Below are 486,479 nucleotides of genomic sequence, written 5' to 3' on the forward strand. Positions count from 1 at the left end.
ACTCTGAAATATTGTACAATTAGCCTGTGAAGGAAATCTAAAATGCAGGCAGGCGAAAATATAGGGATTGGGAATTCAATGTAATGGTTCTTAGTCATCTCCCAGAGTTCTTTCGCTGGGTGTAGCTGGTTCAGTTCATTACTGCTCCACTGGAACTGATTTGGTTCATCTCATTGTTGAAGAGGGCCGCGCCCATCAGAATTGATCATCATATAGTACTGTATCTCCTGGCCCTGCTCGTTTCACTCAGCATCAGTTCATATAAGTCTCTCCAGGCCTTTCTGAAATCATCCTGCTGGTCATTTCTTACAGAACAATAATATTCCATAACATTCATATACCACAATTTACTCAACCATTCTCCAATTGATGGGCATCCATTCAATTTCCAGTTTATTGTCACCACAAACAAGGCTGCCACAAACATTTTTGCACATGTAGGTCCCTTTCCTTCCTTTAAAATCTCTTTAGGAAATAAGCCCAACAGATACACTGCTGAATCAGAGTATTCACAGTTTGATAACTTTTTGAGCATAGTTCCAAATCACTCTCCAGAATGGCTGGATGTGTTCACAACTCCACTAACAATGTATCAGTGTTCTAGTTTTCCACATCTCCTCCAACATTCTGCATTATCTTTCCCTGTCATTCTAGCCAATCTGACAGGTAGTAGTATTTCATTAATAATGACTTGGAGCATCTTTTCATATGGCTAGAAATAGTTTCAATTTCTTCGTCTGAGAATTGTCTGTTCATATCCTTTGACCATTTATCAATTGGAGAATGGCTTGATTTCTTATAAATTAGAATCAATCCTCTATATATTTTGGCTTTTATCAGAACCTTTGACCTTGTTTTCCCAGTTTATTGCATCCCTTCTAATCTTGTCTGCATTAGTTTTGTTTGTACAAAGGCTTTTCAATTTGATATAATCAAAATTTTCTATTTTGTGATCAGTAACGATCTCTAGTTCTTCTTTGGTCATAAATTCCTTCCTCCTCCACAAGTCTGAGAGGTAAACTATCCTGTGTTCTTCTAATTTATTTGTGATATCATTATTTATGACTAATTCGTGAACCCATTTTGACCTTATCTTGGTATAGCTAGTTTCTGCCATACTAATTTCCAATTTTCCCAGCAGTTTTTGTCAAACAGTGAGTTCTTATCCCCAAAGCTGGGGTCTTTGGGTTGTGCATGTATTCATTAAGGTACATTATATAAATGTATGTTTACATGAACATGTATTATACAAACACAATTATCGATATAGACTCCCTCTGAAACATAACATGTGCTCTAGTTATACCAGTATGTTATACATAGACACACAAACACACACACGTGTGTTTTTCATAATTGTGAATCTTATCTGCCCAAACTCTAAAGAGCAAATCAAAGGATGTTGGGATGTCATGTTCAATGACCAACCTGTCATTTGGGGTCAGAATTTGGGGTCAGAAAAACATACATTTGAATCTTGCCTAAGTAGCTGTGGAACTGGGTCAGGCATTTAACCACCCTCAGCCTCAGTTTCCTCATCTGTAAAATGGGGGAAAATAACAATACCTTGATTTGGTGACAATTAAATGAAGTAATATAGAGAAAGTACTTTGCAAACCTAAAATAGGTATATAACTGTCAATCATTACTATTATCATCACACTATAATTCAATAGTACATAAAGAAAAATGAAGTGTGAGGAAAAATGGAAAAGTAGGAAAGGACCAGATTATGAGGAGCTTTGAATGCCAAATGGAAAGTTGGATTTCTCTTGGAGGCGATGGAGAGCCAGTGGAGTTTACTGAGCAAGGAGGGGAGAGGTAAGTGATACGGACAGACATTAGTAGCCATGTGCAAGGTGAATGAGGAGGCAGGAGACCAGGTGGAAGGCTCATTCCTAGTAGAAACCCCAGCTCATTAGCCTGCCATTAAAGGCCCCAAGAAACCTCCCTCTCCAGTGCTGAAAGTTTGTTCAAGTCAGGCTCCCTCTCCTCCCCCCAGACTAGGTTCTTTCCTCCTCCAAGTCCTTGCTCATCTTGTCTCCCCCTCCCCACCTCCATGGCTCCTCTTCTCCCTCCTCGAAGATTCCCTGAAGCTTTGATCCTTCCTTCTCTAAATTCCTCTGTCCCTTCCTGGCAATCCAGCTGTCTGGCTCCCACTCTAGGAGGCTGCGTGTAGTGTGACTATTCTTGTCACGAAAGGAAAACGGGAGATGGAAGGCCTTTCCTTAACTTTCTACCGTTGAGAAGCGAACTTGGAACTTGCAGCTCACAGATAGAACTTTGGTACGATTTTATGAAACTGGAATAGAGTAGGGGTCCACACGAATTCGTGTAATCCAGGAGTAAGGGGGCTGCGCCCTGGCCAGACAGCACAGGGAACAAGGGCCTAACTTTCTGAGCACCAGATCTTAGGAAAGCTAGTGATGAGTCAGGGGAAGAGCCCCAGAAACCTTGTTTTTGGGGCTAGAATGTACAAGCTTCCAGAGGAGGTGGGTGACTACGGGTGTGAGATGTTGCATAAACCTTCAGATTTGGTGGGTGAATTGGTTGGTTTTTCTGAATTGCTTTTTCTCTTCCTAGTTCTTTACTTCAGGAAGTGGCTCTCTGGGTAGGAAATGGGGAGGGAGTATTCTTAGGATTTAAGAAAATGGAAAAACACAAGATGGGCAGCTAGAAGCGCTGGGTCTGGAGTCAGGAAGACACTATAGTAACAGTAGCTAGCATTAATATAGCACCTACTATGTGCTTATCCCATTTGATTCTCACAATAGCCCTGGGAGGTGGGTGCTATTATTGTCCCATTTTTGCGGATGAGGAAACTGAGATGAGCAGAGAACAAGGGGCTTGCCCAGCAGAATTTGAATTCTGGGCTCAGCCCTCTACCCGCTGTCCCCTTAATAGTGTTAGCTCTAATGGTGGGCCTGTCGGGGTACCCTGACCAGCAGGTGGTAGAAATTCCATTATCAGCCCATTAGGAGTAATGAACGGAGCGGTCCTTGGAGAAAGGAGGGACAGCTCTCAAATAGGGAATGAGCCGTTAAAAAGGGTAGACTTGCTAGGCAGTGGGTGAAAGAAAAACTAATTCTTACCCTCAAGGAACTGAGAATGTCCTACTTGGCAAGGGGGAGCATGACGTTTTGTTGTCCTTCCGCATTCTGTAGGTCCTGTTGTTCCTCCAGCATTATTCCCAGCAGCCCCGGACTCTTCCAGCCCAACATTCTGGCTTTGCACCAGGCAGACTGATATTGGGCCCTCCCAGCCCCCTGGTATTTGAAAGTGTTGATATTTATAGAGTTTTGCAAACTCGCCTTATCAGGCACATCTCACACTTAGGGGAATATGTGTTCCCAGAGTTGTTATTGCTTTCCCCCCTAATATTTATGGAGCAACCCAGATAAGGGGAAATCCCCAGAAGGCCCCCTCCTTCCTCTCCCTTCAGACTGGGGAGGGGTTACATGGGCACACCTGGTCTGCTCCCCAAGCATCCTGACTCAGTAGTGGGGAAGGCCCTGCCTCCTTCCCGCCCCAGGAACCCACCCACCCACTTCAGCTTCCAAAGTTCTCTGCCAATCAACCTGAGGCAAAAAAAAAAAAAAAAAAAAATCTTCCAATTATTTTCTGCAATATCTCCGTTGGCTCTTCCCCAGCAACCAAGCACAAACAGAATAACAGGCTCACAGAATGTCGGGAGGTGGAAGGGACGCTGGGGACCGTCAAAAGATCAGAGACAAAGCGACTAGTTTGTGACCACCCAGCTCGTAAGCTCTGGAGCCGGAACCCACGCAATGCCTTATGATCGCAAGTCCAGGACACTTTCTACAGGACACAGTCCAGTCGCCATGGGAGAAATAAATCCTTCTTGTGGGATAAGGGAGCCTGGGAGCAGGAGTCAGGAATCATATGATGTTGCAATGGAAAAAAGACATCTGGACCATCTGCTCTGCACTCACTCCACGGCATATTAGGCTGGGTTCTCATCACTTCTCACCTAAAATATTTTATACATAATTTTAATCTGTCTGGCTGGCCCTGGTCTCTTCCTTCTCCAAGTGGCTAGCAAAGAGATATTCCTAAAATATATAGGACCCTGTCACTCTCCTACTCAAAATCCTCTCCCGATAGCCCCAAGGATAAACTCTTATTGGTATTAAAAGCCATCGTTTCCAGTTTTATATCTTTGGGCTCACCTTTACTCACTCTTTGCTTCAGTTCAGACCTACTAGAAGTTCCTTGTAGCTGGAAATCATCTCCTCCCAGCTCTAGAATTCGCCATTGTTGCCCCTTACAAGCTCGAACTTCCTTCAAATCACAGATGAACTACGACCTCTGAAAGAAAGCCTTTCCTGATACCCCCTGGTTACTGGACCTTTCCTCTCTTAAAATTACGTCGTATATTCTGTTCATTTTCTTGTGAGTGTATGTCAGGTATTAGGGATACCCCCTACTCCCTATCCAGGGGTCCTCAAACTACGGCTCATGGGCCAGATGCGGCAGCTGAGGACGTTTATCCCCCTCACCTAGGGCTATGAAGTTTCTTTATTTAAAGGCCCACAAAACAGTTTTTGTTTTGTTTTTTTTTTTTTACTATAGTCAGGCCCTCCCACAGTCTGAGGGACAGTGAATTGGCCCCCTATTTAAAAAGTTTGAGGACCCCTGCATCCCTCCCCACCCCCCAACAAATGAGCAAAAAGTCCCTGCCCTCAGGAAGCTTACAATCTTAAGGGGAAATGGTATGCAAACAATTAGGTACAAAATAGCTATAATATAGGATAGAAATAGAAGATCATGTACAAAGGGAAGGCCCTCGAAGTAAGAAGGTTCTGAAAGGCTTTCTGTCCAAGGTGGGATTTTATTGGGGACTTCCAGGAAGCCCTGGAAAGCAGAGCTGAAAAGGGAGAGAATTCCCCGGACGGAGGCAGGCAAAGAAAATGCCAAAGGAGGAAGACTCTTTTGAGCAACGGCCAGAAGGGCAGAAGAGTACCCTAAAGGGAAGTAAGGTAGGAGAAAACTGGACAGATTGGGGAAGAACCTTTGAATTCCAATGGGAAATTTGGTAGTTAATCCTGGAGGTGACAGGAAGCCATGGGAGTTTATTGAAGCAGGAAGGTGACATGGTGAGGGATTTATTTCTGCCCCAAGTTAGCTGGAAGGGTGGCAAGAACCCAGGAAAGAAAGCTCACTACTTTTCTCCCATTACACATCAGTCTTACCAGGATCCAGCCTCTCTAAAGGCTTAGAGATGCCCCAGGCATAAAAGACCCCTTCAGCATGCACACCTGCATCTCTACAACAAAGTGAACCTGGGGAGAAGGGATACTATTCGGGCACTGTCTTCATGTTGAGACTGAAGGACAATTATTTAGTCCCCAAAGTGGTTTTTAAAATGGTAACTCCCAGGGCTATCTCCAGGGACTCAGAGTCAGCTCCTCCTTCCTAAATCCATCCCCACCGGACCTGGGGCTGTATCAGACAAATGGGTTTTTGGCCTTGATCTTTAAAACCTCTAAAGAAGGAAGAATAATCCCTTTTATATTTTTAGTTAAAACACTATGAGGAAGCCAGGGAAAGGGTTGTTTATACCTATTTGATAGAGGAAGAAACTGAGACCCAGAAGTGAAGTGACTTAGCCAGTTTCAATATTACATCATTTATTTACAAAAATAGAAACAAAGAACATACTACCAAACTCCTTATGTGAAACGAATGTGCCCATGGTATATGAACTAGAGAGAGATAATACAGAGAAAGAAAACTATAGAGTAATATTCTTAATGAATATTGATACAAAATTTTAGCAAATAAACGTCAGCAACATACTTTTAAAAGTATACATTCTGACCAAATTGGATTCATACCAGGAAAGCAGAGCTGGTCCAATATTGGAAAAACTATAAACGTAATAAAGTATGTGAATAATAAAACTAATAAAAATCACATGATTATATTATACAGGAAAAATTTAACAAAATGTATCATTTAAAAATTTTAAGACATTAAAAAGCATATCAATAAATGGTTTTTTCCTTAATATGATAAACAGTATGTTCTTAGTATAAACTAAGAACCAGAACAGTCTGTAAAGAAGAAATGATAAAAGCATTTTCATTAAGCTCAGGAATAAAGAAAGTTGTCAATTATCACCACTATCATCTGATGTAGTTCTACAAGTTGAAGCAATTCACAATTCTACCAATAGTGTGTTAATGTCTCATTTTTTCCATATCCCCTTCACCATTTGTCATTTTCCTTTTCTGTCCTATTAGCCAATCTAATAGGTATGAGGTAGTATCTCAGAATTGTTCTAATTTGCATTTCTTTCATCAATAGTAAATTAAAAACACAATCACTGCAGTTGGAAATAGAAGAAAAATAGTTAACCAGAAAAACATTTTTTCCAGGAAATATTTGTAAAAAAAAGTTTACATCCAAGATACATATTTCAGTATTTGATATAAATCTATAAAACAAGAGCTCTTCCCCAATGAATAGTCAAAAACTATGAAGAAGATATTTTCTTTTGTAGGGTGGGGCTTTAAAATTTTTATCTGGTATTTTATTTTTCCCTAGTTACAAGCAAAAAACAATTTTTAATATGCGTTTTTAAAACTGAGTTCCAAATTCTCTCCCTTCCTCCCTCCTTACCATCTTCCTCATTGAGAAGGGAAGCAATTCGATATAGATTATATATGTGTAGTCATGCAAAATATTTCCACAATAGTACTGTTGTAAAAGGAAACACAGACAACAAAAAAAGGAAAGCTCAAGAAAAATAAAGTAAAAAGAGTATGCTTCAGTCTGTATTCAGAAACCATCAGTTCTTTCTTAGGGGATAGATATATTTTTCATCTTAAGTCCCTCAAAGTTGTCTTGGATAACTGTTTTTCTGAGAATGGCTAAATCACTCACAATTGATAGTCTTACAAGATTGCTGTTACTTAGTATATAGTGCATTTCACTTTGCATCAGCTCATGGAAGTCTTTCCAGGTTTTTCTGAGAGCATCCTGGTCATCATTTCTTATGCACAACAGTATTCATCATACTCACAGACCACAATTTGTTCAGCTACTCTCCAATTGATGGGCTTCATCCTCTCAATTTCCAATTTTTTGCCACTAGAAAAGACCTGCTATTAATATTTTTGTACATATAGATTCTTTTCCCTTTTAAAAATAATCTTTTAGGGTAGAGATCTAATACCTGGGTCAAAATACATTATTCACGGTTTTATAGCCTTTTGGACATAGTTCTAAGTTGCTCTGGAGTGGCTGAATCAGTTTACCATTCTACCAACAGTTTATTAGTGTCTCATTTTTCCCACATCCCCTCCATCATTTATCATTTTCCTTTTCTGTCCTATTAGCCAATCTAATAGGCATAAGGTAGTATCTTAGAATTGTTTTAATTTGCATTTCTTCCATCAATAGTGAGTTAAGACCACTTTTTTTTTTTCATATGGCTATCTCTAGGTTTGTTGATTTATCTGAAAACTGTTCATATCTTTTCATCATTTACTGATTGGGGAATGGCTCTTATCTTCATAAATTTGACTCAGTTCTGTAAAATGAGGCCTTTCCCAGAGCAATTTTGCTTCAAAAATTTTTTTCACAGTTACTTTTAAACTTTTCCTTCCATTCTATTTATTTAGTTGCTCAGCTGTTGGTGTACATCTGCCAGATGGCCAGTCCTATACTAGGTGGCCAGTACTATAGGGGAGGGAAGGCAAGATCTAATCTCTGCCCCCAGTATGTTTACAATCTAGTTAGATGGTTCATAATAAAAATAATAATAGCTAACATTTATAAAACAGAGCAAGGCTAATTGAGTGGCACAAACCCGAAATACAACAAGGCCTTCAGAGAATAGGAAAGATCACAGGGACTTGGAAAGTTTCCTAAACCCAGACTGTTGGGTTGGTAGGCTGACTCAGTTCCCTTATTCTAATTATTTATTTTTAATTAAAGCTTTTTATTTTCCAAAAATATGCATTGATAATTTTCCAACATTTTCCCTTGTAAAACCTTGTGTTCCAAATTTTCCCCTTTCCCCCCATTTCCTCCCCTAGATGGAAAATAGCCAATATATGTTAAACATATTAAAAATATATTTTAAATTCAATATATATATACATATTTATACAACTATCTTGCTGCACAAGAAAAATTAGATCAAAAGGGGGGAAAATGAGAAAGAAAACAAAATGCAAACAAATAACAAAAAGAGTGAAAATTCTGTTGTGATCCACTCTCAGTTTCACAGGCCTCTCTCTGAGTTCAGATGGCTCTCTTCATCACAAGACAGCTGGAACTGACCTGAATCACCTCCTTGTTGGAAAGAGCCACGTCCATCAGAATTGATTATTGTGTAATCCTGTTGTTGCTGGGTATAATGATCTCCGGATTCTGTTCATTTCACTTCCCATCAGTTCATGTGAGTCTCTCCAGGAGTCTCCGTATTCTTCCTGTTGGTCATTTCTTACAGAACAATAATATTCCATAACATCCATAACCTATTCAGCCATTCTCCAACTGACTCAGTTCAGCCCCTTTTTAACAGGAATAATAGTAATAGTTGGTATTTGCATATCACCCACAAGCACTGAGCTAAGGACCTTGTACCTAAGCCATCACCTCATTTGATCCTCATAACCCTAAGGGGTGGCTGCTGTTATTATAATAACATTTTACAATTGAGGAAAAAGGCAAACGGGTTAAGTGACTCAACCAAGACCTGAAGCCAAATTTGAACCCAATTCTTGCACTCTGCCCGATGCTGCCATATCACCTAAGGGATGGAACGAACGCCCTGGGAATAATTTGAGTTCTCTGACCATAGTTTTAGAGGAGCTCAGATAAAGAAGGAAATAACCAGCCCGAGTCCTGCGATTCTGGAATCTGGACAAAGAAAGAGATTTTAATGTAAATGTTTCTTGGGGGAGGGAGAGGATTGAAACTTGAAGGATTAGGATGGGGAGTGGGAGCAAGGGGAAAGGCGATCCAGATGTGGGGACTAATGGAAGCCACAGCCAGCCAGGAAACGGGCCTGGCTATTGTCCAGACAGGGCCACACTATCCGTTCCTGCCCCATTGTAAACGGCGCTGGGTCGTCTCTGAGGGTCCCAGCCCCTGCTCAGGACAGCCCCAGAGCCGGAGTTCTCCCTTCCGGGCCCCACACCGGACACCCCCTGACCGCCAGCAGTCCAAAACCAAGCCAATTAAACCACTTCTTCCCTTCTGGGTCTTCAAGCCACCCAAGAATTTTAACACAGAGCCCACAGGCCCAATGCAAGAATTGATGAGTCACGGGAGGATATTCATACCCTTAAAGTAGCTCTTTCCCAAAAGGGGGGAAATAACAAAAGATGACTCCAGCAGATCGGGTGGAAGGATGGGAGATCATTAAGGGAGGCCCCGCCTCCCTTTATCCCCAGACACCCGGGTCCTTCCGGTATCAGAGGAACCCATTGACATGGAGGTGTTAGAGACTAAATGTGTTACTCTTCCCCGGGGGATTTGCATTTTAAAAGAGGTGCTGGGTGACGGCTATGCTAAATCCTACAGTTGGTGGGACAGGAGAACCGGTGGGGGAGGAGGGAGGAGAGCACGTGAGTCTGGGGGAAGCTGAGGGGAAGCATTTGCAGAGAGTGGCTATTTATGCAGAATATCCCCCAGAAAGGACCTGAGATTGTAGATATCTATCTGCCCAATGTCACCCAAGCCTGGATCTCCAGAATGTGTCCCATCTCCTCTTGGACCACAGCTTTCTCAGCTCTGGACAGACTGAATCTTCCTTCCTCTTTCTGCACTTGTCCAGTTTCCTGCTTCTCTCGTTTCCTTCAGCTTTCCCTTAATAAACCTTTGAGCATCATCCCCAGCCCAGATGAGACCTCCCCTTCCTGACCACACATTTTGGCTACTCTGGTTCCCCATCCCTCCATAGTATAAAAGAAAATGAGTTAAGTTGGGTTACGCTCTGGGTCCAGAACCCCGTCTCTGGGAAGCAGCCGAGTGGAATTACAGGTTGCCCAGTCCTATCTGACTGACTTCAGTTGGGGTCTTCTGGGCAGAGATGTCAGACTGGTTGGCCATTTCCTTCTCTGGTTCATTTTACAGACGAGAAACTGAGGCAAACGGGGTTAAATGGCTTGCCTAGGGTTCACACAGTTAGTGTCTAAGGTAATTTTGAGCAAATAATTTCCTTATTCCAGGCCTTAGACCAGTGGTTCTCAAAGTATGGTCTAGAGAATCCAGGGGATCTCTGAAACCCTTTTAGAGGGTCTACAAATTCAAAAAGTTTTTATTTCCAATATGGTAAATATCTACAAATATAATCCAGATAAACAAAAACGCTTTGGAGAGATCCTCAATAATTTTTAATAGGATAAAGATACTGAAAACAAAAGTTTGAGAACCACAGCCTTAGACTGTTAAGGTCTTCTTAAATCTACAATCTCATATTTTCCAGATCAAGGATTGCTCCCTTCTATTTTCAGTCCTTAATTCTCCCTTCCATCCTTCCCAACACCTCCTGGTTCAAACATTAATCCCAAAATACATTCTAGCTCTAAAATGGGCCTGGCTGGAAATTGGGTTGATCCTGTCCCTTCCAACCAAAAAGCATTTATTAAGAAACAACTATATGCAAAGTCTCCTTCTGAAAAACACTTCTAGCCCTAAGACGTGTCACTGAGGAAGCACAACATACCTTTTTGAGGTAAGGAGAGAAGGAAAGACAAACGCCCTACTGGATTTCTTTTTTACCTTCCTCAGGCCCCAACAACTCCAGGAAGCCTTCTAGGGCCTACCACAGGCCTCCCGGACTTCCCACTCCCAGAAGACTGAAGTATTCCTCGCAAAGCCCTTAATTACATACTGTCTTTATTATTCATTCATTCATTGTTGCTCCCCACAAGTTTCCTCACCTGTAAAATAACAGGGTTGGACTAAATGATCCCTAAGGAAGGGGTTGCCTTCTTCCAGCATTCTCAGACTCAGTGTAAATCTTGTTTCTCCAACTAAACTGCCTCTTCCTGTCAAGCAGTGCTCAGTAATTGTTGGTGTTGATTGACATTTTTCTTTTGTACCCACTCCCAGTTTTCTAGTTCTTTGCCCCTTATTCTTTGCAAACTCCTCAATCTCCTGCTCCCCATGCCCAGGACCCTCCTCCTGTATTCCCTCCCTTCACCCCCAAAAAAGAAATGCTCAGATAAATTCATTTACACCGAGGTGCCAGTGCCTGAGAGGGTGTATTCTCTGGGGATTTGCATTTTAACAGTGATCAAAATTGGTTGGGATTAGAAAGTTGGAGCTCTGAAAAGGTCCGGCCTACTGCTCGCTCCTGTCCCGAGAAACTCGTTAATGATTATATTGTTCGGGATCATGAATGGGCAATGTGGCTCGGCCTGGAGCTGGCAGAATCCTGGCTCACCAGTGAGCTTCTTGGGAGACGTGGGGCAATGCTGATCCCCCACACGCTGCTTTAAAGTTCACAAAGGGCCTCCTTTACTCTCCCTGGGCCTCTCAACAGCTCTGGGAAGGGGGTGTTTTTAGTTTTGTTCCCTTTTCCGGGATGCAAATCGAACTGAGGGTGAAGAACACAATGAGTATCAGAAGTAGGATCTGAATCCAGGTCTTTTATATGTGTGTATATATGTATATGTGCATTTATTTTATTTATTTACTTATACACTTATTTATTCATCCATTCATTCGTTTATTTATTTATTTATCGGTGAGACAAAACTTTGGGGATACCCTGTGTGAGTCCCCATTTTACAGATGAGGAAACTGAGTTAGATCTGCCCAAAATTACACAAGATCAAATTTGAATTCATCCAGTGTTCTATCCACTGTGTCATGCAGCTAGCTGCCTCAGAATACTTTATACATGTTATTTCAGTTCATTGATTCTGTTAGGATTGCGTACCTGCCAAATGCACTAAGACTTTGGGGATATCCTGAGTGAGTTCCCATTTTACAGATGAGGAAGTTGAGGTTTGCAGAGATCAAGTCACCTAGCTAAAAATAAAAGTGTCAGCTCCTAAAACTTAATCTCTAGGTCTGTCCATTTTCTCTTGTTACTTCTCAACCAGCTTTCTCTTTTTTTTTTTTTTTTTTGGGGGGGGGGCGGGCATTCAATGGCTTCGGGTTTGGTAACAAATGAGTTTATGGATTTGGAAAACACTTTACATCAATAAATTCAAAGACTCCAGTGGCAGGAATAAGGGCTCACTGGTCAACAAAAACTGTTGGCAGATCTGGTAATTAGTCTGGCAGAAGGTGAGCAGTCTGCAGACCACTATGTCCCCCAGCAAGAGAAACCCAAATGGACACATGTCTTAGACCATGGAAAGTGACATTCTAAACAAACCAGAGGGACAAGGGAGAAGTTACTATTCAAGGCCTATGGAGAAACTCCTCAGCTAATTAATGCTTTTCCCACCAAACTAGTGCTCCTGATCACCTCCAAGATCTCTTCCAACTCTAAAATCTGATAACTTATACAAACAAAAAGTAGAAAATTAAGGATAAACTAGTACACCTGAAAGAGCGCTGAATATGGAGACAGAATACCTGAATTTAAACACTTTTTTAACACTAAGCCAGTCTTAACTTTTCTCTGGATCCCAGATTTTTTTTTTTTTAATAGTATTTTATTTTTTCAAATAAATGAAAGATAGTTTTCAACTTTTGCCTTTGCAAAACTTTATGTTCTAAATGTCTCTCCCTCTCCCCCTTCCCCTAGACAGCAAACAATCTGATATAGTTAAACATGTGCAATTCTTCTAAACATATTTCCACATTTGTCATCTTGCATAACAAAAATCAGATTAAAAAGGGGAAAAAACATGAGAAAGAAAAAAATAAACAAACAACCACCACCACCACAAAAAGATGAAAATACTATCCACACTCAGTTCCCATAGCCCTCTCTGGATGCAGATGGTTCTCTCCCCTGGAACAGGCCTGAATGACCTCATTGTTGATGAGAGCCCCAGCCATCAGAATTGATCATTGTATAATCTTTTTGTTCGGTGTCAAATGATTTCCTGGTCCTGCTCATTTCACTCAGCACTAGTTCTCTTCAGTCTCTCCAGGCTTCTCTGAAATCATCCTGTTGGTCATTTCTTACAGAACCATAATATTCCATAATATTCATATACCACAATTTATTCAGCCATTCTCCAACTGATGGGCATCCACTCAGTTTCCAGTTTCTGGCCACTACAAAGAGGGTTGTTAGAAACATTCTTGTATATGTGGGTGCAAAGTTTTTATCTGTAAAATACAGAGGTTCAAGAACTTCAAAGGTTTCTTCCTCCTTGAATGAATGATCCTAAGGATTTTTGGAAGAGTTTTATGGAAAGGTCATCATTTCTCCTCTGACCTAGCCCCAGACAGCTGCCCTTTCACTACCATCCTTCCAGCACAGGGCTGGGTTGGTCCCACCTGCAGAGACTGCCTGTCCCTCTCCGAGCCCCAGCGACACCGAGCTCCGTCCCCAGGTCCCTTTCTGCAGCATCCCCCACAATGCGGAGCACGGGGCTGGGTGTGTACTGTAGCCCTTCCACAAATATTTGCTGATCAGCGTGGTGATTGAAAAGGGTGGTTCAGAGGTTAGCTCTTTGCACTGGTTTCTCTGCTTTTAGAGACACAGACTAAATGGATAATTATTGTTTAGTTGTTTTCAGCCCTGCCTGACTCTTCATGACCCCTTTTGTAGATTTTTTGGGGCAAAGATACAGGAATAGTTTACCATTACAGATGAGGAAACGGAGGCAGCGAACAGAGTTAAGTGACATGCCCAGGGTCACACAGCTAGTGAGTGTGTGGGGCCAGATTTGAAGTCAGAGCATCCTGATCCGCTGCATCCCCTAGGTGCCCCATAAGTGAATATGGTGTAGGATAGCAAAATGTTTAGGTATAGGATAAGCAAAAATGTTTGTGGCAGCCCTTTTTGTAGTGGCCAGAAACTGGAAATTGAATGGATGCCCATCAGTTGGAGAATGGCTGAATAAATTGTGGTATATGAATGTTATGGAATATTATTGTTCTGTAAGAAATGACCAGCAGGATGAATACAGAGAAGTCTGGAGAGACTTACATGAACTGATGCTAAGTGAAATGAGCAGAATCAGGAAATCATTGTACATGGCAATAGCAAGATTGTATGATGATTAATTCTGATGGACATGGCTCTTTTCCCATAAACCTTTAAGCCTGGGACAGTTGTGAACAATTCTTCAGTTGGCCATTCAACTTGGAATTTGTGATATGGACAGAGACAGATGGAGAGGAGAGAGAGAAAGAGAGACACAGAGACAGAGAGAGGGAGAAAGAAGGAGGGAGAGACAGAGAGACAGAATAGATAAATGATGGATGGACAGGCAGAAATAGATGCATGGGCAGAGATAGGTAGACAGACGGATGCAAGAATATGCTAGAGCCAACCCATACTAGAAAGCAGACAATTAAAATTTCAACATGAGCATTTATTCTTTAGAATTCATCAATTTATGATCAGAGAAATGCAAATTAAGACAACTCTGAGATACCACTACACACCTGTCAGATTGGCTAAAATGACAGGGAAAGATAATGATGAATGTTGGAGGGGATTCAGGAAAACTGGGACACTGATATGTTGTTGGTGGAATTGTGAACACATCCAGCCATTCTGGAGAGCAATTTGGAACTATGCTCAAAAAGTTATCAAACTGTGTATACCTTTTGATCCAGCAGTGTTTCTACTGGGCTTTTACCCCAAAGAGATACGAAAGAAGGGAAAGGGACCTGTTTGTGGCAGCCCTGTTTGTGGTGGCTAGAAACTGGAAAATGAATGGATGCACATCAATTGGAGAATGGCTGGGTAAATTGTGGTATATGAATGTTATGGAATATTATTGTTCTGTAAGGAATGACCTGTAGGATGAATACAGAGAGGACTGGCGAGACTTACATGAACTGATGCTAAGTGAAATGAGCAGAACCAGGAGATCATTATATACCTCAACAATGATACTGTTTGAGGATGTATTCTGATGGAAGTGGATTTCTGCAACAAAGAGACCTAACTCAGTTTCAATTGATCAAGGATGGACAAAAGCAGCTACATCCAAAGAAAGGACACTGGGAAATAAATATAAACTGTTTGCATTTTTGTTTTTCTTCCCGGGTAATTTATACCTTCTGAACCCAATTCTCCCTGTGCAACAAGAAAACTGTTCCGTTCTGCATACATATATTGTATCTAGGATATACTGTAACCTATTCAACATGTAAAGGACTGCTTGCCATCTGGGGGAGGGGGTGGAGGGAGGGAGGGGAAAAATCGGAACAGAAGTGAGTGCAAGGGATAATGTTGTAAAAAAATTACCCTGGCATGGGTTCTGTCAATATAAAGTTATTATAAAATAAATATATAAAAAAAGAATTCATCAATTTACCAATTGGGGCTTGATTTATTGCTTTGTTGATTGCCTAGGTTTCAGAAAGCAATGGAGAAAATATTAAGACTGCCAATTAAACTTAGAAATATATAATGTACTCTACTGGGTTAATTGCCATCTAGGGAAGGAGATAGGGAAAAAAATTGGAACACAAAGTTTTGCAAGGGTCAATGCTGAAAAACTATCTATGCATATTTTTGGAAAATAAAAGCTTTAAGATAAATAAAAAGAAATATGTTATGTACATTACTCCCCCCCACCAGAGAATTGGTTGCTAAACATTTACCAGCATACTGCTAGAGATGCCAGAGCATTTATTAGGTATTTATACAGTGCCGGTCACTATGTTAGCATATCAGTACTTGGATGAACAACAATAATAGTAATAATAATAATACCCAGCACTCATGTAGGGCTCTAAGACTTGAAAGCACTTTGCATCTATCATCTCCCCGGATTCCCCCATTAACCCCAAAGGGCTACAGTATGGTTCCCATTCTATAAATTAGGAACTGAGATTTCAGAAAAGTGAAAGTGTTTGCCTCCAGTTCACACAGTATCAGATCTTCTCTCTGGCTCTTGGAACTCAATCTGGAATTCCACCATGCACCAAGTTCCAGCTCAATCTGGTGGTAAAAACATCACCTTCCCTAGTGCAGACAGCCACCCATCCCTGCATTTTCTCATCCTGGAGGAGTCCTGGCCACGTCTGTGCCTAATTATGGGATGCTGCTCGTGCTTACCTCTTAGAATCAGAAGGGCCCCTTAAAATGAAGTTCGTCGGTCACCTATGTCCAGTCCTTTTCTGCTTCCCATTTCTTGGTCCCTTCTTCAAATCCTTTCTGTATTTACTTATGTCTGCATGCTAATTCCCCCAGCAGAAGGCAATTTCTTGGTGCACATCTTACTTTGGTTTATCTGGGTGGCCAGGGCCTACTAAGTTCCTCGGCATGTTGGAGTACGAAATAAATACTTGTTGATTGGGAACTGAAGAAATATATATGGGGCGGGGGGGGGGGGGAGGAAAGGATGGAAGAAGAGAGAGGAGAGGAAGGAAAGGAGAGAGGAAGGGAGGGAGAAATGGAAAGAGGGAGAGGAGAGAAAGAAAAGGAGGAATACACACACATTATATAGAGAGCCATGTGTATGTATGTGTGTGTGTACATGTATGTATGGGAAGATAAAGAAATGTAGAGAGCAAGAGAGTGCAAAAGAGAGCAGGCGAGAGAATGAGAGACAGAGACAGACAGATAGATATATGTATACGTATTGTATATAAAGAAAGACAGAGAGACACAGAGAGAGATGGGGGAGAGACAGACAGACAGACATACACAGAGACAGAGTTTTGTAGGGAGCTGGAGGATTAGGGTCCCAGATGGTTGGGAGAGAGATACACGGAAAAAATAACGAGGAGAGAATGAATTCATTTCTGAAGTGATCTGAAGTCCAGAACTGGTTCAGGGATTAGGCAATATCAGGTCCTGGAGGAAAAGAAGGACTGATTTATGGGGGAGAGGAAATCCGAGGCCTAAGAAGGAAGACAGAACTGGGGTCTGGAGCGAGGATACTGCCCGGAGCAGGACCTCCTAAGGGTCAGTAAGTCAAAGGAGAGAATTAATTTCTGAATAGCCTGGGGATCAGGGCCGGCAGAGCTGGACAATAAAGATGCGTAGCTGGTGGGTAAGAGGCAATTCAACAGGCTAGGCCCAAATCCAGGCCCCCCCAAATGAGAGGACCAGAAAAAGAGAACTGGCCTCCAGAGGGCTGGAAATTCCCAGACTTGAGCAGAGAGCAGGCTGAGATGTGGGTCCCAGAAGGCAGGGGAAAGTAGGTTGGGAGAAATGGGAGATCAGTGTCCAGAGAGAGAAAGGAAGGCTGGCAAAAGAAATCACATCTGAGAAATAAGAAATCCCACAAAGGGGGAACTAGGAGAGGTCCTACAAGGAAAGGAGAACCAGGAAAAGGGAGATGTGATTTCTGGGGGATTGGGGGATGCTGAGAGGGAAGGGGAGTTAAGCTTAGGAGGGAGAGAAAGAAACTTATTTAGAGGAAAGAAAGAAGGGGAAACAAGATACAACTTGGACATAGGGCAAGGTCTGGGGACACTAAAAAACTTTCTAGGCTGGAATCCATGTCCCAAAAGGGTGAAGGAATTGGGAAAGAGGTTATTAAAGGCAGCATGGTTTGACAGAAAAAAAAAAAAAAAATCAACTCCAAAGTGGATTTTAAGTGATGACCTGAGTTTGAATCCTTCTCTTGCTATCCAGTAACTGTGTGACCTGTGCAAAGGTCCTTTTTTAGCCTCAGTTTCCTATTCCTATACCAAGCTAGACAATTCTTTTCTAGTTCTAAGTCATTGAAGAGGATAAAAAAAGTATTCTATGAAAAAGCCAAAGGGGACTGTGGGGAAAGAGGGAAATGTTGGGGATGGAAGGCAGAGTACCTGGCTATTATTACTTAAAAAAACAACTTGAGAATGATAGAACTTTAGAATTTGAAGAGACTTAAGAGATTATGAATTAACTTTTCACGTGTATCTTCCTCCTGGGTTTGCCTAGGTTATAAGTGACATGAAGGCAGGGCCCATATGTCATTATTCTTCTCCCGTGATTCTGCCTGCTTACCTAGCAAAAGACTGAACAGTACAAACAGAATCAGGAAATGACCTTGGATCAGAAGATCACTCAGTCCAGGGGCTCCTAACTCGGTGTCCCCAATCTTGTTTTTTTAAATAATATTTTGATAACTGTATTCAATATGATTGATTTCCTTTGTAATCCTATGTATTTAATTTTGTTTAAAAACATTCTTTTGAGAGGGTCTTCTCTCAAGACCTGCCTTGAGACTGGACTGCCTGAGGGGTCTCTGACACAAGAATCCAAAGTCAATCACTCTACAGATTATACAACTGAAAGGCACATGAGTAAGGATCCCATCATTGGATAGATGTCAATAATAAACAAATTTGTTGACTCCTTGAATTAGTTCACTTATCTAATTTTACAGATGAGGAAACTGAGATCCAGAAAAGTTAATGAATCCTCTCAAAATCTTAGTTACTAGTCAGTAGAAGACTGGAATCCATGTTCTGATTTTTTTTTTTTTTAAATTTAATCACACTACATTCTAGCCTTAGTTTTCTAAAGGAAACTTTTAGGGCCTGACCTGCCCTTTGAAACTTCTGGGGCCAATTCGAGAAGATGCTCTGTTTGCAGGAATTCCTTTTTTGGACTAAACATGCTCAAATACGAAAGAATGAACCGACTTCTTTCCCCCTTGCCTTTGGACAAGCTTTAGAATTTTGAATTCTTTAATCTACGAATTTTTCCATCTTCTCTTAAGTTCACAGTGTAGCAGAAAAAAAGCCCGTTGGGTAGCTGAGGGTCAGGACACCTGTGAATTTGGACACAGTTGCCTTAACTCTAAAAGGAAAGAATTGGATCAGTCAACCACTATGCTCTGAAAGTCTATCCCCCCACCCTCCATAGAGTAGATTTAAGGGGAAAAAACAACAACAATAAAAACAAAAAAACAAACCATGGACCATTAGAGCTATTTGGAAATGGGCTGAATCCAAAGTTAATTCCCTTCCTCCCACCTTGGAAGGTCTTCAGACAAAGCCTGGGATGAGAACCATTTGTTGGAGCTGTAATAGAGGGGATTCTTAATCAAGTCTCCCCATTGCGAGTTAGGACTGCGTATCACAGTGCCTGTCACACAGTAGGCACTTACAACTGTTTCCTGACTGTCTGAAAAAGCACCTATTAAGTGCTTGTTGCGTTGGAGGCACTCTTCAGGCACAGTCCTTGCTGTCCATTCGAAAGCTGAGATTCAGTGAGTTCAGGGCTAAATACAGAGTAGATACTTTATGGAACTAATTAGAATTGGAGCAAGTAGCAGCCAGTAACCATCTGGTAACACAGGACCTCTGTATTTACATTTCAGTACATCTATTCTAAAGGTACCCCCATCTCTCTCTAGGTTATTAGCCATGGAAGGGGGGTGGGTGGGAGGTGGGGAAGGATCAAGGTTTCAAATTACTCTGCAGTTCCTTCTCAAGTGATCCTGGGCTTAGAAATTATTCAGAAAGCAACTTCCCCTCCCCCAGGAACAGAGCTGAGATTTATTAAGGTAAGTCACTCTGCCTGCATTTCAAAGACACATGGCTGGATTCCCTCTTGGCCTTCCCATAAAACCCCCACTGTGCCCCAGCTTGGGAGAAGCCCCGCTTTTCTCCCCAGCCACCAACGGGCTGTCTCTGCTCCAGACCATTTGCAAGAGGATGGGGAAAATTCTCCTTTTTCAGCCCAGGTTTCTCATGAATTCTGCATTTCATCGAAGAATCACCAGGCTAGATATTTTGCTTGAAAATCATTTTAATGAACCGGAAATGGGAAGCTTTAATAAATGGAAAACAGAAAAGGAGAAGGGAAAAAAAAAAAACTTTCCAAGGCCACAGCTGGGAAACACTCACTTTTTAAAAATTCCACACAGTTCCTCGGGCCAGCTAAGCCCCCGCACAAGAGCCGAATTGTCAGAGGAATCCACAACTAAAGCAAAGCTTATTTTTAGAGAAATATTTCAGTCCCTTTCGGCGAGCGAATGTGCTTTCATGTCTCTCAAGTCTTTACTATCTTTTCTTCCATTTCAGAACTGCTTCCCACTGATCCCCCCTCCCCGCCCCCCAGAACACAAGGCCTTCCATTTGATGAGAGATATTTCTACTCTGCCAAGATGAAAATAAATCCCCCCTCCCTTTCCCCTTCCCACTTTTTTTAGAAAAAAAAAAAAAAAAGAATGAATTGTTCCCGCTAATGTCAGCAGAGAAAGCCTCTGCTCTGTGTCTGGGGTAGGTCTCCCCTAAGCCTGCGAGCTGGATTTCTGAGGTGATGCCGACCCGGGGCTGAGGAGGCAGGGCAGGGCTGGGCTCTCCACCGGGGCCAGAGGGTTTGGTTAAGCAGGCTGCTTCCTCCCCTCTGCCCCACCCCACAGGAAACTCGTTTCTTCTTCTTCTCTCTCTCGGGCTGACATTTCCTGGTTTTGAAAGAAGTTTTTACAATGAAGAAATGACTATAAAATGAAACGTTCTCTCCGCATGTGCACGCACTCGCTCTCTCACACTCTCTCAGTTTAATTACTCCCGACTTCAAGGTTGCTTGGGAACTGCTGGCAAATTGGTACTAGGGAGGGAGGTGGGGAGAACTGGTCAAACCAGGTTTTCCAAATAAGCAGAAAGCACCGGGGGCGGCCCTGGAGTCCTAGGGCTTCCTCCTCCCGGCCGTCAGGCCCCCGGGTCCGAGGCTCTGGCTCCTGACAGCCCCTCGGGCCTCCCGAGACTCCCTGGGCAAGCTGGGCCCACAGGAGGTGCCCCGGGGCCCTGCTTCTCAAGCCACAACAGTCAGCACCAGCTGTAGGGCGGCGGGGCACGAGTCAGACAGTCAATCGACAAACGTGTGTGCTTAAAGTGGCCTGGGCACTGCACTAACCACTGGGCTACCAAAAAAACCGGGGGAAAATACAACGTCCCAGCTCTTGTGATCTCAGTCTAGGGGGGGAGACAGAACGCAAATAACCGTGTACACAAAACAGAGATGGAGACACACGCAACACCACACACAGGCACATACTTCAGACACACGTGTACATATATGTACACACATGACACACTCATGTGTACATGTGTGCGCGCGCTGCGGGAGGCCTTGTTGCCCACATGTGTGTGCGCGCGTGCACACACATACACCTCCACGCGATTTTCCCCCGGCCCCCTTCCCTCCGCCTCCCCTTTGCAGCCATACTGCGGGACAGAAAGCTCTGCGCGGCCGAACCCGGAGCACATCAACATCTCCGAACCAGGGAGAGTCAGAGGCGCGTCTCCGAGCCCGGAGAGGAGGTTCCGCCCGCGGTAGGTAAGCCTGACCCCAGCCCCCATCAATCATTGGGCCAAACCTCAGAGGGCCACAGCCCTCACCCTAACTCGCAGCGGCCCCGCCCCCCTAGAGACCAAACTTCCAGCGCAAAGAAAATCCAGGAAGTCGGAGTTCCCGTCCCTACTTAGCACTTGCCACCTAAAATCTGGCCCTGGAAGTAAACAAATGTTTCCCAAGCCCAGACGCGAACACGTAGGCAGGTTTCCTGCCCGCTCCCTCGGCCGGCGCTCGTCGGCTTCTCACTCCGGGGGCGCTGCGAGCCGAGGCCCGGGGCCGGGCCCAGGACGGCCGCCTGCGAGCCGGCTCCCCGAGGCCCTGGGCGAGCCGCGGCGGCGCTGGCCGGGAGGAGCCCCGGCCGGGAGCGAGGCTCCGGGTTCGGCGGGACTCTGCCGACAGGCGAGGCAGTCAGCTTTGGCCTGCTCAGTAGTTTTTTTTTTGTCTCCCCTCTCCTCACAACCGCACAGAGTCAGAGGGGAGGGACGGAAAATAAGTCCACGGGGCAAACACTCTTTATCTGAAAGACTCTACATTTTAAAAGCTGCCTGAGAAATATACTGATTAAAAAAAAAGAAAGGTCCCTCCCTAATGCCCCTATTAGCAGGGTCCAAACAACATCCCATTCTGTGCTCATTTTCACAAATGACCGCAGGAATTTTATCTTGGGTGTAATGCCTCTGCCTGGGTGGGAGCCAGGTTGGCTTCAGTTACTCCAGAGACTAACGTGAGAATTGTGACTTATCCCAGTAAGTTCAACTTTTACTTTGGGTATTCTCATCATTATTATTTTAAATTCCAAGAATCCTTCTGCTTTCAAATTCCCAGAGGCCCCTGGTTCACACACAAAAAAAGTGTTTTTTAGCAAAAGGAGAGACTGAAGTTCCACGGTCATTCAAGTTCCTGGAGGAAGACAATGTATTGTTATGGAGATTACATTGATCTTGTTGGAAATGGCCATTCATTTCTGAATAGTCTGCCCTGCTTTCTAAGTTCCAAGAGGTTCTACAGTAAAAGGCTCCTTGAAGCCTCGACAATTACACTTTCAACTAATTTCTTAAAATTACTGTGACCGAAGGCACACACACAAAAAAATTCAGCATTTTAATTTGATCAAATTTACTTGGGGAGGAGGGAGGGAAGAGGTGGTGGTGGGGAGGGGGAAGCTTTGACCTAAGGAGGAAAACAAGTCTTTCCAAAAGCCCATAGGCATAAATAACAACCTGTATTAAACTGCTTATCCCTTACAATAAGGGGCCAACAGCAGGAAGCTGTTTCAGGTCTGTGCTCCAATCTTCCCTTCCCCCTCTTCAAACCGATGCACACAGCAAGAGACTAGTCATCTGGGAGAACTCTGAAATTGTTATCCAGCCTATTCTGGCAGGATGTTCAGCACAAGCGCTCTTGCACACACGAAACCCACTTGAATTAACACACCAGTGCAATCATCTTTAATGTGAAACAGCTGTTTGACAACTTTCAGGATTCTTAAGGCTTCATATCTGTACCCCAAGCCCCAAACTCAGCGGTGAGTCACAGTATGAATCGAGTTAATAAAGGTCTACAGAGGAGATAAAAAGTCCAGCTGCTTCAGAAAATAAGAAAACAACCAATTTTAAATCTGCCTTACCAATTTTTTTGGGGAAAAAAAGTATCAGAATAGGAAGAATTGTAAAAGCAAAACAAAAATAAAATTGATATCTAATGTTCAAAAGTTTTTTTCTTTTAAACGGTAGTTTCTCTCCCCCCCCCCCCCACCATTACTGCTTCACTTAATTGATAATTGATGGACTGATCTATATCATCAATTGCATTCTGATGGATTTGGAGAAGTGGAGATTGCTTTCATGGCTACCAATTCTTTTCCTACAACTCGAGTGCTTACTCTCAGAGGAAGCTACGTGGGCAAACAAACCCCACCCAGAGATAAGTTTAACTTGTTTAACCTTCCCTTAGGTCCCCCCTCCCCCAATCCCCACAATTCCTTACATCACTTTTGTTTCCAAAAGGTCCTGGCCCCAACATTCTACCTCCTATTGAAGGGTGAAGGTGGTTGAGCAGCCCCCAACTTGAAGTCTGTCATCAGGCTGACAAAGGGATTCCCAGAAATTCCCATAATGCCAAATCCCTGAGGTCCTGTTGAGAGGCTGATTTACTAAATTGTGAACAGCTCTGAAACCTCCAGCATGTCACGTGGTGGCCTGAATCATAGGAAACCCCACCCCCTTCCTTTCCTCCCCTCCTCCCGACTGCACCTTATCCACAGCAATGCAGACACTTAATTCCAAGTCACCTAATTCCTCTAGACTAACATTACCCAGATCTGCAAGGTCTGCCTTTTCTGGGGCACTCGATTCTTTATATAAACAACGCAGATGGATTAGAGAAAAGAATAATTTATTTCTTCTTCCTATGTGTATTACAGATCTATATGTGTATGTAACTTTCCTTATGGGAAATCTAGGAAAGCAATCTTCATAAACTTTTTACCAAGCCCTCATCTTAATTAAATATGAGCACTTAATAAGCAGCTTTGTGGCAACCAAAACAAAGAGCCTGAGAATCTCTCTTCCCAGCCTGAAGAGGAAGCTAGCTGTTTGTATATGTTTAAGATAAAGAGATGGGGAGGGAAGGGGGCAAGCATAGGCATTTAAGAACCTTCTGGAGCCTACTTGGTTTTTGCAACTTCTCAATCACTTCTGAAGAATGAAATTAAGTGTGCCAGCCTAAGTTAGTTGATCACCATCAAGACACTAAGCAACAAGGTAAAGAAACCACCACTTTATAAACACTGACATTCACATAATTTTTTTTTCTCCAAAAATTTTATTGGGGGAAAACTACAAAACATTTACAGTACAAAGTTTACAGTCACACAATTTGTAGTGAACTGGCTCCCCAAAATATATTACAACTCAAGTTGACTTACTCTTTAGTTATACATTCAAAAACATACTTCTGTTAAAGTAGTCCAAGGAGTGCATAGGCTCAAGCTCGGTGCCTATGTACAAACAAGACTCAAGCTACTTATTCATTCATCCACCGTCCAGGAAAGTTTGGGGCGGGGGAGGGAGGAAGAGAGAGGGATAACTCCTGACGTTCTACGAAGAAAAAAATTACAAGTTTTGGAATTGAAATAACAAAAAAGGCATGTTCATGTACTACAATAAGGTCTCAGATCCAAGAGGTGGCCTCTGCGTATATTTAATAAAAAGTGGTAAAACTTTTCTATTTTTGTAGTTGAACCCATCCCTACATTCAAATTCTCTCAAGCATTAAGAAAGAAAATACTTATTTGGTTGAGGAAGATTTAAGGCATGTCCGGGCCTTTCCAAAGGCACTGGGAGACTAATACTGGAGGCCCCTCAATTATTGCTACATTTTTTTTTTTTTTTTATACTCAAGGGTATATATCACAGTGGGATTGATGGAATTAGGCAACAAAAATACTTTTGGTTGATTTGTAAAGCTGGAGTTAGGTAAAAGTCTGATACTTTGAAGTCTGTCTGATTGCAAAGTATGTGGTTCTTTTTTCTTTAAAGTTGGACGGGCTACAATCTTTTTTTTTCTTTTTTTAATACATTCTAAGAAATCTCAGAAAGATCTTCCTCAAACTACTTCCACAGCATCGAGATAAGATTTCTATAAAGAAATCATGCAATCTTTAAATTTACGTAAACAAGAAAAGAAATTAATGAAATAAATATTACATACAATCTCTTAAATTAAGATTTAACTCATTTACAATAAAATAACCAAGTGAAGTTACAAAAGGCATATATTACTGTGAAAAGAACATACACTCCACATTTTGCCGATTAATAATGGCAATCATAATTTAAACATAATAAAAGAATATATATCTATTGCTTTTCATCATACCCGATAAATACAGTATGAACAAAATTCTCAATGTATACTTTTCACAAGATAATAAATAAGTTAAATAGTTTTTTTTTTTCATATTGAGTTGTGGTGCAGTGGTGCTAGTCAACTCAAAACAGCTAAACAAAACAAAAATCAGCAGTTATTTGTCAACACTTATAAACTAAACTCGGTTTGAATGCTTCCCAAGAAAGCAAAGGCAACATTTTTCTAAAAGAAATATCCACTATGTGGTGGTGATGGAACTGACTTTGGAATGGAAGGGTGGTATTTTAAGCACATTATATATATAGCTATATATAAAACTACAGCACTGTTATCAAGGCATATTCTTGGCATGTCGTGGGATTTTATAAGCTTATAGTTTAGTAATGTGGCTTTTTTTGTTTGTTTACACTGTATTCAAAGACAAATGACCATTAGGAATTTCTCCAAAGAGCAGGCAGTTCACACCTAAGTGCAGGGTGACTAATGCTTCAAAGTTAAGAGATGGAATGGCGGTAGCTGCTGGTGCTGGGTTGATTTTTTTCCCCCCTTAAAAGTTCAAAACTCATCCAAGGTCTAGCAAAATAAAGGTCTGGTTATTGTTTGTTCTATTCCCGTTACATCTGCCCGTTTTTGTGTTTTTTAACAGATTCGTTTTGTTCACAAGTCAATACAAAAAGTTCGTTGGACTATAATTATTTTTTTTTGCCAAACGAGAATGCAACTTTGCAATAAAAAATAAAAAACCCGAAAGAAGAGGAAACCGAAAATGGCGGGGGAGAGGGAAGGGGCAGCTCCTAGAGCTGGGATCCCCAAGTCCTCCTGGGGGTGGGGGGGATGCAGTCTGTTTGGGGCTGCTAAATCCCCAAGCCCTCCCATTCTCCTCACTCAGACCCATCTTCCTCTCGGGGCTGGCAAAAGAGCAGAGGGGCACCCTCCTGCCTCCCCAACCCACCCTCCAACTCCCCCCCCAGAAAACTTCCTCGTGGCTGCTTCTCTGCGCGCTTAGTCGTCGGAGATGGAGAGGCGGCTGAAGATAGGCAGACGGCGGCCGGAGTCGAGGCTCGGGGACTCGGAGCCGCTGAGGCTTCCTGAGCTAAGGGAGCCGCTCAAGTAGCTCTCCCGGTCGGACAGAGAGTCCGGGGGGCTGGGGGGCGCGTCGAACACCGGCGACTCGGACAGGCGGCGCAGGGGCTGGAAGCTGAAGGGAGGGGAGGCCGGGGCGGCGGCGGCCACGGCGGCGGCAGCGGCAGCAGCGGCGGCGGCGGCGGCGGCCGCAGCCGTCGGGTGGGGCGCGGCGGGAGCCTGCTGCTGCTGCTGCTGCTGCTGGCTGCGGTAATAGGCGGCCGCCACGGCGAAGTTGTGGGTGTGAATGGCGAGGGGCGTGATGAGGTTGCTGAGCTCCTGGCCCGAGAAGGGGGCAAAGGCGTTGTTGGCACAGGCGGCGCACGGAGCAGGGGAGAGCAAGTCCTCGCCGCCGCCGCCCGCCCCGTACAACAGCGCCGCCGCCGCCGCCGCGGCCGCCGCCGTCGGGGAACAGCAGGAGGGGGCGGCGGCCGAGGAGGAGGACGAGGAGGACGCGGAGGAGGAGCAGGACGAGGAGGACGCGGAGGAGCAGGAGGACGAGGACGAGGCGGCGGACGAGGAGCAGGACGAAGCCGGTGGCGGGGTCCTCGACGTGGGACTCTCGAGGAGGGGCGACTCCAGGCCGCCCGGGTGCTGGTGATGGGCCGACGAAAAGCCCGAGAAGCTGAGGCTGTGGTGCAGCTTGGGCCTGGGCTCCCGCGGGTGTGTCGGGAAGCCCAAATGCAGGGCTTCTCGGGGGCTGAAGGCTCGGAGGTCGCCCCCGCTGCCTCCCGCGCCCCCCGCAGGCGAGGGGCGGCGCTCCTCGGCGTTGTGAATGAAGTGGCAGCGGGGCCCGTAGGGGCAGAAGCCTATGGTGTGGAAGGTGCGGCACAGCTCGGTCTTGTACTTGGGGTGCCGGGTCAGGCTCCGCAGTTCGTGATAGCCGTGGGCGAACTGACACTTCTCTCCATACTTGCAGGTGCCGCTCTCCTCGAAGGGGCGGCACAGCTCCGTCTTGTAGCGCGTGGAGTTGATCTGGGAGCCACCGCCCGACTTCTGCTGCTGCTGCTGCAGCTGCATGAGATGCTGGCTGCGGTCGCCATTCTCGCTGAAGGAGCGGTCCCGGAATTTGTTTTCCTTATTGAGCAGGGCCGTGGTGCTGGCACTGCCACCTCCCCCCGACGGCTCCTTGAGGTTACTGTACGAGCCCGAGCCGCCCGTGCTGCTGCAGCTGTTGCCGCCGGTGAACTTGGGGGAGCAGTTGCCGGGACCGGTGGCCGGGCTCGGGGAAGGGTGGGCAAGGGCCTGCAGGTTGCTGGTGGAGTGCCTTCGGAGAAATCCCGGCGTGAAGCTTGAGCTGGGGGAAGTGGTCACGGGCGTCCCCACGGCCTTCTTATCCAGCATGCTGTTCAGGTTGAGGTTGGTTAGGGATTTCTCCGTCTGCTAAAGGGAGGGGAGGAGTAGGGGGAGATGAAAAAACCGGGAGGCATGGAAGACATTTCAAGGGGTGGGGGGGAACGGTAAGAGAAGGAGAAGGGGGGGGGGTAGTTGCAAAATAACTTTCCGACACTTCAGGTCTGTGGATTATTTTTTGTTTCCTCCCAACTTCCAATTTATCGTCCCCATCCGTACCGAGACAAAATGAAAAAAGTTTGCATTGATTCTCCCTCCCCCACCCTGCTCGCTCCAAGCATGCTGGCCCGTCATTGCAGCTTCATTTCCTGGGTCTTTCTCGCCCTTCTGCAACCCTCCGGACCTCCCTCCCCCTCCTCTTCCCCATCTTGGGAGCAGAAACGGAGGGGAAGCCGGGGCTGTGCAAACACTGTCCGGGTAAACACAAGACTCGCAAACCCGGTCCCAGACTGGGCTGAATGCACAAGCCCCGAGAACCGTTCTGCCTCGCCTTCCTTCTCCGTCCCCACCGCCCCCCTCCCCCTTCCCGGCAACTAAAACACTTTGCAAACTCCAAGAACTGACCCAACAGGGAAAACCAAAGTGGGGTAAAATCACCACCCGCTAATCCTTCCCCAAAAATAGTACGAGAAAAAGTTTTAAAACTGAAAGGGCTTTCTGGCTCCCTCCCTGCCCTCTCGCTTACCTTGCAAAAGAAGTCGATGTCATAGAAGGCAGACAAAAGTGTGGTCGACATGTTTCTAGGTCCTGTGATGGTCGCAGATGCAGGAGGAACCCAAGGACCCCGCTGTCCAGCAGGGCTTGGGATGAGCCACGACGGCTGGCGGGAGAGGGGTAAGGGTGGGAGGGGGGAAAAAAAGTTTGAAGAGGGTGGAGAGACCGGGTAACGGAGGCTAAGCTTTGGAATTCTTTGGAGTCCGAGGTTTAAAAAAAAGTCTTGCTTTTAAAAAGCCTCTCCTCTTTTTTTCCCTCTTCCCTCCCCCCGCCCCCCCAAAACAACCCACTTCTCCGGAGCTGAGGGCACAGCAAGCGGACTGCTGGAACTCTGTGCCCGGCGAGCCCTCGCCCTATATAGACGGCTGAGCAGGCCGGGGGAGGGGACAGAACGCTGACCCTGCCGGGGTCTCTAGGCAACACACCCAGCCGGCTCCCACCGACGTCATGGGACTTCGAGTCCTCCCATAGGCTGCCGCCAATTTTCTTTCTATTTTTTTTTTTTTTGAGCCAGGCGGGCGGGGGAGTCGGAGGGGTGGCCCGGGCCCCGCTGGGCGGGCCGGGGAAAGGGAGGGAGGACGACGGGGAGGGCGGGCCGAGCGCCCAGCCGCGGGGGAGAAGCTGAGCCTTCTGAGCCATGTGGGGCATAGTACGTTTCGGCTCTCCTCCTCTCGGGCCTCATGCGCTGCTGAGCCCGGGGACTTTTAAACGTGGCTTAGGGTGAGCAGCCTTGGAGGCTGCCCACGCCCCCGGGGACTGGATCATTCACTCCCTGCCTCACGCTCTAATACTAGAGCTATCAACGGTCCGGAGGAGGGATTGCAAAATGCTAGAATATTGCAACCTTCCACGTTGCCCTTGCATAGTTTGCAAAGTATAGGGAACCGGACGGAAAGGAATTAGGGGGAGGGGAACGGGAATTGCAGCAAGCCTCAACCCCCAAACGAAGGCTTGGAAACTTGGGATCCCGGCTCCGCAACCCCTCGGGGAGGAAGTGCGGCGACCTAACACGTGGAAAAGGCAGTAGGGGCTTCCTCCAGGCCCCGAGGGAAGTGCGCCTGCTCCGAGGGGTGGTAGGGGCGTGAGGCTGGGTAGGGCTGGAAAAGCCCGGGTCCTCCAGGCTCCGCCCCGCCACCCCCAGCCAGGGCCCGCAGTAAACAGGGCCCGAGCGAGCCGGGGCGGGGCTGTGTGTCAGAGGACAAGGAGCTGGCTTCGCTAATCACATCACAAGACCTTGAGCCGGGGCCAAAGGCGCTGTGAGTGGCGCGGGCCGTCCCGGGCGGGGGAGCCCGAGCCCAGGCCAGGGTGAGGGGGGAAATGGCTGTTTTCGCAGCTCCTCTCCTCCTCTTCGGGCCAGAGGAGGACTGGACGATGGCCGCCCTTCCCCTAAGCGCTTTCAGCTTCCCAGGTTCCTGTGCTTGCAACCCTCTCAAGTCTTAGGACTCAGGAGAAAGAGACTACAAAGAAAGTCTCACGCCTAGCCCGGCAGCCAGGTGCCACGCCCGCCTTCCGCCAGCCTGAGCTGGGGTGGCTACCACAGGGGGAGCCCAAACCTTGGCGGTCTGGGTCCTGTTTCCCGGGGAGACAGCCCCCTCTAGCGCTCCTTTGGGCTACGGCCGCCGGGGAGCTTCTTACTCCCCCACCTTCCCGCCTCCCTTCCGGGGTTCCGTTCTGTCAGGTGCTCCCAATCAGACGGCCGGGGTGCGGGCGCCCCGCCCACGAGCCTTCGGCTTTGTCCAGCCACGCGGCGACCCGCGGCGGCCAGGACACAAGGCCGCTAACCCGAGGCGGTGCGGGGGACCGGAGACCCGGGGCTGTGGGCTTTGCTTTCTTACCTCCTGTGCTGTGGTCAAGGTCTTGTGGCTCCTCTCGTGAGCAAGGAACGGCGCGGGGGGACACTTGGGAGCCATATCAGCTTGTGGTGGCCGTCCTCCACAGACGGCCTTCTTCCCTCCTTTCTTTCTTCCCGGTCACTTTGGCCTAGTCATGAGTGTTTATTAAGAGCTTGCTAGGTGCCCGGCAGGAAGTCGGGTTTAGCATAACGTGACTGCCCTGGCCTTAAAATCAGGTAGCAGGGACAGCTAGGGGGTCCGTACAGCCCGGGCCCGCAGTCCAAATCCGGCCTCAGACCCTCGACTCTTACTACCTGTGTGACTGGCCAAGTCACTTACCCCCTTGTCGCTAATTACTCGTCATAATCAGAGGTAGTCCAAGGCTGTAAGTGGGGACGAGTAAGGCAGGCCAGAAAGGAGATTGAAGTGACCAAAGTCTATGAAATTAGCATGATCTTGGGCAAGTCACAGATAGCACTTAATCCTGGCCTTAATTTGTTCATTGAAATTGTACCATATGACCTCTAGCTCTAATCCTATGAAACTCAAAGCTCTGATTAGGGGGCTGGAGAGGGGTGGGAGTAGAGGAGATAGCAATTTTTCAAACTGAAACTAAAAATCTTTAAAATCAAGACCCAAGTTTTTTTTTTTTTTTTTAATAGATTAATAACCAGGATCTAAAATGGCCTCAGTGGAAGTATTCGGATCAAATCCAGTTTTCTTTCGATAAAATTGAAGGAGTCACTCAAATTGGAGATACTAGAACAAAGTGCTGGAAGCAAATAGTTTTGTGAATAATAAATAACATCTTGCCATCCAAGTCCTGACTTCTCAAAGGCTATGCTAGTGGAATTGAGTGACAGCTTTCCTAGGTCAGGCTGAAAAATCTCAGTGTCCAGGGTGAAGTGCTTATTTTTTGTCTAATAATCATCCTACCTAATTTGAAGAGGTTCATCAGATTATCTTCAGGTGAATGTTTTTCCTTCAGCCATCAACACTCCCCAGACCATTTACTAAATCACAGTGAGGTAGCAATGGGAGAGGGAATGTCTGTCTTAAGGAAATCCCAGAGCTTCTGTCAAATCTCAGAAGGTTTCCATTCCTTTTTTCCTGGAGAATTCATTACTCTAGTGTGAAATTGAGCTTTCCATAGATCCTGTAATTGGGGTCAGTAGCAGAAACATTAAAAAAAAAATTAAAATGAAAACCTATCCATTCTCCAGGCTGATTTTCTGACTAAAAAATATCAGGGATACCAGACTTAGCAACACATCACCTTCTCCCCATTCTCACTTCCCTCCTGATTTTTTCACCAGGGAAACTTTTCATAGGCAAAAGGGCAATGGAAAGTTATACACTTTTTTTTTAAGTGAGTTTGGATTTCCCTGTGTTCAAGAGAGACAATTCGGGCAGCATCATAAATTTTGTAATATGCTACTCAGTTGTCACCCCTGTGATTTCTAAGGAGCTAAGATCAAAATAATTTTCCCATCTCAAAAACACATTGAATTTGAATTCAGCATTTACTTTTTGGTGTTGAGAACTAATAAACACATGGAATCAGATGATGGCAAAGACTAGCAATTATTGGCCCAAACTCCATTTTACAAATAGAAGGACGTTTACAAACGTCCAGAGGTGACGTGGCTCAGCCAAGATCAACTGACAAGTTAGTAGTCTGAAGAAACATTTAGACATCTACCTAAGATATTTAAGATACATAGGAATTCTTGGTTTGCACCCCTTGGATATCAAAGATGTTCCCCTCACACTATCCCTTGATATATTAAAAATTCAACATTCTCCAGCAATGAAATTAAGCATCTCAAAACTTATTCCCATAAATGTCCCCTCAGACTTAGACAAACCATTAAAATAACTTTAATTGATCTCTTAAGAAGACATTATTAAACACTTGCCATATGTTAATGAAATACTTATGAATTTTCATTCACACAAATTAAAAAGGGGCTTTCTCAGATGGCTTGAACTGAAAAGTGAGCCCTTGGTTGCTGTTAAAATACATCCTGATTGCTTAATAATCTGTGACTCTTCTGAAGTTGTAAATTAAAGGAAAAATAAAGTTATTAGAAACTGCTTTTTCAGAGTGCTCTAGCAAAACTCATGCGAGGGTGCCACCTCCTGGGTGTTTTGGGAGGTATCAGGAAATTTCTTAGAGGTTTCCAGCTTTTAAATGGATGATGTGGAGTGTCTGTGCTTTCCTGACTGAGAAACTTCTTGTCACTTTCATCAAGCAAAATGTGAGGAAAGGTAATCATTATTCTCCCAGCCAGGATCTTCTTTCCCCATGACCTTTTCTAAGAACTTCTGGGACTGCTGCTAATTTCTTTATAGACTAAAGTCATTCATTTCATTGATTGGGAGGGTTGGAGGGGAGGAAAGGGACAAATACCAAAATTTTAAGGCTTTTTAAAAAAATAATTTGGGGCAAAATATGATTTTTTTTGAATTATAGGTTATTGCAGGTCTCCCACATGATCAGATTATCTGTATGAAGTTGCTCTTTAATTCACTCAGATTTTAAAAATAGAACAATTTGAATGTATTTCCTTCTTTACTAAAATAGAATATAAAATTTAAAATCTGATCAAAGAATCCAAATAATTTTTTTCTCCTTTTAAATCAAGTTAAAAAAGAGCTGAAGGGAAATGCAGACAGTTAAGCTAGACTCTAGGGAAGAAAATAGCTAATTCAAGCCTGCAGGTGGCCTGCACCTGGAAGCAAGGTAAATCTCAAGTTTAATGACTCCACCTCCAACAGTAGCTGCAATAAATTTGGCTGACTTGCAAGAACTGAGTAAATGTATTCAGAAGAAAGATACTTTTGTAAGAAAGGAAACTTGGTCCACCACTTCACTGGGGTGGAAGGGGTACAGTGAACAAAAGGATTTTTATTAGGTAACATTTCCAGTGTATTCAGTACAGGAAAATAATTCCCCAACTCTACAACACACTGCTTTTCTGTATCACTTGGTAGATTTAGGCTTTGTTCTCTGTAGAATTAAATGACAATAGATAGGGTAATTTCAACAGCTCGGAATCAAGGTTCTCCTCCTTCCCTTCAAGAAAATCTAGTATCTTAAGGCAAGCTGACGTTCTTTCCTTCTGGATGTTCAGTCTTGTATGGTCAGCAGTCTTGGAAAATTCAGGAGTTGGAGGCAGCTCTTTGTATAGCTGTGATAGGTGCTCATACTGCTGGGATGCTGTTTTCCTCAGATGATTGAGCTCCTTCGGATCCTGGGAAGGAACACTTTTCTTACAGAGGGGAGACAAATGCTTGACTAAATGGCTGACATAAGTTAGTGCCTCTCCCCAAATGTTCTCTTCACCTTTGTCAAACACCGGGTCTTCTTCCACCTGGGCCAAAAGAACAAATGAGCAAAGTGAGAAAAAGTAATAAGAAGTAGACCCATTTCTACCCAGAAAGGCAGAGAACAAACATCTTTCCTCCCCAGTTCCTGAGGGACAATATATGCTGGGTAAAAAACATGGAATTTGGAGTCTCAAGGAGAGACAATGCCAGAATTCTAGAGGAACCCACTAACTCTTGAGAGAGCTGACTCAACTTCTGGAAAATTCTAAATGTTCAGATTTTCCCTTAGGATGAGCTGAAATCTGCCCTCTCTGCAGCTTCCTCCTGTTGTTCCTAGTTCTCTGCTCTGGACCTTAGAAGAATTATTCACCTCCTGATCTACACGACCTAAGAAAAGCCATCATTTGCTTGCTTCCAAATTTTCTCTTCTTCGTGCTAAACATTGCTAATTCCTTTGACCAATCCTTGTACATCGTGGTTTTGAGGTTACTATCCTTGTCATGATTCCTTAAAATGTGGTGCTCAGAACTCAAGATAAAACTCCAGATGTGACATGAAAAGAGCAGCAATGAGCCTGTTGTGTTCTGGATGCTACCTTTCAGCCTAATTCATATCCTGCAATTTTGAGGCTGATATAATGTACCACTGATTGAAATTGACTTTGCAGTCTACTAGACTCTCAGTGTCTTTACTGGAGTTATTGTGTAGTTAACATTTTTCCCAACTGCATTTGCAAAAAGTCATATTTGTGGGGAGTTTTTTCTCTCTCAAATTTCATCTTCCCAGGAAATTAAAACTACTTTAAATTTCCACCTCATACTTATCAGATTGGCAAAAAGGGGAGTGGGTGGAAAATAACTGTTGGCAGGGTTGTGGGACAACAGGTACACTGATGGTAGAGAGATGAACTAATCCAGTTATTATGGAAGTCACTGGGAGGTATACCCTACAAAAGTCACTAAACTATGCCCACTGATCAGAGGATTCCTCCAACAAGCTTATATCCCTCCCCAGAAAGATCCAAGAAACAGGAAAACGATCCACACATACAAAACATTTATAGTGGATCTTTGGGTAGTGGCAAGCAAGTGGAAAACTAAAGGAGTATCATTAGTTGGAGAATGACAATAAATTATATATGGATGTAATTGAACATTACTGTGCCATAAACGATGAAAGGCCTAGGAACACGTAGAGAGAAGTGAACAAAACCAGGAGAACAATTTATATGATAGCAATATTGTTGTAAAGAAAAACAACTTTGAGAGACATTTGTATTTTGATCAATGAAGTTACCAGAGTTCCAAATGATTGTGATGAAAAATACCTGGCAATCCATTACTATCATCAAGTATTTGTTTTTTTAAATAAAATTTTATTGATATTTTCTGTTTCTTAGATTGCCACACTATCCCATATGTACTTCCTCTTCCCCCTCATAGAGAACCATCCCATATTACAAATAGTACCTTTTTTGGAGAGAGGAAAAAAAAAAAAAGGTGGCACAACTGATAGATAAAAAGTCCCAAAACGTGCAGTGTGTAACACTTGTGGATCTAATTTTATTGATTTACTTTTGATTTGAGGGTATAGTTCTTCTTTTGTTACTATGTATATTATCTTCTTGGTTCTACTTATTTCACTCTAACAGTTCATAGAGATTTTTTTCATCACATACATCATTTCTTCTTACAGTACAGTAATATTCTATTTCTTTAATATACCCTGATTTTTTAGCTATTCCCCAATTAATGAGCATATACTTTGTTTCTAATTCTTAATACAAATTCTTGGCTGCTATAAATAGCAATAATATATGGAATATATGGAGACTTTTATTTTTATCTATAGGTTCTTTGGGGTATAAGCCAAGTAATGGAGTCTTTGGTACAAAAGGTATGGAAATTTTAGTTACTTTATTTGTATAATTCCAAATTACTTTTTGATTGTTTTGAATTGCTTATTATTGTTTTCAATTTCTCTTACTTAGTAGTGATTTGGAACATTTTTTGGTGTGGCTATGAATTACTTGCTTTTTTTTTTTTATGAATTCTGTTCATATCCTTCAACCATTTATCTATTGGAGAATGTCTATTACTTGTATACATAAATATATACATACATATATGAACATACAAATATTACTTCATTTCTTATCCTAAATGCATTAATTAATGTTGTCTATGCAGAAGCCTTTCAGTTTCAAGTAATCAAAATCACCTATTTTATCTTTTGTAATTGCTTCTATCTCTTGTTGGGTTAAGAGTACATCTCCCATCCAAAGCTATGAGACCTACACACACACACACACACACACACACACACACACACACACATACACACACACGAAATATTTAAGGTCATATGTCTAAAATGTATTGTAAAAATGTATGGTGCAATTTCTGCCAGTTTGCCTACTAGTTTTTTTTTTTTAATCAAACAGGTAGTTTTTCCTAGTTAATATGTTTTCCACTTTATCAGATATTGGGTTATTTGAATTCTACTCTTCCCTGAATCTCCTTTCTTTGTCTGGTCTGTTCCATTGATCTATTTTTCTTTTTTTCTTTGTCTTTAATCAATATCAAATGGTTTTGATGATTTCTACTTTATAATGCAGTTTAAAGTCTGGATGTGCTATTTCCCCCTTTATTCTTACTTCTTTTCATCATCCCTTTAATTTTTTTTTCATCATTTCCCTGAATATTCTAGATCTTTTGTTTTTTCAAATGAAATCTGTTATTTTATCAAGTTCTATAAAGTATTTGCTTGGTAATTTGATTAAAATGACATTAAAAGCATACACTGATGTTGGTAGTATTCTTTTATTATATTCTCATAGTTTAACCATGATCACTAAATATTCCTTTAGATATTTAGGTAGTTCTTTATTCTTTAAGGAACACTCTGTAATTTAATCTACACAAGTCTTTTGTGTGTTTTGAGAGGTGGATCCCAAGATATTTTATGCATTTGGTAATTATTTGGAATGGAATTTCCCTTGCTATTATCACATCTTGTAATTTGTTTATTATATAGAGAAATTCTGTTGATTTTTGAGGATTTATATTACAGCCTACAACTTTGCTAAAATTATTGTTTCAATTAATATCATTGTTGATATCATAAGATTTTCTGAATAAAGTGCTATATGTCATCAGCAAACAGGAATACTCTTCTTTACCTGTTTTCTTTTTTTCCTTGTCTTACTGCTTTTGCTAGCATTTCCAGAACTGTGTTAAAATAACAGTAGAGAAAATAGGTATCCTTCCTTATCCCTGCATTAAGTGGAAAGGGTTTTAGTATATCTCCATTGTACATGATACTTTAACTTTAGAGATGTTTTTTTTTTTTTTTTTTTTTTTTTTTTTACTGTTTTCAAAAAGTCCCTCTTTGCCTATACTACTTTGTAGGGTTTTTAGCAGAAAATAGTGTGTATTTTGTCAAAGGCTTTTTTTCCATCTATTGAAATAATTATGTGGTTTGGAATGTTTTGATTTTTAATCTGGTTAATCATGTTGATTGTTTTCCTAGTGCTGAATCATTATTTTATTCCTTGTATCAATTTCAGTTCATCATAACAAATGATTTCTTGGATAAATTGATGTCATCTGATAGATTTTGTTTAAAATTGATATTGGCCTGTATTTTTCGTTCTGTGTTTTATCTTTCCCCTGGGTTTAGGTATTAGGATTATATTAAGTCTCACATTTTTTTCCTTCCATTTTTTGAAAATAATTTGTGAAAGTAAGGTATTGTTCTTTAAAAGTATGCTATTTGGGAGGCAGCTAGATGGTACAGTAGATAAGAGCACTGGTTCTGGAGCCAGGAAGACCTGGATTCAAATCCGACCACCTCACTTAATACTTCCTATCTATATAGGGCAAATCATATAATTCCAATTGCCTTGCCAGAAAAAGAAAAGTATGGTTTTTTCCCTCCTTTATTTGCCTGTTTTATGTTTAAAGTTTTTGAATCTTTTTGAAATCTCTACTAATTATTGGGCAATTCACAGTTCACCCGCCTAGGTATCTGCCCTAAATGACTTTTAGGTACTTGCCTCCAGCCAGGAGCTGTATTCTTTTTCTCAGGCTTGGTGGAGTGCTGCATAACCCCCTGATTTTACAGGGTCCTGTCCTGGGGACCTGTCCCCCTCCTTCTGTGCTTCTGTTCTCTGGCCCAGTGCTGGCAGTACAGAGCCTGTTGCTGCAAAGATTTTTAGCCCATGCTTTGATTCCTATAGGGCTTATTGTTGTTTGTCCTTTGTTCTCCAAGAGGGCCATGACATTAGGGAGTTGCAAGTAAATTGGATTTAAGTGAGGGAAGGCTGTACAAAGTCAGCAGCCTCACCCTTCCCCTCCAGAGCCATTAGGGTCCAGTAGCCAGATATAGATCAGGAAGACTGGAAATGGCTCTGGATGCAATGGGAGACAGTGGGCTTTTTAAGCTAAGGTCTTCAGCAGGTCTTAGTTTGACTAAGGCTGCATCCATTCAGTAATGTCATGATCTCTTTTGAGAATGAAGGACAAACAGCAATCTATGTGAGTAAGGCTGGCCCACAAACTGGAACTGAATATTTGGAAGTTTCCTTCCTCTCTCTCCTTCCTTCCCTTTCCTCCCTCTGTCCACATAGGATATCATAGCTTTATCTATAGATGCTCTTAAAAGTATTTTTTTCCTTTTCTTTTGTACCTCTGGACCCCCCCCCCAAGATATCTTGGGGTTTACTGCTAAGATTTCTTTCTTAAGGATCAGGCCTTAAACCAAAACAAATATGATTCTGTTTGGCTACCAATAGGTCCTAGGCCAAGCTCCACTTGGTCATTGTTTAGGTCCTGATCGACTCAGACTTAAGGTAAATAGCTGTTATTTCTGCTCTGACCAGAGATTCTTAGGGTCTTTTCCTGCCAGATTCATTTTTTTTTTTTTTTTGTTCCTAGGTAAAAAAGGAGATTCTTTGCCTAATAAAGGGCTTTGGTCAAGCTGACTGGTGAATCCTGAGCAAACTTCTATAACCTAGAGCTGGATTCTCTATGGGACTAGGATCAGAGGATAGGGAGTAAGTTTTGATGTAAGCTTGTGTCATGTCATGTCCTTGGGAGATGAGAGGTGGTGCTGAGTAAACTCAGGGTTAGTGAGGGTCAGTTCCTGGCTTTGAGGTTTTTATTTTTGTTTTTTGCATTTTTGTGGATTCTAGTCATCCTAGATTTTAGAGACAGCTGAAATTGCTTTATGTTTGAAGCATAATTTCTGTTTTAGAGAGATTTGATTGGTTGTAGGGATCATAGAAAATGTCCTGTCTACCTTCTCATTGCTCATGTGATCCAAGAGAAACAGCAAGTATTCATATGGCAGTTATTTAGTGCCAGGTACTATGCTAAGCACTGTATTTACAAAAGGAAAGGCAAAAACTTGATCCTTTCCCTCAAGAAACTTATATTCTAGTGAGGGAGAAAACAATTATGTACATACAAAATATATAAAGTAAAAGTGAGAGTTAATCTTAGAGGAAAGATACTCTTGCTTTGAATAAGAACCAGGAAAAGCATACTGGAGAAGGGAAGATTTGGGCCAATGTTGCTGGATTGTAAAGGACTTTAGCAGCTGAGTATAGAGGTCACTGGGGCAGTAAAATGGCACAGTGGACAGAGTGCTGAAGGATCTGAATTCTAATTAAAAAATAAACACTAGTTATGTGACCATAATAAAATCAATTATAATTGCCTCAGTTTCCTCATCTGTAAAATGAGCTAGAGAAGGCAATGACAAACTATTCCAGTATCTCTTCCAAGAAAATCCCAAATGAACTAACTAACCGACCCTCAAAAAATGTATATATCTATATATGCTATTGCAATAGTCCAGGTATAAGGTGATCAGAGCTTACACCAGGGTGTTGGTTGTATGGGGTGGAGAAAAAGAGATGTATACTAAAATTCTGGGAAGGTCGATATGACAAGGTATAGAATGAAACATACTTTTTTTCAGACATGGTCAAAGTGAAGATTTGTTTTGTATAACTGTACATATGAGACAAAGATTTCATTTTTCTTTCATTTGAAGTGGGAAGATGTGATTACCAAAGTAAAAAAAAAAAAAAAAAGGAACAAACAAGAGTCACTGAAGCATTTTAAAAAATGCTTAGAAGAGAAGAGAATGAAAATCAGTAGGAAGCCCTAGAGAATTTGGGCAGCTCTTATAGAAAACATATTGAATTTATTATATCTATAAAGAGAAAAGAAGTTTGTCATAATATAAATTTGTGATTTCATATATGCCTCCCCACCCCTTTTTTTTTTGGTTCTACTTTTTATGTGGAAATGCTTATCTTGTTTGGTGTTAAGTTCAGAATAAAAAAAATTAAAAGGAAAAAAAAATCATCTTCCCCATGAATATATACTCCCTCTTTGTCCTCATAGCATGGAATTGATCCTGGGTTCTTGAAGTAATATAGATCAGAAGTGTGATAAGAGATATACATTTTCAGAAAAGGTTAATGTGTGGATATGTTGTGCTTCACTGTACATATTTGTTACAAGGAAGAGATCTGGGGAGGGGGGCTGAGGGAGAGAATTGGGGGAGGAGTGGAGTCAATGAAATTTTTTTTTAAATGGAGGGATACAGGAGGAAGTTCAGATGGGGACACAGACGAGCAGGGCAGTTTGGTGCTATCATGTTAAATTTGATATACTGTTTAAAAATGTACTAGATATTTGTGGTTTCATAGGCAATCTTTTTTTCTTTTTGTCCTTTCCGCACTGAAATGTTCATAGTTTGGTTAAATTCATAATAAAAAAGAAATAAAATGCCCAGTACTTTTAATGACCTCAAGTTTCTCCCTGAAACAAAGCCCAAGGTTTTTAAAAGCAATATTCTTCCAGGGAGGCTGTGAGTCATGGAATACCGCAGTCTTGAGGATTAAAAATTGTGGGTCACTTAAAGTACAATAACAGGTTGTGTGGAGGGCCTCCACACCATGCCTCCCGTTCTTAGCTCTTCATCCTCATCTAACAACAGCAGAAGTAACAGCAGCAGCCAGTATTTATACAGCACTTTAGGGATTTACAAAGTGCTTTACTAATGGTACCTTATTTGATTCTCACCTCTGAGAAGTAGGCACTAATATCTCCATTTTACAGACTAAGAGACTAAGTCTGAGAAGTTAAGGAACTTGCTCAGAATCACGCAGCCAGTAAGTGCCTGAGGTAGGATTCTAATGTAGATCTTCCAGTACATCATTCTATTCATTACATCGTGTAACTGGCTTATTTTTTCCTTCCTCTAGGAACTCGGACTTTGTCCCTGGGTCCCTTGTTCTCTGATAAGTGAGCTTTCATTTTGTCTTGCTGGGGTTCAAGTCTTCATGACAATTCCCTGCCTTACCATGCTGCCTTCCCAATACTATTTTAAATATTGTCTTTCAGGCTAGAAACTGATTTAACAGCATCCCTGGGTCTTAGCAAAGTGCCTGCTTGACACACTGTAAATTTAATGTCCTGTCTATTTACTTGTCTGTTTGTCCAGTCTATCTATCTGTTTATCCTATTTATCTATCAGTCTGTCTGTCCAGTCCTCTCTCTCCCTCCTTCTTCTCTTTCTATCTTCTCTGTCTCTGTCTGTCTATCTCTCACACATATACACACACTCTCATCTGTTTATCTATGTTAGTTTATCTACCTACCTGTCCAGTTTATCTGTCCAGTCTCTTAGCTATTTCTCAATCACTCTGTTTATATTGTTATATATCTATTTGCCAGTTGGTCTCTCTGTCTGTCTGTCTGTCTATCTATCTATCTGAAAAGGCATATGATAAATGAAGGCTTGCATGAAAGAAACAACCTTGGAGCCCAGAGATTTATCACTTCAAAAAGGAGAAGGGCATTTAGCAGGTTGGAGGGATCCCCAGTGGACAGTTCACGACTATGTTAGTGTCCTTGGAGTGCTGAGATACCAAAGAGAATTGCACCATTCTCTCCCAGTGATGGATTTACAGGAGCCCATGGACAACAGTCACACAGGATGAGAAAGCACAAAAAAGGGGTGATCTGTATGTTCAGAAGGATTAGCCACATCACTGAGCTAAGATCACTGAGGTGAATTTCATCTGATTAGATTTGACTCATCATTCTAACCTTTCGACTCCTTTTTAGATGCTGGCTGTGTCATCCAATGTGTTAGCTAATCCTCCCAGCTTTGTGTCCCTGGCAAAGTTGATGATTTTGCCATAAAAGCCTTCAGCTAAGTCACTGACTAGAGTGCTTAACAGTGTAAGAGGAAATATGGTACAGTGGATAGAGAGTGGGTTTCATAGTCAGGGGTTTGGACACAGCCTGATTGTGTGTTCCCAGATACCTCAATTAACCTCTCCATGTTTCAAGCAATTCTCTGAGAGATATTGATCTGAAATGGCAGAGGGAATTTATTTAATGAATGTTTTCCATACTAAATAAATAACACATTGAGTAAAAAATAATATTGAAGAGTACAAGAGTATTTAAATAAGTCTAAGGGATTTCACCAGAGACCTACCTCCAAGTTGACCACAGTTCTACTTCTTTTATTTATTAGCTATGTGACCCTAAGCAAATCATTTAACCTATCTGAGCCTCAGTTTCCTTGTCTGTAAATTCAGGGAGTTTGAATAGATGGTCTCTGAGGTCCCCTTCTGTTCTTCTGTGACTGTAAGCCATTAATGATTAACCACTCTTGGGGTAGGTCATTCAGTCAGTTCTGAATCTAACTGAATATACCCTCACCTGACCACAAAGACAGCATGACAAACTTTTGTAAAATGTTTGGCCATAATCAATGTAAGCAGTATCCCCCTGATATGGGAGGCCTGTCAGTCTGGCATGATGAATGTTAAAAATTGTCTTTACATGTAATTGAAAAAAAAATACTATTAAAAAATAATGATTTTCTTAGGAATATAAATTAAGTTCACTTAATTTACAGAGTTTGCACCTTCTTCCCTTTTTTGAAAATTGAGACTTTTGTTCTTCTCTTCAATCTTGGGGCGTATTTTTCTTATTCTTTAGGGTCTTTTGAATGTCATTGACATTGCTTAGCCACAATATCTACCAGCTATATCTCTAAACATATTAGAATTATTACTACCTGAGGAAAATGCCTTTTAAATCTTTTAGTACTTTAGAAATGAACCTTTATTATTATTGCTGAGATTCTCCTTAAATCATTCTCCCCAACTCCTTCCTCTGACATCCATTTGACCCCTCCCCTAAACAGAAGGCCTATTCCTGGCTTGCTTTTGAATAGGTATACCCTGAAGGTCACTTAAAAACCATAACTTTTTTTCTATTAAAGGGAAAGTTTTTGTTTTTTTTAAATCAAAATGACCTTCAGTTTAAAAAAGTCTGCTAATGAGGCCTATTGCTCTATGGCTCTATTAGAGCAGCTAGGGTAGGTGGATGGAGTCAGGAAGACCTGAGTTTGAACGTAACCATAGATACTGTCTGATCCTGAGCCAGTCACTTAATCTTTGTTTACCTCTGGTTCTTAAGGTGGTTGTAAGGATCAAGTGAGATAATATTTGTAAAGAGCCATGAAAAACTTTAAAGTACTCTACAAATGCTGATCTACTTTTAAGACTTTAGCATGTGAATGGACCTCAGCCAGGAAGGTTTTTACAATGGGGAGAGGAGGAGAAAAGAGGGGACAGTCTTAGAAATGAATCAAACAGCAAAAACAGTATCAAAGATGAGCCAGTGTATCTAAGAAGTGTCTCTGAACCTCACTGAACCTCAAGTTTTTCTATCTCTGAAATGAAGGGACAGAAGACCCTGTCCACTTCTCAATCAATGAATATATACTCAAGGTAATTTGGAAGAAACTTGCAAACTCAGATCATTCTGAAATGTTTCTCTTAAAAAAATTTTTTTTTGAATTTTTAAATTTACTTTTTAAAAACATTTATGGATTAAAACAATCATTTCCATAACATGCTATAATTTTTAAAAAGGTTTCAAATGAAATTGCAAATCTATTATGTATAACTTGTTATTCTTTTTAAATATGATATGAAATTATCATGTTGTAAATCCCCCTCTCCCTGCCTTTTTTCTTCCCTTCCCCCTTCTCCTGCCTTAGAGATGTGGCTACCATTAGGTGGATGGAGTCCCTCACAACATAGAATCATTGATTGAGAGCTGGAAGGGACTTTAGCGGTTATCAAGTCCAACCTTCTTATAAAGATGAAGATGAAGCTGAGCCTGGTGGGGGAGCTCAGGATAAGTATAAACTATGGCAATTAAGCAGGTAGGTAGTACAGTAGATAGAGTACCAGATCTAGAGTCAGGATGACCTGAGTTGAAATCCAGCCTCAGATATTTTGCTAGTTGTATGACCTAGGTAAGTCATATAACCCTGCCTCAGATTCCTCATTTGTAAAATGAGCTGGAGAAGGAAATGGCAAACTATTCTAGTATCTTTGCCAAGAAAACCTCAAATAAGATTATGAAGAATGAGATATAACTGGACAACAATTCCAATCTAACAGTAATAAAAAGCTTTCTCTAATTCAACTAGCTCTAGAGGGCTTCTTTGTAAGGGCTTGAAGCCCCAAAGAGAAGAAGGCTGACAAGACTCAAAATAAAAACAAACAGAATAAAGCTAGTTTTCTCATTGATCCTTAGTCTATCATTAAATATCCCAACAATACAATTAATGCAGTTGACTTTGCCACCGGCCCCTCTCTCTCCAGTAAAAGGAGGCTTTCTTGGGCTAAGCTCCCAGTGCTAGTGTTTCCATTACCAAGATTTCAGATGGCCCCATGTTGCCAAGGTACCTATATTACCTGAGGTGTGTTCACTGCAGAGTCCCCCAAAACATCTTCTCCCAGGAGCCATTCTATTAGAATCATGAGTCCTTCACCCAGCTGGTCCCATTGCTGCAGGAGCTTACACAACAAGGCCATTGCCAAGTCCAAGGCCTTCCCGGCATCCACCAAGGAGAAGTCAGAATCTAAAGAGATACAAGAAACATGCGGCCTGGTGAATACTCTTCCATATGGATTTCTCCAGGAACTATGAATAGCCATTTGTGGTATTAGGTGAGAAGGGAAATGTGAACTGAGCTGGGTTGATTAAGAGGATATCAATGCTTGTGGCTGTGTAACCATGAACAAGCCATCTCAAAGCCTCTGTTCTCCACTTCCCCCACTCCCTGCCTTCTAGGAAATGTTGATAATAATACTTGCACTACCTACCTTGTAGGGTTGTTACAAGGAAAGAACTATGTAAAATTTAAAATGTGATCTAATTATGAGCACGGATGATGATGAGTCAACTTGTAATATGCAGTTAGGAGTTCTCATTAAAAGGACAGAGACATACCAATTCACCATAACTTAATCACACAAGTTGGACTTAAGCGGGTATTCAGACTGGACAGCTGCCTATTCAGTTTGATTTGCCAGGTACTGGAAAACTCTCTAATCACCCAAAGAATCTCCCCCACTATCATACTTGAATTCTACCATTAAGGATTTTTTTTTTTTTGAGGGGGGAGAAGTCTCCTTCACTCGGTCCAGGCTGAAAGTTCAATGGCTACTCATGGCCCAATCCCTAAGCTGATCATCACGGAAGCTTTAACTTGCTGTTTTTCTGACTTGAGCCTGTTTGTCTGGTAGCTCCTGGGGGGCTCACCATTTTGAACTTAGTTCAGACACCTGATCAGCTTTAGCCCTAATGCAGTTTAAAATTTCTCAACACAACTGCTCCACCAGCCTGAATCTCCCCCAGAAACAGGGATTATAAATGTGTGCCACTAAAGATTAATTCTTTGGCTTGCCTCTTCCCATACTCTCTCAGAGTAAATCCTTCCCCTTTCCTCAGAGATAATAATTATATTCAAAATATCTTAGAATGAATGACTTTGTGACATACAATACCTCCCTAATAAAGAGGGATCCTCCTAGACAGCATAAGGACACTGTGGATCTAGGGAAGGAAGGAGGAGGAGACACAGAGAAAGAAAGAGAAGAGACAGAGACAGACAGAGATAGGAGAGAGAGAAAGAAGGGAGTTAAGAAAGAGGAAGGGAGAGAAGGAAGGAAGAAGAGGGGAAGAGGGAGAGGGAGAAGGCAGTGTCAGAGGAAAAGTTATCTTAATTACCTAGCAAGCTGTTTTAATGTGGCCAAAATCACACAGGTGGTAAGAGTTGTTTTTTTCCTCAATAATATTTTATTTTTCCAAATACATGTAAAGATAATTTTCAATATTCACTTTTATATGATTCCAAATTTTTGCTTGTTACCTCCCTTACCCCCCCCACCTCCACTCAAGACAACAAGCAAACTGATAGAGGTTACACTATTACACTCTTTTAAAACATATTTCCATATTTGTTATCTGTGCAAGAAAAATCAGAACAAAAGGAAAAAAATCACAAGAAAGAAAAAACAAGCAAACAACAAAGAAAGGTGAAAAATACTGTGCTTTGATCTACATTCATAGTTCTCTTGCTGGATGCAGATGGCTCTCTCCATCCAAGTTTATTGGAATTGTCTTGGATCACTGAATTGCTGAGAAGAGCCAAGTCTACCATAGTTGATCATTACATAATCTTGCTGTTACTGTGTACAGTGCTCTAGCAGTTGATCTTTTGAACCAAAACCTCCAAATCTAAACTTTTCCCAATACACAGTGCTTTCTCTTAAATGGAAAGAAGTTACCCTTTGAGGATCCACATGGACAACAGATTCAGATCCAAACCAGCCTGTACATAAAGATAATCTCTCAGCTTTCTATTTCTGCTGGGACATAAAAGGACCCAGATCCCATTCATTCACCATGTCACCCCTTGCCAGCAAACACATCTGCTCACCACCAATTTCCAAACTAGAAATGAGTAGGGCACATGTGGAGAAGCTTTTGAGTTGAGTGAGATTTTCATCTAAAGTCCAAAGTGTAATATTGGCCTCAGGCACCTTGTCACCAACAGCATACAGGAAGTGAGCAGAGATGTTCAGGAGGAAAATCAGGAGCTAGTGCACAAGGCTGGGCCCTTGCTAATATGCTGGGGAGACTGGTAACTGGCAGTGGTGCAGAAATCAGAAGCTAATGCACAAGACTGGGCTCTTGCTAATATGCTGGGGAGACTGGTAACTGGCAGTGGTGCAGGCGTACCTGAGTGAAGTAGGTGGGGAGTAAGCAATTATGTGATCAGGGCCAGGGTGATACTCCTAGCAAAACAATACCCGACACTGAGATAGAGCTTTATATACATATCTTCTCTGAGCCTGACAGAAGCTCTGTGGGTAAAGGCCCTTCAGATATTATTATTCCCTATTTTATTAATGAGGGAAGCTGAGGCTCAGAAACAAAGTGAACTAATTGACCTGAGGTTACATAGCTAGCATTTGAATGCAGGTTTCTTCTGCCTTGATAGGCCTAGTATGCTATCTACTAGACTATATTTCCTTTCACATACAGAGACAAAACAAAGCTATGAACAATCAATAAACAAGGTTAGCCTCATGTAAAAGCAGCTGCCCTCAAATAACTCCTTCACATAATCTGCTGCTGCCTGAAATTCTACCATAAAAATTCATTTCTTTGGCTTAAAACTTTGTTCCTTTATAAAATGGAATGTCCTTGTTGTAGGTGTCTCACATTCGGTTTTATTCAGTTGCATTCACATCACTTTATCCACTACAATCCATTACTTTTAAAGAATGAAGGTCAGGGGTGAGAAGACAAACATCGCCAACCTGATTCTCTTGGAGGGAAGTGTACTGTAATGGAAACCTCACTGAACCTAGACAGAGGAGGCTGGGATTGCATCCTAGCTCTCAATTACTTGCCATATGTCCTGTAGGAATTAATTTCACTTTTCTGGATCTCTAGTCACTTGGTAATCTCTAAAGTTCCTTCCAGGTCTGGGAATCTGAAATGTTTGTGCCATCTCTATGATGCGCCCAGCTGTAATGCTAGCAGTGGGGCTGGGAGATGGGAGTAGGAAATTAAAAAGAAAGAGATTAGTTAAAAAAAAAAGTATAAAAATATTTAAAAAAATAAAGGAGTGCCTCTCTGGCTCTCTGGAAGCTAGGAATAAAGAAGATGACCAGTTCTTTTATTTTTTAATCTTATTCATGTTGAGTTTTCAGTTCCAGCATGATACCCAAAGGAAAATTCCCATCCACTAAGCTACTATTCCACTGAAATTTTTCTTTCAAAGGCAATCAATGACCTTTTAAGTCATCAAATCTAACAACTACTTCTTGATTTCTACAGCCTCAGATACTTTACTCTTCAGTCCTTAAAATTCTCTTGGTTTTTATAATTTATTTTTCAATTCAACCTCACAATTCAACAAGAATTTGAGAATACAGAAACAGGAGGAAACAATCCTTGTCCCCCAAGAGTTTCTCTTGTACATTCCTGGTTCCTTTGTCTTTGACTGTCCCTTCTCTGTCTCCTTCACTGGCTTCTCTGCCTCTTTCTGCCCCTTAAATGCTTCATCTGGGATCAGAGTAACTGAAACTTCAAAACCTAACATCTCACTTCTGTGAATTGTCCCCAAATCTCTATCTTTAGCTTGCAGTTAAGACCTACACTTCCAACTTGATTGCTGAATAAACTGGTAAAAGAGTGCTGACACATGGGAAAGGGACCACTTCTCTTGGGAGCATCATTGCCACCAGCTCAGCATTTGGACCTCCCTTGCATCTCTGAATGTCATGATATAAATAGGCTGGATCTGACTGATCAGGGGCCACAATGGAGTTCAGTATGGATCACTCACTGCAGTCATAGCTCCTTAAAGTCAGGAACTTTAATTTTTTGCCTTTGTGGCCCTAGTCTCTAGCACAGTGCTGGGCAAAAAATTGAGTTGAAGTGAACTGAAAAACTGTTCTTTGAATTAGATTCTTGACTTTACTTTCTACAATAGCATAAAATGTGCCAAACTGTTCTCAGGGTAGGGTGATACCATACGACTATCTCAAGTCTGGAAGACAGAAACAATCTCTTAAATGGCTTCTCTGACTCCAGTCTTTCCCTACTTTAATCTATTCAGCAGCAATTGGTTAAAATCAACAAACATTCAGAAAGTGTCTACCATATTCAAGGCACTGGGCTAGGGGAATGAGGACAGGGACCAACCTATGTCTTCAATGGTTTAGGGAACTACTAGATGAAGAAAATCTCTTTCCCAGTGCTGGGACATAATTCCTGTCTTTAAGAAATTTATATTTTCATAGAAGGAAATATTACCTGTAGCCTTCCTAAAACATCAATTTAAGGAAATAATTCTTTTTCTTCTCTCACTCCTTTTCCTTCTGTGTGTTAGTGATGAGAGTGTGATTAAGATGGTTTTCTGGGGTTCATGGGTGGAAAGCTAGGGAAGCTGTAGCATAATTAGCAATAAAAAGTCAAAAGATTGAAAATTAGAATCCATAAGATATCTTCTTCCAAAAAAATAACAAAAACTGAAGTGGAAAAGAAGATAAGGATAAAGAATTTAAGAAGCACTGGGTTCTGTGTGAGAACCATGATAAAACTTACAAGTTGGATATCATAATTCAAGAAATTATAAAAGAAAAGTGCCCAAGACCATTAGAATAAGAGAACATTATGAAAATAACTCCACAGATCCCCTTCAAAAAGAGAATTAACATTGTTGGAAAATGTAGTCACTACATTCCAGAGCTTCCAGATCAAATAAATATTACCTCATGCAGGAAAAGATAAATCACTCACCAAGGACGGACATTCAGGATCATGAAAGATTATGCAACCAATATGATAAAGGAAAGGAAAGAATGGAATATGATATTTCAAAAGATTAAAGAAAAATTCCTACCACCAAGAATATCATCCTACAAAGGTAATACCTATAGAGAATTTTAAAGAGAGAGACCTTTTGTAGAATTGATGACTTTTAAGCATTTCTGCTTAAAAAACAAAACAAAACAAAATTGAGTTGGGAAGATTCTTTGACATCCTGTCAAAGAAAACAAATAACATTTAAAAAGAAAAGTACATTTGGACAGCTTGAAAGGGCTAAATCAAATGTTTATTCTCCAAAGAAGGAGATGTTCCTTTCCCTTCAGAATCCCATCTAATCTTCAAGGGTTAAAGAGAGAACCAAAAAAAAAGAGGCAAATTCAAAGTCTGGGTGGTTTTTTGTTTCGGTTTTTGTTTTTTTAAAGAGTTGAGAAAAAGAAGAAAAAAGAAATACACTAATCTAATATCATCTAGTAATAAGCACTTACTATTTGCCAATGCACTGGTAAGCAAAAAGGATACAGAGAAAAGCTATCATAGTCCTCATTCTTTAAAGAAGGAAAAAGGAAGATGAAAGGAAAACTTATTTCTTATAATTGGATTCCTTATCTAGACTATTGAAACAACTTCTAAATAGTGTCCCTTTTCCAAATCACTCACAACATGACTTCCAAAGTGATTTTTCCTAAAGTACATATATGGCCATGCCATTCCCTTCTATTAATAAATACTAATGGTTCTCTATCACCTCTAGGATTATTATAAGTGTCTATGTTTATTTTTCAAAGTCTTCATGATCTAGCTCCAATTTAGCCTGCTAATCTCCTTATATACAACTTTCCCTCCTATATTCCATACTCAAAATGACTTCCACCTTCCTTTTATCCGGGTCATATCTTTACTTGCTCATTTTGAAGCTGCCTTCAAAGGACATATCATCAACTGTCACTAAGTGGGACCTCAAAAGAGATCCTTTAACAATCTAATTACCTGATTTCCCCAATAGAACTTTCTTCTGTCTCAGATACTCTGCCTGGACTCACTTTTATATGGTTAGCATACTCCCACCTTCACAGTGATCCTGAGCCACCAGATATCAGTGAACAAACTCCATTTCCTATCCTCAACCATACTCTTATCTTACTTCTCATCATCCTCAACTCTACCACCTCCCAGAGGGGTGGTTGTGAGGATTAAATAATATTATAAAGTGGCACAGAGTAGGTACTTAATAAATTCTTCTTTTATAAGAACCTCACTGGATGTAAGGAATTCTTTTACCCCTCCCTAATTGATTCACTACCCCACTCAGCACAGCTGCTTTCCTAAACTTTTTATCCCTCCGCCCTCAGGTTGCTCACAAAAACTCCTCCATTCACCTTCTCAGCTAAAAACCTTGCTCAATGCCATTTTCTGAGAGTTTATTCTTCTCTCCTTATTTTATGTCACTCAGACATCTTCTCTCATGATTTCTTCCCCCACTCCCATTTTTTTACGAAAAGGGGATATTTTCTATGCTAAAGCAAGCCCCTCTACATGTATTAGTGAGTTGATCCTTTCACATCTTCTCTGGTAGATTGCCCTTTCTATCATTTCTACCTTCTTTCTAATATTCAATGTCTTCCTATCTACTTGGCTGCTTCCCTATTACCCATAAATTCCCCTATATTGGTATCCTTAAAAAAAATTACTTAATCTAACAATCCTCAAAAGTTATTGTCCCAAATATCTGGTCCTTTTGTAGCTAACTTCTAGAGACAATAGTCTATAATAGATGCTTCTGTTTTTCTTTTCATTCTCTTCTAAACCGTCTTTAGTTTGGCTTCTAATCATATCATTTCCTTCAAAGTTACCCAATGATCTATCAATTACCACATCTAAATGGTCTTTTCCCAATCATCATCTTGGATTCCTTTAACAACCTGGTGAAGCCTATGAACCATTTCTTGGAATAATGTTGTTTAAGTACAACAACATTATATTGTTATTATATAACGTAATATATGTTATATAATATAATGCAATATAATATAAATACAGAATTACAAAGTTCAGTAAAAATAAAGAGATAATTTTTTTTCCCATCTGTGTTCACAGACCCCTTGAAGTCTATTTACCAATCTCTTAAGAGTCTATGGACCCAAGATTAAGAAGCTTTGCTCTATTCCACAAAGTTTTCAGTCACCCATATGCATCCTATTAATTTCCTTTTATTTTATTTTCTGTTTGCCCTATTTGCAATTCCTCTTCTCTTCTAGGGCTATTTGCATTCTACCTATTCTCCAAAGCCTGGTTGAAAACCTACTTCTTCCACTGATGCACTTAACTATTCCTGCCTTCCCTTCTCTAAATATATCTTTTGGGCCTCTTATTTGTCTTTCAATATATTCTATCTCTAATTCATTGTTGGTAGAGTTGTGAACTGATTCAGCCATTCTGGAGAGTAGTTTGGAATTATGTGCAAAGATGTGCATCACACTGTGCACATCCTTTGATCCATCAGTGTCACTACTGGGCCTGCATCCCAAAGAGATCATAAAAGGGGAAAAGGACCCAGAAGTGCAGAAATGTTTGTAGTAGCCCTATTTGTAGTGGCAAGGAACTGGTAACTGAGTGGATGCCCATCAGTTGGGGAATGGCTAAATGTTATGGTATATAAATGTTATGGAATATTATTGTTTTTTAAGAAATGATGAGCAGGCTGATTCAAAAAAGTCTGGAAAAGCTTACATGAACTGATGGTAAGTGAAGAGAGCAGAAACAGGAAAACATTGTACCTTTACAAGTGAGATTATGTGATGATCAACTATGAGATCTAGTTCTTCTCAGTGACATAATGATCCAAGATAATTGCAATAGACTTGGGATGGGAAATGCCCTCCTCATTCAGAGAAAGAACTATGGAGACTGAGTGCCTATCAAAGCATACTATTTTCATTTTTGTTTGCTTTTTCTTAACTTGTGATTTTTCCCTTTTGTTCTGATTTTTCTTTTACAACATTACTAATATGGAAAAATGTTTAAAATGGTTGTATATATATAACCTATATTGTATTGCTTGCTAATTTGGGAAGAGGGGAGGTAGAGGAGGAAGAAAAAATTTGGAACTCAAAATCTTACAAAAATGAATATTGAAAACTATCTTACATGGAAAAAATAAAATAGTATTGAAAAGAAAAAAATATATTCTCTCTTGTCGTGTTTTTCAAACATTTCCTGCATTATTCTTGTTTTCTCATTATTTGCTAAGATCTTTAAGGATTGGTACAAATCATAGAATACGATCTCACATTTATGTAAATAAATTTACATTTAATGGAGGATTCCATAGCCTTTCAATAAAGTCCTATTACAAGGTTATCTTGTGACATCTGGATTCTCTGGACTATTTCTGGATGGGCTATGTCAGTGGAGGTCAAGAATGGTTCAGTGATAATCTCTATGTCTATGATCTCTGGAGCAGCCCAGCTAAGTTTGGAGAAACATTGGGGTAGGCTGAAGAATGAGGGCTCTTTTTCTGGTCACAGCAGCTCTGAAAAGATCATTGTTAAGGAATGGGATAGGGGATTGCAATCTGCTTTGGTGAAGAATGTGTCCAGATTGAAGATCACAATTGTGGACTCCTTAAATGTCTTTTACAGAAGTGGTTCTCAAAGGGGGTGTCATGGTTTCCCTAATATGTAGCAAATTCACTAGGTTAGCTGTAGCATTATTTTGGGCGTCATATTATCAAATGAAAAGTTATGTATATTTTTCATTAGTATAAATATTACTTCCCAAGTATGTATAAGATAGTAAGTATGGTATTTGAAGAATAAACAAAACTTGTCTTTTATATATACACAGTAATCTTAAAGCACAACTGATTTTGAATTATAAAGAACTCACCAAAAAAAAGGCTACTCAGGAAAATGTACATGTGGGAATATCCCTATAATCTTGTAATGTCCCTACTTTCTCTTCCTGGCTAAGGAAAATACTATTCTGAAAGCAAAAAAGAAAATTATAGAATCCAGTTAGGTGACTGACACATTGTAGGTGCTCTAAAAATATTGTTGATATGCTCAAAAAGTTATCAAACTGTGCATACCCTTTGATCCAGCAGTATTTCTACTGGATTTATACCCCAAAGAGATACTAAAGAAGGGAAAGGGACCTGTATGTGCCAAAATGTTTGTGGCAGCCCTGTGTGTAGTGGCTAGAAGCTGGAAAATGAATGGATGCCTATCAATTGGAGAATGATTGAGTAAATTGTGGTATATGAATATTATGGAATATTATTGTTCTGTAAGAAATGACCGGCAGAATGAATACAGAGAGGACTGGCGAGACTTACATGAACTGATGCTAAGTGAAATGAGCAGAACCAGGAGATCATTATATACCTCAACAACGATACTGTATGAGGATGTATTCTGATGGAAGTGGATTTCTTTGACAAAGAGACCTAATTCAGTTTCAATTGATCAAGGATGGACAGAAGCAGCTACACCCAAAGAAAGAACACTGGGAAATTAATGTAAACTATTTGCATTTTTGTTTTTTCTTCCCGGGTTATTTTTACCTTCTGAATCCAATTCTCCCTGTGCAACAAGAGAACTGTTCAGTTCTGCACACATATATTGTATCTAGGATATACTGTAACCTATTTAACATATATAGGACAACTGCTTGCCATCTGGGGGAGGGGGTGGAGGAAGGGAGGGGAAAAATCAGAACAGAAGTGAGTGCAAGGGATAATGTAAAAAGTTACCCTGGCATGGGTTCTGTCAATAAAAAGTTATTTTAAAAAATACTGTCTTATTAGTTTAGCTCCAAATCTGAATAGGAGAGCAACTGAAGAGGATCTTGGTCCAGGGACAGGAGGAGCTCCTTCAGGAAGGTACTCCTGACCCTCTCCCTCTCTGTCACCCACAGAAGCTGTGACAGGTGACCTAACTGTCACTATTTAATATAAACATTTTGTTCAGCATGACCTTTTCCTGATGAGACAGGCAAGTGTTCTTATGTGTGTGGAGAAAAGAGAAAAAAAAAAACAAACAAACCCATAATCATTTGACATTCAAGAGTGAATGCTTTAAAGAACTATCAAATTTGGGGTGTTTAAGATTTCTCTTTCTGTTTCATAGCTATTTCCTCCCAGAAGAAGCAAAAAAGGCCAGTTCTCTACTCTTTTCCTTGAAAAATCAGACCTCCCACAGATGCATTCATATGCAAAAAAATCCCATCTGATCATACCAGATGTAAACATTTTTCCTTTGTGACCTATTATGTAACTAGAAAACTTCATGCAAATATTTCTGTTTTTTTTTTAAAAAGACAATAAAAAACCCTCTATTTTTGGTAAATTGCAATACAATGGAATTTAAAAAAATACAGATCCCACCCAGAATCACTGCGTGAAACATTCTTTTTTTTTTTTCTAAGTGAAAAATTTTAAATGGGACATAGCAAATGAGAACAAAGTTTAATAGATATTTTACAGGAGATAAAAACTTGTTTTCTATACACCTACTCAGTTACATTTTAAAAATGGACATATTGACCTCTAGTTTATTACTTATTCATTTAGTTTTGCTATTGACCAATCATTTTTCAGTCATGTCTGACTCTTTGTGACCCCATATGGAGTTTTCTTGGTAGAGACACTGGAAGGGTTTTTCCATTTCCCATTCCAGCTCATTTTACACACAAGGAAATTGAGGCAAACAAGGTTAGGTGATTTGCTCAGGGTCACATGGGTAGGAAGTATCTGAGGCTACATTTGAACTCAGATTGGGGACTCTCTCCACTGTGCCACTTGGCTGCCCATTTATTCAATACACATTAATAAAAAATTAAAAACTTATAAAAAAGTCTTATTTACTTCTAATTCCTCCACCCCAACTTAAACATCAGACACAGCAAAAAAGGAATGAACAAAAGCAGACACCAACTTTGAATAAAATCTGGGGAAAGAAGTAGGGGGGTAAATTGGAAGGGGGCAGCAACTCAGACTGGAATAGGAATGATACTTGAGCTTGGTCTCAAATCAATTTAATTCAATAGATATTTCAGTGCTACTGTGTGTAAAACCCAGTTTTAAGCTCCAATGAAACAAAGGAGGATGCATCCTGCCCTCAGGAAGCTTAGATCCTAGAAATCAAAATTGAGTGCATTAAATCTAGCTGTATTGCCTAAACTTGGACCCAGAAAGCAATTGAGAAAACATTGATCCTTGCCCTGAAGAAACAGAGACTGAAATACTGAATATTCAGTGTAAGTCAACAAGCCTGCTTATCTACACCAGGAACCATGCAAATTTTAGTGGAGAACGAGAATTGCAAAAGCAATCCCTGACCACAAGAAGCTTACATTCTAATGAAATGAAAACAACTCCATATATGGAGAACACACAGCACAATACACAAACAAATATGGAGATAGACAGGTAGATAGAGGGAATATAAAAATATGTAAATATCAGAATAAGTAAAAGGGAGCAAAAAAGGTTATGGAAGACTTAAAAAGACAAGATTCTTATATTTGATCCTAGAGGAAATGGGGGCAGCTAAGTGGCACAGTGAATAGCTGAACTTAAGGTCAGAAAGACTCTTTGCTGAGATCAATTCAGCCTCAGACACTTCCTAGCTATGTGACCTGGACAAGTCACTTAATCCCGTTTGCCTCAGTTTTCTCATGGCAAACCACTCTAGTATCTTTACCAAGAAAACCTCAAATAGAGTCATGAAGAGTTGGACATGACTGAAACGACCAAATAACAACAATCATTGGGCACAAAGGAGGCTATGGTACCTGGGATGATCCTTGAGGGAAGAAAAGTGTCTGAAAGGCCAAAATTAAAAGGGTATATTTCAGGTATTGGGCACAACCTGCACTAAATGTGCAGGAGCATGATATAGCATCTTAAGTTTGGGAAATAGTACAATTTGACCAGAACCCATTTGTGACACACAGAAGATAGAATGCTAAGGTTGGAGTTAGGAAGTAAATCTGCCACTTACTAGCTCTGTGACCCTGGCCAAGTCACTTAATTTCTATTTGCCTCAGTTTACTCATCTGTAAAATGGGGATAAATACAAATATACCTCCCCCTCCCAGATTTTTGTGAGGATCAAGTGAAAAAAAGCTCTTAGCACAATGAGTGACACATTCATTAAGACCTATACAAATAGACATAATTAGACCTATATAAATGTTATTTATCTTCCTCCTCCATCCTCATCATTATAGAAGTAACATGAAATGAGTTTGGAAAGACAGGCTATACTTTTATACAAATAAAATCAATGCAGCTAAAATTAGAAGGGAAAGCATTAAATGGGGGGGAAAGCTTTACAAGTTTCTCTTTTAAAGTTCTTATTTTTAAAATACATATGAAACAGATTCAAATTTATAAGAAGAATCATACCCCAACTGATAAATGGTTAAACAATATGGTCAGTCAGTCAATTATCATTTATTAATTGTCTTCTATGTTCTGGGTATTGTGCAAAGTGCTAGGTACACAAAGGCAGTCCCTATCTTTAAGGAGTTCACAGTCTAATGAAGGAGAACAGCATTGAAACAATTATGTACAAAACAAGATAGATGATACAGTATTTAAAGGGAGAAATCCAAGCTATCAATAATCATATGAAAAATAAAAAAGCTTTAATCACTAATAATTAAAGAATTGCAAACTAAAGTAAATTTGAAGTTCCACCTCACACCCACTGGGATTGGCAATGAACAGAAACAGATTAATGCACTGTTGGTGAGGTTATGCATCGGTCCAACCATTCTGAAAAGGAATTTGGAACCAGTCCCAAAAGTCATTAACTCTGTGTATGTGTGTGTGTGTGTGTGTGTGTGTGTGTGTGTGTGCGCGCGCGCCAAAGCGGTCAGAGAGAGAAGAAATAGACCGTGGTGAAGAACTAGAAACTTAAGGGGCACCAATGGTCATACAGCTCTTGAAGAATGATTGGATAAATTATGGTACATAAATGTAATGGAACATTATGTAAGAAAAGATGAAAAGGTAAGAGAAACTTGGGAAGATATGCATGCATGAAATGAGCAGAAAGACAATAATTTATATAATAACAAGAGCTTTGTAAAGACTAGCAAATTTGAAAGTCCTTAGGTCTCTGACCAATGCAGTGATCAATTATGGTGCCCAAGGACTGACAATGATCCATGCTACCTGTCTTCTAACAAGAAAGGTAGGTGATAGACTCAGTGTAAAATGAGACGTGTTTTTCTACATTACCAATGTAGGGACATGTTTTGTTTAAAGATGTATATTTTCAAAAATTAATAAACTTTTTTTTTATCTCTCCTTTCTCAGTCTATCCTAACTGATAAAGAGAAAAAAAATCTTTAACAAATATGACTATGTCTCCCAAAGTGCTCACCCACCAAAAAATCTCTAACAAATATGACTATATCTAAGTGCTCACCCACCATAGGAGCGGTGGATTTCATATACTTATTATATTTTTGGTGGAGAATAATATATATTGTAAATACCAGGAGGGCAGAGACTCTGTCAGTTAACCTTGTATCTCTCTTGGTTCTCAGTACAGTGGTTTATACATAGTATACTTTATAAATAAAATAGGTAAATTACTTAGTAGTAAATTACATAGTAGATACATTAATAAATGGGTTATTGAATGAATGAATGAATACATCAACCAACCAGGGAAACAAATACGAGGGGACACAAGGGGACAGGAGATCAGATATAAGAAGGAAAAGTGCTTTTGGAAAGCTTACATGGTTCTTGGTGAGAATATGAAAACTAATGATAACTGATATTTATAAAACACCTTAAGGTTTGCAAAGTGCTTTACGTATAGTATCTTATTTAATCTTTACAACAGCTCTCTAAAGTTGATATCATTATCACTACCATTTTGCAAATAAGGAAACTGAACACACAATTGGGAGTCAGCCCACTAAGCCAGGATGGTCTGTGAATTGACAAATCATCCACTGTGAGCTACAGAACCTCCACCTTGCTACTCCTGAAATAAAATACTCAAATGACTTTTACAAATTCACTACCTTAGGATAAGAAAAAGCAACCCTTAGGCCTATTATTACACCATTTATTATTGCACCCTAAGTCAAATAAAGATGCACATCCAAGTTGGCAGAATTTCACAGAATTAAAGCTTCTGATTTAGAAGGGAATTTAATCTAGTTTCAAATCCCCAACCCCCTCCCCCCCCAAGAAAAAGAAAAAAAGAGTTTCCTCTTCAGTATACCTGGGCAAATGATCACTGTGACTTTGACTGAAGCCCTCTAATAGGGCTGGGATGGAAAGTGGCCAGGATGAGGGAGAGACAGCAACTATCTCCCAAGGCATCCCATTCAGCTTTGATATTGCTCTAATTATTAAGAAATGTTTCCATACTAAAAACCTAAATTTTCCTTTGTCACTTCCATTTATTGCTATTAATTCTGACCTCTGTGACCAAATATAAAAACTTGAAATCCTTTTCTAAATCTCTCTCCTTTCTCCTGTGATCTGCTCAGCTCAGGTACTACTTACTAGTCAAAGCCTCCCTGTTCCCCCTTCTCTTCTACCTCAAATTACCTTGGATTTATTGGTTTGGGTACACAGTATCCTTCCTTCTAGATCAGGGGTCCTTAACCTGGGATCCATGAATTTGTCTTTTAAAATATTTGGGTAAGTATATTTCAACATAATTGATTCTCTTTGTAATCTTATGCTTATTATTTTATGATTTAAAAGTCCATAGGTTTCACTGAGCACCAAAGGGACCATGATGCAAGAAAGGTTAAGAACTCCTTTTCTGGTAAAATGTAAGCTCTTGGAGGGCAGGGGGTGCTTTGTTATTGTCTTTATAGTCCTGGTACCTACCACGGTGCTTTGCACATATAGTTGACATTTTTTAAAAAATGGATGTAAATGAATGGAATTAAATTGAGGGAAAACAGCACCCTGAGCTCATAATTTGTTCAAGAGTCTCTAGACTCGAGAAGAAAGGTCCCCAAAGAGAGAAGACCAAGAAAGCTCTGGAAACAGAGGGTGGTCTAGTCCCTCCCCCACTTCTGCACCTCATCACACTCGGTAATAAAGCGTGACGCTTCCACTGCTAAAATCATCTACCAGGTAAGCCCTCCTGTGTAAGTGGATCCCTTTAAATACTGCTTTGCATCTGATGGCAGAGATCAGATCATAGTGTTCCAACCAGCAAGCTTTTTCCTGGAACTACACACCACTAATCATCTGGTTTTCATTTGACTGCCTGGGTCTGTTTTATAACTGTGCCATTTCATGATAGCTTTAAAGAGAGGCCATCCCCTGACATAATGCAAGAACAATGAGTACCGCTGCATCTGTGAGCAGCACCCTTGAAATATGCTGGTGGAGCTCCCTGTCTTTTTGTTTTTCCTCCTTCCTTAAGATTCAGCTGAGTTCCCAAATCCAGCAGGCCTTTCCCCCCTCTTTAACATGGAAATCAATGAATTTACATGTATTTACCAAGGTAAATATTGGTTCTGAACAAGGTACCAGAAAGGATTTAAGAAGAGGAGAAGAACTGTCACAGAGCTTGCGCCTCTGAAGGTAGTTGGGAAAGGGGGGGGGGGGGGGGGGGGGGGGAGAGTTAACTGACAAATTCACTCTTATCATCATCATCATCACTGTTGTCAGTATCAATATCATCATCATTGTCATCATCAAAATTATTGTCATCATTGTCGTCATCATCATCATCATCATCATGTCGCCATCATTGTAATCATAATCACTGTCATATCATCACTGCCGCTCATTATCATCATCATCATTGCCGCCATCATTGTAATCATAATTACTGTCATCATCATCACTGCCGCTCATTATCATCATCATCATAATCATCATTGTCATTGTCATCATCACTGCCGCTCATTATCATCATCATCATTGTCGCCATCATTGTAATCATAATCACTGTCGTCATCATCACCGCCACTCATTATCATCATCATCATAATCATCGTCATTGTCATCATCACTGCTGCTCATTATCATCATCATCACTGTCGCCATCATTGTAATCATAATCACTGTCGTCTTCATCACTGCTGCTCATTATCATCATTATCATTGTTGCCATCATTGTAATCATAATCACTGTCATATCATCACTGCCACTCATCACCATCATCATCGTCACCGTTACTGTTGTCGTCATCATTGCCCGTGAGTCCTTAGCTGGCCACATCACCTTTCCATCTGTGGGCCGACGACGCCCAAGGGAAGCAGCTTTGGCGGCCTCTTCGCCTCTCCTCGAGCCCTCTGCCTGGCTCCCACAGCGGCGTTCGGCTGTGCACGTTTGGATTGGAGGGCCCAGAACCTCCAGGAAGGCCTCGCTGCTGAACAAAGTGCCTCGGCTCGACCCCACCTTTCCCATCAGAAAGAGCCAGCACACGCTGCTGCCGGGACAGGCTGGAGCATCGTGCGTGTCCCCTTCATCCGTGTGACTCTGAGGAGACTTATGGGCCCTGCAACACGGAAGCAGCTCCCCGCGGCAGTCTCCAGTTACTTGGGACTAGGGGGCCCAAGCCTTGTTCATCTTGGGGAGGGGGAGGAGAGGTCACAGCACATCCACCCCTCCACTGAAGGTCAGCCGCAATGTCGGCAACACCGAGGTAGGTTGTGGGGAGCGCCTGCCGGCCCCTTTTCATCACCTCCAACAGCGCTGTGATTCCCGCACTAACACCATCAAGGACACAGCCCTTTTGGGGGGTCCCTGATTTCATACTACCGCAGAGAAATGCTGAATTTTAGCCGTTAGCTGTTATCTAACACCCAAGCCAGGAATCCTGTGTGTGTGTGTGTGTGTGTGTATGTGTGTGTATGTGTGTGTGTAATATATATATCAATATAACACACATATATGTACATATGTGTGGTAAGTGTGTCTACACACATAATACAGACATGTTCTTCTCTTTGTTTAAGATGCCCGCCAACTCTGATCAGTGGCTAGTGCCAACATGAAAAAAACAATTCTTTGCTTAACTACGCGACACAAGGGTGGTTTTACTTCCTGGCAAATTCCCAAGCCATAATTAATGAGGAACTCCAGTTGAGGAATGCTTGGGTTGCAAGACTTTGATCTTCTCCATTTTTTACCCCTAACATTTTATATTGTATATAGTTTGCTGGGGTTTGGGGGATTAGGATTGATTCGGTGTCTTGTTTTTGTTTTCCTTTAAAATGACCTTGTGAACTGTTTTCTACAGGTTTGGCGGTGGTGCTCCTGCTGCTAAGGTGTGGGGCTGCAGAGTGTCAGGCTGGCAGGAAGCTCAGTCCGACTTAGCCCAGCTAAGGGAGAAGGCGCTGGCTGAGCTGCCATGTGCCTCTGAACCCAGAACCGCTGTGACTAACGGATGGCAGACACTCACCCCATGCGAGTATCAAAGCTGGAATGTTGCGGCCTCTAACGCTCTATTTCCCACGGGCTCTCTGAATTCCAGCTTTCTGAGGCCCCCACTCATTATCATGTTTTCAGCATGAGGGATGCATTTGTATTTAACAGGTCACAGGACTCTTCTTAGTGAAAGGGAAACAAGCTGAGGGTGAGCGAGGCTTCCTTAGTTCATTCTTACAAAAGGTGAGGGATCTGACAGGATGCGTTTCTTTGTGCAGCCACAGTCACTTGGAAATGAGTTATCCTCATCACTCAGGAGCTTTGGGCTGGTTCCTGGAGGAGCAAAGCCCTCATGACTACCTCACAGCAGCCTGGCCAAAAAGGAGTCAGGCCAAACTCTGTACAATGAGATGCCTCAGGAGACACATCAGTGCCCTGAGCTTCTCTTAAACCATGAGTCACGTCTACCTTCTCTCCCTCAAAGCAGCAGTCATGCAGGAGAAAGCTAGCCTGATTCTATGACAGGAGGAGCTGAGCAGACTCCTTCAAAAGAGAAAAAGGGCAGGAGAATTTTCCTTTAAGTCTCAAACAGAAATTTGTTTGGTAACTCTGTTGTACTTATTATGGAATGATGGAATCTCAATAATTAAGTCTTTTAACTCTGGGAGATGACTAAGAACCATTACATTGACTTCCCAATCCCTATATTTTTGCTTGCCTGCATTGTGGATTTCCTTCATAGGCTAATTGTATAATATTTCAGAGTCCGATATTCTTTTTGTACAGCAAAATAACGGTTTGGACATGTATACTTATTGTGTATCTAATTTATACTTTAATATATTTAACATCTACTGGTCATCCTGCCATCTGGGGGAGGGAGTGGGGGAAGGAGGGGAATAATTGGAACCAAAGGTTTGGCAATTGTCAATGCTATAAAATTACCCATGCATATAACTTGTAAATAAAATGCTATTAAAAAAAAAACACAATTGAGTCTTTTAAAGTCCGTCTAATTTAATATCCCACCTAATACAAGAATTCTATTTAGAACATTTAAGAGAAGTTGAAATCTAGCTTCTACTTGAATCTCAAGACTCATGTTTTGACTCATGTTTTTCAAGGCCATTTAGTTTTAAGGGTTTAATAACCCAGCTAATCTAAGAATTCTATCTAGAACACTCAAGAGAAGTTGAAATCTAGCAAACAAGTGAGTCTTTTAAAACCATCTACTTTAATATCCCAGTTAATCCAAAATTCTATGTAGAACACTCAAGAGAAATTGAAATCTAGCTTCTGCTCAAATCTCAACAAGTGAGTAAGGCTGGTTACTTTAATATCCCAGCTAATCCAAAAATTCTATCTAGAACACTCAAGGGAAGTTGAAATCTAGTCTCTGCTCAGCCATGGTCTCCTACAGAATCCAGGGCTATCTCCAACTGGCCCACTGGAGTCAATCCAATCTCCAGTTGTCCTGATCTTTATCTTGCCAATGAACCCAGATTGCTCTGGAGGAAAAAAAACAAGGCAGCTGGCTTTGCACAGTCCTTTCTCACTTAAATTTCACTTGCATGGCACGACGCCATGGTCCTTTTTGAGAAGGGCAAACAATAAATCCCTCCAATGAGAAAGGAAGATTGACAGTTGGTTAAGGGGCTAAGGGCTCACCTTCAGTTTTGATGGTGAGGTCAAAGAGCTTCTTGGCCCCTCAACTAAGAGATCACCATACTTCTCTCCATATTCCCAGACCGAAATCCCAGGCTATCTGCCAGACCAGCATCTCTGAAGGGGTGCTGCAGAGGCCAGAAACCAGGCTCCAGGCCAAAGAGGTACAGGGCAAGAAAGCCAGGGCCATGGGGCCCATAACTGGCCCTTGATGGGGCTGCAAGGGGGAGCCCCTCCACTGGTAACTATTAAGCCATCACCAAAAAAAGAAATCCACTGGGAAGAGAAATGACTTCAAAAAGAGAAGGAAATACAAGGACTGAGGTGGTCACTCCAGCTGGCCAGATCGGAGTTAGTAGGATGGGGATGCAGGAGTGTACCAGGGCTCAGGCCACAGCTAGGTCCCCTTTCTAGAAGGAGCAGCTTCTCTACCCCTCTTCATTAATTCCTATTTGGAATCTACTCTTAAGAGATATATTTTAGAACACATTTATGCTAATGATGAAGATTTAGTTCCTATTTAGGGACAGTGAAACCTGAGAAAAACATTAAAGCCCCCTTTACTACTCCCATAGTTAACTCCTAATACAGCTCTTCTTTAGCTCCTATCTGGACTTCTGAAAATTTTCCCTCCAATTCATTCTTCTTCATATTGCCAGAAGATCTTGCCACACTACTCCTCTAGTCAAAAACCTTCAATGGCTTCCTACTGCCAATCAAGGAAACTCATTTGAGGCTCTCCACACCTGTGTATCTCCACATTTCACCATTCTCTCCTCTGACCTCTATCTTGTGGCCATACTCCCAAACTCACATACATTGTCCTCTGGACTTGGACTCATTCTGTTCTCCAGGCCTTGGATGCCCTCTCCTCTCTTCCTTGTCTACTGAATTCCTAGTTATTTTCTAAAAACCCAAAGAACCCAATTTCCACAAAACCTGGAATTCACATACCCTTTTGCTTTACTTATTATTAAGTAATATTACAAATCATAATTTTTGTAGTGGCATCTTATCCTCCTCCTAGATTATGAGTTTAGGGGGAAGGGGATAAAGACCATATCAATAATAGGAAATTAATGCGTATTTCTTGAGGGTAAATGTTCTTAAAATTTTTTTAAAAAGAAAAACACAAAATCACTTGATTTTAAAATTAACAATAGGGACAAAAACTTTTGTTAACTAAATATAAAAGAATCTGCCATTCAGTTTCATATTGTGGTCCATTAAAGGTGGGGAAGAAAAAAAAGGCAGGGGAGAGAATGACAGAGGAAGAAGAAAAACACAGATAAAGGGATATTGAGGGAGATTGTAGGCAGGTGAAGTGGAGAACTATGAGTGGACTGTAGGCTATCACTGTCTTATCACTGTGTCCAGCTTTTAAAGTGATTTTTACTCCTCCTCACTTCTGAATAGCATAGCCAGAGGACCCCACTAAATACAACTAAATCATTTTCTCAGTTGGTTCTTAAGTGACTAAGGAACAAAGATAAATAGTCTGAGAGCAGTACTGGTCTACCTTTTAGGTTTTTTTTTTGTCTAGAATATTGGAGGTGGGAAGAGAGGAGCGCATGGTGGAGTTCTTACTAGATAAACCAAAGATCAGCAGGTGGGGCTTTTTTGTTCTTTTGAAAATAAAAGTGGTGAGAGTTTTATTTTGAATGTAGCAACTTTCAGAAAGAAATGACTGAGCAGAAACTTCCCAGAATACATGATAATTGAGCTGCCCCTGGCTAAAAGAGACCTCTTCTGAACCAGAGCTAGTTTTGGATCCTTGGAGCTCAGCCAAGGGGATTCTTTTGGGAGCAGATAAAGAGGAAGCAGCATCATTAACTTGTCATCTCCAGCCTACCCTAGATGAAGCCAAAAGGGCATCTAGGAACTGAAAAGAAAAAAATCCCTTTGGAAAGTTGTCACTTGTAAGCTTGGTTGCTTGAGCTCTCAGCTACCTTTACCACTCAAACATATTTCTGGTCCTTGCTCATCAATCCCCTTCAATCAAGAAAATCAAGCTGCTACTAACATTAAAAGTTCCAGACAAGCAAAACATCTGTCACTAGCTTGGTGTTTTCAAGGAAAAACAGGACAACTTGAGCTGACAGGAGAAATTGAGATCCTTCACCTTTGACCCTACTCTCCCTTCCCTCATATTTAATTGGCCACAACATGGAACTGAAACATATTTTAAAAATATCAGCTGTATTTGTGTTCCCTGTTCTTAATTGTTTTAAAAGGTGAGTAAAACTTTTTATATTTTTGTACAAAAATATTAATATACTTGGAAATTAAATTCAATTGTCTTTTACTTGTATCTAATGCTTGATAGAAATAAAATTCTCTTTTAATCTAGATAGATAAATGCCAAAACAGAGGATCCCCCATACCCTAAAATAACTGACCTGGTCCTAAAGGGGGTTACATAGTGCTGATTTTTCATTTCTATAATTTCTAAGGAGTGAATGTGGCAAAATGAGTTGGCAAGAAATTGAAGAATGAAAGTAAATGAAATTTGGTGAAGTTTTTGCCCATCTCTTATATATGAATAAAATCCTGCCAATAAAGAGTGAGTGACTTTTTCTTCTTGCCTCCCTCCAAATTTCTTTTTCTTTCTTTTCTCTTTCTTTCCTTCTCTCTTTTAAAAAAATTATTTATTTTCTTTTTTATTATAGATTTTTATTTACAAAACATATGCATAGGTAATTTTTCAACATTGACCCTTGCAAAACCTTGTGTTTTAATTTTTCCCCTCCTTTCCCCAACCCTTTCTCTCCTTCTTCCTTCCTTCCTTCTTTCCTTCTTTCCTTCCTTCCTTTCTTCCTTCCTTCCTTCATTCCTTTCTTTTGTGAATGGTATTTTTTCCCAACATTCATTTTTTATAAGATTTTATGTTTCAAAATTTTCTCCCTCCCTCCTTTTCATTCCCCTTTCCCAAGACAGTAAAGCAATCTGATATAGATACATGGGCAATCATATAAACATATTTCCACATTAATCATGTTGTGAAAGAAGGAACAGAACAAAAGGGAAAAGCTACAAAAAAAAAAAAAAAAAAAGCAAAAATAGTACGCTTTGATCTGCATTCAGATTCCATAATTCTTTCTTAGGATTTGGATAGCATTTTCCATCATGAGTCTTTTAGAACTGCCTTGGGATCATTGTATTTCTTAGAATAGCTAAGTCCATCATAATTGATCAGGAGTGGCTTTTTCAATAACAAAAAACAATTTGGGATTTATGGACAAATGGAAGAAGCAAAGTTAATGAGGCTGTTATTGATGTGTCTTATGAGAATGAGTACATCTTGCAACCAATATTAATATTACTTCTAGGTCACAAATGATGGGATACCATTAGAAAGAAATAGAAGAGAGGACTAAAGTTAGCAAATCGGGGAAGATCAAAGACAGAGTTTAACATTTTGGATAATTTTCCTAATCCTGTTTCTATTTTTTGAAAATTTGCGTCACCCATGGCGTCAAACCAAGTAAACAGCAAAACAGCAATAAACCAAAGAAATCATTTTTAAAGTAATTGATACGAACCCAACCTCTGTTCACCTTAAAATTTTGTTGCCTCCAGCATGGATTCCTTTATGTGTATTTTTGATTATTTCAAACTATTCTTTTAAATTTTTTCAATTAATAAAAATCTATTTTTTCCCCACTTACTCCCACTCCTACTGAAATAAATACTTATAATAAATATGCAGTCAAGTCAAAGAAATTCCTGAGTTGGTCATGCCCCCCAATATGTCTCATTCTGTATCTTGAGCCCATTACTGTACCAGTAGGAGGTGAGTAGCATTGTCAAGCTACTACTTTTCTGTAGGACTTCCTCATGAAATCTATTGTTATACAATAGTGATCAACTTAACATTGCACACAGGAAAGCCTAAGTGGATGAAGAATGTACACTGCTCAGATAATGATGTGATGACATACTAACCTAAGAAAGTTTAGAGACATTTATCATGAGGCTGGATGCAGGGTAAAGGATTTTTCAGCTGTAATACCTCCTTAGTGCATACCTGTTTAGGAGGGTCTGCCACTTGAGTCAAAAGAATGTCCTTATGAGTAAAAGCACAAGTTCTTGAATAATTAGATGGCCAGCCAATTCAGCAGGTCCATCATTATGTGTGACTTGGATCAGTAGTGAAATAAGACCAAAATTAAGGAGATTTCATTTGGGAAATTAACATTTTTAATGAACCTATGATATTCCATATTTTTAATACTAGTGTCCTCATGTGATGTCAGGATTATAGACCTATAGCTGAAAGAGACATTTGACATATTTGAGTCTAACCCCTTCATTTTTTACCAATAAGGAAAACTGAGGTTCAAAGGTTAAATAGCTTACTCCAGATCATATGAATGAGTCAGCAGAGCTGGGATCCAAGCTCAGGACCTCTGAGGTCAAAACCAGTAGTTTTTCCACTGGATCATGACTCTTGTTACCTCTTAATGGTCATAAATCATAGGACACACCATTCTATGAAGGAATAGGGCTGGAGATGGCCTAAAGGGCAATGGGAAAATGCATGGTGAACATAAGAAGGTTGCAGCATATTAACAATGATGACTTTTTCACATATAAGTGGCAAAGAAGATGGAAAGAGAGCAAATGTGAGTCTAGCATGTGATGAGTCATAGACAGTCAGAATGAACCTTTCCCTAGGATCCACAAGATACAGTACCAGTGGGCAGATTCTTTGCAAAGGGCTATTTTTTAAAGTGGAGAAGTCTTAAGGAATGGGGAGGGGGTGGGGGAGAATCAGATAATGATATAGTAAAAAAATTCTGCTCTTTTACTAATTATCCTCCAGTGTATAAGGATACATTAAGACTTTTTTTTTCTTTTCCCTACTGGTCGTTACTGTGGATCTTGGAAAATCAGTCCATGATGGTTGTGAAGCAATGAAAAGCAGATTTTGAGTATGTGGAGAACAGAATGAATCAGAGCCATAACTAGTAAATTTTATACCAGCGGCACCATAAAATATATCTGGAGAAAGTGGCACCCAAGGCAACTTCAAGTTGATGAAGAAGATCTATCATGAAAATGATAGGATACTATGAAGCAACTGACCAGGAGTCTACAAGTTTCTCTTCCTCTTCTCCCACAAAAGGAATTGAGTCGTTTGATAGTTTCCTATTTAAATGAATCATTCTTGATAACTAGGTGCTAAGGTGGGGTATTTCTTCATGTTTGGCATCCAAAAGGCCTAATGACTGGAGCTTAGGAGTGGAGTGGAACCATTTCAGCAAGCTTTGGGAAAAGGCGTTGAAAGAAGATTCAGTTCAACCTGCTCTCCAAAACCTCAAGGTAGACCTGGAATGGACCTGGGGGATCATCTAGTTCCATTTCTTCATTTTTTAGAATAAAACTGAGGCCCCAGAAAAAGAGACTTTCCCAAATTCAAAAAGAAAGAAGACTCATTTAGCTCTTACTTTAACTGAGGTTTAGCTGAGGCCATGTATCTAATTAGAAAAGATGCCCTATGGTCTTTGCAGGTGTATCGTTTGAGGGGGAAAGAATTCCAGAGATAGGAGAAGCAGAAGCATTCCAAGTAAGGTTTAGATTCTCCTAATTATAGGTTGGTGAGCTTTGACTTTGAATCCCGACAAATTCTGAACAAATTAGACAAATGCTTGTAAATACTTTGTAAACCTCAAAGTGTTATTTATATAGATGTCAGTTGTCATTGCTTACTTTTTATTACTATTTATTTTGTTAATTCATTAATATGATAATCCTACTTGCAGCAGTTCAGGGCTTTGCCCTTCCTAAGGTAAACTATGCTAGGAAATAGTGAAGAATTCCTAGCCCTGGGAGAACATTTCTTCTTCCTTAGAACAGAGAGTCACTCATTCGGGAACTCAGAATCCCTCAAATGTCCTCCCTGTCCTCTCACACGGTAGCCCAAGAGAATCTCAACCTGATTGTCCTTCCAAATTCTTGCATTCTGAGACCTGGGAAGGGTTGAGAAGCAGAGGAAATCAATCGACCAACCAGCATTTGTAAATCTCATGCCCTGTGCTGTTATATGAATCAGTCCCTGACCTCCAAGAAGCTGAGAAAAGGCAGCATGTCTAGTTATAATTCAATATAGAAAGGATGAACATAATTTGGGAGGGAGCCAGGGGAATTGGGAAAGGCAACATGTAGAAGGTAGCCTTTGAGATGCACCTTGAAGGAAGCTAAGCTTTAAAAGTTAATGAGGGAGAGAAAAAGACAAGGAGCCCTGATGGCCAGAGTGAAGGTATCCTGGGGAATTAGCAGTATGGATAGAAAGGAAGTGACTGCAAGGAGTTGATTCTAAATTCAAGGAACAGGCCGAGTTAATAGATGCCTTAAGTCCCCATGGAAGGATATCAGTATTTTTGGAGCTCTGAAGATAAAACCTTGGCACATGGGAAGCGATTGCACTGAAAGTTTCAAGTTCACAGTCATCTCTGCATGGGAAAATAGAGTGCATTTGGATAAGCAGTAGGTGAGATGGGTATATATTTCACATATCCTTTTGAAATTCAAGCTTGTTGTTTCTTAAGGATAAGTAATGATGACAATAAATGCAGACGTCTCCTCAATGATTCCAAACTTCTCAATGAACTGAGGGAAGCCACTAGAGAGAATCATCAGCATTGTTTTCTCAGGTCCAAAACCAAGGCGCTTTTCAGGGACCCAGCTTATCGTATCAGCCATCCTGGCACTTTGGGGAGATGTCCCACTTGACCTTCCCCTTCCCCTAATGCTCAGTGAGCAGCCGTGTTGAAAGGGGCTACTGGAATCAGTTCTGATCCAGGGCACTGGGACAAACTCCTAGAAGTTTCTACTAAACCAGTGTGTGAAGTTTAATCTGATTTATTTTGGCACGAGTTTCCAACAAGAGCCTCGGATTACGAAAATAGAGCATGAAAAATAAAAGGAAACAAGACCTACAACAATAGTGTCATTACCTTTGCCAAAAGAGAAGCATGAGAAATAATAGCATTAACATATTAAATGAAAAAACTAGTGAAAGGGGTTCATTTGCCTTGGCAACTAGTCTTAAAAGCCCAGGCCCTACAGGGCCTTCCCCAAGTGAGCAAGCCTATTTAGCCCTATGGTTTACAAGTCCTATTATCACTTTCATCTCTCCCCCAAGGAATTATTTATGAAAAAAGCTTTCTGAGGCAGCATGACAAGGTGATCTTGAACAGACACCAGACTAGGCAGGGAGAGGTAAATGAAAGGCTTGGAAAGGTGACATGGCATTGGTACCACCGGCTATGGCCATCAATAACTCTGTGCTTCCAAACATTCCCAACACAGAATTCAAAACTCAATAACCTCCTCAAGTCTTTTCCACAAACACAAACTGATTTTTTCATGCTGAGTTCCTTCTATTTTCCTGCCAAAGACTTCGGATTGGATTCCTCCCCATCCCCCACTCAGTTTCCTCCCCCACTTCCCCACCCCCATTACCCACATCAGAAACCAATTTGCCTCACAGAGTGGGTTCTTGGAGTGTTTTTTTTTTTTTTTTTTCTTTCTTTCTCCAGAAAGATCTCATTTGGAACAGATTAAAAGGAAAATATCTCTTGTTTAAAAAAAAAAAGTGTGGGGGGGAAGAGTTTAACATATCTGAGGCTTTGAAGCAGGAACCACTGTGTTCTATCGCTGTTCTTTAAGAGGAGAAAAAAATAATCTTCAGGGTTTGATGGGCTGGAGTACTCTGTGAATTTAAAAAAGGAAGCTTCGAGAAGCTCCCATCTAGCTATCTGGTTCCAATCTGGCCTAAGTCAAGAGTGAGTGAAAGCCCCATCCATCTAATTTCTGGAGATCAAGTTTCTGGCTTGTAACCTAGTTTCAATAACTCCATTCAGATTGGCACTAATTTGAAAAGGGGGGAAGGGAAGGGAAGGTTATTTAGATTCTCCTAATTATAGGTTGGTGAGCTTTGACTTTGAATCCTGACAAATTCTGAACAAATTAGACAAATGCATATAAATACTTTGTAAACCTCAAAGCATTATATAGATCACAGTTATCGTTGCTTACTTTTTATTACTATTTATTTTGTTATTTATTAACATTAATATGTTTATTATTTGTTAATGACTATTTTAAACTACAATTATTTTATTTTATATATAATTTAATTATGCAATCTATATATTGTTATGTGATTGAGATAGAATTTATTATTGCTATAATTATTAATTACTATTATTATTGAGAAAATGGTTGTGAATTCTTAGAAAGGAAAGCAGTGATCTCCGTGATTCATCATGTATTCACCAAAAACAAATTGTGCCATCTTGTTTCCTTTTTGGAAGGTGTTCCTAGAGCAGTAGAGCAGAGGAACACCATGGATATGATATAGTTGGGTTGCAACAATTTGACAAAGTCTCTCACAGTATCCCTATGGAACAGGAGAGATATGGATTGGAGGATTATTCATTTCAGAGCTACTTGAAAGTTTGGAGTCCAAGTATTGACTCATGGATTTAAGCTCATCTTGAGGAAGGTCTCCACTGAAGTGCTTTAAAGCTGTCCTTTGCTATCCCAGGAATTTTTCTTTCTTTTTTTTTTTTTTAATATCATGTGCCCTTTAGGCAGTGTGATGAAGTCCATGAAGCCCTTTTCAGAACTGTTTTTTAAATGTATGAAATAAAAGAAACAGATTAAATTTTTTCCATCCAACTTCATGGACTCCTTTAAAATCTTTTTATGATCCAGGGACCTCAGGTTAAGAACCCCTTTATAATCTAATTAATATATGATGATACAAAGCCATAATTTAAAAGTCCCTGCTTTCTTTCTAGGGTAGCCAGGTGGAGCCCTAGTGCACACAGTGCCAGACCTGGAGTCAGGGAGACGGAGCTTACTAGCTGTGTGACCCTGGGCGAGTCACTTAATCCTGTTTACCTCCGTTTTCTCTTCTGTTAAAATAAGCTAAAGGAGGAAATGGCAAAGCACTCTAGTATTTTTACCAGGATAACCCCAAATGGAGTTACAAAGAGCTGGAAAGGACTGAACAACCATAAAACTTACATGTGACTTTTCTTACACATATGTAGTTTATATTCTATTTTTATCAATGACTTGGATGAATAAATAGATATTTTAATCCAGGTTTTGGAAGATAAGAAATCTGGAGAGTTGGCTAGTATACTGGATGACAGATTTAGGATCTTGCTTGGGAGAGAATGATAGACTGAATCAAATAAGAGAAAATTCAAAATACAAATAAATGCAAGGAGATCCTTTATTTCTCCTCAGTTCCCAAGTCAACTGCATGCTGACTGGGGGGGTAGGGGAAACAGGGTCAGCTGGGGTGAAAAAAGGTCCGGAGGACATGAATCCATGGTGTGTAGCCAAGTGTGTATGTGTGTGTGTGTGCGCATGAGAGACAGACAGAGAGTGGTTCTTATGTATTCTGCCTCAATTTGGTTATCTCTAGAGCTGTTTTCCAAATACCACATTTTAGGAAGGATGTTCAAGCTAGAGTATATCCAGGAGAGGATGACTACAATGATGATGTGGGCTTGAGACCACTGATTATGTGAAAAAATTGAAAATCCTAAAATAAGACTTCCTTACCTTTTGGACTATTCTTAGACCTTTTCCCTCTGCACTGGTTTTTTGTTTTTTTTTTTTAACTTTTTTTTCATACCAAGTATTTATTTTTTCCTTTTTTCTCTTTCCCTCATCATTCAGGGGGAAAGAAAAAGAAAAAAAATGTTATACAAATATGCAGTTAAGCAAAACAAATGTCCCTATTGGGCATGTCCAAAAATATGTGTCGCATCCTGAATATTTAATCCATCACCTCTCTCTTTGTCAGGAAGTGGGCAACATTTTTTATCTTTAGTTCTCTGGAATAGTGATTGGTTGCTGAATTATTCTTAGGTGTTTGGAAGTTAAGTTTCTTTCACTGTTAAAATGTCCTGAAAAATTTTTTAATAGCTGATGCCTCTCTGCTTCTTCATTATTCTCCTCAAAACCATACAACGGGTTTCTAACTTCAGTAATCCAATGAAACTGCCCTCTTAGAGCTCACCTAGGACTTTCCAATCAAGAAAGTGAATGGCCTATTTTTGGTGTTCCTTTCCCTAGACCTCTCTATTTTTAAAAATTAGGTGAATTTTAAAAATTTACAAAAATATACTTTCTCTTCCTCCCATAGTCTCCCTCCCCTCACCACCCACTCCAAAATGGGAGAGAATAAAGAAAGCCTTCTTTAACAAGTATACATAGTAAAACAAAAACAATACACACATTAGCAATATCCCCAAAATATACATCTCAATTTGCACACTAGGTCCATCATATATAGTCAGGAGATGCTTCAGCATAGGAGTTTCTGTTTCTGAAATTGGGGTTGGCCCTCTCTGTTCTTTCTGAGATAGCTGATCATTCCCTTCTCCTGTGTGGATTCTCCTCGCTGGGCTCAGAGAACCCACATTTTAGGAAGGAGGTTGTCAAGCTAGAGTACATCCAGGAAAGAATGAGTACAATGATGATGTGGGCTTGAGACCATTGATTATGTGAAAATTCTAAAATAAGACTTCCTTACCTTTTGGACTATTCTTAGACCCTCTCTTTCCTCTGCACTGTTTCTTAGTTTTTCTCTTACCTCAATAACTACTCCTCCATTTACTCTTTGTCCTTTTTGTTGCCTTTGAACGTGGGTTCTCCACAAGGGTTTGTCCATGGCCCTTTTTTCTCCATACACTCCCTTGGCCATTTCATTCATTCTTACAGCTTTAAGTAGCCCCTTTATACAGAGGATTCCCAAATGGTTTTGTGGGTGATGGACCTGTGCCTTAAGTAGCTTTCAGAACATCTGTACCAAGACATCTGACCATCACCCTCAAACCCAACTTGTCTCAACTTCAACTTATTATGTATGTGACAATCCTTTCCAGTCTGCCTTCCATATTTGTAACTCTGTGGTTGACACCTTCCATCTCTCTCACTTTACACATCCAATTGTCAAGAGAACTGTCAATCATATTCTGGAACATCTGTCCTGAGGGCCACCACCCTAGCATAGGTCTTTCCCTCTTCCACACTCTCCCAGCTCCAATACATTCTTCAAAATATTGTCAGGACAATGCTCCATCAGCAAAGATCTGGTTATGTCAAAATTGTGCTAAAAAACAATCCTTTAGTTCTTTGTCTGTTGATTAAAGTCCATATTCTTCTCCCTCCATAAAAAGGTACTGTCTCATTTCTCCAACCTTATCCCTTCCCAAAACCAGAAAAACTGGTTTTCTCTCAGTTTTCTGACATCTTGTTTTTTCTGTCTTTGCTCATGTTATTCCCTAAGTATGGGATCCCCCTGTCCGCTCCCCCACCATCCTTTAAATCCACAATCAAACACTACTTCTTTAATGAAGTCTTCCCTGATGCTGCTATCTCATCCCTCATGAAGAAATTTGTTTTGTTACTCTCTAAGATACTTAACCTTAATTATCTGTGTTTCCATCACTGTTTTGAATATTCCACAACAGGAATAAGACAAATAGCTAAAATGTGTAGCTCCTTTAGACCCCCAGAACAGGGCTCTGCACAAAGCAGGCACTTGATAAATGTTTTTTTGGAAGACATGATGTTTAGCTGGGATAAGAGAAGACTTAGGGAGTGGGGGTGGGGAACTGGACAACGATGGCCATCTTTGAATGTTTGAAAGCCTATCCTATGGAAGATGTACTAATCTTTTTTTTACTTAGCTGCAAAGACCAAAACTAGGAGGAATGGGTAAAAAGGTAAGAAATATTAGTTTGATCAATCATCAATCAATATTGATTAAGCCCCCTACAGGCACCATGGTAAAAGGGAAAAGTTCCTACCAAATTCAAACTCTTGAGAAGTTGACTGCATTAGCATGGAAGGTAATCATTTCCTCACCATCAGAGGCCTCTCAGATCAGAGCTTCCTTTGTGAGGAATATTACAAAGGGCATTTCTGATCTATTTTAGGTTAGTTTAGGTTTCTGTTCTAACTCTGAGATTATACATTGTTGACAGGTAAGTCCATCAACACTTTCCTCTGTCTTTTGGGAATTATTTATGAAAAGAAAAACAAATAAAAACATTTCCCCAGACAGTATGTCAGGGTGATTTTTAATGGAAAATGAGCCTCAATGAAGGGTTTTTTGTCTTAGGCAGCTGAGTGGCTTAATGGATAGAGAGCTGGGCCTGGAGTCAGCAAGGGCTGAGTTCAAATGTGCCTTCAGACACTTTACAAGCTCTGTGATGCCTGGGTAAATCAATTAACGTCTGCCTGCCTCAGTTTCTTCAACCTTTAACTGTAAAATGGGGATGATAAGAGCACCTATCTCATAAGTTTTATTGTGAACATCAAATAAGCTAGTATTTGTGTGCGTGTGTGTGGGGGGGGTTTGGATATTTTATTTATCTTTTTTAATAATAGTTTCTTTTATTTTCAAAATATATTTTTGTCATATAGAGCCTTTTCACTCTTGCAAAATCTTGTGTTCCAAATTTTTCTCTCTCCTACCCTAAACAGCAAGTAATCCAATATATGTAAAACATGTGCAATTCTTCTATATATATTTTCACATTTATCATGCTGCATAAGAAAAATCAGATCAAAAAGAAAAAAAATGATAAAAAAATAAGCAAATAACCAAAAAAGGAGAAAATACTATGTTGTGATCTACAATTAGTCCCACAGTCCTCTCTCTGGCTATAAGCTAATATTTGTAAAGTGTTTATAGCATAGTGTCTGGAACAGTGTAGATATTAATAAATGCTTATTCCTTTCTTCCTTCCTTTATTCTGGGGGTATTTAACTCTTATATTTGAATGTGAGTTCTTAGGGCCATCAGAATTTCCTGATGTGAACCTTTCTCCTCCTCCCCACCTATCCCCACCTAAGCATAAGTAATATAATACTTAATATTAGCTACAGTGGGCTTCCTGATAGGGCTTGTTCCTGAGACTTGTTGGTCATCTGCCCTTTCTAATCCAGGACATTCTGTCACTGACCTGATCTGACAGAAAGGGACCTTCACTTCCTTCTAACTGTCATCCTGGGTCTCTCCCTCCCCTACACACACACCCCTAGGCAAAATAAATGTTTCCAGTTTCTTAATTGGAGGAGAACTGATAGGGACAACTGAACCCCACAGAACAATTCAACCACATCTGGATCAAGGCCTCTGACCCGCTCCCTGGATGAAGTTTTCCACATTTTTTCCTGGCGCAGACTAGCTGGATTGGTAGGTGGAAGGACTGGGAGACGAGTCAGTTCCCCACCAGGAAAACGGTGTGGAAAACACAGTACAGAATATCAAAGTGGCCACAGAATCGGAGCACTGTCCAGGTGAAGCCTGAGCCTTTTTCACCGGGGTTCGGCCAGCCCGTGGAGGGAAGCCCAAGGAGGCTCTGCCGAGGGGAACCAGACTCGGAACAACAACAAATCTGCCAAATTATGGTCAAGGAACCACAGTGGCTACCACAGGGCCAGAAGGGAGTCTCTGAAGTGGTATCAGCACAGAAGATGCTTGTTTGCCCAAAGGCCTCTGGGAAATGTCAGCCTTCCCCCCAGGGTTAACGGGCCTTCGTGGGCACTGACCGTGGCAAGGTACCAGCTTGTGGGGGTGGGCAAGGAGCAGCTTCCAAACGTGATGATTCGAGATGGAAGAAACAGAACTTAAGGGGGGAAAATCCCACAGTCACGGTCAATCATTTCTTTTTCATGTAAAATTGGGTATGGGAGTTGTTGACATCAAAATTAATTCTGACTTAAGTGAAATCCGCTGATTCCAGATGGAGTGAAATTTAAGAACCTCTGTGAGAAGGTAGTAGACTACGAGCTAGGGACTTTCTTTAGAGCTACAAAAAGGCTCCAGATGACACAAATCTACATAATCAGTGCAGTAGCAGTACCTTTATAATAACCAGAGATGAGAGAAGATAAAATTGGACAGGGAAAAGAAGGAGATATTTGATGGGAACGACTTGGCTTTTAGATTTTCAAGCCAACATTTCAGAAAAGCTTTGTGGACATTTATGAATGTCACAAAATTTCCCAGGCTAGGATCCCCAGTCCAGCTGCAGTACTTGTGGCTATGTGGGCAGTAGCCATGTCAATGAAAAAAGGGAAGGAAAGGGAACAGCCAGGGGAGACTTCTAGCAAAATCTCCTTCTCACCACTTCTCCAATATCCCACGCAGATCTGAGCCCTGGGGGAAGTTTAACTGCCTACAAGCTGAGTGGAGATCTTCTCAGTGAGCTGTTCAATTCATTTCTAGACATGATCCACTTGGGAACTGGATGCATACCTTCTCCTTCCATTCAGCTATTTGCCTGCCAAATCCCATATTCCCAACAATGCATTTCTCTCAGTGAAGTGGCAGGTCTACTCAGATCCCCCAACTCCACACAGAGATGCTTGGTCTATACCCCACTCTCCAGTCTCTGCCCATGAATGCAGACTTAAACCTAGATGCAATTTAAACACTCCCCTTTCTGTTCTTCCATATGATCATCACCACCTACATGTAATTTCCTGGCTAGAAAAGGAGCAAAGCAAGGAAAATCCACGTTATGCAATAATAAAGTCTCAGGGCAAAGGCACTGGAGGAAAATGGTAAAGAGTTGGGCTGATATATGTGAAGGGATTAAAAGGAGAAGGTACGAGAAAGCCGCCAAGGCCTCTGCTTATTTTTCATTTCTTTTTAGTGAGCTTTTGCTTTTGCTTTTATTACAAGCATATGATATTACTTGGCAAAACACTGAATGCAAGCTTCACTATCACAAAATCAAAACATTAAGCAATATTCCAAAAAGATTTTGAGACAAAAAGCTATCCACCAAGAGTACAAAAATTACACAGCCACACAAAGCATAAAAAATGTAAACTTTCAAATTAAACAGTCAAAAAGATCTGTTGCCTCATTTCTCTATACTGTGATTGTTTGAGGTCTTTCTTTTGCCATATAATGATGTTAAAAGCTTAGTGGTTGCAATGTCTATTGTCTTCTAACTCTAAATCTGTCCCATCTGAGAAACTGCTTTCTTTTTTTGCCCAAATAAATTATTGGGACACTCATTTACGTCAATGCTCTACATACATTCTAAATTCAAGCTACATACAAGCTAATTTCAAACTTTAGCTCATTCTTCAAACATAAGCTTATATATGAAGGAATTAAATGTAATGATAGCACAAACAAAATGTTATTCCCCACAACTTTTTTTTTAACCTTAATCTTTTCAGAGACAAGAATTTACCAAACTAAAACCCCAATCTAATGGAATTTTTATTTTTTTATTTTTGAAAGCTTTTTATTTTCAAAACACATGCACAGATAATTTTTCAACACTGACCCTTGCATAGCCTTGTGTTTCAGACTTTCCCATTCTTCCCCCCATCCTCTCCCTTAGATGGCAAGCAATCCAATATATGTGATTATGTTAAAATCTATATTAAAGCCAATATGTGTAAACATATTTATACAATTATTTTCCTGCATAAGAAAAATCAGATCAAAAAGGAAAGAAAATGACTAGGAAAACAAAATGCAAGCGACCAACATCTGATGGAGTTTTAACATATACTTATGTGCTCCTACAATTCTTCATGAAGTCAGTCATTTAAATATTAAGATTTCCATTTTACAGCTGAAGAAATTGAGGCTCAATAACTTTCCCAGAGTCCCAGCCTACAGTCCAATTAGCTCAGTTCTGCTTATATTTCACAAATGACTCTCAGCAAACCTGCCGAACCTTTGGGTGTGAGAGTGAAAAGGCTGCTCTCTCCACCCCCCACTGACAGATGTATAATTTCAGTCTGTTCTATGACCTCCAGGAACAAATATGAAGTCCTTTCCCTCCATCCCCACAGTCATTTAAAGGGCCAGACACGGTGCTAAGTGCTTTACAAATATGATCTCAGTGGATCTTCACAGCACTTTGAAGTAGGTGCTGTTAGGAATTATCCCTAGTTTAGGAAACTAGAATAGAAAGGCTAACTGACTTGATCAAGTTATAGCAGTAAATGTCTGAGGCTGCATTTGAACTCAGGCCTTTCTGCCTCCGGCCCAGAACTCTATCCACTGTCCCACTTCACTCCCTTGGCACTTTAAAGCACTATATGAATGGAAGGTTTAATGCTCATTAATTCTGGAACAGAAAAAGGAGGCCTGGCTGGAATGAGTGATAAGGGGACAATCTGGATTTTGGAAAGAATAAAATGAAAGAAAATGAAATGAAAAATGAAAGAAGGAAGGAAGAAGTGAAAGGACTTTTACTTCCCAGGTACACGCATGAAAGGCAGGGCAGCTTTCTGAACAAGCCCAACAACTCAAGATCAAACGAGGGGTGGGTGGACCCTAACCTCTGTCAATGGACAAGTCAATGAGGGATGACAACTGAACAAACAAAGGAGTATTTCAGTATTTTGGTGTGTGCTAAGGGAGGGAGGAGAAGAGACCGATGGAGATGAAGGAGAAAAAGGGAAGATGGAAATATAAAATTTAAAACTTGAAAAAAATCAGACCAGGGAGGGAGAAAGACCAGTAGAGGGCTCGTCAGGAAGCCCCTGGATCTTCAGTCTTGCCTTTGGGAAGCTGGCTTGGCCTTGCCAGTCACTAAGCAGATAGGAAAAATGAGGTCAGACCTGCCCCAGACGAGCCAGGCCCCCTTGCACAGCCCATGTCTGCCGTGGAAAGGCTCCTGACACCCAGCGGGCCGGGGCCCCTAGCAGGGGAGGGCTTTCTGGAAGGGGGAGAAATGATGCAAAGGGGACTTTCATTTCCTAGAGAGAAGTCTGCTGCTGTTCCCTGTCAGAGGTTTCGTCACCGAAGGCTCGCTATGGAAACCGGCCTATCGCCCCAGCAACCGGGCCAGGTCAGGAAGCTGGCAGGGCCCATGAGCCGTCCACGCACTCACTTTGCATCTGCTTCCCCGCAGTGTCAGGCCCGGCGCTGGTGACGCAGCCACCAGAACATGAGGCAAATGCCGCGGTTTCACAAGCCCAGTGTCTGAAAATGGAGCAAATCACCGCTCCCGTCGGGGCCTCTGCTCCCCAGCTTCACCTTGAATGGCCAGATAAATGAACGAGCAAACGGATCGCCCCCCGACGAGCTGCGTCCTGGGGGCGGCCGGGCTCCCATACTAACGGGGTAGACACAGCCGAGGCGCTCCGTCACTGGCCAAGAGCTGCCCCTGGGCCCAGAGAAACGCCGAGAGTTTGACAGGGAGCGGTGGGTGAAGCCGAGGGGCTGACGTTCACAGCAGATTTCAGGGCCTCTCACTCTAGGGGTTCAGGAACTTCTCTCCTCGGGGTCCCCTCTCATCTGAATGTTCCTGCGTGACACTGTTTTTATCTTAGGGGCTTTTTATCTGTTTTTCCACCCTGATTCCCTCATATTAAACTCACTTTCCCTTCCATTGGAGACAGCATATATTATGGAGGAAAGAACGTTGAATCTGGGAAAAAGAAGACCTAGATTTGGGACTCAGCCTTGCCACTTACTGGACTGGGACTCTGGGAAAGTTACCGAGCCTTAGTTACTTCAGCTGTAAAATGGGCTTATTAATATGTAAATGACTGAGTTCATGGAGAATTGTATGAGTGCACAAGTATGTGGTAAATTTTAAAGGACTATGTGAATGCAAGTTATTAATATTTCATAGGTTTGAGGCTCAATATATTGGAATAAAGTAGAAAAAAAAACTGTGGATGTCAAGATAACTGAGTTCCAGTTCTTACTACTTCATTTTTCCAGACCTCAGGATCCTCATCTATAATCTGAGGGAGCTGGAGCAAACGAACCCTTAAATCTTTCCAGCTGACATTCTGTGATTCTTCTCTTGGCCCCAGAGTGGCCTTTATCCTCTCTCATACTGGGGTACTGACATCACGAATAACCTTTCCGTCCATCTTCTGGGAATGACGTCTCTATTTAATCTGAATCCCAGGTCCCCCCCTCCACTCGGAGGATTCCAACTCTCTGCTCAGTCTCTGATGCTGGTGGCTTTCTTGCAATCATGACAGTGAGAGTTGGGGCTTTCTGGGGGAGGGCAGAGGAGGATTTTCACTTCTCTCTCCTCCTTAAAATGGCAAGTATTTCAGGCCCCGGGCACAGGATTCCCCTCAGGGCCCCTAGTTCCTTATTGTCTAGTCAGGATGGGAGAGGAAGCTATCCTCCAGATGAAGGAGCAGGCAGTCTCACTGCTACCTCCTCGAGCCACACAGGACAGCAAGTGGGCTCACTGGCTGGTGGGCTCCTCCCTGGACAGAGCTCTCGCCGCTCTAGAGGCACAAAAATTCATGGTCCCGCTAGCCCTTAAGGCTGCAGACATCCATGATACTTGTAGAGATACAGACCAGACCAGCCTTGTGGGGAATGGCACTACAGAGACGGGACAGTCCCTGGGAAGGAGAGGGCCTGCCCTCACCACCCTGTCTCACTCCTTTGCCAAAGGTTCTGCCTTCCATGTCTTCCTTGCGTTCAGCCATTCTGGATGCAGAGAGAGAAGGTGCGGGTGATCCAGGTGGATCCCGACCGCTGCTGCCCTGCCCCTCCTGCAGCCCTGGGGCAGAGGAGGTGCCCTTGTGCTGCTCTGGTCCCTGACTCCTGGGTGCAGGAGAGGTGGACGTGGGCTGATTTCTGTCGTCCTGTGCCAGGGGCTGGCGTTACTCCTCTGGCCTTGTGAAGCTCGGCGGCTCTCCTCCCAGGACTCCCTCCGCTCCATGCTTTTTGCCTTGGCACACAACCACCTTGATCCCAATCCCCAGTGAGCCTGCTTCCGGTGTCCAGCTCTGCCACGGAGGGCAGAAGGCCTGGGCCCTGGTCTAGAGCGAGGAAGACGAGGTTTACCCTCAAGGGAGTAATGGAATCAGTGTCAGACTGCGGAGTGCAAGGCTCGAGGGTGCAGTGGAGCGGTCCAAAGAGAGGGCAAACTTAGGGAGAAGGGAAGTGAGGATGTGATGCTGACACTGCTTTATAAAGGAATTCTAAAAGAAAGATCCTGGAGAGCAGGGACTGGCTTGATTGGAGCATGGTGATCAATTGATCAATCAAGAGTGAGCCTCTAAACCGATGGTTTCTCTGCTTGTATTAAATATAAAAAATTTGGAATCAAGCAAGAAAAAAGGAAATATGGGTAGGGGGTTCCAGTAGGGGCCAGTTTTCCACTTTCAGGTACCCGACGGCAAGGATCCCTTCCCATGCGAACTGGACAGCCGGGCGGAGGTCTTTTCCCAAGGCTCAAAGGGTTATTCTGGAGGAATTTAAGTGTGTGTGGGGGGGCTGTGGAGGCAAGATCCAGCTGGGATGCTGCTGGCACCGGCACCAGACGGGGAGGGGCCTGAGTTCCTGGAAAGCAGGCCTGAGAAGGAACAAAGTTAACTCTTGAGCAGCTTTCTATTTGGCTCCCAAACTGCCCCTTGAGACTCCAACAGGGAACAGTTCTCTCATTCATTTTAACCTTTGAGCAGCTCAGTCATTCTCGTGGAGGATCACATGAAAGCAGAAAGCATGGAGTAATGGAAGGAACACTGGATTTATAGACAGAGGATGTGGATTTGAGAGCCGGCCCTATGGCTTATTTGTTACACTAGTGACCTTTCTCTTCTGCTTCCTGGGACTCAGTTTCCTTATTTGTGAAATGTAGGAAGTCGGATTGCATGATCTCTCTAAAGCTCTGAATAGATAAAGAGGGTGGGGCCTGGAATCTAGAAGACCTGAATTCAAATCTGATCACAGATCCTTACTAGCTTGTCTTTCTGGGCAAGGCACTTTGCCTTAGTTAACTCATCTGTAAAGTGGAGCTGGGAAGAGCGCCTTCTGTCAGGAGTGTCAAGAAGATCAAATAAGATCATATTTGTAAAACTCCCTCAGCACAGTGTCTGGCAGATAGTAAGCACTCAGTAAATGTTGGAGGCAATGAGATGGGGGAGGAAAAGTCCACAGTTCTAGTAACTATTACTGTAGACTTTCCCCTCCCTATCTCATTGCCTCTCCAGTCCCACACTAGAATTTTCCTTTCTGCATCCCCTGGTTTCCCTGATTATTAGGGCCTGCCACCCAAGATTCAGAGAAAGGTTACACTATTAGCTCCCAGGGCAACATCAATGGCCAACTTGCCTGTTCTACAGTAATCCCTCCAACAGGGGGTACCAGAGACTGCACAGATGCAAGAGGTGTTATGTCTCAGACCAATAGGGAGCTAGCCACACTACAGGGACTTAGGACCAGCCTGGTCTTGCCTGGAGGCCCCAGTCTCACCCTAGTTCTTTTGCTGGGGCGCTGGAAGAATTTTAGGAATCAATCCTTCTTTCAAGGGTTCTCCATAGACTGAACCAAGGTGGCTTTTGTTGGTGTCCCATGTGGGCAACCCCATGGCTCCTTTCTAAATACTATGGGGGAGTTTTTAAGGCACTCTTCCTAGAACTGCGTTGCCTAAAGAGTAGAGCAAAGGGACTACAGCAAATGATGCTATTCCTTCTAGATCCCAAGACAAGACTTGGGATGGAATGAATGAATGAGTGGAAAAGGATTACTGAACTCTTCTTATGTAGAAAGCATTACAGATCACAAACAGGAAAACAAGATAGTCCTTCATCTCAAGGAGCTCACACTGTAAAAAGGAGGGGACGTCTCATAGAAAGGCCCTCCGGTCCTTAGGGTTCAGGGCAGACAGGTGGCAATACCAAAGCTCCGAGTCTGATGTGTCAGGCCTCTGAAGTCTAACCAAACTAAAATTATGTGATTCTGTGGGGTGCACTAGCTTAGGTGAACCAGATAAGGAGGGAAAGATTGATGGAAAGTTTATTGTGCCTATTCATCTTGAGCATCCAAACTTCCAAATTCTACCCATGTTAGGAATTATTACACAAGGTGTATTACACATAGACCAATTTAGCTGTGTTTTGCAGCACATCTCTTTTTGGTCCTCAAGACTTAACTGTCAAGACTTGGGTATTTTTTTTAATTAAAGCTTTTTATTTTTAAAACACGCATGGATAATTTTTCAACATTGACCCTTGAAAAACCTTGTGTTTCAGTATTTTTTAAAAATATTTTTGAATATGCTAGACTCTGCCAATAGTATGGAGTCAGTGTTGGCTAATGGAGCACAAGTGAAACAAAGACGCTATCCTGCCTTAGTGGTAGTCCAAGAGAATCAACAAATATTCTACCTGGTCCAGACACCATAACACAGAATTGTTTAAGTCAATACATTGAACAGCTAAGTAACAATGGTAACACAAACTCTGATTTGTAAAATTGGGACAAAATGCCCATAGAAAAAATAAATGGAAATTACTACATTTAGCATATGGGAAGCAAACCATGATAACAGAAAAGGAGCAACAATTATCCGAGTACAAATATAAATAGGAATGATCTAGTGATTCCAGTGTGCCAAGCATATTTTATTATTTCAGACCTCTTTGGTTTGGTTGAAGGGGTTGAAGTGAAGGGGATTCTAATAATTCTGAACAACTGAAAAGCAAATACACAGAATCTGAGCTCTTCTTTCCACCCTACTTAATAATGATTAAGTCCTAATAAGACAGTAATATGGACCACTTGGAGGAAGAAGGGGATAATGAGTATGAAGAGGATAGAAAATAGGGACAGTGACAGAACATGAAGGAAAGATGTGTGCAGTAACAAAAGCAGCTGAGGGCAAGTGGATACAGACTACCCTAGAGGGGCCACATGAATGAACTCTGGAAGGAATCTTCTTGGAAGGTTCCTCCATATTGTAACCAAAAGCAGCTATATTCATGTGGGTTAGGTAAAGCCCTGCCAGGAGGCAGCAGGCACAGGAAGTACCTGAGCTCGGGGGAGTTGCGGCCTCTGAGAAAATGACCAAAAAGCCTGCTATCAATGGGATGGCTGCTGCCGGGTTTCTACCTTGCTATGGGTAGGGGAGACCATGATGATCCAGACCTCTGCGACTTCCCCAGAACCTCCTACCCCATCTCCACCCCTCCCCCCAATCTGGGTACCTTGATGACTTGGACATCTCACTATGGGGATATTGTGTAATGTCACAGTGACCCAGGACTGATTATCTCCCTCTCTGTCCATTCCCTCCCTTGTTTTCAAGGATATGAGATCACGAGGCTCACTTGTGTGGTCCCCTCCAGCTGGACCCTACCTGTGCTTTACGGGGGAATTGAGAGGGGGCTGCTTGCCCCCTTTTTCCTTGCCCTGCTCTCAGCAGCCCTTATCTCTTTCCCTTCTTCCTCCTCCTCGGTTCCGCTTTGCAGTTTGTCTGCTGCTCTCTTTTCTAATCTCAGTGTCATATTTCTATATCCTTCCGTACTAAGCCCTCGCCACCCTCGGAACATCTGATGACCATTCTGCTGAGCCAAGTGCCCCAGCCAAAGAGGACTGCCTGGCCTGCTGGGGACGGACCCCTTGGGAACCGGCAGTTGGAGTTTTATTTGTAAACACTTGTGCAAAGGGAGAGCGGGGCCCAAATCCTCCCTGCACAAGACAAGACAGGCCTTGATCCACCAGGGAGGGCAGTGCCTGAAAAAACAAAATCTCCCCTTTGGGAGGGTGCTGTTGGGGTTAACCAAGACACGAGCATTTTTTGTTTGTTTCCAAGGACAGAGCTACATCTTTTGCATTTTCCTACAAAAAAAAAACAAAAACAAAACCTGAAAACTCATCTGGAGATCACCGACTTGTGATGCCCCAAGATGTGTGGACATGGCCAATGAAGCATCCGGCCCTATGTTGTGTCCTGTAGGCAAGCTCAAAGGATTCCCAGGGCTTACTCTCGAGGAGGGTGTAGGTTAATTAGAGAGACAGGACTAAATCATGTGCAACATGGACACAACAAGGCACAATGAAGACCAATCCTATGGTGGTAAAGCTGTTAGGGATGCAAAAGTACAGAAAAGGGGGAAGATACCAAGAGGCACAACAGCTAATTAGTTAAACCTCTGAGAAGAGGTGAGGGGACTTAGTGCTCTAGTGCTAAAAAGTGTTTGGGAAAATCCACAAACAATTGGGCAATGACGGAACAAACTGTGGTGTATGAATGTTATAGAATATTATTGTGCAATAAGAAATGATGAACAGGCAGATTTCAGAAAAGCCTGGAAAGACTTGTGTGAATTGATGCAAAGTGAAGTGAGCAGAATGAGCAAAACATTGTATACAGGATCAGCAACATTGTGTGATGATTAACTATAAATGACACAGTTCTTCTCTGTAACACAATGATCCAAGACAAGTACAAAGGACTCACGAAGGAAAATCCATAATCAGATAAAGAACTGATGGACTCAGAATGCTGATAAAAGCATGTTTTTCACTTTATTCTTTTTTGTGTTTTTTCTTCCTTTAGATTTACTTCTTTTTTTTCACAACTGTGACTAATATGGAAATGTTTCATACATATAAACTATATCAAACTTCCTACCACCTTCAGAAAAGAGGAAGGGAGGGAGAAAAATGTGGAACTTGAAATCTTGTAAAACTGAATGCTAAAAATTTTCTTGACATGTAAATGGGGGAAAATGCTATTTTAAAAAATCCATAAAGAACTGAACGTGTCTCTGAACAAGATCCTGGACTCAAAACCAGCTCTCTTAGGAAAAGCAATAGATAGAGATTCATATTAAGGAATTTAATTTCCTTATCCAGACTGAAACAGAAGATGGAAGAATAATTTGGGAAGCATTACAGGCACTTGGTAATAAGGGACTTCAGTTAACCAGGTGGCTTCTGACGTTCTTTCTCACAAAAGCATCTAGCATTCATGTGATTCTTCAAAAGGCAGAGGAACCAATAAGAGAAATTATCATTAAACACAGAGGAATTTGCTGCTGGAGTAGAAATGATGGGACTTTGGGGATAAGTGACCATGCAATCCTCATGCAGAGTGATCATCGAGGCCTATTTTGACATGATTTGGTAGAAGCAGATTTTAAATGGTTCAGATGAAAATTGATGAGGTAGTAAAGAGTGAAATGATTCAGAGGAAGTCAGCCTAGACGGACGGGAGGTCCTGGAGAATGAAATTCTGAAGACACAAAGGGGGGCCATTTCAGGGAGGACAGAAACTAGGATTTTTCCAAAGAGGTCAATATGAATGCAAGAGGGAATTCACCAACCAATTCTAATGCAGGTGATGACAGATGAAAGGAACGGTCTACTTCTATAGAAAATTCAAGAGAACAGAATTTCAGGTTAGCAAAAGAATAAGGACAAAAAGAGTCTTTTTTGTTTAAGGATTGGAAAAGGAAGATCAGAGATATGCTTGGGGCAGGATGGAATGATAACTGGCAATAGAGGGGAAGGCAGCTCAATTATCATTTCATCTCTAGTTTTTAAAAGGTAAAAAGAAAACTTTCTACTGGAAATGATATAATAAAAATGACTAACAGGGATTTAGTTGGAGAACACCCAATTGCCCTTTATGAATTCAAGTAACTTGGCCCAGATAAATTACATTCTCTGGCAAGAGGACAATGATACTTTTAAAAAATCATAAAAAATGAGAGTTACCACCAGATTAGAAAAGGGCAACTATATCTCCATCTTCAAAAAAGGGAAGAGAACAGAGCTTGCAGGCTATAGGTCAGACAGCATGTGTGTTCCTGGAAAAATCTAGGATGGATTATTTGAAGAGATGATTGGGAACATGGAGACAGGAAAAAACATGTTTACAAAGAGCTAGCATCAAGAACAGTTTACCAAAGTCTAACCTCATTTCTTTTTATTTTTAAATTTTTGTCAGTAAACATTTAAGTCCCTCCTACGTGTCAAGTACTGTCTTAAGTATTGGGAAACTGCTAATGCTATGGATCTGGGGGTCTTGGTATCTTGTAAGCCCAAGATAAGGCATCAGGGTGCTATGGCAACCAAGAAAGCCACAAAATCTTCCTCTAAATTAAGTGGGGGCAAAGCTTCCAGGATTAAGGAGGAGAGAGTCACATTCTACTCTTTCCTCAGAAATTGTGAGGCAATATGGGTAAGGGTGGACATTGATAAGCTGGAGGAGGCAGTTAGAATGATGAAAGGCTGTGAGTCAGTGTCATAGGTAGATTGAAAGAACTGGGCGTGATTTACTCAGAGCAGAGAAGACTCAGAAGTGACATGATTGCTGTCTAAGTATCTGAAGGGTTAACTAGACTTGCTCCATTTGACTCAAAGGGCAAAACTAGAAGCAATGGGTAATGTTATAAAGAAGCAAAGGAAAAGCTTTCTAATAAAGCAAGCTGAATAGCCTCAAGAAATGCGTTTCCCTTCCCTGGAGGTCTTCTAGCAGAAGCTCACCCACTCTTATAGGTTATGCTATTAAAATGGGAATTCCTTATCAACTGTAAGTTGGACAAGATCGACTGTTCTTAAATTGTACAATTCTGTTCTATCACGGCAGCAAGGACTTTCCTTTTACTCCTCTCTGTCTGTCCCATTGTCCGCAGAGGTTATACTTCTCAAGCTTCCTTCAGTTTCCCCTCCCTTCACACTCTCAGTTGAGGACTTTGTCTCAGAAAAAAGTCATTTTCCATGAGCTCCCTCTTCCGTCCTCATTTACATCGCAAAAGCCTTTGACATCATCTATCATACTTTGCTCATTTACTCAGTTAAAGACTTGGATCTTCTCTCCAAGGTCAGCTTCTCTCTAAGTACTCTGGACTTCCTTCTCTCTTATCTTCTCCAGCAGATAGTCTCCATTATTCTTTATCTTCACCTACGGATTCCTTCCTGCTGCCTATAAGCACTACCAAATCTCCCTCATCCTAAAAAAACAAAGAACAATCCTCCAGCTATTGTCTCTCTCTCTCTCTCCTTCCAGTCTCAGGCAAAAAAATCCATTTGCACTTATTGCTTCCACTTCCAGAGGTCTTCTCATTCACTGCTTAAATACTTTTGTTCAGGCTTTCAATCACAACACCTAACTGGAGTTGCTCTTTCAGATGGGATCAGTGACCTTTTAATGGCCAAAGTGGATGAGTTTTTTTCAATGCTCATCTTTCCTGACATCTCTGCAGCATCTCACTATTGTCCCCTCTACTCCTATACCCCTTCCCTTGGGTTTTTATGCACTGTTCTCTCTTGGGTCTCCTCCTATATCTCTGTCTCAGTCTCTTTTGCAAGTTCTTCCTCTGTAACACTCCCACTAAGCATGGGTTACCGCAAAGAAATGGGGTATATGTCCCTTCTCTCCATATACAGTCTTTTCTGGTGACCTAATCATCTCTCTATATAAGATCTCAGTCTCCATCCCTTAGTTTGTTTCCATAATTCCAGTCCCATGTCATTAGTTGCCTACTGGGCATTTAAAACTGGGTGTCCCAGGGATATTTTAAACTCAACATGTCCTAGTCAGAGGTCCTCAAACTACGGCCTGCGGGCCAGATGCAGCAGCTGAGGATGATTATCCCCCTCACCCAGAGCTATGAAGTTTCTTTATTTAAAGGCCCATAAAACAAAGGTTTTGTTTTTACTATAGTCCGGCCCTCCAACAGTCTGAGGGACAGTGAACTGGCCCCCTATTTTAAAAGTTTGAGGACCCCTGTGAGAGAACTCATTATCTTCTCCCTAGCAACTTCTCTTCCTTATTTCCATCTTTCCAGTCTCCTAGACTTCAAAATCTTGGTGTTATAACCTGATGTGTTATTTTTTTCTCACCCTGCTTTTCCAGTAAACTGCCATTCTTGCCATTTTTACTTCTAGGATACATCTCCAGTGTGACTACCACCCTGGTTGAGATCCCCTTCTCCTCATTTCCTTCCCAAACCACCCTTCTCCTAGCAACACCAAAGTGATTTTCCTAAAGTACAGACCCGACTATGTCATTTCCCTACTCATTAATTCTGGTGATCTTTATAGCCTTTAGGATCAAATAGAAATTCCTCTATTTGTCAATGAAAGCCCTTCACAATCAAACTCAAACTCACTTTTCCAGTTTTTGGAGCTTTACTACCCCCTTCCTGCATTCTACAGCTCAGCCAAACTGGTTTCCTTAGAGTGTTGCACACATACCACTCAATCCTGTGCACTGCACCTGCAATGTGCTTCCCTTCCCATCTCTGTCTCTTAAATCCATTTCTTTCAAGACTTAGCTCAAGAACTGCCTCCTACATGAAGCCTTCCTGATTGTCCCCAGCACCTACTTCCCAAAAGACTTCCTATTCATCTTGAATAGTGCATCCCCAAAACCTTAGTGCAGCTCTAAGCTTTCTAAAGATTAAAACAGTTTACAATCCTGTACCCATTCATTGGAGCACTCAGTGGAATATGGGGCTTCTTCACGGCAAGGCTGATTTCAATCTTCCCCGAATCCCCAGCACTTCAGTTAGTGCCTGGCCCACAGTAGGTGCTTGGTAAATACTTATTGCTACTACTACTACTAGAACTCCATAATATGGGAGCTATAAGTTTAGTTATCATCTGGTCTTGATCTGGGATGTGTGAAGTCCTTTTTTTTAAGTTGATAACTATTTCAATTGATTTCCTTTGCAATTCTATGAGTTTAAAATACATTATTCTGAGAGGCTCTCTGAAAGCATCACCAGACTGCCCCAAGGAGTCCCTCACATGAAAAAGGGCCAAATATTCCTAATTGGTACAACCTACTCATCTTGCGGGCAAAGAAACTGAGAGCAAGAGAGATGAAGAAAACCCCCAAAGTCACACAATTAGGGGTACCTTACACAACCCAGAAATGTTATTTTGTGAATCCCTCATTTCCTCCTTTCACTTTGGTTAGCATGAGTCCTCTTATTAGAGGGTCACCTTCCACTGACGACCATTAACTCCCAAGGTACAGTCAGCCTCAAATAGTCACAAGTTAAGATTTTTTCCGATGGGATCCCAGCTTTTAAATCCAAAGGAATAGGGAATTTTCCATTTGGAAGAGATCAGCAGAAAGATATATAAAAATTCCAAGCTAACAAAAGCTCTCTAAGCACGAAAGTATGATGAGCCAAGGCTGGGCCAATCATCTGGATATGAACCCTGATCCCAATGAGATCCCCCTTTCATAGGCTAGAAACATCCCTGACTCTTCCAGAATCATCTGTTCCTTCCTTTTTTTTAGTAATAAGCATCAAACACTGTGGGTCTAAGATGATAGGAAAAGATGGCAAATGTTGGAGGGATATGAATGGATCCAACCATTCTGGAGAGCAGTTTGGAACTATGCTCAAAAAGTTATCAAACTGTGCTACTCTTTGATCCAGTAGTGTCTCTGCTAGATCTAAAAAAGATCATATAAAAGGGAAAAGGACCCACCTATGCAAAAATGTTTGCAGCAGCCCTTTTTGTAGTGGTAAGGAAATGGAAATTGAGTCAGTTGGAGAATGGCTGATTAAGTTATGGTATATGAATATTATGGGATATTATTGTTCTATAAGAAATGATGAGCAGGATGATTTCAGAGAGACCCAGAGAGACTTACATGAACTGATGCTTAGTGATGTGAGTAGGACCAAAGGATAAATGTACACAGCGATAACAAGATTATGTGATGATCAACTGTGACAAACTTTTAATGAAGTGATTCAAGGCAATTCCAATGGACTTGTGATGGAAAGAGCCATCTATATTCAGAGAGAGTACCATGAAGACTGAAGGTGGATCAAAGTACAGTATTTTCACCATTTTTTGGTAGTGTTTGTTTTTGCTTGTTTTTTTTCTTATTGTTTTTTCCCCTTTTGATCTGATTTTTTTTTGCACAGTATGACACATATGGAACTATGTTTTGAAAAATTGTACATGTTTAACTTATATTGGATTAGTAGCTGCTATCTAGGGGATGGGGAAAGAGGTAGAAAATTTGGAATACAAGGTTTTGCAAAAGAGAATGTTAAAAACTATACTTTCATATATTTGGAAAAATAAAGTATTATTAATATTTTTAAAAAGATCCTGAGAACAAAAGTTTGAGGGCCACTTACTTTTAAGCTCCCTTCCTACTCTGAATCTACACATGAGTAATCATGTTAATACTCGGGTCTGAAGTTTTCAAAGCCTTGAGTCACCAAGAAGACATAATCTGTGGCCTGCTATTGGGTTTCTTTTATGAGTGAAAGTAGCAAATGATGTTTTGTTTTCCCTTACCCACCTTAGTTTCTCCAAGCTTGGGGAAGAAAGGCTTTGATACTCAGCCTTCATTCCAAAGACTCTGAGAACCTCTAAGTCCTTTTCTTGGGACTGGAGCATTGTTTCCCCTCCTAGAAATGCCCACACCATGTGCAAGCCAGTATCAGAGAAGATGGATCCCTATCTCTTTTATGCCTTATAGGAAGAAGGGACATTATTTGAACTGAGACCCCCATCTGGCCTTATCGTACAATTAAGTTAAGGCAAGAAGTGAAAACCATTCTGGCCCCGCAATGGCCATCACATTAATGCTCCTTATGGTCTGCTCTCTCATGCTCCTAGAATGGGCATAATATTCTCCACTTTATGCCTGGACAGATGAAAAAACAATTACTGACCACTACAGCAACCGCCTGACTGAAAGGTGAGATCTCAGAGACTTGGCACAGGCCCCTTGGGGGAAACGGAAGGGGAATGGAATTTGCTACGTTGCAGACAATTTGGTTTCAGGGAGTGGCGTGGGTCTGAAAGGTTTCTCCACCTCACTCAGGGGTGAAGTTACAGAGATGGGCAGGGATAACACTTGGGAAAGGAGGAGGAAACTGTTCTTTGAGTCCAAGGGCGACGGAAGTCTCATAGCGGTGTTTTTTAGCCATGGCAAGATACAGGGGAGAAAATGTTGGTTTTAGGCTTCTAAGCCTAACAACATCCTTTCGTGGCTAAATTCCTTATTTATAAATGAGGGAGTTGATTTCTATGGTCTTTTATAATTCCAAATTTTGTGATCATGTAAATATTCTGGTACCTGAAATTTAAGTTGGCTACCATGCAAGTCTGTCTGATGCAGACCAGGCCCTAGGATCAGTTCTTTTGGGTCTTCCAAATCCCATTACCAGGAATTGGTACCCAAGAGCACCGAGTAGCTAACAACTGGAGATGTGGAGAACTCTCTATATGCTGACTCCCAGGCAACTGAACAAGGGGGAGGGGGCCATTTTAAGACCTAGCTTCTGGGCTGATCTCCAGTCCCACTCTATTCAGGGGAGTTTCAGCTGTTGGATTTTGTCACTGCTGTGTGTGTGCATCTGACCTAAAGCCTGTTCCAAATAAATCAAACACATAAAAATAGCACTATCAAGGCTTAGGGGCCCATCAGGGTCACTACTCATCATCTTGCCCAGTTACTCAATTGAGATAGACTCTCCCTTAGTCCTCAGTCTATTTTCTTATAGAAAGCAAGAGCACAAATTCACTCTAAACCTCATAATGTAGTGTCAGGAAAAACATGGGGATGGGCTCCGGCCTGCTGCTAGTGGGATGGATGGGCAAGGCTATATTACATTCCCTTTTCTCTGAATTCTTCCAATCCAAGTCACCCAATTTCTATCCCTTACAGCCACAGCAAGAGGATAATAAGACTCCTGAGAGGCCAGGCTGCCATGAACTCCTGGAAGCCTAGAGAAGTTTCCATTCTGGGAATAAACACAGTAGGGAAGAAGTGAACAAGCATGCTAAATCCAGGAAGAGAGAGCCCTACCTGTATTTCTCAGAAATGACTCATCCACTCATTGAAGCAAGGGTATCAGAAGAAGCACAGGGATTATAATATATTCCATTCATAATATAATTAGGCATTGGGCAGTCAATCAAAATTGGGCATTTTCAGAAATACTTGCATTTTGCTAATATTTTATTTAAAATTTTTGTATCAATGTTCACTAGGGAAATTGGTCTATACTTTCTTCCTCTGTTTTGATCATACCTGGTTTAGGTTTCAGCACCATATCTGTGTCATAAAAGGAACTTGGTAGGACTCCTTTGTCTCCTTTTCCAAATAGTTTATAATAATATTGGAATTAATTATTCTTTAAATGTTTGGTAGAATTCACATGTAAATCCACCTGGGTCCTGGAGATTTTTTCTCGGAGTTGATTAATAGCTTGTTCAATTTATTTTTCTAAAATGGGACTATTTAAGTAATTTATTTCCTCCTCTGTTAATATAGGCAATCTATATTTTTGTAAGGGAATACTTGCATTTTAAAAGAGAATAATGATTAAGCCAAAGGAAAGAATCTCTACTGATTTCTAAACAGCATGACAATCTAATGTGGAAAATATTTCAGGCAGGATACCTTCTTCTCTAAATCATACACGGTTTTAACTGCCTTACTGTCTATAGGTACTTTCCCTGAGGTGGGTAGCATTCTTAAGGGAATGACAGGACTGCAGAGGAAATGTGAAATCAGGACTTAAGTGGCCTCAGTTCCAGTCCTGGTTAATTGTGTGAGCTCAGGTACATTATGTAACCTTTGTAAGCTCCAATTTCCTCCTATGTAAAACTGGGGATAATAACATCTGTCCTTCCTACCTCACAGAGCTTCTGGAAGGATTAAATGATAGAACATGAAAATGCTTTGTAAGCAGTCAAGCACTAAACAAAGGCTGTGCTGTCATCATCATGATCATGATCATCACCACCATCCTAATCCTCCTCCTCCTTGCGGGAAAAGTAGAAAGAGAATCTCAGTAGAGCCCCAAAAAGTCAGGGCTCACCACGGCTTCTCATGGGACGATGGCACTCACTTCAGGGGGACCGAGCCTTGGCCGGACCTCTCTATGCCTGGATCTCATTTCTTTTTTAACTATAGCATTTTGTTTTCAAAATATATACATGGATAATTTTTGATATTCACCCCTACAAAGCCCTGTATTCTAACTTTTTCCCTCCCTTCTCCCATTCCTTCCCCCAGTAGGCAAGTGACCCAGTGTATATTATCAGATCTTGCTTCTTGTTAAGACATTTCAGTCAGTAAGCAGTTAATAAAGGGCCAAGTGGCCATTACACCCATTCTCCCTCCCAAATGAGGGTGTATGTCAGAGAACTTCTTAGTCCAGCCTGGGGGGCAGAGGTCCCCTGCCAGCCCTTCCCCATAAAGGTTACTGTTACCTGAAGTTCTGGTAATAAGCTTGGGACTTTTAGGCCCAGGGAACAGCCAAACAGAACCAGTTAACCTTACCTGATGACCACATTCATTGGTTCCTAGTTCAGCTTCTGAATCTGGGGGCAGGTTGGTCTCCTCCAGCCACCAAGGGAGGAGGTGCACCTGTGCTCTAGTGCCATAGTGGCAGCTTAATAGAGAGATTTCCTCTCTGAGAGACACAGGCAAGAGTCAAGGACACGGCAGAGTTGCAGCGTCTCCGTGACAGACACGTAAAAATAATCTCTCTTCCCTTTTCTTTCTATAGTCAGGTAGTAACAACAACAATGATGATGCTATGTAGTATTTATGTAATACTTTAAGGTTTGCAAAGTGCTTTAAACTATTATTCTCATTTTATACTCACAACAACCCGACGAGGTAAGTACTGTTACTATATCTATTTTATAAGTGGGGAAACTGCGTAGCACCAACTCTCAATTATCCAGAAGCCAGCCTACATGTATGCACTATCTAGGGCTCACTCCTTTCTTCCCTATTCTTTTTTACTCTGTTGTGGTTGTTTTTTCTAATTCTCATTTTGTTCCTTAGGGTTCCAAGCCATGAGAAGGGGGCCAGGGCTCAAAACAAGAGGCTTCTGCTGACCTGCCACAAAAAGGGCATAGGAGAAGTGAAATAAAGGAGATAAATTGGCATTCTGAAATTATCTCTGAAGTTCAGATATTCAGAAACCGAGGGCTAGCACTAGGTATGAATGGCAAGACAACCAATCAATATCTTCTTGACTAGGTTTTGACCAGAAAAAGCACTTAAGTGAAACCCAAAGGATGGGAGGGCCCTACCTCCGGTCTGGCTGGTGTTTTCTTGGGACAGAGCAGCATGGACTACTTCAGACGCTCTGTCTCTGACTGTTTGCTCCTCACTCTGCAGGAGTATGAAGACGCATTTCCAGAGAGTCATTGTATCTGGAAGATCTAAGAACACAAGAAGAAAAGGAGGTTAGGCGTTATTATAAGAAAATCACAATCAGGTGCTTCTTTTTCGCTGTAAATCAGACAAAGAGAGATGGCCAAAAAAAGGAAGCGGGACCTCAAGGGGGAGATTTAGGAATGCCAGTTTGAGGAGGGCAGACTTCCTCAGGACAGAGACTGGCATCTTGACTGACTGGCAGCCTCCTGGAGTCCAGTCATAATGACCATCCAGTCTGAAAAGGCTGGATCCAGGGCCACAGGTATCGTGGATAATTCATAATCTACAAAAAGGGGGCACTCACAAATGAGGGCATTTTGGAGAAGCAATTCCAAAGATTGTTTTATGCTATAAAATCCTAGAAATAGTTATTTCTACAAATGTGAGAATAAAATAAACTAAAAATATTCATATGACGATGACTGAATCTACACAGTCACTCTCACATTTTAGGTCCTGCTTGGCTATCTTTGCCAGGCTCTGTGTAGGCAAAATGGAATAATAAAATCTTAGGAGGAGAAATGACATTATCAGAGTTGTTTAGTCTAATTTCCTGAAAATATCATCTATGAACTCGCTCTACAACATTCTTCGCAGATGGTCATTCTACCTCTCAGCCTGAACACAGACTGTACACTCTTAGAATTAACTGAATTAACTTAAGAGATTACCTGATCCAACTTCCTAATATGTTCAGGGAGAGACTGGGATTCAGAGAGATTAGGGGGATTTTCTCAAAGGTACCAGATCTATTTAGTAAAGAAGCAGGATGGGTACTCAGGTCCCTGGACCCAATCAATAGTTTTTTCATTATACTATAACACATAAAAAGCAGCCTAATTGCTTTTGGGTATAATTCTAATTGTTAGAAAAACTTCTTGTTAGAAAATTCTTGCAAATGATTGGATTGATCAACTCTATCATTATAACTATATATATTTTTTAAATCCCTTTTTTGTTTGTTTTTTGTTTTATATGCTTAGCAGAAAAGCATCACTCAAAATAAAGCATCATTCAATATTCTCTATTTGACCAAGTAGTATGTAATACTATTTCTCAACCCAATGATCAAAGATAGTGTATGGAAATATAGAACTTAAAAGACTAAACCCAATAAACCATAAGGGCCTTTATTTCTCATATACTTGAAGTGTCTCTTTTTCCTTTCAGTACTTTATATTTGTATTTTGGACACTTTTAAATCATGATCATGTGCTGTTAGACGATTTGGTACTCAACCCTGTCAAGGTACTTACCAAGAACTGGATGTTGGCTGGTCAGGAAAAATGGTGTGATGCTGATGAGGACTTCAGCAGCTGCCAGTTTGGTCTCTGTCTGGAGCTCGCCTCCACAGCAACAGGCCACTAATTGGACCCACTGCTTCAGCTCCATTTCTATTGCGGGCAAATTCTGAAAGAAAAGAATATATTGTCAGCAAGGTATGGGATATAGCTCAGAGCTGGGACTGCTAGAGCTGCTCTTTCAGCCATTCTCATAAGGGGGAGAGTGGCCTTGGGTCCAGATGCCAGACCAAAATAAACGCCCCCAAAACCCATGCTGGAACAGGTATAAGAGGAATGCCCAAGAGCTGTCAATCCCTCAGTACAGAACCAAATGATGGATGAGTCCATCATCCTCAGACAGCATCTGCTTTGGTCTTCTAGACAGACACATTGCTTATTATAGCAACACTGTATTTTCCATGCCGTGAAGTTAAGAAAGTGTAAACAAAGATTCATTTTTGTTTTAATCTAAAGAGGGGATTTTGCTGAATTAATTACCAATTTATTTACTTTTTTACTCCTCAAATTAGAAAAAAATCTACTTTGAGCCTTTTAAAATCTTTAAATAATATTTAATTTTTCATAATTACTTGTAAAACCAATTTCTAACACTTTTTTTTTAAACTTTGAGTCTTTTTAAAAAGCTAAAATACAAATATTAAATAAGCCATTTGCCAGTTCCCTGGGTAATCCTTCAGATACAGAATGATGTAGGTTCAAAAGAAAAAGGACTTAATTGTACAAAAATAGTTATAGCAGCTCTTTTTGTGATGGCAAAGGATTGGACATGGAAGGGGTGCCCATCAATTGGGCTATGGATGAACAAGTTATGTTATATTATTGTGATGGAATGCTACTGTTCTATAAGAAATAATGATCAGGAAGGATGTTTTTGAAAAACCTGGCAAGATTCACATAACTATTACAAAGTGAAGTGAGCAGAACCAAGAGATAATTGTATATAGGAATGGTAATATTATAAGAATGATCTACTGTGAAAGTCTTAGCTTTTCTGATCAAGATAAAGATCCAAAACAATTCTAAAGGATCCATGATGAAAAATGCTATCCACTTAAAGAGAGAGACCTGATGAACCCTGAGTACAGAGCAACGCATATTTTTTCTTCCTTTTTATGTTTTCTTTTATAGCATGGGTAATATGAAAATACATTTTGCATGAGTTCACATATATAATTGATATCATATTGTTTGCCTTTTCAAGGGCTGAGGAAAGGGCAGGAAGGAGGGAAAGAATTTGGAATTCAAAATTTTAAAAATGAATGTTAAAATTCTTTTACATGTAATTGGGAAATATCTAGTAAACAAATATAAATATTTTTTTTAAAAGATGCAGGTTCAGTACCTGAATATGATACTTATTAGCTCTGTGACCTTGGGCAAATCAATAGATCTTTAAGAATTAAAGTAGAAGAGCTGCCTATTTGCATTAGCAAAGATGTTTTCTATACCCATGAAATCAAAGCAACAGAGGTTCCTATGCCTTAAAAATATATGAAATACAGTATCTGATTTTAAGAAAAATCAAGTGAAAAAAGCACCTATTTTTTGTAAGTGGTTTAACTCAGGACCAAAAAGAATTGAATTCTTAAGGTGAATAACAAACATCCTGTTACCGACAGGGCAGATGAGGCTAATCACTCAGTTCACTGGTAATGACTACAGCATCATCTCATTGGTTGTCATTCACCTGTAATAATTTTTCTATGCTGCTCTTCCCCACCCAGCCCCAATCTCTCTTCTGTTTAAAGGTATCAGCACAGGAAATTGTTCAGCATGAGTAAATCATATTGGCACCTCTGTGGATGGTTAATCTCTAAAATATGCAAGATTCAGGCTGGTTCGTGCCTCAGACCCACAGGAAGAAGAAGGCGTGGGGTTTGAGATAGAGGCAGGGGTGAGTGAAATACTTAAGACTAGAGCATCAGATTTCTTCGCTTTGTTCAGTGGTTTAGACTCACTAAGCTGAGTGCCAGGTCTGGCTTCCCAGGAGAGAAAGGGAGATGAATTTTAGTGGAAAATGCTGTCAAGTTGGTAGGCATGAACTAAAAACAATTACCCCCAGAATGGAAACAGACACAGACATAAATGACTTTGGTTATGCTGAAAAAATTTATGGAGAAACTATCTCTATTCTTTGGTATGTCTTCCTTTTGGGGAAGTTCTTTTTTATAACGGGGCATCTAAATAATCTTCCTTGAACAGAAGTGGACCAGTCTTACCTCTTTATTTTTCTGTACGTGGTGGGTGACCATTTTGGAGGAAAGCTTCAGAGCTTCACTCTGAATTTTGATTCTGAAGAGAAAAGTGAGAGAACATAATGATAAAATGAAACTGATGCTTCATGAGTTATCTACTTTTTTTTGTCTTGACCAGTGATTTTAGTAGTGTAGGAAACTCCTAGTGAATGAACTTCTCCAAATGCAGACTGGCAACTGTTTTGCTGGCACATAGAAGGTACTTAATCCATGTGAACTGACCTACTGACTGAAACTTGTAACCTTGGAGAGAGGACTGAAAAGTTAGTGATTTACGCAGCCACACAGCCAGTATGTGGCAAAAGGCAGAACTTAACATTTTAAGCTTACAATCACTCTGGGGGATAGATGCTATTTTTATCCTCATTTTACAGATGAGGAAATGGAGGCAGACAACAATTAAGTGACTTGGCCAGTTGTTAGTGTCTGAGATAGCACTCAGTTTTTGTGACTCTAGGCTCAAAGTTCTCTCCACTGCACCACTTGGCTATCTCAAGTTAGTAAAAGAAAGAGAAACAAAAAGTATCAATAAAATGAGAGAGAGTGGGACAGAGAGAGGAAGAGAAAGAGAAAGAAGAAGAGAGGGAGAGGGAAAAGAAAGAATACTGAGGTAGAGAAGGGGAGAGAAAAAGGAAGAAGGAGTGAGAGAGAGAAGAAAAAGGGGAGAAAGAGAGAGAGAGAGAAAGAGAGAGAGAGAAAGAGAGAGTTAAAGGCAGCAACAATTAAGTGACCAAACCTGTCATTTGAATTATTTGCAATATCCATTGTCCAGGTCAAGAATTCCTTTGCGGTCTGGTGGATACAACTTTCAATCAGAGGAAGCCACTTGCTGATATCCATGGAATGGAGAATGTTCAAAACCTATAAATATAAATTAGAAGCAAAATGAATGAAAGAAAAAACAATTACTTAGAGCAGAGTGGATGTTTTGTGTTCCCATAAAATATATTATACTGATACAGTCCGTATGTCCCATTTTAAGATCACCAGCTTCCTGAAAGGTGGAGAATATTATCCTAAAATCATAGCTTAGAAAATGAGCTACGGTGAAACTTCAAATTACATTGAACTAGGATTAGAAAGAACCCAGATCTTCAGGTTGTTAGAGCAATGACCCTCATACTAGACTAGACAGGCCAGTCTTTCACGTTTACTAGATCTGAGCATACAGAGTGTGGTTTAATTAGCTGTTGTATTTCATTACTGTCCCCCCCTCATCACTATCATCAGACAGCTTTAGTAAATGCTTCTGTGATCTCAGAGCCATCTTGGCAACATACAAAGAAGTAAGTCAATATCATCCTTGTCCTTGAATACTAAATCCAGTGCACTGCAAGTCAATGTCATCCTTGCCCTGTGAAGACTAAATCCAGTGCACTGCAAGTCAATATCATCCTTGTCTTGTGAATACTAAATCCAGTACACTGTAAGTCAATGTCATCCTTTTCTTGTGAATACTAAATCCAGTACACTGTAAGTCAATGTCATCCTTTTCTTGTGAATACTAAATCCATTGCACTGCAAGTCAATGTCATCCTTGCCCTGTGAAGACTAAATCCAGTGGACTGCAAGTCAATATCATCCTTGCCTTATAAATAATAAATCCAGTACACTGTAAGTCAATGTCATCCTTTTCTTGTGAATACTAAATCCAGTACACTGTAAGTCAATGTCATCCTTTTCTTGTGAATACTAAATCCAGTGCACTGCAAGTCAATATCATCCTTGCCTTATAAATACTAAATCCAGTGCACCGCAAGTCAATATCATCCTTGCCTTATAAATACTAAATCCAGTACACTGTAAGTCAATGTCATCCTTTTCTTGTGAATACTAAATCCAGTACACTGTAAGTCAATGTCATCCTTTTCTTGTGAATACTAAATCCATTGCACTGCAAGTCAATGTCATCCTTGCCCTGTGAAGACTAAATCCAGTGCACTGCAAGTCAATATCATCCTTGCCTTATAAATACTAAATCCAGTACACTGTAAGTCAATGTCATCCTTTTCTTGTGAATACTAAATCCAGTACACTGTAAGTCAATGTCATCCTTTTCTTGTGAATACTAAATCCAGTGCACTGCAAGTCAATATCATCCTTGCCTTATAAATACTAAATCCAGTGCTCCACAAGTCAATATCATCCTTGTCTTGTGAATACTAAATCCAGTACACTTTAAGTCAATGTCATTCTTTTCTTGTGAATACTAAATCCAGTGCACTGCAAGTCAATATCATCCTTGCCTTATAAATACTAAATCCAGTGCACTGCAAGTCAATGTCATCCTTTTCTTGTGAATACAGTGCACTGCAAGTCAATATCATCCTTGCTTTATAAATACTAAATCCAGTGCACCACAAGTCAATATCATCCTTATCTTGTGAATACTAAATCCAGTACACTTTAAGTCAATGTCATTCTTTTCTTGTGAATACTAAATCCAGTGCACTGCAAGTCAATATCATCCTTGCCTTATAAATACTAAATCCAGTGCACTGCAAGTCAATGTCATCCTTGCCCTGTGAAGACTAAATCCAGTACACTGTAAGTCAATGTCATCCTTTTCTTGGGAATACTAAATCCAGTGCACTGCAAGTCAATATCATCCTTGCCTTATAAATACTAAACCCAATGTACTGCAAGTCAATGCCATCCTTGCCCTTTGAATACTAAATCCAATGTACTGCACTCCTTAGCCTACAGAGAGCCTCTGAGTTATACCCTACTTTTACAGAAGCAATGCCCCAGTAAGCTCCAAAGGAACAGGAAGGACTAGAGGGAGAGGGGGGAGAGAAGTAACCAAACAAAAGACAGAACCTTGGCCAAGCAATCTTGGTGTTTTTCTTCCATGGCCATCTTCAAGAGCTTCTCCCCTACATCAGGGAGGGAAGGCAGGAAGTCTTTCTTTTCTCCTGTGTTCTGCTCAGGGGCGGCTGGTGTCACCAAAGGCAGCAAGTTTTCCAATGTCAGCAGGCGTACTTCAGGGAAGTCAGACTGTAACAGCTGAATCAAAGAGATGGGACTGTCCTTCGTCTTCTCATTGTAGTCAGTGGCTGTGGCAAACATGGCGGCTATCGCAAGTCTGGTGAGGCTCTGCAAATACTGGATCAGACCAGGAATGGCAGAAGAATAGGGGATTCCAGTTTTTAGTTCAGATTCAGAGATGATCGTGCCAACCTCTTCCCAGAAGCCAAAGATTTTGAGACCTAAAAAGCAAAGATCGCAAGGAAACTTTCTGAGAAAAAAACCAGTAGAACTCCTTACATTTAGAACTAGAACTATGAGAAGTCTCAGAAGCCAAACAAGGCCAGGCTCCCAGTGTGAACCCCAAACTAGTTTTCATTTCTCATTCTCAGCCACACTGATTTCTTCAATGCTTTCAGGTTTCATTAGTATGGGTCCTCCCTTCCTAACTGGAGATTATAATTCTACATACTTTTGACAATGTTCATGGGTTGCTGTTGGCAAAAAAGCAAAACAAAACATTCTCTTTCCCCCCAAAAATAATCACCTCATGGCCAACCTCCTGGTAGGTGGAAAATTCAGTTCCATTCCATGCACAAAATCTTTCTAGATTTAGCAGAACCTTCTAGAACTTGTGTAGAACATTACACAGTGGAGTGGCAGAACTTATAAATGCACAGTTGGCATTTAAAATGTCTTTCCTGAATTGATTCCACAAAGACTGCTTAGAAATGATGACACATCTATTTAAGGATAACATTTGTGCTTATCCCAGGGCCTGGGTTTTGTTGTTGTATAGTTTTTTAGTCAAACCTGATTCCTTGTGACTCCATTTGGGGTATTCTAGGCAAAGATATTGGAGTGGTTTTCCAGTTCTTTCACCAGTTCATTTTTACACCTGGGGAAACTGAGGCAAACAGAATTAAGGGACTTGCATTTATACAGCTAGTAAATGTCTGAGGCCAGATTTGAATTTGGGAAGATTAGTCTTCTTGATTCCAGACTCAAGATGTAGCAGATGCCCAAAGGGTGGTAGTGAACTCACTGTAGATGTCTTTGACCTTCTTGGTAAAGTAGAAAGCAAAATTCTGACTAGGAAGAGAAAAGGGAGAAGAAATGATGTAAATAGCTTGAGGAGAGAAAAGGTTTTAAGACAGCCTTTCTATGGAGCACCATAGAGTTAATCAGGAAAGAATAAAATCCCTTGCTGCAGTGAGGGCCCAGGTGATCTTAGCTAACAAATTTAATGGAAACTTTCTCTAGAGGTATTCATCACAGTACATGTGGAGAAGGTGGATGGTAAGGACTACCTAGGGCTGGAGTTTGGTATGGCTTGAGTAGTTCTAGACAAAAGGACACGAAGGACAAAGGTGGAAGATGTTATAGAACTGAACTGGTGACAATATAGGGTCAAGACTGTAAATAAGGCAAAATGGCAGCCAGACTGTGGTAAAAAGAAGCTCAGAACTAGTTACAAAAAAGGATAAAAAAGGCAATGCTAGAAGGTTATGATTAGAGAAATTTCAGAGTTCAAAATCATGTAAATAGCAGAGTTATGGGTGAGGAAACTTCACCAGCAGCATTGTTCTGAGCATCTCTGTGTGTGAATTTAAGTGTTTGCCCTAAAGTCCAGGTTGGGACGATGTGTACTGTTTGTGTTCTCCTGGGAAAACACAGAACTCTAGTGGGACACTACCCTGGTCTGGCTGTGGCCAGGAGGTAGGAACCAGAGATCCACTAGGGAATGCAGACTGGTCAAGGAAAGAGCCAAGAATGAGCTGTGGCCCGACATTAAACTAACCAAATTTATGTCTGAGGTTGTACCCGAGGCTCTCCATGGCTTTGCCTCCAAAGAACTCTAGTAAAGATATGTTCTCAAAATGGGCCCCAAATGCCAGGAAAATACACCTTGCTAACATCTCTACCCTTTGAATAATAAATGTCAGCTGAATTGTCCACAAAGGTACCAGATAATGGTTCCCTAAACTGGACTCAGGAAAAGATGCTGATGGCTTTTGACAAACTTTTCTTATTTTTTTCCATTTGAAGTCATCTGCAACACACTCTGAATATATGTCATAGTGGTCAACAACAACCATTGACAATGCTTAACATATAAAGTATCTGTTATGAGGCAGCTAGGGGGCACAAAGGCTAGGGTGCTGAGTCTGAAGTAAGGGATATTCATCTTCCTGAATTCAAATCTAGCTTCAGACATTTACTAGTTGTGTGAAACTGGGCAAATCATTTTACCTTGTTTGCCTCACTGTAAAATGAACTGGAAAAAGAAATGGCTAATCACTTCAGTATCTTTGCCTAAAAAAAAAACCCAAATGGGGTCACAGAAATGACTAAATACCAACAACAACAACATCCCATTCACAACAGGAACTATTCTAGACTTTCATCTCAAGCCTCCCACAGTACTCCCTGTCCCCACTCTCTCAAGCTGAGAACAAGCTCCCTTATCTCTAAGAGGAAAAATGTTTTTCTTGTTTTATAATTCCTTAAATTTATCTCCCCCATTTCCTCCTTTATTCCAGGCTCTAACAGAGAAGTGGCCTTCCTCATCAAGGCCAAGTTTTCTGTATGTACATTTAATTCCTTTTCTCTTCCTATTTTTCTTCCCCCTATTATCACCTGGCCCCTTTATGTTTCTTTCTAAATATCTAGGCAATGTTTTTTTTACTGATGCCCAAAAATATGCTCACATTTCTGGCATCTTAAAAAAAAACTCCCACTAGATCCCATCATCGCACTAGCTAACATTTTATATCTTACTTGTTTTTCTCTGCCAAACATCTTGAGAAAAGGTCTATATTTGCTCCATTCCCCTTCCTCTCTCTTCTTCAATCTGCTCATTACTTCATTACTCAGCTGAAATTATTCTCTTCACCAGTGATCTCATAATGGCCAAATCCAATGGGCTCTTCTCAATTCTCATCCCTCTTGACTACTCTGAGATAGTCTCTCCTCTCAATAAACAAGCACTTCATAAATGTCCATTGATTAACAGACATAGATTTACTAAATATTCAATGACTGAGAACAATTGCCAGATGTAAACAGAAGTTTACTCTGATTTGTATCATTTGGTACTAGATGAGATTTAAAGCCTAGCTTTGGGGGACTATATTTCCCTAGAACTTTAAATCAATCTTTTCCATGAATTCAGAAAACTTGCCAGCCCACCTTTGCTGCTCGTACCCAGACAGTGAATAAATAAAACTCTAAATGAAAGACTGCCTACCATAAACTGTTACTTGTCCTGGGGTAAGGGACATGACTGTGGTCAAGAATTCAAAGATGTGACTAGACAGGCCACATTCACTGTAGTTCTCATCTGCCCAAAGGCAAGTTTATTTTTTGCCCTCATCTAATTTAGTTCACATCCTTGTACTGCTTGTCCAAAAGTTCTTCCCTATTCTGGAAATGGTTTTCTTTTAATTGGGAAAAATATGATTATAGTTTTCTAATTGAGTAAAAAAACCATAGAGAGAACTTAAGTGTGTGTGTGTGTGTGTGTGTGTGTGTGTGTGTGTGTGTGTGTGTGTGTGAGAGAGAGAGAGAGAGAGAGAGAGAGAGAGAGATCTTGTCAGTAGTAAGTTTCTCACATCTACCTGGGAATTACACATACATCTCAACACTATTCTCTGATAAAGTGATAAAATCCAACAATGGGCTCAAAGACAACAACTATGTATCTTTTTCTGAATAAATGAGTTGTTAAAACTGGGCAGCAAAAGGTTTTGCCAGGAAAATCTGGGTTTTCAGAAATAGTGACAGTAGGGCTTGTTTCACAGTCCTGTCCTGGAGATCCAGCATTATATCAACCCAGGTCCGGGCCTGACCACACTGGTGTCTACTGTGTTGCTTAGGAGCACTGGGAGTCTGGAAGTAGAACCACAATGATCCTTCTAAGAACTTAGAGAAATCGACAGAGTGAGAAATCGAAGAATGACAGAATTCTAGGATTGGAAAAGATTCCAATAGCCACCTTGCTTAGTCCAACACAGAAAAATACAACATGTCCAACACCTGGTCACGAGTCTTGATGATGACAAGGCAGTCCATTTTTTATAAAGATCTGTTAGAAAGTTTTTTCTTATTATCAAGTCTATATTTGGTCCTTAGCAACTTCCAGCACTAGTCCTAATTCTACCCTCTGGGACAAAATAGAAAAAGTCTAATTCCCCCCCCCCCAAAAAAAAAGTCTAATTCCCCTCCACTTTAAGGCCTTTCAGGTATGTGAAGATCAGTTTCTCAAAGAGAAAGTGATTTTATTTATTTGTACAAATGGGAGGAATGGGCAAGGGGAAGTATTTGATTGAGCACATGGTATTTCATTTAGCAATGGTATTCAAAGCCCTTTATGGGTAGAACTAAGATGAAGATCCTAAGTTCAAAAGATGATTAAATCACTTTATTCAAATATTGATAAGTCTCTTTTAAAAATAATCCTACACACTTTTAGGAAAGAAATGAAGCATTTTTTTAGAAAGAGTCCCATCATATTTCAATGTTCTGAAGCTATCAGGTTAAGTCAGAGTTGAGCACATTAATTTTTAAAAAAAGTTTACATTCTTCCTACTAAAAAAAAAAAGAAAGAAAGAGGGGGCACAAGAACTCAAGGCCAGATTTGCTAGTAGCAAACAGAGGGTAGGAAGAAGGTTTGGGGAATCCCCATCTGCCTCCCACATATGTTTTTTTCCTATGTTAACTGACTTGAAGTTCTTATCAGGCAGGATTCTAAACAGATACATTTCAAGTTCTTCTTTTCTAATGATCAGAATAACTAGGCTAATTCTAAAATTCATTTGAAATGCTTTACCTCCTTGCCTTTGCCTCCTAGTGTCTCTGGTTACTTTTGAGACTCAATTCCAACCCTCCCTCGTGTAGGACACCTTTCCCAGTCCCCTCAGATATTAGTGCCTTGCTGTCTGAGATCACCTTCCATTTACTCTGTGTTTATTCTTTATATATATATAAATTATTTTTATTTTGTCTTCTCCATTAAAATGTGAGCTCCTTGATGTCAGAATCCAGGTCTTGGATTCTCTTTGCATTCCCAGCACACAGCACAATGACTGGCACACAGGAAGTGCTTAATAAAAATATTTATGTTAACCGAGTGAAGGATTACTTTGCAAACTTTGTAGATTTTCACATCTGGCTCATGTAATTTTTAATGAACTATATAATATTTTAAGAGTAGCCACAGAACAAAATAGGGAACAAAATCGAGTTATGGCTGGATGCTGGCTGATTTAATAAAAACCTTGGCTTTAAGGTTTCTAGGAAAAACTGCTTCCTTGTATTACCCTAAAGGGGTACCTGGCACGGCTCACTCTGGGGAAGGCGTGGGCTGAGGGGCTTTTGGATTTATTTCTCTCGGCCTCGTTTTCTGGGTTTCTCATAGCCTTCACTCTCCCAGAGGTCAAACTCCTTAATCTCATTTTCAGGTTTTTCCTTAAAGGAACCTCGAATATAACTAACATTTATATGGCAGATCACTTTCTTCCCAACAACCCTCTGAGGGAGATCAGTGAAAGTTATCTCTATTTTATAAATAAGTTAAGAAGTCTGAGAATGACTGGCTGATGATCACAGTATGTGCTGCAGGGTTGTACCCCCATTTGCCAGGGGCAAATGTGGTTTATTTCAGTGGGCAGGGGCAGACTGGGGGGGTAGGCCCTTACAGGGGCAGGCCAGAGTGAGGGCCCAAAGAAAGGGATGCTGTGGCAACAGGGCATCAGAGCAGGCCGGCAGGGGATTGTGACACGTGTACAGTCCTGGGCTGCCGTGATGAGAGCCTCCCTTCGATGTTGGTGGCCGGGCTGGCAGCCCTCTAACTGTGGCCCTGGTGCTATACACTGTGGCTCCCTGCCTTTCTAATGTCAGGGAGTGGATCGCCCCTTTTTGTCTGTTGATGGGGAAAAAAAGCAAATTGGTAAGATCAGTTTTTGAAAAGTTCCTTGTGGGATCACAAAGTACAAACACAGTTGATTCCTCCGGTCTGACAGACCACTGAAGAATCAGAGCTGGAATAGGAATTAAATTCAAGTGTCCTCTGGGTACCCAGGGTTCTACATACAGGGGGGCGACCCGGGATGGCACTGACAAAATATTTGTGGATAATAATCTTAAAGTCTTCAAAGGCCCACAGGTTGTGAACTGGAAGGGACCATGGAGACTGTTTAGAGCAATTTCCTCATTTCACAGATGAAGTAACTAAGGGCCAAGGGGTTTAAGTGAAGTTCTTAACTGTTAATATATCATGGACCATTTTGGGGGAGAGAGGGGACTCTGATGAAGTGTATGGAGAGAATAATGTTTTTATATATAGTTATGCAATAAAATATATATGGTTACAAAGGAAATCCATTAAAATGAAATCATTATAAAAAATGAGAAAAAAAAATCATGGCAGGTTAAGAAGCTCTTGGCTAGAAAAGTAGAAGAGGCAAGATTTGAACCAAATCCCAACTCCAGAGTTGAAATTTTCTAGTTATTCATCATCATACATGATCTTGGAAGATCATGGTATAAATTCTGTTCTTGAAGTAGGAGACAAAAAATGAAGCAAATGGCTGTGGAATTAGCTTTTTACTAACAGCCTTTCCATGAACTTAAGAATCTAGTTACTTATATACTTATTGGACAGATCAGCTTCTAATTAACCATATCTCTTTTGTCCTTTCCAGTCCAAAGGTCATTCCTTTTAGCAGAGAAAACAGAAGAAATATAAGAATTGAGGAGCTCTGTATTCTCTGGACTGTCCATCGTTCGTGGTCAGCAGTCCTAGTTCTTCCTTAGCTTCCCTTACATAACTTTTTGCTGAAATTCTTAGCTCAAGGTATATATAGCTTGCAGCAGAAAAAAGAAAAAAATGTTAATTTTTCTAAGGACATGGAATATAAACCCAATAATAAGACAGGCAGAAGCATGGAGTAAATTCTGTTTGACTGTTGGAGGGGGGAAAAGAGGTGGCCCTGGACAGCAGCAACCCCAGTATTAAGGTTTGGTCAAGTTCTGCTTCTTTGAACATGTTTCCTAACCTCATCTGCTAAGTGGGATAATAATTTTTGCATTACTAACTTCATATCTACCAAAATCCTATTATGAACTAAAGGACTTCTGAGTATGAGTTTAGTGACAGGCTATATTATGGCCTCCAAAGACCAATCCAATTAAATTTGGGCAAGTTCATCATCTAAAGGCTGGTGAAGAAATGATGAAGGGTTTGGGAGATGGGTCCACAGTTAACTCACAAAACAAGGGCAGCTAGATGTTGCAGTAGATAGAGTGCCAGGCCTGGAGTCAGGAAGAATCACCTTCTTGAATTAAAGTCTGACTCTAAGTAAGTTACTTAACCCTGTCTGCCTCAGTTTCCTTATTTGTAAAATGGGCTAGAGAAAGAAATAGCAGCTACTCCAGTATCTCTGCCAAAAAACCCCAAAAGGGGTCCCAAAAGTCAGCTATGACTGAAATGACAAAATCATATATGAAAGTGTGGACAGGTGATTAACTTTGGCGAGGGAGCTATTCACTCTGATGAAATCATAAATCTCCCAAAGTCACAGAATTGTTAAGGAATGTACAAAAGGCTTTGAAATTCTTAAAGTGTTACATACATTTAAGAAATTATTAGCAGCATTGCAAACAATTGCATTACTAACTTTTACCACTAGTCATCTCTTCTCTCCAGCCTTTCTTCCTGGCTCTCCATCTACTTTGCCAACACAATAGTCATTTTTTCAGTGTTGCATCTCTATATCTTTCCAAATCTCCATCTTTCAAGGCCTCAAATTTCTTATCAGATACTCTAGTTTTGCTAATATTTTCCTATAGCTTACTTACTGTAGTTGGATTCTGGTACTTAATTACATTCACTGTTTTGTTGTTCTTGAATTATTTCATCTGCAAAAATCTCTCTTACTAGGGAGCTAGTAAGCTCTTACATGGCCTGTCTTCTCCTTTCTCTGGCATCCCAGACAGAACTTCTCAAGTTCTGAAAATAGTAATAGGAGAGGGTAAGTTATACTTTCTCTGTTATTTATTTTCCTTCTAGCATTAGAACTAGCCCTGTGAATCACAGTTTTAGATCTGGAAGAGGGCCAGTGATTTACCTGATCTTCCTTCTGGCTGGATGGTCTGTTGTACACTCTCTAGAAAACATCTTTCTCCCTCTCAAATTACCTTCACCAAAATGCTCTCTGAACATGCTTCCTGGATTTTTCATATGAGTTTATTTTAAGATACATCTCCACACAACAGCTGCTTTCAGCTGGTCTGTTATTTTTGAATGAGATATACCCATTTAATAGTCACTGTTCAGTTATGAGAACTATCTAATAATAATAATAACAGCCAACATTTATATAGTTAATATAGCCTTCCTATGTACTAGGCTAAGTGCTTTACAACTATGATCTCATTTGATCGTTACAACAAGTTCTACTTTTATTTCCATTTTTTAGATGAGGAAATAAAGGCAAGCAGATTAAATGACTTACCTAAAGTCATGTAGCTAGTCAGTGTTTGAGGCTGGATGTGAATTCAGGCCTTCCTGATTCCAGGCCTGGTGCTCTATCCATGCTGTTTCAACTTCCTCCAAATCTCAGATTTTTACAAAGCCAAAGTAATTCCCCTGCATTATAGTTCTCTAGTTCAGCTTGTTTATTACCTATTCTTTGGGCATTTATGAATAGATAACTGAAACCAAGGGTTTCATTGCTGGTTCTCTTTTTGGATATTTACTTCTGAATTACAATTTCAAAGGGAAACAAAATCTAATCTCAGTAAGAAAAAAATTATTAAATTACTTTCAAAACTTTTCCCAGGGTGATAAAAACATGTCAATATACAACTCTGACATCTACTACTACTTCAGACTTTGAACTTTTTGAGAATAGAAAATGTTTTTATTTTTTTCCTCTCATTTGGAAAATGAAAGAGATGGGAGAAATGATCTCCAACTATTACTCATTATTAAATTTCAACATTTTATATTGAACTCCTATTATTTAACATATTTCCAAGAATTTGCTCAATTTAAACCCACATTAACTTAGTAGCCAGACAATTATATCTATTCCTATTTTTCACCCATGGAAAGATCCCTTCCCCAAAGTGAAATATTCATTATTCATTCCCTTCTCCCACTCTCTCTGAATTTGCTTTGCATTGACTTTATACTACTGAAGTAGCTATCTATGGAAGTACTATTTCTTCTCAGTAGACTGTAAGCTCCATGAGGGCAGGATTTGTTTTCTTTTTGTCTTTGTGTTCCCAGAACTTAGCATGGAGACTGGCCTGTTACAGGTACTTGATAAAAGCTTTTTTGAGTGAATGAATGAACCATAGAAGACACAAATCTGGTGCTTATTTGGGGGCTCGCTGTTGCCTGGGAAAGATGCCTTTGGAAAAAAAAAAAAAGAAATACAAAGATGCCTTTGAAATAGTGGCAGATTTTTAGGGAAAAGCAGCAAAGTTTATGAGACTAAAGCCTGGATTTCCTTGGAATTTCATAACTTTAGGCGCAGGCTCAGAGGCTTCTAAAAATATGCTTCCTATTTGCCTTTCTCTCCTGAGCGGAGCTGAAAGAGTGGTACCAACTGTACCGCATTAAATACATGTGCACCCTGGGCTGATAAAATTTATGACCCAATGAAAAGATAAGAATTGTTTTTAATTTATTCAGATGGAGTTGGTTAAATTTAACCTCATTAGACCAAATAATCAAAGCAGGTGTTTGTAAGTTGCCAATGTTTTTAGTCTCTGTTAATTGTTTGGCTATGCTTCCTAGGAACTTAGGTAAAGGAAGTTAAAATATCATTAAAATCAGTGACCTTATATTTATTCCTGTCACACATATATTATTCAAGCTTTAGGCGCTCTAAATACAGGCATTTTTTAATGTCATTCACAGGCCTTTGCCATTTAACCCTTACCGACATCTAAGCTGCCCTATGGGAAGGCTTCCATTACTATTCTAACCTTCATTACCTAAATACAAGCGGTATAAAATGAGAGCCTTTCCTCCTAATCTGAAACTGATCTACAAATTCCGCCAGCCCGGCACTGAGAAGTAGTTAGAGATTCTGACTTTGTTCTCAAATGCGGGTCACTTTAAGATGTTTAGAGGCAAAATAATGATAATAAAAACAGTCGCTCACATTCCAGCTAAAACAAAACGTTTATTGCACTTGGCAGGACTACTGCATCTGAACTATAAATCTCAACTAACAAAGCAACCGCAATGCACACCAACCAAACCGCAGGGTGTTGGGATGTGTTTTGCAAAGTGGCTGCAGGTAAAATTTTAAAAGGAGAGAAGTGTCTGGTTCTGTTAAGTGGCCCCACCTTCTCTCTATTAACTGCCTGACAGAGTCCCCCGGTGCGCCCTTAAGTCATTCTGCGTGCTGTTAGCTCTTGTTAGGGAACGGGAACACCGGCAATTAAAACAGGCCAGTAGTTGGAGGCTACTGAAATGGGGACTTCTCCCTCCCTGGGGCCAGCCAGCCTCGCCTCGATTAAAGTCCTGAAATTTGGTCCTAGCCCCAACCTGTTATTTCATCCTCACAGAAACTTCCTCACTGATAGAGATCTCTCAGTCTGTAATTTATGGCCTTGGAGTTACCTGAAGTGCTGAGAGAGAAGCTAAGTGGGCTGCCCAGGGCCCAGACGGCAAGCCTGGCCTACTGGGCCCAGGGACCGCTGAACCCTTAATGATCATGGCATTTACAGGCGCTGATTTAAGGGTTGCAAATGGCTTCACAGGGCTAATTATCTTATGTCATGTGTTCAGCTATCTATGAGGTTAAGGTCTGCAGGCATTATCATCTCTGGACCAGAATTGTCCCTTTCCGCTCTAGCCACCTAATCCAGATGCTTTTATCCCAGCCCCTTTACAATCCCTTTATGCATCATCTTTCCCCATTCGAACATAAGCTACTTGAGGGTAGAGATTCTTTTGATAACTTGTATTTGTATCTTCAGAGCTTAGCCAAATGTCTGGTAGATAGTAAGTTATTTAATAAATACTTTTTTTTCTTCCTTTCTTTTTCTCCCCTCTTTTGTTTCTCCTTCCTTCCTTCTTTCTTTCTCTTTCCTTCCTTCCTTCCCTCTCTCTTTCTTTCTACTTCCCTCTTTTTCTTTCTTCCTCCTTTCCCTCCTTCTTTCTTTCTTCCATCTTCCCTCCCTCCTTTCTTTCTTCTTTCCTTCCCGTGTTCATTCTTTCTTTGTTTCTTTGTTTCTTCCTCTTTCCTTCCTTGTTTTCTTTCTTCCTTCCTGCTTTCTTTCCTTCCCTTGTTCTCTCTTTCTTTCCTTCCTTCCTTTCTTCCTTCCTTCCTCCTTCAGAATTCTCTATCTATCTAGCATCTTACTCTACCCATTTTCTTACTCTACCCATTTATGATTCTAGCCTTCTATTATATCACACTGCCCTTTAGAGAAAGTCCCTCATCATGGAAAAGGACCAATGACATGAGGAGGAAGATGTCTCCACTTGCAAGTGAATTGGGTTTAAATGAGGTGACTCTACTCTCTCTTCCAGGGTCATCTGAGTCCAGTGGCAAGACATAGGTCAAGGCCACTGGAGATGTTCCAGGATACAGTGGGAGCCTTTGGCCTTTTTCAGCTAAGCTCTTCCTCAGGTTTCAGTTTGTCTGAGGCAAAGCCCATTCAGTGATTAAGTAAGGTAAGAATTGAGGCAAAAGATGGCCTAGTTTGCCTTCACAAAAGAATCAGCGCAGGAGGGGAAATTTCAGAGTTTCTGGCCAGAACAGAAACGATTCCTGTTAACCTCCTTCAGAGCCATCAAAACTCAAACTAGGACCAAGTGAGGGTTGGCTGGGTACTATTATTGGCCAATTACTGAGAGCCAGAGTGGTTTGGGTTTAAAGGTAGAGTCCAGTGGCTCCATTTAGATCAAAGTCTGGTTTTTCAGAGAGAAAGAAAGAAAGAAAACTAGGGAAAGAAAGAAGAGAGAAAGAGAGGGAAAGAATGAAGGAAGGAAAGAAAAAGAAAGAAACAGAAAGAACAAGGGAAAAAAGAAGGAAGGAGGAAGAAACAAAGAAAAGAAAAAACCTCAAAAGTGTTCAGAAGTACTAAGATAAAAGTTCAAATTACACCCAACACAGGAGGAGGAAGAAGAGAAGCAAGTGCAGCAGCAGAGAAAGGCAAGTCTTGAGAAAAGTATAGCTGGAAGCTCATCCAGGAAAGCTCTTCAGTTCCCTTCACTTCGGTAAGGTGCTCTCAGGCATCTGGTCCACCCTCCTGAGTGCTTAAGTAATGTTCATTGGCTGGCCAAGTTAGTTCCAAGAGAGAAAGGCAGTAACGGAAGGAAGGTGCAATGGAAAGATGGGGGTTTAGGACTGAGGACTTCTTTGTGACCCTGTCCCAGGGATGGGCCTTGGCTTCCTAATCTGTACCATGTGGATACCATGACATTCCAACCCCCCTGTGATTCTCATCACTGAATTCCCTCTTGGTCATAAGTAGGCACTGCAAGCCATGCTTCTTTAGGAGGAAGGTTAAGCAGGTGAACTCCTTTTGTTTACCTCTGTGCATGTGCAGATGTATGAATGGACAGGTAAAGCGTATCTGAAGCTCTGGATTAGATCTTAGTCACTAAGATCTGAGTTCAAATCTGTACTAAGAAATCGAACTGGCTGTGTGATCCTTAGAAAGGTTTTTAAAATTGTTTTATTTATATATTTTTGTTTTTATTTTTGATATATATTAATTTTTATTATACATTTCTTTATGAATCATATTGGATCCTGAGAAAGTTTTTAAACTTTGTGTAGCTTAATTTCTTCATCTGTGAAATGAGTGATAATAGCACTTACTTCCCTGGGTTACTGTGAGAATAAAATGAGGCACTATTTGTAAAGTGCTTTGCAAACCTCAAAATTTCACAGGCATTTAAAATTATTAGCTATTAGGAACACATAGGGAAGATAAAAGAATTTAATATTTTTGGATAAAAGATCATGTTCCATTTTGGAAGCGGCGTGGTGGTCATGATGCATAGGGTGCTGGGCTTGGAGTGAGGAAAACTTATATTCCTGAGTTCATATCTGGCCTCAGACACTGGGCCCAGTGATTCTGGGCAAGTCACTTACCCTGTCTGCCTCAGTTTCCTCATCCATAAAATGAGCTAGAGAAAAATGGCAAATAAACCCCTCCAGTATCTTTGCCAAGAAAACCCCAAATAGAGTCACACGACTGAAAAGACTAAAAACAACACTGTCTGCTTTGCAGATGTATCCTAAGGATCATGGGACTTTCCCACCTGATTTGCTGCTAAAATCTTTCAAATGTGTCACCTCTCCCATTAGCACATGAGCTCCCTGAGAGAGCATTTGTATACTCGGTGAGTATATTAAAATATATTAAAAGTATAGTGCTTTGCACATAGCAAGTGTTTAATAAATGCTTCATTTTCCCTTTATTTGAATGGGAATAAGCCTTCAGCCCATACGCAGTTTGTTTGTTTCTACTAAGAAACAAGGAAGTGATAGAATTTCAAGTGGCGACTAATTAGGATTTCAGAAAGTTTCTAAAATTCTCCATTTGTGTCTGCCCTCCCAGACCAGCATGGGAGCAGCCTGCCTCCTCGCTGGTTCAACTGCAAGCCTCTCGTCCAAACATCCCCTCCCCAAATCCCATTCAGGGGCTGTAATTTTCTTGGAGAAACTGATATACCGATAATGACAGCTGGATCCAGCAGAGGGAAGGAATCAGGGACTAAAAGTTCTTGTGGTTTTAAACAGCTTTTAAAACCCAAACAAAGTCATGATTTGAAATTGGGGAGGGGGGGCAAGTTAATGGTGATGGAGAAACCTCAAAATTGTTGGGAAGTACCAAGATGAAAGTTCAAGTTACGTCAAACACATCATTATCTTAAGCTTTTCTAATCACCTCCTCTCTCTATCCCCCTTCCCCTTATTACACATTTCCCCAGCCTGGAAAAGTGGGGTGGAGGAGGGGTCATATGCATCATCCCCACCCCCAAATCTCTTCTGTCCCCGTTGGGAGACCAGAAAGAACACTAGACTTGGAGCAGGTTAAGAGACCAGCTATGTGCACCGAAAGGGATGATTACAACGGGAACAGGGACCAGCAGCCAAACAGGGAACAGAACCAGGAGTATTAGTACAATAACAACAGTGCAAAGAGAAACAAGTTTGAAAGCTCTAAGAATTCTGATCAATGAAATTATTAGCAACCACAATGCAGAGGGACATGAAACGTGCTACTCACCTAAACTTGAGATGTGACGTTATCCCTTCCACATTGCAGGGGTTAGAGGCAGCTAGCCCCAGCAATGTGGAAAATCTGAGTAAAATTTTTGGCCCTTCCTACCAGAGAAGTCAGAATTTTTTCTTTTTCTTTTATGGGGTGTTTATTGCACCTTATTATAAAATTTGGGTTAAATATCTGGTCATTTTATAACATTATAAAAGAAATTGTGAATATTTATGGTATTAAAAGATAAAATATGTTGGTATTACACAAAACTATTTTATGCATTTCTGAGTTTCTAAATTTCCCATTTAATTTCTTATACTGAGCCATAATATATTGAAACCATGATGGGGAAAGTCGCGATGTGGAAGGGATAACTATATATTCTTCAGATACAGCCACAGTGAGAACTGGCTTTGTTGGAACATGAATAATTGTTACAAGTTTTTTTTTTTTTTTTTCTTTTTCCAAATAGGGGAGGGAGTTGGGAGAGGCTGGTTATCAACAGGGTTGCCCAAAAGAAGATTAAGAATACATAGAAAATGGAATATTATTATTCCATAAGAAACAATCAGCAGGATAATTTCAGATAGGTCTGAAGAGATTTACATGAACTGATGCTAAGTAAAGTGAGTAGAACCAAGAGAACATTGTACACGGCAACAGTGAGATTAAGTAATGATTAACTCTGATAGATTTTACTCTTTTCAACAATAAGGTGATTCAGGCCAATTCAATAGACTTGTCATGGAGAGCCATCTGCATCCAGAGAGAGAGCTCTGGGAACTGAATGTGGATCACAACATAGTATTTTCACCGTTTTTTTGGTTGTTTTTATTCTTATTTTTTTCCCCTTTTTGATCTGATTTCTCTTTTGTAGCAAGATAAATGTGGAAATAAGTTTAGAAGAATTGCACATATTTAACCCATATTGGATTGTTTGCTGTTTAAGGGAGAGGGGAGGAAGAGAAGGAGAAAAATTTGGAACATAGAGTTCTGCAGGGGTGAATCTTGAAAACTATCTTTGCATGTATTTTGAAAATAAAAAGCTATTATTTAAAAAAAAAAAAAAAAGAATACACAGAAGAAAACTAAAGGGAAGCCAGAAGGAAACACAGAACAGCTTTGAAGCTGTTATACTTTGAAAGTATATGTTTAACATATATAGGACTGCTTGCCATCTAGAGAAGGGGATGGAGGGAGGGAAGGGAAAAATCAGAACATAAGTGAGTACAAGAGATAATGATGTAAAAAAATTACCCTGGCATGGGTTCTGTCAATAAAAAATAAAAAAAATTATTAAATAAATAAATAAATGTAATGATAACAACAAAAAGGAAAATATATGTTAAATGACTAATATGGAAATACATTTTACATGATTACACATACATAACCTATATCAAATTCCTTACCATCTTAAGGAGCGAGGCAGTAAGGGAGAAAGTTTGGAACTTAAAATTTTTAAATGATGTTAAAATTTGCCATTTTGTGTAATTAGGAAAAAAACTATTAAAATAATAAAAAAGATATGTGTTAAATTTATTATATACTTAAAATAAAAAAAGCTCTCCATAACAGATGTACAGTTTCATTTTTTTCTACTCTGTGTGTATTTGATCCTTAACAAATACAACTTTTTTTAAAAAATTGAAATTGGCTATGAAACAATCTTTTAACCTCCTAGAACCTAAATATTCTCGTCTAAAGAGTTTATTTGTTTAAATTTCTTTTTTGTCCTTTGCTATGATTTAGACAGTGTAATGTATCAATCTTGATATGATTCGAGTTTTTCCAAGAATGTCTCTTAAAAAAAAAGAAATATGGAAAAGATATGGAAGATACGTAGATACTCTTGGAGGGTAAGAATGGAGCATCAGGGATCTATTGGACAAATATCTCATTTAAAGAATCAACAAAATGGAAAACACCTATAAATACTGCTTTTACTAACTTCTCTCTTCAATGACCACACAGTTACTGCAATACTCCTTTCATTTCTTCCCAATTAATGCCCTATCTTATTCCCCACAGAAGCTACTCTAAATCTATGCTTCCCTCCTCAAACATCCTGCTTCTCCTCCTCCCCTAGATGAGGATCCTTTTCTTATTTTAAAGAAAAAATTGAGACCAAGAGTTTCCTAAACACCAATTCTCCTCACCTCCTGATCTTTGTTCCCTCTTCCTTTCTTCTAGAACAAAGAGGCAGCCCTTCTTAGTAAGACCATTGCTTGGATGTATTTGAAACCCCTCTCCTCCCATTTTTCTTCAACAGATTTTATACACAATCATTCCTTCTCTTCAAACTTCAGTATTTCTCAATTAATTATTTTTTCCTACTGACTTCAAACATGCACGGATCTCTCCATGCTTAACAAATCTCCTCTCATCATTTCTTATAACACAGTAATACTCCTCCACAATCACATAAAAGATGTTATCTGTATCCAGAGAAAGAACTAATAGAACTATGCATAGAATGATTTTTTCATATATAGATATAGATTACAAATATAAATAGATATAGATATACATAAATAGTTGGATAGATATAGATAGGCCAATAGAAAGAACTAATGGAACTATGCAGAGAATGATTTTTACACATATATATAGCTAGACATACACACATATATGAAAACTTTATTATACATTTAAAAGGAAGAACAAGTTGTACCTAATAGATTTGCAATTTCATGTGCAGTCATTATATCTTTAAATTTTCATATTATGGAAATGTTTGTTTTATTTCATAAATTAGAAATAAATAAAATTTAAAAAAAGAAAGCCTTCGGGGGGGAAAGGGGAAAGAAGGGAGAAAAGCATAAACCGGGGTTAACAAGATGGCAAGTAATACAGAATTGGTCATTCTAACCATAAATGTGAACGGGGTAAACTCCCCCATAAAGAGGAAGTGGTTAGCAGAATGGATTAAAAGCCAGAATCCTACAATATGTTGTTTACAGGAAACACACCTGAAGCGGGGAGATACATGCAGGTTAAAGGTAAAAGGTTGGAGCAAAATCTACTATGCTTCAGGTGAAGTCAAAAAAGCAGGGGTAGCCATCCTGATCTCAGATCAAGCTAAAGCAAAAATCGATCTAATTAAAAGAGATAAGGAAGGGCACTATATCTTGCTAAAGGGTAGCATGGATAATGAAGCACTATCTATATTAAACATATATGCACCAAGTGGGGTAGCATCTAAATTCTTAAAAGAGAAACTAAGAGAGCTGCAAGAAGAAATAGACAGTAAAACTATAATAGTGGGAGATCTTAACCTTGCACTCTCAGAATTAGATAAATCAAACCACAAAATAAATAAGAAAGAAGTCAAAGAGGTAAATAGAATACTAGAAAAGTTATATATGATAGATCTCTGGAGAAAATGTAATGGAGACAGAAAGGAATACACTTTCTTTTCAGCAGTTCATGGAACCTATACAAAAATTGACCATATATTAGGACATAAAAACCTCAAATTCAAATGCAGTAAGGCAGAAATAGTAAATGCATCCTTTTCAGACCACGACGCAATGAAAATTACATTCAATAAAAAACCGGGGGAAGCAGACCAAAAAATAATTGGAAACTAAATAATCTCATGCTAAAGAATGATTGGGTGAAACAGCAAATCATAGACATAATTAATAACTTCACCCAAGAAAACGATAATAATGAGACATCATACCAAAATGTATGGGATGCAGCCAAAGCGGTAATAAGGGGAAATTTCATATCTCTAGAGGCCTATTTGTATAAAATAGAGAAAGAGAAAGTCAATGAATTGGGTTTGCAACTAAAAATGTTAGAAAAGGAACAAATTAAAAACCCCCAATCAAACACTAAACTTGAAATTCTAAAAATAAAAGGAGAGATCAATAAAATTGAAAGTAAAAAAAAAAAAACTATTGAATTGATTAAAAAAAGAAAGCCTTCACTCTCCTCTACCATCCCCTTAAGCTACTATTCTTTCTCTCTCTTCCCATTTCTCTGCCAAACTTCTAAAAAAAGCTCTTTCTACATTCATGCTCCTACTTTGTCTCTTCTCACTTATCCTTCAACTTTTTGCCTTTAGTCTGCCTCATGGCCGTCTCACCGACATCATTTTCTTAAAGGCCAAATTTGATCGAATCTCATCAATTCTCATCCTCCTCTATCTATATTATAACATGTTCTCTTCCTGGATACTGTTTCCTCCCTGAGTATTCTGTGTACAGAGAGCAAGATTTGGATTTCAAAAAATCCAAATTCAAAACCAGCCTCAGGCACTTAAATAAATCAGGCAAATGATTAAATCTCTCTTCATTTCCTCATTTGTAAGATGTGGATAATAAGAGCACTTATCTCCCAGGATTGTAGTGAGGCTTAAAAGAGATAATATGGAAAATACTTGCAAACCTTACTTATATAAATACCAGCTGCTAATATTATTTAATTATTAATTACCAATTAATAAATACCAGCTAAAGCTCTTCTTCATATATATATATATATATATATATGTATGAATGAAATATCCTAAGACACCCCCTACCCAATCCCCCATGGAAAGTTAGGTGGTTCAGTGCAGAGAAGGTTGGGCCTGGAGTCAGCAAGACACATTTTCCTGAATTTAAATCTGGCTTCAGTCAGTTACTGTGTGACCCTGAGCAAGTCACTTAATCCTCTTGTACAGTTCCCTCATCTCTGAAATGAGCTGGAGGAAGAAACGGCAAACCACTCCACTATCTCTGCCAAGAAAATCCCCAATGGGGTCACAGAGAGTCATACATGATTAAAACAACTCAACAGCAACAACCACCCCAAAAAGACTCACCCATGAGCTTCAGTCCTACATTACCAACCGCCTATTGGACATTTCTCACTGGGACATGTCTCAGGGACAACTCATCATATCCCAAACTTAGAAAATCCTCAAAATGGAAGGTGAAACTCAAGACAAAAAAAAAAAAAGAACTTCTTGGAAGAGCTCAAAAAGAATTTCAAAAATCAAATGAGAAAGATAGAAGAAAAATTGGGAAAAGGAATGAAAGTTATATAAGAGAAAGTCAATAGCTGGGAAAATTGACTGAAGAAAACAACTCCTTAAAAAATATAATTGGCCAAGTGGAAAAAACAAAGCAAAACAAAATTCCATTGAAGAAAAAACTCCTCAAAAACTAGAATTGGCTACATGGAAGAAGAGATTAAAAATTAGAATTAGACAAATAGAAAGTAATGACTCTATGAGATATTATGAATCAAAATCAAAAGAATTAAAAAAAAAAATAGAAGAGGGGCAGCTAGGTGGTGCAGTGGATAGAACATCAGCCCTGAAGTCAGGAGGACCTGAGTTCAAATGTGACCTTGGACACTTAACAAATCCTATCTGTGTGACCCTGGGCAAATCACTTAATCCCAATTGCCTCAGGAAAAAAAAATAAAGAAAAAAAGAAAAAGAAAATGTGAATTACCTCATGTAAAAAACAACTGACCAGGAAAATAGATCCAGGAAAAATAATTTAAGAATTAGTAGACTGTCTGAAAGCCATGATTAAAAAAAAAAAAAAAAAAAAAAAAGGGAAAGACTGTAAGATAAGAAATTATCAAGAAAAATTGCTCAGAAATCCTAGAATCCTAGGGTAAAAATAATCATTGAAAGAATGCACTGATCATTTCTAAAAGAGATCCCAAAATGAAAGCTCCAACAAATAATGTAGTCTAGAATTATCAGGTCAAGAAGAAAATACTGCAAGCAGCCATAGATAAACAATTCAAATATCAAGGAGCCACAGTTAGAATTATACAGGATGTATCAGTTTCTACAATAAAAGATCAGTACACTTGAAATACAAAATTCCAAAAGTCAATGGAATTTGGATTACAACCATGAATCAACTACTAGCAAAACAACATTCTCTGGCTATTCATTGAAATAGGAAATATCAACATTTTTTGGTAAAAGGACCATAGCTGAATAGAAAATCTGATTTTCAAATATATGACTCAAGAGAAGCACAAAAAAGTAAACAGCAATTTATCATAAAGATAATACACTATGATTAGGTGGGATTTATAGCAGGAGTGCAGGGCTAGTTCAATATTAGAAAAAACTATCAGCAAAACTGAACATATCAATAACAAAACTAACAGAAATTATATGATTATCTCAATAGATGAAGAAAAAGCTTTTCATAAAATACATTACTCATTAAAAAACACTAGACAGCATAGGAATAAATGGAGTTTTCCTTAAAATGATAAGTAAATCAGCAAGCATAAGTAATCGGGATAAGCTAGAAGCATTCCCAATAAGATCAGGGGATGCCCATTATCAACACTATAATATTATGCTAGAAAGGTTAACTTCAGGATCAAGAGAAGAAAAAGAAATTGAAGGAATTAGTAAAGGCAATGAGGACATTGAACTATCACTTTCTGCAGATAATGTGATTCTGCACTTAGAGAATCAATGAAAAAACTAATTGAAATAACTTTAGCAAAGTTGCAGGATCTAAAGTAAACCGATAAATCTTCAGCAGTTCTATAATTATGGACAATATTTGAGAGTCTACCTGTTGAGATAAATCCAGGAACTATATGAACAGAATTATAAAATACTTTTCACACAAAGTCAGACTTAAAGTCATCTAAAAAAATAGCACTTTTTGTGGGTAGGCTGAGTTAATATAATAAAAATGAAAATTTTACTTAGATTAACTTGCTTATTCAGTGCCATATCAAACTATAAAAATTATTTAATAGAGCTTGAAAAACATCAAAATTCATCTGAAAGAACAAAAGGTCAACAACATCAAGGGAATTAAAGGGAAAAAAATGCAAAGGAAGATGGGCTAGTTATTCAAGATCTAATTTAAAACTGGTTAAGGAATAAGAGTGGTAGATCAGTGGAATAGATAAGATACACAAGACACAATAGTCAATGACTACAGTAATCTACTGTTTGATAAATTCAAAGATTCCAGCTTCTGGGATAAGAACTCATTATCTTACAAAAATTGCTAAGAAAACTGAAAATCAGTATCACAGAAACTAGGCATAGACCAACATCTCATACCCTATGGTGAGAAAAGGTTGAAATGGGTTCATGGTTTTGATATAAAGGGTGATACTATAAGCAAATTAGGAGAGCAAGGAATAGTTACCTGTCAGATCTATGGAGAAAGGAAAAATTTATGACCACACGAGACTGAGAACATTATAAAATGGAAAATGGATAATTTTGATTACATTAAATATTTTTGCAAAAATAAAATCAGTGCAAAGAAAAGCAGAAAGTTGATAAACAATTTTAATAAGTGTTTCTTATAAAATTTCTCCAATATATAGAGAACTGAATCAAATTTATAAGAGTACAAGTCATTTCCCAATTAACAAATAGTCAAAAGATATTAACAGGCATTGTTCAGATAAATTTAATTCAGAGAATGTTCTAAATTACTATTGATTAGAGAAATGCAAATCAAAGCAACTCTGAAATACCACCTCACATCTATCAGATTGGCTCCTATGACATATAAGGAAAATGATAAATGTTGGAGAAAATGATATGGGAAAATCGGAACAATAATGCATTGTTAGTGGAGTTGTGAACTTATCCAAAAAGCAATTTTGAACTATGCCCAAAGGGCTATAAAACTATGTACACTCTTTGATCCAGCAGTGCCTGCACTAGATTTATATCCCAAAGAGATAACAAAAATGGAAAAGGACTCACATGTACAAAAATATAACAGCTCTTTTTGTGGTGACAAAGAACTGGAAATTGAGGGGATGGACATTAATTGGGAAATGGCTGAACAAGTTGTGATATCTAAATTTAATGGGATACTATTGTGTTATAAGTAATGAGGAGCAGGATGATTTCAGAAAAGCCTGGGAAGACTTTGTTCTTCTCAGAAAAAAATGATCAAAGATAATTCCAGAAGACTCATGATGGAATATGCCATGGAAAATGCCACTCGCTTCCAGAGAAAGAACCAGGGATCTTGAAGGCAGATAGAAGCTATTTTCTTTTTTTTTTTTTTAATTAAAACTATTTATAAAACATATATATGGGTAAGAAGCATACTATTTTCACTTTTTTCTTTCTCATGGATTTTTCCTTTTGTTCTGATTCTTCTTTTGTAACATGATTAATGTGGAAGTATGTTTAACATGATTGTACATGTACAAGTTATTTCAGATTTCTTGCTATTTTAAGGAAGCAAGGGAGAAAAATTTGGAATTCAAAATATTGTAAAACTTAATGTTGAAAACTATCATTACATGTAATTAGAAAAAAAATTAAAATACTATTGAGTGGGGGGAAATTTTTGAGAAAGAAAAATAAACTGTCAATAAAAAGTTATTATAAAATAAAATTAAAAAAAGAAAAATAAAGCAAAATGAAATGGAAACGAGAGAGAGAGAGAGAGAGAGAGAGAGGAGAGAGAGAGAGAGATCTTTGGTGACTTCAGTTGAGTGATGAGATGGGAAGCTAGCTAACAAAAGATCAAGAAATAAAAGTGAGGTTAGAAAGTGGAAGCAATGAAAGTAGGTAACATTTCCTTGATGTTTGGCTGAAAAGGGAGGAAAGATAAAGGATTTTTAAGGCAGAGCTTCTTAAACTTTTTCTACTCAAGATCCCTTTTTACCTGAGAAATTTTTATATGACCCCAGATATATAGGTATATAAAACAAGCATACAAATCAAACATTTACTGATAATAAGTCATAATTTTGTGACCTCCCACATTCAATTATGAGACCCTAAAAGGAATTGTGAAATCATAGTTTAAGAAGTTGGTTTTAGGGACAGCTTAGAAGAATCAAGTTTTTGTTTTGTTTTTTTTTAAGTTAATATGGGTAAATTTGCAAGCATAAAAAAGCAGGAGACTCACATAAATACACAGAGGGAAAGAGAGAGAGAGAGAGAGGAGAGGAGAGGAGAGGAGGGGAGGGGAGGGGAGGGGAGGGGAGAGGAGAGGAGAGGAGAGGAGAGGAGAGAGAGGAGAGAGAGAGAGAGAGAGAGAGAGAGAGAGAGAGAGAGAGAGAGAGAGAGAGAATAGAAAGAGAGAGAGAATAGAAAGAGAGAGATGGAGAGAGAGAGAGGGAAAGAGACTGATTAAGAACGAGAATAAAGATAATGATAGCACAATCTGCTACCAGAAGGTAAAAAGGGATGGGATCAAGGGTACACATAACAAGCTTGGCCTTCTAAGAAAAGTCACCTTTTTGTTGGAGACTGATGAAAAGGAGTAAGATGGGGAATAATAACAGGTTTCAAAATGAAAAGGAGAGGAGAGTCATGAGATAACAATGATAAAATTATACAAATTCTATCATATTTGCTGAAAATCAGTTATAGTTCTCAGAAATCTAGAGTGATAGCATTAATAGATATGAAACACTATTAAATAATATAAGACAAGAGTTTTCAATTGCATGCTAAATTATGTACAACTCTGGATAAATGTGAAGAGATGAAGGAAGGAAGATGAAGTGGTAGGAAAACTGCAGAGAATACTGGTCTTTGAAAGGTAGCCTTTGATTAACCAATGGACAAAGGGATACATCTATGAAATTAAAGGTTTCTATTTCTTATTGATAATAATGGTAAACCAAGAAGTCTCCCTTAAGCAGACACATGTGCAGATAACAGATGTGTAATATGCTTGAGGCATCTGATCATAGTTGTGAACTATGAACAATACCCATGGTACAAACACATATGCTACTAGTGGGTAAAACCTAATGGGGTTAGGCCTTCTTCCTCATTCACTGGGGAGACAGACAAGTGAGAAGGAATCTGGGAGAGATCAGATACCAGGCTACTCACAGAGAGGCTTCAGCATCCTCCAGGGCCCACGAGGAACCATGAGAAGATGAGAGACTTAGTGCTAGGAGAGCATTATGGGGAGGAGCAAGCTCAATGGCCTTGGGACGCTTGGGGTCACTGAGGAAGCCACATGTACCAAGGAGACCTGAGGATGGACCCTGCCTAAGTATATGTGCACTAAAGGGCAAACAGGCTGTATTCTCTCGCTGGTATTGAGAGCTGTGGAGACCTAAGTCTTGAGAGAAGCTGAGACCACAGACAACAACTAGCATTTTCCAATTTCTGCAAACTAAGCTTGAATCCTCAGTTACTTTTACCTCCTCCTTGTTTTGGGCCCTTGAGTTATTAAGAACTGACATCTCCCCCTCTGCAACACACTTCTCTTTCTCTTTCAGGACCTTTTCACTTCTTGTCTACACTATCACAGTCACTTACCAAGGAGTCTCCCTCGCATTTCTCTTCTTCCTGCAGAGGACTCCATGCAATGCTCCTGGACTAATTTTTTTTTAAATCTGGCTCCTCTGATCCTCAAACTTTTTGCCTAAAATCTCTTCAGTGGCTCCCCATTACCTGCTAAATAAAGTCCAAACTCCTACATTTAGCTTTCAAGGCCCTACATGATTTAGGCCCTCAATACCCCGATGCTGGCCTCATCTCGTATTACTCCCTCTCCTCTCTGTACATAAAATACTGCAGCCAAATCAGATGACCAGTTATCCTCCAAACTCCTTTTCCCTGCTTCTATACTTTCTATGCTCAGCTTCCTGTATCTGAAATGTCCTTTCTTCTCAGCTTCATCTAACCCTTCCTTTAAGACTCATTTCCTCCATGGAGCTTTTTCTGTTTCCTCCCATCAAGAAGAAATCTCCTTCTCCCAACAGAGGAAACGTACATACAAAGCATTTAATAAAATTGAATGAATGAGCCACTAAATCACTTTATGCCTTTCTTATTACGTTTTCACATTATATTTTAAAGTATTACTATTAATTATTAGATTATTATTAAGACTAGATTAGATTCATCTTCCTAAGTTAAAATCTGCTCTCAGACACCTACTGGTTGGGAGGTTGTGCAGAATGGCCTTGGGCAGGGTAATCCTGCTTACCCTGGTTTCCTCCCCTGGAAAACGAGCCAGAGAAGGAAATGGCAAACCGCTCCAATGTCTTTGCCACGGAAACCCCAAATGGCTAACAAGAGTTGGACATGACTGAAAAAGGGCTGACAGACAAAGGTATTCTGCGCGTGTTTTATCCCTTCCACAAGACTAAGGGCAGAGATCGCGTCTAATAATGCTTACATCCTCCATCTCTCCTCCCCAGTGCCCAGGATAGGACCCACATACAATGAGCATTCGGGAAGTCTCTAGTAAATGAATGGGTTTGTATCCAGCACACAGAGAAACGGAGAGATGCCTCGATGTAGGATTTTCTATTGAATTTTGGAAGATCCCGTTTTAAAAATAAGAATCTTTGGCAACATCTGATTTTTAATCTCCGTACCATCCCAACATGCACACAAGAAAACGGGGAGGCCGAGGAGGATGCCCCGGACGGAGTCGTCAGCACTGTGTCTCCCGAGCGTGTGGGGCCCGGGCTCTGGCGGAGGCGGCTTCGGGTCTCCACTCCGGACTCACGGGCACCCAGTCCCACATGTCCAGGGCCGGCCTTAGCAGCCTGAACGTATTTCCTGAAGACAACAAATCACAGACAGGGAAACGCAGGAACAGACTGGAGTGCTTGGGACCTGTCTTTGTAACCGTAACCCTCCGACAGGCCTAATCAATTAGAAGGGCTGATTTTAACCAGTCGCAGGCTCATTATGCCGCATTCCACTTTGTGTTGATGAAAATCAGTTTCAGTCTGTGGCCTGGAACTCATGTACGGCAACTTCCTGAGGCCTCTTATATAAACACATCAAGAAACATTTTTATTTGGAGTTGCTCTCCCCCTTTTATTTTAAGGGAGCGGCTTTGGGAATCAAGATTCAATTAAAATGATTTGAAACCTGGACTCAGAACATACATATGTGTAAATTATAGAGACACACAATATATGCATGTGTATATACACGCATATACATACATACAAACATACATATACACATATTATATATGTATATACAGACAAACACATGCATGCAAACACACATGTACACACAAACATGCATATATATGCACAGTATATGTGTATACGCAGACACACAAACATATACACGCAAGCATACATGTATACACATAGTATATGTGTATACACAGACACACATATACACAAACATACATGTATACACAACCATGTATATATACACATATATGTGTATACACAGACACACATATACACACAAACATGCATGTATACACAAACATGCATATATACACATATGATATGTGTATACGCAGACACACAAACATATACACACAAACATACATATATACACATATTATATGTGTATACACAGACACAAACATATACACACATACATACACACAAATTATATGTGAATACACAGACACACAAACATATACACACATATACATACACACAGACATACATATACACATATTATATGTGTATACACAGACACGCAAACATATACACACATATACATACACACAAATATATACACATATTATATGTGAATACACAGACACACAAACATATACATACAAACACATATACACACATACATACATATACACATATTATATGTGTATACACAGACACAAACATATACACATATACATACACACAAACATACATATACACATATTATATGTGAATACACAGACACACAAACATATACACAATACATATACACATATTATATGTGCATACACAGACACATAAACATATACACAATACACACACATATGTGTATACACAGACACACAAACATATACACACATATACATACACACAAACATACATATACACACATTATATGTGAATACACAGACACACAAACATATACACACAAACCTATATACACACAAACATACATATACACATATTATATGTGAATACACAGACACACAAACATACACACAAACACCCATATACACACAAACATACATATACACATATTATATGTGAATACAGACACACAAACATATACACACAAACATACATCTACACATATTATATGTGTATACACAGACACACAAACATATACACACATACATACATATATACACACATATAAACACACACGTATATATATTTATGTAGGGCAAAGATAGTTGAAACGAAGACCTTCAGAAAGCGATTATTATTGGCATTATTTCAGAGGCGACTTTGAGACAGATCCCTAAATATTTAGCTCATGGCACAGCTTCACTATCTCCACATAGCCAAGCTGAACGTCCTTTCAAAGGGAATATCCTACAAGGAGCAGCTTCTCCCAGAGACTTTAAGACTTAAGGTTTAGGTCCTTCCCCAAAGGGCTGCACAGGAAGGAAATGAGCATTGTTCAGCACCTATTGGTTTTCTGAGCAGTATCTCAAGGAAGGAATCCTTCATGGGATAGGTGGTGAGATTTGAAACCCCCAGGGGGGCGGAGGAACGACACGACCCCCCCACGCATGGCGTGGAGTCCAAAACGGGATGCAAATCCTGTAAAGATTCCAAATCGAGCTGCAAAATACACGGATGAGTCATACCTGGCCGGCTTCCCTCTGGGCCTTTGTCAAGGCAGCGAGTCAGAAGGATGAGAATATCGATACAGGCAGCTCTGGTCACCAGGCAAGGGTTCTGCCTGCAAAGTAAAAGGACAGAAGGTAAATAAAGCCATCTTAAGTCTCCATGGGCCGCAGCGGTGCTTGTTAAGCATCCCAGGCCTACAGCTCCAGCACTCAAGAAGGAAATCAAAGGAAGACATGGGGTTAGGGCTAATGTAATGTAAGTTCTGGCCAAGTAATGAAAAGCCAAGAACAAAAGGTCCATACCATATCCATATTATCTTTTGTCATAAAACAAAGAGAGGAAAAACACACTCTGTAAAAGTGGGTAATTTCTGGAAAAACCTCAAACTGACCATGAAAAATCTCTGTTTGACATTTTAAAGAAAAAGAACTCATTGACATGTGGCAAACCATAACTATGGGTTTAAAATAACGAGCTAAACAACAAACAAATGCAAGAAATTAAAAACATGGGAGCCAAACGTTGTTTTTTTTAAATAAGTGGATTTTTAAAAATAAATAGAGCAACGAATTTTACCCCTTAAACAACACAATAGGGATTAACCAGCTCCAAACTTTGTGTCCTAGATGGAAAAGGAAGAAGCAAAATTTCCTTGTAAAAAGCCCAAAATTGACGATGAAGGCCCTTCATTCTAAGATTCAAGCCATATTTTTGTTAAATAGGAGGTCAACTGCCCGTGCCTGGTCTCACATCCGCCATCCAGCCGCCTAGCTTTCTGGCTTTGAAAACTGGAATCTTCTCTATCTTACCCCCCAAATTCTATAGTAAAATTGGAGAAATGTAAATCAGACCAGCAATATCACACTTAAAAGAGAAATAGGGGCCACTAAACTATACATAAGGATTCCTGAAGACCACATATTAACTGAGAAAATCACACATGTCTACATTTTAAAAATTAATTAATTTATTTTACATATTTCCCAATTACATTTTAATCTGATTGGCCTACATTCAGGAGTGCTGTAGGGTGATGGTTGATACTTCGAAACTAAACAATAATACAACTAGATGAATTTAGAACTGGTGGTCAGGTCTAAATTCTTAATCAAACAATCAATTAATTACTTTTCGATTAATAGTCTGATGACATCATGGTGGGAGCTCGAGCTAACGTGATCCGGTCTTGGCTTTCTGCAGTATATCATTTTTGCCAAACAAAATGAATAAAGCCAAAATCATTCAATCAGTCAACAAACATTTAATAATCATTTACTGCATACTGAGCCTTTGAGAAAAAAAGAAAGTAGAAAACAAGAAAGAATTCTCTCAAAATAGTATCAGTTTTTTTCTATGAATTATAAGGCAAAGTCTTTAGCTGAAAGGGTAGGAAAGGGGATGCCATGAGAAACTCAAAGGTTTAAATAGCTGCTGGGGGAGTGCGGTAGTCCACGAGATTAGAGAGGTACAAAAGGACTGTCTGTTGCAGTGAGAGTCCCGTTGAAATTATATAACAAATCGGCAATGGACCTAGTTGGTAATTTCATGAATTTTTCTAGATAAATGGAACGCTAATCAAAATGGTAGGGAATATTAAACTGAGAGATAAGATGAGAAAGTCAGGATCCAGAAAGACCATTACAGACTGGAGTTTGGGGCCAAATCTAATAAAATGAAATTCTGAAAAGATAAATATAAAACTTTATACTTGGATTTTAACAATACACTTTACAAGAAAAGGATGGAGAAGGCACGAATGGACAGCAGTTTTCTGGAAAAAAAAACCTGGTAGGTAGTTATTACAAACTCAATCATTGTCAGCAGAATGATGTGGCAATCAAAAAATTAATGCAATCTTAGACTTCATTAAAAGAGGAATGGCTTCCAGGAATAAAATGGCACATTTTCTGGTTGGACCTCATCTGACATCTACTTCGGTTCTGAGTAACCCAGTTTAAGAGGGATACATAAGCTGAAAAGTGTCTGGAAGAGACCAATAGAGGGAGGAACAAAATCTATGAGTCTATGATGTACAGGATCAGCTGAAGGAAAGAGATATTTAAATCTGAGGAAAACAGACCCAGGAAGTATATGGTAAGAGTTTTTAACTAACTTAAAGGATGATGTATAGACTTGACCTGTCTGGCTTCAGAATACAGAGCAAGGAGCAAGGCAAATAGGAAAATTTGTCATTTATCGAATTATCAATTTCAAAATTATCTTTTTATCAGAGACATGATGGAGTAAATACAGAACTAGCCTTAAAACCAGGAATATCTGGATTAAAGTCTTACCTTTGATACACGTAGGCTTTGGGACTCTGAGCAAGTCACCTAATTTAGGTAACTTTCTGAGACTGCAACTTTATAGGAAAAGGGGCTGGCCTGTAATGTTAGGGGAGGTTTTCATTGTCTGGGAGTTCCCTAATCATCTTTTACCTCTATTTCTGCAAAATGTTACTTTTACATATGAATAAAAGTAGAACGGGCTATCTGGGAAAGTGGTGGGTTCCTCCACTTTGAAGTCTTTAAGCATATTGAGGATATTATGGTGGGAATTCCTTTTGAATATGTGGACTCCAAAACCCTGTCCACCTCTGCATTGACATTTTCTATGGTTCATCCACTCACACTGGACCTCAATCTGTTCCCAGTCTTAGCTTAGTTTTTCTACTTCTGGCTTCCTATCCTAGCTGTCTCCATCATTCATAATGCCCCAAATTTGTGGAATATAGTTTTATTGGCAGACACCACACAGCGACTGTGTCATTCAGGAAAACCAGGAGGCCATTTCTGGGATGAATCTACCAAAACTTTACTTAGACCTATTTTATGTCTACCTGCTTGAGGAGAACATATAAAACAGGAGTATATAAGTGACGGTAAATGTGGTTCCTGCCCCTAGTGAGATCATGTTAAAAATATACAAACAAACCAGAGGTAAATGTTAAATAGCACAATAAGATACATAAATGATATCTACTTCAGTCTGTAGGAAGCTATAAAATAGTGTAGAGAGTGATGGTGAAGAGAGATATGATAAAGAGCCTGGGACTTAAGCTGAGGCTTGAAGGATGAATAAATCCGCATCAGCAGAGTAGGAGAATATGCTAAGAAAGGTAAAAAGGACAAAAAAAGAGGCCAGAATGAGTAAGACCATAGAGACAACATGGACACCATGCAGAAACTTGTGCTTGCATATTGTCCAAGAGGAGAGATAGGATGGAAGAAATAAGGTGGGACAGGCTTTTAGGCAAACAGTTTTATGCAATGGGGTCTTGTTAAGTGCAATAATTTGTTTCCTGCTTCCCAGTTGTTCTTAAGGAGCTCCCATCCATGGAGTCATATATTCTTGCTGCTGGATGGGGTCCATTAGGTTTATCAGCCCACAGAGTCATTTATTGGCAGAGATATTAAAATGCACACGTTTCACCCCTTCAATTATCATGGCCTTTGTATGGAACAAGGATGGAAAGTCACTGGGAAGCTAATATGACTTTAGGCTCTGAACACAAGGACTAACTCTATAGCATTTTGCCAGGTGGGTTTCCCCTACGTTTTCCCCCGAATGGACATGTCCTGGTTGCTCTTCCAACTTTGTGGGATGTAACTATATCTATCATGGCTGCTTATATAGCAATATCCACAGGGTCAGGCAGCTCCAGGCAGCCAACTGGACGATGAAAAGCACATTCAGATACAGCTGTGTCAGATTCCAGGAAAAAGGAAGGGACCCGGGGACCATGGATGATCCCAAAGAGGAAAGGCTGACTCCAGCTTCCAATTTGGCTCTGGGAGAAATTCTGATCCGAGGCCAGCTGCTTCGGGTCCCACCCTTCAGGATAGCTGGGAGCTAGGGCAGAGTCACAGTTGGACAAGGCTTGCAAAGTGGGTCAGGTTAAGTCAATGGCCACTTATGAAGCACCTACTATGTGCCGGGCAGAGTGCTAAATCCTGGAAATAGGAATAAAAGTTAAAAAAAAAAATAGCTCCTGTCTTCAAGCAGCTTACCTTCTAAAGGGGGAAGGTAACACATGGAAGGGGGGAAAGAGGAAGAAGGGGGGAACCAGACTTAAGGGCACAAAAGAGAAAGTCCAGAGTTAGAAGTTCAGCCTGGAGAGAAATGAAAATAAGGCTGGCCCAATCCTCCCCCTCAGTATGGAGATTCTGGGAGGAACAGGCCAGTCCCTCCAATATGACAACTTCAGGGGTTAAGTAAACTTCCAGTATGAAAGACTCAGAGTCTTCCCTCTTCTTCCCTTCCCCTCTTCCTTTCTCTCTGTCTCTTTTCCTCCTTTCCCCATCTCGCTTTCTTTTTTCTTGATCTTATTTTATCTCTTTCTTTTTCTATTTCCTCTTCTCTCCTTCACTCTTTCCCTTCCTCCCTCCCTCCTTCCCCATCTCTTTTTCTCACTCTAGTTCTATCTCCTTTCTCTTAACTCTTTCTTTCTCCCCTCATCTCTTTTTTTCCCCTTTTTTTCTTTCCCCTCCAACCTTCTACTTCTCTCCTTCATTCTTTCCTCTTCCCACCTCTCTCTCCCTTCTCTCACCCCTCAGTTTTTGTTCTAAACTGGAATTTTTTCTATAAGTTCTTTTCTATAAGCATAAAACTGTTTGCCTAAAAGCCTGTCCCACCCCTTTTCCTCCATCCTATCTCTCCTCTTGGACAATATGCAAGCACAAGTTTCTGCATGGTGTCCATGCTGTCTGTACGGTCTTACTCATTCTGGCTTCTTTTTTTGTCCTTTTTACCTTTCTCAGCATATTCTCCTACTCTGCTGAATAGAACTTATAAGAAACTTATAGAACTTAAGAACTTTAACAGCTAACGGTGAGCCAGAGGTATGTTTTGGGCCTGTCAATATACTTTGATAACAGAAATGACATTTCTGGGAAGAGGAAGCCAGTTAGATAGGAGACTGAAACCTAAGGGTTGGGGAGGTAAGTGGAGGTGGGAGCAGGATTGAGATTTCTCCACCTCTCTTCCCCAAATGAACAATCCCAGCATTGCTCACACTTCAATGAACACTTAGAATGTTTGAAATCAATCAGACAGTATTTGTGTTTTACAGATGGGTTGTATATTAGATAACAACAATACATAAAAGTGATTTCAGGAAAGAGTTTCAAGTACCATCCCCTTATAGGGTGACACTCATTCATCTGGCTAAAATGAAGGTTCCATTTAGAACCACATTTTCAAACATTTCAATGATTTTTTTTTTCATTTTTAAATCAGACATACAGCTGCACTTGAACCTGGCTAAGGCACTGCTTTGGGAAAACTCTTAATTTTATTAAAACAGCTTTTCTCCTCTATTTCCAGGAGAATGGTAGGGGCTCTTAAATAAGCTAAACAATGGCTCCATTGTCTAAACAGAGGCAAGAGGACTCCAGAAGTCTTTGAAGACTTGAGGGAATTTCCCATTACGTCTGGAATCCTGATGATACCATGAGGGGCCAATGATTGTAGTCATGGGTTGCAGAATATTGGAGTGCCCTACATGAGCTTAAACAATATGTTCTTTGCTACAGAATCACCGCAGAGCCAAGGATGTGGCCAAAAAGTTCCTATCTGGAAAGACCCAGTATCCGCAGTGGAGAGCTTTGAATCCCACCCGGGCAGTCCAGAGCTTGGTGGCTCCCGGAGGAGGAAGGACGCTATCTGGGGGAGTTAGAGGCCCTATCAGAAGGAATGGGAATTCCCTGCTCATCGCCCTCATCCACCACTCCCCCAGATTTTCAGCTGTGGCTAAAAGTAGCCAGGGCTCTATCAAAGCATGAACCAATGAGTAAATTAATAATTCACTAGGACTTGCCAAGCTACAGTATTATCATCTGGTCAAAATTTAAACCTTAACTTTGTCCCCAGGGTTTTCTCTATTATCCTTCTAAAAGTAGCTTATTACGCATGCTGGGAGTCCCTGACTCACTGTAATCAGTAAACAGGTCTTGTCTTAGACAAACTGAGACCTGGAAAAGACTTAGTTTAAAAAGGCCAAGGTCCCCACTGCATCAGGGGCCATCTTCAGTTGTCATCCAAATCTATATCTTGACACTGGACCCAGATGGCTCGAGAGGATAGAGGCTGGTGATTTTCCATAAGGCTCCCTCATGGAAATCCAATTCATTAAAAAGTCATGAGGTCTTCCTGATGTCATGGTTTTCTTCGAAAGGGATCTGTGAGTAGGGCATCCAAATGGCCAGTTCCAGTTGAGCAATAAAGCTCCTTCCCTCTCTCTTTTCCCTTCTTCTTTTCTTTCCTTCTTCCCTTCTTTTCTCCCTCTCTTCCTTCCTCCCTTCCTCCTTTCCTTCCTTCCATCCCTTCGTCCTCGCCCTCCTCTCTCAGTCCACAAAGAAAATCATACAAGTCAGTGCTTGCCCAAAGGAATATAAACCTAGCAAGATACATTGGAGTTTATGGCCAGATTTATTTTTTTATGGATCATGCTTTAAACCTACATCATGCTGGCTCTAATTGACTGGCCAGCAATTGGTGCCAACCCAAGCCCTTCTTGGTCATTGTTTGGATTCTGATGGCTCAGAGGGTATAAAGTACAAAGTTTTCTATTTAGGTCAGAAACCCTGAGGGTCCTCTCCTACAGATTTACTTATTTATTTTATTTCTATCTATCCTCTCTCTGTCTCTCTCTGTCTCTCTGTCTCTGTGTGTGTGTCTCTCTCTCTGTCTCTGTCTCTTTGTCTCTGTCTCTGTCTCTGTGTGTGTCTCTCTCTGTGTCTCTGTCTCTGTCTGTCTATCTGTCTGTCTGTCTCTCTCTCTGTCTCTGTCTCTCTGGTAAAAGGGGCCCTTTTTTGCCTCATTTTCACCTGGCCTTATCATTGAAGGAAGGTTGCCTCAGTCAAACTGAGACCTGTTAAAGACCTTAGCTTACAAAGGCCAAGGTCTCCCATTGTATCAGGGCCATCTAGTCATCTGGCCAGGGACCAGACGTCTGCTCCAGAGGAGACAGTGAGGCTGATGACTGCACAGCCCTCCCTCTCACTTCAATCCAATTCACTTGCAAGTAGGATTTCTCCTTCCAGAATGAAGGACAAACAATAACAAAGCAAAAGACTTAGGATCCTTATCAGAGCGCTCTGAGATTCTCAACTTTGTACCCTGAGGAGACAAGCTCAATTTCTGAATTAGTTACTGTCAAGTAACCCATTTGCTGCCACTTCCAGCATTTGGTTGTAACATGAAGAACTGCTATGGTCAGGGGCACCGAGGGGATCTCTTGGGAGACGTCCACATGAAGGGATATAAACTTTCAAGTGTAAATCAATCTAAATATTCTGATTCTGATTTAGGGTCAAACCATGGTCTCAAGTCCGGCAGTTATCATGGAATCCTACTGAGAAACAATAGATCTGTGTAAAAATGTCAAGTGTCTTAGGAATGTGTATATGTATACAGATACGTGCTGTCGGCATTAACATTTTAGTATTCTAAGGTGGTGCTGGTGGGGAGTTTTGTGTTTTGTGTGTGTACATATATACATACATAAATACACATATAATCACACATAATCTTTATATGTTAAATATATATGCATATATGTATATATATATATATATATTTGTATATATATATACATATATATGGAACTCCTACATACATAAGCACACACAAAACTCATGGAGTCCCCCCTTATAACCTCAATGCTGATGTTTCAGTTTGGGGGCAGAGCACACCAGTGGGATGGTTGCCCGGAACTGATCCTACATCTTGCCTCTGGCAAGAATGCGGACCTCAGGACAAAATCAGACTCGTGCATCAAGGTTTGGAATTTTGAATGTGCACAATTCAATGCAGGAAGCTCCTACAGCCCTGTACCCCGCTGGGTACTGGACATACAAAGGCAGAAAACTTCTCATGGCGCTTGACAGTTTACTAGGAGGGAGAACTCCATGCACACAGAAAAGGAAATTCAAAATAAAGGTCCCGTAAGCCCCGTGGGTATGAGCATCCCTCCCCTTCCCCAGTCCAGCTTGTTGCTCCTGGGTTTGGGCTTTGGCCCGTCATTAAGGGGCTGACGTGGAGGGGACGGAACGTCCTATCCCGTTTCCCTCGGCAAACTGTCTGGCGAGCGCTGACCACAGTCTGGAAGGGCAGGAAGGGGTGCTGGGGGCCTACGTCGGGAGGACCGGTCTCTCCCTTCCACCATGTTCCTCGCTGCCCCGGTGCTCCACGGAGGAAGGCGAGAGTCCCAAGCTCATCTGCCTTCCATCGAAAGTGGTTTTACAAGCTTGCCCCCACCCCCTCCAGAGGCCTCCACATTTTCTCGTCTTCCTATTAGGCATCTTTTTCTCATTAATGTGTTAATGCTCAAGCTATGTGCAGGGAATGATGAGAAGGAAACTTTGTGGGGGGCTCAGGATTTGTTCAAAGCCCGGGGAAAGCATTCTGGTGGGGGTATGTTTTTTATTCCTTTTATGAAAGATGCATGGTGACCCCCTCCCCCAATGGCTTGTTTGAATATATAATCTAATACAATGCCAGAGAAACTTCTAGTTAATAGCTTAATAGGTTATGTGCTGGGTATTATGGGAGAAAAGCGGTATCCGTGAAAACTTTTATTGTGCAGTTCGGAACACGGTACATATGTATTTGGAGTTATAACGTGCAATGCCAACAGAGACCCCTCTTTTAAACCTACCCCAGAATGTAAAGAAGGATAAAGCAAGGGAGTGAAAATGTCTAAAAACTGAAGCTTAGTAGTTAGTTGTTAAAATAGATTTAGGATATAAGATTTTAGCTTCTAAAAACATAGCAAACAAGCTGTACTAATAACTAGCCCAGGAAATGATGGTAATGATGTTGTAAATATAGTAAATAAATCCAATTAGAATTGGAAGGGACATGAACAATCATTCAATGCAACTTTTGTATTTTACAGAAGAGAAAACTGAGGTTCAATAACAGTGATTACTAGCATGTATATGGTTTTAATTTCCAAAGAAGTTTTTCTAACTCACATGAATTAGAAACATCCCTAAGATGGAATGTAGAATGGTAATATCCTGATAGTTACAGCTCGGGAAACTGAGGCAGAGGGCTACTGTTATCTGCCCCAAATCAGAGTGCATCAGAGGCAAGGCAGACACTACAATCCAGGTACTCTGGGGAGAAAGGCTACAGCAACATGACCTACATACAAGTGGGAAAACAAATATTTCACACAAAGGATGTGCTTCTGTAGGGCACTAAGAACCAGGTAATATTGAACAAATTGGGTAATTTTGTGTAATACAGATCATGTTGAGGATTTTATAGCTTGATTGATGAAGAGCATATGGAGATAGTCTACACTGGCACATTAAAGACTTAGTGATTATTTTAATATACCCAAATAAATTTTTTCTTTTTTTTTGGTGATTCAAAAGCTCTTTACAATGAGGAAGACCATAACCTATTCAGATTTGTCCATCTTGTGAGACTCTTGTTCATGTTCAAAGATTCACCACAAGGAATCTGCCCAGCATACTGGAGGCTTCCTTCAATTTCTCCGGAAATCACAGGGGATGGGTGCACATCCTCCATGGAACATGCTGGGCACTCTCTTGTCACAGAACCAGCCACTTTATTTCATCTGACTCTTGTTCTTCATCAGAGTCCTTCATGGGTTACAGGCTGAGCCTGTCTGTGAGGATGACTCTCCACTTCATGCTCTATATGTAACTCATCTTCAGAGTTGGCTTGATTGATTGATGATGAAGCATGCTACCCAACTCCTGACAGAGAGGTGTTAATGTAGAATGAGACCCATATTTTTTAGACATGGACAATGGAGGAATTTGCTTTGCTTTGTTAAATATGAATTTTATATATTTGTTATAACAGGATTTTGGGGGGGGTTGTTTTGTTTTTTAGGGAGTGGGAGGAATAGATTCTTTTGATCATTGAAAAAAAATTTGATTTAATAGTAAAAAAAAAAAAAGAAATACGGACCCTTACTTTCATAGAAACTTGGAATTTCTAAAATTCCAATTAATAAGAACTCTTATTACTAATGCCTTATGTTTGAATGGCACAATTGTGTTTTTTTCAATCCTATCTATTATCTCATTACAGTTTCACAGAAACCTTGAAAGACAGATAGGAGGGATTGTTCTCTCATTCACCAAGTAAGGCCCAGGGAAGTAAGATAACTTCCCTAAGATCACAAGGTGAATAGAAGAACTCAGCCAAAGGTCTTTTGACTCCCAGGATAGTGATCTTTCTACAATGAAATATTTCTCAAATTCCAGAGCTTCTGACTTTTAGTCCAGGCCTTCCTACAACAGGGCTTGTCTCCCTTTAATTTTTAAAATGAAGCCTCATATTCTAGAAACTTTTTATGAAATGAGTGCTAACTTTCCTTCCCTGTGAGTTGACCACTGGACCTTCAGATGTTCCAGGAGTCCACGTTAGGTTAGGGACACTCTGGGAAAAAAAATCAGAGGCCAAAATCCTGAAACTTCAACAGGATGTGTCTGTGGCAAGAGAATTTCCAGGCCTGGGCTGAGTTATTGCTAGATGGGAGGATCCTGTGGGCAACAGGACTATCAGCTTAAATCTCTATTAAGCGGCAATAGCTTTTCGTATATTCTTTAAAATAATTATGCTTTACTCATTTAACATTCATTTAAGAATTTTTTTGATCTCCAAATTCTCTCCCTCTTTATAGCCCCATTGAGAAGGCCAGCCATGTAATCAACTACACATCTTCCTCTATTCTTTTGACTTTTACTTTCTCATCATTATCAGACTGGATCTTGATCACATCTCTCAGATAGAGGGACAGCGCTGTGGGATACGGAAAGTGAGAGTTAAGAAACTTTAGTTCTGGTCTTAGACACTGAGGTCACTGGGCCATAGGCAGGGCTCCGTTTTCTCAGCAAGCCATCAGTGCTTGACTGGGGTGTATCCCAGGGTCCTGGTTTTCTGGTGTCTCAGACCATGTCCACTTTGGGTACAAGTGGTGAACAGGCTGCCCCACGAGCAGGTACATACAGAACACAGCTACTTTCCCTGGGAAGATGGACCAAAAATCTCATAGCAGCCAAAATTCCTCTCATCAGTCCTTCCTTTCACTGCTTCCAGAAGGCGGGTGTTGAGAGACAGCTATGTTAGGGCTTACAGTAAAACAGCACGGCACAAATAGAACAAACACCAAACAGTCAGGAGTTCTGGGTTTGAGTTTGACTCCATCACTTGCCGTGTGAACCCTGAATCTCTATGATTTTCACAGTGATTTCTAGGAATGCTTGTATCACTCACTTTGCAGGCCTGGTGAAAAAAGCACTTCCTCATCTCTAAGATGCCTAGGGAATGGGTATAGTATGGGTCAATAAGTGAGACAGCTGGTACTGCAAGTTCCTCAAGGACTGGGATGGAGGTTAATAATAATAATGACGACAATAATCATGGATGACAGTTACAGAGGATTTTGGGTAGATCTGGGCAGGGACTACAGTGAGGAATTCTTAGCCCTGGTGAGACCATCAGGTGTGTAACCTGGGGATACTAATGGTGTTGCTATTTGACAGTCATGTTGAGTTCTAGCTAGCCCTGGAGGGTGCTGGGCCCAGACTTGATCATGAAATGACCTTCACTAACATGTTCACATACAGGATGAGGGAAACCACTTATCTGCAAACAATTCAGTGAATTACAAGGTCCACTACACAGGCAGTCATTGTGTTCCTCATGAGAATTTACAAATGGACAGGGATAGAAACTGCAAAATTCTCCCAGGGAGCCTCAATCATGAACAAACCTGTCAGTTTGCCTCTTAGGTAACCAGATAATAATCTGCTCATCCAAGAAAGTCTGGTCTAGTGGCTCTCCCCTTTATATCAGGTCATTTTATCTTTGGACAGAGAGAGATTGCTTGAGCCTGTAGTCTTGATGATCCCAATTACCATTGTGTCAAGTCCAAATTCCTCTCTCCCTATCATTCAAAGCCAATTATGTATCTCCATCACTCCCCGACAGCAAAGAGAGTCTCCTCACTGTCCTATGGACCTACCAGACTGAATTTCTCCTTTATGGGGGTCCTGGGATAGGGGGCAGCTGGGTAGCACAATGCATAGACATTGGGCTTAGAGTCAGGAAAACTCATTTTCCTGAATTCAAATCCAGTCTAAGACACTTATTAGCTGTATGACTCTGGGAAGGTCACTTAACCAGAGTCCACTGCCTCTTTATCATACACTTAGCCTGGGCTAATGGAGCGTTACCAGTCCAACTTCTGGATTATCCTTAACCTTTGTCCAGATTACCCTCCCGTATATGATTCTCCAGACCAGGAATGCTTCCTTTCTGCCCATCTGAATCCTATTCATATTAAAGCAGCAGCTAATAGTGAGGTCCACTATGATGGTCTTAGTCCATTTACTGCTCTTCTCTTCTCTGAACTACTGCATTTATTGTCTGTTTTCGTTACAATGAACAACTCTACACTGTCTTCCTTATTCATGCAATGTTTCTAAGCTCTGAGGCTCAAACTGCGCTGGAAGTTTCTCATTGGGAGGGACCATATCTCATGCTTTTGCTGAGTGTCTAGTTATTAAGGGGCAGAGCTGGTGCCCATTAAACCCTTGATTAGAGACTGATTTCCTCTACACAGGTGAGAAGTAGAACTTGTTCTATCTCTCTGCACTTTAACTTAATTCATTCTCCAGTTATTAAGAAATGAATATTCTTATTTTTTGTTTTTTGTCTCTTTCACCCTAAGCCCATGCTTATGATACTACCTAGGCAGTTTATCAATAAATGTTATATTATTTGGATAACCATTATATCTGCTTATCAACAGATATCCTATTTTTCCTAGATAAAAGTAAGGTCCTTGAGGGAAGGGATTATTGGATTTTGTTTTTGTACCCCTTACATCCAGAAGAGTGTCTGCATATATTTACCAAACTAACTAGAACTAAATTGTGGGTATAATTGTGGGTTGCCTTATGGTTTTAATTCACACAGAAAGTTGCTGAAGCTGCTGTATTCCAATAGCAATACTTTAGTAGGCCAACAGCTACAAGTGAAACAAGGCAGATGTTTCTGAGACCTCCACAGAACTAATCACCATTCCCAGTTTTCTAAATTTAAAATGCAAAAAAGCCTCCACAGTTGCCATTTGAATTCTTGTCACATACTTGAGCTAAAAGCTATTTTTATTTTTTTTCCCCTCCCCTATGAAGAAGCTTTGATCTTGGACAACTATTTAAAGACTCAGTTTAATATATTGATTATTTCTGAATGCTTTTACCCTCCCTACTTTTCACAAGCTCAGCCTGTCAACAAGAAATACTTCATATATTTTCTGACTTCATTTTTTCTCAAGCAACTTATTTCTTCAACACTTGAAACTGTGTTTTGAAAAGGAATGGTTTATGTTAGAAAATATTTTACATCTTATTTCATCCATTTGAAGGAAAAAAGTGGTAGCTTGGCTTGTGCCTGAGTGTTTAAACAATGTATTACACATATAATAAATATCACATATGTATTTATCTATATATAATACACACACAAGTTTGACTCTGAAGATACCATGACCTCAAACATTCTCAAGATGCCAAAAAAGAACAGATGTCGGCTAGTTTGGGTCTAAAATACACCAGCAACTTTCACCTTGTCATTAAAGACTATGTGAGCTTCGGGGAAAATCCCCCCCAAAAGTTTCCTGATCAAACCTCTCCCAAGTGAAGTCCAGATGTTGTTTTAAAAAAAAATGTTTTTTTCTCCTTTTTTTTCTTTGTTTTGTTTTTAAGAGGAAAACTGGGAAAGCTATTTAAATAAACAACAAATAAAAAAAAATCCAAACCACCCAAACCCAGCCATGCCTGGAAACTTAGTATGTAACTAACCATCCTTGTTCCATACTTCCCTTATAGCTCTGTAAGGGACCACAAATGATAGCCTTAGAATGTAACATGAGCAGCTGACTATCCTGACATCCCCCTGGACTGGATCCATTTTGGTGGCAAGGAAACAACAAAGACACCTGTATCACGAGTAAAATTTGGGTTCCTTTTTGTAAGCAGGCTCGGTGAGGGTTCTCCCTTCTGTGGGGAGGGCACTCGGAGAAAGGGCCGAAGAACTGAGAGGGGGCTTTGGGGAGGGGAGGATGAGGGAAACTTCTCCAAAGCCCAGTATTACTGCTCCAGAATTGTAACTTCTTGTGCTGATAAATCTTGCGGCTGGAAAATAACTGCTGCGCTCAGCTGAAAAGTCAGACAAAACCCCAACGCTTAAAAGCTGGAACTGGCCACAGACGCCCACGGGAGAGGGCCAGGACATCCTCCCACAAGGAGGCCAGAAACGGCTTAAGAGCATCAAGCATTTACCTCGGCCCCTGCAGGACCGGCCCGATTTTTCCTACTCATTTGGACTGAAGGGCCCTGTAGGGCACATTCATTACGCACCAAACCAATAGTCCAGGCAAGGAAGGGAGAGAGGAAGTGTTGGATGGAAGGCTGAATTTCTCGGGCGGAGGGACGCCCAGGACTTTGGATAAGGGGCCGATAATGGATAAATATTAGGATTAAATGGGGTAAATCGTGCGACCACAGTCAGGGAGGCCAGGAAGCTGAGCTGTCCAAGTGGGAAGCTGTGGCAGCCATTGCCAATGGCTTTAAGGAGAGTGTGAATCTCCGACTCAAGGTTAGGATTCCTATAGGCAATGCAACAGAAGGAAGAGCTTGTGTCTCTTAGGGATAGATAGATGACACAGTGGAGAGAGTGCTTGGTCTGGAGTCGGGAAGACCCAGTTTCAAATCTGGCCTCAGATACTTGCTAGCTGTGTGATTCACTTACCACTGTCTACCTCAGTCTCCCTATCTGTAAAATGTGGATAACAAGACCACTTCCCTCCCAGGATTATTGTGAGGATTAAATAAGATAAAAATTAGCACTTCTGCCCGGCACAGAGTGCCATTATACATGTTAAATATTGTTATTATTATTAAAATGACCTTTATATTACAATCAGAGTAATGGAAAGAGAAAGAGGAAATAAGATTTGTTTTGGCAAAGCAGAAAGCGGGTCTAGTAAGGTTAGTTACCTAACAGGTGGATTTCCCTTTCTGTGTTCCCTGGTGCTGTGCTTATCTCATCCCCAAGGAAAAAAAAGTTGAAATGTTAAGCCTCTCAAAAGTCCAAAGAACAGATAAAGACCTTGAGCGCTGTACCCCGAGGACATCTTTTGAGCCTTTCCCTCTTTTCTCTGACACACCCATATCATAGGACTCTGGCAGAAAAAACCCATATAAATGGATGAGTAACTGAGGGAAAGATGGGGGCCTGACTGTGAACCCTGTCAGTGCAGGGATTAATTGAAGGCAACCAACCAAGAGGAAGGGGTTTTTAAAAATGTGATTTCCCAAGGCTGCTTTCTTAGCAACCTTGGATTTTGTTTTTGTGTTTCTATGAGCAGCCTGTTTTTCTCTTCTGAACATCAGATTGTCTTATTCATGATGATGAACACTTGCCAGATGCCAGTGAGGCGTCCAGCTGCAAACACGGTGGCAATCAGTCGTGGCCAAACCATATGAGTAGCATCTCAAAAGAGAGTGCCCTGAGCCACGTGGGGCTCCAGCAATCCCCAAGTAGGTAATGGGGAAATAAGTAAATTTATGGTATGGAAACCACCACCGTCGTCACCTCTCCCCCCTACCCCAGCTTAGCTCCATTAAGCACCTGAGCTATCAGGCTTAGATGCAGAGGAAAAATCCAGGCACTTTCTAACCAGGTTTCATGGGAATTCAATGGAACAAATGGAATTCCTTTTCCAGCCCACTGTCTACAGATATAATTTTAAATAGCTTGCAAGAGCACCAACTGCTCGGTCCCCACTGGTATGAGTACTTCCCAGCTGGGAGTGTATTTCAACATTTGGTCTGTGAGGATTGGAAGCCAACCCTAAATGAATGTACAACCTGAGAAAAGCAGCAGCAGAGAACGGAGGGAAGCTGGCTGGTAGCTGGAGACTCACTATTCTACAGATGCTCCAGGAAGATGATTCACACTGGGCCTTCCCCTAGAATCCCAGCAGTCTTGTTCAGCCTTTGAGGTCTGGGGGGAGCCCAACTCTCTCAGTGGTTAACTGACCCAGAAGAAGAATGGGCAAGTCTGAGAAGTGCTCTAATTTGCATTTCTTTAATTAGATGTTTTCATATGGTCATAGAAAGCCTGGTTTCTTCTCTTGAATATCTCCTCTTCATATTCTTAGACCATTTATCAATTGTGTAATGCCCCATTCCTATAAATGTGAATCTGTTCCTTATATGTCTTGGAAGTGAGACCTTTATCAGAGAAATTTATTATAGAGACATTTCCCAATTAATTGTTCCTTTCAAGCTTAACTTTCTTGAATTTGTATAAAAACTTTGACAATTTTATGTCACTGAAACTATCCATCTTATTTCCTATAATCTTCTCTATCCCTTGTTGGGCCATGCATTTTTCTCCAATCACAGATCTTATAAACACTTTGTTTATGAAATGACCTTTTATATGTAGATCATGTATCCATTTGGAGCTTATTTTGTAAAAGATCTGAAGTATTGATCTAAGACTAATTTCTTCCAGAATCTTAAGTTTCCCATCTGTTTTTATCAGAGATATTATCACAGCTACTTATTTCAGGAGACTTTGTTTTTATAAAATACAAAGGCCTAGATGCATTTTTGAATGTTATATACCTAATTTGTTCAGCTAAGCTATCTATTTTGTAACCAGTACCAAATTGTTTTGAGAATCCTGACTTTGTAGTAGATCTGGGATTACTAGGTCTCCTTGATTCTTCTTTTTTTGATCTCCTTTGAGATTTGTGACTTTTTTTTTTATTTCCATATGAGTTTTATGATTATTTTTCCTAGTTTTATAAATTAATCCTTTTGAATAAGTATAACACATCTCCACAATGAGATAACAGTTATTATGCATTTAGCATGGTACATGGCACTTAATATGAGCTTGATAAATACTTGTTTCCTTCATTCCTACTTAGCTCTTGTAGATATTTTGGTAGGTACTCAAATATTTTAGACTAAACTATTTTATGATAAATTAAAATAATAAAATAAGTTATTCTGAAATAATGTCATTCCAAAGAAAAAGTAAATCAAAGAATAAATCACAGGGACAGTAAGTATTTGATATCAAAGAAAGAAATAATGACAAAATGACAAATTTTAATAGGATGAAGCAAAGTAGTCCATGGGAAGAAATATTATCTCCAAATACATCAATGAGAGAAGAAACTAATGAACTGAGCATGCAATTAAAATAACCCTAGAAAATCAAGTATTTAGATGAGCAAGCTGATTTCAGAAAAGCCTGGAAAGACTTATATGATACAGACTAAGAAAGCAGAACCAGGAGAAATTTGTACATAATAACAGCAATATTATGTGATGATAAACTGTGATGGACTAGGGTCTTCCTAGTGATTCAATGCAGGGATTCAAGACAATTCCAATAGACTTGGAATGGAAAATGCCATCCGCATTAGATAGAGAACTATGGAAACTGAATAAGGATCAAAGCATAGTATTTTCACCTTTTTTAGGTTTGTTTGCTTTTTCTTCCTCATGGTTTTTCCCCCTTTTGGTCTGATTTTTTTTGTACGACATGACAAATATGGAAATATGTTTTAAATGATTTTATATGTATAACCTATATCAGTTGGCTTGTCTTGGGGAGGGGAGAGGTAAGGGAGGGTGAAAGAAAAATTGGGAACACAAAATTTTACAAAAATGAATGCTAAAAACTATCTTTATGTGTATTTGGAAAAACATATTGAAAGGAAAAAAAATAAAATCAGTACATTTAAAAATCCCAAACAAACACACAAAAAACAAAATTCTAAAAATCAAAGAGATAAACTACATAGGTTCTAGGTACTTCCAACTCATATGTGATTCCCCAGACAAGCTAGCCCAAATTCTAGGTACTCTGTGGATATGCATCTATTCAAAATGATAGTTTACAATTCCCAACTAAAATATTTGGATTTATTTATGAGAGGATATAGTTGGTTCAAAGCAATGGCATTTAATGCAATATCAGGATTAAAAACATTGTTTTTGTTTTTGTTTTGTTTTGTTGCTACAAAACATTTCTCCCATAAATCTGTGGTATATTTGCCAAAAAATATAGTAACTATCATTGAAAATAAAAGACATACACACACATAGAATATGCATAAAGAAGAATATACAGAGATGATACATGTGGTCAGGGTATATATGAGAGAGAGAAACTGAGTGGCCAGGGTACATGTATGGAAGAATAGGGAATATCTGGTGGGCATTGGGTATAAGAACATGGAATGTCTCTTCCTTTGTACCTCCTATTTTCAACTGGGATGTTGTCTCTTCCTGAGAGATGACTAGGTGACTGGAAAATTAGACATTTTCTCACATCATGATGACTTCTCAAACCTTTCCAAATTGGGAATTATGCTTAAGAGATAAAACAATTTCAGCTATTTCCACCATCCAACCCCAGAAATGCTATAAAGGTTTATAATAACATTTATCTCTACAATAAGATAATAGTTGTTATGCATTTTAGCATGGTAGATGGCACTTAGTATGAGCTTAATCAATGCTTGAAATAAAGAACTAAAGACAGAATAGTCTAATCCCTAAACTCCAGTGCTTTTACACGGCAACCAACCAACAGTCCAAGTTATTCCATGGACTCCACGCTGTCCTGTCTGCCAACACTATGGAAAGTGCTGTAATTTAACAGTGCTCAGTCAGATCTGACAGAGGGAACAAGAACGGGAGTCTGAGATTTCCGCAGGTTTGGAGGTCAGGGGATTAACATCCAGTTAAGGCCCATTTTGACTTCCTAGAAGTCACTTAGGGTAGAGACTAAAATCTGTGAAAATGTAAGAGGAGGCAATTTCTAAGTGAAACAGCTTTGAGGTCCAGCCTCTGGAAAAACTGTAGTCAAAGGGGAAGGAGTCAGAAAGTGAGAGAGAGGGGAATATACGGGGAAAATATGAAATTATCCAAGATCTCAAGTGATAGAAAGTTCACTTAAATACCCTGACTATAAACCAATAAACCACCAGGGAAGATGAAAATAGAAGGGATTTTGGCCTTCAGTGTTTCTAAATAAGTCCAGACATCTATAAATAAATACCGTAAGACAAAGGAAAATTAATCAATACCTGACAACACAGAGAATACTATGCATTTAAGAGAGCATGGAATCACAATAGGGTGAATTTTTTTTATTTTCTCTGGAGAGAATTAAGATTCAAGAATTTATGGTCTTCACAGTAGAAATAAGAGCAAAACAAAACAAAACAAAACTTGATCTACCTTGGCAAATCTCACCATATAAAAGAAAGAACTGACTGGGAAAACAAATATAAAGAGTGATATGGAAAAAGAAAAACAAAAATAATAATATTGAAAGAAAAAGAATACCTAGAGAAAACTTCAGGATTATAGTCTCCTAAAAGAACAAGACATGTCAAAAAGTTTGAAGACTATGATGTAAGAAATCTTGCAAGAAAACAGCCAACCTAAAAAATACTGATTGACTTAAAAAGATGACAAAGCTTTGCCATTATTATTTAATTTTAAAGGTTTTTTGGTTTGAGGGGATTTTTTAAAAGGCAGAAATCTAACACATCCAGGAATTAGACTAGGGTGTTCTAAGGGAAAACCTCTTTTTTTTGGCTTTTTTCCCCACACTGTGCATAGTCTAACATTTCTTTAAATAGCTGTGGCTAGAAGGGACTCAGTTTCTCAGAGGGTAGCCTTCATCCTGGGAGACAAGCGCTCCAGAACATAGGATGGGGCCAATTCCAGATAGCTATTGCCTTCAGGCTTAATTTTATGTATTTTTTATCTGTATTTTCTGGTCACTGAGAGGAGAGTATCAGATATCTTACTGTAGCTTACAGCTAGAAAGTTTATGTGGCGCCCTGTATCTCCCAAATGGAGATCCTTTGGCCTCAGCTCATTTTAGGGAACCCTGCCACAAAAATCCCAAAGGGTTATGTGAGTCTGACTCCTAGCCCTATCTCTGGGATAAACATGCTTTGTAACTGCCATGTAAATGACTCTCAGTACAAAACTCAAGCCAGAGCACTTTTCTATATAGTATTTAATGATATTCTTGGTCTTTCATATGTAAATTAGCCAGCAAAGCTTTTTTAAGCTTTGAAATAATCCTGAATAAAATTAAAATTAAAAAGTTATGAGTTAAATAACACTAAAGGTTTAAAAAAAAACCCAATAAGATAGATGAACATTGGCTAATTTTGGTGTATTCCTGTTTCTCAGAAAGAGAGAACTAAAATACCAAAATCTAAAATAAAAATGGTTGCAGTAAAGGAAGAGTTCATAGCAAATGAAGGAGATGAGGAAAACTGTCAGAGTGTTAAATACCAATTATATATCAAAAAACCTAAAACTTGTAAGAATGATTATATAAGCTATAAAACTGAAAAATACCCACATTAATCAAACATGAAATTCTAAAAAACTTGACCTCAAAAAAAGAGAAACTAAACAAGTCATAGGACAGCTGGGTGGTAAAGTGGATAGACTACCTGGGTCTGGAGGGGAAAACCTAAATTCAAATCAAGTCTCATTTACTAGCTGAATGATCCTGGGCAAAGTGATTGCCCTGTTTGCCTCAATTTTCTCAGCTGCAAAAAGAGCTGGAGAAGGAAATGGCAAATCACTCCAGTATTTTTGTGAAGAAAATCACAAATGTGGTCACAAGGAATTAGACACAACTGAAATGACTGAACAATAAAAACAACAAAATCAAAAACTTCCAAGTAAAAAATCCTTGGGTTCATATGATTTACCAGTGAATTTTATTTAGCATATAAAGAATACATAATCCTTATATGAGGTAAATTGCTTTAAACAACAGAACTTGAAGGCACCTTATCAAACTCCTTCTGTAAGGCAGTGACTTCAATAAGATACTGATACCCAAATCAGGGAGAAAGTTAAAAAAAATAAAAAAGAATGTTGATGCAAAAATACTGAATATAGCAGTGAAGATGGTGCAGCAATATATACAAAAATGTTTGCTAGAATCAAGATGAATTTAAATGAGGAATGGAGAAAAATTATAAACAGAAGGTAATGATTATATCAATTCTATAATATTTAAATGGACCTGTGATCTTATTGATTTCCAATGATGCAAAAAACATCCATGCTTGCACATCTTGCTTATGTACTCTCATAAATTTTCCATTAAAGGATTAAACCCAATACACTCGATGTTTTTGCCTTGCTTTGGATATCACTTGAATATTAAGGATATGTTCTAGCTGTATACTTATTATCTCTAACCACTGCTACATGACTAGCTGATGTTGTTACCTTTCTATCATATAATTGTTTGATGGCATCTTTTATTTCTGTTTCTCTTTGGAGTTCATTAATGATTATATATTATAGCCAGACCACATACCAATGCATATCTCCATTGTACTCTATGAAATAATAAGTTTTAATTCTTCAGACACTTCTGTATTATATATCTTTCATTCAATTTCATTATATTACTATATATTTCAAAGAAATAAATTTCTGTAAAAATGTGTAATTTTTACAATTATAAACACATCTACAAGTTTTAAACAATATATATATATATACACACTGGTATAATGCTAATATTAAAAACATGATATTTTGTTTTCATAGGAACCTTAAGGTCATTAAAAGTCTTTGCAATTTCCTGAAGGCAAACCAGCCTGCTTGAATCTTGTTTAACTCTGGGTTCCACTCATTATCTATATGCATCATAAGTCCTAGCTACATATTCATATATCAGGATAAGGCATAGAGATTGTCAATTCAAATTAATGTTATAAATTAAGCAATAAACATTCTTTATCCACTTGGTTTTTACTATGTGCACAGGTAGTTTAATGATCACAGCTATCTTCTGGGATTTGATAGAACTAGTACAATATTATCCATAATCAGGAGCATCTAGAAGACCTCATCATATGTAAAAAATTCTTCTTCAGCTTTGACTCTATGCTGAATCTCCTTCATTTCAGTGATGAACACATTTAGTAACACATCTTACGGCTTTACTGACATTTAGGCTAAGAAGACAGCTATTTTTGTCTTATCTTTCAAGGAATCCTGAATAATTTTATTGTATAGAATAGAGACAAATTGGAAAGACTCAATAGTGTGGTATTTTGTTTTACTAAATCATTTTTTCATAACTAATAAACAATATAAAGAGTAGAAGCTTATATTCTCTAAATCTTTCAGCAAAGTGTGAAATTCATTGATACATGTTATCTATAATATACTACATATTCCCTAATAATACCTAAATTTTAGAATGTCTTCAAATTATACAAAATTTATGTAAAATTGGAGTAGATAAAAAGTCAGGAAAAGTTCCATCAAAATATAGCACTCATTTATGTTAAAAACATAAGAAAGCACTGTAATAAAGAGATCTTGATTTATAATAAATAGTATTGAAACTCAAGAGCCAGTTTTATTTATAATGGAGAAAGACTGAAATTCTTTCCAATAAGTAAACAAAGATGTTCCCTTTTACTACCATTATTTAAAAGACTTCTAAACATGCTAGTGATAGCATTAAGATCAATAAAAAAAAAGAGAAAATAAACATAACTATTTATAAATGATACAGCAGTTGACTTAGAAAAGCCTGGAGAGTCAACAAAAAAAATCTATTAAAATAGTAACTTCACTATGGTAGAAAGTTCTAAAATTAACCCTTAAAAAGCATTATATTTTATATTATTTACAAAAACAAATAGGAAGAGATGGAAAAAGAAATTTATTCATAATAACTGCAAAATGCATAAAATACTTATGTAAAGAACTAATTTTCCCAAGATATACTCAAGGCTTAATTGACTATAAGTTTAAAACATTTAGAAATAGAAGATTGCATAACTGGAGAGAAAGTCATTGTTCCTGATTGGACTGTGCCAGAACGTAAAAAATGACAGTCCTACTTAAGTTAATACACAGATTTAGTGCCAAAGCAATCAAATCACCCAAGGTTAATTTACAGAACTAAGCAAAACAATGACAAAATTTATCTAGATTTTAGAAGAGCAAAAGGTCAACGATCTTTTGGGAAATGACTAAAAAAAGAAGTAGGAATGCAGTGGGTGTATTTACTGGTAAGACCTCAAATTATATTATAAATCAGGAATCATCAAAACTCATTGATAATTGTTAGAAAATAGAAATATTAATCAATGAAACAGACTAGATAAATAATATATAGGAATAACTGAACCTAGCATCATAGTAGATAAATATAATGGTACAAATGACTAGAACAAGGACTTCTGAGTTATCTAGAAGGTTGGGAAAACCAGAAAGTCATTTGGCAAAAATTCTATTTAGACCAGCATCTTACACCTGTACCATAATAAACTTTAAATGTATATTTACCTAAAGAATAAAAGTCACATCCCCTAAATAAACTCCAGTAGCTTTCTATAACCTATAGGAACAAAAAGAAATTCTTTAATTTTTAACTTGGTCCTAATCCACCTTTCCAGTCTTTTTACGCTTTGTTCTCCTTTCCACATTCTACTGACTGCCTCCTTACTGCTGCTCACATGTGATATTCCATATTCTTTATATAATCCATTTCTTCTCCCCCTGCCCTCCCCACCCCCAACTCCTCCCTATGTACAGAGCCACTGGCCTCCTTTGCTCGTTCTCATATACAACAGTCCATACCTCCAGGAGACTGGAATAGCCCCTGGCTGTCCCACGTGTCTGAAATATTCTCCCGCTTTCTTTGCAGCTCCTGGCTATGCTGCTGTCTCAGCTAACAGCCCACTTTCTGCAGGAAGCCTTTCTCTGCCCCCCTCTGAGATTTTCCCCAATTGGTTGGGTGTATGTATGCATATCACGTTTGGTATTATCGGTATATATCCCACATATACACAGTTGTTTACGTGTTACCCTTTGAGGGCAGAGGATGCTTTTTGCTTGTCTATTTCACCATGACTGTCACAAAGTAGTAAGTGCTTAATAAATGCTAGCTGACTATCTGTTAGCTGTCTTCCAAATATCTGAACCATTATTAATGTGGAAGAGGTGTCCTCTTTGGTCCCTGAAGGTAGAAACACACAATTACAGCAATGGAAGGTACTGGAAATGGGTGTAAATTTATGCTTGATATGCTTCCAATAAGTTCAAAATTATAATGAACTGTCTCAGGAAGTAGGCAGAGCCCTATCACTGAAAATCTTCATGAAGTGCTAGGTGATCAACCCCTGAGGACAGTAGGGACTCCTGTTCAGGTACAGAGATATCTTTAAGATGCTGTTATTCTGAATTCCCACTCCCTCCCAAAAGGTTGGCTTAAATATTTCCTAAGTCTGTTTTATTTTTTTCTTTCTTTCATAAATTACTAAAATATCAACATATAGTCTAGGTAGATACCTAGGAATCCATTTATTTTGTTAAATTGGTTTTTTAAAAAAAATTTTTTTAAGAAACTGAAAAAGAAGAGGACTTTTTTTTTTTTTATTGGAACCCAAGAGGCAACAAACAAACTTTAGGAGAACCGGGATAGTCAAAATAATTTCTGAAACAGCAAAGCCCACTATAAAAGCAATTCCATGAGTCAAACATAAGAAATGGACCTTGGAGCCTTTTGGCCCTGCTTGACAGCTCTAAAAGCATACTGCCCCCTGGTCAGAGACTCTGCCAAGACTAGGACAAGTAGTGCACCTGAGGCTGGAGCCCACAGCAGGGTCCTTATTGTTGGCTGAAGTTCAGACTCCCATTCTCATTTGGCTCGGGATGGTTAGGTCACCTTATTTTGCTCCTTTCTCTCCCATTTCCCCTTATTAGTAAAATGTCTGCCACTTCTTCCTCTACATACTGGGAAAAGGGTGAACTGGGGAGAGAGAGGGAAGAAGGGGCCTGAAGGATTAATGAGCTGATTTTCATAAAGCACTAGGACATCTTGGAATGGAAAGCAGCCTGGAAGCTCAACAGCACAACCATTTACTCAGTACATTTTGCCAGCTGGTCATTCATCATCAAAAATTCCCCTATAACTCTATGACTATTGCTTAATCACCATGTATAAATACCTATTAATCTTGCAAAGTCAAAACACAAACAAAAGACAAAAGTCTTAATTTTTCGTGTCCTTATATTTAGGTTCAACATTTCAGAAATGGACTTGTATGCCAATGACTTTTGGATTTTTTTTTTTTAAACCAGAAATGAAAGAAACTTCTCCTTCCCTTTCCTCCCACCTCTTTCTTTTAGTCTTCCTTTAAATAAACTGACTGGACTAAATGAATTAACTCAGACTAGGTGCTAATGATCAAATAAATTATGGAAGAAAAACGTGCTATGTTAAAATTTAAACTAACATTTTTGCATTAATGATGTTCCAAAATCTATATTCAAAATATACAGAAAAACTTCGAGCAGTTCAAAATGAGCATATTTATCCCACTCACATTTTCTTTCAAGTATAAATTATAAGGCCCCTATTCATTAAAAAAAAAAAATCTCTTCTGCAGTTGAATTTCATTTATATCAAACTTTAGAGTCTGTGACAGGAAATGCATACTGGTGAGGGACCATCAGCACAGATTGTGGCTTTGGTGAGGGAAAAGATTTTTATGTGGAAAAGGAGACCACAAAGCAGGCTTCCCAGCATCACTTTGGGGAGGGGGATGGTGGATAAGGGAGTCATACCATTAGCAACCACATCTTTGATTATGAGGAGGAACAGTCAGCAGGCTTTGGTTTTATCACTTAAACCCAAACCTGGAATTTCTTATATAGACACTATAAGGTTATTTATTTTAATAGAAGAGATCATGAGTACAGAAAAGCAGGTATTTGGCTCTGGAATATATTGAAGTATGTGAACCTAATTATATCTTACCTAGGTTGATATTAAAATGGAATTTACATTCCATGAACACACCTAATTAATGGCATTAGAAATAGGAAAAACCTGATCTTAAGAAATCTAAAGACAACTTATAAACTGAGAAATATGTTTTGGGATATCAGTGACACTAGGAATCTGTTGTCAATTTTTGTTTCTTGTGAAATGGGAGATGGGGACCAAATGAATTTAGATTACCTCCTTTCTTTAATTCAAAAAACACATATTAAATACCTACTGTGTGGCAGATATCGTGAGGAAACAATGAATATTTGCTGAATTTGAAAGAAGGAGGGAAAGGGTGAGAAGAAGAAAGAAGAAGAAAGAAGAAGAAAGAAGAAGAAGAAGAAAAAGAAGAGAAGAAGAGATATATATGTATGTGTGTATATATATTATTTTATTTATACATATGTGTATAAATTATATAAATATAGAGATAGAGAGGAAGGGAGAGAAGGGGGAGGGGAGAGAGAGAGAGAGGTAGGGACAAATATAACACACACACACACACACACACACACACACACACACAAAGAAAGAGAGAAACAGAGAGAAAAAGAGAGAAAGATCTCAAATCCGAATGAGGGGTATAAGAAGCATTAAAGGAACTGGAATTAATTCACTAGCCAGAGAGAGATAACAGATTCGGGGCAAGGATATTTGGTGTGATTCCCAAGGATTTTCACGGGTTGGAAGCTGAGGACCAAGTTGCTCTGAGGCTCCCCCAGAACATAGCCCAGAATCAGAGGAATGAGTGATGAAGAATCTGTGGTCAATTCCAGCTTAGAATCTATATGAATTGTACCCAGGTGAGCCCAGGTGAGGACCTGCATAAGGACTCTGTCGTAATGCTGTTCTACCAGGAACAAAGCTGACATTTGGGTCTACACAAAAGTGTCACCAACACCTTCCCTGGAAATTCTGGTGTGAGATGTCACTTTAAAGAAGGAGAAAGGGAGATTTCAAAAACTATATATGACAATAGTCAGATGGGGATCTCGCCTGGTGACAAACGGAGATGCGAAGGTCCACTATACAATCATGTTGTACTTGCCGATAATAACTCATGAATAGACACATGGATATTTGAAGAATAAAAGTATAGGCATGTGGTTTTCTGAACTAAGAAATTCCTATTTGTTTTCTTGAAATCTGCATTTAATGAAGACTTGCTGTGTGACCTTGGGCAAACAGCTTGACTTCACTTAATCAGATTTAGGTGATCCAGCAAGTGTGTCAAACAATCACATGGGGATGGGGATAGGGGTGGGGTGAGATCATTTAACAGCAGTCCAGCACATGGAATTTTACTAAATTGTGCTAGTGAGCTTGCCCATAAGACTTCTTGTTTCTGTGATAACATCCAGTAATTCAAACTTAGGCTTTGTTGGAGAAGCAGTGGGATTCAGGGAAGGTTAAGGGAATCAGGAGAAAGGATCTAGAAACTCCTCAAGAGAAAGTCTGATGCCTTGGGGCCATTTTTCCCTCCACAAACTTTCTACCAGTGTTTTGCTCTGAACCCTTCATGACCCTCTCTCTTCCTTTTTCAGGATCCATCTCACAGTTCAATTCAATTGTATAATCTGCATCATAAAATTCTTTGACCATTCTCCAAATGGCGCTGCTATGATCAGCAGGCAAAAAAAAAAAAAATATATATATATATATATATACACACACACACATATATGTGTGTGTGTGTGTAAATATATTATATATGTATATAGATCCTGGTTGCAATCTGGGACAAGCCATTTCCTCTCTCTGTTTCTTGGTTTCTCCATGTCATAAAACAAAAGATTAAGAACTAGATTATCTTCCAAAGCTGATATTTGGAATCTATGTTTTGCAACATGATCCTTGTAGTGAGATCCCACTGCATTGAAATAATTTTATTTTTGCTTATTATTTTGCTTTTGTTTATTTTTGCTTCTCTTTTTCATATGGAAAAATGTTCTGGGTTCTAGAGTCAATCAACAAAGCGAGGAGAGGAAAGGAGAAGAAAGAAAACAAAAAAAAAAAAAAAAAGGGGAGAGGAGAAGAATAGAAGATCTAAGGTAAGGAGAGGGTGAGTGCAGGACTGATTTATTCCTCTTTCTATGGGATGCACACCTTTTTCTCCACTTAGCCAAAACTATACAGGATTTCAAAATCATCCCAAGATAACATTTTCTTCTCCAAGACTCCCCAGACAGTTTTGGCCTTTGGTGACTTCTCCCCTTTCCTCTTTCAGTCTTACCTTTCATAAAGATGAGCATTTATAGATTTGCATTGTTCTATGGGTGTTCTGAGAGGAGTGTGTGTGTGTATACACTTTTATTTATTTCTGCTTTTCTTTTCACATGGAAAATGTTCTAGGTTTCACTTCTGCCTCTATATACACCTTTTCTAGGGCAGTGCTAGGAAGAACTTAATAAATCTTTGGCGATTGATTGACAAATACTACCTGACTCAGTATTGGGCACATAGGGGCCACTGTAATAAATGTTTGCTGACCAATGATAGATAGAAATATGTATTACCCTCCTATCTCACTACCCAACAGATCAAGGGAATGGTTTTTATTATCTCAACTCCAAATTTTAGAAACAGAAGTGGTAAAGAAACAAGCATTTACTAAGCACCTACTATGTGTCAGACACCACGCTAAGTGCTTTAGAAAGATTATCTCATTTAACATTCAACTTGTATTTGCCAAACTTCCACCAGGGGTTTTAAAATTCCTCCTGACTTTAACACAGGACTCCTCCAATGTAAATCTAACTCTGATAACTCCTGGGGCAGGCTGAGCTTTTCACGTACCTTTTGGCCAGCCAGAGTTTGGCCCTGATACAAGCAGTGATGTCAGTCAGCTCCTGCTGAAAGTCTGAATTCGCTCTGTGTTTGGAGTCTGAGTAGGACTGTAACAAATGAAAAACCTAAACCAAAGAAAGAGAGAGAGAAAAAACATGATAGCCTGCTGTGAAAATATGTTTTTCTAAATGCTCAGTTCCTCACTTTCACCTTTCCTCAAAATAACTCCTCTCAAAGAAAACAGCCACCTGCAGAATGCTCCTTTAGTCTCCTCACAGAGAAGCAGCTTGTTGGTTTTGGAAAATGCAGTAGCCTTAAGAAACTTTCATCCTTAATTGGTTTCTGTCCCCTGGGTGCCTTTCCTGATTCCAAAAAAGGCAATTACTTCATCACTACGATGATCATTTGATATCACATTCTATTAAATGGAAGCAACCTATAAATTGATTTCCATAAAAAACTTAAAACATCTTTCTTGATGTCTCAACAGTCTCTTATGAAAGTAAAACGTGCCTTTTAAAAGCCAAAGTCTCAATACTTTAGGAAAATAAATCATTCTGTTAGTCTAAACAGGCTGGCGGGTCTAGGTTTGTCAGACCAGACTTGGTTAGAGGAACAGCTTTGCTCAGCTTCAAGCCAATGAGTAAAAAAGCCTATTTTTCCGATCTTAGGCCATGACCTTCACAAATAATCCAAGTTTTCTCTTCCTACCTTTCATCCACAAGACAGAAATAAGGACAATGAACAAGAGGCCACATTTGCTACAGAATTGTAGGAAAAGACATGGGGACAGGTCATCTAGGAGAAATTCGAAGTAGACAATCTGTTCTTCCTTCCTTTCTTCCCTCCTCCCCTCCCTCCCTTCCTTCCATCCTTCCTATTTTCCTTCTTTCCTTTCCTTCTTTCCTTCTTTCCTTTCTTTCTTTCTTTCTTTCTTTCTTTCTTTCTTTCTTTCTTTCTTTCTTTCTTTCTTTCTTTCTTTCTTTCTTTCTTTCTTTCTTTCTTTCTTTTCTTTCTTTCTTTCTTTCTTTTCCTTCCTTCCTTCCTTCCTTCTTCCTTTTCTTTTCCTTCTTTTTTATTTTTTTATCCTTCCTTTCTTTTTTCTTCCTTCCTTTCTTTTCTCTCTTTTCCCTTCCTTCTTTCTTTTTTTAAAATAATAACAGCCTTTTATTGTTCAAAATGCATGCAAAGAAGGTTTTCGATATTTAACCTTGCAAAACCTTGTGTTCCAAATTTTTCTTCCTTTCTCCATTACTTCCTCCCTCCCCTAAACAGCAAGCAATCCAATACAGATTAAACGTGCAATTCTTCTAAACATATTTTCATATTTATCATGTTGTGCAAGAAAAATTGGATCAAACAGGGAAAAAATCAGGAAGAAAAAACTAAGCAAACAACCAACCAACCAACAACAACAACAAAGGTGAAAATACATGCTGTGATTCACATTCAATCCCCATAGTTCTCTCTCTGGATGTGGATGATTCTCTCTCATAAATCTATTAAAATTGCCTTGAGTCACCTCATTGTTGAAAAGAGCCAAGTCCCCCATAGTTAATCACCACATAATCTTCTTGTTGCTTTGAAATGTTTTCTTGGTTCTGCTCACTTTCTTCCCCAATTCTAATTTCCCTCAATTTATTTGACTATGTGTCTGCTAGAGATTTGCATCTAAATTTTTCCTAGGAAACAAACTGAAGATGTCCCAAATTTCCCTACTTCTTTTTGGGACAAGATTCTCCTAATTACCCAGGTTTAAAAACTTGTAGTCAGTACTGACCCTCTCTTCTCTTTCATTCTCCAACTTTCATCAGTAGCTAAGTTTTGCTAATTCTTCTTCATTAATATAGAATATCACTTGCATTTGTTCCCTGTTTTCTTCCATTCATATGAATAGAAACCTGCTTCAAGCTTTTATCTCTTTTCATCTAATAGTCTTCTAATTCTAGTTTCTCTTTTCTACAAATCATCTTTCAAACAGAGAGGTACAAGTGTAGTCATGTCATTTCCTTGTTCAAAAAATTTTAGTGGTTTCCTTTACTGGCTTTTTTTTTAATTAAAGCTTTTCATTTACAAAGCATATGCATGGGTAATTTTTCCAACATTGACCCCTGAGTAGCCTTTTGTTGCAAATTTTTCCCTTCTTCCCCACACCCCCTTCCCTATCTGGCAGGTAGTCCAATCCATGTTAAATATGCTGAAATACATGTTAGATACAATATGTGTATGCATATTTATACAATTATCTTGTTGCACAAGAAAAATCAGATCAAGAAGGAAGAAAAAGAAAAACAGAAAAAAATGCAAGCAAATAACAGAGAGAGTGGAAATGCTAAGTTGTATTCCACCCTCTGTTCCCATGGTTATCTCTCTCGGTGCTGATGGCTCTCTTCATCACTGTACAAGTGGAACTGGTCTGAATCATCTCAATGTTGAAGAGAGTCACGTTCATCAGAATTGATGATTGGATAATCTTGTTGTTGCTGTGTACAGTGATCTCCTGGTTTTGCTCACTTTACTCAGCATCAGTAAGTTTCTCCAGGCCTTTCTGAAATCATCCTGCTGGTCATTTCTTACAGAACAATAATATTCCATAGCATTCATATACCACAATTTATTCAGCCATTCTCCCAACTGATGGGCATCCACTCAGTTTTGTTTCTTGCCACTACAAAAAAGGGCTGCCACAAACATTTTTGCACATGTGGGTCCCTTTCCCTCCTTTAAGATCTCTCTGGGAAATAAGCCCAGCAGTAACACTGCTGAATCAAAGCGTGTGTACAATGTGATAACTTTTTGAGCAGAGTTCCGAATTGCTCTCCAGAATGGCTATATCTGTTCATAGTTCCACCAACAATGTATCAGTGTTCCAGTTTTCCCGCATCCCCTTTACTGACTTTTAATGATAAAAACAAATTTTTCAATCGGTGCTCAAGATGTTTTGCAATTTGGTTCTAATCTTCCATGTTCCAACAAACCTGGCACAAAAGTGATTCTCCAAACTCAGTATTATATTTCTCAATTTCCATGACTTCTAATCAGTCACATTCTAAGCACATGGGCCAGCATCACATGGTGGACAGAGAACCAGTTAGAAAGAACCTGGTCCAAGTCTCACCTTGGATACCTCTGGGCTGTGGAATCCTGGGCAAGTCATTTACATTTTAAATTTTGTGGGTATCTCTCTAAGACTGTTAAATTATAGAGAAAGTGCTGACCTGAATTGGCAGAGGGCATTTCCTCACCTGGGAGTTCCCCATACTAAAGAAATCATAGGTTCCCCTACCATTCACCAGAAAAGGAATTTATCCCCTCTGCACAGCAGTCATTCAAAAAGCATTTAAGATTTCTTATCTTCCTCTGAGGCTCAGTTCAGATGCTTCCCTGAGCTATACAGTTATTAATACTTTCTCCTGTGGCCAAGAGTCCTTTATTTACTTACTTGTGCATATATTCTATCTGGTATATATATCCTGACCCTTTCTTGTTAGGGACCTACTTACCTCATGATGTAAACTTTCTGAGAGAGGCTATCAAAGGGCCTTGCACAGTGCAGGCTTTTAATAAATGTTTATTGACTGACTGAATGGGCCCGATGCATTTTTTCCTCTACCCTTAGCACCGAGCATATTACCTAGCACATAGAAAATAATACATATTATGCCAATTAATAATAGAAAGAACATTGGGTAGGAACTGGGGAAAGCTGAATGGTAGTTTTAGCTGTGACAATAATATTGGGGGGAGGGGTTAAGTTCCTTAACCACTCTAGGTCTCAGTTTCTTTATCTGTATTGTGCGAGGGTCGGACAAGGTGATTTTAAAAGTCCCTTAACATTTTTCTTAAGGTTTTATTCATGCCTTTAATCACTTCTGGAAATACCATCTCTTGCCTTCCTCATAAAATTGCACCCTCCTTTTAAACAGAAAAAGAACTAAGCAAAATAGGCCCTATATAGTGACTGAATCTGACAATGTACATTCTAGTCCAGGAGCTCCTACCTCTCTCCCAAGAGGAGGAAGGAGTCTCCAGGACCTATTCTCCAGGACCCTCACTGGCTTTTCATTTGCTCACAATTTGGCTTTATTTTAGTGACCTAACGTTTTAGTTTACCTGTATCCATTTACATAGAACTCTCTATAATCCACAGAATGTCTCAGTCATAATTTTTTGCTATGTGAGCATGTGTTTGTAGAGAAGAACCATTTATTTAGCTATTCCTCAATTGATAGGTACCCTTCTGGTTCTTTTTCTTTTCTTTTTTGACCTCCAAATGTGCTGCCATGGAATTCTGGTGTATACATTGAGCCTTTGTTTCTGTTTTGGGCTTTTTTAAGGCACGTGCACAGAAATGGGCTGCTGAGTCAATCATTATAGTGGGTATGGTCAAGTTTTCCCCCCAGAATTCCAAACAAAAATCCAGAACAGATCAATCATCAGTATACTTATATTCCCATCTTCCCTCAACCATTGACCGTCAATCATCAGTACACTTATATTCCCATATTCCCTCAAACATTGATTGCTCAAGGATTTTGTCACTCTCAAATTTGCAGGGTATGAGGTAGAATTCTAAGATGTCTTTTCTAAAGCTTAGCAAAGTACCTGGCACATAGCATATTAAATAAATATTTATAGAATTGAATTGAACTGAATTCATCAATTATCTGTCAGGGAGTTCTTAGTCTTAACACATGCATATCAATTCCTGATATACCTCAGAGACCTTACTGTTGTAATTTTCAGAATTCTCATATCATTCCTTTATTTGTGAAAAAATTAAATGTGTGGGGCTGGACCAGGGAATGTGTGGAGATCACAGAAAAGCAACACATCTCCCAGAGGGGAAATTCATTATCTCAAGCCTCATTGTTCCAAATAACTAGGATGGCTTACTATACTACTTGCTAAAACTTTAGCTTCCCTTCTCCAGAGAAAGGAACATGTTTATGAACATAGCAGTGGGGGGTATGGAGTTGTATCCATATGTATCCATAAATGAATGCAATATGAAGAAAAGCATCAGGAAAACTTATTTTAAAAACAGAAAGGGAATTGTATTAATAAAAAAGAGTCACTAAGATGAAAATTTACAATAACCTTAATAAAATAGTAATGGCCAAAAAATGAGAACAGGAAGGGGAAAGACAAGAAGCTAGGAGTTGTCATGAACTGTGCCATTGGTAGCTATAAGCCCTAAAGGAATGGGGAGTTGGTTACAATGGAGGTAACTTTCAAGGGGGCAGAGTCTATTTGGGATCACTGATAAATATTTGAGTAGCTGGCTTAGTGTTTACAAAAGTAAGATAAACCATGATTCATTTATGTGTTACAGCTAATTTTTGTTTCCCAAACAGAAGTGATTGTTTAGGAGAATTAACCCCAGGCTCCAGAATGGAGATTGAACATGATTTTTCTAATAATGGACCTGTTATTTCTGAGACAACATCAAATGTCATCACTTTGTCAAAGTCCACAAAGCACTCATCTTCCAGTCCAGAGAAATGGCTGAGATGTCTGTTACTATGTTTGGTGGTTGCTAGAACGAGAAGCCTTTCTTTGCCCAAATTCTCACTATTCTAAGGGAGCTGGCAAAATAATCAGGCTTCAGTGGACCTCGAAGAAGCTACAGAAAACCAACCATCAAGAGCTCTTCATGGTGTTACACCAGCAAGTTACACGACTTTGGAATCTCCTAGTGAAAAAAGCTATAAAATCTCCAAATACCACATGTTTAGAAGAAACATCACCAAACTGATGGATGTTTAAACTTAGTCCTATATTTGCTCACCTAGGTTGGCAAAAACAAGCTTGTTTTTGTAATGCTTGGTTGAGCTCTAGTGGCTTATGAAAATCATTCTACCGGTCCATCAATTCTGTCACCTTGGACACAAACTCCTACAGTAATTGTAATCCTGGGTCACTTGTTAGGTTAGTGGAATGATCCATTTGCATTTGACCAAAGGAAAACATGAGCACATTTAGGAGAAACTCAGGGAAACTGAAAAATCAGGAGGTGGAAAGAGAGAGGCAGGGAGGTAAAGGAAAAAAATGATCAAATAATCAACAGTTGGCATTTAAGTGTTTACTAAATTTGGGGATATAAGGACAAAAGTCAAATTGTAAGTGATGAAAAAGGTAAAAAAAAGAAGGAAGAGGAAGAAGGTGAGGTGGAAGAATAGAGGGAGAGAAGTGAAGAAAGGAGAGAAAAGTGGGCAATCTCTGATGTTTAAGTGTAACAACACTTTAAAAAACATTAAGGACTTGTAAATTGTGAGTACTTCTGTATTCAAACCGAAAACAATAACATATAAGAACATTCCCCCAAATTATTTGTGATGTAAGTTTTAAGAAAAATTAGCTCGCTGTTTATGGAGTGTGAGGAAACTATCATTGAGGTTGTTTATTGGCTTTAATACTTATTTGTCAGATAGTAATTTTTTTAATGATTATTTATATTTCATAAATGGACTCAAGGTCCATGTTTACTATGTAACTCTCTCCATGCAATGTGTGACATAGAAATACGTGCTTACTAAAGCACTTATCAATCCATCAATCAATAAACATCTACTAGGAGGCACCTAATAAGTGTAAGGTACTGTGTCAGGTGAGGCAGTTAGGTGGCACAATAGAATGAATACTGCTCTTGTGATCACGAAGATTCATCTTCATGACTTCAAATCCAGTCTCTGACACTTACTGGCTACGTGATGGTGAGCAAGTCACTTAACCCTATTTTCCTCAGTTTTCTCATCTATAAAATGAGCTAGAGAAGAAAATGGCAAACCACTTCGGATCTTTGTCAAGAAAACCTTAAGGAGGATCACAATGAATTGAACACAACTTCAAGGAATCCACAACAAACTATGTTCTCCCCTCAAAGAGCTTATGGAAGGGATCCAATCCAGCTACCTTATTTTACAGACAAAGAAACAGAGCTCAGCCTAATGAAGTGTTTAACTCAAGCTAAAAGCTGGAAGACTGTCCTAGATCCCCCCCAACTTCAAAATCAATACATTTTCTGTTCTAACACATTGACAGAAGAAAAACTACCCATAAACAGCAGTCAACAGTATGAAAGCAACTGTTATGATAGAGCAAACTATCAAAGGAGTGATATAGAATTAAGTATTAAAGATATTCAAAGAAAGGGAAGTTCAGGACAGGTTTCTTTTTTTTATTGAAGCTTTTTATTTTCAAAACATATGCAAGGATAGTTTTTTTTCTTAAACCACTAACCCTTGCAAAACCTTGTGTTCCAATTTCCCTCCTTTCCCCCATCCCCTCTCCTAGATGTAATTCAATATATGTTAAACATGGTAAAAATATATGTAAATCCATTATAGGCATACATATTCATACAATTATTTGCTGCACAAGAACAATCAGATCAAAAAGGAAAAAAATGAGAAAAAAAAAGCAAGAAAACAACAACAAAAAGAGTGAAAATGCTATGTTGTGATCCACCCTCAGTTCCCATAGTCCTTTCTCTGGGTGTAGATGGCTCTCTTCATCACAAGATCATTGGAACTGGCCTGAGTTGTCAGAAGGTTTCATAGAAGAAGGGAAACTTAAGGGTAGAGATTCTGAGGAGGGGGAAAGATAGGCAGGGGAATGTTCAAGGGCAGGGAACTAAAGGGGACTTCATTGATCATCTGATAGTCTGGGGGTTCTTCTACTTTTTTTGGTGTCATGGACCCCTTAGGGGCCAGTTTGATGAAGCCAATAGACCCTTCTGAGAATGATCTTTTTAAACCCCAGAATACCAAAACTGATCTCCTTCCATCACATCTCCAACATTTGTCACCATCTCCCTTCCTCTCACGGGGCCATCACTGCCATTCAAGACCTCATCACTGCGGTAACTATCCAGTTCCACATTCCCCACCTGTCTGCTCACCTCTTTACTTGGATAGCCTCTAGGTATCTTAAACTCAACATGTCTAACATGGACCTTATCATCTTTTCCCCTAAAAGTCCTGCTCCTCCCAATTTTTCCATTTCTACTGAGCTCACCACCATTCTTTCCATCCCTCAGGAGTACAACTTGGGAATCATTCTCAACTCTTTGTTCACTCCAAGATGTTGGCACTGTCCCATGCCCCTATATCAGAGCTCATTCCTCCTCCTTAACATTCCTGCCCCCTTTTCTATACCACAACCATCCCAAGCCAGTCTTTCTTGTCTGAATATTACAATAACTCCTTAAATGATGATCAGTATCTCTCCCCTCTGCGTCATTCTCTCTGTCTCTGCACTGGCTCCTCTGATTTCAAAATCAATACGTTTTCTGTTCTATCCCATTGACAGAGGAAAAACTATTGTTTTGGTAGTGCAAACTCTATTAAAGAAGTGGTATAGAATTAAGTATTAGAGACATTCAAAGAAAGGGAAGTTCCCCCATGCCTCTTAGCATCCTTCAAGCCAGCTCAAATCTCACCTTCTGAAGAAGCTCTTTCCTAATCCTTCCAGTGGCCATGCTCTTCCACTTTGAGATTTCCTTCCATTGCTTCTGCACTTCATCTCTTGTATATTCTTAATTATTTCTGTATTGTCCCCCCAGTTGGAATGTATACACTTCTAAGACAAGGATTGTTTCTGCTTTTCATTCTTTATATCTCCAGTGCTTAGTATAGGACCTGTCACCTAGTAAGTGCTGAATATAAGCTTGCTGACCTACTGAAATAGGGAAAATAATAAGAGCTAGTATTTAGAACTTCAAGGTTTATAAAGTACTATAAAAATATCTCATTTTATCTTCATGATCATTCTGGCAGGTAGATGCTATTATATCTCTATTTTACAGATTAAGAAACTGAGGCAGATTGAAGTTAAATGACTTGCTCAGATTCACACAGTAATGTGTTCAAGGCAACATTTGAATTCAGGTCTTCCTGGCTCTAAGTCCAGCACCCATTTGTCCACTGGGCCAGCCACCTATAAGTTGATCCAACTTATAATATCACAGCTCTGCCAGAGGGACTGGGGACTCCCTTTGTTTTAAACTACAGAATGGAGCTGATATGGTCTGAGGAGAGAGTAGGGGTGAGAGGCAGGCACACAGACATGGAAGAAATCTGTGGGAAACCAGAACCTTATCCCAGCATAAATTCCTACAATAGTTCAGGAAAGGCTGGTTCCCTGTCATTTACTTTTTCCTTTTTCCCCTAGAGTCCCAGGGACTGTCTCACTCACCAACCTGTGCAAAGCCACCTGCCACCTATAATGAGGATGTTTCCTCTGAGCTCAATTATTGGGGATAAGAAGTCAGCCTACCAGGTTCTCTTCTAGCTCATTAAAATAAAAGCTCACTAAAACCAGGGATGAAATTTATCATGGTATCCTTAGTACCCAGTACAATGCCAGGCTCTTAATTAATCGCATCATGATTGATATTCTAGTCAAGGAGCACTTATTATGTGAAAGGCTTTGTGTTGAGTGCTTTAAATTTGGATATAAGAAAAAAAGACAGTTCCTGCCCATAAGATACTTATACTTTAAATGGGAGAAGACAATATATAAAAGTGGGGAGTAGGAGGTGGGGAAGAATCAGAAGTCCAGACCAGAGAAGGATGGAGGAGTGAACCAAATGTTCATTTGTTAATGGTTTTGAGTGTTCATTGGTTAATCCTCTTGTTCCTCAAATAAGTACAATTCTTTCAAAGTTTTCTGAAAGCTTTTACAGGTAGGAATGGTAAAAACAGAAGGAAAGAGAAAGAGACGGGGAGAGAAAAGAGCATTTCTAAGCAGCAGCAACTGAAAGACAAGGGGAAAAGTTTCTGTGTCACTCTGTCTATTGTAAATGTTCCCAGGTGGCCATAATAGAAAAGATATCCATAATAAGCCAATCAACAAGCATTTATTAAGCACCTATTATCAAAAACCATGTTAGGTCCTGGGAACCCAGAGTAATGAGGTATATATACTATGTGTATTAGAAAATTCAATTAACCTATTTCCTCATGGCTAATATAATGGGATTAGATCAGACAATCTCTAAATTGCCTTTCATCTCTAAAACTTGGAAGCAAAGAATACTGAGCTAGGATTTGAAGCAACTGGGGAATAAAAATAATGAAAAGGAAGAGTAGAAAGGGTATCTGGGATAGGGAAGAATGACCTGTAACCTCTTCCTCAAATCTAAAACATGAGAATATGAGCTTTGGAAAACAAAATACAAACTTGAGGAGCTTCAGAAAAACCAGGAGAAACTAGAAGCATTTATCCCCAATTCCAGTTTGAACAGCAGCTCAAGGCTGGCCCCGTATATCCTTAGAGACCCCGGGGTGGGAGTGGGGGGTGTCTCTGGCCATGATTGAATCTGAGCAATAACCTTATAAAGCATAGTTAATGCCTCCAGAATAAATGCATCAGAGCTAAGAAGAGATCACGAGGTGGCAATCCCTGAAAAAAGCTCACACTGCCCAAGTAAAATATGCCTAGTTTATACTGCTGGGACTAAAATAGAGGCTTGTATTGGACAAGATCAAGATGATCTATGGCTGTTTGGGAACGCAAGGCTGAAATGGGTTTTCCTCTTCACCAACTGTAGCTTCCAGGCAATTTTATCCCCTATAAAATCAACAGCAGCATCAGCGTTCCAGAGGCGCAGCAGCATCCAGCAATAATAAGGCATGAGCTAAGCTGGCCAAGCAAGAGAGCAACTTCAATGAGAAAACAGGTTTTCATTTTGAAGATTAGAAATAAATGGGGAAGAGCAGGAGAGAAAGCCTCTTCTGGGGGATAATGCTTCTTACATTCATTAATAATGCTAAGCTTTATAGATTGGCAAAGCATCTGTGCCCTGTTCTTGCACGAACCTCCACCCGGACCTGCCTGCTTCGGAGACTGGGTTTTCTTAGAAACAAATTCGATTAATTCTTTAAAAGCATTAGATTGTGGTTGAACCATTCAACCCTATCATATTCTGCTAAGTATAAAATTTCTGCATCTGCCATTTTGCAAAAAGCCATTTTATCCCCTTCTCCTGTCACTTCAAACCCTTTCCCCTCTACTGGCCACCCCCTCTCCCTCAGGGCTTAGTCAGTGCCACCTTTTTCCAAGCTCAGTGTTTATATAGGATTTTATTTCGGCTGGTAAAACATCTGTATTTTTTCAGGGAGTTAAATAAATGATCTATGCCGGTAATGTACAGTATAGAGTGATGTCAGGTCCCTTTTTTTTCAAGTCACTGGGCTGAACAGGCCAAACATTGTTTCAGCCTGCAGTTGGGAATGTGAATATTTATACTGTCGACTCAATTCATACAAACAGAGCTAAAGGCAGGCAGGCAGAAGCTATTTTATGGCTCTGGGTCAGACTGGGTGGGGAGGAGGGGAATCTAGACTTGCTAATTCACAGAAATATGCCTAATCATATAACTTCTGGGAAACGGATGTCGCAAAGATTATTTCAAAGGCTAATTGTGTTTGTGTGTATGTGTGGGAGTGAGAAAGAAGGAGAAGAGGTCTCTGAACTCCTGTTGCACTTACAATCAGTACCACACAGTTTAGTTTTTAATTATATTCCAGTTCATGGTTACTCCTTTCTCCCCAATGAAACCGTAAGCTCCCTGAAGACAAGAATTATGTTTTTTTCCTTCTCTTGTGTCAGTGATGAAAATACTATTAATTCATAGATGTGGAGCTAGAAGGTTGTCTAGATTTAACATTTAACAATTAAATGTCCCATTTAATAGTTGAAGAAACTGATCTCTAGAGAAAATAAGTAAGTTGTGCAAAATCACAAAAGGTAATGGGTGTCAGGGCTAGGAGTCAAAAGCAAGATGGTTAATGCACAGCTCTGAATGGAGCAAAAATAGGGGCTATTTCTTCACTAATTAACCTCAGTGTCACTATCTCAGGCCACAGTGGGCAGAAGACATTTACTTCACATACCTCTAACTAGGGAAAAGTTTCTAGATGATTTTTCCCTAGCAGAGAAACTAGATATAAATCACCTGTACAGAGCAGTTCAACCCTAAGCCAGAGTGCATACCAGGAAGCACTTCAAGAGGTTTCTCTCCAAACTTTCACCCACTTAAAGGGGGAGAACAAGCCCCCTACACTTGTTCTAGGCAAGATCCAATCAAATCCTACCTGGCCTGTTTTGCCGCTGGCAGGAAGTTAGTAATAAAATAACATATACGTGGCCTTGTTATCAGGAAGTTCAAATCCCATTTCAGGTACTCAATAGCTGAATGGACATGAGTAAATCCATCTCTGGGCCCAGTTTGGTCACTGGTAAAAGAAGGATCACTTAACCACTCTTTGCCTTGGAGGCAGCTGGTGGCTCAGTGAATAGAGCACTTGGGTAGACCTAAGTTCAAATGTGCCTTCAGATGCTCACCAGCTGTATGACATTGGGAAAATCAACTGATTTTTCTTTGCCTTAATCCACTGGAGAAAGAAATGGCAAATTACACTGGTACCTCTGCCAAGAAAACCCCATGGGCACAAGGTTTTCCTCGGGGTCCCCGAGAGCCAGACAATACTGAATAACTGAACAATAACAAAAAAGGGTAATAATATCAAAGAATACTCAAGAGTGTTCTGATGAGCAAGAGATAATATACATCAAGCCCTTTATGAAGTTCAGTCTATGACAAGTATTATTATGATAATCATTATTCTCCTAGGATCATGGTATTAGAAAAGGAAGGTTTATTATATCCTGACTGGTTCCAAGCATAACAGCAAACATGCACTGAAGAAGGGAGAAAATGACTACATATAGTGTGGAAGGAAGAGATAGAAGCAAGATCTTAGAATTCTATTCTTTTGGGCTCCTTGAGTTCTTGGCTCTGGAAAGCTCAGCTTGCTTTGTGTCTCAATCAGAAGTAGATGTTAGAACCTTCTCAAACCCTACCAGTTGAAGAAGGCTAGAAGGGTAGCAAATAGTGTGTTTTAGAAAACATGAAGCCCAGCAATTTAGAACTGGAAGGAATTTCAAAGATTATTAGGTCTAACCCTGATGTTTTACAGGCAAGGAAACTGATGCTCTCTCAAAAAGTTATCAAACTGTGCATTCCCTTTGATCCAGCAGTGTTTCTACTGGGCTTATACCCCAAAGAGATACTAAAGAAGGGAAAGGGACCTGTATGTGCCAAAATGTTTGTGGCAGCCCTGTTTGTAGTGGCTAGAAGCTGGAAAATGAATGGATGCCCATCAATTGGAGAATGGTTGAGTAAATTGTGGTATATGAACGTTATGGAATATTATTGTTCTGTAAGAAATGACCAGCAGGAGGAATACAGAGAGGACTGGTGAGACTTACATGGACTGATGCTGAGTGAAATGAGCAGAACCAGGAGATCATTACATACCTCAACAACGATACTGTATGAGGATGTATTCTGATAGAAGTGGATCTCTTCAATAAAGAGAGCTAATTCAGTTTCAATTGATCAAGGATGGATAGAAGCAGCTACACCTAAAGAAAGAACACTGGGAGATGAATATAAACTGCTTGCATTTTTGTTTTTCTTTTGGGTTATTTATACCTTCTGAATCCAATTCTCCCTGTGCAACAAGAGAACTGTTCGGTTCTGCACACATATATTGTATCTAGGATATACTGTAACCTATTTAACATGTAAAGGACTGCTTGCCATCTGGGGGAGGGGGTGGAGGGAGGGAGGGGAAAAATCAGAACAGAAGTGAGTGCAAGGGATAATGCTGTAAAAAATTACCCTGGCATGGGTTCTGTCAATAAAAAGTTATTTTCAAATAAATAAATAAGGAAACTGATGCTCTGAGAAGATAGCAGAAATCATCATCATCATCATCATTATCATCTCTAGTATTTATATAGTACTTTAAGGTTTGCAAAGCACTTACATATTCCCTCATTGGACTTTTACAACATCCCTAAGAGGGAGATGTTATTGTTATTAGCTCCATTATACAGATGAGAAAACTGAGGTAAACAGAAGTTAAATGGCTTGTCTTGATTTACACAGCTAAGTATCTAAGGCAGAATTTGAAAACAGGTTTTCCTGAATCCAAGTTTGGCTTCATATAGATATGAAAAAACACCCAATTGCAAATAGCAGAGAAGCTTCTGACCCAGACCCTTCTAACTGGGATTCAAAGGTTCTTTTCACACTGACTCCTTTAGTTGTCTAGCTACTATTAAGAAAAATACAGTATGGTGAAAAAAAAATCAGAAAAATTAGGGAATGGGTTTATTACCATTACAAAAGCTAGTTTTTTCTAGTGTGGGTGAAATACAATATCTTTTTTATGGACATTTCAATTTTTTAGGAGCATATATACTATGGAAAGTAGGGAATCCCCACTTTTTTGGGTAATGTTTTAATTAAAAAAAATTCAATTGCTCTCCATAAGACAGAAAGGATTGGGGAGTAAACCCAGTACTGAACCATTTGTGGTGTTTCCTGGGCAAAGCCTGGCTGATCACCTATAGATCAGTTCAATCCTATATCACTATGTGTGTGTGTGTGTGTGTGTGTGTGTGTGTGTGTGTGTGTGTGTGTGTGTGTGTGTAAATCCTATATATCACTATATCATTATATCTGGTCCTCCCAGTCACCTAGCACAGTCCTGGCTATCTTCTTTTCATATTATGCCTTGTATTCAATTAGTGATCTCCTGCCTCTTTCTATCAAAAGATCAGCTCTTGCTTATCTTTCAAGAGATGGTTCTAGCTCTTGAATTACAAGACATCAAATGAGGATTGACTAAAGGAAATACTAATGGAGAAAAGAGAAAGGAGGAGAAGAGAGAAAAGAAAGGTAGTCTTGAGTATTTGAAGGGATGTGGGGTAGCGAAGGAAGAGATTAGACTGATTCTGTTTGGCCCTGGAGGGAAGAGTCAGGAGCAAGAGGGGAAAAGGGGGGAAAAAAGGACTAATTTAGTCTTGATATGAGGAAAAACTTTCCTACAATTAGTATTTCCCATCCCATTCCCATAGAATTAGGGGCTATTGAGAGAGGTGACTGATTTTCTCTCATTGGAAGTTTCCAAGCAGAGTGACCACTTGCAGAATTTGTTGAAATGGAGAATTTTTTTGGATTGGGATTAAAGGCATGAGGGTGATTTACTAATCTAAACTCCTGTCAGTCATTCTTAATTTATAACATGCCTCTTATGATTATATTGTGCAACGCACACACATATACAATATATAAATAAAAGTTATTCATTAAATCCTTCTATCTATTATCTATCATTTGTCCATCTACTGTCTATCTCATCTATCCATGCATCCATCCATCTATGTATCTGTCTACTTATTTACCTATTATTTACCCATCTACTATCTATATAAAATTTATCTATCATCTATCTATTTTTCCATCCATCCATCAATTTTCTATTATCTGTCTATCTAAAGAAAAAAATAAACTATCTATCTATCTATCTTTTCTTTCTCCTCCCCCTCAGCCAGTCAAGAAGATTCAGATATAACTTCGGACACTAATTGTGTGACCCTAGGCAAATCACTTAATCCAGTCTGCCTCTGTTTCCTCATCTCTAAAATGAGCTGGAGAAAGAAATGGCAAACCTTTCTAGTATGTTTAAGAAGAAAACTCCAAATGGGGTCACCAAGAGTCAGAAATTATTTAACAACTATACTCTTATTATTTTAATAATTATAAAATTACACTAAGACTTTTGGGAAATTTGAAGGAGGTTATTTATATCTATATATCTATGAATTCTTCAAAAATCTTAGGATATTCCATCTACTAGCACAGATTATAGGGGCATATGTTCTGCGTTCAGAAGAACCTAACCTAACCTCCTAATTTTTCAGAAGAGGAAATTTAATATTGGTAGGGACTAGTCCAGGCATTATTTGAACTTGGATCCTTTGATTCAAAATCTAGTTCTCTCCCCACTGCATCACATTGTTTTTCAACATTTATATGTGCAAATAAAAAGTGAAAGAAGGAAATCGTTTGCTCAAATGTGATGCTTAAATTTGTTACATGTTTTCAAAAGTACCAGTGTTCCTCCCTTTATTCTGCAGCTGAAGTCCTACAAAATTATATAAAACTGAATTTTTATGTATCAAATGCTATTTTAAATGTATTAGTAGTCTTAATTATTTAAAACTAGTCTGTTGCCAATCTCCTTATAAAGTTATATCATTTATCTTTCATGCACATCTGGATTCTCATGCATTTGATTTTTAAGCAGTCGATTGATGATTCTAAAGCTTTTAGCAAGAAATTCAAAGAAAACTTTGGAGAATCAAGTGCTCATTTTAGATCTTTAATCAAGAAGCTGCCCATGAAGCCAAGTTTCAGCAATCTGGCAAAGGAATGGCTGAGCCAATCTCTCTCTCTCTCTCTCTCTCTCTCTCTCTCTCTCTCTCTCTCTCTCTCTCTCTCTCTCTCTGTTTTATAATACTTTTCTATTTTTCACAATTCATACAAAGATAGTTTTCAACATTCATCCTTGTAAAATCTTGTGTTCCAAATTTTTCTCCCTCCCTTCTTCCACCCTCTCTCTTAGACAGCAAGTAATCCAATATGTGTGCAATTCTTCTATACATATTTTTCTATTTACCAAGCTGCACAAGAAAAATCAGATCAAAAGGGAGAAAAATGAGAAAGAAAAAACAAAAACAAACAAGCATGCAAACAACAACAAAAAAGGTGAAAATACTATGTTGTGATCCACACTCAGTCCCCATAGTCCTTTCTCTGGATACAGATGTCTATTTTTATCACAAGTCTATTGGAAATGGTCTGAATCACCTCATTGTTCAAAAGGGCCATGTCCATCAGAATTGATCATCATATAATATTGATGTTGTTGTGTACAGTGATCTCCTGATTTTGCTCATTCCACTCAGCATCATTTCATGTAAGTCTCTCCAGGCTTTTCTGAAATCATCTGGCTGGTCATTTCTTATAGAACAATAATATTCCATAATATTCATATACCACAATTTATTCAGCCATTCTCCAACTGATGGGCATCCACTCAGTTTCCAGTTTCTTGCCACTACAAAAAAGGCTGCCACAAACATTTTTCCCATGTGGATTTTCCCCCCTTTTTTTATGATACCTTTGGGATACAGGCCCAGTGGAAACACTGCTGGATCAATGGGTATGCACAGTTTTGATAATGAGCCAATCTCTCCAACTCTGTCTAGCTGCTTTCAGAACTGGCCAACCCACTGAGGGAAAAGTCTAAAAGATTTCATCAGAGGACATAACAGCATCTGATTTTCAGTACAATTAAGAGAGGGATGATGACTACTTAGGAGGATTATCCAAGCTTCCTTTTCTCTTCTCTCTCTTTCTGTTTGTTCTCACTGTTTTGTGGTTCCTTCAAGGTATTTAGGTGGTATCCTAGATAAAGCACCAAACTCAAAGTCAGAAATAGATTAGAGTTCAAATCAGGCCTCAGATATTTCATAGCAGTCTGACCCTATCTTAATCTCAATTTTCTCATCTATAAAATGAGGATAAAATGACCCCTACCTCCCAGAGTTTTTGTGAGCATCAAGTGAGTTGACATGTGAAGTGCTGTAAAAATGTTATTAGCTATTATTATTAAAGTGGCTAGAAAAAAAGAAAGGGTAATAGCTTCTTTAGGGTGAGGCTTATTAGTTGAGGGATAATTTGTGGATTATTAATAAATCATCCCTCATTGCATAATAGAGGGATCATTTGCGGATTTCTCTATTCAAACAATCTTTGAACTGGTAAAGATAAACTAAAATTGGCTTTATATCCCATCAAGATACCTTGGGAACATTCCTTACTCTTAGAACAGAAGGTTTTTGGTGGCAGGAATTGTTGTTTTTGTGTCCCTTTTACCCAGACTATGCCTACCATCCAGTAGGTTGCTCTCTCAAGACACTTGGAAAATAATTATATGGATCTTATGTGATAATATTTTTAGTTTTTTTTCTCTAAAAAAAAACAAAACACATCATCTATTGATCAAAAGGATTTTTGTCACTTATGCTGTATCTCAGCACAGGCCAAGAAAATCCACGTATTAACTTCTAGAACAGAATATGGCTATATGGGGGATGGTTTTCCAATAAACAATCACAGCACAAATATTTTAAATGTTTCATTTTAGGGAAGTCTTGGTTTTGAACCTCTTACTCTACCAGAAGTCAGTTTCAGTAGTCAACTGAAGTGTTAGTGTCATTGTCAGAAAGGACACCTCCTAGAAGAGGAAGAGAAGGAGAAGGAAGAGGAAGAAGAGAAAGAGGAAGAGGAGGAAAGAGCTATTTGCTGCGTTAGGTTTCCTGGGGACTGTTGCAATTGCCACAAAAATGTCAGCTCTTTTGAAAACAAAGCCAAAAGAAATTTAAGGTTATTACAGTTAATTTGCATTTTCCAGGTTTTATGGTAGTTGTAAAAGTTTGCCTTTTGAACACAGTTTGACTCACCCCAAACTCTGTTTGAATTGAAACGTCTGGAATTAGGGTTGGTCTGTCTGTCACACTAAGTGATGCAGGTGACAGGGTATATCTAAAGTCTCTGAAAAACTGGGACTTTGCTGGATCGAGATCTGGGGACTTTTAGTATAACAGGCACACTTCTCTTTTTGAAAAACAAGAATGGAATTTTTAAGGGGATTTTTTTTTATTAAAGCTTTTTAATTTTCAAAAGATATGCATGAATAATTTTTCATCATTAACCCTTGCAAATCTTTATGTTCAAATTCCCCCCCTTCCCTACCCACTCCCCTAGATAGCAAGTAATCCAATATATGTTAAACATGATAAAATTATATGTTAAATCTAATATATAATACATATTTATATAATTATCTTGTTGCACAAGAAAAATCAAATCAAAAAGGAAAAAAATGAGAAAAAATAAAATGCAAGCAAGTAATAACAAAAAGAGTCATGTTGTGATCCACACTCAGTTCCCACAGTCTGCTCTCTAGGTATAGATGGCTCTCTTCATTACAAGATCATAGGAAATGGTCTGAATCATCTCATTGTTGACGAGAGTCATGTCAATCAGAACTGATCACTGTATAATCTTGTTGCCAGGTATGATGATCTCCTGGTTCTGCTCATTTCACTCAGCATCAGTTCATGTAAGTCTCTCCGAGCTTCTCTGAAATCATCCTGTTGGTCATTTCTTATAGAACAATGATATTCCATAACATTCATATACCACAATTTATTCAGCCATTCCCTAACTGATGGGCATCCAAATCAGTTTCCAGTTTCTTGCTACTACAAAAAGGGCTGCCACAAACATTTTTGTACATATGGGTCCTTTTACCTCAAGGGTGGAATTATTTGGGGGGACTTTTTTTGAGTTCCAGTTTGTCATTACAAAGGTAAGTGAAGCACACAAAAGAAAAAAGAAACTTCTCTAGATCTAAATGCCAAAAAATAATAACCTACTTTTTAAAAGTGACTATAATACAGGAGGAAAAAATAAATTCTGTTTGCCATTAGTAATGTATACCTGCATTTTACTGGGTATTATAAGATGTACAAAGGTAAGTAAATGTAAAGTCAATAATAGACAAGTTAATTAATAATGATGACAAAATAAATGGGAAGCCTGTTTGGGGGGAGGAAGAAGAACGAAGACCACCTCCTTGATGGTTAAGGTGGTTAGGAAAAACTACAAGTAGGAAAGCTGATCATAGAAAGGAGTTAAAATTCCAAAAGGTGAAGATAAAAATGATATAGGCTCAGAACTATGGAGGGGAAAGATAGAATCCTTTATGTAAGAAATAGCACAACCAGTTATACATAAGAGTAAATGAGGTGGGGAGTGAAATCAGTGTGGAAAGACAGGAAGGAACAAAATGGTAAGGAGATTTAAATGCAAACAAATGAGTTTGTATTTCATCCTAGAAAGGCAATAAATAGGGAGTCCTCTTATGCTTCTTGATCAAGTGAGTGATATTATCAGACTTGTACTTTAGGGATAAGAGTTTTATAACTAGGTAGATGATGAATTAGGGAGGCTCAGAGTAGGGAGACTAATTCAGGAGTTGTTGAAATAATTCAGGTAGTCACTAATAGGTCTATATCTCAAGGAGATCATAAAAGAAGGAAAATGTGCAAAAATGTTTGCAGCAGCTCTTTCGGTAGTGGCGAAGAGCTAGAAAATGATGCCCATCAGCTGGGGAATGGCTGAATAAGTTGTGGTATATGAATACATACATAAGAAATGATGAATAGGTTGATTTCTGCAAAGCCTGCAAACACTTACAAGAACTGATGCTAAGTGAAATGAGCAGAACCAGAAGAACATTGTACATAGTAACAAGAAGCTTATGCAATGATCAATTACTACAGACTTAGCTCTCTCAGCAATGTGGTAATAATACAAGACAATTACAATAGACTTGGGATGGAAAATACCATTTGCATCCAGACAGAGAACTATGGCGACTGAATGTGAATGGAAGCATAGTATTTTAACCTTTTTTATTTGTTGTTTCTCATAGTTTTCTTTTCTTTTCTTTTTTTTTTTTTTTTTTGTTTACTTGTTTGTTTTTACCTTTTGGTCTGATTTTTCTTGTATAACATGGCAAATATGGAAATGTTTAAAAGAACTGCACATATTTAACCTATATCAGATTGCTTGCTGTCTTGGGGAGAGGGGAAATAAGGAAGATGGGAAAAAATTGGAACACAAAATCTTTCAATGTTGAAAATTATCTTTATATATATTTGGAAAAACAAAATACTCTTGGAGAGAAAAAAATTAGTTCAGGTGAAGGGTATGAAGGACCTGACCTACGATGGTGGCTATCCCCCAGGAGAGAAATAAAATCAGCAAGTGACTCGATTTGGGAAATGAGGGATATTGAAGAAGGGAAAATGATTCTGAAGTTTTAAACTTGAGAGATTAGTAGGATGGTTGTGATCTTGTCCAAAACAAGGAAGGTAGGAGGTGACACTGATTTAGAGGCAGAGATAATGAGTCGTTTGGTTTGTATTTGGGTAGACATGCCCAGCAGATAGTTAGAGTTGAAGAAATGGAGGCAGGCAGGAAAAAGATGAAGTCTGCCATATTTAGATATGGGAGTCATCTGCATGGAAGTAATAACTTGAACTCTCTCACCAAAATTCAGCCTAAGAGAAATGTAGAGAGAGAAAAAGAAAGGGGACTGAGGAGTGATCAGGAAGTGGCTGAGGTGGGGGAGAAATCAGCAAACAGAGCAAACACAGGGAGTGAAAAAAATCCTGGAGGAGGGAGTGATCAAGACAATCAAAAGCTGCAGAGAGTTCATGAAGATAATGTACTGAGAAAAAGCCACTGGACTCCATTATTAAGAGGTCATTGGTAACCTTGAGGAGACTTGTTTCAGTTGAGTGATGGACAGAAACCAAAATGCTAGGAATCAAGAGACGAGTGGGAGGTGAGGAAGTGGAGGCCATGAGTGTAGCCAGCTTTTTGTAGGAGTTTGGCTCTGAAAGAGAGGAGAGCTGTAAGAGGTAGCCAGGTCAAATGAAGAATTTTTATTTTTAGAGGACAGGGAAAATAACGAGCATGTTTGCAGGAAGCTGGGAGGGAGTCAGTGGGTAAAAAGAGATTAAAGATTGGTTAGAAAAAGGATGGAAAGGGGGGAAGCTCCTGGAAGAGACAGGAGGTGATGGGCTGGCTTTCAAAAAAAGAAAAGGGAAATTTCTTCACTAAAGAGTAAAGTAAAGTAAAGGATCGTGATGAAGGCATCAGAGACATAGAAATGAGGAAAAGAGGAAGCTTATGAGGTTCAGATTCTGTTTCTCTACATTAAAGCACAATACCATATTCTCTGCTGGGAAGGAATGGGAAGAGAAGCCTAGGAAAATCTGCATGGATTCAGTACTATCTAAATTTTAACATCACTTGTGAGCGGGTTATGTTCTGGGACAGTTGGACCCAGATATTTAATGAAAAGTCATTATTAACATCTCCAAAATGACTTTTTGCGTAAGGTATTACGATAGTCATTGGAAAAGGTGAAGTCCCTACTCTCTAAGCCCTTATAATCTACCACCTGTTCAGTTTTAATGCCCTTCTTAGTTCCAATTTACTCTCAGAAATGTTCTCAAACTACCCCACCCCATAATAAATGCCTCAGCCTCTGAACTCCAATAGGATTTTTTGCCTGCGTCATTCATTTGGCACATGTATGATCTATTGCCTTGAATTCTTAAGTATCTTTTTATGTAAGTGTACATGCTGCTACCCCAACTACAGTGTAATAAGACAATGGTGTCAAATTCAAATAAAAATAGGGGGCCTTATAACTGTACCTAAGAATCCTTGCAGGCTGCAAAACAGAAAACCACACGTATTTATATATTTCCTTTTTCATTAATAATTAACACATTAAAATCAGATAGGAAGAACATTTTAACCTGGTTTGGGCCACATCCAGGAGAACTGTGGTCCACATGTGGCCTCTGGCCTGTATTGTTGACACTTCTAGCACAAGGCACTCTGGGGAAGGAATCATGTTTAGTAAGTAGTTAAGTTCTGAGACAGTGGGACTCCCTTTGTAAGTTGTTAAGTTCGAGACAGTAGGACAATATGAGTGCCACTCATATTGACAGTGGGACAAGGTCAATATGCCTCCAAATGCCTTGTGCTTCTTTGTGGTCTTCATCGATGTCTTAGATATGACAAGTAGCTGGCATTCAGTGGATATTAGCTGATTCATCTTTTAGTTTAAGGCAACTACATAATGGGATATCCGGTGTCAGTGAAGTCCAATTTCATTACCTCAGTGTGGTTTGGAGAGAACCTTGAGCTCTTAATGGTTCTGCCAGTAGGTCATAAGCTCTGGTAGGCGGAACCAAGGGACAAAAGCTTACGGACTAGCCTTACTTATGTCCAGAGAGGTTCATCACCAGTAGGTTTCAGGTTAATGATTTAAATCCCCACCCCTTTTTTAATTAACTAATTTGCTTGTTTGCTTCTTATTTAGTTCTGAACTTAAGAAATAAATCTAAGAAAAAAAGAAATAAAGAAATGAGAAATAAGAAATGAAAATGGGCATTCCCATAATACAGTAAAATAGGAGGAAAAAAGATGACTGTTTTTGTAAATATTCTTCCATTTCACTTAACTTGTTAAATTTCTTGCCATTTCATTTTTTATTGGTATACACTGATACTTGAATCAGGAAGAGTAAAAGCAGAGAAAGAAAATTATAGGCCAATTTCATTAAAATGACTATGGACTTAAAAGATTTTTTTTTAACCCTAACAGCTCACAAAGAGTTGTTATTAGCTATTGAAATATAGAAGGGGACAACCTTTGTTGGTGAACAGAGACCTACAGCAAAAAAATCAAATATATAGTGGAAAACATACTAGACTAATAGATAGGATATGAGTTCTGTGACTTCAGCTGTTATTCAATCTGAGTGTTTCTCTAATTCTAACTGCCTGGGGACAAATCATTGAAACTTGCTGGGCCTTAGTTTCCTGATATAGAGATAATAACAGGTACCTTCCAGGGTTATGAGAGGGAAAGTACTTTGTAAAATTATTAAGAATATGAATTATTATTATTATTTTTATTATTCTTGGGGCTCTGATTTCCCCCAATATAAACTAAGGAGTCTGGATCTTTAAGGTCTCTTACAGACCTAAAATCTGATATGTAAAGGAACTTTAATAAGTAGGACTTATATTCAGGCAACATTTCAAATTCAGGAAGTCTGACTGACATAGCCTGACACTAGTTCAGCCAAGGTGCTGAGTGGGATCAATGAAAAGGAATCCCCTGTTGTTCATGCAATTCACAGAATGACAGTTTGAGTTGAAAGGGAACTCAATGGTCAACTAATCTATTACCCGTATACTACAAAAGGGGCAAATTTAGAAATTTAGAAAATTTAGCCCAGAAAAATTAAGCAATGTAGCTATTTAGTGGTAGTGCTAGGCTGGAATTCTGGTCATCTGATAGCTAGCTTAGTATTTCTTTTACTCAGTCTGTCAGAAGGCGCCAGGATCCCAAGAGAGGCCCAAAGCGAGGAGAGACTGATCCTCCATTTTTTCTGGTTTATCTCTTCCTTGATTCTGACTGATTCTGCTGCTTGGATTATAAGAAACATCATCTCAGGTTTCTCCTGCACTCACCTGGGCTTTCCAGCAGCATAGGTATGCTAATTCTTTAGCAGGGTCAAGAAAGCAGGGCATTCTTCCAGCCTCCAGGAGGATTGGCGATAATAGGTTTTCTTCAGAGGGACAGGATTAAGTAATGTGAAGTGATACAACTGTATACCCTGATAGAGTCAAGTTCTCAGCTGTGCTAAGGAGTCCTGTCTTAATAATATCACATTAATAGCAGATAAAGAAAATGTATCCAAAAGACTAAGTACTATAGTTTGGCCCCAAGCAATTGCTTATGATTCCAAAAGAGTGGAAAGCCCCATGTTTTCCCAAACGTTCCTAATCCATGGCTTAAGGAGCTAAAAGTGGTTTCCTGGTGAGGAGATATTCTAGCATTTTCTTTCTATGTTAAAACTCTCCTTTTTCCTCCCCCTCTTTATGGCATTCTGATGATACGATGATGGATGCTCTCCAGAGATGTAAGATTTCTACTGGAAACTACCCAAAACTGCCCTCTTCCCCCCTCTCAAGGGGTGCTAAGTAAATTCCCTTTTCACGATAAGAGGGACTCAGCCTGCCAAGGAGACATGATTTACCCTTCTAAGGGTTCGCCATTAATTTCAATATGTCGACTAACTGCTGCTTTTTGGTTTGTTTATTTGACCAAGAATCTGTAGAGTATTAAAATACACACACACCTTTCAAATAACACTATAATGAAAGACTATAAGGCTTTACTACATAAATATCAAGAAATCCACTTCATGGGCCACAAGTAGAATCTTTCCTTTTTCTAAATAAAAAGAGTATTGAAATGAAGGCTAATTGGCCAGAATTTTGTAGAAATGGCTGAGGATTAGTTGGATATTAGTGGTTGGGGAAAGTGCCAACTCATTCTGTTCATGTTCTTTTTATTAAACAAGGATGATATAATCTTTAGGCCTGATTAGTTCACTCATTTAATTTTTAGGGGCACTTAGGTGACCTAGTGGATGGTGTGCAGGGCTTAAAATCAGGAAAACTCAAATTCCTGAGTTCAAATCTGATCTCAGGCACTTACAAGTTGTGTGACGCTAGGCAAGTCACTTAACTCTGTTTGCCTCTGTTTCCTCATCTTTTAAATAAGCTGGAGAAGAAAAGCCCAAAAGAGGTCATGAAGAATCAGGCACCACTGAAAATGATGGAACAACAACAATGAACACAAAGATACCAGTTCATATATTAGATAAGTATTTTTGTGACTATCAGCTGAACATATTCCAAGGAAATAGCAAGAAAACTCTCCCATCAAAGACTGCTTTTCCATTTTTCCCCTCCCTCTTGTTTTTGCCTTTTCTTTGTTCACAACTAATCCCCATCTCCACATTTCTGGCTTCCTATCCTTACTACTTCAGCTTCTTCTTTTTTTTTTTTTTCCCCCAGCTAATGGTTTTCCCATTCATTTGTAACAAAACCCACTCAAAATGTCCTCATCAACACCACCATTTCTCCTCAAAGCCTGAAGCATCTTACACTTCTATCAGCTTCACACACTGTGGCAGAGGGTTAGGGTTAGGGAGTCAGAGGGCCTGGATGCAAATTCTAACTTCAGGAAGTCTGGGTCCCCTCACTGAGCATCCTAATTACCTCATGCATAAAATGAGGGAGCTATGTTTGAGGGACACCTCCAGGTCTAATGTCTAGATCTCTCTTCAAGCCTACTTGCAAAATGGGGAGAAACAGTTGCCCTCTGCTTCTCAGGGTAGGAAGAATATAAAGATGTAGAGTTCATATTAATTAAACCCTTTTGTATCCTTAAGAAATGTGCTGTACACTTGTAAATTATTGTCTCCTGGACATCTCCCTGTCTTGTCATTTGCTCATCAGTTTCCATCTTCATCTGGAACTAAAGGGCCTGTCCCTAATGATACTGGACTCAATCAGGCAAAGCCTTAAATTTTATCAGAGGCAGCTGGTGGATAGAGCCTGGAGTTTGGAAGATCTGAGTTAAAATTTAGCTTCAGACACTTAGCTGTGAGATCGTGCATAAGTCACATAACCTCTGTTTCCTTCAGTTTCCTCATCTGTAAAATGGGGATAATAATAGTACCTACTGATCAGGGTTGTTGTAAGGATTAAATGAGATAATAATACTAAAGTATTTAGCACTGGTATATAGAGGTGTTAAATAAATGTTGTCATCATCTTGTTCAGTCTCAGGTTTGCCATGAAAATAAGCTGTGCCTCATATATTTCCCTCTCTACTCACCAATCTTTACCACCCACTTTCCACTCTGAGACAGTAATTAAATACAGCCATTCCTAACACAGACATCTCAATCACCTTCATGCTCCAAATATCATCACTCCAAAATACTTTCCCCTGCTCCATTTGTATTGTAAGATTTTTTAATCCAGCATCTGAAATACAGTAGGAATTCAATAAATGCTTGTTGACTTAATTCTATAGTATCCAAGGGGAAAAATCATATTACCTGTCACTTTGGAGATACTGCTTTCCAAAACTGTCTATTGAATCTGATTAGCAACTCTGCCTGAGTGTGTACAGGAATGGGAAGATAAGTGTAATGACAAGTCATTCAATTCAAATTTTTATCATTAGCTATAATAAGATGTTTGAGAATATAAAGTACTTGAGACTAGTAATTACTTTTCTGGCTGATATTTGTTATCTTCAGAGCTTTAGCACAATGATTGGTACATATAGTAAATGCTTAATAAAGTCAGCTTTCCTTTCTTGCTTCTTCCATTTCTTCCTTCCTTCCCAGCTTTCCTTTCTTTTAGTTTTTTACTTTCCTTATCATACATCCTTTCTTCCCTTCCTTTCTTTTTTCTTCCCTTTTCTCTCTCTTTTCCTTTCTTCTTTTCTTTATCATCATTCTTCCTTGCTTTTCTTCCTTTCCTCTCCTTTCCTTTCCCTTTCTTTTCTTTTCCCTTCCCTTCCTTTCCCTTACCTCTTCCCTTCTCTTTCCTTTCTTTTCCCTTCCTTTCCCTCCCCTTTTCTTTCCGTTCATTCCTTTTCTTCCTTTCCTTTCCTTCCTTTATTCCTTCTTCTCTCCCTTCTTTTCCTTTCTTCCTTCTCCTTCCCTTCCTTTCCTTTCTTTATTCCTTCTCTCCCCTCCTTTCCTTTCCTTTCCTTCCTTTATTCCTTCTTCTCTCCCCTTCTTTCCTTTCCTTTCTTTATTCTTTCTTCTCTCCCTTTCTTTCCTTTCCTTTTATTTCCTTTCTTACCTTTCTTTTCCTCCTTCCTTCCTTCTTTCCTTCCTTCCTACCATTTTATCCTCATTTCCTATTTGTTTTTGTGTCATATCACTTAATCTTTTGTGCAGGTCATCATGCTACTCCCTCTGTTCCCAACTTCTACTCTTGCCTTTTGGATATCCTCACATGCTGCCCTTTAAATCTGGAAGAGTTTCCCTTCTTGTCTGCCAAGTTAATACCATGTGCTATTTCAAACACTTCCTCACAAAGTCACTTCTTCCATTAAGACTTTCCACATGAATGCTGCTGGCACACCCCTTCCTGAGGGTTGAAGATGGTATCTGGCCCAGAAGGCAGGGATGAAACAAAATTGAACAACCTTTCACCTGTGAAATCCCCAAGTCTGGTGTCTTCAGGACTTTCTAATAATCAAACACCAACAAGAAAACAACGAGTAATAATGACCTATAAGTTTTTCTGCTGAAGGAACTTACATTTGCCAAGATACCCTGATCTTCACTGTAAGCATTTCCTTTGCAACATTCCAATTTCATAGATTATTTTTTATCTTATTCTTCCACCCAACAAATGTCTCTGTGTTTACCAGTATAGTAACAACTGTAGTCTGAAGAACCACAGCCAGTTTTCATTTATTAAGGAGACAGATTATATATCATCTATTATTCAAGTCCTTGTGCTTCTTTTTCTCTTTTCTGTTTAATTCAACAACAAATTATTGGATGCCTGTTATTCTGGAGATACCATTTCCCAAAATCTGTCCATTGTACCTGGTTAGTAACTTTGCCAGAGAGTGCACAGATTTAAATATCTGCCTTTAGTTCTAATGTTCCATTGAAAAAGAAGCTAAAAAAATTGACTAAAAAGAAACTTTCATAATAATAATAACCATTACTTTACTCATGATATCACAACCTTATATTAACATAAATGTCTAAAAGTTGATTATCAATATTGGGTAAAGATAGGACCTGACCCTGTGATTTCACTGATGCAGGGAACTCCCTCTCTCTACTACGGCGAGTCAGCATCTTCTCTATATCCAAGAATCATAAAAGAAATTTCACTTAAATCACTTAGCAACAACCTAGCATGGTAAGGAAGGTCCAAGTTTTGCCTTTAACAATACTGACTGTATGACTTGAGGTATACTACTAAACCTCTCAGTGACCCCAGACAATTCTCTAAGATTTGAAGGGACAGAAGACTTATAGATCTATCTTGGTTATGAGACTAATGAAATGATAAGTCCAACAAATAATAACAAATTGTAAATCATTTTATTTTTTGGTTACTTTTGCCCAAACAGATAAATCAAAGGGTAATAGGATTAATGACATAATTTAATCAGGCAACATAATCTAGTGGAAAAAGTTCTAGTTCTGATGTTAAAAAACAAAACAACTTGCACTTGAGACTGAGCTCTAGGGCTTACTTATTGGATAGCTGTGGTATTTAATATAGTTTTCTAGTTTGTAAAATGGGCATAATATGTAAATTAACTTACAGGGTTGTTTTGTCAAATCACTAAGCAAAATACAAGTATGATCCCAACACACAGAATTTTCATCCTTGGAAGGATTCTTAATGGAGAAGATGGCAGGGGGTAATAAGAAGTCTTACCCACTCTTTGAGATCTAGTTCAAATCTTCATAAAGACTTCTTTGACTATGCTACTTTCCATGGACTAGCTGCTACAAAGTTTCACTAGTTGTTATATTTTTCTCTAGGTGTGTGTGTGTGTGTGTGTGTGTGTGTATAAAAATAAAGTTTTGTCTTACCTACATAGACTATAGGAAGATTATTATGGTAAGAATATATCCTGCACCAGCATATCCAGATTGTTAGGATAAAGATGCTGAAATCAGTCCCTGGAACATGATAGGAACTTAATAAATGCTTGTTGACCTGACTCAACCCTATAATACCCAAGGGCAAAGAGCATATTTTATGTTGCCATAGATCTCCCTCAATTCCTGGAGCAGCAAAGGACTCATACACAGTAAAAACTAAATAAAGACATGACCAATTTCCAAAGTCCCTCATAGCTCAAAAACTCTGTGATCATAAAGACTGATTGAAGTAACTGAGACCCCACGTCCTTTACACACACACACACACACACACACACACACACACACACACACACTGTAAATGACTAGTGGGAAGGAGAATGAAAAAATGCAAACTGAGGCTAGATCTCCATGCCTGAAGGAGGCAGGAGATGATTTATTTGGCTTTTTGGCCAGATTTCTAAAAACTATTGTTATGCCATTGTCTGACTGTTTAAATTTCTCATAAGAGAGTCAGTTTTCTTTCATCCCTTCTGGGTTACTGCCCATGATCTTTCCTACTGGGTGAACTCTGAGTTAATGATTTGCATCTGATTGTTTATCATAAAAATTCAAGTAGCTAGCACACTTTCAGGATAAGGATGGGCACACAGGGGTACAATATACTTCTTTGAAACAGATCCAGGCTTGTGCAAACACTTCTAATATGCAGGAGTGCTCATTTTTAAAACATACTTACTCAATACAAAAGGACTATTCTGGGTCAACTTTTAAATGCACTGTTTCCCATGGGAAGAGAATGCAATTCTTCTATTCAAAGCTAAAGACCACAACTCATAGAACTAATTGAAAAATAAATTGGTGTAAACTATAGGCAGTCAGTAATTCCTTCATGATGGTAATATTTAAAATAAAGGCTTCAATGAGGGAAGAGAATGCTCTAGTCAATGTTGCAATTTCCAAAAGGACGCAATCGTTTTCAAAAGTAGACAATGCCTTTGAATATAAGCAAAGACTGGTCCATATCACAAGACCCATCTCTGAAACTTAGCAGATTTTTAACCAGTGAGCAGGCAAGCCTATTTATAAACTTTACTTCCCATTAAGCTCAGCATGATATCAGCTTACAATAACAAGTTAATGTTTTCCAGTAATTTTCACCATCCTATTTAGTTGCAAGTATCCAATCCAAGGTAAACTCAAAGGTAATACAGGAGTTAACATCATAATCAAATAACAACCTTAATGAATATTACATTTCTGCTTTGAAGTGAATCTTAAAAAGTATGGTTAAAATATATGCACTTTCTTCCAGGTCCTGGATGTTAATCCAGTTCACCCAAAGGGAACAAAAACAAACTCTCCCTGTTTGGAATTAATGACAAATATTGATTCTTGAGAGCTTCTTTAGATAAAAGAACATCTTTCCTATAGAATTAGAAAAGTGTGCAAGTAAAAGAACATCTTTCCTGTAGTATTAGAAAAGTGTGAAAGTCTACAAATGATCAAATACAATTTCTAAGTCCTGATAACTAAATATAGAATTACCTTCATATCATATACATATGATTTCATATGTAAAATATTTATAGGAATATGATGATACAAATGATTTTTTTTTTACCATGCAGCTTTAGTGTTGATTTTCTATTTTGTTTTACTCAAAAGTACAGTTTAATATGAATTGAAAATATCAGAGTGGAGCTAGGTAGTACAGTGGATAGAGAATGGCTTTGAAGAATGGCCTAAAATACTTATTAGCCATGTGACCCTAGGCAAGTAACTTAACCCTGTTTGCCTCAGTTCACTCATCCATAAAATGAACTGGAGAAGGAAATGACAAACCATTTCAATATCTTTGCCAAGAAAATCTCATATGGGATCTTGGAGAGTTGGGCATGATTGAAATAACTCAACAACAAAAATATCAAAAGATGGTGTTTATTTCCATATAATACATTTTTCTTCTTATTATATGCTCACACATTATCTTTTTACTTTAAAGTTGTTTTTTAAGGGAAAATTATTTATTTTTAACATTCTTTTCTTTTTTAAATTTTGAGTTCCAAATTCTCTTTCCTCCTTCCCTCCTACTCCTCCCCCACCCACTGAAAAGGCAAGAAATATGATATCAATTATACGTCACATATTTTATTTTAAGAGTGAGTTTGCCCTTTTACGGAAAATGACACTCAGTAGGAGGGAGGGAGTGATCTCTCACACAAAACCAAGGAACAAAACAAAATGTGCATCTTTTCCCAGAGGTGACAGAAAGGAGGATTCCCTGAAATGATCTCCAAATCAAGTGATACTCTTTTAGAAAATTACTAGCTTTTCAATATATAAACTCCTCAGGAAATAAACTAAAATATGATGACACTTTTCCCCAACACAAGCTGTTTTAATTGTCCTTTGCCTGGGTCACCTTGGTCTATTTTCTAATTGCTCAAAACCAGTTCAGCTGCCAAAGGGGCTGGTAATCAAGTTGCCTTTTCTGGTGCTAAAGAATTGCTTGTGATTTTTAGTGTCTGTCCTCACGTGGTAATGTCTTGACTTGTTTACAAACCCAGCCTGCAGCAGTGGTGGCTTAGAAAGCTATGGGAGGAACATAAATCTGTGCTCGAATTCTTCTCAGGATTTATGATCACTGGGATAACCTGCCCCTGGGTGTCAGATTTGTCACAACTCGTCCAAACATTCCCCAATCTTCCACAGAAACAGCCTCTACTTGCTTATTGCCTCTTAATATAAACTTTCTCCTTTGTAGACAGCAATGGCCACATCCTCAGATAAATAAGTAGAAGGAAATACACAAATAACAAAAATCACCATCACTGGGAGGAAAACTAGACAGCAAATCAACTGATTCAGAATTGAAGGAGTATTGGCCCGAGTCAATGAGAAATCTTAACACCAAAATAATTTTAAAGAAAAGAAGTTTTGTTATTTCAAACACATATAGTAGAACAATCTATGACTCTGGACAAATTGGCTATCAGGGTCTCAGATTTCGGAGTTTAAAAAAAAAATGACTTTCCAATTTTATTTGCTTGGTTTAACTAGTCATGAATTTATAAAAAATATTGGCCTTCTTGCTACTACCTGTTATTTAGTGGCTATATAGTGGGGAGCTCTGAAGAATTGCCAGGAATTACCTTTGATCTTGCTCAGAAAGGAACAGGTTCATATAATATTGCAGTAGTGGGAATGGACTCAGTGGCCCGGTAGCCTTCCTAGGGAAGCTGCCATGCTGTTCAGCAATCATGAAGAACATGGGAGCTGGGTTGCTAAAAGTGATGACATAGCTGAGATCTAATCAGAAAATTGGGGTGCCCTTTGCAATGATGGTGGTAATATCAGCAGCAATGGGCAAGACTCAGAAGAGGCATTTGCCCCTTACCAAGCTCCTCAAGCCTTTTCATTAAATGTCATGAGTTGTGGGGATGATACCAGACCCTAAAAGGGGAGTGAAAATTGCTAGAAACAAGTAATTTCTATTGCCTTTTATGTGTTCTTCCTGTCTTTAAAACAGCTGTTATTTCTTCAATGTTCTGTTAGCCCTAATGCCTTCTGGGGAGCAGGGCCCTCAGAGAAACTTGAACCAAATTTTAATGTCCTCAAGGGCTTGTTCTGGGTGGTGGCTGAGCCATAAAGATTATTGAGAGAGAGATACTCCCTAGTTCTCAGAGTGTTTGTACTTAGAACTTAGATCCTGAACCACTGATTAGAAGCAGATAAGATTTACTTGTAAGGATATTTATCATTTTTATCTAAAGAGTATACTTAGAATGGTTTTCTTAAATATATATATAATCCTATGGTTTTTTTTACAATATCATTTCACAAAAATGAAACATCACAATTTCAAAATTAATGTTCAAATTAATCAAGTTTTACTATGTAAGTGTATAAATTTGAAAAAAATATTTCACCTATATGGACAATTTGAAGACTACTAGTTTGCTGGGTGGTAGCTAACTGGTATTCTAAAGAAGATTTCAGTGTTATAAGACTTATAAATGTGCTTGTGTGTACATGTGTATGTATGTATACACAACACACCCCCAAAATAACATTTCTGATACAGAACTCTCAAGCACAGGCACAATCTTCTCTTGATTTGCTGATTTGCTGTTCAGACAGAATTCTCATACTATACATTTTAGAATTAGCTAATAGATTACCAAAGATATATCTGAAAGACATAGAAAGCATTCAAGTTCTAACATCTATGTTGTTGTGATAAATGTTGAACATTGGTCTCATGTCTTAAAATCCTGAAGGTAAACCAGACTCTCCTAAAGTTACATAATTCCCACTATTGTCAATGGGAATTACAGAGAAATAAAGGAAGGCAAAATGATTAGGCCATTTGGTTTTTTACAATGCATGAAGAGCAATATTATTCATTTTTCACAGATACTACCAATTTGTAAGAGAAATGTGTATGGACAATCTTTGATATTAAATCCTTAATTTTTTTTTTTTTAAGGAATAACAAAACAAAACAAAAAAACCTTCTAAATTGTAGTTCTCACATCTGTCATTAAGCTAAAATATGTCTCCTTAAAGTATTTCTATAATAGATTTCAATAATTCAATATAATTTCTCATTTTGTGATTGAAATTCTAATATTTGCTCCTGGAAGAACAGAGAAAAATAGTTAAAACCACAAGTTCTATATTAGGTAATATAAAAGTCATCTTAACAAAGTAAGAAGTTTTAAATATTTTTTTTAAAATGAACTTCTCAAGAGGAAACAATACTTAAATAATCCCACCTTAGAAAAAGAAATTAAATGGACTATCAATAAATTCCTTAAGAAAAATTCCCCAGGACAGATGAATTCACAAATAAATTTTATAAAACATTTAAGGAACAATTCATTCCAATACTATATAAACAATCTGGAAAAACAGACAAAGAGTGAGTCCTACCAAATGCCATTTATGTCATAAATATGGTGCCGATACTTAAAACAAGAAGAGCAAAAACAGAGAAAAAAACATTACAAACCAATTTCCCTACTGAATATTGATGCAAAAAAATTTAAATAAAATACTATCAAGGAGATTACAGCAATATATCACAAGCATAATACCCTATAATTAAAAACTGGTTCAATATTAGGAAAACTATGAGCAAAATTGATTAAATCCAATAATAAAACTAACAAACCATATGATTATCTCAACAGAAGCAGAAAAAGCTTTTGGCAAAATACACTATCTGTTCCCTACTAAAAAAAACTAGACAGAATAGGAATCAAAGGAATTTACCTTAAAATAATAATTATCTATCTAAAATCATCAGCATGCATTTATTTGTAATGATGATAAGATAGAAGCCACCCTAATAAGTCAAGGATAAAACAAGGATGCCCATCATCACCACTGTTATTCAATATTATACAAATGGAATGGAATGGAAGGAATAAGAATAGACAATGAGGAAATAAAGCTATCACTCTTTGCAGATGACATGATGGCATACTTAGAGAACCCTAGAGAATCAACTAAAACACTTGAAATGATTAACAATTTTAGCAAAGTTGAAGGCTATAAAATAAACCCCTATAAATCATCAGCATTTCTACATGCTACCAGTGCAACAGCAAGAGATAGAAAGATAAATTTCATTTAAAACAATTTTAGACAACATAAAATATCTGAGAGGCTGATACACCTCTTCAGTTTGAAAAAAAAAAAAAAAGAATAATAATAATGATAATAACCATGATAGCTAATGTTTATATAGCACTTACTATATATGCATATGTATTTTGTTTATATCTTATACCTACTATACAATGCCATATACTGTGCTAAGGACTTTATATAAATATCTCATTTAGTCTTCCCAACAACTCTGGGAAATAGGTACTTTTACAATACTTATTTTACAAATAAAACTATCTCAAGCAGACATAAAGTGACCCACTCAGGATGATTGGAAACTCCTTTATAATTTAGAGCCTCAGGGAATGACATGGGGGCATTAAGTATTCAAATGACTTGTCTAAGGTCACTTATGTATGTCAAATTTACTTTTCTATAATCATTAGTATTTTATAATTAGCCAGAGAAATTGAATCAACTTCAATGAAAATGAAAATCATTTACTCTTCCAATATACCAGACAATCAAAAGGAGTCACTTCCAAAATTTAAATTCTTTACCCTAAATTTGGGGGTGCCTGATAGTCCTAGATTTGGTGATAATGTCCAAGTCAATACTCCATAAATTGTGTTTTGGTCATTCAAGTCTATACCTTCACAAAATAATTTAAGTCTTCTTTGCTCATATAGTAAAGCCTAAGGCTTATTTACCATAAAAGATGGTAGTTTTCTCTTTCCCTTTAAGATTGCTTTCAAAAGGGTGTTTTTCCTACTCTGAGGTAGTCAATGTTCCTGCACATGGCATGTGGACATTTTTAGACAAGACATTTCTTTCCTGCCCAATTCACAGTCCATAAAAAACACAATGCACCATCATATTCTTTTTTTTTGTTACAAAAGGCCTGCTCTAAGAACAATGTAACCTTTAAGGAAGATGTTTGAAAGCTTGAAAAGACATGGGTTCAGTCACTAGCAGAATTCACAACAGTCTGAACAAATCACTTTAGTAAATAGTATCACTGATAAAATAGGTAGGATTGAGATAGACAGATATCAGGGGTTCCATGAACTTGAATGGGGGAAAGAGAACTTTATTTTTACCAAAAGAGTTCATGATATAAAAAAAGGTTAAGAATCCTTGTCCTAAATCAAGGAGTAGAAAATTAAGCTCTGCAGGCTAAATACAGCCTACCATCTATTCTTGTATGTTCAGCAAACTAAGATAAAGTTTTATTTTATTTTTAAAAATGTAAAAAAAAAAAAAATCTTCCCTACAGACCACCTAAAACACTGGCTCTGGGACAATTGGCCATTAGTCCTTTCAGACTAAAAATTCTATAAGTCAAACAAAATTTTATTAAAAATAAACTGGTTCCAGAATCAAGCACTGTAGCAATAAAAGAAATCAGCCACTCAATGGATAGTGATGTGGCATAATGGAAAGAATTCAACTGGATTTGAAGTTTGATTTTGCTTCTCTGTGACTCGTATCTTTGCATCTAGCCATGGGTTCCCATGCTGTACTTCTGACCGATGATCAAATGATTCCAACCAGATGTCCTGCAGCATTTCAAGCACGATGTCCAAAACAGAACTTCTTCTGGACTTCCCTATTTTGATTGAAAATACCACATTTCTCCCAATTCCCAGGATTTCCCATCTTGGAGCTGCACCCTTACTTTCTGATTCTGATCAGCCCCATATATCCATTCATTTCTCAAGTCTTGTTCATTCTACCTCCACTGCATCACCTGTTCTTTAGTCACACATTTACCACCCTAGCTTGGGTCCTCATTGCCTGACTGGACTATTGCAATAACTTCTTACTCAAATGTCGATCCCATGTAACTTCTCGGACCTCCACAATAATGCATAATTGGACCATTCTCTACTCAGTAAACTCTAGACACTCCATATTACCTCCAGGATTAAATACAGATTCTTCCTATTCAATACTTAAGGTCTTTCTTAATCTAGCCCCACTTCTCTAGTCAGCCTTTTGGTACTAATCTCTCCTCTATACTCTCTGGTCAAGTATCAGGGAATTGTTTTTTATCTAATTGTACCTTCACACATCTAATTCTATTCCTCACACATGATTACTCCATCTCCATAACATTGAACCAGTTATCTCCCATGCCTTGAATCACTCAAGCTTCAATAATAGGTTAGTAATAAACTTTAAGACTAATATTACAACCATAATTAAAGCATAAGTCCTTATATATGGCAATAATTTAATTTAACTGATGTATCAGAAAATGCATTCATTCTTTAATAAACTTCACAAATGGCTACTTAAATATGGGCCTGGAGATGGAAAATTATATATCTGATATTGCTGTTGTTCAACCATTCAATTGTGTCCTGATTCACCATAATGTCCATGAGTTTTCTTGGCAAAGATGCTGGAATAATTTGCCATTCCCTTTTTCAGTGGATTAAGGAAAATAGGGGGTAAGCACCTTGCTCAGGATTATACAGATATTAAAATATTTGAGGTTACATTTGAATTCAGATCTTGGACTCCAGGATCAATACTCTATCCACTCAATCACCTAGCTGCTTCCATTTCTGATATTAGCAGAATGTATCAGAAAAGTGACTAAAAAATTAATATCATGATCCAATCTGGTTTAATTTTATAAGCATTTACTAAGGGCCTACTCTGTGTGATACCGTCTTAGATATCGAGGATACAATTAGATTTTTAAAAAAAATTCCCTGATTCAGGGGGCTTACATTCTACTCTGTATAACATATAAGACCTTGATCTTTTCCCTTTGCCAGTTTGCTTTCATTTTAATCAAACACAATTTCTTTTCTTTTTCTTTTTAAAAGCATGAACTTGATAGACATCAGCAAATATGATCCTTTCCATATAAAAAGAAAAAAAAGAATTTCATATGAAACCATGAACCAATTATATACAGCTTGTTCTGATTTAAAGCATAAAAATTGAACAGTAATTCCAAAACACCCTCCTCTTTATGAACTTCCTTCTGCTTTTATGTATTTTGTAAATGTTTCATGAATATTTTCTTTTTACTCCCAACAAAGAAATAAACAAAATAAGTACTGTTCCTTCAAACAAATAAGTATATTCAGATAAAATGGATGTATAGATGAGCCATGCCAGAAAATGTGTGTTTTATTCCATGCCTCTCTGTCAAGAAGAGTATTCAGTATTAAGATTGTTTATTGAATTGCTAGAATTATTAATTCTTTCAAAACTCTTTTCTTTTACACTGTTGTAGTTATATGTTTGGTTGTTTTTGGTTTTTTTTTTTTTTTGACTGGTTCTACTTATTTCACTTTGTATCAGTTCATATAAATCTCTCTACCTTTCTCAAGAGTCTGTGCATTTATCATTTCTTACAATACAATGATATTCCATTCCATTGATAGATGATATAAGCAAATTGTTATACATATTATATATACCTCATTTGATGAGCACACCATATCTCCAGTTTTAGGGAATAACAAAAATTGCTACTATAAATATTTTTGTACAAAACTCCTTTTTCCCTCTTTAGTATTTTGGGAGCTGTAAGCTTAGTAATGAACGGTGAGGTGGACAGAATGTCAGACATGGAGTCAGGAGGATTCTTCCCAAGTTCAAATCTGGCCACAAACACTTACTATCTGTGTATCTCTGGGGAATTCACATATCCTTCATCTGTAAAATGAGCTGGAGGAGGGAATGGCAAACCATTCCAGTCTCTGCCAAGAAAGCCCCAAAATGGGGTCATGAAGAATTGGACATGACTGAAAACAACTGAACAAAAACAAACTTAGTTATGGTATAATTAGGTCAGAATAAAAACAACTTGATAACACTTTGGATATAGTTCCATGTACTGTCCAGAATGGTTGGATGAATTCATAGCTCTTCTATATCATTAGTGAGCTTGTCTTTTCACAGTCCCTCCAACAATTGTCACTCTCATCTCTGTCAATCTGATGGACATAAAGTAGAACTTTTAAATTGTTTTAATATTCACTTCTCTTTTTACTGGTAATTTGTAACATTTTTCATATTTATTGTTATCTCACATTACTTTCTTCTTTTAAGAATTGTCCATTCCTATCCTTTGACTATTTATTTATTGGGTAATGCTCTTACTTATATATATATTTGAACCAATTCTCTGTATAGCTTGGCTGGTAAACTTTTATTAAATGAAATTTGCAGCAAATATTTTTCCCACTTAATGCTTTACCTCAAATTTTATTTCATTGATATTGTTCAAATGCTTTTCAACTAAAATAAACAAAAGGATCCATTTTATATCTTGTGGATGTAATAACTATCCATTGTTTGCTCAAGAATTCTTCCCCTGTTCATGGTGGTAAAAGGTATCTCCTTCCTTATTCCTTAATTTGTTTATGAAATGACTTTTTATAATTAGGATCTGCATCATTTTGGAGTATAGTATTTTATATGACAGTATGAAATGCTGTCAAAAAAACTGAATTTATGCTGTAGTGATTTCCAGGAGTTTTTGTCCAACAGCAAGTTCCCAGTCTAGCAACTGAGGTCTAAGTGTTTATGAAACACCATGTTAATATGTCCACTTGCTTCTGGGTCTTCTATAGTTAACCTGTTCCTCTGATCAACTTTTCTATTTTACTTAACTAGTCTCAAATTGTTTTGATGATTACCGCTTTGTAGTATAGTTGAAGATCTTGTATTTTAGGTACCCTTCCCTGCATTAGTTCTTTTGAGATTATCCTTTTGTTCTTCCAGATAAATTCCATTAATATTTTTTTTATAATTCTTTAGAGTAACCTTTCAGTAATTTGATTTGCATAGTAAGGAATGAGCAAATTAGTATAGGGAGATTTGTCATTTTATTACATTGGCATAGTCTAGCTATGAACACAGTATTATTTTTTAAAAGAGTTAACTATATTCATAGAACTTTGCTGTGTGTTAGTAAGTGAATTCCAAAATAATATACATTATGCATTCCATAATTATTTTGAATGGAATTCATCTTTCTATCTCTTCCTCGTGAGCTCGTTACAGAAAATTTTATGATATAAGTAGATAAATTTTACATTTTTCTATTTTGCTGATGTTATTATTTCAGCTGTTATTTTCATCTAGGATTTTCCAAGTAAACCATTTTTAATGCCTACAGAAAATAGATAATATTGTTACTTCTTTGCCTATCTTTTTTTCCTCTTTGATATCATTTTCTTCTGTTATTGCTATGGCTACCATTTAGAGAACTATAGGAAATAATAATGGTAGCATTGGACAGCTTTACTTTATATCTAATCTTATAGAAAAGGACTCTTAGAATTCTCTTACTATAGAAAATACGAGCTCTTGGCTTTAGAGAGATATCATGTACTGTATTGAACAACTGTCTTTTTATTCCTATGCTTCATATTTTTTTAATATGAAGGAATATTGCACTTTATTAAAGGTTTTATTCCCTCCATTTTTTGAAACAGATATGTTACTTTCATTGCTTTTTTGTTAACAAAATGATATACTGGAAAGTTCTTATATATTAGAAAAATAATACTATAGTATCTGAGGACAATGAAGAATCAGAAACAAAATAGGATATATAATTATTGAGAAATGATTAAAAAAATTATGTTACATGAATGTAATGGAATAGTTCTGGGCTATAATAAACAGAGCATATATAGAATTCAAATTTCTATGAACTGGAAGATTTCTATTAAGGAATAGCATGTGAAATGGAATTACAAGTAGAAAAATAATATACAAAATAATTATAACAATATAAATAGAAAGAGGACAGTTGATGGTACAGTAGATAGAGTGGCAGTTCTGGAATGAAGAAGACTAAATTCAAATTCAGCTACAAACATTTCTGATAAACTCCTTAAATCCTATTTGCCTCTCTCTATTTCATCTGTAAAATGAGCTAGAGAAAAATGGTATGCCATTCTAGTATCTTTGCTTAGAAAACTTCAAATGGGGTCATAAAAGAGTCAGACTTGAAAGAAAAATGACCAAACAACAACAAAACAAGGAAGAACAATAAGTATAACTGAAATTTGGAATGATTCAGCTTGGCCCAGGAGAAAGTTTAAGAAAATGTACTTTTTTTTTCTCTTTAGGGAAGAGAATTTATAAGTATAGAATACTACACAGAATGACATATATTAGCTGGTGCTGTTTAATTGAATTTTTATTTTTGTTTTTTAATCTGTATTACAAAGGGAAGGTGTAAGGCATAATCAGAAATGAAATTATTTAACAACAACAAAAAAGCAATAAAACTAAAATAAAAGACAAAAACAAAATCCAAAGCTTCCTGATTTGACAAATAGGATGTGTCATTTAGTTGGACAAAATCAATTTTTAATTAATCTGAAATTGCACTTTAAAAACACAGAAAAAAATGTTTTGCACATCTTAAAACTTGGAAAAATCTAAATGCTATAAACAGACTCAATCTGATAAGCAAAACTGTTTTCAAGTTTATTTTAAAAAAAAAAAAGACAGCAAAAATAAATAAATAAAGGATCCCTCATAAGCAAAACCTGTTTTGCAGTTTACAAAAAATAAAGACAGCCTTCCCCAAAGGATTAAGGTTTAAATGGTGAATAAGGAAAAAATGTCAACTAGCAGTTTTAAAATGTTAATTACACTAATCTCTTTGAAGATTAGTAAAGCTGATAGAATTTCTGGCACTTGGAGATCTTCAAAGTCACAACAAAACCGTATTAAGCTTTCTGCTATGAAAAAAAAAATATCCACACAAACCATCTAAGCTCCCCTTTTTAGAAATGCCAGGATTCCCCAAATGTTAATGTTCCCTTTCTCCCCCACTGGAAATTTCCCTTACTGAGATTAATGAGCATGAAAATTAAACTTAAAAAGGCATTTGATTGATCCAGTATGAAAACACATACACAGTCCTTTTGGGGGTGGGTGGGAAATATCTGTTCTCACAAAATGTTAAATGTTAAAATTGGAAATCCTTCTTAGTGAATTTAATGAAATTATCATCACACACCATGAATCCATGGCAATGAAAAAAAGATCATAACTCTCCAGGTTTGCAAACTGTACATCCACTACATGCACAAGTTTATATATGTATATTTACATGGTTACTATCACACATGCCAGACATAAAACACACCAACACAGAAAAGGACATCTTAGGATCTTCAGGGATTGAGGGGATTCTGGAGATCATATAGTCCTACTTTACCAAAGAAAATAATGACAAATGGAAAAATCTAGCATCTTGTCCAAGATGTTTCCTTCAAGACCCATGATTTAATAGGAAGACCATTGAGTTGGAGCTCAAAGTCAGTCATACAGGTAGGAAGTATCTGAGGTCAAATTTAAATTCAGGCCTTTCTGACTCTAGGCTTGGCACTCTATCCATTGTGCTATCCCATGCTCTTATTTGAATGCCATTCAAAGGTCCACTTCTCCAATATTACTCCCCCTTCCCTCCTAGTGAACTGCTTCTCCCATTTGAAATTCGAAAGAGATTTCCTGATATAAGGGGAAGACTAGTATCCAGCAGATTTTTATTCTGATAACAATAAGTTTCCTTGGTACCCTGTACCTCTTAATACATTATCATTAACCTATCTGATTAACTTGCCAGCTCTAACCCAGTACTACAACTATTAACAACAAAACTTGAAAAAAAAAAAAAAACTGCTGAAACAAGAAACAAAAAAACAAACAAAATCAACCAATTTCTCTGATTCAGTCAAAAATAGGCCAGTGTCCAACCCAACCCAGCAGAGGAAAAGAACCTGAGGGAATAAGGCATAGGACAAGTAAGGTTTCAAGAGAGAAAGGTTAAAGGAATCGTTTCATGTAGGGCACCAGGGTGGAACACTGGAGGCTAATACGGGGAATTGGAGCTTGAATGAGCCAGTGGGGAAGTCCACAGTTATTAGAGGAAGGGCTGAGAAAGGAGGTTAATAGTTTTGCCTAAGGTCACCTCTTGTGATGTCCACAACTCATGTTATGAAAGACAGGTTTCTAGGATCAGTTTTTGGGCTCTTGAACATTGTAGGCATTTAGTAAATGTTTGCTAAATCAATCACCAAGCCTTAGGGTTATCCACCCATCTATTACTGCTGGCAGCCTGAGACAAGTCATCTGGACCAGTTTCTCTAGTTCAGGGTAGAAGGCGGTGGAGGAGGTTGCATGGTGGTGAAAGCACAGGCTTCAGAGTCAGAAGGCCTGAATTCAAATCCCACCTTTGCCATGGATAAGTCATTTTTACCTCCCTGGGCCAGAGTTTCTTCATTCACAGATGAATTATTGTTAACCAAAATTACAACTCATCTATCTGATTGGCAGAGCATCTAAGGACTTTCCAAATTCTTCATCTATAAAAATCCTGCTAGAGCATAAAATTTCTGCTACTTCAATTGTGTCAGCTCCAAGGGCTACTCTGGATTTGATTCGTTTGAATTTATTCTCATGTGATGTGCTCCCTCCTATTTAATCACAAAAGTTCTGTGAATATAGCAGAATGGTTGATAAATTAACCATGCAAAAGTCAGGAGGCAAAAAAACAACCCCAAGATTTCCTGAGAGCCAAGGAGGCTTCCAAACCAGTTTCCAAGTACATGTTTTAACCAAGCCAATTAATTCTCCAGAGCATTCATTCCATGCTCATTCAACAAGAGGCAAAGAAAAAAAAATACTAAAGAAGCCCAGCCATGTTATCATTGCTCCAGACATCTTAAGTTTTAATTTCCTGATTTTTATTAACTTAAAATTTCTCAATATTAGTTTTGATATTATAAACACAAGCCTAAGATTCCATTTTAGAATTAGCTGTTATTATTTTTTCTAAAAAATGGTAAAGAAAAATATATAGAAGCATTACTTGGTAATCCCACAAAGTTGAAAGTCATGATGGCATCATTGTTTTAAGAACCTTTATTTTTGCATGTTCTGATGTTTTCAAATCAAGATCAAACTTAAAACTGAATTTCTATAGGCTCTCACTTTTTGAATACACACATCCAAATAAGCCTCATTTTTTCTTCTTACAATTACTCTAAACATGATATCATACACTTCTGATACCCTCAAGCTAGTCAGTTTTTTTCCAGTCTTCTTCTTAAGGTCTGAATTGGGGGAAACACTTTTTATTTAATTAAAAATTAAAATCCAGATGTCCTGGAGTCAAATTCTTAGTGGGTTTCACGCTCCTAAGAAAGTGTGCCATGTCCCCCACAACAAAGGTGGCAAGCAACAGCAGAGTGATTGTCCTCCGCAACTAATTCCATTTTCACTAAAAAGAAATGGAAAATTTTTATTTTCAGACGTTTCTGTAGGTAGTTTTGATTTTGCTCCCTGGGGCCTGGCAATATTGGAGCTGGGAACTGTTAGTCTCAATTGGTGAGTTACACAAGTGGATTAGGGGCTGGTTATGGCAGGGACATGAAAGCAAATGAAAAAAAAAAAAAAAAAAAGAAAAATAAAAACACACCAAAAAAACCCCAAGGTTTTAAAGGTGAACCTACTTAAGCATTCATAGCACCTCTTCTGCAAAAAAACATTCTTTCCTTTGTGATGTTCAGTTCTGAGTCTCATATTTCCCCTCTTATTCTACTTTAATCCTCTGCATGATGCCGTATGGTCTGTTTAGGGACAATTTGTTCCGAGGTCAGGAATGATTTTTTCATGGCCATTTCTCTAGCATTAATAATTAAAATAGCTACAACACACCTGCATCTAGGGCAAGATAGTGCTATATTCCCAAGGGACTGGATGGTCCATTTAGGAAGGACACTGAGAAAATAGTTAAATGCAAGGATTTTATTTAAAAAAAAAAAAAAAAAAAAAAAAAAAAAACCTTCCAAAACAAAAGCAGAGTTATTTCATTAACAATTTTTTTTATTTAAAATTTCCTTTAAATTATTATCTGATTTCATTTAGATCTTTTGGATAGCTGCCAACTCGACTGACATATTAACACTACAAATTTTTTTTTAAAGATATTTGATTTCTCATTAACCAAAATCAAAATTTTGGTTCTACCAATCAGTTTTAGGGAGAATGCTTTAGTATACTTTATATGTGGTCTTAAAAAAAAATCTCACCACAAAAAACAAGCAGAGATTCTTTCAAGGATCTTCTTCAAAGTATAAGGATTTTTAATAGTAAGGGAATAAGTCAAGGAATAATTTCTAAAAATAAAAATTTAAAAGTGAGTATCTAAATTTACCTTTAATTAGGAGAGGCATGATTTCCACAACAAAAAGGAAATTTATTATTTATTCATTTTTAACATTCCTTTAAAAAAAAACTTGAGTTTTAAATTCTCTCTCCACCTATAGATCTTGCTCCAATACAGAAAAGGCAAGCAATATGACATTAATTACACATGTGAAATGTATTTCTATTTTAATTATATTGTACCCCTTCCCCCAAAAAAATTCAAGAAAAATAAAGTGAAAAAATTATACTTCAATTAGCATTCAGAGTTCATTAGTTCTCTCTCTAGAAGTGGACAGCATTTTTTAATCATGAGTCCTTTGGAATTGTCTCAAACTACTGCATTGATCATAGTAGATAAGTTAGGTCTTTCATGATTGATCATCATTACAATATTGCATAATGTGCACAATGTTCTCCTGATTCTGCTCATTTCACTCTGCATTTAAATCTTCCCAGGTTATTCTTAAACCATATTCATCATCAATCCTTATAGTACAATAGTATTCCAACACAATCAGATACCACAACTTAATCAGCTTTTCCCCAGCTGATAAGAATCCCCTCAGTTTCTAATTCTTTGCCACTAGAAAAAAGAGTTGCTATATTTATTTTGGTACATATAATTCCTTTCCTTTTCTTTTGATCTCTTTGAAATACAGACCTATTGGTGGTATTTCTGGGTCAAAGGATATGCAGCTTGACTCCCCTTTGAGCATAGTTGGACCAGTGCATTAGCGTACTTATTTTCCCACATCTTCTCCAACACTTGTCATTTTCCTTTTCTATCATGTTGGCCAATCTTAGAGGTATGAGGTGATACCACAGAATTGTTTTAATTTGCAGAAAAATTCATTTTTCTAAGTTGAAAGACAAACTTGATATAGAACAAGGTTCTTCCAGTTAGCAAAATTCTACTTATCCCCTCACCTTCTTCCTTTGATGAACTTCCATTTTTTCAAGTTCCTTTCATCTAGAAGTCAACTCATAAAACAAAGACCAATGTTAGCTCTTCCCAAGCTCAACGTGGTCAATGGGGAAGTATGGAAGTAGGGGTCAAATGCATTTCATGGTTTCCATGAGCTACAGGATGATTTTTCTTCTATAAGTTTAGATCTGTAGTTTCATTCCCATAGGGATGTGGAAACTGGAAGCTGTTTTAGAATCAACAATATAACACTTCAGCTGGTATGTGTCAGAGGCAACTCAAGCCTTCTTGTCTCCACTGCGCCATATTCCCTAACATGACTTTGAACACTGGGTATATAAAATGATGTGGACGGATGTCTCTACTTTTTTACATATTAACTTCAATCTGCAGCCAATCTGCAATGATCTACTGTAAAACATCGTGTTCATCAATGTGTTCATCAAATAACTGAACAAGTGCAACTCCCCTATGTTTTTTTCTGATCAGAGCCTTCTTTCCCTCTTTCTTTTACCTTCTATAGCTCTTTATCCATTGTATTCTATTTGTGTGCTCTAATATGATGTGTCACTAGCGTGCTCACTCCCTCCACCCACACAGAGGGAAGGCAATCTTTCATACCTTTATATCGTGAGCTGTTCTTACTCATGTCTGTTCATGGATGGCTTGTTCATTCTATTGGAAGTCTTCCTCCGCTTTTTTTAATATTGGGAAAGGACAGTGAATAGGCTTTCCAGCTGTGGTCTTGGGAAAAGTCATATGAAGTGTCAGAGTCTAGAAAACTCAAGCCTAAACCTCCCAATAACCTCCTTCACTGGAAGACCTTACTGCTACTTATTCCCTAATGGTTAGGAGACTCACACTCTCTTACTTTCCCTGTCCCTGTAATACTGAACCAGAGAATGACCAAAAAACCAAGCTCGCCTACCCAACTCCAGGTGCCCACTCCTTCATTCCCATCCAAACCAGGGATACCCCCAAAATGTGCCCGCTCCTTTCACTGTGCTGTCTGTAACTTCTCCTTCATAATTAGCAGACTCTTTAGCTCTTTCAATCACCTGGCACTCATTGAAGCCGGGCTCTTTCTATATCACTTTATATCCTTGGTCATCATGTTCAGCACTGGATGCTCTTTAACTCATACTTTTTGACTTACTGATCATGCAGGTAGGAATGAATGTATGAATGAATGAATCAATCAATCAATCAACCAACCAATTTATTCATTCGTTTATTTATTTATATGTTTATTTATTTAATATTCTATAATGCAATATATTATATAAAATATTATATATTATATGACATCTAATAATATAAAAGTATTAATATAATATAAAAAATTAATATAACAATTTATACATGTTAATATAATAATTAATATATAAATATCCCTTACTGCTTATTACCACTTCTGCAACCTCCCTCTACTGTCATCACTAAGACCTTTCTCACTCTGAGGTTCATACAATCCAAATTTATCACTCAATCCAGATCCTGGCAGTTACTATCTAACTGATTCCAGGACATTCTTCTTTTCTCAATAAGCTCTTTTCCTGGCTTACTGCCTTCCTCTCTATCTTAACTCTTGCCCTTACTTTCCAGTTCTTCAATCAACTTGACTCCTATGATCAATTCTTGCCTTCTTTCTTAGCTACATGTGGGGATGGTCACATCCATGCTCTTGCTATCACCTAGTGTTAGAACACTTCCTTATTCAAGAACTCTGGATATCTGACTATAAGCTCTTATCTTTCTCTGTCTTCTACTTCCTAAATCTTCTCTCTATCCTTACCAGGATCACCAACCTCTCTGTTCTTTAACACTATTTTAGCTCATCACCCCTGTAGTCTGGCTATATTCTCCCCCCTTTCCAATCTCAACCTCTAGTCTTTTTAAAATTAAAATTTATTTTTCTCAATTATCAAGTATTTATTTTTTCTCCCTTTCCCTCCCCCACCCCTATCTTGGAAAAGAAAGAAAAAAAGAAAAACAAAACTTTTATAACAAACAAACACAGTCACGCAAAATAAGTCTCTTCTACTCTATCTTAGGTCTCCTTGTTTTACTGATGACCAATGATCACTCTTTATAAAATTACAACTCTGGATTACTTTCATCACCCAAATTCGTTAGCCCTAGTCAAATGCTATTATGAAACAGAACTGGAAGAAGTCATGGGGCTTTGTTGAGTGGATCCATTACACATTTATGCCAAATAAATCTAAATTTCATTCTCACTTCTTACTGAAACAAGACAGTCCCACCACTTCTCCCTAAATGATTTCCTATCCTACTTAACACAGCAACTATTCCAAACCTTTCCTTTTATCTTCTCTCTCATTTGACACTCTCATTCTCCCAAGCTAAGACCCTTCCTCATACTTTAACAGAAGTTGAGACCATTTGACAAGAGTCCATCTTCTTTCTTCCTCTATATTTGATATATTCCTCTGAAATTAAATTCCACTGTCTTCCACAAGGCTATTGAGCCTAATCCTTTCTATCTTTTCCAGCAGATTATTATCATTATTACCTCTACTCTTCTCTAATCTCTTCCTAGCTACCGGTTCCCTCATCTCCCCAGTCCTTAAAAAACTCCTCTGAGATTGTTCCATGCTATATACAATGGTGTCATTTCTATCACACCTAATTGGCTTATTTTGGATTCTTCTGAGGGAAGGCTTCTATACCCATAGGAAAAATCATCTGAGTTTCTTTTCTTTTACATACCCAATTTTTGACTGCTATAGCCTATGGACTTCTTGGAAAAATGTTTAATAACTTCAGGAGTGAACAATGACTTAAGCTGCAAATAAATGGGATTCTGACTAGACTGGGATAGGATCTGCAACTTTTTCCCTGTATACGTATATACACCTGGGATGCCTGATATAGATCCTTACACATAACAAATGTTGATCTTTATTTATACATTTCTTTTCTAACTTTAATTTATTTTTAAACTTTCTTTTAGTTTCCAAGCACACCCGAATTCCAAAACACACTTCCATTGAATATGTCTTCTATTCAATTGCCTGGGCATGCTCACCCATAGTGAAAGAGTAATAACTTTTTTTTTGTTTGCTTTTCTCTAAATCTCCTCAGCTATTAATACCTGGATATCTGGACTGTAAGAAAGAATTGAGTAAACACTAAATTGTAGCCAAACAGGACCCAATGTAGTGAGGGTGGGGAAGGAAAGGAAGTAGGAAAAAAAAAGTTTCTTGAAGTAATAATAAATTGTTCATTAGATTTTTTCTCAATTTTTAATGTTACTGGCATCCAAACAGACTTGTGACAAATATCTCTAACTAGAAAGAAAGGATCACACATAAGTTGTTGACTCTGAACATTATAAATGACTAGCTCATGAATAAAGGTTATTAGATTAAGGACTTAATATATTAAAACGAGTATCACATTCATTCTGCCAGGTGGAAAATTTTGTTTTCAATAATATCAACAATGGATTGCATAAGTTCAGTGCTTAAGCTTAAGGCACCTAAAATCAGCAAGATTCCGGGGCCTTTCCTTTTTATGGAAAGAAGGATGGATTAACTGCTGAACTCTGAATAACAACAAATGAGTAGCCTTAGGAAGGCTTCACCTAGAATAAGGTCTTGCTAGACTCCAATTTTCCTACTCCTAGAACTGCCTCCATTGTGCTACAATCCTTAACAAAGTCTGGAGAAATCATCAACTGAGAATTCTCTGCAGTCCTAAGGGGTCAGAGGTGTGTGTAGAACTGAGACAAAGTGATGGTCACACTGTCTTCCTCAAGTAGGACTCCCTAATTACAGACTTTCCTCCCATTCCTGGAGATTCCCCTCTTCATCTTGATCTCTTGGCTCTCCCAGCATCCTTCAAGTCTCAGCTGAAGTCCTACCATCTGCAAAAAGCTTTTTCTAGTTCTCCTTAATCTCAGTGCTTTCTCTCTGAGATAGCTCCCATTTTTCTGACATAAATATGTGTGTATGTGTACACTGAATGTACATGGTTGTGATATTGTCTCTCCTATTAGATTGTGATATACTTGAGGGGAAAAATTGTCTTTTGCTTTTTTGTATCCTCAATACTAACCATATAATAAATGCTGGTTTACTGACCACTTTTCTTCTTTAATATTTGTATATTATGGTTTGGCTAATAGCATCAAACTATTGGGGAAAAGTAATTTTTTTCACCTATTTGGTCATCAAATCTCCTCAAGTAAAATACATTTAGCAAAACACTTGAATAATATACAAACTCTATGGAAGGCATGATTTTAATTAAATTGACTGTTCTAGACTTCTTTCCATAAAAGAACATTTTTTTAAAAGGTACACTTCAAGAAGGTTTTGAATTTCTAATTTTTTCTTCTGGTGCTGAAAACTTAGTCAACTTTAATGACTGGAAGAACTCACTGTTAGATTGATTTAACCATTTAAACTTCTCACCTTGAGCTAATTTGGAAAAGATATCGAATGTGTCCCAGTGAAAAAATACATAACAGATGTGGGAAACAATGCTGTAAAGATAGATTGGGGAGAGAACGTGGAAAGGCTTGAATCACAAGCTAGGGAAACTGAGTTTTGTTTAATAGATAATTAGGAGTGACTGAATATTTTTGATCAATGAATTAACATTCAGTACTGTGTTTAGGAAGATTAATCTAGACTAATTATGTAATAGTTAGATTAGAAGCAGCAGAAGATGGGAGATGGAAAACATTCCAAATGCTAGAAGGGAAACCAACTGGGATACCATGGCAGAATCCAGGCAAAAATTGATATAAAAAGGGAAAGGAAAAGATGGATTCTAAAAAAAAAAAATGTAAAGGAAAAAGTAGTGATTCTTGATGACTTCACAGAGCCCTTATTTCCATGAATGCAGAGAATTTATACTTAGACAATAGAAAAAGAAACTATTATACTATTTGTTTTCTTTCTTCCTTTTGTTTTCTTCATTTGTTTTTTAGGGATGATGCTTTCATTTTATATCATAGTAACTGATAGATATTTGTCCATTTCCCCACAATTCCCATCATATACATACAACCCATGTTATCCATTAACTTGAAGCAAAGGAAAAACAATTGACACAATGACAATCTTTTTAACATTCTCCGTAAATAGACTCCCAACAATATTAGCATGGTTTATCTGGAATTTAATGAATATTTACTATTGATAAAAATACTATTAAAAATAGCTATATGTATATGAGTTTTGAATGTGTCTTTTACATAAATTTCCAAATATTTTATGCATTTCTTGTTAGTTTAAATGGAATTTTTATTTTCTCCTATTTTTTGTTAGTATTACACAGAAATGCCATTGATTTCTGTGCATCTATTTTGTATCCTACTATTTCACTGAAGCTAATTTTGGTGTAGTAAATAGACAGCATCAGAGCCAGTGAGATCTGGATTCAAAGTTCACAGCTTGTTAGTTTTGAGACCTCTGGAGAAAGTTATTTAATTTTTCAATTCTCTAACAACTCTCTAAGACTATATAACCTGCAAAGAAAGTGCTAACTTGTATTTCCTTATCAGAAAATCCCCTATTCCAGTAAAATCACAAGGTCATTTCCTATCTCTAAGACTATTAGCCATTTAGATCTCTTTGGCTTTTCTAAATATCTTATCACAATTTCTCCTTTAACATCTCTTAAATGAGTATTTCTAAGATATTTGGATTTGTTTTCCTTGTAATGTTTAAATTTTATTTTGGCTTCCTGCAATATTTGTCTGATATTGAAGTTTTAAAGTTTAGCTACAATATTTTTGGTGATTTGGTACTATTTTATGGATCTATCTGTATGTTGCCATCTCTCCTAATACTCAAGGGCTACTTCTAACATTTTCAGAACTATGTCAATCCAGTTTCCTTATACTATGTTTTCCTGAAAGAGTTACAATCCTTAGATTTTCTCTTTGTAACCTGTCCCCAAGTTTGATATACTTGATGTACAGGGCTCCCTTATTCTTCCACTCCTATCTTGTGATTTTATTCAATTAATTCTTCTTGGGCCTTGCCAGCTTTATTTTTTAATTCTGTTGTTCTTTTTTTCCTCCCAGGGAAATTGTTTTGGGGAATATCTGCTTTTTTGTTCTAATTTTTCTTAGTAATTTTAAAATTTCTTCCTGGACAATCCTGGTTTTTTCTTGGATTTTTTCTCATTTCTTTTATCTCTTTAATTTTTTCTCTTCAGTTATACTTGTGAACCATTCTGGAGTCTCTACAATCTGTTTCATTGACAATGGAAGGGAGAGAAAAGAACGCACCGAATTTTTCACCCTCTTTGAGATTTTTCTCTCCATTCCCTTCATTGAAAAATACTTATTAACTCTTGGCTTGCTTTCTAAGATTTTGGTTTTTTGGCTCATTTTTCTTCTTCCTTCAATTTTTATCAGTTTTTCTAAAACGTTTTTCTTGTAATCCGGCTTCTTACTGGAATTTCTTTTCTTGCTGTACTAAATAGCAGTGAAATAACCCTAATACCATTGTGTCCTATCTATTGATGCAACCAGGTTAAGTGACTATTGAGTGATGAGGAGGACCACATGATTCAAACAGGTAGCTAGGTGGCGCCATGGTGCATAGGCCACTGGGCCAGAACTCATCTTCATGAATTCAAATCTGACCGCAGACTCTTATAGTTGTGTGACCCTGGGCAAGTCACTTAACCCTGTTTGCCTCAGTTTCCTTATATGTGAAATGAGATAGAGAAGGAAATGACCAACTGTTCTAGTATCTCTGCAAAAATAATAACAACTAAATGGGGTCAGAGAAGAACTGAAAAACTACCGAACAACAACACCCTGACACAAGGCCATAAGCGGTTTCTAAGATGCTCACTGGAGCTGGATCTATTTTCCATCTTTCATGAGTCCCATACAATTACCCTGTGCCCTCCTCTACAGAACTCAACATCCTCCAGGTGGGCTTGATTTCAAGTTCTCCTTTTCAGTGATTCCCTTTGCCAACATTGCTAAGGTATTAACTGACTTCTAACCCCCTCTTTTTCCTTGCCCAATGCTACCTATGCTTTTTGGTTCTGGTTTGCTTCATCTTGTTTCTGATTCCAAGCTGTATCTTAGAATCTTTCTATTACCTATAATTATTTTTATAATTATTATCTATATTATATAATTTATAATTATAATAATTAAGTGGGATTCATGGTCAATGGTACCAGCTACCCAGACAGAGCCTGGCAGAAGGTGTGTCTGTTGTGGACTTTGCCACCAGCTGGATCTCTGGGAAATGCTCTCTTAAGGGGGTCACAAGAATTGCTAAAAGAATCAACTGGGGCCAAACTCCTTACAATGGATCTACTTTGTACGGCTTGGTGTCTGATTTCTTTCTTTCTTTTCCTTCCTTCCTTCCTTCCTTCCTTCCTTCCTTCCTTCCTTCCTTCCTTCCTTCCTTCCTTCCTTCCTTCCTTCCTTCCTTTCTTCCTTCCTTCCTTCCTTCCTTCCTTCCTTCTTTCCTTCCTTCCTTCTTTTCTTCCTCCCTCCTTTCTTCCCTTCCTTCCCTCCCTCCCCTCTCTTCCTTTTTCCAAAGCAATGACACTTTTAGACTATTTCTCTAAAAAAAGAGGCAAAATCTGTTTCTAAGAAACGAAATATTTTTTGTGCCATTCCTTTGACAGTACAGTAAAGTCTCTTCTCAGATTAACATTTTTAAATGCCTAAATTAAAATACTTAGGATTTCAATGGAAATTGTTTAAAATGAACTACAGTTATCAAAATACAAGGTGTCCTCAAAGTCTTAAATTAGTTTGTTTTAATAGCTACTAAACAGTACAGTTTAATAGCCTTAATTAATAGCTTTAATAGCTATTAAAGCTTAAAACTGCACAAGACTTTTGGGACACCCAGTATTTTTTTTTTTAATAGCTCAAAGATCCAAGGTTAAAAATCCCTACCTATGGTATGATGAGATGAAGAAATAGAATTTTGGTGGAGATAAGGTATGGTAATGGATACATCTGATGAAAAAGAAAGGACAGAAGTAAGAAGAGGTGAGGTATTTTGTATGTGTGTAAATACACATACATATACTCATGTCTGTGTATATGATGATGTATATAAATAAATGTATGTATATGTGTACACATATATGCATGCATATATAGATGAGTGTTTACACATATATACAAATATGTTTGTATCTATCTACACACATATATACATATGTATACAAACATATATGTGTGTGTGTATCACACATATACACACACACACATATTAAGGTACCTAATAGACACCAAACTGAGGGTGAAGAAGAGAGATCAGAAAATCAGAAAGAGTCTTTCCTTATAATTGTTAGCAAACCTTTTAGTCAATACAAGATACTTCTTTTGAATTCAAATATGATTCCTTCCTCCTGAGCAATAAGTAACCTAGTAATATAAATCCCCAACATGAAGAATTTTGGCAATAAAAACAGACTGCTAATTCTACTTAAAAGGTATCACAACTTTGCCAGTGTTGTCGTAAAATGAGGTAATGTCCATGGCACTTAATGAGTCTTTCTTTGAAATTGTACATTATTTACCACCAGCTCACATGAACTCACTACATAATCTCACCTTTTCTAAAACGTGTTGCTTCAATTTCAATAGCACAATTATGAAACTCTTTTTTAATGTTTTAAAAATGAATCCCACATGTTCTTTTTTTTTTGGTATGTCCTACAATTTGAGTCTGTTTTTTACATTCCCAGAAAATTAAAAGAGATAATCACATTTCTTGTTTTCAAGGTGTAGTACTTTAGAAATACTCTGGAGTTTGATTTATTTGTGTAAACGTTTTTCATGGAAGTCAAAAAGTGAAACTCAAGAAAATGTTCTGTTAAAGAATTTGTTATTCTGGTTAAAAAAGGATTGCCTGCTCTTTAAAAACTAACAGTTTTCTATTTACATAGCTGGCTATGAATATCCCTCCTGGTGAGACTCCTGTTCTTTTCCATGCTGAACTTAGTCTTTGCAGGTGTGGAGCTCTAACTAACTTCAAAGGTAGTTTTGCATGGGAAAGGAATATACTGCTGTCTTCCCTTTCCGTCTTTTTACATTAGCCACTTCCCACTCCCAGATGCACTCTCATTGCACCTTAGCCATTTCCCTTTTCCTTCCTTCAAATCTGAGTCTGAGCTCAGGTGTTACCTTCTTTATGAGATCTCTTCCAATCTTTTTCCTTCCTTCAACAAATAATATCCCTTCTCGAATTTTTTCTGGAGTTGACTATAGAATTAGACCTCATACAGAACTTATACAAAAATTAGATTCTTAACTTCTTTCAGGCAGGAACTATGCCATTTTTCATCACTGAATTTTCTGTACATATCACAGTATTTTGGATCTAGCCTTTGCTCAACAAATGTTTTCTGAATCAAGTTCATCACTCCCTTTCAAAGAGCAACAACAAGTCAAAAAAAAAAAATGACCACAATTCTTGGGGCATCAGAATATGTAAGCACCAAAGTATTTTCCCTTTGTCTATTATTTTATTTTAGTTTTCCAGTCAACTAATTTGGATAAGGATTGTACTAACAGTGATAACTTCATAATCACTGTATTCTGCTCTTGTTAAACCTCATCTCAAGTATCAGGTTCAGTTCTGGGCACCAGGGGTATTATTTATTTATTTTTTATTGTAATAATTTTATTTTTAATACATATTGCTTTATGAATCATATTGGGAGAGAAAAATCAGAGCAAAAGGGAAAAACTAGAGGAGAGATAAAAATACAGAAAAAAAGATGTGAATATAGCATGTGTTGGTTTACCTTCAATGCCCTTAATTCTTTTTCTGGATGCATGTGGCACTTTCAATCCAGAGACTACTGGGATTGCTTTGAATCACTAATCTACTAAGAAAACCAAGCCTTTTATAATTGATAATTGCACATTCTTGATGTAATTGTGTACAATGTATTCCTGGTTCTGGTGTGATTGGTTTTAAAAGAACATTGGAGACTAATCAGGAAGGCAACCAAGATAATAAAGTCCCTTGAATCTATGCTATATAAGGATGCAAGAACTAAAGATGCTTAAATCTGGAGTAAGTTGGAGTGAGAAGAGATGATACTGTGATATTCCATTGCGATATCACAAAACAGTTCCATAGAGGATTGGCCTCTGTCTCAAGGTGCAACATTGAAGAATTTCCCAAAGGCAACCTTTTCTCTTTTTCTTGAATTTTGGGGCCTGCTCGCTCACAATCCATACTTACTATCTGACCAAGCTATACATATTAATGGATCAACTTTCTAAGTTGTTTAGTCAGCTGTTTATCATAGTCTAGATATTAGGCTTTTACAGAAATATAGACTTTTGAAGTTGGAAGGGACCTCGGTAGTAATTTAGTTCAAACCATATGCAACAGGAAATTCCATTATTATGAATATGACAAGTATACATCGAACTTTTGTTTGAAAACTTACAACAGGGATGAATCCACTAACTCTTAAGCTAATTCCATTTTCAAATACTGGATACCATATACTCCTGATTTTTCTCTTTTCTTGGTGAAATATGAAGTGAAATGGTGAAATATGTCAACTGTTTCTCATATGATTCATGGCTCTTCCTCATCAAGATTTCCTTGCCTTCCTCCAATCCTCTCTAGTGAACTAATGCCCTTAAACTAAACTAAAAACAATTATTTCCAAACTGGAAGATTTTTTAGTGTGAGAGTCTGTCAGAGCTTATGTGCTTCTCGCACAGCCTTTTTGAGTACTCAAGGTCACCTTCATGTCATGATGAGGCACTAGAATAGTATTTATGGAAATAAAAATAATATGATAAAAATAATTATCTCATATGTATCCAGTTATTTTTAACTTTTCAAAGTGTTTTCACATTTAAGTTTCTCATTTATCAAATCATGGGGATTTATTCATGTGTAACACAGAGACAGATTTATAAACTATGATGTCTCACTAATGTTGACTGTTTCCAGAATGCTGGCAGAATTCTGAATAACAGGTGCCCATGATTCCTACTGAGTAACTAGGCAGAGAAATTTCTTCATTCAAGGGATTAAATACTTAAAGAGTTGGCTCTCACTTCCTGTGACCACACTAGATTTTTAATCTTTCTCTGTCTTCCAAGTCCACAGCTAATACAGTGTATACGTATGTATGTACATATCAATATAGTTCTTTATTCTATATTTTACAATTTCAAGATCCTCTCTGTAATCAGCACTAATGAGGATTCCTTTTCTCTTTGAAAGAAGTGAAAGAGTTACAAGAGTGAATTATTGGTCCTTTAAATGCTGCTTTCCTTCTCTCCCTCAATAACTTCACTGAAAAATCAGAATGAGAAGGAAGTAGTAAGAATTAATGAAATAAGAACAAAGAGAATTGCTTAAAATTCACAGGAGAAAAAAACTTGCCAGTGGACAATCACCATAATCTAACCAAGGATAAAATATAATTCTGTCTAATGTGGGTTCATTGAGAGGAACACTCTCTGATGGTGATCAAGTTAAATTCATTACCAGAAGTACCAGAGGATTATGTTATAACACAGACCAAGCCAACAAGCATTCTTTAAATGTTATTAAAGGGGCAGGCATTTTTGCTACATATACACAAAAAAAGTGAACACAAACTGTGACGTCAAGAAGTTTACAATCTAATGGGAAAAACTATATGCAAACCATTACATACTTATATAGATACACAAATGTGTGTGCATATACTGTGAACACACACACACACACATATAAGATAGGGAATGTGTAAATCCCACTTATCTCAGTTTCTGCATCTGTAAAATAAGATGGAGAAGGAAGTGTCAAACCGTTCCTGTATTTTTTGCCAAGGAAATCCCAAAAGGGGTCACAAAGAGTCAGATATGACTGAAAAAACAACTGAACAACAAAACCATAACAGAGAAGGCACTTGTAGACTTACCTAACACACAGTTAGGAAGCATGGATGGGAAGGAAAGGACTTCAGTATATATCCTACAAAGTTATTTTTATTTATATTACTAAAAGAAATTCCAGTCTCTACAGGTCATCTTCCAGGTCTCAAACTTCTTTGATTTAAGAACACATCCTAAGCAATGAGATGTCAGGAGAAAGCAAACTGAGGGATGGGAAATGTTAAAGCCACTACAACAGTGTGGTTGAATACAAAGGTATTGTGGACAGCCAACTCTTCTCACTTATGGCTCTTCAGCCCAAACCTACAGGAAGAGCAAGAATAAAGCAGTTTATGTCAAGTCCATTAACGGTCCATTTGATTCTCTTAGAACTGGTAAATAAAAACCATAAATGGACTGACATTTTTTTTTAATGCCATAGAGAGGGCAATAGGAGAATACAAGTTTGATTTTTACATCTGTGTGTATTATGGCTTACTGCCTCAGGGTAAACTCTCCCAGATGTGTATAAGAAGTTGAAATTCTTTAGGCCAAATTTTCATCTCATAGTTTTGCATCTAACAGGATGCTCTACAAACATGTCTCTATGATGGTAAGAAGAGAATTTGTTTAGTGGTGAGTTCAATAAATTAAAATGTGTTATAATTAGAATACACATTTATAATCTGACAGGATCTCCTAACAAGAAATGTCAAAAATGTCTGACACCAAGAACCATTCTCAAAAATATAAGTGGTCAAAGTTAATGAAATTATTATATGAAAATAATTAAATTAAAAATAATAAGCCATAAATGGTATATGAAATCACGTTCCAGATCACTAAATAGTAAGAGAAATGAAAATTAGAACAAGGGAGATGAGAAGGAGATTGACTTGGCTGATGTGAGACAAAAGAAAAAAAAATCAGAAAAATGCACCCAGTTTGATAATCACGAAGTATCTGCCTGAAGTCAAAAGTTTCTCTTTCACAGCTTAAGAACAGAAGAAAAGCCATCCAATTACCTCTACAATATGGAATTTATTTTTGATAAGAATACTGATGAGCAATTGGTCTGATGAGTCAACGTGAAATCTGGAAATGTACTCTAAACAACTTATTTTTCCCACTAATTCACTATGGAGCTATCATTCATTAATTGACCTAAATGGTTTTGAATCTGTATTTTCAACTTCTCCCATCCTTTGATGATAACAAGAGTTTTCTTATTTTATCCTAAACTTATCTTGCTTGAGCATCCGTTTATCTAGCATCCTGTGTTTTGACTAATGCGACAATGGAGAGATTCCACTTCTTCATGGAGAGATTCATCTCTGGAGAGAAGGGATCGTACTTCATTTAATGGGCCATCCAGCTCTAACAGACTCTGATTTGTGCTCTCTGTCTTTTTAGTCTATACCCACATAACATCCCTTCTATAAAGAGGACCATTCCAACTGCCCATCTTTAGACTTTCGCCAATACCATTAAGTTTTTCCTGAGATGTGAAATAAGGTATCCAGACTTTTGTAAGGAAGGAGAAGAATTACTTCCTGATAATAAGGATCTATTTTTGTTGGCCTTTCTGATCTGAGCAGTACATAAATCTGCTGTTTTTCAATGAGAATATTTCCTTTATTTATCCCCAATATTTAATAATAATATTAATAATAAAAATATTTAATAGTTCAGTGAGTGAAATGGGATAAACTATACATACGTTTTCCTGGAGAAATAAGGAATTACTTTGGCTCAGCCTACTCCATGACAAGTTCTAGAAATAAGCTACGATGAGGTCAAGATATCTTATTACTTACTTGCAAAAGGATCCCATGAATGTGGTTCTGCCGGATGTACAGGTCTGTACAGTTGGGTAGTTCGGACAACAGAGATTGAATGGTATTTGGGATCTGGTCAGTCATGACAAATGGTACCAAGGCCCGTGCCGCCATTTCTCTAGAACGGTAGACAGCAGAATGACCACACCTAAAAAGGAAGAAAAATGTCCTGTTATTCATCAATCACCTCCACAGCCACTGCACACCCATAATATATCTGTCTGTGTCCTTAGCTTCATTAGGGATTGGGCTGGCCATGCCCAGGGCTAGGGCAGCATCTGCTTAGTACCCATACCTACTATTGTCCTGGCACTTGGTGAAAAGTGCCATTTTCATATCTATGATTAGTATGGAGGACTCTGTATGTGAATTAAAGTAGTTGGGGGACTTTAATGTGAATTAAAGTAGTTTGGGACTGTGGAAAATGCACTGGATTTGATGTTGAATCTTGACTGCACCATTTAATATGTATGTGAAGTCACTGAACATTTCTAGGACTGTTTCCTCATCTATAAAAATAAAAGGGCTGTATTTGATAGTGCATAAGGTCTAACTCATTCTAAATCTGTGATCCTAAGATATGTCTTACTATTATCAAAAGAAAAAAAGAATAAAGATTATCAACAAACAGCTTATGTGGTTGCCCACTGTAGTAAACTGCAATTCTAACACCAACTAAGACAAATATTAATTAATCAGCTAGTACATACACTATAGGGAGATACAGTAAATATAGAATGTGAACAAAGTGACAAGACTGGAGACAAGAAATACACACAAGCAAAATGAATAAAATGAGTAAAAAAAATATAAAAACCAAATAAATGGTATATAGATCAGAGACATATCAAAAATACTCCCAAGGAAAGCCCAAACTAGTTAGACCCAAAGGGTTTAGATCATGGTCCAGAGGAGAGAAAGATTGCCATGAGTTGGTCAGGAAAGGATTCATGGAGAAAGTAGGCTTTGTAGTTTGGGTCATGAAGGACTAGTAGGAATTAAAAAGAGTATGGAATTCAGATGGGAAGGGAAGAACAGGGAAATTGTCACCAGAATTGGAAATGGGGTAAATGATATCACTGAGGCAGTCAAACACAAGAGAGGTTTGAGGGCCAGCTGAGCACACCAATCAGAAAAGATAAAGAGGGGAAAAGACCTTTTTTTTTTTTACTTTACTTTTTTACTTTATCTGGCCTTGTACCAGTAAAGTAAAGTAAAAGGTCTTGAATACAGGACTAAAGAATCTGACCATCCATTTAATAGGCAATAGTGAGCCATTTACAGTTTTTTAGCCTAACAACAAATTATGTGGCGTATACCCAAAAAGAAAGTGCAAAACTGGTGACAGGTAAAAGGGTAGAGAACAACATCCATATCTATACAGCTTAGGAGGGGAGTATCAGAGTGATGGAGTGGATTTGAGGCTATTTTGTCCATCTTCCATGCTTCCGAGTAAACCCACACTCAAGCATTCTAGGAATAAGTGATTATGAAAGTGAACATACTATGCCCCAAGGGCTATAAAACTGTTGCATACCCTGTGACCCAGCAGTGCTATTACTGGGTCTGTCTCTCAAGGAAATCATAAAAGAGGGAAAAGGACCCCACATATGCAAAAATGTTTGTAGTAAATAATTGGAAAATGAGTGGATACCCATCAATTGGGGAATGGCTGAAGAAGCTATGGTACATGATGGTAATGGAATATTATTCTATAATAAATAATGAACAAGTTGATTATAGAAACGCCTGGAAGGATTTACATGAACTGATACTGAATGAAACAAGCAGAACCAGGAATACATTGTGCACAATAACAGCAAGAATGTGCAATGTTCAACTGTGAAAGACTTGGTTCTTCTCAGTAGTTCAGTGATCCGAAGCAATCCCAATAGATTTAGACAGAAAATACATATCTACATCCAGAAAAAGAAGAACTAAGGAGACAATATAAATCAACACATTCTATGTTCACTTCTTTTTTCTGTTTTATTATCTCTCCCATGATTTTTCTCTTTTACCCTGATTTTTCTCTCCCAACATGATTCATAAAGCAATATGTATTAAAAATAAATTTACTACAATTAAAAAAAAAAAAAGCAAGTAAATGTGGCAGAATATAAGTTCCTTGAGGGTAGGGCCCACTTTGTCTTTGTTGTCTTTTCCTTTTGTCTTTGCAACTTCAGATCCTGGGATATACTAGGCATTTCTTATATTCTTGTTAAAGGAATGAACTATAAAATTATGGACAAGTATCCCCAACACCTTTACAAATAATGAATGTGAACAAAAAGACAGATGCCCAAAGGGAATCTTGAGAATACTCCAATTTAAGAAATCATAGTCATAATTACATACCAGAGAATCATCACAAATAAAATAATACTTGAAGAAAGAATTCAGTGTTACAAGTCTGAGGAACAAAAGGCCATGACAAAATTCATAAAAGGTAATTTTGGAGCCAACAGACTAAAAGAATTGCAAATATTGGGGAAGACAATGGAGAAGAGGGGATCTCACAGCTTGAAGTTTTCAAAATTGATCTATGTCAGGTCCTTGCATTTTACTATCTGAACCTGAGGTTTCTAGGCCTTGTTAAAAAATGTCTTTGAAATGTATGGGGAGGAAGATGATGATTTCAGATGGTTGGGATTGTGGTTTCTCATTCAAACTCATCAAAGATCACTCCCCAGAAGTGCAGTATATTCCTGGATCTTGGAGAAAGAGGAAAGGGAAGGGAATGAGCATTTCAATGGCACTTACTATATACCAGGCAATAATAACCCTGTGAAATGCTGTTATTATCCTTATTTTATAGCTGAAGCAAAGAAAGGCTGACATGTCCAGCATACTTTACTTAGTAAATATCTAAGGCTGGATTTGAATTCAGATCTTCCTGATCCAGGCTCAGTGTTCTATCTATTGTACCATCAGAGTCCTCTCATGCAACGTTCTCATTACACAATTTTTAGTCAAATGCAAAGGAAAAGAGAATCATGGTTGAGACACAGAAAAGAAAGCATCCAATCAGTTACCAAGACTCACACCCTGCTGTAGGCGCTGGGTTTTATAAAAACACAAAATTAAACTCTGTTCTCAAGACTTCTGCATTGTAATAGGGGAGATAATGTGTACATATGTGCAGAATAAATGCAAGATAAACACAAGCTAACAAACATTGTCCTACCTTGGTAATATGAGCACAGGATTAAATACAAGGGCTTCAGCAGTGAGACCACTGGGCTTTGTGTAGAAGGGGACACTTAGGCTGGTGTGTCTGGAAGGGAGGGATTCTGTGATGTAGAGATGGAAAAGGAAGGCATCCTGGGCATGGAGACAGCCAGGACAAACACATTGAGATGGAAGATGGAGAGCCAGGTTTGAGGAGCAAGAAAAGAGCAGCCATACCAGACCACAGGAAAGCAGCTCCACACTAGAGCTGCCCCACCCCAATGAGAGGAGGTTCTATCATCTCCTTCCTTCACTTCAAAAGTAATTACTCAACACAGTCATGTCTGTGGGACCCCATTTGAGGTTTTCTTGGCAAAGATAATGGAATAGTTTGGTATTTCCTTCTCTCGCTCATTTTACAAATGAGGATGAAGTGACTTGCCCATAGTCACAAACTAGGAAGTGTCTGAGGCCAGATTTGAACTCAAAGAGATGAGTCTTCCTGACTCTGGGCCTAGTGCTCTATCCACTGCACCACTTAGCTGCATAATTAACAGCTTTGTGGACACAGGATTATTAGGGAATATTTTTTGAACCTATTTCTCCCTTCTATTAGAGGCCAGCTGAAATTATCTCCTGCACATATGAAACATACTCCTCCAAGTTACTGGTAGCACCTGCTCCCTCCTGGTCTCTACAGACCATCTACCAGATTCCTCATTTTAATAAATTTAATAATCATTTATTAAACGATAGTGCTAGGCTTGATGATTTCCAAGATCTCTTCTGGCTCCAAATCTATAATCCTGGCATGTGGTGAGCTTTTTCTTCTCAAAACGCAGCCAGGTGATAAAAGTTCAGATCTTTTATTATCTCCAATATAGCCCGGTTAGCTTAGAGGCCTGTCTCTCTGCTTGGTTCCAAGAGCTCTCTCCGAATGTCGCCAAATCCAAAGGTCTGGTCCTTCAGCCTCTGCCTCTGCTTTCTTCAGCCTCCAGCCAGCTCCAGTCTTCATGTCATTCCGGTGAAATCTCGACTTGTAGCTTCTTCACTCTGAAGAACTTCTTCGACTGGCCCATTGGCCTATTTATGCTCTTTCAAGAGAGGGATTGTGGGTTTTCTCCCATAGTGCTCTCTGGCCCAAAGAGCTTCAAGGGAGGTGTGAACTCATTGAACTCCAATGAGTAAAGGTGTGAACACAAGCCTTGTATTAATTAGTTCTACTTAGTACCTTGTTTCAGGTTCTGCCCAAAACATCTTCTTGTAAGATTAGATCAACTCTAATTAGTTAGCAGTTAGTAAGGATTCCAACACTGGCAGCCTATGATCCTACAGAGGCTACCTCCACTATGCTGATCTGCACTTTTTTTTGTTATCTAGAGATGAATGGACAGGACCATAGACAACATATATAGTGTATATATGGGTAGAGCAGGAAAAAAAATTTTGGTTAACATGAGCCCATCCTCTCCCTTGATCCCAATGGTGTCATCAAGAGTCACATCAATATAAGAAAGAAAATGGAAAGACATAGGAAGTTCTAGCTGGAAAGCTGATGGTTGATGTGAAAATATACAGTGGAAAAGCCAACTTCTCACAAGAAAACTCCAGAACTTGGTCTATCTTAAGACTGGGTGTGTCTTAGGGACAAACAAACTTAATACAAATTCAAGTGAAGCTAAAGTTTGCTGCACCATCTAAATTTTACATGGAGCCATTAAGTTTCCTTCTGCCCTCAGTATAGGGGATAGAGCTCACCCTGAAGGCCGATTATGGAGGAACATAAAGGATTTCTTAATGGTCACCAACAAGGTATTTAACAGTTTATGTCTTTTTCTCACATTTCATTCTTTTCTTTCAAAAGTGGGCAAACTTTTTAGTCTTTAGTTGGCAAGAAGCAATAAGATGTTTGTTTGAGCCCCATGAGAAACAATTTCATTTTTACAGAGAAAAGAAAATGCTTTGATTTAATTATACAATAACCTTAGCACAGCACAAAGTCATTTGTCTGAAGCTTCCCTGTCCCACCCCCACTCCCCAGACCACTTTGTACTAGAGTGTGTTTTATGTTAACCAAGGGGCTCTTGTATATAAATGTTTCTTTTCAAATACAAATAACTCTGACATCGTTACAGATGTTTAGTTTCCAATTAGCAGTAACTGTATACTGAAGAATGCCCTTCATTCTGCTCATGACCTTTTACAAATGATGATTTCCCAAAGGAATCTGGCATCCATACAGGAGAAAGAATGGAAAGTGGGAAAGGGGCCAACATTTTCTGCTTCCAGATACCCTTGCACTAGGGTACTTTCCAAATGCACACAACCAGGTTAAAAAACAAAACATAACCTCTTCCAAAAGTAATGCAATTATTCCCTAAAGAGAAAGGAGGTCTTTTTTTTTTTTTTAAGGTAATGGAGGTAATAAAATAACATTTGTTATAAGGCAAATACGAAATGAAATCTCAAACTTCTTTCTTCTGAAAACTGTTTAAAGGGAAGGATAAATTATATCCAATATGAAAGGAAATAGACTTATCAGGTCAAAAAATATTCTTAGGTCATAAACATTTCAACAGCTAATACCACCCCACCCCACACTCCCAAAAAAATCAAATACAAGCTTGGCCAGATCCATTAAACTATTCTCTTCGTGTAAGAAGGAGTCCTTAAGAAATATAAAATCATTCATATTCTAAACTGAACACAGAATCAAGACCCTCCAAATTAGGAAGGACTTTAGAGTTCACTTTGTTACATACCTGACCAAGAACTCTCCTACAAACATTCCTAAAAACTAGTCATACAGCCTTTGTATGAGGATGACTAGAGTACTGGAAAGCACTTCAAACTCTCAAAGTCCCATTCACTTCTGGAGAGCTTGAATTATTAGAAATTTCTTCCTTACTTCAAACAGAAATTAGATTTAATTTTTACCCCACTGTCTCCAGGTCAAGAGCATAGAATATAATTATATATATGTTTATATGTACAAATATGTTTATACAATTTGTACATAGCATGTATAAATTCTTTATCACATGACAGCCCTTAGAGACAACCATCATATTCTCCTTAAATTTTCTTGTTTACCCCCCGGCTCCTTCCTATGATTCTCACATGGCACAATGTCAAAGTTTCCATTGTTCTGTTCTACTTCCTTTAGATAGTCTATCTGGCCTAACTATGACCTTTTTAAAATGTGCCACCTGGTAGAAAAGAACACAATGTTGATCCTAAAGTCAGGAAGACTAATCTGTATCCAGTTGCTTACTAACTCCTAACCTGGGCAAGTCACTGAACCCCTTTCTGCCTCAGTTTCCTCATCCATAAAATAGAAATAATAATGGGTCTATCTTTCAGGGTTGTTGGAAAGATAAAATAAATAATAAAATATTCAGAATGTATCACATATATAATATTTTTATTTGGTAATTATAATTATATACAACAAATAATTCTAATTATAAAAATAAAATTGTAAAATGCTTTGCAAATCTTAAAAACCTGTATAAAAATGTTGTTGTTGGGTCTAATATAACCAGGGCAGAGTGCCATGAGAATATCATCTCATTGCCATTCCAGGCCTCTCTATTGATTACCCTTCAATTCAGTAAGCAATTAGAAGATACAGTGCTAGAGCTTTGAAAAATTTAAAAGCTTTGTACACATGTTCATGCAAAGCCTTCTTATTTATTCACTACTGTTCACCATCTCAGTGGGCTAAGCATATACAACCTTCCTTGCAATCTATTCACTCAAGAGCTGTCTGCACAAATACCTGCTCCTATGAAAAAAGAACAAAAAGGAAGGGAAGAAGAGATCAGATTTCTTTTCATGAGGCCTCCTGCCCTTGGGCCTCCTTCACTCTTCACGCATGGGGATCAGGGCTAATTTCCATGGATACAAGTGTTATTCCACCAAGGAATTCCTTTTCTGTCACCTAGCATACCAAGTTTCAAAACTTGCCTTTGGGTAAAAAAAAAGTCTAAGTAGAAGTAGAGAAAGACAGAGATTTATAGATAAAAACTATTTAAACTAATTTGTTTCTGCTTGAATTTGAAAGAAGCAGTATTCATGTGCCCATCCTAACAATTCAATGTTTTTACTATAAATTTTATTTCACCTATCTCCTTCAAGTGCATTTTTACTTGGACTTTGGTGGTTGTCAGAGATGCTAGACCCATAGCCCTTGTGATTGAAACCACCTTTGAATTCACCATCAAAGAATCTACCAGCTGAACCACAAAGCTACTTGCCACTTGCCCAGCAATCCAGACCACTTGTGTTAAAAGCTACATTTAACACTGCCTTCTCTACCTCTCACTTATTTCTTTATTCAGACAGATTTCTTGGAAGGGCTCTGGGTTCAGGATTTTTGAAGTCTGATTTTTCTTACACCCTTGTTTTTTTGGAGGCTTGGGGTTAGGCAGCTGGTATGCTAAAAAACCAATGTTTCTCGATCTGCATAGTATAAACAAAATACCAATATTCTTTGTGGGTGAGACATTCAGAAACAAGTGACATTTCTTCAGGGAGCTCAGCAAAGGCCATAAGGTGGAGAGAGAGAGAGAGTGTGTGTGTGTGTGTGTGTGTGTGTGTGTGTGTGTGTGTGTAAATCAAACTAACATTGATATTCTCGAGAATTTGCTTTAATAAAAAATAAGTCACTGGAGAATATCCAAAGACTAAAAAAGTATAGCTCTTTCACATAAAAATCCACAGAGCTGATGAAGAGCCTGAATTATTCTTTTTGCCCCTGTTAACAAGGTTATTACTTATGAGCCACCAATCCAGAGTAATATGACTTTGGAAAATCTTCATTTTCTGTAGCTAACCCCTTCCCAGTGACATCTTTAGCTGAAGTAAATAAAAACAGGAAGCAAATAAACCTCTCTCTTGTCCCGCCCCCAAAACCGATTATCTCTACCAAATCTTAGGGTTATTGTTTTCTTTTTTTCCCTTGGGCTTCATATTTCTGGATCTCTCTCCTGAATTCTGAGACTGTTGACCACTTTCTCTTCCACGGTATTCTGCCATTGATGGGTTTTTCTGGCGAGGATCTCTCCTTCCAAATGCTGTCTGTACGGTCATTTCTTTTTGGTTTCCTTTGCTTATTCATCATCCCTGTCACACTCACTAACTATGGGTATACCCCCAAGCCTCTGTCCTGGATCCCCTTCTGTTCTCGCTATATTCCTTTCCTTGGTAACTTCATCAGCTCCATGAGGTCATTGGGTGATAACCCCTAGATCAATATGCTCTGCCTTAATCTCCCTCAGAGTTTCACCAATTGCCTATTGGACATTTTGGACGGTTGACTCACAGACATCTCCAACTCATCCAAAGCAGTAATCATCAAAAACCACCCAAACTTGGATCTCTCTCCTGAAATTTCCTATATCTATCAAAGAGCTGCCATTCCTCTCGTCACACTGGTTTGCAGCCCCGGGGTCAGTCTTCCTCCTCTCTGTCCCTCCCTGCACAAATCCAACCCCTTGCCAACATTTGGTTCCATCTCTGTATCTCTTGTATCCATCCCTTCTTTTCTACTCACACAGACATCGTCCTTGTCTGGGTATTATTGCCTTTCACTTTGCCTACCGCAACAGCCTCTACCTCTCCGTGTTCCAATTCATTACCTGCCAAAGTGATTTTCCTTAAGCAGATATACATGTACGTAAGTATGGGTATACATACACACATATGTACATGTGCACACACATACATACACACATATACATACACCCACGCATTTATGTATGTATAAGTGTGTGTGTGTGTGTGTGTGTGTGTGTGTGTGTGTGTGTATGTATATACAAAGCATGGAATTCAATGTAAAGAAGATCTGGTTGAATCCTACTGTAGACATTTACTAGCTATGTGACCGTTGGCAAGGCAACCTCCCTCAACCTCAGTTTCAACATCTATAAAATGGGGATAGTAATTACACATACCTTCCTATATTGTTGTGAGAGTCAAGTGATGTAACATATAAAGTGCTTAAAAAGACATATCAATGCTAGCTACAAAGTTCTTTACAGCCTGACTCTCACATCTCATTATATATTACTTCCCCTCCCCAAATCCACAGTCCATTTAAAATTCATCCTGCCCATATGACACTCCATCTTCTATCCCTGGGCCTTTGCCTTGGTCATCCCAAGCTCTGAATGCACTCCTTCCCCACCTCTCCCTCCCAGAATTCCTCTCTTCTCCCAATATATCTCAAGTACCACTAGGCTCCTTGCCCCCAATTCTCAGAGCCAGCGTCTCTCCCCCTAAGAGCCTTGTAACTATTATTTATTGTTGCAATTATTTTTTGTAGGCTTATTCTTTTTATAAACATAGATTGTTTCATCCATTGTATTTCAGTCTTTACCACCTTGAACAGTATCTTGCACAAAGTAACTGTTTAATAATTGTTTATTGATAAACTAATTTGGAGGTTGCTATACACATTAAGCTTATTGTGACCAGTTGTAAGTAGAAGTGGACAAAATCACAAATTGGGAGAAGATGGGTTACCTTTCATTAGCTTCCTTCAGAGTCTGATAGAAGGAAATTAAATTAGGCCATATGCTTGGAAAAGTAAAATACCTTGTATTCCTTTTTTTTTTTTTTTTTTTTTGCTGAGGCAACTGGGGTTACGTGACTTGCCCAGGGTCACACAGCTAGGAAGTGTTAAGTGTCTGAGGCTGCATTTGAACTCAAGTCCTCCTGACTTCAGGGCTCGTGATCTATCCACTGCACCAACTAGCCACCTCCCTTGTATTTATTTGTAAAGAAATGTACTCCGTAAAAGTCGGATGCTTTAGGACCAGTCTTTCTTAACTCATAGGACTTCAGACTGGTGGAAATTCATAAATCCATAACTCAGACGATGATGCAGAAGCTTGAACGCTCAGCTATTCTTGGCAATATTATCATTAAAAGCTAACACCCAGATGTTTGAAATGGGCCTGGGGATATAATGACTTCCCTTTTTCCCTACTGAGTTCCAGCTAGAATGGGCCCCAATGTTCCATGCTGACAGCATATAGGAAAGAGGCTCTCTGTTTATCACCAGGGCAATTCTTCCTTGATTTAAATCTAATTTGTCTCCTAGAACAGGGGACTTTCAGGTCTTATAAAGTCTGAAATGTAAAAAATATAAAATTGACGCCAATCTCAAAGTTGAGCAGCCCTAGGTCCTAGTACATGATCCAACTTGACCGAAAGTGGATGCCCCTTCTGAAGTCACCTTTCTTCAACATACTCTACCTGACACATAGTGAAAGAGAGCAAAGAACAAGCATTTATTAAGTGTCTCCTATGTATCAGGCACTGTGTTAAATACTTCACAAATATTTTCTCATTTGATCCTCACAACTACCACCTTGGGAAGTAGCTCCTATTATTATTATCACCATTTTGCAGCTGAGGAAAAGTAAGGCAGAAAGATATTACAAGACTTGTCTGGGTCACGGAGCTAGGAAATTTCTGAGGCTGGATTTGAACTCAGATCTTCCTCATTCTAAGCCCTTTACTCAATCATAGTACTACCTAGGACCTCTGCTCTTTCTGATTTGGGTCTCTTCCGGTGGATGGAGCAGGTGGGAACATCATGGCTCTGCTCTCCTCTGTGTAGAAACATATGGCAGAAGGATGCTCTCCTGGAAGGCAAAGGAGGAAGCAGAAGTGTCTATATTGATGTCTGTCTCTACTAGGAGTCTGGAATTCCAAATGGCCTCAAAGCAATGCTCAGGAGATGTAATGCAGTTCTATTCTCGATTCCTCTCAGAAACAACTGTATCATTAGGCTTACAGTTAAGGCTTCTATTCTCACTGGGAAAGGGACAGATGCCCAATAATTGGGGAATGGTTGAACGAGCTGTGGTACATGAAGGTAATGGAATTTTATTGTTCTATAAAAAATGATGAACAAGCTGATTTTAGGAAGATTACATGAACTGATGCTGTGAAACAAGCAGAACCAGGAATACAATGGACATAATAACAGTAAGAAGGTGCAATGACCAACTATAAAAAACTTGGTTCTTCTCAGTAGTTAGTGATCCAAAGCAATACCAATAGACTTTGGACAGAAAATGCCTTTTGCATCCAGAAAAAGATCTAAAGAGATTGAATATAAATCAGCACATGTTATATTCACTTCTTTTTTCTATTTTTTTTAATCTCTCCCATGGTTTTTTCCTTTTGCTCTGATTTTTCTCTTCCAACATAATTCATAAAGCAATGTATATCAAAAATAAATAAACTTACTACAATAAAAAAAAAAATCAGGATTCTCTTCTCATATAAGTTTGGACAACTTTTTATGTTTGTATTGAGTTAGAAATTTCCCCTCTGGAAATCCAAGAGATTACAGGTGCTTGACAGAATGCAAAATACCTTTTTTACACAAGCAAAATTGTGTGCTTACTTAATGAGTTTTGGCCCAGAAGGTCCTCTATTAGTCATCACTGTCAAAGATTCCTAGGTGAAAAAAGTAGCAGCTCTTAATAGATCTGTTGTGTGGTAGTCTAATTAGCAGTTCCTGATGGAAGGATGCCGGCAGTCAGGTAATTTGTGAAGAAAACCAGGCAGTCTCATTAACTGTGTACGAACATAGAGTTTATTAAAGATCTCTCTTCCTTCCATTTTCTGGCATGAAAAAATGAGCATTCTTAAATGATCCTTAGTTTTGCCAACATGATTAGAAGCCAAGGAAGCAAGCAGGTCTCTAAGACACAGGGAAAAGGAAGAGAAAAAAATAAAAAGTGCTTTAAAAAAATTTGGAGAGATTACTCTGCTCACAGATAAATGTCTCCAATATATATAATGCACCCAATAGGGTGGCTGAGCTGAAACCCACTGAGAGAAAGCAAAGGCAGAATAAATTCCAACAAGTAAGCATAAAAATACACTTACATGCCTATCAGAACTCTGGATATAACAAATTGTCTTATGTTCTGTCTAAAAGCAAACCCAACTTATTTCAGAATTTCCTATTACTTTATTCTACTGGTCTCTGAGACTTGCATCGTTAATGTTATTCTCAACTTCTCATTCACAGTCATCCCAGGCTATTGACAGTTATCAACTGAACTTTAATGACTCTAGATGGGACAGTGAGGCTGATGACTTTAAATCCAATTTGCTCAAAATGATCTTCCTGAAGTGAAAGTCTGAACATGTGATCCCCCCCATTCTCCATGATCAAATATAAGATTGTGTTTCTTCTTTTTTTTGGGGGGGGGGCTCTTCACCATTTGTGCCCTTTCTGCTTTTCCAGCCTTTTCACACTTGACAACTTTTCATACAGGTATGATCCAATCACACTAGTCTGCTTTTCCTTACGTGACAATCCAATTTGTGACTCCAGCCTTTCACTGTCTATCTTACCTTCCTTAGCTTCCTGCAAGATTCACTTCTAATCCCACCTTCTCCAAGAGGCTTTTTTACTCTATCCCTGTCCCCACTGCTAGTGTTTTTCTCTGAGGTTATCTCCCCAATTACTCTGTTTATATCTTGAATTACATAACTGTTTTTTTTTTGTTGTTTAATTAATTTGTCCCCTACATTTTAACTTCTTCCTCCCTCTCTCACATTAGAGAAGACCACCATTTACATAAACTCTCTCTCTCTTTATATATATGTATGTATATATAGATATATATGTAAATATAGATATATATGTCTATATATATATGAAACCATATTATGCACATTTTTATTTATCAGTTCTTTCTCTGGAGGTAGATGGCGTCTTTCTTTGTAGTTGATTTGAATCTTTATAATACTCAGAATAACTCTGTCCTAACAGTTGTACATACACAGGTATTTTTATGTAGCTTCCTCCATTAGAAGGCAAGCTTCCTGAGGATGGGGACTGCATTTTCCCCCTGGTTTGTATCTCTAGAACTTGCACAGTGCCTAGCACATAGTAAGCACTTCAAAAGTTTTGTTTATTGACAGATGATGCTATCTAGCCCAGTCTGTGTCTTTATTTCCTACTGTTCAAATTGTGGATCCTTGCTAACAAATCAGGATTTTGATCTGAATGCTTCCTCCCCTCAATCTCTCATGTTAGCACTCCATGCCTCTGGAAAGGGACTGCTGATGCTTCTACAGTTGAAATGATGCTTCTATGCATTCTGTCTACAAACAAAAACATTCATGGTAAAAAATGCTCAGTATATCTAATAATTAGGGCATCTAGGTGGCACGGTGGATTTGAACACTGGACATGAATTCAGGAAGAACTGAATTCAAATCCTGCCTTAGACTAGTTTATGTGAGTCTTGCCATTTAATATCTCTTAGATTCATTTTCCTTATCAATAAAATGAGGATAACAATTAAAAAAACCAAAAAAACAGGAATGTTCAGATTGCAATTTTCCCCAGCGCATGAAGCCTTAGTTTGCAACACAAGGCTCCTTCCTATGGGAGGTCTCAAAGCTGATCTTTGTCCATAAGCAGGTGGGACAGTAAATCTATAGCTTTAAGTCAAGACCTTTGATGGTAAAACTTATCCAGACTGCTAAAGACATGTGACAGGCTGCCATTAGTTTGTGGGTTTATAGTTGAGAAACACTGATCTAGAGAATGTCAAAATATCTGAATGAAAAGGAAAACTTTTAGTTGATCATGTTTTGCCTAAGCTTAAACAAAACCCCCAGGTGATTCATTGATTTTTAAAAAATTTTATTTTGACATTGTATAGAAGTAGCCAGAGGGGGGAGAAAAAAGCAACTATTACTCCAGGGCTGCTGAAATGTGGTATCACTTTAGCAGCAATTCTTCCTCAAGTCTCTTTGGAATAAATATGGAAAAGACTTTTGCAGAAACTGAAACCTAAGGGGATCTGAAACCCTGAAGATGAAATGAGAATCATCAATATTGGTCTTTATTTAGAATGAAACAATACTACTAAAAAAGTTAAAAATAAATAACAAGACCTGCATGAAAATAATTTACAAGTAAGATTTAATTTTTGACTTTCAGTGTAATGTTCCCACCCACCCCACAGCTCCCAATTAATCTGGGGGATTTTCTCTTTGACACTCTATAAACACAAGGCAGCGGACTGGCTACATCAGGCAACAGCTGGGCTCTCCAGGCTGGGCTCCAGGATTCACATAAGCTTTTTTGCAGGTTGTTAACTGAGAATTCAGTTCTTGTTTATGTAGATCAAGTGAAAAGGCAAGAGCATTCCTAACAATTGCAAAATTCAACGATTTTGGATTTGGTTCCCAGTAAGACCTAGGAACAAGTAAGACAAACCAACAGTGATGACTGGATTTTCAAGAGACATTGAAAATGGGCCTGATTCCAAAAGGTTCTCCCTTTTCCCCCATCCAAAGAGTGGCTGCCACAGAGTAACCAGCCCTGAATAGGGTACATCTACTCATGGTGATGGGCACTGCTCAAGGGACAATTTCTCAAAATGATTTAGCCACTGTTGAAATTTATGTAGCAAATCTTTGAAGTGCATGCTCAGTGTTTATGGTGGTTGGTTTTTCAGTTTATAAATAAGTGACATAGTGGTCAGCAAAAGAAACTCCACAGAAGTATCAGCAGAAATTCACTTTTTCTTCAAGGCTATGTGTCATTTTTTCATTTAAAATGCTCTCTATAATATGTGCACATTTCACTACAAAATGCATTTAACATAGGTTGTTATAGAGGAAGCACAATCATTTACAGCATTCTTCTCAAGAAACTACATTGGCTCACTAGTACCCACATCACCAAAAACTCCTTGGCCTGGTCCTCTGTAATTGCTCATACAAAACTATGCTCATACAATAACTATCAAACAGCATTTCCCACATATGTGTGTATATATGTATATATATGCACAGAAATATACATATTTATTAGAATGTATATATGTATATGTATAGATATATCTATATCTTTATAGATGTGTATTTGGATATACACATTCATATATATATCTTTTCTACCTCAGAAAGGTAGGTTTATTCAATGGAATTTGAATATTGTAATGCTCTTTATCCCTCCATGTCTTCTCATCCTGGCATCTTTTTTTGGAATGGCTACTATACTCTCCTTGCCTCTCAAAATCTTCCTCTTCCTTTAGGGCAACAACAGAGGGGTCACTCACCTGTGATACTTCCTCAAATGTGGCTCAAATTAGATTAAAATATAATTGGGAAATACTTAACAAAATAAATTAAAATACAATAAAACACAGATAACATTGCATTTTAAAACTAGGTCAATAAGGGGCCCTAGTGTACCTTATGTGTAGATTAGTAGCCATCATTTCTATGTGAGCCTTGAGTCTGCACTACAGATCTGAAATAATTCATAAAATATTTAACTTCCAGTTTTGCCACTCTTTGGAGAACAATCTCATGATACACCTGATTGAGAAACTGGAGTTCAAGTCCCACCCTTGACAGCAACCAGTGTGCTCAAGTCATTTAACTTAAAAACTTCAGTTTTATCCACTATAAAAAGTGGTGACTGAATTCAGTGACTTCTAAGATCTGCCTAAATTTCTGATCCTCTGAAGCATATTATTTTCATCTTTTTTCTTTTATTTTTTCTCATTACTTTCCTCTTTTGTTCTGATTTTTCTTTCATAATGTGACTAATATGGAAATATATTTAAAATGATTGTCCATGTATAATCTGTATCAGATTGATTGCTATCTTGGGGAAGAGGGAGGTAAGGAGGAGAGAAAAAAAAATAGAACTCAAAATCTTACAAAAATGAATGTTGAAAACTATCTTTACATGTAATTGGGAAAATAAAATACTACTGAATTTAAAAAAAATATGGTTAAGTGAAATACAATAAAATAAAAATATTCAAAAAATCCAAAACTATAAAAAAATAAATTGCTGATCCTTTGATCTTCCCTTCTTTGAAATTCTGTTGAACTTGTGGTCTATGACACATATTAGCACTTAATTGGGTTACTTATTGTCTCATGTTTGTTCATTTGGTGACCCCCCCCTCCCCAATCTAGTCACCATGGTTAGCCAGGTTCTCTTGAACTTCTTGGAGAAGGTAAATATGTCTGGTCACAGAGGAAACAGTCAATAAGGACCTCTTCCTGCTGACCCTTAGGAGTAGAGTCCATAATCCTGCTCTGGAGTAGCAGAACTGCCACCTTGTCTCTGTTCTGGCTATTATGTCCACTATGGCTATTAATAAGGGTATGTGTGTGTGTGTGTGTGTGTGTGTGTATGTATACATACATATATATTTTAAAATCAAAACATGGAGAAGAGAAATGGAGGATGGGTCATTATTTGTTGTAGTTGGCAAGGAACTGACTTCCTCACTTCTATCTGTTGCCATGATAACAGATAGGGACTGCTACATCTACTGGCTGTAACTCAAAACTCTAAGAATGGAATCACAAAATGATTTTTGGGGAGTTGATACCCAAGTCTAGTAAAGAGATAGTGAGAGAACATCTAGCTTCCCTTGATGATTCAGGTGACTACCTGATCCAAATGAACTATAATTTCTGGTCCTGAAAGAAATGGCAGGTGTGATGGACACCTGAAAAGCCACAGAAAGTAGAAGTAGCACAAGACTAGGGAAGAACAAATGTTTCAGGGAAGGAAAGAGAGATAAAGTCTGCAAAATATACACCTGATTTTGATTCCTAGAAAAAATTATAGATTATTAAAGAGATTGTTGGTAGACATCTAGAACAGGAATTATTTGAAAGATCCTCTAGCTTTCTCAAGTATAGCTTATGCCAAACAAACTGAGAGTAGATGAGGAGAATGGTGTGGATATGATTCATGTAGACTTAAGGAAAGCTTTTAGTAAATATCTCATTCTATATCAATAAGATGGAAATATTTAGACAGATAGGGACCAGTACAACTACCAACTGACTATAACTTAAAATTCTGTGAATGAGATAACAAAATGACTTTTGGGGAGTTCCTATTCAAGTCTAGTAAAGAAATAGAAAGAGAGAATCTGGCTTCCCTAGAATTTTTAGACAAAAATATAATCATGCAAATTCAGAATAGTTTGTATGGCAAAATTCAAAATGTATCGTGGATAATTCAATGTCAGCAAAGAAGGAAGTCTCTAGTTGAGTGTATAACCCAAGGAATTTATGCCTGGCCCTATATTATTTAACTTTTTTATACAGTGATTTAGAGAAAGGCATTAATAGGATGCTAATCAAAAATGCAGATGACACAAAGTTGGGTGGGATAAGTAATAGTCAGGATCCTAAAGGATCTGATGGCAGCAAAAACTGACTAAATCTAACAACTTGAAATTCAGTAGCGATAAGGAAATTATGCACTTTGGTTCAAAAAAATCTACCCCCTCAAGATGGAGGAGGCAGCAGTTGTAAAAAAAAAAAAAAGATCTGGGGGTTTTAGTGGATTGCAACTCAATATCAAACAGCAACGTAATGGGGTGGCCTTCCACAGACCTCATCTAGAGTGCTGGGCTCCCTTCTGGCTGCAACTCTAACATCGATAAACTGGGGAATGCCCAGTAGAGGCCCCCAGACTGACAGAGGGCCTTGAGTCCAGTCCCACAAGGGTCCGGAGAGGAGATTCGTGTTGGACTAAGCGGAAATGAGTCAGCCTGTCTTCAAGCATTTCAAGGGTTGTCATATAGAGAAAACCTCGGCACTTTAGGTGGGGCCTCCGAGGCAAAATGGGAACAGTGGGAGAGATGGTCAGATTCAGGACAGTCATCAAGGAAAACTTCCCAACAATTAGAGAGGCCCAAAAAGTGGAATGGGCTGCCTCAAGAAATGGCAGGCTCCTCTCCCCTGGAAGATGCTCATATCTATCTATCTATCTATCTATCTATCCATCCATCCATCCATCTATCCATCCATCAATCTATCTATTGATCTATCTACATGTATTGATATAGAGAGATACACACATATATATAAAATTCTGAGAAGTGTCTACGAGCTTAATTAGACTGACAAAAGGGTCCATGAAGTAACTGGTTTAGCAGAATACTAAGAAATACCCAAGAGAAAGTACACGATTCTTGGCAAATGCAAAATGTCACATGCTTGTTTCTCTCCCTCATGGCAGAGGACATGGAATCCTTCATGCACCATCTCCTACTGAGCTGACAGAGCGATGACCCCCACAAGCTCCTCTGACATGAAATGGGCTGTTGGCTGCATGTGTTTCCTATGACCGTAACCAGGGCAAACAAAACAAAACAAAACAAAACATCAAAATTCGTCATCTCTACAGGAAGGCTAATTAGTCCCTATGGCAGAACAACTGACTCAAGCTGGCTTCCCCATCGGGTCCCACAGAATGCCCCAAAGCCGGCGTTCCTCAGAAACCCGACACCAGGGCCGGGCGGAAGGCCCTGAGACTGACCGAAGGCTGTGGCGATACCTGTGATCATCCTTCATCAAGAGCTATCCAGCCTTCACACTGATGTCTTCTTTGATTTCTGTAACTGGTCAATTGCCGGATCTCCTCAGTAGGGGACTGCTGAAGTAGAGGGATCACCGGGCTGGGAGTCCCTGCAAATTGTGGCACCCTGAACGAGTCATTTAATGGCTGCTTGCCCCAGTTTCCTCAAATGCAAAATGGAGACAATAATAAAACCTACCTCCCTGGGTTGTGGCAAGCAGCAAATGAAATAATTTTTGTAAAAATGCTTAATGCAATACCCGCCTTGATAAGCACTCACTCCATTTCCTCCTTCCCCTTTGTTCCTATCCAATATCTCTCTCATAATCCCCTCCTTCACTCAGGCAGTCACTATCCTAATTCAAGCTCTCTTCTCCTTCTGTCCAGACCACTGAAAGAGCTGCCAATTGGTCTGCTTGCCTCAGGGGTCTCTCCACTCCAATCCATCTTCCAAATACTTGCCAGAGTAGTTTTCCTGAAGGGCAGGCCAGAACATGTAACCCATTTACTCAGTAAATTCCAGCGACTCTCTGTTACTTCAGAGATCAAATATAAAATCCTTTTCTTCGCAGTTAAGGCTCTTCACAACCCGGCTCTTCCTTCATCTCCTGTCTTTTTACCTAGTACTTCCCTCCAGGAACCCAGGATTCCAGCTGTATTGGATTACCTGCAGTTCCCCCACAAACATCTCTTGCCTCTTTGCCCGGGGCCTGAAGTACCCTCCCTGTGCATCTCTTGAATCCAACAATCCCCCAGTTCCCTTCAAGAACCAGCCCCTGGCCAGCTGGGGAAGGATGCTTTTCCTGGTCCTGCAATGGCAAGTGACTTTCTGGTTCCCAGGGTCTGCTTTGTAAGTACCAATATCTGCATTGGAAGCACCTGCGGGCACAGACTCTGCCCCTTCTCACTGTTTCCCCAGTGGTTAATATCAGGTACATAATAAGCATCAATTATACACTAAATGCTTCATTATTTGATGATTGGGCAAAAACCTACCACTACAATTCAAAGTGCAATATGTCATGGAAGCTTCCAATGTCATAAGGAGGGGAAGAACAACCCTCAAGATGCTGAAGAGAACAGGGGGAAATAAGGAGAATCCAGACAGACTCTTCAGAGATATTTAAGAGGAAAAAAAGCACATGGCCACCATGAATGGTACAACTATTCAGGTGAACAACTGAAGAAAGGTTTCTTTGGCAAATAAATAAATAAATCCCACAGGTTTCTTGGGTATCTTACATATTCTAGCTAATTTTCAAACTGGCCTCTGATTTAAAATCTTAGTGACCAAATGAACAACCTTGGAATGTCATTTACATTATCATGATTTTATTTCCTCATCTGTAAAATGAAAGGGCTGACCAAGGGAATCTCTAAAGCGCCTTACATCTCTAAAATCTAAGATGGTATGATTACCTCCCTAAACTGCCTTAGGTGGAAAACTGCCTAAACTATTTTAAAAGGTTTCCATGAACTCCCGAAATCAATTGCTCTCCTCCTCCTAATTCGGAGGAAGGCAAGCTCCAATGGACTGTAAGACCTTGAAAGGGGAGGAATGACTTCATTTTTGTTACCAGAGGCTGGCACAGTGCCTGAACATAGAGCATGCTTCATAAATGGGGGCCGAATTGAAACGAACCACCCATATAATAATCATGACAACAGGAACACCTATTTTAATTCTAACACTAAAAAACGACATTCTTGATATAATTGGAGACAATTTCTTCCACATTGAGCCATTCCCAGAATAGAATAACAACTCTTGCATATAACCAGTACCTAGCACAGTGCCTGGCACACATTGGTGTTTTAAAATTTTCATTAATTACACCGAATTACTGTCAGCGTTACCCTCTAGGATTTTCCTTCAAAGAAATAATCAAAAAAGATAAAAGCCATGGGCAAGATACAAATAAATTGAGGTGAATTTCATTCAATAAACCTTAATTAAGTGCATTCTAAATAAGTCTAAGGCACTCTGCAAGGCACTGAGAGAACAGAAACAAAAAAGGAAGCCGGCCCTCTTGTACCCACAAGAAGCTTTTAATCTTCTAAAGGAAACAACACAGAAATAACAGGTGAGAAAATACAACAATACAGCAGACAGGAAGAGAGACTGTGATATTTCACTGATATAGGAAACCAAGGTTAGTGCCATCTTTGGAACTTACCTTCTTAAAAGAGCTGCCTGACTTGAATGGGAGAGGTTTGCCATGGATTTCCCAGGGAGATTGGAAGGGGGAGGAGGATTGCACCAAAAGGGGAATTGGTGGAGTTCCTGAGGTAGGGGCTGTTGAATTTGGGCCCTGAAGGGGCTAGGTAGGGCATGAAGGGCAAAGGCACGCAGGCAAGAATAGCAATCTGCCTGGAATACAGAATATATGATGGGGATAATGTGAAATGAGTCTAGGAAGATAATCTGGAGATACTTTGTGGGGGGCTTCAAATGTCAAGCAAAGAACTTGTCACTTTCATCCCAGAGGCCATAGGGAGCCACTGAATGTACTTGAGCAGGGGAGTGAGAGGGTCAGACGAGTCTCAGAAATACCTATCTGGCAGCTCTGTGGAGGCGGAGGAAGACCCATTACAGATTGTTGCCTCTGAGTGAGATCATGAGGGCCTGGGTTAGAATGCAAGTCATATAAGCAGGAAGGATGCAATGGACACGGGGAATGCACTGGAGATAGCATCGATGGTTGTTGTTCAGTGGTTAGAATCATGTCTGATTCTTAGTGACCACACCTGGCATTTTCTTGACAAAGATATTGGAGTGGTTGGCCATTTTTCTTCTTTTACAGATGGGGAAACTGAGGCAAACAAGGAGAAGGGACTGGGCCAGGGTCTCAAAGCTCTTTTAGAATTGATACAATTTGGCAAATGTTTTTGTATAAGTAGTGTGCTAAAGTGGAGAACTGAGGAAGTCTCCACCTTTTCAAACTGTGTGTGACTGAAAGGATGGGGATACTCTTCACAGATAAGGGGAAGTTAGGAGGAGAGGTGGATTTAGGGGATGAGGCTAGGAGGTAACAAATTCTGTTTCAGATATGTTTCGTTTATGATGCTGTCCATGTTGCAGGAGATGGGAGAGAGGTGCTCAAGGTAGGAAAGGAACAGAGAGACAGAAAGAGGGACAAAGAGACAGAGAAGGAAGGGAAAGAGAGACAGAGACAGACCGAGAGAGACAGAGAGGATAGATAGAGAGGAAAGGAGACAGAGAGACAGAGAAGAGAGGGAAAAAGAGACAGAGAGAGACAAAGAGAGGGAAAGAGATACAGACAGACAGAAAGGAGAGGGACAGAGACAGAGAAGAAAGGGAAAGAGAGACAGAGACAGAGACAGACAGAGAGAAGGACAGAAAGACAGAGGAGAGGGAAACAGAGAGAGACATAGAAGAGAAGGAAAGAGACAGAGACAGACAGAGAGGAGAGGGACGGAGACAGAGAAGAAAGGGAAAAAGAGATAGAGACAGAGACAGAGAGTAGAGGGGGAAAAAGAGGGACAGAAAAACAGAGACAGAGAGACAGAGGAGAGGGAAACAGAGAGAGACAGAAGAGAAGGAAAGAGACAGAGAAAGAGACAGTGACAGAGAGGAGAAGGGAAGAGAGACAAGAGACAGAAATAAAGAAAGAGAGACAGAAAGGAGAGAGGCAGAGAGACAGAGACAGACAGAGAGGAGAGGGACAGAGACAGAAAAGAGAAGGAAAGAGAGAGAGAAAGACAGAGAGGAGAGGGAAAGAGAGACAGAGAGAGAAGGCAGTGGAGAGGAGAAGAGGAATGGGAAAGGAAGGAAGAGGCTAAAGCGGGTGCTGGATAAATGCTTGTATACTGATGGAAATAAGAGTTCTTCATAAGTGGAATGGACATTAGTTTTCTCCCTGAAGGCTCTTGTTGGCTGTTTTGGAGAGGATTTTTAGTCAGGTGAGTGTTGGACTGTGGATGGTCACTTAGGGCTCTGGAAAATACTGATTCCATCCACTCTCCCAGCATTTCTGAGTCAAAGTTTTATCTTCCATAAAATAAGGGGGCTGGACGACATGATCTCAGGTCCTTTTCAATACTCAAATTCTGTGATTCACTGTGTTTATCTTTACAAAGAAGGAAATGAGTAAACCTCAGCCAATTGTCTCAGAACAAAAAGTCTCATGACCCAGAGTTCTGGGCATTTTATTTTGTCATTAAGAGGCAATAATTTGTTTTACTAAGTCTAATAAATATCCTTGAATGGCCCTACCAGCATTTCCTCTATTACTACCTTGGGCTAAAATGTTAGAAAACAAAAAGAGAATGAAAGGTTTTGAAAAATTCCAAGAAACTGAACTTCTTCAGCCTCTGAGAGCATTGAAAAATGGCAGGGGTAACGGGGATGTCAATTAACAAAGCTGCCCTGGGGAAGGCTGAGGGAGTTTTTGTCAAATGAAGGCTGCAATTAGGCTAAGCTGAATCATGGCCTAATGGAATTCAAATGTTGGATGGGACCTTTAGGCTCCAGCACCCTGCCTTTGGGCAGGTGAAGACGTAAAGCATCCCAGACAGATGACTACTGACCCTGTTTTTAAATTCCTCTGGGAAAGAAACTTCACAAATGATCCACTAGGGTAAAAAAAAAAAAAATCATCCCTTAAGTGTTACCACATTCCCTCTTGCTACAATTTTAGCTACAATTAAAGCCCCTTTTTAACTCTTTTTTGTCTTTTATGGATAGATGAAATAAACGCTTTTTGATGACAAGGCGTCCTCTCCTCACCCCATGAGGAGTTTTGTTTTTAACATGCTAAATAAGCCCAAGTGTTTTTGATGGTTAACTTTACTTAAGGAGAACTTAACTTTCAAAAGTTATTCAAAATGCAAATAACAGCAAATGTTTCTTAAGCTCCTACTGTGCCTAGACAGGGATAGGCAGGTAACACAGTGGATAGATGGTTGGGCCTGGAGTCAGGAAGACCTAAATTCAAATTTGGGCTCAGACACTTACTACCTGTGTGACCTTGGACAAGTTCTTAACCCTGTTTGCCTCAGTTTCCTCAGCTGTAGAATGAGCTGGAGAAGGAAATGGCCAACTACTCAAGTATCTTTGCCAAGAAAACCCAGGATTGAAAATTGATTGATCAACTATGCATAAAGATGAGAGAGAGAGAGAAAGAGAGAGAGAGAGAGAGAGAGAGAGAGAGAGAGAGAGAGAGAAAGAAAGAGAGAGAATGAATTGATAAGGCTCCTATTACTTGTCCTCCATGAGTTTACAATCAATCTAGTGAGGAATAAGACACCAGTACAAAGGGCTCTAATGTATGATACTAGATGATAGGTACCTTAGAAAGTTCTAAGACAAAAGACTAGGTGAGGTCTGATGGATCAGAGTTGGGCTTTAAAGAATAGGTAAGTGTGGATATAGTATTTTCACTTCTTTTTGTTAGTGTTCGCTTGTTTTTTTTTTTTTTTCCCTCATTTTCTTTCCTTTTTGATCTGATTTTTCTCATGTAGCATGATACTTATGGAACATGTTTAACCTATATTGGATTACTCAGGGAGAAAAACTGGGACACAAGGTTTTTGCAAAGGTGAATGTTGAAAATTATCTCTGTATATATTTTGAAACTAAAAAACCAAAAAGAATGGGTAGGAATTTAACAGGTAAAGAAATGGAGGGATGACTCACCTGGTGATCTTATTAGCTCTCAGGGGTTCAATGATCATTTCTATGCAGATTAATTTCCTATTTAAATATTCACAACTTTCCTGTCTCCTAAGTTCCCATCAGCAGCGAAAGTCCATTGTATCTGGGGACATCTCAAACTTAACATATATACCACAGAACTCATTATCTTTCCCACAAAACCCTCCTCACCCCTTACTACTGTTGTGGGTACTACCAATCACAGAAGGGCAGAATCATCCTTGTCCCAATGAATACCCAATCTGTCCTGTTAGAGATGGCTCTCCTTTCAGAGAGTCAGGGGGGACAAGAGCCAAAGGACATGAGCTTCAGAATATTTTCCAAGTCCTGGTCCAGAATCAGCCAGTGCAAAAAGAGTCCCTCCCTTGGAACATGGAATTCACAAATCTTAGTGCAAATCTTAGGAGATAAATAGGACTTCTTGGTAGTTGGACTGTCCCAGTCAAGGGTTCAGAACAGACATCCTGACAGTGGCAGAAGCTGGGCATATTTAGGGGCATTCCTGTGGGCCAGGAACAACAAGCAGCTGTGGGGCCAGCCTCTCATGACTATGGAGGTGGGACAGGGGGAAGGCGAACAGGTAGACTTAACTGTATTCACCACTGGACCCAGTATGGGAAGGGAAATCAGGCGCCAAAAATTTGACCATATTGAGAACGGAGATATGGGACAAAAGGAGCAGTCCCTCCTTCTAGACCTTCAAAGGGAGAATTAATTATATGTGGGCCAGGACCACTGAAGCAGGAGATGGTTCCTAACTAAAGGGGGTACAAATAGATGTGGAGAACTAAGGAATCACCTGATTAGTCCACTCTAGGATGTTAGAGGAAGGATGCCAGCCATATGGTCCTTGGAGTAGGTGGACCAGAGGTCATGACAGCACCTAGACCACCACTGTCCCAAAGCCTCTGGAGCCAGGCAGGCAAGCCCAGCGTGGGCACAGAAAAGGGCTGTCTAAAAGCTGGCCTGTACTGGTAAGACATCAGAAGTTCCAAATTTCCCTAGCCCCTGCAGTGGAACAAAGGACTGAGGGCTTGAGAATTTCCTTTTATTTCCCAGAAAGATTACTTTTTTAAAAGGCATTTTTCTTTCTCTCCTGTTCCCCCACCCCCGCTTTACTTCTCTTGGGAGTATTTCTTACTGGTCCTGAGGGGTTGGTTTAAAGAACTGGGTTTACCACATCCAAAAGTATCTCCCTTTTGTGTGGACCCTGAGAACAGGGCGAGGGGATGACCAAAAAAGAGATTTAATGTTATACAGCAAGAAGCTGAGCATCCAAAACTGGGGAGGGAACTCTTCCCGCTGTGTCCTGCTTCATCAACCCACATTTGGAGTCATGCGTTTTTCCCTTATTGCGTTTTAGGGAGGAAAATTGATAAGCCAGAGAGTTTCTAGAAAAAGGAGACCGGGATTGTGGAGGGTCAGGAAAAGTTCATTTAAAGGAACTGGGGATGTTTATTCTGGAGAAGAGAAGTCTTTGGAGGTGGTGGGAGGGAGAGCTGTCTTTATTTGAAGGGCTGTCATGTGAAAGAGGGATTAGATTCATTCCTAGTGGCCCCAGAGAGCAGACTAAGAGCAAGGGGAGGAATTTGCAGATAGGCAGATTTAAGCCTGATGTACGGAAAAAGGCTGCGGGGCCATCTGTGCTGGCTGCTGGACAGAGGAATCTTGTCCAGGCACGGGCTGGACGAGATGAGCCCCAATGTTGCTCCCAGCTGTGAGTTTCTATGATCATTCCAAATGGATGTAATGTGCCTTCTCTGTCTCTTTACCTCCATAAGTTTGTGTGCATCATTAGTTAATCTAATATTAATAATAATAATAATTAGTTAAATTTTATCTGAGGCTGGGTCCCAATTTCTGAATGAATGAAGTCTTATAATTATGTGATTGGAACAGTCTTGGAGGCGATCTGGGTCAACCCACGAAAAAGAATCATGGGGACAACTTTCAAAAAGGTGTTCACCCAGTCTCTGCCTAAATACCTACAATGAGAGCCATACTACTGTGTTCTGATGCTGCCCATTCATTCCATTTGGGGATCCAATTATTGGCAATTTATTCCTGAAATCAAATTTAAGTTTGCCCTTTATAACAACTACCCATTGCCTCTAGTTCTGCTTTCTGAAGCTAACCAGAACAAATCTAATCCCATTTCTGAGTGATTTCAAATATCTGAAGGCAATATGCCCCTCTTTGAGTCTTCTCCAGATTAAACATCCTTACTTTAACCAATCCTCATCAAAGTTCATTTTAATTGATTTTCTCTGGACATTTTCCAGCTCTTTAATGTCTTTCCTAAATTATAGTTATCTAGAACTGAATAATGCTGCGAATGAAGTCTGATCAGGATAAAGTTGAAAGGGACTGTCACCTCTGAATTTTTGGAAGCTAGTTCCCTCTTGATGCTTTTTACTACTATCCCATTGTGGCTGTCTGATTCAGAGTATATAGTCCACCCAAAGCCCCAGAGGCTGTCTAACTGTGTTTTCCCTATCTTTTTCTTATAATGTTGGGTTTTTGAACACAGATGTAAAACTTCATTTGTCCCTATTACATTTCCAAATGATTGAGGTTTTATTATGGATAGGCTAATAGGAATATATACCATTCCCCACCAAAAACTGACACTGTCAAAGGAGGCAGCTGCAAAAAAGTTTAAATATGAAACAAAATGCTATCAACATATACACACAATATTCATCCTGCATACTGATCAAAACTAACTTTGTGTGACCTGTAAGCAAGATGTATAACTATATGGTTATAGTCCTCTGACATTTAGTTTATTAATTACAAGGAAAGTTACTTTATATTCAGGTCTCTACCTGGACCATGACCAAGAATAAATATATCATTTTCCTCATGATTATATTTTTTTAAAAATTAAAGGTTTGTCAATAAGGCTACTTTGCAATTCTCTAGTGTATACTCAGACTTAATGCATCAGCTATGGGAAGTTTTTAGAAAATACTAGACAAAACTCATTTCTGGTATCCAATAATATTTTAACAATAATGAATTATTTAAAATACCCATGTCCTATTGTCCATATTTTTACATTTTCTAATATTTAGGATGCTTTCTAAGCCATTTCTCAATTGATAAATGGTCAAAGGATATCAATAGGCAGATTTCAAAGTAATCAAAGCTATCTATAATCTATAGAAAAATGAAATTAAAACAATTTTGATCTATTCCTCCACACCTATCAGACTGACTCATATAAAAGAAAAGGAAAATGACAAATGTTGAAGAGGATGTGGGAAAATTGAGGCACTAATGAAGTTATATACTTATTCAACCATTCTGTAAAGCAATTTTGAATTATGGCCAAAGGGCTATAAAATCACATGTACCCTTTGACCAAGCAGTAGCATTACTAGGCTTTTTTGCTAAAGAGATTTAAAAAATAACACAAAGTAAAAGAACCTATATGTACAAAAATATTCAAAGCAGCTCTTTTAGTAGTAGCAAATACCCATCATTTGCAGAATGAACAAATTGTTTATAATTATGATGGAATACTATTGTACAATAAGAAATAACAAGCAAGATTCTCTCAAAAAAACCTGAAAAGACTTACATGAACTGATGCAAAGTAAAATTAGCAGAACTAGGGAAATATATACAATAACAGCAATATTGTATGATGACCAACTGTGAAGGACTTAAAGATCCTCAGTATTAGAATGATTTAAGGCCATTCAGAAGAAGTGATGAAAAATGCTTTCCACATTGTGAAATGATCCAACCATTCTGGAGAGTAATTTGGAACTATACCCAAAGAGTTATCAAACTGTGCATACCCTTTGATCCAGCATTTTCTCTACTAGGTTTATATCCCAAGGATATCTGAAAGGAAGGAAAGGGACCTGTATTGCCAAAATGTTTGTGGCAGCCCTCTTTGTAGTGGCCAGAAACTGGAAACTGAGTGGATGCCCATCAGTTGGAGAATGGCTGAATAAGTTATAGTATATGAATGTTAGGGAATATTATTGTTCTTTAAGAAACAATCAAAGTATGATTTTAGAGAGGTCTGGAGAGACTTATATGAACTGATGCAAAGTGAAATGAGCAGAACCTGGAGATCATTGTACACGGCAGCAACAAGATTATACAATGATTACTTCTGATGGACTTGCTCTTTCCAACAATGAGATGATTTAGACCAGTTCCAATGGTCTTGTAATGGAGAGAGCCATCTACACCCAGAAAGAGGACTGTGGGAACTGAGTGTGGATCACAATGTAGCATTTTCACTCTTTTTGTTATTGTTTGCTTGCACTTTGTTTTCTTCTTCATTTTTTTCTTTTTTGATCTGATTTTTCTTGTGCAACACGATAATTGTATAAATATGTATACATATATTGGATTTAACATATTTTAAAATGTTTAACATATATTGGATTACTTGGCATCTAAGTGAGGGGACAGAGGAAGAGAAGGAAAATTTGGAACACAAGGTATTGCTAGGGTCCTTGTTGAAAAATTATCCATGTATATGTCTTAAAAATAAAAAGCTTTAATAATAAAAAATAACTTAAAAAAATGCTTTCCACATGTCCAGAGTAAGGAACTTCTGAAGGACTCTGAATGCAAATAGAAGCATACTATTTCTTTATTTTGCTTGTGGCTATTCTTGTTTTTTGTCTATGTTTTCTTTCCCAACATACTAACATGGAAATGTATTTATCATGACTGCATATGTCTAACTTATATCAAATTGCTTGCTTTCTCAGTGGAGAGAAGGGAGAGAAGAAGGAGGGAGATAATTTGGAACTCAAAAACTAAATAAAAATACTAATGTTAAAAAATTGTTTTTACATGTAATTGGGGGAAAACAAAATATTAATGTTTTTAAAAGTCGCTTTCTACTGAGACTATATACAAGCTTCTAACATAGAATAGTTGAAAAAAAAAGTCAGGACACCTTTTTCTCCTTTTAAGCTGTTTAAACTAAATTTAGTCTCAATTGATTGCTACCACACCCCCTAGGCTTTTACCCCCAAATGGTTGCAAATTGGATGAGTAATTCTACATTCATGCCAAGGACATAAACTTCAACCCCAGAACAAAAATAAAGTGCTCTGTGTGAAATCCAATACGATTTAAGTAGGGGTGCTAAGATTTAATAAGCTTAATAACACACTTAAAAAGTCCACAAATAGAGAGAGAAACTTAATCAATCTGGACCACTTCCCTTCTGTTTCCTTCTTTTGTACACAGAATCCTATGGCTTTGGCCACATTTGCAAGTGTTTAGATCCAGAGCAAACCAGTAAAAAGTTGGCATCTTTTAATCTCTAATTTCTATCACCAGCTTGTACAAGGCACAGAGAAGTTCCTTACTCCCCTACACACTTCAAAGAGTTTGTTTTATTACTCAAATGGTCAAACTGACAGACCATAAGTCAAGGAGAAAGGTAATGCTGGAAGAGGGAATTTTAAGACACACCCTTCATGCTAGGCTGCTTTAACCACCCCTGGCATTAGAGGTTTAGAATGTTTGTTTCCTACAGAATGAGAGTTTTAGTCCTAATTTCCAGCTTCTCTAGGAGGAGAGCTTGGGGCTTTTTCATTTTGATTTATCTGGTTGTCCTTCCAGGCTAATCTTTATGTTGATTAGGCTTACCTCAATCTCCTACACATATGTATAAATGTGTGTGTGTGTCCTCATACATCCCATAAAATACACAAATATATGTTTAGACTTATGCATGTAGGGAATTTTCTTTGAAGAAATTTCCTCTACTAATTAGTTCTTACTCTACAATTTACAGATCTTAAGAGAGGTGCCTGGAGCACTTGCTCAGGGTCACAGATCTGTTATGCTATGCTGTCTCTCATGTGTTGATGTGCACATACAGACCCAGATTATATGTAATTATATTAAGAGTCTGAGGATCTACTATTTGGGGAACTTCTCAGCCAGTCCTTGTCCTAGGCCCTAGAGATACAAAGTAATTTAGGTATGCTATCTATGTTGAACAAGATGTTTAATCTCTCTGAGAATCAATTTTCTATCTGTAAAATGGCTAACACTTCTGATATTTCTTCTACCTCAAAATCAGTACAAAGAGACATCTTTGTTAATCTATGTTAACTATGTTAATCTATGTATTAACTCTGAATTTTGAGCATTTGTTGGAGATGGATTTCTTTTTTTTAGATTATCCTACAAGCAAGGTCATCTCTTGGATTGGAAAGGAGTTGTTTTTAACTGTGTGTTAGTACATCTCACACATTTATAATCTCATTGGCCAAAACTGGCCACAGTGAAGACTGGCTTTCATCAGGGAAAAGAAGGTGAGATGCAAATTTAATTTGGTGATGGAACAAAAGTTTTGTTGTTTAATGGCTGCCACATTGCACTGATGTGGTTGACTTACTTAGCACTACTTACAGCCATTAAATGCTTCTATTAAATTATTTGCTAATTAGGCTTAATACTACAATTATTCTACCCCTTGGGAGGAACTGCTGGTTTGGGGGTATATTTGGAGGAGGAAAAAAAAAAGAGTGTCTTCAGTGTCTGAAGGATCATATATTATTTTCAAGACAAAAATAAGTCTCTTTTTCAATCTCCAATCTTTCTAATATGCCAAAAGATCACTGCAAACAGACATTTTCATCTTTTGTTTATTGAGGTGTCTTTGTGAGCCTACTTGGAGCCCTGAAGTACTCTTTGTATTCTTAAATGATGAACAGCCCCATTATATACCACTCTACTCAATATGCTCCAGCCCTCTTCAGGGTATCCATATATCATTCCTGATCTTGGCCAATGAAAACATATATAACATGCTAGCCTCTGGGATGCTTTGCTGAGCATTCATTCATTCAATGTTTATTGAGTAATTACCATTTTGCAGACAGTGTGCTGTGCACTGAGGATTAATGCACAGCCCTACCCTCCAGTCTTGAAGCCAACAGAACGGTAAGACAATAGGAGAGATTTGAAAGGGCTATGGGACTGAGAGAAGGCTTCAATTTCACCTTAAATTCACTTATATGCAAGAATCAGCCTTCAGAAAGGCAGTCACCTCCTGGGGAGTATTCATTCTTCTATAAAGGATAATGTGATCCCTCTTCCAGCCAACCCTTTACCCAGCACCCAGAACTGCTTCACAAATAGCATGCTGGGGCCAAGATAACAATTTGCCAAAGATGAACATCTGTCTGTTTTTCCCATATGAAGACCAAAAGCTTTCTTATTCTCTTCCAGGAACCAAGGCCTCTGGGATTTTTAAACTAGGCTTGCAGTTTGCCAGACAGACAGAATACCCTCCCCTTTTTCCCCCCTCAAAAAAAAGTGTCAAAAGAAACAACAAACAAAAACTCACAGGATGTAAACCAAACTGCAATTAAGTAATTAACCATGTCAATAATGACAGTAAAAGCAGGGATTCCACTGGCCATTCTTTGGCTCTCTGATCATAATCTAACATTTTATGGGGTAGGGGGAGGGTCTTTCATCTAGAAAGAAGGCTATGCTCGATGGGAGTGGGGGGAAAAGGCATACTTTCATCTTAGAGAGGAAGAACCACATCTGGAGGAGACTCTACAAGTACCAAGGCAACTCACACTCCTCCCCATAAGCCAGTCTGGGAGAGATCACACAACCCAGATGCTCCAACCCACAGTGGAGGGCTTGGACCCACTGCCAAGGAAGAAACTTTTCTTCATCTACCCAACATGCTAGATCTGGTTTATTTCCCCCCATCGAAAATAGCTGGCATTAATAGATTAATATTATATACATGATGTGATCTCCTCTGACTTTTATAACAATTCAGTGAGGAGGTATCATTATCCCAATAGGACAAGTATGGCATTTGAGGTCCAGAAAGCTAAGTGATTCAGCCATATTTACACAGCTAATGAGTGGGTCTCACCTGACTTTTTTTGGTGGTTGTTTTTAAATTAAATTTTAATTTTCAAATGATGATCTGCCTTCCTTCTCCTCTTCTACTCTCCATTGGGAAAGCAAGAAAAACAAAATCCTTGTTACAGACAGTTGTAGTCAAGCAAAACAAATCCCCATACTGGCCACAACCCTTCCCCGCCCCCCACCTCCCAAAATGTCTCAGTCTGCACTGAGTAAGCACATCGTTTCTGTCAGGAAGTAGACAGCACGTTTCATTGGGAGTCCCGGGGAATTGTGATTGATCATTATGCTGATCAGAGTTCCCAAATCTTTCAAAGCTGTTTGTTTTTACAATATTGTTGTTTACAATATTGTTGTTCTCCTGGTTCTATTAGCTGCATGAGTTCCTATAAGTGCTTCCCTGTTTCTGGAATTTTTCTGAAAACATTTCCTTCATCATTTCTTAGAACACAATAATATTCTATCACATTATGTATCATAACTTGTTCAGCCTTACCCCACTTAATGGCCACCCCTTTGGTTTTTTATTCTTTGACCCCACAAAATTAGCAGTGATAAGTATTCCAGTATACTAGCTACTTCTCTTTCTCTTCTGGGGATATCCAGTACCTTCGAGCTCTCTTCAGAAGGTCTGAAACTCTGCAGGGGACAAGGACAAAGACTGAAAAATATTTGGGGGAGAGTCTGACTTCACATCTGAAAGCATTTTCATTCACCCATTCATTCATGCGTTCATTTGAATTTCATTTCTTCATTCACCTATGGGTAAATTTTGACCTAGATTATTACACATATGAAGAGTTTAACTCCTAGGGGAAGAGATTTATTATAGAAATATTTGCTAATTAGAAATAACTAAGATTGTACTTCTACTCCTCACAAAATGGTCATTTTATCAGGATAGGACTCAACATTCTAGATCATTTAGGACAAAATAGTTTCATCCCCAAAACCTGTTTGGGAGCAGACAATGTATGGCTTATACTGAAGGACGGTAACTGGCCTAATCTTAACCTTACAGACTAGGCCTTTTAATCTGGGTTTTGAATCATGGATTCCCCAGCCCACAAACTGACACTCCAAAAGACACACCCATCTCTCTATGGTGTCCAGAACAGAAGGCCATAGGCCCAGGAAAGGAGCAAAAGGAAGCTTTGCTACTGAATAGTCAATCTCTTTATGGAGTACTTTCAGGGCAAAGCTTACTAAAGCTGCTCAACCATGTAGTAGAATGCAAATTCTTCTCTAGTCTTTTCAGATTTTCCATAACCCTGGTTTTCATACTGCTGTGAATGAAATTCTGATGCCTTAAAATCATCCAGGAGAAAAACTAGGGGAAAAAGTGATGGAGTTGGATTAATTATATGGTATTGCATCTTGTCAGAAGAAACAAAAATTACATTTCTTATGTTGCTCTTTACTAGGCTTATAAATGTTATAATTAGTGTTAAATGAATTTTCTTCCTTGTTAATTAACACAAACTGGAAAAAAAAAAAAGTTGAATCTTGAATGTTTGCCTTCTAGGAAAAAGGCATCTTTCTCAAAAATGAATAAAACTTAATCAAGCAAGAAATAAGCTGAAACTACTGTTACCACCAGAAACAGCCTAACTGACCCATTTGATTAATGTTTTAAAACATTTTTCCTCCTCTGCTTCGCAAAATATGTTCCTATCTGCATGAAGCATATTTTTAATAAAAATTCATTTTTTCCTATCTACATATTTCTAAGCTTTGCATTTAAGAAGATAGAACTTACCTAGATGATTACTACAACAACAACAAAAATACAAATTGTTTTTATATCAGTACTCATAGAATTACAGAATCTCAATAGAGATTTAGTATAATCCTGACCTAAAAGAGAATACCTTCTTCAATACAGCTAATAAAGTGGTCTGGAAGCTTTGCTTGGAGATGTTGGGGGAGAGAGAACCCATTGTCTCCCCAAAACCAATCTATCTTATTTTTGGATAACTTCTAATTAGCAAGTTTTTCTTGAGCATAAGCTGCAGTTCACTTCTTTTCTTGATGTCCTGTGGGGACAAGCAGAACAAATCTAATCCCTCTTCCACAGGCATATCCTTTTTACTATCTGATGAAAGTTAATATCCTTTCCACTTAAGTCTTCCCTTCATGTAAAACATCTCCATATTGCATGGTCTCCAGGCTCTTCATTATCTTGGTTGCCAACACTCTCAGGACTCTCTTTAGTTGTTAATGCTCTTCCAAAAATATGATGTCTAAAATCGAATTCCATATTTTAGAGATGTTGAAAATATTATCCTAGTACCTGGCTCTTCATGCCATTTGCTGGACTTCCATATTACATCAGTCAATTATCATTCAAAACACTGTGTGACAAAGTGCGTAAAACTGCTGCCCAAGAGTCAGGAGTCAGAAAGACTTGAGTTCAAAGCTTCTCGTATTTTGTGATTGTGTGACGCAGGACAAGTAATTTCATTTCTATTTCTCTAGGGATGCTAATACCTGAGTATATTTCCTTCCATTAAGTTTTTGTAAGGATCAAATGAGATAACATTAAGTCCTGTGCAAAAATTAAAATGCTAAATGTCAGCTCATGCTTATATAATTACATCTATTCAGATGACAAATCTTTATATCTAGCCCTAATGTCTTTAATGAGCTCCAGGCCCATATCACCAGCTCTTCTGCTAGAAATAGCTACACAGTTCCAGGTTGTGTTGATTAAAGAGAAAGAAAATTCATTTTCATATCCCATAGGTATATCAAACTCAACATATTCAAAACAGAGCCATTAATCAGGATCCTTTTTATGGTCCTTCTAAACATCTTCATTTTTGTTGAGTTCACCATCCTTCCAGTCACCCAATTTCAGCCTTCAGGACTCATCTTTGCCTTCACTTTCCCATACTACTCTGAAGAGTGTTACTATTCTATTTAAAGAGTTGACCAGTCTTTTTAGAGTCTCTGCTACATCTTTTCCATATATCCCTTTCTCTCCTCTCATATGGAAACCACACTAGTTCAGACCTTCACTCCCTTTTGCCCGAACTCCAGCAATCTTCCTAATTACTCTACCAGTCTCTTACCTCTTTGCTTCATTTTCCACACAATTGCCAAAATAATCTTTCTGATGTCCAGCTGTAAAGATGTCACTACTTTAAGAACTGTCAGTGGCTCTCAATTACCTTTTGGACAGTTTAGCATTCAGTTTAGCATGTAAAGCCCTTCTCAATCTGGTTCCAACATGCTTTTTCAAATTTATTTCATATTGATCTCCTCCACACACTGTACATTCCACTTGGGAGGCCCTGAATTTAACATTGTATTTCCTGTTTCTGTGCCCTTGAATACTGGCTCCAGTCCTGGGAAGTCACTTATAGCAAGAGGCACCAAGAGAAATGTTAGCTCTCAGAGGCAGGCGAGGTTCATTTTTTGTTTTGTCTCTGTGCCCACTGAACTTAGCGCCATGCTTTGTATACTAGTGGGCCTCCCCACTAAATTAGTAGGTTTGACAGAATAAGCTGGTATTTGTCATTAGTGAAGTTTCTCAAAATGTGTGATTTTTGCTTTGATATTCGGTGACACGAGCATAAATTCCTCGAAGCTAGTGACGGGGAAACACATGATCTCAGCTTAAGCCAGGGGCTGCCATATAAACAAACCTGCAAAGCCAACCATCACTAGGGTGAGACCACGGGAGGCTGAGGGCAGAAACAGTCAGTCAAAGGAAAGCAACCTGGCAGGAGCCCACCCCTCCCGCTCCATTCATGTGGTGAGCTTGCACCTACAAGCAGAAGAGCAGAAGATTGCTCTGATGCTAATAACCTCCAGGCTTGCTTATCTCAGCTTGCTGGGAGATGTTCCTACAAAGCAAAACATTCTGGGAAATTTCAAAGCTGGGACACACATAGAGGTGTGCTCGCAGGAATTCCCCTATCTACACTGTCTAGGGTCCTTCCCTCACCTGGCGCTCTGAGTCTTTGTCCCTTTCCTTCAGGGGCAGCTTACTTTGAAATGGCCCTTGTGGTCCCAGGAGAACAGGGACTCATGGTCCTCACTGGTCTGTGATTAGTGGGAAGGAACTAGCCGAAGTCTATTGAATTGCTAGGATGATGGCCACTAATTGAAATCTTTCTCAAACCCAGATAACTAACTTATTTTGAAAGCTTTCCCTAGGATGTTTGTGTCCCTACTCTGACCCTATCAATTTACATGTTTTCTCCCCCAGTAGTTTATAGGCTCCTGGGAGTAGGGGGTAGAGCAAGAACTATTCGAGGTTTTTTGTCTTTTGCTTTTTTTTTGTATCTCCAACAGAGAAACAGAACAGAGTAAACACTGAATAAATGCTTACTGATTGGAAAAACACAAACAAAAACAGTGCTCCTTCACTATATAATGGAAATGGAGTAAGAATGTAAGATGTGACCAGTTTTTTCCACTCAATCACACCAAAGATTTTCGTTTTTTGGAAAGTGATCATTTGCTGCCAGCAAGAAAAATCAAGATAAGACAATAAAGGCAAAGACTAAAGTACACTGTGTAACTGTAAAAAAGAAAAAGAAAAAGAAAACATGTTACAAACAAAAATCTTCCATCTGATTCATCTAATTAAGACTTCATGGATCATACAATCAAAAAAATGATTTTTCTTTCTACAGAGACATTCATTTGTAGTGTCCTGAGATTTTCTATTGTAATTAAAATTTTTGTTGTAAGAAATTCCTAGTTTTTCTAAAGAATCTCATAGCTTCCATCCAAGCTGTTTTTGTTGATCAATCTGTTGAAACTACCTGGGATTAATTAAATTCTCTCTCTTTTTTTCATTTTCTGCTGATTTCCTATCAGAAGAATAAGACAAAAGTAAGCAGCATGAAAGTAAAGGAATAATAAACATTTATGAATTAAACCAGCAGAATAACTAGCATTTCTAAGGACTAGATTTATTTTATCTCAGAGACAGTGTGGCAGAAAGGTGTATAAGAAACTATTTATGATATCTTGGGTGCCAAAACTCCCAACAAAAACAAAAGGCATAATAAATGAATCTCCTTGTCTGGCAGAAAGAGTTTGCAGTTAGAAATCCAAAGACCTATCTCCATCAAGTAAGCTAGAGAACACAGGACCCTATCATAATCAATCTGGATTCTATTCTTGGTTTCTCCATCTCCAAAAATGAAGCTCACCATGCCTTCTTCTACTTTTCTCAGATGTGAGAAGAGATAAAAATCAATATGAAATAGCTCAAGTTAATTAGAGGAAAAAGTTCTTTAGCAATCAAAGATCGTTTCTCAATAATGTTTCCATGTTCTGTATCCACAAAGATCCATTTGCAAATGCCCAGAGGTTCCCTGGCCCTATCTGTGATGCTGATACCATCCTGGAAGGAAGAATGCTTCCTTCTGATCCCAGGGGAGCAGACAGTGAACAAACATGAGCTGGATAAACCTGGGGCAAAAAGAGTTATTAGCTCAGGGAGGGTTCGGAAATGACTCTCTCCAGCCCTTCTTTCAGTGTATTTAAGGGGGCAGTCAGGCAATTGAAAGGGACTTCCAAGGGATCTGATGCAGCCCTCAGGGATCATTTCTTTGATCTAGCCCCCACATTTTGCAGTTGAGGAAATCTAGGCTTAGCTTAATTAAGCAACTTGCTTAGGTAGGAAGCAGCAGAGCAAGTTCCCCAACTCAGGTCTTCTGACTCCAAACCCAATGCTCTTTCCATTGGCCACAACAGTCTCTCAAGGCAGGCTACAGAGAGAAGGAATGGGCATATCCAATGGGCAACATGTGGGTGGATCAATAACAATGAATGTAAAAGTGCTGGGACTGGATCAGCTGGAGGAAAGATTAGTTTGGTTAAAGAACCTGATGTGGAAAGTAAGGAAGTCAGATAACATATAAGTCAACATAAATGCAATATGAATATAGGCAATCATATCCAATGAGACTGATAGGCCATTCCAACTATAGTACATCATAAACAAACCAGAGATAACCAAAGCAGTGTGGCCCCTTTCTCTTACTCACACTTTTAATCTATTTTAATTTGACTTCTCCTTCCATCCTTTATTATATATTTGCTGTCTTGATAAAAGAAATATCAATTTTGATCTTGAAATTTTATTTTCCATATGGGAAGAAGTAACTGAATATTTGTTAGCACCTGGGACATTTTATTTCTTCAGTATGGAATTAAAAAGAAAATAAAAATTTCCTATGCACCTGACCTCAATTTGTCTAGAAAGATTTAAGTGTAACTATAATGTAAATTTCCAGTTTAGAATATTTTTTTCAAAATGCTGCGGATTAAAATCTTCCCTCTGTCAGCCACTGGTAAAGTAGTTCTGCAAACCTCAGTGTGACTATTGTTTCTTATCCAAAATTTTTCTGACTTTCTAGATTATTAAGGTGAATTTGACGATTGAATGGATTACCTGTTATCATTCAGTCCAAAGGGAAAATTTTACCAAATGCATTCCATGTCCCCTAAATGCATGTACTGTTGCTACCTGTTCTATCTCTGTCTCAACTCACACCTGAATGGTGTTAGTTTAGTCAACTGTGGTCCTTTGTTCTCAGAGGACCAGAATGACATCACTTCTGTTGGTGTCAAGGTTCAGTGTCCGCCTGTTGCTGATCAGACCAATACGAGCTTGGAAGGCTCTACCACAGGTCAGGTACAAATGAGTTCCCATGAATGTCTGGAGTGGAGATAACTAAATCTGCACCTCTCGAGTTTCTTTCGAGCTACTGCAATTTTGCTTTGCCCCTAAAGCACGGCACCTTCTTTGATTTGGGCATGTCTTGCTGGGAGGTCCATCCCCCTCGTCTCACTCATTATTCCAAAGTTCTTCAGAGAGACCTTAAGAATGTCCTAGTGTCACTCCTTCTGACCTTCATGTGCGTGCTGTGAAACAGCCTTTCAGGCAAACGTCCCTGGGCATTTAAACAACGTGGTCAGCCCATTAGAGTCGAACCCTCTGCAGCAGAATTCGAACGCTTAGCAGTTCTGCTTGAAAAAGGACCTCAGTGTCCAGTACCTTCCTTTCAGGCTGAGACAATCCAAATGGAAGTGATTCTGTTTCCTGAGATGACACTGGTAACTGCCCCGTTTCAAAGGCAAACCACAATGAGCTCAGTCCCACGGCTCCAGACCCTCAGCGTGGTAGTCAGTCTGTACCTCTTGTCTCCCACACTTCCCTTCGGAGAATCCTAAGCACTGAACGAACTCCGGCACTGTGCACGTCAATCTACATGCACATCTGTAGAAAATATGTCGAGATAAGTGAACCTATTCACAGCATTTAAAACGTCTGCATTTGCTATGGCCAATGATTCCGTGTGTGGATGGCGTGGTGCTGGCAGGTGTTAATTGTTCAGCCAAAATGAGCATAAGCAGCAGAGAACTGATCCATACTGTGCTGCACCTCATCCATAGAGGCTGCGTTGTAATCATCCAGGAACAAAAAGTCACGGATCAATTCTCCCTCCACTTTAGTCTTGGCTTGTAGCCTTTTCAAGTTAAGTGATTTACTGTCAGTGCAGCAGTGACCTTGATGCTATTTGCATCTTCAGTGAAGGCATCCAACAACAATGCTGAGAACTTCATGCTAGAACACATGGGCACAAGCACACAGCCTTGTTTCACTCCACTCCACCGGAAAAAATGCAAGAGAATCACCCATCATCCAAAACCCAAGCTAGCGTGCCGCTGTGATACCGACACACAATACTACTGAACTTCTCTGCCATGATTTCCCACAAACTCTTACGACTGATAGGATCAAAGGCTAAGGTCAGGTTGACAAGTACTATGTACAAACCTCTGTTCAGCTCCTGGCATTTCTCCTGAAGTTATCAATCAGCAAACACATATCAACTGTTCCCTGATGCTTTCTAAAGCCACATTGGCTCTTGGGCAGATGCCCACCTTTCAGGTGAAGGATCCCTTAATGCATGCTAGCATACCATCAATCACACTTCCAGCAACTTCTGAAAATAGGATCACATTCTTCCTCTAAGAGCTAAGACTAAACCCCTATTTTTCTATCAAAAAACACATAGCACAGAACAAGAAATCATGAGAAATTGGGTCTAGCCTTGGCTTGGCCACTGAATTGCTATGGGACCTTGAATACATCGCTTTATTTCCCTGCCCAGCCTCAGTCCCCACATCTAAAAAGGGACATGGAGGAGGTACCAGATCAACAAATATTCCTGAAGCTTTAGAATGGTCAGATCTTAGCTAAAAGGCTTTCCCTACCTATTTTTATCCATGGAGTCATCTTCAAATGTAGGCGAAGACAAGAGATTAACAGCCAAGTGGGCTGCTGATTCCAAGTCATCATGAGAACTTACAGAATAAACAGAAGATGAAGCAAGAAATACCTAATCCTGAGGATGTAGACAGAACTGAAGTGACCATAACAGGATCCCGCGAGGAATAACTCAAACAGAGGTAGGCCAAGAGGAAAAAAAGGAGGGAGAAACCCTCAAAAAAGTGAGAAGGGAAGTATGAGAAGCTAGGATGGCAGAGGAGAGAGGCTGAGAGATGCTTGCCCTCCTTTGGCCAGATCTGGGGTTGACAACCAAGCCTGACCCAGTTTCTTGGAGGGTCTCCTCCGAGTTCAGGTATTCCTGAGGAGCCCTTACCACCTTAACATGGGTTTGATTAGATTGCACCACTAACATGCTTCTGGCCAGCCAAGTGGTATGGTGAATAGAACATGATACCTGAAGCTAAGAAGACCTGAATTCAAATCTAGCCTCGGGCACTTACTAGCTATGTAATCCTACCCAAGGCTCTCAGTTTTTGCAGCTTCATCTATAAAACAAGGATGGTAATAGCATCACCTCCCAGGGTTATTATGAGAATCAAATGAGATAATATCTGTAAAATGCTTAGTACAGTGCCCAGCACATAGAAAGTATTAATAAATGCTTGTTTCCTCCCCCACCTCAGTTCATGTTTCCCCTAAATTATAAACTCTTTACAATCAAGAATAGGCCTTCTAATTTCTAGAAGAAGGACCTCCTATTAGTACAATAGGTTCTGTATCTCTACCTCAAAACCAATGGTTGTCATGGAAAGGGGACTTTCCCCACTGTGAAATGATTCAGTAAAATGTAGGCAGTTTTCATTACAGCCTGAATCGGTGGGCTGCAATCACAGACTTTGCTGAAGTAGGAAAGGTCTCTACAAGTTTTATTGTACTAGCTTGATTTGTCACCGCATTCCAGAGGAAGTAAACTCCCCTTTCTATTACTTCCAAAGGAATAATCGATCATAAGGAAATATGGCATCAAAGACAAAACTGGCAGATGCCCTTCTCTGCATGGTAAAACATGAAGGCACCCGATTCTTTGATCCTAGTCCACTCTACAATGCAAACCCATATCATGCTGAGAAAATCACTTTATTCCATGCCCTGGAACGTGGCCAGATCGCAGAAAGAATGAGGAAGTTCAGAAGCCCACAAGGGCAGCGCCAAACACAATGCCAGGTAGGGTCAACCTCACTTGGAAGAAAAGAAAACTACTGGTGGCAAGTATCTGCCCCATCTAAAACAAACAAATCCCTCCACTCTCCCCCCCCCCAAAAAAAAAAAACAACTATTCCTTCAAATGAAGTTGAACATTTCACTATCAGATCTTCCTTCCCTTGACTTAAAGTTTTACTATTCATTAAGCTAGGTGGCACAGTGGATAAAGCAGTTTTAATAGTCTTTTAATTTTATTTTAAAATTTTATTTATTTAATTTAACTTAATTTTAATTTAATATTAAGCAAGGTGGCACAACTGGGCCTAGTGTCAGGAAAACTCATTTTTCCGAGTTCAAATCTGACCTCAGACACTTACTGGGTACTGTTAAGTCACTTAACTTTTGTACCTCAGTTTTCTCATCTGTACAATTAGGTGGAGAAAGATCTCTCTAATAGCTTTGCCAAGAATCATGAAGAGCTGGATGGGACTGAACAACAGCTTATTAAACTTCAAACACCACTGAGGTGTTAGCCGTCTCTTATACCACAGCTACGAGCAAAGAATCTGATGATAGGTTTTAAAAGACACAAAAGGAAGAGGAACATGAAGGGCCTTGTGTACCTGAGGAGGGCAGAAGGCCAACAAGCTGGATCCAACTTTTTTTGCACAGGACCAGCCTTGGTAATGGGTCTTCACAGTGGAAATATTGCAGATCGAGAGTTGACATATTTGGGCAGTGATAACCTTCTTTGGAAGGACTGGAATTTCTTTTCCTCCCCAGATACTGTGGAATAGGAAGGGTCAGTAAAATGGTATGGGTGGGGGGTAAAGCAGAGAATGGAAAAATAAAGGTTTGGTTGGTATTTTTAAATCACCTTCTCTAAGTCATAAGGACTGGATTCTGGAGAGCCACAATCTTCTAGATGGGCAGGCTCAAAGGCTCCTACTTCTTTAAATTGTTTTCTAAGTCTGAAAGGAATAGGAACATGTACATTCAACAATCCACCCCAGGGTAGGTTCAGGGGATGTCTCATCATAAAACCAGACCAGATTTGAGGGTATTTTCTATTCTCTCATACCCACTTTCTCTCCCTCACAAAGAAGATTCCTTCATAAGAAGGATGGAGAGATTGAGAGTGATCTATTCTGATCCATCATTAGAAAAGTATCTTCAGATCCAAAAAGGGCCAAATGCCCCCTATTCCTGTCAGAAAATAAATATGGCTTCAGTAAACATGACCAATGACATCTGGGAAGAAGAAAAATATTGGAACCGCAAAAATAAAAACCCCCACAAAGAAAAGATAATTAAATTAATAAGGAATGCTTTTCAGACATAACATCATACAAGCCGAATAAATGTTTGCAGATATATTTTCTGAATAATAAAGTTATAGATGTTGCTTAGAAGCCAAGTTTAAGTGGATTAACTACAGAAGTACGTCATTTAGGAACATACCATGGAGAGACCTCATGGGATACTCTAAGAACTATACAGTTCCTTACTTTCTTGAGGATGTGTGTGTATGGGGGAAGATGAAGAAAAGAGTGGCAGATATGTAACTTTACAGAATTAAAGGCAGATCTATATTTTGTTCATTTCAAGTGAGAAAGTTTATAATGTGATGAAAAAATGTATACATATATATGTAATATACATTTATGTATGTGTATATATATACATATCTATACAGTGTTTATGTATATAAGCATGCATATGTTTATATATGTATGTGTATGGCAGTTAGGAGGCACAGTAGCGAATGCTGGCATGGAGTCAGAAAGAACCAAGTTCAAATCCAAGCTCAGATACTTATTGCATGGATCATCCTGGAAAACTCACTTTTGTTTACCTTAGTTTCCTCATCTGCAAAATGAATATAATAACAGCATCTACTTCCCAGAATTATTATGAGGATCGAATGAGATAATAATTATAAAGCATTCTGCATAGTGCTTGAAAATGATATATATTAGCTATTATTACTATTATATATACATAGACATATATTACATATTAAGTTAAGTATCATATATATGTATAACATATACATATAAATTACTATTATATATTACATATACATAGGTATTATAATTATATACTACATATACATATAAATTATTATTATAAATTATTATATATTCTATATGCATGAGTTACTATTTTATATACACTTTCTAGATGTACATATATAATAGCAATAATACCTAACATATTAAAATAACAATTAGCAAATACATGTGAGCTACTATTTTATATATGTTTTTATAGATATACATATATAATAGTAATAGTTAAAATACTAAATAACAATTATTAGCAAACATATGTATGTTAAACATTTACTCAAATAATAATATAATTGATTGTATTATTAAATGCCAAGCACAACCATAGCTCTGAAAAAGGAGCTTCATGTGCACTAGAATAAGCCACAGCAGGCTTTGGCAAACAAGATAGGATTTGTATTGTGTGAAAAAGGGACTATGGATATGCAAAGATGAAGGTGTGAGCATTGTAAATAGGAAGTACAACATAACCAAAGGTAGTCAGCGATTCCAGCATATCTGGGAAACCAAGAGTATTCTTAGTTGGCTAGGGTATAGACATGTTTAGGGAAAAGAGGGAGATAAAGCTGGAAGGATAAAATTGGAAGGAAAAGGGCTTCAGAAGGTGGTGAATGAAGAGAAAGCTAAACTGACATTGTTTTCTTTTTTAACACTATTTAACTGCAGCTTACTTCCCCATCTGTAGAGCATTTTCTGCCTCATTATCGCCATAGGACTCTTGGAAGACAGCTCAGATGATGTGCTCTCTTGAAGGAAATAGTTCTTCATGTCACTACTGCAAGAGTAGGAATTGCCAATGAGAGCAACTTCAGAGGGTACCAGCCTTCACATGTTACAAAAATGGCAACCCTAGGCAACCAAAAATAAACTCCTTAAACATCACAAGATGAGTGAGGAGAAAACTGATAATTCTTTGGATTGTGTAATTTGCAAGGGGAACACACACACACACACACACACACACACACACAATCTACTATTTCTCAATAGAATAAGCTTGAAAGGACCCATTCTTTACTTCTCTGTTGTTATTTTTCTTAAGTAATGCCATCAAAAGATGTCCATGACATTCTTTAATAATATAAGATACATATGTCTTTTAATTTTTGATGTTCAGCTTGATTTTCATATTTCAGCTGAAGAGCTTTCCATAATGTAGGTTTCTTTTGTTGATTTCCACTGCCATATGTGTAATTAAAATTGTTCTGCTCTTTGTATTGTAATATTTGTTAGAGGAAAAAAAAGCAGATTTCATCGATAAGTTATTTCAAGAGAATAATAACTGAAAGGCACTGGAAAGAAAATTTACTGAAAATCCATTGACAAATTTAAAAAAGGACATTTGGGCAGGCTTTGAAAAAGAAAAAAAAAGCAAAGGCAGTGGGGGTGGTTTCCCTTTCCATGCGGTTGCTGAGCTTCTGGTTTAAGCCATCAGGGTATAAAGAAAGGATGGGTTTTTTTCAATGCCTTCCTGGGACAAAGACTCGGATCCTTCCAATCTCACTTTCCCTGCAGTGAGTTTAATGAAGATATGCCTAGGGGGAGCAGCCTGTAGAAGCCACGTTTCCCTACCTTTGTCACTAATTTGCTTAATGACACAACAAGATGGTAGAAATTCTGTAGAAGTCTGTAGGCTCTCTTCTACTTAGAAAAGAATATGAACATAATAAATTTATGAAAAGATCTGAACACCCTAAAACTCAACAGATGAGTAAATAAATTCTCAAGCGCAGGACACTGGAAGGAAAAATGACTTTGGTTTGTAAATAACGGGAAGAGTAGCAGGTGAGAATGTGTAATACCAAAAGGAAACCAAAGTCTATCCTTAGAGCATTTAATCCTCTTGTCATTGTGTGCAACAATCTCTGTTCAATCTTCTGCTCTACTCCCACTGCATGGAAAATTCCACTTCGGCTCTATTCAGTGTCCAAAAGCCTAATGAGAACTCTTCCAACTACATAAATTATCATACAAAACCAAAACACAACCAACCCAATACTGTGGATATGCCTCCTGTTTAATAAGTTCACAAAGATGCCTCCTACCACAACAGGGATTAAAGGCAAGAAACATTTATTTAACACCCTGCTATCAGTTGAGGATGTAAAAATGAAAAATGATGCAGAGCTCGTCCTAGGAATTTACATTCTACTGAAGATTTGTACTTAAAATTTCAATGAATAATAAGTACACACTTTGCAATCCACTGTTCACCTATAAAGACAAAGTTTTCTAGAATTTGATAAACATCTAAGCACTTTTCACAGTCAGAATGACGGAGTAAGTGCTTGGAGAGATTCAAAGCTACAATTCTTTGCCCTTGTGGAACTTACTGTCTATTAAGTGATATATCTCATAAACAAACCAATAATAAATATAGTATAAAATAATACTGAATAAAAGCAAGAGAGAGCTACAAAATAGCTGCTATGAGTTCAGTAGAGAGGAAAGGAAGGAAAGGTCATTATGGACTAGGAGAATCAGTAAAAGTTTCATGGAGAGTATGAGATTTGTGTTGAGTATTCAGTTTTGGCTAGGAGATAAGTTTGTCTAGAAATATTACTATTTCCAAGTTATACTGTTGGATACTGTTTATAATCTCTTACATTCCCAGCAGTACATCTACCTTGAATCAGAGGCGACTGTCACAGTACAAGTTGCCTGGGTGATACAGAGAAACTGACTAAAAAGTCACAAAAATGGGGGAAAGATCTGCACTTTCATCTTTCACGTTCTTATATGTGACTAATTCTGTTCATCAGAATTGAATTTGTTCTTCACCCAAGGCAGCATTCTAGTCTATCCTACAAGATAGGGAATTGGTTTTCTGTCTTTACTTCCCATCTTTCCCTAACCTCTGGCCAGAAATAGCAACTCAAATCTGCCCAAGAAGTTTGAGGAAAAGAAAATTAAAGAAATAATTAAAAATCAGAAAATTTGAAGCTAAAATTAACCAATAAGCTGCCTGTGTCTATGTGCATGTATGTACATGTGTGTGGGATCTGCATGTAGGTCATGAACAGCAAATTGCATTATACTATAAATCCTAGGTTAAAAAATATCAAACATCATCAATTATTGTATACTCAGATGAAGCAAATCATTGAGCCTCTCAGTATGATTGCCAGATGCTCTCATGCAATTTCTCTTCACACATGAAGCAGCTCAAAGGAACCCTATCCCATATACTAACACACATCTGTAGGCAGTTAGCTCAGCTGGTTGGAGTATGGTGGCTGAGGCCCTAGATTCAATCACCATGAAGGCTGGTTAATTTTGCTGTGCTCAATGGTCATGGAATATCCCTATAACCTGGCCAAAAGTATATAGTATTGTTCCAAAAAGGGAACTAGTCTTAAAAGAGTTCATGCTTTAACCCAATATATCCCTACTATTGTTTAAAAAAAAAAAAAAGTCAAAGCCTATATCCTATTTATTTCTGGATAGATAAAAAGTATTATTTTTTAGTAGTGTATTAGTATATTATTAACAGACTCTCTACTAGGGGTCAACAGCTCTCCTAGATTAAGTGAATAAGGAGTGCAAGTACCTCATATAATTACCCAGATTGCTATCTCTTTCAGGAGGTTAAAAGTCATTGATGACTTGAAAAAGGCAATTTGGCTCACCAGGATGAGCTAATTATTGCATGTGGTCAGAGGATTCTCTGCCAGAGCTTCATCCTTGTGGGCTGGTCTAGTTGTTTTCCTTAAAAGGTACTTAAACTGTCCAAGAGACTTAACTAGCTCAGGCAACTACAGGCTCACTTGGGCTGTGGACATCCCCTCCTGGTCAGCTGAACACAAAAAGCCACAAGGGGTTCCTGCTCCTTCCTGACCTGTGGATTGCCATGGGCAAGCCAGAAGCCGGTCTAAGCTGAATCAACAAGGCGTCCTTACTGAATAGCCTTCCTCTGCCAAGTCAAACTCTTTTTGTTAACTGTGAAACTCTCCATTAGGGTTTGGTCCTAGTATCAAACAAACTAAGGCAGGGCTGTCTGACAATGCTACAGAAAAGTAACTTTTGTGCTCCCTCTTCTCTCAATAAAGAATGTCCTTCCATTTCATTTTTTATTATTAAAAAGCTTTTTTTGAGAATCCAGAAATCAAAACTGGCTTCCTCCGAACCTTCCAGGACTCTGGACATGAATTATCTTCCCTCTGGATTTCCTTTGTATGAAGAACCTCAATTTCTTAATCTTTTCACTTTATTTTTATCTTTTTCTTTTGGTAAGTAAAGATGATTATTTCTTAAGTGTACATTTAATGTCTCCAAGTAAATCAAAAGTTCCCAGAGGACAGGAGCTAATGTGACTAATATTTCTTTCACATTTCTGCTACAATGCTCATATTAGATTATATGATAGTCACACACCATGGACATTCAATAAATCAATGTTTGTTAACTAGAGAATCAACTATAGACCTTGGTCTGGACTCTAGGGAACTTTTCTCAAAAGAAAGGTGACTGGTAATAGCAAAAAGAGTCTGAATTTGGAGTCACAAGCAGAGGTTCAAATTCCAAGGCTAACACTAACTATAGGACCTCAGCCATGTCACTTAACCATCTGAGACTGAGTAACCTTATTTACAAAATGAATGGGCTTGGGGTGAGAGTATATCAAATGGTTTGAAGGTCCCTTCCACCTCTAAATATTATTAAGGGTAGTTATGAAGGGAAGTTTATTTGTTTGTTTGTTTGTTTGTTTTACTAAATTGATATACTTTTTATTTAAATAATGGATTTTCATATTTAAAACAATTCAATTTGTTGAAATATAGCACATGACATGGAAACATGGTACCCTAAAGTAAGATAACTAAGTGGCACAGTGAATAGAATGCAGAGCCTGGAGTTCAGGAAGTCCTGAGTTCAAATTAGACCTCATATTCATTCTAGCTAAGTCAACTATTTAACTTCTGTTTACTGATCTATAAAATGAAGATAATAATAGCACCTATCTCCCAGAGTTGTTGTGTAATAATCATAAAGTACTTAGGACAGTGCTTGTCATATAGTAAGTTTTTGGTAAATATTAACTATAATTGTTATAGTTAATAAAGGAGTTTTGGTGAGAGAGTTTGAGTATTCTGAATAGGAATGACTACATACAACAGGTACTTTCAATTAAGTACTAATTTCTGGCATATGGGATGCATTGTACAATGTTTGCATTTCTGGAAGATTAGTAAAAGGCTCCCCTGAATTAGATGTTCTCAACATAAACTAATAGAATGTTCTAATTCTTATCTTTGTTCCATGCTATTGTGACTGTACACTTATTTTTTTCCAGGCTTCCTTTTGTGATTTTACTTAGCTGGTGTTTTTTTTTTTTTTAAGTTAATAATGAAAGTACATGTTTTAATAAGGGGAACCTCCAAGTAAGATTTGCCATTCACATTCCTAAAATGAATCACCCAATGCTGAGCAAGTGGGCTTCAGACATTACTTGCCCTTTGGGAAGCAAAAACCAATAAGTCGAGTGAATGAGTCACCCAAGATGCAAGTACAGGTGATGCTGAAGATGTCAGGGGATGCATCAAGCAAACAATGACAGCTGCCACTTGCCGACAATCTCATTTTTTAATGATTTCTCGTAGTCAGACACCTAAGAGATAACTGTATGGAACCAAAAGGCAGAGACCAGGAAACCACAAAAATAATCAAGAGAAGGCATGCTCTCAGGCTTGCTCCTCAGATCCTTCTGTTCCAGGCCCCATCAGCTGTGTAAACACGAAAGTAGGGAGTGCTTTGTGGAGGCTACGCAGGATGTTAGCAACTCCAAGATCTACTGGGAGCTTCCTCAAAGCTGCACAAGACGTTTTCACTCGCTTTAGGGGCTCTTTTGCAGAGGCCTGGAATCTTAAGCTATGTACCACATATACATGTGGTACATGTATACGTATACATGATAGGGCACTTATTTTCTAACCCCCTCAGGGAATAGAAAGAAAACCATATATGGAATGAACATATCCAAAGAAACCCATCTCTTTCTATATATCTCTATCCACAAAGCCTTATTTTACTTCCTACCCCTCTTTCTCTCTACTTCTAAAATTTCCTAAGACATATCCAGACCCTCAATTACTTTAATAGTGAATAGTAACTCCTTACTTGCCAACAAGACATGTATTGTTACACTGATTTTAAAGGAGAAATGGATAAAATCTGAATTTCAACTACTTACGCAAGATCAAATAGACTATTTGTCTTAAATATTGGTTCCAAATTTTATTCCAAAAGGCATCGGTGAAAGTTCTTCCCCTGTTGAGTCTAAAGAATAAAAGGCCCACTCCTTTGCTTGGTTTTTAAAGCCTTTCACAAGCAGGTCCTAACCTGTCTTTCTAGTCTCACAATGTATTCTTTTCCTTACCCTTCTATCACCCGGCCAGTGTGGTCTTCCCAGTGTTCCTCCCATATGGCACTCCTGCTCAAGCATCATCCTCAACAGAAAGTCCTTCCCAACCCCCAACCTCCCAGCCATTAGCATTTCCCCTATTTAAAATGCCTTTTATTTATCCTCAGCTTATTTCTGTTTGTACGCAGTCTCTTTCGCAGGGAGAAGGTCCCTGAAGGGCAGGGTCTGTTCCTTGGGACTTTCTATCTGTAGCACCTAGTACCAAGAAGACCTCCAGCCACAGTCACAGACCACTGATTGATCTGCACCTCCTACAGTTATCCCTTCCACATTTCTATATTACGAGGGTTAAGGAGCTACTGCCCCACATGATCTAGAAAATCCATGTAAAATATAGTAAGTGGCCTTTGTGTATCATCTGCTGGCTTTTGTGTTTGTTTTGCAAAGTTAAATTAGATAAGTTAACTTATTTATTATTTTAACTTACTTTATTTTGGGGGAGGGAGGGCAATGAGGTTAAGTGACTCGGCCAGGGTCACACAACTAGTACATGTCTGTGTCCTGAAGCCATATCTGAACTCAGGTTCTTCTAACTTCAGAGTTGATACTCTATCCACTGTGCCTAGAAATCTAGCTGTCTTGCTTATTTTAACTTTAAAAAATAAATTGTACATATTTGTGATATTAAATGAAAATATTTTGATATTGTACAATGCTATACATATATTTTATGCATTTCTGAGTTTCTAAATTTTTTTTTCTATGTTGTCCTTTGGCCTTTGTATGTCATCTGCAGCATCTGCTAGACTCCCTCAAAATTCCCAGCTGATTTCTTATGCTAACTCACAATATATCACAAGCATGATGGAGAAAGTCATGACGTGGAAAGGATAACTGTAATGTTTTTAAAATTAAGATCAAAGTAAATCCTACTGCTCCCCCCTTCCCCCAAATATTACAATGATGTATGAACTTTACCTCCTAATGAAGGGGACAAAGGGTGCCATGCTGAGTGCTGAGGAAGCACCATCCATAGGGGAAGGGTACAGTTTTCCCAAGATCAGCAGCAAGAGAAACAGATTTGGGTGAAGATTCAATTCACTGTTGTCACTGCAGTTAAAAAAATAAGAAAATTTTGGAGTTCTAAATACAATCTAAATCAATTTGTCATGAGATATTTCAACTCTGTGAAGTAGTTGTATTCAAACATGTTTTAGAGTTTAAACTGTTTAATTAATGGTGTGTATAAGTCTGTATTTTTAAGATAGGAATTTTCAGCATATTTTGTTTACATCTCCCTTATAAACTGATTTCACTGTTTTGTGGACATGCCTTATCTTCAGTTACAGTCCTAAGTGATAAACTCTTTAAGAGTAGAGACTATGTCTTATTCACCTTTGTATATCCCTCAATACCTGGCAGAGTGCCTTAATAAATATTCAGTGAATGAGTGTATGAATAGGTGAAATATAGCTGTTCTGGGATATAGTTCATAGAGCACTTTAGTAAGATTCAGAGAGACCTCAGTTTGAATCCTGTTTCAGAGGCTCACTAGCTATGCAATACTAAGCAAATCACTTAATCTTTCTCAGTCTAAGTTTCCTCATCTGTAAAATGGTCTATATTTCATGGTACTGTTGTGAAGATCAATCAGTCAACAAACATTTACCAAGTGCCTGCTATGTGCCAGGCACTGTGCTAAGTACTGAATGCAATAAAAGGTAAAAGTCAGATTTCATTCTCGAGCAGCTTAGTCTAAGGTGGGGAAGACAAACATGCAAAAACATGTCCAAACAAGCCAAATACAGAATAAACTGAAAATAATCAACAGAGGAAAGGTACTACATTGAAGAAGGATTGAGAAAGGCTTCCTATAGAAAGTAAGATTTTAGCTGAGACTTAAAGGAAGTCAAGAAAGTCAAGAGGAGAAGGGAAATGAGAAGAGAGGACTGCCAGAGAAAATGCCCAGAATTGGGAGATAGAGTTTCTAATGTGTGGAAAAGCATCTGTCAAATAATTTGAAAATTTTAAAGCAATACATAAATGTCATATATTATTATTACTATCATCATTACTTTATGTGTGGCTTATGGAACTAAATTTATGCTTATAATCCAACTCTCAAAGCTAATCATTGGTTTCATTGGATATTCTATATTCAACCAACTACACAGGTACAATGTCAATTGAACCTAATTTCTGGATTCCTAAAATTCAAATATACTTGTGAGAATACAAGTAAATTTTTGTTCACTAAGAGCTGTAAGTTCTTCATAAAAAACTATAAGAATAATTTCTAAACAAAAACATAACTGAATTCTCATCATAAATATTTCCTGTAATAGATACCTTAGCTCAAGTTCAGTTTTGTTTTTGGTTTTGGGGGGTGGTTTTGCCATGATATTTATAGATCTTGGAAATACATGGCAAATTTAACAAATATATAGACTAAAGTGATATTGCTAATATAACATGTGTGAATGGGCCAGAGCCAATGAAGGCCTAGCACCCAGGCTATTGTAGTCTGCTCTCATTGTTTATGGGTCTGCCTTTCTTCCTTCTTTGCCAAATCTCCCATTTGATCAGAAAGGCAGAACATAAGTGATCAGATTAGCCCATGTGTTGCGTCCAGACAATGGTCAGTGTCTGTGGCCCACACTTGAACTTATGGATTTCATGTAGATGTATTAAGCAAACTTCATATATAAAAACCCAGAGATTTATTATTCAGGTACGTTAGGGACAGTTGTTTACACTAAAAACATCTTTAGTTTATAGAAGAAGTATATATAACTAATTGGTTCTTTTAAAAAGCAAATTCTTCTATTACAATTAGTATAGAAGATCCAGCTTACAAATAACTGACTTACATGAAAATTTTTGTTAACAAATCTGCTTTCATAAAACAAGGCAGCAAGAGGTAGTGCATAACATATAGGAGCATCGACAGGAGATAGGGTAATAAGGGACATTAGAGATGTTTCATTTAACTTTCTGATTTTATAAATTAGGAACAGAGGTCCATTTCACCAAGTGACTTGACTGATATCAAAAAGGAAGTAAGCAACAGAGATTTAATTTGAATCCAGATCCTGTAATTCAAAATTCAGTACTACATGGTTGGTAGATTTGATTTTTTTTTTTTTTTTTTTTGGTTTTTCTAATGGAGCATGGCTACCTAAAGTGAGATTCTGAATCTCATTTTTAATTGTAAATATTAAATTAATTATTAAATATTTTAAGAGAAAGATCATTTAACAAAATAACCAGATTCCTCCATTTCATTTCCCTCTCCACTCCTTCCAAAATATACATGCATGCTCTAAAGCACTCTCCCTCTCTCTCCCTTCTATCCCTTCCTCCCTCTCTCCCTCCCTCTCCCTCTTACCTATCCACAGTATTGGCCACAACTTCCAGTTGCTTGAGAAGAAAGGGATGAAGTGTTGGAAAACGAGAGAAAAATTCTCTCCCTGTCATTCTGTAAAGAAAGCAAAATCAATAGGTAATTATAATCACACAATCTTCTCTAACCAATCTGATAATTAAGTTTTTAAAAAAATACAACAGCAAAGAAAACCAAAGCCATTCCTTTGGTCACTTAATTAATCACAAGATGAATACCCAGAGCTAATCAACAGATTAATAGAAGAGAATAATGATTCTAAGAATTCTCAATAAGCAGAATTATATTTCAATTCAAATGCTATAATTAAATGATTACATATAATGCATAATGTTCTCCTGGTTCTGCTCATTTCACTTTGCATCAATTCATATAAAACTTCCCAGATTTTTCTGAAACCAGTCCTGCTTATCATTTCTTACAGTACAAAAGTAATTCTTTTTTTTTTTTCTTTTAAAATCTTAAGAGTTATTTTAGGCATAATTTTAATTTGGAAACTAGATTTTTAAAAATTGTTTGCTTTTAATTGTATCTGCTAATCAACGAGTTTCTAGCTTTTTCTTTTCATATGGAAAAACCTCAGCTTTAGCCACTGATGGGAATTTAGAAAGAAATTAAAAGAATGAATATTTATTGTCACAATCCAATCTATGCTTCAATGAAATATATACATTTTTAAAGTTGCCTATGAAAATTCTCACAAGTAAATAATTAGTACAGTGTATCTATCTTACAGCCTGGGTCTATATAAGATTATTATGGATAGTTCTATTACAGTGATACAAAGCTTGCTGTAATAAGTTAAAATAATAACAAAGTATGCCAAACTAGTGAGATATAGTACTCTTCATGCAAACATAATAATATTGTATCACACTCATATCCCACAGTTTGGCTATTTCCCAACTGATGGACATTCCCTCAATTTCCAGTTCTTTGCCACCATAAAAAAGAGTTGCTATAAATATTTTTGTATAAACAGATCCTTTTCATTTATATTCTTAAAATAAAGAACCTCTTTGGTATAAAGGCTGAATAGTGGTATTTCAGGGTCAAAGGGTTGCATATTTTTAAGTTGTAAATTTTAAAATTATTATAAAATAAAAATAAAATTAGGTGATATCTCAGAATTATTTTAATATGCATTTATCCAGTTGAGAGAGATTTAGAGATTTTTTTTTATGTGATTATTACCTCTGATTGAAGGTAAGCGTTTAAAAATTTTTTCAAGTCCATAATAGAACAGAGTAAGTTATACAGAATACCATGTACCATGTACAGTATACAAAGCAAATTGATCAAAAATGAAAAACACCAAAAATAACAAACTTTCAAAACTGCTTAATTAATCCTCAGACAAGTTTAATGACTTCGTTACCGTAATGTATTTTCTTCTTGAAACCGGAAAAACCATGAGATCACTTTAAAAAAAAATAACAACAAATAGTTGCTAACCCTTGCTATAAAGGAGGAAAAAATGTTTGTCATGGGCAAGATAATAAAAGGACTAGAGTACTGAAGACTGAAAAACAACAATTTTTATTATCGAAGTTCCCCTTTCCATTCAAAACTATACCAAAACTGTCATTAAAAGAAAGACAACTGTACCTTAAAGATCTAGAAATCTTCATCAGACTATAAAACTTGCAAAATCTCCACAAAATTGTGGGGGGGGGAGGATTTTTAATACCTTGTAGGCTGGGAAGTCTTATTCCCATTGTAGGTATGTGAATTCTGATAAATATATAATAAAAAGCCAAGTTGTTCTCCAATTACAGAAATTCCCAAATAGAGATGAAATACTACAACACAATCTTGCACCATTCCATATTCCAAGACTAAAAAAGTATTCAAGAGATAGAAGTAAATACTCCAATGAGTTAGGAAATTACCTTATGTAAAATCTATTCATTAAAATGTTATAGATTATCATCAAGTCTAGTTACAGAAAGATGTCTTGTTCATCAAATAGAGCAGTCAAGTGGATAGAGCATCAAACCTGGAGTCAGGAAGACTTATCTTCCTGAATTCAAATTCAGGCTCAGATACTTAATAACAGTTGCCTTAGTTTCCTCATTTGTAAAATGAGCGGAGAAAGAAATGGCTAACCACTTCATTAGCTTTGCCAAGAAACCTCCAAAAGGGGTCACCAAGAATCATACACAGCTGAACAACATCAACAAGAAGCTCTTTATCAAAGGTATGTTGGCCATATCTAACATATATAGGACTGCTTGCCATCTGGGGGGAGGGGGGGGAGGGGAGGAAGGAAGGAAAAATCGAAACATAAGCGAGTGCAAGGGATAATGTTGTAAAAAATTACCCTGGCATGGATTCTGTCAATATAAAGTTATTATTAAATAAAATAAAATTAAAACAAAAACAAAACAAAGGTATGTTGGCTAGTTCCAATGGACTGGTGATGAAGAGAGCCATCTGCACCCAGAGAGAATCCTGTTGAGACTGAGTGTGGATCACAACATAGTATTTTCACTTTTTTTGTTGTTTGCCTGCATTTTATTTTCTTACTCATTTTTTTTCCTTTTTGATATGATTTTTTAAATACAGCATGATAATTGTGGAAATATGTATTGAAGAATTGCACATGTTTAACATATACTGGATTACTTGCCATCTGGGGAGATGGGAGGAAGGTAAGGAGAAAAAATTTGGAACACAAGGTTTTTCAAGGGTGAATGTTGAAAACCATCTATGCATATATTTTGAAAATAAAAAGCTTTTATTAAAAAGGTAGGCTTAATAGTCAAAGAGATAAAAGTGTGAAACTAAACCAATTGATTACAGCAAAAGAAAATATTAATAATTTTTTTAACTTAAAAAAGATGGTAAGGTTTGTTCTAACAGTCAATAAATTTAGTTATTTTACTTTGTCCCAAATAATTTGCACACCACTTACTGCAATAACCTCAGCTTTGGAAGTTCTGCTCTAGGAGCTGAACTGTCCTGACTGGTAAGTGATTGAGAGACCAGAAACTTAGATACCCCATTGTATTTAGCAAGCCAGGCTGCAAAGTCTTGCCATCACTCTCCTTCTTCTAAACATTCTCTACTTCTTGGCCTGGGAACCATGGTAATCCAATCAATACAAGCATTAACTTTGGAAACTGGTATCAACTTGACTCCCCTGTGGCTCCGCTCACCACTCCTTTGACTTTACAGATCCAAAACACACTCTCCTATATGTATTGAGTCCCCCAATAGAACACGAGCTTCTTGGGAGCAAAATTTGTCTCTTCCTTTTTGTATATCTGTATCCCTAGGGCTAAGTACAATGCTTGGCACAGATAAAGCCCTTTTCACTCATAATATGTTATGAAAGCTAGAAATGGAAAGAAGTAAAATATGATTTGTAGAATTATGTTTTACAGAATAAAAACAAGAAAATGATATTCTCTTCTCCTTTACACAATCCACAAATACCAATCTCAAAGAACTCAGAGACAAAAGTCAAAAGAAGGAAATGCAGAGGTAAGAAAATAGAAATCTGGCAAAGGAAAAAAAAATAAAATAAACAAGCAACCCATCATGTGGGTTAGCAGCGACAAAGCCGCTACTGCCCACGCAAAAAATACATGTCTTAGCCGCAGACCAAACATTGCCAACTTGGTCACTTGATGAAAATAAATGTCGAAAGCCAAAAGCCCAGGAGACTTTCAGTAGGTGTTTCAAATGGCAACCCAATAAACAATCCAAATCTGGCCACTCCTAATGTTCTGGTCTTTGAAAGGGCCCCCAGTCAAAGCAGCAAGACTCGCTTCAGGGGCCAACCAGAGCTCCTCTCATGAGCGGATGCCAGCGTTAATGAAACAGGGCTTCAGGACAAAACTGGCAGACCTTCAGAAGGAAAACAATATCCCCCAAACAGAAAGAAGCCGACAAGTGCTGAGACAGAGCAAACAAACCAGTTTCCAAACGGATGACTTAAAATGCAAACTAATAAAATCAACTAATGAGAATAAGTTTGGATTTGGAATCCCCTCAAGAAGACAGTTGGACTGTTCTTAAATTCCTCCCACAAGCTCTGGGCCAATGCTACAGAATGCACACTGACTAAGTCTCATCGGACTAGGCCTTGGCAGAAGAGGCCTGAGTTGTCTTGGGGACTGGAATCCTACCCTGACCGAGCATCCGTGCCCCTGCCTATCTGGAATGAAGTGGATGACATATAAACCACTCGAGTGCTTAGGCTCAAGCTAGCAACAAAGTGACAAAGGAAAACAAGAACTTGGACCATCTTGTCTTCCCAGGCTCCTTTCTTCTGGGAACATCAGGGGGCTTCCTGGACTTTGCCCACTCCTCGAGGGGCTACTTCCCAGATACAGAATTTTCCAAATGACTCATCTGATATTACTGTACTGTGCCCAATAAAGGAAAGGAGCTTTGTTCTGGAAGTCCCCTATCTGTTCTACTTTTAAATGAGAAGCGTGATCATGGAAACAAATTTCTACTCTTATATTTGACACTTTGTCAATAAGTTACCAAATATCTACTGAATATTGAATTATCTTGGATATCAAACTAGCTATTCTTTCAGTTTTCCACTATTTTGTTACCATCTCTAGAGAAAAGCTTCAGTCCCCACAGACAACAAGAAGAAATGTGCTTGCCAAAGATGTTTGCCCTATGATAAAAGAGATCCAATACAGGATATAAAAGGAAGAATTCCTAATAGATTGTGACTTTCAGAAGACATCTTTTTTTTTTTTTTTTTTTTTTTTTTTTTTATCGTTGACATTGTGCTGAATGCATCAAATTCCAGGACAGTGGAGACTTACTAAATGAAATCCAAAATTCTTTAAAGGGAATTCAAGGAAACTATCTACATGGTAAAAGCCAAGAAGACAGAGGATGCGTCTTTTGTCCAAAATACATAGTGGGATAAACCTCTAGATCTAGCCAGTGAGCATGTCTGTCTCAGAGAGACACTGCAAATGGATAAAGCATTAGATCCTGAGCAGACTCAGAGAAGAATAAATAGGACTCCCTTTGGAAAACTGTAATGCTTTTAAAAAAAAATTCTTTGTTGTTCTTGTTATTATTCTGAACTTAACATCAACATTTCCAAATACAAAGAAGAACAGAAAGAGGGTTATATATGAAAATATGAATCTTTATTATGTGTAGCTTTTCAAAAACACTGACATGTGTATACATATGTACATCTATGCATATGTATTTATGTATGCATACACGTATCTCCATATATACATATACACACATAAAATATTAAAACAAAATAAAATAGTTTCAAAGTTGAATTACTTATTTCTGTCTCTTTCCAAAACATCTTCTGTTTTTTTTCTGTTCATTTTTAAAAAGTGCTGATGCCATGAAATCCACTCATAGAGTTAGGTCTAAACACATATCACACAGACATATTGAGAAGCACTCACTTTACTATGAGTGACTTCTTCACTCCAACCTGCCCTCATATTGACAAGTCCAGGTTCTCAGAGATAGACTACCATTATACAATCCCACTCAAATTTCCTACTTAGAGATAATCCTTTTGAGGGAAAACATATTCCCTTAACTCATCTCTCTAGCTACTGAATCATCAATGATATATCCAATCAGTCACTCCACAATAATCAGAATTTTAGGTCTTAATAATTCAATAATAATAATATTACAGATACTTAAATATAATCAGAAAATACATAAATAAAATACATCACAATCAACACATAAGCCTAAATCACATAATATTACCAATGCATTCCATAATTGTAGAAAAGAATGGGCACACAATTACAGGAAAATGGGAGTGCATCATGTGAGAGACAAAAACCCCTGTGTGCCAGATACCTCATAAACCTAGACTTCAACTTTTGAGGTCTAATCAGGAACATTTAGAGCACTTTGTTGCTGGCCCTTAAAAGTAAATTCTCTTTCCATTTAAGTCAGCATTTGGAATATGCTACCTCTTAATTTAAATAGAAATTTCCTTATTATTTACAATTCATCAAGTTAGCCATTCCTGGGCTATACAAATCAATTCTATCAGTTTTTCATTTACCAAGAAACTGCATTATTCAATCAGAAAAGGGCTTACTACAAACAATTTGGTTCACTTTCTGGGCAAGGCAAACCAGCCAGCTCTTCCTCTATAGCAAGGCATTTACCTGTCTTTCTCTTTTTACCTCTCCTTCTCAAACCACAGTGGGGAAGTGGGGAGTAGAAAAAAGGGTAAAATAAATTTCTGAGAGTTCTAAATTGTACCAAAGGGCAAAAGTTGAAATTGTAGCCTTGGTCTAAACAATAAGGAACTAGCAACTACAGCCTTTTTAATACCTAACTGCTCTTGTTTTTAGTATCTTCAGTCAGTCAGCCAGTCAATAAGCATTTATTAAGTACTTATTAGGTGCCAGGTGCTGTACTAAGCACCAGAGGTACAAAGAAAGGCAAAAGGCAGTCCGTCATTAAAGAGCTTAAAGTCTTATGGGAGAAGCCACAGCATGCAAACAAATATGTACAAATGAGCTAAATACAGAATAAACAGGAAGTGATCAGCAGAAGAAAGGCACTAGAATTAAGAAGGATTGGGAAAGGCTTTCTTTAAAATGTGAGGTTTTTAGCTGGAATTTGAAAGAAGTAGGAAGGGGAAATGAGGAGGGAGACCATTCCAGTAATGAGAGGCAGGTTATGAAGGGCTTTGAGCTACAAATAAAAATAACTTGGATAGTCCTTAGCAACAGATTTTGAATATGGAGAGTGAGAGAGAATGAAGAATTGAGGATGGTGGACTGAGAGAATGGTGGTGCTTTCAACAGTATTTGGGAAATTTGGAACTCAGGAAAGTTTAAGAGCAATTCAGCTTAGGATATGTTCGTGGACATTTTAAATTCTTAAAAGATTTAAACTCAAAATCTTAAAAGATGCAAAACTTCAAAGACGGAAGTACAATTCTCCATGTGTGAAACACAGTTGATAAGGAGAATCTGGAGTTCTCCTTAGAACTGAGGTTAGGACTGGATAAATAGATCTGAGAATCATCACCATAGAGATGATAACTAAACATATGTAAGTTAATGAGATCACCAAGTGAAGTGGTATAGAAGGAAAAGAGAAGAGGACCCAAGGAAGTTCCCTCAAAAGGGTTATTTCTAATGATGTTCAGGCAGATTTCAAAAAAGCTTGGGAAGACTTACATGAACTGATGCTGAGTGAAGTGAGTAGAATCAGAAAAAACAGTATAAACAGAAGATTATGTGACGATCACATAGGATAGACTTAACTCTTCTCAGCAAAACAGTGATCCAAGACAGTTCCAATAGACTTGGGATGGAAAATGCCATCCACATCCAGAAAGAAAGAGAGAGAACTATTGAGACTGAATGAGAATCAAAGCATACTATTTTCACTTTTTGTTTATTTGCTTTTTCTTTCTCATTTTTTTTTTCCGTTTTGGTCTTATTTTTCTTGTGAAGTGAGTACAACCAGAAGAACAGTATAAACAGCAAGATTAAGAGCAATTCAGCTTAGGATATGTTCCTGGACATTTTAAATTCTTAAAAGATTTAAACTCAAAATCTTAAAAGATGCAAAACTTCAAAGATGGAAATACAATTCTCCATGTGTGAAACACAGCTGGTAAGGAGAATCTGGAGTTCTCCTTAAAACTGAGGTTAGGACTGGATAAATAGATAGGGTTGGGATGGAAAATGCCATCCACATCCAGAGAGAACTATGGAGAATGAATGAGAATCAAAGCATACTATTTTCACTTTTTTGTTTGTTTGTTTGCTTTTTCTTCCTCGTGGTTTTTTCCCCCTTTTGGTCTGATTTTTCTTGTACAACATGACAAATATGGAAATTTATTTTAAAGTATTGTATGTATATAACCTATCTCAGATTAATTGTTATCTTGGGGAAAGGGATAGTAAGTAAGGGAGGAATAAAAAATTAGACACAAAATCTTACAAAAATGAATATTGAAAACTATCCATATAATGGGAAAATAAAATACTACTAAGAAAACAAAATAAACAAACAAAAAATGGTTATTTCTAAATTTGTATTCAACGCTCAACATTAGTGGGAGTAACTAGATGAGGATCCAACAAAGGATACTGTGAAGCAGTCAACTAGGGAGGCATAAATCCAGGAAAGCGTAATGTCCGAAAAACCAAGAGAAAAGAAAGTATTAAAGAGAAGATGATTAACAATGTCAAAGTTGAAGAGGAGTCAAGATAGATGGGGATTGAGAAAATGCCATTGGATGTGGCAGTTGTGAGAGCACTGGTAATTTTGTTGAAGCAGCTCTAGTTGAATGATTAGCTGAAACAAACTACTTCTGCCCTGCTATTTCTTTCATTTTCTTGTCAGGCTTTTCAGTCTTCAGTCTAAGTCTCATCTATCTTCCATAACAGCTTAAATATGAGCCTCCTGGACTCTTAGTAACTCACTTTTAAACTTTCCAAATTTCCCCTAAGAAATTGATCATCCTTTTTTAAACACACTTTAGTTTTTAAATAGTTATATGATTTTTCAATCTGGTAAATTCTTACCTCTTGTGTTCACAAAAAGTTACTTACAAATGAGTCCTCCAGCTCAAAAGTCCTCAATAAATTCCAACATCCCAATTTATATCCTTGAGGTTATGATCCTTTAGACTCTTATTTTTCCAGGTTTTTTTTTTTTTTTTTTGGTAATAAGATAACTTGTACTGTCCTTTAAATCATTTATATATAAGTAAGGAATCATCTTACATCTTTTACAGGGGGTGATTTGAGTCTCTTTTTTTATATATATACAAGGGGTAGCTAGGTGGCACAATGAAGAGAGTAGCAAGCCTGGAGTTAGGAAAAACTGATTTCAAATCCAATCTCAGACACTGGATGTAGGACACTGGGCAAGGACCCTTATTTGCCTCAGTTTTCTCATCTATAAAGTGAACTGGAGAAGGTAATGGGAAACCACTCTAATATCTTTCCCAAGAAATCCCAAATGATGTTACAAGGAGTTGGATATGATCGAAACAATTGAATGACAAAATTTATGCCAGAATTCATATGCTGTGCAAAACTATTCAAATTCCATCTGAAAGCCACATCCAATGGCATTTTCTCAATCCCCATCTATCTTGACTCCTCTTCAACTTTGACACTGTTAATTATCTTCTCTTTAATACTTTCTTCTCTCTTGGTTTTTCGGACATATGCATTCTTCATGTATATATTTGATCTTTTAACCTTTAAGTGCCCCAGGCAAATTTGTAAGTCTATAAATTGTCATGAAGATACCCTGATGGAAGGAGTTTCCTCACATGATAAGTCTTAATACCAACGAAATTACAGATCCAATCTCTAGCCCCTTAATTTTTATATCTTTTGTTTTAACATCATATTCATTTCTAAGTCCATTCTTCTACCACCTGACTCTACTCAATGAATAATATAACAAAAATTTTTTCTTAAAACAAAAACAACAACAACAAAAAGAAATCTGTAAAATTAATCAGGTTCAATAGTATATGCAATGTTACACACTCATAATCCAACAAGGAAGGAAAAGAAGTATATATTTTCTCATCTCTTCTCCAAGGTCAACCTTGTTCATTATAATTAAAGAATATTCTATTTTGGTGTTTGTGAGGATAGTTTCTGTGGTTCTTCCATTTACCTTATTGTAGTTTTTGTCTACATATTGTTTTCTTTACTTGACTATGCATCAGTTCACTTAAGTTTTCCTATGTTTCCTTTTAGTACCAGAGTATAATCATGGTCAGCCTTTATCTAAAATGATTTTGCTGATTTTGTTATGATCAGTATATTTCTATATTTCCTGTCTTCTTATAATCTCTTATCTCTATATGACTGGAGGATTCATGAGTGGCAAAATTACATTACATTGTATAAAAATATACCACATCTTGCTCACATGTTCACACATTTGTCAAGGATAAAGCTTGTCTTAACTCTAAGGTTGGATCACTAGCTACTATAGCAAAAGTTTTTAATCTTTTTGTGTGTCCTGGAAGCTGTGGCAATAATCTAGTAAAAACCTATGGATCTCGTCTCAGAATAATGTTTTTAAATGCATAAAATAAAAAAGTGGAGTTAAAAAAGGAAACCAAAACTAAAAAAGGGTTATCAAAATATTTTTAAAATGAATTTGTGGACCTATGTTAATAACCCTTGTGCAACACTATGATGTCTTTCTGCATCCCAAGACAACTCTCTAAGGCTGCACATTTCAGAAGATCTGTTAAACTATGTTGTCAAGGAAGTTTCCTAGTTAAGAGTATACTACACCAGAAATCATACGTCTCAACATCCAGCTCTGCATTCATATACAGTTCAGTCAGACACAATTTCTATAAACAAAAATTCTTTTCAATACTTTTTATTATAGTTAGAGCAGCTAAGAATATCTTTGAACACACAGGTCTTTTCCCTCCCTTTTTATAATATTTTGGGGATGGAGCTAATCAAAAAGTTTTTTAAAAGAATGGTATAATAATTTTTTAAAACCATGAAATGTGTAGGGGACAAAGAAGAAAGGAGTGCTTGGCAGTCTAAACAGGACTAAAACTTTCTTTTGTTTGCGTTGGAGACAAAAGAGTACCTTAAATAAATAACAGATTGTGATTATTAATAAGCATTAAATGAAGACAATGTGGCGTATAAATGTAATACAACAATTTCTGTTACTTAAAAATAATGAAAATAAGGAATTCAAAGACACATGGAAAGATTTGTAATGAAGTGATAAAGAAAAAAATAAGAAGAGTCAGATGAGCAACATGTAGCTATAATTCACACCCTGGACTGTAGGGGATAACCCTGGTATAGGCAGAGTATACTTCTACTATGTGCCACCAAAGCTCCAAAAATCTCTGTTGATAAGGTAAATGTTTTCAATTTACTCAGATTGGTTATAATAACAACAATGAATCAAAAATGAATCATTTACTAAAAAATAAGGCAAAAATACACTATATGCTTGTAGGCAAAAGCAGGAATAATAAAAATAGGTCCTTCTGTAGAACAGGGGTCACACTTTTCTACTAATGCATTAAGTATCCATGTAGAGAAATGACCTTCCTCTGTTGATCATTTCAAATTTATTTTGTGTCTAACTTGTTTCTATGTAGTTGTCTGCATGTTGTCTCCCTCTACCATTTGGAGTACCTTGAGATCAGGAATTATCTTATCTTTGTATACCTACTTCTTAGCATAATTCCTGACATCTAGTAGGCACTTCATAAATGTTTATTGACTAATTGGCTGACTGACACATAAAAACCTAACAGTGAGGCACAAGAATAGGGAAACTCATTAGTCTAGAAGAGCAGGCTTTAATTCCTTGGTATCTTTAGGAAATGTGTTTAGCAAAAACCATGTCTTTGCTAACTGCTCCCCTGGTGGCTCTCCCAGATCTCTTTAAGGGAAAGGCTATTTCTCTGTTATCCTCAGGCTACCAAAAAGGATTGAGTTCTTTTTTCTCACAGCCACCTTTGGCAGCTCACAAAGAAAATGTTGAGCTATTTCAATGACAAGCTATTGCTTTAAGTAATAGAAATGCAAAGCTCCTCACATCTCCTCTGGGCCTGTGAAGAATTTCTCCCTTTAAAGCTGTGACAAGCAATGGCTTGCCATTTCTTTAGACAGCTCTTAGTAAGTAGCTGGGCCTATCTTTTTCACCAAATTTACAGTAAAACCATGGCTCATCTACAAAATGTACAACTCACCCAAAAAAGTAGATGTGGAGCCTGTCTTTTCCCCTCTGTGTCTCTCTTTCAATCCATTAATGGCAGTAAAGAGTAACATATGCAAGCCACTGAAAGGTTTTCCCTCTCTGAGGCTATAGGTGGCAATCAAGGGCAATAATCCCAATTTGCTCAGCACAGGGAAGGAACCTACTTTCTTCTAACCAGCTTCTTGCAACTATGGCACAGTCCTCCAAACAAATAGTGGCTTCCACTAACAGGGAAGCCAGTTTATCAACTATGCTCAGCTCCTGTCACTTTCAGTAAGCATCTTCACTATCACCGCCAGTGAATTCTGTCCCTCACTCCTCCTCTTCTCATCTCATTCCTTGAGAGTCTGAAGTCTCAGATCAAGTACAAATTAAGTCCTCATCACCCAATTCAAAGTGGTGAATTGCAAAAACCTAAATCCACTGTTTTATCAGGTAGACTACAAACCAAACCAAAACAACCACAAACAACTTTTTCCTTTCATTCCCCATAGTTCTAGGATTTATTACCCTCCCAGACTTCTCTCAAAAGTCACGTGCAAATGGGCTGTAAGACAACAACTGGGCTGTAGCTAGTATCCAGTGTGCACTTTAAAACAAATCCTCAGTCCATTTATTCCTAAGTATTCATTTTCTGCCCTTTTCAGTTACTAAAATGCCTACATTCAAAAGGAGTAGTGCCTTATATACATAATGCAAACAAAACCAAACTAAAAAGCACATAGATATGATTAATTATAATGACCAATCTTAGCCCTAAAAAAGAGTTGATAAAAAGGTCACTACCCTCCTCCTTTCAGCAGAGAGGACTATAAGAATGGAATGTTGTATATAATGTCAGTCTTTTTAACAGCTGCTTTCTTTTGTTACAAAGGAAATTTCTTTGGGGGTGGAAAATACATCTAGAAATAACAGCATAACAAAAGACAGAAATATTTTTTTAAATTAAAACTATAAAAATATTTAAAGCCTAGCTGATCCCTAGCATATAATAGTATTCACTTAATAAATGTTTCATTAAACTTATTAAAGTGGCAAATGTACCCCAAAAAAGTGTGCTAAGAGCAGGGAAAACTATCTAGACAAGATATTAAGCCTATTCTCACTGAGGTGAATTTTTTTTTAAACTGATTTTTTTTTTAATTAAAGCTTTTATTTTCAAAACATATGCATGGATAATTTTCAACATTCATCCTTGCAAAACCTTATGTTCTGATTTTTTTTCCCTCTCTTCTCTCCACTAGACAGCAAGTAATCCAATATATGTTAAACATGTGTAATTCTTTTATACTTTTCCCAGAATTATCATGCTAAACAGGAAAACCAGATCAAAAAAGAAAAAAAAAAGAGAAAGAAAATAAAACGCAAGCAAACAACAACAATAGAATGAAAATAGCATGTTGTGATACACACTTAATCCCCACAATCCTCTCTCTGGGTGCAAATGGCTCTCTTCATTACAAGACCACTGGAGCTGGCCTGAATCATCACTGAGGTCATTTTTAATAAAGAAAAGTTTCTTATAAAAAGGGGTTTAGCTAAGACTTGAAAGGAGGTGGGAGGCAGAAATAAAGAGGAGAACATTTCTGGCATAAGAGAAAGCAAGAAAAAGATAGACTCAAGTATCTATGATAGATCCATAGGTACACAGGATTACATTTCAAATACATTAGAATTTTGATAGTTTTGTTTGTTTGGGGTTTTTTGTTATGTTTTTAAGTTTTACTTAACTGAAGAGGAAAGCCATGATTCACAGGGGGAATAAGGGAAGATTCTACAGAAAAGGTGATATTTAATTTGAGCTTTAAAGGATAAAAAGGAACTCAAAAGGAAAGAAAAAAGAAGAGGAAGTGTGGCTATTCTATGAATAAATAAAAGAATAAGCAAAAATGTAAGAGGTATGAGACAACAGGAAAAATTTCAAGGACAAAAGTAGTCCAGTTTTACTGGAAAGAATTCATTAGAGGGAATAATATTAGCAAAGGTTAGAAAGAAAGGATGGTACCATAATATTTGGGGAAGAGGGAATGACTGGTCATCAATGACAAAAGGAATTTGAAATCTGAACTCAAGAAGCTATAGAAAACTGCTGAATATTTTTAAGAAGGATAATATAACCAGTTCTATGAAGGAAGGTAAAAATTTTTGGAAGCCTATGTAAGACAGACAGCAGAAAAAAGAGGAGGTATTAGAGCTATTAAAAATCTACTATCTTAATTGGTAAAGAGGATCTAGTGTAGATAGAAGAAATTAACTCAAGTCAATAAGCATTTTTTATGTGCTTATTCTATGCCAGACTGTACTTAAAAACTGATGTTACAAAGAAAGGCAAAAACAGTTCCTGTCTTTAAGGAAGTCAGATTCTAAGGGGAGAAATTACATGCTAACAAGTATGCACATGTTATTTTTAGTTCTATAATGATATTATTATCAAGGTTATTAGATTATATGTTATATGCTATTTTACATATCAAGGTTATTAAAGATATGGATATATTGGTATAAATATCTATAAAGGTACAGATAGACACATACATATATGTGTTATACATATCCTTTATATAGTGAGGGCACAGCTATGCATATATGTATATAGATAGACATAGTGATAAATTAGGGATAATCTTCATTAAGGAAGGCACTACAATAGAGGTCATTTTTAAAAGGGAAAGGTTTCTTATAAAAGGTGGTATTTTAAGTCAGACTTGAACCAAGATGGGAGGCAGAGACAAAGAGGAAGACCGTTTCTGGCATTAAAAGAAAGCCAGGGAAAAGGCAGAGTCCAAGTGTTGTATGTAACGTAATAAAGATGCCGAGGTCACTGGTCTGTATGGCATATGAGATGAGTTAAGTATGAGAATGCTGGAAAGCTAAGAAGGGGCCAGATCATAAAGGCCTTTAAATGCCAAACAGAGACTTGAGGTAGTTCCTGGCACAGAGTAAGTACTTAAAAAATGCTTGTCAGCCTTGGAGGTAACAGGGAGTTTGGGGGAGGTGGGGTGATAATGGCTTGTTTTGGGGTTATTCAGTCATTTTCTATCGTGTCTGACTCTTCATGACTCCACTTTGGGGTTTTCTTGGCAGAGGTATAATGGCTTGCCATTTCTTTCTTCAGTTCATTTTATAGAGGAGGAATCTGAGGCAAACAGAGTTAAGTGACTTGCAGAGGGTCACACAGCTGCTAAGATTCTGAGGCTGGATTTGAACTCAGAAAGATGAGGCTTCCTGACTATCCACTGTGCCATCAGGCTATCCCAATGACATGTGCAGAACTGTACTTTACCCTGTGGCACATGAGTGGAAGATGAAACCAATTGGGGAGAGACATGAGACCGGCAGACCAACCAGCAGGCTACTGAAATAGTCCAGGTGATAAGGGCCTGGACACTGGTAGCGTGTGTATCAGAGGAGAGAAAAGGAAGTAGATGAAAACTGCAGGGGAGATAGAACAGACAGGTCCAACAACGTTTTGGAAACGGGAGGAGAGAGAGCGCAAGACTGAGGATGACACCAAAGGTACGAGTCGGAGTGACCGGCAGTACCCTCCACATAATAGGAAGGTCTGGAAGGAGGGAGAGTTTAAAGGGAAAGGTTGAGTTCAGTTTTGGACATGTTGAGCTTCACGTGTTTACAGGACATCCAGTTTGAAATGTACCACTGGGAACTGGTGATGTAAGAGTAGAGGTCAGGAGAGAGAAAAGGGCTGAATAGAAACATCTGAGAATTATCTGCACATCGATGGTTAGGGGCAGATAAAAACATCTGAGAACAATCTGCACAAAGATCATAATCTAATCTGTTGAGACTAATCATAGTACCAAGTAGTTCTTCTGCCTTTCTGACTACACCATCTCCTTTTCCTTAGCTAGAGCTTCATCTGGGTCATATCTGCTAACACTTATGTCAACTTATGGCCTGTATAACAGAAATAATTGGCAAAATAGAAAAATTTTAATTCATGGTGGCAAGTATCACCAAAGAAATAAAAGTGAAAATAACTGAATAAGAATGTAAAAACACAGAAGTAAAGGACAATCTGGATGAAATGAAAAAAATTAATAACACTAAAAGAAAAGATCTCTATACAAGAAATACATATCAATCTTAAGATAACTTAAGGAGATAAGATAAGCAAAAAACCCAAAACTCTGACCATCACAAGGCAAGAAATAACATAAGAAAACCGTCCATAATTCCTTAACACAGAAAACAAAGTGTCAATCAAAAGAATTCATAGATCGACTCCAAATAAACATCCATTAGATCTGACAATTATTAGCTCATTGATAGCTCAGATCTGTGAAATTGAGCAATTTTAGTTGACTGAAATTCAGAAGGGTTTAGAAAATAACAGAAGAAGTAAAGGCTATTTCAAAGCCATCAGCCACAGAGGGAGGAGAGATAATGGATGGTAGCTAGCAGGATAGATCAAACGAGGGTGGATGTTTTTTTGAGGATGAAGAAATCCACACTTGTAGGCAGCAGGGAAGAAGCCAGCAGAGGGGTGACTGAAGACCTACTGGGGATGTTGGAGAGGGTAATATGCTAGAGAACATGATCTTCACGGAATCTGGGGTGCACACAGAGGGATTTATTTTATTAAGGAGAATAGCTACCTCTTCATATGGATGGTATGAGTTGAGAAAGAGGGGGAACAACCACCTTGACAAATAGCCTCAATTTTGTCAGTGAAGTGTGAGGCAAAGTTAATATTCCCAGCAGAAAGGAGGGGCAGAGGGGATGGGGATCAGAAGGCAAAGGAAGTTTGAGATGGGATGAAAGGATTTCTTTAAAAAGTAAGTAGAATAGTGAAACAATTAAGGAAAATGAGGGGGAAAAAAAGAATGCCTTACTGGAGTGAGGGCTTTGTTGATATAATGTAACATAAATTTGTAATGGGTTCTATTCAAGAACATGATGTTTCATTCATCAGCAGAAGCAGAACTAGAAAATGAAGTAAGGATGCAAGAGAAGCTAATGAAGCAGAATTAGCAAGAGTAAATCTGTGCAAAGTAAAGAATAAAAAAAATAACTCCAGTAAAGGTTCAGACCTGAGAGACTGGATAAATGGACATGCTTCTGACAGAAACAGACAAGTCAGAAAAAGGAGCAGGTTTATGGGTCAAGTTCAGTTTTGAATTTGAGGGACTGTGAGAAACATGGCAAAGAAGCTTCATTGGCTGCTGGGAAAGGATGAAAACATGTCAAAGAATTTATAAGTTCTTATTATGCTCCGCATTGGCAATACCATTATGAAACTGAGACAGTCCCTGCCCTTCGACATTAATACTACCAAATAGGAGAGAATCAGGGAAGGGAGTGTCTTTGGTCTAGGGAATCACAGGATGGAAAGTGGAGGCAGAACAGGCAAGAACCATATCCTTTCCAGATGCAATGACAGTGATGATGTGATTAGTGGTCTCAGACCAAGAAGCAGAATAAAGGAAACAGTAAGAAAAGGGTTCTCTCCATCCTTCTGACATCGGGCTTCCCTTCTTTAAACTTTTTTGCTAATCTCAGACATACCATAAAAACTTTCAACCTAGAAAAAGCACAGAGTACCCACAGTGGTGCAGAGAGACTAGGAAGATCAACAGAAATCAGACACAGACCCAATGTTCAAGCAAATTAGAATAATGAAACACTGACCCTGGAAAAGACTTGAGAGATTACCCTGCTCAACCTCCTCATCTTACAAAGGGGGCAAAAGGAGGCTTGGAAAGCTTATGTGACTTGGCCAAAGTCAAACATCTAACTTGAAACAGACATGAGATATAACTCCATTCTCTTGATTCTTGATCATCAATCTTAGCACTGTACCATTGAGCTGTCAAGATGAAATGTCCAGTGAACAAGATAAACATCACAATGAGAAGCACTTGCTCAATGAGTGTGGAACTCTCCAAGAGACAGGACAGTGTCCAACAATCTGGAAGAATCTTGGATTTCAAGGGGGTAGTTGATATTTAATAGATAGAAAAGAGAGTGGTAATTTAGGCCACCCATGACCAAGATGGCTATATATTTACTATATAATTCTCTATCACATCCTACTTACTAGCTGCATTAAAATTCAACTCAAGGTTCTAAACTTACTTTTTACTTCACGAACTAGGTCAATGCATCCATCAACCTTTGACAGACAGGTGAAGAAACGCCTGTCAGATAAGGTTTATTTTAAAAATCTTCTTATATGACCTTATGAAAAGCTTTTCAAACTTCAGTAGATCATAGAAATTCCATTCAACCTGAAAATTTGGTACTGACCCTACCAACATTTTCCAATGTTACTTTATCTTTCTACTCACATTCCCCATCTTTTACTTCTTCTTTCCTCACATATCAAAACAGAAAGAACCCAGCCCTCTGCAAATATAGTAAAAGTTCCCTTAATTTCCATTAAAAAAATTAAAGATGGGTATATGTTTCACTTAATTCTATAGACTGATTTTTTCAATACTCAAAAGAAAATCCAAAAACTCCTGGCTAATACGAATTTGTAAGGTATCATCAGTGCTATTGGATACACTCACCCACTTACCCAGATCAATAGGTTCATACCAACTTCTGATGCTCTACCAAATATCTGGCCCCTGGGGGAATGGGCTACCTTTTCTGGCTAAAGGTCAGCAAGGTAGCTAGCTACATTGGTCAGTACTCACTAACAGGACCAGAATAAGGGATCCCACACATGGCTGATTATCCTCACCCACGTGGCTACCTCAGCTCTCTATGGCTATTTTCTGGATTATGGCAGTGGGCTATGCTATGGTATAGCTATTCAATAGAATGAAAAGATAACACTGAAGGAGCTCATAAACTCTGGATGACTTCCCTCTTTTTCCTTTTTCACAGAAATTTCACCTGCCCAGAGACCAGAGGCCACTGCCTCTGTACAAGACTGCTTCAATGTCCATATCCTTTGGAGGACAAGGTCTTGATGAGGTCCCACTGTCTACAAGTGCTGTTGGGGCCGGTGGTTTGGGGCAAGTCCAGGCTCAAGACTGTGCCTCTCTGAGGCAGAGAGATATAGATGTCAATTTTACTTGAAAACAGGGAGAATCAGACAGCTATGACAGGCAGCACTGAACAGATAGCCAGATGTGCATTTCAATCAACAAAAGAATCTGTAAATGTCTATAATGTCAAATAGTATGTAAAAAACCTTTTTTTCCCCAAAGTCAAATGTAAAGGAAATGAAACAAGATTGCAAATGCAGAATGGAATTCTCTGCTTTTATCAGAATATTTAAAAAGTGTTTTTATCCCAGTGGACAGCCATGTTAGATCTTGGAGAGTTCTTCCTAACACTGTATAATTCGTCTAGAATAATCTTCAAAACATCAACCCAGATCATCAGATGAAGAGAAAGGACAAGAAAGTACTTGGAAAAAGCAGCAGTAAGAGCTTAATGTTTTGGACGACTTCAAGAGTCCTATTTGCTTTTCTGTAAACCAGAAAGATAATCCAGGATAAGCACAGATCATATTGTTGTTATTATGCAAAACTCCAAGTTCTGGCTCCTGGGTTTGGCAGCAGGAAGCCTGTTGGCTTCTGAAGAGATACAGATGAAATTTATTTAATTAATCACTCCAAGATCAGGGGCCTTATGTTTGGTTTTCTCATGAGAAGGTGGCTTATTCAAGTGAAGTTAGCATACTATCCCCTTCTTACACACATAGCCCTTGCTTTCATAACCACAATGCTGCCCAATTGGACTATTTTGCTATTGCTCCCTTTCAACCTGTCCTAATTCTGTGTGCAAACTGTCCTCTCCTACCTCTGTGTGCCCTTTCTGTCCATTGGCATCCTTCCCCTCTTTTAAAGATCTTTAAACCCCTTCTATGGAGCTCCTCTAACCCCACCCCCTAGAAAAGATTTTTCTTTCAATAAATATTTTGGACCATTCAATTCAGAACCTCCTATGCAACTAATCATTTTTCAACCTTGTCCTAGCTACTTGCACCCTTCTAAGCCTCACCACTAAAGCAGAAAACTCTTGAAGAAAGAAACTGTTATTTTTTTTTTTTCATTTTTAGATGCCAAGCACCTGGCTCAATGCTTTGCATACAGGAAGAACTGGTTGCTTGTTGAACTGAATTGAATACAGAGTTGCCAATTGCTTTAGCTCTCAAAATGAAACTTTTCCCAATTTCTCTTAATTTTAGTGCCTTCTCTCTATCAATTATTTCCTCTTTATCTTGTACAAAGGTTGGTTTGTTTTTTTGTTTGTTTTGTCTTTTTTTTTTTTTTGTCTTTCCTATTATATGATGAGCTCTCTGAGGACAGGAGCTGCCTTTTGACTCTTTGTACTCCCAGCCTTAGCACAGCTCCTGCATATACGAGGCACTTAATAAATATTTATGGATGGACCGAATCTTCCTTTGATTTCCAGTCCCTCTACAATGAGATTATTGTAAATTTCCACATACTAGCTACTCTCTAATAACTCATGTATGTAGCTCTGGATTCTGACTCCTCAGGTATCTTGTGAATTGCTTCAGGGCAAAGACTATCCTGTATATCTTTAAGTTCTGTAACTCCTGGCATATGATGCTAATACCCTATAAAATATAATCAACCATATCCTCATTAAGACAAATTTTAAAACATAATTGAGTCAATGATCCCATTCCTCCTCTCCACCAAAATCTGGATTCTACAACAAAAAGACTATTAAGGTTTCACTAGTATACATTTAAAGACAAGAGCGCTAGAATGTGTTGGTGGAGGATTCCAAGGGGAGAGAAAAGGAAAATACAAATGAAGGCTGCTCTCACTATGCACAGCATAAAGAGTTTCAGACAAGCAAGTGCAGTATCAGGTCCTAACAATCTGGTCTCGTTTAGGCTTGCCCGGGGATGCTTTCCATCAAATGTATTTAAAGGTTGCTAGATTAAAAATGAAAACACAGTTTAAACTGTTCTCATAAAGAATTGTCATCTTCCCAATTCAAGTGTGAATCCCAAGAAGCTGGCACTGGAGCCTTAAAGGAGGCAGGAAATCCTGCTTTCCCACAAACATATGAAGCACAGATTTGCCCAAGGAAGGATGTTGACTTTAGGTAAGACACAGTCGTGTTTGTCGGATCTTACAAGCCAGTTAGAAGGATAAAAACACTAATATGAAAACTTATAATGAAACTATCTTATGATAGATATGTTAGGAAGATGGGGAAGATTTTTCAACTTTGAGAAGTAGCGATGAGATGAGACAGATCATTCCAAGCAGAGAGAAAGGGGCCATCACCATAAAGGAACAAAGGTGACAGGTGTGTTTAGAGTTCAACAAATTGCCAATAGGTCCACTTGGATGGAATGGCTAGCATGCAGAATTGATGAAGGGGAGTTCTGTGATATCAGACTGGAAATATAAGCAGGCCATAAATGACTAGGTAAAGAATACGAATTTTAACCTAAAGATAATAATCAGGAATCAAGTATGGTTTATAAGCAGGTGGGGAAGATGATCATACTTGAGGAAAATTATTTTGACAGCTGTAGGAAGGATGGATTAGAGATAAAAGAGACTTTTGGGACAAGAACTCACTATTTGCTAAGAAAACTAGAAAGCAGTTTGGCAGAAATTAGTCATCTCACACTGTATATCAAGATCAAGATATCAAAGATAAAATGGGTATATGATTTAACCATAAAGGATAATATCAAGTAAATTAGGAGAACATGGACAATTTTACTATTAACTCTATGAATAAGGGAAGAATTTATGACCAAACAAGAGACAGAAAAATCACAGAAAATCAGATAGATAAATTTGGCTACATTAAATTAAAAAGGTTTTGCACAAACAAAACAAATGCAGCCCACATTAGAAGAAAATCAGAAAATCAAAGGAAATTGTTTTTGTAATAAGTTTCCTCTGATAAAGACCACATTTCTCAAATATATAGGAAACTAATCCAAATGCATAAAAATAGGAGGCATTCCCCAAGTGATAAATGATTAAAGGATATGGACAGTCAATTTTTGGAAGAAGAAATCATAGCTATCTATAGTCTAAGGAAAAAATGCCCTAAATCATTATTAATTAAAGAAATGCAAATTAAAACAATATTGAGGTATCACTTTATACTTATCAGATTACAGCATGGTAGAAAAGGAAAATGACACATTCTGGAGGAGATGTAGAAAAAATAGAAACACTAAATTGATTGTTGGTAGAATTGTAAAGTGGTTCAACCATTCTAGAGAGTAACTATGCCCAAAAGGCTACAAAACTGTATATACTGTCTGGCCCAGCAATATCACTACTAGGTCTATATTCTAAAGAGATCAAAGGAAAAGAAAAAAAGAACAAAATACACAAAAAATATTTGTAAAAGCTCTTTTTTTGTGGTAGTAAAGAATTGAAAATTGAGTGATTATACAACATGTGGGGAATGACCAAACAAGTTTGTTGTTTATGATTGTGATGGAAATGAGGGGGAGGATGGTTTCAGAAAAATTTTGGAAGATTTATATGAATTGATGCAAAATGAAATGAGCAGAACCAGAATAATGTTGTGCACAGTAACAGCAGTATTGTAGATGATCAGCTGTGAAAACTTAGCTCCTCTGATCAATGAAATGATAAAAGACAATTCTGAGAAACTAATTATGAAAAATATTGTCTATCTCTAGCAAGATAACTGAAGAACTCTGTTGAAGCATAATTTTTTCACTTGCTTTATTTTTCTTGATTGTGTGTGTATCTTCTTTTGTAACATGGCTAAAATGGAAATATGTTTTGCATGATTTAATATGTATAACTGATATATTGTTTGCTTTCTTATTGGAGAGAGGACCTACTGGAATGAGTGAGAGAATTGGGGACTCAGTTTTTTAAAAGATAAATGGTTGTATGGAATTAAACTAGTTTTTTTGCATAAATAAAATCAATGTAGTTAAGATTAGAATCTACCCACATATCCACAACCCTCTTTTTGATCCTTATTACCACTGTCCAGACTACTACTAAAATAGCCTTCCCATTTGAGGGTCACAAAATTACGATTTATTATTAGTGTTTGATTTGTATATGATTATATACCTATTTTACATATCTATATTACTGGAGTCATGTGAAAATTTCTTGAGTGAAAAGGGGTCATGAAAAAAAGTTTAAAAGACCCTTCTTTATACCCCTAGTACTTTGCACAGTGCTTGACACATAGTAGGTAATTGTTGCTTATTAAATGACTAATATACTTAATCTATTCTAATGACTATTTTTTCTATTTTATATCTAATTTCAAATCATTTTTATTATTACTGTTTTGCGAAATAATTTCTGATCTAAAACTGCTGCATCCTCTTACTCCTTACTTTTTTTTCCCCCTTATTTCCCTTGCCATGGTTTTAAACAGGGAATTTTGGAAGACATTTAGGAAACAGAGAATGACAATGAACTTTGTTGCAGTCATATTGAGCTTCAGATGCTTATATGACATCCAACAGGCAAAGAATGGGAAGGAGATCATGTTAAACCCAGGAAATGAAAGAGCAGAGATATGATGGTGGGGAAGTGTATAGGATATTCAGTTGAGAGAATGTATCCCTGTGTGGCAAGTGCATAAAATGTCTGAAAAGGAGTAATTTAAAAGATAAGGCTAGAGAGCTAAAATGGTACCAAAATGCAAAAGGCCGTAGTTATGTGAAAAATAAGCCTGCACTTTACACAGTAGGACACTGGGAGCCATTGAAGATTTCTTTGCTGAGGAATACATGCTTATTGAAACTGAAAATGGAAATGAGAAGATCTCACTGCGTACTCCACCATCTAACCTGCTTTGACAAGCTGTTCCCTATGCTGGTAGAAACACTGACCACACTGTGGTCACTTCTTTGACTTTGTGACCTTTGCAACTAAGATTGTCAATTCTATTCACTGTGAGTTGAGTGGGGAAATTGCCAGAGTCCTGAGAGACTAACCTACAGTGCTTCCTAACCTTACTCAACAGTGAGTTATTGAGAGTGGTTTGGTGAGACGTCTTGCCTAGCCTTGCAAAGAGACTTCCTAGTAAATATTTAAAGTGTGTAAATACCTCCAAGTGAAGTTTTTAAAAAATGTGTAAAACACACAAATGTTGGACCAAATGTTCATCTCAATTTCATAATCATATTTAAAAGTAAAATATCTCTATGGGTTCAGAAGAAGGGACAAACCATGTTTTCAGGGTACTTTTTTTTTTCCCAAGTCCATGAAAAGTTTTAATCTTTGAAAATGAAGCGATTTTCTTGGTTGTACCGTGAGTGGCAAAACCTTGAGAATATCCTAATTATTTTATCCTGGAGAATATTTCTGCTACATTACACAGTAATATTTTAAAATTGATTTTCAATGGTTTAAATGCCACATGTAAATCTGAGCCAATCTCAAGTAAAATTACAATGGCACATTTAAAATTCTATGTTTAATGATTATAATAGTAATTTTAAAATATATTTTAGCTTTAAAACTTTATGTAGCATACTATTGTTGGAAGGTATACTCTGAAGAAAGGCATTGCTCAAAAATCTAGGCAATAGAGTAAATTGGTGAGAATCTCAGCATTGCACTGGGTTGTTTTGTTGTTGTCGTTTTCCTTTTTTTTTTTTTTTTTTTACTACACTTTCTTATTTTTAATAACTTTTAATTTTCAAAATTCATGCAAAAATAGTTTTTAACATTCATCCTTGCAAAACACCATGTTCCATGTTTTTCTGCTTCTCCCCTTTCCCCTCCCCACTTTTCCTCTCCTGGACAGCAAGCAATCCAATATAGGTTAAGCATGTGCCATTTTTCTATACATATTTCCACATGTATCATGCTGCACAAGAAAAATCAAATAAAAAAGGAAAAAAACGAGAAAGAAAAAAAAGCAAGCAAACAACAAAAAAGGTATAAATACTATGTTCTGATCCACATTCAGTCCTGATAGTCCTTTTTCTAGATGCAGATGATTCTCTCCATCACATGTCCATTGGAATGTGCCTGAATCACCTCATTGTTGAAAAGAGCCATATTCACCGGAATTGATCACCACATAATCTTGTGTTGCTGTGTACAATGTTCTCCTGGTTCTATTCACTTCATTTAGCATCATTTCATGTAAGTCTCCCAGGCCTTTCTAAAATCATCCTGCTGATTGTTTCTTACACAACAACAATATTCCATAACATATATAACATGAATAACAAAATATTAAGCCATTCCCCAACTGATGGACATCAACTCAGTTTCCAGTTTCTTGCCACTACAAAAAGAGCTGCCACAAACATTTCTGCATATGAAAATCATTTTCCCTTTTTTATGTTATCTTTTGGGATATAGATCCAATAGAGACACTTCTAGATAAAAGAGTTTGCGTAGTCTGATAGCCATAGTTCCACCAGCATCACACTGTTGGTGGGCTTCTTCAGGGACCATCTAATCCAAAATATACTTGAACCCTCCACATTTACTACTGGCAATATACCTGACAAGTAGGCATCTAGCCTTTGAAAATCCCAATGAGTTCCCCCCATTATACTTCTGAATTAGGTCTGATAGCATCCTACTGTTCCTTTTGATTCAAGTCTCTCTACAATTCAATTCATTTTACAGAAAGTGATTTTCCTCATATTCAGGTCTGACCATGTCACATATACATTCCTCACCCCCAGCCACCTTACTCCGCAGATTCCAAGGATGAAATATAAATTCCCCAGCCTATCATTTAAAGCTCTTTATATCTTGGATCTCAGTTGTATTTTCTGCTTTTTTTTTTACCATGTAATTCCCTTCCATATACTCTACAGTCCAGGCAAACTAGAATTTCTGTTTCTCACAAATGGCACTCAGTGGCTATCTACAATCTACTTCCACCTTCTAAAATCCCTGCTTTCCTTGAAGACTTAAGTACAACCTTCTAAACAAGGCTTATCCTCTCCTCTGCCAAATAAATCTTTCATATGTGTATGTGTGTAATTATGGATGTGCAAGCTACATTTACCATTATATTATAAATTTCTATACTCTTTCATCTATGCTTTGTTTCCCCAGTGCCTACCATAATGCCTGGTATACAAAAGTCATTAATAAATGCCTTAATCAATATTAAAAAATAAAATTAATAAATGATTAACTGAATTATTAGAAAATTATTCTTTAATATCCTGCCCAAATCTCTCTCAACCACTTTCACCCACTTCTCCAAGATCTACTTTGGGGGGAGTGAGTAGAACTAGGAGGCTAATCAGCTTCCCTATCATGGCTTTTAGACTTTGAAAGGCAACTATCATGTCTCCCTGAGATTTCTCTTTTCTTAGCTAATTCCACTCTTCCTTCAACTGACCTTAACATGGCATGAAACTCCAATTTACCCATTCAGCACTCCAACTGCCCTTCTCTGAGCATTCCTTAAGCTAACTAAATGTGATGAATAGAACAGAGAAGCAATATCCCAGGGCATGATAGAGAGGGGCTGTCCATTATCTTCTTCTCCCTGCACATGATGACTTTTAATGGCAGCCCAAGATTGCACTCAGTGTCAAAAAAGGAAATTAAGTTTGTCTGATGTGATGAAACCATTGGGTTTTTGTGATTGTCATAAGTATCTTCACGTTCACAGGCTCCATAGACCATAGATTTAGAACTAACAGGAGTCCTAGAGATCACCCAATGCTACCCTTACATTTTACAATAAGGGCAATGTCTTGTCCAAAGCCATACATGTAGTGACTGAGCTCCTTTAGCCCCCCAATCCAAAATACTTTCCACTATACCCCACTAATCAAATCTTTAATAAACCTTTCTAGAACATTTTTGATAATGTATCCTAAATTTCTGCCAAGAGCTAAAGTCAAACTCACTAGCCTCCAAATCATAGACTCTTTCCTTTTAAAATAAAACAATTGTTAAGAATTCACATCTGACACTTCTTTTGGTATCAATGGATGTAGCTCACTCATTTAGATGTCCTGAACTCAGCAAAGACATCTAAATGTTCTTAGTCATAGTCTGTTTTCCTATCCTTCCATCATTTGTCTTGTCAGAAAAAACAGAAGGAAAGTAAGAGCTGAGAAGATTTGTCTTGTTTACATTTCATCATCCACCATCGAACAGTTCAATCTCTTCCTTCTCTTCTTAAATACAATTTCTAAAAAGCTTATGATCATTAGTTTAGCCCCAGAACTTTCAGGGTCTTAGTAACCTTGACACTATTCTTACAAGACCACAGTTTTGTATAAGCCCCCTATTCCTTGTCTTTGTTTGTTTGTCTTTTTCTGTCTTTTTTTTTTAAACAGTCTTTTAAATTAGCTTGCCTTTTCCCTCCTCATTGGATTTATTACTTTCTATATCTTCAGAATTCCATCAATGAGAGCCAAAGCAAGAGCAGCCCATCCCTTCTGAGGTGACTTCTAGAGCTTAAGACCACAAGATTCTATCTATGTTTTCTCTGAATTCTTTAAAATCTGCTCTCCCCAAATAACAGGTGTTTTAGTTGGGACTGTTGTTCAATCATTTTCAGTTTGCCCAGCTCTTTGTGACTCCATTTGGGCTTTTCTTCTCAGAGATACTAGTGTAGTTTTCCATTTCCTTCTCTAGTTCTTTTTACAGATGAGGAAATAGTGAGTATCCAGGGTCACACAGTTAATAAATGTCTGAAGCCAGATTTGAACTCAGGAAAATGAATATTCCTGACACCAGGTTTGACACTCAATCCATTGCACCACTTAGGTGCCCTTGCATTGGATTATGCCTGGAAATTTCTTATTTCTATCACAAATTCTAAGAGGTAGTGGTCATTTCCCTACAAAGGCTCTTGTTATTATCTTTTATAAGTAATTAACTTCCTCTTAGTGGAGTCAGAAGAAATGAATTTCATCTTCTTGGTTCATCTTCCCTTAAGGATGAAAATTTTCTGTAAGATTGGGTGTTTCTTTAAAGTAATAATTAACTGCTCTGCTTTTGGCAGAAAGAGGAATAACTGAAATCACCCATTACACATGTGCCAAGTGTGTGATCTGTTTAAAAAACCTATCATTTATATCCTCTCTGTCATGTTATTTTCCAGTATCTTTTGATGACAATATTGATTCTTGCTAAGATTTATCTAGACTACTTCTATTATTCTTCTCTTCTCTGATCTCTAAATATACCTACTGGAATACATCTTTTTAATATATAATGGATATTCTTTTTCTTAAACCATCTCTTTCTTAAAAAAAAAACAAAAAACCTAACACATGTTATTTCTTTTAATAAGGTATATTCTTCCAGGATCATATTCTGATCATAGACTTCATTCTACCATGTGTCAGAAATACTTATGAAGCCAAATTTCACTCTATTCTCTAATTCACTTTGCTTATTGCTCATATTTTTGAACATCTAAGTACCGCCTCCTGCAGCCAAAAGTTTTACTACTGGCTCCATTTTTAATTTTTTGTCTGTGAACTTTTAAGGTATCTTTACTTCTGTTCTTATTCCTAAATTGAATACTCTCTATGCTATCTAGAATTCTGGAGAAATTTATGCATTTTTTCCTCTTTTGGATTGTAGTCTTCCTAGCTGGGAATAAATGACTCCTTATTACTATGATAATATACACTCTATACCTGGCCAGTACTTAGTAATTCCTACATTTTAAATCACAGCCTAGAAGTTTGAACCCAATTTCAATTTCAGATACAATCTTCTTGACCATTTTTTTTCTTTTTTGCTGAGGCAATTGGGGTTAAGTGACTTGCCTAGGGTTACACAGCCAGGAAGTGTTAAGTGACTAAAATTAGATTTGAATTCAGGTCCTCTTGACTTCAGGGCTGGTGCTCTATAACTGCGCCACTTAGCTGCCCCTTCTTAACCATTTTCAATTTCCACATGTAAGGAAGTTAGATTTCCACAGATGTCAAAAAAAGATGAAGGCACAGGTGACATATCTTGTTAGGATATCTCCAACCAATCATCATGTGAGTCAAGGAACTGGCTAAACACCAAAGTTCCTGATAAGGGGCCCAGGCTTAAACCGATCTCAACAAATTAGGGCCAATGACAGGGCACAAGCCTTTTGATATATGGAAAGAGTGAATAAAGAGGGTTGTGAATCTGACCAATTATAACTCAGATTGTGAATCCCACCCAGACCAGTATGAGAGAGGGAGAGAAAAAGAGGGTGGGTTGTTTAATTAGGGGCTCACTGGGTGTCATACACTATGCTAAGCACTTTACAAATATTATCTTATTTGATTCTCCTAACAATCTAAAAATAAGTACTATTATTAACCTCATTTTACATTGAAAAAACAGAGGCAAATGGAGTTTTTTTTTTGTTTTTGTTTTGGGTTTTGGGGTTTTTTTGCCCATGGTCAAGCAGTTACTAAGTGTTTGTTGTCTATTATGAATTCAAGTCTTTTGGATGCCAGTTCAGGCATTCTATCCATTCCATCATCATCCCCCCAAATTAACCCTTCAGCTAACACTTTCCCTAAAGTTGCTCATTCTCAGGATTTTCTTTCTACCTCACTAGGTAAATGGGTGGGGACAAGTGGGAGACAACCAAAAAGAGCAATAGATTTGAAATCAGAAATTATAGGTTCAAATTTTTCTCTATATTTCTCTGTGTGCCCTTAGAGAAATCATACCACTTCTCAAGATCTCCCTTCCCTCATCTATGGGGGAAATGAACTGGTTTATCGCTAAAGTCTCTTCCTTCTCTAAAATATTATATAAATGGCTGCAAGGCAAGGCTGAAAAGACTGACAGAATCCAACACCTTAATCATGATTTTGGGAAAGAGCTATGAAGTGCTAAGAATGAAAGAAGACAATCACAGCTATCTAAAATAAAATCTATTTATATAAAGGGAGGGGGAATAGTGTGTCTGTGAAGATTGAGGAAGAGTATATGCTATTGTTTTCAAAGTCCCTGGCTCTTGTGAGAAAGTTTAGAAAACAATGTTTTCTTTTAGTGTTTGGTGTGTCCCTTTGAGTAGTATAAATAGACTCTGAACATACAAACACACAAATGTGTGCACACTTCAACAATAAGTGCATTTTGCCCTTGGAAAAGGAAACAGCATTCTGCGTTATTATTTATACTGCAAACTGTTGGCTTAAGGTTGAGTCTGCATTGAAATCATTCAGACTTGCTGTACCAGTTCCCAAAGAACTTTTCAAATTTGCCAGAAAACAGAGAATCTACAAAAGATGACTGATATAAAGACTAAATAAAAATGACTAATTGAATGAACAGTTACTGATGGCTTTCAGATGCAAATTTTGGCACTTCAGCTTCATTTTAATTAATTCCATTAAATTAGTGTTCATAGGTCAGAGGAATTTATGACTACACACCAAAAATGTTGTTTATAAAACCATTTACTGGGAGTAGCCTAAAGATATTTTGAAACATATTTTTCCACTCGTTCAATTCAAATTGTTACAACTTCACTCCCCCCTTAACGTGAAGCTGAGTCTTGCACTTTTAAAATTCATTTCTTTTTCTTCTTTTTTTTTTTTAAACAGGGATTTTCCCATTATAAAATCCAATACAATACTCTTTAGTATATACCATCTGCACACCTTGAGCTTGAGGAGGGGCCCCCTGAACTAGTTTTCTGGAGTTGTCCTATTTTCCAAGATGAAGCCCTATATGGCCACAGCATAAAAGAAGAGGAAAAGTTGGAGTGAAAAGAAATACACACACACACACACACACACACAACACACACACACACACACACACACACACCTCAAAAGAGGTAATTTAGAGGGAAGAGAAATGAGGATATAAGTTATGAATGAAAAGAGTAAAAATTTAAAAAAAGAGCTCCCTTTGGTCTGTCCACACCCATTGCCAACAGAGTCACCCGTTCCTGGTTTGGCCCTGAAAAATATTTCAAAACAAGGATAGGTTTAAAGCAAACCAAGCACATTGAAAGAACACTGCTTTATTCAAGAGATAGAATATACCCTGAATTTAGCTTTGGACTAGAGGACTCAAAGGGATATTAAGAGATTCTTTTCCTTCTCTAAAAATGTGAAGAAGCCACGTGCTTAGAGTCTCCTGGCCACCATTCAACCATCCAGCCACTCAGTTCCATCTCTGGGGCTTCACTTCCCTACCGGCCAATTACTCTCAGAACCTCCCCAGAGCCAAAGCTGTCTTGCTGCTTCTCCAGGCAGCATGAGAACTCATGCAGGGAAGACTCTACCGTGGCCCACTTCCCTTACATTAGAATGTAAGCTGTTTGAGAGTAAGGACTGACTTCCTTTAAGTTTCTATTTTGTATTCCCAGTGGTTAGCACTGTGCTGGGCATATAGTAAATGCTTCATAAGTTTCCTCATCTGTCAAATGAGGAGATTACCATCTGACTACTGTCTCACAGGGTTATTGTGAGGATCAAATTAGATGACAGATGCTGAACTATTTTACAAAAATGTTTTAAATGCTATAAACAAATGCAAATGATTAACTGCTGTGAATGCTGTTGTATATGGGAAAATTTATTAAAAATGCTGTCCCAAAGGAGGGAGAAAAATTTGGAACATGGGTTTTTGCTATGGTGAATGTTGAAAACTATCTTTGCATATATTTTGAAAATAAAAAACTATTAGTTTAAAAAAACTTTAAAATAAATAAATAGAAAAAAATAAAAATAAAATAAAGTAAAAATGCTTTCCCGGAATCTAACTTGGGGTTTAAGAACCAGAATAGTACCACATTCATAAAGCCTTCACTATTTTAGACCTGGGTTTTACTGTTTCCAATAGAAAGCACTTGCTACTTGACAATTTTCAGATCAAATGGGCTAAGCACCTGAGCCTCAAAAGACTCAATCTGGCATAGTCCGATCTTATTCAAACCTCAGACTCTAAATTAAATGAGAGTCTTTTTCTTCTATGGCTTCAGGCTTCACCCAGGAGTTAATACTGAACAGTCACTAACTCCAATGCATATAAAGCATGTCAGATTACCATAATCCTTTAAGTTATCACTTGCAGAACTGAATTAAAGTTGAAGGAATAAAATAAAATAAAACTGAATATCCAGCTGCCTTTGGTGTAAGAAGGACCTGTGTATTAAACTTTCTTCTTATCAGAAAAAGAGAAAAATAGCAAAGAAAACTTAAATGAGATGTAAAATACAGATATAGTATGACAGTGTAGGAGACATTTATTACAGACAAGAAATATATGGAAGAACCTAGCTCTTAGCATTGTCTGGCACATAGTAGGTGCTTGATCAATTGACTTGACTGGACTTGATCAATATAAAATGAATCCAGGATGAGTTTGTAATCCCTCTTTTAATGTGTTACAGCTACATTTTTGTGTCATATCCATCCACTTACCCCTATTGGATTCTATGCTTCATTAGGGCAGGGGCCATTAATTATCTACACTCTTCATGTCCCTTAGAATCCAGTGATCTCTGAAATCAGTCAGCAAGCACCTATTGAATGCCAGACACTCTGTTGAACTTGGGCATACATAGTCAAAAGCAAACTAATCTCTGTCATTAGAGATTTAAATTCCAAACAGTAAGATCTTATGTGCATGAGCTGTAGCCTTTACAAAACATAAAGCAGTTATTTGGGGAGAAAGGCACCTGTGGCCATAGAGATCAACAAAGGCTTAAAATAGAAGGTTGAGCCTGGACTTCTGAATCTTGAAGGAAATTAGGGTTTCTAAGAGGTGAAAATAGGAAGGAGTGAGCATTTAATAAATGTTTCTCAAATTGATATTTCCTTATAAAATCTGTAAAACAGATTCAATACCCAGTATTTTAACTCTCAAGAAAACCAGTCATAAATACCTTGTCCAATGGTAGCCACCAAATCAATATATCATCAAATGAGATCAAAAATGGAAAGCATTTTGCCAATAAATCTTAAAGCATTAAAAGCCATCTATTATTAATTATGTTATAAATACACAAAACCCACAAGTCTCCTAACCACCAATCAATAAACATGTACTGAGCATAGCAGGTAACAGAAGTATAAGACATGCCTCAAGAGATTGCAATGTAGTTACAAATTTAAGGAATACTATCTATAGTGTAGAATAATGTAAAGACAAAACAATTAAGTATTCCAGGAGTCCTGAAGAAGAGAATGCTTCAGGCAGTTAATCAGGGAAGGTTTCCTGGAAGAGGTAGGATGTGAGATGCAATTTAAGGGACACACAGGATTCAGACAAGAAGAAAGTAGGGGAGATATTCTAGATGAGGGAAAAGACAGTAGCCAATGGAGATTTTGAGCAGCCCAGTCTAGCTGGAATGAAGGGCTACTGCTAACAATAAAGATAGTTTCTGAATCCTTTTGAAAGATTCAGTATTTCTTCTGTTGAAGTAGAATCTTCACATTTGCAACTATTTTAAGGCTTCATGAGTTGCTAAAGTTGAAATAATTCATTCTTTATTTGGTAGTCAGTCTTCTGGTAATGAAGTAGCCTGGTTCTCAGACAAGAGTCCATCACTTGGAAAATCCATACTCGGAGCCCTTCCAGTCTGAAAGAATCTTCTGGAGATGGTGCCTTCTTTAAGGTCCCGATGAAACATCAGGGAAGTGTTTTGGTGGAAGAACATTTGATAGAATAGAAAAGCCCACACTTAACCTAAAAAGACCCCAAAGCTCACAAAATACTTCCCTCTAATCGTTCAGCCCCATGTGGCAGATGGAGAAACAGAATCAAATACATGAAGTGATTTGTACAGACACAAGTTAATGGCAAAATGGTGACTTTTAGGTATCACAATATAGTGTTATAAGGCATTTTCCTCATAACTGGAAGGGTTGGGGAATATAGATATTGTTAGCACTATTTTACAGAGAGAGAAACCTGATGTGACGCAATAGTTAGAGCACCAGGTTTAGAATCAGGAAGATCATCTTCCTGAGTTCAAATCTGACCTCAGACACTAGTTTGCCTCAGTTTCCTGATCTATAAAATGAGCTGAAGAAGGAAATGGCAAACTATTCTGGTATCTTTCCCAAGAAAATGCTAATTGAGATCATGAAGACTCAGATCAGGTGAAAGCAAAACAGGCTGAAAAAAGTTAAACTAACTTCCCCCTCCTGTTATAAACATTCAGCCATGGATCCGCTAACTCCAAGCTCTGTCTGCCATGTCATGCTGCTTTAGGGTTAGACCTTGGAAGAAAAGGAATACCAAGATAAGAAACCTGGACTTTGTCCTGTGATCACAGAGGAAAGCACTGCAGGTTGTGGAGAAGGGGAGTAACACCAGGAAAGTGGTCTCTGAGTAACTTACAATAAGTTCTGACTTAAACCCTTTCCTGTAGGACAGTATTAGCCTCATGACAGTCAACTAAATTTGCTTCCTGTCTACCTGCCAAAGGCATATTTTCATATTTAAATGTCACCAATAAAACCCCATCCTTGAAACTAAGCTGTAGAATTCCCTGTGAACCATATCTACCTGGTGAAAGAGGCAGAATAATTGAAAAGCCCATTTTAAGTATTGCTGAAAGAATGATATTGAAGTGCAGATATTGGTCTCAAAAAATGCCTCCCCTCACTTACTTCCCTCACTTTTCTCCATATAACCTGACAGGGGTCTTTAATATATACTTAACCATTATATATTTCCTTAGTACCTCGCTAGACATCAATCTACATAGTTTAGGTTAATAGGATCTTTGTTCAGAAAATTAAAATTTTATTTTTAAGCCTTCATTGGACTAAAAATGAAAATATTAAGCAGGAGATGGTATCTGACTTTCTCTCTACTAATTTGATAATGGAACAGTCACTACACAACTTCTATTTTTTTTTTCCTGATTAATTGACTCACATCATTTGAAGACATCATTTCATTCCTGTTTTCTGCTGTAGCTGCAGACACTAGTCACAGTGTGTGCTCCCTCCTACTTTCTGGGCAGTTGGTTTGTCCTCTCTTTGAATGCTTTCTGGTTGACTACCCTGCTCTAGTCTCAATAAAGCTTCTACGATCAAAGGGCCTGAAATGCTGAAGTGTTACTTTTGCAGTTTCGTGTCCCATTGAGGCGACGCCTACCAGCCCATCATGGAAAAAGTTACTAACTCTTGTTTTTAGGGGCTCCATAGAACTACAGTCTCTTCAGCAACTTTTCCCTCCTAAAAGTTAAAAGGAAAAGCAGCCCTTGAGAGGTTTAAGCCAAGATTTAACCTAACTAAAAGTTTACCAAACAATTTACTCTTGCAAACCAGACAAGGCATGCGGCTTTACCAGCGGTTGAGACAAAAATGTGTTTTGGCTGCGTTTACTACTTTCTGGTTACAATATGTGTGCCAGCATTTGGAAACTATAAACAGCAGCAACAACTACTGAATAATTCCAGTTAAACATGCTGGATTATGAAAGGGAAGAAATGTTGGTTAGCATGATATTCTGGACCTCAGACCAGCTGAACAGAATCTCCTTGAAAAAAAGGTCAGTCTTGTACCAGCATTGCAAGGCAGGTAATGTGTACCAGATTAAAAAGTGGAAGGACCAGAACCCCAAGTCACACAGATCATTTCCCAGAGGATGATACAGAGTTCAGTCTGTCAACAACTTTGGACAATCCCTAATGGTCCTAAATATCCTCAGGGTCCGAGCCTTCAGAAACACCCACAAGACATCAATCACGGCTCTACCAACAATGTTGTTAGAGTGGTGATAACATGACTCATTATTACAAGAAAAAAAAATTCCAAACATGAAGAAAGCAAGACAACTTTTCCGATATGTTCAAACCACTTAAGATTAGGGCAGAAAAGTCTTATGTAAATAAAATTTGGAGAAATTAATGAGAGGCCATTTAAATGAAAGGATAAAAGAAAATGAATTTTACATTAGTTTTTTTTTTTTTTTTTTGAAACTTAAAGGACTTTATAAGGTTATCATTTTGTCTTCTTTCTATTTAAGTTTCTGATAGATTTTTTTTTCAGTTTCTCAGTACACACACACACACACACACACACACAACTTTCTGAAATTCTGCCCCAAACATTAAAAGATGTTTCCCGTTTGAAATGTAAAGATAACTGCTTCCACACAGAGAGTAGATTATTTGGATAGGAACATATGGCAAACATTTTCTAGGAAAGGAGTAAATGATAAATAGGGTCAAAGGCAATAGTCCACCAAGAATAGCTGTGACATCTCAGCAATTTACAAATTTAAAAGGAAAGCAAAAGTTTTAAGGATAAGGAGATGTAGACACCATCTCCATTCACTCTAAGTCCAAGTTTGGCTTCTCTGGGGGTGAACGCCACATCTGTTCATCTTGTCATAACAGCAATGAGGTTGTTTTAAAGAAAATAGTCATTCTTTAAGTTGTATGGTGAATAATTACATGATTTCTCTTGAGCCTTAGTTCCCTTAAGATATGTTTATTCTGCACATCTGCTCTTCCCATACCTGATTACACAAAGGTATCATAAATAGCCAACCAACAGGTATAAAAAGACTGGTAAGCAGAACGGATCAAAGCACACAACCCATGGAGTCCTTTGGAAATCTTGGCTGGCAGCTCTTGTAAATAAAAGTGACTCTAAAGCAGAAAGCATTCAACCCCCGTATTTATATAGGGCTTGATTGACAGTTCAGTTATTAACTTCATAAAAACACAGGCAACGTTAACTAGCAAGAATGTTTGTGCTAGCAGTTCTATCTGAAGGAAAATGAAAACCAAGATATAATGGCTTGCTCGCTGTTTCTTTTAAGTATTTATTTTAGAACTATGCAGTATAAAAGAATGTTTTTTCAAGTCAGTGAACTTAAGCTATTTTGCTTACTGTTCTGGAATTTAAGTGTGTTGTTATAATTCCTCAGAAAACAAATGTTACATTTACTAAAGATAAATTCCACTGGTGCACAGTGATCTTTCCAACCCCTCTTCAAAAAAAAGAAAAAAAGACTTTTCTGAAATTATTAAAAAAAAAAAAAACACCTTAAATCTGCATTTTAATTTTCTTCTAGCAACTAAGTTACCTCAAATCAAAGTGCATAAAGTTTGCTTCCAGGGCTCACAAAGAAGAGGCTTACTTCTCAAATGAGTTAAGAGTCATAAGTCTTCAAATGCCAAGGGAAGATAAGAATAGACCTGTCCACATTTTATTGTTATTATTTTAGGGACTTTTATTACTGGCTAAATTCTACCATTTATGATCGTTTGCAACAAAAATCACATTGCAGCTGATTACTTTTTCTAATAAAAAAGTCCAACGCCCCCCTCCCCCTCTTTCTTTTTCCAAAGGTCAGCTATGCGGTCACAACGTCTTGTGGGAGTACTAAAATTCGCTTTTGCATGTAACAGTTTTTACCCTTGAAAGCTAATACAGTCGAGCTCTGGAGCCAGGGGTAAAGTAACCAAAATGTCAGCCTCTGTTTCTCTAAGCAATAAGAGCAACTTCTACTAACTATAGGGAAAAAAAACATCCCCCCCTAAAAAAAATATTTTAGAACTCTAAATTTATTCAATCCATATTTCAATTGTTTATGAAACCAGTAAAAAAGAAAGAGAAGAAAATGGTCTTTCTTTCTGGGTCAATCATTTCATGCAGTTAAAATTCAGATCATGCAAGGATAGCATTTCCTAGTCTAATAAGTGCTTATGAAGTAGGAGATGTGTTTATATGTATATTTGTTTCTCTGTGTGTGTGTCTGCTATCCCCAGGCCTGCATACTTTTCTATGTAAACATAATTTTGTTAAATGCCAGCAGAATTAAAAGAACTATTTGTTATCAGAATGTCTCACCCCCAACTAGGTTTAATATCACATGGGCTAAAAACCAAATACAGAAGCTGAGCAAAAATCTCCAGCACATCCACCCTTGCTCATCTTGTCCCCCCAACTCCTGGATCCTCACATACGACCAAATGGGGTCTTTTAAGAAATCCAGGTTCTTAGGAAATAAACACTCTGCCCTTTCACCAAACTCAACCTCCACCACATTTTCAACCAGAATGTTAGTTTTGACAGAATTCTTTTTCCTTAATTTCCTGGCATTGGAGTTTCTGGTGCAATTCTAGCCAATAATGTACATTTCCCCAGGAATATGCAACTTTTGCCATGACAAGAATAAAAAAAAGGATAACAATATTGGTGTTGGCTAAATTTTCCAAATTATAAGATAAAAGGCAAACTGGATGGAGCCCCTAGCTCCACCATCCTATCTTGCCACCTTGTCTTGTTTTAACTCATACTTCCTTGCCATAGGTCCAACCTTGATTCAGTTGTTTCATACACCTTCTCTTCCTTGCATTTAGTCATGGTAGACCGCCCTCTCCACTCCCCCCCTAAAAAAAACAACTTTGGCTTCTAATTAAAGAACTATGTAACCAAGTGGAAAAGTAGTTTAGCTAATCCTACCCAGAGTGTAAATCTCCAAAGCAATTTCTTAATAATATTTTACCAAGAAGATGAAAATCCATTGGACTTATTCAATGCAGTGGAACAATTCCTTTCACTGTTTCTCCAGTTACACTTAATGACCCAACACTCCGAAAGTTAACAACTTCAGACAGCTTTGATTCCCCCCACTGAGCTCAAGAGGATTCTACAACATGCATCACTAGACTGCATAGGGAGACAGAAAGAAGGGGGAAGTATGTGGGAGGGGTATTCCTCCCACTTTCAACCAGATTAATTGACCACTTTAAAGAAAAATTACTATTTTATTTGGGTCTCACAACAGTGCGAGCAGATAGGTCATTAGGTGGGTGCTCCAGGTAGTAGTTTTAGTCCCATTTTATAGAGGAAGAGAATATGCATTTATGTGCCAGACACTGTGCTAAGCATGATATTATCTCATCTGATCCCCACAATAACTCTTCAAAGTAGGTATTATTATCATCCAAATTTTATCATTGAGGAAACTGAGGCAAACAGATTAAGTGACTAGCCCTACAGTTAGTAGGTGTCTAAGGCATGATCTGAATTTGGTTCTTCTGATAACATATCCAGTGCTCTATTTACTCTTTACAAGGTGTCGTTAAGGAAAAAGAGGAAAAGGACTAACTGAGGTTATGATAAACTAATTATGAAGGCTAGATTTAAACAAAATTCTGGGGGTCTGCTGAGTTCCAGGCCTCCCATTCCATGCTATCTCGCTGCTATCTTGTTTGAGCTGGTTCCTTTCAACATTGGTCTAAGGCGCTAAGACTAAAATGGCCACAGTCCCATAAACTCATCTTGACCAAGGTCCATACAGAGGAACCAGCAAAGCTGAACAATACCAGAAGATTGCCAGATGCTGGATCCTCTCCTGCTCTGGTATCCCTTAAGTGACACAGCCATGATATGGGGGCAGAACTACTCTGTTCCCTCCTTTCTTCCTCATCATTACACATCCCTGACCACTTCTCCTCAATCTTATTCTCTACTCTGCAAACATACACACCCATTTCTTTTTTTTTTTTAAATACATCTTATGGATATTTTTTGTTTTTATATCTCCTGCATTTTCCAAGAAATCCTTCCTTTCTTTCTCTCTCAGGGAGTAATCTTCAAGTAACAAAGAAGAAAAAAAGGAAAAAAAGAACAATCCAGCAAAACTAATCCAAATATCAAAATAAATGTAAAAACAGATGCTATGAGAAAATTTATTTCTGACAAAGCATCTATTGATTATCTTTAAAAAAAAAAAGGCTCTCTTATCTTCAAAAAAAATCAAAATGATTAATAATAAAGCCCCTGGAGAAAAATATCAAGTCTCAGTTCTTTGGGTAAATTCAGTCTTTGCCTAAATTTGAAAGAATTTCTGAAGGTTTGGCCATAGAGTGTGTCAATGAAAATATCCACCTTCTTCTCTTTCTCTATTGCCTACCCTTTCCAACACCCAGTCAGAGATTTAGAAACTATGTTGAAATCACATGTGGTCTCATTGTTGGGCAAAAAGGGTCTCACAAACCTTCGAATAAGCAAAAGACGGATTAATTTTAGCCCTATTATCTTGAGAAATAAAACATCAGAAAAATGTTTGGAAAAACTCTTGATGCTTTAATAAAATACTGCTCAGCATGTCTAAAATTGTGCTATAATGGCCAATTAAAGTGAACAATATTTGCCCAAGTAAATGGCAATAAAACACTTTATGATAGAGTGCAGGTAAAGGCCTTCTTTGTTTTTATCCCACTTAGGAATTCCTGGATGGTTTACATTTATTCTTTTTATTTACAGAGATTCCTATTTTAGGTGCCTAAAACAAGTCAAATTTAAATATATTTTGAGAACTTCACTATCATCATGAAAACAGGAAAATCACTGAGAGTACAAAAAAACAAAGTCTGAACAAGTTCTAAAAAATTTCCACCTACCCACCATCAGCACTACTGAGCAGACTATCTACACTCCATTGTCACTAATGGCATCTTACATAACGTAGGCAGTACTCCCAGCCTATAACTATGAACAGCTCACTAGATAAATTTCAATAAGCCTCAACATCAAACAGACTGGAAGGAATCAAAAGACCGCTGAGCTAAGCCAGACCAGGCTGATATTTGGGTTTATTGGTTAAGTGTTATTTATGCTTGGAACAGCATAAAGTTTAATTGGGAGACAAGGTATATGTCAAGAATGCCTCACTTGAGTAGGAATTCTAATCACAGCATCTGCCACCAGTTAAAAATCTGCAGAGATCTTTATCAGGGGAGCCATTTAAATTTTTTGTTTAATTTCAAATAAATGAAAATAATCCAATCACATGGTGACTAAATATGAATCACTGTTTCATGTTTAGTCTCTGGGTATTTTTTGAATCTGCTTTGGAAGGTCAGGTGTAAACTGGGGAAGTAACATTACTAATAATTCAAGTCACGGGAAAGTTAAGTTAAAAAGCAAAAAAATTTGGTGTCATTTAAGCCCCTTTGTGGTATTAACGGTGGGTTTCTCACAAATGCTAGCAAACATAGCGCTATGGAAAAGCAAGATCTGGTGACATTATTTTGATGTTAATCTTACTTTCTAATGAAGAACTAACTCCACTTGTTAGACAACAGTGGAGCCAAATGTAACTGTGAGGCCCCCAAATCCAGCATTGCTCCTATATAAAACTGAAAATAAAGCCCTTGTTATCTCATTGTCACAGTTTGCTGAAAGTCTGTTGTTGAGTTGTTTCAATTGGATCTCAATCTTGATGACTCCAAGATTTGGGTCATTTTTGGCAAATATGCTGGAGTGATTCACCATTTCTTTCTTCAGCTAACTTTGCAGATGAGGAACTATAAGTCATATCAGTGGTCAGAGGAAAGGGTAATGAATGAAAGCCAGAGTAGTGAAGAAAGGGTTAAAAAAAAGTAGTGAGATCTGAATGACAAATGAAAAGGATTGCAAAAGACAGAAAGGAGGAATAGAATGAGTTTGGCTTGTTTTGTTGTTATTTAGTCATTTTTCAGTAGTGCCTGACTCCATCTAGGGTTTTCTTGGCAAAATATTAAAGTGGTTTGCCATTTCCTTCTCCAGCTCATTTTACAGATGAGGAAACTGAGGCAAACAGAGTTAAATGACAGCTAGTGAGTATTTATTTAAGGCCAGACCTGAATCCAGGAGGCTGAGTCTTTCTGCCTTTCTGTCCAGCACACTATCACAGAGCTACCTCACTGTGATATAGAATGTTTACAGGAATGGTCATTCAGATAGGATAGAGAGTGAAAATAAAGTGAGAGATATCTAGACATAGCAGGCACTTGACAAATAACTTGACATGGTTATATAAGCAGGATGAGTCCAAATTATGAAGAGCCTTGCAAATGAGGAAAGGTATATGAACTTGACATGCAACTGAGGAGTTATAATTTGGGGAATAGCATGATGAGAGAAGATACTTTAGCCAAGAGGTTGTAAAGATTGAAGGCAAGGAAGCTAAAAGCCATTATAGCCAAAGATTTACTACCATTTAACCGCTTGATTCTAGTTCCTTTTGCTCTTTCAGTCAGATTCCTGCTAAGCTAGAATCCTAGCTACTCCCTCAACTTAATTCCCCAAACTCCATCTCTGACCTCCATGCATTCACATGGGCTATTCTTCACTTGCAATGTGCTCTCTTCAAAATCTTTGACTTCTTCAAGTCTCACAATCACAATGAAACCTTCCCACTACTGCACGTTCCCATAATTTACATGGTATTTTACATGTTTGGGCACATCGATCGATCAATAAGCATTACTATTTAAAGCCTACTACATGAAATGGTACATGTACTTTTGCCTTCAGAAGAATATAAAGTCCTTGAGAAGTCCGGTGCTTTTCATGGCACAGATATTCAAAATATGTTTGCCAAACTAAACCATCAGTTAATGATAATCCAAAAAGTGCCTACAATGTACCAACACTGTGATATCTAGGGATACCAAAAAAAAAAAAAAAAAAAAAAAAAAAAAGGTGAAAGACATTCCCTGTCATTTTGGAACTCACAATCTGATAGGGGAGACAACAAATATGTATACAAATAAGTTATGTACAATAGGAAGTAATTTTAAAAGGGAAGGCACGAGAAGGTATGAGTGTTTCTTGGATCAGATGGGATTTTGGTTGAAGGAAGCCAGGAGATAGAAAAGCATAGGGGATAACCAGAGAAAGTGCCCACAGCAAGGATATGAAGGTCTTGAAGAGCAAAGGAAGCCACAGGAAGGCAAAGATCGGGATAGTAGATGGGGCTGGGTTATGAAGGGCTTTGAACACTAAGCAAAGGATTTTGCATTTGATCCTGGAGATGACAGGAAGCCACCCTTGAGGGGCTGAGAGGGAAGTGACATGGTCTGACCTGCGCTTTAGGAAAAGCACTTTAATAACTGATTAGAGGATGGACTGGAGGAAGAAGAGGCTGGAGGAAAGTGAAGGTGGGCAGACCACCAGCAAACTAGTGAATAGATGAAGAGAATAAAACTACAACAGCAACAAACAGGTTTCAATAGGGGCTACTGGTCCTCCTTTGATCCAAAGAAGGATGGATGCCATGCAGGTGAATTGGATTGAAGTGAGGGAGGGCTGTATTCAATACAGACAGAGCAGAGAGGGTCCTGGGACGGGAGTCTGACTTCAAACAGTGACAGAGTGATCCTGAGCAAGTACTTGACTCAGTTTGCTTCTGTTTCCTCATGTACAAAATGGGGATAAATAATAGCACCTACCTCCCAGTGGAAGTAGGTAGCAGCATGGATAGAGCATTAGGCTTGGGATCAGGAAGACCTGATCTAACTTATTAGCTGTGTGACTTTGGGCAAGTCACTTAATCCTGTTTGTCTCAGTTTCCTCAATTGTAAAATGAGCTGGAGAAGGAAATGGCAAACCATTCCAGCATCTTTGCCAAGAAAACCCCAAATGGGGTGCCAAAGTATCAGATAGGACTGGAACCATACCTTCCAGGATTGTTGTAAGGATCAAAGTGAGTTTTGGGGTACTTAGCACAGGATCAGGGTCAGAGCAGGTACTTAATAAATATCTGTTTCCTTTCTTTCTTCCTTAACAATCAGCAAAAGAATATGTATGCTTTTAGAGGATAAAAGACTGACATAAGGAAGAATAGTAAGAAAGAATTTACAGAGCAGATAAGAGTGCCTGTGTACCCAAATGTAATTTTCCTTTATACCACAAAGGCAGTGAGACATCTGAAAGCCTGTGGCTATCTCCAGTTTAAATTGTGTTGGGTAACTGAAATCTGCATTTCCTGGGTGTTGAAGGGGGGGTTGTTATGACTTCTTTGGCTAGAATTATGAAGTTTTCCTTTATACAAAGTACCACCAAAAAAAGGAAGCCAAAATGTTGGTGAATGTATCTCACCAGGTCATTGGCTATATATCACTTCTATTTTTAATGGTATTCTGGAAGGTCTTGAATTATTTTATCATATATCTGGCCACTGGGCCCAGAGAGCTTGGAAGAAGAAAATGAGGCTGGTGATTTTGCACAGTCCTCCTTCACTTAAATCCAATTCACTTACAAGTCATAGTATTATTTCTTTGATATCAAGATGCTCCTTCAAGGACAAAGGACAAACAACAACATCCTTCTCAATAGGCACCTTCTTTGAAGCTGGTCTCCTTAGTGACCTTCGTACCATCCAACACAAATGATTTCTACACTTTGCTTAGGGTTCCCTCCAATCTGGAATTCCCAAATCAATCTCCAACTATCTAAAGCTTTCCCAAACTTCTCAGTCCTGTTTAAGTTTTAAAGCTTGCACATAATCTTCACTAACCATTCCAAAAGCATTCTCCCCATTTTTTGCCTGGACTCTGACCTCCATTGTCTAGCATATCATTTAGCTGTTAATTAATACTTCCACAACTGTAAGTTTTTGTGTCCCTGGCTAAAAGCACAAAATACATTTCTACAGCACTTTAGAATTCACAACTGCTTTCCTTACAATAACTATATGAGGTAGGTAGTGCAAATGTTACTATCCTCATATTATAGATGAGAGCGCTAAAGCCATTTTCTTCCATTCCTTTTCTTTCCTCCTTCCTCCCTCCCTCTCTTCCTTCTTCTCTTCCCAATTTTCTTTCCTGTCTTCCTTCCTTCCTTCTTCCCATCCTTCATTCATTTCTTCCTTCCCCCTTCCCTCCCTCCTTCCTTTCTTCTTCCTTTCTCCCCTCCTTCTTTTTCTTCCTTCTTTCCTTCCCTCTTTTCTTCCTTCCTTCCTCCTCTCCTCCCATTCTTCCCTCTTTCCTTGAAATGATTGTTGTTGTTTAGCCTTCATTCTCAAAGACGATCATGACATCAGGGAAGTGTTACCAATGACTGCCTCATCTTTCCCTCTAGAGCCATCAGGGTCCAATGGCCAGATATAGATCAGGACAATTGGAGATGGCCCAGGATGCAGTGAGGGCCCTTGGCCATTTTAAGGTAAGGTTTTTAATAGGTCTCAGTTTGACAGAGGCAACATCCATTCAGTATTTAAAGCTAGGTAAGAACTTAAGCTAAGAGTGGCTTCTTTTAAGTCAAAACAAAACAAAAAGATCCAATCTGAGAGGGGAAAACCCTCAGAGTCTCTAATCAAATCAGAGACAACTGTGAAGAACTATGCCTCAATCAAGACCCAATCACCATTTGGGGTTGGCCTGGGATCTATTATTGGCCAATCAATGACAGCCAGAGTGATTTGAGTTGAAGTCATGGTCCTTAAGAAAGAAATCTAACTCCAAGATATCTAGGGAGGGAGAGAGGAAAAGAAAAGAGGGAGAGAAGAAGAGAAGGAGGGAAGGAAGAAGAGAAGGAGCTAGAGAGGGAGGAAGGAAGGCAGGAAGTGATGGAGGAAGGAAGGAAGGCAGAAAGTGAGGAAGTAAGAGAGGAAGGAAGGAAGGAAGGAAGAAGAGAAAGAAGGAAGGAGGAAAGAAAGGAAAGAAGGAAAGAGGGAAGGAGAGAAGGAAGGAGGGAAGGAAAAAAGGAAGGAAGGAAGAAGGGAAGGAAGGAAGGAGGAAAAAAAGGAAAGAAGGAAGGAAGGAAAGAGAGAAGGAAGGAAGGAAGGAAGGAAGGAAGGAAGGAAGGAAGGAAGGAAGAAAGGAAGAAAGGAAGGAAACAATTTTGTAGGTCAGCAGACCAGTTCCAATTGGGACCCCAGGGTGAGGAAGCTCTGCTCCCAAAGGTTGTTTATCCTTCCTTCTTGAAGAGAACCAAGATACCTGGGAAGTGATTCCATGACATGCAAATAAATTGGATTTAAGTGAGGGTGGGCTCGTAAAAAGTCCTTGAAATGAAGTAACTAAATGGAGAAGATTGTATGCAGTATTGTTTCTACTACACAAGGCTCTGTCCAGATTTTATGGATAGGGAAGCCAGAAGACATAATGGATAGAATGCCGACTCTGTAGTTAGAAAGATCTGAGATCAAATAGGAGGACCTTAATAAACCCTTCCCTTTTATTCCTGTTCTTTCCTCCTTCCTTTCCTCTTTTCTCCTAGTTCTTTCTTCCTTCCTTTCCTTTTTTCTTGCCCTCCTTCCTTCCTTTTCCTTCTTTTTTCTATTTTTGCTCATAGTAGTGCTAGGTACATAAATGGAAAAATATATGTTATATATTTATCACCCTAAGAACGTATCTTTAAAAAAGAAAAAAAAAAAAAAGGACAAATAAAGTCAAAAAGGCTGATTCCTCCTGTTGCTTGAGGGAAAATAAAGAAATTAAGATGTTTGAAAAAAAAATTTTTTTAACTTGTAAGTAAAAGGCATTTCTTAAGAAAGAAATTTCAAAGAAAATTTCATATGTGCCATGAAACTCCATTAACACCACCAGGCCAAATAAAAGCCCAGTTTCTAAGAGAACATAAAATAAAGAGATATTTAAAAAGAAGAAAAAACAAAAAACATGTACATATAGAAAACTTTCAACTTGCAAATAGGCTGGATTCTAAAAGTTTGTTGGCAAATTGATTATATAACATTCAGAATGTTTTTCTCTTTAGAAACAATGTTCTAAATAAGTTTCCTAGGTAATCCACAAAACTTATTTAGTGATTAATGTAATTAAAGTACTGTATGTAATGAAAAGCTGTGAAAAAATGCATTGCCACAAAACTAGTGATTAGACAAAATTTTTAAAAAACTGAATATTAAATATTTTTATTAATTTTTGAATGTTGTTGTTTAAGGGAAAGCAGATTTAGAAGATGACATAGGTTAGATAAGGACTTTTATCCTCATTCTGGGCACTTTAGAGATTGGCAGAACTAGAGATTAGATCTAGTTTCACTTTCAAATTCATGGGTTTCCTTTTTCTTCACACAGGTATAGCAATAACATTACTTTTTTTGTTACCGAGTCATGTTTAAAGTGATGAGAAGCATTTGTGGAGAAGTCATGTCTGTCTCTTTGTGACCCCATTGTATGAGCCTTTGCTGGAATGTTTTGCCATTTCCTTCTCCAGCTCTTTTGACAGATCAGGAAACAGAGGTAAATGGGGTTACGTGACTTGCTCAGGGTCACACAGCGAATAAGTATCTGAAACCACATTCAAACTTGTCTTCTTGATCCCAGATCCAGTGCTCTACCCACTGTACCACCCAGCTTCCTAGTTACAGGAAAATGATTTAGTCTTGCTTTCTTTCTCTGTGCACTTTCCAGCCTTACAATCACAACATTGATGTGGTTCATTAGTGTCTCTAGGTATTCAAAAATGTGAGGTTTTTACACAGACATTCTTTAAAACAATGGTGTCAAACTCAAATAAAAATGGATCCCTGGGTTGCAGCATATTGACTTTAAAAACCACAAATTAACATAATCTATATTGCATTATATTTTTATTTATTTTTAAAACATTTCTCAATGACATTTTAAACTGGTTCACCCACCAGGCCCTCCTGGGAGCTTTGCTGAAGTGAATTTGACACCGCTGCTTTAACTTGACCAAGAATAAACTTTTCCTTGGACACATTTCCTTTTCCATCTGACACCTCAAACTGTATGGCAACACTAAAGAGGATGTCCAGAACTTTTTCTATAGGATGAGAACTCCACAGTATAAAGAAAAAACATAAAACAGAAAGTGAATGCCCATCTGACATTCAGGTTAGCTTCTTATTACCTCTGGACCTCAAAAATTAACTCATCTATGAAGTAAGTGGGGGTTGGACTGGATCATGTTTAAGATGCCTTTTACCTTTATGATTCTTATGATTCCATGAAACTATCACAAAGTGTTATGAGCCAGAATGTGATACAAGGTGATAACTCAATGGAATTGATGGAAGCAATGCTTGTGTGCTTGGGTTTGCACCTTTAAGAGAGTTTACACATTAGAGCTCACACATTGGAGTTCACAAGTACGGGAGATACACAAAGTTAACTTTGTAACTTTGTGAATTCACACCTCCCATAATCCCACTCTTGGAGGAGGAGTCAACCTTTGAGTTTACATCTCTAAAAGAACATAAAAAGAGCTTCAGTCAGTCAGTCGCTCAGTTCAGAAGATTGCCAGGAGTCAGAATTGAGCTAGAGGCAGAAGCTGGAAGAGCAAAAAGACAAGCTGCAAGAGTTCTTGGAACCAAGGAGGGAGATAGGCCTCTAAGAAAACTAACCAGGCTATTTTGGAAGAGACAATAAAAGACTGTACTTAAATCCCTGGCTCGTTTGAAGTGATTATTACTTGGAACTGAAACTAAGGCTGCCTCCAAAAAACCTCCTCGAGAAACCTGCTCCCAGAGAACCATCATATATTATAAAAAAGAAGAATACCATATTTTGGCATCCGAACGTGGGACTGCCAGGATCCTGATTTCAGTGGAAAAGCCTCTGATCCTGAATCCAGTGGAAAAGTCTCCTCAACCCAGAAATTAGGGTGAGTACAACAAAGAAATTTTGTTAAAAGAGTTAAAGTAGAATTTCAGTTAAGATGGGACAGATGTTTAGAAAACAGCCTTCTGTTTCTGTTCAAAGAAAATGTTTAGGGGACACTAATGCATTGTTGGTGGAGTTGTGAACGAATCCAACCATTCTGGAGAGCAATCTGGAATTATGCCCAAAAAATTATCAAAATGTGCATATCCTTTGATCCAGCAGTGTTTCTATTGGGCTTATATCCCAAAGAAATACTAAAGAAGGGAAAGGGACCTGTATGTGCCAAAATGTTTGTAGCAGCCCTGTTTGTAGTGGCTAGAAACTGGAAAATGAATGGATGCCCATCAATTGGAGAATGGCTGGGTAAATTGTGGTATATGAATGTTATGGAATATTATTGTTCTGTAAGAAATGACCAGCAGGATGAATACAGAGAGGCTTGGAGAGACCTACATGAACTGATGCTAAGTGAAATGAGCAGAACCAGGAGATCATTATACACTTCGACAACGATATTGTATGAGGACATATTTTGATGGAAGTGGATTTCTTTGACAAAGAGACCTGAGTTTCAATTGATAAATGACCGACAAAAGCAGCTACACCCAAAGAAAGAACACTGGGAAACGAATGTGAACTATCTGCATTTTTGTTTTTCTTCCCGGATTATTTATACCTTCTGAATCCAATTCTCCCTACGCAACAAGAGAACTGTTCGGTTCTGCAAACATATATTGTATCTAGGATATACTGCAACATATCCAACATATAAAGGACTGCTTGCCATCTAGGGGAGGGGGTGGAGGGAGGGAGGGGGAAAAAAAATCGGAACAGAAATGAGTGTCAATATAATGTAATTATTAAATAAAAAATTAAAAAAAAAAAAAAAAAACAAAGAAAATGTTTAGAAAGCATTGTCAAGGTTATGAAAAGCCAAGGCTTGATTATAATTTTGGAGCAGATCACTGAACTTTTAGAAACTGTAAAGCACATATGTCTTTGGTTCTCTATGGAAAAAGAATTGGATCCAAATGAGTGGAAATTAGTAGGAGAGCAACTAGGTGAATACTACAATTCTAATCCAAACTCAATGGAGTAGAAATTAGTAGAAGTGGATCTTTGTCAATTCTGCAATAAAAATGGACCTCACTCAATTTCCAAAGACATACTTAATACATATAATTTAATACAACTGGCTTTAGGAAATTATGTAAGTGTTAGAATAAGGAAAAAGAAGAATGAGCAGGAGGGGGAAGTGCCAACTAAACTAGGTGAAAAGGAGAAAGAATCAGATAAGAATGGAGTTAAGTACAATTTTGAGTGTGATACTTCACAGCAGGAGAAATTAGATCATTCCACATCTCATGACCCTCCCCCCTCAATTAACCCTTCATGGGTGGAGGAAGAAAGAGGAAGGGGAGAGGCAGAAACACAATCAGCAACTCCTGTGAAGCAGAATATAACAAGATTAGAAAAGGCATTGATTAAGGCAAAATTCAGAACAGATTTATTATCCCATACCAGTGTATGAGCAAATTTCTAAGGCTGCAATAAAAGCTTAGAGTTCTCTCCCCAGACAAAAAGATCGAGGGGAAGTCTTTACAAAAATAGAGCAAGGTCCCAATGAACCTTTGCAGATTTTGTGAGACATCTGCAAACAGCCGTAACAAGAACCATTGGAGATAATGCTGCCACAGAAATAATGACCAGACATCTGGGCTAAGGAAAATGTCAATGAGGTTTGCAAAAGAATTATATGGGTACAAGACAAAGATGCTCCTTTAGAGGAGATCATAAGGCACTGTGCCACAGTGGGCACAAATGTTTATTATACCAGACTATGATGAATATGGGAAGACACGGTCCCTCTTGGCAAGGGACTTCTAGAGAAACTCGTCGATGTTTTCAGTGTGGAAAAGTTGGACATCTTAGAGCTCAGTGTAGGTACAGACAGAGTGAGAAGACAGAGTGAGAGAAAACCCAAAACCCCATGTCCAAAATGCAACCGAAGCTTCCACTGGACCTTAGAATGTAGATTGACCCAGGGAAATGAAAGGCAGAGCCCAGCTCCAAAATATCATACAAAATATCATACAGATGGGACATGATAGCAGCTGAGGTTATACCCAAACAGTCTTTAGAAGGTCAGAACTCTGATGTGATCAATCAGCCTAAAAGTAATCCCACGGCAGAAAGAGATTACAGTTGGGGAGAATATAGGTTTTTTAATCCAACAGGGCGGTGTCCAGTGCAAATAGCTCCAATGTAATTTCCAGATGATGAGGAGAAATCCCAAAAATGGTAAATAGAAGGGAATTAGATAGGTTAACTGCCTGGGAGAGAGGGTTTGCTTGTATTTCTACAGATGGAGAAGGAATCAGATGGATGCCAACAAGCTGTATTTGCCTTGTCCATCAGAGAGAAACAGAAAAAGAGAAGAAACCTCAAAACAAAGGAGAAGATTTAAGAAACATCTGACACCGAAAGAGCATGGCTGACAATGAAACTGTTAAAAGAACTTTAAAATTTTCAGGAATCATTGGATTTCCTAACACAAGATGACACTGTTTCAGTTCTTGAAAACCAGCAGGAATCATTGGATTCCTGAGATGAAAAATTGTTGATAAGATTATGGCAGTACTTCAAAGCTTGCAGGAATTATTGGATTCCTGGCACATGAACTAATGGACAATGGATTCCTTTTGGACTATTTCTAGGACTGATGGACATGTGTAAATTCTCACGTTGATTCATGTTATTTGTTACATTACTACTAGCCTGTGTTATATTGCTTTGTGCTTATGTAATTGTGTGTAATACCTCCCATATTGATGGATTTATGTGTAACTGTTTCAAATGAGCCCCTTCAGAAACCTGCTAAATCCTATTTCCTTTGGTGTTTTCATCTCCCTTCCTGAGATGTCAGGGAGGGTATGACCACCTTCTTTTTATGGTGTTTTCACTTCTTTTTTGAGCAGTCAGGGAAAGCATGATCACCTTTTTGGGGTTCTCACCTCCTTGAAAAGTCAGGGGGGTCATGATCACCTTGTGTTCTAAATCAAAAGAAAGCGAAAGATGTTATGAGTCAGAATTTGATACAAGGTGATAACTCAATGGAATTGATGGAAGCAATGCTTGTGTGCTTGGGTTTGCACCTTTAAGAGTTTACACATTAGAGCTCACACCTTTAAGAGAGTTCACACATTAGAAGTCACACATTGGAGTTCACAAGTATGGGAGATACACAAAGCTAACTTTGTAACTTTGTGAATTCACACCTCCCATAATCCCACTCTTGGAGGAGGAATCAATCTTTGAGTTTACATCTCTAAAAGAGCATAAAAAGAGCTTCAGTCAGTCAGTCGGTCAGTTCAGAAGATTGCCAGGAGTCAGAGTTGAGCTAGAGGCAGAAGCTGGAAGAGCAAAAAGACAAGCTGCAAGAGCTCTTGGAACCAAGGAGGGAGATAGGCCTCTAAGAAAACTAACCAGACTATTTTGGAAGATATTTAAATCCCTGGCTGTGTTTTGGAGTGATTATTACTTGGAACTGAAACTAAGGCTGCCTCCAGAAAACCTCCCCGAGAAACCTGCTCCCAGAGAACCATCATATATTTTAGAAAAGAAGAAGAACACCACAACAAATCCCCATATTTTCAGATTCTTTGTATAACTTTACAATTTCTAAGCTATTCAGAGATCTTCAATGAAATGTTGTTTTAAAACAATTCCTATTAAAATAAAATAACATGTAGTTTATTTTTTTTTCCTTTTAGGAAGCTGTTTCATTTATTTGTTTTAGTGAGAACCCATTTGCCCCACTATAAAGTTTCCAAGATTGTTTCAAAATTTTATTATCTAATTTTAATCCCTACTTGAATTTTAGCAAAAGAAAAAAGTGAAAGAAGTTTATTGTTACTGCAGAAGTACAAGAAATTACTTATCCTTAGATATTAATAATGTATCTGCTATTTTTATATTCAGGCAATCATATAGTACAGTAGAAGCCTTGCAATATATAGAAGAAAGAGGGCTTTCTTGAAAGCCTTAAAAATGAGGAGTTCTGGATTCTAATTCTGATATTGACACTCATAAACATGGATTAAATCATTTAAACTCACTGATCCTTGGTTTCTTTCTCTGCAATACATACATCTTAATACAAGAACTTTCTACTAGATAGGATTATTATGAGGAAAGTACTTCATGAAGCTTAAAGCATGTGAGTTATGAATAATGGTAATTACTATTATCATAGTTCATTTACTAGCAGAAGGACTTCCGGTTAAGATGGCGGAGAGGAGGCTCACAGCTGCATAAGCTCCACGCTTTCTCTCACTATCCATTTCATTACAAGCCTCTGAATCAATGCTTGACTGAAAAAAACCCACAAATAGTTACCAAGAGAAGCCATCCTTGAGATTCACCAAGAAAGGTCTGTCTTTACTGGAGGGCTGGGGCGGTTTTAGATCGGGCGCAGGCTGAGGGCAGCGGCAGTGAGAGCACGGGAGCAGAGCTGAGAGGGGGTGGGGAGTGATCGTAGCTGTCTCTGCGGGGAGAGCTTCGCTACAGGTTTGGATACTTTGCTCCGGCAGCAAGTCAGCAGCCCAGCAGAGAAGCTAAAAGCACCGGGGCTGAAGAATACAACCCCAAACAGCTGGAGTCTCTCGGGACCTGGCCACCCCCCCCTTCCCCCCCCACAGTGACTCAGCACGCTCTGGGATCTCAGAGCGCAGGCGCAGCATAGTCCTGCTAGTGCCTCACTGCTGCCCCCTGCAGTCTGGAGAGGAAGCTCGATAACATACCCAACCCCTCCCCCAAAGAAAGACTCCAGTTTTTTCTGTTTTTCTTTGGTAGTTTGTCTCTGATTATTAGACAGAATGAGCAAGAAGCTGAAGAGGACTTTAACCCTTGACAGCTTCTACACAGATAGAGAGCAGACTCTAAATCCTGAGGAGACTAAAAACAGGCAGTCCCCAGGTGATTCCCCAAAGGAGGAGATCGTCTGTTCCTCAGCACAGATGAACCTCATAGAAGTGATTAAAAAGGCTCTCACAAGGGAGCTAGAAGAAAAATGGGGAAAGCAGAGTGAGGCTTGGGAAAAGGAGAGGGAGGCTTGGCAAAAGAGCCTGGAGAAAGTTAAAGAGAGAGTGGATAAAGAAGTAAAATCCTTGAAAAATAGGATTAGTGAACTGGAAAACAAAATTGGCGAAATGGAAAAAAATTCCACAGAACAAAAGAACTCAATTGGACAATTAGAAAAAGATTTTAAAAAAGTGAGTGAAGAGAATACGTCACTGAAAATCAGACTTGAACAAGTGGAATTGAATGACTCGAGGAGACAAGAAGAATCAGTCAAGCAAATCCAAAAAAATCAAACAATGGAGAAAAATGTGAAATACCTTCTGGGGAAGACAACAGACCTGGAAAACAGATCCAGGAGAGACAATCTGAGAATCATTGGACTCCCAGAAAAACATGATGAAAAAAAGAGCCTGGACACTATTTTCCAGGAAATTATCAAAGAGAACTGCCCAGAAGTCATAGGAACAGAGGAAAAAATAAACATTTACTAGCAGAAGACAAAACTTAAAAGGTTTTGAACATTCCCCTTCAAGCAGAGCAAGTTGATATCAAAACAGCATCTGCTAGATATCCAAGGAGGTACTGCTAGATACTCCTCTGAAGATCCTGAAGACATTTGCTTCACTTCCTATATAAATAGGCCTTCTTCTCTCTTGGATCACAGATTCTCATGACCTCAATTTCCACTAGTAAAGAGATCTTCCTAAAAAGTACAGATTTGACATTGTTGGTGGAATTGTGAACACATCCAGCCATTCTGGAGAGCAATTTGGAACTATGCTCAAAAAGTTATCAAACTATGCATACCCTTTCTTCCAGCAGTGTTTCTATTGGGCTTATATCCCAAAGACATCTTAAAGGAGGGAAAGGGACCCGTATGTACAAATATGTTTGTGGCAGCCCTGTTTGTAGTGGTTAGAAACTGGAAACTAAGTGGATGCCCATCTATTGGAGAATGGCTGAATAAATTGTGGTATATGAATATTATGGAATATTATTGTTCGGTAAGAAATGACCAGCAGGATGATTTCAGAAAGGCCTGGAGAGACTTACATGAACTGATGCTGAGTGAAATGAGCAGAACTAGGAGATCATTATACAAGGCAACAAGAAGACTATCTGTTGATCAATTCTGATGGACGTGGCTATCTTGAACAATATGATTCAAACCAATTCCAACTGTCCAGTAATGAAGAAAGCCATTTACACCCAGAGAGAACTATGGGAATTGAGTGTGGACCATAACATAGCATTTTCACTCTTTCTGTTGTTTGCTTGTATTTTGTTTTCCTTCTCAGGTTTTTTTTTTTCTTTCTAGATCTGATTTTTCTTGTGCAGCAGGATAACTGTATAAATATGTATATACTGTATGTATATATATATATATATATTTATATGTATGTATATATAAATATATATTGTATGTATGTATATAAATATGTATGTGTGTATAAATAAATATATATATATTGGATTTAAAATATAATTTAACATTTTTAACATGTACTGGACTACCTGCCATCTAGGGGAAAGGGTGTGGGGAAAGAGAAGAAAATTTGGAACAGAAGGTTTTGCAAAGGTCAATGTTGAAAAAATTACCCATGAATATGTTTTGTAAATAAAAAGATATAATAAAAAAAATTTTTAAAAAGTATCTGAGGCTGTCACTCATTTATTTAGTAAACATCAGTGGCTTCTTAGCACTTACAGGATCAAATATAACATCTTGGTTTCTAAAGCCCTTCATAATCTAGCCCTAGACTACCTTTCCAATCTTCTTGATCCTACTCCCTCCTTGCTGTTTCTCCCAGGAGACACTCCATTCCCCAACTCTGTGCTTAATCCTCACTGCTCTCCCCACATTTCCCATGCTTGGAATTCTTTGCTTCTTTGTCCAACCACCTGGCTTCTTTCAATTCTCAGTTTAAAAGGTAAGAAGCCCTTCCTGATCAATAGTCAAATGTCATTAAAGATTTATTAAGTGCCCATTATGTGCCACACACTATGCTAAGTACTGGGGATACCACTATGAAATAGACAGTCTTTACTTTCAAGAAGGAGATCTCTAACCTTACAATTTAATGGGGGAAAGCAACCCACACAGGAAAGTTGAAAGAAGGGTGTGTGTGTGTGTGTGTGTGTGTGTGTGTGTGTGTGTGTGCATCTTGCTCAGGGGCAAATCAAAGAAATCCAAAATCCAAAATGAGTGTCTTCTAACATGAGAAGGAAAGCAGGCAAAAAAAAAAAAAAAAAAGATTTTCATATCAAATTTCTGATAAGGGTTTAGTATCCAATATATATGTAATAACTACATATATACATTTAATTATCTATGCAATTATATGTATATAATACCAATAGACATTCCCTAATAGATAAGTAGTCAAAGGAAATGAACAAATAGTTCTCAAAATTAGAATTGCACAGTCTTAACAACCACATGAATGGATGTACCAAATCACTAAGAGAAAAGCTACACTACAAAGTAGCAAGAATGATAAAAGGTGGAAATATCAATATTAGAGATGTTATGGGAAAATAATAATACTGGTGCATTGTTGGTAAAATTGTGAACTAGTATAACCATTTTAAAAAGCAGTTTGGAATTATGCAAATATGAAGTAATTGAAACACCCATATCTTTTAAACCAGAGATTCCATTAACTTACATACCCAGTAGGTCATTGAGAAGAAGTGTCCCCATATAAACCAAAATATTTATTGAAACATTTTTTGTGTTAGCAAAGAATTTGAAACAAATTGTATGTTTTGAAAGAAAGTATATGTCCTTCAACTGAGGAATTATTAAACAAACTGTCAAACGTGAATGTAATGTACTACTCTGCTATAAGAAATGATGAATGTATTGAATACAGAGAACCATGGAGAGATCTAAATGAACTGATGCAAAATAAGCAGAGCTAAGAAAAAAAAATAAATAAGAGGGAAGAAGGGGAGAAAGAGAAAGAAAAACAATTCCAGGGCTGTCACCCTTCCTACACCTCCTACTGACAGTTTTCCACAAAATCATCAGGTTAGTGAGGGTTAGATCCCAAAGGTATATTGATTTGCAGATGGTCTCAGCCTACAAATTCTTTTGAGGCACCTTGCAAGACTAGCCCATAACTCCAATATACTTATTTTTTGACATATTGATCAGTATATTCAGTTGTAATATTTTCTTGAAAATCAAAAATAAGTAGTTTACAGATAGGCTATTTAAACATTATTTGAGAAATTTTTTTTAACATGAAAGAAAATGTACTCTTAAGAACATAAGACTTTGATGTAAAGCAGAAGGACTATTCTCTCTTGCTTTAAACACTTTCTCCCCATTTTCCCTTTTGAAACATAACAATATTATCTTATTTCTATTATCTTCCAGAAGTCATAGCAAAGACTATTTGGAAAGATTTGAGTAAACAAATGCAGAGCCTTGACTTTTATCCACAAAAATAAAATCCTAGCTCCTCAAATTTGAGGAGGGTTGATTGGGGAGCTCCTGACTAATCTGATGAAGTCATTGTTCTCTTTTCTGCTCCTCCAATCAACTTGTTGTGATTATTGGATATGAACCTTTCTTTGGAGACATCTCCCCATGAAAAGTAATGATTGACTTAGTGAGAGGACACAGATCTCCTGATTATGGTTCCAATGACTAAGGTAGCCTCCAAGATGACTACCTGGTTAGGACTCAGAAATATGGACTTTTGTGGTAAAGATGCTTCCAGTTTCTATGATGTATACAAGTAAGATGACTAAGTAGCTTCTTCTTCTTTTGGATTTCATTTATGTCTTTCCTTGTTCCAATATAGCCATTCTTTTCTGGAGAAAGGAAGTCTATGAAATAGACTTCTCACCTTCACTTCTCCACAACTCTTCATAGGAAGGGGCCCCCAGAAATACCACCTAATAAAGGTTAAACCTCTTCAAGATGCTTGGAGAACTTACTGAATCAATCAGGAGAGCTTGATCAAACTTCCTTAATATTAACAATTATGATAATGAGAATAGCTAGTATCTATATGTATTTTAAGGTTTGAAAAGCACTTTACATAAGTTATTTTATTTAATCTTTACATGTGTAATCTTGATTTGGCACTGTACTAAAGTCAACCTCTGCTCACATACACTGTAAGCTGAAGAAACAGCCAAGTGGAAAGAAAATATTTACTTATCCTGCTAAGATGCAGAAAGATGATGAATACATTGCCTAAATTCCTGAGAACTTGCTCAAACTACTATAATCATGTACTTTGATATAGAAGGTAATGGCCTGAGGGGCTTGCTCTTATGAGTCAATAGTTAAAAGCACAATGACTAATTTCTACTTTAAATAAATCAACTTATTTCCCTTTAAGGACTTTTTTAGTTGTAGGTTGGTCTGTGTGTGTGTATGTGTGTGTATATTCTTTTTTTTTTTTTTTTAATTTGTGGTTTTCCTATGCAACTCATAGGAACAAAACCCTGAAACATGAGCACCTTCAGTAGGCCAAAGTGTTACCCAAGTCTGAATCCTAACTTTCTAAGAATGAACATCTCATACTTTACTGGAAAAATAGAGGCTAGTTATTATGGGCTCCTTCTTCTTCCCTTCTTTTTAATTTCTTTCTTTCTTTTTTTTAAAATGTATTTATGGGGCAGCTAGGTAGTGTGGTTGACAGAGCACTGTCCCTGGAATCAGGAGGATTTGAGTTCAAATCCAGCCTCAGATATTTAACTCTTCTTAGCTGTATAACCCTGGACAAGTCACTTAATCCCAATTGCCTCACACACATACAAAAAATTGTATTTATTTATTTAAAACTTAACTAGACAATAGAAAAAGAAAAACTATAGAAGAATCAAACTGAAAAAGAAAGAGAAAAAAACATTGTCATATGTACAGGCAGAACATGAAAAGATTTAAAATATCTAACAATAAATTTCCTTTTCAAGAAAGCATATATAATAATAGAAACCTGGTATTCAGAATTCTTCATCTTTTCTTTGCTTATTAGTAGTTTTTCTTTTGTCCTTCTCTTTAATTTCAAAATCCTCAGACATCACCCATCCATTCTCAACTCTTCCTCATCTCTGATGATGAGTTGACTCTTCTAAGGGAAACCCTTCCACATTTGTTCTATATCTTACCCCTCCCATCTTTTCCAGCATATTGGTCCCATAGTCATCTCCCTTTCTTTCTAATCTTCAATTTCTCCCTTACTAATAGTCCCTTCCCTGCAGCCTTCAGATATTCCAAAATTTCCCCAATCCCCAAAAAGCCTCTATTAGACCCTCTCATTTTTTAAAATTATCATCCTATATTTATTACCTCTTTCCACTTCCATATCTCACTTCTCAGCTTCTTGCAATCTGGCTTCCAACCTCATCACTTACCTGAAATTCTACTCTTAAAACTTCTCCATGATTTCCTAATGGCCAAATCTAATCCTCAGCCTTCATCTTTGCATCGTAGTTTAGGCAAGGAGAGCACTACCATTTGGGGTACTGGAAAAATCTTCATTCAGCAGGTTAAATTTGAGCCAAATCTTAGGGCAAAGGATTCTAAGAGATGGAGGTGGCCATGAAATTAATTCCAGGCATGGGAGATTTCTCCCATGTGAGAAATAGAAAACCAATCTACCTGCCCTGGAAAGTGTAGGCTGGAAATTTAAGCTTCAAAAAACACACATAGAAGGGGGAGTTAGATGGCACCATGGACAAAGCATTGGCCCTGAAGTCAGGAGAACCCAAGTTAAAATCCTGTCTTAGACAGGTACTGGCTATGTGACTCTGGTCAAGTCACTTAACTCTGACTGCCTCCCCAAAACAAACAGTGGAGTTTTAAATTTTACTTATTTTACCTATCCTTTCTTTCTGAATGCTCTCTCCCATCTGGGATTCTACTAGACTTGCCTCCCTCTCAGTTTTTTGGTGTTTTTTTTTTTTTTTTTTTTTTTTTTTTGCTGGACCATCATCTCCAATGCAATGTCTAAATGCACTGTGCTTTAAGGTTCTGTTCTGCATCTTGTGCACTTCTCTCAGTCCACTCCTATGTGGTCACCTTATCAACTCCCCTGGGGCTTAATTATCATCTCTACGCAGATGATTCTGCATCTATATCAAGTCCTTGTGTTTCTCATAAGGTCCAGTTCTGAATTATGAATTCCTTGAGTTATCTATTGGACATTTCAAATCGGATGAGCTGTACAGGGAATTAGGAACAAGCATTTATTAAAGTGTTCGTCATGGTCAGGTTCTATGCTAAGCACTTTTACAAATATCATCTCATTTGATTCTCATATCCTTGAGATATGTCCTACTATTATCTCCTATTTTACAGATGAGAAAACTGAGGAAAACAGGGGTTGAATTCAGGTTTTCCTGATTCCAGTCCCAATGCTCTCTCTGCTGCACCATTTGACTGGCTTTCAACTCAGTAAATTCAAAACAAAAGTAATTTCTTTTTCCCTCAAATCAACTTCCTTACAAATTTTTCTATTTTTGTCCAGGGTACCACCATCCACTCCTATGTGATCATTTTATCAACTCCCCTGGGTTTAATTATCATCTCTACACAGATGATTCTGTATCTATATCAAGTCCTCATGTTTCTCATAAGATCCAGTTCTGAATTACAAATTTCTTATGTATTGGACATTTCAAATTGGATAAGCTGTACAGGGAGATCGGAACAAGCATTTATTAAGTATTCATCATGGTCAGATTTGTAATATGCTGGGTTTATTCTCAATCCCTCATTTCCCCTCATCCCAAATCCAATCAATTACCAAATGCTGCTATTTCTATCTCCACAACAACTCTTAGCCCTTCTCTCTATTCAAAGGGCTACCACCATGGCTCAGGCCCACATTACATCTTACGCAGATGATTACAATGTTTTCCTAATTGTTCCCATCTCTCCCCATTTCAATCCACAATAGACAGAAGTCTTAATAGGATTTCCCTTGAGTGTGACCATGATACTTCCCTATCAGTGGATTTCAAATTTCAGTGGATTCCTATTGTCTGTTGAGTAGAATAAAAAATTCCTCTGTTTCGTTTTTAAAATTCATATTTCCAGCCTATACTCTCCAGTGTAGCAAGATGGGCTTTCCAGTCGTCTCCTATGGCACTCTGTCCTGATGTCCATGCCTTTTAATTGGCAGTCACTCATGCCTGGAACTCATTTCGTGGTCATTCCCCTCCCCCCCCCTTAAAATCCTATGCTTCAGATGAATACAGAGAGGACTGGCGAGACTTACATGAACTGATGCTGAATGAAATGAGCAGAACCAGGAGATCATTATATACCTCAACAACGATACTGTTTGAGGATGTATTCTGATGGAAGTGGATCTCTTCGATAAAGAGAGCCTTAATTGATCAAAGATGGACAGAAGCAGCTACACCCAGAGAAAGAACACTGGGAAATGAATATAAACTGCTTGCATTTTTGTTTTTCTTCCCGGGTTATTTATACCTTCTGAATTCAATTCTCCCTGTGCAACAAGAAAACTGTCTGGTTCTGCACAAATATATTGTATCCAGGATATACTGTAACCTATTCATGTAAAGGACTGCTTGCCATCTGGGGGAGAGGGTGGAGGGAGGGAGGGGAAAAATCAGAACAGAAGTGAGTGCAAGAGATAATGCTGTAAAAAATTACCCTGGCATGCGTTCTAGCAATAAAAAGATATTAAAATTAAAAAAAAAATCCTATGCTTCAAGACTTAGCTCATATCTAACCCTCTAGAAGAAATCTTTCCTGACACCTCCAAGTGTTAGTGCCACCCCTGCCTAAATCATTCTGCATTTATTCTGCATGTGCTTACATATGTATTGACATGTTAGGCAGTTAGGTGGTACAGTCAGTAGGATGCTGGATGTGGAAGAAGGAAAGTCCCAAGTTCAAATACTATCTCAGTTCAAATACTATCTCAGACATTTACTTAACTGTATGATTTAGGGCAACACAGCTTTTAAACTCTCTTAATCTCAGTTTTCTCATCTGTAAAACAGTACCTACTACAGTAGGTTGCTATGAGGCTCAAATGAGATAATATACATAAAGTGCTTTGCAAACCTTAAAAGTACTTAAAGCTATCTTTGTTGTTGTTACTATTATTATTATTATCTCTCTCAATAGAATATTATTTTCTTGGGAACAAATAATTTCATTTTTGGTTTTGTATCCCTTCATTTTTCTACAATGCTGGCACACAGTATGTGCTCAATAAATACTTGCTAATTAATTATTGATTGATAAATCATTACTGGGTCCCTGGACATCATTTACATGGTTCACTGTCTAACAACAAAAATCACTTATCTATTACCAGGGATACAAATTACAAGAAGTATGTCTTTAAATTTTATTAAAACAGTAGTTGTTAACTCATTTCTAAAGTATATGAATTAAAATTAGTTGAAATTTCTCCTAGCAGACTCAGTCTGTAAGTAATTAGCTGGTTTGCTCACAGCCACTTATCCTCCTAGGTCTTAGAAAGCTATAGCACGTTACTAATGAAGATATGTAAAAAGATGACACGGATGATTAAAAATGAAAGTCAGTCACTTACACAGCAATAGTGAGGGATAACAGATTGCTCAAGTGTAGTACTGACAGTTACAGAATATTAAAAGAACAGGAAGTCCTCTGAAGCATTGGGTGGATCCTCTGTGGAGGTTATGTGGCAAGACATGGACAATAAATGCCCCAAATGAGAATGAATAGATAGGCTGTGAGCGCCAATAGTAGAGGAGAATCTGGATTAGTGGAATTCAGATCAGGTATCAACTTACAGATCCATGGAAAAATGGCAAAAATACAAATCAATAGGCATATATGAGCTAAGACAGGCATATAATTCAAGGAAAGATATTAATATGTCACTCACCTACCTGAGTCTTAGTTTATTCTTGTGTAAAAATGAAGTAAATGGACTAGATAATCATAGCTCTAAAATTCTAAGATCTGAATGAGAGATATAAATTCATAATCTTCCAAAAACTGGAGTTAGCCTAAAGGAAACCAGATTGAAAGAGCAAGAAATATGACCATAATACTACAAGATGGCATTTTGTCATCAGATTACAAGTTACAGAGAGTTAAGAATATGGTATGATTCTGGAAAACAATTTGAAAATATGCAACGCAAGTGACTAAAATGTGCACAGCCTCTGACCCAGGGATTCTACTGTCAGACATATATCCAAAGGAGAACAGTAACAAAAAGAATGGCCCAATATACAACCAAAATACCTAAGAGTATCACTTTTAGTGGTAACAAAGAATTAAAAGCAAAATAGAAGTTTATCTATTGTGGAATGGTTAAACAAATTATGATAAATTAATGGAAAGAAATATTACTATGTTATAAGGAGTGATAATCATATACAGAAGCAAGGAAATACCTATATTAACCAATGTAAAGTGAAACAGAACCTATAAAACAATACATACGACTAGAACAATATATCACACATAGAACACATAGAACACTAAGAATACATAATTATAAGAGCTCTGCTAACTCCCAACTTCGGCTTTTTGCAGAGATCGGGGATCATGAGTTTGGAAAACTGTATATAATGTCAAATGTTTTTGATATGATGGTTAGTTTTCCAGGACTTTTTCGTTGTTTTTTTTTTTCTGTTCACAATTTTTCATTATAAAGGATAACCCGCTGGGAGCCAGGTAGGATTATAGTAGAAAATGTAGATGATGAAAAAATATAAGGTATTTATTAAAATGTACTTTTAAAAAATGGGTTTGATTTCTAAATGGTCACATTTCTCCCCTATTAACCAATATCTAAACATACAAAATTAATAAGTTTCTTTTGTTGCTAGACAATGAATCACATAAATGATTTCAGAGGTTCACAGGTTAATCAATCAACTAACCAGGACATGTTTATTAAGCTTATTATATTTATTAAGGTCTTCCATATTGGAGGCATTTGTCATATATAATAATAGTATACAACAATCTCTGAGAAGTTATTCTTTTATAGATATTTATATAATAAAACTGATTTTATAACACACTCAAAAAGGTGTTTTTATATATGTATATTTCTACAACCATCTATGTATGTACATATTTGGAGGATCAGATCAGAGATATCTAATGCAAACATTTTTTATGATCTACTGCTTCTTTTATCTAAGTTGCATTTATTTTATTCATGTAAGTTTTTTAATTTCATGTAATAGAAATTAAATTTTTTATTTTATTTTTTGTGATTGCTTCTATCCCTTGTGTGGTTAAGAATTCTCCCCCTACCCATAGCTTTAAGAGGTACCTGATATGGTTCTCTTCTAATTTTCTTAAGGGTGTGATTTTAAATTAGATTACATATCACTTAAGTTTACTGTGGTGTATTTTCAATCAACTGACCTACAAGCATTTATGAGGTACTTGCTATGTGCCAGACACTGTGTTAAGCACTAAAGATACAAAAGGGAAAAAAACCCAAAACAAAATAAAACAAAATCCCATACACAATTTCTTCTCTCAAAGAGCTCACATTCTAATGAGGGAGACAACTTGTAGCCAACTGTACCTTAAGATACTGATTTAACTCTAACTTTTGCCAAACTATGTTCCAGTTTTCCCAATATTTCTTCTCAAATAATTATTTCTTCCACAAGAAATTAATATGCTTGGGTTCATTGATTATTGAGTTTCAATGAAATCTCCTTCCATGAAGACTTTCCTACTTATTCCAGGTACATTTTTTTGTCTTTTCTCTAGATCTTTAAGTTACTTTCTGCCTTTTCCATGGTAGATTAGCACTTCATTGAACTCTTACTTGTATTACTCTCAACCATTCATAGACATAGACATCTTAATTCTCTGTTTTAACCTTGTTTTTAAAAACAGGTGTTAAACTTCTTATACATTCTTTGATATTTCCCTTTAGCACCTAAAAGCACTGGAAATGTTCAATAAATTCTCATTTATTGATTGACAGACAGCATTATTTGTATTGCTATTGGTTGACATAGCTACCTAATGTAATATGGAACGTCTTCAGAAAAGAATCAGAATTTCAGAATTAGAAGGGACCTCAGAGACCATTTACCTACTCCAACTCATATGGAAAAAGGAATTCTCTACTAAGAGACACCCAACAAGTGTTGAAAGATTTCTGGTGAAGGGAAACTGAGGTGGCCCAGTCCAATTTGGGATAGTTCTACTTTTGAAAACATTTCCTGACACCAGGCCTAAATTTAAAACTTTCATTTATTTGCTCCTATTTCTGTTCTACCAAAAATAAATCTATATATGTAGATAGGAAGATACAACATTATAATTATAGATGAAAATCTTTCCTCCGTGGGACAGCCCTTCAAATATTTGAAGACATTTATAATGTTTCTTTCCAAATTTTCTCTTCTTCAGAATAAATATACCCATTTATTTCAACCTATTCTCAATGGTGTTATTTTAATTCTTCTCATAAAACATGAACTTGAAGCCATTCACCATTCTGAATGCAATCCTCTAGACATCCTTCAGGTCATCAATGTCCTCTCTAAAATGTGGCACCCAAAACTGAACATGATATTTTGAATGTGTTCTAACTAGGTCTTAATACAGTAAGACCATCACTTTGTTAGTTCTGGATAACCATGCCTCTCTTAGTATGACCTAAAAGTACATTAGCTTTTTTTTAGACCCCATATTACTATTGATTCATATTGAGCTAGAAGTCAACTAAAATTCCCCAGATTTTTATCAGATGAACTCCTGTTGCCTAGTTACACCTCCTGATCTTGCCCTCCTGAAGTTAATATTTTTAAATCAAAGACTTACAGTTATCCCAGATAAATTCCAATAAAGCTAAGGTGGTTTATAGATTAGTTTTATTTTTGTTTGCTTAGCCACATTATTGCCATTGCTCATCTTATCTAAGAGTGAAGTAAATTAAGCATAATGCATGTAATGGTTTGAAAGACAGGATTTAGGGTTAAAAACTAAAATGGTATTACTCCAACCCAGGAAGGAATGAGGAAATAGGAGGGTGAGCCAGTTGGCTATTTAGATAAAGGACATGTTAAAAGCATTGCACATTCTCTAACTCAGGGAGGTGAGCTGGTCCTGTTTCTACAATGAATCAATTATTCATTGTCTCAGGTCAAGTCATTGGGAGTGCCAGTAAACAGAAAAGAAAAGGAGTTTTAGAAAAGACAAATTTAGTCCAATCTTTCAAAACACACGAGTGCAGCTTTTCAGGAATCCCTGAGAAGTTATTCAAAAGGTCCTTCTCTCATTTTTCTTTGTCCTAAGTAGATAATCAGAGCAAGGCAGTGAATGACTAATGGGTACAAAAGTTCATTAGTTCAAAATAGCACCATCTTAGAAAGGGGGGAGTGGGGAGGGGGGAGGGGAATCACAGAGAGAACAACCCTCCCTTCATATACAGACAAAATGCCATTGGTCTTGTAATTTGGAAATCCACTTTGGGTTTTTTTTTTTTTTTTCTTAGTAATAAAAATGGCACAAAGAAGCTTAAGATTGGAAGTGGTTTTAGAGATCATTTAATCTAATTGCTTCAACTTAAAGATCATGAACAGGGGACCCAGAAGGGGCCCAATAGACTTGACCAAGGTCATGCAACTAATAAGTAGCAAGGTTACAACTAGAACCCACATCCTCCAATCCCTATTTTAGTGTAATCATAAGACTGACATTGGTTTTACAAAGCACTTTTAAACATTTTTCAAAGCATTCTGGCAACACTGTTAACTCATTTAATTCATATGATAATCCAATGACTTATCACGGAATGCATTACTCTTTGATGCACCAAAAGTCAGAGTCCAGGGCTTCTATTCTAAAGTTGTTCTTTCCAGAAAATGGAAAGCATTATCAGATTGTTCATACAATTGCCCTATATTCTCCAAAATAAACTGTTTCTGACCTTGGCTAGCTCCAAGCCCTTTTGACTGGCTTGCAATGCCTCTCTTCCTCACCTTGAAGAATCCCTAGCTTCATTCAAGACCCAGTTCATGGATCATCTCTTAGGGAAGCCTTCCCTTGGTTGTGAAAATTCTCTCCCTTTTCAAATCATTATCTGTTTACTTGTCATAACAACACAGAAAACAAAGCTCCTTAAGCAGTGAATGTTTTCCCTCATGACCTATCATGGGGTTTAACACACAGTACATACTGAACAAAAGCTTATGGATTGAAGAGGAAGCTTGGCCAGTCCCCCATCTGACCAAGAATGGGCATTTATGACAAAGTGGCCAGTCCAATATGGATCCATGAAAGAAAACAAATTAGCTTATGACCCTGTCCTTGTCAGTACCAAGTTCTAGCCACAAAACAAATTCACCAGACATCCATTATTAGCTGATCTTAAGCAGTCTGAGCATCATACAAACAGATTTCCTTGCTCTAAGGGCCTAATATCCCAGAAGTCCGATGATACACATATAGACAATCTAGCTAAAAGCAACCATAAAAAAAAAAAAAAAAAAAAAAAACCCTTCAGGAATAAAAGGATAGCTAAAAATAATTACAGATTTAAGGCTATGATGGTTTTGGCAGAGCAAAATGAGGAAGTACAGCCAAGAGTAGTGAATTTCAAAAGTTAGGCACTCCCAGAACAGAAAAGTGTACACATGATATGTACCAATTTCCTATTAAAATGAAGGCTTTCCAAGGAATGTTCTTCCCATTAAAAAATAAAATAAAAGCCCTCCAATTGATCCATTTTACTTAGCTACTTTTTAATAGAACTTTATAAATATTTCATTCCCCTCCCTCTAGAAAGATTACATCATTTGTTGCTTTGCACAGCCAAAGAAATAGCCAAGGAGATTGCATTGACCTTGGAGTTACCATTAGTATATGTCTGGGAAAGGGCACAGTTCCCTCTCATCTGGTCCTCCCCCACCTGTACCTCTCCTATTCACATTCAAAGAAACAACCTAAACAGAATAAATTAGAAATTTGTCTCCCAGACAAAGCGGTCATTTTATGGAGATCCAAAGATCTTTTCACAGGACACAAAGCAGGAAAAAAAAAAGGAGTTACACATTTCAACCTTTATTTGTTTGACCCTCCTCAACTCATTATTTCAATGTCTATATCTCAATGTCATCATGTGACTGAACTGTTTTCTACTCTGGTCCACCTTAGAATCAATCATTCAAGAAATAAACAATGCTAAATTCAGAAAGATACAGGTAAGTTTCAAGCTCATTCTCAGGACAGTTTCATTTACTAAATTAACAAAACAAAAAAGAAAATGATATCAGATTGACAAAAGAATATACTTTGTATCATTATTGAAACAACTCAGAGTAAGAAAAAAAATTTTTTTTTGTAGTAAATATCACCTTTCTCAGGCCTTCTGAGTACATCCTATAGGCTGATGAGCTGATGATTCTGGCCACCTTCAATAATAACAGCTAGCATTTATACAGTAAGTTTGCAAAAGACTTGATAATAGATCTCATTTGATTCTTATACACACACACACACACACACACACACACACACACACACACACAAGGTGGATGCAAATATTATCCTCATTTTAAAGATGAGAAAATTAAGGCTGAAAGCTATTAAGTTATCCAGAACACAGTTTTTAGAGGACAATAAATATTATTACAGTGAAACCTCATCAGTTTCAACATAGACTGCATTAAAAATATTATTTAATTAGGATTTTTTTTTCATGAACATAGAGTGTTTCCTCCCACCAAGGAGGAGTGTTATTAACAGCTGATACTTTACGTGATTTTCTTTTAGTTAAAAGAATTGTGTTGTGCTTCTGTTGCATTTGGAGGAATGGGGATGAGCCTGCCTATCCCTGTAACCTGGAGAAACCTACTAGGCCTGAATAACTCATGACCATGCAAGAGGTTAAGAAAGGAAATTATGTGAAACCACAGCGACATCTAGTGTCTACAAGAGCTTCCTGGCCAAACTACCGAAAAATCTTCCTAAGTTTCTTCCAAAAAATTACAAAAACTCTTTAGGAGGAAGATGGAAATTTCAGTAAGGAATGAAAAAATCTAAAACAACCAGAGGCTCAATGATACTAATGGAACAAGCATTTATGAAGTGTCTACTATATGCCAATCATTGTCCTAAGTGATTTACATATATTATCTCATTTGTTGATAACCTTAGTCTTTAGGTTTTGTTGGATTCATTAAAGAACTTTTATTTACAGTAAAAGCACTTCTAAATAGCACAATATGTTCATTAATTAAATACTTACAAAATTTTGTCTGGATAGGTAGAAGTTTAACTCTTGAGACTAATTACATAACTTGCCCCCTCCTACAGTGGTTTCTAAACTTTTGAAGAACTCCTTAAGATGGATCCTTTCGCAAAATCATGTTTTTAAATGCATAAAACAAAACATACAGGATTAGAAAAGAAACCTGTTATATTGAAATCATGTTATCAAAATATTTGTCATTTGATAACAAATACTAAAATTTCATTAAAAGGGTATTGAAAATTTTAAAACTAGTTCATGGATTCCAGGTAAAGAGTAAGACCCCTAACTGCATTTGTTTCCTTAACTTATTCTCTTTCCCCCTAAACCTGCCTCTCCCCTCTGATAGCATTTTTTTCCATTCTCATACTGTCATTCACCTCATCCCCGTGGCTCTAACTCTGGTGTTTTTTGGGACTCTTTTGTCTTCCTCATTCATCTCTCTCATCTAGTTACTCAGCAGATTCTCTCAGTGCTACCTCCACAGTACCTCTAGGACTCCTGCTCCTTTGCCATCACTATCATCCCAGTATAAACCCTGATTTTTGCCAGTCCTGGTTCCACTCATTTCTTCAGTCTTTGGTGTCTCCCTGCTATGTATCAAGTCAGATGTTCCACAATCTGGACTCACCGATCTTGGTAACCTAATCACAATCTGCTACCACAGTCTAGATTCTCAAGACATTGCTCTCCTGAGTGCCTTCCCCACCATTCCTCGGGTTCCTTGGCTGGATCTTCACCCAGGTTACTTCCTCTTACTGTGGGTGTTCCCTGAGACTCTGTCCTGGACCTCATTTCTTTTCTCTCTCAATGATTTGGTTCCCTGGATTCCATGCTCATCCCAATATGTACAATTCTCACATCTTTTGTCTCTCTTTTTCCTGACCACCAGTCTCACAACTCTAACTGATTATTGGCTATCTGAAACTAGATATCCTGTAAACAATTTAAACTCAGAAAGTCCAAAACTGAACTCATTATCTTTTCTCCATCTTAACTCCTCTATTCCTGTCAAGAGTCGTATAATCCTCCCAATCACTCAGGCTTGTAACACAAATGTCATCCTCACCTCATCACTCTCTCTCACTCCCAAATCCAAACTCTTGCCACATCCTGTCTCGTTTTCACTTTTCTAACATCCCTTCTCTCCTCTGACACTGTTACCATGCAGATTAGCCCTCTTCTCACCTCCCACCTGTACAACTGCAACACTCTGCTCGTGGGTCTACTCCTTCAAGTCTGTCTGCCACTCACTCATCAAACTCTTCTTCAAATTCTTCTTCAGTACAGATCTACCTACATCACCACTCAATACACTCCAGTGACTCCCCATTACTTCTCAGGATCAAAAATAAAGCCCTCTGTTTGGTGTTTAAAGCCCTTTCTAACCTGGCTCCTTTCTATCTGATTGGTCCCTTGTCCCTTACTCCCTTAGCATCTTCTACAATTCCTACTTATGAGACTATATATGCCCAACCCACGCTAGAGATTTCCCAACTCATGTTGGTCTGATAAGTCACAGTCAGACTCACCCCTACACAGGAATGACATTTTGGTCCTCTTCAAGAATCAAGGAGAGCAACCAACCATCCAACAATGGAGGGATGGATGCCAGCTATTCCTTGAACAAGATATTCCATTTCCCAGTTCCAGTCCTTTTCACAGGCTGCCCAACATGCCCAGAACACTCACCCCTTTTCATCTCCACCTCCTTTTCTTCCTGGCTTCCTTCATGTCTCAGCAAATAATCTATTTTCTAGAAAAAGCCTTTCTAGGTCTCCCTTAACTCTGGAACCTTACTTCTGACGTGATCCCCAGTGTATCCTATCCATCTCTTGTTTGTACATAATTGTTTGCATAAGAATGTCTCCCCATTAGAGCACCTACAAGCACCTTGGAGAAAAGATTACATTTACTTTTATTTGTGTCCCCAGTGCCTGGCACACAGCAGGGCCATAGTAAATGCTTATTGGTTTGGCTTGACGTGTCTATACTCTAGCAACACTGAACTACACTTTGTACTCTGAATACATCTTCCAATTTCCTGCCTCTGGGCCATGGTTCCCACTGTTCCCTAAGCCTGGAATGTCCTCTTTCCTTCTCTGTTGAATCACTGCTCATCTTTTAGGTCCAAATTAAATGCTGTCTTCTTTAGGAAATCATGCCAGACCCACAGTAAGTAAAAACCTTTCTTCCCTTAGATCTCAGAGAACACTATGTTTTATCCCTCTAAAGCATTTACCATGTACTGTAGCATCGTTCATATGTCAGATTTCCCTCCTGGGCCGCACATTCCACACAGACAGGGATTTTGCTCTACCTAAATTTTATACCTTATCTAATGTCTAGCAACACACTGCACATAGTAGGTGCTTAAAACTTTTGCTGAACTGTTAAAAGAAAAAGGCTATGTGCCTTTAGATATTTGTGATGTAGATATTGTGCCAGTAGATATTTTTCAACCCAAAGGTCTAGACTTGGAAGTATGTCTTCAATTACTATATATATTTATAACATTATGTTCCAAATGAATCCACAAAAGTAAGCAAAATTCTAAAAATTATTTTTGGCCAGAGCAATGTTTTGTAAAAAGTAAAGTTAGCAACAGATGGAGCTTACCTATTTTTTTTGGAATGTTCATCCTTTCCCCTTTTAACTCCAAAAATTCTTGTGATCAGAGAACTAAAGAGAAGTGTAGATGAATTTCTCACCTAATGAAAAAATAAATATACAATAAGGGTTAAGAAATATCCATGGCACTAAATTCAGAATATCCATAACAGGACATCCTAAAACACTGGTTTACATTTTGAATCAATGATATAACCCAAACCTGCCAATTCTGTGGTAGAGAAACTGTGTCCTGTATTTATAGAATAAGGCAGTTTTCTAAAAATTTCATAGTGGTAACTGACCTAGTGACTTCCCCTAAACTCTACAATATAATCATGGGATACAATACAACATTTCCTTTCACCTCTAATATGGCCATACTAAATTGCATTGTCTCTTTGTTCTCTATCTTCAACCAATACACACTGAGAAGAAAAGTGTTTTTCTTCTCTCTCATTTTTGTGAATTTTAATCTGTAAACTTCAGTCTAAACTTTAAAAAACTAAAACCAACTCTGTTCTTTTCATTTCTATAATCACCAATCCCTTTTGAAAATGTTTGCAAGATCCATACAGTTTTAAAGAATTAAAAATTTTGACATTCCCAACAAAAGGTTTTGCAAGCAACATTCAAAATGTTACATATTAAGGTTTAGCAAAATGCCAATGACACAGTTGTGTGAATTTTAATTCTGAGCTTACTGGGTAAAGCAATTGGCTTAACAGGATAATGGCAAGGAATGTCCACTAATATACATAAAAGACACATTCAGTAAATTGGAACACAGCACAGGGACCTATTTCAAAACTATTGCAGCATAATTTTGGTTCTTCCCAAAGATGTCCTGGAGGGATTGTGATGTCTTGGATTTCCTCTGTTCTCTTTGCCAACTTTTCATCAGAGCATTGACATGCAATATATATCAATCCACAAATATTAACTATCTACTAGTTATTAAGTATTATGAAGGATATAAGAGAATGTAAGAAATAATCCTTGCTTTAGGAAGTTTACAATTTTACAAGACATAATCACATGATAAGTTAAACAACAGCTAAATACAAGAATACAATTGATTTCACAAAGCAGAAAAGGGCTAATTGCTAAATGAATGGTAAAAAACAAAATTGCTCTAAGATCCCACAAACTAGGCCAGGCTGAGAAAACATCATCCCAGAAACATAAGAACCAAAGACTTAGAAGGGCCTTTGGAGATAATGTCATACAATGCCTTCATTCTTTAAGCTGAAGAACTGAAGCCTGGACTTCCCTAAGAAGATCAAGATCACTTCCCTAAGAAGATATGGGTGACTAATTACTGACAACTGAAAGCTCTGGATTTAGGGTTCCAGTGCTCTTCCCATTAACTTTTAGCCTATGTTTCCTCATGGAAATGGAGTCATTTGAGCTGAATTTGCAAGTCAAATATGAGTAAAAGAAATGAATAAAGAAAGATGTGGGAGTTCAAGCTGAGTTGGAGAAATATGTATAAGCAAACTCAAAGTGATAGGGAGAGAATTAGTACATGGACAGGTGAGACTGAAGTGGTTTGGGTGGAGGCCCGTGTCATTTAGGATGTAGCATTTTAGAAGGCTCATAGTGCAAGCAGGTGCTGCTTCTTATATAGGAAATGACAAGAATAGCTGATGTTATGTACCATTTTAAAGCATTTTGGGTATGTTGACTCACTGAAAATTAACTAAGAGCTCTCTGAAGCGGGTGTTATAGAAAATATCTCCATTTTACAGGAAAAAACTGAAGCTCAGAGAACTTTGCTCAGGGATAAATTTTTAACCCTTGCCTTTCCTGACTGATCAGCATTCTTTCCATAACCATAAGCTTTTGTGATCATTGTACAGCCCAGTTATATACCTCAATTCAAGAGAAGCAGGGAACCTCCCTTGATGGGCCAAAGAATTATTTTCATTTTTGTGCTTCTCTCTCCAGAACCCAACACTCTGGTTGGCATAGAATAAAAGCTTAGTAAATGTTAGTTGCTATTAAATTTTGATTCATTAGTCCAAAAAGGAATATTCTCAGCAGCTTGCAAAGAACTCAGTCTCCTTCAAGAAGCTATCCCTGAGTTTTATTCCCCATTACAATCTAAAGGGAGACTCTCCAGTATCCTGAGCAGATATTTTTGGGGAGGGCATGGAAACAGGATGAAACGGAACAACCAAGAACTATTCTTGGGCTCTGACCATTTAGTCAGTCCAGAATCCCTCTAATGGCCAGAATCTCTTCATCTTTACTGCAAGAAAAGCTTGAGCTAACTTATCTCATCTAAAATCTAAATTAAACTATATCTAATCCAGAGTTTACTTTAAAAAAAAAAAAAAAGGTAAGTTGTTATTTATTTCTTCTCTTTTTTTACATCATCACAGTTTTCTCTGATATCCTTTCCTCTTCCCCTCTCAGAAAGCTATCCCACATAATGATATTTTTAAAGGAAAAAAAAAAAAAGGAGGAAAAAATCAGCACAACTGATAACCACAGTGAAAAAGTATGAAAACATGTGTAATGTGTAACATCTGTGGGCTTTCCACTCCACAAAGGAGTGAGTTAACTAAAAGATAGTTAAATCTATCATTTGAACTCTGCTTGATTATTATTATTTTACTCTGTTCACTTTTTTTTTTTTTTTGGCAGGGAGGAGTATATGGTTGTTCTTTTCATTTACACTATTTTAGTTATTGTGTATACTGTCTTCTTAGTTCTGCTGACTTTACTTTACTCAGTTCATAGAGCTCTTCCCATGATTCTTTGTATTCATCACATACATCATTTCTTACAGCACAGTAATATTCCATTATATTCATATTTGCTTGGCATTCCCCAATGGCTGGGCATCTACTTTGCTTCCAATTCTCTGTTATCACAAAAACTGCTCCTATAAATAATTTGGTGTCTATAGGAATATTCTTCTTATCAATGGTAAAGCAAGAGTTCTTAGTCTATATGGTATTATGGATCCTTTTGACAGTCTAGTGGAGTCTATGGATCCTTCCTGCAGAATGTTTCTAAATATATAAAATAAAACAACGAGGATGACAAATGAAAGAAATTATGTCAAAATACAGTTATCAAAATATTAAATAAAAAAGTTCACAGACCCCAAGTTAAGAACTATTTTTATATATCTCAGGTTCCTCATTTTTATAAAATGAGATTGGAAGAAAGAATCTCTACGTTTTCTTCCAACTTTAAGTCCATTATCTTAAGAGTCTATGTTCATAAGATGATTTAGTAATCATGTCAAAAATGATATAAAGTGAATCTGCTATGACCTGTCTTTAATGAATTAATGTTGGCTCTTTGGGATTACTGCTTCCTTTTCTAGCTGTTCACTGAGGTTCTTTATAACAACATTACAAGGTGCTCAATATCTGAATTGTTTTTTCAAAAAGTCAAAATTAAGGAAAACTAAGATTAAGTTCACTAAAAGGATAAAATGTGAAGTTTTTTTTTTTCTTTTCATAATGAGGAGGTGTAAAATAAAAATTTGATAGATACAAATTACTTTATTTTCAATCTTCAAATGAAGGAATAACACAGAACCCAAAGTCCTAGTAGCACCCAAAGTTTTCTACATTCTGGCATACTTCCAATATGTAGAGATACTTCCTTAAAAGAAGGAAGACTTCTGAGTGGAAATATATAGGATTATGATAGTCAACAGACCATGAACACGAAGGGAATCAAAAAAGAGAATGGCCTAGGCTAGAATAGAGACTGTGAGAGACTGGCTGGCAAAGTATAGGTACAAAGATGATGGTAGTATTCAGAGAAAGAAAAGCAGCAACAGCCCACCCTGGTCCTGATATCTTGAGAGGGGAAACACTAACTGCTGCATTGACATTGAGAAAAAATTGACTATGTTGGGATTGCTTTTACATGTAATTAATATCTTGTGGATAAACAAATGTCATCCTTCAGATTTGCTTCTAGCTACAATAACACAAAATTTCACAGTATACTGAGTGAAACTCGGAGAAAGCAAGTGTGTTCTTTAGAACAAGTAACTTACAAAAAAATTATACATACATATATATACTTTATGTGTGTATAGGTATAGATACAGATATATATGTGTATGTATAAGAGGCATATATATATGTAAATAGATATATACACACATCCAAAAAGAAGGCTTCCAAATACCAAAGAGCCACACCAAGAATTACATAAAACTTAGCAACTCCCACTACTAAAGAGAGAACTTAAAATAGTTTATTACAAATGGTAAGAAATAAAAATTTACAACCAAAAATAGTCTATCCCATAAAACTAAATATAATCTTGCAAGGAGAAAAAAATGGATCTTTAATGGTATAGAAGTGTTCAAAGCATTCTAGATAAAAAGACCAATACCATGTAGACATTTTGCAAAAATAATACAAATGTCAAAATTAAGATAGAAGGTACATATTTCTTTAATTGAAAGAGAAAATGTGTGTGTGTGTGTGTGTGAACATGTTAATAGGGATAAGAAACAAATGCTTTCTCAGAATCCAAATATGTTTAAGATTAATAGAAAAAGATTAAAATGACAATCAAAAACAATTTTAAGTACCTATTTATGTGTCAGACTCTATACTAAGCTCTGGAAAATAGTCCATGGATGATTTTGTTCTGTATTAATGGCCCAAGAGGAAATAAAAATGGGCAAGATAAGAGACTATACTGGGAAAAAAAGAGGAAGAAGAAAAGAGAAATCACTATTGATATTAGGTGTATATAAATGAAGAGTATGTAAATATAGGTGAAGGATTGTAGGAAAGTTTCTCCATTGAACTTCACTTTCATTTGAACTATATAAAGAAAGATTGAACACAATTGCAGGTTTCAATATAGAAATATATTACACTCATAGAAATAAGTTGAGACAGTGGAGAGGAAGAATAGAGAAGGATCTAAGAAGGAAAAGAAGACAGGGAAGAAAATAGTCATAAACCAAACAATCTTCAAAGTCAGAAAGAAGATTGTAGAGGGAAGATTAAAAGTATAAAAAGAAAGAATAAAAAGCCTAGGATCAGAGGCAGGGTAAAGAGAAGAGAAGAGAAGAACTGCAAGAGAGAAGAAACAGATTATTTCACTTAGAAGATTACAAACATCAGGTAAACTCCTTTTCTTCAAGTTAGAGAAAAATATACAATTAATAATAATGTATGTAAACAGGATGAATTTATCCAATGGGGGAAAAAAAAGCATAATGAATTAAAAAGCAGGACTGATAGTAAGTTGCTTAATAGAAACACATTTGAAACACAAAGATTCACATAAAGTTAAAATTAAGGGCTAGAGAAAAATCAAATATGCCTCACCTAAATTCAAAAAAAATAGATGTAGCACTCATGAGTTCAGATATAGCTAATATATACAATTTATATCATGCTTAAAAGCATGATGGATAATGAATCAAAGTTAACACATAATCTATGTGCACCTCACAATATAACATCTAAATGCTCATACGAAAAACTAAATTAATGGTATAGAGAGATAAACTATAATAGTGTTTTTTCTTTTAGACACAGACTAATCAAAGCAAAAGATAAACAAAAAAGAATTTAAGGATCTAAGTAAAATTTTAGAAGAATCAGAGAATCTCTCACAATTACTAAATGGGAATAGAAAGTAATTTATTATACAAAAATTTACCATATGTTGTAGCATAAAACAACACCAAAAATGTAGAAAAGCAGAAATATTAAGCATATCATTTAATGATCATAATGCAACAAAAATTATATTCAATAAAGGACACTTACAGAAATAACTAAAAATAATTAGAGATTAACATTAAATCTAAAAAACTAGTGCTTGTAGGCTAATACAATATGAAAGAATACTATGATCAGACTGAGTTTATATATTGCAGATTTTAAACTATGTGCCAAAGATGCAAGGCTGGTTCAACATACACAAGGTAGCCTATAAATACAATAAATGATGTTAATTTTATAAATAATAAAAACTATATGATCAAATCAATAGATGCCTAAAAGACTTTTAATAAAATCCAACATCCATTTCTATTAAAAACTCTAGAAATCATATCAATGTAGTCCTATTCTTTTCATGATAAATACTATTTCTTCAAATGTTAGAGCAAACATTATCTACAATTGAGAAAAATCAGAGGCTGTTCCAATAATATCAGAAATAAGCAATGAAATTCATTATCGCCATCAATGGTTAACATCATGATAGAATGTTAAACTATAGCAATAAAATGAGAAAAATCTGAAGGGAAAAGCACAGACAAAGAGGAAACAAAATTATAAATTTTTGCAGATGATATGATGGCTTGTTTAGTGAATCCTAGAAAATGTGCTTTTAAAAAAATTTAAAGTAATTAATAGCTTCAGCAAAGTTGCAATATGAAAGATAAATCCATATAAATCACTATGTACAACTCAGCAAGAAGAGATAGAAATAAAAATTCCATATAAAAATAACTAGAGAAGCTATAAAATATTTGGGAGCAGAAAGAAACTAGATCATTATAAGTTTTAGCATTTGGAATGTTTATCCCCATATACAAGCATAGACTTTAGTTTTCCAAAGCACCCATTTTTCTGATCCACCCAAGCTGACTAATGCATCCCCTCAGGGGTAACACTGTATTTAATGGCCAACACAGAAGATCCTTTAAGCCTAAGTATAAAGCAACAAGGTTCCCAGTAAATTGTGTGTGTTGGGGGTGGGGAGTAGAAGAGGAAGGAAAAGGGAGAAATCTTTATCTGTCAAGAAACTGAATAACACCCTGAAAAAGAATAGACTGAAAATTCATCAGCACCCAAACTAAAAAAATCTGTCCTGGAACACTTTATTCTCTGCTGAACAATCTTTTCAAAAAATAGGGCAACTTAGTTCTAGTAAATTCTATCATGTACTAACAAGTGATAGAAACTACACAAGTTAAATTTGGAATTTGCAAAGAAAGCGATGTGATCTCTGTTCTCATTAATTTAAACATTCTACTCTTAAAGTTCTTCTACCCTTCACATGACAATTCATTCATATGCAAGGAGGTATAAATCATAATAGCTAAAGGTAATCAAAAGAGTAGTCTGGAGAAAATTTTGATAATTGTTTTCCATTTATTAAACAACCTTTATAGGATCTGGAACTGATAGAAATCTTTGACACAAATTAATTCAATGTATTTTATAAATGAGGAAAGTGAATTCCAGGAAGATTATATGATATGTTTGCCTATTTAAGGTTCTCTGATTCTAAGTAGAAATCTCTTTGTACCATATTACCCTGCCTACTAAGGACTAAAGTATGGATCATATTGTGCAGTCATTTTAGTTGTGTCTGATTTTGGGGGGACCTTATTTGGGATTTTCATGGTAAAGTAATTGGCCATTTCCTTCTCCATCTCATTTAAGAAATAAGGAAACTGAGGTAAACAGAGTTAAGTGATTATCTAGGATCATACAGCTAATTAGTATTTGAAGCCAGACTTGAACTCATCTTCCTCACTGTAGACTCAGTGCTCTGTCTACTGTACCTCCCACCTGCCCAAAGCACTGGAAGTAGGAAAAAAACAAGGGAGAAGGCTTTCCTTTGCTCCCCATAATCTACAAGAATAATGGTACACAGGAGATAAGAGTTATGGTTGTCTTCCCTGTTTTCAAGTGGCTTTCCTATTCCTCATCAACACTGAATTACAGAATTTCTGAGCTGGATGAAGGCTTAAAAATTATACTGTACATTTCATCATTTCCCAGATGAAGAAAACAGGGACTAAATAACTAGACACTTGCCCAAAGTCACCTAGCAAATTCCTTGCAAAGATACTCTTGAAATTCTCTATTGTTACCTCCCAAATTGTATTAATTTACTCTTCCTTGTCTTTTTTTTTTCCTTCTTGGTCATCCTCTCTGTACTTTCCCACCTTCACTCTCACATCATTCCATCTCTGTCTCTTTTCTTCTAGTTGTTTTGGCTGATACAGAATTTGATAAATGTTCCTGCTTAAAGTTTAAAAAAAAAAAAAAAAAGCAGTAAATTCTCTATACCCAGACTTCATTTCTTTGCAGAGGAAAGCTGTAAAAAACTAAAATATTTGTAACAGCTTTTTCTGAAAATGGTCAGAAAGTGCAACTTCTCCCTAATCCAGAATTATGAGCTTTTTATAAAATGAATCTTCTTTTATAACATAAATTATCTGACTCACATTCAAACACTAAATAAAACCTTAGTCTTAGTCATAGTAGTATTCTGTAAATAGTCAAATCAATGTAAAATGGCCAAATATTCCTATGAAAGCATTTTAAATGTTAAGTTTTGATGTACAATCATCTTAAAATGGGTTTTTCAGAAACTGACTCATTCCAAAGTTATGTGTCTAAGAATTCTTTAAAGAGATTTTAATGCACAAAAAGGAAAGCATCAATCTTATCTGGCTGTCCTTTTGAACCTGGCCAGTTTTATAATGAGTAGAACAAGGCAAGGCGTTTGCAGCTGTGCAGTTAACTTCATGTCAATTTGCTCAACTCAGAAGGACATATTTCTTTCTCAGTCCCCCAAAAAATAAAACTAAAAATTTATTTCGTTTCTCAAGTTACGTAAATGGCTTTTGGGGTAACTGTTTTCACTTTTTTTACTAAAAAAAAAAAAAAAAAAGGCAAATGTTCTTTTGAAAAGCCTCCTCCTTGAAGCCCAGTTAGAATTTCTCTTTGTAATATGATCTCATTATACTTAATCTTCATCTTATGCACTCCATATTCAAATCTGAATTATATTATTTATCTGTATTTGTGTTTTTATCATCCCAACTAGATTTGTAAGCTCCTTGATGGAAGAAGCTATGTTTTATTTAAATTGTATTTGATCCAAGGAATGTTTATTAAGTGTTCCAAATATTGGGAAGACAATAAGAAAATAAAATATTATCTGTCTTCAAGTAGGGTACATTGTGCTAGAGGAAAAGGAGGAGGGGAAAGGGAATATAATATGTAAACAAATAAGTGTAATACTATGTAAACTGAGGAAAAGGGCAATATAGGGGGGAATCATGGAAGTTTTCATAAAACAGATGGCACCTAAGTTGAACCTTGATAAAAGAAAAAAATTCTGACAGAAATTGGAGCGTGAATTACAAACATAGAGGATGATTTCTGCCAATTCTCCAAGGTAAGCGATGAAATGTTAAGGTTATGGGTCATTTAGTACAGTTTGACAAAAATATCACTACCATTAAGCTAGATAGGAAGTAATGGGAACCAGGAGCTAAATTGTGAAGGGTCTTGAATGTCAACCTAGGGACTCTATTTTACCCAAGAAGTATAGACACAGTCACTGGTGATTTCCTGTGCTAAGTAATATGCACTAAACAGAGTAAGTACTTAACAATGCTTACTGAATGAATGGGAAAAAAAAAAAAAAAAAAAAAAAGAACTCAAGTTGAAGTCACAATTCACAAGGTAACCTGATGACCTGGCCTTTGTCTCCTTTCTGTCATTTAACTAGCTGTGCTGACTCTGGATAATTCATTTATCTTCTCTGCTTTTCAAATGTTTCATCTATTAAATAAGAGATAATAATATTTTAATCAATAAAAGTTTCACTTTTAAGAGTCCCTACTGAGCTTTCCTCTTTTAATACTTGAATAGGATGGAGAAACTTAGGTGCTTAACATTTTCTGATTGTACATTTTCTTGATTTATTTTCTTTTAATTCATATTTAATTTTACAAGTTTACTTAGTGCATAAAATAATCAAATATACATTTTAAAAATGGGTTGATGACTGTTATTAATCAAATGATGAACTTGAATGGTTTTGTGTAAGGAAATGTTAATGTAAATAATTTGTTAACCAGTATTCTTAAACACTCTTCTGAGCCACAATCTGAATTAAAGTCATTTTACTAATTTTTAAAGTCTATAATTTAGGAAAAACAACAAGAAAAACAACAACAAAGCAATTACATGGAAAGTACAGCAGTACTTTGCTTTAGGCTATAGAAATATTCCTAAAAAGTTATGTTATAAATCAAATTTCCATATGTTGAATCAGATTTTAAGTGTGCTAGTCAATTTTACCACTTAAAGAAAGTTAATAGGAAAAGTTACTACTTAAAGAAAGTTAATATAGAGTGGTGTAATATAAATAATCACTAATCTGGTTCATAATTTTACATTTTTAAAGATCTTCTTGAAGTAGGTCAATATGCAATAATAATTACATAAAAAATATAAAGTTAACAATGTTATTAGAAACATTTTCATTCCCAATTGGCCCCAACAAATGAAAACATATGCTACTAGAATGATTTTCTTTATGTGTTTTTCCAATCTTAAAATTTTGTTTCAATTTTTCTTCTAGGTCTGAATTTTTGTGTTACAATTCTGAGATTCTCTTTTTCACAAATTACTGCTATGAAATGGGTCTCACATCTTCTATTTCCTCCTTAAGTGCTATAATTTCTGTCCTTATTTCACTGAAAATTTCATTTAATTTTTATTTCTCTTCTTCATTCATCTTGGTTCTGTCTTACTACTCACACTGATGACTTTGCCACAATCTTTTCTATAAATGTGCTTCTTAACACCTTTCCTTTTGGAAATTTCAGTGTGGCACTTATCCCCCAACTCTTGTTCTCTTCTCAAGTTGGAAAAAAATCTGTGCTCCTCAAACAGGATACAATTTGGGATACAATAATAGAAAGATTCAGAAAAGCCCCTGTTGTTGTGCTTACTTTCTACATTTACAGCCCTTTTCTCTCTGACTTATTTTTTTTTAGTCTCCAGAGTGATCCCACGGGACCTATTTATAAAGCAATTAGAGGAGTCTCTTCCAGGATGTTGCTCTGTGAAGGGGGCTGTTCCTCGAAGCTTTTGCAAATGCAATTCTGTTTTTCATATGTTCTAGCCTTCCTGTACAGTATTAAACCACTACTATTAACAATCTATTGTTTTCTTTACTCCTCCAAAATCTTGTTTCTAGTTCTATTTCTCATTCTATAGATGCTAGCTACCCTTTTTTTTTTTTTTCCTTCTGGAGCCTTAGGACTAGTCTAATTCATGGGTTTCCACCCACTCTGAGAGCAGGGTCCCAGGAATAGGAAAAACTCCCATATCCAGGCAACTTGAACTGCAGCAGTCATGAATGATATGGGACCCTCAATGCCAACACAATTGAATTATGAACAAGGAGGGGAGAATGGACCAAGAAAGACCAGTACAGTTAAGAACCTGTCCCAGGAACAGGGATTTACCTATCCCAGGATACAGCCAAGAAATACAATGAAAAAGTCAAAGAGTGTCTAACTAAGAAAACAGCCACTGTGAGAAAAAGGGCTACCTCAGCTGCAAACTGTTTGCAGGAAAGGGGAATGGTACAGAGTGAGAACTCTACAAGGAGCAAGGGACCTGTAAGTTGGTCGTCAGTTATTTTTTAATTGAAGAATTACTTTGCGAATGGTTCTTTCTATTTTCTTATTCCTAGCAAAGCTGAGTTTGCTGCATTTGGGGGCTCATTATTCGAGGTAGTAGATGGAGAATGATCATTATGTGACTTCTAGATATGGCATCTTCCCAGGGCTGGCAGGTCTGGGATTTCGTACATGCTGCTCTATCAAGCCTAAAAAGCCTTCCCTACTCTTAGCTGCTTCCTGAAACCCTGAGCTCCCTTCAAGGCTGGGACAAAGTGCTACCTCCTTTTAAATCTTTCCAGTTTCCCTTGCCCTAACCCTGTCCTCTATTACTTTGTATTTATTATATTATATGTACACAGTAAACTCCTTAAGGGAAGGGTTTATCTTCCCTTTTGTAGCTGAATCTTCTGCTTTGCCCAGGATCATCATAAATGATACTAATTGGCTGATGTACTGGTGGTACATACCTTGAGCCATCATCACAGTATGTTAGGTCAAAGTGGAAAAATGATCAACATGATGCTGTGAAGAGCTATGAATTAGCCTACCTAAATATAGACTTTCCCTCTGGAAAATATCAGGTTCTGAAGAAGAGACAAGAAGAATAACCTTTTTTTTTTTTTTAAACTGTTATTTTACCAATCTACTTTTCTTTACTCGAATACCTACAAACCTGAAGTCATGTTCTAACATCCCAAAGATCCTGTTAGTGAATCTATCCATTTTATATGGAGTCAGCAAAAAAAAAGTCTATAGACTCTGGGTTATCCTAAAATTTTATTAAGTGCAAGAATTGTTTTAGTATAGATAGACCCCATTTAGAAATTTTTAATAAAAAATTGTCATCAGACTCAAGAAATCCTGATGATGTGATTACAGGCCAATACAGAGAACATGACTCAGAACAAAACTGTTCATTGCCATACATTATCCAAAGGGCATTCTTCAACACACACTAGGAAATGCAGTTTCACAACACAAAGAAAATTGGCTTATACAATGTGATGCTCAGAAAGAATGAAAAACTGCAACATGCTACAAAAATAAACACCATTTCTATGAGTAATTAACAAATTCCAGGAGAAAATAAGGGGAAGGGAATTCCTATTCAAAATAACTAGAATTCAAATAGTGGTATTTGGAAGATAGGAATGTTTGAGGTAGAAGGAAGATTACTTTAGTTTTAGATACATTGAGTTTTAGAGCATCCAGTCTGAAATGTCAAAGAGACAATTAGAGGTGTGTGTGTGTGTGTGTGTGTGTGTGTGTGTGTGTGTGTGTGTGTGTGTGTGTGTAAATCATCTGCATAGACATGGTAATTAAGCCCACTGCGGATAGATAAGTTGAGACAGAAAGATGGAGGAAGGGAGAAGAAGAGAGAGCATGATATGGATAATGAGTTAGCAAAGTAAAGGGAGAAAGAACAGATACATGGGAGGATAAAAGCCAGGAGATAGTAGGGTCATAAAAACCCAGAGAGTACAAAGTAACCAAGAGGAAAGTATCAAATGTTGCAGCCAGGTAAAAAGGATAAGGACTTGAGAAGATATCCTCAGATGTGGCAATTAAAAAATCATTGCTAACTTTGGAGAGAGCAGTGTCAGTTGAATGATGCTTAGAAGGTGGGACCACAAATAGTTTTCCCAAGTACTTTGGCTGTGAAAGATAGAGACACCGGAAAACTGAATGAAGGGATAGTAACTAATACAGAGATTCAAGACTTTTTTTGTCATGGACCTCTCTTGACAGTCTAAGGAAGCCTAAAAACATCTTCTCAGAATAATATTTTAAATGCATAAAATAAAAGACATAGAATCACAAAAGAAATCAAAAATTAATGAAAATAATGATGTAAAGAGGGATTAGTACTTCCAAGTCTCAAAATCATTTGATAATGATTGAAAGACAGAAAAACAGATTAATGAAAAAGACTAGCCAAGATAGAATCAGAAAAAAATAAAGTCAATAATCCAATGCTCATTAAATGTCAACCCCTAAATTATTATGAAAGAAGTATTTGACAAGAACAGTTGAGAAACTCTGAAAAAGTCTGGCAGAAATTAGGCTCAGACCAACATCTTAAACTATATTCTACAACAAATTCAAAATGAATACTTGACAGGAATATTAAAGATTAGATCATAAAACAAAGAAGTGGATTATAAACCTTTCACTACTATGGTAGAAGATAAATTCTTAATCAAAGGAACAGACACAAATACAAAAAACAAAAAATGGATAATTTCAATTACATGAAATAGAAATGCTTTTATAGAAACAAAATAAACACAAGCAGGTTAAGAAGGGGAGGGTAGGGAAATCTTTTTTTTATCAAATATGCCTGATAAGCATCTGATATTGAAGAAATATATGACTAAAAAGCCATTCTGCAATAAATAAGGAGTCAATGAATATGAACATTTCTCAAATGAAGAACTATAAATAGTAAGGACTTTATAAAAGGATACTCTGAATAACTAATAAGAGAAATACAAGTCAAAAGAAATATGATGAGCAAATAAGCAAAGATGACCAAACAATGGAATATTCTATATTAAATGGTGTATAGAATGACTGGCACATTCATAGACTGTTTGGTGGAACTATAAATCAGTCTAACCATTTGGAAAATAGTTTGAAACTTTGAAAAGTATAAATAAAAGGTCTATGGTTTTTGATCCAAAGATTGCACTGCTAGATATATACATGGGATAGCTGTGATAAACAGATAGAGAAAACTTCCTGAGTTCGAATCTGGATTCATATGTTTACTAGCTGTGTGGGTTTGGGCAAGTCTCTAATCTCTTTATCTCAATTTCCTTATGAAGAATGAGAAGAAATGAACTGGAGAAGGAAATGGTGAGCCACTCCAGTATCTCTGCCAAGAAAACCCCAAATGGGGTCATGAAGAATCAGACATGATTGAAAAATGAGTGAACAACAATATACCTAAGGGGAAAACTACATAAAGAAAGGCCTGATAGATACCAAAATATTAATTTGTAACTACTTTTTATGATAGTAAAAAACTAGAGATAAAGTAAATGTCAATTTATTGAGAAGAGCTCAATAGATTGTGAAAGATGGACATAAAGGAATATTGTTGTCCTTTACAGAATAATAAATGTGTTAAGTACAGAGAATCAGGCATTAGCTATAATGCAAAGTGAAGTAAGCAGAACCAGGGAAACAATGTACATGATAACTATATATAAGTAGAAATAATATCACCAAAGCAACAGAAATTGAGTGCTGCTGCTAAATTATAATGACCCAGCTTGATCCCAAAGAAAAGATATGAAAAAACACTTCTCCTTGTTTCTTTGCAGAAGTGGAGAACCAAGATAAATAAATGCTGTATGTAATGTCAGGCAGCTCTTGATAGTAGAACTTTTTTTTCTTCTTCCCCCTTTTATTTTTTTAATTATAAAGGATGGCTCTCCAAGCGGTAGTAGTGAGGAATAAAACAGAAAATTTAAGTGATATGTAAACAAAAGATTAATAAATATTTAGACTAAAAAAATTAAAATCCAGATTACATAATCTACTTTTCTATGCCATCAATTGTAACACTACAACATAGTGCCTCTTCCCAGTAGTCCAATGAATGAATGTTCAGTCAATAAAAACCCACTCTGAAATGCAATTTAATGAAAACAATGGAGTGACTTACTGCCCAAACAGGAGATGTGAAACCTAAAATTGCAGCTTGAATTCCATCAGCAACATAGGGAATGATGTTTTCACCCAGACGAGTATCTCTGAACAAAGCTCTAAGGATATTTAGTGCATGGACCTGGAACAAAAACAACCAATGGAAATAAATGTGAGTTGGGAAATTATTATACCTAATTAATAGATTTGAAGAAAAGACTAATGAAGTTATGGAGCAACTAAAAAAACCTAGAAATTAACAAAAATAATGTTTTAAAAAAAAGCACAAAACTAGAAATGCTGAAAAGTAAAATAATAAACACAAAAAAAAAAAACAAACAAAATGCTACTGAAGTGCTGGAAACTGGCTTATTTGAAAAGGGATTCAATAATTTTTTTTTTTTATTTCAGTGTAAATGGGTTATAAACAACCCATCCAAATGACCATTTATTTCGAAAGGTATTCATTTAAATGAACACTACAGAATCTTTCAAACTCAAATACTAAAGAGTTGTTGAATCTATGGTCAATAAATGAAACACAAAGACTATTGGTGGTATCTAATGTCTGTTATTCCCACATCTCCTAGTTAAATGTTATCTCCCAGTTGAAAAGTCTCTTATCTAACAATTTTGCATTCTCTTTAACAATCTAAATCAAATACTAGCTCAAATTTCATTTCCTGCATGCAGTTTTCCCTATTTTACATGTATACTGATATTCTAAGATAACAATATCTTTAATTGTTTTTTATAGCATTTGTCTTTATAACTCAATCTGGTGCTTAATTTTCCTTTATATTCTTCTCATTTTTATATGGGTAAGTCTAGACTCTCCAAAGAAATGGCAAATTCCAGAAAAGTAATAAATGTACTTTTTTCCTCTTGTATACCTCATAGTGCAAGCACAGAGATGGACATATATTAGGTCCAACAAATAGTGACTTGCCTATGCTACTTCTTCACAGGACTAGGAGACCTAGACATCAGCTTCCTCCTCTCTATCTCTATATAAAAATCCATTCTTATGAGAAAGCACATGCTCTCACTTCACCAAAATGGCAGATTTTGATGTGTAGAGAATACCATATATAGTATCAGACTTTATTAATGAGTTGCTGAGTTTTCCCAAACTTTTTACTTTCTCTTTCTCATTCTGTATTATAAAGCGGAGTTCTCTGGAAGGAGAAAAATAAAAGTGGTGGAAATATCAGTGATATAAAAACCAAAACATATCAATAGAAATTTAGTTTTTTAAATTATCTTTTCATTTTTTACCTCCTACCTTTCCATCCTTTAACTTATCTTTGTTTTTACGATGTTTCTGTATCTTAAGTTCTAGGGGAGAATTCTGTGTGCTAATTTTCTTTCGAGTCATCTCCTTCTATCTGTGTGCTCTTCCAAGAAGAAGGGGACCAGACCCCCAGCAGTAGGGTGTCTCTTGGGCAGGAGTTCAGGCAGCTACAGCATGGAGGGTAGGGAGCATCATATGAGTGCTACAGACCGAGAGCATGGACCCTCTGGCCAGACAACCCCATTTACAGGGACAGCATGGAAGATGGTGCCAGAGACATGGGAAAGAGGTGCGAACACATATGGAATGGGATACCATCCCAGACTCATAAGATACATGCTAACCAATCACAAGCCAACTTTGGAGGCCCCAGGCCTCAGGTGGCAACCACATTTCTGAAGCTACTGTTGATGTTAAAAGAGCCATCTGGCGTTCCCCATGAACATTCCTTTATTATTAAATATCTTTTTATATGTATTTGCCTTCTTTCTCTAACTAAATGATATGCTCTATCAGGTTAGGATGTAGGCCAGGTCTTATGCTTCCTTATATTTCTCACATGCCTAGTAGCATATGGGAAAAACTCAGAAAATGCTTGTTGGTTGGTTTAATAACTGAAACCTTTTTCACAAAATGAGATTTTTTCAGGGGCTTAAAATAAACTATTATTAAAATTGAAAGATGCTGTTTCTCCATCTGCAGAAGGTTGGGTATTAACTTTTTAAGAAAAGTTTCGCCTGACCTATGCTATTAAATATGCCCCAATGGCAGAGAAACACACATGGGAAATTCTTAAGTGATATCATATTAGTTTATAAATATCAGAGGCAATCATTATTGTATACAAAAATCCTCCCTAACGGAAACAGGATGTTTTTCACCACAACTTAGAAATAACTTCTTATAGAGACAATACACAGCCACTGAAGTGGTGCTTGAGGCTTATTTTAGGGGGAGAGGCAATAAACAGAAACAAAATCCAAATGGTTTTGAATATCTGTCTTGTTCCTGACTTATACAGCAATAGCAAGTCCACTCATAGGAGAGCTCTAAGTTTTGTTTTGTTTTTAAAGACAGTAACAGCTTAAAACAACTGCCTTCCTGGTAAGACTTTGAGGGAGTACGTTTTAATTATTACCTGTGGGACTGAACTCTGTGAGTCATCTGAAGGTACAGCCAAAGAGATCAATTCTTTCATTGTTATCTTCAATAAATCCATCCTGCCTTTCTTTGGCTCAGAAGCCAGTAATGCCTGTGGGAAAATAGGGCAGATATTAACAAGCCTCAATGTACCCTCCCCTTATACACACCCTACTCCCTTTTTCCCATACAATAGTAGCAAGCTCAAAATTTCCTCGGTTCATCTGTATAGATTCATTGTCACACAGAATAATCACGCAATTTGTCTGTTTTCAATTATTAATTTAAACCATCCATGAAACGGGGGGAAGGGAGCTTATTGGGCAAAATCTGAACTTCGAATTAGGAGTTTTACATAAACTCCAATTATGTCATTAACTAGCTATTTGACTTTGATCTACTCCCTCAATCTTTTACTCCTCTGCCCCTTTACCTGTAAGATAAGATATCTATAAGACAATTCTAGGTAATCTCTAATATACCTGCCTGCTCTAAATCTAAGATGCCAAGGGAATGGTTCAGACCAATAACTTGTTAATGGTCTCTAATTTCATAACTAATAATAAAGCCAAAGTAGACTATAACAAAAATTCCATAATAAATATCATTTCCTTTAAATGGAGAACTAGGAACAAAATTCCTTGTAAAATTAGACCTTTGGCCTTTGAAAGACACCATCCATTCAATATCTAATTTTTCTTTAGCTGCACAGGAGAACCCAGAAAGACTATGATATAAATTAATTCCACAAGCATTTATTAAACACTCCCTATGTGTTAGGTATTCTGCTATATGCAAAGGATATAAAAACTACAGTTCCTTCTATCTAGAACTTACATTCTAATAGGGGGGAAAAATAACATGTAAACAGATATGTAAATACAAAATACACACAAATAAAACAAAATATCAGTCCCTTCTCTTAAAGAGTTCACAATTTAATATTGGTGGGGGCACCAAGAGTGTGCTAAAAACACATAGTTCACATCAAAAGGAGATATTCTCCTTGCCTTCTCATCTGTATTCAGGCTCAGGTGAGGTACAAACATTGCTACAGGATGTATCATACTGAGGAGAAAGAACAGCAGCCCAATAGAGAAGCCAGCACAGAGTTGATTTATGAAGGTTACCAGCTTTAGCCCAGTGCAACTATACATTGCTGACCTCTGGGTCAAATCAACATCCTTCTTTCTTTTAAGCATAATGAATCCTTTCTTCTGCATATGGTGTCTATTGGAACTGAGTAGCTATGTTAGGAGCAAAAGAGAAGATCGTAGAGAGAAGTGAGTAATAAAACTCCATCTCATTCATTTGGAATTTTCCCATATTTTTAATCTTGCCTTAATTTTTTTCCCCTAACACAGTTCTACTGAACACTCAAAAAAAGTTTGACTAAAAAGTATATTCACAAAAAAAACATGGCAAGACCTATATAAATTGATGCAAAGTTAAGTAAGAAGAACTAGGAGATCATTGTGCATAAAAATATTAATGTTGTAATGATGATCAACTGTGAGACTCAGCTGCTCTGATCAATATAATGATTCAAGACAAGTCCAAAGGGCTCATGATGAAAAAATGTTATCTACTTCCAGAGAGAGAACTAATGTATAATGTTCTCCCTTTATTTATTTTTCTTGCTTTTTAAAATATATGACTGATATGGAAATATATTCTACATGATTTCACATGTATAATTGATATCATATTGCTTGCCTTCTCAGGGGATGAGGAAAGAGGGTGGAAAGGAAGGAGAGCATTTAGAACTCAGAATTTTAAAAGAATGTTTAAAATAATATTTTTTTGTAAAAGTAAAGAAAAAACAAATTTTTTAAAAAAGGATATTCAGTGCTGGGATATCCCTTTGGCTTAATGAATGAACTCCCTTGCTTCCCAGTTTCTTCCCTCTCTCCCTCAGCCTATGAGCACAGAAACTATCTGCTTTACCCAACACACTGATTTTCTAACAAAAGCATTATCTATACTGCCTAAAAAGAAGCAAGAGGAAAAATGCAAGATGGCTCCACCTGAAACCACTGTTGCAGTTATGGTTTCCAGTTGAGCACAAGCGGGCATTGAGATCATACATTATTGTTCACTGTCTTCTCAAAAAATCAGCTTGTTACAGGAATATAGTTTTCATACAATAAACATACATACACACAAAATTGTTAGAAATCTTCTGTTCACTGAAACACTGAAAAGTGGGAGCCATGAAAGGTCTAGGGTTGGAGGTGATAAAAGCATCTTGCTCTATATCCCCAGCTTCAATGTCCTACGTGATGGGGGAAGACAGTCTCCTGGTTACCTGTATGTAGAAAGGAATCCCAGCGCTGCGCCTTGTTGCACAGAGTTTAGATGAAGGATTGCTAGACTTAATTTCTTCCAAGACATCCCGCAACCACTGCTCTGGTAGCCTTTGCAGACACTCACTGGGGCATCTAAGAAAAGTAAAGGAGCAAATACTTGAGCTTGGAGTTGCACAGGCAAAGAAAAAGCACACAATGTAACAAGGCTAACAGTGGGAAGGGCAGCTAGACGGTACAGTGGATACAGCACTGACCTGGAGAAAGGAAAACCTGAGTTCAAATCTAGTTCGGATACTTATTAGCTATATGACCAGGTAAGTTACTTACCACAGTTTCCTCATCTGTAAAATGAACTGGAGAAGGAAAAAAAGCAAACCATTCCATATCGTTGTCAAGAAAACCCCAAGTCAGAACACAATTAAAATGACTGAACGACAATAAAAGAATACACTCTCCAAACATACTTCAGGGAAGGAAATTCACTATAAAAATGTGTAAGTATATTTGTCCTGTTTTACATTTCTCACCTTATTATTTACCTGTAGGTATTCAGTACAAAAAGAAAAAAAAATTTAAAAATCATGTTATTTACTAAGAAGAAAATCTGTTGCCCCAACCTCACAATTTTTGCAAACTTGTCTGGCATCTAAAATGAATACACCCTAAATGATGGTAATAATTTAACGGCAACAATAATAGCCTTTATATAGTACTTTAAGATTTTTCAAAGCACTTTACAAATATTAACTCATTTGATTATCAAAACAACACTAGGAGGTAGATGCTATTGTTCTCCTCATTTTTCAAAATAAGGACATTAGGACAAAGGTAAATGACCCAGCTAATAAAGTGTCTGAGACTACATCTGAATTTGGGCTCAGGGCCCTGTCCACTGCACTAGCTCACTGCCAAACTTTAAGACAATGAGGCTCTCAGAGGCCTCCTAAACTTGTTCCATAAAAGATTCCTCTCAACATTCTCTTCCTTCACAATTTCAGTCAGCGCACAGCTTCCACTATGGGGTACTAGTTACTACACAGATAATTGCCAGATATCTCTCTCCAGCCCAAACCTCTCTCACAAGCTTCACACTTATATCACTAACAATCTATGGTCCATTTCTACCTCCACTGAAGAGGGCTTGGAATTCCAGCCAATGTGAATATTATCCACTTAGCTGATTATAACTTCCTATCATTCCCTATTAAAATCCCTTGACATAATTTGCCATTGTTTCATCCTTTATGTTAGCCAAGATTTTTTAAAAATGCTATCTCTGTTCTTTGTATTCATTTCACACTCATCTTAGTTCTCGACTCTGTAACGTAGCTGCCAATCTCTCCAGTCACCTGAAACTGCTCTCCAAAGTTATCAATAACTCATGAATTGATCATTACTCTTCCTTCCTTCCATCCAAGCTAAACTTGCTGTTCCTTAGACATATTTCTCTCAACTCAAGGACTCCTATGCTCAGAACAAACTCCCATCTTACCCTTACCACTCCAGAACCCCTTGTTTCCTTTAAAACTCTACTCAAAAGTCATCTTTCATATGAAGCTTTTCTCTCCTTCCCCCAACTACTTTGTATTTATTTTGTATTAACTTTGTGTGTATTCATGTATGCATGTATATATGTATATTGTCTTCTACCGTAGAATATAAACTCCTTGAAGGCAGGGATTACTTCATTTTTGTATTTGTATCCCCAGCACCAAACACAGTATATGGGACACAACAAATGCTTGACAATCTGCCTTTTAGAATGCCTTTTTTTTTTAAGTGCTCAAATCAAATACTACAATTCCTAATCCCCCCAGCTTTCTCAACAAGAACCTCACATTTCATTTGCACTTTTCATATATTTATACATATAGATATGTATATATATGACATTTTCCTTATGGAATACAAACTTCCTCTATTCTTATCTATCATTTGAGGATGTTTATAAAAAATTGTAGGACTTGAGTGTAATGGTATATCTGCACTGTAAGCAATAATGAACATAATGAATATAGAAAAGCATGGGAAGACTTCTACTAACTGATACAAAATGAAATAATCCAAACCAAGAAAATAATACACAATGACTACAACAATGTAGTTGGAAAGAACAACAACAAAACAATCAAAGAGCTATGAAATTAGAATGACCAAAACTGACTCCAAATGAGAGCAAGACAGATGTGAAAAATCATCTCCTTCCCTTCTTTGTAAAGATGCCAGACCTTGGGTGTGGAATGAATGTTGAAGTTTTGGGATTTGTTGGCTAATTTACTGGCTTTTTTTTTTTTTTTTTTGAGGAAGGCCTTTTTTAATGCTTGTTATAAAAAATTGTTCTCTGGAACAGAGAATGAGGAGAGGTGCAATGGAAAATACAGATAATGTAGAAGTTCTTAAAAATCTAGAAAATAATGCAGAAATTTTTACAAATCTAGAAAATTTAGTCTTTAAATAAAGAATAATAAATGTTCATTGGCTAATTAAAATCTTGTAATCCTTGGTTTCTTCAAATGACAACTCCTCCTACACAATACCTTTTGATAAGGTCCATAATCTGAATTTAGTAAAAAATTAATAATGTATACAGTTCAGAGGAAAACATTGTTTTTAAAAAGCCTAAGGAAAATAGTCTGCAGAAAATAAGGCCATTGATTTCCAATTTGTGGTGAAAATTAGAAGCTCCTTCAATAATCCAAATACAGTTTCTCAACAAAACCAATTCCAAACAATTGGAAGCTACTTCCATAGCTCATACAGTATAAATCAATTCTCAATAACTCAAAATTATAGAGCACTTTAAGGTGTACAAAGCATTTTCATGTCAACAATCCTGAGAGGTAAGCTGTGTAAATCACTAAGCCTCAGAGAGTTTAATAAGGTTGTATATAGCCAGTATCAGAATCATAAGTTCAATCCAAGTCAACTGTTCTGTTCTCCTACACTATTAAGCAATACCAATTAGAAGGAAGTATTTTTAAAAGTCTGACATGGGCATTTAAGATGCTATCTCAGTCATGAAAAATGATTCTTGAATTTCCCTGAAATCAGAAGGCTCTCTGATTTTTAAAAGCTTGCTTTAAGTATGGCTTCAACAAAACCAGCCATTCGAGGGATGGAACACAGCAATTTGTAGACTGATGTGGAGAGAGCCCTGTTATTTCCCCCTACTCTATATCATTATCCTATATCTTACCAATCCAGTGTCTAAATTGTCTTCTTCCTATAATGTAGCGATCATCTGTGGTCACATAGAACTCTTTCTTGCCAGTAAACACTTTCTGAATGGCACCCGGCCCTAAAATTAAACACTTCTGTCAAAATTACAGCAGGAGCCAAAGCAAAGGACTTTGGGAAAGGACAGAACTGCTGTGCTGAGGATCTGTATGGATCTGTGAACGTGGCCAAGAAGACCAAGGGTTTCACTACTTTGTTACCTTTTGTATTCATGTTTTTCTGGTTAGAACACATTTCTCACTTTATTTATGTACTGCAGAAGGATGTAGTGGAAAGATGACTGCATCTGGCTTTAGAGAGGGTTTGGGTCTGCATCCCAGCTCTGCTACTCATTATCTGAGTAAAACGGGGCAAGTCACTTCCCTCTGGGAGCCTCAGCTGTCAGTTGGGAAGGGTTGGCCTAGGTGAGGTGCCAGCCTATTCCGGCTTGCAAGCCAGCTCCTGTCTGTATTTGTATATTTCAAGCTAATGATGGTTTCTGTACTTTAAGTAAAATTTTATTATGTTTTTAAAATGTAAAAATCAGTCTTAGTTCCCAGGCCCTAAAAGACAGGATACAGGGCAGCTAGGTCTCAGTAGATAGAACTCTGCCTGAATTTGAAACCAGACAAGAGTTCTACCAAATTCAGTGAACTTTCTTTTCTTTTTGGGGAGGAGGTGGGGAGAATTGGTTCCTTTTGTCACCCAATTTGGAAACATCGCAGTCATTCAGAGACCCCATCTCACTAGTGATGAACACTGAAGCTTTGACCTCCTTTTCTGTCCTGGCCAATCCAGCTCTCTTTAAGTGGCGTGGAATCCCCGTTGTCTGGGGTTCACCATCTTGGTGCACCTGACTGGCCTCAGCCTCCTGAGCTCAAGCCCAAGCCCAAATTCAAGCACCCCACTGGAGCAGGAATTGATCACAGGTGTGCGCCATCAAGCCCAGCACTCCGTGAACTTTAAAAGAGAAGCAGCTTTAGGATTAAAGCAATATATTACCTCACTCCCTTGCTCCATCAGGGCTCAAAGATGCCTTTGGGCATGGAGAGGAAGCATGAAATAGTAGGAAGAATGATGCATTTCTCCTCTGACAATTACTGACTGTCTGATTATAGGCAAGCTAACTTCTCTGGGGCCTTCTTCATCTACAGAATGGGAATGATCGTCCTGTACGGCCTGACCCAGGAAAGGTTCAGCAAGGCTACTAAAACCAGCTCCCATCTGCTTCCCACAGGACAATGATATATCACTTAAGAGAGTATAAGAGAGGTGTGTGGAGAGGGAGGAAGAAGGAAAATTATCAAGTCTCCCTTTTCTCTTTCGATGGGTTGAACTGAGAATACAATTAAATACTACATGGGAAGTGTTTTGCAAACTTTTAAGTAGCACATAAATGCCAGCTATTATTGAGTCAGAACTTCTCTCTCTGTCTTTCTGATACACACTTATCTTCTACTACTTACCTACACGTGTACTCTATTCTAGTCAAGTTGACCTCCTCAATATGGTCTGCACACACTTATTCCAAATTCCAAGCCTTGATTAATGCATTTCCCCATCTGGAAGCTCCTCTTCCTTCATGTCTCTCTGCTGCTCCAAAACTAAGCCATCCTTTAATTTTCTTCCTATAACTATCGTCAACACGGATTCCTCCCTATTCTGAAATCTTTTTGTATGAAAAATCATTTAGGACACATGTTAGTGCTTTATTGTCATTTAATCAAATGAGCTAACATATTAAAACACTTTAGTTATATAAACGCTATTAGTTGGTTCTTATTCTTGTTAGTTTTATTTCACCATTTAGAATGAAACCCAAGATGTTTTCTTGGTATTTCTTTGTTCCTTTTCTCTATCCTGTTTCCCATAAATAACATTTTAGCATAATACTAAGAATACAAGAGACATTCTGAAAAATACTTGTTGAACTCTGTCTATACCTATAAACATGGTGGTATCTTGCACACAAGCCTGGGCATCAAAGGAGTGGCTCTAATCCTAGATTTTCCAGCTCCCAGATCCATATCCATTTATTCAGCAAGAACAAATCTTAAAACAATTACTGCTCATATACTTGGCGGTTGCCACTGTAAGTTGTTGACCTTGATTGTCCCTCTTATTCTCTCAAGGATTGAAACCTTGCTCGTGGTTAACTTAAGGAAATTTAGGAACAGGTTCTATAAGAACATTTAAGAACAGAAAACTTCAATAAAATGAAATGATGCCTAATGATTAAGTGGCACCTGAAAATAAAATCTATTCAGTAGTGTTTGCTACAACCTAATAATGATTTGGGGATTAACTATCAAAAAGAAATGGATAGAATCGGTTTCACTAATATTTAGAGTGTATTTCATTAAAATTCTCATGCCTGGATATCCAGTGATCTCATACAGACCAATCTTGTTGAAAAGAAAAGGAGCTAAATAAACTTATTAATCCTTGCAAGTAATAGATTTTTGATACAGATTTGTTGGGAAAAAAGAACTAATATAATGGATCAATGACATGAATAATAAGAGCAATTCACATTTATTTGTTTGTAGGGCTTTATAGTTTATATAATATTTTCCTCACAACAAATTATGGGGTAGGCAATATAAAAATTATGAACCTTGTTTTACTAGAGAGGGAAATGAGCAAAATACTAAAAAGTAGATAATTTTAAAAAATAATTTGGCTATGGATTGAAATCTAGAATTTTTGGCAGCTTTAACTTTTATTTTTCTTCTCCATCCCCTCCTAAAGACAATATAGGTTAAACAAGTCCAGTTCTTCTAAATAGAATGTTACTTTTTTTTGACCATCTGTTTAACTGCCTATTTTTGTTTTGCTCACATTAGTATTGTTTTTATTCTTTTAACTTTATATTACTTGAGTTGTGAGTTGTATGGAGTAGGAAGAGAGTGCTAGGAAGTATAATATGCTAAGAGGTATAGGAAAGAGAATTGAGGAATTAAAATCTCCTAAAGGTAATCCATTCAGAAGATAATCCACATGTGAACTGCCCAGGGATGACTGTACTCTGATTGATGTACAAAAGAATTTAATGATATAAATGCCAAGCCACCTAATCATACTTATGTCTCTGTCCAGGTGCCCTCATAGCTCATGAAAAGAAGAAAAATTGTCTCTATTGGTGCTTCAGTTGTCTACTTACTGAACTATTTATTTAATTACCATCTTTATGAACACTTGACATTTTCAAAGAAATAATAAAAAGCTCAATAATTAGCATTTGTTTTTTTTTAAATGACAAAAATCTAGAATTTCAGACTTGAAATTGACCTTAATAGCTATCCAGAACAACTCATATCTGAAAAGAATGAATGGTCATCCAGTCTGCAAGAAGATTTACCAAAAGGGAGATGCCCCTCTCATCCAGAGTCCACCCTGGTGCTTCTGGTTCTGTTTTCTGGGGTCCAAAAAGAACAACTCTAATTCTTCCCTCTGGACATAACCTCATCCTTGTGACCTCTTCCTCTAATTGGATGTCTCCTTTTAGATGATATCCAGGCCAGTCATAGTTTCACTCCACTGCAGGCTGCACTCCTGACTTGTAGACTTTAACTACCATGCTCCTAGACAGGAATCCTGTCTTTCCTTTTTCTCCCTTCTTTTTTTTTTTTTTTTTTTTTTTTTAATTTGCTATCTTCCTCCATGAGAATATAAATTCTTTGAAGGCTGGGGCTGTCTTTCTTTCTGCTTCTACTGATATTCCCATTACTTAGCACAGTCTCTGGCACATAGTAAATGCTTAATAATTTTTGGATGACTTGTTTCCTCCACATGACAGACTTTCAAAATACTCACAACTATCATTCCCTCCTCAGTTTTCTGTTCTCCGGGTCATCTCTCCTCAGTTTCATCAACTGTTGCCATGAATAATCAATGAGACGAATAATACAAAAACACAATGAGAAAGTGCATTAAATAAATTTATCTTCTCCACAAATTTAGCAAGAATCACAAAGATAAGAAGAAAAGAGGCCACCATCAAAAGTAACAATATTAGTACCATGCAAAACAAACAATCCCATAAAGACATGTTTTTGTCAAGGTTCTGTGTCTAAATGCGGTAAGGGAAGAGTCAGGGTGGTGATCTTGGAAGCCCACGGAGCAGCAATCAGAATAGTGCTGTGGCCCATAGACCAGGACATCTTAGAGGCCCAGGGCCTCCAAGTTCTGTATCCTATTCTGAGAAATCATAAAAGGTCTCAAAGAGTCAACCCTCTGAAATTCAAAGATCCTAACAGCAGAATGTGGGAGTCAGTCAAGAATTCTGGGGAACCAAGATGAGACCAATCAGAATCTAATATCCCACCCCAAAGTATATGATAGAGAGAGAAGTAGCCTAATCTTTACCAAAAAAAAAAAAAAAAAAAAAGAAAAGAAAAATAAAAAGAAAGAAAAGGAAAAAAAAAACTTAATTCAAGAACAAAAGCTAGAGAGCTGAAGAAATTAAAAAAGAAACAAAACCTGACCATTATAAAAATTATTATAGATCTTAGAAATTCCCCCAAAATAGAAGTAACTCCATAAAAGCTATAAACAATGACTTAGAAGAAATAATGGATTTTCAATAGTTTACATGAATACTTAGAAGAAATAAAACAAAAGATTTTTTTTTAAATGAAGGACTTGGAATGAAAATAAAGAGCTTAAAAGAGAAAGAGACTTTACTCAAGTAACAGATTTCCTGAAAAGTAGGATAGACCACACAGAACTCCAATGAGACAGTAAGGAGTATTACCACAAAACCAAAAAATTAGAAAAATAAAAAACATAAGCTATATCCTATCAAAAATAAGTGACCTGGTCAAGGAAATAGGTCAAGGAAAGATAATTTAAGAACCACTAGATATTCTGCAAAGCATTATTTTAAAAAGAGAGTGGATATTAAATTTCAACAAAGCATAAATGAGAACTCAGATGTATAATAAGTATAATAAGACGTATATATAAGAAACAGAAGACAGTGTGAAAATACAAAGAATATAATGATCACCTCCTGAAAGAAGCCTCAAAATGAAAAGTCCCAGGAATAGCATAGCCAAAATAACAAGGTTCCTTATCAAAAAAAAAAAAAAAATACACACACACACACACACATATATACATATATGGATTTTTACAGTATATATGTATATACATATATACTGCAAAAATCTAGAATTTCAGGATCATACAAGATCTGGCAGCTTCTACTAAAAATGAGAGATCTTAAAATTTAATATTAATAAAGAAAATAAACAAACTTAAACTAAGTTAACTTAAACTTAAATATCTTAAACTAAAAATATCTTACTCTAGGAAGCTGAATATAATTGTATGAGAAGAAAAAAGGCCTTTTGATGGAAGGTGGGTTTTCAAGGATTTCTGGTGAAAATACTTGAGCTGAGCAGAAACTTTGGAAATTAAAAAAAAAAAAAAAGAGTCCCCAGAAATGTAGAAAAATAAATTCATTTTAACAACAGGATGCTGTGCTAACATTCTAAGAGGAGGAGAAAGTTCTTTCAGAACCTTAATGTTCAGACTTTTAAAGGTATTGAGGGAAATAAAATAAGGGGAAAAAAAGATACTAGAAGTAGAGTTATACTAATAGTACATTTGTTCTATTCCAGGAATTTTAAGAGGGGAAAAAGATGGAAAGTTAAAAGAAATATATTAGTGTTGAAAGGAGCAAGAAGGGAATGAATAACTCTCCTTTTGTATCCTGTTGTATATATGGAAATGTTCTTCTTAAGGAGAGTACTGTTTAGGGTAAGAAAAAGAAAATTAAATAAAGCATTCCCCATCCATCTTGGGCTGGCTTCCTTAGTAGAATTTTAGTCCATGGGATCCTATGTAACATTTTTAAAAAATTTCTTTCAAATCAGGCTTTTGCAAAATCTAAGGAACATTTATGATTATGATTATAATAGAACAGTTTTTCTCTGCTCTGTCATAAATTCTGAGAGAAAGGCATCTGCTGCTGCCCCCAAAGGTTCCTATCACTTTTATAGCAGCATACAGTTTCTCTCTTACTAGTAAAAATCAAATATACAATATAAAGTCCCACCCACCCCCTTTTTTAAAATTCTTCTACCTCCTAAAAGATGAAATTATTAAGCCAAATCAAGACGTTAACAAGTCTGCTTTTATCAGGGTCTCTGACAAAACTACAATAATGAGATCACAGATCTGGGAGTATTAGATTATCATTCTCTATGCAGTGGATTTACTTACATAGTATCTGGGAGGGGAAAGGATATGTTTTCTTTCTTTCTTTCTTTTTTTTTTTTTTTTTTTCCTGAGGCAATTGGGGTTAAATGACTTGCCCAGAGTCACACAGCTGGGAAGTGTTAAGTGTCTGAGACCAGATTTGAACTCAGGTCCTCCTGACTCCAGGGCTGGTGCTCTAACCACTGCCCCGAAAGGATATATTTTAAAAATATCAATTCCCAAATGCTACTTGATGATTCAGAGTTCTAAGACTCTTCACCTCAACTGCAAATGGGAACTGTTATAGAGATCAAATGAGGTAGTAATTATAGAGTATTTAGCACAGTGCCTGGCACAAAATAAGTGCTTTACAAATGTTAGCTACCATGATCATTATTGTTGTTATTAAATAGCACTGATAAAGCACTCAGATGTTTAAACATATTCTGCAGACTCCTAAGCAAAGCTCATCTGCAAAAACCATATCAGCAATAAAGAATAAGAGGATCGACCTTGATTGTGGAATATATTTACTACATTTTGTTAGGAATCAGAAGCTATCTACAGTGAGCTATTTCTCCCTAAGGAGATGGCTTTGAAAACATGCAAGCCATGAAGTGAAACAGATAACTGAAGTCTCTCATCACTATAAAGTCATGCCTCAGTGCCAGACTTAGGATTTGTTTTCTAACTTCTCATCTATTTCATCCTTCTGTCCAAGTGATTTGAGGTATACTCCATGTGTGGGGGGGAATATATATCAAATGAGGTAATAACTGTAAACTATTTAGCACAGTGCCCGGCACAAAATAAGTGCTTTACAAATGTTAGCTATCAGGATCATTATTGTTGTTATTAAATAGCACTGATAAAGCGCTCACATGCTTAAACATATTCTATATATATATTTCTTCACACCCACACCTACATATACACACAGATTACATATACATATATACATATTTATTTTTACATATTTTATATCAACACACATACTGTACCTCAGACTATATGAAGGGAAAAAAATACACACATACACACTTACACATCAATATCTCCAGGAAGAGAAGAGACACACACATATATAATTACATATATTAAATATAACAGTGAAAGTATTTGTTTCTTCCTCTGATGATACTCAGCCATCTATCCTACTTCCTACTACCATCTTCCCTCTTTGGTTCCTGAGGTGCTTGGCTCAATCAAAACCCTATAGTCAAGGGGCAGCTAGGTGGCGCAGGGATCGAGCACCAGCCCTGCAGTCAGGAGGATCTGAGTTCAAATTTGAGAGCCTGGTCTCAGACACTTAACACTTCCTGGCCATGTGATCCTGGGCAAATCACTTAACCCCCAATTGCCTCAGCAAAAACAAAACAAAACAAAACAAAACAAAAACAAAAACAAAAACAAAAAAAACCCAGCCAGTGTTTAATAGCTTCAAGCTATTAACTTGCTACAGAAGCTGCTACAGAAGGGAGAAAAGTTGTTAAGATTGAGAAAATGTGAATGGTAAGAATGAGATAAAGAAAAAGAGACAAAAGCAAAATAGATTTATTTGGACTACAGCCTGGTTATGTGATTTTAGATTCATGGACTGTCAGCAAGAAGTTAACTTAGAAACCATATAGTCCAGTAGTTCCAAACCCTCTGAATATAAGGAGCCCTATTAACATCAAAACAATTTCAAAGACTACCTATAAGATAGTAGTTGTACTAGTTAGTATCCATTAATTGAGAAAATACTTAATGACAAAAAGCTATTAGAAATTTGGTGGCATTTTAAAATTAATTTATAATTTTTCATTATAACTACATCTACATGCAGTTGAAAAATAATAATATATTAGTTTACAGAAGCATATTTGCCTCTTCCTTATGCTGAATCATTTGATGAAATGGTGAGGGCACAAACATGGATTCACGGATCCCCTGCAATAACCTCATGACTGAAACCCACAAGTTAAGAAACCACTAACCTAAATTAGACCTGTCATTTTAGAGAAGAAGAAAACTTCAATCCCAGACAGGGTAAATAGTGCGCCAAATATCACCATTACATAGCTTGGATCTCAACTTATGGAAATCTGCTTCATAATTCATGGTTCTTCCCACTATTTCATATTCCTTTTGCTTTTCTCATTTTTCATTCTCTTCCATTTAGATAGCGTGCATTATTGTCTTGAAAAAAATGCAAAGGAAACCAATTTACAAGCCAGAGTTTGCCCCAAGTCTTGACCTTAAGAAAACAATGTGGGTTTACTTAAGTAGTGTATCATCATCATCTGAATGAAAACAGTACACAGAGCAATGAGTTAAAGCCACAAATGGAGAAAAAGTAAGAGCTTAAGAAAGCTATTCAGAGAAACATGCCATCAAAGTAAGGAGATCTTGCCAAAAGACTATAAATCTCAGAGTAGGTATGTATATAAGCAAAGCAATGGTATAAAGCTTTTTATAAATATTGGTTGACTATTACAATTTATCTGATAGTCTATGCTCCATTGATTGCTTTATTTTTAAGCCAAAATTTTCTTTGGCAGCTGAGATTTCATTCTCTTGCCTTTTACTTCTGGAAAAGTAGCTTTTATTCATTCACTTGATTTTACTTAGCTGTAACAAAGAACTTTTTCAAGCAAAATTCCTTAAAGGCACATCTGAATCTATTTGGGTTAAATATCTTATTTTGGTAGGACATTATAAAGCAGTCAAAAACTCTGCTATAGTTAGCAGAAGTGAAAAATCAGTTTATTTTGAAGTAACTAAAATCTAAGCTCAAGGTTCTCTGAGTCTCTCCTGTTACACTTTTAATTCTGTTTTGGTGAGGAGGTCTATCATCACCTGTTACAGAAGAAACATATAGCCTATTTAACCTTACTTCTCTCAAAGAAAAAATAAAATTCACTCCTTGAAAATTGTTTTCTACTTAACAGTTAGGCATGTCAGACTTCTCATTCTTTACTTTAGGAAAGAGCACCTCAGATTCCTAAAATTGGCCCCTTTGAAGAACAACATATAATGTTCAACTCAATTTGATATAAAGGATGAAAGTATAGGATAACATGGTGAAGGATAAGGGTAAAAAAACAAAACAAAAAACCAAACCAGAGTTGACTGCATAATTCACAGTAAAATGCAAAGGTTCCTCCCATAAAAGTGAGATTTCTCTCTGTGGGGAAGTATTAGAAAGGAAGAAGGGAAAATATACTGAAAGTTAATCCAATAATTTCGGACTCCCTACAAAACTCGACCACTTTGATGTTGCTGCAAGTAATTCAATCTTTCTCCATCACCCACCAAAGTCCAAGGTTTTGTAAAGCAAACCTTTAGCTGCCTATAAAGTAAAAAACATTACAGAAGATTGACTTTGAAACGGAGGAGGTTACTCCCTTATACTTGGCAGCAACATTACCTTTTGGTCTGGCAGGAAAATTATTGTTTCAAGAAGCAGGTGGCCACTGAATGTGAGGAAAATAATGAAGCTTTACGAGGCAGAAAAAGGTGTTTGCTTTCACAAGCCACACACCCTAAACATGCCTCATACGAGATCAAAAACCGCCAGCTAAAGATGCCATAAAATCAAGCTAAGACACTGAATGCCGGTTGGGAGTTAGGAGTAGGCAGGGGGCAACTTACAGGGGAGAGGGTGGACTTTCTGGGAACAGACGTTTTCATCTCAATCTATTTTAGCAGCAGGGTAAGGTCTGCCTTGGCCCATCCCATGTAAGCACAAAAACTTCCAGGAAATTTCAGCCTGTTCCTTCCCTTCTAGGCTAACCCCATAGTATGCACGTACCCTTCTGCCTGAACACATTTTACTGTTTTTCATTACTGAACCCTGCACTCTATAGGAAAAAGATCAATGAACAGCTATTAAACTGATGTTTGTGTTTCTGCAATGTTCATCTAACTGTGCTTCTTTTTATGTTTGTCTGATGCAGAGATCTCAAAATATAACCAGAGATCAGACACGGAAAACAAATTAACCTTCTAATTTTTCTTGGTTGGGTTTCATTTGCATCTTGGAAGGAATACTTGTAGGTGATCCCAAAGATCACATGTATATTATGTATGGGTTACATGGGCAATCTTCTGAAGAAAGATTCTGTCATCTTCATTTTATACATGAAGAAACTGAGGCAAACAGAGATTTAAGTGATTTGCCCAGATCACACTGTTAGGGACTGTATCTTTAATTATATATACATACATACATACAAATATATATATCTATATATATATTTATTTTGAAAAATAAAAAGATATATGTATATGTATACATATACATACATATACATATATATCTTTTTATTTTTCAAAATACAAGAAAAGATAGTTTTCAACATTCATCCTTGTAAAACCTTGAATTCCAAAATTTTCTCCCTCCCTCCCCATTCCCCTTCCCTGGATAGTAAGTAATGTAATAGGTTAAACATGTGCAATTCTTCTAAATGTATTTCCACATTTATCATGCTGCATAAGAAAAATGTGAACAAAAAGGGAAAAAAAAAGAAAAAAAGCTATCAAACAACAACAACAAAAGTGAAAATACTATGCTTTATCCACATTCAGATTCCATAGTTCTCTCTCTAGATGCAGATGGCTTTCTCCATCACAAGACTGTTGGAATTGTTCTGAGTCACCTCATTGTTGAAAAGAGCCAAGAAGAGACTGTATCTTTTAAAAAGAGAAGGATTACATAATGGAAGAGCACATCTGAGTCATGTGGGAATGTCCAGAGCAAAAGTATGGAGCCAGTTGTTGGAGTGATGTGTGTGGAATGAACAGCTGAATTATAGAAAGCATGAGGGCCGGTAATATCCACTTTATGCAGAAAAACAGGGTGAGTCCAGACTGTGGACCAGCTCAACTATTTGATCCCAGAGGCAGGAGGAAGGCAATGGAGTTCACTAAGTAGAGAGTCACACTGTCAGATTGTGATCACAGAAAATTATTTTGACAGTAGTATGTAAGGTGAAGTGACGAGGTACAGACACCAGTTTAGAGTCTTTCATAGGAATTTATATGATGGGTGAAGGTTTTTTGAGGGTCTCAACTAAGTAGTATTGGTAAAAGTAGAGAAGCAGTTGTGAGAGAGATTGAGAAGGGAGAAATGGCCAGAATTGATTGACTACCTAAGACAAATGGAAGGAAGAAGTCCAGCATCGTGGTTAGGTTACAAACATGAAAGACTGGAAGGATGGTAGTTTCTTTTACAGAAATGGTGACATTTAGAAGAGAGAAAAGTTGGAGGGGGGAGATAATGAGTTTAATTTTGGACATACTGACTCTAAGTCTGAAATGTCCAATAGATAATTGATAATGTGGGACTCAGGGAAAGTGAAGGCCGTATATATAAATAATTAGATTGTGAACTTCTTGAGGACAGGAATTATCTTTTGCCTTTTTTTCTCTCTCTACCACTTAGCACATAATAAATGCTCACTGACTAACTGATAAAAATCAGGGAGTCATCTGCACAGGTGACCAGTGAACCTTAAGGTCACTGAGAAATTAGGACATTTAGAGGAAAGAAAGAGATTCTATGCAGAGAAGTAAGGACTAAATATATTCTGCGTATTGGGGGACAGAGGTATAGAAACAGGAATTGGGAGGTCATGTGTGAGGACCAGAAAGAAGGGCAGTTTGGACTGAAGAATAGAAAGGCTAGAAAGGTTAGAATCAGGTAACAGAACACTTTATCTTAGAGTTGACTGAGTATGGAAGTACCATAGACATTTCTACACTTATAGAAAATGGTCTAAGAGGGACTGAAGAGGTGAAAGACTTAAGACAAGAAGAATGATTAGGAGAGAATAGAGTGCTAGTCCTGAAGTCGGATATTTATCTTCCTGAGTTCAAATCTGGCCATTGATCTAGTTATGTAACCCTGAGCAAGACCTGTAACCCTGTTTGCCTCAGTTTCTGATCTATACAATGAGCTGGAGAAGGAAATGGCAAACTATTCAAATATCTTTACTAAAAAGACCCCAAATGAGGCCATGAAAAATAGAACAAGCCTGAAACAACCAAAAAAAAAAAAAAAAAGCACAATAATCTAGGTGAGAGCTGACCTAGCACAGGAAATGGGATGTGTCATTGTCATGAACTCAGGGAAAGGAGGATAGAGTTGAAAACGATCTCAAATGGTTCTGAGATTATCCAATTAGTAAATATTTAGATTATCCAATTAGTAAATAATTAGTAAATTATCCAATCAGCACACTTCTCAAATGGTTCTGAGATAAAGAGAAAGGGAGAAGAGGAATTTCACATCAAATAACCTCAATTTTCTCAGTAAAATAGTAGATGAGGTGCTCAGTTGAGAGATGGGGTGAGAGAAAGACAAGGTTAAGAAAAGTTTTTGCATGGAATAAAATAATCATAATGTAAATTAATTGTTTTTTTGCTAGGAGGGACTCATTGAAGCTGGATAACATGAATTAGTAAATTATCCAATCAGTACACTTCCACTTCCACTATATAAGTTCTTCCACTTATATAGAAATGGAAGAGGGATAAAGCTTGGCAATGAATAAGTGGAGATTGAGAGAAGGTAGGCGAGGAATCTGAGACTGCTAAAATATAAGATCAAGACTAGAGAGAAAAAGAAGTAGTCAGAATAGGGATTAATAGCCTATGAAAATGCTGGGATCTGTGATAATACTTTATAGATTTTTTTGTGAAAATATTTTCAAATCTGCTGGTCAACAAACATTCAATATTATTGGGGATATTAAAAAAAAAAAAAGGCAAAAGCTGTCCCTGACCTTAACTCATATTCTAATATGGGAGAAAATATATATAAATAATTGAACACATAAAGGGTACAAACAAAATAGACTGAGGGTAATCTCAGAAAGAGATAACAACTGGCAAAATCAGGAAAAGTTTCCAAAAGAAGGTAGGACTGAACTGAGTCTTGGTAGAAGACAAGGAAGCTGAGAATTAGAGAAGAGGGAGAGGATTCAGGGTATGGGGGAGAGATCAAAACAGTTAATCTGGATTATGGAAAAGCAAGAAAAGTGTAAGAAGACTAGAAAGACATGAAATGGTTCAGAGTAATCTGGACCAAGCAGAAAAAAATTTAATCCCTCTTCCAGATGATTGACCTTCCAGTTCTTTTTTTATAAACCTAAAGATTCAAGCTACTGGAGCAAAAACTCATTATTCAACAAAAACTGAAAAACAGTATGGTAGAAACTAGGCATAGAATATCCACACTGTATTTTACCACAGTGAGTTCAAAATAGCACCATAATTTAGACATAAAGGGTGATATCATAACTAAATTAGGGGAGCATGGAAAAAATTATTTGTCAAGGTAAGAGAAGAGTTCATTACCAAACAAAAGAGAGAAAAAATAATGGAAAGTAAAATGGATAATTATAACTACTTAAAATTTAAAAGTCTTTGCAGAAACAAAACCATGTTGATCAAAATTAGAAGGAAAACAGGAAATTGAGAAACATTTTACAGCAAGTTTCTCTGATAAAGTCTCATTTTTCAAATGTGAGGGGAGCTTAGCCAAACTCATTTTTTAAAAATGCCATTCCTCAATTGATGAGGTCAAATGATTAAGAATAGGCAGTTTTCCTGCTTGCATTTATGTTTTTCCTCCTGGGTTATTTATACCTTCTGAATTCAATTCTCCCTGTGCAACAAGAAAACTGTTCAGTTCTGCACACATATATTGTATCTAGGATATACTGCAACCCATTCAACATGTAAAGGACTCTTGCCATCTGGGGGAAGGGGTGGAGGGAGGGAGGGGAAAAATCGGAACAGAAATGAATGCAAGGGATAATGCTGTAAAAAATTACCCTGGCATGCGTTCTATCAATAAAAAATTATTAAAAAAAAAAAAGAATAGGCAGTTTTCAGAAAAAGAAATCAAAGCAATCAATAATTATATGAAAAAATGCTCAAAATTGATACTGATTAGAGAAATGCAAATTAAAACAACTCTGAAGTACTATCTCACATGTTATCAGATTCACTAACATGATAGAAAAGAAAAATGACAAATGTTTGAAAAGATACTGAAAAAGAGGTGCATTAATGCATTGTTGGTACACTGCGAACTGATCCAACCATTCTAGAGAACAATGGAACTATGTCCAAAGGACTATAAAACTGCACCTACCCTATGGATCCACCAATACTATTACTAAGTCTCTATTTTAGAGAGATCAACACAAAAAGGAAAGGACCCATATGTACAAAAACATTTATTGCAGCTCTTTTTGTGATGGCGAAGAATTGAAAAATTGAGAGTATGACCATCAATTGGAGAACAGCTGAACAAGTTATGGTGTATGATAGTGATGCGATACTATTATGCTATAAGAAATGAGAAAGGGGATAGTTTCAGAAAAAAACATGGGAAGACTTATGTGAACTGATACAAAATAAAGTGAGCAGAACTAGGAAAATGCTATATATACAGCAATATTGTAACAATAACCAACTGTGAAAGACTTAGCTACTTTGATCAATACAAGAAACAATGACAATACCAAAGGACATAACAAAAAATGCTAACTACCTCCAGAGAGAGAACTGATAAACTCTAAGTTCATATTAAAATGTATTTTATTCCCTTTTTTTTTTGCTTTGGGGAAAGGCAATGTGTCTAATGTGACTTGTCTTGTATGACTTTCTGTCTATAACACGAATCGTGTTTCTTGCCTTGTCAGTGGGTAGGGGAGGGAATGGAGAAAATGAGAGAATTCAAAATTGGATTTTTAAAAAATCAATGATTAAAAAAAGATAAGTCAGGAAAAGGCCAATTGGTGAAGAGGTTTAAATGTCAAGTGGAAGGCATTATTTTTTATCATGGAGATAACAGGGAGTTACTTGAATTTATTCACTGGGGATAAGATGGAGAAAAGAGAGAATATAATGGTCTGACTTGTGCTTTAAAAAAGACTCTTTGGCAACTGAGTGGAAGATGGACTAGAATGTGGAGAGACTTTTAGGAGGGAGACAACCAGAAGACTATTATAATAGTCCAAATGAGACCTGAACTAGGCTGATAGCTATGTGAGTGGAGAGCAGATATATGATTATAGAAACAAGATTTAGCAATAGATTAAATATGGGTGTTGTAAGAGAGCAAAAAGTCAAGGATTACACCAAAGTTGTAACCTAGCTAACTGAAAAGATATAGTGGCTTTATTAGCAGGGAAGTTTGAAAGAGGCAAGGATATGGGGGAAAGGTAATGAGTTCTGTTTTAAGCATAATAACGTTGAGACACGTATGAAGGCTTCAATTCCTGATATACATCAGAACATAAGTATAGCAGGATAAGAAAAGAAGGCAAAGATTTTAGATTACAGTTAGAGGGAGTAGCATGGATAAAGAACCAACAAAGGATCTTGGGAATGAACAATTAGACTAAAAGATAAGGAAAGAGCAATATCAGAGAAAGGAAGGTAAATCTAGGACAAGAAAGCTATCATTAATGCCAGAAGATACAGAGAGCTCAAGAATGAGAACTGAGAAAAGGTCATTATATGTGTCCATTAAGAAATCACTAAAGTAAATAATGACACACCAAAAATCTAAAGTAAATTTAACAAATTTATAAAGCTCAAGCTGGGTTTGAATGAAGAGATATGAAAGACATCACCTCTAACCTATCTCTTCATGGAAGGGGGAGGTTCACAGATGTAACACATCCCACATGTTTTCAGACTTTTTCAATGTATTAATCAATCGTGGTGATTTTTTTTCCCTCTTCACAAAAACCTTTAACTCTTTGGCTCTTGGGGGAGGAAGGGTATGTAAGATATTTTGATGATATAAGAAACAGAAAACATCAACCAAAAAAATAGTATATTTTTTAAAAAAAGAAATCACCGGTAACTTTGAGGAGGGCAGTTTTAGAAGAATGATATCAGAAACCAGAATATAGGTGCTTTAAAAGAGAGTGGAAAGAGAGGAAGTGGAAGCATTGACTATAAATAGTTTTCTCAAGTTTAACCAGGAAGGGGAGGAGATACAGGAGATAGCTAGTGGGAATGATAGGATCAAGTGACTTTTCTTTTAAGGACATTATGGTTCCTTTTATAGTGCTGCAAGTATACTTTAAGATTAGCACTGTGTAATAATAATAATGCAGAGGATTTTTATGGTGTAGGTATTAATTGCTTTAAATGTGTTCTTCCTATTCAGCTTTGATTTCAGGATGCCAGTAAATCTCTTATGTAGTCAGTCACAGCACTCTCTTTGACATCTTTATGCCTGATTTGTTTTGCCTGGAGGAGTCCAAAGTTAGTTGTATGGATTGTCACCATCTATTGGTTCAATCTGACTAAAATTCAATCTCAATGCCTTCAAACTCTCTCTTTGCTTAGTATACTTTAAGAATTTTACATTAATTAAATCCAAATGACACCATATCATTGTTGAAAAATTCCACATGATGGAGGTTCTTATTTTGCTTTTGGTGGAGTCATATAACTTGATGTCATCCATGAACATTAAGTGATTAATAAGATGTTTTGGTTTGACTCTTTCTTCAATTTAGAAGTCATATTTAGTTCTAATTAAGTGAGATAATAATGAATTCAAATCTAGGCAAAACCATAATGAGCTTTGGACTTCTTAACTCAAAATGTTATGTTTTATGTCTTCTCTTCTAAATATTACTATGTTGGTGTCATGTACTAAATAGAATACTTTTCTATATGGACAGCAAATGTTCTCAAATACTCATCAAGTACCCTCTTTATACATGGGACTATTTATATATTTTCAGTACATGAATGTCTTGAGTTTGAAATTGAATCAAAATCTTTGCCATAATTAAAAAAATAAAAGGCAATACACTCATTAAGGCATTTGTGGGCAGTTTATTCAGTAGTTGATCAAACTGAGAGCAAATTCCTCCTTAGATTACTTGGGGCTTATTGTTTACCCTTTTTGTTCCTAACACAAACAACGTTTTCTTCTGTTTATAGATTTTTTAGCAATATGTATGGGTAGGGATCCACTGAGTAAAATCAAATCACTTCACTGTATTTAAGGTAAGTGTGAAGATGTTAATTGCTCATACTTTGTATGAAGGGAGAACACATCTCAATTACTTATTAGCTATGAATTAAGAGTTTTTCATCAAAAATATTTCAATTAGGTATTTTAAAACAAAAAGTCTGCTCTAATTGGGTCAAGGGCTTGGTCATACTCAGAAGTTTACATAAAAAGAAAAGCTAGTTAAGGTTGTGGAGACTATAAAACTGTTCTTACATGTTGACCATCACTGGATCTGTATCATAAGGAAATTCTAAAGGAGGGAAAAGGACCCAAATGTGCAAAAATATTTGTAGCAGTTCTTTTTGTGGTTAGCAAAGAACTGGAAAAGGAGTGGATGCCCAACAGTTGGGAGAATGACTATACAAATTGTGTTAGATGAAACTAATGGAATATTATTGTTCTATAAAAATGATGAACAAGCTGATTTTAGAAAGGCCTGGAAAGATTTACATGAACCGATGCTGAGCAAAATAAGGAGAACCAGGAATACATTGTACACAATCAAAAATGTGTCATGATCAACTATAAAAGGCTTGGTTCTTCTCAGGGGTTCAGTGATCCAAAACAATCCCAATAGACTTTGGACAGAAAATGCCATCTGCATCCAAAAAAGAGCTAAGGAGACTGAATGTAAATCAACATATACTATATTAACTTCTTTTTTCTATTTTTTTTCTTTCTCATGCTTTTCCACTTTTGTTTTGATTTTTCTCTCCCAACATAATTCATAAAGCAATTTATATTAAAAATAAATAAACTTACTATAATAAAAAAAGGATGAGAAGTACAGATGGGAAGAAGAGAAGAAAATGGAACTCAGAGAGAAAGAGAAGAAAGAGAATGAGAATCATCAGGTCTCTCAAGATCTCAGAGAAAAAGATTGAGACTCATGTCATCACCTGTACCCATCTCCTCATCTGAGGGAATTTCAAAGAAAAAGTCAGCTTTTCCTAATTTCACATTCCAGTATTTATATATTAACAAACATATAAAATGTTATATTGCTTCTTTACACAAATGTTCCTGGTAATCTGTATTTTGCTTTGACAACAAAGAAGTCAGCAGAAGATAAAGACTTAATAACAGTTAGCACTTATATGGTGCTTTAAGGCTTGCAAAAGCACTTTACAGATTTATCTCATATGATCCTCACAACAACCTTGGGAAGTAAATGCATAATTCCACATGTGTCTTAATGAGTAGTAGGGATGGGAAGGAAGGGAGAGAATCTGGAATTCAAAGTTTTAAAAACAAATGGAAAAAAAATGGTTTTATATGTAGTTGGAGAAAATAAAAATATTCAATATTTTTTTAAAAAGACAAGATGGATGCCTTCTTTTAACAAAAGAAGGATCAGGATTACATTTGAGAAGAAGCTATTAAGATGTTTTTTGCTATTAAGGTACATTAAATAGTAATGTGCTATGAAGCAATAATTACAGATCACATCTAGCCCTACCACTTCCTAATTTTTCAGAAAAGTTAAAGTTTCAGTCAATGCTCTAATCCAATCGTGGCTAAATGGTATATTAAGGTGCTTCTCCACAAATTGTTGATCCAACTCACTTTTCTGTTACCTTTGATTTCTGATTACATAGATAATCAGGAAATTTCCACAATATTTTCAGCGGTATTCTCTCTCCTCTGAATATCCTTACTCTTCAAGACTCCGAGGTAAAACTTTTTTTATGCTAAATTCTTGTTTTCTGTGCTATTCCTATCACCTAAATCTTTAACTTTTTCTTTCAGTGGAGAATGAACAGAATCTAGAATTTCAAATATTGCACTGTTTTCCAGTTTCCTTTTGGGATGTTGCTTTAATTTGAAGATATAACACCCCAGTTTCTACTGTATGTGCCAGATAACTACTGCTCTTCTCTTCTACTGTCTTTCCATAGAGCTTCACTAGTTCTCTTGAAGCACTTTTGGCATTTGTCCTTAGGACTAGCATCTTCCTTGCTAGGTCTAGGTCTTCCTTGTACTCTATGGTTCTTATCATGGCAATGGCTCTGAAAGAAAAAGTAAGGTTGATGACTTTGCACAGCTCTCCCTCACTTAAATGCCATTCACTTGCATGTCATGGCATCCCCTCCCTAATATCATGGTTCTCTTCAAGAATGAGGAACAAATGGTAACCACTATCTCATTTAAGCAGTGAAACATTTTTACACTTCTAGACAAATACTGTAGAAGAATGTATATGATCTTGATGGCTATAGCAAATTGATGGCTATAGCATTTCTAAATTATCTTATTTTGAGTTGCTAGTTTAATGCATGTTATAAAACTAGAAAGAAAAATTTTTTTCCAGGCTTCTAATATAAACATGCCCATCTCTTTTTCAAAATATTGTGAAATATCAATGCCATTTTTATCATATTTTGTTATTCAGCATAATTTCCATAAGTAAAGATTTTCAATGAACTTAAAACCTTCAACATTTCCCTCTTAAGATTTCAGTAATGTCTTGATGTTTTCTAGTTAAGTCAAGTTGTTCGTTTATTTGCTTGTTTATTATGGTTGCCCTGAACAAGTAATAATAAATTATTGTGTTACTTGAAACTTGTGCCAATGACAAAAAAAAAAAAAAAACAAGATGAAGTATTGTTTATCATTTGGGTAATTTGTTTCCAATTTTATCATGATAATATCGTATTAATATATAACGAATTTATTCATGCTTTCAATCCCTTTCCTGCACATTGATGGTTTTTATCTCCATTAGTTAGTGGTAAGCACTATTAGCTAAAAGAATGAATAAAAAAAAGTTTTTATTTAGTATTTATTAAATATTTACTGTACAAAGCACTGCAGATACAAATAGAAAAGATAGTCTCTGCTCTTAAGGAGTTCATTTTCTAATAGGAGGCGAAAATACACATAGGATGGTTTAGCTTCCGGGCTAGTGCAAAAGCCCAGTGGTCCTTAGGATACAGATGCAAAGCAAATAATAATAGGGAGTTCTTCAAAGGTTTTTTTTTTTTTTTCCCAATTGATAAAACCAGTAGTCAATCATTTGACATAGCTATGGCTCCTAAGGAGATATGACATTGTGATTTCCAGAGGTCTACAAATGTTGCTTCCCTCTATGATGGCTGCTGGAAATAGGCTAGAAGTATGATTTGGAGATCTGGGGTTGGGATAGGTGGGTGCATGCTACTGCTCCTTCTAGGCACTTTACTACTTTTTTACTACTTACTAGTGTTTGGGAAAAGTTATGTTGAAGACCTGTTGGGACCACCTGAAGCATTGCCAGCAGGAAGGACTAGCATCTCTGATTGGTTCCAAGTAGTTTACCTTCTTGTAATATCAGAATATTAATGAATGTACCATTCACCTCACTTTCCTCTGTATCAAGTTGATCTTTAGGAGAATTCCCGGCAGAGCCAGTCTGCAGCCCTATTTTACCTTGCCTGTATCTTAGATTCATCACACTAATCCAATAATGGTACTGCCAAAGTCCTACTGGCCATCATTTTAGAGCTCCTGCCAGGCTTTCACAGCTACCAAAGCATTCTCAGGGCATACAAATTTACCACTTTATTATCATGGCTGGCATTCTATTACTCTGGCATTTTCCCTCCCTTTAGAACACTAACAATGGATTGGGCTTTTAAGGAGGTTATCAGTATAATTGTTTTCTGGATTACTACATAGTATCAGTATGGACAATGACCCTGAAAAGTGCTACTTGGTCAGAACCAACCCATTTACAGTTCTTCTTGGTCCTTTAAAAAGCCTTGATCCTTTAACCAGGGCTTGAAGAGACTTTCCTGGCCTGGTAGAGACTAATGAATTTGGACTCATCCCAATATAAAGAATAACTCTAGAGTCAAGCACTCAGAAATTTTAAAAAACAGATTATCATAGAAAATTATATAGAAACTACTGCTGGCTTGAACTACTCAGGTTTTCCTTATATTAAGTATACCTTTTGTTGGTCCAACAATTGAAAACTCAAGTCAGAGGGAGGAGGGTGGAAAAAGGATAAGAACCCCAAGGTTGAAGGTCTTTCCCTGTGAAGTGTAAACTTTTAAAAAATATACATAAATTAGTATCTATATTTCAGTATTTCCTTTGCACTCCTATGCATCTTATTTTATGCATTTAGAAACATAATTCTGAGAACGAGCCCACAGACTTCACCAGACTGTCTCCCAAGGAGTTCAGGACAGGCATAAAAGGTTAAGAACCTCTCTAGCTAGAAGAGATTACTGTATGAGGAAAAATCCAGTAGACTTCATCATGTTTCTGTGAGAACAAAGGAACTAAGCAATAGAAATGGAAACCTCAAATACTCCCTAAGAATAAAGCAACAAACCCTCAGTGTTTGTTTTGGTTCCTTGTCACATCTAGCACATCTCAGGGTTTAGCAAAGAAATGAGAAAGATTCTCCCAGAGGCACAGCCACTGGCTCCTCATGCCAGCTCTGTTATAATCACTGATAATGGCAAAGGGGAATTCCAAACTCACTGCTTTTTTGCCAGCTATTGTCCCTCTGTGGAAATGCACACAACCCATTCTAGATTTCGTTTTTGTTTGATTTTCCTTCCAGTGTCCAGTGTTAGGAAACATATATGTAATATCCTTTGGGTTCATAGCCCCCAAGTATGGTTTTCTTTCAAGGGACAGAAAAATCTTCATAAATTGGGCCCTTCCTATAAAACGTTAATCCACAAAATGTACTGAAGAGATCAGAATTGGATAACTCTTACTAAAAATGAATAAATAAATAAATAAGTGAAGTTCTAATTTCCTCTAAACTTTTATATCTCAAAAGCCCCAAACTTTCTCAATCAGAAACTAAAAAGTATAGATACCATCAAGAGAATTTTTAGAGCTAGAATGGGAGCTTAGAGATTATCTTGTATATAAACCTTTCCTTTTGCAGGGAAGAAAACTGGGACAAAGTAAGATTAATTGAACTGCCTGATTACCAAAAATCAAGTTAAAAAAAGATGTGGTGTTGAAAATGTTCATATACATTACATGGTACATTATGGCTAAAAAGTCCCTCAGAGTTCCAATATGATGGCTCTGTGGCTGTATGGAGGTAATCTTGATTTTTTAAAGGCAATTTTAGCAGAACACAGTTTCTGGAAAGGCTTCAATTCCAGACTCATCTATTATCTATTATCTAAAGATTAATCTAGTTATTTAAGAAAAGTGAGAATAAGACAGATAAAAAATTCAAGTCTAATCATGTCACTCCCAAGCTACTGCCTCAAGATTGATGAAAAAGGGACAGGAGGAGGAAAAAGGGAGGAGGAATGGAAAATTCTGAGTGAAGAGACATGCTCTCAATTTTTACTAAAAGGCCAACCAACAAGTGTAACTTCAGCTCTGGCGACTGGTGCTTGGGCCCTGGTTTCAGTCAGGAGCAGATCCCTGAAGCAAATTATCATTCTATAAACAGGTTAGGTCAACTTCTATCCACAGCGGCAATCTCACTTCTAGTGGTTATGGGTTCTAAGATAAGCATAAAACCCACAGACTAAAATCAAATTACATGTGCTGTACACTCAACTAATTGGTCGTTAAAGTCCATTTTGTGCCAATCAATCAAGTGTACCATCCATGAAGTGGCTTTCTAACATCTTCAAGCAGAGATCCATCACCCCAGAATGCTAAGGCTGAGAACTAGTTCTTGCTGACTCTTGATTAGGTATATTACTTTAGTTAATTGAAAAATGTTTCCTTCATTTCCTCCAATTCTACCAGTATGTTTATTTCTCCTAAGTTAAAGAGATTTTCCAATCTTCATCTGTTTTCTAAAATAACTTCTCCTTTTCATTCTTTTAGGCCTCATTCATCCATTCTTTGGTCAAGTAATATGTTTATTATTTCAAGTTTTACGTTTATTATCTCAAATTACACTAAACATTGACAGATGTATAGGGTGTGTGCGTGCATGTGCATTTTTTAAAGGAAACAAAAATACTGAAGTGAGGGAAAAATTCAAGCCTCAGAAATTATTTACCCAACTGAAACCCACTGTAAATGGTGCTTATCAGTAAAGACGATCTCAATGTTCACTTATATACGCCCCCTGCCCCCATCATAATTTTTTTTTTTTAGTATTGCTTTGCTACAGACAAAAAAAAACAAAACAACAACAACAAAAACAGGGAACTATTTAGGAACCTTAGCTTCAGGCAGGAACAATAATAGCAGTGCAAAATTAAATTAAATTATCAATCTGAAGTCCAGAGAGAATCTTGGGAAGAATTATTAGATGCTATGCATAAAAGGGGGTGTGGGGTGGGAAGAGACTTAAGTGGCACAAATGTTCAGTTCCCAATTGGATTATTCCCCCAGTTGGATTTCCTAAAGTATTAAAAGTATACTTTCAAATCAAGGAGGAAAAATTAACATATGCAATTCTAGATCTCTGCAACTAAAAATAAGCCCCAGATAGATCTCAGATTCTTTACTGGAACAAGATTCCTAAACAGTTTAGCCAGAACATTAAGTATATTACTATTTTTTAAAAGAAATGTCCTTATATCTAGAAAATAATTGAAAATAAAAGTTCATAATATCCTTGCCAATATAAGGGCAAACTGAAGAAGATATGAACTGAGAAAACTAAAGACTGGGATGCAGATGAGTCACTGGATAGGAACACATCTACAAGAAAAAAGGTGTAATTTAAAGATATCAAAGCATTTAAGTTTTCCTGTTGTTGTTTGTTGTTATTGTTCAGTCACTTCTCGGTGGGTCTGACTCCATGACCCCATTTTGGGTTTTGTTGGTAAAGATATAGAAGTGCTTTGCCATTTTCTTCTCCAACTCAAAAATGAGGAAACTGAGGCAAAGACTGATAAGTGACTTAACCAATGTCATATAGCTAGAAAATATCTGACATTGGATTTGAATTCAGGAAGATGAGTCTTTCTGACTTCAAGCCCAGCTGCCCCTTAAGTTTCCCTAAATTCTTTTAATTTCAATAAAAAATTGAAATACAAAGGGGATTCTTAAAAATAAAATTTGCAAAATGCTAAATGGACCACAAACTATCACACTTTTTATATGGACATGTGTTTGACAAAAAGAAATAAGGCTAAAGATTTGAACAAGATGCAATTGACTTTCTTTTAGGATGGATTATCATTTTGAGCTTTATTTTTCAGTTCTAATATTATGTTTCACACATTTTTCTTATCTAACTTTATGATCTTCAGAGATGTAGTTTTTTCATACTCAGTAAAGTAGAAAAAGTGATTTCTGTATAAATCTATTTCAATCCACAAAAGTTAGTCCTGTGAATTCTTTCTGCTAGATTTAAATGGTAGTAGGCTATGACTAAGTGATGTTCATTGCTTCTGGGCACTTCTGTTAAACTACTGTCCCTTAATTTGGGGCCTCCAAGAGTCAATCAGTCTTGGTCTTTCATGATAGAAAATTTGTTATATGCTTCCAGTTAATTTCTTCTAATCAAGCCTGCAAAAATAGCTGTCCTGACTTCAAAAAAATGTCTGCTGGCTACCTGACTGGTTACATTACATTTTGATACGTGTTGGGAAGAATAATAAATTGAGTTTCACTTGAAAGTATATATCATGAATTATTATATCAATAATGAGGAGCAAATATATCTATTGGTTTATCTACTCCCACTTCTACCACCACACATGCTAAAAGTTATTATGAGTTTTAATGAACTTTTTGGTCATTCAATCAGTCAGTTAACAAGCCTTTATTAAAACCTTATTATATTCCAGGTACTATGCTGAGTAATGGAAATACAATATACAGGAATACAGGAATACAGGATTACACTTAATTTAGCCAGAAGTGGAACATGAATCCATTTCTTGATAGCGTCAAATCAGCTCTCTACAACTCTACTGCACTGACTCACTTCATGGGGAAAATAATGACAATGATGATGATGAAAAAGAAAGAGAAAGAGCCTAAGAATCTAAGGAAACTGGAAATAAACAAGCAGATATCAACTAAATATGATAAAATGATGAAATTTGTACATGAAACTATCATCACCCTGTCTTTCTAAGGGGCAGATGGAAGTAATGCCCAGTATATATGTGTGTATTTGTGTATGTGTGTGTGGGAAAAAGAAAGAGAGAGAGAGAGAATGAGAGACACACACATATACATATACACAGATTCAGAGAGAGAATGAGAAAGAGGGAGAGAGAGAGAGAAGGAGGGAGGAAGGAAGAGAGAGAGAGAGGGAGAGAGAGAGAGAGAGAGAGAAAGAGAGAGAGAGAGAAGAGAGTGAGAGAGGAAGAGAGAGAGAAAAGAAAGAGAAGAGAGAGAGAGAGAGAACTTAATAAATGTCTGTCGAGTTGAAGAAAATCTAGTAAAAGGTACTGTAACTGACTAATAACTGGCATTACAGAAGCCTAATGAAATGCCTACCCATGGTCAGTTCAAAACATTTTCATTTTCTTTTTTCCATCTTTAAAATGATGGGGCTTATCATCCTGTACAGAATGAAAATATGAACTCTCCTTTTTTTCTAAAAGAAAGCACTCCATAATAAAAAAAAAAAAAAAAAAAAAAAAAAAATTTGGCTTCTTCAATCTATTTTTTTAAACATAGTCAAAATTTTGCTTTTTCATGTACAACTTTCATAACACTCCTGAAGAAGATACCTCCTATTTCTATTTGTTTTCTGCTGATTGTTCAATTGTGAAGTCAGTTTATATTTGAAGACATTCTGAATAATCCTATTAAAAACCAATTCAAACAAATGCTGTTCATGTTTAACTCTTCAGTGATTTACCCATTAATCTCTTTAAGTGTTTCCTCCTTAACACAGCTGTAGTTCAAGAAAAGGCCAGCAACTGGCCTCAATTTCAGTGGATTTTCATGATCTCTTAAGATTTCTTTTTGCAAACTTCTTTTTAAAAAAAAAAAGTTCTGTACATAAACAATTTTCTCATTGCTTAGGAGGCTTGTAAAAGGCTATCAAAGGGAAACCAATAGCAACAAATTTTCTTTTAAAAATGAAAATTAAACAAAAGAAAGCCACACACACTGAAAAGATGTTCTCTGCTAAACATTCTGGTCAGCAGACTTGAAATGTCTCCAAGGAAATCAAGACCCACTTAGTGTAGACGTAGCAGTCGAGAACTAATAACATGTTGGTCAAAAATAGTCAAGGAGCAGTCCAGGGTCCTCTGAGTGGCCCCTCTCAAGGGAGGTCTGGGAAATCAGGAATGCGTTCTCCTCTCCCAACCATGCTACTGTCCATCCAAGACTCTTCCCACTCTACTATACAACTAAAGCTACTGGTGTTCCCCCAAGCTCAGTGCCTGTCTTTTTGTCTTGCTCTTTCTGAGTCTGCTCCTTCATCCTTTCAATGAGAGGGTTGGCATGGATCACTTTTTAGATCTGTTCCAATCCTAAACCTATGACTCTTATGCTCTCTCCTTCAGAAAAGGCATTCTTCCTTGCCTTCAGCTCTAACCTCCCATGCTGATGACTTCCAAAGCCATTATCTCCAATCTCCAATTTCCAACTGGTGATTATATTATTTCCACTTGAATCACCACTAACTAACGATGCCCAAAAGTAAATTCATTCTCCTTTCCAAGTTCCTAGTCTCTGTTAATGGTGAGAATATTTTCCCAATCCAACAGGCCTGAAAACTGGAATCATATTTAACCCATCTCTACCAAATCCAATGGGTCAACAAATCCTACTTTTTTTCTTTGAAAGGATAATGGTAGTTGCCTGTATTTATTTAATTTCCTAAACTAGATTATAAGTTCAGTGGCACAAGTTTAAAATTTTAGACTCAATCTTTTCCTTTCCATTGTTGCTGAAATGATTAAAAAGTATTATATCTGCCTGCCACTGACTCTAATCTCTCCCATCTTTAATTAATTAGGTAATTATCTATTTATTAAGTATTAGATATTTGTAAATGTATTACATTGGGGATAAGAAAGGGGAGGGGAGATAAAAAGATAATTACTATTTTCATCATATAATTGATCTGCTCAAAAGTCTTCAATGGTTTTCCATTCCCTACTCCATCAAGTCTAGACTCACCTATCTGGTTTTAACTCTTATTTACCATCACACCCTAATATAATGTCATCGTCATCATCATCAAGCAAGCTTTAATCCCTTCTACCACCCTTCTGTTGTTTCTCTCTCATGGAATGCTTTCTCTTCCTCCATCAGCCTACTCAAAGGTTAGCCATCTTTCAAAGAACAGTCAAATTTCAAGCTCTTCCATACCAGCCTTCCTCCCCTAACTCCTATACATAGCACATAGCTGCTACCATATCATTTAGCATATAATAATAAATTGTGCCATACTGTTTGCTCTTGCTGCACTGCGTTAAATTCTGAATCCCCAGCCAGTTTTTGTACTTCTGAGTATCTCTAACACCTAACCTGATTCTGGTAGATGCTACTAGGGTTGCTGAATGATTGCTACATACAGGAAAGGGACTCAGCATATATTAAACACCTGATGTTTTCCAGGCACTGTGCTAAATGTTTCACAAGAATTATCTCATTTGATTCTCACAGCACCTACTGGGAAGTAAATGGTTTTGCTATCTTCATTTTACAGTTGAGGAAACTGAGGCACTTAGAAGCAAAATGATTATTCAAAGTGACACATTAAGTGTCCAAAGGTGGATATGAACGCGGGTCTTCCTGATTCCAATAGCATTGCTTTATCCACCGCACCACTTAGCTATCTCTTATAGTGAAACATCAATACAGTTGTGTAATGATAGAAAAGAAGCTATGCTTTATTGGGAAAAAAAAAAGTCAAAATGCCTTCAAGAATAAACCATTTAATGGCAAGTGTATTTTATTTAATAAATTATCATTTAGAAAACATTTTGTGCTACCATAACAGCTAATATATTTTGCAAATGTTTTTACCAGGAGTGTGAAAAATGTTTAGAAAATGTTCATGAGGTAGTTGTCTTAATAGCCCAAAATAAAATGTTTGCTAAGGCCACAATACTGGCAAAAATCTGCTTCATTTCAAAAGGTTTCCAGGCAATGGAAATGTTTTCCTGGAAAATACTACCTTTTATTTGGAAAACACTTGCCAGCGAACACTTAGTCATTAAGTAATTTAAGGTTTCCTCCGCCAACTTTAGAGGAAAGGTGCTATATGAATGAAAAAAAAAATTGTCATTAAAGTAGAATGTCAAAAACATGTACCTTTTTAACAAAATATATTAAGCCTACCTAAGTATTTTTCCAGTTAAAGGAAAAAAAATATTATTCAACCTACTTACTTCTCATTTAAAGATTCCTAGAGAATAAACTTCTGAAAGAAAACTTACTAAATTGCTAAGTGTTTCTTTGCCTATAATGGACACACACACACACACACACACACACACACACACACACACAATTCACATAATTTTACACACATACCCAGCAATGCTTTATTCCCCAATACCAAGTAATTTTCAAATAGACCAAACATTCAGTTCATTCACTGAAGAAAAAAATAGCAATTTGGGAGTTATTTTTAGCAAAACATTCCAGTTTAGTTCAAATTCACTTTCAAGGACACCACAGCCAGGTTTGGACATTTCACTCAAACATCTGTAGCAGCCTATACAATAAGACCTAAGAAAACAATTTCTCCTAGAAGTTTTCCAGCCAACTAAACTGTGCTCTTATAGACACTAGAACACAAAGCTGTAAGCTCTTTCTTCACATGGCTTGCATATTAACTCTATAAAATGTATACAAAAGGAACGTTTGTTTAGTTTTTACCTGGTTAGGACTTGAGTTAGTTTTACAAAGCCAGTGTAAGCCAATTCAAATGCTCCTCTGTGTCTGGATTGTAAAAGGTGTTGTTTAAAGTAGTTTCCTATATTCTTCACCTAAAAAAAATTAAAAATACATATTTCATTCGTATAGGTGTATTTACAAGCTCATTTATATCCATATTATAACACAGAACACAATCCTTAGATATCAACACATTTTACCAAAACCACAGCAACTATCCCCACTGAGACAATTTTCAAACTACATCTTACAACACAATTATAAGGACATATCACTTCTTGATGGCCATGTCAGAAACCAAAAGCATAGGTAATGGAATTAATTTCTAGAGAAGTAAAAGAATTGTGATTAAAAAACATTCATATAAAGCTGGCATTCTTAGTCTAAGATTCAGGATAATTTTTTTTCTTTTTTTAAAAAAATTTAATAGCTTTTAATTCTCATAATACATGCAAAGACAGCCCTTAACATCTACCCCTGCAAAACCCCTCCTCCAAATTCTTCTCCCTAGACAGCAAGCAATCCAATACAGGCCAAACATGAAATGCAGGATATTTTTGAGGGGGGCTGGAAACTTTTTAATATTCTGACAACTGTATTTCAATATAATTGGTTTCCTTTGTAAGTCTATGTATTTTATTTTATGCATTTAAAAAAACATGACAAAAGGCTTATCACCAGACTGTCACCGTCACCATCACACCAAAAAGATAAAGAAACTCTAGATTCAAGAATAACGACCCAAAGAAAACTGGCTTCAATTTCTCAGTCCTCTTAATAACTAGGATTCACTGGATTTGCTTGACTGCCTTTTGATCAATGTTTTACAAGCCAGCTTTTCTGTACCTGGCAGGGAGGGGAGACCAAAAGGAGTACTATAATTTTCAAGTTAAGCTATCTGATTTATAAATATTAAAATTCAGTCCAGTGGTACAATTTAAGATTTTAAAAGTTAATCTATGTTGACTTAAAAAAAAATCTGTAATGGGCAGACAAAGTCAGCTTTTCTCCTTTTCTCTACCTCCCACCTATTCCAGGGGAGGAAGGGAAGGCAGGATTGGGAATACACAAGACTACATAATGACCAAAAAAAAAAAAAATTATGGGAAACTATAGCAACTTCTTCAACTCTAGAATCAAGCCAAAAAAAATTAGTCAGAAGTCCACTGAAAAATAAGAGATTTAGTGCCAAAAATATAATAGCTAACCAGGTTCTCTTATTTGGAAATGTGGAGGGCTCCCCAGAAGAGAACCAAGATTCCTCAGTGTGGGGCTTAAGGGGAACCAGAAGCAATAGTAATCATATGTGACAGCAATTACCCCAAGATACCCCAGCTCCATGTGTTCTGAGATACCAGAGAGAGCACCGAAGATCCCACTCACTAGACCTCAATGAGTTGGAAGAAGGGCCTAACCCAGGGAGAAGGAGGTGGCACCCAGGTGACAGCCTAAACCAGGCAGAAATGGGAAATCACCCAAAAGGTACACAGGTAGTAGAGCCTAGCCCTGACACAAAGGCCCCAATTCAGGGACTGAGCTGGAAGAAGGGCAAGCAGAAGATAGAGACTCAATCAAAAATTATAATACATCCAAAAATGTCCAAAATATATAACCTAGAAGATAATAGCTCCAAAACATCTACAAGCAGAAATTCAATGGGAAAAATACATTTTCCACTAGAGGAATAAAGTAAAATATTAAAGATGAAATAAAAGTTTTGAAGGAAAGAATTGAAATAAGAATGAATAACTTAGAAGAGAAAATTATGAATCTTACATGGAAAATAGGCTTTCCCTATTTAGAACCAGAGAGCAAAGTAAAAATAGAAAGAATACCCTGATGTTCTCCTAAAATAAACCATGGAAGAAAAGTCTCAGGAATGTCATAGTCAAAATCCAATTTCCTAAAGAAAAAAAAATACTCTAAAAAGCCAGAAAGAGAATTTGGGTACCAAAGAACCACAGTCAGGATCACACAAGACCTGGCAGCCTCTACTATAAATGAGAGAAGAGCTTTGAGTACAATATTCCAAAAAGCAAAATACATAGGCTTACAACCAAGAATAACTAACTCTACAAGGCCAAGCAGAATTTTAAAAGAGAAAAAGTGGATCTTTAAAAGAACAGAGGACTTTCAAGAATTTTTGGTGGGAAAAAACAAGCTAAGTAGGAATTTTGAAATTCAAAATCAATAAAACCTAGAAAGGCAAATTTTAAGGGGGGCTGAAAACTTTTAAAGAATATTCTGACAACTGTCAGAATATTTACTTAAGCAAATGGAAGGGGACTTATATGACAAAGGGCTGACACTCTAATATAGAAAAAAACAAAAAAAACAAATATCCCTCCATTACCTTAAAGTCTTTAGGGACTAAAATTAGCAAAATAGAAGACTTGGAAAGGGAATAGTTTTGTTCTGGGAATTTTAAGAAGGGAAAGAAAAGGTAATTTAAAAGGAAAACACTATTATAGCAAGGAAGAAGAAAGAGGTAGATTATATTATTTCTCAAAATCAGAGTAAAAGAAAAAAAAGATGTAGAGGAAGGTATGGAAGGAGTGGCATCAGATAAACCCCACTAGACAAAGAAGGGTTGAGCATGCATATGCATGTACACACACACACAAATACAATAGTTTATTGTAAAAATATATCATACTCAACATGGAAAATGACAAGGATAAAGATAAGTCAGGTTAAGAGAGACAATAATACCATGAAGGGGATAGATAAAATAAACTTCTTGATTCTAAAGGGAAAAATTAAAAGGGAAAAAAAGGGGGGATAAAAATTAAGACGGTTTCCATCCATTGGAAAATGGCTGAATAAAGTATGGTATATGTAACAGAATATTATTGTGGTATAAGAAATGAGACTATTTCAGATAATATTATGAAGTTAAGAACTAGTAAAGAGTAAAGAGTAAAGGAGATCAAGTAATATAATAACACACTAAGTTATAAACTAACACAATAAGAAATACAATTATAAAGAAAAACTTAGGAACTCTGATCAAAGAAATGATCACTTATATCTATAGAGGACCTAAAATGAAGTATGTTTACCTGCCTCCTAAAAGAGAGGTGATAAATTCTAAAAACCAAAAGAAATCGACATTTATGGATAGGAATTTTGTGTATATTTATACTTATTTATTTCTTGGAGGTTTTTTTTTTTCAATTTTTATTAGGGCATAGGTGTTGTGGGGGAGGGATCACATTAACAAGTCCAGTTAAGTAAACAATTAATACACCTTGAAAAATTAAACATGAAAATAGAGACTAACAAGATAACAAAGAAGAAAATGCTAGATTAGTTAAGAATCTTGACTACAGTGGCAACTAAAGCTCTGTTCTTTCAGAAAAGACATTCCAAAGACCTGATAATATTTGGAATTTCTAATGTACTACAATATTAGTAACATAATATTTGGGCAATACAACATTGACGAAGGATGGTATTTGGAGTTTGTAATAAACAGAATTTCTCATCTGTAACCATAGTCAGAAAATAATAAGTGAAAGATAAATGCACATTTGGATAAATGCAAATTTGGAATTCACAATTGAAAAAAGAAAAGAAAGCTAAAAATAAATTGAAGTGTAAAAAAAAAATCTGATCTCTTCTAATGGAGTTAGCATGTGGGGTATTTCTCAAGTCACCTTAAAGGGGGTTATTTTGGTTTGTTAATAGAATTATTTAGCATTGAATGCATTCTTTCCAGGACATATTTTGAATGTCCTGTCATTTCATCTCAAATGGGAGAACTTAAAAGACTATTCTACTTCTTCTCCAACTGTAGATCTTAATTCTTTTTGCATAAAGAACTCCTATAGCCATATAAAAGCTTTGGAATACCAATTCCTACTGGGAGGAGGAGGAAAGAAAGAAATCAATTTTCTGACTCTAAATGACTGCTATCTTGAAAACAACAGACATACCTTACTTTTTAGTGTCTAATAAGATATTTCAAGCTACAGAAAATAAAAACAGGAAATCGGACTTCCTTAGTTAACAAGGATAACATTTTTCAAAAAATATGACAGGTGTCAAAATATGTCCTGGAAAGAATGCATTCAATGCTAAATAATTCTATTAACAAACCAAAATAACCCCCTTTAATGTGACTTGAGAAATATCCCACATGCTAACTCCATTAGAAGAGATCAGAGTTTTTTTTAATTTCAATTTATTATTTTTAGCTTTCTTTTCTTTTTCAATTGTGAATTCAAATTTTCTTTCTCCCATACCTTGCCAGACTCACTGAGAAAGAAAGCAATGTGATATCAATTATATATATGAAATCACAAAAAGCATGTTTCCATATTAGCCATTATTTCTCCCCAAAAGCAAGAAAGAAAAAAAAATGAGAAAAATTATGCTTCAATTAACCGTCAGAGTTCATCAGTTCTTTCTCTAGAGGTGGACAGGATTTTCTCATGAGTCCTCTGAAATTGCCTTGAATCACTGTATTAATCAGAGTAGCTAAGTCTTTCATGGTTGATCACCATTATAACGTTGCAATCACCGTTCATCAGGAGTGGGGAATGTCCAGCTTACAGGCTATATGAGACCCATAAAAATTATTTGTTAAGGCAGCCATAGACAATAATGAGGTAAAAGCTAGGTGCAGCAGGCTCCCACTGCTTGAGTTCTTTAAGTTGATAATTTTGTATGGCTCACGAATGGCCACTAGAAAAATAAAGGTTCTCTCCACCCCTGCAGCACACAATGATTTCCTGGTTCTTCTCATTTAGTTTTGTATCAGTTCATAAAGGTCTTGCGATTTTTTCTGATACCATCCCCTCATCATCTCCATAACACAATACTATTCCATCATAATCACATGCTACAATTTGTTCAACCATTCTTCAACTCATATTATGAAAATCACCTCGATTTTGAATTCTTTGCTGCTATAGCTAGAGAACTGCTATAAATATTTCTGTACATATAGATATTTTTCCTTAAATTTTTTTGGAGAAAAAAGCCTAGAAATAGTATTGCTAAGTCAAAGGCTTGCTTTTATATGGGCCTAAATCCAAATTGTTCTTTAGAATGGTTGGATCACTTCATTATTCCACCAGCAGTACACTAATGTACCTATTTTTCCCTCATCCCCTCCAGCATTTGTCATTTCTGAGATCAGATTTTCAACGCTATCTGTTATTCTCATTGACTCTGAATGGGGTCTAAATCAAACAGCACAAAATAAAAATGTCCAATATCCTCATAGATTTGCCATGTGATTCAATTATCCAGCATGTGCGTGTTCTCAAACAGTGGCTGGAAAACAGAAGGTCAACTACAGAGGAAACCAATTTCAGATCAAGCATTACCCTAAGAGGCTTGGGTATGGTTGGAGAGAAGGAAAGGGGGGAAGAGAAAGAGAAACAGATCAGAGAAATAGAGACAAAGGAAAATAAAGAAAGCACAAAGTGAGGAGAGAGAAAGTGAGGGAACAAGAGAAAAAGGTGGAAGGAGAGAGAGAGGAAAAGGGATGGGTGAAGGGGAAGAGAAAGTGGGGGAAGAAGAGGGAAAAGTGAAGAGAGAGAGGGGGCAGTGAGAGTAAAGAGAGAGATAAAGAAAGAGAGACAGAGAAAGAGAAAGAAAAATGGGTATATGTGTATACTGTGAGAAAAGGTGGTTCATGGCTTTACTTAAGATCTAAGTCACCAGAAGTTGTTCTACAGCAAAAAATAAGATGTAGAAAGTTTTTGCTGATTACAATTATATACGCAATAATTATTTTGCATTATACACTGATGAATCATGAGGAGGTAGGTTCAGAGTCAGGAAGACCTGAGTTCAAAGCTAGCCTCGTACATTTACTAGATATGTGATTCTGGGTAAGTCACTTAATCTCTGAATCAGTTTTCTCAAAGCTAAAATGGGGATAATAACAGCACATTCCTCCAAGAGTTGTTGTATTAAATGAGATTATATTTGTAAAGCACTTAGCACACTGCCAGGCACAGTGTCAATGCTATGTGAATGCTTATTCTCCCTCTGTGTAGTATTTGAGCCAGTGCATTATTTATATGACAAAGTATAGACATCCTATTGAATCAATAAGGATGTCTAGAACATCCTGTTATATGAAGCATGAGGTCCACAGGCCTGGTACATGGCACATGTTTTCATATTTTTTCGATGTAGTCATCATTTTGGCTTATTTTTCCTTCCCTTTAAAAAAGATTATTTGTTATATGGGTTGGGGTTTGTTTTATGGGACAGCTCTCTGGGAAGGGGAAGGGAGAAATACTAGGGATAACTGTGGTAATGTAACAATACACACACACACATAACAATAAAAATTTATTTTGAAGAAATCATTTTATGTGCCCAACTAATGTGCTAAAACCTGGGAAAGAATACAGGGGAAGTATAGAATTAAGTCTCTGTCCTCCAGGAATTTTCAGTCTATATAAGAATCAAAACGAATCTACACTTAATAAATTAAGACCCCCTAAGACATTCCATCGTATTGTGTTGAGAGGCAGATGGTCCAGGATTAAAAGGGTGAGATTGCCCTGGATTCTATCCTATTCAGAGATCATCTGTGTTTGGTCTGAGACACCCCATTTTGGGAAAGACATTAATAAACTGGCCAGCCCGCAGAGGAAGGTGACGGGCACGGTGATAAATCTTCCGATGACAATCCATGAGCATCTCCTAAAGGAAAAGGCTTGAGGAAACAGGAGAGCTGCCTCCAGGACTCGGAAGGGACAAGCCTGGCAGTCGGCTTGGGCCTGGATGACAGAGTCAGGAGTATGGGTGTGAGGTTCAAGGAGACAGATGTAGGCTGTACCCCCTCATAGAGCTCTCCAAACATTCAACAGGCAGCTCCCCTGACTACCTGTCTGGGATGATAGAGAGAGGATTCTTATCAAGGCAAAGGCTGGATTAGATGGATGCTGAGATGGCTTCAGCTCATGACAACAATTAACATCATTCACATAAAGGGGAAGTCATTCTGTGCTCAAGCAGCCCCGGAAAGTTTTATGGGGAAGGTAGGACTTCAATTAGGTCTTCAAGGATGAGAAGTCTTTATTCAGAGAAAGGAGAGGGGGAGAAGGCACTTTAAAAAGGCCAGGGTGACCCAAGACCCAGAGGCTGGGGTCTATGCATAGGACAGCCTGCTGTGGAAATGTTTGGAATTGGGGAGAAGTGAAAGGAAAGGATGGAAAGGTAGGGTGGGGCCAGAGTATGCTTGCAGAGGAGTTCAGACTTGATGTGGTAGCCAATAAATAGCATTATTATTACATATATTTCTGTCTTGGTGCCCATTGCCAACTGTGAATACTTGGAAGGCAGACGCCGTGTTATGATCTACACTCACTATTTCCACAGCGCCCATCACAAAGTCATTCATGCTGCAGTGGCAACAAAATAAATCTTTCCTGTGGGCCCAAAGTGCCTTTAAAAGTGTCTTTTAAAACCCAGAATCTGGAATGAAACCAAAGTCCTCTGAATTCCATCCCAGTGAATCATGGAATCTCAGGATTGGCTGCATCTGAGCATCGTTCCACCATTTGAACCCCTCCAGGGGGTGGATGGGGAGCTGTCCCTTTAGGAAAGCCCTTTCATTTCTGACTGGTCTAATTACCCAAATTCTGTACAAATGTTACCTCATTTGATGGTTACAACAATCCTGGGAAGTGGGGCTATGATGATCCCCATTTTACAGTTGGGGAAAGTAAGGCAGAGGTTAAATGAAGTGCTCAGGATCAAGGAATAAATATCTCAGGCAAGATTTGATTTGGGTCTTGCTGACTCCAGGCCTGGTACTCTAAACTCCTTGCCACCTTGATACTGAGGGGAACTCGGAATTATAGTCCAATAGAAATGTCTTCTTGACTAGGAAAGACTGGCTGGATTAACATTAATTTGGAGATCTGTCTTTCAAGACTCATAAGAATCTCTGCTTGAGAACCAGGAGATCATTATACACTTCGACAACGATATTGTATGAGGATGTATTCTGATGGAAGTGGATTTCTATGACAAAGAGACTTAACTGAGTTTCAATGGATAAATGATGGACAGAAACAGCTACACCCAAAGAAGGAACACTGGGAAATGAATGTGAACTATTTGCATTTTTGATTTTCTTCCCGAGTTATTTTTATCTTCTGAATCCAATTCTCCCTGTGCAGCGGGAGAACTGTTCAGTTCTGCAAATATGTATTGTATCTAGGATATACTGCAACATATTTAACATATATAGGACTGCTTGCCATCTTGGGGGGGGGGATGGAGGGAGGGAGGGGAAAAAACGAAACATAAGCGAGTGCAAGGGATAATGTTGTAAAAAAATTATCCTGGCATGGATTCTGTCAATACAAAGTTATTATTAAATAAAATTAAATTTAAAAAAAAAAAGAAAGAAAGAAAAATCTCTGCTTGGCCCTGGGATGTTTAATTTTGTCAATGACCGGGATCAAGGCAGAAGTAAAATACGTGGATAACACGGTGGTACAGTAGAGGTGGGGCCAGGCCTGGAGTTAGGAAGACATGAAATTAATATTTGGAGAGTCCTGAACAAAAGTGTCCTCCCCCACAGAGCCCACAAAAGGTGTTCAAAGACCACCAGGAGGAGGACCCATTCCTTGGGGAGTCCATTCTACTTTGGAACAGCTCTGATTAGGAGGAAATTTTTCTTTATATCAAACTGAGATCTGCCACTTTTTAATTTCCACCCACTGTTCCTTGTGCTACCCCCTGGAGCCAAACAGAACAAGTTTCTGTCTCATTTGCAGGTTCATCATCCATCTCCAAAGCCCTAAGCAGGACTGTCCCCTGAGGCTCTGCCTGGGTGATCTCATCCACTCATACAGGTTCAATTACCATCCATACACAAATGACTCCTAAAGCTATGTATCCTATCCTAATCCCACACCAGTCTTTCATCTCTGGCTGCCCTAGACATTATACTAATGTCCCAAAAGTATCTCAATAGTAGGTTTCTGCTCATCTCCCCTCCTTAAGAAACCCCTTCTCCAAATTCTCTATTTTTGTGGAAGAGGGAGAGGGGAACCACCATCTGATTAGTCAACTGGGTTATAATATTAGCACTGCCCTAATATCTGATAAAATGTCTTACTCAGTGAAAAAGTCTGTGTCAATATGAAAGGAATATTATGTTAAATTATTGTGTTATTAACTCTAATCGATGGAAAGGAAAAAAGGAAGGAAGGAGAAAGAAAAAAGGAAGGAAGGAAGGAGGGAAGGAAAAAAGAAAAATAGGGAGAAAGGAAGGAAAGGAGAGAAGAAAGGAGGGACAGAGGGAGAGAAGGAGGAGGGGAGGGAGGAAGGAAAGGAAGGAAGGAAGGAAGGGAGAGAGGAAGGAGAGAAGAAAGGAAAGGAGGGAGGGAGGAAGGGAGGGAAGAAAGGAAGGACGAAAGGAAAGAGGAAGGGAGGGAAAGAAGGATGGAAAGAAGGAAGGAAAAGAGGGAGGGAGGGAGGGAAAAGAAGAAGGGAGGGAGGAAGGGATGAATCTCCTTTGTAGCTGACAAAGGTCTCATGGTCCTTAGAGTATATCTGCATAGTAGGTGGTTAATTCCTCTTCTTTAATGGCAATCCCACTAATAAATATCTTAAGTTCCTGATATTGAACTATTTGACAGTGAGTGCCAAAGACTTGGATGACAAAAACTTTCCTTCCTGAGTCCCCAGTGGCTGAAGCTCTGCAGGTCCCATTGTCAGACTGCCTCCCTATATATCTTCCCTTCCCTTTCTTTTCTTTCCCTTCCCTTCCCTTCTCTTCTCTTCCTTTTCTTCCCTTCCCCTCAGAGCTGTTTCCCAAGATCGTGCCTGGGGGCACAGGGGTGGAAACATGGTTCTTCTCAAGGCACTTGGGTTTAGGATCCTAGCTTGTCCCCATCAGGGTCTGGGAGGGGAATGGAAGTCAAGTGGGAAAGAAAACACAATTTCTTAAAACTTCTGTGCATCTCCCATCTCAAAATACCCTAATGTTTGCTTGCTAAGCCTCTGACAAGCATTGCTAACCTACTACTTCCACTTTCTCCCATATCTAAATTTGATTAGCTTTTATTGAATGTTATTCAATTTGACAAACATTCACCAAATATATATGTTGCCTATCCTGTTTATTATCCTATAGAGGAGCCCAATATGTTAACAATCTACTTTGCTCCAGGATCTGATATTTGTCTCATTCTCTTTTCCTTGAAAATTGGCTATTATTTTTTCCTACAAGTCAGAAATCTGAGAAATTAGGATGGAAAAGGCAATCTAGTCCAAAATATTTTTTTAAGTTATAAGAAAAACTTTAAAATATGCCTTTAAATTCAGGGAGTTGGACTAGCTTAATAAATAACATAAAATTTTTGAGAAGTCAGCTGCTGAGATAATTTAAGATGATTATTGAGTAAAAACCAGTAGTCATATATGAAACAGGTTTTAGCTGGGGAAAAGAACCTCAGATTCTTTTCAGAGCTGGTGAATGTACACACCCTATTTACAGGCCATTTCTGAGTAACTAAAAACAGAAATAAAAGAAACTACAGGAATGTAAAAAAATAAAAATAAAAATAAAAACCAGTTAGCTGCGTACATTGCAGAAGGGAGGAGAGGGGAGACCGTGACAGCCAGCAATGGCTGTTTTCTCTAGCAATAAATGTTAAGCAGGCAGAGGAAAGTCAATATGAAAACCCAACCCAATGGCTTAGTTCAACCTCTGTTCTAAAATTACAGAGAAAAATATATGCTAAGGCCCTGGGTAAAGGAAATTCTTACAAATCAGTACCTCTTCACATCTGGGACTGAGCACATGGGTGTCATATATCCCTTGGAAAGATCACCAACCAAGTCTATCAATCCAAACCCCTGCATTAGAGAAACATCAAGCATGAAACGCAGACACAGTCGAGTCAGGAAGCTGCACGATAAGGTTGCCTGCCCTGCTCACTCCTTAAGGGTCTCAATTTACATCCCTCAAAGGTGGTTTTATCTCTGCCTCTTGTACAGGGATATTATGAAAGAACCTTTCATTGTGTGATTACACAGTAGGAAGGAACTTCGACAGACCTCTGGATACATACTAATTTGTAAGATCCAACGAGGAAAGGACAAAGGCAGAGGGGGTGACACGGTAGCCGTAGGTTCAAGGCCCAGCTCTGACACTGGTGAGCCTTATGACTTAAGTAGAAAATGTGATCTCTTTCTGTGTCTTGGTTTCTTCATCTACAAGATGAGAAAGTTGGAACAGATGGTTTGTAAAGTACCTTCCAACGACACTTCTTTGATTCTATGAATTTGGCGCTGCCTTAAAAATACTTTACTGGCTCTCCTTATCCCTCTTAGCTCTCCGTCCCCAGCAATCAAAGTTCTCACTTATTCCTCTGCCTAAAGTTCCAATGTGTTTGTCTGTAATCTAGGCACACAAAGGAACAAAAGGCCACAGCCTATGCAAAGAAAAAATTAGAAGAGACCCCAAATAAATTAAGAAACAGAAGAATCCTGCCTTAGTTTTATAGAGAGGCCTTCTAATTCCAAAGCTCATTATTAAAATTGGGTAGATGCTCTTCTTTCAAGAGAACAGTTACTAGAAGTAGAGTAACACTGTACTTACTGTCACTGAGGGTGAGTTACTTTGTTGTTGGTTTTTTTCCCACCTTCACGGACAGTCAAATCTCTACATTGTTGTTTATTCTGTTTGGGAATTAAAATTTGTAGTTCTGCAACGGGGGACCTGGTTTTGGGGTCTATGCACAATGGTGGCAGCAGAGATGAATCCCTCCTGTCATTACCATTATAGGTGTAGGATAGATGGATTTGGCAAGGACCTGGCAGCAAAAGCTGATAGCTCCTGCCAAGAGTTTTATTCCTCATATACTTCAAAACTAGGAAGGTAACTTCTTATTGCTTTTGTTTCAAAAAAGGTATGATTTTAATTTAAAATACTTAAATACCAAAAAAGAGCATTTCCACACAAAGTACAGAACAGCAACAACAAAAAATTCAATATAAAACCATGACTCTGTGTTTTATAGTACTTGCTTTTAAAAAAAAAAAAAGTATATGATAAATTCTGCACATTAATTTTAAAACTGCCCTGCTCATCAGTGCTTCCTTCTGAACTTCCTTCTTGTGTTCTTCTATTCATTTAAAAGATTTATAGTGGCCCTTTTTTGTTTTCTGCCATCACTGTTGCTAACCTCCTACCCTACCAACCAACTATAAATAAGAAAGGACAGAAAAAATTAAATCCTTATAACAAGTAGCAGTCAACAAAATGAATCCATATGAGGACCCTGTCCAAAAATGTATGTCTCTGTATTTTGTGTTCTTACCTTTCTGTTAGAAGGCAGATACCACATGGAACCATATGATCTCTAGAGACATGGTCAAGACTTTGATCACAATTTTATGCTCTTCCAAAATTGTTTCTTGTTAAAATATTGTTGTCCTTATACAAATTGTTTTCCTGGTTCTGCTCAATTATCTCTGCAATAATTCATACTACCATTCTCTGAAATCATCTCTTCTGGCATATCTTATGGTGAAAGGATATTCCATTACATTCATAATTTGTTGAGATATTCCCCAACTGTTCTAAGAAGCAATCAGAAGCAACCCTTTAAATTCCAGTTCTTTTCTTCCTCTATTCTTCCCTCCTTTAAATTTTTCTTTTAGGATCAAGAAATTAGCTTTGCTTATGACTATTCCCTCTACAGTATTATTTTTTTTTCTTAACTCTCTTCCCCCACTTCCCTATCTTTATTTGTATCTCTGTTGAGTTTGATGCATTTCTAAACAAACTGGTATTTTTGTGTGTGTGTGTTCAGTCCTCCTTTATACATCTTAGAGAAAAGGTTCATCTGATGCCCACCCCCCATACATATTTTCCTCCATATTAATATATTCTTTTCACACATTCCAATTATGAGAAGCATATCTGACTGCCCTTCTTCCTCCTTTCTATACTATTAGTGTAGTATTTTTTTTTTTTACTTTCCCCTCTTAAAATGCTTAAGACAGATCCAATTTCTCCCTCTCTCCCCAGGACCTCTGTTTTTCTTATTTAATTCTTTCAATATCCTTTGAAGACAATAAGCTTCTGAAAAAACATTTACTTCTTCTCCCCCCCACCCCCCACCCCCATTAGACAAGTCATTGGGTTCTGTGTGGTCTTTTCCTATTTTCACGGATTCTACTTTGGGGGAAATGTTTACCACATTTTCTTTTAAACTATTCTTTTTCCAACGCCTTCCATAGGAGCCTTTATTTGATTTTTTTTTTTTAGCCTTTTCTTCATTTCTTCTATTTACATAATCCTGGTAGAGCAACCACTTTTTTTAACTTTGAATCTTTGCTTGCAGGTGGTACAGAATCAGATTTGAAATAATTTTTGATACTAAATGGTATTTCCTTTGATCTGTTCATCTGTCCTGCTTTAGTTCCTGAATTAGAAGTTTGTGTTAGGAGTATAAGTCATCAGCCTTATTTGTCCTCATCTTAGATCCCCTAGATTCTTGAATTGGCCTCTACCTCCCAGATTTTGCCATCATCAAACAGGAAGAGCCTGCCTCTTGTTTAGACAGCCATCTTGGCAGGAAGCCCAAATTACTTTTTTTTTTAAATTAAAAGTCAATGAAGCTCCTATAAAACATTCGCCAATCCTCCTGGAAATCAATCAGTAAATAAACATTTATTAAGCATTTACTTTGTGCCAAGTACTGTGCCAAGCAGATACAAAGAAAAGAAAAAACAATTCCTGTCCTCAAGGAGCTCAAGGGAACTCCCTTATAATGGAAGAGGCAAAATGTGGACAATTATGTACCAACAAGATACATGCAGGATAAATTGGAGGTAATCTTAGAAGGAAATCATTAAAATTAAGAGGGATCAGGAAAGGCTTCTTTTAGAAAGCAGAATTTTAGCTGAGATTCGAAAGTCAGGGAAGCCAGGAGGCAGAGACAGGGAGGGAGCTCAAATATTAGGAGAGCCCAGGAAAATGTCTTGAGTTAGGAGAGAGGGTGCCATGGGCAAGGAATAGCAAAGATGGCTGTTACTGGATCCCGGAGTACTTGGAGGGGAATAGCAGAAGACATCTGGGAAAATGGGAGGTGGCTGGATTACGCAGAGCTTTAAAAACCCACCAGGATTTCATCTTTGACCCTGGAGGTCGGAGGATTCAACTGCATTTGATCAAGTAGGAGCCCTTATGTTTGAATCCGAGCTTCACTCTTTGTTAGCTGAATGAAACGTGGATTAGCAAGGGAAATCTAAGGTAGACAGACCTTCCAGCCACTGCCATAGTTCAGTTGTGAGGCGAGGAAGGCCTGCCTCAAGTCAGGAACAGTGGCAGGAGAGAAAGGTAAGGGAGAGCAAGTTAAACTCTACAAGGCGTGGCCAAAAGGTTGGATGTGGGAAATGAGGAAGAGCCAGGAACTGAGGAGGACTCCTAGGTTCTAAGTCTGGGAGACTGGTGGATGGTAGTGCCCTTGAGATAATAACGAAATTAAGAAAAGGGATAGATTTTTGAGGAAAAGATACTGAGTTTGATTTTGGACTATCTACAGGACACCCAGTAATAGAAGCCCAACAGTCATTTGAGGATTCAAGAATGAAAATCAGGCAAGAAATTAAGACTGGAGACACAGATCTGAGAATCACCTGCATAGAAGGGATAATTGAATCCAGGGGAACAAATAAAACAGTATAGAGGGAGAAGAGAAAAAGCCTAGAACAGAGTCCTTTGGTCTCCTATGATTATCAGGACCCAGATAAGAGTCCAGCAAAGGAGACAAAGGAGGATCAGTCAGGAAAGTGTAGTACCAACAAAAACCTAGAGAAAAGAGGTTATCAAGGAGAAAAAGATAATCAACTGTATAAAAGGCTACAGAGAAGTCAAAAAGAATCAGGACTGAGAAAGGGCCATTAGGTTTGGCAAGAGATGATGTGTAACTTTGGATAAAGCAGTTTTTTGGTTAAGGATGAGACTGGAAGGCAAACTGCAAAGAATTAATTAAGAGGGAGGAAAGTAGGCTTCTGGGGTGAATGGCCTTCTCATGGAGTTTAGCACAAAAGGGCAGAGAGATAAGAGATGATATCTGAGATGGATGAATCAATCCAATGTGGTTTTTTTTTTTTGTTTGTTTGTTTGGTTTGGTTTGGTTTTTTTGAGGATGGAGAAGAGAAGGGCATATTTGCCAGCAATAAGGAAGCAAACAGACAGAGATAAACTGAAAATAAATGAAAGAGTAGAGGTGAGAGAAGGATGAAAAGAGAGAGCTTGGCCAAGCACAGCGGTTTGCCTCAGTAGGAAGGGTCACCTTTTCATGTGAGACAGGGATGGACAGAGATAATGACAGAAAGCATCTGAGCACTGAGGGGAAGAAGAGAAAGGTTCTTCAGTGACCTCAGTTTTTTCAGTGAAATTTAAGGAAGACTCGGACAAGAAAGTCAGAGGAGAGGAAACTAATGGAAATTTGAGGAGAGGTCGCTGGGTTTGGAAAAGCCACCTGCGGTGAGTGAAGGAGTGAATCAATTAGGAAAGTGTTAAAGGATTGCCTTGTGGCAGTGAGGACCCAGTTGAGATTATACAAGATAAATCTGAAGAGGACCCCCTTGGTTAGGTTTTGTTTCATGAATTTCCCAGCTCCATGAGAATAGTAATGAAAGTAGCAGATGGTGGGAGCAATACAAAAGGGGCCAGGAACTCAAGAGTAGAGAATACTGTAGAATTGAACTGGCTCAAAGAGAATTTAGGGAAGTCTTATACTATATTAAAGTCATTCCTTCAACTTTTTTTTTTCTTTTTCTTCTCCCTTCCTCAATAACAAATGGAAAACAATATTCTCTCTCTCTCTCAAACACACACATACATACACACACATTGACACATGCACATGTATACACACACACACATACACACAAACTATAAATATAAGGATCTAATCAGTGCAATTTTAAGTGGTACCTAAAATCATAACAGGATGTCAGATAGTAATTGAAAGGATATTAGAATTTTCATGCCAGAGCTGGGGTTATCTGTGTGACCAAAATAGAGATAAATGTTACTCTAAGTAACAGATGGGATTCTGAACAGTTAAGCTGTGTGACAATTCAAATTTTGTAAATAAAATCCTTTTTCAAATGATTAACTGACAGCTCTCTAACCTCTCCTTCTCCAATCTGGCTATTCCTGAATCAGGTTTTACTAAACTGGTGGACATGTATATCAAATGTACAATAAATTCAGAAACAAAATTATCCAATGACAGCACAGGATAACACTGAACTCTAACTGGCTCACTCAATGATAAGCAACTTCTAAAATATCTGTCTCTAAGATGATCACCATGAACTACAAAATGACCAGTCTCCATTAGAATGGAAGCTATGGTTATTCAGATAAAATAGGCACATTTTATATAGGAATTTAACCATAAACAGGGAAGAGAAGTTGTTGTTTCATTTATATGAATGTCCCATTTTCATGGCCATCTATTGATTCATAATTGTAGTGAACGGATATCTTCAAATGTGTTTTTCATAAAAAGATTCAAGTATTGAAAATACATAAATTATTAAAGGACTGTAAGTTTCTCATAATGAGTATTGTGGTTCTAAATAAAGGTAAGTTACAGATTAGAACAGATTTTCTTTCTCACCTATGACAAAAAAAAAGTAACTTTCTCTTATATAAAAACCAAAACAGTGCCCCAGGCACCAAACCCACACGCAAGAACATGTGTGTACACCCAACACACACACACGGAGAGACTGGAAACAAAAGATGAGAAGTGCAGAGAAGGGAGCACTCGCACGCGTTTACTTCTGAGCAAGATGGCAAAGCCCAGTGAGACAATCATTAATCATGGCCAGATTCCATACTGACGATGTTGGCGTTGGCACTGCGGCCACTCAGCCAGCCCGACTGTAACACTAGGACACAGAGGCCTGTTTGACTTGGAAGGAAGCAGGGTACATGAGGGGGGAGGTCCGATACTATTCTCTGTACTTCTCTATCTCAGGGCCTTGCAACATTACAAAGCCAGCTGCTAACCATATGAAAACACCAAAGTTAGAGACAGTGTGAGAATGAAAATATTGTCATTATCTCCATAGCACTTCTCGAGTACTACCATGAAGAGTGTAGGGGAACAAGAAAGTGCAGCCACATATTATATACTATTATTTATTTTGTTCTAGAATGCGGTAACACCTTGGGAAAAAGTAAATATTTATTTTCATTTGGAAAATGTTAAACAGAAAATACATGTTGCATATCTTTACTGGAAAATCATTTTTGTTGAAACCATATGGAAAGGAAAGGGGAATCAATTAAAAACAGAAATCTAATAAATCTAAAATATTTCCAAATGAAATGCTTGTGGTAAGCTAATTTCTTGTAAACACTGCAGTCAAGTCACTTGAATAGTCCCAGATGGTGAACTAACTTTGTGGTCTTAAGCTAAAAGTCAGCCAAAAAAACTACACTTTTATTATCTATGTAGTAGGAAACATGAGATTCACAATCAATCAATATTGTATTTTCTTTTTTTTTCCTTAAAAATTCTCAGGGCTGTGTGAAGTCTCACTAAGTAAAAAAAGTTAGCCAAAACCTAAATTTTGATATATGAAAAAGGAAAACAAAGTTAGAGTGATGAGTAGTTTTATTAATATACTACTAAATCAGGTTCTGTGAATGCATTTTTAAAAAATCATAGTTCGAAATGCATATATAAAAAGCGATTAGCCATCAGGAATTCTCCTTAGTTAATAAACTACATGATATATTATCATAGAAAAAGTTAGAATGAGGCTGATTTCTAAAATTAGGTCATCGTTAAGTTTCTGACTTATGTTCTGCTTTGAAATCACACCAAGACGAAAAGAAAGCTTTCCTACCTGTTCCACTGTCAGTAATCCATCCGGAGCTTCGGGCACAGACTGTAGGGGCATGAGCTGGCACAACATGCCCAGAAGCAAAGCAACTTCTTTCATACTTCTCCAACAACACACCAGTACAGCTTGAGCTGTGACATCACATGACTGTCCTTCTTTACCTTAAATAATAACAACACAAACTGAATTCATCAACGTATACGGAATGACCACGATGATGCCCCAATTGAAGGCAGTGCAGCTGCAATTACTGAGCAGACAGCCATACTTGCTGATTGTTCTTCTAGAGATGTTCTCAGGAGCCACAGCTGAAGTAGTAAGACATGAATATAAATGACTACCTACAAATTAAAATCTAATTAAGCGCACTGGAGATTCACGAGAATGTTGACAAAGAGAAAGTGACTGTGACTGAGGGGTTTGGGAAGACTTCACAAAGGTAGCTTTTGTGATGGGTGGGCTTGGGAGCACAGGTGAAATTGAAAATAGGGAATGACAGAGGTAATGAAAGGGTGAGAAGGAAGATGTAGAAATAGAAAACAGAGTGAGCAAAAGTACAGAGGCAAAAAAAGACTGCAAGAAATGTTCAGGGAAGAACAAAAAAGACATGCAATGCAATCTGTTACACCATTAAGTGTGAGAAAAAGTTTATTTGTGAATGGTTTACGAATTATCAAATGAAGTAGATCAATCCCTTATTCTTTTCAGATTTAGTTGTTTAAAATTTATTTAGTTTCAAATTTATTAATTAAAAACTATTTCTAAACTTGAATTTTTCCTCTGGAAAAGAACTGTTCTCTTGACCTCACAGGTGAACACAAGGGATTATAAAATGCATGTCGCTATCTCATAATTTGGTCCAGGTGGCTTTTACACTGGTAAGAAGATAAGATAAGCACACTAAAATTAAAATCAGCCCAAAGGGAACCCAGAATCACATTTCACAGAATTGGAGAGCTGGAAAGGACCCCTCAGGCCATTTAGTCCAACCCATCCGTACCTAAAAGGAATCTCCACTCTATCATGTTCATGTAGATGCACATGACATGTCTTATTAGATTGATACTTAAGTCCTATCCTCAATATGAAAACTGCAATTTGCATTTGCCTATTTTCTCTCATTTCCAAACGTGGCAGCAGCCCCATCTAGAGGTCAGCTAAGGCACACCTGAGTTACTGGGATCATTTCTCTATGCCATTGAACACTACAGCAGCAAGCCCAGAACCATTTTAATCTAGTCAGTGCAAGTGAAAAACAATAAATCCCTAAGAAACTCTCCGCTTCTAATATCCTTTTACAGCACAGCAGAAAGTTACATAACACTGCCCAGTGATTAAATGGAAAGTGAGAGCTGAAATGCTAGGGCCTTGACATAACACAGAAGTTCCCATTCCATCCCGAGGAGAAAGATTCCCTTTCCTTTAAAAGTCAGCTTGATTTTAATGACTCCTGAAGGAGATAATCATGAAACCCAATGCTGGCAGGAGTTGTATGCTTCCCCAACAACAGATGTTCATCGGTGCCTTACCAACTTACCCGGCAGGCATCCTCTGCCAACTCTCCCATCAGAGCCTTTCTTTTTAGGCTTTCAGATAGATTTCACAAATCAAGGCTCTTTCAGTAGGGTCCTTGTATGCTGCCCTGAGTAAGGGTTTTCTAAGCACAAAGCAAAGTTCTCTGTGAGAGATCTTTCCTACTGCTTTGCCCTGAATGCTCCAGGTTAGACTGTGGAGCTTGAAACCTAAGTAATATACTTAGTCTCTCTCCTGAGGTCCAGATTGGCTGGGGGGAGAAGCCTATCCCCTAAAAAGCTGACCTCTACTTCTACAAAGGCAGGAAGGGGTTGTAATGATGGAGAGCACCCAAACCACCGCAAAAATCAAGTCACAAGCATGTCCTGAAAACTCAACTGTGCCAGGTCCTAGGCAGGCAAAAATGATTCAGTCCCTGCCCTCAAGGAGCTTCAATTCTAGGGAGAACAATGAAATCATAAGTCCTTGAAATAAACATGTTGCATGAACTTCTCACAATTCAAAATACTGAAAACCTACTTTCTAGAAATGTTCGGGTTAGAATAACAACAACAATAATAATAATAATAAAAATAGTGATAGCTAGATTTAAAAGGTTCACAAATTATCTCATTTGATCCTCCTTTGAGGTAGGTGCTATTATTAATCCCATTTTATAGAAACTGAAGCCAAAAGAGATTAGAATATCCCAGGAAACTGCAGCTGAAGTCAGAGGCTACATTTGAATCCAGGTCTTTGGGATTGCAAATCCTTCACTCTTGCCACGGAACCACACAGATGCTTTGTTAGACCTGCAGCCTGACTTCCTGCTAAGAAGATGATAACCAGAGCATGTTCAGAATCTACTTCACAAGTGCTCATGCTAGATAAAAATCTCTACTGTACAGCTGCATTACCTTTCATTTCTGCAGATGTAGTAATCACTGGCACACCAGCAGCTAGGTCCTCAAAACCAAGATCATTCTGGTTTTTTGTCATTTTGACCTGGTCAAAATAATCATTCGTGTCTCGAGGCTGAATCTCATTGAGAATCATCTGCAAACGACTTGTTTCTAAGACAAAAAGATGATGATATGTGAAATTGACAAGTCCATGTCACAAACAGGTCTTCCCCTCAGGGCTCATGGTCCCCAAAAGCGTAACGACTCCACCTAACACTCCATTACTCACAAGGAGAAGGAGCCAGGTATGACCCAGCAGTGGCTGCGGCTGAGAAATCTGTGTTGAAACCCACGTGCATGTGAATGAGTACCCACCAGCAAGCACCCACAAGGTGGGGAAGAAAATGAATGGGAGAAAGGAAAAATATTTCCATGGGGTGAGGGACATTCTATAGTAAGGGCTCTTAACTTTTTTGTACATCATGGTCCCTGTAAGTAAGCTGGTAAAGGTGAGGACTCCCTTCTCAGAATAAGATTTTTAAATCTATTGAAAAACAGAGGGTTCCTTTATATGGAACCAATTATACTGAAACATCATTACCCAAATATACATTTTTAAAGTTCACAGGCCAAGAAGCCCCCTTTCATTTTGAATTAGGCGCATTAAGTTACATACAGAGGTTACTGCAAATACTACTTTCTAGAAATACCCAGGTCAGATCTGTTAACCTCCAACTCACTGTTAAAAAAGAAATCCAAAACATTATCTGAATTATCTTGAGTAAGAATGAATATGAAAATGAGAAAGAGAATCATATAGAGAATGAGAGATAATCAGAAAGAAAATGAGACAACAAGAAAGGGAGAAAAAGATTTTAAAAAGAGATAACAAGAGAATCAGAGAGAGAGAAAGGGGGAGAGAGAGGAGGGAGGGAAAGAGCGAGGGAGAGAAAAGGAGAGAGCAAGAGAGAGAAGAGATAATGTTGGGGGGGGTGTGTGTGTGTGTGTGTGTGTGTGTGTGTGTGAATTCCACAGCACAGGAGAACAGGCATGGTTTGGGGGTGACCTCAGTTCCAGTTTAAGAGGTAATGCCTGTTGCCCCCGTGGGCAGAAAAAGATTGTGCATACCTGAAGTACACAAGTCAAGTCTTGTAATGGAAAGACCACTACGTTTGGAGTCAGCAGACCTGCTATGAACTACATCTGCAATCAGATGACTTTTCAAAGCCTCAGTTTTCTCAGCTGGAAAATGAATGTTGAATTGGATCAGGAGTTCTTAACTTAGGGTCTGCGAACTTATTTTTTAAAAAATATTTTAATACATTTTTTGCATGTCAGTATAATTAATTTCCTTGATAATGTTGTGATTTTATTTTATGCACTTAAAAATATGATCTAGAGTCCAGAGTCTTTACCAGAATGTCATCAAAGGGATCCATGTTACAAAAAAAGTTAAGAATGTCTAGTCTTAATGATCTCTAAGATTCCTTCTACTTCTCATTCTGTGATTCTGCAAAAGTTATTTATACAAGATCTTAATAAAATTCTTGTGCAGCAGCAAAAACTTTAATTACTTAAGTCGCATATATGATTGAATTAATTTTTTAAATGCCATTTACAATCAAATCTGTTTAAAAAAATTAACCAGGACAACTATAGTATGTAATTATATACTCTGTGTTCTTATTTCTGATCCCATGATTTTTAAAAAATAGCTATCAAAACTCAGAATAGACTGAATCCTTGGGGTCAGTAAAATTATGATTCATCTCAGCTATGAGAAAAAAATTCACTTTAGCTTTTAATATAATTTATGGATCATTTCTTCAAATAATATAAGTAAACTATTAAATATTTTTTTAAAAAACTAAAATTGTTTCAAATTTTAAAATACTTTATTAAAGCTATATTTAGATTTAAAATACACCTTTTTGTGTGTGTGCAGAAGCTTTACAATTCTAAATGTTTTGCCTAAGGTGATATTAAAATTAGATTATACTCCCTAAGAAAATGCTACCTAGATAGTGGTAAAAAGTGACATGAAAAATTAATAACCAAAAATCAACAGATCAATGAACAAACTTTTCCTGAGCACCTAGGTATTGTTCTTTATGACAAAGAAATTACCACTTTCTATTCATTTTTTTACTTAAATTATCTCCTTTAGCCTTACACATTCTAAAGTAGAAAGAGAACAGGGATGATTTACTAAAGCCATACAAATAGATATGGGCCAGATAAACCAAGGGGGGGAAAAGGCTAAAGTAAATATAAAATACCCGGGTTTTTGGTTGGGTATTATACTGTGAGAACTCTGCCTTTGTGGGAATTTAAAGTCAACTTCTTATGCTCCTTGGGGTTTTACTATGGGCAACAACAAAAAGCCACGTAAACACAGAGTTTGAGGACTAAAGATGTATGTTGTATTTTTAATTCCTTATCAATGAGAAGAAATATTTTATTTTAAGATAATTTTTATTATCTTATTATTATAAAGCTATATTTTTAAATTTTTAAAAAATAAATATTATTGAATAATATTTATGAGAATATAACAATCATTAATGATAGTCCCAGCTCCTCAATCCACCCCCTCCTTTGGAGATATCAAATAGAAAAATTCAAACACGGGAGTGTTCCCAGCAAAAGATGCTAGTGCTTATCCTACACCAAACACTATCTACAAATCTAGTTATTTTCCTACATTGTTCAGAGGGGGAAGTGCAGTCTCATAGCTTGCCAGTGCTTGCTCCTCCCACTGAGGGGCAGTCATTTAGTTGACTTAACTTGGAGTTCTGTCACTGAGATATTCTTGCCCTGGGACCCAGGGAAGCCTTAAAGCCTATACCAAAACCTTGTGGTAATATCAGGTAATCCTCTCACTCATGACTCGCTCTGTGCCTTCTTGTTGCTTTTCATGGAACCTCTTTGGCCTTTGCCACTGCATAACTCATTGCAACTATGTCCCTTCCTTAAGCACAGACTTTGACTAGTGAGCCTTCTTCAACTATGATCCTCAAGATGATGATGCTGTCTAAGAAGGAATCCAAATCACCCCCGGGGGGAAGTATCTTTATTATTGGCTGCATAAGATATCACTGATCATTGGCACTAGTACTTGAAGAAACCCGGGACCATCTTGTACAATCCCTTCATTTTAGAGAAAATGAAAATTGCTTGGATAACAAATAGCAGAAAAGGGATCCAAATCTAAGTCCTTCTGTTGACAAATTCTAAGATAAAGTATAAATTCCCTTCTTATTAACATCACTGATTCTTTATAATTTAGGATTTACATAGATGGAACAAGAAGACTATTTTTATAAAAATTAAACCATCACAAGAGAATACATGGTCCAACAGAAACAATACTGATTTGTAGTCATAAGATTTGAGTGAAAAATCAACACTGATTTGTAGTTATAAGTGAAAAATCCTACTTCTATGACATTCAAGCTGCATAACTTAAGAGGCAGATCTTTCATTTAAAAATGAGAGAATCTGATCTTTATGGTCTCTTTCAATTCTAAATCCATAACGTGAAGAGTCTTTAGTCTTCTTTTTTTTTTTTTTTTAAACTTATTTTCTTTATTTGTCTTACCTGAATCAGTGTCCATTGGAATAAGACCCTCTGGAGAAGAACTCTGAACCACTGGGGCCACTACAGCAGAAAGTCTATAGGATATCAAAATGAGCTTGGCCACCATATGTCTCCATTCAGTCACTAATGACAGATTGCTTGAAGGAAAACCAGAAAGATAAATTTAAGCCCACAAAGCAAAAGAAATTTACAAAAATTAAAAAAAAAAACATACAATTCCCATAATTTTTTTAAAATCTTAAGACTTTTACTTAAAATAAGTCAAATTCACACTAAAATTTCATAAGACAATAAAACATTCTGTTGGTCATCATTAATTAGATTCTATTTCATATCCAACTTAAAAGTTCAAGAGGTCACTCATCTTCCTTAATGATTTTTCAAAAGAAAGTGATCTGAATGAACTTACTTTAAAGATAACTGCTGAAAAGCCCCTATTATACAGTGAACTCGTCCATACATAGGAAACAATGCTGCTGCTTGCAATAGAGAACTTTCAGCCTGTGATATTTCTCTCTCAAGATTTTCTAAAAGATGCCTAATAACTAGAAGGAATGGAAGAAAAATGAGAAAATGTCAGTTAATTTGTTAAAATTAATTCAATTAAAAGTAAAATTTTAAAAATCTATGAAAACCAAACCTTTGATCAAAATGGAGATTTTCATTTAAAAAAAAGATAATGAAAGGCTACCTTTTCCATCCCCAATTTTTAAGCAAGATAACTTTTTTAAAGTAATGTCATTTCTTCTACTTATCTTACTTTTCAATTCTGAAAAATTGAAATTTTACAATTCAATTCAATTCAACTCTGAAAATTACTTCTCCAACCCGATAATAGTGTCACATTATCATCTTTTATCACTGCCCAGGTGACATCTCCCAGAACTACTCTTGATCCATTTTCTCCCATTCCAGTTATCCTGAGAAATTCATCCATCTATGTTTTTTCCCCCTAATACTTTTGTGAAAATAATTCTGTCTCTGTCTCTCTATGCCTCCTCCTATTCTGGACCCATATCTTTTCTTCTCACAGGGCACTGTCTAGGCAATCTACAGTCAAAGGTGCAAGCTGTTCTTTGATGATGAGTAGGGCTGAACAGTCTTATAAACCAGAAACTGTCAACTAAGTAAATAGTCAGCAAAGGATGAAAGGTGAAGAAGCACCAAAGACCCACATGAGATTTTGAATTTGGAATGCACATAATTTTTTTTTATAGATACAAATACTCATACACATTACAACTAAGAGTACTCCCCAGATCCAAAAGAAAAAATACTTTATTTTAAAGTTATATGGTATAGTGGTGTGTGTTTATTTGTTTTTGCTTTAACTCTACATTAGCATGATAATATTACAAAGGATCAAAAATTTTTTTAAAAATAAAATCTTAAACCCTTCTTAATGTACATCTTTAAAACTATGAAAAAGGACTTGACAGTAAGCTCAAAGCAGATAACATTGTTGATAAGCACAAGGTTTTAATATATGGCATAAAATATAGTATAACACAGCATAGCAGAACAATATAACATAGCATAAAATAGTATAGCACAGTATAATATATGAATAGTAAGATAATGTGATATGAATTTAATATAACATAGCATAAGATAGAAGAGCGTAGTATATCATAATAGTATAGTATTATGTGTAATGTGGCATAGCATAAGATAGTATAATATAGCAGTGTAATAGCATAAGATAGTATAGTACAGTATAATATTACATAGCATAATAATATAAGATATATGTAGTATCATACAATAATATAATAAGATATATGGTATAATATAGCAAACAATATACCATACTATACTATACTATACTATACTATACTATACTATGCTATACTATACTATAATATAATATAAAATAGTCATGGAAACCCATGGGATATTTTTACTGGAAAGTTACTGAGGAAAAGAATATGTTTGCATAAAGTTCGAATATTTAATCTTCAATAAATATTATTCGAGAGTGAAGAGAGATATTGTAAGATGTATGGTTTTGACAAATGCAATCAAATGGTCTTTGATTTCATACAAACCCATTAGTGTGTTCCTTTCCACAAAATAAACAGGCTCCTCTCCCTCTTTCTGACATGGTGAAAGCCCAGGGGGATTGTTAATGAGAGTAGCCAGGGCTGCCAGCAGGCCTTCTTGACCAATTAAGAACTTCAGCAAATAGGAAGCTGTCACACAGTCATATGGTTTGGTGCTAGTGCTCAGGTCCATTGCTGCACGGAACAAGGCTTGCAGTTTCAAAGGATCCTAGAAGTCAAAAGGCTGAGTCATCTTTTACTGGAGCATCCATATTTTTCAGTTCCTCTAACAGTTAATATTATCATATAATATTATTATATCACTGATCAATTTGGCTTTAGCAATTATGAATTGCTAAGAAAAATGGTAATAACAACAGAAGCCTGAACAAATGAGGAGAATAATTTGGGGGATCATAACTTAGAAATTCATTCTGTGTGCTGGAAACATTAAATCATCATGTTACATGACATGTTCACACTCATGAACAATATGGTAGAGCAGAGACAGACAGACAGCCTCTAACAGATACTGACTAGATGACACTGGATAAATCACTTAATCTCCGAGTGCTCTAGGCCAATGCTCTAGGCCAAAGGTATCAAACTGACAGTTTCCAAAAGGAATTAGATTAAAATGTAATTGGAAAATGTTTAACAAGACATATAAAATCACAATACAACACAGATAATGTCAATCTGTGGTTTTCTAAATTGATTTGCTGCCTGAAGGGAACTGTTTCTATTTGAATTTGACAATACTATTCTAGGCAGGCCTGTAAGCTGCAGAGAAGATGCTAACCTCTAATGATAAAAGGAAAGGTTCTCATCTGGAAGTTCCCTATGCCAATGAAAGCACAAGTCACTCCTCTCTCCAACAGAAATAAATTATAAAGACCACTTGCTAGAGTATGGAGGGATCTGCACTAGTAATAAGAATATCCACATTAATGAAGTCAAGAATCTTTTTTTTTAAATTTTAATAGTAGTTTATTTTTCTAAATACATGCAAAGATAGTTTTTTTAACATTCACCTTTGCAAAACCTTGTGTTCTAAATTTTTCTCCCTCTCATCCTCTCTCCCTTCCCCCAAGACAGCAAGCAATCCAAATATAGGTTAAACACGAGCAATTCTTCTAAACATATTTCCAAATTTGTCATGTTGCACAACATACACACACAAAAAAAATCTGATCAAAAGAGGAAAAAACAAGAAAGGAAAAAAAAAAGGAAACAAATAATAACAAAAAGGTGAATATAATATGCTTTGATCCACATTCAGTCTCCATAATTCCTCTTTCTGGATACAGATAATGCTTTCTATAACAAGTTTATTGGAATTGGCTAGTCAAGAACCTTTTAAAGTTTCATATTGTGTGTCTGTGTGTGTGTGTGTGTGTGTGAGAGAGAGAGAGAGAAAGAAAGAGAGAAAGAGAAAGACAGAGAGAGACAAAAAGAGAGACAGAAAGAGAAAGAAAGAATATGGACCGTTGCTGCCACCAAAAAAGGACTCAGGAACCTCTCTGTGGGGTTTGCAATTGAAGCCTTCTTCAGCTCCCCCATTAGACTGTGAGAATTGGGACTTAAAATCTCTTTGTATCTTTACCACACAGTACCAGGCCTGGCACACAGTAAGTGCTTAATAAGTGCTTTTTCATTTGTTCATTCATCATTTCCCTGATGTGTGCTACTACAGCATCCACCCAGTTCTTAGGCCAGAACGACTAAAAATAGAATTCACAACTTTGGGGCCAGACCACAGCTAAAGGACAGCCCCGGCAGCTGCCATCACATCTCTGTAGAGCTGAAACAGAAAGACCACAGCAAACCTCCAGTTTTGTTATTTTGCTGGCTTCCAGAAACATCTTCAAACAAGAGCAGAGAAGTTCCCAATATATCTGACTTGTTACAGAAATCCCCACACTGCAACTGCAGCAAGCCTTAGTGAAGCTCTCATACCCAATTCAGAGAAGTAGATGCAATATGTGAGGGTGAGGGAAGGGTGTGTGGGTTTAAGAGCTGGGTTAGAATAATGTTCAAATAGTCAGAATTTCTGAGTTTCATTCTTCATGTTAATTATTACAGGGTTTGGGGCCAGAGACATCTCACTTAACTCATCATCAAATTCAGTTTTTCAATCTACTAACAAGGTGGGGTCCAAGAGTTATTTAAATATTGTTGACAGTATGTTTTGGAACTAAAGACAAAATGACCTCGTATTTTTATAACTTACTTTTAAATACATCTTTCTTCAAGGAAGGAAGAGTTTGAGTAAACAAAATTGTCAGAAAAATCCTAGATCTCTTTTTGGACAATAAGAGCAACTTTCTCTACCTAACAACATCTAGTCAGCAAAACTTCTTGTTTATTAACTTTCTCTTACTCTCTACCACCATTCTAATAGATATATTAGTGATAAATGAAATGTTCAGAAGACACAGGAAGAGGAGCAACAATGGACATGGATAAGCTACAAATTGGCTTTTCTGTCCCTGACAAGGTAGTAGAAGATGTATTGGTTTTGGGGGTCTGAGGACCTGGATTCAAATTTTCATTCAGATATTTAGTTCCTACATATTTCTTCATATGTAATATGAGGATATTGGACTGAATCATCTCTAAGTTGCTTCTAGACATATAAAAGGTAGAAGTTGCTTCTACCTACAATGAATACACATTTACATGGGTGGGAAAAAAATAAAACTTCCAAATACCTGAAAATGTATGATAGTTTTTGGTAACTTCATCAAAAGATCGAAGGCTAAAATTTTCACTTCCTCAAAAGTGCTTGAAAAACATTCCATTATTTTTTCAACTCGGGCAAAATCAATCTCCTCACTCAGCTGAAACACTGCTTGAACTTTACCTAATTTAAAAACAAAAACAAGCACATATCTTTCAAAAATCAATAAAAGTGAAAGAAAGGAACTTTACAATTATTTGTAAGATTTGCAGAAAACAAAAAAATCAGATACCATCTCTTAACCACAAATGCATACCTTAACAATAACAATCTACTTTCTTTAGTCTCTCCTTATATAACACTTCTGATGTCATAAAACATATTGGCATTCAACTTTATTGCTAACATGTTTACTTAAATAAATGAGTGCTTCGCAGCAACACTAGCCTTCATCTCTTAATGACTCTGTCACATTCCCTTCCATCATCATTCCAAGCCTTCTCTTTATAGAGTTCCCAGTGCATTCCTCCCTCATTGTCATCAGCCTCTGAACTTCTTCAACCCCTTCATTTAATTTCCATCAAATATTCTATGCTCAAGTCAAACTAGGTCACTCTGTCCCGTCTCCATCTTGCTTCCTTCCATCTCTGATCCTTTGCTTGTGCTGCCCACATTTTTGGAATGGATTTTTGAGCCTGTTTCTATCTACTGAAGTCCCCCTCTTCTTTCAACAGCTAACCCATGTCCTCCTTTGCCTATGAAGCTTTCCCTTAACCTATGATTTCTTCTGAAGAATCCTCACAGCCAGATTCTCTCCTTTGCTCTTATTTCACTCATTCTTCTATGAACAGCTATAATAATAAGCTGGCATTTAGGTAAAGCTTTAGGTTTTGCTCTCCAAAGATCTCCAAAGCAACTCTATGGGGCAGATACTATAATTATCCCCATCTTACAGATGATGAAACTGACCCAGGGTAAGAGGTACCCAAAGCAGGACTCAAATGGAGTTCTTTCTGACCCCAAGCCCAGTGCTCTTTTTACAAAGTGCTGACCACAAAGCCGGACATGGCACTCACCATCAGCCTGTAAACTCCTTGAGAGTAGGGTCTGGCTTTTATCTATCTTTATATCGAAAATTCCAAGCATGGTGGCTTTGCACACAGTAAGTTCAGTGGTTGCTGCCTCCCTCTTCTCACTTTCTAAGCTTCCTTAAAGGCCTCCTTATCTTTTAAATTGTGTGGTCTTTCCATCTAAATCACAGGCTTTTCAAAGGCAGGAACCATATCTCCAACTTTTCTGTATCCCTAGCACAGAAGCAGAGAATTCATTTAATAAATACTTGATGATAGCAGCAAAATTGGACTTAGAACATGATCCATTGGTATTGCTATCTATCTAAACCATGTAAAATAGGATGGGATATTATTCCCAAGAGAATATAGGCAGGGGCTATAATCTGAAAGGCAGGAATTGTTTTATTTCTGCGTTTACCTCCCCAACATCTTACACAGTATTTTATACTAGGTATTTAATAAATGTTTGTTGAATTGAACGAATAACAACCATGTCGAGTATATACTTAGACAATACCTCCCATTCTAACACATACCCTCCATTCCAGTGAGGTGAATCTGGCCCCTAAATATGCTTCATATCTCAAAATCCCCATCTTTGCTTATTCTGTGTCCCCAAGTACCTCTCCACCTATCCAGACTCTGCACCAGGACTAACTCTCCACACAAAGTCCACCCTGGACTGTGGTTAGAAGGCATTTCTTTCCTCTGAACAAGAGGAGCCAGCATGTGGCAGTAGAAGGAACTTTAGCTTAGGCTTGGATGACCTGGATATGGATCTATCACCTGCTAGCTGGACCATAATCACGTCACTTCTTCTTCTTGCAAGAAAAACACATATGGTAACAGGCTAATATTGTGATAGCAGATATTTCCTATTACGCTTCCTTTCAATCAGCAAATAACCACAATAACTATAATGTAATGGGCCATTAATCACAGAAGGTCTTAACCTGGGGTCTCTATGAAAACAATTAAATCTTTACTTTCATTTTCTTTTGCTTTCCTTTGTAATATCATTATGAGAAGGTATCCATAAGCTTCACCATACTGGCAAAGGGATCCATGACATCAAAAAAGATAAAGGATCTGTGCTTTATCTAATTATATTTTATTGAGTCAAGACTGAAGACTGAAGCATTCAAATAAACTGAAACTGGTATTACTAAATGTCAATGTAACAACCGTGGAATCCCTTGTTCCTCTCAAAATCCAACTCAAGCACTATATCTTACACAAATATGGATGTGAATTTGAATATAAATGTCCCAGTTCTCCAGCTGCTAAAGCCTCCCTCTTCTTTCTTAAGGCAAGGTAGGTTTTTTTATTTAAGACTAATACAAACACATAGAGACTATCTTTGCCCCTAGATGAATGACAGAGGGGAACTAGCAAGAAACAGGCCTCTTAGTTTGTGCCAACACCAGCAGAGCTGACACAGAAAAACCAAAAAACAAAAATCCTTATTCACAAGGCTCCTACACAATAGAAACCCTCCATGTATATAACAAATATAGTATCTCACATCGATTGGAAAGATGACTCAAAAAGGAAAGTCAAATGTTCATCTCCCACAGGAAGAAAAAAAAAAGAAGCCAAAAAATATTAAGAAACCAGAGTACCTGGAAATGATACTCTGACACTGAATTTCTACAGCCTGGGTGAGGTATGACCTCCGTGACTTTGCAAGAAGCCAATGTTTGTGCCACCAAAGGCTTATGGGACAAAGGGCAAACAAAAGAATCACATTTCAGCCACAAAGCCTTACTAGGGATATTCTCTGAAACAGAAAGAACAATTCTTCTTCTATGATTTTTTTTCAAAAAAGAACATATTGATACTATCTGGGGAAAATGGTTGGGGTGATTCTGCCTAAAAATAAGCTTAGAACATGAAAAAAAAAAAAAAAAGAAAAAAAGAAAACCAGAGTTATCAGTTGGCCAGTAATAATCACACTAAACAGCTGTATTTTTATATTCCCCATTGGGAAATCTGATTGTTTCTAAACAAGATCTATTGCAACGTATCAAAACCTCCCTCATTAAATTAAAACTAAAACAAAAACAAAAAAACAAAACACTAACTTGAACCAAAAGAAAGCAGAGTGACTTCTGGGGAAGATAATCTGCCTTCATAAAAAACCATATTTTCCCCCTAAATTATAATGAAAACTTACCTTCTGGGACAGGAAATAATTCTGCTATTGAGCCTAAAATGGTTAAGACTGTAAATTTGGTTGAGTGGGAAGAGCCGGGAAATAGAGCTCTGAAAAGAATGTTGCAGATGGATGACATAAAATCCTAAAAAGAACAACAATAAACAATTTACAACAGGGGAAAAAGTTAACTCAAAAGAAGTGATGAGTATATTCAGAGAAGCATTTGGAACAGTATTTCTAAATGAACAAGACTTTCAACAGTCAAGAAGTCAGTCAAAAAATGTATAAATTACCCACATGTGCCAGGCACTATAATAAGCACTTGGGGCACATAGAAAGATAAAAACACAGTCCCTGCCCACAAAGGAGCTAACTTTCTTATGGGGAAGAAAATGGGCAAATAACTATTTATATACAATACATAAGACAGGAGAAATGTAATGCAATCTTAGGGCAAAGTGACAAGAAATGAAGGGCTTCCCTATCTTTTCCTCTTTTTCACATTATACCTCACACATATTGGATTCCCCTTCTACTTTCTATTTCTTCCTTTCTACTTCTATGTCTTAGCTCATGCCATTCCCTGGACCTGGAAGACCTTCCCTCAGCCTCACTTTTAAAAATCCCATCTACCCTGCAATACCCTGAGAATGCTATCTCTTTATGTCAGATCCACTAGAAGGAAATGATCTTTCCTACCTCAAAATTCCCAGAGCATTTCATTCCCATCTTATATTCTCAAGATTAAGTTTTATAGATTTAGATTTAGAGCTAGAGCAGAATCCAACTGTTTAATCATAGTTTATTATTCTTTTTAAGTGTTAAAAATTATTACATATCTGTACATAAAGCATGTCCCCTTTCCCACTCCACCCTGTGCCCCAGTACAAGATTGTGAGCTCCATGAAGACAAGGACTCGGTCTTAATTATCTGTGCATCTCCCCTTGCACCTAGCACTGAGCTCTGTATAGAGGAATGAAGCTTTGTTGAAAATCTACCTCCATATTGATTGTCAGCGTGGGGAAATCAGTTCCTTTGCTAATATGTTTGTCTAAAATGTTCTAATCAGTCTTGCCCCCAAACAGGGAAAAAAAAAAAAAAAGCAAAGAGTCTTCCTAAGCCAATTAAAATACCAATCCTTTGAGTTAAAAAAAAAAAAAATCTAAAGCTCCATACACTTAGCATCCTTACCAAAAAAATGTCTATATAAAATTTAGCACCTGCTTCCTGAGACACAATGTTAACAAAAGAATAAAGTAATTCAAGGCTATATGTGAAACTTAACAGCAACAGTAATAACAATTTTATAATTTTTATTTACATATTAATAACATATAATGATATTTATATAGGAATGATCACATTAATATAGTTCTTTAAGATTTTTAAAGTGGACAAGGGCACTGTGAGGTGGATACCATCATTATTTTACAGGTGATTCTGAAAGATGAAACTGAACCAATGTCCAGCTCCGTAGCTTATACTTACATAATACTTTAAGCCTCAAAACATGGAAACTAGTGACAAATTAGGGAGGCAGACAAAGAGAACTGCCCATTTGGGCAAGGGTTTCCTGATCCCATCAGTCAAAGGGCTTCAAAGTGATCAGTGATTGGAATGACTAAACTTCTCCCTTGACTGTTCATTTCCTAGAGCAGCAAATAATGTTTGTTGGCCTGGAATGAGGAAAGGGGTAGGAGCAGTGACTTCACTGATAAAGGGAGCTCCATAGATGGGGAAGCTCCCTCGGCCGCTGAAAGCCAAACCTGCCTCTGGGTGCCCAGGCAACGAGGGGGAAGTGATGTGCCCAGGGTGTGTCAGAGTCGGGCCTTCCTGACCTCCAGGCTGGCTCACTATTTGCCACTCCATGATGGCACAGAGGGCTGTAACAGAAACACGTACATTATCATCTTTCCAAAAAACAGATCATTTTATTCCTGCCCGCGTTTTTGGCCTTCTTCCCCTATGTAGCTGGACTTCTAGGATTCTGCTTAGCACCATGGTCACAGAACGGTTCAGAGTCAGAATATGAAATAGGTTTCCTAAATTCAGTCTAGCATTTTTTCAAATACTAACCCCAAACTAAAGTGACTTGTCTAAAAGTCACAAAGTCACTGCTGGACTCTCTGGAAGTAGGCTTAATCTAATCAGTGCTCTAAGTCTTTAGATATTAGATCAGTGGCCTTGGAGCACTACAGAAAGAGGGTGAGTTCTGGATCCAGAAACCTTGGATTTGAATTCCAGTTCTGCACTTTATCATGTACATTTATTTGGGTGAGTCCTTGTGCTCTCTTGGGAATTATGTCATCTCTAAAGAAAGAACTGGGAGGAGCTAAAGGGCACAATGGAAAGAGTCAGGAAGTCCTGAGTTCAAAACTAACCTCAAACACTTAACACTAGCTATGTAGCTAGAAAAAAAAAAAAACCTCAGAAAAAACCTCGAAAAAAAAGAAAGGAAAAAAAAAAAGAGGGGCCTGGACAAGATTGTCTTTAATGGTTCTTTCAAAGGTCACCATCGAACCAGTTTCCCTAATGAATACTGAAGCAAAAATCTTAAATAAAATATTAGCAAAGAGACTACAGCAAATTATCCTCAGGATAATTCACCATGACCAAGTAGGATTTTATACCAAAAATGTAGGGCTGGTTCAATATTAGGAAAACTATTAGCATAATTGACTATCTCAATAACCAAACCAACAAAAATCATATGATTATCTCAATAGATATAAAAAAAGCATTTGACAAAACCTAACACCCATTCCTATTGAAAACACTAAAGAGTATAGGAATAAATGGAGTTTTCCTTAAAATGATCAGTAAGAATCTATTTAAAACCATCATCAAGCATCATATATAATGGGGATAAAGTAGAACCATTCTCAAAGATCACCATCCTCAGGATAAGTAACATTAAGACATTTTTAGCACTTTAAGATTTACAAAGCACTTTTTCTCTAATCAGACCCATAAGCTAAAAGGGGGATAGTGAAAAGGGGAATAAAAAAGACAGCACAGAAAACCACCAGCCTCCAAGAGACTTCTATTTATTCCTTTTAATGTCTCATTTCTATTTTTTGCTTGTATTTTTTTTTAAGTCTAATTTTCTAGAAATCTGTTACCTACCTTATATTGCTGTAAAGTCTCAGAAGGATTCTTCTCAGTTAAATCATCCAAAGAATCTTGCTGGGATTTATTTTGCTCCAATTTATAAAGTACCTGAGAACTTTCCTGTATCCTGCTGAATAGCTTTGGGAGGAAAAGAATACAAATGAAATGTAGGAAGGATATGAAAAATGCAAATGTCAGGATGTAAGTTAAAACTTACTAAATTTAAAAAATAATGATTTTAGAACCTCTTTTAAACTGTTTCTTTAACAGAACACTTTACTGTCAACATCAATGTAACTGTGTATGTGCAAGTATGAATATGCATGTAAAGGTGTGGGGGAGGGAGGTGAATATGTGTGTGTGAGTGGAGATAGAGATGTGTTTGTGTGTATATTTTCTGGACCTACAAGTTCATCAGTTGGAAAGCCCTCCCAGGGAGGAAACTCCCTATAGTAATGTAGACCAGCAACTGTTTAGTATCTTGATTGTTCTGGGCACTAAGGGGTTAAGGGATTAATTCAGGGCCACACAGAGAGTATAGAATCTAAGTAGTTTCTGACTCTGAAGCCAGCTCTTGAGTCACAACCTTGTGTTCGTTCTGCGTGTCTCTTTCTATAAAATGGAGGCTGCCAATCTCTAGGGAAGCAAAGAAAACCCGGGGGCCTATGGTTTGATTCTGAAGGAGTATAAATTCAGTCAACAGGAAAGAATGGCATCCCACCCTCCTCCCCCCATAGCCAGTTCATGGGCTTGTTTCTAACCCAACAATCCCACCCCCCAAACTACCTTCTCCCATCTATGACCTGTTTCCTATCACTCCCAGTTACCCTCACCTCACTTCCCCATTACTTCATGGCTAGAAAAGGCAACTTTCAGTGGAGGCCTCTGAATTCTGGGGTGGGAACCAGTGAGTAGCCCCCCCTTATACTATATATTTTTCACTGGGAAAGTGAGTAATATTGGATGAGCAGACATGAATGAATTGTAACTATATCATCAGTTCCTTCAAACAAATGGGATATTTGGAAAGCCTTTGAAATAACAACAGCATTTCTGTAGCACCTACTCTATGCCAGGCACTGCACTAAGCATTTCACAAATATCTCATTTGATCCTCACAACCACCCTGGAAGATAGGAGCTGCTATTATCCTTATCTTAGAGATGGGGAAACTGAGGCCCACATAAGTAAAGTGACTTGCCAAAGTCACATGCTCAGGAAGTGGAGCCAGATTTAAATTAGGCCCTCATTCATTCATTCATTCATCCATCAATAAATATTTAAGTGTCTTTTGTGGGCCAGGCACTGGGCTAAGGTCTTCCTGAATTCAGGCCCAGCATCCTATCCTGCCTCAGGGTGACAAGCAGTGTGCTCTCTGAGTTTTCCTTTCCTTACTCCCTCCCCGGCCCCACCCGTACCCTTGTTCCACATCTCTGGATTTCTGTTGAGTGCACCATAATCCTCCCAGGCTGTCACTCTAGCTGTTATCCTTTACTCTTCATTTTCCCTCACTCTACACATCTAATTAGTTGTCATATCTTGGCATTTCTACTTCCACCAGAGCTCTCAAATCTCTGTGTTTCTCTCTCCTCACACAGCTACCACCCTAATTCAGACCCTTATCACTTTTTGTAGATTATTGCCCAACTCACGATTCTTCCCTCTCTAATCTTTTCTCTTATGGCTGTCAAAACAATTTTCTGAAAGTACAGATCTGTCCATGGCATTGCCTTAACTCAATAAATTCCAGTGGTTCACTGTTATTTCCAGGATTAAATATAATTTCATCTTTACCTTGCCCTTTGCAAATGTCTATTTTTGCATAAGTTTTATAATACTCAAAGTTATTAATATAGTGGTATAGAAAACAAACTATGAATAAATATATATTTAGGAGTTTCATGCACAAAAATGTTTTATCAAGGGTTTGTATGATCATATATGTGTGGACTGATATAAACTAAAAAATGTACACTAAAATACTATGGCCCCCCCTCTTTGAGGTGTGTATGTATAAATACATATATATATATATTTATAGATTTTATGAGTATGTATATATAAATATATATAATGTCGAAAACCTGAAAAGATAACCATTTAAATAAAGTTCTCTTATTCTTTAAGTTAGTATTCTATGAGAATTAAAGCTTCACTCATCTCTAAATTGAGGTTTTTGAAACCAGTATACTTTCAATCTTATAATTGAGATAAAATGAAAATGAAATATCTAATAATGATGGTTCCATAAAATACTTTGTACTCTTCAGGGGTAAAAAATGCCATGAAACCAGAAGGGCTTATGTCTATTTGTAAGGGGAGGAAAAGAAATAAGCATTGCTTTAATATCTAATATGTGCCAGGCACTATGCTAAGTGCTTTTTATAAATACCATCTCATTTGAAGCTCATAACAATTCTGCCAGGTAGGTGCTAGGTAGGATATGTACAAATCAATCCAACTATTATTGAAAACTCAATAAAGAAATATATAGAAGGGTAAATGATATATTTTGTTGATATCATAACATTTCCCATCTTTAATTTTAATCTTAAGGACTATATCATACAACCCTCTACTAAAGAGGGCTGAGAAGGAACTTCTGGTCAGGTATTCTATTCCCTAGACTGCACCTAAGTCCTTCTTTAAATGGCACTCAGAAAAAATGATTTTGTGACATTCCCACTCTACCATTCCCCTGACAAATACCAATAACACTCTCTGTGAGGAAATCTACCATAGTGATTTATATTAAATGCCTAACACCTTGTCAGCACATTGGTAAGTGATTAATAAATGTATTTCAAGGTTACCTTTTGCAGGAGATAACAGATCTGCTGCCTCATGCTAGGAGATTGACTATTGAGGTTGTAAAAAATAAAGAACTGAATCAGCTGCATCTCTTCCACATAAACAATTTCAGTGCTGCGATGACTTTCACAGAGCAAACCTAAAGCATCAATGCGAACCTAAAAGAATAAAAATAAGGGAAAAAAACAAAAAATTTAATTTTTTGATAAAATACAACAGAAAACAAACCTTCTTAAAACACTGACACAATCACATAAGCCCTAACTCGAGGGAGCTATCCCACTGGCACATGGACATGATTTGGGGGTGATTTTCTTCCCCCACCTTCTCTTTATTGTTTCAACATATCAGGCAGAAGTGCTACCTACTTATTAAGTGAATCTCCTAAAACATACAGAAGATACAATAGCATGGAAGGCTATAATCATCAGTCAGGCACATTTCACTGGACATGTGTAAAACTTTTCTGAGTCCCAGCTCTTCCTTCATGGCATTTCTCTGATTCATCCCTATTTTAGAGCTTCCATTTCCCAAGTATTTCTGTACCACATCTGGATTATCAGCTAGTCGCCAGGTTCTTGGCTCACCTTACTCTAGTCCATCCTGCCAATCTAGAGACAAAGTCAATCTTTCTCAACATTGTTACATTATATAAATGATATTCATAAGGATTCTTTATTATCAGGGCTTTTGATCCATGGAGTGACTTCACCCTTCCTTACTCAGTCCCTCCAATGTATCTATCCTATCTCAGCACTCATTGCTATTCGATGCTACGCTGCCCTTCAACCAGGCCAGTCCTGTCCAATGTCCCCAACAAACACTATCCCCTACCTCTCTTATTTATTACTCACTCATAATTCTGTGCTTAAAACAGCCAGACAGCAAAATAATCAGGACTCACTTCCTCTAAAAAACTCCTTGGCTAACACAACTTTGTACTGTCTCATTTGGTGTTCCTTACAAAGTTTCTGTTTATTCCTATATACCTGAACATAACTTACTTTGTAATTTGTTCCCTAATGGTTTTATCTATCTTGTGTTACCTTCCTAAATGAAGATAGGAACTATCCTCTAACTTTATTCCATGTCAATAATCATTTGTTAAGTAGCCATGATGTGTAAGGCAATGTTCTGAATTCTGTAGGTACAATGATGAAAAATAACATTTCCTGTCCTCTAGAAGCATATGACCTACTAGGAAGATGCAACCTCTATATAACTAAGTATAATATAAAGTAGAGGGGCAGAGGAAGGATCCAAAGTACTTTGGGAAAAGTTGAGGAGAGAATATTTTCCAATGTAGGAACAGACTTGTGGAGGTGGCACCTGGCCTGAGTCTAGATGGCAGAGGAGGATTCTAAGAAGGAGAGGTAAGGAGGGAAGGCATCTCAGGCATGGGATATGCCTTTGTAACATATTTCCTTGACTCTTCTGAGCTCACTGCCACCTTGGGGCAGATCCTTACCTCTCCTCCCACCTGGACTTTGCAAAGGCCTGCTGCTACATCTGCCTGCCCCACATCTCTCCCCATTCCAGTCCATCCTCCTCTAAGGCATTGGGCTGATCTTGTTACCCCTTCTGCATAAGCTCTTCCTGGAAGGATCAAGTGTACAATCAGTCATTGACCCACCTGTCCATTTTTACACTTGACTCGCTCCCCACACTCAGTGATGCTCTAACACTGGCCTCCTTGCTGACATGTCCTCTCCCAACTCCACACTTCATCGGTCCCCTGGACCTCTTTCTCCTCATCCTGCCTTCCCTCAAGTCCTGACAAAAGTCTCATCTTCTACAAGAAACCTCGGATCCCCCTTCATGCTAGTGACTCCCTCTTGTCCATCGCCAATAGACCTCGTGCATATCTTGTCTGATAGTTATTTGTGTGGTGAGGGCAGGACTTGTTTTTGCTTTTCTTTACATCCCCAGAGCTTGGTGCATAGTTGGCTCCTAATAAAATTTTTTTAAATTTGAATTGACTCAATATTATCATTTATATAGAATTATCAAAGCTTCAGAATGGATAAAATTATTAAAGTTAAAGTTGGTAGATCTACAAGGAAAAAAGGTCTGGAATAATCCTTGAAAAATGCCCACAACTGAACGAATCCAACCATTCTGGAGAGCAATCTGGAATTATGCCCAAAAAATTATCAAATTGTGCATACCCTTTGATCCAGCAGTGTTTCTATTGGGCTTATATCCCAAAGAAATACTAAAGAAGGGAAAGGGACCTGTATGTGCCAAAATGTTTGTAGCAGCCCTGTTTGTAGTGGCTAGAAACTGGAAAATGAATGGATGCCCATCAATTGGAGAATGGCTGGGTAAATTGTGGTATATGAATGTTATGGAATATTATTGTTCTGTAAGAAATGACCAGCAGGATGAATACAGAGAGGACTGGCGAGACTTACATGAACTGATGCTAAGTGAAATGAGCAGAACCAGGAGATCATTATACACTTCGACAACGATATTGTATGAGGACATATTTTGATGGAAGTGGATTTCTTTGACAAAGAGACCTGAGTTTCAATTGATAAATGACGGACAAAAGCAGCTACACCCAAAGAAAGAACACTGGGAAACGAATGTAAACTATCTGCATTTTTGTTTTTCTTCCCGGATTATTTATACCTTCTGAATCCAATTCTCCCTACGCAACAAGAGAACTGTTCGGTTCTGCAAACATATATTGTATCTAGGATATACTGCAACATATCCAACATATAAAGGACTGCTTGCCATCTAGGGGAGGGGGTGGAGGGAGGGAGGGGGAAAAAAATCGGAACAGAAACGAGTGTCAATATAATGTAATTATTAAATAAAAAATTTAAAAAAAAAAAAAAAAGAAAAAAAAAAAAGAAAAAGAAAAATGCCCACAACTGAGTTGGATAAAGAGAATATTAACCAAGAAGAAAACTCAAAAAGTGAAGTCAACCAGGTAAGAAATGAGTCAGGAAAAGGCAGTATCACAGAAACCAAAGGAAGAGCGCATTAAGGAAGAGGAAATGGTCACCAATGTAAAATACAATAAAAAGTTCATAGTAATTAAAAGGCCATTGGCGAAAAATGGTTGTTGTTTTTTTTAATTTTCAAAACACAAAGATAGTTTTCAACATTCATCCTTGCAAAACCTTGTCCAAATAATTTTTTTAAAAAATTTTAGAGACAATGGGGTTAAGCAACTGACTGGATTTAAACTTGGGTCCTCCGGACTCCAGGTTTAGTAACCTACTTATTGTGCCACCTTGATGCCCCATGACTAGCTAGTTTCATTAGAGAGAAGTATAAGCCCTGCATCAATGGCATCAAACTCTAATAGAAATGGATTCCTACAGGTAGTCTATTGACTTAGAAAATCACAAATTAGCATTATCTATGTTGCACTGTATTTTGTTTCTTTTACTTAAACATTTCCCAATTCCATTTTAAATCCAAAGTTTTGCAGGCTGTAAGGCAGGAGTCTGACACCTCTATATGTGAAGTGAAAGGAAGGAACTCCTTGTCCTTCATAGGAGTCTGGACATGAAAAGAAAGAGAGACATGAAATGGTCTTTGAAGAGGATGGCAGTATCAAGGCAAAGGGTTTTTGTTGCTGTTCTTTGTTTGTTTTAAGGAAGGGGAGAACTGGTCATGTGTGTGGACAGTCAGAAGGAGTCAGAAGAAAAGAAGATCCTGAATGAAGAAGGGAAGAAGGAAAGAAAGGCAGGAAGGGAAGAAGGATAAAGGCAGGGACAGGATCTTAGAAATGAGTGAAAGAGTTGGCTTTGAGGAACAAGGATCACCTCATCTCTGAGACTGGAGCACAGGCGGAGAGTGGGTAAAGCTGGAGACATTCTGAGCCACGAAGATAGGGAACAGAGGGAGCTCACTCTAACGTGGCCGCAGTTGTCTCCCCAGAGAGGGAGGGAAGGGAGGTTTGGGAGTGTGAGGAGAACTAGTCAGGGCCTTTTCATATCAGCGAGAACCCTGCAGAGGTTGGATAAGTTGAATTTGCAGTGAGAACAGTCAGGACAATTTGATGAGTTCCCCTGGCAACATTCGGCAGCCCCGGGGGAAAAAAGGCAGACAGATGGTGGCAAGGTCCAGAGCAAACAACAGAAGGGGAAGGAGCAAACAAGTCCAGGATGGAGGACAAGTGGTATCTCCTTCTTGCCCCAAAGCAGGGGACTAGAGCACAAGGCTCTTTACAAGATACTAATGAAATACAAGGAAGGCCAATTCATAACTTCTATCATTCCAGTGATTTTTATTTACTTACCTGGCAATGCTGATGAACTAAGCCTTGTTTTATTTTTGCACTGGATACAAGGCTACCCCATGTAACATGAGATGCAGACTGTAGATGTCCATGAGCCCTGGCTGTCCTAAGACAGGCCATCAGAGCTCCGAGGGAGCCTCTGCTGTCGCGGGACCCTAAAGACAGGAGTGGGTAAAAGCTGTAATCCCAGATAACACGATAAAAACAATTTACACTGATATACCAGCATTAAAGTGTCATAAAATGACAGGGGCAGTTTTAAATAATCACACTGCCCATTTTTCCAACCATATCATGTCCAACCAAACTACTTCAGAAAAGAAATATATCAAATTTTCCAACAAGAATAATTTACCAAAAGGATGAAGATTATCTAATGTTAGGTCCTTCAACTGTTCACACCTCAGAACCTCTCTGTTATTTGTATCCCTCTTCTCCTCCTTCCAAACTCATTCTCAGTCTGTGAGAGAGCCTCCTACTCTACTGAGAACACTCACGGTGGTCCTCACTCCTATCTTCCACCAAGATCTTGTTCCATCAATCATCCTCTCTCTCTCTAGCAACTTTAACCTTTCTTTTTCCACTGGCTCATTTCCTTCTGCCTTCAAACATGCTCAGGTCTTTCCTATCCTAAAAACACTGCCCTTTGGTGCTGCCATGCCTTCAACTTGCCATCCCATTCCTGTCCTCCCATCATTGCCAAACTTCTCAAGAAAGCTGTCTACCAATGTTGCTACCTCCTTTCTCTCCATTCCTTGGAATAAGGCTTCTGTCCCTACGTCATTTATTTTAAAATATTTTTATTATGAACTTATTTAGCTTTACATAAAAAAAAAATACTTACTAAACATGACACTGGGAACAAGTATAAGAAATTCCCTCAAAGTCAAAAAGTCAAAGAACTTAGAGCTAAAAAGTGGCTTGTGAATCACAGATGATAAAACCGAAAGATGATTTAGCATTAAAAAAAAAAAAAGTTACAAATCATGGAGTCAGCAAGGTACAGAAGAAAAGAGTACTGATTCTGAAGTCAGAGTACTTGGGCTTATATTCTGACTTGGGCATATATTCTCCCCCTTAATGCTGGCTACAGGTGTGACCCTAGATAAATCAATTATTCCCCCCACCCCGTCCTTAGTTACTCCACTTTAAAGTGAGAAGGTATAACCACTGATGCTCGCTCCAGCTCTAGATGTTACAAACCTACAACATCAATTCCAAAGCCCTCACCTTTAAGGAAACTAAGGATCAAAGGGCTTCCCCAATTTGTTTGAGATCACAAAGGCAGTGAAGAGGCAGAGCAAAGATCCAAATGAAGGTCCTGACCCCAAAACCTACTCTTTCCATTGCCCCCTTTCATTTTACAGATGAAGAAACTACAGGGCATTTAGTCACTCACCCTTCCCCACCCCAGACAAAAAATGGGTTAGGGCCACTTGCAAATCCTAAAGACTAACTCATCCAAAATCTAAATACCTTTTAAACCACTTCAAATCAAAAAAATTACATCTGGTCACCTCAAGGGGTTAAATGCCCTACCCAAGGTCACACAATATTTAATGAGCAGAAGAGCAGACATGAACATTTGGGTCCTCTGATGCAAATCCAACGCTAATTTCTTTGGATAGTTACATATATATACGAGTAAATTAAAAGTATAAATTGTCATCAGTACATAGGCTACTCTTTGAGTTGGTCTTTCTCAGTATCATTACGTCACTCTTCTCATATCTATTGTTCTTATCAGCGTGATGGCACGCCATTGCTGATACATCAGTTTGTTTGGTTATTCCCACACTCTTCGAGCATTGGGATGGGTTTTGATTTTGCTGTGCAAAGAGTTCTTTTTTTCCTTTTTTTTAATTGCTTCTTTGGGGTATCCCAAATAGCAGATTACAGGGTTAAAGAGGGAGAAGCATGATCAATTTTATTATCACCAATAAAAAAGTAACTGAAAAACTGAGAACAGTAAATCAAAAGATAATCAGCAAGGGATAGTTTGGGCCTGAATCCAACTTTGAGTGGACCACTCATGTCAAATGTAAATATCTACAAAACCAATGTCTGTTAGGCCATATAAGCAATGAAAGCATGTGAAAGATAAGAATCAGAATGTGCAGTCTCTCAGAGAAGGAAGCAGAAAATACACCAAATATAGACTTTATAAGGATTTCTTCTAACAATAGCCATAGCCATTCATACTCTATAAAGATATAGGTAATTTTGGGGATGCTGTAATGGGCTGGAAAGTTGCACTTTACAGGAAAGCCAGGGCCTTTGTCTCTTCTGTACATCTCAGGACAGCATCACAAACCAACTCTAATAACTTCTGAAGCCCCACTCAAAAAGAGAGAAATCATTTCTTTTATCCATATACCCACATGAAAACTACTCAAAGGCAGCTACAAATAAATATCGGAAATGCATTTTTTATCTACAATCATCAGAGATTTACCTAGAATCATTCTTCTCCAGCTTATTTTACAGATGAGGAAACTGAGGCAAACAGAGAATTAAGTAACTTGCCCAGCACTACACAGCTAGTCAGTATCTGATGCCAGATCAGAAAGATGAATCTTCTGACTCTAAGCCTGGTACTCTATCCCCTGGGCCTTTAATTACCTCAAACTTCTCCCAGAAATCCAATTTATACTGATGTTTTTAGTATTTAAGAAAAGTAAGTGAAACTTGGAATACAAGGTTTTGCAAAGGTGCATGTTGAAAACTATCACTACATGTATTTGGAAAAATAAAATACTATTAAAACAAAAAAAAAGGAAAGTGATTTAGTAAGCATTTGTTAAAGTCCTACTATATATGAGGTATTGTACTAATTATTGGAAATTTAGAAAAAGACAAAAGCCTGGTCCCAGTCTTCAAAGAGCTTACATTCTAAAGGAAGAAATAACATGCAAACAATTACATACAAACACAATGAATTCAGTGCAAATTATGAGTGTTTTAGAAGGAAGGCAAGAGCTATGATTAACTGATTAAAATATGCTCAGTATACTCTGTTTAAGAAGCTAGGGATTAGCTTATGCATTTTAAGAAAGAGAAAAAACTAGACCATTATCTGAAAATGTTACTTATGTGAACTACTTTTTCCCTGATAATGCAGGTAAATAAGGCATGATCACTATTTATTTGTAGGTACCTTTAAGATGATTTCATCTGGATTTATAGCCTCAATTCCTTGCTAGCTGTGAGACTTTGGGCAAATCACTTAACTGCTCTCTGCCTCAGTTTCCTTATCAGCAAAATGAGGATAAAATAGCAGGGTCATCGTGAAGATCAAATAAAATAATATTTGTAAAGTCCTTAGCACAGTTCCTGGCACACAACAGGCTTAATAAATGCTTCCTTTTGTCTTTTGTTCCCTTCCCCCCTCATTCATAATTGGTCTTTCTCTCAGAGAGCAGCAAACTACAACCAGATTTTCTTACCTATGTTAATGTTAGTAGAAGTCTGAAGAATTTTCACCATGTAACCAAGGCTTTCAGGACTGCATTTCAATAGCTTTGGCAAATAATAATCAATTATAGAAGATGTTTGTTCTAGGTTCCCTTCACGCAGTATGAGGAGGAGAGGAGAAACCCACGTCTCATGCCATTGGTCAATCCAAGGACTACAAAGAGCCTGGGATTTCAAATGATTCTTGTGATTCTTAAACATGGTTTCTAGGAGGTCACTTGCATAAGGGGCCAGTGACTGATCGCCCATCACCTCTAAGATCTGAGAAGGGATTGTTTTATTCACTGCTAAAATAGTTTCAATTCCTACACAGTCCACCAGGCAGCTGAGGCAGGTATATTTTCCCTTAACGTGCCATTCCAATCTCAACAGGTTCTCTATAAGTCCCAAGAAAAAAGGATCAGAGACACAATTAGACCCTTCCACAGTGCACTGGTGTATCTGAAGAAGATTTTTGAATATGGTTTTTGTTTGGTGTCTCACAGCATCCAAGGGATGTTCCCAGTGGGTATAGACGTACTCCAGAAGTCTCCCAATTGTGTACGAATTCCCATTCAGACTGTTCTTTAGACTCAAAGAACTTGATTCAAGGATATCTAAGGCTGAATTGGTCCAAATCACCAAAATTCTAGATAAAAATATTTCCAAGCTTGATTCCTTGAGCCTGAAAGAAAATGAGTTATATTAAAGATAAAAGTTCACTTAAAAAAAAAAACCTAAAATTTTTATTACAACTTTTATGATGATTTAGAATTATAAGCTACCAAAAAAAAAAAAAAAAAAAAAGCAATGAGACCACAATATAAAATTATTATTAATAGTACATGGGAAAAACAATATAAATAGTTCCAAAAAGATTTCATTACATTCAAAAGAGTCTAATTACTTTTAAAATTTAGTGTTTGTTTAGTCATTTTAAGCATGTCTGACTTCATGAACTCTTTGGGGTGTTCTTGGCAAAGATACTGAAGTGATTGGCAATTCCCTTCTGTAGCTCATTTTACAAATGAGGAACTGAGGTAAACAGGACTAAGTGATTTGCCTAGGGTCACATAGCTAATAAGTGTCTGAGAAGAGATTTGAACTCAAGAAGATGAATCTTTCTGATTCCAAGCCCAGTGCTTTATCAATACACCAGCTAGCTGTCCTACTTTTAAAATTAATTTGTAGTTATTTTAAATGTTCTTTCTGATACAAAAAATCTACAATTTCTTCTAGAGGATAATCACACAGTCCCAAAATGAAACCTCTAAAACAGGACTGGAAGGTAAAGTTAAAAATAAGTACTGGAACATCACATTGTCATATTTTTATCTTTATGATGGTTGATGACAGACTAAAATTTTAGTTTGTTATTTTAAGTATGCCATCACTTTCCAACTAAAAGGTAACAAAGCTTGGAAATGAAATAGCTCTGTGAATTGTGTTGCCAAGATTTCCTCATTAAAAACAAAGACTATATGAAATTCTAATTGTAATTTTACAGTTCAAAGCATAAGAAGTGAGACCTAAATGTTTAGATGTTGGAATCCTTACTAACTGCTAAGTAATTAGAGTTGATCTAATCTTACAAGAAGATGTTTTGGGCAGAACCTGAAACAAGGTACTAAGTAGAACTACCCATAATCCCTCTCTCTGGAAGGAGCATAAATAGGCCAATGGGCCAGTCGGAGAGTTCTCTAGAGAGTGAAGACGCTACAAGTCGAGATTTCACCGGAATGACATGAAGATTGGAGCTGGCTGGAGGCTGAAGAAAGCAGAGGCAGAGGCTGAAGGACCAGACCTTTGGATTTGGTGACACTTGGAGAGAGCTCTTGGAACCAAGCAGAGAGATAGGCCTCTAAGCTAACCGGGCTATATTGGAAATAATAAAAGATCTGAACTTTGATCACCTGGCTGCGTTTTTGAGAAGAAAAAGATCACCACATTTAGATGATTTTAGAAATTTTAATCAGAGATCCTTGTGGTGCTGAGGTGGTCCTAGACTCTCAAAGGCATAAGGGGAATCCAGGCTTGACAACAGACCAGATACTGAAATAGATAAGTTGGATCCAATTAAACAAGATGGTAAGAATGGACTAGATTGCCTTCTATCAAGTCATATAAATCTATAGTCTCTGAAGAATGAAAAGTGATTATAACTAAGAGGACCTGGAGAAAGGGACGTGCATATGACAAGTATGAATAAGTTGCCCCACATAACAAATCAGGAACTCTCAAGAAGAAATGGAGCAAAAGATGTCATCAAAGAAACACATGATTGAAAAAAGAGAACAGACAAGAGCAATATGATATTGCCCATTAGGAGGAGAAAAGATCTTAGAAGTTTGGAGAGACCTCTGTAGTAACTTATAGGAAGCCCTGGAACAAAGTTGTATGAGAGCCACAGATGGATCCTACCTGTATCATTAGTGGAAACACTCCCATTAGTGAAACAACAGCTCCCCTTGAGAAGTTCAGGCCCCCAAAACATACACCAATTGTTCCCATTTGTCTCACTTTATACCATGGCAGAAATACCATGGTATAAGATTTTATACAGACACCTAAAGATATTTTATTCAGCTTTCATTTTCAAACGGCTTCCAATCTTGATCAAAGCCATTTTTACAATCAAAGATGGGGCAGAGCAGAAACTAAACTCACTGCAAACTCAGGGTGAACAAAACACTGGCAATGTCCAAAAGGAGTTTCTCTCCGCTCTGGCCCATGTTCCCATTCTTCCAGCTTAACATTGCCAATGCGCCTTGACAAAGGAAGAGGAGGGCTGGCCCAGGGATGTCCTCCATACACAGGCTTCCACAGCTGCTCATAAACCATTCAGGCACCTTGGGACTTTCCACTGAATGAAGTATCAAGTGGTTCACCTGGAAAAAAATTAAATTAAATTAACACACAAATCACCAAAAGATTCTTTCCCCAAAAAGTCACCGAAACAATAAGTCCAAGTTATATTTGCCTTGAAATTTTTCCCTAGAAAATAACAGAATTAATTAGTAATAGTTACAGTAATGAAAACTGTTATGTAATTACTGTAATGAAAAGGGTTTTTCATTTAAAATGTTAAGCTGCTAGAGGGCAGGGGCCATGTTGGTTTTCAAGTACATGACAGCACAGTGCCATCTGTAGGCAGGTATACAACAAATGCTGTGTGGAAACAATTTAAGAAAACTGAATTATGAAATTTCACTCAACTTGTGAGAACAAATGAGAAAACTTGTGAGAAAAATGATCCTTGAAATAACAGTGGGCACACAGACAAAATCAAATGAAGAAGTAAGAAGGCGTATACCCATAATGCAGGCAAAAACCCAGCCTCACCCACAGAAAAAGTGGTAGACACTTGACAAAATGTTTATTGATAGGATGGACTGATTGATTTAGACCTGTAGTAACAGATTAGAAGGATGACTACTTAGCTCTCCACTTCATTCTGTCTGCAAATAATACAACCTACAAGAAGTTAAAAATAATTTGATTAAATTTATCTAAATGGAATTTTAAAAATTAATGAATAAGTTCTTTATTGCCCTCAAATGTGTCATAGACTAAGCAGTGGTTCTCAAACTTTTGTTTTCAGTATCTTTATCCTATTAAAAATTATTGAGAATCTCTTCAAAAAGTTTTTGTTTATCTGGATTATATTTATATATATTTATAGACATTTACCATATTGGAAATATGGAAACTATTTTTGAATTTGTTTCAGATCCCCAGGATTCTCTGGACCATACTTTGAGAACCACTGGACTAAAGTATGTCTTTGTAGACTGAAAAAATGCTAAAATTCAAAATTATATTAACAACTGATAAATTACTATACATGTGGAATCCAATAATGACCAAATGATCTATTTAGTAGATTATATATTGAAATTGATTACATGTCAAAAAAATCTACTAAATGCAATTTAAATTTTTATAACATGAATTTACATAATTCTAAATGAGTGCTTTTTAACCAAAATAAAAAGAAAAAAACAAAAACAGAATCCCAACCACATCACAGCAACAAGAAGAAACATCAGTAGAGTATTCCCAAATGTGGGTATTCTCAGTGTGGGAGCTCCATTCAACAATTCAGTCACAACCCATCCATGATTTAATAGATAAATCTTATATGACTCATATTCATAGGTGTTAAGTAAATTGCCCAGGAACATACTACTAAGAAGTATTAGAATAGTATTTGAATTCAAACATTTCTAATTCCAAGCCCAACATTCTATTTCCTATCCCATGCCAATAGTATTAAAAAATACTATGTAGAAAATATAGTAAGCATTAATTAAATAAGCCAAACTCTTTTGGGGTGGGGTGGGGTAATTACAGGTCTCATGTTAAAAGCTGTTCAATGTTCCAGGATTTGAGAAAATTAGCATATCCTCTCCAAACAGGGGCATCTGAGTCTATACGATCTATAAGTAGATATCCCTTTATTCATCTGGATTTTGTTCTGCATATCTTCCATGTTAATGATCCGGAAAAGTTTCCAAGTAAGATGCAAAATGAAATGTTTCATATAAATGACTGAAACAGTTAAATCACCTTGAATTCAAATATTTTCTTTTGTAATGCTGCATCATTAAGATAGTCACTAAAATAATTGGAGGCAAATAAAAAGACTTATTTCAAAAATGCAATAACATGTGGATGACCTTTAATAGTTTAAAAAAAGTTGAAGTCATCTACTGGGTTAGTCTTCGATATTTACTACACAGGCATGATAAATTAACACTATACAGAAGAAATCTTAATTTCTACACATTCTAAAGATTGTAAATTAATCTCACACCAAAAGAAATATGGTATAATAAGAAAAACTTTAGATAAATAACATACATACCAAAAAAAATCAAAATATCTTACATTTAACAATATTTACTTAGTATAACTTAAAGAAAAATCAACTTACCAAACCAGGTATCATTTCATTAGTATCACAAAGAGTCTTAATGAGAAGTATAATGGCTAATCCAGATGTACTCTGAATATTCTGTAAGAGGTCATCTATTTGGCAGAAAAACATAATATACTTATTAAAAAATATAAGTCTTCTTCAACAATTCCTTCATAAGCCATCAATTGTGCCCTCATACTACAAGTTAATGTAAGTAAGGTATTTTGCAAGCATTGAAGTCCTAGACAAGTGTCAGCCCTTATAGAAATTAAAAAAAAAAAACAAAAACAGTATTTGTGATTTCACTGGTAGAAGAAATTTTCTTTCTTTCTTTTTTTTACAGCATTATCCCTTGCACTCACTTCTGTTCCGATTTTTTCCCCTCCCTCCCCCAGATGGCAAGCAGTCCTTTACATGTTGAATAGGTTACAGTATATCCTAGATACAATATATGTTTGCAGAACCGAACAGCTTTCTTGTTGCACAGGGAGAATTGGATTCAGAAAGTATAAATAACCCGGGAAAAAAAACAAAAATGCAAGCATTTTATATTCATTTCCCAGTGTTCTCTTTCTTTGGGTGTAGCTGCTTCTGTCCATCCTTGATCAATTGAAACTGAGTTAGATCTTCTCTTTATTGAAGAGATCCACTTCCATCAGAATACATCCTCAAACAGTATCATTGTTGAGGTATATAATGATCTCCTGGTTCTGCTCATTTCACTTAGCATCAGTCCATGTAAGTCTCGCCAGTCCTTTCTGTATTCATCCCGCTGGTCATTCCTTACAGAACAATAATATTCCATAACATTCATATACCACAGTTTACTCAACCATTCTCCAATTGATGGGCATCCATTCATTTTCCAGCTTCTACCCACTACAAACAGGGCTGCCACAAACATTTGGCACATACAGGTCCCTTTCCCTTCTTTAGTATCTCTTTGGGGTAGAAGCCCAGCAGAGACACTGCTAGGTCAAAGAGTATGAACAGTTTGATAATTTTTTGAGCATAATTCCAAATTGCTCTCCAGAATGGCTGGATGTGTACAATTCCACCAACAACATATCAGTGTCCCTGTTTTCCCACATCCCCTCCAACATTCCCCATTATCTTTCCCTGTCACTCTAGCCAATCTGACAGGTGTGTAGTGGTATCTCAGAGTTGTCTTAATTTGCATTTCTCTGATTAATAATGATTTGGAGCATATTTTCATATGTCTATAAATAGTTTCAATTTTAGAAGAAATTTTCTGATTGATAACCTGCCTCTACGAAAGCAATAGCAATTTCTTTGGCACTCATAGACTCAATGAGTTGTCTAAAATTTCCACTTGCAATCTCTTTTCACCTGAGAAGTTTTGTATTTCAACAAAGTGTCAGAGGCAATTCCAATTAGCACATAATGATACTTAATTTCTGAACACTGCTTCACTTACCATTCCTTAGGATCTTGGAGAAAATGCTCAGTAGATCACACATGCTTTGCCAAACTGGAGAGCCAGGGATCTTCCAAAGTTCTCCCTGACTGATTTCTTGTCCTTTCTGCACTAGCATCATGGAGACTCTGATGGTGATCAGCAAGTTATGCATCAATTCTGTTTGAGCAATATGGTTTCCAGTAAACTTTCTAAAGATGGAGAAAGAGGACATCATGAAAGTGAATTTGAATAAATTTCCCTATCCTTCCTCTACTCTCCTTGTATGAAAAACACTCATTCAAAAGATGAAAAAATTCATACCTTTTTACCAAAAAGCTACAAAAAGACAATTTCCTCTAAATAAAAAAATTTCCTATTATCATTAGCACTGATTTGCTTAATTTATTTATTCTACGGGTCACAGACTCATTATTTCTTTCACAAACCCCTAACAAAATTCATGTACCAACCAACAGTATTATGGGGACATGGTCCAAGGCCAAATCCTGCTGTGTGAGCAGCAGCTCCTTGTTTACTTTGATTCAAGTAAAATCTAGTTAAAATTAAATATTAATTAGGCTGTAAGATCCTTGAGGGCAAGAACTGTCTTTATGTGTAGTTGTATCCCCAGTACTTAGCATAGTGCCTGATACATGGCAATCCTTAATAAATTTTTATCAACTGACTGACATTAAGGAAAGCCCCAGATGCAAAAGGAAAGGAAAGTTATGTCACTAAAGAACAGCATCCAGAATAGATGAAGAGGAAAAGGGGAAGTAACTAGAGTTATTGTAGCCAGCCAGCCTTAACATATGCATATACACATATATGCATATATATTTTATACATACATATATATGGCCTATGAAATCTTGACTTTTAACACCAAAGTGAATAACTCCCTACTTCTTCATTCCCTTCTAGCTCTCTATCTCCTCAGCAACTCCAACTACTTTCCCTGCAAAAAAGACAACAGGTCAATTGCCCTGATTGCTATAGCTTAGGAATGACTTGGTCCTCCATGAAGTCTGCATTTGAGCGTTTTATTCACCTCATATAAACCAAAGAGAACTTGCCACCACAGCAGAAGTCATAACTTCTGCCACACTAAATGAGGCTCTGACAATTACAAATCTTCCAGAATTTTTTCCAGATTATTTACAATTTTTCTTCTCATAAAGAGGTGCTTTTTGCTGCATCTTCATCATTAAAAAGTAAAATCTAATGCAAATTAAATATTTGTATTTAATTACAAATAAAAAATACTAGGAAACAAACCACAAAGTGGTACATTTATTACCATTCCCTCTAGAAATAATCATATTCAGACAAATGAGATAATAATTGTAATGCACTTAGCACAAGGCCTGGGATACAGGAAGACTATGTAAGTGTTTTTAGGAGAAGGAGGAGGAGGAGGAGGAGGAGGAGGAGGAAGAGAAGTATATCTTCTCAGAGAGACAGGACGCAGCATTTAGCACAGGGCCTGGGATATAGTAAGTGCTATATAAATGTTTTTATTATACTTATTATTACTATTACATCTTCCCAAAGAGAAAAGATGTAGCCTTTAACAAAAGGCCTGGGATACAGTGAGAACTATATAGATGTTGTTGTTGTTGTTGTTGTTATTATTATTATTAGATGAGAGATAGGTTGCCCGATATGCACTAAAATGCCAGATCCCTGAATGTCACCTGTTTTTGTTTTTGGCTTCACCTTTTTAGTTGACATACATGAAATAGCCTAACCACGTATCTGTCACTCCTAATAGACTACTGACCACCACCAGGCATAATATTAATGGGATGGGACTTATTATTATTTTTATATCCCAAATACCTATACACTGTCTGTTACACAGTAAGGCATTAATAAATGCTTATAGAATGAATTATTGTAGGAAAATGTAGGCTATGTAATCATACTACTACAATGTTGAAAAAAATATAGAAATTTCTGCCATAGAGGGGAAATCTGCTTCTCTTTCTGTCTCTCTCTATGTGTATTTATGTTTGTCTTTCTTATTTTCTCTCTCTCTCCCTCATACACACACACAGATATATACACATACACATTAACACACACACACACACAGAGAATGTACTTTACCTATTTTCTTCTGGTATTTCAACTAGAACCTTCTGTAGAAACTGAAGAACTAAAACAAAAAACATGTAATTAAAGAACAGTACTTCTTCCCCATAAGATTAAAAACAAACCACAAACTAAAAACTACTAACTAAAGTATCCATTTTAATATATGAAAAATGTCATATTACACATTACCTACTTTTGTACAGCTTGGTTTTTATCTCAAAGTGCAATTTTTTAGGAAGGAGCAACAAGGGGGACCCTCAGGGTACTAATTCCCCATCCTCTTCTTCATTGGCAACGATCAATTTATTTTCATATTTTTTAATATTTTATTTATTTGCTTAATTTTTTAAACATACAAATTCAGTAACTGGTTCTTACCATCTTTAAACAGGTTCATAACACTTGTCCTACCTGTAGGAAAAATAAGTCCCAACAACCAATATTAACATATTTTAAATGTCCATCATGAGTTTTAAGATACAAATTGAGAACTGTAGCAAAAACAGCAACAGAGTATGAAAATAATGAATGTCCTCTTACCCAGGTTAAAGTTCTCCATACAAGAGGCAAGATTGTCAACTACTTTCCTATAAGAATACAGGTTAGTAGTTTTCAGCTCTTCCTGAAGACAAGAAGTAAAGCTACATACGGCATCAGCAAAAAATGGTTCAGGGAGGCCATTTAGTGAACTAAAAGGAAAAAAAATAGAAGAACAAGAGGAAAAGTCTCAGAACCAAAGACCAGATGAGTCCATTTAACTGGACACTCTAGATAACTGGGTTGATCACATTACCCTTCTACTCAAGGAACTCCACTAGATTCCCCATTTCTTATAAGATGAAAGATAAACTTTTAGATTTGGCATTTAAAGCTCTTCAAAACCTGGCCCTTTCCTATTTCCCCAGCTTTGTCACTTATTATCATCTCAATCTCTTTCAGAAGCTCTATAGGCCAAATCATATTATATATAAAACATATATAACACAACATTCATATATTCATATATATATAAAACACACTATTGCCATCCCCATGCCTCTGAAATTATAGGGTCCATGCTTGAAATGCTCTTTCTCCCCATCCATACCTTCTGGAATCCCTGGCTTACTTCAAGACTCAACTCAAGCACAAATGTCTGCACAGAGTTCTTCCTAGTCTGATCCAGCTTACTAATGCTATCTCTCCCCAAACTATCTCAGGTTCATTTTACATATATTTTAAATGTAGCATCTATTTATATGTGTGTTTGTCTGTAGAATAAAAGTTCCCTCTAGGCAAAAATTGTTTCTCTTTTGATTTTGTGTTGTCTAATATAGTAACTTTTACACACTAATAAATTAGTAATATAATAATATATTATATGTATTTACTATATTAGTAAATTAATAATATAGCAATATATTACTATTACACACTAGTAATAAAGTAATACACTAGTATATTACACATTAGGTGCCTAATAAATGCTTATGGATTAGAGGGAAGTTATACAGAAATGGAAAATTCTATAGATATAATCTAAATGGATTTATCCATATAGTGAAACCCTAGGTTATGATTTGAAAATCAGAGTAAAAGGTTCTCCTCACCTCCAAAATATTGTCCCTATCCAAGTATTTTTGATATCTAAAATCATACTTTTAAAAAGCCATTCCTTAGATTTACTTTCCTTTAGGTATAAGTAATAAATAAGATATAAATAATAATAACAATATACAAAACAAATAATTTCTAGGAAGTAAAAAAATGTTGTGTTGATAGGGAAGGAACCAAGTAACATTGAGTCCCAAAAGGAGACACTAAAGGAAGAAGGGAAAGGATTCAGAAGCTAACAGGAAAGCTACAATAGAAACTTCACCCACTTTATCATTTTGCCAAGGACCAGTCTTCATAGAGTCATTTAACTGAGACTCATATCACTACCATGTCCATGTAGGGTTAAGAAAACCATCATTTTAAGTCCCAGTCCAATAGCCTAAGTGTGCTTTAGTCCAGACAACTAAAATCAAGTCACCCTTGGGAGGGTATAAGGAAAAGGGAGCTTCGTTAATTGGTTCTTTCTTGATCAGAAAATGCACTCCAATTATAGATACATACCAAGGTCCAGAGGCTCCCACCATTCCTTGGTGTATGACAGTTGAGGGCAACTAAGACACGGATGCCATAATCAAAAAGAGACCTCTCGCTTCACCCCCTCTGCTGATTTGGGAACGTGCCTTATTCTAAGAGGGTTCCCATGGTGTCAAAATGTGCAAGGTCTGGGCTCAGAGGCCGAGATGTCACTTGGCAGAGAATCACCGATGCCATGGGTATTTCTACTGCCCACAGGCCTCCAGCCAGGACCCACAGAGATCAGAGCAAGAAGCGCTCACCGCTCAGGGCAACGGCCTTATAAATGCTGGTCCAAGGTTTGAAAAGTCCCCAAAGCAAACAATGTGAAGGTCAAAAGTGAGAACTTTTCTCCTCCTCCTCCGGAAGGGGAAACTACAACTACTCAGATACCAAGTCAGTTACAATGACATGAGCGAAAAGTTGGGAACACGCAGCCCCTACGGTTAGAATACAGCTCAAAAGACAAAACGGCCTAAGTCCAGCCCTCGAAAGTACAGAGATTAGTCATCCGGTTCCATTTTGCCAAGGTATTAGGAGACTTTTTCAGAGCTAAAGCCCAGCTAAGAAGCCATAACCTGGGCTTGGAATAACAACATCCCTTTGCGCTCATCCTCTTGATGATCTCAGCCACAGAAAAATCCCCCAATTATTTCTGGTCACGAAGCCTTGCTGCGGATCAAACTTTGTCACAAGGCTGCTGTCAGCCCTCATTGCGGGCTGCAGCCAGAGTGCAGCCGTTGGTACTGCGATGTCCCCCCCGCCACTGGGGGCGGGCTCCGACGCATGGGTCCCTCACTCTGAAGTTAAACTCCTATTTGATTGCCGATTCTCCTGTCTCGAGCCCGCTCCATTGGGCTCTGGCCATCCAGAGGTGAGAGGCTAGTTCCATCTGGTTGACAATTTTATAGAGCCAATAAATTATCTTTAAATCTCAGAATACTGTTCTTTTTCACTATTAGTTTCTTTTTTCCTACCTTGCCAATACTTTTTTCAAAGGGTTCTTTGAGCCCACAGAAAAATAAATACGTCCTAAAACATCCAAACAACTCCGAAACATGGGATCACATGCCTGATGTCCATCAATCTTCTGAAGCAAAGGCACAATCTGAGAGAGAGAAAAAGCATTAAGACCAGGGGGAAAATCTGAAAATGTTATCTGGGTAGGAAATTATCTAATTTATCATGATGAGAATCTCCAACCATTCCAAAATCATGGAAATTGTAGTTATTAAACAGTTTCCCTTTCATTAAGAGTGCTGAATGAAACATCTGTGTAGTGCTAAATTATAGGATCTAGGATTATAGGATTTAGAGCTGGAAAGATAGGACCTCAGAAAACCTTAAATTTTTCCCTAAAAAAAATAAGGTTTAGCTACACCAATGAGAGATACCAACATTTCGCTCAAAAGAGAAACCTCAAAATATATTATTGTAACAATTTTTAAAAGTTCAAGAGACATCATTTCTGGATAATTTTATTAATAAGGCCAACATATAAAAAGATAAGTCATTTGGCCATCAGACCAAAGGCAATCAATCAATCATTGGTGGGCTCACAGTTTATATCCTCTATAAAGAATACACAGGTATTCTATGAAAGGCTAAGAGTGACTTCATATCCAAAAATACCTCTTTATTCAGACCACCTGTAACTTTGGACTATCTAGAAAAAGGATCTATCTCCCTCTAAGATAGAACACAATGGGCTTTCTACCTTAGATTAAATTCCTGGTAAGACTAAGTGGGGTGTGACCAAGATCAAAGAGAGTTAATTCAATCTCATTATCAGTAATGTCCTTCAAGAAACTGAACTTTTTAAAATTAGGAATTTGGAAGAAGAGAGCCTGAATCTCTCCAAGATATTGGTTATTAATAATCTCATCATTTAAGTATAAATGGCAAAAGTTTGTTTCAGGCATAATTTTATGATACTAATCTTAGTATTTTAGATAACATAAAATGTAATTTTTTAAAAACAAGATGGAATGTTAATCCAAACTGGTTTTTCCCCCATTAAAAAAAAAAATCACATTTCATATTCTCTAAAGGCCTGAGAATTGGTCTAGCTATATCTTCTCTCACTTATAAGTACATCTTCAGGTGAATCCTAAATGTGGTATCCATCACTCATCATTTATGAAATTAATGAAGTAAATAGCAACTGAAACTACCAGTAAAGTTTCATAGTGATTACAGTATGGATTAGTACTAAGGCACTTTGGTTCCTTACATAATGGCTTTAAGAGATTCTGAACAAAATCACTAATTTCTTTTTTTTAAAACTCATAGGATAGTTATAAGTAAGAGATGCAATCCTGGATACCAGTTAAGCCTTACCTGTTTGATACATTGGATTTGGACTAGTCCATCAGTCAGCTGTACACAATGTAACAACAAGGAAGCAAGATTCTCCCCTTCAGCATCTGCAAATGCTAAATAATACACAAAAAAAATTCTTCCTGTGACTTCAAAAATATGTAAATTATGTTTCAAATCTACTTTTCAAAGAACTAAATATTTAGAAAGTAAAAACATAGGCCTTATTAATCTGCATATCATATTTTAGGGAAACAATTTGACCTGCATAAAAAAAAAAGACACAACATATAGAGAAAAAAGACAGGAATATACTTCAACAGAACAATTCGTATTTATGTAGTACTTAAGAGATTTAGTAAACACTTTTCTTTCAACTACTCTATAAAGTCAGTGGCACAATTATCATTATCCACATTTTACACATAAAATATTTACCCAGAGTAAATGGACTCAAACCCAGATCCTCTTTTTGCAAATCCAGTAGTCTTTCCATTATACCATGCATCATCTTTTTCCGTTTGCTAACATAATACCCAAGTTTGAAAAAACCCCTATAGACTCCCTAGGCAATTGCTTCCAAACTAGGACAGAAGTACATTAAACAGGCATTAAACACAATTAAAAAAAAAAAAAACTCTCACATTTCAACGTTTCAAGTTCCTGGTGACCAACAATCAATGCAGCAACCTGAATATCTTTTTTCTTCTTTAAAACCATTTTGGACAAATTAAAATAATATATACTGTAAGAAAGAAGAGAAACAGTTTATTGATGACTATTAAATGTTGGCTTAATCCAATTTAGCATTTCCACCAAAGCCATTTCTGTCTGTCTCAACATATGGCAACATATGGCATGATTTCACTTAATTTTAAATTATACAATTTAATACCTTGTTAAATTTAGAATCAAGTTCTCCTCTAGTTCAAATTACAACGATTGCTGGCTTTATGGGAACAATCTTAGTGATGACTCAATAAAGGGTTTTTAAGAGCTTTGCAAAGTACTAAACATATGTTATCTCATTTGACTATCCCAGTCAAACCCAGTTTGAACAGATCTTTGAAACTGAAGAAGTGATCATCCAAAAGTAAAAATGGGAGTTGGTCTGGAGAAGGTTGGCCAAATGAGGGGAATCAGAGCTGAATGGGACCTTCAAGGTTAACTATTCCACCCCCTTCATTTGTTAACTGAAGAAGGAACCACAGTGAGAAATAATTTGTCTAAGGTTACTCAAATAGGAATAGAATTGGGATTCAAACTCCAGAGTCGGTTTGGTATTCCAAAATTAGTCCTCAATTTGGTATTTGGGTTGTTAATGGTTCTGACAGGAAAAAAAAAAAAAATTCCGAGGGCCAAGAGACACTTTCTTGGATGCTCTGTGAGGGTCTGTCCTCTTTGGGATTTTCCCTGGCCAGGAGAGAGCACTGGCACAAATGGCATCAAACATAGGTTCCTGAGGAATGGAAATTCTGTAGCTGAGAATCTAAAAACCCCCTGTGAGCATGTTGCTTGTCTTTCACAGTGTCTGCAAATGCATGGGATCCAACAGATAGTGAGATTCCGGACGCCAATTAGAAATCATGCTCAGCTGCAGTTAGATCCTCAGAGAGCCCCAGAATGGAAGGCTTGCCTACTTTCTATCTGGTAAGAGTCTCCGACTAGAAGACCAGCAAGTAGTCATTCAGCAATCTGCCTGAAAGCCTTTAAGGATAGGAACCCACCATGACTTAAGGAAGTTTATTCTACATTCAGTTAACTCTTTCTGTTAAGAAGTTTTTCTAAGTATCAAGCCAAAATTTACCTCTGAAACTTCTATCTATTGATCCTAGAATAAAATTGAAAAAAAGCATGATCCCTCCTCCATGGGAGAACCTTTCAAATAATACTACAATACAATTATTATATCCAGTCTGAACTTTCTCTTGTTCATCCGCATGCTCTGCTCCTTCCACCAGACCTGAGATGAGACCTCTGGATACTCTCTCCAACGTCCTTCCTCATCCGCAGTACCCAAACCTGAACACATTACAAGTGAGGTCTGGGGTAGACAGAACACAGCAGGACGATTGCTTCCCTATTTCTAGAGCCATCCCGCTCAATGCAACCCAACATTACAGTCACCTTTTCAGCTATCCAGAATAATGGTGGCTCATTCTGAACTTGCAAGCCACTAAAAGTCCCAGATCTTTGTTATCTAGCAATTGCCTTTTATATTTCATTTGTGATGGTGATTTTTTTTTAATTCAAGTATAAGACCCTACGCGTACTTCTATTGAATTTCATATGATTAGTTGCAGCCCCAGTCTGTAACTTATCAAAATCTTTTTGGCTCCAGATAGCTACTCAGGACGGTAGCTAGGCCTCCTAGTGTTGAATCATCCACAATTCAATGAGTATTCCTTCTGCATCTTTACCCAAATGGAAGATAAAAGTGTTACACAAAACCAAGCCCTGGAGATCCCTCCACTGAAGGCCTCCTGACACAAGCTGTTAATAACCACATTTTGAATTCAACCATTCAATAATCCACCATCTATTAATAACTATCAAAAGCTTTTCTAAAATCTAAATAAACTATCTTCACAACATTCCCCTCCCTACGAATGTATTAACCCTGATTAAAAAAAAAAGGAAAAGAGTTTGGTCTAAGATGACCCATATGATGAAACCATCACTAGTTCTTTTTAATCATCATTCCTCTTTCTAGATATTCACCAACTTTCTCTTTAATGATCATAATTTTTCTCCCATTCAATGGCCTATAGTTTGCATACTCTTCTGTCTTTCCCTTTTTAGGAAATGAGGACTAACTTTTGCCCTTCTCCTCCAGTACCATGATTGCTATCTCCTTTTTCTAAGATCTTTCAAATATCCCTGAAAGTCACTAGGCAATCACGTGGGCCAGTTCTTTCAGTACCCAAGGGTATGGTGCTTCAGAACCAAGTGATTCAAAATCATAAGGGGCAATATTTGCCTTCTAACTCCTTATTTGTGTTTGTTATATGGACTATCAGCTGCTTGTTAGTCAATTTTTCAGTCTCCAGTGTGAAGATCATTCCCCTTTGCAGAGAAAACTTAAGGAATTGAGCAACCCAGCCCTTTCTCTGTTGTCATGTGACAGTTAATTGAGCCTGGAAGTGAATGGAGATTCAGTAAGCCTTGCCCATTCTAGTCTACAACCTAAAAAAGCAGAAAGTTGCCTGTCATTACCTACCTTCTTTTGTATTTAATCCCCTAGGCAGTGGAAGCTCTGAATCTCTTGACCCAATTAAGTCTTAAGAACTGTTTCAATATCTTTTCAGGCAAAACTAAGCCAGCCCACTCTAGAGTAGAGCCTTGGGATAATAATGCTCCTAATAAAAGGCTTATATGCTTTTTTTTTTTTAATCTAAGTCTTATGTTATTGTTGCTTAATCTGTCATTGTTCAGTAGCATTCTATTCTTTGTGAGCCTATTTTGGGTTTTCTTGGCAAAGACACTGGAATGGTTTGCCATTTCCTTTTTCAGCTCATTTTACAGATGAGAAAACTGAGGCAAACAGGGTTAAATGACTTGCCCAGAATAACACAGCTAAGAAGTGTCTAAAAACAGATTTGAACATTTTACACAGCAACTGCAAGATTATATGATGATCAATCCTGATGGTTGTGGCTCTTTTCAACAATGAGATGACTTAGGTCAGTTCCAATGGCCTTGTGATGAAGAAAGCCATTTACACCCAGAGAGAAAACTGTGGAACTGAGTGTGGATCACAACATAGCATTTTCACTCTTTTTGTTATTTGCTTGCACTTTATTTTCTTTTTTGATCTGATTTTTCTTGTGCAGCATGATAATTGTGGACATATGTATAGAAGAGTTATACATGTTTAACATATGTTGGATCACTTCCTTTCTAGGGGAGGAGGTGGGAGAAGAGAGGGGAAAAATTAGAACACAAGATTTTATAAAGGTGAATGTTGAAAATTATCCAAGTAGATATTTTGAAAATAAAAAGCATTTATTAAAAAACAAAACAAAACAAAAAAAAGTGATTTGAACTCAGGAAAAAGAGTCTCTGATTCTGAGTCTATTCAATGCATCACCTAGCTGCCCTCTTAGTTGCATCATATGTTTTTCACATCTATACGAAACCATGTAATCAAACTAATGATATGGACAATTATTAAATATAAAATAAATAACTTCAATCACTTGAAATACAAAAGCTTTTAGCATAAACAAAATTAGCAAAACTGGGATAAGAACTAACGCCAATAACTATATCAAATATCTCTGATAAGATCCTAAAACCCAAGATTAACAACTAACATAACCATATAAGATCAAATGTCACTCCCCAATAGATGATTGGTCAATCAATATGAATAAACAATTCTCAAAATAATTGCAAACTATTAAGAATCAATACTATGAAAGAATGCTCCAAGTACTTTAGAGAGATGCAAATACCCTGAAATTCTGAGGTTATATATAATACCCAACAAATCGGCAAAGTGGAAATCAAAGTTGGAGAGACTATGGAAAGATATATACTAATGAATGGTGAGTCAAAATGATGAGGTTTAGATTTGGGGAACCCAAATGAAATTAGTTTCTGGTGGTCAGGGAGTTAAATGAGGTCTAGTGGCAGGTTCAGGGTTCAGGGTAGGTTTGGCTCCCCTGAACCCCCTTGGGATTCAGCACAAGGGTAGGGAGTTTTGGGGGACTCCCTTCTGGCGGCACAGAAGTTCCCTGTAAAGAAATTTAGACCCAAAAACCTAGATTGATAAAAGAGGGGGATTGGAAGTAAGGTTAAAGTCTAGTTAAGGAAATAGGTGAGGGTAAAGAGAAGGGGGCACTGGAAACAGTATTCCATGGGCAGAGGCTCTTGGCATGCCAAGCATAGGTCTGGCATGTTTGGAACCTCTGCAAAGAGAGGGTTTTAGTTTGGCTCTTTTATAATAGGGAGCTTTGGCTACAAGCTGAAGAGGGCACGTGGGTGGAGTCCCAAGTTGGCTCCTAGTTGGTTTCACCTTCCAGCTGGAATTTGAATTTAATTCAATGGGTTTCAAGACTGAGCTGACCCCACCTAGATAACAAAGATGAAACTGTTTGTCCTTCAGCATGGGGTCCCTCACTGAGACAGAGTTAAAGGAGATTTTCTCCTTTAAGGATTTTCAGAGTTTCGGGATCCCCTCTTCAAAACTGAGAATTGGTCAAACATTCTAGAAAGCAATTGGAATTTGCAAAGAAAATGAATAAAATGTTTGACCCAGAGATTTCACTACTGAATATATTCCCTAAGAGGCAGGAAAAAAGGAGAAAAAGAGAAAGAAGAAAGGAGGGAGGGAGAGAATAAGAAGAAAGGAAGGGAGAGATGAAGGAAAGAAGGAAGGAGGGAGGAAGGTAGGAGGGAGGAAGGAAAAAAAGGAGGGAGAAAAGGAGGGAGGGAGGGAAGGAGGAAGGGAGAAGGTAGGATCAATCTATCAAAATATTAATGCAAACACTTTTTGTCATGGCAAAGAATTAGGTAATATGCCCATCAACAGGGAAATGGCTAAAAAGGTTGTGGCCCAGTAATGTAATGAAAAATTACTGTGCTTTAAGAAACAATGCATATGACAAATATAGAGAAGCATGAGAAAACATATGCAAATCATTGCAAATGATGCAAATTGAAATAAGCAGAACCAGTTGCTCAATGAAAGCAATAATATAAATAAAAAGACCTGAATGCTGTGAATTTACAATGATCCAGCTTAGACCCAAAAAAAAGATACTGAAAAGATGGCTCTCCTTTTTTGTTTTAAAGAGATAAGACTATGAGTACATATAATATCAGACTTTTTTTTTAATATGTTGGCTAAATTTCATTGAATTATTTTTCTTTTTTTTTGTAATAAAAGATGGCTCTCTAGGAGAGAAAAGTAAATGTAGATAATGTAAAAAAAATATCAAAAGTTTTTTTTAAAATCTAAGTTGATCCTCTGCACTTACATGCCAATCTTTTCAAATGAATCTCATTTTTCATCTTCATTGTAATTATTTTCCTTTCAGTCTTCCAGAATATCTATCTTCTGTCCCTCTGGAATTGATTTCCTTTAAAGCATTTTACTCCAAAAGATCTTATCTATCTTTTCTGTGCTTTCCCAAAATATTGAGTATGCGTCAGACCCAAGCTCAGCCTCCCTTTGCTTCTCCATCACAAACTCAAGGATGGAATAGTCACTTCCCATGCAATGAGTTCTTTATAGTGAGAATAAAATTCAGAACACATTATCTCCTCACTTGTGAAAGATAAAATCACCATTAATGTCACTCAAGATATTATCTGTTACACGTGTGGAATAGTAAACTCTTATGATTTTCTTTTTAAATGAAATTTCCCCATCCCTACAATATCATACATGTGTTAGGTTTGTGATTCCTTTCTCAAATTCCTGATTTATTTACTTATTTGAGTCTGAATTATACTCGAATGGCAAAATCACTTCTGTTTCTCCCTCCATTGATCATCATCCAATAAACACTTATTAGTGCTAGGGACTGTGCCAAGGGCTCCAGGATATTCAAAAGATAAAAATCAGTCCTTCTCTTCAAGAAGTTCACTATCTAATGGGAGAGGCAGTATGCAAACAAATATGCTTGAACAAGCCAGGTGTAGAATAAAAGGAAGGACACTGGGGGGAAAAAAAGAGGAAATGGGAAAAGCTTCCTGTAGAAAGCAGGATTTTAGTTGGGGCTTGGGAGAAGCCCCAGGGAAACATGGAGGCACAAATGAAGGAGAGCATTCCAGGAATAAGAGATAGCCAGGAAAAGAGTCTGAAATTCCCTCACAAGTTCAACTATCCCTATTTGTACCTGCTAGGTGGCTTAATACATAGAATTTTGAGCCTGGAATCAGGAAGAACTGAGTTCTGAACTGGCCTCAGATATTTACTAGCTGTGTGACCCTCAGCAAATCAATTAATCCCATTGGCCTCAATTTACTCATCTGCAAAATGAGCTGGGGAAAGAAAAGGCAAACCACTCCACTATCTTTGCCAAGAAAACCGGTCATGAAGGGATGGGCACAACTAAAATAATTTAATAATAAAACCATCCCTGAAACTTCACAAGCCAAAGTGCCCTCTCTTCCCTCCCTCCCCCCCATCACTCTCTTATGTGTATAATCTACTCCTCTAAGGAATGGAAACTCCTTAAAGGCTTTCTTTATATCCTGGGCTTGCTTAGCAATTTGCTTATCGATTATGCTTTTATATTCTTTGCTGTGTTTCAAGCTCTGGAACATCCACATATCTAAGCTATGGCTTAATCTTGTTTCTACCTCCACATTTCTTTAGTCAGACACCTTCTCCCTAATCACACATACATCCTTATTTCAGGCCTTCAGCCCTTATCCTGATTTACTGCAATAGTTTCCTAATTAGTCCCAAAATTGTGTCATTCCCCTTTTCAATCAACAGCAATCCACACATTCAAATTGCCTAAGGAATCTATATAAACTCCTATTGTAGCTTCAGGAAATATCAAAAATGTAATATAAAGTTTTTGACAGCAGTGTTTCAACAAACATTTATTAAAAAGACTTGCAATGTGCCAAGCACTATAGTAAGGGCTGATAAAAAGAAAGGCAAAAAATGAGACCTATGATGGCAGAAAATGTGCATTATCTAGCAGGGGAAGACAATATAAAAATAATTTGTGTAAATACAAGATATAGATAGTATAAGAGTAAGAGAATAAAATATGAAGGGACCAGGAAGCTCTCCTGCAGAAAGATAGGAACTGAGCTGAATCCTGAAGGAAGCCGGGGAAATTAATAAATAGAAAAGTTGAGGGATCATTAGTAAGCATGAGGGACAGCTAGCCAGGACAAAAGCAGAGGTAGTACTGTATGTCAGCTTCTGCAAGTAGGCCGGTGGGGAACAGAGGGAAGTACATCGGAAATAAGGAAATGATAATACGCCTCTTTATTAATGGGTTTTAAACTCCAGAGAACTTTGTCTGATGCTAGAAGTTATAGGGAGCCTCTGGAGTTTAGTAAGGAGCGGGAGGATGGCCGGGTCAGCTCTCTATTTTATAAAAGGACAGTTAGGTGGGGAAAGTGGGTAGAGAGCACCGTGCTTGGAGTTGGGAAACCCCAATCTTCTTGGGTTCAAATCTAGCCTCCGACACTGATGGCTGTGTGACCTTGGAAAAGTCACCTAACCCAATTTAACTCATTTTCCTCCTCAGCAAAATGAACTGGGGAAGGAAGTGGAAACTACTCAAATATCTTTGCCAGGAAAACCATAAATTGGGTGACTAAGGAGAGGGCTAAACAACAGCACAATTTTTTCAAAAGATGGTTCCTACGTCTATTGCTCAAGTTTTTCTGGATATCTAACATAAATGTGCACTGAGGTCCTCCGAAGGGGGTTAAAAGAAATGAGAAACACACGGTGCCCAGCCCGGGAGTTCCCCAAGCGTCCTCAGCACCTTCCTCCAGGAAGGGTTCGGAAACACGTGGTTGGGAAGATAACGAACAAGGAAGAGTCTCCCAGGAGACCAGAAAGCCCGGAAGTCACGCGCCCGCCCCGTTCTCGCGATGCTAAGATGCAAGCATTTGGCAAGCACGCTTCACGCTGCAATTCCTAGTTAACCGGCAGAGAAGCTCCACGGTGGGACAGGAAGGCGCCAGGTGGAGAAAGCGTCCAATGCCAGCGTACCTCGTAGTGCTAGGCGTCCGTCTGAAGAGGCGCGGCTGTCTCAATGGGAGCCCACGCGCTTGCCGCCCACTGTGGAGGGGTCTCGAGCCGATCCCTTGCGCGCGTGGACGCGTCAGGCCGACCGAGTCCGGGAGGAGGGAGGTGGATTCGCCGTCAGTCTTGATTGACGGGGAGAATAGCCAATCAGGCGTTTGGAATGATGTCCAAACGTCACTAGGAGGCGGGCCCTTTTGCGTAATTTGTTTGAAGCACCGAATTTAAAGGGGGTAGGGATGGGTGTTCCGAAAGGCATTGAATTAGGATCCGGTCTGCCCTGGTTTTCTCCTGAATTTGGGGGAATTCTCCTTATCCCTTTATTCGTGGGTCTCCTACTGACCTGTTTTACCCAGTTCAGGTACTTTTGGAATAATCTTATTTTTTTTAATTACCATGCCTAATCAGCGCTAAGTGCCAATCTCGTGCCAGACCCCAACGAGTGTGTGTGTGTGTGTGTGTGTGTGTGGACAGATTTGGTAAGGAATATTCGTACAGTGTAGCTAGAAAGAGCTGTAGTATTTTTTCCTTATAGTTAGGATTACACGAGTTATTTTTGTTTGGTCTTCTTGCTGACCACTGGCAGTAGAGTTTGGAATTCCTCTTGTTTTGAAGGCTAGTACTCTTCTATCCAAAGACTGATGGCTTTTTTTGTCATCTATTATCAGCTAAAAGACAAAACCACAATCTCTGATCTTCACAATCTCTCTTGTCTACTGAATAAAGTCTAAATCCCCAGACTACAGGCCTCACTCTCCATGATCTGATCCTTACTTACCCCTCAAACCACACCCTCTTTTATTCCATTGCATTAACCAATCAGCCCACAGCATCAAGTATCTACCGTGGGCTAGGGGCCATGTAGGTTCTGAGAATACAAATAGAGAAATAAAGTCCTTTTCCTGAAGGAATTTGTGTTCTGTTAGGGGAAACAAGATGTGCACATATAAATAGACATAAAATATATACAAAGCAAATACGAGGTAATAGGTGAAGAGGGATTGGGGGTTGACAGGTGGGGGGAAAAAAAGGCCTCAAGTAGGATGTGGGGCTTGAACTGAATTTTGAAAAAAGAGATTCCAAGAGTAAGAGTTTGAGAGAGAATGTATCCCGGAACAGCTTAGGACTTAGAATGTCCTGTGTGTGTGTAAGGGACCACAAAGGCCAATCTAGCTGCAATGTAGAACATGAAAAGTAGGTTCCAACCGGACTATGTAAAGTGCTTTAAATTCCAAACAAATTTGTATTTTATCTAGAGGCAAGAGGGAAGCAGGTCTTTTAAGCAAGAAAGTGGCTTAGTTCTGTGCTTTAGGAATATCACTGGCTCAACTAACTGTAATATTTCCTATTTTTCTAAAGTACCCAGTGTTACACTTTTGTTCATTCTGTTTACTTCATACTCCTCACCCTCCTCATCCAAAAGCTCTACCTTTTAAAGTCCTAACCCTTAAGGCTTAAGGTCAAATGTCACTTCTTCCATGAGCTCTCCTTCATGTCCAATCTCCCATTTCCCTCCCACACACACACCAGAACATTTTTTTATTTTTTTATTTTTTGCACTGAAGGATGGATTCTCTCTAATCTAATCCCTAGCTCTAGGAGCAATAGAAAAATGTTATCTAGATTCTATAGGCAAATTGAGGCATATATATCAGTCCCTTCTGTTAGTCTCCACAAACATATCTTCCTACAAAATCAAATCCACTCTGAAACACATCTTAATTCCTAGACAACTCCTCCCAAATCTCATCATTTCCCTGCAGGACTTCATTATACTTTATACTTTATGTGTTGTCTTTCTCCCTTTTACTGTAAGCTTCTTGAGGACAGGGATTGTCTTGTGCCTTTCTTTGCATCCTCATCACTTAACAATGTGTCCAAACCACAGTAGCCACTTCATCAATGTTTATTGACCATTGATCTTTCCCACTTTAAGGGTTTTTCCTCTTAGTTCTTCAAGCAGAGTCTAAATTAGCATTTTTATTATTTAGTATGAATTCTGGAGGGAAGCAGATTATAGTAAAAATTTGGGAGGGCAGGAGATAGAGATTGTACTAAATGGCCAACTCTACAGTTCTCTTGGTGCCCCCAAAACAAGGAAATCTGGAGAGCAGGAACTGTTTTGTATGTCTTTATATCTACATGGCTAGGCATTTGATACATAGTTTTTTTAATGAATGTATTCTATGTTTTGTGATCCCAAAGATCTGGATTTTTGTAACATCCAGTGTTTTGGGATCATTGAAACACTTTCCAGTTTCCCCAATGTGCTTCACCAATTCAACCCACAGGTATTAAATACCCAATGTGTGCCAGGCATGTGATCCAGCCCTATCTTCTCTTCAATTCTAGATCTGTATGCATCACCTGTCCAAGAACGGTCCCTTCCGATGCACAAGCTGTTTATCTAGTTTTATAATACAGTTACTTTGATTTTTTGGTTGTTCTTATATTAGATATTCCATCTACTGTTTCCATGCCCTTATACTGGCAGCCCTTTGTGTCTGGAATGTTCCTCCTTACCTCTACCTCATAGAATATTTTGTTTCCTTCAAAATTCAACTAGAACAATTTTCTATCTAAAGCCTTTATTGATTCCTGCAGCAGCAGTAACTCCTTGTATTTATCTTTTATAAATTTTACATATAAGTTAGAATGAAAGTTTCTTAGGGGCAGGGATTATTTCATTTTTGTTTTTGTACCATATAATTAATAAATACTTGTTGATTGAATTTCATGTTATGGGCAAAATTAATTTTTCTTCTACTTATTTTATTGCAAGATTCTTATTATCTTAATGAGATACTTGTTATTTTGCATCTGAATCTATGATCTCAGTCAGGTAGGGAATTCCCAGTGTGGAAACTCCCTCCATCAAGTCAGAAGGGTAAGTTTTCTGTACCTTTTAATCTTAGAGAGTTGTCTTGTGTACTGAGACTTACCTGCCCAAGGTCACACATCTAAAATATCTTATAATCAAGACTTGAACCTCTGTCTTCTGAGTCTAAGGCTGACCCTTAATTTGTTATACTATGCTGTCTTTCAATGTGTTGTCAGTTATATCAAAATTACTTGGTTACCTGTTTACCTTCTGTGAATACTCCATCCCAGTTCAGTCTTTTTAGTATTGGTTGTACCTTTATTCATAGCCCATGATTCATTAGTAAAAGAGAATACTCCTTGTTGGCCACTGCCACTTCCAGACTTTCTCTCTGCCCCCATAATTCAGTAATCTAAACTTTGAGGCACATTCAGCCTAAATTTATAACCAATCAAGATTCTGGTAGCTGCTGCTCCCGGAACATGCTTCTTCAGAAACTTAGTTCCTTGCTCATATTCCACTTTCATCTGAAAGTCTATAATCTGATAATAATCTTTTATCATTCCATCTGCTTTACCATCCCTAACCCCCTCCTCCTCATGATCTTCCCTTCCACCCCTGAGTGCCTTACCCTAAGGGGTAATGTGGCTATTACACCTACATTGACTACATTCTGTTCCTTTCCCCTTCTCAACCCTATAGTGAACCAGGACTATTTTGTCTCGTATACTTGAATGCTTTGTATCCTTATCTTTGATCATTCCCCTATTTTGGATTACTCCCACCACGTACTGCCTTCACCATTAAACTATGCATTGCACTCCCAACTTTTTGACATAGAATCTTAGCTGGACCCTCACTACAATCCTGCTATATCTCTCCAATTGGTTCACTTTCCAATTGATCCCAGAAATTAGTCCAAACCTTTTCACCCTTACTCAATCTTTCTATGGCACCCTCTTGCCCTACTTCTGCTAAAGACCTTGCCTCACTTCATGGAAATAACTGAGGCCATTCAAAGCCAGATCCCTCTTCCTTCTGATCTCACTATATCCAATTGTCTATCCCATTATCTCTACTCTTTCATCTGTATTTCACATGAAGCGATAGCCTTTCTTTCCAAAGCAACCCCCCCCCAATTGCACAACCTTGACCCTAGTCTATCCCATCTCCTCCAACAGACTGTCCCTTTATCATCCTCTCATTAATCTCAAATATATCTTCTCTAATTGGCTACTTCATTGCTGTCTATAAAGATTCTCATATTTCCCCCATTCTTTAAAAAAAAAAATCTTTATTTTATCTCACTGTCCCTGTTCCATATATTGATACTTCTTTTCATGGCTAACTTGAGAAATTCATCTACAAGTGATGGTTTCATTTCCTCTCCTAACTCTTCTAAAACCTCTGCAATCTGTCTTTTGGTCTCATCATTCAGCTTAAGGAAATGCAGAGACTCCATACACCATTCCTCCATTCATATCCAAATCCACTCAATTCCCCTCTGCAGTACCTTTCTTTTGTGCCCACTGGAGCCTCAGTTCTGTTTTTAACAAACACTCCTTCATTCAACCTGTGCCTTCCTCTCAAAAATTACTTCATTTATAATTTATACATAATTATCTCTATTCATGTGGTTTCCCCAAGGAGAATGTTCCTTGAGAGCAAAAGGATTATTTTGTTGTTGCCTTGTATTCCCAGGGTGTATCTAGCACAGTGCTTGGCACACAAGTAAGTACTTTTTGTGGACTGATTAATTGCTTATTGCCCCCATTTTACAGATGAGGAAAGTGAGATTCAAAGACTGATCCCATGTAACAAGTAGGATTTGATCTCAAGTCTTCCTGACTGCAAGGCTAGAACTTTCTCAGCTTTAAGCCAATTGAGTTTCATGATGCTGATTGTGCATTGATAAAAGACCTGTATGTAGGATCAGGTTTTTTTTGTTCTTAAATATAAGTATGCTTTCCATAATTAAATTAAAAACATTAAGTAGATGTTATGTGGTAAGACTGAGGTAGTAATTGGGGAAATATGACATAGTCTCTGCCCTTATAAGCTTAAAATTTGTTTTGGGAGGCAAGACTAACACATGAAAAAGGAAACAATACAGTGTCATTTAATAAAGTATTTTGGTGGAGCACAGAATGCAAGTATTCTAACAGGAATGGAAAGAGTAGAGGGCCCAGAAGAGTTGAGTTCTAGTAACAGCTTTGCCTCTTGCTGGTTGTGGAGCTTTGAGTAGATAATTTATACTTTATTAATTTCAACCTCATAATCTACAGAAGGGAAAAAATAATATTTGTCCTACTTCAAAGAGTTATTGCAAAGATAAAATGATATGTCAGCATTCAAATTATTTTAATGAAAAAATATTTATATATATTTATACATGACCATATAGACATGAAGCATATTTAAATATACCACCATTCTGTAATACATTGTTTCTCCACTATGTGGTGCCAAAGAACTGGATAATTTTAAATCTTTTAAAAGATATTTGTGACTTTTTCTGGAGAACAATTCAGTACTATGTAGCAAGTTCTATAAAACTGTTCATACTGTTTTTCCTGGCAAATAGGAGTCACTGTTAGACCTGACTACTCCTGAAAAAAATCAGAATATCATAGGCTCATAAAAATTAAAAGGGCCTTTAAAACATCTAATCCAAGACCCTTCCCTCATAATAATTCCAACATTTGGTAAATATTTATTGTGTACTTACAATGTTCAATACACCTGACTAAACTAGTACTGTTGTATCCATGGAAGGTGTTTATAGACCTATTATTTGTAATAAAAAAAATTAGAAAGAAACCAAAAACTATAGAAACTATAGAGACTGACTGCAAAACTATCACATGTTGACATGATGGAATATCATTGAATAAGTTCAATAATTCAATGAGTCTATGATTTCATCAATGTGGGTAATTCCCCTCTGGTACAGATTACAACACATCCTATCTTCTCATCATATATAATATGTATCTTTCCATAAATATTCCACAGAGAATGTGCCCAAAATTCCAGAGGCCTCCTTCTTATTCTTTGAATATCTCTAAGGAACCAGTGGAACAGCAGAGTTGTCCATCTATTAAACTTCCTTCTCAAACCATGACTTTTCTAGTCATACATGTCCCTAATGTCATTGATCCTTTTGACCACAAGTCATTTTTGTTAATATGCTGCTATCTATTATTTATACCCATCAAACTTCAGGTTACCTGAAAACAATTAGCAAACATCATTAACTATTTATTTAAAATGTATAACCATGCTCTAGGTAAAAAGAGACCCTTTCTCAAGGAGCTTATATTCTAATTGGGAAACAACCCATAAACAACTATAAATTTATAAGGAATATACAGGATAAATGGGAGTAATGTAAGAAAGAAAGCACTTGTCAAGAAGGTTGGATATGAATGGAATCTTGAAGGAAGCCCAGAAAGCCAGGGGATAAGGTTGAGAAGGGAAAACATTTCAGGCATGGGAGTCAGCAGTGAAAAGGCATGGAGTCCGGAGATTGTCTTGTTCATGGAACAACAGCTAAGCCAATATCACTGTATCACAGAACATGTAGAAGAAAATAATGTTAGTTAAACATAAGGAGACTAGAAAGGAGACAGATTGGGAAATATTTAAAAACCAAACAGGATTTTATATTTGATCCAAGAGCCAATAGAAAAGTCCCTAGAGTTTATTAGAGAGGGGAATGCCAAGAACATGACATGATCAGACTCGATCTTTAGGAAGACCATTTTGACAAGTGAGTGGAAGATGAACTGAGGAGAAGAGAGTCTTGAGATAACCAGTAGACAAGAGTCCAGAAGTGAGATGATGAAGGCCTGCAATTTTGATTCATCTGAGATCATGGTATTCCAGAGATGAAGAAAGCAATTTGGAATCATTGAAAATGCACAATTTGTCAAATCCACTCTTCCTACTTTCCTGCTCCAATTCAACTTGAGTCCCACTCATTGCCCATCTGTAGGGCCTGTCCTAAATAATATCTGTCACTTATCAAATTTATTACAGTGTTTAATACATCTAGGCACTGAGGATACAATGACAAAAATGATCATTATCATCCAGGAATTTATATTCTATAGGAGATGACTTATACAAGTAGAAATATACAAAATATTTACAAAATCCAGACAAGGTAATTGTTTAGAAAGAGGGAAGTATTAGCAGCTTGGCAGGAAAGGGATCAGGAAAGGCCTCATTTACTAATTAACCTGAGGTGTGAATGCTACTATAAGAAGTAAAGGGGAGGAAGGAATGCATCCCAATCTGTTGAAATGCATTGAGAGGAGGGACACAATGTTTTCCAGAAGAATAACAAAAAGGCTAATATGGTTGGGCTGTAGAATAGAAGTAATGAATAAAGATGTCTGAAATGTAGATAGGAGTCAAGTTATGAGGAACTTAAAATTTTAAACAATCCATATGATCGCAAAGATAATAAAAACTGGGATTTAGGGGATAGGAGACAATGATTAGAATTGTGATTTAGGACAATCACTTCAGTGGCTGTATGAAGGATTTGTCGAAGTAGACTAGAAGGAAAATTAGGAGACTTAAAATAGACAAGAAGTTGGTCAGTAAATATTAAGTACCTACTGTGTACTAACCACTGCTCTTGAGCTCACAGTATAATGGAGGAGATAGCATGGTTACCGACAATATATGAACAAAATGTATACAGAATAAATTGAAAATAATCAACAAAGAGAAAAGCATTAGAATCAAGATGTGATGAGGACCTGAAATAAGGTGTTTATCTTTAGCTGAAGAAAAGAATGTGAGGTGCTATGAAGATAAAATCTATAAGAGCTTGCAAAAAAAAATGAGTATATGATGTAAGGAGAGATACAGAGTCAATGATAACTCCAGGTTTTCAAACCTGAGTGATTGGAGGGATACTGGTGCCTTTAACATAAATAGGAAGTTCCAAAGACAACAGTGTTTATGAAAAAAGAATGAAGTCCATTTTGAACACATTGAGTTTGAAATGTCTATAGAATAGCCAACCTAAAATGCCTAATAATCAATTGATGTTATGGAATTGGACTTAAGAGAAAACCCTAAATTGGATATATAAAATCTTGGACTCAGTTGACACCTTCTTAGATTTTATATATCCAACTTCACATTTTCTCCTGAGTCCCAATCCAAATAAACAGACTAATGGACATTTCAGACATGTAAACAGCAGGTGGCACTGTAAGGCAAGGTTTGAGAAGAAAGACGCTCTTTTGGCTTCCTTCTCCCCACCAAGTAAAAGGGACCAACAGATACTTTCCAGACCACACTTAGGGGACATAACCTTCCCTTCATCTCCATCTCTACTTTGTTCCTTCTAGAAAAAGGCAGATTATTTCCTGATATTGCTAATATTCAAATCCAAAAAACCTCTGTCTACTACACCACACTGATTCTCTTTCTACTATTTTAGGAGCTTACAAAAATTATTCTTTAAAAATCATGACTATAAAATTTTCTAATAATGAATTCCCCAGCTGGAGATCTCTGGACTTCTGGACAGTGGCCTGATCCTCTGACCTCATTTTGTTTTCTCTAAATCAGTGACGTATATACTTAAATTATAGACATAAATCACAAAGACATTATGATCAATTATGTTTCCTATGAAAAAGTCAAGAGATAGAAACACATTAGAGAAATAGAGGAAAAAATTTAACAAAATCTTACATTCTAGTAACGGGCACTGAGAAGGGTTTGGAGGAAATAAACTTCCTATGCTCTTTAAAGAGACAGATATATTCATCAGTATTTAGTCTTGGAATCTACATAAACACCTGCAGAGGCCTCTCTCTCTCTACAACAAACATTGCTCCACTGACACTGTTACCATTAGCTCTATTCTCTCTGCTACTATCCACTCATCTCCTTTCATAGCTGCCAAAGTCTTTCTTTTAAAAACTCTAGGCCTATTAATAATTACTGTATTAAAATTAAAACATCTTAGTATTATTATCAAAGTCACTTTCATCTTGAGGACCATCTAGGATTGTCAATGTCTTGTCCACACTTTAGAAAACTGCTGCTCTAAACCTAAGATGCTATGATCTCTAAAAATCAACAAAAAATGGAATTTTATGCTTGCTCCATCTCCAAGCAGTTATGAAAGCAATGATGTGATCCGGCTGCTCAGAATCTGGTAGAAATAAATGGCAGTACAAAGAGACTGGTTTTGGAGTCAGAAGACATGGCTGGGTTCAAATCCCACTTCTGCCATGTGGTTGGTACCTGTGTAAGGTCCCATCCAGCTCTATTTTAATAACCTTGTGATCCCACTCCTCATTTTGAAGCTGGCATGAGCAAGAGCAAGGTCTATTATGTCTGTTCCAGACTCAATCAAATCCATAAGATCTGTTGGCTTGTAAACAAATTCATGGTCAAAAGAAAAGTCTTTTGTCAGACTTAGTGTCCTGGGTTTTTACATACAAAATGGCCAAATATAGTGTTCAAAACAAGGGCAATACAGGCATACCTCACCAGTTTCATTTTATTGAGCTTTGCAGATAGTGTGGACTTTTTGGAGATTGTTGTTTTAACAGAATGTTTCTGACAACCCTGATTGAAGTAAGTCTATCAATAACATTTTTCTCCAATAGTATGTCTTATGTCATGTTTCTTTGTCACATTTTGATCATTCTTGCAATATTTTGAACTTGTTCATTATTATCATATCTGTTATAGTGATCTATTTTTAGTGATCTTTGCTGTTACTATTGCAAGTATTTTGGGGTGCCACAAACTGTGCCCACATAAAATAAGAAACCTAATCAATAAATGTTGTGTATATTCTGACTATTCCCAGACTCTACCCCTATCCTGGGGGGAGGGGGGAAGAGGGGGAGGCAGTTCCATAAGAAGCAACATTATTGAAATTAAGCCAATTAATAACCCTACAATAACCTCTAAATGTTCAAGTGAAAGGAAGAGTTAATCGATGTGGCCGATTTCATTGTTGTCTTACTTTAAGAAATTGCCAAAGCCATACCAATCTTCAGCAACCATCAGCCTGATCATCAGCAGCCATCAATATCGAGGCGAGACTATCCTCTAGCAAAAAGATTACAACTCACTGAAAACTCAGGTGATGGTAAGCACTTTTTAGCAAGAAAGTATTTTAATAAAGGTATATACATTATTTTAGACATAATGCCATTACGCACTTGATAAGGGTATAGTATAGTACAAATATAACTTTTACATGTACTGAAAAACAAAAAATTTCATGTGACTAGCTTTATTCCAAGATTCACTTTCTTGAAGTGGTGTGGAACCAAATCCACAATATCTCCAAGGTTTGCCTGCAGTCTGATTATTATAGTCAGATAGCATCTGGACTGAAATGTTCAGTCCTAGGAGCCACATTTTAAGATGGACATTGACAAATTGGAGCATGTCCTGAGGAGAGCAACTAGGATGAAGAGTGATCTTGAAACCATGTAATACAAGGAATGCTGAAGGAACTAAGGATGTGTAGCCTAGAGAAAATAACATTTAGAGAAAACATTGATTGCTGTCTTCAGATATCAAAAGTGCTGTCACTTATAAGAAATAATAAAATGATTCTTCATTGCTTTAGAGGGCAGTATTAGGGTCAATGGTTGTAAGTAAGATAGAAAGTGGAATTGGCTCCATATGAGGGAAAGTTTTCTATTAAGTACAACTGTCTAAAAATGAAAAGTTATATGTTAAGTATGAAAAGAAAGTAGGTGTTAATATGCCTTCTGGGCATAAGTAGCTGCCACCTCAAAGTAAACTTTGAATTAGCTGAAATGTAAATAAGGTTCTTTAGAAATACATACCATTATAGATTTCATTATTATTTAAGGACTTTATTTTATTTTTACATTATAGAAATTTCTGGACATACTTCCATCATCATGTTACAAGAAACAAAAAACCCCCATCAACTTTTAAAAATTGCATTCTCTAACAATGTACTAGTAGCCTTTGGTTTGAAGGACCAATTTTTTGGGACTCTCTCCTCATTGGTGGAGATTTATCACTCAATTCCTCACATATTTGTGAGGGGTGGGAAGAGCTGGAGAGAAGAGAGATCTGGATTCTTTTGACTTCCATTTTTGAGAAACAAGACACAGAAGTTCAACTCCTCTTCAGGTCCATGAAGAGAGAAATTATAGGAAGAAACTGACATGTAGAATGTCAACCATGTCCCTATTTACTCTAAAGACTTTGAAGATTTTTTGCTTGGACAAGATCTGAGAATATTTGCCTTGGTTGAGCTGAGGTATGTCTCAATAGGAGAACTCGTTTATTCTATATGTGTCTGGTATATGTGTTATACATATATAGATATATATGAATATACATACACACACTTTCTCTGATTTAGATTTTGCCATAGTCTTGGATAAATGAGTTTATTTGCTGTATGTGTTCATTGTGGAGCTAATATATGGTAGAAAAAAGGATAAATCTTGGATATATTTCTTGGGGCACTCCTTCCCCATTAAGGAATGGTCATCAGGAGTTCAGCTTGAACCAAAAAATTACTTCTCTTAAATTAAGACTATTTAAGGGAAAAACACATAAAGTTTTAGCCTGGAACTGCCTCTCTCTGAGAACAAAGTGGCCTTTGGCCCCGATCTTCTTCTTCCCTCCTGGTTAAGAATCAAAGTCTCCTTTGGAGAAGGGTGGGGAATGAAATGTTGGACATGTCTATCTCATTGGCTTGATGTCAACATAGAACTAAGGGCAAAATAAAGTTTGACTCTTAATTATTGGAAAATTATACGAAATGTCTCTGATCCAACCTGTGTCCAGGAAATTTCCCGGCTCCATCCAAACCTCTTAGCATATTTATATGACAAGGGCAATTAACTTTTCTCTGATCACATGCTTATTGAACATAAAATTAAAAAGTAGCTGTCAAACCAATTTGTCAATAAACACTTAATAAACACCCACTCTGTACCAGAAAGTACTGGAGTATAGAAAAAAGAGTCAAAAAAAAGTTCCTGCTCTTAAGGAGCTCACAGTCTAATGGAAATGACAACATGGAAACAATCATATATAAACTATGCTACATACAAGGTAAATTGGAGATAATCAACAGAGGAAAGGTACCTTAAGAAGGATCAGGAAAAGCTGCTTAGAGAGGGTGGGATTTTAGCTGAGACTTAAAGGAAGCTCTTCATTCTTAGAGTGATTAACCAAATCATCTTTAAACCTCCTACTTCTTTAGGGTAAGTTGGGGACACTTGCAAATTCCCTGTTTGTATATGTCAAGGAGAAGGGGAAAAGAAAAAGGGTTATTGGGATGTGGGTGTACTTCTGAGCCCTCTGGCTCTGGACCTCTGGATCCCTGGCTCAATGTCTCTTCAGTGTTTTATGATGCCTAATAGTAAAAAAATTTAGGCACTATTTTGGTCCAATTTTTTCCTCCTGGTCAGACAATGACTTTTGCACTATTTTTCCTGGTCATAACAGATGGAAGTAAAGATTAAAGCTCCTGGAAACAGAGGAGCTCACAGCCATCCATCCCCACTGCAGTATCTCTCTCATAGCCATTGAAATGATAATTAATTTATGAAATAGAACATGAATACCTGATTCTTTGGGTACTCTTTGGAAAAGATGACAATGTCAGCAGGGCATGAGGTTGCAATAACTTTAATAAAAGCATCAGGGTGAACAGTCACAGACATTCAGAGACAAGCAACACAAAGATGGGGGGGGGGTGGTTCAGAGGCAGACAGCATGGGATTAAGGGAGAGAGAGGGAAGGAAGACAGGTAGCATGATGAAAAGGAACGGTAGGGGAGGAATGATAACCATTCAAGTAACCATGGATTGGATTTGGGAGTACTGGCAGCATAGACCCAAATAGAGATCGAATGGGAGAGAAATGATATGGACAGGTGTTTAAGATCTCATTTTTATAGGTCTGCTTGGGAGAACACACTAATTCTTATCAGTTGCCACTTCAGGATTAATTCATTAACATATCCAAATTACCTCAGAGTATTCAATAAAACTTCAAAGTTGACATATCCATGTCATCTCAAAATTATCAGCATTATTTGTCAATCTGCTGGTCTTATTGTGGCTATCTAGAACTTGCCTAAAATTTATATATTATAGAACCCCCCCCCCAAAAAAAAAACCCTTATGGCAAAACCTAGAAGATTTCCCCTAATTCAGCACATGTTACTAGGATGTGATTTGGGTTAATATATAATACAATTTGTAAATTGTGCTCTTTTGGTCTTTAGGACAGTTTATATGTGACTTCTAGATTCCCCTTTGCAGACTTACTTCCTGCTATTGCTATTTTATACTGGCTACTTACAAACTCACTACACTGACTAGGAGGTGGAAAGGTCACAGGGACCAGAACAAGGTAGAATTTTAACACAGTAACATTAGCTTCTTAAGAGCAGCTTGCTTACCCCTGTCTCTTTCCACTTGACAGTACTGCCTTCATCTTGATTTATGAGAACTAGGGGAATAAATGGGTAATAAACCTATAATTTTCCTGGGAGAACCAAGACTTTGTGCCAGTACTACAATTCAAGTGTTGGAAACATTTACATCCTTTTAGTAGGGGAAAAAAAGGATTTAATTTAGTACCTCAGTGCAGAGCATAGTGCTTGACATATAATAGGGTCTTCATAAATTCAAGTTGACTAATTGGAGTGGCCACTCCATAAGTTTCTCAAGGGCAAAAAGAAAAAGAAAAAGGGCAGAAAAAGTAGGGCAGACCTATATTCACTACTAGCCCAGCTACCCCTTCTATCCTCTCTAGAACTGCTTCTTACATGTGTTCTCCAAGGTGCTCTCTCTGAATAGGAGGAAAGACAGTCACAACCCCCCAGTGGGAAAAAAAAAGAGTGATTGCCAGAAATGCTATACTATCCTTCACTCTGCCCTGCAGAAGTCATGATTCTGGGCCCTACATGGGATAATAGTTGAATACAAATAAGAGGATCTACTGTGGGCACTCAGGCATGGACACTGGTTATACCTTATTGTAATCATTGCAGATATTTATTTTTCTACATACTTTACTTTGTATCATTTTACACAAATATTTCTGTTTTTCTGAATTCCTCAAATTCATCATTTCTACAAAATAATATTGCATTACTTTCTCAGTTTGGTCAACCATTCTTCGGTGGATGGGCACCAGTTTGTTGCCAATTGATTGCTATCACCAAAAAGAGATGTAATGAATATCTTGTAGGTCCAGAAGCTTTCTTCCTGTTTTTTTGCTGGTATATGTCCAGTACTGGAGTCAAAGGGTTTAAACAGTTATTTTTCTCACATAATTCCATGTTGTTTTCCAATACTGTCAGACTGATTCACAGCTCCATCAATAGAATACCAATATGGCTTTCTTCCCAGTTCTTCCGACATTGACTGTTTCCATTTTTAAAAATTATCTTTTGACAAATTGATGGGTAGAAGGGGAAATCTCTTTTATTTGCATTTCTCTTAGTTTTTTATTACTTTTCTATTATAGTTTTTTATATACAAAACATATGCATGGATAATTTTTCAACATTGACCCTTGCAAAAACTTCTGTTTCAACTTTTCCCCTCCTTGCCTCCACCTCCTCCCCTAGATGGCAGGTAGTCTCATACTTGTTAAATATGTTTAAGTATATGTTAAATACAATATATGTATACATACTTATATAGTTATCTTGTTGCACAAGAAAGATAGGCTTTAGAAAAAAAGTAAAAATAACCTGAGAAGAAAAAACAAAATGCATTTCTCTTATTATTAATGCTATGGAGCATGTTTTTGTGTGACCATTAACAATTTTGCATTTTTCTTTTGAAAATCATTTTGATAACTTTGTTCCAATCCAGATTGTTTCCCTTGGAAATGTACTCTATCTAAACTTTAGAATTTAGATCTGGAAGGTGAGAGCTGAAAGAACAGTTTTTTCAAGCTGCCCACTTTATAGATGAAAAACCTAGGATTTAGAGATGGGAAATGATTTAGCCAAAATTACACAGGTAGTAAGTAGCAGAAGGAGGATTTAAACTCCATATCTAATTTTATCATTCTGCACAGTGATTCTGAACTATCTTTTATGACTTTGCCTGGAACTGCTCTCCTTCCTCCTAAACAGAAATTCTACTGTAGGTCTAATTCTTACTAATTTTTTTTTCTCCTTTTGTTATCAGTCTGCTCACTTCTGATGTGACTCTTGGACTGCTCCTGGTTTGGCCATTTACAGGGCAATGATTCTTTGATCTGCCTAGTCTCCCTTCCTTCCAGGCCTGTTTCCCCTCCCCTCCCACAAGTTTGCACTGACTTTTTAGCCTTACCTCACAAGAGCTGTGATCTCCTTGAGTTGGAGACTCCCTCCAGCTGCATGAACAGTGACCCCTCCCTGTCTCTTCATGCAGTGAGAATTTTGTCTCTATCTTTCCATAAATCCTCCAGATTCTCCCAATGAAGAATCTTCATTGGAAAGCAACTTTTTTGTGTTGTAGGCCCTTTGTATCTCTTACCACTGATGTGGAGGTATTAAATTAAATTTTTTCCCTCCTGAAAGAATGCAGGTGTTTCCAACACTTAAATTATGGCATCTGGTACAAAGCCTTGGTTCTCCCATTCAACCTACAGTTCTATTACCCATCTATTCCTCTAATTTGCATAGGCTATGATGAAGGCAATACCATCAAAAGCTGGGTATGGAGGGGGACAAAGCTAAGTGATACCTTGTGCCTAATTCACTATAATTTTTGAACGAATGAATACAATGATAGCATTTTAAAGTTTACAAAGCACTGTACAAATATTATATCATTTGACCCTCATAACAACCCTGGTAAGCTAAAGGCTACTATTATCCCTATTTTACAGATAAGGAAACTATATATATATTTAACTGTCTTTTTTTTCCTATTTTTTTGTTTAGTTTTCCTTTGCACTGTAATGCCGACACGACAAAAGGACAGTTATTCTAAGGGACTATGGTGAGATAATATTTTAGTTTAGGAAACATCACAATCTTGGATGAATGACACAATATAGTCATTTGGGGGGACTTCAGTTATCTAGAGATCCACTAGAGCAGTGAAATGATTGTTCTTTCTTTCTTTCCTTCCTTCCTTTTTTCTTTCTTCCCTCCTTTCCTCCCTCCATTCCTTTCCTCCGTTCCTTTATCCCTCCCTTCTTCCCTCCCTCCCTCCCTTCCTTCCTTTCTTTCTTCCTTCCTTCCTCCCTTTCTCCCTTCCTTCCTTCTTTTTCTTTTTCCTCCTTCCTTCTTTTTCTCTTTCTTTTTTCCCTCTTTCTCTTTCTTTTTCCTTTTTCATTCTCTCTTTCTTTTCTTTTTTTCTCCTTCCCTCTTGCCTCCTTCTCAAAAGCAGAACAATAAATAACTTTTTGGCTTGACTTAGTGATACAATCATCCTTCAGACGGTGGAGGAAGATAAAGGGAAATTCTACTGTAGGTCTAATTCCTACTAATTTTGATTCTTACTAACAAGGAGGAACTTGTTACTGCAGTTGAAACAATGGGAGTTTTGTGGTGGGAGATGAGGGCAGGAAAAGTGACCACTTTCTTCCAGAGTTTGTGACAGGGAAGATGAAATCTTGATAAAGTCTTGGTGTACCCTAGATTTTGGCAAAGCAAATTTCAAAGGATTCAGAAAAAGACCAAGATTCCATGGAGTAAAATTTTGGGAGGAAGTCAGCCAGGAGAGACAGGAGATGCTCAAAAATGAGAATTAATTCTACTGAGGAGGGAGAATGGTCTAAAGAGACCTATGTGCACACATCCTGAACAACTTAGGCTTACAAAGATGTATGGCAGATGGAAGCAAGATCAGATAACAGAAGAAGAGATCATGACATCAACCTGTAAAAGCATGTCAGGAATGCTAAAACTCAGAATAGACTGAACATGGTAAGAGAGTCTGAGGACAAAAGATCTACAACAGAGCATCTAGGTATTTGAGTGATTAGAGAGTTAGGTCTGGAGTTAGGAAGACCTGAGTTCAATTCCAGTTTCAGATACTTACTAGCTGAGTGATTTTAGACAAGTCCCTTAATCTCTTGCCTTAATACACCAGAGAAGGAAATGGCAAGTTTCTTTGCCAAGAATATCCCATGGATAATATAGTCCATTTAGTCATGAAGCTGCAGACATGACTGAACAATAACAACAAAAAGATGTACAATAGTATATACTAAATATATCTCTAAATTTACATATTTAAATAATTTTGTGGCTTATTAAAAGTTTGAACAATCATTAATGAATATAAAAAGGGAATTCTGTCATATAATTCAAAGCACAGGACTGCTATATGAATCAGGTTAAGTGAATTTGTTTGAATGCTTGGTTTCTGATGTCATGGGAAAAGGTTAGAAAAAAGCAGAATTCAGTTTTCAGTAGGAAAGCCTGAAATTATGTGAGATCAACTATGGAACAAGTGAGCTTTTAGATGTCTTTTGGGATCAAGAAAATGGAATTTCTGGTATCAAAATAAAGACTCATTATACTTAGTGAAATGAAGAAAAATGATGGTACTTCAAATTTTAATAAAGTACCTAAGAAAGTACACCCATACCCACACCCACACCCCCCACATCCACCCCCACACACACACACAGAGTCTATTTTACGTGGTCTTTTATCATATTTCTTGAAGATTTTCAGACCATTAAACAAATATGCATCAAGTCTGGTGAATTCAAGTGAATTTTGAAAATTTAAATTGAACAATAACATAATTCTTTAGAAAGAATATACAGTGACTAAGACAAATTCACCAGTTTATAAAATTACAAGCATTTGTAATCTTTCATTGTCTCCAGCAATCAGACAAGGAAATTAAAACAAGAAATAAACATCTAATTTTTCTTGGCTTTTCATTACACACACACACACACACACACACACATATTCCATTTTCCCTTCACTGTTTACTTATTTTTATTGCCAGATTTAAAGTGAGGAAGACCGACATTCAAGCCCTCTCTTTAAAACATTACTAGGTGTTTAACAAATCTTTCAACCTTTGAGTATATGTACATATATACATATATATATGTGTACATGTATAATTTATATATATATATATATATATATATATATAGTTTATTCAGAGTTGTTTATATTTTGTCTCCCCCATAAGAATGTGAGCTCCTTAAGAACAGGGACTATCTTTTGCTTTTCTTTGTACTACCAGTGCTTAGAACAATGCCTGGCATTCAGTAGGAGATTAATAAATATTTATTGACTGACACACTAGATGCTTAATAAATACGTTGAACTTAATTAAATCAATTGATACTTATTAAAAAATACTTATTAAATACCTCCATTGTATCCAATACCATCCTGGGTCCCAGGAGGAATATAGAAATAGTGACTGCTGTAAGAATTTATAAATCTGGGAAATTTATAAAAGCTTAGGGAAACAAATGTACATGCCTTCTGATCTATATAGTTTTCTATCAACTATGCTTTTATCCACTTGTATGTTCTTTCTAACCATATCTTATTCTCTCATCTTTATTACTTGTATCTCTATAGATGACCCATATTTTTGTTTATTTTTAATATATGCATACCTAGCATAGACATAAACACATATACTTATATATTTATGTATAAAAGTTATTTCCCCCAAAAACATCTCCTTTAGAATAGACATTATTTTGGTTTTTATCTAGAACTTAGCATAATGCCTGGAACCTACTACACTAGGTGATTAGTAAGTGCTTGTTTAATTGATTTTTTGTTTAATTTTTAATTGATTTTCTTTAAATGATTTATAAAAGCTTTTATTACACATAAAATAAAGTAAAATATGGTGATAATTTATTTAGCTCCCCATCCCTGTATTCCATTCCAGTAGGGTCAAACTCAAATACAAAAACATCCCTGATGTCCCATGTTGACTTAGATAACCACAAATTAACATTATCTATGCTATATTATATTTTTATTTATTTATATTTATTTTCAATGGGACTGGAGAAGGTTGACCTCTGGAGCTTGACTCTTCTGCTCTAAATTGTGAAGCTGAGACAATTTAGTCAAAATTCAATCCTGTTATTTATACTTTCTGAATCCAATTCTCCCTGTGCAACAAGAGAACTGTTCGGTTCTGCACACATATATTGTATCTAGGATATACTGTAATCTATTTAACATATAAAGGACTGCTTGCCATCTGGGAGAGGGGGTAAAGAGAGGGAGGGGAAAAATCAGAACAGAAGTGAGTGCAAGGGATAATGCTGTAAAAAATTAACCTGGCTGGGTTCTGTCAATAAAAAGTTAAAAAAAAAATTCAACCCTGAACCCAAACAATGGGACCACCATTTCCCTTAGGAGAACTAAAGGGACTCTAGATCAGTTTATTAACTCAAAGTCAAGTCAGCCTTGCTAGTGGCCACATTCTAAATATTATCCAGTTCTAATGAATCAGAACCCTTTTTTATGTTTTATGTTCTCAGATCACTGAGTGGTTCAAGAAAAAGTCACAGTAAATACTAGATATGAAAAAAGATAAAATAATTTTTAAAAAGCATTAGTGTAGTTACAAGAGCTTCAACCAACTTGTATAATAAAGTTTTGACTAAAAACATAGAAAGTAGTTGAAAGGAAAGCCCTTTAGCATTTCCATCTCCTAGAAAAATTGAACTGATACAAAATCATCACTAAAAAAAGAATGTTAAAAGAACTATCAAATCATGTCCATCAGTAGATACATCAACTCCTTATCAATTCAGAGATGTGAAGTCAAAAACAACATCTTTTTGAAGTATTAGTTCATTTATCAAACATTACTGAAGGTGCTAGAAAAAAATATTGCCTCCAAAAAAACAGAAAAAAAGATATTGAGAAAATAGATCCACAGAGAACTTGCTGTTATCCATTCAAACTAGTTCTACCCACAAGCCTTTGTAGAGGCAACAACAAAGCAACAGTAGAAAAACAAAACAATTGAAGAACAAAACAACAGCAGAAGAACAAAACAACAATGATAAAGAAAGGGAAGAGATCAGTTGGTACTCCCACAGTGATGTTCTCTTTGGAAACGAAAATGAACTATTCATGAAGGTTGGCTCTCTATAGCCCAAGTCTTTCCCCTGAATTCCAATACCACATCATCAGATGCCTGTAGGACATTTTGAATTAGATAACTTGGTGACATCTCAAATTTAATGTATCCAAAATTAAATTCATTATTTTTCTTCAAAATCCACCCTTTTTTCTAACATCCTTATTTCTATTGAGGGCACCATCATTTTTTCTAATTCTCTAGGTTCACAATTTCAGAATCATCTTCAACTCTTCACCTTTATCCATTGCATATATCCAAACAGTTGTCAAACATGTTTTCAATTCTAGCTCCACAATATCTCTTATACCGATCTTCTTTTTTCTACATATATTGATTCAGGCCCTCATCATTTTTTATCTGGCCTGTTATTACATCCTCCTAAATAGTCCTCTTCTCTCAGGTATCTCCTCATTTCAATCTATCTTCTACACAACTTCTGAAGAAATTTTCATAAAACATGACAATGTTACCCCGCTACTCAATAAATACCACTCCCTATTACCTCTAGGTAACCACTGTCCCAAAGGCTGTTGGTATGGGACTCTCTCCTCAATAAGGGGCAGATGAAGGTATGAAGGGTGGAGTGAGGTTGGGTACAATATAACTCTCCCTCTCTCCCTCCCTCCCTCCTTCTTTCCCTCCTCTTCTTCTCTCCCCACCCCCTCTGTCTCTGACTCTCTCTTTCTCTCTGTGTGTCTCTGTGTCTGTGTCTCTCTCTGTGTGTCTCTCTCTGTCTCTCTCTCTGCTCTCTATCTCTCTCTGTGTCTCTGTCTCTGTCTCTCAAGTTAAGTTGTTTCAAATGGAGAACTCCTTCATTCTGTATTATCTGTTAAATACTTCCCATGTAGAACTTCTCTGATTAATGTTTTGCCACTATTTCAGATAAATGGATTTTCTGTGATAATTGCAATGTGGGTTCATTAAAGAACTAATATTTGATAGGAAAGAGGTCAAACATTGGATCTAAATCTCAGAGTCCTGCTTCCCCTCAATAATGACACAGTGATCAGAAGTTACATCTAGCCCAATCATATTCCTTAGACTAGTAATTTTTAAGGGACAAGAGGGATAAAATTCTACTCTAGTATTCTTTTTCTCTGAGGAGAGCAAAGTGATCACTGACTACAATTTCCTGCTCCCCCTCTTTACAGGAGTTAAAGTCTCCCTTGGAGAAGAATGGAGAGAGAAAAGGTTAGAGTTACCTATTCTGCCTCCCTTTAAACCTATGATACGTGTGGAGGGATGGCCCTTCACTACACATGGCACCACTCCTTGCAAATACAAACTCTTTTAATATTTAAAGCTCTTCACAACCTAACTCCAAACCAACTTTCCAGCCTTGTTATACGTTTTTCACTTCTCTTCCCAGTCAAATTCCCCTTATTGTTAAATCTCACACAAGTTAATAAACCTCCCATCCTCATGCATCGATTGGGTCTTTTTCCACTTCCCAGAATGCACTTATTTCCACTAATGCCTCTGGGAATCTTTAGTTTTCTTCAGGTCTCAGCTCCAACAATACTTTTCTGTGTGAGGCCTTTCTTGGTTTCCCAACTTCTAGTTATCTCCTTTCTTAGATGACATATCTTTCTTTTGAATGAGAAATACCAATATGTGTCTATGATGTGTCAACCATTAGAATGTAAGCTCTCTGAGGGCTTTTTATCTTTGTATCCCCTGAAATCAATACAGTGCTGGAAACAGACCAGGGATAAAGAAAGGAACTATGATTCCCTTCCATATAGGGAGCTCTGTATGGAAAAATCCCTTTTACCAATGCAGGTCAGGATCTTCTCTGCAACATAACAGTTTTAGAGAGTTGCATAGATAGATAGATAGGTAGATAGATAGATAGATAAAGATAAAGATAAAATATTTATTTTCAGACACTAGGCTTGTAATACCAGAGAAACTAAGGCAAGTTAGAGATTAGAGAGTTTTTAATAATTTATTTGAAAGGGAGAGATTTACTGGGACCAAATGGATCCATGGTTTGGTCCCAAGGCTTAATGAGACTCTCGTCTCCAAGAATCCAGCAAACAATGTGAGTTCTCAAGGATATATATATATATATATATATATATATATATCAGATACAGGGGTAAACCGAGGCAGGGGCGGAGTCAGAACATAGAGAGTGGGAACACGCACTATCAATTCAGTCTGTCAGGGTAGGGGGAAGCATTCTGATAAATTGGGATTACAGAATGGGGAGAGGCACTGGACATTCTAATGATGTCTAAGATAGAAGGTCTTTCTACTTATCATGATTAGGAGAGAGGGGTGGTTTTGAGGGATTGACCAGAACAATTAGGAACTGAGGCAGAACAATTCAGGGAAACGGAGGCAGAAATTCTCGGGAAATTGAGTCAGGACAATAAAAGAGAACTGTGGCACAGTAGGCTAAGCACTAAGAATATGCTTCAAGCAAACAAAATAGACCCTGTCTCCAAGGAGTTTAAATTCTATAAAAAAAGACAACATATGAAGAGTAATTAAAAGGGGCACAGGGAGGCAATTTGGAACATTATGGCATTGTGTGGAGATGGCCAAGAAACCTTGGGAATTAAGTTAGAGATTAAGTGACTTGACCAGGAGTCACCTAATTCATATGTAGCAATAGCTCAGATCTCTTAGATTCTGAAACCAGCTATTAATATATTGCTATTAATGTGGAGGCTATTAAAGTAGGTGATGTGGATATAGTGCTAGATCTGGAGTCAGGAAGACTCATTTTCCTAAATTCAAATCTGATTTCAGATACCTATTAATTGCCTCAATTTCCTCATCTGTAAAATGAACTGGAGAAAAAAAAAGGCAAACCACTCCAATATCTTTACTAAGAAAACCCCAATTGGAGTCACAAACAGTTGAACACAGATGAACAATAAATAGAAGACCCTCAATAAATGCTAGTTTGTTATTCTTTTGATTGATACCTACCACATTTGGATTCTCTCAGACCAGGCTACTTGCATACTAGTCCTTTTATTCATTTCCTCCCCTTTCCAACCTGGGAGCCTGAGCTCTTCATGCTACTTCTCACATATTTTCCAGATCCCTTTTATGTATACTCTTACCCAGGAGAATGTAAACACCTTGACATTAGGGATTGCCTTGGTTACTTATATTTATACTTTTCCCCCTGTTCTGGAATAGAAAAGTATTTGACTCATTAAGTACTTAATATATAGTCTATCTACTCCTTTTTCTTTCTTTATTTCTCTCTTTCTCACCTGTTTCTTTCTATCTATCTGAATAAATGGCAATAGTACTTTAAAAGATGAAATTAAAAAGAATGCCTGTACATAAACATAAACATAAAAAATCTGTACTGGAGTTATTACAATTTTAAACATTAAAACTTTATTCAACCGTTTACATTACTTTGATCTACAAATTTTCTGGTTTTTGTTATCACAATTCTAAACACATTCATGAATCATATTTCAAGGTACCTTCAAAAGGGTCATATTTTATAAATCTGGAAAAGATCACAGATGTTGCTTCTATTTTTTTTTAAGGAGGTAACTGCTGTCCCAAATATCTATCCCCCTTCCCCTTTATAATCTGCCTTTGCACCCAACTATGAAGTGTAGAAAGATCAGATTCTATGGTGTTTCTCATTCATCAGGTTATTTTTTTTAAGTTATCTTAGTCAAATAAAAATTATTGCCTTAAAAACTCTTCTTAAATAAATAGAACCATAGATTTAAAAATAGAAGGGATCTTGGAAACCTATTAATCTGACTCCTTCATTTTACTGAATAGGAGTTTACAAGTTTCTTGCTTTGAGTGATTTACTTGAGGTCAAACAAGGCAATACTTGAATCCAGGTTCTTTCTAACCTCAAATCCAACATTCTTTACACTCTACCATGTCTGCCACCAAAACAAAATAATACAAGAATCTGTGGGAAAATATGACTCTAGAATCAGATGGCATATTCAAATGATATAATTATGACAATGGACTTGATTTAATACCCTGCAAAGTATTAACATCTAATAAGGCATAAAAAGTGAGGCATTTGCTCACTTATAGTGTTGTCCAGTGTCAACCGTTTTCAGAATCAAGTTGAAGACATATTCCTTAGCAATGGTAAGGTTCTCCTAGTGCTTCCATTCGTGGATGACCTGGTAATAATGATACTGAATCCTTATATTTGACAAAATCTCCTCAATGATATTCAGAATTATTTGAAAAAAAAATAGTTTAATAATACGTAGTTTTTTTTTTTAAATAAAAGAACACAAAATAGCATCTTATAAGAGAAGTACATGGCAGTGGTGGGCAACTTAAACTG

General features: G+C 37.6%; 2 protein-coding genes and 1 long non-coding RNA gene across 6 annotated transcripts; 1 reads left to right on the top strand and 2 right to left on the bottom strand.

Annotated features, from left to right (window-relative positions):
• Nucleotides 1–19,810: 19,810 nt before the first annotated feature.
• Nucleotides 19,811–272,350, bottom strand: ZFP36L2 (ZFP36 ring finger protein like 2). Of its 4 annotated transcripts, XR_007950307.1 has the most exons (13): nt 272,247–272,350; nt 269,837–269,968; nt 218,801–218,969; nt 159,329–159,444; nt 130,615–130,709; nt 102,731–103,119; nt 100,647–100,771; nt 99,875–99,947; nt 97,608–97,761; nt 96,225–96,356; nt 44,414–44,580; nt 28,410–33,647; nt 19,811–20,486 (listed from the first exon to the last, which is right to left on the bottom strand). XR_007950307.1 is itself a non-coding variant. In XM_051975184.1 (2 exons), exons 1-2 carry the CDS (start codon nt 28,458–28,460, stop codon nt 26,252–26,254), a joined length of 1,551 nt encoding a protein of 516 aa, XP_051831144.1. In that variant the 5' UTR covers nt 28,461–28,762; the 3' UTR covers nt 24,183–26,251. The 4 variants fall into 4 exon arrangements, 2 of the variants coding, with proteins under 2 accessions (XP_051831144.1, XP_051831143.1); XR_007950308.1 differs by lacking the exons at nt 130,615–130,709; nt 159,329–159,444; nt 218,801–218,969; nt 269,837–269,968; nt 272,247–272,350 and adding an exon at nt 105,659–105,802; XM_051975184.1 differs by lacking the exons at nt 19,811–20,486; nt 44,414–44,580; nt 96,225–96,356; ... (7 more) ...; nt 269,837–269,968; nt 272,247–272,350 and adding an exon at nt 24,183–27,751 and having other exon boundaries at nt 28,410–28,762.
• On the top strand, nt 108,701–128,995 carry LOC127548030 (uncharacterized). The gene is made up of 3 exons (XR_007950309.1): nt 108,701–108,827; nt 116,147–116,258; nt 128,279–128,995. It is a non-coding gene; the product is annotated as an uncharacterized LOC127548030 (long non-coding RNA).
• Nucleotides 272,351–419,453: 147,103 nt separating the features above from the next.
• Nucleotides 419,454–454,247, bottom strand: THADA (THADA armadillo repeat containing). The gene is made up of 17 exons (XM_051975185.1): nt 454,158–454,247; nt 453,535–453,629; nt 452,172–452,302; nt 449,626–449,774; nt 449,464–449,496; nt 449,098–449,146; nt 447,004–447,194; nt 445,581–445,675; nt 443,312–443,532; nt 440,625–441,329; nt 437,192–437,369; nt 432,930–433,085; nt 430,132–430,254; nt 427,023–427,146; nt 423,805–423,956; nt 421,097–421,319; nt 419,454–419,593 (listed from the first exon to the last, which is right to left on the bottom strand). Exons 1-17 carry the CDS (start codon nt 454,231–454,233, stop codon nt 419,454–419,456), a joined length of 2,841 nt encoding a protein of 946 aa, XP_051831145.1. The 5' UTR covers nt 454,234–454,247.
• Between the last annotated feature and the right edge of the window lie 32,232 nt (nt 454,248–486,479).

Source organism: Antechinus flavipes, chromosome 2, assembly GCF_016432865.1.
Source record: "Antechinus flavipes isolate AdamAnt ecotype Samford, QLD, Australia chromosome 2, AdamAnt_v2, whole genome shotgun sequence".
Lineage (NCBI taxonomy): Eukaryota > Metazoa > Chordata > Mammalia > Dasyuromorphia > Dasyuridae > Antechinus > Antechinus flavipes.

Bases quoted from the DNA above. Each gene is read 5' to 3' on its own strand.
- THADA (XM_051975185.1), bottom strand. From the start codon at position 454,233: ATGGTTTTAAAGAAGAAAAAAGATATTCAGGTTGCTGCATTGATTGTT. The intron at 430,255-432,929 runs GTAACCTTGAAA...TTCCTCCCAAAG, and splicing joins TCTGTTATCTCCTGCAAAAG to CTATTCAGCAGGATACAGGA. The intron at 423,957-427,022 runs GTAAGTTTTCAT...TTTTTAAATTAG, and splicing joins ATTATTTCCTGTCCCAGAAG to GTAAAGTTCAAGCAGTGTTT.
- ZFP36L2 (XM_051975183.1), bottom strand. From the start codon at position 28,460: ATGTCGACCACACTTTTGTCTGCCTTCTATGACATCGACTTCTTTTGC. The intron at 27,755-28,409 runs GTAAGCGAGAGG...CCCTCCCTTTAG, and splicing joins ACATCGACTTCTTTTGCAAG to CAGACGGAGAAATCCCTAAC.